This window comes from Bufo bufo, chromosome 9 (genome assembly GCF_905171765.1).
Source record: "Bufo bufo chromosome 9, aBufBuf1.1, whole genome shotgun sequence".
Taxonomy (NCBI): domain Eukaryota; kingdom Metazoa; phylum Chordata; class Amphibia; order Anura; family Bufonidae; genus Bufo; species Bufo bufo.
Genome location: NC_053397.1, coordinates 191,280,652 through 191,857,367, shown reverse-complemented (window position 1 = coordinate 191,857,367; position 576,716 = coordinate 191,280,652). Strand labels below are relative to the sequence as shown.

The 576,716-nt window shown below is 44.3% G+C and overlaps 3 protein-coding genes and 1 long non-coding RNA gene across 10 annotated transcripts; 1 reads left to right on the top strand and 3 right to left on the bottom strand.

Moving 5' to 3' along the window:
• Positions 1-102,497: 102,497 nt before the first annotated feature.
• LOC120979751 (protein transport protein Sec16B-like) lies at positions 102,498-372,151 on the bottom strand. 4 transcript variants are annotated; one of them, XM_040408707.1, is made up of 28 exons: positions 371,919-372,150; positions 352,477-352,572; positions 340,876-341,196; positions 310,394-310,500; positions 309,980-310,094; positions 305,974-306,049; positions 303,376-303,508; positions 292,515-292,669; positions 274,629-274,690; positions 239,930-240,065; positions 238,162-238,389; positions 231,964-232,061; positions 231,466-231,547; positions 225,241-225,358; positions 209,637-209,748; positions 204,827-204,932; positions 201,746-201,883; positions 197,395-197,508; positions 191,233-191,302; positions 189,225-189,311; positions 188,480-188,713; positions 163,574-163,644; positions 142,772-142,897; positions 131,501-131,596; positions 130,578-130,665; positions 127,888-127,967; positions 127,737-127,811; positions 102,498-102,779 (listed from the first exon to the last, which is right to left on the bottom strand). In XM_040408707.1, the coding sequence occupies exons 3-28, from the start codon at positions 341,166-341,168 to the stop codon at positions 102,705-102,707; spliced, it is 3,075 nt and encodes a 1,024-aa protein (XP_040264641.1). In that variant the 5' UTR covers positions 341,169-341,196; positions 352,477-352,572; positions 371,919-372,150; the 3' UTR covers positions 102,498-102,704. The 4 variants fall into 4 exon arrangements, with proteins under 4 accessions (XP_040264641.1, XP_040264642.1, XP_040264640.1 ...); XM_040408708.1 differs by lacking the exon at positions 352,477-352,572 and having other exon boundaries at positions 371,919-372,151; XM_040408706.1 differs by lacking the exon at positions 371,919-372,150 and having other exon boundaries at positions 352,477-352,630.
• LOC120979754 lies at positions 309,673-315,402 on the top strand. The gene is made up of 3 exons (XR_005774380.1): positions 309,673-309,700; positions 310,563-310,564; positions 315,291-315,402. It is a non-coding gene; the product is annotated as an uncharacterized LOC120979754 (long non-coding RNA).
• Positions 353,887-359,216, bottom strand: LOC120979753. Of its 2 annotated transcripts, XM_040408711.1 has the most exons (3): positions 358,089-359,216; positions 355,535-355,615; positions 353,887-354,612 (listed from the first exon to the last, which is right to left on the bottom strand). In XM_040408711.1, exons 1-3 carry the CDS (start codon positions 358,981-358,983, stop codon positions 354,017-354,019), a joined length of 1,572 nt encoding a protein of 523 aa, XP_040264645.1. In that variant the 5' UTR covers positions 358,984-359,216; the 3' UTR covers positions 353,887-354,016. The 2 variants fall into 2 exon arrangements, with proteins under 2 accessions (XP_040264645.1, XP_040264644.1); XM_040408710.1 differs by lacking the exon at positions 358,089-359,216 and having other exon boundaries at positions 355,535-357,902.
• Positions 372,152-443,811: 71,660 nt separating the features above from the next.
• Positions 443,812-537,592, bottom strand: LOC120979020 (histo-blood group ABO system transferase 2-like). Of its 3 annotated transcripts, none has more exons than XM_040407523.1 (5): positions 537,372-537,592; positions 498,843-498,974; positions 480,508-480,636; positions 463,417-464,112; positions 443,812-443,854 (listed from the first exon to the last, which is right to left on the bottom strand). In XM_040407523.1, the coding sequence occupies exons 1-4, from the start codon at positions 537,458-537,460 to the stop codon at positions 463,428-463,430; spliced, it is 1,035 nt and encodes a 344-aa protein (XP_040263457.1). In that variant the 5' UTR covers positions 537,461-537,592; the 3' UTR covers positions 443,812-443,854; positions 463,417-463,427. The 3 variants fall into 3 exon arrangements, with proteins under 3 accessions (XP_040263457.1, XP_040263459.1, XP_040263458.1); XM_040407524.1 differs by lacking the exon at positions 443,812-443,854 and adding an exon at positions 455,546-455,854; XM_040407525.1 differs by lacking the exon at positions 480,508-480,636.
• Positions 537,593-576,716: the final 39,124 nt, after the last annotated feature.

Sequence of the window (576,716 nt, the reverse complement as noted above, 5' to 3'; positions counted from 1 at the left end):
AACTGGAAGGATAGTGGGGACCCATCGTATTCGAGGAAGAAATGTGGCGGGGGAAAAATCCTGAATTATGGTGATCGGCGATCACTTAAACGTTTGGTGAAATCAAATCGAAGAAAAACAGCAGTAGAACTCAGGGCTATGTTTAATAGTGAAAGTAAGAGCATTTCCACACGCACAATGCAAAGGGAACTCAAGGGATTGGGACTGAACAGCTGTGTAGCCGTAAGAAAACCACTAATCAGCTAGGCAAACCAGAAAAAAAGGCTTCAATTTGCTAGGGGGCATAAAGATTGGACTTTGGAGCAATGGAAGAAGGTCATGTGGTCTTATGAGTCCAGATTTACCCTGTTCCAGAGTGATGGACGCATCAGGGTAAGAAGAGAGGCAGATGAAGTGATGCACCCATCATGCCTAGTGCCTACTGTACAAGCCTGTGGGGGCAGTGCTATGATCTGGGGTTTCTGCACTTGGTCAGGTCTAGGTTCAGCAACAGTATGTGCTCCAAGAATGAGGTCAGTGGACTACCTGAACATACTGAATGACCAGGTTATTCCATCAATGGATTTTTTCTTCCCTGATAGCACGGGCATATTCTAAGATGACAATGCCAGGATTCATCGGGCTCAAATTGTGAAAGAGTGGTTCAGGGAGCAGGAGACATCATTTTCACACATGGATTGGCCTCCAGAAAGTCCAGACCTTAACCCCATTGAGAATCTTTGGGATGTGCTAGAGAAGGCTTTGCGCAGCAGTCAGACTCTACCATCATCAATGCAAGTTCTTGGTGAAAAATGAATGCAACACTGGATGGAAATAAATGTTATGACATTGCAGAAGCTTCTCGAAACAATGCCACAGCGAATGCGTGCCGCAATCAAAGCTAAAGGCTTTCTTTTGGTGACGACTTTCTTTTTTGGACAGGCAGTGTATGTTGCATTATTTAAAAGAAAATCAAGTCCATCAGGCCAGGGCTTAAAAAAAATAACAGACTTGGGCTCCCTTCACATTTGTGTTAGGGGCTTCATCACAAATTAAGTTTTCACAGTAGAATAACAATGCATTCAGCATTATTTTGTGACGAATACAATGATGAAACCAAACTCTATAATAAGTCAGTGGTGTTGCGCCGCAATCTGCGCCTGAAATATGCCTAATTTAGAATGATAAATGACCACCTTAGTGTCCAGCACCCCAGAAGTCCATTTTTAAAAAATATATATATTATTTTTTTACTTATCTATATTACGTTTTGGAAGTGATATTCTGTGATTCTGCGTGGTTGGGGGCAGCATTCATTCCATTTGACTGTAATCACTTCTCAGACTCAAGAAGCACAAATAGTTCTGGTGTGCGCAATTACTGTATATTGCCAACTATCAGTGTTATTAACAGCGCTTTACTAGGAAGCGCCCAGGTGCTCTGTTGATTTGTTGCAATACCTCAGATGGAGGCAGACCGCATTACTTCTACAGGGCCAAGAGGAAGGACAGGCCCCACGCTGAACTTTCTTTCTTTTTGACATGAAAGCAATGCAGTTGCTGCTAGTGGGAGCTCAATGCAAAGATGTTATTACAGTAACTGTATAAATTCCTATGTCCTGAGCTCCCCCTTGTGGTGGCTACAAGCAGCCAGCTTTGTAATATACTGTATTATATGAAGGGAAGCAGTGATTTACATCTGTATGGTGGAGATTTAGCAGCAGATTTATGCCAGTTGTCCGCTGTAAATACATTGAGAAACATGCTGTTCAGAATGAGCGCCATATTTTTGAAGCATCTGCAACACTTTTTCCCAAATAGAAGTCTGATAAAATGGCTGAGGTAAGGTGACCTTTTATGAAATTTTTTATTACAATTTCTTCTACTCAATAAAATAAAATAAAGTTCATCAGAAATCTGGGACATTGTGCTTTGAGTACTGCATTGTCTGGGAGCGTTTGACACACATGTGGTAGGAAACTGGGGCAGCGGTCCCATACTAAGCTTTGCTAATGGACCCTATAAGATTTGTGTACATCCCTGGATGGTACTGTTATATTCTAGACGTGTGGGCTGCAGACTGTAGATAACTGACCATGTCTAATACACAGAGTACCCTAATGTATCCTGTACCCCTAGGATATAATAGTCAAATATGGAATAAGTATGTTAAAAGGCCCTCAAGTTGTAGTGTTGTGTGGGGTAAAATACACAACATACATTGTGCAGTGTAGTAAATATTGAGGACCTAACCTCAGGATAGGTAATCAATATCAGATCGGCAGGGGTTGACTTCCTTTACCCTATCAGGTGTTTGAAGTCGTAGCGGCACTCGTTCCAACACTGCTTCCCTCTTCAAAATTACATGTGCGTTCTCTTGCTTGTCTCATGGCGCAGTGCAATTACAACTGCTCGTCCCAATGGGCAACGAGCTTGCCAATCGAATAGCAGCAGGAAGTGTCTTGGGCTACCAAATGCACAGTATGCATCAGGTAGTCTGAGAAGCAGTGCGGCCATCTTGGATGGCAAAAGATATGCCTGGAAATTGGTGGATCTGCATCTGAAAAGTTGAAAAGGAGGTCACCAGGTAAGTGTTCTATTCATTCCTCAGTTAATGTGATTTTTTTTTTCTTGAAGCAAAGGGTCTATTTAATTCATTGTGATAGTCTCAATTAGAGATGAGCGAATTTCTTAAAAATTCGATTCAGCTGATTCGCCGAATTTCACAAAAAAATCTTTAAGCAAGATGGATGATGGCGGCCCTTTGCGCGCAAATGGAGGCGGTAAGTTTGAATTTCAGGATTAATCGATTCGCCGACACGAAGCACGAGGAAATTCGGCTTCTAGGCGAATCGAATAATTCCTTAAATTCGTATCGAATTCCACTTCATGGGATTCGATTCGCTCATCTCTAGTCCCAATCTATGGCGAAGTTAATGAAGTATTAGGAGGCACGTGTATTGATTCTAGACACGTTTCAGAGCCACCTAGACTCCTTCTCAGTAGACAATACTGAGGAAAGCCAGTATTAAACAATAGGGAAAGGATCAAAACAGTGAGTAGATTCTCATTTCAAAAATGTGAAAGCATCAATTCAAATATTGTTCTATTTCCTCAAGAGAGGACACAGTGAACTGCATATGGAGGATGGTTTGTGATGACTCCTGGCTGTGTAGCCCACAGTTAGGACATGTTGTGCCTGAAGGCATTTTTGTGATCAGTGAGGAATTGTTTCCCATTGATCAGTATGTAGGCAGTCCATAAATATGCAGGACATGGTTCTATTCCCAATATGTGGAGAATTCTGAATTCACACAAGAATGTGCTTCTATGGTCCCAAAGTCACAATGCTTTAATAACTCAACAGATGATGCCTTGTAGTATGGAAATAGTGCTAATACTTTCTCATCATCAATTATCGTTTTTGAGACTTAAAGAATATGTCAAGCTTAGAAATTATTTGTTGCTACCTACTTGTATTTATGTCGCTACCTATTTTACCTATTGTTTATGGTCCTGGACTACTTATTGTTTTCCCCCTCGGTACTAAAATAAGATGTCACCGCTGCCACAAGTTGGTCCATGAAATCTCTTCCTGCATAGATATTCCACCATCATTTAGAAATTGTATTGGGAAGGCGGCGCTGGGCACCAGACGGAGATGGGTGCAGCCGGGCACACTGTATGAAGCGACGTCTCCTTGGGCACCTTAGGTAGGTGAATGACAGGTTATAAAAACCTATTTTAAGTGCTAATAGAGCCACAGGCAGATTTAATAAGGACAGTTTCTGATTCCGGTTATTAGTATGGACCTGGCCATATGTTTAGGTTATAGGCCTAAAATGTCATGACAGAATCCCTTTAAAAGTGTGTCTGAATAAAAAAAAACTCATGATTAGTGTTGGGCGAGCATGCTCGGCAGAACACTAGTTCGGCTCAAGCATTGCGGTGCTCGGCACATCCCGGTGTTCGGACGAATACCACGTGTGCTCGAGCCCGATGCTCGAGTCTCCTCCTCCTCCAGCCAATAAATGTGCAGGTAAGTACTGCCATTCACTGTAATGCCGTGAACATGTTGGCTGCTGGCATTACAGTGATTGGCTGGCCGGAACGCGTCATCGGGTGCTACATTGGCTCAGTATAAGTCAGAGCAAGAGAGCAGAGAGAGCAGGAGAATAGAAGGGAGAGATAGTGTAGGGATTAAAACAGTACTATTTAAGTTTTTCTACTTGTTATACTGTAGACCTAAAAAGTCCTTTTAAGGACTATAGTGGTATCTGGCAGCAATATATATTTTTAGCGCAACCTGCGCTAAATAGCTTGCAATTGTTTGGCCGCTGCAGACAGAGACATTATCTGAGCTACATCTCCTGTCTAACGTGTGCGCACCCTAAAAATATCTGTGACATCCAGTGTACTTTTTCCGTAGATGGTGTCCGCTGCGGACAGTTACATTACCTGCATTACATCTCCTGTATAACGTTTGCGTATCCTAAATAACAGTGACATTCAGTCAAATTTTTTTGCTGCTGGTGGAAGCGACATTACCTGCGCTACATCTCCTGTATAACGTTAGCGCATCCGACATATCAGTGACATTCAGTCAAATTTTTTTCGTCGCTGGTGACAGCGACATTATCTGTGCTACATCTCCTGTGTAAAGTGAGCGCAGCATAAAAATATCTGTGACATCCAGTGTACTTTTTCTGTAGACGGTGTCCGCTGCGGACAGTTACATTACCTGAGCTACATCTCCAGTTTAACGTTAGCGCATCCGAAATATCAGTGGACTTCAGTGTAATTTTTTTCGCCGCTGGTGACAGCGACTTTATCTGCTATATATCTCCTGTGTAACGTGTGCGCAGCATAAAAATATCTGTGACATCCAGTGTACTTTTTCCATAGACGGTGTCCTTTGCAGACAGTTGCATTGCCTGCACTACATCTCCTGTATAACGTTTGCATATTCAAAATAACAGTGACATTCAGTCTAATGTTTTTGCTGCTGGTGGAAGCGACATTACCTGCGCTACATCTCCTGTATAACGTTTACCCATCCTAAATATCAGTGACATTAATTCAGTGTAATTTTTTTATTAGGCAGTAGTGACAGTGACATTACTTGCGCTATACCTCCTGTTTAACGTGTCCGCATTCTAAAAATATCTGTGACATTCTATGTATTTTATTTGCGCATACATTTACAAAACCTGCGCTACTGTACGTGTGACATACTTTTAAGCATATATACCATTTAATATGCGCAAGGTGAGCAGTAAGGGACGGGGAAATGTCCGTGCTGCTGATGGTGCAAGCAGAGGCCATGTCCCTGGGCAAGGTGAAACTGTGCCTGCTGCTAGAGCACAAGAAAAACACTCATCCACGATACCTAGCTTCATGTCCCAGTTTGCAGGGCGGCACAGGACACTACTCTCAAAGTCAGACCGGTGCGACCAGGTGGTCGGTTCGATTGCAGAAGATAATGCTTCCAGTCGGTTAAGCACCACCCTGTCTTCCACAAAGTCCAGTCTCAGTAGCCAAGAGTCTGGTCAACAGAATCTTCACCTTGATACTTCTTACACCCACCATGGAGAGTCTTGGCAAACAAGTGATCCCACACTCGGACATTCCGAGGAGCTGTTTTCATCGCCATTCCTTAATTTGGGCCTCTTGCCAAGCCCGCTTGAAGAGGGACATGAGGAGATCTTGTGCCCTGATACCCAAACTCTGGAGCATCCATAGTCAGAAGAAGATGACGGTGGGGAACGGCAATTAGTGTTTCACGAGGTGGATGATGATGATGAGACGCAGTTGCCAATAAGTCAACTACAATTAGTGACACAGTTGTCAATAACTGAGGTTGTTGTTAGGTCAACAAGTCAGGAGGATGACCAGAGTGAGGAAGTGGAAGAGGAGGTGCTAGACGATGAAGTCACTGACCCAACCTGGGAAGTTGGCAAGCCGAGCGAGGACAGCAGTACAGAGGGGGAGGGATCATCAGCACCGCAACAGGCTGGAAGAGGCAGTAGGGTGGCAAAAGGGAGAAGGCGGGCCACACCAAACAGGCCCGCAACTGTTCCCCGGAGCACCCCCTTGCGCAAATCTCCCTTGCCAAAGGGTAGGTGTTCCGCAGTCTTGCGCTTTTTTATGGAAAGTGCGGACGATAAAATAATTGTTATTTGCAAACTTTGCCGTACCAAAATGAGCAGGGGCTTGAACACTAGCAACCTCACCACCACCAGCATGATCCGTCACATGGCATCAAAGCACCCTAATAGGTGAGCCGAATGCCTGGGTCCACAACCAGTGTCTGCAGGTCACACCACTGCCTCCTTTTCCCCTGTGATATGTGCTGGCCAATCCCCTGTCCAAGATGCAGGCCCAGATGCCTCCTGCCATGTACCTGGACCTTCGCAAGCACCATCAGCTAGAACATCCACTTCTGTGTCCCAGCGCAGCATACAGGTGTCCATACCCCAGGCCTTTGAACGAAAGCGCAAATACCCAGACACCCACCCACCCACAGACCATAGCACTAAATGCGTACCTTTCCAAATTGCTGGCCCTGGAAATGTTGCCATTTAGGCTTGTGGACACTGAGGCTTTTCGCAGCTGGTGGTGGTGGCTGCCCCGCGGTAGTCTGTCCCCAGCCGCCAATATTTTTCATGGTGTGCAGTCCCAGCCTTACACCAGCATGTGTCCCATAACATCACCCGTGCCCTGACCAACACGTGGACAAGTGCTAGCTGGAAGCAGTGTAGCACTGCAGTGGGGAAGCGGCAAAAGGCTGTGCTTAAACTGATCTGCTTAGTTGACAAACAGCATACCGCTGCAGAGCTGTGGCAGGGGATAATGGACCAGACCGACCTGTGGCTCTCGCCACTCAGCCTACAACCAGGCATGGTTGTGCCTGATAATGGCCATAACTTGGTGGCGGCTTTGGAGCTCGTCAAGCTCACACGCATACCATGCCTAGCCCACTTGTTCAACCTAGTGGTTCAGCGGTTTCTCAAAACCTACCCCAATTTGCCTGAGCTACTGGTGAAGGTGCGCCGTGTGTGTGCCCATTTTCGCAAGTCATTGACAGCTTCCACCGGTTGGCAACGCTGCAGCCGCACTTGCAATTGCCAGCTCACGACTGTTGTGCGACGTGAGCACGAGATGGAACTCGACGTTCCACATGTTGGCCAGGCTTTGTGAGCAGCAGAGGGCAGTAGTGCATTACCAGCTACAACATGATCGTCGCCTTTCCAGTCAGCTTCCACTCTTCACAAGCGATGAGTGGGCATTTATGTCTGACCTCTGTGAGGTTTTATGCAACTTTGAGGAATTAACACAGATGGTGAGCGGCAATAACGCTATTATCAGCGTAACCATCCCACTTCTGTGTCTACTCAAACTTTCGCTGCTAACAATTAAGGTGGATGCTTTGCATGTGGAAGAGGTGGAAATGGGGGAAGAAAGTACACAGGCTGATAGCCAGACCACCCTCAGTTCGTCTTCTCAGCGCAAATTGGATGATAAGGAGGAGAAGCAGGAGACGGTTGCCTCCGCTACAGAGGGTAGTACCCATGGAAATTTTATTCCATCTGTTCAGCATGGATGGGTAGAAGAGGAGGAAGAGGATGAGAAGATTGAGAGTCATCCTCCTTATGAGGACAGCGAATTCTTTTCTGTTGGGACTCTGGCACACATGGCTGACTTTATGTTATGCTGCCTTTCCCGTGATGCTCGCGTTGTACGCATTTTGGCCAACACCGATTACTGGTTGTTCACCCTTCTCAACCCCAGCTACAAAGAGAACTTCTCATCTCTCATTCCTGTGGTGGAGAGGACGAGCAAAATGGTGCAATACTAGAAGGTCCTTGTGGAAAAATTGCAAAAAAAAATTTCAGCTGACATCACTGGCTGCAGAGTATGTAGTTCCTTGGCCAACCGAGGAGGAGAAACGAGGGGAGCACACAGCAGTTCCAACAGAGGCAGGGCAACACTCTCCAAGGCCTGGAACAGTTTTCTGACACCCCGCCAGCACCCTCAACCTGATGCGCGGCGCAGTGTCACAAGGAGGGAGACATTTTTGGAAGATGGTGAAGGAGTACGTAGCAGACCATGTCAGCGTCCTCAGTGATCCCTGTGTGACTTACAACTATCGGGTGTCCAAGCTGGAGACATGGCACGAACTGGCACTCTACGCCTTGAGGTGCTGGCCTGCCCCGCTGCCAGTGTTTTGTCAGAGCGTGTATTTAGTGCTGCTGGGGGCATAATAACTGATAAGTGCATCCGCCTGTCAACTGAAAATGCTGACAGGTTGACTCTTATAAAAATGAACAAGGCCTGGATTGCCCCTGACTTCTTTACTTCACCAGAGGAAAGCGGCTGAACATAAAGGCACTCTAAATGTGGCTTTCATGGTGTATTGAATACACAGTATTCCACCACTAAAAAGGGTATATGGTTCAATCTCCCTTTTCTCGTCATCCTCCTCCTCCTCCATCCTATTTACATGCTTATTAGGGTGCCCTCGCTCCTACTGATTTAGAGGGTCAGCTCGGCAGCTGGCCCTCAACCATAATGTTTTAGAGGGTCATCTCAGCAGCAGTCCCTCGCCCACAAAATGTTTTAGACGGTCAGCTCAGCAGCAGGCCTTTGCTCCTAATGTTTTAGAGGGTTACCAGCAGGCCATCAATCATAATTTTTCAAGGGTGTGTATGATGCCCTCCTTTATGTGTAATAAAGGGTATATTGGAGTGCCGGTTCCTTGTCATTTTTGGCAGCCCTTTCCCTTAGTGCATAGGCTTTATGAGTGTAGGAGTCCCACTACCTGAACAATTGTACCAAAATGTTAATGAGGCCCTCCTTTATGTGATATACAGGTAGTATCAGAGTGCCTCTTCCTTGTAATTTTTGGCAGTACTTTCACTTTATATACAAGTAAATATACAGGAAAGAATGTTTCCTAACAATTTTTCCTCTAAAATCGATTTCATCTTCAGTTTTGTGCGTATTATTGTCAGTCTGTAAAAGTGGCGTACTACTCGGACAACATCTTTCCCAGCAGCAACCTAGGAGTTCAAGATGCATCCAGACATCCTCCCCATGCTGTTCCCGAACCATTTCAGTGGTGTTTCCATCAATTTCTGACCTTTTCCTGTGAACCAGACACCCTCCCCTCTTCAGAGCAATAGGTGACTAGTTTAATGCTCGGGTTCTCCCATTGACTTCCATTGTGCTCGGGTGCTTGGTAGAGCACCCGGGCATCACGAGGTGTTCTACTCGAGCACCCGAGCACTTTGGTGCTCAACCAACACTACTCATGATCAATTGCACTGTATGGAAAAATATTGCGACACCTACACATTATACTTACAGGAGCTTTTATGACATCCCATTCCAAATCTATAAGCATTAATATGGATTTGGTCTCCTTTTTGCAGCTAAAACAGCTTCCACTCATCTAGGAAGGATTTCTACAAGATTTTGGAGGGTGTCTGTGGGAATTTCTGTCCATTTATCCAGAAGATCATTTGTGAGATCAGAAACTGATGTTGGAACAGTGGGCTTGGCTCACAATGTCTGTTTTAGTTTCTCCCATAGGTGGTCGAAGGGGTTGAGGTCAAGGCTCTGTGTGGCAAGTCGAGTTCTTCTAATTCTATACCCACCGTTTTGATCAGGGATTGACCCACCAATGTGATCAGGGATGCATAAGATACATAAACACTAATGCCAAAGTGGCTAGAATAATCTTGTTTATCACGCTGGTAAATTAAAACTTTACTTGTATTAGAAAATTGATTAAGAAAATATTATAAAGACCAAAAGAAAAACAAATTGAGTTCTTCCACACCAATCTCAACCATGTCTTTATGGACCTTGCTTTGTGCACTGGGACACAGCCATGCTGGAACAGAAAATACTGTCTCAAAACTGTTCCCACAAAGTTAGAACTGAGGCTGTACAGAGGTGCATACAGTCCCTGGAGCCATAGGAACACCGTGTCCCGCCAAATGGTGCTCCATACAACACTATGTTACAGAGATAATCTCCTCTAGAAGAAATAGAATGCATCTAGAGGACAATGTCTCCATAATGTTGTGTCCAATGAAACATGCACAATTTCATTTTCTGTCAAGTACGTACAGTATATAATAGGAGAATGAAGATTTCTGGGATGCAAACACATTTTATTTTCAATACCTTCACAGAGGATATTCAGGAATCAATCTATTTACTGAGGTAAAATGTTGTAATCTGCTTGCAAGAAATAAATAAAGGATGATATTTAAACAAAGTAGTAGTCGCACTGGGTATAGACTCTCGAACAAAGCCAGGCCAGAATTCATTAATATAATATTGCAGTTGCAGCACATGTGTACCTGTGTTGTGCAGATGCGTAGACCTGCATATGTTTGGTAATTATCAGTGTAAAACACGAGGGACACATGCTGTGCTGAGCATTTTACCTGTGACTGATCCTGGATCTGCTGGAAATGGAAACATTTTCAGGCCACCTGGGTTCCTCCTGAATGCTTCATAAAACCAGGATTCACACATAACATTACGGCTTAGTCTGAAATAAATCCTCCATTTCAAAACACGGCGTTTACATGCAGCGTCGCTGTAAAAAAATTGGGAAAGTTCAAATGGGGACATTGCACCAACTACTGCTACTGAAAAAAAAAGCCTTAAAACATATACAAAAGAAGAGGTGGATTTAGGTCCAGGATTGATGCATTTCTTTTAACCCCTTAAACAATTGTCATTTGCTCGACTTAGTTTTTTCCTTCTTGATTTCCATAGGTCATAAAACTTCTTTTTTTTTTCATTTTTCCATTCACATAGCCATATGATGGCTTGATTTTTGCTGGAAAAGTTGTACTTTACAATGGCACCAATTAATATTCTAACCAATGTATTGGGAAGTTGGTTTTCATACTTTCATGTTCACTAGGCAGTAAGAAGGACGCTGTGGATCAGTGCATCTACAGAGATACCAAACGGGAATTGTTAGTAGTATAGGGACCCATGTCTCGACAAACTCCAAGTGACAGGTGCCCTGCCCCTTTTTCACACCATAACCCCTCACAGAAACACCCTAACCCCACCCAGATCCACCCATTTCTCTCCCCTCGCCCGTCCCAAACCACGCCTAAATGCCGCCCACTTTGATATGCTTTTCATATCCTTTTATACTGCTTAATAAAAATTTTATATCAAATGATAAGCTTTTCATATCACTTTAGAAGTCCTTATCAAAATAAGCTTTTATTAACACTTTTTATCCCATTTATAACATTTTGATACGATTTTGTACATTGATAGCACTTTGATATGACTTTATAAACCTTTTATATCATTTTGTGCTTTGATATCTCTTTTATATATGCCCATGCTTTTTTCATATCACTTTATAAGTCCTTATCAAATGATAAGCTTTTTATAATCACTGCCTTACAGACAATGACATGTCTGGACAAGCCATTTTGATTTAACCTCCCACCACACTGGACAACTGAGTCAACACACTGAATTTAAATTAAAAACCTGATGCCTTTTATATACCTTTTATATCATTTTGTGCTTTGATATCACTTTGATATGAATTTTATATATGCCCATGCTTTTTTCATATCACTTTATAGGTCCTTATCAAATGATAAGCTTTTATTAACACTTTTTATCCTATTTATAACATTTTGATACGGTTTTGTACATTGATATGCCTTTTATATACCTTTTATATCATTTTGTGCTTTGATATTACTTTGATATCATTTTGATATGAATTTTATATATGCCCATGAATTTTTCATATCACTTTATAAGTCCTTATCAAATGATAAGCTTTTTAAAATCAATGCCTTACAGACAATGACGTGTCTGAACAAGCATTTCAGGTTTTTAATTCTAATTCAGTGTGTTGACTCCGTTGTCCAGTGTGGTGGGGGTTAAACCAAAAAGTCTTGTCCAGACATGCCATTGTCTGTAAGGCATTGATTATAAAAAGCTTATCATTTGAAAAGGACTTATAAAGTGATATGAAAAAAGCATGGGCATATATACAATTCATATCAAAATGATATCAAAGTGATATCAAAGCACAAAATGATATAAAAGGTATATAAAAGGCATATCAAAGTGTTATCAATGCACAAAATGGTATCAAAATGTTATAAATGAGATAAAAAGTGTTAATAAAAAGCTTATCATATGATAAGGACTTATAAAATGATATGAAAAAAAGCATGGGCATATATAAAATTCATATCAAAATGATATCAAAGTGATATCAAAGCACAAAATGATATAAAAGGTATATAAAAAGCATCAGGTTTTGAATTCAAATTCAGTGTGTTGACTCAGTTGTCCAGTGAGTTGGGGGTTAAACCAAAAAGGCTTGTTCAGACATGTCATTGTCTGTGAGGCAGTGATTTTATAAAGCTTATCATTTGATAAGGACTTATAAAGTGATATGAAAAAAGCATGGGCATATATAAAAGTGATATCAAAGCACAAAATGATATAAAAGGTATATAAAGTCATATCAAAGCGCTATCAATGCACAAAATCGTATCAAAATGTAATAAATGGGATAAAAAGTGTTAATAAAAGCTTATCATTCCATAAGGACTTCTAAAGTGATATGAAAAGCTTATCATTTGATATAAAATTTATATTAAGCCGTATAAAATTATATGAAAAGCATATCAAAGTGGGCGGCATTTAGGCGTGGTTTGGGACGGGCAAGGGGAGATAAATGGGCGGATCTGGGCGGGGTCAGGACGTTTCTAGGCATTTCTGGGAGTGGTTATGGTGTAAAAAAGGGGCGGGGCACCTGTCACTTTGAGTTTGACGAGACATGGGTCCCTATACTACTATTGTTTTTATTATGTTTGTTGTGTTTAAATACTTTAAAAAAAAAAAACACTTTCTTTGCATTATTATATTCTGACACCCATAACATTTTTAGATTGTGTAAGGGCTCTTTTTTTGCGGGCTGATCTGTAGTATCATTTTCAACGCACGGCAATGGCCAGGGGTCCCTTAAAGTAAATGTTTTTCATGACGCCAGTTGCAGTGAAGCAACAAGGTCACAAGGCCTCTTTGTCGTGATGTAGTAGATTGTACCCAGGTGTAGGAATGCAAGAGTGGTGTAGTGTGGCCTATAATGTCACTTAATGTTGGTGCATGTGTCACGGTGCTCCTACCTGGATACGCTGGATCCCAGGCACTATCGTCAGAAGCAGAGCAAATAGGGTGAATAATTGAGGGATTTGAAGAAATAAGTTGAATCCAGACCTTGTGATGAAGTTCAATAACAGCTTTACTTGAATAAATGTTTCTCCAACAGTTTCAGGCTTTGTCTTGGTTCCCAGCAGGCTTTAGCATTAACTCTGGCAGATGAACAAACTCAACCCTCTACTTCTGTTGCTCTCTGGCTCTGCTGTGTTGACAGGCTGACTGAATAACTTTGCTTTAGCTGTATGATGCAACTTCTCTCTGTAGTCTGGCTCTAGATTAGTCCAGGGAACTTTTCCTCCTGGCATCAGAGGCTCCCAGCTGTGGCCTCTACATCCAGCAGAGCTGAAGGTTCTCTAGCTGGCTTGGGCAAGGCACGTCCAGCAAGGACGTGCACCTGCTGCACACCCTCCGTTAGCAAGGGGGTAAGCTAGAATTGACTAACTAACTAGTCTCCTCCCTTCCCTAGAGAGAGGGTTAGAAGGGAAAGAAGGGTTCCATTCTCTCTAACTGTAGCTCTGCCATGCTTTCTGCCACCTTCTGATGAACCAGGTACATTACATGAACATATACAGTTGCATAGAAATAGAAAATGCACAGTGTAGTGGACCTGAAATAAATACATAGGATGACAAGAGGTTAAAGACAGTAGCAGGGTGCAAAGGTGGTAATGCCACTCTGGGGCATTACACATTGATAACCATTGATATATTTTGGGATATGTATGACTTTGATCACTTTTTATTCTTTTTTTGGCAGGTAAAGGCATTTATTTATTTGTAAAATGAGGAAAAAGGGTTTTATTTTTAATTTCTAATATATTCCTAAAAACTTTTGTTTTTTATTTATATTTATTTTTTAGTCCCCCAATGGGGCTTAAACATGTGATTATGAGAAATCTTATACTAAAGACAGAAATCAAATAATTTTACACTGTTGCTGGCCTGGGAGCCTTCAGGAGACATCAGGCTACCAAAGCTACTGAATAGCTCCTATAATCTTGTTACGGGGACGAAGTCCCCTCCCTCCAAGTGACTGCTCGGATGCCATGGTCACAATTGACCACAGCATCTGAGGGGTTAAATGTCTGTGAGCAGAACTGTCTCCTGAGCCGGTGCCATGTTTAAAGGGGTATTCCCATCTTACTACTTCATCCTCAATTGCTGCCAGCTAGCTGTTCACTTCCTGGTTTTCTGCTGCTAAGGCTGGACGGGCCTAGGCAGTTTGAGTGAAGGCCGGCCACACCTCCTTATGACATCACACTGAGAACTCAGTCCTTGCGTGCTAGTTCATGTGAAGAGTATGACTCATCAGTCTGGCAGCCTGCAGTGTCTGTGAGGCTCCTCCCCCTCATAAAGTGAGCTCAGTGTACAGTAACACCTGGCTGTTCTGCAGTTTTACACAAAAAATCTCAGTCTGATCTTTTACAAACCCATTCTGTGCATCAAAAACTATAATTCCATATTATACATTAGCTCAAAAGCTTGACCAACCCCCACCCACCACTCCACCAGCACTGATGCAGATTTGTTTCCATTACAGCTGTACTCCAGTTGTGTATAAACCTTACACTATGTATCTTTATAGATGCATATACAGCTCAGCTACATGTGTCTTCTCCAGTCCTCTAACATCACTTTGGCTGAATGGCTTCCTATACAGCCTGCTACATATTTATTCTACTCCCCCACTAGTAGAGTTGAGCGGACACCTGGATGTTCGGGTTCGGCCGAACTTGAAAAAAAAGGTCGGGTTCGGGACCCAAACTTTACCCGAACGTGAACCCGAACCCCATTGAAGTCAATGGGGACCCGAACTTTTTGCCTCTAAAATGGCTCTAAAATAGCCCTGGAAAGAGCTAGAGGGCTGCAAAAGGCATCAAAATGTGCTTAAGAGCATGGCAACTGTTCTGCAAACAAATGTGGATAGGGAAATGAATAAAAAAAATATAAAAGACCTTATAAAAAAAAAATTAAGAATGATGTAGGAGGAAGAGGTTGAGGAGGCGGGGGAATGGGTGGATGTGGCCGTGTAGGCTCACGTGGCGGTCTAGGTGGAAGCGGCGTCGAAGAAGGAATAGGTAGCCAACACAGATGTGTGTTATTTTGCATTTCTACATAGGGGTATCCCCCAAAATATTGGGACATATAAAAAAAAAAAAAAAAGGAATAAGTGCACTTGAGTACAAGGATGGATGGTTGAGGTTGTTAGAACTGTCTATTCTGCACAAGGTACAGACAAGTCTTGTGGGATCCAGGCCTGGTTCATTTTAATGAACGTGAGCTTGTTCACGTTGGCTGTGGACAGGCGGCTGCGTCTGCCTGTAATGATGCCTCCTGCCGTGCTAAATACACGTTCAGAGAGTACACTGGCTGCAGGGCAGGCCAGCACCTCCAAGGCATACAGGGCAAGCTCTGGCCATGTGGACAGTTTGGAGACCCAGAAGTTGAATGGGGCAGAACCATCAGTCAGTACGTGCAGGCGTGTGCACAGGTACTGTTCCACCATGTTGTTCAAATGCTGCCTCCTGCTAACACACTCCATATTAGCAGTTGGGTCTGGTTGTTGCGGCGAGGTGACAAAGCTTTTCCACATGTCGACCATGCTAACCCTGCCTTCTGAGGTGCTGGCGCTGACACAGCTGCGTTGGCGACCTCTTCCTCCTCCCCTGCCTTCGCCTTGTGCTTCCACTTGTCCCCCTGGCGTCAGTCGGATTGCTCTCAGGAGCGCGTCTACCAGCTCCAGTGAGGGAATTAAGGACCGCACATTGTCTTTGTAATGGGGATCCAGAGGGGTGGCCACCCAGTAGTCAGCATATGTTAAAATGTGAGCAACTCTGCTGTCATTGCGCCCGCTGCCCAGAGGTAAGGACAAGCTGTCCTCTGTGGGAGGCGTATAGTCTGCGTCCTCCGTATCCCCCAAGCCACGCACCAGTGATGGGCCCGAGCTGCATTGGGTGCCACCCAGCTGTTAACATGCTTCATCCCCATCCTCCTCGTCCTCCAGTAGTAGGCCCTGGCTGGTCAAATTTGTACCTGGCCTCTGCTGTTGCAAAAAACTCTCTGAGCCACTTCTAAAAGACTGGCCTAAAAGTGTTAGAGATGACCCCGCTTCCTCCTCCTCATCCTGGGCCACATCCTCTTCCATCATCGCCCTAAGTGTTTTCTCAAGGAGACATAGAAGTGGTATTGTAACGCTGATAACGGCATCATCGACACTGGCCATGTTGGTGGAGTACTCAAAACAGCGCAACAGGGCACACAGGTCTCGCATGGAGGCCCAGTCATTGGTGGTGAAGTGGTGCTGTTACGCAGTGCGAATCACCCGTGCGTGCTGCAGCTGAAACTCCACTATGGCCTGCTGCTGTGCGCACAGTCTCTCCAGCATGTGCAAGGTGGAGTTCCACCTGGTGGGCACGTCGCATATGAGGCGGTGAGCAGGAAGGCCGAAGTTACGCTGTAGAGCAGACAGCCGAGCGGCGGCAGGATGAGAACGACGGAAGCACGCACAGACGGCCCGCACTTTATGCAGCAGCTCTGACATGTCGGGGTAGTTGTGAATGAACTTATGCACCACCAAATTCAGCACATGCGCCAGGTAAGGGATGTGCGTCAAACCGGCTAGTCCCAGAGCTGTAACGAGATTTCGCACATTATCGCACACCACCAGGCCGGGCTTGAGGCTCACTGGCAGCAACCAATCGTCGGTCTGTTGTTCTATACCCCGCCACAACTCCTGTGCGGTGTGGGGCAGTTTCAGAACGGCCTGCTGACATTTACCCCTGGCTGTGCTGAAGTTGGTGGTGAAGGTCTGTCGCTGACCGGATGAGGAGGTGGTAGAAGAGGAGGAGGAAGCTGAGTAGGAAGAGGAGGCAACAGGAGGCAAAGAATGATGCCCTGCGATCCTTGGTGGCGGAAGGATGTGCGCCAAACAGCTCTCCGCCTGGGGCCCAGCCGCCACTACATTTACCCAGTGTGCAGTTAGGGAGATATAGCGTCCCTGGCCGTGCTTACTGGTCCACGTATCTGTGGTTAGGTGGACCTTGCCACAGAGGGCGTTGCGCAGTGCACACTTGATTTTATCCGATACTTGGTTGTGCAGGGAGGGCACGGCTCTCCTTGAGAAGTAGTGGCGGCTGGGAACGACGTACTGTGGGACAGCAAGCGACATGAGCTGTTTGAAGCTGTCCGTCTCCACCAGCCTGAATGAAAGCATTTCAAAGGCCAGTAGTTTAGAAATGCTGGCATTCAGGGCCAGGGATCGAGTGTGGCTAGGTGGGAATTTACGCTTTCTCTCAAAGGTTTGTGAGATGGAGAGCTGAACGTTTCCGTGTGACATGGTGGAGATGCTTAGTGACGGAGGTGGTGGTGTTGGTGGCACATCCTCTGTTTGCTGGGCGGCAGGTGCCAACGTTCCTCCAGAGGCGGAGGAAGAGGCCGAGGCAGTAGCAGAAGAGGGAGCAGGAGGGGCCTGAGCCCTTTCTTGGTTTTGAAGGTGCTTACTCCACTGCAGCCAGTGTCTTGCATGTAGATACCTGGTCATGCAGGTTGTGCTAAGGTTCAGAACGTTAATGCCTCGCTTCAGGCTCTGATGGCACAGTGTGCAAACCACTCGGGTCTTGTCGTCAGCAACTTGTGTGAAGAAGTGCCATGCTAGGGAACTCCTTGAAGCTGCCTTTGGTGTGCTCGGTCCCTGGTGACGGTGGCCAGTAGCAGGCGAACTGTTTTGGCAACGGCTGCTCTGCTTTTGCACCCTACTCACTCTTTTGCTACGCTGTTGGCTCGGTCTCACCACTGCCTCTTCCTCCGAACTCTGAAAGTCAGTGGCACGACCTTCATTCCATGTGGGGTCTAGGACCTTATCGTCCCCTGCATCGTCTTCCACCCAGTCTTCCTCCCTGACCTCCTTTTCGGTCTGCACACTGCAGAAAGACGCAGCAGTTGGCACCTCTGTTTCATCATCATCAGAGACGTACTGAGGTGGTATTCCCATGTCCTCATCAGGAAACATAAGTGGTTGTGCGTCAGTGCATTCTATGTCTTCCACCCCTGGGGAAGGGCTAGGTGGATGCCCTTGGAAAACCCTGCCAGCAGAGTCTTCAAACAGCATAAGAGACTGCTGCATGACTTGAGGCTCAGACAGGTTCCCCGATATGCACGGGGTGATGTGACAGACTGATGGGCATGGGTTTCAGGCGCCACCTGTGCGCTTTCTGCAGAAGACTGGGTGGGAGATAATGTGAACCTGCTGGATCCACTGTTCGCCACCCAATCGACTAGCGCCTTTACTTGCTCAGGCCTTACCATCCTTAGAACGGCATTAGGCCCGACCAAATATCACTGTAGATTCTGGCGGCTACTGGGACCTGAGGTAGTAGGTACAGTAGGACGTGTAGCTGTGGCAGAACGGCCACGTCCTCTCCCTGCACCAGAGGCTCCACCAACACCACCACCACGACCATGACCGTGTACCTTATTAGATGTTTGCCTCATAGTTAGCGTTCACCAAGCAAAGTAAAAAGTGGTTAAGTCTGTTAAAAATTATTAACCGCCAATAAAAACCCTCATGCAGGGTTTGCATTGCACAATTATTATTTTTTTTTAAACTCTATATGACAGCGGTATTTGTGGCCTAAATTTCACAGTAACTTATGTACCTCTAATCCCAGATGTGCAGTATATCAGAGGTTTTTTTTTAACCCCAGTAAGCAATAGCCGTATTTGTGGCCTAAATTTTACAGTAATTTATGCACTTCTAATCCCAGATGTGCAGTATATCAGAGGTTTTTTTAACCCCAGTAAGCAAAAGCTGTATTTGTGGCCTAAATTTCACAGTAACTTATGCACCTCTAATCCCAGATGTGCAGTATATCAGAGGTTTTTTTTTAACCCCAGTAAGCAAAAGCCGTATTTGTGGCCTAAATTTCACAGGAATTTATGCACCTCTAATCCCAGATGTGCAGTATATCAGAGGGTTTTTTAACCCCAGTAAGCAAAAGCGGTATTTCTGGCCTAAAATGAACAGTCCCTTATGCACCTATAATCCTAGATGTGCACTATATGAAACAGAGGGGTTTGTTTCACCCAGTATGCCCCAGTATGCCAAAGCCGTATTTCTGGCCTAAATCTGACACTCACTTATGTACCTATAATCCTAGATGTGCACTATATGAAACAGATGTTTTTTTTTCACCCCAGTATGCCCCAGTACGAGAAAGCCGTATTTCTGGCCTAAATTTCACAGTCACTTATGCAGCGATAATCCTAGATGTGCACTATATGAAACAAAGGTTTTTTTTAACCCCAGTGTCTCAAAGCTGTATTTCTGGATATGCAGACATGCAGATATCCTGTGCTGGTGCACTATCGTTGCATAAAATGGCTGCCGATTATGTATTGATATTGACTAACTGAAGGAAAAAAAGTTTTTTTTCAGTAGTAGTTGGCTCAGGGCAGGCTTAAAACAATTGTGCACTGCACCCACAAAACACATTTGCTGTAGATCGCTGAGTAAAGAAGCAGTTCTTCATAAGATTCCTCCCTGATCTCTCTCTCACAGCAGCTGCAGCCTATCCCTACACTAATCCGAGCAGAGTGACGGGCGGCGCTACGTGACTCCAGCTTAAACAGAGGCTGGGTCACATGCTGCAGTTGGCCAATCACAGCCATGCCAATAGTAGGCATGGCTGTGATGGCCTTTTGGGGCAAGTAGTATGACGCTTGTTGATTGGCTGCTGTGCAGCCTTTCAAAAAGCGCCAAGAAAGCGCCGAACACCGAACCCGAACTTTTACGGAAATGTTCGGGTTCGGGTCCGGGGTCCAAAAATCCTAAAGTTCCGTACGAACCCGAACTTTACAGTTTGGGTTCTCTCAACCCTACCCACTAGCACTGTGTCTGAAAAGCTTCGTATACAGCTCTGCTACATCTGTCTGTTTATCTCTTCAACCAGCACTGTGTCAGAACAGCGGCATATTCCGCTCTGCTACATCTGTTTCTCTCTTCCACCAGCATTGATGCTGACCCGCGAAATATACAGCTCTGCTACATCTGTCTACTCCCTTCCCCATTAGAAATGTGTCTGAACAGCAGCGTATTCAGCTCTGCTACATCAGTTTCTCTCTTCCACCAGCATTGATGCTGACCCGCCACATATAAAGCTCTGCTACATCTGTCTATTCTCTTCCCCACTAGAACTATGGCTGAACAGCAGCATATTCAGCTCTGCTACATCCATCAGCCCCCCCCCCCCATATGCCTCCATCAGCCCCAGATATGCCTCAAACAGTCCCACCATATGCCTCAAACAGCTCCATATGCCTCAAACAGTCCCCATATGCCTCAAACAGCCCCCATATGCCTCAAATAGACCCCCATATGCCTCAAATAGACCCCCATATGCCTCCATAAGCCCCCATATGCCTCAAACAGCCCCCATATGCCTCCATAAGCCACCATATGCCTCAAACAGCCCCATCAGCCTCAAACAGCCCCCATCACCCTTAAACAGCCCCCATCAGCCTCTAACAGCCCCCATCAGCCTCAAACAGCCCCCATCAGCCTCCTCCATATGCCTCAAATAGCCCCCATCAGCCTCAAACAGCCCCCATTAGCCTCAAATAGCCCCCATCAGCCTCAAATAGCCCCCCCATCAGCCTCAAACAGCCCCAAACAGTCCCCATCAGCCTCCATCAGCCCCCATATGCCTCACATAGCCCCCCTATGCCTCAAATAGCCCCCCCATATGCCTCAAACAGCCCCCATATGCCTCAAACAGCCCCCATATGCCTCCATAAGCCTCCATATGCCTCCATAAGCCCCCATATGCCTCACACAGCCCCCATATGCCTCACACAGCCCCCATATGCCTCACAGCCCCCATATGCCTCAAATAGCCCACCATATGCCTCAAAACAGCCCCCATATGCCTCAAATAGCCCCCCATATGCCTCAAATAGCCCCCCATCAGCCTCAAACAACCATCAGCCTCAAACAGCCCCCATCAGCCCCCATATGCCTCAAATAGCCCCCCATATGCCTCAAACAGCCCCCATCAGCCTCAAGCAGCCTCCATCAGACCCCATATGACTCAAATAGCCCCCCATATGCCTCCATCAGCCGCCCAAGTTCCTCCATCTGCCCCCTAAGTGCCTCCATCAGCCCTCCCAAGTGCCTCCATCAGCCCCCAATCGTTGGTGGAATTAGTGGTGCATGTAAAAAAATACTCACCACTTCTGAAGTACTGTCCCGGTCCTCCGCTGGCTATCCAACGCCGTCCGGACTCGTCTCTTCCTCCCACGAACTGTTCGGGCAGCCGTGCATGCGCTAAACTATCTTCCTTTGTGCTGCGTTGTGCTATTTTTGATGTGGCTCAAAGGAAAATAGATCAGCGCATGCGCGGCTGGCCGGTGACGTGCGTGCTCCAGGATAGAATGGAGACCGGCCACTAGATCACCAGGGAAAGATCAACAATGAATTTGAATTATATGAATTTATAGAGAACAGTAGGTTATTTTTAATGATATGTATTTTGAAAAAAGTTTAATGGGGGGTATTTAATTTTATAAATTAGGATCAAGAAGATGGGAATACCCCTTTAAAGCCTTGACATCCACCACACATGTACGACGGAGGTCGCCAAGGGGTTACAGTAACAGAAAATCAAATAACGGAAAAATACAAAAAGTACAATAAGCCTCCCAACTAAGGCTACTTTCACACTAGCGTCGGGGTTCCGCTTGTGAGCTCCGTTTTAAGAGTCTCACAAGCGGCCCCGAAAGCATCCGTCCAGCTACCAATGCATTCTGAGTGGATGCGGATCCGCTCAGAATGCATCAGTCTGGCAGCGTTCAGCCTCAGCTCCGCTCAGCAGGCGGACACCCGAACGCAGCTTGCAGCGTTCGGGTGTCCGCCTGGCCGTGCGGAGGCAAACGGATCCGTCCAGACTTATAATGTAAGTCAATGGGGACGGATCCATTTGAAGTTGACACAATATGGCTCAATTTTCAAACGGATCCTTCCCCCATTGACTTTCAATGTAAAGTCTGGACGGATCCGTCTGAACTACTTTCATACTTAGAATTTTTTTTAAACTATAATGCAGACGGATCCGTTCGGAACGGATCCAAACGTCTGCATTATAGGAGCAGATCCGTCTGTGAAGACATCAGACGGACCCGCTCTGAACGCAAGTGTGAAAGTAGCCTAATCCCTTTTTATCTAGATTTTTCACCTTGCTGACACAACCTATTTTTGCAAATCTGACATTTGTCACTTTATGTAGTAACAACTTTGGAGTGCCATCCAGCAATTCTGATAGATTTTTCTCATGACACAAAGTACTTCCAGTTAGTGGTAAATTTGAGTTGATATTTAACTTTTTTAGAAAAATTTTCAAAAACATTTGGAATAAACCCACTGTTTATTTAATTTTTATTTCTCTGCCTTTAAGGAAAAAAATACATCACAAGATAGCTATTAATTAACATTCATATGTCTACTTTATGTTGAAATCATTTTGTAAATGTCATTTTTTTTGTTTAGGTCATTAGAAGGCTTATAATATTAGAAGGAATTTTTTTAATTTTCAAGAACATTTCCAAAATCCGCCTTTTTAAGGACCAATTCAGTTCTGAAGTAACTTTCAGGGGCTTACATAATAGAAACCACCCATAAATGGCCCCATTTTAGAAACTAAGCCCTTCTAATTATTCAAAACTGAATTAAGAAACTGTGTTAATCCTTTAGGAGTTCTACAGGAATTAAAGCAAAATGTAGGTGAAATTTAAAAATCTCATTTTTCTGTACAGATTTTTCATTTTAATAATTTTTTTCCAGTAACACAGCAAGGCGTAAAAGCAAAACAAGCCACAGTATTGATTACCCTGATTTGGCAGTTTACAGAACCACCCAAAATATGGTCCTGAACTACTGCATGACCATATCACAGGGCTCAAAAGGGGATCATATGGTTGTTAGCAGGCATATTTTGCTGGAATAGAAAAAAATCACCCCACAATTTGTTATCGGTTTTCTCCTGAATACGGCAACACCCCATATGTGGTCATAAACTGCAGTGTGGGCACAATGCAGGGTTCAGAAGGGAAGGAGCGTCAAATGATCTTTTAAGGGCAAATTTTTCTGAAATGGTTTTTGGGTGCTAGGTCCCATTTAAAGAGACCTTAAGGTATCCCTACAGTAAAAATCCTAAAAAAGTGATCCCATTTTGGAAACTACACCCCTTAAGGAATTTATTGAGGCATATAATGAGTGCTTTGAGCTCACAGGCGTTTCATAGAATTTTTCCAGAAAAGGATGTGCATTGGATGGTGAAAAGTGAATATGTAACTGTGTGGAGTATATCAGAGTGCAATAAGGTGGTAAAAGTACAGGGTGCATAAAGGATAAAATTATTATTGCATAGATGTGTGATATGGTTTCAAGCAATTCTTTATGAATGGGCCAAGTTTTTCAGGGCAGGTTTCACTGTGATAAAGGGTGTCTTCATCATGAAGCAAATTTTTTTGTAAGTAGCGGGTGCAATGATATGGAGCTGCGATAGCGCCACCCCTCGTCACTGTACCCCTCAGATGCCGCGTTCATACATGATCGCGGCACCTGAGTGTAAAATTAACATTATTTTTTTTTTCATCAAACTTACCGCCTCCATTTGCTCGCGATGGGCTGGTCGCCGCCATCTTGATTGAAGATCTGGAGCGAAATCTTGCGCGGCGCGAGATTACATCATCACGCCAGCGGGGGAGGTGGAACCAAACCAGTGTAAAGTACAGCTGAATTAGCTGCTCATAGCAACCAATCAGATTTCATCTTTCATTTTTCCCAGCTCTTTTGGAAAATGAAAGGTGAAATCTGATTGATTGCTATGGGCAACAAAGCCAGTTCTACCTTACACAGTTAGATAAATCTCCCCCAGTGCATTGTATTGTATTGTTTTAGAAGTGATAAAATTATTACCTATTAAGGTCTCCTTGTCGGACTATTAAATGTTTACAAAAAAGTAAAAAAAATAATTATTAAACAATAAAATTCCTTTTAAAATATGCATTTTCTATTGAAAAAAAAACTTTTTAATGGAAAAAATAGCAAAAATAAAATCTTCACATATTTAGTATCACTGTGTCCATAACGACCCACACTGTGCAATTATCAGATAATTTATCCAGTACAGTGAACAGCGTGAAAAAAATGCCAGAATTGCTGCTTTTTTTAACCACAACAAAAACTGAATAAAAAGTGATCAAAAAGTGTTATGTACCCCAAAAGGATACCAATGAAAACTACAAGACATCCCGCAAAAATCAAGCCCCATAGAAAGAAAGTTATGGCACTGGGGATGTGATGATGCAAAAACATTTTCTTTTTTTTAAATGTTTTTTACTGCACAAAAGTAGCAAAAAAAACGACAGTATTTTTTGCTTTATAAGATGCACCTGATGATAAGACGCACCTAGGTTTTTGAGGAGGAAAATATGAAAAAAAATATTTTGAACCAAAAGGTGTGCTTTTGGTGGGTTTTGAACTAATGGTGGTCTGCGGATGACACTATTATGGGGAATCTGTGGGTTACACTGTTATGGAGGGGATCTGTGGATGACGCACTGTTATGGGGGATCTGTGGATGACACTGTTATGGGGGATCTATGGATGATGCACTGTTATGGTTGTTTAGGTGGTAGAGTGATATGCCGTTCTGGTTATCTACTCCCACCACACTTTATAGTTTTGAGGCCATGAATGGTGTGAAGTGGTATACAGGATGTTGAAAGGAGCCCATAATGTTAGTTCTTTATTGAGAGACTATACTGTTCTTTATTACAAACCGGATTCCAAAAAAGTTGGGACACTATACAATCGTGAATAAAAACTGAATGCAATGATGTGGAGGTGCCAACTTCTAATATTTTATTCAGAATAGAACATAAATCACGGAACAAAAGTTTAAACTGAGAAAATGTACCATTTTAAGAGAAAAATATGTTGAATCAGAATTTCATGGTGTCAACAAATCCCCAAAAAGTTGGGACAAGGCCATTTTCACCACTGTGTGGCATCTCCCCTTCTTCTTACAGCACTCAACAGACGTCTGGGGACCGAGGAGACCAGTTTCTCAAGTTTAGAAATAGGAATGCTCTCCCATTCTTGTCTAATACAGGCCTCTAACTGTTCAATCGTCTTGGGCCTTTTTTGTTGCACCTTCCTCTTTATGATGCGCCAAATGTTCTCTATAGGTGAAAGATCTGGACTGCAGACTGGCCATTTCGATACCCAGATCCTTCTCCTACGCAGCCATGATGTTGTGATTGATGCAGAATGTGGTCTGGCATTATCTTGTTGAAAAATGCAGGGTCTTCCCTGAAAGAGATGACGTCTGGATGGGACCATATGTTGTTCTAGAACCTGAATATATTTTTCTGCATTGATGGTGCCTTTCCAGACATGCAAGCTGCCCATGCCACACGCACTCATGCAACCCCATACCATCAGAGACGCAGGCTTCTGAACTGAGCGTTGATAACAACTTGGGTTGTCCTTGTCCTCTTTGGTCCGGATGACATGGCGTCCCAGATTTCCAAAAAGAACTTCGAATCGTGACTCGTCTGACCACAGAACAGTCTTCCATTTTGCCACCCTCCATTTTAAATGATCCCTGGCCCAGTGAAAACGCCTGAGCTTGTGGATCTTGCTTAGAAATGGCTTCTTCTTTGCACTGTAGAGTTTCAGCTGGCAACGGCGGATGGCACAGTGGATTGTGTTCACTGACAATGGTTTCTGGAAGTATTCCTGAGCCCATTCTGTGATTTCCTTTACAGTAGCATTCTTGTTTGTGGTGCAGTGTCGTTTAAGGGCCCGGAGATCACGGGCATCCAGTATGGTTTTACGGCCTTGACCCTTACGCACAGAGATTGTTCCAGATTCTCTTAATCTTTGGATGATGTTATGCACAGTTGATGATGATAGATGCAAAGTCTTTGCAATTTTTCGCTGGGTAACACCTTTCTGATATTGCTCCACTATCTTTCTGCGCAACATTGTGGGAATTGGTGATCCTCTACCCATCTAGGCTTCTGAGAGACACTGCCACTCTGAGAAGCTCTTTTTATACCCAATCATGTTGCCAATTGACCTAATTAGTGTTAATTGGTCTTCCAGCTCTTCGTTATGCTCAAATGTACTTTTTCCAGCCTCTTATTGCTACTTGTCCCAACTTTTTTAGGATTTGTTGACACCGTGAAAATTGGAATCAACGTATTTTTCCTTTAAAATGATACAATTACTCAGATTAAACGTTTGATCTGTCATCTACGTTCTATTACAAATAAAATATTGACATTTGCCATCTCTACATCATTGCATTCAGTTTTTATTCACAATTTGTTTAGTGTCCCAACTTTTTTGGAATCCGGTTTGTAGTATGACAGCATCGTAAGACGGAGAGGACCTGGCAGTCATGTGGTTGATGACGCGCAACAATGCGCCCATGTGAGTTTGCACGTCGGCCAATGTAGCTAGGTAATACCACATGCGCAGTAGTCACTTCAGGACACACTGCGCAGGTCTGTCTAGAGGAGGACTGCTAGGTAATATGTTACAGGAAAGGGGGTAAGCACATGCACTTTAATTAATAGATAATGTATTACTGATATGTGTAGAAACGGGCACTCAAGTCATAGGTAGTTGCATCAAAAAAAAATTATATAAACATATCACTATAACATTAAAATTAAAACATAGCATTTAAAACAAATCAAATCAACATTTGGATATAAATCGATGTTATAATCAATGTTATAATCGACTCTTGAGAATAATATTCGAACAATATCGATTGAAATATTCAAAAGGATCAGTTGTTAAGAGCATCGATTGGTGGGAAAACCACAAAAAATTGAGTGATAGAAAAAAAGGGGGGGGGAAATCGTAACAAAGTCCTCCAGGTATTATTCCCAATGGTAGCATATATGACCACTTATACTTCCTTTGTTAGGATATGTAACCATTCGTAGCTTCATATAAACAAATAAATGAACATATGGATAGAAACAAGCAGTCTCTTTACCGTGTCTTCGCCACTTCCCAGTGGTTTTTATTCAGCGAGACAGACCGCACGCTTGATCAGCGATAATTTATTTTTCCAATAGTCTGATATAAATGTAGATTTCGGTAGCGTGTCAAGCGAAACTTACGAGTGGTAATCCCGTATGTTCGGAGGGTAATCGCGTACCTGGTGGCGTCTCACGTAACATCCCACATGGTTTCAGTACGTCACCTCTTTACGAATTACAGCGCGCTGTTTCTTTCAGATTATATCATCCGTAATTGCTGTAATCAAATTGCCATATGAGTTTCGAGGTTTACACACCTCTTCTTCAGTGGCTGTTATAAATCTTTTGTATGTAGCAGTCCATATTTTATATGAATTATCAGGGGGAGAAAACAGAACTGGATCGCACATCCACGATGCTATGCTTTGATCTAACTCGCTATTATTTGAATCTTTCTTCTTTATTACTGGTATCAGCACTCCTCCCATTTGGCACAGGTGGTTTTAATCACAGCGGTCTGCATATAAGTGGTCATTGACCTGTAGCTTCTGATAGTAATGGACATGTTGTGTTAGACAACTGTTCACATGGTGCAGTACTGAGTGGTTGCCTTTGTTTTTGTGGCGCTGTGCTGATGGGTTGGTGGGACCCAGTGCCATGGGTGGCATAATCAGACAGCAGAGGTGCTGTTTGACTCCTGGGTCCCGCCGCCTACTAGGGCAGTGCCACCTCATCACCGCATGGTCGCTGCGCCTTTGTTTCAGAGTAGGTCCTACTCAAAGAGGCGACCTTGGTGTGGTGAGTGGGCTTATGCCTTTTGATCAAAATGTACACTAATGCCTCTTGTACAGCATGCAGTATGGGGGGCTGTACACCTTATTATAGCCGAGAAGCGAGTTAGATCAAAACATAGCATTGTGGATGTGCGATCCAGTTCTGTTTCTCCCCCTGATCATCATCCATATTTTATATGGTTTTAATAGGGTGTGGTTCAAACATCCATTGGTCCAGATTTAACTAGGAGGAGTGGTTTTCAGCCGTTTCAGCTGCTCTATAATGTGGTTCTTCCCATCTCATTAGTTGACATTTTAAAACAGGTGTTAATTTAAAATACATATATTAGTTAAAAAATAAAAGTAAAATAAAATATTAATTGAAAATAATATCCAGACAGTATTGTAGGAAAGAGATAGGTATAATTGTCATGGAAGAGATTTGCAGATAGCTGGAACTAATAAATAAACGAGCGACTGGCTTGATCCCAAACTAAGGAGCTTATAGGTGAGACCTATAAAACCCTAAAAGCTCTCCCTGACTGCTATGCACATACAAGGGTCTCGATGGTAGACGATTGCATGCCCATGTACCTAAGCCTGTGTGACACCTGAAAACCCTATAATATTGAGGGGACACGACCACCGGCTCCCTGCACTTAATACGGAGGGAGACGCAGCCTCCAGCAGTGAACACATACAAGAGGTAGAGAAGAACGTCTGCCAGAGCTTCTCACAGAACTGGCGGTGACAATAATATAGAAATGGCAAAGAATATATATATACATACAGTACAGACCAAAAGTTTGGACACACCTTCTCATTAAAAGAGTTTTCTTTATTTTCATGACTATGAAGGCATCAAAACTATGAATTAACACATATGGAATTATATACATAACAAACAAGTGTGAAACAACTGAAAATATGTCATATTCTAGGTTCTTCAAAGTAGCCACCTTTTGCTTTGATTACTGCTTTGCACACTCTTGGCATTCTCTTGATGAGCTTCAAGAGGTAGTCCCCTGAAATGGTCTTCCAACAGTCTTGAAGGAGTTCCCAGAGATGCTTAGCACTGGTTGGCCCTTTTGCCTTCACTCTGTGGTCCAGCTCACTCCAAACCATCTCGATTGGGTTCAGGTCCGGTGACTGTGGAGGCCAGGTCATTTGGCGCAGCACCCCATCACTCTCCTTCATGGTCAAATAGCCCTTACTTTCAAGGTTTTCCCAATTTTTCGGCTGACTGACTGACCTTCATTTCTTAAAGTAATGATGGCCACTGGTTTTTCTTTACTTAGCTGCTTTTTTTTTGCCATAATACAAATTCTAACAGTCTATTCAGTAGGACTATCAGCTGTGTATCCACCTGACTTCTCCTCAACGCAACTGATGGTCCCAACCCCATTTATAAGGCAAGAAATCCCACTTATTAAACCTGACAGGGCACACCTGTTAAGTGAAAACCATTTCAGGGGACTACCTCTTAAAGCTAATCAAGAGAATGCCAAGAATGTGCAAAGCAGTAATCAAAGCAAAAGGTGGCTACTTTGAAGAACCTAGAATATGACATATTTTCAGTTGTTTCACACTTGTTTGTTATGTATATAACTCCACATATGTTAATTCATAGTTTTGATGCCTTCAGTGTGAATCTACAATTTTCATAGTCATGAAAATAAAGAAAACTCTTTGAATGAGAAGGTGTGTCCAAACTTTTGGTCTGTACTGTATATATATGAAATGTGAGAAATGACAAAGAAACCACATCAGGGGTGTATATGGTATATCTGTGCGGTTAATATACTACTTAGTTTTTCAACTAGTACGATCTAATATTTCGCATCATATATTGATTGCTTCCTTTCAAGTCTTTTCTCACTGACTTTTCCCTCAAAGCATTTCAAAATATTATACTACATCCTCCACATGCTCAATATATTATTAGTAGACGTAATGAAATAATTTGTTTGTATCTCTATCTCATCGTTCTGGACTACCTTAGGCATAATTGCCAACCATTCTTAGAGAAATATAATCGATTCTCCCCAGGGAGTCTTTTTAGAGCCTTATCTATTGAAAAATTCCTTCGAAAGAATTCCCTCAAAGGAATTAACTCGAGAGGTCCTTCTCGAAGAAATCTCGAAAAATTTAAAAAAATTCCTTCTCGGACATCCCCTCGAAAATCTTCTCAGGTTTTCCCGAAGGTTTACCCGAAAAAAACCTTTGAGTTTTCTACTAGATGATACATACTCCAAAGCTTTTTTAAAAACTTTTATGAGATATATTTCCAAACAGGGGTAATCGGATTGACTAAGTAGACAGGGGCCTGGGACCCCTCCCCGAGGAAGCATGGAGGTGCTGATAAACAGCCAGACACTCCATGCTGCATCGGGAGGGGGGTACCAGGCCCATACTCACAGGAAACCAAAGATTTCGAGTTCCGCGTTCAGACCTTTCGGAATGAGCGAGTCAAATTCGTATATTCTTTTTGACTCAAGTCTGGACATAGCAGAAAAAATGATCTCCTCCACGCCATGATTTTTTCACCCTTTCGATAGCTGTGAAGGTTAGGCCTGATGGGTCTTGATTATGTTTGTCTTTAAAGTGTCGGGAAAGGCAATGTTGTTCATACCCTTTCCTGATATTTTTAATATGTTCAGACACTCTTTTTTTCAAACTAAGTTTCGTTCACCCTATATATTGTTTAGAGCATCCACATTGAATCAGATAGATAACGTCTGTAGAACTGCAGGATAGATGTTCTTTGATATCAATGTGAAATACATTAGTGGTGGATTGAATCCTCACAGTTTTTTTCGGAAATTTTGTGGTCCTGCAATTCTTGCAGGTACCACTTCTGTAAAATCCCTTTACATCCAACCAATGACTATCTCGTTGTGTTTTCAATTTTGTACATGTGGGTGCAACCTTAAGGCCCAAGTTGGGTGCCTTGGTATATGTGATTTTAGGGGTCAAACTCAGAAGGAGCCCTATTGTTTTGTCAACAAGAAGATGGTGACAATATCTTTTTATTATCCTTTCTATTTTTTGTATTGACTGTTAAAGGGTAGTATTAGACGCAATGGTTCGTCACATTCAGTATTATTTATTTTATTTTTGGGTAAAAAGAATGTTTCCCTATCCATTCTCTCTACTTTCTGTAGTGATCTATCTATTATCTCCAATGGGTATTGTTTGGCGAGGAAGTGTTCTTTTAATTTATCAGCCTCAATCGTAAATTGTTCTTGGTTTGTACAATTTCTTTTTAACCGTCTAAATTGACTGGTTGGTATGTTGGTCAACCAGTTAGGCAGATGGCAACTGGAAAACAGTATATAACAGTTTTTCCAGGTGGTTTTACATGTTAATTTCGAACCTTGTTTCTGTACGGTTATATCCAAAAAGTCAATTGTCTCCTTACTATGATTAGAGGTGAATTTTAAATTCGTCTTGTTGTTATTTATTCCACATTGGAAATAGTGAAGAGCTTCCTCTGATCCATTCCATATACACTGCGTGCAGAATTATTAGGCAAATTAGTATTTTGACCACATCATCCTCTTTATGCATGTTGTCTTACTCCAAGCTGTATAGGCTCGAAAGCCTACTACCAATTAAGCATATTAGGTGATGTGCATCTCTGTAATGAGAAGGGGTGTGGTCTAATGACATCAACACCCTATATTAGGTGTGCATAATTATTAGGCAACTTCCTTTCCTTTGGCAAAATGGGTCAAAAGAAGGACTTGACAGGCTCAGAAAAGTCAAAAATAGTGAGATATCTTGCAGAGGGATGCAGCACTCTTAAAATTGCAAAGCTTCTGAAGCGTGATCATCAAACAATCAAGCGTTTCATTCAAAATAGTCAACAGGGTCGCAAGAAGCGTGTGGAAAAACCAAGGCACAAAATAACTGCCCATGAACTGAGAAAAGTCAAGCGTGCAGCTGCCAAGATGCCACTTGCCACCAGTTTGGCCATATTTCAGAGCTGCAACATCACTGGAGTGCCCAAAAGCACAAGGTGTGCAATACTCAGAGACATGGCCAAGGTAAGAAAGGCTGAAAGACGACCACCACTGAACAAGACACACAAGCTGAAACGTCAAGACTGGGCCAAGAAATATCTCAAGACTGATTTTTCTAAAGTTTTATGGACTGATGAAATGAGAGTGAGTCTTGATGGGCCCGTGGCTGGATTGGTAAAGGGCAGAGAGCTCCAGTCCGACTCAGACGCCAGCAAGGTGGAGGTGGAGTACTGGTTTGGGCTGGTATCATCAAAGATGAGCTTGTGGGGCCTTTTCGGGTTGAGGATGGAGTCAAGCTCAACTCCCAGTCCTACTGCCAGTTTCTGGAAGACACCTTCTTCAAGCAGTGGTACAGGAAGAAGTCTGCATCCTTCAAGAAAAACATGATTTTCATGCAGGACAATGCTCCATCACACGCGTCCAAGTCCTCCACAGTTTGGCTGGCAAGAAAGGGTATAAAAGAAGAAAATCTAATGACATGGCCTCCTTGTTCACCTGATCTGGACCCCATTGAGAACCTGTGGTCCATCATCAAATGTGAGATTTACAAGGAGGGAAAACAGTACACCTATCTGAACAGTGTCTGGGAGGCTGTGGTTGCTGCTGCACGCAATGTTGATGGTGAAAAGATCAAAACACTGACAGAATCCATGGATGGCAGGCTTTTGAGTGTCCTTGCAAAGAAAGGTGGCTATATTGGTCACTGATTTGTTTTTGTTTTGTTTTTGAATGTCAGAAATGTATATTTGTGAATGTTGAGATGTTATATTGGTTTCACTGGTAAAAATAAATAATTGAAATGGGTATATATTTGTTTTTTGTTAAGTTGCCTAATAATTATGCACAGTAATAGTCACCTGCACACATAGATATCCCCCTAAAATAGCTAAAACTAAAAACAAACTAAAAACTACTTCCAAAAATATTCAGCTTTGATATTAATGAGTTTTTTGGGTTCATTGAGAACATGGTTGTTGTTCAATAATAAAATTAATCCTCAAAAATACAACTTGCCTAATAATTCTGCACTCCCTGTATAGACAATATCATCTATATATCTTCGCCAGAGCACCAGGTCCATCCCCAGCCTGGGGAAAATGATCTCATCTTCCCATTGCGACATAAATAAATTCGCATAGCTGGGGGCGAACCCAATACTTCCAAACTGGTTATTATATCAGTGGTGTCCTTGATGTAAGAAAAGGATTTAACCACGAAGGGCTGTAGTATCTTATCTACATATGCGACAAATTGGCTGAGAGCGACCCTATTCCGGAGATTATTGGTCTGCCAGGGGGGTTTAGATTGTCTTTGTGGATTTTCGGTAGGCAATAGAAAACAGGAATTCTTTGTTGAGTATTTGTAATATATATATATATTCCTGTTGAGTTAAGATCCCACCATCCAAACCCCCCTGGCAGACATTTAAGAGCTCTATCATGAAGTCCTTTGTGGGGTCCTTCTTGAGGGGTCTATATGTACTATTGTCTGACAGTTGTCTGATACATTCAAGATTGTATTTTTCTACATCCTGTATCACAATAGCACCCCCTTTATCAGCAGGTCTTATTACTATTCGTTCACTATCTTGTAATTGTTTTATTGCTCTATTTTCTGCTCCAGATAGTTTTTTTCTCATTGTTTTGTTGTTTAGCTTCCTAAGATCCGATTCTACTCCCTTTCTAAAGGCTGCCATTTCACCACTGATTTCTTGACGTGGGTATTTTTTTTATTTAGGTTTTAAATCGGTGTGCGTATATTTGTAATGGACATAGTCATTCTCCTTTACTATTGGGTTTTTCAAATAGTAATTTTTTAGACAGATCTTTGTGATAAATTTTTTAATACTTATGATGTGCTGTCTGTGTAAACTTCAAACCTTTATTCAATAAAGTTTTTTGTGTATCTGTCAATATATGTTTACTAAGATTAACTATTGAATCCTCTAATGTGGTCGTGCTTTGTGTCTTCTTGAGTGATTTACTGTGTCGTCCTCTACGTATCTTTTTGATTGTTGATATACATGTTGTGAAGAACAAAGAAAATGACCCAGCGTGTCCCAGGGAACAGTAAAGGACAGTGCCCACCCAGTACAACCCCAAGGGACATACCAAGCGAATAACTCGGCACAAGCTCCCGAATACAACAGTAGAAACACAAAAAAAAGGAGCTCATAGTACCAAAGTAATAATATAATTTATTCAAGCATGATTAAAATTACATAAAATAAAAAAGACAAATAGATATGATGCCGGAAACAAGAAAAAATGCGAGCAGAGGACAGACAAGAAAAAGCGCCACCCTGGGAAAGAGCACACAGTTCAAAAAAATACACAATGTATCTATAAAACATGGGAAAAAATATTGGGTACAGTGCCCGACCCATGCAGTGGAATAATGGAAACAATGAATGCCAGGTGAGACAGTGGTCAACACAGACACTCCCACATGGCGATAGACGGTATGCAGAAGCGGATGCAAGCTGGAAATATACAGCAAAACAACCAGTGGGAGACCCGGCGTAATAAACCGCAAGGTCATGTAGACAGAGGGGAGTGAGAGGGGACCAGGGTGGCGCTACCCCAACGCGCATTTTGGCTTACCTTCGTCAGGGGGTGGTTATATTGTCTCTATTATTATGATTTTTTTGAATGTCATTCAATTGGGTCTTTTTTAAGGAAGAGTTTTTATTATCTTTTAGTTTTTTGGTTTTTCTTGCAATTATCTCCGACTCCAATTTATCCAAACTCTTACAAATTCTTAATTGCCAATCCATAAATTCCTCATTTTTTGGATATGCATCTATGGTTATTTTTAATCCATTAATCTGTTCCATGGTTTCATCTAGGATTACTATTCTCCTATTAATAATCATCTGGATTAAACCATTGATTGTTTCATCAAGAACTCATTCCATTCTTTCTGAAATGATTCATTCACCAGATCGAATGCCGGACTTTTATTTAATAATAATCCCTTTGGGATACACTTATTTTCCAAATATTGGTTCAGCGATTTTATTTCCCATTTTTGTCTTAGTCTCTTATGTAGGAGATGTTCCAATTCTCTAAAACTGTCTCTCATCGATCTGGTGGATGATTGTTGTTCAGTTATCTAATTACTAGTTGTGAATTCGAAAGTATCTACCTTCGAACATTTCATTTCGATGCAGCTCCATATGTCCATTTTGGGTTGGGGGAGCTCAACCAGAAAGGGATAAATTCTTTTAGGCAAAATGTAAACGGCCGGCTCACCTCCAAACCAATTAGGATCAGGTGCTCACGTATATGTTTACCCCAAAAACAAGCAAAAAGTAAATATATGTAGAAACGGGCACTCAAGTCATAGGGAGTTGCATCAAAAAAGTTTATATAAACATATCACTATAACATTCAAATTAAAACATAGCATTTAAAACAAATCAAATCAACATTCGGATATAAATCGATGTTATAATCAATGTTATAATCGACTCTTGAGAATAATATTCGAACAATATCGATTGAAATATTCAAAAGGATCAGTTGTTAACTGTTAAGAGCATCGATTGTTGGGAAAACCACAAAAAATCGAGTGATAGAAAAAAACACAAAAAATCGAGTGATAGAAAAAAAGGGGGGGAAATCGTAACAAAGTCCTCCAGGTATTATTTCCAATGGTAGCATATATGACCACTTATACTTCCTTTGTTAGGATATGTAACCATTCGTAGCTTCATATACAGTTGCAAGAAAAAGTATGTGAACCCTTTGGAATGATATGGATTTCTGCACAAATTGGTCATAAAGTGTGATTTGATCTTCATCTAAGTCCCAACAATAGACAATCACAGTCTGCTTAAACTAATAATACACAAAGAATTAAATGTTACCATGTTTTTATTGAACACACCATGTAAACATTCACAGTGCAGGTGAAAAAATATGTGAACCGCTAGACTAATGACATTTCAAAGAGCTAATTGGAGTGAGGTGTCAGCCAACTGGAGTCCAATCAATGAGATGAGATTGGAGGTGTTGGGTTTGCTTTTCACAAGAAGCATTGCCTGATGTGAATGATGCCTCGCACAAAAGAGCTCTCAGAAGACCTACAATTAAGAATTGTTGACTTGCATAAAGCTGGAAAGGGTTATAAAAGTATCTCCAAAAGCCTTGCTGTTCATCAGTCCACGGTAAGACAAATTGTCTATAAATGGAGAAAGTTCAGCACTGCTGCTACTCTCCCTAGGAGTGGCCGTCCTGTAAAGATGACTGCAAGAGCACAGCGAAGACTGCTCGATGAGGTGAAGAAGAATCCTAGAGTGTCAGCTAAAGACTTACAAAAGTCTCTGGCATATGCCAACATCCCTGTTAGCGAATCTACGATACTAAAAACACTAAACAAGAATGGATTTCAGGATACCACAGAGGAAGCCACTGCTGTCCAAAAAAACATTGCTGCACATTTACAGTTTGGACAAGAGCACCTGGATGTTCCACAGCAGCACTGGCAAAATATTCTGTGGACATATGAAACCAAAGTTGAGTTGTTTGGAAGAAACACACAACACTATGTGTGGAGAAAAAGAGGCACAGCACACCAACATCAAAACCTCATCCCAACTGTGAAGTATGGTGGTGGGGGCATCATGGTTTGGGGCTGCTTTGCTGCGTCAGGGCCTGGACGGATTGCTATCACCGAAGGAAAAATAAATTCCCAAGTTTATTAAGACATTTTGCAGGAGAACTTAGGGCCATCTGTCCACCAGCTGAAGCTCAACAGAAGATGGGTGTTGCAACAGGACAACGACCCAAAGCATAGAAGTAAATCAACAACAGAATGACTTAAACAGAAGAAAATACGCCTTCTGGAGTGGCCCAGTCAGAGTCCTGACCTCTACCCGATTGAGATGCTGTGGCATGACCTCAAGAAAGCGATTCACACCAGACATCCCAAGAATATTGCTGAACTGAAACAGTTCTGTAAAGAGGAATGGTCAAGAATTACTCCTGACCGTTGTGCACGTCTGATCTGCAACTACAGGAAACGTTTAGTTGAAGTTATTGCTGTCAAAGGAGGTTCAACCAGTTATTAAATCCAAGGGTTCACATACCTTTTCCACCTGCACTGTGAATGTTTACATGGTGTGTTCAATAAAAACATGGTAACATTTAATTCTTTGTGTGTTATTAGTTTAAGCATACTGTGATTGTCTATTGTTGTGACTTAGATAAAGATCAGATCACATTTTATGACCAATTTGTGCAGAAATCCATATCATTCCAAAGGGTTCACATACTTTTTCTTGCAACTGTAAACAAATCGAACATATGGATAAAACCAAGCAGTCTCTTTACCGTGTCTTCGCCACTTTCCAGTGGTTTTTATTCAGCGAGACAAACCGCACGCTTGATCAGCGATAATTTCTTTTTCCAATAGTCCGATCTAAATGTAGATTTCGGTAGCGTATCAAGCGAAACTTACGAGTGGTAATCCCGTATGTTCGGAGGGTAATCGCATACCTGGTGGCGTCTCACGTGGCGTCCCACGTGGTTTCTGTACGTCACCTCTTTACGAATTACAGCACGCTGTTTCTTTCAGATTATATCATCCGTAATTGCTGTAGTCAAATTAAACTTAGACTTAGTCAATCCGATTACCCCTGTTTGGAAATATATCTCATAAAAGTTTTAAAAAAGCTTTGGAGTATGTATCATCTAGTAGAAAACTCGAAGATTTTCGAGAGGATGTCCGAGAGGGAATTTTTTCGAATTTTTCGAGATTTCTTCGAGAAGGACCTCTCGAGTTAATTCCTTCGAGGGAATTCTTTCGAAGGAATTTTTCAATAGATAAGGCTCTAAAAAGACTCCCTGGGGAGAATCGATTATATTCCTCTAAGAAAGGTTGGCAATTATGCCTAAGGTAGTCCAGAACGATGAGATAGAGATACAAACAAATTATTTGAATATCGCAATTGCGGTTTTGGTGCGTTTTCTGTGCGTTTTCTGTTACTTCCGGCTCCAATTGAGATGGAAATCTTTGCTAGGTGTTTCATTATGTCTACTAATAATATATTGAGGATGTGGAGGATGTAGTATAATATTTTGAAATGCTTTGAGGGAAAAGTCAGTGAGAAAAGACTTGAAAGGAAGCAATCAATATATGTTGCGAAATATTAGATCATACTAGTTGAAAAACTAAGTAGTATATTAGCCGCACAGATATCCCATATACACCCCTGATGTGGTTTCTTTGTCATTTCTCACCTTTCATATATATGTATATATATATATTCTTTGCCATTTCTATATTATGCCTATCTCCTTCCTATAATACTGTCTGGATATTATTTTCAATTAATATTTTATTTTACTTTTATTTTTTAACTAATATATGTATTTTAAATTAACACCTGTTTTAAAATGTCAACTAATGAGATGGGAAGAACCACATTATAGAGCAGCTGAAACTGCTGAAAACCACTCCTCCTAGTTAAATCTGGACCAATGGATGTTTGAACCACACCCTATTAAAACCATATAAAATATGGACTGCTACATACAAAAGATTTATAACAGCCACTGAAGAAGAGGTGTGTAAACCTCGAAACGCGTATGGAAATTTGACTACAGCAATTACGGATGATATAATCTGAAAGAAGCAGCACTCTGTAATTCGTAAAGAGGTGACGTACAGAAACCACGTGGGACGCCACGTGCGACGCCACCAGGTATGCGATTACCCTCCGAACATACGGGATTACCACTCGTAAGTTTCGCTTGATATGCTACCGAAATCTACATTTATATCGGACTATTGGAAAAAGAAATTATCACTGATCAAGTGTGCGGTCTGTCTCGCTGAATAAAAACCACTGGAAAATGGCGAAGACACGGTAAAGAGACTGCTTGTTTCTATCCATATGTTTGTTTATTTGTTTATATGAAGCTACGAATGGTTACATATCCTAACAAAGGAAGTATAAGTGGTCATATATGCTACCATTGGGAATAATACCTGGAGGACTTTGTTACGATTTCCCCTCTTTTTTTCTATCACTCGATTTTTTGTGTTTTTTTTCTATCACTCGATTTTTTGTGGTTTTCCCAACAATCGATGCTCTTAACAACTGATCCTTTTGAATATTTCAATCGATATTGTTTGAATATTATTCTCAAGAGTCGATTATAACATCGATTATAACATCGATTTATATCCGAATGTTGATTTGATTTGTTTTAAATGCTATGTTTTAATTTTAATGTTATAGTGATATGTTTATATAAACTTTTTTGATGCAACTCCCTATGACTTGAGTGCCCGTTTCTACATATATTTACTTTTTGCTTGTTTTTGGGGTAAACATATATACGTGAGCACCTGATCCTAATTGGTTTGGAGGGGATCAGCCCGTTTACATTTTGCCTAAATGTATTACTGATGTTTTGTCTCATGGTGATTGGTGACTTCTGTAAAGATAAATGAGGCACTATGAGGAGATTGGTTTTTCAACACCATGGGAGGAGTTTTAGGCACTATATACAGGGAGTGCAGAATTATTAGGCAAGTTGTATTTTTGAGGATTCATTTTATTATTGAACAACAACCATGTTCTCAATGAACCCAAAAAACTCATTAATATCAAAGCTGAATATTTTTGGAAGTAGTTTTTAGTTTTTTTTTAGTTTTAGCTATTTTAGGGGGATATCTGTGTGTGCAGGTGACTATTACTGTGCATAATTATTAGGCAACTTAACAAAAAACAAATATATACCCATTTCAATTATTTATTTTTACCAGTGAAACCAATATAACATCTCAACATTCACAAATATACATTTCTGACATTCAAAAACAAAACAAAAACAAATCAGTGACCAATATAGCCACCTTTCTTTGCAAGGACACTCAAAAGCCTGCCATCCATGGATTCTGTCGGTGTTTTGATCTTTTCACCATCAACATTGCGTGCAGCAGCAACCACAGCCTCCCAGACACTGTTCAGAGAGGTGTACTGTTTTCCCTCCTTGTAAATCTCACATTTGATGATGGACCACAGGTTCTCAATAGGGTTCAGATAAGGTGAACAAGGAGGCCATGTCATTAGATTTTCTTCTTTCATACCCTTTCTTGCCAGCCACGCTGTGGAGTACTTGGACGCGTGTGATGGAGCATTGTCCTGCATGAAAATCATGTTTTTCTTGAAGGATGCAGACTTCTTCCTGTACCACTGCTTGAAGAAGGTGTCTTCCAGAAACTGGCAGTAGGACTGGGAGTTGAGCTTGACTCCATCCTCAACCCGAAAAGGCCCCACAAGCTCATCTTTGATGATACCAGCCCAAACCAGTACTCCACCTCCACCTTGCTGGCGTCTGAGTCGGACTGGAGCTCTCTGCCCTTTACCAATCCAGCCACGGGCCCATCCATCTGGCCCATCAAGACTCACTCTCATTTCATCAGTCCATAAAACCTTAGAAAAATCAGTCTTGAGGTATTTCTTGGCCCAGTCTTGACGTTTCAGCTTGTTCAGTGGTTGTCGTCTTTCAGCCTTTCTTACCTTGGCCATGTCTCTGAGTATTGCACACCTTGTGCTTTTGGGCACTCCAGTGATGTTGCAGCTCTGAAATATGGCCAAACTGGTGGCAAGTGGCATCTTGGCAGCTGCACGCTTGACTTTTCTCAGTTCATGGGCAGTTATTTTGCGCCTTGGTTTTTCCACACGCTTCTTGCGACCCTGTTGACTATTTTGAATGAAACGCTTGATTGTTCGATGATCACGCTTCAGAAGCTTTGCAATTTTAAGAGTGCTGCATCCCTCTGCAAGATATCTCACTATTTTTGACTTTTCTGAGCCTGTCAAGTCCTTCTTTTGACCCATTTTGCCAAAGGGTCAATATAGGGTGTTGATGTCATTAGACCACACCCCTTCTCATTACAGAGATGCACATCACCTAATATGCTTAATTGGTAGTAGGCTTTCGAGCCTATACAGCTTGGAGTAAGACAACATGCATAAAGAGGATGATGTGGTCAAAATACTCATTTGCCTAATAATTCTGCACGCAGTGTAAGAATATAGAGATCACTCCTTACCAGGCTTGATAAAGGCTAGGATATAGCCAAAACAGCTGTCTGGTTCTTATTGCACGCATTCTGTAAAGGCTTGTCCAATAAAGAAATACACTGGAGATGCTGCCGCCATCTTTTGTTTTATGCTATTCGGTGGACCACTGAGGATCTGTGGATGTGGATCGGCATTCTGGTGAGGTCATGAAGGTCTGAGTGCTGCTCTACATTTGTCATTTTCACTGTTATGGGGGATCTGTGGATGATGCACTTTTATAGAGGGGATCTGTGGATGACACTGTTATGAAGGGGATCTGTGGATGACACTGTTATGGAGGGGATCTGTGGATGACACTGTTATGGAGGGGATCTGTGGATGACACTGTTATGGAGGGGATCTGTGGATGACACTGTTATGGGGGAATCTGTGGATGACACTGATATGGGAGGAGCTGTGGATGACACTGTAATGGAGGATCTGTGGATGATGCACAGTTATATGATTATAACCCCCATCATCCTAAAGAATTGGTGTACATTGGTGTATTCCTAAGGATGAGTGGAGTTATAGTCACATTAAATATAACCACTGTCCAGGTACTGTTCAGTAATTGGCATGTAATAAGACTATAACCCCGCTCATCCATATAGTCATATTTAATGTAAACACATGCCAATTACAGAACAGTCCCTGGACAGTGTTTATATAAAATATGACTATAACCCCCTCATCCATAGGAATCCACCAGTAAACTGCAGTACAGTACATCGATGGATTGCTATGGATGAGGGGAGTTATAGTCATATTTGACACACATTTCATTTTAACCGTATATTGCCCCTGAGATGCACTCACCCAGGGACTTTAGGTCACAGACAATACAGGACCACAAAACCGCTGCACACAGCAGGAGCAGAGCTGGTACGGCGGGGGGAGCAGGAGCAGTTCCCACCACACTCACCGCCAATCAGCTGAACGGCCAGGGTACATCGCAGAGGAGAAGGTGATTCTCTCCTCTATCCTCACATGTAATCTGTCAGTGTCCCCCATGTAACATGACGCTCACCCTCGGCCGGTCCTTGGTGACCTCCTGTTGATGCTTGATAAAGGCTACTATGTAGCCGAAACGTCGTATTTGTTTGCTACTTGTACACACTCATGGCTTCAAGGATATACCGGAGATGCTGCCATAACCTTTCTTCTTTCTACTTTCCTGTTGAAGCTGTCAGCGATGAGCAAGGCCTGGAGCAGGGGCAGCTAATCGTATCCCCCTGCACCGTGTTTCCCTACGCGCAAAGCTCCTGAGCGCCTTCAATAGTGCAGGGCATGAAAAGGAGACGCGGGCTGGCAGCTTCACTAAATGCTAACTGCTGCCACCAGCCCAACTGTTTAATTGCAGAGCTTCTTCAATAGTGCGCAGGATGGCGGCAGAAGTTAGCTTTCACTGAAGCCGCCTGCCCACCCAACAGATTAATCGGAGGCTCAATAGTAACGGCCATCCTGCTTTGCGTCACCTTCGCTTTATAAGACGCACTGACTTTTCTCCTCACTTTGGAGGGGAAAAAAGTGCTTCTTATAAAGTGAAAAATATGGTATATATATATATTGCACAAAAGTTGTAAAAAAAAAATATATATATTTGGTATCGTCACACAGAACAAAGTTATCATGTGATTTATGCTGAAAAATGAACGCTGAAAAATTTATAACAGAAAAACTATGTGGCAGTATAGTTGTTTTTTCCTGTCCCCCTCCCAAAAAGAGTTAGCAAAAGTTAATCAGTAAATAAGTGTACCCCAAAATGACACCATTAAAGACTACAACTTCTGCCCCATAAAACACGCCCTCATATGGCTAAAAAAAATTATAGCTCTTGGAAGTTGGAAGGCGACAATGAATAAATAAATAAAAAAATTGCTTGGTCTTTAAAGCCCAAAAAAGCTGGTCATTAAGGGGTTAAAGGGGTTTTCTCACTATGCATTGTGATGGCATATTTCAAGGATATGCCACTACTTCCTAATCAATGAAGTTCTACTTCTGGGACCCTCGTTAAACTTGTTTTTGACTGTTTAGAAATGCTCCCACCCCCTCACTGTACACTGAGCTTGAATGGTGTTTTGCCGCAGGTCCCCATACAATAATTGGGTGAAAGCACCACTCTGCATGTGCATGGTGGTCTCAGGTCAGACTCCAGAGAAAACCTTCTAAGAATATGCCATGACATTCTTAGATGGGAATAATACCCCTTTAAAGGGGTAATGTCATCTGAGATGATGGGGGCATATCGCTAGGATATGACCCCATTGTCTGATAGGTGCACCTATATCGAGAACGGAGTGGGCCAAAGTGGTGGCTGGAGATATTCAGTCTGGTCACCAAGAAGGGCTCTCCTAATAGAAGTGACTGGGAGCGCACTGCGCATGACCGGCCAGCGCTGCCATTCAATTCTATAAGCCCGATGGAAATAGCCAAGCCAGTGCTCGGCTATTTTCAGCGGCCCCATAGAAATGAATGGAGGGCAGTGCCCCCTCCACCACTTTTGGGTCCCACCACCACTGGGACCCACACCAATCAGACAATGGGGACATATCCTAGCGATATGCCCCCATTGTCTCAGATGAGTCAACCCCTTTAAGACTTTTCCAATAAAACCATAGAAACAGTTCATGCACCCCTCTGAAAATTCATTATAAGAACAGATTTAGACTACTCATTAGACTGCTATTGAGATTCAGACAGTGTTTTTTCTTCTAACTATACTGCAAATGTTACCCTCAATAGCGTTATGGGAAAAATGCCAAGAATATAAAAATATCACCAACTGCACACGTAGATAGGTGCTATAGATGTGGGTACTTAGAAAAGGCCCACAATGGTCTTTGTAATTTTCTTTGGTCAGTTTCAGCAATGTTGATTTATTGCCTTCAGTAAAGATATTCGGTGATGAGGAACATATGTACAGAGCTATTACTGTAATAAAGAAAACATATCATTTTATTTTCTGTGGATTTCTGCCAATTTCCTTACTATATCATTAACAGTAATTATGGAGATTTCTATATTAAGTCATTTTCTTAGCAGGGCTGGAACAGTCAGTGAAAGCTGAACATTTTCATTTCAGTGAGAACATTTTTTACTATTTTTGCTAGTCTTCACATTGCAACAGTTAAACATCACCTTATTTTTATAGTATGCAATAGCCGAAAAAACTGGCAACTAATCACATGCACCGATGGCTCTTTAATTGGATCAAAGGAGTAATGCAATGGGCCCGAGAGAGCAGAGGACTGGGGTGGTGATAGCGGCAATTAGGCTTAAGCGAATAGCGCTTCAGATCATAGACCCAAAGTCGATTAGTTAAAAAAAACTTCATTTGTAATGCTGTTTCCGTACAGCATTAAAATACATTGGCTCTATGTAGCCAACTTCATCTTGGCGAAGTTGCCCGAGACTTCAGCTTTACAAGTTTTTTTACAAATCGACTTCAGATCTATCATCCGAAGCTTAATTCAAGTGTAGTAGCAATGATGGCAATAGTAGGGGCTGTGGGGCTCCCTGGCCTGTGCAGTGAAAGGAGAGGTGCACCCCTTATTCCCCTTTGGGCATACCCTGATTTGGGGTCTTCTGCCTGATGGTCGGTGGGGTGCCCGTGATGTCAGCGGTTTCTGGGCTGTCCGTGCATAGAGTTGAGCGGACACCTGGATGTTCGGGTTCGACGAGTTCGGCCGAACTTAAAAAAAAAGTCAATGGGGACCCGAACTTTTGGGCTCTAAAATGGCTCTAAAATAGTCCTGGAAAAGGCTAGAGGGCTGCAAAAGGCATCAAAATGTGCTTAAGAGCATGGCAACTGTTCTGCAAACAAATGTGGATAGGGAAATGACTTAAAATAACATAAAATACAGAAAAATTAAAAATAACAATCTGGATCTAGGAGTAGGAGGTTGAGGAGGCGGTGGATGGGTGGATGTGGCGGTGTAGGTTGACGTGGCGGTGTAGGTGGAAGCGGCGGTGAAGGAGGAATAGGTAGCCAACACTGATTTGTGTTATTTTTTATTTTTAAATTGGGGTATCCCCCAAAATATTGGGACATATAACAAAATAAAACAAAGAATAAGTGCACTTGAGTACAAGAATGGATGGTTGAGGCTGGTATAAATGTCTATTCTGCACAAGGTACGGACAAGTCCTGTGGGATCCATGCCTGGTTCATTTTAATAAATGTAAGCTTGTCCACAATGGCTGCGGCCTGTGATAATGCTCTCTGCCGTGCTAAACACACGTTCACACTATACACTGGCTGCAGGGCAGGTCAGCACCTCCAAGGCTGACAAAGCTTTTACACATTTTGGCCATGCTAACCCTGCCTTCTCAGGTGCTGGTGCTGCCCCAGCTGCGTTGGCGAACTCTTCCTCCTCCTCTGCCTTCGCCTTGTGCTTCCACTGTGCCCCCGCTGTCAGGTGGGAATGCTATCATCAGCGTGCGCTTGTAGTCGCGCATCTTCCGATCAGTAACAGATGTTTTCACTAAATTTAGTTCCCTGTCAGCAATGCAGTGCAGGGGTTTATTCACGGCAAAAGGGGGTTCATGTCACCCAGCAATAGAACATAGGATTTTGAGAGAACGAGGCCCATGTCACCCAGGCACAGCAGGGGTTCATTCACGGCAAAAGGGGGATCTTGTCACCCAGCAATAGAACAGAGGATTTTGAGAGATTTAGGCTCCTGTCACCCAGGCACAGCAGGGGTTCATTCACGGCAAAAGTGGGTTCTTGTCACCCAGCAATAGAACAGAGGATTTTGAGAGATTTAGGCCTCTGTCACCCAGGCACAGCAGGGGTTCATTCACGGCAAAACTAGCTTCTTGTCACCCAGCAATAGAACAGAGGATTTTGAGAGATTTAGGCCCCTGTCACCCAGGTGCAGCAGGGGTTAATTCACGGCAAAACTAGCTTCATGTCACCCAGCAATACTGACATCCCAACCTGCAAAAACTCATTTCAGGGAGGTTTTCTTTCTTTTTTCTTTCACGAAATTTCTATTACATTTTCCAAACATATGCAGTATCTGCACACTTTGCTCTATGGTGTGGAGGACTGGGCTCATTACCCTGCCCCAAATTATCATATTTATGTATATGATTAAAGGGATTCTGTCACCACCTATAAGCCCTGTGAGCTGAACATCTGCTCATGTCCAGGTAGCATTCTGATTTCTAAGGTGGCCTTATAAAAGCTATTTGTGGCTTTATTCTGCAGAAAAACAGGTTTTACTAACCTGTCAATCATTGAATTAAGGTGCCCAAGCAGGGGAGGTCTGTGGATGCATGGTGCCCGGCCGCACGCATCGCCATTCGTGCCCAGCGCCGCCTTCTACTCCTCAGTGCCGCCTCTCCCTCCCCCTCCTCCCGCTTTGAGATCCCCCGCGTGCGCACAGGCTCAGCCTCATGCACTGTTGCGGACTGCTGGCATCGGCTTCTTCTTGCACTGTGCGCACGCGCCGAGAAGGGGACACTGCTACAGGTTGCCGGAAAGGTTTACTGCGAGTAAACTAGAGATGGGAAGTTCGGATCTTTCACATGAATCGGTTCATTTGAATCAGTTCATTCAAATGAACCGATTCATGAATCGAATCTTCGGTTCATTCGCTGAGCTGACAAGAAGCAAGTGAACCCTGTGTGTAATTATCTACCCCACTGTAGGAAAAAAACAAGCATCCGGGTGGGGGGGGGGGGGGGGATTTAACACTGGGGTAAATAATATAATTAAAATGGAGGGTTAAATGTGTAAATGTATTTAAAAAAAATACATCTCTCTTAATAGTTCTATAGCTACTGAATGAGACAGAAGAAGATGCCTTTAACATATATATCTCCTTGAGAAGCCAATTTGACCCTAAAGGGTTAATTCAACCTGTAATCTAAACTCTGTGTCCTGTCACTTCTCTTATCTCTCTGCTCTGCTATCAGTGAACCTTTGGGATATATTGTCTCACATGCGGGTGTCAGGGAGCCGCTATCTAATAGAGGGAGACTCCCTGAACCTCCGGGAGACTTGAGATCCCTGTCAATAGAACAGAGGATTTTGAGCGATTTAGGCCCCTGTCACCCAGGCACAGCAGGGGTTCATTCACGGCAAAATGGGGTTCTTGTCACCAAGCAATAGAACAGAGGATTTTGAGAGATTTAGGCCCTTGTCACCCGGGCACAGCAGGGGTTCATTCACGGCAAAAGGGGGTTCTTGTCACCCAGCAATAGAACAGAGGATTTTGAGAGATTTAGGCCCCTGTCACCCCGGCACAGCAGGGGTTCATTCATGGCAAAACTAGCTTCTTGTCACCCAGCAATAGAACAGAGGATTTTGAAAGATTTAGGCCCCTGTCACCCAGGCACAGTAAGGGTTAATTCACGGCAAAAGGGGGTTCATGTAACCCAGCAATAGAACAGAGGATTTTGAGAGAACGAGGCCCATGTCACCCAGGCACAGCAGGGGTTCATTCACAGCAAAAGTGGGTTTATGTCACCCAGCAATAGAACAGAGTATTTTGAGAGATTTAGGCCCCTGTCACCCAGGCACAGTAAGGGTTAATTCACGGCAAAAGGGGGTTCATGTAACCCAGCAATAGAACAGAGGATTTTGAGAGAACGAGGCCCATGTCACCCAGGCACAGCAGGGGTTCATTCACAGCAAAAGTGGGTTTATGTCACCCAGCAATAGAACAGAGTATTTTGAGAGATTAAGGCCCATGTCACCCAGGCACAGCAGGGGTTTGTAGACGCCAAAAATGGTAAAATGTCACCCGACAATTGAAAATAAGATTTTTTTCAATTTAGGGCACTAAAATTTGCACTTTTTTGCATTAAAATGGCTCTAAAATAGTCCTTGAAAAGGCTAGAGGGATGTAAAAGGCAGTAAAATGTGCTTAGGAGCATGGCAACTGCTCTGCAAACAAATGTTGATAGGGAAATAACTTAAAATAAAATAAAATAACTAAAAATTACAAATTACAAATTATTACCTGCAACTCAGAGGAGGAGGTGAATATGGAGTCGGAGGTTGAGGAAGCGGTGAATGTGGTGTTGTAGGTGGAGGCAGCAATGGAGGAGGAGGAGGTAGCCAACAATTTTTTTTTTTTAATTGGGGTAGGTAGCCCCCAAAATATTGGGACAAATTAAAAAAAAAGAAAACAAAGAATCATTGCACTTGACTTGAGTACAAGAATGTATGTTTGATGGTGGTATAAATGTCTATTCTGCACAAGGTACAGACAAGTCTTGTGGGATCCAAGCCTGGTTCATTTTAATGAACGTGAGCTTGTCCACGTTGGCTGTAGACAGGCGGCTGTGTTTGTCTGTAATGACGCCCCCTGAAGTGCTAAATACACGTTCAGACAATACACTGGCTGCAGGGCAGGCCAGCACCTCCAAGGCATACAGGGCAAGCTCAGGCCATGTGCCCAATTTGGAGACCCAGAAGTTGGAGGGGGCAGACCCGTCATTCAGTACGTGTAGGCGTGTGCACACATACTGCTCCACCATGTTGGTGAAATGCTGCCTCCTGCTAAGACATTCCATATGAGCTGGTGGTGCTGGTTGTTGTGGCGTGCTGACAAAGCTTTTCCACATTTCGGCCATGATAACCCTGCCTTCTGAGGTGCTGGTGGTGCCCCAGCTGCGTTGGCGACCTCTTCCTCGTCCTCTGCCTACGCCTTGTGCAGTAAGCCGGATTGGACTAATGCACACTGGCGCAAAATTGATGGTTTTTAGTTCGTGACGCCAATTGCAATGTGCGCAGGTTATAGTCTCAGGGCTCTTTAAGATGTTGCAACTCACGTACCAGGTGAGGAATGCCAGAGGGGGATAACTGTGTCTCCTACCTTGGTACGGCTGGAGTCCTGGATCCTGGCTCACTTGCAATAAATTGAGTGTGGTTAATAGGAGTAATTGAGGAATGAATGAGATCCAAACAGGTAATATGATCCAACTTGTCTTTACTTAATGGGTGCAGCATAAATCCATACAGGTACAGCAATAGTCCTTAGGTGCCAGCAGGTATTGGCAATGTATGGCAGGGGTTAATGCCTCTTCTGCTCCTATACTATATGCCCGGAGAATCTGGCAGGTATTTATCTTCTGCTCTGTCTGTCTTCTACTTGATATGGGCCTGACTAGCTGAGGAGGAATTTGGCTTCTCCTGGTCTCTGGATATGTACTCACAGCTTGGCTCACAGGGAATGCTTCTTCCTGGAGGCTGGAGATGGCTGCTTTTCTTGTCAACCAGCTGAGGCTGATGGCTCAGGCTGGGAAGAGTGATCTTGGCCTCAGCCGAAGCTCGATCCTGTCTTGGGATCCCTGTTTCTGGGAGCTCCTACTAACACAGCCTTCCCCTAGCCGAGGTGGCTGGTACACTGACTAGAACTTTCTTTCCTCCCCATTAAGCAGGATGTGGGAACATTCCACACCTCCTCAAAGAGGGGGGGAGCTAGATTGGAATGTATTATTCCAGTCTAGATATGCTAAACTGAACTAAACACATTGCTGCCACCTGCTGGTGTACATGGAAAATTACAGCAATAATATGAAACAGCCATTGAAAATACATATAATGGAAAATGCAATGTTAGACTACACAAGATGACAATACACATACACCTAACATGTTGTAGCAGGGAGAAAGAGTTTAGTGACATACTCTGGGATGTTACACTTGTGCTTCCACTGTGCCCCCGCTGTCAGGTGGGAATGCCATCAGCAGCGCATCTACCAGCGTGCGCTTGTACTCGCGCATCTTACGATCACGCTCCAGTGACGGAATTAAGGACGGTACATTGTCCTTGTAACGGGGATCCAGCAGCGTGGCCACCCATTAATCAGCACAAGTTAGAATGTGGGCAACTTGGCGGTCATTGCGGAGACACTGCAGCATGTAATCGCTCATGTGTGCCAGGCTGCCCAGAGGCAATGAAAACCTGTCCTCTGTGGGAGGTGTATCGTCTGTGTCCTCTGTATCCCCCAGCCACGCACCAGTGATGGCCATGAGCTGGTCTGGGTGCCACCCTGCTGTGAACATGGTTCCTCCTCCTGCATTTCCTTATCCTCATCATCCACCTCCTCATCCTCCAGAACTGTGCCCTGGCTGGACAATTGTGTACCTTGGGTTTGTGGGTGCAGGAACCCACCCTCGGAGCCACTTGGGAATGACTGGTCGGAAACCCTACAAAATGATCCCTCTTCCTCCTCCTCCTCCTGTGCCACATCCTCTTCCATCATTGCCAGGAGCGTTTTTTCAAGAAGGCATAGAAGTGGGATAGTAACGCTGAGAACGGCGTTGCCGGCACTGGCCATGTTGGTGGAGTACTCAAAACAGCGCAACAAGGAACACAGGTCTTGCATGGAGGCCCAGTCATTGGTGGTGAAGTGGTGCTGTTCCGCAGAGCGACTCACTTGTGCGTGCTGCAGCTGAAACTCCACTATCGCCTGCTGCTGCTCGCACAGTCAGTCTGGCCAGCATGTGCAAGGTGGAGTTCCACCTTGTGGGCACCTCGCATATGAGGCGGTGAGCGGGAAGGCCGAAGTTACGCTGCAGCGCTGACAGGAGAACAGCAGGGTGAGAACGCTGAAAGCGCTCACAGATGGCCCACACTTTATGCAGCAGCTCTGACATGTCGGGGTAATTTTTAAGGAATCTCTGCACCACAAAATTCAGCACATGCGCCAGGCAAGGGATGTGCATCAAACTGGCTAGTCCCAGAGCTGCTACGAGATTTCGTCCATTATCGCACACCACCAGGCCGGGCTTGAGTCTGACTGGCACAAATCGGTCTGTTGTTCAAGGCCCATCCACAGCTCCTGCGCGGTGTGGGGTTTGTCCCCCAAACAGATATGTTTTAAAACTGCCTGCTGTCATTTACCCCTGGCTGTGCTGAAGTTGGTGGTGAAGGTGTTACGCTGACCGGATGAGGAGCTGGTAGAGCATGAGGAAGCAGAGTAGGAGGAGGAAGCAACAGTAGGCAAACTGAAGCGCCCTGCAATCCTCGGTGGTGGAAGGACATGCGCCAAACTGCTGCAGTACGCAACCCTGCAGGGTATTGCGATAGTGAGGTCACGGTTACTAGGCAAATGAGGGTTGCTCTTGGTTACTCACAGTTTATAGGATGACCCTGGGCAGGCGTACAGCAGTGATGGAGAGGCTGGCACAGAAGTCCTCTGGGGCACTCTCAGTGTATAGGGACCAGGCCGGTGGTAGGTGAGGTGCCCTGGGTGTTGCCGGTTTAATGTGCCTGTAGCAAGATCCCTTTAAGATTCGTGACGCCAGTGTCGGTAATGGTGGCACACCGATTTTTCTATAGTCCACGCAGAACCTAATGCTGCCATCTTTTCTTCGAACAAGAACTAGGGGCGCAGTCCAGGGACTGTGACTGTCCCGGATTATATTAGAGTCTTTCATTTCCTGTATCATCTCTTTCACGGACTGATAGGTAGTAGGCGGTATGGGTCTGTATCTCTCCTTAATAGGAAGATGAGAGCCAGTGGGTATGGTGGAGTACTTGCTGAAAGCCTTGTGGTGTTCTTTCACCAGACTCAGGACTCCCTCTATTTGCTCCTTCGGGGTGGATTCGTTCCCGACATGAAGTTCCTCCCACCAGGTTACTGAAGAGGCGCTGGCAGGTGCGCTGCTGCTCTGTGTGGTCTGGAACGTCTCCGTGGCAGGCAGATGGATAACATCCTGAAAGGACACCTGGAAAAGCTGAGCAACGGGGCAGTGTTTAGAAAAAGTAACAGGGTGATCACCGAAATTAATCAAACTGACAGGCACTTTACCTTGAGATACGGTCACCAGACTCTTGGCTGTTCGCACGAATGGATGATTCTCAATTTGGATAGGTTCCACTAGGGCTTGATAGTCCTGGCCCTGGATCCCTAGCACAGCACGGCACCACAGGATGATCTGGGAATTCGGAGGCAGAATTACCGGCCAGTTATCCCGGATCCGGGCAGTACAGATTTCTCCTTTTCCATTTGCGAATCTTTGCTGAGCACACAGCACACTGATAGTCTTTTGAATGACTCTTTTAGAAGCAGGTGAAGCTGAAGGTATGGATTGGTTCAATGCCTCAAGCACCTCGGAGTAACAATTTTTAAAGACATTAGTCCCTAGGATCACGGGGTGTCCCGCTTTATCTCCGGCTTGTACCACAATCACACCCTGCTGAGGTAAGGTGGCTTCTCCAACCTGAAGGGTAGGTTCCCAGTACCCACTTTCACCGGCTTGCCGTTGCTGGCAATGATATCTAGCCAGGATTCTGGTGGCTGGGTGAGGAGACTTGAATCCCAGAACTTGTCAAAGGCGGGTCGTTGGATGGTGGTGACCTGAGACCCAGTATCCAGCAGGGCTTCAAAAGGTATCCCATTGATACACATGTTAATTTTTGGACGAGATCCCATGTATCTGGGCATCCAGCTTGGATCCTTTGGACCTACTGTTCTACCTCCCGAGGGGCGGTCCTCGGCCTCGGGGGTGGCCCATTTAACTGCCAACACGTTGATTCAGTATGTCCATATTTTTTACAATAGTGGCAGACAGGCTGCTTGCGGTTCTTAGACCGGTAATTCAGTCGTCCATCAGGTTCTTTGGGGTATACATCTTTATATGCAGGCGGGAGCCTTTGAGGAAAGGGGCTTTCATCTTCTAGTAACATTGGTCTCTCCCATTCCTCTATTTTCCTGCACACCTTCTCCAAGCTCTTAGTGAGATGGTTTACTTGTTCCATTAATGCCGCCACCACATCTGTTATTGGAGCCTGAGTAGCTTGACTGGCTCCAGCCGGCCTCACATTAACAGTTTTTGACTGGCAGGCCTGAGGTTCAAGGGAGGCCGCTGGCCCCGTGGGCGGGTTTTGGCCTAAGATACTGATGGCCAGCTCCTTAAAGTCCAAAAACGCACAATTGGGGTGTTGGGCCGACAGCATCCTCAGCTGGCCCTTTAAATGCTCAGTGTTTACACCCGCAAGGAACTGCTCTCTTAGAGTCCGGTCCTGGTCCTCAGCCTCTCCTGGGTCCACTTGGACCACAGCCCTCAGGGTCTCTTGCAGGGACAAAGCAAAATCACGAAGTGACTCACCAGGCTGTTTCCTGCTGAAAAATCGCATCTTAACTTCAGACACCGTTCTGGCCTCAAACGTGGTGCTGAGGCGATCAAAGATCTGTTCCAGGTTATTCTTTTCAGAGCTGGGCCAAGACATGACTTCCCTGCGGGCAGCCCCTTCTAACTGTGCTAAGAGGATCTCCATTTGTTGCTCAGTGGAGATGGGGTAGAGCCGAAACAAGGCCAGTATCTGGTCCCTAAAGTCTTTTAGCTTGTGGCCATCCCCGGAATATCGGGGGAACCAGGGGGCCCCGAAATAATATGGCATAATCAGTGGCATCAGGCTAGATGCTGCCGCAGTGGCGGGTGCCCTATTATCAGTGGCATGCATTTCAGGAGGCACATCGGGTACCGCCCACTCCGCTTCTTCAGGTGCGGACATTGCATGGTCTCTGGTGGCCAGGACTATAGGCAGACACACGCTGGCCTTTGCTTGCTTAAATGTTGCTAAGGGCACCTACAGAGTGGGTATGGCCCTTTAAGGAGCGACGGAGCAGGTCGGATCTAAGTTGGGCGTACTCCCCCCCCCGGGTTCAGTCTTTTACTAATAATAAGGGACCTCCCCCAGTCTCTTTGCAAGGATCGGAACCTCCCCGGTGCTGATATATAAAGGGGCCAGTGAATACGAAAGTTTTTACTTACTCCGGCTATGCTCGGTCCAAATCTCGCGAGGTACGTGGTTACGTCGTGCGGAGGTGCGGCCTCTTGGAGCTCCAAGATTCAAGGTAGGCGGTATCTTCCTTACAGACAGGGCGGTACTTTTCTTTCACAGGCTGGGCGGTACCTTCTCTTCTCTTTTCTTTGCGCCAAACAGACACAACGTGATCACCATGGTAGGCGCATAAAAGAACATCGAAAGTTGATAGAGCAGATATGAAATTGGATCGTGAACATCACGGGGACGTGTGACATGGTGGGGCAGTAAGTATGCACACACAAACTAACTGACAGGGGTCAGCCCCTGCAGCTTCTGGGTCTCCAAATTGGGCACATGGCCTGAGCTTGCCCTTTACGCCTTGGAGGTGCTGGCCTGCCCTGCAGCCAGTGTATTGTCTGAACGTGTGTTTAGCAGGACTGGAGGGTTATATTTACCAATGTTTTGGGGTGTACCCTAATTTAAAAAAAAATAAAAAAAATTTAAACCAAAAAACTGTGTAGGCTACCTCCTCCTCCTCCACCGCCACTTCCACCTACGCCGCCACATCCACCGCCTCCTCAACCTCCTAGTCCATATGGACCTGGTCCTCCTAGATCAAGATTATTATTTTTTATTTTTACGTATTTTATGTTATTTGAAGTCATTTCCCTATCCACATTTGTTTGCAGAGCACTTGCCATGCTCTTAACCGCATTTTGACGACATTTGCAGACCTCTAACCCTTTCCATGACATTTTTACAGCCATTTTAGTGCTCAAAAGTTTGTGTCCCCATTGACTTCAATGGGGTTCGGGTTCGGGGTCAAGTTCGGGCCAAGTTCGGGCCCCGAACTCAAACTTTTTTCTGAAGTTCGGCCGAACCCGTTGAACCCGAACATCCAGGTGTCCGCTCAACTCTATTCAGGACCCTCATCAATGAACCAGAGCGGGCAGTAGCTACAGAGAGCTTTTCTTGCTTTGGCGGAGCTGTGATCAGATTATAGTCGAAGAACCATTCAAATAAAAAGGGACTGTCGAAAATTGACTCTTTTAGCTCTCATCTTATATGGATTGGTTCTCTGCAACATCCCAAATCAAGGGATCAGAAATATGCAGCCAAGAACTCCAAGACCTGCACCAAAGAAAATACACTTACTTTAAAAGAGCTGTAAATTACAGTGTTTAATTGATGCATGACTATTAAAGCAATATTTATCCAAGGTCATGTTCTTCAGAAAACAAGTGAAACCATGGCAACATATGTATACAATTAAAACAATCAAGCATACATTTCTTGTGAGACTGTAGATCAGGGTCACACCATTTTCTTGTTTCTTCTGATCCCTAATGCAAAGTCTGTAAAAGGATCTCGAGACGCCCCAGATGAAGCAGGAGCAAAACCCGGGGGGGGCAGCTTTTTTATTGTATATGCGTTGTTGAAAGAGGAAAACTGTGAGTATAATAAAGTATACTGAATGCTTTTACCTACGGGTCTGCTCTATGTTGATTTCCTTTAAAGGAACATACGCTAACGTTTGCTGCTGGATGATTTATATACTAGGGAGGAATAATGAATATGCTCGTTGCTGGTTGGTTCAGAGTCTGAGGAGGTGGAGAAAGAAGATCAAGTTGGAACAGCCACCTGAAAAATCAGTTGTTTCAGCGCCGACCAAAATATATATATATAAACACTCAATCATAACTTCACCCAATAGAGATAAGATTAAATTCCTGGCAGCATTTAGCCTGAAAAGTGAGATGTGCAAAACGGCAAACCTAATATTTTATATAATATTTTGGATTTGATAGGTATGTGAAAAATATGGTTCTTCATTCAAAATTGGTTAATTTTTTTATTTTATGACCATAAATTCATATAAAACCATTAGACAAAACAATGCAAACTGACTAAAGAAGATTACAACCATTCGATGCGAAGGGAATAGAGTGACTTCACCAAGGTCATTTGGTTTCCAGCCATTACCTCCAGAACTGATAATGTCACTGTTCTACAAAGAACTTAACCATCAGACTTAGTCAAGCTCAGCAAAAAAATATGTATAATCAGCATGGACTGACATCGAGAAGGTCTAGGCTCAATGCCCCCAACAGACTGTGCCCCATAAAGACGAATCTTCCATTCGGAACCTTACTCCATGATGATGGAGAATGATAAATTATCCCAAAAATAGTAAGAGCATATTTATTTCTGCTCCATGCCTGTGACAGAATTATTCCCAATCCTCCAGCTGTCACAGTTCTTCATTTTAATTAGGTATTAATTAACCATCATTGAAGTGATTAAATAGCCATAGAATTGCATAGACGCTGTCAGCTGCAGTTGTGCTTCGGAAAGAATATCAGAGATTCCCATTGTAACGTGACAAGGTTGTGACTCGCCTGTCCGTTCTCTCTTAAAGTGTGAGCTGCCCTCTCCTGAAACTTCTTCATTAGGATCCAGCTGTCTCCTAGCAACAGAACGTAAATAATTTTCGGAACATTCTTATGTATCATTTAGTCATAGTAGATATATCTCAATGCTGACTACTTAATAAGCAACCAGATACTAATTAAGCTAGTTATAGGCACAGTAGGTTGAAATAAAGGTATTGCTAATTGGCGACTTGCAGTAGGTCAATGTAACTCATCAAGTTGACTTGTACGTATGTAGTCAATCATCAAAAAGACCATTAGGTAAATGTTTCTATAGTTTTTTTTTGCCTTCCTCTGGATCAACTTGTAGGATAACATGCCGAACTGGATGGACAAATGTATTTTTTCGGCCTTATGTACTATGTTACTATGTTACATACAGGACAGAGATATATCTCCGAGGGTGGATTGTTCATGTCTGGTTTAAATTTCAATTATTTATGAGGTATACATGGTTGTCACAAGGATCTCTATCATCTGAAGGATCTCTAACTGGTTAAAAAAATACACTACTCACAAAAAGTTAGCGATATTTGGCTTGTGGGTGAAATTTCAGGATGAAGCTAAAATGCACTCTAACCTTTACAGGTAAACTTAAAGTGACCTTCTCTAAACTTTTGAATGCACGAGTCCAACTGTTCAGTGTTTCAGTACTTTTTGCACAATCTAATACGGAGCTTAACGGCAAAATTTACAACAGGTGTTTGATCCATGAATCACCAATTAAATTTCCTGGTTCTATTAGAATTGGTATCTAAACAGTCCTCCTAATCATCATGCTGTTCAGATTTTAATTTCAATTAAACAATTGATCAACAGTGCCGCACCATTGCGAGTCTTAAAGCAGGATCTTCTCAGATGGATGTGGCCACCGAGCTTAGAGTGTCACAGAGTGTCATCAGCAGGTTGCAACAGAGAGACTGGAAGAGGCATAGAAGTGGACGTCCTTTGGCCACATCCCACACTGATGACTGCTTTATTGTGAACAATGCCCTGCGGAACCAAATGATGAATGCCTCACAACTCCAGGCACATTTAAGGGAGGCGACACACACCCAAGTGTCGCGTCTGATCATTCAAAATCGTTTACATCAGCGTGGTCTGCGTGCTAGACGACCTGCAAAGGTACCGGACCACAGGCGTGATCGTCTTGCATGAGCCAGGGAGCATCTACACTGGATGAGAGTGCTGTTCACTGATAAAAGTCTATTCACGCTAAGCACAAATGATGACTACCAACGATGTTGGAAATGACAAGGTGAGCGCTATGCATCAGCCACTGTTGTCACCAGACGAGCCTGGTGTGGGCAGGTGTGTCTAGTCAATACAGAACTATCCTACACTTTGTGAACAGTGAGAAGCCCATACTACTTGAATAACATCCTTAATCTAGTCATTGTGCCTCTGCATGAATAACACAGGTCTAATTTCATCTTCATGGATGAAAATGCCCCAGCTCATCAAGGTCGCATCATTAGGGAATGGCTGCGGGAGACTGGGGTACCTCAAATGGAGTGGCCTGCACTATCTTCAGACCTGAATCCCATTGAAAACCTATAGGATCAGCTGAGTCACCGTGTAGAGGCTCGTAACTCTGTACCCTAGAACCTCAATGACCTGAGGGCCGTCCTTCAAGAAGAGTAGGATGCCATGCCTCAGCAGACAATAAGTCGATGCTCAAAGCCACGACAACTTATTGAGACACTGACATTTATTGTCGAGGTATACCACCACTGTTGTTGGCACAGTATTTGAATTCGCAATATTTCGCAAATATTTTGGCGAATATTCGTCATATATTCGCGAATTCGAGAATTCGTGATCTCGTCATTATTTTCTTGATTGCGATTCGAATATTCGCCAGTTTTCACCTCCAGTAGATGAGGAGATAATCCCCACTAAGAATGGGCCCCCTCTTGCCCTGGGCCCCATAGCAGTCGCATGGTCTGCCACTATGGTAGTTACACCCCTGATGCTAACCAATACCATCTAGTCTGCACCCCTTAGGGGGGGCCAGGTCTTAATGATGACCATCCTCATCTTTTGCTGGTTTCACTTCTTAAAAATCATTCTTTAAAGTATCTATGTCCTAGAAAAGTCAGCAAGATGCAGAGAGAGGAGGAGCTGGATGTTCCTGATGACATATTCTCATTGATATGAGATGATGTGGAAAAGGAGGAAAAGCAGATGGCAGAAAAAGGGCTCCCACCTGTAGGGCAGGAGAGCGCTGGTGTTGGAGAAGTGGGTATGCCAGAGCTGATTAATATTCTGTGTTTACTGTCAAATAACCTGCAGGAGATTGCAGGCCATAACAGCAATAATATGCATATTGTGCCCCCAACCTAACTAGCCAATCCCCATACCAGCCACAGCCATCAATAATGAGGAAGGACAGTGCAGTCTCCATTATTAAATGAAAGGCAGCTGTGGGCTAATTAGCTCTTCACGCACTATGGCCGTAACCTGCCCGCTCTGTGTGGCCGTACCCTAAGGCAGAGTGGCCTGGGTATACCTGACAAATTAATTCAGAACAAATCTAATTTCTTGGCGAACTTCGGCAAAGTTGCCAAATCGAATTTTTCAAAACTTCTAGTCCCATCTTTTAGAAGCCACCTTGTCGCTGGTGGTTGGGCCTGACTTACTTTTGATCAAAAATGTGCGCAGAGAGCTTCCAATTTTCATGTAGTAAGTATAGCAGTAATGCAATTTGAATTTACTCATGTTTCTTGTGTTTGCATGTGTCTTTGCGCATGGTAGTGTGTTGCTACTTGCAGTCCTTGATTGCTTTTACATTGCAGCCATGATAGCACCTCCCATCCCGGCTACCTTGTATCTGCACTGCAACCTCTGGAAACGAGCAGTGTATAATGAGATGGAAAAATGAATCAAGCCAGCAAAGGAGGCAACATGGACAATCACAGTCCATTAGTAAGTGCCTTGTATTAACTTTCTCTACATGATAAATGCCATTTGCTGAAGTGAGACGACCCCTTTAGCCTTTTCATTGCAAACATAATTGTCATGTGAAGAACTCTATGGCTTCTAATGAACATTTAGGTTGCACTTAAAGGAAATATTTTTAAAAAATGGAGCGGCACTGACCACTGTTGCCTGGCGACTATACCTTCATTCCACCTTCTAGCCATTAAGATCTATTTCCTTTACAGTAATTTCGCAGATTCACTCTTATTCCTATTGCACAGTGTGACCTCTTGCTGCAGTCTCTCTCTCCTTTTAACGTCCATTGCTTCTGCTCTGCACCTGGTCATGATCCTTTATGAACCCCATGGAGTTCATTATCTGCTTCTTGTTGTCTTAGAGACTGTTTGACATGTTTGGAGTCAAGAGTCGCTAATACCCAGAAAAGTAAATCTGAATGCAGCACGAGCATCTGATGCTGATGCCATAGATTTAAATCACATGACATGACATGTTAAATGTATCAAACGTATTAAAGACATGTTAAATGTATCAAAATAATGTTCTTGTTGTTGCTTTTATTTGTGTTTGTCTGTGGTGGGGACCACAATTTCCAGGTCAATGCCCCTGCTAATGACTAGGTGTAAAGTGGGCTCAGAATTTTTACTTCTGTCACTATTAATTAACGGACAGAATCAGAGCACATGTCGTAGTTTTATTCTGGCCGCCTCTCGGCATGTTTGCCATCCTGCCGCCGGAACTCCGTTCCGCCCCCATTATAGTCGATGGGGCCGGAGAGGTAGTCCGGGGGCATGCGTGCACTAACGGCAGCACGGATCCGACAGGCTGTTCACCCGCCGGAACAGCCTGCTGGAGCTCCATGCCGCTAGTGTGAAACTAGCCTTAAAGAGGTTCTACAGTTTGTTTTAACTGATGATCTATCCTCTGGATAGATCATCAGCATCTGATCGGTGGGGGTCCGACACCCAGGACCCCCGCCGATCAGCTGTTTAAGAAGGCAGCGGCGCTCCAGCAGCGCCGTGGCCTTCTCACTGTTTACCGCTGGCCTAGTGATGTCACAACTAGTATCAACTGGCCTGGGCGCGGCTAAGCTCCATTCAAGTGAACAGAGCTTAGCCGCGCCCAGGCCAGTTGATACTAGTCGTGACGTTACAGGGCCAGCGGTAAACAGCGAGAAGGCCGCGGTACTGCTGGAGCGCCGCTGCCTTCTCAAACAGCTGATTGGCAGAGGCCACGGGTTTTGGACCCCCGCCGGTCAGATGCTGATGATCTATCCAGAGGATAGATCATCAGTTAAAGCAAACTGCAGAACCCCTTTAATTAGGCATATTTCTGGTGCAGATTGTGGCGCAAAGGTCCTTTGCGCCGCAATCTGTGACTTCTCCCGCTCACACCAAATCTAAAAAAGTGGACCAAGGGGATAACAGGTCCGTATCATTCATTAATCATTTATCATTTTCTGGTTTAGGCGTAGAAAATGGTCTAAATGTAAGACAGCAAGGAAGCTGTTTTACATTTAAAAGGGCCGGAGGATCCGCCGAAGTTATGAAGAGGCGCCACCAGCGCAGGGCCTTATTAAGACCGACGTCTAAAACGCCGGTTTTAATAAATATGCCCCTTTGTCTTTCCCTGTTATCTGTTGCTGGGAACTGGCTCCCTCTTCTGGACTGGAATGATGATAGCAAGTTTCTATGTGCCAGCACTGCAACAGCTCCTCTTGACACTACACAGCTGCTAATTTATTCAGCCTTTTCCAGGAGGAATCACAGAGGAATGTCACAAATACAAAATTAAAAGAAAATATGATCTTTTTTTCATAGGTGATTGAACCATGTGTATATTATGATAATTTGCATCCCGCACGTTCCATGGGCCCCATTGTAGAAATGCCTACTGTTGTCCACAAAACTGACAAGATAGGACGTGTTCTATAATTGGATTCAAACACCAGACAAAGGACATTTCTGTGCTGTCAACATTTTTGAGTCCGCATTTGTCAGCAAAAAATACAGATCAGATGCAGACAAAAAATTTGGTCATGTGCATAGTTACCAGACATGGCGGGCATAGCAGGACACTATTGGATCCCTATTCATTACTAGTGTTGAGTGTGAATATTCGAATCGCGAATTTTAATCGTGAATATCGCTACCCCTTAGTGTTGATCGTGAATATTCTAATCGCTAATTTTTATTGCAATCATATTACATTGCCAATTTTCGCAATCAAGTAAATAATGACTGGAGATCACGAATTCTCGAACTTGCGAATTTATGGCGAATATTCAGCCATTTTTTTTTTAAATATCGCGAATTTGAATATTTCCTATGCCGCTCATCACTATTCATTACAAAGAGATCTAGCGGGTTTCAAGCATTTTCTGCAGGAAAATTACCGCTGCATGCTGGTATTCCTGCCGCAAACCTGATGGGTTGGATTATATTGAACGGGGATCCAGCAGTGCCCTGCGATGTCTGGCTATGCTGGGTACAGTAACTCCAGTAGCCTGCTCCTCAGCCCGGATTGCGGTATGAACCTAGCCTAATATCAATGTTATGGTCAACTGCCTCAGTTTTCTTTGCACTTATTTATGTACATCTTCTCTGTATTTTACATTCTCGTTGGAGCTTCCACTGCCAATTTCATCAGATTTCCGGGGAGGAATAGTATTACATCAATGGAGTCTGTTGGGCATCAATGGCATTCATCATTTAACAGATCTTTTATCAGGATTTCCAGTCTAAATGGAAACCACAACACAGATGTGACCAGAGCCTTAAAGAAGCACTCTATAATGTCAGCAGGTAGGGACAGACACGGACAGTGAGCCCTAACTGGAACCCTGCCAGCTTTCCCTGCCTACTTGTAGTGCAAGCTCCAGGTAGCAAGTCCGCAACTGGATGACGTTGTCTACCCTGCTAAGGTTCATGACAAACAACACCAAGTAATACGTAATTCTGCCTGTGATGACAATGAGATAGCTACTGAAAAGGAAGTCAGTGTGAAAACTGCACAATTTGATTATATTTTATTTTAAATATAGACAGAGGGATGTCAAATTAAAACAAAGATCACCAAAAATGTAAAAAAATAAATCTGTTTAACATAAAAATATGGTTTAAACTAGGGATGCCCAACCTGAGGCCCTCTAGCTGTTGCAAAACTACAACTCCCAACATGTACAGACAGCCTATAGCTATCAGCCTACAGCAGGGCATGGTGGGAGTTGTAGTTTTACAACAGATGGAGAGCCGCAGGTTGAGCATCTTTAGAACAATAGGTAATTTTCGGATAAAAATATCCCTTTAACCCCTTCCCGACCTATGACATACTACTATGTCATGGGAACCACTGTGTTCCCGCAATTTGACGCAATAATACGTCATAGTGATCGCGCGGGCACCAGAGCCGGGCCCCTGCTGTATCCGCCGGCATCGCTGTAAAAGCTGACCGCGACATAGTAGGAGTTTGTGTCGGGTGAGTGATCGCATCGAGTCCCCGCGCTGCTCTGGCAGGGACCCAATGCATCACAAGGCAGCCCAATGCCTTGCACAGCATCGGGAACTGCCTTCTACGGGTGCCGAGGAGATTTAGCCTCAGGCTTGGTCTCCTAGGCAACCTGTTAGTGCAGTGATGGTGAACCTTTTAGAGACCGAGTGCCCAAACTGCAACCAAATACCCACTTATTTATCGCAAAGTGACAACACGGCAATTTAACCTGAATACCAATATAATATATCTTCCATGTACTTTATTATTTAGCTATAATAGCTTAATAGCCTACATTCAGTGCGCTGCCTGTGCTGTTCATAGTGCGTCCTGTGCTGATGAATGGCAGGAAAAGTCTAAAGCATATTGGTACGCCATAGACTTTTTCCAAGGCACGGGTGCCCACAGAGAGGGCTCTGAGTGCCGCCTCTGGCACCCGTGCCATAGGTTCGCCATCACTGTGTTAGTGTATTACTCACTGTAGTAAACGAACAGCAATGCAATACAATACAGATGTATTGTAATGCATTGCAGAGGGAATTAGCCCCCCAAAAGTGAACATCATAAAAAAAGTAAAGAAAAAAAAGTAAAAAGAAAGTGTTTTTAATAAAATTAATAAAGTAAAAAAGAAAAAAAACGCCCCTTTCCCTTTATTTTATAATAAAAAACAGAAAAAACAAACAAAACCCACACATATTAGGTATCGCCGCGTCCGTAATGACCAGGTCTATAAATATATCACATGATCCACCCTGTCCGATAATCACCATAAAAAAAAGTGTAAAAAAAAGCCATTTTTGTCACCTTACATCACAAAAAGTGCATCACATGACCTAACCACTCAGGTGAACACCGTAAAAATAAAAAAAAAGTGTAAAAATAAAATGAAATTTTTGTCACATTACATCACAAAAATTTCAACAGCAAGGGATCAAAAATGCGCCTCATCCCACATAAAATGAGACCCTACCTAAGAGAATCGGTCAAAAAATAAAAAAGCTATGGCTCTCAGACTATGGAGACACTAAAATATCATTATTTCGGTTTCAAAAATGCTATTATTGTGTAAAATTTTAATAAATAAGAAAAAGTAGACATATTAGGTATTGCCACGTCCGTAACGATCTGCTCTATAAAAAAGTCACATAACCTAATCCCTCAGGATTTTGGTTACCTTGCCTCACAAAAATATAGAGCAATTAAAAATCATATATACCCCAAAATAGTACCAATAAAACTGGCACCTTATCCTGTAGTTTCCAAAATGTGGTCACTTTTTTGAGTTTCTACTGTAGGGGTGCATCAGGGGGGCTTCAAATGGGACATGGCATCTAAAAACCAGTTCAGCTAAATCTGCCTTCCAAAAACCATATGGCTTTCCTTTCCTACTGCGCCCTGCCGTGTGCCCGTACAGAAGTTCACAATCACATGTGGGTTGTTTCTGTAAACCGTTGCTTGTAAAAAAAAAATGGATTACAATGTAAAATCTGCCAAAAAAGTGAAATTCTGAAATTTTATCTCCATTTTCCATTACTTCTTGTGGAACACCTAAAGGGTTAACAAAGTTTGTAAAATCTGTTTTGTATACCTTGAGGGGTGTAGTTTCTAAAATGTCATAATTTTTGGGTGGTTTCTATTATGTAAGCCTCACAAAGTGACTTCAGACCTGAACTAGTCCTTAAAAAGTGGGTTTTGGAAATTTTCCGAAAAATTTCAAGATTTGCTTTCAAACTTCTAAGCCTTCTAACGTCCCCAAAAAGTAAAATGTAATTTTCAAAATGATTCAAACATGAAGTAGACATATGGGGTATGTAAAGTAATTACTATTTTTGGAGGTATTACTATGTATTATAAAAGTTGAGAAATTGAAATTTGGAAATTTGCTAATTTTTCCAAATTATTGGTAAATTTTGTATTTTTTTATGAATAAAAATGATAATTTTTTTTTACTCATTTTTACCACTGTCAAGAAGTACGATATGTGATGAGAAAACAATCTCAGAATGGCCTGTATAAGTAAAAGCGTTTTAAAGTTATTACCACATAAAGTGACACATTTCAGATTTGCAAAAAATGGCCTGGGCAGGAAGCTGAAAACAGGCCCGGGGTTGAAGGGGTTAATTTCTTTAGAGTTTATTATTGTTATTATTATTATTATTATTATTATTATTACTACATAACAAGAAATAAGCCTAGAAAAAAATTCCATAGGTCTGTGAACCAGCAGCTTTTTTTTTGTCTTATGATGCAGTTTGGCAGCAGTTTATCCCATAGAAACAATCAGGATCTATGAAAAAAAATAGCAGCTGGAATCTGATTGGTTACTATGGGTAACAGCACCACTTATCCTTTCAACTAATCTTAATCTTTATCTGCCCCACGGAGCCAGTCGTGACCATCTGCAACAATTTTGATGACCCTGTTCATTTTCATTTTTGTAGCTCCACTGTGTTTTCAGATGTGCATCAGTAGCTGATTCTGCTTCTTCATACAGCACATTATCTAAACTGGTTTTATATTAAAATAAACATAATAGATTTGTTTACAAGATTTCCTATAATGGAGTATTTAAAATGTAACAAAAAGAGATGCGGTTATTATTCCATCTGAAAAAAAAGAAAATATTTTAAAAGCTTTTTTTCCAAACGAATTTTCACGACAATGAAACTCAAAAAATACACATACACTTCACCTTCATCCTTAATACCTTCATTCCAGGACGGGGTCAGAATAAATCTTATTTCCTTCCAGCATCGCTAATTTAAAAATAAACGTTTTCTGAGTACACAGAGGAGAATCAGAGGTTTAATACATATTTAATGAAATAAGGTACTGTATGTTTTATTAAAATGCTTTAATTTCAGATTTTTTTTTTCATTTAAAGACACATCACACGTATTATGTCCCTTTTATTTAGAAAACACAAATGAAAAAGATATTACAGATTTAATATTTTAAATGTGTTATTTAGATACAAGGGTAAGACAGGAAACTGACAAAGGAAAGTCTAACTATAAGTACCCACCATGTGCCTTTCATTATACTTGTAGTAGTGATCTTCAAAATTTTACTCCAGAGAAAACAGCATATACATTATCTGACCATGAAAATGCTTATTATCAGGACTCATTCACATGACCATAGGCTGTCTGTGCCCGTATTGCAGACTTGAATGGGTCCACATCAATCCCCAAGATACGGCGTTGAGCGGAAGGACGGATCAGAAGCCCATGGAAGCACTATGAAGCGCTTCCATGGGCTTTTGGGTCTATGCCTACACATTGCAAAAGATAGGAAATATCCTATCTTTTGCCATATATTGCAGATCGCGGACACATTCAAGTCAATGGGTCTGCGTCACAATAAAGGATTCACATGGCCAGTGCCTGTACATTGCGGACCTCAATTTGCGATCCGCAGCACGGGCACAGGCGGTCTTCAAATGTGTGAATGAGCCCTTAAGCTGATGTAAGCAAGGTATTGACTATAAAATCCTCTTTTTTATTGGTTTTCTAGCAAATAGTTCTCCTAATAATATGTAACATATGTGAGTTCTATAGTAAAACCGTTGCTCCCCAGGGTTAGGCTCCAAAGCAACAAAGGGGAAGTTAAAGATGGCGGAGTAGGAGTCCAGACTTGTTAAAAGTTCAACAACTTTACTTGAATAAACTTGCACCCAGACAATACTTGATCTTTTCTCTTGGCTCCAGCAGGTATAGGGGTAAAATGGTAGCTGGACTTTCTGACAGTTGTGGTACCTTTGGATGGGATGCCTCTCACTGTTGACCTCCTCGTCAAACTCTGTCTGTATCTGTCATGGTGCTCTATGAGCTGCTTCCCTCAGGAGACTCCTACTGCCGGGGGGGGGGGGGGGTGCATTCCCCTCACTGCGACATCTTCACTCGCCTGCTTCCAACACTAGACTCGACTCTAGAATGACTAAACACTTCCTGCAACTCCTCACTTGGTAGGAAGCAATACTAGCCCACCTCTGCCTAAAAGGGGGAGAATGAAATGGTAAGTTCCATTCTATCTAAAGATCTCTCTCTGCCAGATATACTGCCATCTGCTGTTAAACCAGGCACAGCACATGAACATAACAGTTTTATAGCAATACTATTAATGCACAGTAGCAAAGGACCTGGAATAAATAGACAGATGTTAGTCATTAGAGACAGTAGCAGGGTGTAGGAATGGTAGTTCCCACTCTGTGGTACTGCACAATAATATTCTGGCTTCATGCATCCGCTAGAGGGAGCCCATGGAGTTTTACTACATATGCTTTTGTCCACGTGGCACAACCTGGACCTCTGCCATCAGTGTGTATTCGTCACCCGATAGTTCCTATTTATATACACTAAAATATAAATCTCATTACCTTGGCTAACTTGAAAAATCCTATGTTCAACGTAAATGCAAAACAAACATTTGTAGATCCAGAAATCGTTTAAGGCAAGGATTACTTAGCAGAGTCCTCCATAAGAAGATGTAATTTATTTAAGATGCATTTGGCTTTAGTAGTTTGTATCGTGGGTTACATGAAGAAAATATATTAATGTTAACAGTACAGCATAGTAGTACTCCAAGGATGGGCTGACATTGGAGGGGAACACAAGATAATCTCATTCAATATGTATGAGGTAATGTAATACATGACCACACTGGTTGTAATTGACAATGGATGGAGGCAGTGCAAAATGCAGTGTGCCCGGGCATACTGCTTTACATCTGTGGCCAGTCTTAATAGCTGCATATTCCAAAATGATGTTTTATGGACTCTTTGCACAATTCTGATATTTCTAGGTTTCGAGTTGTAAAGTAGGACCAGGACTAAGGCTACTTTCATACTCGTGTTTTGGCTTTCCGTTTGTGAGATCCGTCATGGGCTCTCACAAGCGGTCCAAAATGGATCCGTTTTGCCCTAATGCATTCTGAATGGAAAAGGATCCGCTCAGAATGTATCAGTTTGTCTCCGATCAGTCTCCATTCTGCACCTCAGTGTTTATGCACCTCAGTCTTCCCCAGCCAATGACTGGCTCCCTTGGGGTCTATAAGGAATCTTCCCAAAGGGAAGGTGCCTGAGAAATAGATAATAGAAGTCTAGTTTCCAGCTAAGGTGCAGTTTTGCCGATCTGTGTACTGACCTGTGCCTGTCTCTGGATTTGACCCTTCCCTGCCTGACCTGACCCCTGCCTTATCTCTGTACTGAACCTGAGCTGCCTGCCCTGTCCCTCAGAATGACTTTGGATTGCACAAACTCTATCTGCCCTGACTTCTGCTTGTTCCTGACTACAGTTTTGCCTGACCCATCAGTGCCTCGTACCAGTGCCGTTTGACTGCAGTGGGTCAACAATCCACTAACCAGAGACTACTTCAGAAGCTGGCGGCCTGGTGGCTCCTCTACAACAGAGATCCCATCCCTGTAGGCGGTTAAAGTTTAAAGACCAGGGGGCCACTTAGATAACACCCTAAGGAGTAGCCGCAAGCCAAATCTGTTCGGTAGGCAAAGCGAATCCATGTGCACTATTGTAACATAGGAGCTCATATTCTGCAAATGCCCTGAGCAATGAGCATTTAGTGACAGACCTATTCAATTCTTAATGGAGATTTCCATAATTGGGAAATTTGTATAGAGGTGTAAATTGGGGAAAGAATGGCAATGCATGTACCCCAGATGATGAGAGTTAGTGGGTTGGATACCTAACTGAATCATTGCCCATATGTAAATGAAAGCCTAGCTACATCTTTTACCACATTCATAAGACAATGTGATATCAATAGCAATGCCAAACTTCATTATGAGATTCTATGAAATTTACTGGCTTTTCATAGTTTGCACCAGATTGTCACGACCATGGTCATGGTCGCGACTCCGTGAGCCGCATGCAGTTGCCCGTGGTCTGCTCTTGTTGTCAACCACTGGTGAGGGTTGTTAGTATGTTGCCTCACGTGTGGTTGCCGTGGGCAACATGAGGTTGTGGGCAGTGGAGCAGCCTGAGCTGGTTGCTAGGCGGTCGGCTGTCTATGCATGCGGTTGCATCAGGCAACGTGTGTTTGTATGTGTGCCAGCTTCTTTGTTTGGTATGCACAGGATTAAGTTGTATGTGCACTTCCCCTTTAAGTGGCTACCTTACCTTGTCTGGTGTTGGAAGGGTTAACTCCCTTCCTAGTGTGTGTCTGTGTGGGTGTGGCTACTTGGGCTATTTAGCTTCTGCTGGATGCCTGAAGCAGAGGGGTACTCCATACGCCATGCTGTATGCTAGAGTCATCCTCCTGGTCTTCTTATGCCATCTATCCGGTGAGGGCCACCCTTGTGGTCATAGACGTTAAGATGTTAAGAATATGTTAAGATGTTAACTTTATGTTCTTGTGGTGTCTAACCTTTTGCAGCTATGGTTTCCTGGGTTCCTGTGTGATGTGTGGTGTGTGCTGTGTCCTTTTATGTTGGTGTGGACATCAGCACTTGTGCACGGGTTCCAGGCTGTGTGTCTGTGGCAGCTAGGTGTGGTACTAGTTTCACTTACCTGCCATTGCCATATGCTGTATATGTTCCCCTTTCATTGCAGCTTGGCCAGTGAGACTCCTGTTTGTCCGTGTCTAGGAGGAACAGGTCATCTCACCCTGCTCCTAGTCCAGGGATCTCCTGAGGGCTAGTAGGGACCCGAGGTTACGGAGTATGAGCCCTCCTACCATCTGGGTTGGCTCATACGGTTAGGAGTCAGGGTCAGAGTTAGGGACGCATTAGGAGGTGACCTGCTCCCTGATTCCTGTCCTGACCTAGCAGCTTCCCACTATCCCTTTGACATCGTACGGCGGGGGGTTTCCCCCACTGTCCGCCGTGACACAGATAGAAAGACGATCCCTTATCTCATTGGATGGGTTTAGCTAACCTTTTGAGAGAGGGATTATCATCACCAGTATTATCTGCTTCAGAAGATTCTGAAAGTCACGTTTGTTGTAAGAACATTAGAATCCACCAAGAAGTTTAGGGAACTAATGGGCGCATTTGGGGGCATTTTTTATTATTATTATTGCATTGCAAGATAAACATGTTTTCAATTGGTCTTTATTAAAAATGGTGAGCACCTTTCTCTATACAGCCTCCAGTATCTCTAGTAGCAGGCTTTGTCTTTTTAATGTGTTCAGTAAGCCAGCTAAGCTGATGGCTCCTTCTTTCTGATCTTTGACCTTTTAAACTCTCAATTATAGCTCAATACTTACCTTACTGATAAGAATATGGTGAAAAATAAGTGTTTATGACCTTTTAGTAATTTAGAGATAAGGTTTATTAGATGACCGGCACAAAGTGAAAGTGACAGTACTATTCACACAGCTAAACAAACACCTAATCCTTTGTGACAGAATGTCTCAATAATTTTAATAAAGATCAACTGAAGAAATGATTTTTAGCCTAAAATGAGTAAAATGTATTCACAAAAAATTTCCCCCAATGGTGTACATTAGACATGAGCGAAGTTTTAAAAAATTTGATTTGCCGAACTTTGTCAAGAAATTTTAATTGTTACAATTAATTTGTCACGAATCACTATAAATCAGGTATACCCATTTGTCATGGTGGCTAAGGGAATGTATGGAACGGGCTGCTGCATTGAGCCCACGAGTGCTGGCTGTATCATACAGCAGACACCCAGCCACAATGAGGGGGATTGGCACTCCCATCAAACCCTGTCACATAACCCCTCAGATGCTGCGATCAATACTAATTACAGGATCTGTGAGGAAAGGCAGATGCAGCAACCAGGCCGCAGGGGCAATATGTGTGAGTTAGGTTGGGCCGATGGGGGAAGTAGCAGTTTTACTCGCTGGGCCGGCGTGTAGTGAATGTAAGGACAGCACCAGCTCTGTTGTCCAGGGAATCCTGCCAGATGGTGGTTGAGGTGCCCTTGGTGGTGTGGGTTTTAAGGTGCCCTGCTATTCTGGACGCCAGCACAGTAAGGCACAAATAGGTGATAAGTTCGCACAATAAGTACACCAGTTCTCTTAACAATTCCCAGTACTTTACTGAAGTTTAACCAAAGGTCATCAATGTGCGCAAAAGTCATTTACAGCATGGCAGCTTCTACAATGGCTCAGATTAGTTCCCAAAAGTTGCATAGGGGTAATTTTCTATAACAATCAATCCCTTGTTTCTCCATGCTGGAGGGATGTACTATCTCTGCTGTAGTGTATAGTCATATAATTCAGTATCCTCTCTAGGAATACTATCTCCTGACAGGTGGCCTTTCGGTCTTTGGTTATGGTGGGCAGCTGGTAGCTTAGAATCTCTCCACCAGATACAGAGGAGGCTAGAGCCACCTTCCTTTGCCAATGTTCTCACTCCCTCTCTGAGTTGCCTGGATCTTCTATAATCTTTCCCTTCTATGGGCTGGTACATGGAACTAACTCTGGAGTTTAGATAATTCTCCAAAATGGCTGCTGAGGTGCAGCTTTTCCTCAGACATCACACTCTCCTCCTTCTTCTCTTCTCAGAGAGCAGGGTGGATTCAGCCCTGGTAGGTTTGTTAGAACCTCCCTCTCCCTATGCAACTCTATGGGAACTCCGGCACAAGCACATTTTCATGAAACACAATCACAATATTAAGCAGTGTGTTACCTCTGCCTTCAGATCGGAGCCCCTGCAGAGAAACCACGGGGCTCCGATCAGTTGCATCATGTACACATTTGAAGCTTCACATGGCTGCCATGGTAACCTCCCTGCTGAGCTGTGCACGAGGCACAGCTCAGGAAGAAGCCTGTCAAAATGCTATTCACCCTAATAGATCTCTACAGTACTTTATGTGATTTTCAGCGCAAAGTGAATACCATGATGTCAAAACACCAAAAACCTTGGCGGAATTTTTGTGTTTTTTATTTTATTTTAACCGCACAAAGAATTTTTTCCCTTTTTTCAATAACAGACATGGTAAATTGAATGGTTCTATTAAATAGTATAACATATACCCCAAAAAAATAAGCCTTCACATGGCTATATGAATGGAAACTTTAAAAAGTTATGGCTATTGGAACATTGGGAGGAACAAAGCAAAAATGCTAAACCAAAAATGGGGCCCGTACTATATGCCCTGAAAACAATACAAACAATTAAGAACTTTCAAAATCAGATTGGGAATAAATATAAACATGTACACATTAAAATAGTAAATGGTTCTGTTCTGTTAAATGGAAAACTACTGAAAGAACAGAAATTATATTTTAACACTGTAGACATGAATCCCTTTAAAAAAAAACTTGCATCCTGAAACCCTTGCATTCTGAAACTTCATATGAAGAGCACCTCGTGGTGCAGCAAGTGACGCTTCATGTGTTGACACAGATCTGTCATGCCAACATAAGCACACTGGCCGCGCCTCACCTTCTGCCCACACATACTGCATAACACCACGCTAATGTTCTCCAGGGACTTGATGAAAAATTCCTACACTGGTAAGTATGGCATTTTCCCTTCACCACTGCATGATGCCTGCCTGCTGCAGCTTTTACAAACCCATGCACTGTTAGTGTTTTTCCTCACTAGTAGTCTCCTGAGTGGCAGACGGTGCATGTTTGGCTGCAGATCTCCCACTGCTTCCACCTTGCTGGCTTACGGACACCCTTCCACCCTGCTGTCTCATGGGCATGCTACCACCCTCACCCCCTGATGATAATGATGATAATGACGATGCCCCCTCTTCACCCGCCTTCCTCCTCACCTGGCATCTATATATGTTTGCAAGTTTGTGTCACCCTCATCTGTCTCTTGCACATGTCCCTGCCCTCTCGCAACATGTGCTCCCACATCTGCTCTCATCATCTGTAGTTGCATGCCTAAAGGGGTCACAAAATGGGGCATTTTTTGTACTGGCGCATATTATAAGGGAGCATTTTTGTACTGGCACACATTATTAGGGTGGATTTTTTGTACTGGCACATATTCTAAGGTTGTCACTATGGTGACATTCGTTCTAGTGGAGGCACTAAAAGGGGTACTGGCACACATTATAGGGGGAAATATTACTACTGAGGTAATAAGGGGAACATGATTACTAGTATGGGCACATTATTACTATTACTACTGTTACCACAAAATGCACTCTGGCATAGAATTATTACTATTGGTGGGACTGGCGGAGACCACACGAGATTAGGCTTTTATAGGGCTGTATCATCATTATTTCTTCTACTTTGCAAAACGTGTAGCCGCCATTTTAGGAAGAAAACGATTTGTTATCACGAAGCACGAGTAAATTCGGATTCGTTGTAAATTTTATTTTTCCTAAACTTTGGATCGAATTCCACTTCGGATGCTTCGATTTGCTCAACACTAGTATACATAGCCTTTAAATATAGGTCATAGGACTCGGTTGCACCATGGCAATCCCAGCTATTTCCCATAGTTTCTTTTAGAAGCACATCCACTATTGATGTGCACTGTAATATTTTTAAAGATATTACTCCTTAATGTTGACTAATAAGAAAAGTTCTGCACTAAGAAAAAAGCCAAGGTCTTAAGAAAATCACCCTGACTCATCCACCATGTTGCATACTAATACTGCGTCATCGAGTCCTCTTGAACCAGATCCATTCTTCACAGCAGATCTCTACTTTGGCTAATGGCTTGTACACATGGCGGTATACTAAGGAGCCATAACACAGCACCCACAGTAGTCTATCGGACAATATTGTTCTATACCTGTGATAGCTAACCCCCGGCACTCCAGCTGTCGTAAAACTGCAACTCCCAAGATGTACACCTGCTTGGCTGTTCTCAGAGCTCCATAGAAATGAATGGAGCATGTTAGGAGTCGTAGTTTCACCACAGCTGGAGTGTCGGAGGTTAGCCATCACTGTATATACCCTTCCATTTTTATGCGATAAAATTGGAGATGTTCTACCTAAAGACTGCATTACAATGCCCGATTTTTGGGCAAATAATCGCTAACGAGCGTTCGCATGAACGCTCGTTAGCAATCATCTGGCAGTGTACAACTGCTGCCGATTGCCCGATGAACGAGCAAACAGGCAATCAAAATCTTTTGACATGCTAAAAAATTATTGTTTGCAGATCGTGGTGTCTAATAACGATCTGCCACCAGCAAATAACTTCACAGCATGGGGACGAGCGATGGCATAGCGATCACTCCTCCCCATGCTGCGGAGGAGATCAGTGCATGTAATAGCAGCGGTCTCCTTCTCTAGCAAGCAGGCAATTGCTAGGAAGGAATGCTTCCCTCCCAGCAGTTGTCTGCCACATCGGGCTGTGTAATACAGCCTCCAGAAGCATTGTTTCATACAGAATTATTAGCACAATGATTATGACACTTTGCAGTGCTGAGATCGCTCTTAACAATCTCAGCACGACCAGCCCATCAGACTCATTACCCTCATCTTCCTGCATCTCACCCAATTTGACCTTGTGTCCGCACATCAAACAGTCACTTTTGCTTATTCCTGTGCCCGTGTAAATAGCCTATGTTTATTTTCATGATAAATAGGTTTTAGTGCCAAGAACAGCATTATGCAAGCCAACAGCAGACATCTATTAGCAGCTAATTAGGGCCCGTCTGGCAGGTTGGGGAATAGTCCATGGATAGTTTTTTTTTTTTTCATACATATAATTTATATTTTATTAGCTGTTCAACTTATTTACTGCTTGCACTGCTCATATTGAAAGAGGTTGTATAATAGCCATAGAATTAGTGATGGAGAACATTGCAAAGTGACATTCATTGTTTTGGTGGCTTCAAAACGGATAATACTGTATGTGAAGAGCATACACTTTCTGTATTTTTTCATTATTCCTACAGCATTTCCATAGTTATTGTTTTTAGATGTTATTCTTTTATATATTATTTTTAAGGGCACACGTGGCAGGTCTACTGTGGATTTTCTGCAGTATGTAGCTAAATTCCACACCAATAGTGAAGATTTGTTTGCAGGATTCATTGCATAAGTACTGCATCGCAAAGGGTGAAATTTGCAGTATAAGGCTAAATGCACACGATCGTATGTGTTTTGCGGTGCAAAAATTGCGGATCCGCAAAAAAAACGGATGACATCCGTATGCCATCCGTTTTTAGATTTTTTTTGCGGTTTCATTGTAACAATGCCTAAAACGGACAAGAATAGGACATGTTCTATTTTTTTTGCGGGGTTACAGAACGGACATACTGATGCGGACAGCACACGGTGTGGCACTATTGAAGGCAACAGAAAATTCCATTAGGCTTGTCAGTAAAAGCAAAAAAAGGAAGAGACCACTGTGGTAAAGAACTAGCTGACTGCCTCAATGAATAATTCTGTTCATTTTTTACAAAGGAAAATGAAGGAAAAGGACCTCAGTTAGGAAAGAAGACTAATGAATCTTTTGATGCATGTGTCTTTACAGAGGAAGAGGTTCTAAGTCAGCTGTCTAAAATTAATACAAATAAGTCACAGGGGCCTGATGGGATACACCCAAAGCTATTAAAAGAGCTCAGCAGTGAACTAACAAAACCATTAACAGATTTATCTAACCAATCACTGGCAACAGGAGTCGTCCTATAGAAGATTGGAAATTAGCAAATGTTGTGCCGATTCACAAGAAAGGTAGTAGGGAGGGATCGGGCAACTATAGGCCAGTAAGCCTGACATCAATAGTGGGGAAATTAATGGAAACCATACTTAAGGAGAGGATTGTGGAACATCTAAAATCCCATGGATTGAAAGATGAAAAACAGCATTGGTTTACTTCAGGGAGAACATGTCAAACTAATCTTATTGATTTTTTTGATTGGGTGACTAAAATAATAGATGGCAGAGGTGCAGTAGACATCGCTTATCTAGACTTTAGTAAGGCTTTTGATACTGTCCCACATAGAAGGCTTATCAATAAATTGCAGTCTTTATGACTCCCATATTGTTGAATGGATTAGGCAGTGGCTGAGGGACAGACAACAGAGGGTTGTAGTCAATGGAGTATATTCAGACCATGGTCTTGTTACCAGTGGGGTACCTCAGGGATCTGTTCTGGGACCCATATCGTTTAATATCTTTATCAGCGAAATTGCAGAATGCCTCGTTGGTAAGGTCTTTTTGCTGATGACACAAAGATTTGTAACAGGGTTGATGTTCCTGGAGGGATACACCAAATGGAAAAGGATTTAGGAAAACTAGAGGAATGGTCAAAAATCTGGCAACTAAAATTTAATGTTGATAAGTGCAAGATAATGCACCTGGGGCGTGAAAAACCCCCAAGAGCAGAATATAAAATCAGTGATCCAGTCCTAAGATCAGTATCTGAGGAAAGGGATTTAGGGGTCATTATTTCAGAAGACTTAAAGGGATTCTGTCATGAGATTTGAGGCCTATAACCTAAACATATGGCTAGGTCCCTACTAATACCCTGAATCCGAAACTGACGTTATTAAATGTGCCTATGGCTCTATTAGCATATAAAACAGGTTTTTATAACCTGTCATTCACCTACCTAATGTGCCCAAGGGGACGTCTCTTCATACAGGCTGTCCGGCTGCAGCCATCTCCGTCTGGTGCCCAGCGCCGCCTTCCCACTAGAAATAGCCGCCATCCCTTTAAATAGAGCCGCCTTCCTCATCTCAGCCCTGACTCCGCAATCGTCCGGTCCCTCTGTCAGATCCCGCGCGTGCGCACTAGGCATAACCTGAGGGACCGGACGATTGCGAAGGCGGGGCTGAGGTGAGGAAGGCGGCACTATAGACAGGGAGGGCGGCGATTTCTAGTAGAGCCACAGGCACATTTAATGAGGTCAGTTTCGGATTCAGGGTATTAGTAGGGACCTAGCCATATGTTTTGGTTTTAGGCCTCAAATCTCATGACAGAATACCTTTAAAGGTAGGCAGACAATGTCATAGAGCAGCAGGAAATGCTAGCAGAATGCTTGGGTGTATAGGGAGAGGCATTACCAGTAGAAAGAGGGAGGTGCTCATGCCGCTCTACAGAGCACTAGTGAGTAGAGTTGAGCGAACACCTGGATGTTCGGGTTCGAGAAGTTCGGCCGAACTTCCCGGAAATGTTCGGGTTCGGGATCCGAACCCGACCCGAACTTCGTCCCGAACCCGAACCCCATTGAAGTCAATGGGGACCCGAACTTTTCGGCACTAAAAAGGCTGTAAAACAGCCCAGGGAAGAGCTAGAGGGCAGCAACATGTAGGTAAATCCCCTGCAAACAAATGTGGATAGGGAAATGAATTAAAATAAAAATAAAAAAAATAAAAATTAACCAATATCAATTGGACAGAGGTCCCATAGCAGAGAATCTGGCTTCACATCAGCAGAAAATCAGTCTCTTCATGCCATAGCAGAGAATCTGGCTTCATGTCAGCAGAGAATCAGTCTTAATGTCATAGCAGAGAATCAGGCTTCACGTCACCCACCACTGGAACAGGCCACTGTCACATATTTAGGCCCAGGCACCCAGGCAGAGGAGAGAGGTCCCGTAACAGAGAATCTGGCTTCATGTCAGCAGAGAATCAGTCTTCATGTCATAGCAGAGAATCAGGCTTCACGTCACCCTCCACTGGAACAGGCCACTGTCACATATTTAGGCCCCGGCACCCAGACAGAGAAGAGAGGTCCCGTAACAGAGAATCTGGCTTCATGTCAGCACAGAATCAGTCTTCATGTCATAGCAGAGAATCAGGCTTCACGTCACCCACCACTGGAACAGGCCACTGTCACATATTTAGGCCCAGGCACCCAGGCAGAGGACAGAGGTCCCGTAACAGAGAATCTTGCTTCATGTCAGCAGAGAATCAGTCTTCATGTCATAGCAGAGAATCAGGCTTCACGTCACCCACCACTTGAACAGGCCACTGTCACATATTTAGGCCCAGGCACCCAGGCAGAGGAGAGAGGTCCCGTAACAGAGAATCTGGCTTCATGTTAGCAGAGAATCAGTCTTCATGTCATAGCAGAGAATCAGGCTTCACGTCACCCACCACTGGAACAGGCCACTGTCACATATTTAGGCCCAGGCACCCAGGCAGAGGAGAGAGGTCCCGTAACAGAGAATCTGGCTTCATGTCAGCAGAGAATCAGTCTTCATGTCATAGCAGAGAATCAGGCGTCACGTCACCCACCACTGGAACAGGCCACTGTCACATATTTAGGCCCAGGCACCCAGGCAGAGGAGAGAGGTCCCGTAACAGAGAATCTGGCTTCATGTCAGCAGAGAATCAGTCTTCATGTTATAGCAGAGAATCAGGCTTCATGTCACCCACCACTGGAACAGGCCACACATGTCACATATTTAGGCCCCGGCACCCAGACAGAGGAGAGGTTCATTCAACTTTGGGTTGCCCCGCAATATAATGGTAAAATGAAAATAAAAATAGGATTGAATGAGGAAGTGCCCTGGAGTACAATAATATATTGTTAAGGGGAGGTAGTTAATGTCTAATCTGCACAAGGGATGGACAGGTCCTGTGGGATCCATGCCTGGTTCATTTTTATGAATGTCAGCTTGTCCACATTGGCTGTAGACAGGCGGCTGCGTTTGTCTGTAATGACGCCCCCTGCCGTGCTGAATACACGTTCAGACAAAACGCTAGCTGCCGGGCAGGCCAGCACCTCCAAGGCATAAAAGGCTAGCTCTGGCCACGTGGACAATTTGGAGACCCAGAAGTTGAATGGGGCCGAACCATCAGTCAGTACGTGGAGGGGTGTGCACAGGTACTGTTCTACCATGTTATTGAAATGTTGCCTCCTGCTAACACGTTCCGTATCAGGTGGTGGTGCAGTTAGCTGTGGCGTGGTGACAAAACTTTTCCACATCTCTGCCATGCTAACCCTGCCCTCAGAGGAGCTGGCCGTGACACAGCTGCATTGGCGACCTCTTGCTCCTCCTCTGCCTTCGCTTTGGGCTTCCACTGGTTCCCCTGTGACATTTGGGAATGCTCTCAGTAGCGCGTCTACCAACGTGCGCTTGTACTCGCGCATCTTCCTATCACGCTTCAGTGTAGGAAGTAAGGTGGGCACATTGTCTTTGTACCGTGGATCCAGCAGGGTGGCAACCCAGTAGTCCGCACACGTTAAAATGTGGGCAACTCTGCTGTCGTTGCGCAGGCACTGCAGCATGTAGTCGCTCATGTGTGCCAGGCTGCCCAGAGGTAAGGACAAGCTGTCCTCTGTGGGAGGCGTATCGTCATCGTCCTGTGTTTCCCCCCAGCCACGCACCAGTGATGGGCCCGAGCTGCATTGGGTGCCAGCCCGCTGTGAACCTGCTTCATCCTTATCCTCCTCCACCTCCTCCTCATCCTCGTCCTCCTCGTCCTCCAGTAGTGGGCCCTGTCTGGCCACATTTGTACCTGGCCTCTGCTGTTGCAAAAAACCTCCCTCTGAGTCACTTCGAAGAGACTGGCCTGAAAGTGCTAAAAATTACCCCTCTTCCTCCTCCTCCTCCTGGGCCACCTCCTCTTCCATCATCGCCCTAAGTGTTTTCTCAAGGAGACATAGAAGTGGTATTGTAACGCTGATAACGGCGTCATCGCCACTGGCCATGTTGGTGGAGTACTCGAAACAGCGCAACAGGGCACACAGGTCTCGCATGGAGGCCCAGTCATTGGTGGTGAAGTGGGGCTGATCTGCAGTGCGACTGACCCGTGCGTGCTGCAGCTGAAACTCCACTATGGCCTGCTGCTGCTCGCACAGTCTGTCCAGCATGTGCAAGGTGGAGTTCTACCTGGTGGGCACGTCGCATATGAGGCGGTGAGCGGGAAGGCCGAAGTTACGCTGTAGCGCAGACAGGCGAGCAGCGGCAGGGTGTGAACGCCGGAAGCGTGAACAGACGGCCCGCACTTTATGCAGCAGCTCTGACATGTCGGGGTAGTTGTGAATGAACTTCTGCACCACCAAATTCAGCACATGCGCCAGGCAAGGGATGTGCGTCAAACCGGCTAGTCCCAGAGCTGCAACGAGATTTCGCCCATTATCGCACACCACCAGGCCAGGCTTGAGGCCCACCGGCAGCAACCACTCGTCGGTCTGTTGTTCTATACCCCGCCACAACTCCTGTGCGGTGTGGGGCCTGTCCCCCAAACATATGAGTTTCAGAATGGCCTGCTGACGTTTACCCCGGGCTGTGCTGAAGTTGGTGGTGAAGGTGTGTGGCTGACTGGATGAGCAGGTGAAAGAAGAGGAGGAGGAAGCTGAGTAGGAGGAGGAGGAGACAGGAGGAAAAGAATGTTGCCCTGCGATCCTTGGCGGCGGAAGGACGTGCGCCAAACAGCTCTCCGCCTGGGGCCCAGCCGCCACTACATTTACCCAGTGTGCAGTTATGGAGATATAGCGTCCCTGGCCGTGCTTACTGGTCCACGTATCTGTGATTAGGTGGACCTTGCCACAGATGGCGTTGCGCAGTGCACACTTGATTTTATCGGATACTTGGTTGTGCAGGGAAGGCACGGCTCTCTTGGAGAAGTAGTGCCGGCTGGGAACAACATACTGTGGAACAGCAAGCGACATGAGCTGTTTGAAGCTGTGTGTGTCCACCAGCCTAAATGACAGCATTTCATAGGCCAGTAGTTTAGAAATGCTGGCATTCAGGGCCAGGGATCGAGGGTGGCTAGGTGGGAATTTACGCTTTCTCTCAAATGTTTGTGAGATGGAGAGCTGAACGCTACCGTGTGACATGGTTGAGATGCTTGGTGACACAGGTGGTGATGTTGGTGGTACATCCCATGTTTGCTGGGCGGCAAGTGCCAACGTCCCTCCAGAGGCGGAGGAAGAGGCCGAGGCGGCGGCAGCAGCAGAAGAGGCCGAGGCGGCAGCAGCAGAAGAGGTAGCAGGGGGAGCCTGAGTGACTTCCTTGTTTTTAAGGTGTTTACTCCACTGCAGTTCATGCTTTGCATGCAGGTGCCTGGTCATGCAGGTTGTGCTAAGGTTCAGAACGTTAATGCCTCGCTTCAGGCTCTGATGGCACAGCGTGCAAACCACTCGGGTCTTGTCGTCAGCACATTGTTTGAAGAAGTGCCATGCCAGGGAACTCCTTGAAGCTGCCTTTGGGGTGCTCGGTCTCAGATGGCGGCGGTCAGTAGCAGGCGTAGTCTCTTGGCGGCGGGTGTTCTGATTTTGCCCACTGCTCCCTCTTTTGCTACGCTGTTGGCTCGGTCTCACCACTGCCTCTTCCTCTGAACTGTGAAAGTCAGTGGCACGACCTTCATTCCATGTGGGGTCTAGGACCTCATCGTCCCCTGCATCGTCTTCCACCCAGTCTTGATCCCTGACCTCCTGTTCAGTCTGCACACTGCAGAAAGACGCAGCAGTTGGCACCTGTGTTTCGTCATCATCAGAGACGTGCTGAGGTGGTATTCCCATGTCCTCATCATCAGGAAACATAAGTGGTTGTGCGTTAGTGCATTCTATCTCTTCCACCCCTGGGGAAGGGCTAGGTGGATGCCCTTGGGAAACCCTGGCAGCAGAGTCTTCAAACAGCATAAGAGACTGCTGCATAACTTGAGGCTCAGACAGTTTCCCTGATATGCATGGGGGTGATGTGACAGACTGATGGGCTTGGTTTTCATGCGCCATCTGTGCGCTTTCTGCAGAAGACTGGGTGGGAGATAATGTGAACGTGCTGGATGCACTGTCGGCCACCAAATTGACTAATGCCTGTACCTGCTCAGGCCTTACCATCCTTAGAACGGCATTGGGCCCCACCAAATATGGCTGTAAATTCTGGCGGCTACTGGGACCTGAGGTAGTTGGTACACTAGGACGTGTGGCTGTGGCAGAACGGCCACGTCCTCTCCCAGCACCAGAGGGTCCACTAACACCACCACGACCATGTCCGCGTCCGCGCCCCATACTAGATGTTTTCCTCATTGTTACCGTTCCCCACAATAAGAAAAATATTATTCGGGCCAATGTATTGAATTAAAATTCAGGCCTAACACTATCTGGCTATCTATTTTGGTACCGTATTACACTAATACAGGCACACCAGTAATGACAGATTTAGCTGAATATAAATGTGAGGCCTATTTTTTAGGCGCTGTGTGACAGGTATACGTTTAATCACAGACTTAGACTTGGATCTGCACTGTAGCGTGTGTGTTAAGTTTTTCAGAATGACCCTATCAGCACCTTGAATCTAATATACCCTTTTAGGGATAGATTTAAAATAGGCCTGATACAGCAGAAACCACCAATTTTGAGAATTGCAAATTTGGGAATTGTTCTTCAACCCAGAACAAAAACTGTGCTTTTACGGTCACTAAAAATAACTTGACCAGCTAAAACAGTACTTATTTGGATGAATATAAATGTGAGGCCTATTTTTTAGGCGCTGTGTGACAGGTATACGTTTAATCACAGACTTAGACTTGGATCTGCACTGTAGCGTGTGTGTTAAGTTTTTCAGAATGACCCTATCAGCACCTTGAATCTAATATACCCTTTTAGGGATAGATTTAAAGTAGGCCTGATACAGCAGAAACCACTAATTTTGAGAATTGCAAATTTGGGAATTGTTTTTCAACCCAGAACAAAAACTGTGCTTTGACGGTCACTAAAAATAACTGGACCAGCTAAAACAGTACAGATTTGGATGAATAGAAATGTCAGGCCTATTTTTTAGGCGCTGGGTGACAGGCTCAACTTGCCCCTGATGTAGTATATGGCCAAAAAATAACCACACTATTGATGGTTAAATGCACTTGGGTGACACAGGCTCAGCCTGCACCTGATGTAGTATATGGCCAAAAAATAACCACACTATTGATGGTTAAATGCACTTGATGAAAGCTTGACCCTGATGTAGGATATAGCAAAAAATAACCACACTATTGATGGTTAAATGCACTTGGGTGACACAGACTCAGCCTGCACCTGATGTAGTATATGGCCAAAAAATAACCACACTATTGATGGTTAAATGCACTTGATAAAAGCTTGACCCTGATGTAGGATATAGCAAAAAATAACCACACTATTGATGGTTAAATGCACTTGGTGGTAGCTTGTGCTGGCGCACCACAAGCCACAAAATGGCCGCCGATCACCCCAGAAAAAAGTGACTGAAAAACGCTTTGGGCAGCCTAAAAACACTGAGCAATTGAATAGAAGCAGTTCAATGATCCACAGCTGTAGATCGATCACTGAATGAAGTCTTTTGGAGGAGTTAATCTGCCTAATCTCGCCCTAACGTCGCAGCTGCAACCTCTCCCTACGCTTGTTTCAGCAGAGTGACGTGCAGCGCTACGTGACCCAAGCTTATATAGAGGCTGGGTCACATGCTGCACTGGCCAATCACAGCCATGCCAATAGTAGGCATGGCTGTGATGGCCTCTTGGGGCAAGTAGTATGACGCTTGTTGATTGGCTGCTTTGCAGCCTTTCAAAAAGCGCCAAGAAAGCGCCGAACACCGAACCCGAACCCGGACTTTTACGAAAATGTTCGGGTTCGGGTCCGTGTCACGGATACCCCAAAATTCGGTACGAACCCCAACTATACAGTTCGGGTTCGCTCATCCCTACTAGTGAGACCTCATTTGGAGAATTGTGCGCAGTACTGGAGACCATATCTACAGAAGGATATGGATTCTTTGGAGAGAGTTCAGAGAAGAGCTACTAAACTGGTACATGGATTGCAGGATAAAACTTACCAGGAAAGATTAAAGGACCTTAACATGTATAGCTTGGAAGAAAGACGAGACAGAGGGGATATGATAGAAACTTTTAAATACATAAAGGGCATCAACAAGGTAAAAGAGGAGAGAATATTTAAAAGAAGAAAAACTGCTACAAGAGGACATAGTTTTAAATTAGAGGGGCAAAGGTTTAAAAGTAATATCAGGAAGTATTACTTTACTGAGAGAGTAGTGGATGCATGGAATAGCCTTCCTGCAGAAGTGGTGTGTCACAGTCGTTACCTCTGGCTGTGACCTTCCGTCCTTGCTCGTTTCGTTTCTGTGTGTTATTTGTGGTTCTGTATGGGTTAACTTCACTGTGTGCCTATTAGGAGTTAATCCTCTCTGTCTGCTCCATGGGATTGGCTTCTCTGCTGCACCCATGGAACCTGTATATAAGGCTGAGGTTTCCTCAGTTCTGGGTCAGCTCTCCTGGTGTGTGTTGTCTTGTCCTGCTCCTGTTTGTACTCTCTCCCATGCTGCTGACCCATGGGATCCGTGTCTGTCTGTCTGTGCTCTGTGGGTTTCCCTACTTGTTCATTGACGTCCTCTCTCCCATCCTCTTTGGTGTCCTCTTTCCTGTGTTTCTGTTATCTGTATTGCCAGTTAGGTTTGTGTATTCATGTCTCTGTTCAGCAAGCCCTTGCTGCACCTTTCTTTGCAGCAGAGTGGCATGCGCAAGGCCATGCAGTTTACTACTGGTAGAGCAAGTCCTTCTCTGCTCATTGTCACTCCTGTTTCCTTGCTATGTACTCCTGCTTGTGTTATTAGTTTCCCTATTTGTATTTGCCTGTCTATGTTATGTATGCCTATGTGCCGTCGGTACCTTCTGGTACCTGTTGTCCATTCGTTCCTGCTGTCACTGTCTAGTTCATGCTCCAGAGTGGACCCTGGCAACTTCCTGCTGCAAAGCCTAACCCTACCATCTGGGGCCCTAGTGAATACCAGGAGTTGCTTAGTCACGCCCCTCTGGAGTATTACTAGACAGTGGCGCAGTGGGGGGTTTCTACCACTGTGCTGACGGTACATAGAGCTCATGTTTTGTCTGTGCTGCCTTCCCTGGTTTTTGTTTGTGCAATAAACTCTTATGTGTCTGTACCTGATTTCCGTTTGTTTATTGCTTGACGACGCGGTGGTCTCTCCTGGGACCTCCAACTCGTGACATGGTAGCTGCAAATACAGTGAAGGAGTTTAAGCATGCATGGGATAGGCATAAGGCCATCCTTCATATAGGATAGGGCCGGGGGCTATTTATAGTATTCAGTATATCGGGCAGACTAGATGGGCCAAATGGTTCTTATCTGCCGACACATTCTATGTTTCAATGTTTCTATGTTTTTGCGGACCCATTGAAATGAATGGGTCAGCATCCTATCCGCCCCAATAAAAACGGAACGGACACGGAAGCAAACAACGTTCATGTGCATGTAGCCTAAGTAGGTGCGCTACGGATAAAAAAATCTGCACCTCATGTCATGTGCAGAAACTTTTGGCACATGTGGCGGCACCCTAAGCGCTCATGCACTCGACCACATGTATTTTGCGATCCGCAAAAAAACGGATCTGCAAAAGACACGGATGGCATCTGTGTGCATTCCATATTTTGCGGAGCGGAACAGCTGGCCCCTAATAGAACAGCCCTATCCTTGTCCATAATGCGGACAATAATAGGACATGTTCTATTTTTTTGCGAAACAGAAATATGGAAACGGAATGCACACCAACTAACTTCCGTTTTTTGGTTCCGTATATGGTCCACAAAAAAACGGAAAGGAAATACGTTAGTGTGCATGAGCCCTAAAAGTGAATCTCACCTCTAATTCAATAGTGAAAATTCCTATGAAACCATAGAAGGGTTCTCAGAACCCTTCCCCAAAATACTTATTACTGGATTTGCACATAAAAGGTAATACAATTTAGAAGAGGGTTCTCCTCCCGTTGGTGCCCATCCCCAAGTAACTACAGAGGCTATAGTAAGCTATACACTGCTATAAACTGGGGAGAAAGGAAGGACCCGAGTGAAAACTAATTTCTGCTTTTACTTAATTTTTTTAAAGTTATTGCATGTAATTAAAAATTTTGTATAGTCATTGTGTCATCCAATAAAATGTATATTTATAGCCCCACCTGTTATTTGTACTTTTCCATATTTCTCTGCCCATCTCGCGGAAGGGGACACACATGCTCAGTCTCAACCTTCAACTGCCACCAGCCATATCTTCTGTTAGAAGCTGTGACAGTTACAAGGAGAGAGCTGCAGGAGAAAGGACACGTCCCCTAAGCTGTGATAGGGAGAGTGATGCAGCAGAAACAACACATGCCCTTAGCTGTTATAGGGAGGATAGTTGCAGCAGAAATGACATGCCAGCCTGAAATAAATCTAGCAGAGCAGATAATACAAGGCACTTACTAATGTTTTGTGATTGTCCATATTGCTTCCTTTGCTGGCTTGATTCATTTTTCCATCACATTATACACTGCTCGTTTCCAGGGGTTACGACCACCCTGCAGTCCATCAGTGGTGATCATGCTTGCACACTATAGAAAAAATCACCAGCCTATGCGCAGTACCGTGGTCCTAGACACCAGAGAGGCTGGCACCTTTTCCTTAGTGCAAGTACGACCACCACTGCTGGATTGTAGGGTGGTCGTAACCATTAAAACGAGTAGTGTATAATGTGATGGAAAAATGAATCCAGATAGCAAAGGAGGCAACATGGACAATCACAATACATCAGTAAGTGCCTTGTATTAACTTTCTCTACATGATAAATGCCATTTGCTGAAGTGAGGCCATCCCTTTAATCATGGGATAACCCATTTAAATGGACTAATAATAGAACATACAATATGTCTTATATCACATTTTGTAATATTCCATACCATCAGTAATATACTGTATGTTTATTACCCAAACTCAGTGTTCAGTTGATAAGTACAATTTTCTCAAGTACAGGATCTTAACATTCAGAGCTTGAAAAAAAAAAAGGAGAGAAATGAATTTCTGATAAGAGCTTCATTTTCGAAGTCTACAGAAGCATAGTCTGCTGTGTGCCATCTACAGGGCAGATGCTATAAATAATAAAAGAAAAGAAAAACCCGAAGGATAAAATGTTTAATTCATGGTAAGCTGGGGATGTGCATTCTGACTTTGTTTGCACTTACAAATGTCTTGTTGATATTACAAAAGTAATTGATCAATAAAAAGCAGCCCCGCCATCATTTCCCATAGATCTTATCCAGGTCACATTAAGTATTGTCGACGTCTCTTAGAATTCGGGGGGCATTTGCAAAACTGCTCCTTCATTCATTATCTGCTGCAAATAAAATCCAGTTCTTCTGAATGTTTTTTGTTTTCTTACCTAATGTGCAAAAGATGATAGCTGTACAAATATGAATATGTATTCATCACACAGAGGAGGGCACTTATTAAAGGGTAACTGTCATATTTTTATTAAAGCTAGGCATGTATACCTGAGTTAGTCTGTCAATGATTGTCAAAAGATCTGTAATTACCTTATAATAACAGCTTTCATTAATGTCCTCTGTCCCTTTTCACTGCTCCCTTAAAAGACCGTTGCTAGGGCTTGTCTGTCTTCCTTTTAGTATAAACAGAAGACAGAGGAGAACTGGCAGAGCAGCCATCTTGAGAAGGTCCTCATATTGTAAATGTTTAAACAGCCGTAACTAAGGGAAAAACTTAAGGAAAACAGTGGTATGTGAAGAAACTAAAGATTGCTTTATGCATAATGCTGCTACAGCAGTAATATATGCTAACATTTATTTTTTGATGAAAACATGACATTTACACTTTAAGATTTCCTTGCTGTTAATCTTGTGCAAAGAAATGTGATTAAAATTGTAGATGAACTGTTTTTCAGCAAGGCCTCTGCCATGGCCAGCTTACCTTTCTTTTTGGGAAAGTTGCAAATCTCTGATGTGGCAAAACTAACCTGTGCCCTTCATTCTCTGGGTCAGTACAATTATAACAATACCACATTTGTATAGGTTTTTATGTCTAAATAGTGTAAAAAAATAAATGAAAACTTTGAAAAAAAAATTTTTTTTTACATCACCATATTCTGACCCCCATAACTTTTTACTTTCATCTACTGAGCTCTATGGGGCTCATTTTTTGCGGGACGATCTGTAGTTTTTATTGGTACCATTTTGGAGTGCGTGTGACTTTTTGATCTCATTTTATTACATTCTTGTGGATAAGAGAAGCGATGAAAAAATGGCAAATCGGTCATTCACCATATAGGAAAAATATTTAAAAATTTTTATAGTATGGGAGTTTTTGGACATGGTGATGCCCATGATGTTTATATTTTTTGATATTTATGTATTTTCTTTATTCTACTTTTATATTTTTATTAAACTTTAATATTTTTTTATTTTATTATATTTGTAAAAAAAAATTATGGTTTTGTATCTCATGTGTGAGGCTACAAAACTCTGTATATATTTTTTTTTATTCTGTACCATTATGTTTATTATATATCCATATTGGTACTAGAATTGCTCATTTCTTATGTTGGCCTGGCACTTGCTGGCCAAAATAAGAATCGCAGCTTCAATACCCTGGGTCTCTTCAGAGAGACCCAGCGTATTGAAATCAATTACCGCATCCTCATTGGCCACAGAGGATGCCGGTAAGAAGCCCGGAAGCACACTTGATCACTGCATCTAAAGGCTTTAACCCCTTAAGGACAATTTCACCTTATGGACTTGGCCATTTTTTGCAAATCTGACCAGTGTCACTTTAAGTGCTGATAACTTTTAAACGCTTTGACTTATCCAGGCCATTCTGAGATAGTTTTTTTTGTCACATATTGTACTTCATGACACTGGTAAAATGAAGTAAAAAAAAAAATTCATTTTTATTTATAAAAAAATACCAAATTTACCCAAAATTTAAAAAAAATTGCAAATTTCCAAGTTTCAATTTCTCTACTTCTATAATACATAGTAATACCTCCAAAAATAGTTATTACTTTACATTCCCCATATGTCTACTTCATGTTTGGATCATTTTGGGAATGATATTTTATTTTTTGGGGATGTTACAAGGCTTAGAAGTTTAGAAGCAAATCTTGAAATTTGTAAGAAATTTTCAAAAACCCATTTTTTTGGGGTCCGTTCAGGTCTGAAGTCACTTTGCGAGGCTTACATAATAGAAACCACCCAGAAATGACCTCATTCTATAAACTACCCTCCTCAAGGTATTCAAAACTGATTTTACAAACTTTGTTAACCCTTTAGGTGTTCCACAAGAATTAATGGAAAATAGAGATACAATTTCAAAATTTCACTTTTTTGGCAGATTTTCCATTTTAATAATTTTTTTCCAGTTACAAAGCAAAGGTTAACAGCCAAACAAAACTCAATATTTATGGCCCTGATTCTGTAGTTTACAGAAACACCCCATATGTGGTCGTAAACTACTGTACGGGCACACGGCAGGGCGCAGAAGGAAAGGAATGCCATACGGTTTTTGGAAGGCAGATTTTGCTGGACTGGTTTTTTGACACCATGTCCCATTTGAAGCCCCCTGATGCACCCCTAGAGTAGAAACTCCATAAAAGTGACCCCATCTAAGAAACTACATCCCTCAAGGTATTCAAAACAGATTTTTCAAATGTTGTTAACCCTTTAGGTGTTCCACAAGAGTTATTGGCAAATGGAGATAAAATTTCAGAATTTAAATTTTTTTGCAAATTTTCCATTTTAATCCATTTTTACCAGTAACAAATCAAGGGTTAACAGCCAAATAAAACTCAATATTTATGGCCCTGATTCTGTAGTTTACAGAAACACCCCATATGTGGTCGTAAACAGCTGTACCGGCACACGGCAGGGCGCAGAAGGAAAGGAATGCCATACGGTTTTTGGAAGGCAGATTTTGCTGGACTGTTTTTTTTTTGACACCATGTCCCATTTGAAGCCCCCCTGATGCAACCCTAGAGTAGAAACTCCATAAAAGTGATCCCATCTAAGAAACTACACCCCTCAAGGTATTCAAAACTGATTTTACAAACGTCGTTAACCCTTTAGGTGTTCCACAAGAGTTATTGGCAAATGGAGATGAAATTTCAGAATTAAAATTTTTGGGCAAATTTTCCATTTTAATCCATTTCTCCCAGTAACAAAGCAAGGGTTAAAAGCCAAACAAAACTCAATATTTATGGCCCTGATTCTGTCATTTACAGAAACACCCCATATGTGGTCGTAAACAGCTGTACGGGCACACGGCAGGGCGCAGAAGGAAAGTAATGCCATACGGTTTTTGGAAGGCGGATTTTGCTGGACTGTTTTTTTTTACACCATGTCCCATTTGAAGCCCCCCTGATGCACCCCTAGAGTAGAAACTCCAAAAAAGTAGCCCCATTTTAGAAACTACGGGATAGGGTGGCAGTATTGTTGGTACTAGTTTAGGGTACATATGATTTTTGGTTGCTCTATATTACACTTTTTGTGAGGCAAGATAACAAGAAATAGCTGTTTTGGCACCGTTTTTATTTTTTGTTATTTACAACATTCATCTGACAGGTTAGATCATGTGATATTTTTATAGACCAGGTTGTCACGGATGCGGCGATACCTAATATGTATACTTTTTTTATTTATGTAAGCTTTACACAATGATTTGTTTTTGAAGCAAAAAAAATCATGTTTTAGTGTTTTCATAGTCTGAGAGCCATAATTTTTTCAGTTTTTGGGCGATTACCTTGGGTAGGGTATGATTTTTGCGGGATGAGATGACGTTTTTTTTGGCACTATTTTGGGGTGTGTGTGACTTTTTGATCGCTTGCTATTGCACTTTTTGTGATGTAAGGTGACAAAAAATTGTTTATTTAGCACTTTTTTTCACTTTATTTTTGTCCCACTTTGGGACTTGAACTTTTGGGGGTCTAATCCTTTACAATGCATTCCAATACTTGTGTATTGGAATGCATTGGCTGTAAGGCCTCATGCACACGACAGTATTTTTTACGGTCCGCAAAAAGGGTTCCGTTGTTCCGTGATCCATTTTTTTGACGGACTGGAAACACGGATCACGGACGCGGATGACAAACGGTGCATTTTCCGAGTTTTCAACGGACCCATTGAAAGTCAATGGGTCCGCAGAAAATCACGGAAAACGGAACAACGGACACGGAACCCAACAACGGTCGTGTGCATGAGGCCTAATACAGTGAGTATTACTCATCCAGCTTCCGGCCTGTGAGATCCAGGGGGCTGGATCTCACAAGCTCGTTACCGGAAGGCAGCGCGATGCCTTCCTTAGACATCGCGCTGCCTTCAATGCCATCGGGTCCCCCCCACAGCCGCATGGGGACCCGATGGCACTGCCCACGGCGCCGCAACCGCAGATAAAAGCCGCAAACCGCAGGTCTGAATTGACCTGCGGTTTGCGACGATCGCCGATACGGGGGGGTCACATGACCCCCCCCGGCGTTGTGACAGGATGCCTGCTGAATGATTTCAGCGGGCATCCTGTTCCTATTAACCCCCGCCGCGCCGCAATCTATTTTTAAACTTAGGACGTACCGGTACGTCCTGAGTCCTTAAGGACTTGGCAAACGTGGCGTACCGCTACGTCCTAAGTACCTAAGGGGTTAATGACTGCGATCGACATTATTTCCGGTTGCGGTCATTAGCCGTGGGTCTCTGCTGTTTGAGACAGTGAAGTGGAGATCTGCCATGTTTGCCCATCGCTCCAGCAACGTACATTTACGGCGCTTGTAGCAAAGGGGTTAAAGGCTATGAACACCTTTGTGGGCAATTTTTTTTATTATTGCATTGTACTCATTTTGAGGTAAAAAATATATATTTTTTAATTGGCATCTTTTTTTTCTGTACAGAGCTGACATGCTCTAGTTGCACCCTTTGGATTTTCTGTCTTTTCAGTCAGACACTCATTATATCTTAGTTCTTATCTTACTGTTAAGAATGTGGCTTAGATAAGTAAGGTTTATTACATGACAGGCATAAAGTGAAAGTGAAAGTACCAGTCACACAGCTAGAGAAATGGTTAACCCTTTGTGACAGAATGGCTCAATATTTTTAATAAAGGCCAATTGAAAAAATTATTTTTAGCCAAAAATGAGTAACATGCAACCATAAAGAAAATGCCTCTGAAGGTGTACATAGCCTTTAATTAGGGGGATTACAGGGGCATAACTACCATAGTGGCAGACCATGCGACTACTATGGGGTCCAGGGCAAGAGGGGGCCCATTTGGAATCATCCTCTCTTCTACTGGGGGTGAAAACTTGGTCAGGACTCTACCCTCTAAAGGAACAACTTTTAGCAAATGAGGCAGTGGAAAAAATATCCCAAGGGTCTTTAAAAGCGATTTAGGCGGAAATCCTTCTGTCCTGTATGGGGGCCTGGTTTGATCCTTGCAATGGGGACCTTACTTCTCTGTGTACGCCACTGGGGGATTGGCTTCATACTGCATCTGCTTGAAAGGAATAAGGCTTGCAAAGTGCCATGTGGGGATTTTTGATCTGCATTGTAATGGATTGAGCAGAGAGAGCTGAGCCTCTAGGAGTAACGCAACGCCCTTGTTGCTCCTAGAGGCTTATCTGCATATACAACATAATTTTTCTCAGCAATGCGGGCACATATGAACATGGGACCAACACAGATGCCTTCAGCTGCCAAGCGCACATGTAACAGGTCAGCCAGTTTCATAGGTACAAAACTGCTGACAGATGCCCTTTAAAATGCCTTTTAGGCCTCCTGCACACGACCGTTGTGTGCATCCGTGGCCGTTGTGCCGTTTTCCGTTTTTTTTCGCGGACCCATTGACTTTCAATGGGTCTGTGGAAAAATCGGAAAATGCACCGTTTTGCAGCCGCATCCGTGATCCGTGTTTCCTGGCCGTGAAAAAAATATGCCCTGTCCTATTTTTTTCACGGCCAACGGTTCACAGACCCATTCAAGTCAATGGGTCCGTGAAAGAACACGGATGCACACAAGATTGGCATCCGCGTCCGTGATCTGTGGCCGTAGGTTAGTTTTTATACAGACGGATCCGAAGATCCGTCTGCATAAAAGCTTTTTCATAGCTGAGTTTTCACTTCGCGATTAAACTGCCACCAATGATAGGGGGGAGATTTTAATTAGGAGGGGGAGGGAGGGGAGAAGGCCCACTGGCCACCAACGAGTTATCTACAGGGGAGGGAGGGGGGGCCCACTGGCCACCAACGAGTTAACTACAGGGGAGGGGGGGCCCACTGGCCACCAATGAGTTAACTACAGGGGAGGGGGGGGCTGGCCGCACTGGCCACCAATGAGTTAACTACAGGGGAGGGAGGGGGGGGGGCGGCCACACTGGCCACCAATGTGTTAACTACAGGCAGTCATGTACACAGTTCTTTTAGTATATTCTAACCTGAAGCGTCCCCATCACCATGGGAACGCCTCTGTGTTAGAATATACTGTCGGATTTGAGTTTCACGATGTAACTCAAATCCGACGGTATATTCTAACATAGAGGCGTTCCCATGGTGATGGGGACGCTTCAAGTTAAAATATACCATCGGATTGGAGAAAACTCAGATCCGATGGTATATTAACTCCTGACTTTACATTGAAAGTCAATGGGGGACGGATCCGTTTGAAATTGCACCATATTGTGTCAACGTCAAACGGATCCGTCCCCATTGACTTGCATTGTAATTCAGGACGGATCCATTTGGCTCCGCACGGCCAGGCGGACACCAAAACGACTTTTTTTTCATGTCCGTGGATCCTCCAAAAATCAAGGAAAATACGTTCGTGTGCAGGAGGCCTTAAAGTGAGATCTACTGTTTAACACCACGTCATTTTTTTGCCTCATCATTCATTGTAAATTAATTGCCTTATATATCTTTATAGCAACACAATGCTCCAAATCCCCTGCATTGACAATAATGACACATTGGATAATTGCTGCCACCTCCACTAGATGGAGCACAGGAACTTACTCTATACTGTTTCATTATTGAGTCCAATGTCTAAACAGTATGCAGTTAGATACTAACCCCCCTAGTGATAGCAGAGAGCAGACTGCAGTCATTAAATTTTGTCCTGCCGCCTCCTACCTTGCATCCTGTCCTTCACTGTGCTGGTGCTTTGGTTCCCTGCCACTACTTGGTTATGGGCCTCTCTTCTTGGAATCCTGCTTGTGGTTGCTGTCTGCCTGCTGGGACTTCTAGTGCTGTGCACACGTATTGACTCCAAGCTCCTTAAAGGTCTGCACAGACCAAAACCCTCCTGCTTCTGCCAATGTCCTACAGTACCATCCCAGGTGTCATGAGGACAGTCATCAGTGCCTGAGCAATAAGTTCCTTTAGGTGTCAGTAAGTCACTGCAGGGTCCTTTTGTTCTATATTTATAGCCTTTGACCTGGCCTGTCCTCTGCCTCCCCTTCAGACTTGCTTACTCTTCCTTCTGAATGCTGCCAGCCGTGCCCCTGGTCTGTCTTCTATACTTCATAATCACTGCCAGCTCTAGCCTTTGCTCAGCTGACTGTCTTCTGCCTGCTGATTTAGTACTGTGTTCTGCTACCATCTTTACAGTATTACATTAGCTGTTGCTAATGGAGACCATACTCCTGGGGTAACGACCTGGGGATTTCTTGCAGCGAAGTCCAGATCCCTGTTTAGGGGTAAATTCCTTAGACTCTTCTGTAGCAAGGTTAGATACCACTAAATTAATTCAGATCAGACAATAAAATAAATTGCAACCTCAATCCGTAACCTTAAATTAATTTCAGACCACTGACCAGATCACAGAATAGAGACCCCCCCCCCAGAGCAGTTCCTTAAATTCAGACCCCAGACCAGACTGTAAATGAACTTACCTATAAATTGAGACCCCAGACCAGACCACACAATGAATTCAGTCCCGTAATAAACACCAGACCTGTCAATAAACTCAGCCAGTTCTCTACATAAATGTAAACCCCAAAAACAAATCCAGACAAGAAGCACATATTCCAAAATAAATTCAGACCTCAGACCTGGTCTCGAATCGAGGAGGGAAGTATTCCTGTCCATCACCTACTGGTTTGCTGCAATAGTTAACTAAAGATTAATAAAAATGGTATACTCATTTGAGTACATTTGACTAATTTCTCTAATCACCTCCCTAAGGCCCCTTGCAGACGAGCGTGAGCAGATTAAGTCCGGATGCGTTGCGAATTCGTTCAGTGCAAAATGTGCGATTTCAGTTTTGACAAGGGCATTCAGTTTTGTCTGCGATCGCGTTCAGTTTTTATCGCATGGGTGCAACGCGATTTAATGCGTTTTGCATGCGCGTGATAAAAAACTGAAGGTATGCAAACATCTCTTAGCAACCATCCGTTAAAAAACGCATCGCATCCGCACTTGCTTGCGGATGCAATTTTCACGCAGCCCCATTAACTTCTATGGGGCAAGCGTTGCGTGAAAATTTGCAGAATATAGAACATGCTGCGATTTTCATACAACGCACAAGTGATGTGTGAAAACCAACGCTCATGTACACAGCCCCATTGAAATGAATGGGTCCGGATTCCCTGCGGGTGCAATGCGTTCGCATTACGCATTGCAGCCACGCGGAATACTCACTCGTGTGAAAGGGGCCTGTCCGTTCCATTTTTCTTTTGTGGACCGTATACGGAACCATTCATTTCAATGGGTCCGCAAAAAAAAACTAAAGTTACTCCGTGTGCATTCTGTTTCTGTATGTTCGCATTTCCGTTCCGCAAAAAAAATAGAAAATGTCCTATTATTGTCCGCATTACGGACAAGGATAGTACTGTTCTATCAGGGGCCAGCTGCTCTGTTCCGCAAAATACGGAATGCACATGGACGTCATCTGTATTTTTTTCGGCTCCGTTTTTTGCGGATCGCAAAATACATACGGTCGTGTGCATGAGGCCTAAAGGTGCTACTGTTAGGCCAGAGTTCATATTTTTTTCTAATCTCATACCGCTCCCTTTATTTGGATGAACATTTTGCTCCAGGTCATTTGATTATGCTGCCAGAAATAGATGTTATTTACCGTATATGCATTATAAATAATTCTATATTATTTATGACATAGCTTTCTTTAGTTAGGACAATCTGTGTTTAAAGCGCATTGGCTTTTTAAACTACCAGTATCCAAAGCTAAAGTGGACATATTGACATTGTAATGGACCATAATTATGAAGGGAATAATAAATATGTATGAACTGGGAGCCATTTGTAAACTTGTAACCTGGCAGAAATGGAGCACACAGACCTCTACACAGTATCTGGCCTTTATCCTTTCATGACATGCAAACAATCCTGTGCTATACATTATGTGCCACAGTTTATTGTACAAGTTATTACTGATACTTTTGTATCATCTTGAATGAAATTGGGTCTGTCTCATTATTACACATACCTAGATGTTTAAATAAAATATATTAAAATCTATTCTAAATGTCCTAAAATGATTGATTTTGTATAATATACTTTATTTATTTTCCTAACAAAATAGGCAACTGAAGTTCAGATGGCTAAATCCATACACTCGTACACTGCGATATCAGAGGTGTACGGATTCCACCACAAGGCCCAGCGGACGATGTGCTGGCCGGCGAACACATTGCTGCTCCTACCTGTCCGCTTTGTAATAGCCTGACACAGATGTGCTCTGCCAGGCTTTGGTGGAGCAGGGACAGTCAGCAGCAGCAGCGATGCGATATGCTGAGCTGCTGGCTGCACCCGCTTGCTCCGCTCTACTAGACCCTGCACCACGCAAGGCTTTAAGCAGAAGGAAGCAAGTGGGAGCAGGCAGGAGTTCAGCATATCGCATTGCTGCTCCTGCCTGTCCGCCCTGCTATGGCCTAGCATAGCACATCTGTGTCAGGCCATGGTAAAGCAGTCAGACCGAAGCAGAGATGCATGCTCTGGCACTCACATCGCTCATTGGGCTATGCAGTGGAATCCGTATTTGCTAACATATCAGCAGCGTACGAGTGTACGGATTGCAAAGTACTACAGGTCCCTAAAATTCAGCTGCTTATTTCGCTAGAAAAAAAGTAAAACAAAAAAAATAAAAATAAAAGTACATTATAAAAATTCATTTTAGGGCATTTAGGATAAGTTTTTTTTTGAAGGTTTAGGTAAACTTTAGATATTAAATTTATCTATAAGATCAGGCAAAACATATTTTAACTGAAATCATCTAAAGAGTTGCTGTCACCTCCCCTGATGTGTCTGTTTTAGCAAGTTCTTTCATTCCCCTTTTAATAACAATTCTAAAGCATCTATTCTTATGACTCTATGTTCTGCTTTTCATTTATTATTCCTTCTAGAACTTTATAAATGAATTGCTAGTGGTTTGCAATGAAGGTCCAGATGACTATTACCAGTTGGAGGGGGGGTGTCCCTGGCCAGTCTGACACTATACAATCAGGGTTGCTAGTGTCGGACCGGGCAGGGGCGTGCTTCCTACAGGTAATACCCATCTTTTTTTGCAGACTGCAAGCAATTCATTTGTAAATTGTAGCAGGAATCATAAAGGAATAGCACAGCATAGATTCATAAGAATAGATGCTCCAGAATTGTTATTACTTTGGGGAATGCAAGTATTTTCTAAAACAGACATGTCAGGAGAGGGGACAGGTCCTTTTAAAAAAAAAACTCCTGTGTGCAGATATTGCTGTTACATATTTGTTATTATGCCCCTTGGTGTTATTTTCATTCTGTCAGACGGTCAACTTAATGTGTTCAGTGCTGGCAAGAAATGGCCGCTTCTAGTGCACTTATACTTATTGGCTGGCCTGCACAATGGCAGGAATCACTCTGCTGCTCATTTAAGAGGATCCAGATGGTAGGACTGGGCTAGGGACATGTCCGTCTACCAGCAAAGGACACATTAGTTCAACGTACTGAGAGGGCATGGAAAAGTGAATAGAGCCATTTTCCAAGTTTTGTTATGTAGTGCCATGGTTACATGTAACTGCTGTGTGCATTGTCCTTCCGTGGCACCGCTTTTTGCATTTTCATTTACTGTGACAACATTACATTATCGTAATAATGTGTGGGATCAAAGTAACTGTGCCCCAGACTAATGTACCCAGAGAGAAATAATATGGGTTTTAGGACTGGAATTTCTTAGTTAACAAAACCTAACTTTTATTTAAATATGCTAATAAAAATATAGTGAACGAAGATAAGGTGATGGATACAGGGGTGCACCACCAATGAGGCCAGGTGAGGCCTCAGGCAGTAACAGGTAGGGGCAAGAGGGGGGCAGCGGAAGGGCCACGGAGAATGTGGCAAAGGGGTTAGGTTAAGAAATTGGCATGGTGGGGGGCACCGTTTAAGTTAATAGAGGATCTGAGGTCCAGATACAATATGAGATTATTGCAGCTGGGCTAGTCCTCTAGTCAGGTATCAAAGGCATGACACAAACACAGAAATATAGTGGCAAATCTGGGGGAGCTGCTCAACCCCTAACACTGTAGCGTGTTTTTTATTGGGGGAGCAGCCGCACAGCATGTGGACCGCAGCAAACGACTATCCCCAGCAAAAAAATGCATACGGTGGAGGATGTCGGCGCGGTCCACATGCACCACAAAGGCATCCTACACAAAATATCGGAGCCCATCATGCATCACATGGTCTGATATGGGTGTGGCTTACAGTCTTGCTTTGTTCACATTGCATTAGTTGTCCTGCTAGGTGGTTGTGTGGAAGCCTGGCTGTGAGCTGGATTTCATCACCTTCAGACCCCTGTTCACACCATAGGTAGCTTAGTGGTAGGACCCCTTGCCATGCTGAGTGACCGTGACGTGGTGCATGATGGGCTCCGATATTTTCCTGACAGGAATATATTGGCAAAAGTCTCAGCTTTTAATATCTGCATTTATGACTAGCCAGTATAGTCAGTGACATATCCGTTTGGTGCATTTTTTCTGTGATTTATATGATTATATTTTCATCCGCACAATGCTCCGTTTTGTGTAGGATGCCTTTGTGGTGCATGTGGACCGCGCCGACATCCTCCACCGTATGCATTTTTTTGCTGGGGATAGTCGTTTGCTGCGGTCCACATGCGGTGGAGCTGCTCCCCCAATGAAAAACACGCTACAGTGTTAGGGGTTGAGCAGCTCCTCCAGAATTGTCACTATATTTCTGTGTTTGTGTCTTGTTTTATATGTAGTGTATGTGCCTTTACCTGGCATTCAAACACTCTCTTTTGCACCTGGTAACCTCCATCACATGGTCTGATATGGGCGTGGCTTACAGTCTTGCTTTGTTCACATTGCACTAGTTGTCCTGCTAGGTGGTTGTGTGGAAGCCTGGCTGTGAGCTGGATTACATCACCTTCAGACCCCTGTTCACACCATAGGTAGCTTAGTGGTAGGACCCCTTGCCATGCTGAGTGACCGTGACGTGGTGCATGATGGGCTCCGATATTTTCCTGACAGGAATATATTGGCAAAAGTCTCAGCTTTTAATATCTGCATTTATGACTAGCCAGTATAGTCAGGGACATATCCGTTTGGTGCATTTTTTCTGTGATTTATATCAAAGGCATGACACCTAAAATAAGGAAGGGTAACTCCATGTTCCAAATGTTCAACAAGGTAGGTTATCAGTGGATAAATGTTCCCTAGCCTATTGACCTAACGCCTGTAGTATCTTTCCCTGTAAGATTCGGGACAAAGATGGGGCAAAGCTAACATGGCTGTAATCGGAGCACCCGCCCTGAAAAGAGCGACCCCCAGCCTGGAACCTTGGCTCTAGGCTTACTGACTCTGTCCTATACTAATCCCTTTTTTCCTCCAACGCATATTGCCATGTTATATCACTCATCAGGGAGCAGCGTGACTGGCAGTATAGAGATATGTGGCAGTGGATAAGTGCACTCACCTTCCTTTAAAATAAATGGCTCCGCCTTTAGAAGAGGCTCATCCCACAGTCCCTTCCCATTCCTCATTCCTGACAGAAACTGGATGTGACATCATGAGAGGCTGGTACGTTACCATGGGGAACTGACCGCGTGTCCCCGGTAGGATTCATTACCTTTTGTACCTTCATTACATTTTTTTATTAGCATATTTAATTAAAAGTTATGTTTCATTAACTAAGAGATCCCAGTTCTAAAACATATAACAAACATTACATTCTGGCTGTACTGTGGCATTGTGAGCATTAACTCTGCCTGGTGAAATGTTACGTTTTATTCCCATGCTGTGATGTCACCGTCTGGAGGATGAAATTTTTGTGTGTGCTGTTCATGTATTTTGGTTTGATCATGTGCATTATCCTTAAAGTATGACATCACTTTCTGCATTATCCCTGTACTGTAAGATTACTTCTGTTACTTTACTATACAGTAAGTGTATTATTTTGTTAAGCGACATCAAGGTGTGAATTACTCCTATGTTGTGACATCACCATGTGCAATATCTCTGTACAAATCTCTGTGTACTATTCTTGTCCCTGCGACATGCATGCACCATTTTGGCACTGTGACGTCACTTATTGGTTTATCTCTCTACCATGGCATATGTATAATTAACGTGCTCTAATTTCATGGAGTGGGTTATCCTCACACTGCAACATGAGCGTGAGTTATTTGTAAGTTTTGACATTACTGTGTGCATTATCCCTTTTAATGTTACATCACTAGGCGCTTTATTCTTGTTCTGTGACATCACTTAGCTCTGTACTGTGGCATCACTGTATAATTACTGTGCTGTAACTTGACTGAGTGGATTATTCTTGCACTGCAACATCACAATAAGCTCTCCATTATGACATCACTGTGTGCATTATCCCTTCAATGACATTGCTTTATTCTTGTGCTGTGACATCACTTAGCACCTCCTCCCTGTATTGTGACATCACTGTGTGATTCCAGTGCTGTAACTCCACTGAGTGCATTATTGTTACACTGGCACATCACTATGTAAAATATCTCTATGTTTTGACATCACTGTGTGCAATAGTAAAAGACAAAAGGCCCTACGGATACGTTTTACCCCTGGCACTTTTGGTCAATGTAATTGTACTTTCACACTAACGTTTACGTTTTCTGGTACTGAGTTCCGCCATAGGGTCTCGATACCAGTAAAAAATGCTTCAGTTTTGTCCCCATTCATTTTCAATGGGGACAAAACTGAACTGAACAGAACAGAATGCTCCAAAATGCATTCTATTCCGTTTTGTTGCGTTCCCAGACTGGAGAGCAAACCGTAACATGTTGTATTTTGCTTTCCGTCATGGGACGGATCCATTTTCTCTGCCAAAATCTGCCACAATAGAAAACGGATCAGTCCCCCATTGACTTTTAATAGAGTTCATGACGGATCCATCTTGGCTATGTTAAAGATAATACAGTCCTGATCAAAAGTTTAAGACCACTTAAAAAATGGCAAAATTTACATTGTTGGATCTTAACAAGGTTCCAAGTAGAGCTTCAACATGCAACAAGAAGAAATGAGAGTGAGACAAAACATTTTTTGAGCATTCAAATAATTGAAAACAACGAATAAACTGAAACAGGCTATTTTTCAGCTGATCCAAATTTTAGGACCACATGCCTTTAAAAGGTCAAATCTGTGCAAAGATGTGGATTCATTGTCATTTTCTGTCAGGTAGTCACACGTTGTGATGGCAAAGGCAAAAAAACTCTCCCTTTTTGAACGTGGTCAGGTTGTTGAACTGCATAAGCAGGGTCTCTCCACAGCGCGCCATCGCTGATGAGGTGGGACGCAGTAAGACAGTCATTTGGAATTTCTTAAATGATCCTGAGGGTTATGGAACAAAAAAGTAAAGTGGAAGACCCAAAAAAATTTCATCAGCACTGAGCCTGGGGATCCAATTGGCTGTCCGTCAAGACACTGGGCAATCCTCGACCCAAATTAAGGCCCTTAATGGTGCTGACCGCAGCCCCATAACCATCAGACTGCATCTGAGACTGAAGGTCTTTAAGACCTCGTCTCCTTGAACGGCACAGAACTGCTCATTTGGACTTTGCAAGAGAGCACCAAACATGGGACATTCAAAGGTGGAAGAAAGTTTTATTCTCTGATGAGAAAAAATTTAACCTTGATGGTCCTGATGGTTTCCAACGTTACTGGCATGACAAGCAGATCCCACCTGAGATGTTTTCTACGCGCCACAGTGGAGGGGGCGCCATAATGGTCTGGGGTGCTTTTTACTTCAGTGGAACAATGGAGCTTCAGGAAGTGCAGGGGCGTCAAACGGCCGCTGGCTATGTCCAGATGTTGCAGAGAGCATTCCTCATGACTGAGGTCCCTCGTCTGTGTGGTAACAACTGGGTTTTTCAACAGGACAATGCCCGCAGGACAAGCGACTTCTTCCAGGAGAATAACATCACTCTTTTGGCCCATCCTGCGTGTTCCCCTGATCTAAATCCAATTGAGAATCTTTGGGGATGGATGGCAAGGGAAGTTTACAAAAATGGACAACAGTTCCAGACAGTAGATGGCCTTCGTGCGGCCGTCTTCACCACTTGGAGAAATGTTCCCACTCACCTCATGGAAACGCTTGCATCAAGCATGCCGAAACAAATTTTTTAAGTGATAAACAATAACGGCGGAGCTACTCATTACTGAGTTCATGTTTGGAAGTTGGATTTCTGTTTTGGGGGGGTTTAGTTTTTTTTGGAGGTGTGGTCCTAAACTTTTGATCAGCTGAAAAAACAGCCTGTTTCAGTTTATTCGTTGTTTTCATTAAATTGAATGCTCAAAAAAATGTTTTGTCTCACTCTCATTCTTGTTGCATGTTGAAGCTCTACTTGGAACCTTATTAAGATCCAGCCATGCTAAATATGATTTTTTGCCATTTTTCAAGTGGTCTTGAACTTTTGATTAGGACTGTACCACCAGATCCGTTCATAACGGATGCAGATGGTTGTATTATCAGTAACGGAAGCATTTTTGCTGGACCCTGCCGGATCCAGCCAAAACGCTAGTGTGAAAGTAGCCAGCACCAGAGTCTGCTCCATCTCGAAGTAGGAAGTCACTGATATTCCATTTTTCCCACTTATTCACCTCTAAATCGTCCAGTGACACACACAACACACAACCAAAACCATGCATTATTTCTTGTGCAGTAAATGGTTTTTAATTTTCATTTTGAAGGGTTAAAACAGGATAATTACAAAGAATTATTATCTCTAAAAAAAATCTCTTAAATGAACAAAAAGAAGTCGTTTTACACTTGGCCCTGTGATATAAAATTAAAAAAACACAATGCAATTTAATAACTGTCCATATGGCTCTCCCTGAGTGGTAATTGTTGAGGTCATTGGTCATCAGCGCTGTAGCGGATATCGCCCTCGCGGAGGACGGCTGGACTTGTTTGCAGCTAGACCTGTTTCTTGGAAGAACTAGAGGGCAAAAGATAAAACTTAATGACCATTATATTATCTCTGCAAAAATGAGTTATAGTTTTTTCCCACTGTAAATTAATATCATATGGCAAATCAGGACAACAGCATAGAAAGTCCAATGCTCTGCAGAAAGTTAAAGGGAACCTGTCATCGGGATTTTGGGTATAATGCTGAGGACATGGGTAGGTAGATGGCCGCTAGCACATCCGCAATACCCAGTCCCCATAGCTCTGTGTGCTTTTATTGTGTAAAAAAAAAATGATTTGATACATATGCAAATTAACCTGAAATGAGTCCTGTCCCTGAGATGAGTCAGGAACAGGACTCATCTCAGGTTAATTTGCATATGTATCAAATCGTTTTTTTTTACACAATAAACACACACAGAGCTATGGGGACTGGGTATTGCGGATGTGCTAGCGGCCATCTAGCAAGCCATGTCCTCAGCTCTATACACAAAATCCCGGTGACAGGTTCCCTTTAACATAGAGAACAATATGACATGTAATCGACATACAGTACAGACCAAAAGTTTGGATACACCTTCTCATCCAAAGAGTTTTCTTTATTTTCATGACTATGAAAATTGTAGATTCACACTGAAGGCATCAAAACTATGAATTAACACATGTGAAATTATATACATAACAAACAAGTGTGAAACAACTGAAAATATGTCATATTCTAGGTTCTTCAAAGTAGCCACCTTTTGCTTTGATTACTGCTTTGCACACTCTTGGCATTCTCTTGATGAGCTTCAAGAGGTAGTCCCCTGAAATGGTTTTCACTTCACAGGTGTGCCCTGTCAGGTTTAATAATTGGGATTTCTTGCCTTATAAATGGGGTTGGGGCCATCAGTTGCATTGAGGAGAAGTCAGGTGGATACACAGCTGATAGTCCTACTGAATAGACTGTTAGAATTTGTATTATGGCAAGAAAAAAGCAGCTAAGTAAAGAAAAACGAGTGGCCATCATTACTTTAAGAAATGAAGGTCAGTCAGTCAGACGAAAAATTGGGAAAACTTTGAAAGTAAGGGCTATTTGACCATGAAGGAGAGTGATGGGGTGCTGCGCCAGATGACCTAGCCTCCACAGTCACCGGACCTGAACCCAATCGAGATGGTTTGGGGTGAGCTGGACCGCAGAGTGAAGGCAAAAGGGCCAACAAGTGCTAAGCATCTCTGGGAACTCCTTCAAGACTGTTGGAAGACCATTTCAGGGGACTACCTCTTGAAGCTCATCAAGAGAATGCCAAGAGTGTGAAAAGCAGTAATCAAAGCAAAAGGTGGCTACTTTGAAGAACCTAGAATATGACATATTTTCAGTTGTTTCACACTTGTTTGTTATGTATATAATTCCACATGTGTTAATTCATAGTTTTGATGCCTTCATAGTCATGAAAATAAAGAAAACTCTTTGAATGAGAAGGTGTGTTCAAACTTTTGGTCTGTACTGTATATGACCAATAAAAATCCCCCAACTTGCCACAATACTGAAAAAAACACATTTTTGAATATTCTTCTGTGACTAGGTGACAACCACTCATGGCTGCCATCAAAATACCCACTGGATTTCCAACCTACCTTTGTAGAAAGACTAAATGATACATAAGACTGGGACTACACAGCGACATGTGTCACACAACAGTAAGTGCTTGTATCCAGGGGTGCATCTAGCCTTCCTGCTGCCTGAGGCGAAAACTGAAATTATGGGGTACTATTTATTCTTATGGAGGGGACCAAGTATGCATGAGGAGTCTCCTAAACCAGTCAACGTTCATCTGGGTTTCTGGGAAAAATAGATGAAAATTTGCACGTCTTACATCTGTTAGCATCAGATAGGCTTAGGAAAGCTAATTTGAATATCTTTCCCAGAAACCCAGAGGGGCATTGCCTGGCTGCAATACTCTACACACATACTAAGCATACTAGGAGCTCTCCATAATGAGACAGAGTACCTCCCACACAACGCATATATATTGCCGAGAAACCCAGAATAACAAGCAGCATACTATTACTATGCTTTCGCATCATTTTTTCTCAAAGTACAGTCAGGTCCATAAATATTCGGACATCGACACATTTCCAACATATTTGGGTCTATACACCATCACAATGGATTTGGAATGAAATGAACAACATGTGCTTTAACTGCAAACTGTCAGCTTTAATTTGAGGGTATTTAGATGCAAATCAGGTGAACGGTGTAGCAATTACAGTTTGCATATGTGCCTCCCACTTGTTAGGGGATCAAAAGTATTGCGACATAATAATAATCATAAATCAAACTTTCACTTTTTAATACTTGGTTGCAAATCCTTTGCAGTCAATTACAGCCTGAAGTCTGGAACGCATAGATATCACCAGACGCTGGGGTTCATCCCTGGTGATGCTCTGCCAGGCCTTTACTTCAACTGTCTTCAGTTCCTGCTTGTTCTTGGGGCATTTTCCCTTCAGTTTTGTCTTCAGCAAGTGAAATGCATGCTCAATCGGATTCAGGTCCGGTGATTGACTTGGCCATTGCATAACATTCCACTTCTTTCCCTTAAAAAACTCTTTGGTTGCTTTTGCAGTATGCTTTGGGTCATTGTCCATCTGCACTGTGAAGCGCCGTCCAATGAGTTCTGAAGCATTTGGCTGAATATGAGCAGATAATATTGCCCGAAACACTTCAGAATTCATCCTGCTGCTTTTGTCAGCAGTCACATCATCAATAAATACAAGAGAAGCAGTTCCATTGGCAGCCATACATACCCACGCCATGACACTACCACCACCATGCTTCACTGATGAGGTGGTATGCTTAGGATCATGAGCAGTTCCTTTCCTTCTCCATACTCTTCTCTTCCCATCACTCTGGTACAAGTTGATCTTGGTCTCATCTGTCCATAGGATGTTGTTCCAGAACTGTGAAGGCTTTTTTAGATGTCATTTGGCAAACTCTAATCTGACCTTCCTGCTTTTGAGGCTCACCAATGGTTTACATCTTGTGGTGAACCCTCTGTATTGACTCTGGCTAAGTCTTCTCTTGATTGTTGACTTTGACACACATACACCTACCTCTGGAGAGTATTCTTGATCTGGCCAACTGTTGTGAAGGGTGTTTTCTTCTCCAGGGAAAGAATTCTTCGGTCATCCACCACAGATGTTTTCCGTAGTCTTCCGGGTCTTTTGGTGTTGCTGAGCTCACCGGTGCGTTCCTTCTTTTTAAGAATGTTCCAAACAGTTGTTTTGGCCACGCCTAATGTTTTTGCTATCTCTCTGATGGGTTTGTTGTGTTTTTTCAGCCTAATGATGGCTTGCTTCACTGATAGTGACAGCTCTTTGGATCTCATCTTGAGAGTTGACAGCAACAGATTCCAAATGCAAATAGCAGACTGGAAATGAACTCTGGACCTTTTATCTGCTCATTGTAATTGGGATAATGAGGGAATAACACACACCTGGCCATGGAACAGCTGAGAAGCCAATTGTCCCATTACTTTTGGTTCCTTAATAAGTGGGATGTAAATACCCTCAACTTAAAGCTGACAGTCTGCAGTTAAAGCACATCTTGTTTGTTTCATTTCAAATCCATTGTGGTGGTGTATAGAGCCAAAAATGTTAGAATTGTGTTGATGTCCCAATATTTATGGACCTGACTGTACATGTTAAACGTGGGACAAAAACGTGGTGTGAACAGTCCCTAAAATAGTTCCTGCATCTGTTTATCTCTATCACTACTGTACATTTCTCTATTGCTAACTTTGTAAGTGTAAATTGTTACTGTTTTTCTCTCCTTGTATTCTTGTTGTTTTTAGCAGTGTCTATGAGGCATGTAATGCCTGGGACCAGTGGTGTAGCTAACAGCATTGGAGTAATCACACTGATGAGTGAGCCCCGGGCTAGACGAGATTGTAGGGGAGCAGGGAGATGACTTATAAAAGCAAAAGTTGCTTTCTAATAGGTGTATAGACATTACTGATGTGTCATTCACAACAGATCAGAAAGCAATGCTGACCACTGATTACACAGAGGTCCTGCTTATCACTATATAGAGGGTGTTTTAGAGCAGAACCTGAAATTGAAAGCTATACCTATTCCCTGGCAATACAAAGGCTGTGGAGTTAAATTATCCTATTATCTCATGTGTAATGCAATGTAAACTCATTAGAAGTCACCGAAGAAAATAAGAAACAATCCTTCAAACATAACCCCAGGGTTCAGTCTATAGGCTTCCATATATCTACTGTGCACAAGTGTCATACTACTGTAGAAGGACCGCTGTTCACTGCTGAACATTTGTCCACTACATGAGCTACAAGACCCTTCAGCCGCACATTACGTGCTCCACACTCAGTCACCATAATCCAAGAATTTGCTAACATTCTTCTGTTTCCATTAATAGCAACTGCGGAAGAAAGAAAATGGTCTCTCAAGCGCCACACGAAGGTGGTTTCTCTATGAAACCTTTTAGAGTCTAGTACCATGATTCAAACTATTGGCCAAACTTGAGACACCTATCTGTAGGCCCTTTTAAGGGGTCAGACGTTAAATTGCAATTTAGCCATCGATGAGAAATATTTATCTTTTTTTAGTTTTAGAGTAAATTGTGCAAAAAAGGATTCAAAAGGAGCCGCAGCATTGCCACTTCCTCTATTCACTAGATAGTGCTCATTGAGCGCTAGGTAGACTGCAAAAGAGAAGCCACGAGCAGTTGCAAACCACTTCCGTCTTCTCCTCAAGGTTTCCAACACCCAATCTCTAGGAGCAGGAGCGTTTGGGGTACAACCACATAGCACAGTCGAGAACCATGCAGCCTATTAGGCCACAGCTGACTCTTATTTAATGAAGACCACACTGTATAGCAGGTCTTCATTGTTAATAGCTGTGCGGCACCTTCAATACTGCGCGGCCATTAACAATGAAGACAGGCTATACAGTGCAGTCTTCGTTCATTAAATAATAGTTAAATATAAGGCAGATGCGGCTTAATTCGCCATGTGGTTAATCGACTGTAGCACGGCCGTGTCCCGGACAGCTCACGACCATGCCGTGGGGTCATACCCTAATGGAGCCAAGACAAAAGACATTGCTGCACACTTGGTACCTACACTGTCCGGGTGGTCATTAAAGGGGTTATCAAAGACTATAAAATCCCCCCCCCCCCATATTCTGGGCCCCTCACACTGAATATACTTACCTGGCTCCCAGCGCCGCTCCTGGTTCCCGCAATGCCGCAGCTGCTTATCACCGTGTACGGATCTAAACATCCGGTGTCAGCGGAGGGGACGAGCCTCCCTAGCATCACCCGCATTTTATAGTATTGGATAACCCCTTTAAGGGATTAAATGAAGGTCAGTAGAATTTGAAAACCATGAGGAATTGATACAAAAAGCATATTGGATAATTGTATCACTTTTCATTATACCAATAATATTTATAGGTCGAAACCATAATATCCCTTTAAAGTATAGAATTATTTCAGATGCTGAGTGACTAAGCCTGGCTGAGTATATCAGCTTCCAACTTAATGTGTTCATACATGATAATGTACATTGACATACATTATAATGTGTGTCTCCCGTGTACTGTATGTATGATACCAATAGAACCCTACAAGGACTTATCTCCATAAACATCATGGTGTATATCTGAACTAACCAGTGTGGTAAGTATTTTAGTATTTTCTCTGTGTATCTCACAGCTACATGGAGGCGACATTCCTGTTTACAGTACATTTCGATGAAAGGCAGAGATCATATATTTTTGAAATTGGTAACCTACTTTCTCTGCAATGGGTCTGGCTTTACTGAAACGCGCTGAACATTTCATCAAGACCATTAGGAGCCTTCTGTAGCACTACAGCAGAAATAATACGAACCCAGGACAGTGCAGGAGAGATGTATGACACCGCTGGGTATTTTCTATCTGCTTTAACTTCTCTTTTAATGAATACTCTCCCCTCCCCCATCTGTAAAAGCTTAGTGGTAATAAAACTGCAACCACCGGATAATCTCCAACCCTTGGGAGCAGTACTATATTGGAATTTCCCATTGATTTCATACATGTCCAATAATTCTGTGTAGTACGTGCATTTGTGTGCACGTAAGCTGTTGTTAATTTTGGCAAGGGTATTATTATAAGCAAAGCCCTGCCGCAGAGGATTTCAGCAGGCTGTCATGAGGATTAGATTTAGTTTCTATTGCCCAAAAAATAAATACTTAAATAAAATAAATATCTTACATCATGGTTTAAAAGGATGATGCAATGCATGGGATAGACAGTGACATATGATGTCGTACAATGTCAGACTGTGAATAACACAGCTCTCTCTGTCTCTCTCTCAGCAGGAAGTTCCAGCAGTATTTGGGGCCCCAATAAGGCAAGGCACTTTACAGAATTATAAGAATTGAGGCTCCAGGATTGTTATTAGATAGGGGTTCAAGTAGTTCCTAACAGAGACATGTCAGGGGAGGTGACAGATCATCTTTTTAAGGGAATTTGTCACCAGCGACCTACCTATCCAACTATTTGCATAGACACATAGCTGTAGTTCACTTGATTAAAACGCTGTTTTTCTTTAGTTGATCTGAGGCTCCGTTCCCGGGTTATGATACTTTTTGTCAATATGCAAATTAGGCCTTTGGTGCAATTAGGGAGTCATCATTGGTCATCGTTGCTCTTGTTGCACCCAAGATCCAATCCTTTCCGTAGCCAGCCCTTTCCTCGCTGCCTTGGGCTTTGCCACTGCCTGGCCCGGTCATTCTAAACAGACAGGGAGGGATTGGCTACAGAAATGAGTGGAGACTGGGTCCAACAAGAGCAATGGTTACACTCTGAATGCACCAAATTCCTCATTTTCATATTAACAGGGTTATCTGGGTAAAAATAATGATGACATATTCATAGGATAGGTCATCGTTATCACATTGGCGGCGGCCTGTCTTCCAGCACCTCCACCCATCAGCTGTTTCAGTGGGCTGCTATCTGATGAGCACTGCAGGCTCCCAGCAGCTTTCCAAGCACAGCGCCATACATTGAATAGTGGTTGTGCTTGGCATTGAAGCTCAGCCCCATTCACTTGAATGCGACTGAGCTGCAACTAGGCCATGTGGCTAATGTACAGTATGTAGCTTGATAAAGACTGTTGTCGAAACGTTGCTGCTGAACATTTGGTGGATTAAAACACATTGAATTTGCTTTTGGAGTGCCGTGACCTTCTTCATCTCTGCTGCTAATGTACAGTGACGTGACATGAACTAGGAAGAGGCCAAGGCACTCACAGAGCGGTGGGGATCCCGGTAGTTGTGCCCCTGCCAATCTGATATCGATGACCTATCCAGGATAAACCCTTTAAGAAAAAGTATCATAACGCGGGAACGGAGCCTTGGATCAATCAAAGAAGAGTTTCAATCAGGTGAACCAGAGCTATGCATAAACCAAGAACCCTTAGGGTACGTCCACATGGTACGTAATTTGTGGCAGAAAACCAGAATTTGTTGCAGGTTTTCCTACGGATTTGCCATGGATGTCCCCCCATGCTTTTCAAAGGGTGAAATCAGTGGATATCAGCAGCAAAAATTCATATGGCAGATTTAAAATCCACACCACAGGTCAATTCCTGCAGGGCACCGGTAAGTTTTCATAATAATTGAATCCACTTTGTTACTATTGTAATAAGCTGTATTATTTTCCAAACGCCATTGTTCAGAAAATCTGTATACACCCCACGCAGACATCCACTATACTGTATGCTGGTAGTGAATTTATCAGTTTACAACCCATTTAATACACTATATAGAGGAGTGAGTGTGCATTGAGAGTATACAATGTGTACAAGGAGACAGTTTACTTCTGTATATGCATTTTAAGGTGCTTTCTTTTGGGGTAAGACACCGTAAGGACCTCAACTGACACAAAGCACATGAAACCTTATCACAATGGCAATTTGGCTGTGTTTAGCCAGAAAATCAATCCAGTTTTCTTATTTATGTTACGTGAATTAGACAATAAATAGGAAAGCTAAACGTGGGTGAGAAAGAAATAGGAACTGAGGGATGTGGGCAAGCATATATTAGAGGTGGAACAAGGTTGATCAGAAATAATATCTAAAGTCAGATGTGACGGAGAGAATGAAACATTGCATAAGGGTGAGATGAAGATGTCATAGGAGAGAAAAAAATGACGGGATTTGGAAACTCATGAGCTATTCCAAGAACCTCCTGTCCTCCATAGATTAAAGCCTTTCTTCTTTTTCTTTGTTACACAATAGCAGAGTAAGAAGAGAAAGTTTTGACCAATTTAATACAGAACACTAGACTAAACTAGGTGGACAATAGAACGGCTATACAGCAAGGCTAAAGGGATTTCCAGGTTATCAGTATCTGACTGGTGGGAGACCACCCCCCAGTAACACCACCAATCAGCTGTTTGAAGAGACCAAGGTGCTCTAGTGAGTGCTGTGGCCTCACCATACCATACCAAGCATAGTGCCATACATTGTATAGTAATTGTGTTTGGTATTGCATTCAATCCCATTCACTTGAAGGCAATGTGTGACCAATGAACATGACGTTACTGGACTAGAAAGAGGTCATGCTGGAGCGTCATAGCCTCTTTAAACAGCTGGTCAGCAGAGGTGCTGAGAGTCAGACCCCAACTGATCAGATACTGAAGACCTATCCAGAGGATAAGACATCAATATTCTAGTCCCGGAATAGACAATTATCCTTTAGGTTCAGCCATGGGGTGGTCAGGACATTGATGAAATGACTTATTTTTACTCTACTGATCAAGAGAAAAACAGAAAAAAACGAAGGTCTGACGTAAAAAATGGCTACATTTTTTGGTGCCCGATGCAGTGCTTAATGGAGCTTGTCTTATCACAGCCCCTCTTTCATCCTAGAGCCTCCATAGAAATCAGCCCATAGCCATGGGTCTGGCTCCTGAGAACCCTGGCAAAGCGCTGTTTCTCCTGGGGTGGTGATGTGGCTGGCTGCTCATTTGAATGGCTGTCCGTACAACACATGGGCAGCTCACATACGCCAAAGCAGGACCTGCTGCTTATCAGTGGCTCTCTGTTCTCACTTACAGAGTAGGGTCCCTATCAGGACACCACCCTCTATAAGGAGGAGACATTAGGTTCTCATCGGGGAGAAGGAGACGCCCATAGAGAAACCTGGTCATCTCCTCCTTCCTGTACGATACCCTAAATTAACATATCAGGCGCCAAAAACAGCGGGGGACACAGCGGTGGAACGGAGGGGTATTTTTTTAGAAAAAAAAAAGTGCTTGCATCTGTAGGGGCGGCCCTATCTGGTAAGCATACCAGTTTGTAACCCATAATCCCATGAAAGGTCCTCTATAAGATCCATATGTTCTAGTAGGGTACATCGACAGGGGGTAATCTTATGGAACAACCCCTTTAATACAGGCAACGCTAGGTGAGTTCAAAATAGCTAAAGCAAACTTTAACATGGAATTTTACCATTTTAAACATGACTCAAATCCCCCATTACTGACAATGAAAGCAAAAAGCAACGAAGCGCTAAAAAACAACATGAATTAAGGACATATTTGTTTAATTATGAAAAACAGAAATTGAAGGGCTTTAATAAAATGTGTTCGTAATTATGTTACATTTTACAGAAACGTCTAATTCTGAACCAAAATAATTGGGTTATTGAATATAAAGCCCATTTGACCCCTTCTCCAGTGATTAATGGACCTTGTGATTAGTAGTGATAAGTTGCACTCCCCTCCCCCCCAGACGGCACATTTTTTTCCTAGCAGAATGATTATTTTGCTATTAATTTAATATGATTGCTTTTTCTTGATTTCTTAATTATGTTTGCACATCTAGCGATGGCTTGATTAGCATTTATAATACTGCTCTCAATGCATACTTTTGATCCTCACATAAAATCACCATTTATTGTCTTCTGAATGCTTAGGAGAAGCTACCAAATAATTAAAGCTCAGCAGCAAGGTAAGAAAACAACCACCCGTTTACCTTGTTTGTGGCTCTATATAATGTAAATAACACATTCATTATGATCTATTCATTACCGGAGAGCTACCGGGTTCTGGGGATGGAAAGCAAATTAAAACGAGGTGAAAGCAATGGAAAATAATATTTTCAGCCATATGCCAAACAGTTAAGAGTCAATTATTTGAAAACAAGAAAAACATTCCCTCTGATTTTAATTGCGAAAGCTTATATGTTAAGCTAGAGTACAAACTTTAGTAGCGGCACATTGCAGTATAAATGCCACTAGCATCAACAAACGGGTCTAAACCAGGGCTGGAACCAGGCAGGCTGAATTCACACATGCATCTTTTGTGCAGTGTTTTAAGCTACATGATTTTTGTATAATTGGTTAAATGCTTCCAAAAATGTTAAGTGTTTCAAGCTTTTTAATTAGATTTTTAAAAGCATTTTTCGTGGCCTTTTTATTTTGTAACATTTAAAACATGCATATTTCTGTCATACCCAGAGAAATACACTTTCTATGTGTTGTTTTTTTAATTTTTTTTACTATAGACTTTAAATGGTCAAAACTTTTTCAAGAAATGTTGCATAAATCAATAGCCAATTCAAGAAACGTAATATATCCTAGCCAAGAAAATAGCCTCTTTGTCCACTGATCAGGCTCTCATCTCCCGAAAACAAATATTCTCTCTCTTGAGAGAGACTGTTGGCTCAATTAATGATCAGATTGCATGCAAAAACATCAGGTTTGGCCGACAATTCTCTAATGTGTACGTGGACCTTTAGTTTAGGGGGATGATAACTGGAGAAAGATGCATTTTTCCCTGACAAGATATATTACAATGTTTCTTATATTCGCCTATTTTATTGATTGAAAAGCTAGTGATATTTTTAAACTAAAATCTGTCATAAAAAGGCAAAGTAAAACCTCAATAAATAATACTGGAAAATTCTGAGTGTAAATCCAGCCTAATGGAAGGACTTTTGTGCCCACTCCTGTTTTTGGCTTGAAAACTGCACATTCAAATCCAGTCAAAAGGTGTTCATACAAACTAAAAAAAATATCAGTCAAAGCTGCCGATTTTGGTTGGACCAGCTGACCATCTGAAGTGTATGGTAGTATCCTAATCCTCTCCTGCTGGTAGATGTCAGGGGAAAGAAAGGTGAGGCATCTTGGATTTCAATAAAGATAAGTGGGGGAAGGGAAATTGGAAGGCATACAGTAGATGTCAGCTAAATAAATATTTGGACTCAAACTGCAGTGAAGACAGTCCGGGACCCACAGAGCCAGAACCAAGGTGTGGGGAAAAGGAAAGCATAGTTTCCTTCATAGGTACCGCTGGGATTAAGAATGGACCTTTCCAAAGCATTAAAGGGGTTATCCGGACCTGGAAATGTTCCCCCAAATGCCCAGGCCCCTCACACTGATTCTGCTTACCTGGCTCCCCGCTCCACTCCTGGTCCCCGCACGGCCGCCGCTGCTTCTCCCCGTGCGCGGATGAAAACATCCGGTGTTGGAAGAGGGCGCAGCCAATGGGAGGCGGTGACGGGGACGAGCCTCCCTAGCATTGCGTGTGAAGCTTGTCCCCATCACCGTCTGCCATTGCCGGATGTTTTCATCCACGCACAGGGAGAAGCAGCCGCGGACGTGCGAGAACCAGTAGCAACGCAGGGAGCAGGGAACCAGGTAAGTAGAATCAGTGTGAGGGGCCCGGGCGTATGGGGCGGCATTTCCAGGCTCGGATAACCCCTTTAAGCTAAAGTGTAAGACCATAAAAAAGGCATGTTGAGAATAAACACCATGAAACCTTTTTGAGATGTCTGTCACTGCACAGAAATGTGGTCTTCTAGGCTAGGGGGTGGTTTTCTTACAGAAGACGACCATTACACATAACATAAAAATTTGGTCATGATATGATTGTAGTCTTCTCTAAGAGTTGATTGTGTGTTTTTGCATGCGTAAAGGACAAATAATCAAATGTCTTAAGGTCCTTTTACACGGGCCAACGATCAGGGCAAATATCAGGATAGAGCATTCCTAAGAATGTCTAAAAAGAGGTCTACTGCCCAGAAAAAAATAAATCTCCATGGGGGGTGAACAATTGCAGCAGCAATCCCTCATTCCCGAGGTGATTGCTGCAAGTACATGCAGCTCTCAACATCTCTAAATGAGCAGGCAATTATTGGGAACAAATGGGCAGTTCCTGATAATTGCCAGCTGTCTTGTCCCATGTAAATGGATAATTTGTTTGCTTAATTAAGTCAGTAAGCATCTGACCCTAGACATTTGGATAATAGACACAGCTCATGGCCCTGCATGTGTTCATTGGTGATGAGGCTCCTGGTCCTATAGGTTCTTGCCCTATGATGGTTTAAACAAATGAGTGAGGAAAAAATTTCCAGGCTCTTGATAGAAGTCTGGGTGTGAAAATATATCAGCATTTGCACAATGAATTTCACTTATTTGGGCAGTGTTTTGTATGGGTATTTGTAAACTGCAGCATATGACAGTGTTATTGGCACATAATTATACTATTTGTGCAGTCTATGGGATTATTATTTGTACACCATATAGTATTGCTGTTAAGGTATGTCACCTTAAATTGCACACTATAAGGCTCGTTGTATACTAGCGTTAAAATCTTCCGGCAGGCTGTTCCGGCAATGGAATAGCCTGCCAGAGTTCATTGTATCTGACAACCTTTCCTCACCAGAGCCCATAGACTGTAATGGGACCTGGCGGGGATCCAGCCTGTTTCAGATATTAGTTCCGGGATTCGGACGGATAAAAACCTCTGCAGTTTTTGCTTTGCCAAATCCCGGTGCTCATGCCAGAAACAGGCCAGATCCCTACCGGGTCCCATTATAGTCAGTGCGACCTGGCGGTGCTTCGGCCCTCTCCTGCTATGCCGGATGTGATGAATTTTCACACTAGTGTGCAACTAAGAGCTGTATTACACCAATAGATTATCTGGCCAATATCTGTCCAATCAGACCAATAGTTGGTGCGTATAACAAAAGATCTATGTGTGTAATTGGCCATCTGACCAATCTGTCAGATAATTTGTTGGTGTAATACAGCCCTAAGGCACTGCTATCTGCTAGATTTTAGTAAAGCTTGGTGATAACCTCAGTGGGAGGCCTTATTGATTGCTTGGGATGTTTGAATAGAATAAGAAGACACATCACACAAGTGAACAATTTCCGTTTGATTGCTACAATTGCAAAAAAAAAAAAAGCTCTTTCAGAAAAATAAATTGAGGATTTTGATGTAAAACATCATTTCAATATATCGTCAGTCAATGAATAATAAATTAAAACATGTTCTAGAACAAGCAAAACCTGTAATGTTACATAAAGTACACTGATTATCCAGTAATAACCTTATCCTCCATCTCGGCCCCTCATAAGGCTGTACAAATGGTCTCACTATGCATTTTATTACAAGAAATGTACTCGCTAAGTATCAGGTTTCCTGTTTTTGTATACTTCTTATATAATTCTCCGGTACAGAATATGCAACAAAGTAACTTCGGAGGCAATTTTCTGCCATTATTTTGATTATGTTATTTTTAGAGGACTAGGACGGAAAGCAAACATTTCTCGGTACTACAGTATGACGTACAATGTACTTGGACATATTTGAATTTAGGAGGTGTTCATGGCTGAGGAGATAGATAGATAGATAGATAGATTAAAGAAAAAGCAAAACGGCAGCACTCATTAGATGAAAACAGAAAAAAAGAGCTGAAAAAACGCATCCACATGGGTGTTTATTTGGGCAATAGTCTTGTCCCATTAGGCTTGCACTTCTGTTATTATTTTTACTATTTTGTATCCAGTGCTGCCATTTTTCAGATAGATAGATAGATAGATAGATAGATAGATAGATAGATAGATAGATTTTCATATTGGAATGCATAACTTTTTTTTTAGTCTATGCCTCATGGATCAAGGACCAAACATGCACTATGTTACGAGAGCATGGTGATGGTTACCTTGAAGTATAACTGTCATTTTAGTTAATTTTCAATATAGTGTAGGGACGGGGATGTTAAATATTTCTGTGATATACTTTATTAGCGGAAAATGTTTATTTGTTCTAGAAAACAGGATGTAAAAAGCAAAGTTGTAACTGAGCATTATGAAGGAGAGCCTGCTTTTAGTTTAACTGTGCACAGAAGACTCCTGTGTGTAACATACAGCGGCTGGCGGCCTGACTCTTGTTACTACCCCAGTCCCTGACTATGTACATGTGCCCTAACTATCACTGCCCATCTCCCTGCCTATCTGACTTGTTACACACAGGCGTCTTCAGCACACAGTAGAAAGCGGAAGACTGAAGACAGGCTCTCCTGAGCAATGTTCAGTTAGAGCTTTGCTAAGAAGATTCTTTATACCCTGTTTTCTAATAAAGTATATAAAAAGTTTTAAGAAGACCTGTCACCACTCCTGACATGTCTGTTTTAATAGCTACTGTATATGCATTTCCCATGTAACAACAATTCTGGAGCATCTACTCTTATGGCTCTATGTGCCATTCCTTTATTATTTCTACTAGAAGTTATGAATGAATTGCTAGCAGTCTGCAGTAAGGGTACAGAGGGGAGGTAACAAGTTGGCGGTGTGTACCTGCACAGTCTCACTCTATCCAGTCAGTGCTGCCATTTTCAGACTGTGCAGGCACCCCCCCCCCCCCAACTGGTTACCATCCTCTGTACCCTTACTGCAGACTGCTACTAATTCATTCATTACTTCTAGTAGAAATAATAAAGGAATGGCACAACATAGAGCCATAAGAATAGATGCTCCAGGATTGTTATTACATGGGGAATACATGAAGCTATTAAAACAGGCAGGTCAGGAAAGGGGAAAGGTCATCTTTAACATGCCTGTTCTATACTACAGTCATGTGAAAAAATTAGGACACCCTTTGAAAGCATGTGGTTTTTTGTAACATTTTTAATAAATGGTTATTTCATCTCCGTTTCAACAATACAGAGAGATTAAAGTAATCCAACTAAACAAAGAAAACTGAAGAAAAGTCTTTTCAAGATCTTCTGTAAATGTCATTCTACAAAAATGCCTATTCTAACTGAGGAAAAAGATAGGACACCCTCACATGTATTCCCTCTTAAATTGGCTCAGATCTCACACAGGTATATCACACCAGGTGCACATAATTAGTAGATCGTTACTCTGCATGTTGAATGAGGCTTGCCCTATTTAAACCTCAGACATTTAGTTTGGTGTGCTCCTGACTGTTGAAGTGAGAGTGAGCACCATGGTGAGAGCAAAAGAGCTGTCAGAGGACTTCAGAAAAAAGATTGTAGCAGCCTATGAGTCTGGGAAGGGATTTAAAAAGATCTCAAAAGATTTTGAAATCAGCCATTCCACTGTCCGGAAGATAGTCTACAAGTGGAGGGCTTTCAAAACAACTGCCAACATGCCCAGGACTGGTCGCCCCAGCAAGTTCACCCCAAGAGCAGACCGCAAGATGCTAAAAGAGGTATCCAAAAACCCTAAAGTGTCATCTCGAGAACTACAGCAGGCTCTGGCTACTGTTGATGTAGAAGTACATGCCTCTACAATCAGAAAGAGACTGTACAAGTTTAACTTGCATGGCAGGTGTGCAAGGAGGAAACCTTTGCTTTCCAAGAGAAACATCGAGGCCAGACTGACATTTGCCAGCGATAAAGTTGACAAAGACCAGGACTTCTGGAATAATGTTCTTTGGACAGATGAGTCCAAAATTGAATTATTTGGACACAACAGCAGAGGACATGTTTGGCGTAAACCAAACACAGCATTCCAAGAAAAGAACCTCATACCAACTGTGAAGCATGGAGGTGGAAGTGTCATGGTTTGGGGCTGCTTTGCTGCAGCAGGACCTGGTCAGCTCACCATCATAGAATCCACGATGAATTCTACTGTGTATCAGAAGGTGCTTGAAGAACATGTGAGACCATCAGTTAGAAAATTAAAGCTGAAGCGGAACTGGACCATGCAACATGACAATGACCCAAAACATACTAGTAAATCAACCAAAGATTGGCTGAAAAAGAAGAAATGGAGAGTCCTGGAATGGCCAAGTCAAAGTCCAGATTTGAATCCCATTGAGATGCTGTGGGGTGACTTGAAAAGGGCTGTACGTGCAAGAAACCCCTCAAACATCTCACAGCTGAAAAAGTTCTGCATTGAGGAGTGGGGTAAAATTTCCTCAGACCGATGTCGAAGACTGGTAGATGGCTACAAGAACCGTCTCACTGCAGTTATTTCAGCCAAAGGAGGTAACACTCGCTATTAGGGGCAAGGGTGTCCTATCTTTTTCCTCAGTTAGAATAGGCATTTTTGTAGAATGACATTTACAGAAGATCTTGAAAAGACTTTTCTTCAGTTTTCTTTGTTTAGTCGGATTACTTTAATCTCTCTGTATTGTTGAAACGGAGATGAAATAACCATTTATTAAAAATGTTACAAAAAACCACATGCTTTCAAAGGGTGTCCTAATTTTTTCACAAGACTGTATATTAAAAATTAACTGAAATTATAGTTACACATCACCTTGATTTTATAACACAGTGCACATTTGGTCCATGATATATGAGGCATACACTATAAAAAAAAGTAATGTACTGCATGACGAAGCACTATCTGTCTATCAAAAATATACTGAAAGGACGGTTACACTTTAGGTAATATGTATTTAAAACACTTGAAGAGTACCAATAAACCGACAGGACATACAGTATATGAACATCTCAACTCTGCTTGTTCAGATTGGCTCCTATTTATAAACACAAGCACAATACAAGCTCATCTGGAAGTCAGTGCTTGGAGAGCGGACTTCTATTGCAGCAAGAGCAAAATGATTATAAAACACAGACTACAAGTGAGAAAAATAAGATGAAGTAATTGTTAGATATATAAGGAAATGAGCCTTAAATGGGTTCTCCGGGTGTTTAATACTGATGACCTATCCTCAGTATCTGATCAATGGGCGTCCAACCCTCAGCTCCCCCGAAGATCAGCTGTTTGAAGAGGCCATGGTGCTCTGTGAGTGCTGTACCCTCTTCCTAGGCCAATGACCTACCAGTGGACTAGGTGAAGCTCTGTCCCATTCAAGTGAACGGGACTGAGCTGCAAAACCAAGCACGGCCACTATCCAATGGATGGTGCTGTGCTTGGTATGCAGCGTGGAGGCCGTGGCGCTCACCAGAGCATAGCAGCTTCTTTAAACTGCTGATCGGCGTGTGTGCCGAGTATGGAGTGCTCCACCCTCTTCCTAGGCCAGTGACCTACCAGTGGCCTAGGTCCATCTCAGACCCATTCAAGCCAATGGGACTGAGCTGCAATACCAAGCACAGCCACTATCCAATGGACAGTGCTGTGCTTAGCAAGCAGCGTGGAGGCCGTGGCGCTCACCAGAGCATAGCGGCCTCTTCAAACTGCTGATCGGCGTGGGTGCCGAGTGTGGAATCCCACCCGATTAGTTATTGATGACCTATCCTGAAAAGTGAAAACCCTTTCAACAAGGGAGAGTCTGAAGAGATCTTCAACTTCTTTTGCCTAAATCAAAATAACATATAAGATATCCAAATGTTGTATACTGTAAGTTAGAAATGTAGGTTAATTGCAGTCATAATCTTTCATCTTTTCAAATAAATAACATGTGCGTTAAAAGAAACCAGAGGGAAGGAAACACAGCCAAAAGTATGCAGATTAGACCCAACAATTGCAGTGCCCACTCCGTGTCAGAAGTGGGTGCCTAAACCTTTAATAATGTAATGTCTATTTTGTCTGTAATAGCTGCAAATTCCTTACAACAGGCTGGTCACTGGATTACACCTAGTCACCATTAGGTGGTGCCATAGCATCATATATATAGAACAGGCCAGTCACAGTAGATCAGATAAGAGCTTAGTGGAGGAGAGGAGAGACGTAAAGCATGTAGCTGCTGATGTGTGCCCCCGGGCACTCTCCAGTAGGACAATATAGAGAGAGAATCAAGGCCAAGGTTACTGGATCCTTTCCGTAGTTCCACTGTCCAGCCAGAGACGAAGTGGACTTTTGTGTGTTAAGGCAACCTGTCTAAAGAATAGAGAAGAAGACTGATGCCTGCCGCTAGGGAAACCGCCTTGTTGGTTACAAAGTTCTGATCAAGATCCAGGTACCGGAAGTCTGGGTTATTGGAGGGAAGCCACAGCTAAAGAAAGTACCTTTCCCACACCAGCCCTACCGAGCCTGGTGTTGGGATTTGCAGCTCAGCCATCTTATTGTTTACTAAAGCATTACTACTGGATCATAAGTACCTCAAGGCAATTATTCAAGTAAAGTTCCAGTTTGTTTAATTCCTGACTCTCTCCTTATTCGTCACTATCCCTCATTGCACCTTACGGTGCTGGAGTCACGAACACCAGGGACCCTGCTGTCACGGCACCTTAAACCACACCACCAAGCGCACCTCAACCACCATCTGGCGGGAGTCCCTGGACAACAGAGTGTGCCCCGAAGGAACTGGTGCTGTCCTTCCATTCACTGCACGCCGGCCCAAGGAGCTCTACAGAACTGTGAGTAAACTATTACTACCCCCATCGGCCCACCATAGCTCACACATATTGCCCCTGCGGTCCGGTCGCTGCACAATTCTGCCTGCACTAAACCTAATACAGCTAATTTCTTTTTGAAACAGTATTAGGGATGAGCGAATCGACTTTGGATAAAACATCCAAAGTCGATTTGCATAAAACTTTGTTTGAATACCATTTCCACATGGTACCACATGGAACCGAACCTGAGTTCGGGAAATGGTTTTTTACAGTAGAAATTCATTTATGAAATTATGCGAAGTCTCGTGAGACTTCGTGAAGTAATAACTTAGACTCATTTGAGCCAATACATTCTAATACTGTACGGAGCGAGCGCTCTGTACAGTATTCAAATGAAGTATTATGCGAATCGACTTTGGATGTTTCATCTGAAGTCGATTCGCTCATCCCTAAACAGTATCATCTATTTGCTCATATATTATTACTATTAATTGAACCATTGACAAACTCAAAATACAGTGCACTTCGGGTGTTGGTACATATCATGGTTGTGGTGCAGTGCATCCCCCATTTGCCAAAACCAAGACTGTTGCAACTGGGAAGGGGAAACACAATGAAAGCAAATGTACTGCACTGTGGGACAATGAGATTCATAAATATGGCTACTTTTCAATACAATCTTGATTCCTCTAGTTTCTATACTCTAAGGTTCCTGTTCCTCTCATATTCTGTCGATGCAAACAAAGTGATGTTGGGAACGACAAATAAGAGGATAATTCATAGATACGTATAAATTACAGATGCAATTTAATTAGAAGAAACACAACAAATAGATGAATCGAAAATATCTTTAAGTTAAAGAGATGAGAATTTTACCTGTATAACTTATACTACGTTATTGTTTTTTCAACGCATATTGCAATGCCGACTTGTCTGATTTATTATATAATGTAAAATTCATTGGGAAGTGCAGAATTCCCATTCTTCAAAGAATTTACTGTTCTGTCCTCCAGCAGTTTGAAATCCCAGCACAAGGTGAGGTAATATGATTTGTAACTTAATAAGGAACCCAAGCAGAGCAAAGTTGTGTGTCATTCAAAGCCAAACTTTTCAAAGTATTGGCAAGATCAAGGATGAAAATAAGGTTCACAGCACAGGGATAAAGTACATGAAGAGGTGGATGCAAAATCTGAAAAATAACTATATCAAATCACTTGATTGTAAAGAGAATAAAAAGAAACTCTGTTCCAAGGGACTGGGGCTGCTTACAAGACAGCTTGCATATGCACATAGACTTGGTTTTATGCCACAGAGCTCAGTACAAATGCTTCGGTTCCAAAAAAACAAACAAACAAAAAACATTGTAAGCTCTTGAGATGAGAGAACTAATGGGAGGTGTACCCATGGGAGGAAAATACAGGCTTTAGATTATAGAGCAGGAGAAGCTGAGCAGGTTGCTATACAGTTTTGTGGGAAAAGATTCAGTAAAACTTGTACTTTATTCATTGAGATTCCTGCTCATTCTGGGCTCTGAAGTCCAGGAGCCGGTCATATCAGTGGTTGAGCTCATCCCGTGTAAGGGTCTATTCACATGTCCGTAATTTGGGTCCGCATTTGTTTCGCAATTTGCGGACCCATTCACTTTCAATGGGGCTGGAACGGATGCGAATCCAGATTTTCAGGATCTGCATCCGCATTTTCGGGATCCACATCCATTTTTTCGGGATCCGTTTTTTCGGGATCCGCAATTACGTTCCTGAAAAAAATAGAACATGTCCTATTCTTGTCCGCAATTGCGGACCAGAAAAGGCATTTTCTATTATAATGTCTGTGATGTGCGGTCCGCAAATTGCGGATTGCACATTGCAGGTGTCCGTGTTTTGCGGATACGCAATTTGCGGATCCGCAAAACACTTACGGACGTGTGAATGGACCCTAAAGGGACTATAACTCATCTCTACTTGCTGACAATATGTCTTGCGTGTACAGTGATAACAACAAAGATTAAAATACAAGTAAAAGTAGACATGTGCAAGTTCTGTATAGATGGAGGGTGGCATTACCCCAGGTGGGCCCAGGAGACCCCAGACACATGCTGGACTAAATATACACAATTGTCACCGCTAAAAAAATTTTTTATTTTTTTTTGTAAATCGATGGTGAATCATAAACTAGATCAAATGAGCTCCTTGTATATTAATAGCTACAGGATTGGCAACCCGTCTTTGGATCTTGAATCAGAAGAATTGATTGGTTTATCTGCACCACTGCAGATGATGGTAAATGATGTAGGGTCACTTACACAAATGCGAATAATATGATATTATGGGATGATTTCGAGAAATTGTAAGGTTGGGCTTAGAGGTGGCAAATGACATTTAACATATAGTAATGCACTTATGACGAGAGAACAAATGCAATCATTGCATATGAAATTGTAGCAAATTAGGTAAAACTGACATAGAAAAGGACTTGGGGATGTTAATATTTAATACGATGAACTTATTAAAGCAACCAATACCAAGGCAGATAAGTCTGAATGCATCAGAAAGGCCTAAAGGCACACGGGATATGGTTTTCACCTCCTTCTCTAAATTAGGATCCACTGCCGCAGGATGTGTATAGATGTTTATAGATTGAGGAGACTTCAGATCCCTCAGCATGATATCCGTGTGCCCTAGGATGGCATTTGGACAGGGGTTGTCTCAATAGTTCAAGCCCTTTAAGGACCAAGATAATGAAAGAAAGAGGTCTACTGATTTCAATGGTGTCCAGACCATAGACCCCAACTAGAACATTAGGAGCCATGTTAGTGTCTACAGAACCAGTAGTCTACTGGAAAGTATTTTAGGCCTGGTAATTGGAGTACAGAGGTAACAAAATTAACTTGACACTTAACACATTAAATGAATCAAACTTTAATTTGACACTTTCAATGGATTTTGTTGAAGGAGCCACCTTTGGGTCTTTTTTTTTGGCAAACCCACTTCCTGGCGAGACGTGCATAAAGGAAGCATACTTACCTGCTTGTGGCCACTGGTTCCCGGCTCCTTGGCTCTATAGCCTCAGCTGCCTCGCTAGAGCCCCTGCTGTCAACATCCGCTGATGACTGGCCGCAACGGTGAGCTGCTCTCCTTGCATTACGTGAATTGATCACATGATGCAAGGGGGACAGGTCACCGCTGTAGTCATTGGCTGCAGCGGCGTCAAAGTGGATATTGATAGCGGGGGACCCAAGTAAGGCAGCTGAGGTTGGGGAGCCAAGAAGCCGGGATCCAGTAGTGGGGAGCAGATACGTTTTGCCGGGAAAAAAAAGGATTTAGGATTTAGAATTAGGTAGCAAGCTAACTTTTGCTACATCTGTACATACAAGCCAATCCAGACAATAAAGAGAATATAAATCTTCTTTACTCAAACAGTAGAAGTATAAATGTTTTTTTTAATATGGTTTAACCTACTGTTCTCTGATATGAAGTTCCAGGCAAAACTATATGGTACTGGTGGCCCAGGTCTGTGACTAATCAGAGATCTGAAGTTGTTCAAACACTTCACTCCGTGCAGCATTAAAATGTATTGCCTCCGTGGAGACAAAATTTGTTTCACTCGAAGTCACATGAGACTTCGGCAAATTAATTCAATATTCATTTCTGTGTCTTTAAAAACATTTTAAAATAGCAATCCGAAGTCGGGTTGATTGTAAATGTTTTTAAAGATGCGGAAATGAATACCAAATTCATTCACTAAGGTCTCGCACAATTAATGCTGTAGGGAGAAAGGTCTCCGTAGAGTATTAAAACAAAGTGTTTGAACGAATCAATTTCTGATCTATAAAATGCAGTCAAACAATATGAAATAGTATACAGTAAGTATAAACAACGGCATAAATCCTAGTGCAAATTAACCCCTCCAAGTGCACTAAATTAGTGAGTTGATAGCTTTGCGCAGTAGCGATCGTCCACAAACGTCCATAGTCCAAAGTACCTTTGCTCCAGTAAGGCATTCCTAACATGTTTTGCTACCTGATTCTAGACTTACAATAAGTAATCACAATTATATTGCCTATGGAATGAGCGTCATAATGTCTATTGGCATTAAATTGTAAAAACAGAGGAAGTACAGTATAAAATCAGCCGTAGCACAGAAAGCCGCAGTCCGATGTACAGATTGACATCCTAACCCTCTGTACACAGCTTGGAGAATAGCTCATGAGGATGGGGTGTCAAACTGTAGTTCAAATTCTATTCTTTTTGCTGCTGGCAGAAAGATGCAATAAGGATACAAGTCCCAGTGCTCCAGCAGATTCCAGGACAGGGGATAAATGCTTGTGTTTTACTCAACCCTGCCCATGGGATTTACAAAGAGATGTTTTATAAAAAATAAAAAATAAAAAGTATCTGTGACATCTTTTATCTAAAAAGACGGCACTGAAAATGTTATTTCAAATAGATTTATTCTTAAAGTATAAAAAAAAAGAATAAGAATGCTCTGAAAAGCACAGTCCTGTTACTTATACAGCATGCGAGCAAACTGCAAGAACACCCCTACCCTACGGTTTCTTTTACAGGGCAATTGTATCAACACAAATTTTTACACAATTCGATGCAAACTGGGGGGGGGGGGTCAAACAATCATTAGGATATCAGGAAATTCATTTGGCTTTGGTGTTTTTTTTACTAGAATAAGGGCTCATGCACACGATCGTTGTCGGCTGGTGCCCGTATTGCGACCCGCAATTGAATGGGTCCACAATTTGGAAGGTGCGGTGCAGATGGACGGATCCCCACACAAGTACTACAGAGTGCTTCCGTGGGTTTCCTGTCCGTGCCTCCGCACCGCAAAAAAAATAGAACGCCGGATTGACTGTAATGGGATCATTTTGACATTTGACCACTTTCTGGCATATATACCTTTGTAGCAGGCCAAATTAACCCCTTCCCATATTAAACCCGGGTATAGTTTGGCCCAAGTCAGAGAATACCCTGGGGATTAACTGTCCTAGGTCAAAATATTCCCCGGGGTGTAAAATAGTCTAGGCCAGACTATATCCCTCCAGGCCAGAATGTTTCTCACCCTGTCTCTAATTTAACTGACAGTAAATGGCGCATGTATTATAACTTATGTATGTTTCTCTCTGCTCTCTATGACACCAAACTTTTTCCAATATTGTCAACATGACATCAAACTTTTTCCAATTTTGACAACTATGTTAGACCAACTGTATGACCAGCTTTTGAGATTCTACTCTGTAACACAACAAAAGTACCCCCAGTGGATTTACGATCTACCTCCAAAGAAACGTGTAAATGCCAAGTCCCAGTTCAGACAAACAGCTAAGCCATATCGAGCAGACGGAGGAATTCTTTACCATGGGGAAAGGGAGGTTCTCACTAAAAGCCAACTGCCAAATATCCTGAAGGCCTGCCATGACCACCCAATTTCTGGTGGCCATTTTGGCAGAGATAAAACGTAAGCCAAAATCTCTGACCGCTATTACTGGAAGGGAATGAAGAACAATGGTCACCAACATAAGTTAAACACCAAAAAATAAAAAGAAAAATGGGGCTAGCACAAATAATAATGGATATAAACTTTACTATAGTCTCAATACGAGACAAAATACAATAAAATACAGGTAAAAGACAATGTAATGGTGGATGGAAAACACACAGGACGACGTGGGACACCACTACTCACTCAACATATCAAGGCTGGAAAGATCGTATAAATATCATATGATGTATACATAACCCCAGATAGGTGTCTAGTGCATATAACCAGCCAAAGCTATAAGGACAGAGTAAAAATCAGATACAGTACAGAGAGGTATAAAGTGCATAGTGCAAATCTAACAGAGTACATAGATCTATTATACTGGACTGTCCACTATAGAGCCATAAAGTAAATACCTGAGTGGTGAACCAGAAAAGCCTTTTTTAGGGGCTTTTCTGGTTCACCACTCAGGTATTTACTTTATGGCTCTATAGTGGACAGTCCAGTATAATAGATCTATGTACTCTGTTAGATTTGCACTATGCACCTTATACCTCTCTGTACTGTATATGATTTTTACTCTGTCCTTATAGCTTTGGCTGGTTATAAGAGTCTGCAGCACTTGCAGGAGCTAATGCAGCTAATAGTGGGGTGATGAGAGTTTGACCTCCACCAATCCAATATTGATGTTGTCAATACGATCTAGGACAGGGATCAGCAACCTCCAGCACTCCAGCTCTTCTGAAACTACAATTCCCAAAATCCTCCTTTCACTTCAATGGGAATTGAAAGAACTGCAGAGTAAGCGGGCATGCTGGGACTTATAGATTCACAGCAGCTGGCGTGCCAAAGATTGCTAATTCTTGATCTAGGAAAAGCCCTTTAACATCTACTACCTCTGATATGGTCCATGTATTTTGCTCCTAGGAAGGAAAACAATTACCTGTGCAGGGTTGTAAAAGGGAATTGCTGCAGTCGGCTGGTTCATCGGCCCTCCAGGAACATTTGGATAAGTGCCCTAAAACCCGACAAAGATGTATCTTAGAAGAACTTCAGTGTTTTAACCCTGCAGTAACCCCAGATTGGTACTTTACCATGCTCTCCTGCTGAACCCCGAACTCTGACGACACTGAGAAGCTACCGATCTTCTGCGGTTCTTCAGTTTCTTTAATTCCTGTTATAGAGTATAATATACAAAGGATCTGAGACTCTGCTTTGATATGAGACTTTCTAGAGACGGTATGGTCTGCGAACACTGTGTCATTATTTCATTCCCAGCGGGATTAAGGAGTTTCAGGGAGTCAAATCAAACACTTTACAAGTCGACATCAAACCAAGAAACCTCAAACTTCTCCCAGAATCCCACTTTAATCAGCCTATGTCAGATAATTAATACATTCACACCGGATCCATATAAAATCCACAGGCGATTCATTACAGCAGCTAATGACGGATAATGCTGTACAAGTGGTGCTGGCCTCAGCCTGGTGCCTTTGCGGTCCACCTTCTAATTCTCTTTTTACAGGTTGATAAATAAGCTTTTTCTTATTTCACTTCTGTGTTCTGCTAAGTGTAGACTATGGTTTGTGGTCAATCGATAATTAAAATGCCTGTAGTCTGTTTTTATGTGTATATCCATTGATAAATTGATTGAGCAATACACTGGGGCAGCAGGATCAATGTAGAGAAAAGGGCAAGCGGGCATTTATTTTACCGCGTTGATCCATTTTCTGTCCTCTTCCCCGAGATAAACATAAATTGCTAGCCAACATTTATGCCTGCTGACACGAGTTAGTTTTTTTTTTTTAGAAAAACATCTTATTCTATACTGTACAGTTTGTAAATTATCAAAAACATTTCGCCAACTGCATTAAAATGAAAATATCTTATAGAGTGCAAGAACATTGGAGCGACATTGTGAAATGATTAGGCTGCTTTAACATCAGCTTTTTTGCTGGATCCGTCATGGATCTGAAAAAACCCCGCTTCCGTTAGGATAATACAACCGGTGGCATCCGTTAGGAACGGATCCAGTTGTATTATCTCTAAAAATAACCGCTTTCTTTTGTGTCCGAGAAAACAAATCTGGCACCATTGACTTACATCGTGTTTCATGCAGGATCCGTCTTGATCAGTTTCCCATGATGCACACAAAAACTCAGCTTGCAGCGTTTTTCTGTCCGGCATGGGAACGCAACAACGCAATCAAACGGAACGGAATGCATTCTGGTGCACTCCGTTCAATACAATTCAGCTGTGTCCACATTGAGAATGAACGGGGACAAAACTGAAGCGTTTGCCTCCAATTTTGAGATCCTATGACGGATCTCAATAGTGGAAAGGAAAACGCTGATGATAAAGTAGCCTTAGATGGGATGTCCCGTTATACATGATGTTCATAGTGAACACATTACTAATTATGTAAAAACTAAAACTTCTTTAAATATATTTTTCCCTTGCTAGGCTATCAGGAGTTAAAGTCGAATGCCTCCTGTTAGAATAGGTTCTCTGTCCGGATCCCCATGACAGCACCTCCTGCACCTCTGCATTGGTGGTTTTCTTTTGTACTGGGAACAAAAGCCTCATAGCAATAAATCTTATATATTTTTTCAATTTTCATATGTATGCTTGAAAAGTAAAAAAGTGGATGTGTTTAAGCCTGATGTCCCCCTGATAACCCTAAACAGATACAGGCATAATGTACGCAAAGCAACCATGAAACTGCAACCACTGAGCACAGCACAGGATTTACTTTTTCCTGGTACCACGTTTTAAAAATGTTATTCACTTTAAGCGTTATTTCCCAAGTATTACTATGTGCTCCACACAAAGTGATTTATTGTTTATCCTCTTGTGGGAAGCACTAAAGGACTTCTTGGGAACTATTAAATTATTGACCTACACTTAGGAAAAGATACACTAGTCCTGGAGAGCCCCTTTAATAACACTGCACTACTAGAATGTATCATCCGTTACTTTCTTCGCATTATTGCTTACTGTGCATTTTGTGATGAATGATCATTGTTTTTTGGCAGTTTCTTGCACTGGCAATATTATACTCTTAATATCCCTGATTAGAGATGAGTGAAGTATTGAAAAATTCGATTCAGCTGAATTACTTCTTCACGAAACGCATTTCTTTGTAACTAGTGGGTGCAATGACAGGGAGTGGCGATTTTACCCCTCAGATGCCACGTTCATAGCTGATTGCAGTATCTGACAGTGTAAAATTTTAAGAAAATTTATAAAATCACACTTACCTCATCCTTTTAACCGCGAATAACCGGCTGCCACCATCTTGATGCTTCGTGGTAACTAATTGATTTTCCCTGAATGGTGGTAAAAAAATTTAAAAAATCATACTTACTGCATCCATTTGAGCAAAAAGAGCTGAACGCCGCCATCTTGATTGAAGATCTAGCGCAAAATCTTGCATGGCCTGTGAAGACGTCATCACATCTGCCGGAGTGGTGACGTGATATGTCACCGCACACAGGATTTAGCGCAGGATCTTCAATCAAGATGGTGGCGGTCGGCTTTTCACGCTCAAATGGATGCTGTAAGTATGATTTTTTTTCTTTTTTACCACCATTCATGGAAAATCAATTTGTTACCACGAAGCACAAGGAAATTCGGCTTCACAGTGAATTGAATTTTCCCTGAAATTCTAATCAAAGTCCACCTACCTATCTAATCGAAGTCCACCTATGCTGAAAATGTAAATAAAATGTTTTAAAAAAATCTGAGGTAGGCACATATTAAGGTCATTAAAAAACACCCATACCTGCGTAACGTGCCTCACTGGTAGATGCTGGTAGCTGGTAAGATGATGGTGGAGGCCGGAACTGGTCATGGCCTACTGGAGGATGAGTCTAAAAGCATGGTAAAGGTCAAGTTTAGCAATCACAAGAACATAAACCTTAGGAAAACTTCAAGATGCATATGATGAAATGCAAATTCACTTCAAAATTAGCTAAAAAAGAGTGACCCTTTGGTATATCTTTGGCTGGTCTACGTTGAGGACCATTTTTTGTTGTTGTATTAAAACACATCATTTCCAAAGCTTTTTAAATACAAGATGATTCCAATTAGCATAAGAACTTATGGTCCTTAAATGAAGATGTCTGAGAAGTACTGGTATACTGCTCCTGATGCTGAGAAACAATTTCCATATACCTAAAGGGGTATTTTCATGTTAGATATTTCTGGCATATACTACACATGTCTGATAACTGCAAGTCCCAAATCATGTCTACCACTTGCACCTCTTTTTATCCATAACTCCTATAAAGGTGAATTATGACAACTGTGGACATGCAAAGCCACCTCTCCATCCACTCTCTGGATGCATTGTCCAGTGGCCACTTCATAAGGTGGACAGGTAGGACCCCATTGTTAACATAGGTGTGCAGTGTGCACCTATCAGACATTTAATATGGTCTAAGGGCTCATACACATGTACATTAGTGTTTTGTGGTCTCCCTCCCACTGTCTAGAGAAAAGTCGCATTCTTGTCCACAAAATGGATAATAATAGGACATGTTCTACTTTTTTGTGGGTTAACGGGTTTGCTGTCCGCATCTTTTGTGGCCACATGGTGATAAATGGGTCCACATCCAACCCGCAGAAAATGCAGGCCGAAACTACGACCATGTGCATGAGAAGGGAATGCCCCTTTAATGATACCACATGTAATTGGATTATTACCTGAGATTTTGGTGGAACTTTTGCCTCTCTTGGTGGGACTGCAGTCTCTTTTGCTGGCTTGGAACGAAACCAACTAAACCATCCAGAGGATGATCCCTATAAGAGTGAAACAGGGAAATGATTGTGAGTAAAGCCCATTATTATTGGCCTCAGGACAAGATCGGGTTTAATCCATGTGGCCCTCACTGCCAAAGCAAACAACCTGGTCTTTCCATGATTCAGATACAACTATGTCTCTGTAGGGAATCTGACAGCAATGCAATCTATACCATACCTTCCACACCATATAAAACTATAGGTTTACCTAGGCCAAGTGCAATTAAGAAAGAGTGGCCAACATTCAGCAGCAAGTGCAGGTGCCTGGCCAGAATGAGGAATATGCAGAGTACGTAGCTTCCTATCATGTACTGGTGGGGGAGGAATAAATGAAGTGAAAAGTCCCAAGAAAAATGCATTAGGGTATTCTGTGCATTTTCCACATATTTGACGCTTTGTGACATTAAAATGAGAGTTCCATAGAAAATTGCTAGCACATATTAACAGCCTATTCTATGCATTTTTTAAATAAAAAATGATTTTCTACTTCTTGTCCTGCCTCTTTACCTTCCTCTTTGTTTGGACTTTCAGCACAGCATACAGCCTTAACGCTCTCACAGTCTCTCTCATCATTCCAACCAAAGCCTCCATATAGTGACTAAATTGGAGCACCAGACATTACACTGAAGGCAGTGCTCTTTTGTGGACACAAAGATTTGTAACAGGGTGGATGTTCCTGGAGGGATACACCAAATGGAAAAGGATTTAGGAAAACTAGAGGAATGGTCAAAAATCTGGCAACTAAAATGTTATGTTGATAAGTGCAAGATAATGCACCTGGGGCGTAAAAACCCAAGAGCAGAATATAAAATCAGTGATACAGTCCTAACCTCAGTATCTGAGGAAAGGGATTTAGGGATCATTATTTCAGAAGACTTAAAGGTAGGCAGACAATGTCATAGAGCAGCAGGAAATGCTAGCAGAATGCTTGGGTGTATAGGGAGAGGCATTACCAGTAGAAAGAGGGAGGTGCTCATGCCGCTCTACAGGGCACTAGTGAGACCTCATTTGGAGTATTGTGCGCAGTACTGGAGACCATATCTCCAGAAGGATATTGATACTTTGGAGAGAGTTCAGAGAAGAGCTACCAAACTGGTACATGGATTGCAGGACAAAACTTACCAGGAAAGATTAAAGGACTTTAACATGTATAGCTTGGAAGAAAGAAAGATGAGACAGAGGGGCTATGATAGAAACTTTTAAATACATAAAGGGAATCAACAAGGTAAAAGAGGAGAGCATATTTAAAAGAAGAAAAACTGCTACAAGAGGACATCGTTTTAAATTAGAGGGGCAAAGGTTTAAAAGTAATATCAGGAAGTATTACTTTACTGAGAGAGTAGTGAATGCATGGAATAGCCTTCCTGCAGAAGTGGTAGCTGCAAATACAGTGGAGGAGTTTAAGCATGCATGGGATAGGCATAAGGCCATCCTTCATATAAGATAGGACCAGGGGCTATCCATAGTATTCAGTATATTGGGCAGACTAGATGGGCCAAATGGTTCTTATCTGCCGACACATTCTATGTTTCTATGTTTCTATCTTTATCTAGGCCTATCAAAAGAACAACAGAGCTGTCATACCACGATTCCAACTCTACACCTACGATGATACTGAGGATTACCTCACAGATCATAACTTCTCCTCACAGCAGCAGTAAACTGTTGCAAACATATTGTCAATATCACAGCAGCAGTAAACTGACAATGGATTATCTATTAAGGAGATTTAATCTTTCGTGCTGAGCTCTACAAAAGGACAATATTAAGTACTTCATTTTCAATGGCGCAGACCTGCCAAAATGAAAAACAGCCAAAATTATAAAATAAAATAAAAGTTTTTTTTATGAAAACTGATAACAAAAAAAAACCTTTCTGATGTAAATGTCCCTTTAAGATGTAGCACCATTGTCTTGGTTAAAGGGGTTTTCCGGGAGTAAAATATTGATGACTGATCCTCAGTATAGGTCAATACCCAACTTTTGGCCAATCAGCTGTTTGCAGAGGCTGCGGTGCTCTGGGGAGCGCTACAGAGTACTCTACCTAGGCCATTGAGGTCACCTCATTGGTCACATGGCCTAGGCACAGTTCAGTCCCATTCAAGTCAATAGGCCTAGGCTGTAATACCAAGCACAGCCTCTATCCAATGAATGGCGCTGTGCCAAACACACTGTGAGGAGGTCTAAGCACTGCAGCCTCTTCAAACAGCTGATTAGCGGGTGTGCAGGGTGTCAGAACAACACTGATAAGATATAGATGACCTATCCTTAGGCTAGGTCTTCAATATTCTTCTACTCTTGGAAAACCCCCTTAAGACCTCTTGCACACGGCTGTTGTGTGCCCGTGGCCATACTGCGGCATACGGCGGATCCGCAGTACACGAGCATCGGCCCGTGTGCACTCTGCATCATGGAGATGCGACACAGAAGCATGGATCGGAACCCCACGAAAGCACTACGGAGTACTTCTGAAGCGTTTCTGTCCTTGCCTCCACACCGCAAAAAATAGAACATGTTCTATTTTTTTGCGGTGCGGAAGGATCACGGACCTATTCAAGTTGAATGGGTCTCGATCCACCCCGGACTGCAAATTGCAGTCCCCAATGCACGGAACGGATGCACAGCGTTCGTGCACAAGTGGCCTAAATTAAAATGTGAATAGCTTGTGCTACACTGTGTCACAATATCTTTCTTTAGCACTAAACAATGTGGCATTTTTCACCGAGTTATGCATCCTCCATCGACTGAATTTAATAGGCATTTTCAAGCACCATATTATATAAAAGCTTGTTAGCTTATTATAGCACCGTCTTCACTCCGATGGTCTGCTTTCCTGTTAAGCTGTATTTAAAAGCCTGGCTACTTGGGCAATTTCTAACTGCTCAATGTGATTAATCCTGTAAGAGCAATCGCTCATTTTCTAACTATTATGTTAAGAACATGGGATTAGCTATATAACGTCTGATTGAATCACACCACGTTTTCTCAGCTATTAATCATGTGAGATTTAATGACAAGGTTGAAAACTGTCCAGTTGGCCAAAGAATACATCCTTGTCCGCACTTACAGTATCTCTTTTCAAAGACAGTTATGTTTCAGAAATGTCCCTTTTTACCACTGTTGGGGCGTAACAAAGACACAAATTGTGGAACATGCCATAATTTGCAACTTTTTACTTCTCACCACTTTTCAAAAGTAAGTGGGGCTTCCCAGGAGGGGCAGGACTTTCCACTGTGTGACAGATTTACTATGCCAGAGACTTCCCTAAATGATAATTCAAATCTATGACTGCCTGGAAAAATGAAATTTTTGGAAAACGGATCTGTTTCTGGTGAAACTGGAAGACAAACAATATGACTTTTACAACCCAATGGGACTCCAACCTCACTTTCCAGATTTTTGAATGGCAACTCTACCCGATTATGCGGAAGCATTCTCATCTTGATTACTGCAACTCATTACTAATCAGTCTTCCCCTCAATAAACTCCTCCCTCTGCAATCTATTCTGAACGCAGCAGCTAGGCTCATCTACCTGTCCAACCACTACACCAAAGCCTCCAACCCAGGGGTGTAGCTATAGGGGGTACTGAGGTGGCAGTTGCTATGTGGCCCAAAAGCCTGAGGGGACCCAAAGACCCTTGTGCCACATAAGAAGACACCGGTATTATAGAAAGTGCATGCTGGTCAAGTTAAACCTCTGGCTGGAGAGAAGGGGTCAAGAATTTGGCATTGGTGGGGGTGCCGTTTCAATTTCTGCATCACGCAGCATAAAGGCTATGTGCTTCCCTGCCCTGGCCACAAAGCACTGAGGGTCCCAAGCTGAACTCTTCCTTGGGGCCCATGAGCCTTTAGCTACGACCCTGTCCACCCTGTGCCAGTCCCTGCATAGAATATAGAATTGTACCTGCCACCCTACCATTACTCTCTATTATGCCAACAATCTCATATTAAAGGGGTTTTCTGACTTTTTTAAAGTGATGACCTATCCTCTGGATAGGTCATCAGTATCTGATCAGTTGAGGTCCATTATTACACATTATACACATTATTATTACTATTCACTGCATTTTGGTTGGGATAATAAGCTTCAGGTCTCCTGCCACACTTAGGAGACAGACTGGCCATCTGTTACAAAACTGCCACCACAGAGGGTATTGCAGAAATACTGACTGAACAACCTAAAATAGAGCTGGGCATTGTAGTGCCACACTTGTGAATGGAGACATATAGAATTGTTGAGAGAAATTGCACCCCTTAGGCCAGATGAGAGAGGCTGAATTGTTTATCCTATACACACAGCCTTGGATGAAATTGTCTAAAACACCTGTAAAGAGGAGGAGGAGATTCTGAGGATACAGGGCGGTGTTGGGCTCCTTCACGCTGGACTCATCTCAGGGACAGGACTCATCTAAGGTTAATTTGCATATCTATCAAATCGTTTTTGTTTTACACAATAAAAGCACACAGAGCTATGGGGACTGGATATTGCGGATGTGCTAGCGACAATCTAGCAGCCCATGTCCTCAGCTCTATTCCCAAAATCCAGGTGACAGGTTCCCTTTAAGGCTGCTCGTCAATGGCGGATTATAATAAGGGCGTTTGGGTCGGCAGCCCCAGGCCCGACGTCAGGCCGGCCGATCTTCATCCATCACTATATGTGTAAAAATTTTGGACATCTGCTTTCTCTGTCAATGTAGTTGCGTTTGTGTGGCAATGGCCCACTTTATATTGCATACTGTTGTATACTATATATGGTATACTGAGAGGTGTTATAGTGTATAATGCATGTTGTTTTGTCTTCATACACGTTCACACAGTGTGCAGTCTGACATTCAATATAAAACATTCCTGTCTTCCAAATAAGAGGACTGTTTTCTGTAGTCTAACTTGTTTATTGGCGAACAGGATTGTGAATTGGTAAAACTACAAGAATACAAATGGCTTGTGTAAGTAAAACATATAGAATAGCATGTACAGTAATACATTGACAGAGAAAGCAGATGTCCAAAAAGGCTGCCTATACATAGAACTGCATGTCTAGCTAATAGAAATAACTCGCTGAGTGACACTTTTACACATATAGTGATGGATGAACATCGGCCGGGAGTTTCGCAAATGTTTCGCATTCGCGATCAAATGTTCACGAACCGTCCGTTCGCAGCGGGACCCTTTGCCTATCAAGCATATACAAGGTGGAGTTCCAGCGCGTCGGGCTGTCACAAATCAGACGTCTGACGGGCAGGTGGTGTCGCCGCTGAATGTCAACAAGGCGAGCCATGGCCGTGTAAGATATTCTAAAATTGCCAGAGATCTTCCTGGCCTGTCGCAAGATGTCCTGGAACCCAGGGTATTTGGCAACGAATCGCTGCACGACTAAGTTCGGGACGTGTGCCATGCACGGCACGTGGGTCATTTTGCCCTGTTTCTGCGTGCTCAACAGATTGGCACCGTTGTCGCACACCACTTTACCAACTGTCAAATTGAGCGGGGTTAGCCACTGAAAGCAGTGGAGGACCGGTGTGGCTCTTGGCTTCCAGGCACAACAGTCACAGCACAGCATGGCAACGTCTCACCAGACATGTCGAAAAGGTTTTGGGGGGCGCAGTGGAAGAGGCGGTAGCAGTGAAAGAGGAGTCAGCTGAGAAGGAGACGGAGGATGGAGTAGGAAGAGGAGAAGAAGAGGCAGGCCTGCATGCCATCCGTGGCTGTAACACCAAATCCACACGGGAGCCACGGGTTACATGCTTGATGGCCGTCAGAAGGTTCACCCAGTGAGCAGTAAAAGTTATGTACCTTCCATGCCCGTGTTTGCTAGACCACGTGTCTGTGGTCAGATGTATCTTGGCACCGACACTGTGTGCCAGAGATATATTCACTTGCCATGAACATGGCCATATAGCTCTAGGATGCCCTTCTGGGAGAAATATTTCCCTTCGGGGACCTTGCATTGCGGTGTGCCAATGGCCACAAATTTTCTAAAGGCCTCTGAGTCCACCAGTTTATATGGCAATAGTTGGCGGGCTAGCAGTTCTGACAAGCCAGCGGTCAGCCATTGGGCAACAGGGTTATCCGGCGTCATCAACTTTTTACGCTCGAACATTTGAGCCATGGAAGCCTGCCTTCTGCCAGATGAATGCGATGATGGCACGGTGGAAGGTGGAGTGGAGAACAAATGGGAGGAGAGAGGAGAAGGAGAATAGGCAGGACGTGGAGCGCCGGAGTGTGGTTTCTGGGTTCTGACAGCGTTGCTCCCACTGGGCTCGGTGATGTGAGGCCAGGTGACTCCTTAAAGGGCTTCTGTCACCCCCAAAACACATTTTTCATTTTTGGGCTTGTTAAAATCCTTATACTATTCCCTATATAGGGCTCTTACCTTGGTCTGTGGCTTCGTTTCATTAAAAATCGATCTTTTAAAATATGCAAATGACTTCACTACCAGCAAGTAGGGCGTCTACTTGCTGGCAGCCGCCGCATCCTCCTTTTAAAAAAACGCCCCCTCCTCCTGCTGGCCCTATCAGCATTTCAAATCCTGCGCCTGTCTTCATTCGGCGCAGGCGCTCTGAGAGAAGGACGCTCGCCTCCTCAGCACTCCCTCAGTGCGCCTGCGCCGATGACATCTTCTCTTTCGGTGATGTCATCGGCGCAGGCGCACTGAGGGAGTGCTGAGGAGGAAAGTGTCCTTCTCTCAGAGCGCCTGCGCCGAATGAAGACAGGCGCGGGATTTGAAATGCTGACAGGGCCAGCCGGAGGAGGAAAGCGCTCGCTGGCCCTGTCAATCAACAGGAGGGGGAGTTTTTTTTAAAAAAGAGGATGCGACGCCCTACTTGCTGGTAGTGAAGTCATTTGCATATTTTAAAAGATAAATTTTTTATAAAACGAAGCCACAGACCAAGGTAAGAGCCCTATATAGGGAATAGTCGTTCAATAAGGATTTTAACAAGCCCAAAAATGAAAAAAGTGTTTTGGGGGTGACAGAAGCCCTTTAAGGCGTTCGTCCATAGGTGAGTGCTGGGCTTAACGTGACTTATGCCTTGACAGCACAGGCTGCAGATGGCAACACTATTGTCAGCAGCTGACACGTTAAAACAAGCATACACTGCGGAGCCATGTGCTGGCGTCCTGGGAGCGCCAGAAGTGACATGGCTCCGTGAAGTGTGCATGGTGGATTGCTCGCTCCAGATACATTTGCATTCTGCTTTTTCCCTCCTGTGCCCTGCGAGCTCTGCCTGCTTCTCCTCCTTATCCTCACTCTCTGCTGCTCCGTCTCTCCCTCTGAACTCCCCTCCTCTTCCTCTCTTGTGGGCACCCACGTGACGTTCATTGACACATCATCATCGTCACCTTCACCACCATTGACATTTGAGATTTCGGAGTAGGCAGCAACAGCGGGGACCTCCCTCCTTGGCCTGATCTGGGTACTGTCGTCAGACCGCTGGGTGGCGGCCGTTGCTACCTCCTCTTCCTCATCTGATGTCAAGAATGGCTGCACACCGGTAAGGTCTGGTAATGGATTGGAAAATAATTCATCTGACTCGAGTAGAGGGGCTATGGTGGTGGTGGTGTATTTGGGGGAGAGTGAGGAAGGTGCAGAAGCGAAGGCTGAATGAGCCACTCAACCAACTATGGTGCGTCCTTTGTAGTAATCGCACGCGCCTTTTCCAACGTCCCACTTAGGCTCTGGCCTGGTGCACCTGCCCAACCCCTACCACCCCTGCGGAATGGCCTGCCTCTTCCTCTGCCTATCATTTTCAAAATGACCCTGTGCCTAAGTACCTAAAGAAGAGCAGTATTTGTGGAAGCAGGTATATCACAGACCTCAATCAGTATTTTGTGGAAGCAGGTATATCAATCCCCTTAATCAATATTTTGTGGAAGCAGGTATATCAATTCACATAATCAGTATTTTGTGGAAGCAGGTATCTCGCAGGCCTCAATCAGTATTTTGTGGAAGCAGGTATATCAATCCCCTTAATCAGTATTTTGTGGGAGCAGGTATATCGCAGGCTTCAATCAATATTTGGTGGAAACAAGTATATCGAACCCCTTAATCAGTATTTTGTGGAAGCAGTTATAATACAGAACTCAATCAATATTTGGTGGAAACAGGTATATCAATCCCCTAAATCAGTATTTTGTGGAAGCAGGTATCTCGCAAGCCTCAATAAATATTTTGTGGAAGCAGATTTATCAATCCCCTTAATCAGTATTTTGTGGAAGCAGGTATATCGCAGGCCTCAATCAATATTTGGTGGAAACAGGTATATCAAACCTCTTAATCACTATTTTGTGGATCAGGTATCTCGTAGACCTCAATCAGTAATAGGTGGAAACAGGTATATAAATCCCCTTAATCAGTATTTTGTGGAAGCAGGTATATCGCGGCCCTCAATAAGTATTTTGTGGAAGCAGGTATCTTGCAGGCCTCAATCAATATTTGGTGGAAGCAGGTATATCAATCCCCCTGATCAGTATTTTGTGGAAGCAGGTATATCACACCCCTCAATTATTTTTTTGCCACAACAGTTATACCACACCACCCTGCTTATAGGTATATGTATCGCAGCCCTCAATCAGTATTTTGTGGAAGGTATATCACACTTCTCAATCCGTTTTTTTGGGGACAACAGGTATATCACACCCGTTGCAATTAGTTGTTTCAATAGCGCTTGTCCCTCTATATACTGTAGCTGCGGTATCGCAGCAGAACCGCACATGACTGCTGCACAATACAAATGCACTATATACTTTCTATGTTAGAAAGTATATTATAGGTATATCACACCCCTCAATCAGTTTTTTTTGGGGCAACAGGTATATCACACCCGTTGCAATTAGTTGTTCCAATAGCGTTTGTCCCTCTGTATAGCTGCTGTGGGGTTTCTCTCTGGTAGATAGGGTAAGCAGACACAGTACAGAGGCAAAATACAAGTTCTTAACTCAAACTTCAGTGTTTATTCACACTTGCGGCAGTTGCACAAAACACATCACTTTGCAGTCTTTAGTGTTAATTCACACACAAATGTAAAGTTCAATTTGCACACAACAACATGTCACTTTGCAGTCTTTGGTGTTAATTCACACACAATGTAAAGTTCATATTGCACAAGTCACCTTATTGGCAGATCTGCCTCCAGTAGTCCACAGCAGGCTTTAGGGGGCCTGTTCCCCCTGCACATGGGTCTCAGCCCTCCAGTCTGGCACAAAACCTCAGATCCCAACACAGAGACTCTGCTGCTGAGCCCAGCTGCTTATTTAAGGACAGCCAGGAGCTGCCAAAACCCAGACCGGCACTTAAACTCCGGTTCAGTACTAGACCTCACCTGGCTGGAAACCAGCCCAGCTGCACATGTTGGGAGGAAAATACCTGCCTTCCGAGACAAAACCCCTCGCTGTGTCACACTACGGTATCGCAGCAGAACCGCACACCACTGCTGCACAATACAAATGCACTATAATATACTTTCTATGTTAGAAAGTATATTATAATTATATCACACCCCTCAGTATATCACACCTATCGATAGCACACCTATACCAGTCCTTAAAAGGACTTTTGTGGCCCTATTAGCTAGCGTTTGGTGTCCAAAACAGCCTGTCCCTGCTCCACAAAGCAACCTCTCCCTACACTGGCAAAACACAGAATGTAAAATGATTGCCAGATTGGGTTCTGTGATAGTGTGGGGCGGTGTCCATGTGCTGAAACATCTCAATTGGCTGTCCTGTCCCACCTGATGGATGTGTCATGGGTTAAAGTTCGGCGCAATGCAAAAGAATAGGGCACCAGCGGACATCACCATATGTTCGCATGTTCGGCGAATCGCTAACGCAAAGTTTGCAGCAAAACGACCGCCGGGGAAACCGCAAGGCCATCTCTATACATATATAAAAACAGCTCTGCATAACATAATGTCCCTGAAACAAGGTAGATCTCACCCCCCAGATATACTTGCACAAAGATGGTGGAGTTTAAGAAGGAGAACTACATGGAACAGCTCTGCTGATGTATTGTAGTCTGTATGTAGACTAAAGACTGGGGCTTCTTCTTCCCAGAATGCCTTGCACTAACCACAATTGCCGAGCACCTCCCACAAAGCAAGAATCTTTATTAACAAGAAAATAAGGTGCTGTTACCTTACTAGATGGTGCTGTTACCTAACTAATAACTACAGGAATACAGAAATTGCAGCAGAATGAATTAGAAATGAAATAGATGTGAACTGAAATGAATCTCCCTCTGCTAGAGGCAGAACATATCCAGTGGAGTTTTTTTTTAACTATATACTGCATACCATGGGGTGCTGTATACTATGCACTATGAGAGGCTATACACAGTATATTTTGGGGTTATACTATATACTGTGGGTTGTTATATACTACTGACTGTAGGTGTTATATACTGTGGACTATGGGTTTGCATAACGTGTACTGTGGAGTGTTGTATACCATGCACTCTTAGGGGATGGGGGTGTTATACTGTAAATGTGGCACAGTTTTCTTTAATATATACAAAAAATATATATGGGGCAGAACATGAACAGGGGATGGTGGGGATGTTAGGGGGGGGGTAATGGAGGGAGGGGGCCTATGATACACTTAATCTGTCCCTACTGCTCATCCACCATCTTCGAAAGTGCTGTGAAATATGCTGAATCAGAGAGGCGGGAGAAGAGTGTGTCAATTTTGACAACAGAACTAATTTCGTGGCACAAAAAAAACAAAAAACAAAACAAAGATCACAAAAAAGCAATACATCTGTTGCTGCTGTTTTATGCTAGTTTTTTCAGTTCAAAGTCTTTGATTAATCATTCCCTATGAGCTTGTTTTGAATAAAAACAGAAATTCCATTTAACAGCAAACAGTACAGATACAGATGAATTTAAAGATTTATTCAGATCATATCTCCCCTCTTGGTGTTGACGCTTGCTTGTATTGTAACGTGCACAGGGCTATTTAAAATTTAATCACAAGCACTATGCTATGTACAGAACAAAGGCAAACTTCAGGGAAAACATAATCAATGTTAATTTAGCCCAAAGCAGAAGGCTAGCTGAAGAGAGTGACTGAAGGTATTTGAAGCCTTAATTCACAGACTAACTGTATGTGAAGCCGTACCGTATATCATCAAATGGCCAAGTAAGATAAAGAGGCGCATCAATAACATGCTCAATACATTACCTTCTTCTCTTCAGTCTTGTGCACTGGGGCTTCATCACCAGATCTGTCTTCATCATTATCATCGTCTCCCACTGAAATGGTAGAGGTTTCAGAGACTGTGCTCACCCTTCTTGACATGAGTGCATTCTAAAATTTCGGAAAGAGAACATAGCTATAACAAGAGCAGCTAAAACAATGTATTTGATGCGATATCTGCATTCGTTTTGAGTCAGTTTGCATATGACCAGCTAACGACTCCATCTAAAATGAAGCCACTATGCAGATACTCTGAGTTAAAAACATCCATTGGTTTTGGGTCTACAGCTCATGTGCAGATCTACAACGAAAACCCTATAGCCTGATCCTGCAGTCATAGTCCCTTCCATCTGCTGTCTACTTCTTAGTAACCTAAGCCATTTACTGTAACTTAAAGAGGACCTATCACCACTCCTGACATGTCTGTTTTATTAGCTTTATGCATTCCCCATGTGATAACAATTCTGGAGCATCTGTTCTTATGGCTCTGTGTTGTGCCATTCCTCTATTATTTCTACTAGAAGTTATGACTGAATTACTAGCAGTCTGCAGTAAGGGTACAGAGGGGTGGTAACTAGTTAGCGGTGTGTCCCTGCACAGTCTAAATCTATCCAATCAATGCTATTGTCACACTGTGCAGGTACACCCCCCCAACTGGTTACCTCCCCTCTGTACCCTTACTACAGACTGCTAGCAATTCAGTCATAACTTCTAGTAGAAATAATAGAGGAATGTCACAACATAGAGCCATAAGAATAGATGTTCCATAATTGTTATTACATGGGGAATGCATGAAGCTATTAAAACAGGCAGGTCAGGAGCGGTGAAAGGTCCTCTTTAACAAATAAAAGGGAGAATGGCTACAGTATCAGACTACCTGGAGCTTGTTTGTAGTCTGTTACTATGGAGACACATAGGTCTGCATAGTAGCTATAGACACAAAATCCTAGGAAATGTGCTATAAAGTTGCAAATTTGCTTTCTTTTCATTTTAGTTGCATTGAAGCGATAGAAACGTCTACAAAGGTATATATTTAACATATAAAAGCTGAGTTTGTCCATTTATCAACATCTGATCAGTGTTTTAGCATCCTTTGCCTTAGGGCTCATTCCCACGACCGTGCCGTGTTTTGCGGTCCGCAAATTGCCAAGCCGCCCGTGTGTCTTCTGCAATTTGCGGAACGGAACAGACGGCCCATTATAGAAATGCCTATTCTTGTCCGTAAAACGGACAAGAGTAGGACATGATTTATCATTTTTGCGGGGGGCACGGAATGGAGCAACGGATGCGGAATCAAACCACGGTCGTGTGAATGAGCCTTTATCGTGATGTGTTATGTGTGTTTTTTTTCATATGATTTCAAGTAAAACCACTGGGATTTTAATGCATAGCTGCAAAAATTATAAACTTCTGGTGCTTCTGAATCCCTGAGTGAAGTCTTTCTCAGTCTTTTCCTGGCTTCCAGCATAACACTGCATAAATCAGTGGTGCAAGAGAATATATTGAACTAGGGAAAAGCGGCATCTTCCTCAACTTCCAGCAAACTGAAGTTTGACTTAAACTGGAGGCTCTGTAAATGTTTAGAAATCTCTTCACAGTGGTTATCCAGGAAATGATAATGATGACCGATCTTCAGGATAGGTCATCATTATCACATCGGTGGGGGTACAAGTTGACGAAACACTACACATCACGCCGATCCGCTATTCCAGGGAGCTGGTGCACTCACCGGAGCTCTGGTGAGCGCAGCAGGTTCCCGGCAGCTCACCATGCACAGTGCCGAACATGGTATATTGGCTGTGCTTGCTATTGCAGCTGCAACTAGGCCATGTGACCAATGTACGGTGACGACCCCTGGCTTCTGCTAACAGCTGATCGGCGGGGGTCCCAGGTGGCGGAACCCCGTCAATCTGATATTGATGACCTATCCTGAGGATAGGTCATCAGTAGAATTTACTGCATAACCCCTTTAAGGCCTCATGCACACGGCCGTTGTTTGGGTCCGCATCCGAGCCGCCGTTTTTTTTAATTATTGGTGATTTTTTTTTAAACTTCCATATCCCTATATACTCCCATCTATCTATAAAATCATGCAGTTTTTGCACTACCATAGGCTTAAAAAATGTCAAGACTTCATGTCCTTTGAGAGCAGCTACATGGGCCACAAGACACATAGCACAGGAGCGGACCTCATTAGCTTCTATGGGAGAGCTTTTTAGGCATGCTTTGTGACCTTAGGAGTTAGGAGTGAGCAGATAAACTGTAATATCACGTATTATGAATGCTGGATCCTGTGTTATCTATACAATGGTGATATCTGTCATTGTAATCCTGTATGTGATGATAATGAGATGACTACTTAAAAGTTACTTGTACAGAACAGAAAACCAAGACTGAAGCAAGGACAGGGCAGAGAGACTGGGAGAACGTAAACACGGACTTGAACTAAAAGCTGAACTGTGAAGTGGTGCAGCGTCCGGGCCGTAAGGGACAGCAAGAGGGTGGTAGGCACAACCTACAGACCTAACAGGTTAGAAATAACATTTCTGACTGCTTACATTAGATCCATCTAAGATTTTTTTTTTAAGTGACTGAATGTAACTGTCTAACATCTACCATCTGTCTGTTATTCACATTAGCTTTTGCTCTCTCAAAGTGACAGTGGTGTTGTATCAGGAAGAAAACCAAGGAGGCTACCGTGTTCCCAGGATGGGAAAGGAACGAAGAAGATCCCAGGGCACTGGTAAGTGAACACTACACCACCGACTGTGGTAAAAATCACTTAGGCTAAGTTCACATCTGCGCTCGCCTTTCCGTTCTTCTGTTCCTATAACGCAGGAGAAGAAGGGAAAGGCGAGCGCAGATGTGAACAAGCCCTTATTTGTAGTTCTCTCGTGAATCATGTGCGTCAATGCATGTAAAACCAACACATAAAAATAAGCTATGCTAGCAAACCTAATGCGCTGTCAATTCCTTACAATGGAAGATTGCCCGTAAAATGATTCACGAAACACATTTCCCAGAGTATAACAGTCATATTGCTATTATCTATATTTCTAAAGCGATTATCTTCTGAGTAATTAGTTGTCGATATTTCCTTTAAAGGATTGCTCAACCTTCACATGCCATTAATATATTTGCTTGTAGAAGCCTCCTGTAACCTTTACTGAATGACTAACACTATCTTCCTGACTGACTATTGTACACCTCAGTAATGTAATTACATTATCAGGCAGAGCTGTTTTTCTCCGTTTCCTTGGAATACAATACTGTTACTTCCAGACACTGGATTTGTGCCATACCCAAGAGCATGGAAAAGGTAACAACACTTTCTAAAGTGATATTCACACCGGTGTTTGTCTATATGCTATTCTGCTCCATTAGTTTTAGAGAAAAACTCAGAAAAAAGTTTTTTGTTAATGTCTCCACAATATAGTGTAGTATGCGTCATTATGAAAAAACAAAAACCTTGACATTCCCATGTCAGTCAATTGCATCCATTTGGATCTCTTATCTTTTCGATGTGTTCTACGCCCCAAAATCTTGCACAAGGCAATTTATTTTTGTTAAATACATAAAGGAACATTGGGAGGGATGGTGATTTATGGAGCGGAGGATAGGAGTTGTGGCTGATCTCTGGTCTAGTGCTCCTTGGGCCGTGGGTGCAGTGGCGGTAGGGGCGCAACCCTTCTTCCCCTTGGAGCACACCATGGATTTGGGGTCTCCTGCCAGGTGGTGACCGGGGTGCCCTTAGTGTTGGATAGGTAGCGGACTGCAAGGCAGAAGGACTGGTGCAGGGCCGGTGGATGGTGAAAGCAATGACCAGGTCATCATGGTTATAATAAATAAAGTCTCTTTACTGAATAGATGATGGAGTTGCAGTACAAATACAAGCAGTATGCACGGCTCCCAAGTATTTCATAAAACAGAAGGTTGTACATAAGTGGCTGAAATAATGTTCCTCCCTGAGTCTCTTTCTATAGGTACTAGCAATCTCCCCAATTTAACCAAAGGCATGCAATCACCCTCAATATTTCTCTGCAATGCCCAACTGCGGGTTGCAGTACTAAATCAGCTGACCAGTCCATCTCAGAAGTATGGTAGTCGCCAGAAGCAATTTACCCTAACGACATGCAGTAAAGTCCAATTATCTTCATCGTCCCTAGCCCATGCATTCACCCGATCCCAAATCTTCAGAAATAATTTAATTCTTCTCTGCCTAAGAGTTTGTCTCTTGGCACAGTAACCTTTTCTGGCAGCTGCACACAACTTACAGGCTTCTGCTGCACTCAACGGCTTCTGCTAGACTCATAGGCTGCAGCCGGCCTCACAGGCTAGCTTAGACTGGTTTGTAAACCAGCCACAACACATCAGAGGTGGCAGGGCCAGTGCACCACCCAGCAATTGTAACCAAGACTGCCAAATTAACCGTTTGCTCCCCTATACATAGCCTTTCTGGATTACAGAGTGCATAGACTACAGTTAGCATTACAATAAACAGTTTAAAGTAGTGAACCATAACATTAAAGAGGTTGTGCAGCGATTTATTGTTGATGATTTATCCTCAGGATAGGTCATCAGTATCTGATCGTCAGGGATCCGACACCCGGAACCCTGACGATCAGCTGTTTGTAGAGAAGAAGAAGCTCCATGCAAGCACTGCTTTCTTTTCATTACACTACGCGGTGGCATAGTGTAGTACAAGTACTTGCTCCATTCAAGTGAGTACTCATCATTACACTGCACTTTCGAGACAAAGTGCAGTGTAATGAAAAGGAAGCAGCACTTGCATGGAGCGCCACCTCTTCTTCAAACAGCTGATCGGTGGGGATGCTGGGTGTTGGACCCCGCTGATCAGATGTTGATGACCTATCCTGAGGATAGGTCTTTAATATAAATCACTGCACAAACCTTTTAACCGTTTAGCGGTGCACCAGTGGGTCACTGCATATGCACGCCTTAAAGGGGTTGTCCGGGTTCAGCTCTGAACCCGGACATTCCTCGATTTTCACCCAGGCAGCACCCTTGACTTGAGCATCGGAGCAGTTCATGCTCCGATGCTCTCCTTTGCCCTGCGCTAAATCGCGCAGGGCAAAGGCATTTTTTGGAGATCCGGTGACGTACCGGGCTCTCCATGGGGCTGCCAGGAAGCCCGGTGACGTTACCGGCACTGATGGGCGGTATTTAGCGCCTAGCTAGTAAAACGGCTAGGGCAGCGCTAAAGCCCGCCCATCAGATCCGGTGACATCACTGAACACACTGCCGGGCGGAAGCTTCCGCCCGGCAGTGTGTTATGATAAACAAAAGAGCCTGTGCCCTGCGCGATTTAGCGCAGGGCAAGGGAGCGCATCGGAGCATGCGATGCTCCGATGCTAGCCTCGGGGGGGCTGCCTGGGTGAAAATAAGTGTATGTCCGGGTTCAGCTCTGAACCCGGACAACTCCTTTAATAACTGCAGCGCACCTTGGGCCATCCATGTGCCAGAACTAATCGCCATCTATGAGTGGAGTAGATATAAGGTATAATTTACAATAGTTTTCTGTTGTTAAAGGGGTTGTGCCAAGTTTTGAAGTTATTCCCTATCCACAGGATAACTAACTGATCGGTGGGGGTCCGACCATTGGGACTTCCACTGAGATCCCGTTCACAGTTTTTCTTTCTTTTTTTTTTGCAGCGACTTGACCTCAATAGTCACTGGTTTACTAGCCTAACATAAAAGATCATTATTTGTGTACAACGTAAAAACATTTAACCAGGTAATCACAGTCAATAAAACATGTAAGAAAGCCCAGCTCAGCAGATCCTTTATTAGTGGACAGACAGGGTGCTTTCTACAGAAAATGATGATACCTGGACCTCACCACTGGTTGTAGAACATCCAGGTATCTGCAGAGTGTGACACACAGATATCTTAGCTTCCTTACATTCTATCATTCACATTCTATCATTATCCCCCAACTGGAGTCCCCACAGTGTTATATCCTGCTGCTTGCTGTGCCCCCCCCCCCCCCCCCCAAGGGGTGTAGCTATAGGGGGTGCAGAGGTAGCAGTCGCTACCGGGCCCAGGAGCCTGAAAGGGCCCAAAGACACTTGTGCTGCATAAGAAGACACACAAAGCTGAACTCTTGCACAGGGGCCCATGAGCCTTTAGTTCCGCCCCTGCCCCCCCCCAATACCCCCAAATACTATCCTGAAGAAACATTACTGCCCCCCATAGTAATAGTTCTCCTCATAGTCCCACCAATAGTAATTCCCTTCTAGAATGCCCTCATTAGAGTAACACTGCCCCAACCGTGATAATGCTCCTCAACAATGCCCCCATTATTAGAAGAGCCCTCCCATATTAATAATACCCTCACAGAGTCCCCAGTAGAAATAAGGCCCACTATTGTTCCCCCAGTGGTAATAAAGCTCCCTACAGACTCCTCAGTAGTAATAAGGCCCCCATAGTGCGCTTAGTAGAAATAAGGCAGATCTATAAGACCCTCCTATAGAGCCCCCAGTAGTAATAAGACCTATAATGTCCCCTGGATCTGCAGTGCCCCCTGCAGTTATAATCCTCCCTCCACCATACAGTCCCATGTAAATAACATAACACCTCCTCCCCAGCCGCCTCCAACGCACAATCCCATGTAAACATCACCCCCTAAGGCTACTTTCACACTTGCGTTCGTGCAGATCTGTCCTGTACTTGTACAGGACGGATCCGCACCGATAATACAAACGAATGCATCCGTTCAGGACCGATTCGTTTTTGTATTAGATTAGAATTTCTAAGTCCCAATACGGATCCGTCCTGACTTACATTGAAAGTCAATGGGGGACGGATCCGTTTACAATTGCACCATTTTGTGTCAATGGGATCAAAGGGATCCGTCCCCATTGACTTACATTTTAAGTCAGGACGGATCCGTTTGGCTCCGCAAGGCCATGTGGACATAAAAACGCTGCTTGCAGCATTTTGGGGTCCGCCTCCAAAACGGAACGGAGGGCCGTACGGAGCCGAACGAATGCATTCTGAATGGATCCGCATCCATTTAGAATGCATTGGGGTTAAACTGATGCATTTGGGTCTGCTTGTGAGAGCCTTGAAACGGATCTCACAAGCGGATCCCCAAACGCAAGTGTGAACGTAGCCTAAACATGAAGTCCCATGTACATAAACATTATTCCCCCCCACCATCCACTTTCAACATACAGTCCCATGTAAATAACATCACTCCCTCCCCCAGCCACCTCAAGCACACAGTTCCATGTCAATAACATCCCTCCCTTCAGCCCTAACATACATCCCAGTTAAATAACTACAACTCCCAGCATTGCTCTGCCTCTCCCTTCACTTACCTCTCCTCATGTACAGACATCACCATTAGGCTCCTTCTCCTCTTCACTCCGGTCCAATCCTGCACTGGTCACATGATGGTGACATCATCCAGGTCATCCTATCACAGCCTGTTTTGCTGATCACATGACCTGTGATGTCATCACAGGTCCTTCAGCTCTTCCCAGTGTATTAGATTCAATTGTATTGCTGTTCTGTGTACGGCAATACAATTGTATCTAGCAGGCAGGCGGGGCATGGGACAAAACATCCGGGGCCCAGGCCCCGAATGTTTTAACCTAGCGACGCCCCTGCTCAATCCTATAGAAAAGTAAAATTTGCACACAAAAAATGTTGCTAAAACAGAGATTGGTGCAATCATTGAAAGGCCTGTTCTACGTGCAAAGACTTTTGTCAAAATTGCATTACCAGTTGACCTCATCAACCAGGGGGTACCTCATCAGTGAAACCCTCCTCACATTTCGAGAGGCACTCTCTCCATGAGCCCCATCAGTTAGAGGTAGTAAGAGTGCTTATGCCAGGGTTTCATTCAGAATCTAAAGGACATGTGTATGGAAAGCACTGTGCTTGGTATGCTGTGAGGGGGTTTCAGCACTCACCAGAGAGCCACAGGCTCTTCAAACAGCTGACCGGAGGTAGCTCCGAGAGTCAGACCTTTACCGATCTGATATTGATGGCCTATCCTGAGGTGGGAGAGATGGCTGTCATCTGAATGAGGAGTCGGCTGACAGCTATTGATGATGTATAGGCACCTTAAGGAACAACTAACCCCTTTGTGCTCCAATGGCAAGAATTGGATTGAAAGGCAGGATGCCACATTTTCTTACATTTTGATGTCAAATTTTAAGCTTTACAAGATACTAAATAAATTCTGGATCCAAAATACAGAGCAGCGCTTCCTTAGCAGGTCTGCATCCAGTTAATTTATTGCTGTAATTCAGATTAGAGAAACACCTGTATTTAATGTATGGAAATTCAGTATTTCAGGTTACTACCACCCTACATCATGCATGGAAACATCTCCTGATCATTGGTTCGGCTGAATGGAAGAATGAGGTCCTAAATGCTGCATAGCTCTCATTACATGGTAAAATGACTTATGGCGGTTTGTGGCCCCTAGAATGTGCATCCACCTGATTACAGAGAGTTGTGCAGTCTATTAACTCCACTAGATCAATAAATTATTGTTATGCATCTACACTCACCTAAAGAATTATTAGGAACACCATACTAATACGGTGTTGGACCCCCTTTTGCCTTCAGAACTGCCTTAATTCTACGTGGCATTGATTCAACAAGGTGCTGATAGCATTCTTTAGAAATGTTGGCCCATATTGATAGGACAGCATCTTGCAGTTGATGGAGATTAGAGGGATGCACATCCAGGGCACGAAGCTCCCGTTCCACCACATCCCAAAGATGCTCTATTGGGTTGAGATCTGGTGACTGTGGGGGCCATTTTGGTACAGTGAACTCATTGTCATGTTCAAGAAACCAATTTGAAATGATTCGAGCTTTGTGACATGGTGCATTATGCTGCTGGAAGTAGCCATCAGAGGATGGATACATTTTCTCATTCTGTTTACGCAAAATTCGGACTCTACCATTTGAATGTCTCAACAGAAATCGAGACTCATCAGACCAGGCAACATTTTTCCAGTCTTCAACAGTCCAATTTTGGTGAGCTCGTTCAAATTGTAGCCTCTTTTTCCTATTTGTAGTGGAGATGAGTGGTACCCAGTGGGGTCTTCTGTTGTTGTAGCCCATCCGCCTCAAGGTTGTGCGTGTTGTGGCTTCACAAATGCTTTGCTGCATACCTCAGTTGTAACGAGTGGTTATTTCAGTCAACGTTGCTCTTCTATCAGCTTGAATCAGTCGGCCCATTCTCCTCTGACCTCTAGCATCCACAAGGCATTTTTGCCCACAGGACTGCCGCATACTGGATGTTTTTCCCTTTTCACACCATTCTTTGTAAACCCTAGAAATGGTTGTGCGTGAAAATCCCAGTAACTGAGCAGATTGTGAAATACTCAGACCGGCCCGTCTGGCACCAACAACCATGCCACGCTCAAAATTGCTTAAATCACCTTTCTTTCCCATTCTGACATTCAGTTTGGAGTTCAGGAGATTGTCTTGACCAGGACCACACCCCTAAATGCATTGAAGCAACTGCCATGTGATTGGTTGACTAGATAATTGCATGAGAAATAGAACAGGTGTTCCTAATAATTAAACCTGTGATGTGAGGCACTATGAAGTTGTCACTACCAGAGCTTTGGGACGTTCTCACAGCTCTGTTTCTCCACCCCTGTGATGATGTCACTACTAGAGCTGGGAGGCGTTCTCACTACTCTGTTTACTTCTGGTTTCTTTCACCACAGCTGTCCTTCATGTGTTTGATTTCCCTCTCTTTATATCACCCCTCCTCCTATGATAGGATGTGGATTATAGTTCTCACTTCAGTTGTGGCTCTTGCTTTGGTTTCTTCACTTGTAGCTATCAGTCCACTGGACCTGTGTTCTGCTGCAGCTAGCACTCCGGATTTTGCCAACCTGTCCTTGGATCCGTCTTCTCTGCGGCTACAACACCTTCAGCTAAGTCTGCAGACATTGTTGTATTCCTGTTTGTTTTCTGACTGGATCTGAGGTGGCCACGGTTCCCTCCATATACTGAGTAGGGCACTGGTGGCCGTGCCCCTTCCACTATTGTAGGGGTTACAGTGGTCATTAGTCTTAGGCACGTGGGCATGCCTCGTTCCGCCTTTTGGATCCGGGCATGTGCTTTAGCAGAATAGGGAAAGCGTTGAGGGTCGGACAGGGGTCACCCTTTATCCTCCCTAGTTCTGGGTCCAGTCAGTTGCTCTGTACTGTGAATTACTATCGTTGCTCACATACACCCGTGACAGAAGTCTATTTAGTCCTCATGCACTAGGTTGTGTTACATGCAAATGTATGGGCTCTACAGTAGTTCCATATGCCTCCAATTTCATATAAAATAGCTCTGTAATATGGTGCTATAATTAGGCACCACATGGCTGGAAATGGTATGCCTATGGCTCCATAGTACATAGCCATAAGAACTGCACCTGCTGCCACATAGCATTTTTCATGTGCATGAGCTCTTAAAGTGGCCCTAAACATTAGATAGAAGTTGGTTAATGGTTTAACTGCAATCATCTCCCGTGTAGGGGAAAAAGTGACTGCTGCTTCCCCATAGAGAATCATTGTTTTTTTTGGAAGGAGATCCCAGTTTAACAGTACGATCACTGACCAGAAATGATGATCAGTGATGCTTTCACCCAATTAAGGAGCATTTGCCCGATCATCAGATGATCGAGTGACACCTTTGCACAGGCGAACGTTCATTTCTGGTAATCGGTCTGATAATCGGCCCATGTAAAGGGACCTTTGCTCTTCTTAATCCAATAAAATTTCATTGTATGTGGATTGGTAACTTGATCTGCACTTCTTGCACCATAAACTTTTACTTGTATTTGCTGTCATTTTATTTATTTTTTAATCCTTGAATTCAAAGAAATCATCCAGGTCACGGCTGTTTTATACAGTATAACAATCACACACATTAATGCTGCCCACCTATTGCATAGTACATAGTTACATAGTTGATACGGTGGAAAAAAAGACAAAAGTCCATCAAGTTCAACCAAGGGATAGGTCGGGATGCGAATCCCAGAAGGAAGTGAGACTCAGATTTCTACACATTTTCATAAGCATTAATGTGGTTTACTTTTAAGAATCCATCTAAACCCTTTTTAGAACTGTCCACTGTTCCTGCTGTGACCACGTCCTGAGGAAGTCTATTCCATAGATTCACAGTTCTTACATTAAAGAAGCTTTGACGCTTCTGGAGACTGAACTTTTTCTTCCCCAGTCGGAGGCAGTGCCCCCTTGTTTTTTGAGGGCATTTTACATGAAACAGTTTTTCACCGTATTTTTTGTACGGCCCATTTATATATTTGTATAGGTTAATCATGTCCCCCTTAGACGTCTCTTCTCAAGACTAAATAAATTCTATTATTTTAATCTTTCTTCATAACTAAGACCCTCCCTGCCCCTTATCAGTTTAGTCGCTCTCCTCTGTACTTTTTTCCCAGCTCCAGAGCATCCTTTCTATGTACTGGTGCCCAGAACTGAACTGCATATTCCAGATGAGGCCGCACCAATGCTTTGAAAAGTGGTAATATTACATCCCTGCCCCGCGAGTCCATGCCTCGTTTAATGCATGACAATATCCTGGTGGCCTTAGAAGCAGCTGATTGACATTGTATGCTGTTATTAAATCTACCATCTACAAGGACACCCAAATCCTTCTCCAACAGTGACTCTCCCAGTGTTACATCACCTAGGACATATGGAGCACAGAGATTATTACTACCAAAATGCATAACTTTACATTTATCCACATTGAACCTCATTTGCCAAGTTGATGCCCAATCACTCAGAGTGTTCAAGTCAACTTGTAGTTTATGGACATCTTCCTGCAAAAATAGAAATGGTGCTAATAATCCCGTCCCCAATATCATTAATAAATAATTTAAATAATAGAGGGCCCAGCACTGAACCTTGGGATACAACACTTATAACCTATGACCATTCTGAATAGGAATCATTGACCACAACTCTCTGGAAACGGTCCTTCAGCCAGTTTTCAATCCAATTACAAACTATACTTTCCAAGCCTATAGACCTTACTTTACCTATTAAACGTCTATGAGGGACAGTATCAAAAGCCTTTGCAAAATCCAGAAACACTACATCCACAGACGCCCCTCTGTTCAGGCTACTACTCACCTCCTCATGAAAACAAATCAGGTTAATCTGACAACTTCTGTCCTTGGTAAAACCCATGCTGGTTATCACTTATAATATTATTTACAGTTACATACTCCAGTATATAGTCCCTTAAGAGTCCTTCAAGCATTTCTCAAACAACAGAAGTTAAACTAACTGGTCTATAATTACCTGTGAAGAACCTAGATCCTTTTGAATATGGGAACCACATTTGCCTTGTGCCAATTACTTGGCACTGTACCAGTACCTAGAGAATCTTTAAAAATCATAAACAGGGGCACAGCAATGACTGAACTGAGCTCTTTAAAGTGTAACTGCCGTTTCATTTTTCATTTCCTAATGGTATAGTACACCTTGCTGTATAAGTGCTTTTGTGATTTAAAATTTGATCATTTTCAGTTTTACCTGCTAATAACTCCTACAAATGCATGCTACTTTCCTACTCAGCAGCTCTCATCTCACAGCGTTGCCTATGCAGTTCATCTTCTCCGTATTATAACAAGAGACGGACGAGTTCTGGGAGGAGGAGCTCAGCCCTGACAGCCTGGAGCTGGGCTGAGGCAGAAAGTGGAGGGGGGAGGGCTGCTTTAGATGGTGACACCTTCTTAATGGTAGCAGCTAGAAATATGCAACTGGTCTTGTTTGAAAGCTGACAGTCCAGGCCATAGACAGCTCTAGACCAAGCAACAGAGGAAAATTCACTGTTTAAAATAGAGTCAGGAATAATCGAGGATAAATGCTGCTTTTTCAGCTTCATTCACAGCATCCAGATTTATATCATTGATATCTTCCCCTGTACTGAATAGATTTATGTCATTCTGGTATTGTCTGAAAGCTTAGAATGTCTAGCTGGTAACAAACCAGAGATATAAGCCGCTAAAGAAGCCCCCACCCCTGTCAGTCTGGAAGAGAATAAGGGACAGCTGGCTATTAAGAGGTTAAAAGAAATGCTTACTGATTTAATGTAATTGCAGGGCTTGTCTCTGGTTAGCTGTATGTGAGGCTACACACTGCTCTGGGTACTGTGGGAAGTTTTCTGTGTTCTGATTGGTCCTGCTAGTTCATGTGAGCTTATGGGAAGTGAGGGAAATACAGGATGGCCTCAAGGAAGGGCAAAGATCATCACAGGAAGAGCAGCAGAGGCCATCTTAGGATCTTGCAGAAATAGAGGCACTGAGAAATATGGTTGATAAGGGCTGAATACAGACATCAGAAAGGAAAAATTTGCTGAAAAATGCAGCTTCATGAATATCTTCCCTTCAGCATCACATATGTTAGGAATTTCATTTTTGGTAGTGAAATGGCAGTTACACTTTAAGCTCTCTTGGGTGTAATCCATCTGGACCCGGAGCCTTGTTCATATTTACCTTATTTATCTTATCTTGGAGCTAATTTAACTTATCTTGGAGTTAGCCAATTGAGTATATTACTGGATGTACTAACAGCCCCAGCACCACAGATATCAGCTCCTTTCTCTTCTTTTGTATATACAGAGCTAAAAAACCCATTTAGTAACTCTGTTTTTTCCTTATCTTCAGTGACTACCCCCCTTTATCATTATTTAGGGTTCCTAGCTGCTCAGACCTTGGTTTTTTAGCATTTATATATTACATTTTTTTGGGGGGATTTGTTTTTCTCTCTTTTGCCACCTGCTGTTCGTTTTGTATTATTGCTAATTTTTAGAGATGGGACGGGGGATTCGTCGAATCCACGAATCCCTCAAATCTTGCTGGATTTGTGGGATTCGTGGAATCGAATCCCGACGTAATTTACCGGATACGAATCCGACGAATCCCGGTGGTGCCCAGACTGGTGGTGGCGGCAGCAGGGCACTCTAGAAGATGAGCGCTTCGCTGCTGCGACAGGGGAGGGAGAGGCGTTTCCTTTTCCTGTTCCTCTGATAGGCTGCGGGCCTTGTGCCAGCAGCCTATCAGTGGCCGGTGCAGGCGGCGCGATGACGTAATTGCGCCGCCTGAGCCGTACAGCGCGGGACACAGGCCAGAAGAGGCCTGCATCGCAGCGGAGGTAAGTAAAAGTGTTTTTTTTTTTTTATTTGTTACTGCCACATTGGCGAGGGGGAGAGGTGAGAGGCACTATGATACTACTGGCACATTTGGGGGGAGGCACTATGATACTGGCACATTATGGAGGGAGATGGCACTATGATACTACTGGCACATTGGGGGGGGAGGCACTATGACACTTGCACATTATGGGGGGAGATGGCACTGATACTACTGGCACATAGGGGGGGAGGCACTATGATACTGGCACATTATGGGGGGAGATGACACTATGATACTGGCACATTATGAGGGGAAATGGCACTATGATACTACTGGCACATTGGGGGGAGGCACTATGACACTGGCACATTAAGGGGGGAGATGGCACTGATACTACTGGCACATTGGGGGGGAGGCACTATGATACTGGCACATTATGGGGGGAGATGGCACTATGATACTACTGGCACATTGGGGGGAGGCACTATGACACTGGCACATTATGGGGGGAGGCACTATGACACTGGCACATTATGGGGGGAGAAGGCACTGATACTACTGGCACATTGGGGGGAGGCACTATGACACTGGCACATTATTGGGGGAGATGGCACTGATACTACTGGCACATTGGGGGGGAGGCACTATGATACTGGCACATTATGAGGGGAGATGGCACTATGATACTGGCACATTATGGGGGGAGATGGCACTATGATACTGGCACATTATGGGGGGAGGTGACACTATGATACTACTGGCACATTGGGGGGGAGGCACTATGACACTGGCACATTATTGGGGGAGATGGCACTGATACTACTGGCACATTGGGGGGGAGGCACTATGATACTGGCACATTATGAGGGGAGATGGCACTATGATACTGGCCCATTATGGGGGGAGATGGCACTATGATACTGGCACATTATGGGGGGAGGTGACACTATAATACTGGCACATTATGGGGAGATGGAACTATGATACTGGCACATTGGGGGGAGATGGCACTATGATACTGGCACATTATGGGGGGAGATGGCACTATGATACTGGCACATTATGGGGGGAGGTGGCACTATAATGCTGGCACATTATGGGGGGAAATAGCACTATGATACTGGCACATTGGGGGAGATGGCACTATGATACTGGCACATTGGGGGGGAGATGGCACTATGATACTGGCACATTATGGGGGGAGATGGCACTATGATACTGGCACATTATGGGGGGAGATGGCACTATAATACTGGCACATTGGTGGGGAGATGGCACTATGATACTGGCACATTGGGGGGAGATGGCACTATGATACTGGCACATTATGGGGGGAGATGGCACTATGATACTGCCACATTATGGGGGGAGATGGCACTATAATACTGGCACATTGGTGGGGAGATGGCACTATGATACTGGCACATTGGGGGGGGGGAGATGGCACTATGATACTGGCACGTTATAGGGGGGAGATGGCACTATAATACTGGCACATTGGGGGGGAGATGGCACTATGATACTGGCACATTATGGGGGGAGATGGCACTATAATACTGGCACATTGGGGGGGTGGCACTATGATACTGGCACATTGGGTGGGAGATGGCACTATGATACCGGCACATGGGGGGGAGGAGGGAGGCACTCCGCACTTGATACTGGCACATGGGGGGAGGAGAGAGGCATTTGATACTGGCACATTATTAGGGGGGCATCTCTGAGGACACTTACTGGCACATTATTGGGTGGCACTGTGGGGCCACTTCTTATTGGCACATTATTGGGGGGCATTATGGGGGCATCTACTAAGGCCACAAAGAAGGGGTATTTTATATGGGGGGCTCTGTGTGGTACTAGTATTATCAGGGGTATTATCTGTTTCTGCAGTATAGTATTGGGGAGCACAGCGGAACAGTATTGGGGGTGTTAGGATGATTTGTCCAGAAGATGGGAGGATGATGGAAAAGTGTCAAACTGCAGAGACGAAAAATGGCTGAAAAATGGTGGTCTGGTCTGAAGGTCTGAAAGGAGAAGATGAGGAAAGAGAACATCTACATCAAAGGAGACGTCACTAGATGTAAGAGGTATGTGCCGCTGTATTACCCTGTATGTTCTGTAGTGATAGGAGCAGGGGCGTAGCGATCGCGGTCATATAGGGTGCGACCGTGACTGGGAGGTGGAGGTGGAGGTTCAGACAAACTGACGCGGTCTGACTTTGTTTCTTACACCGTTCACATAATTATGTACAGGATTCGTATGATTCGAGATTCGAAAGATTCGATATATTCGAGAACAGATTCGGATTCGGATTTGAAAAAAATTGGATTCGTCCCACCTCTACTAATTTTATCTCCTTTTTACAGATTTTATTTAGCCCTTTGTAATCTTCAAATGCTCCAGCTGACCCCTCAGATTTGTATTTTTTAAATGCCTTTTTTGCTTTTTTATTGCCCTTTTTACAGTAGCTGTAAGCCATGGGGGGTTTAATTTTTTCCGTTTATACTTGTTACCTTAGGCCCCTTTCACACGGGCGAGTATTCCACGCGGATGCGATGCGTAAGGTGAAGGCATTGCACCCGCACTGAATCCTGACCCATTCATTTCTATGGGGCTGTGCACACGAGCTGTGATTTTCACGCATCACTCTTTGTGCGTTTTTCACGTAATGCATGCCCCATAGAAATGAATGGGGTTGCGTGAAAATCGCAAGCATCCGCAAGCAAGTGCGGATGCGGTGCGATTTTCACGCACGGTTGCTAGGAGACGTTATATATGGTTATAAGGGAAAATAATAGCATTCTGAATACAGAATGCATAGTAAAATAGTGCTGGAGGGGTTAAAAAAAAATTAAAAATAATTTAACTCACATTAATCCACTTGCTCGCGCAGCCCGGCATCTCTTCTGTCTTCATCTTAGCTGTGTGCAGGAAAAGGACCTGTGGTGACATCACTCCAGTCATCACATGATCCATCACCATGGTAAAAGATCCTGTGACGGACCATGTGATGACCGGAGTGACGTCACCACAGGTCCTTTTCCTGCACACAGCTAAGATGAAGACAGAAGAGAAGCTGGGCTGCGCGAGCAAGTGGATTAAGGTGAGTTAAATCATTTTTATTTATTTTTTAACCCCTCCAGCGCTATTGTACTATGCATTCTGTATTCAGAATGCTATTATTTTCCCTTATAACTATGTTATAAGGGGAAATAATACAATCTACAGAACACCGATCCCAAGCCCGAACTTCTGTGAAGAGTTCGGGTTTGGGTACCAAACATGCGTGATTTTTCTCACGTGAGTGCAAAACGCATTACAATGTTTTGCACTCGCGCAGAAAAATTGCGCATGTTCCCGCAACGCACTCGCACCTTTTCCCGCAACGCCCGTGTGAAAGAGGCCTAAAGGAATATATTTTTTTGTGCAATTACTCAATGTGGATATAAAGCTCTCCCATTTATCCTCAGTATTATTATGTGACAGTAGCTGCCATGAAATGCTGCCCTCAACCCAGGGAAATTAGCCTTTTTAAAATTCAGTGTGTTTGTTCTGCCTGACAGAGTTTGCTTCTTATATTGTAATGGAAGGTTATACAAAATGAACGCTATGTTCCATCTTGTACCAACAAAGTGCGTTTCCTTTGTGTTTCACAGCAGATAACCGTTACACACCCACAGACAGCCCCTATCTTGTTTGATTGTTTGGCCTTCAGCCATTGTTTCTGCTTTTCGGCTTGATAATTTTCAGCATCCAAATGTACTGTACATTAAACAAGAGGTGAGCCAAGGTTAGAATGGATGTCATCAAAACTTTACACAATAGGAACATTAATAAATCCATTTAAGTTTAATAACCTGCAACTCTATCATAACAACAGGCATACGTTCGACTCCCATTGTCCACCATGATAAACCATATTCACACAAGGACATTCACACACGTTGGGGTTTTTGTGTCGTATAGATGTAGCAGGGGTAACACACACACTCTTAACTCAAATTTATTAACTCATTGCGTTATCATGAAACAAAAAGCCATTGAAAAGCAATTGCTTAACACATTTAGTTGCATTTAGTTTAGATAACTTGTCTCATAAAGCATGTGTGTTAACCCCGCTACATCCGTAATTTTACTGCAGATTTTACAAAGCTGCAATTTTCTTCACAAAATTTTGTGTGACCAAATTGCGATATATGATAAGGCTATTTTCACACTTGCGTTATTAATTCCGGTATTGAGATCCGACAGAGGATCAGTCTTAAATGTTGCACGTCAGGATGCATCTGTTCTGTTAGGATGCGGTTGTGTGAAATCAAAATGGAAAAAAAAATGGATCCGTCACTAAATACATTGAAAGTCAATGGATGACTGATCTGTTTTTTAGGCTCCTAAAAAAAAAATGGACCCGTCACCAATACATTGTTTTCAGTGACGGATCAGTTTTTTTTTAGCTTGCAGCGGTTTTGTGTTCGGTCACAAAACGGAATGCTGCCGGAACGGATCTCTTTCCATTCAGAATGCATGAGAACTCAACAGAAACGTGTTTTTTTTCCCCAGCATTGAGATCCTCTGCCAGATCTCTATAACGGAAAACAACAACACAAGTAGCCTATGCCTTATTCCTGTGTTCACATGTTGCAGAAGTTTTACTGTGTAAGTTCACGCTGAGAAATATCTTCCATTTAAGCGTACGGGTTTTATAATAAATGCACACTTTTTAGAACAACTTCGAATCCACAGCATGCCCTACAATATACATTTGCTGTGGATTCTGCTGTGAATTATGCGTAGAAATGTATTGCGTAGAAAAAAAACAAAGGAATAAAATTGCATCTGAATCCGCATGTGAATTGTTCCAGTCACCTGCAGACATATCGTGGATACATTGCACAGTTATTCTATGTGAACCATAACATAGCCTAAATGTTCCACAGATTGTCTCATCTCAATATCCATGCCTCCCAAGTTTCCCACTTTTGGAGGGACAGACCCTCTTTTTGACCCAAATCCCTTTGTCCCTCTTTGATTCATATATGTCCCTCTTTTTGACCTGGGGAATTAATGGTTAAATATGCATTAATACATTTAGTAAATTGCTCCTTACTAAACTATCTGTATGGTTTCTACCTGTATATTAGACCATAACTTCATTATTTGGTGCAATTTGGACCTTAAGATATCTATAATCCGATGACTTATGTGCTAATATTTCAATGGATATTGAAGTGCATGAAAAAATATATAATTGTCCCAGGGGCTCCACATGCTGTAAAAAAAATAAAGGAATCTACACTCACCTCACCGATCCCCAGCTGCTGCAGTTCTGATGGAGTTTGGTGGAGTTAGAGGCATGGCTTAGTATCAAAAAAATTGCCGTAATGAGAGCCGTCATATACAGGGGTGAACCTAGCCTTTTTGCTGCCTGAGGCGAAAACTGAAACGACCCCCCCCCCCCCCAAAGCCAATTTCTTAACCCAATCCCTTTGTCACAATGAAAGAGCTCATTGCCCATGGCCCTTCCGCTGCCCCCCTCTTGCCCCTAGCTGGTGCTGCCCATTGGTGGTGCACCCCTGGGCATATATTGTCCCGCTTTGCAATTTTCAAAGGTTGGGGGGTATGAATATCCCCTTTTGCTATGCTCTGTTAGCATCTATGGATGTTCAATACCTCTTCTTTAAAGGGGTTTTCTAAGAGTTCAATAGTGATTGCCTCTCCTCAGGATGGGTCATCAATATAAGATTGGAGGGGTTTCATTTCAAGAGGCTGCGGTGCTCCAGTGAGTGCCGTGGCCCCTTCCTAGGCCAGTGACGTCAAATTCATCAGTCACATGAAACATCAGTCTCATTCAAGTCAAAAGGTCTGGGCTGCAATACCAAAGACAGCCAGCAGGGGGTGCCAGGTGTTGGGCCCTCACCGATCAGATATTGATAGCCTATCCCAAGGACAGGCCATCAATTTTGAGCTCCCCAAAAACCCTGTTAATGAGCCAGTGCTGGAAAATGCTAACAAAGATTGGTTTTCATTCTGGTGGACCTGGTTTGTTTAGTGCAAGTGAAATCAGAAACGAGTGGCAACTTCCTTCCGCAAAATGAACTTTTCACCAGGGATCTTGGGAGCCAAATGCGTTAGAGCAATTAACTGTCAGCTATAGAAGCACTGATATAAAACAGGTTTTCTGGAACATTAATATTAAGGACACCGTATCAGATTATAGGGGTCCGACTCGTGGGTGCCCCACTGATCCCTGTGCCCCAGTGCTTCTGCAGTGGTAAAAGGCTCCTCGCTGATATGGTTACTTTGTCCAGAATTAAATTACTTTTCACGGTTGGATTTTTTCCAAAATACTCAAGACACTTGACTTTGCCTAAGAATATATTTAATTGAATATTCCTGGCAACACGGCTATTTACAAGGCAGTGCTACAAACCTGTGTTCCATTACTATTACAGACCCAAAGGCATCTCCCACCAGCCCTTTTCTTCATTAAAGTTCCTCTGAACATTGCTTTAAGTCCATCCAAGCTGATTAATTCAGTTCTTAATCATAAAATACTCACTAGACATACAAGGTCTTTTCCAACTCCAAGAGAATGTAAAGATGAAATGAACTCCAGTTAATTGGCTTACCTTCATCATTAGTGCATTGTTACTGAAACTGCTGCTCGGAGAAGGGGAATCGGAGATCTCCTCCAAGTTTTCTTTATGGGAGGAAAAAAGAAACCAGTTAAGATGCAAAATAGATATTTACACCAGCATAGAATGACAAAAAACTTAATTTCCATTTTGATGAAAAGAAAATAATACAACACACCAAGTGCACATGGTCTTCAGTGGTAGTGCCAACAGACCCTCCATACTTCAGGGGTAGAATCCAATAATTTTCTACAACATATCAGTGAGTGTTCTACTGGAGATTTATACAGTATATTTGTCACACAATATATATTAGATGGGATTTAAAGATAACTTCTGCTGCATCTCTCTCTCTATAACAGCTCAGGGGGGTGCCCTTTTTGCTGGAGCTCTCTCCCTATCACAGCTCAGGGGGCATGTCCTTTCTGTGGCAGATCTCGCTATCACTGCTTGGTTGGAATACTTTCTACTGCAGCTCTCTCTCAGTAACTGTTGCCGATTTTAAAAGTTGTTTTACACCAATGGTTGTGGAACTACTTTGCCAACCAACCAATTTGACTTTGGGCAGTCACCTGATATTCACCCTTTACCCTTCAACCATTGTATGTTAAACCTTCGTAACTGGGTCCATAAGTATATGGAAAAACTTCATCCCAAGGAAAGAGAAAATAAAGATTTAATAATTATGTACACCTTTGGGGACACTTATTTATTAATACTACATAGACAAAAAAAAAATCACAGAAAAACTAAGGTAAAAACATCCTGCATCCTTCAATAATGTGGCTAGTGACATCCGCAAATTTATATATCATACCGTGCAGGATGTTTTTACCTTAGTTTTTCTGTGATTTTTTTTTGTCTATGTAGTATTTGCTTGAGGGAGTGGCACCTTCAAGTGTGAATGTGCACCTATTTTATCTTGGGAGTAGCATTCCTTTGCACTTTTGCCCTTCCTATCCAATAGAGCGCCTTGATTAGGTGGTACATATAGGTGTGCTTGCTCCTCCTCCCATCGGTTGCTTGATGCACATGGAGGTGACTAGGAGCAGCACACCATATGTGCGGGGTCTGCGCTCCTAAACCTAGAAGCCCAATGGCTTAGGTAGGTTTAGCGTAGGACCCGCCTGACCTGAGACCACCTTGGCGCTTGGTAGGCGGGCACAGATGTGTTTTGATCAAAATATATTGGCTAAGTATATCAATCCTCTTAAACAGTATTAAGTTGCCCTATTAGCTAGCGTTTGGTGTCCCTAACAGCCTGTCCCTGCTCCACAAAGCAATCTCTCCCTACACTGGCAAAATACAGAATGTAAAAAGGCTGCCACGTCGGGTTCTGTGATAGGGTGGGGGCTGTCCATGTGCTGAAATGTCTCAATTTGCTGTCCTGTCCCACCTGATTGATCTGTCATGGGTCAAAGTTCGGCACAATGCAAAATAATATGTCGCTGGAGGACATCGCCATATGTTCACATGTTCGGCGAATCGCGAACGCGCAAAGTTCACCGCGAAACGACCGCCGGGCGAATAAAAATGACATAAAAATAAAGCCCAATATATCACTGAAAAAAGGAGGCAGAATTACTTGAATTGGTATCAATTTAATCCAGAATAATCTCTACTCCCTAGTTCTATTGTCTGCATATATAACAGTGTGCTGCCTTATTTTATTTGCTGTTGTTATGTTAGCTTTATGGATGTGCGCCTGTGACTTTGGATGTGCTAGTCTAAATTTTCTTGCAGTGTGTTTGGAGGGTAGCTGCCCCCATTTCGATTAGGCACTGCCCACCCATCTGCACAGGGCTTCTAAACAGAGTATAAATATTGCCGGTTCCTAGTACACCACCCTGAACATTGTAAGCTTAAATTAGGGCCAGGAGAGTAACCATCTGGAGAAGCCACCTTTACGTTGGTGTATGGGTCCGACACATGTTTGATCCAAAATGTGCGCGAAGAGCTTCCATTTTTCATGTATAGTAGGTAGGGTTGAGCAAATTGAAGTAGCCAAAATGGACTTTGATCCGAATTTCAGGGAAAATTTGATTCGCTGTGAAACCGAACTCATCCTACATGGTAATGAATCAATTTTCCCTGAAATGGCAGTAAAAAAAAAACATACTTACCTCATCCATTTGAGTGCAAAGAGGCCGCCGCAGCCATCTTGATTGAAGATCCTGCGCAAAAAGTTTGCCGGCCATCACGCACCACACGAGATTTCGCTTGGGATCTTCAATGAAGACGGCAGACGCTTTGCACTCAAATGGATAAGGTGTCATGCCCTGCCCTGTGAGTGATCTGAGAAGGTCTAGCAGACTTGCGGCACATGCGCCTATCTGACAGATAGCTTTGTTGTGTTGTTGGGCAGGGTCCCACCTCCTCGCAGGTTCTGCTCGTTAGTCAGTTAGTGATGCTATTTATCTCCGCCTCTCACTGTAGCCCTTGCGGTTTATAGTTTCTGCTGGAGTTCTCTGCTGGTGCTTGGTGGATCTCCTGCTCCCAGTCCGTCTTGAGATAAGTCCTCTTTTCTTCCCTTTTGTTGTATTTCTTGGCTAGGCCTTAGGAAGACACTAGTTCCTTCATCTCTTGCAAGGAACTGGTTCTCTTATCGCCAGTTCCCTAGCTGAGTGTCTGTTTCAGTTGCAGCAGGGATTAGGTTCCAGTGCATGAACACTTCTACCATTGGGATTTGTTCATGTTGGTAGCAGTGAGGGAAAGGCTTAGGCCCCTTTCACACGGGCGAGTATTCCGCGCGGATGCGATGCGTGAGTTGAACGCATTGCACCCGCACTGAATACCGACCCATTCATTTCTATGGGGCTGTTCACATGAGCGGTGATTTTCACGCATCACTTGTGCGTTGCGTGAAAATCGCAGCATGCTCTATATTCTGCGTTTTTCACGCAACGCAGGCCCCATAGAAGTGAATGGGGTTGCGTGAAAATCGCAAGCATCCGCAAGCAAGTGCGGATGCGGTGCGATTTTCACGCACGGTTGCTAGGAGACGATCGGGATGGAGATTCGATCATTATTATTATTTTCCCTTATAACATAGTTATAAGGGAAAATAATAGCATTCAGAATACAGAATGCATAGTAAACTAGCGCTGGAGGGGTTAAAAAAAAAAGAATTTTTTTTTTAACTCACCTTAGTCCACTTGATAGCGCAGCCGGCATCTCCTTCTGCATTCTTTCTTTAGGACCTGGGTAAAGGACCTTTGATGACGTCACTCCGGTCATCACATGGTACGTCACATGATCTTTTACCATGGTGATGGATCATGTGATGACCGGAGTGACGTCATCAAAGGTCCTTTACCCAGGAAGAATACAGAAGGAGATGACGGCTGCGCTATCAAGTGGACTAAGGTGAGTTAAATTATTATTATTATTTTTTTAACCCCTCCAGCGCTATTTTACTTTGCATTCAGTATTCAGAATGCTATTATTTTCCCTTATAACCATGTTATAAGGGAAAATAATACAATCTACAGAACACCGATCCCAAGCCCGAACTTCTGTGAAGAAGTTTGGGTTTGGGTACCAAACATGCGTGATTTTTCTCACGCGAGTGCAAAACGCATTACAGTGTTTTGCACTCGCGCGGAAAAATCGCGGGTGTTCCCGCAACGCACCTGCACATTTTCCCGCAACGCCCGTGTGAAAGAGGCCTTAGGCCCCTTTCACATGAGCGAGTTTTCCGCACGGGTGCAATGCGTGATGTGTTACGCATAGCACCCGCACTGAATCCTGACCCATTCATTTCAATGGGTCTGTGTACATGAGCATTGTTTTTTACGCATCACTTCTGCGTTGCGTGAAAATTGCAGCATGTTCTATATTCTGCGTTTTTCACGCAACGCAGGCCCCATAGAAGTGAATAGGGCTGCGTGAAAACCACATTGCATCCGCAAGCAAGTGCGGGTGCGATGCGTTTTTCACTGATGGTTTCACTGAAGTAAACCTTCCGTTTTTTATCATGCGCGTGAAAAATGCATCAAAACGCATTGCACCCGCGCAGAAAAAACTGAACAACTCAACGCAATCGCAGACAAAACTGACTGAACTTGCTTGCAAAATGGTGCGAGTTTCACTGAACGCACCCTGAACGCATTAGTCAGGTGGTGACCATTCCCTGTTCCTTAGCTGTGGGGCCTAGCCTGGTGTTTAGTTACCTGTTAGTTGTGTTTGGTTTGCTTTTCTTCCTTTACCTTCCGTGACATTATAAACCGCCCATACCGTCATTTTGTTTTCTTGCTCCGTGCAAAATGTTGATACTCTGGTTGATCGCAGAGATATCTGGTGTCTGGCGCCGCTGGTGGGAACCAGGTCAGCCTTAAACCAAAGGTCGCTCTCCCAGATAGGTTTTCCGGGGGAAGTGATAACTTTGTTCGGTTCAGGGAGTCCTGTAAACTATATTTTCGTCTGCGTCCGATTTCATCTGGAGACGAAAATCAAAGAGTGGGGACTATCATTTCTCTGCTAAAAGGTGATGCTCAGTCCTGGGCTTTTTCTCTGCCGATCGGTTTGCAGTCCCTCTGTTCGATGGACGAATTTTTCAGAGCCCTAGGGCTGATTTATGATGACCCAGACCGGGTCTCTTTAGCTGAATCTAAGCTGCGTGGCTTGTGTCAGGGAGAATGTTCTGCTGAGGTATATTGTGCTGAATTCAGAAGATGGGCGACTGACTCGGAGTGGAATGATCCTGCACTCCGTAGTCAGTTCTGTCAGGGGCTGTCTGAGAGACTAAGGCTGGGTTCACACGGGCGTTGCGGGAAAATGTGCGGGTGCGTTGCGGGGACACCCGCGATTTTTCCGCGCGAGTGCAAAACATTGTAGTGCGTTTTGCACTCGCGTGAGAAAAATCGCGCATGTTTGGTACCCAAACCCGAACTTCTTCATAGAAGTTCGGGCTTGGGATCGGTGTTCTGTAGATTGTATTATTTCCCCTTATAACATAGTTATAAGGGGAAATAATAGCATTCTGAATACAGAATGCATAGTAAACTAGCGCTGGAGGGGTTAAAAAAAAATATATATATATTTAACTCACCTTAGTCTGTATTCAGAATGCTATTATTTTCCCTTATAACCATGTTATAAGGGAAAATAATAATGATCGGGTCTCCATCCCGATCACCTCCTAGCAACCGTGCGTGAAAATCGCAAAGCATCCGCACATGCTTGCGGATGCTTGCGATTTTCACGCAGCCCCATTCACTTCTATGGGGCCTGCGCTGCGTGAAAAACGCAGAATATAGAGCATGCTGCAATTTTCACGCAACGCACAAGTGATGCGTGAAAATCACCGCTCATGTGAACAGCCCCATAGAAATGAATGGGTCGGTATTCAGTGCGGGTGCAATGCGTTCACCTCACGCATCGCATCCGCGCGGAATACTCGCCCGTGTGAAAGGGGCCTAAAAGATGCATTTCATGAAAACCCTGAATCATTGGAGACGGCCATGTCCCTAGCCGTAAAGATTGATAGATGTCTGAGGGAGAGAAGCAAGGTTCCCCTCAGGCAGGAGGCACTGTCGTATGGGGAATCTGTCCCTCCTGTTCCTCGGGGTACAGTGACACTGGAACCAGGGACTGGAGATGAGCCTATGCAGTTAGGTCAGGTCTCGTCTTACCCTGGTTATAGGAACTCTAGAGGGCAGAAAAGACTGTTATTTCTGTGGTAAAGAAGGACATTTCATTAATGTGTGTCCTTTTATTAAGCCTCAAAGTGGTAATAAAGAAAAAAAGGGGGTTCTTTCAAAGGAACAATGAGTTCCCTTACTCTTTGTAGTGTGAATGGGAAGTCAGAACAGGTATATTTGTATTCTACCTGCAGTAACTGTTTTCTCCTGCCTGCCATAGTGGCACTAGACTATGAAAATATTGAGTTAGAAGTACAGTTGCAAGAAAAAGTATGTGAACCCTTTGGAATGATATGGATTTCTGCACAAATTGGTCATAAAATGTGATCTGATCTTCATCTAAGTCAATACAATAGACAATCACAGTCTGCTTAAACTTATAACACACAAAGAATTAAATGTTACCATGTTTTTATTTAACACACCATGTACACGCTCACAGTGCAAGTGGAAAAAGTATGTGAACCCTTGGATTTAATACCTCCTTTGGAAGCAATATCTTCAACGAAACGTTTTCTGTAGTTGCAGATCAGACGTGCACAACGGTCAGGAGTAATTCTTGACCATTCCTCTTTACAGAACTGTTTCAGTTCAGCAATATTCTTGGGATGTCTGGTGTGAATCGCTTTCTTGAGGTCATGCCACAGCATCTCAATCGGGTTGAGATCAGGACTCTGACTGGGCCACTCCAGAAGGAGTATTTTCTTCTGTTCTAGCCATTCTGTTGTTGATTTTCTTCTATGATTTGGGTCGTTGTCCTGTTGCAACACCCATCTTCTGTTGAGCTTCAGCTGGTGGACAGATGGCCTTAAGTTCTTCTGCAAAATGTTTTGATAAACTTGGGAATTCATTTTTCCTTCGATGATAGCAATCCGTCCAGGCCTTGACGCAGCAAAGCAGCCCCAAACCATGATGCCCCCACCACCATACTTCACAGTTGGGGTGAGGTTTTGATGTTGGCGTGCTGTGCTTCTTTTTCTCCACACATAGTGTTGTGTGTTTCTTCCAAACAACTCAACTTTGGTTTCATCTGTCCACAGAATATATTGCCAGTACTGCTGTGAAACATCCAGGTGCTCTTGTGCAAACTGTAAACGTGCAGCAATGTTTTTTTTGGACAGCAGTGGCTTCCTCTGTGGTATCCTCCCAAGAAAACCATTCTTGTTTAGTGTTTTACATATCGTAGATTCGCTAACAGGGATGTTAGCATATGCCAGAGACTTTTGTAAGTCTTTAGCTGACACTCTAGGATTCTTCTTCACCTCTTCTTCTTGCTCTTGCAGTCATCTTTACAGAACGGCCACTCCTAGGGAGAGTAGCAGCAGTGCTGAACTTTCTCCATTTATAGACAATTTGTCTTACCATGGACAGATAAACAGCAAGGCTTTTGGAGATACTTTTATAACCCTTTCCAGCTTCATGCAAGTCAACAATTCTTAATCGTAGGTCTTCTGAGAGCTCTTTTGTGCGAGGAATCATTCACATCAGGCAATGCTTCTTGTGAAAAGCAAACCCAGAACTGGTATGTGTTTTTTTATAGGGCAGGGCAGCTGTAACCATCACCTCCAATCTCATCCTATTGTTTGGACTCCAGTTGTCTGACACCTCACTCCAATTAGCTCTTGGAGATGTCATTAGTCTAGGGGTTCACATACTTTTTCCACCTGCACTGTGAATGTTTACATGGTGTGTTCAATAAAAACATGGTAACATTTAATTCTTTGTGTGTTATTAGTTTAAGCAGACTGTGATTGTCTATTGTTGTGACTTAGATGAAGATCAGATCACATTTTATGACCAATTTGTGCAGAAATCCATATCATTCCAAAGGGTTCACATACTTTTTCTTGCAACTGTATTTGTTAACAGTGGCGCAGGGGTTAATCTTATTGATTATCAATTTGTTTAGAGTCATGGTTTTATAACTGGAATAGATCAGGATACACTTAAGGCGCAAAATACACCAGCCAGGACACTCGCATGAAGAGTAAAAATCTACTCTTCATGCGAGTGTCCTGGCTGGTGTATTTTGCGCCTTAAGTGTATCCTGATTTATTCCTACTATAATGTCCTTGGAGAGGATTGGGCATCCTCTCCGGAACCTTTGGATACTATGGCAGCACTAACCGACAACACGTGTTCGCACGAATTTACTAAACCCACAGTAGAGTTGTGCCTATTGATAGCACAACTCTGTAAGGTGAGCCTCCATTTTTAAGTTCTATCAACCAGTCATACTTAACTGGAACATACTACCCTATGGTGTGCTTTATTTATGTTTTTCTAGCCACTGTACACCTATACACATAAATGGTTTTATAACTAGCGCATTAAACAAAGAGATATCAGTGTTTGCTATTGATTCCGCTCCTCTCTCGCAAAAAACTAACTCATATTGTGCAGGATATTAATTTTAGGGTGGGTGATTCTCATGTTGAATCCATTTCTTGTTTTGTTCTGAAGGGTTTGCCTGCTCCTCTGGTTCTGGGTTTACCATGGTTAATCAAACATAACCCTACCATTGATTGGCAAACTAGACAAATCAGTAATTGGAGTGATTTTTGTATGGACAACTGTCTTGCTGCATCTATTTCCGTGGTATCCTCTAAGGTCTTACCTCCGTTTCTACATGATTTTTCAGACGTATTCTTGGAGGGTGGAGAACAAGAGTTGCCCCCCCCATCGAGAGTATGATTGTCCGATCAATCTTATTCCCGGAGCTAAATTGTCAAAATCTCGGTTATATCATCTTTCCCAACCCGAAAGAGTAGCTATGCGAGAGTATATTGCCAAGAGTTTGACAAAAGGTCATATTAGACTATCTAAATCACCTTTGGCAGCGGGCTTCTTTTTTGTAAAGAAAAAAGAAGGGTCCCTTAGACTGTGTTTAGATTTCCGGGAACTGAATCTCATTACTGTCCATGACCCTTATCCGTTTCCCTTGATTCCGGATCTATTTGATCTGATTGTCGGTGCCAAGGTGTTTTCTAAGTTGGATTTAAGAGGGGCTTATAATCTGATCAGAATCAAGGAAGGGGATGAATGGAAGACGGCCTTCAACACCCCTGAGGGTCACTTTGAAAACATGGTTATGCGCTTTGGTTTGACTAATGCCCCGGCAGTCTTCCAGCACTTTATCAATGAAATTTTTTATTATTTGGTGGGGAGGTTCGTTGTACAGTCCTGATCAAAAGTTTAAGACCACTTGAAAAATGGCAAAAAATCATATTTTACATTGTTGGATCTTAACAAGGTTCCAAGTAGAGCTTCAACATGCAACAAGAAGAAATGAGAGTGAGACAAAACATTTTTTGAGCATTCAATTAATTGAAAATAACGATTAAACTGAAACAGGCTGTTTTTTAGCTGATCCAAATTTTAGGACCACATGCCTTTAAAAGGCCAAATCTGTGCAAAGATGTGGATTCATTGTTATTTTCTATCAGGTAGTCACACGTTGTGATGGCAAAGGCAAAAAAACTCTCCCTTTTTGAATGTTGTCGGGTTGTTGAACTGCATAAGCAGGGTCTCTCACAGCATGCCATCGCTGCTGAGGTGGGGCGCAGTAAGACAGTAATTTGGAATTTCTTAAATGATCTTAAGGGGTTATGGAACAAAAAAGTGGAAAACCCAAAAATATTTCATCAGCACTGAGCCGGACTTCAAAAACAAAAAACGTCTTTAAAGACCTCGTCTCCTTGAACGCCACAGAACTGCTCGTTTGGACCAAACATGGGACATTCAAAGGTGGAAGAAAGTTTTATTCTCTGATGAAAAAAAATATAACCTTGATGGTCCTGATGGTTTCCAACGTTACTGGCATGACAAGCAGATCCCACCTGAGATGTTTTCTACACGCCACAGTGGAGGGGGCGCCATAATGGTCTGGGGTGCTTTTTCCTTCAGTGGAACAATGGAGCTTCAGGAAGTGCAGGGGCGTCAAATGGCCGCTGGCTATGTCCAGATGTTGCAGAGAGCATTCCTCATGACTGAGGGCCCTCGTTTGTGTGGTAACGACTGGGTTTTTCAACAGGACAACGCTACAGTACACAATGCCCGCAGGACAAGGGACTTCTTCCAGGAGAATATCATCACTCTTTTGGCCCATCCTGCGTGTTCCCCTGATCTAAATTTAATTGAGAACCTTTGGGGATGGATGGCAAGGAAAGTTTACAAAAATGGACAACAGTTCCAGACAGTAGATGGCCTTCGTGCGGCCGTCTTCACCACTTGGAGAAATGTTCCCACTCACCTCATGGAAACGCTTGCATCAAGCATGCCGAAACGAATTTTTGAAGTGATAAACAATAACGGCGGAGCTACTCATTGCTGAGTTCATGTTTGGAAGTTGGATTTCTGTTTTGGGGGGGTTTAGTTTTTTTTTGGAGGTGTGGTCCTAAACTTTTGATCAGCTGAAAAACAGCCTGTTTCAGTTTATTCGTTGTTTTCATTAAATTGTTGCCTGTTGAAGCTCTACTTGGAACCTTGTTAACCACCTCAGCCCCTATAGCTTAAACACCCTTAAAGACCAGGCCACTTTTTACACTTCTGACCTACACTACTTTCACCGTTTATTGCTCAGTCATGCAACTTACCACCCAAATGAATTTTACCTCCTTTTCTTCTCACTAATAGAGCTTTCATTTGGTGGTATTTCATTGCTGCTGACATTTTTACTTTTTTTGTTATTAATCTAAATTTAACTATTTTTTTGCAAAAAAATGACATTTTTCACTTTCAGTTGTAAAATTTTGCAAAAAAAACGACATCCATATATAAATTTTGCTCTAAATTTATTGTTATACATGTCTTTGATAAAAAAAAAAATGTTTGGGTAAAAAAAAAAATGGTTTGGGTAAAAGTTATAGCGTTTACAAACTATGGTACAAAAATGTGAATTTCCGCTTTTTGAAGCAGCTCTGACTTTCTGAGCACCTGTCATGTTTCCTGAGGTTCTACAATGCCCAGACAGTACAAACACCCCACAAATGACCCCATTTCGGAAAGTAGACACCCTAAGGTATTCGCTGATGGGCATAGTGAGTTCATAGAACTTTTTATTTTTTGTCACAAGTTAGCGGAAAATTATGATTTTTTTTATATTTTTTCTTTTCTTACAAAGTCTCATATTCCACTAACTTGTGACAAAAAATAAAAAGTTCTATCAACTCACTATGCCCATCAGCGAATACCTTTGGGTGTCTTCTTTCCAAAATGGGGTCACTTGTGGGGTAGTTATACTGCCCTGGCATTCTAGGGGCCCAAATGTGTGGTAAGGAGTTTGAAATCAAATTCTGTAAAAAATGACCGGTGAAATCCGAAAGGTGCTCTTTGGAATGTGGGCCCCTTTGCCCACCTAGGCTGCAAAAAAGTGTCACACATGTGGTATCTCCGTATTCAGGAGAAGTTGGGGAATGTGTTTTGGGGTGTCATTTTACATATACCCATGCTGGGTGAGATAAATATCTTGGTCAAATGCCAACTTTGTATAAAAAAAATGGGAAAAGTTGTCTTTTGCCAAGATATTTCTCTCACCCAGCATGGGTATATGTAAAATGACACCCCAAAACACATTCCCCAACTTCTCCTGAATACGGAGATACCACATGTGTGACACTTTTTTGCAGCCTAGGTGGGCAAAGGGGCCCACATTCCAAAGAGCACCTTACGGATTTCACCGTTCATTTTTTACAGAATTTGATTTCAAACTCCTTACCACACATTTGGGCCCCTAGAATGCCAGGGCAATATAACTACCCCACAAGTGACCCCATTTTGGAAAGAAGACACCCCAAGGTATTCGCTGATGGGCATAGTGAGTTCATGGAAGTTTTTATTTTTTGTCACAAGTTAGTGTAATATGAGACTTTGTAAGGGAAAAAAAATAAAAAAAATCATCATTTTCCACTAACTTGTGACAAAAAATAAAAAATTCTAGGAACTCGCCATGCCCCTCACGGAATACCTTGGGGTGTCTTCTTTCCAAAATGGGGTCACTTGTGGGGTAGTTATACTGCCCTGGCATTCTAGGGGCCCAAATGTGTGGTAAGGAGTTTGAAATCAAATTCTGTAAAAAATGGCCAGTGAAATCCGAAAGGTGCTCTTTGGAATGTGGGCCCCTTTGCCCACCTAGGCTGCAAAAAAGTGTCACACATGTGGTATCTCCGTATTCAGGAGAAGTTGGGGAATGTGTTTTGGGGTGTCATTTTACATATACCCATGCTGGGTGAGATAAATATCTTGGTCAAATGCCAACTTTGTATAAACAAATGGGAAAAGTTGTCTTTTGCCAAGATATTTCTCTCACCCAGCATGGGTATATGTAAAATGACACCCCAAAACACATTCCCCAACTTCTCCTGAATACGGAGATACCACATGTGTGACACTTTTTTGCAGCCTAGGTGGGCAAAGGGGCCCACATTCCAAAGAGCACCTTACGGATTTCACTGTTCATTTTTTACAGAATTTGATTTCAAACTCCTTACCACACATTTGGGCCCCTAGAATGCCAGGGCAATATAACTACCCCACAAGTGACCCCATTTTGGAAAGAAGACACCCCAAGGTATTCGCTGATGGGCATAGTGAGTTCATGGAAGTTTTTATTTTTTGTCACAAGTTAGTGGAATATGAGACTTTGTAAGGAAAAAAAATAAAAATAATAATTCATCATTTTCCACTAACTTGTGACAAAAAATATAAAATTCTAGGAACTCGCCATGCCCCTCACGGAATACCTTGGGGTGTCTTCTTTCCAAAATGGGGTCACTTGTGGGGTAGTTATACTGCCCTGGCATTTTCCAGGGGCCCTAATGTGTGGTAAGTAGGTAAATGACCTGTGAAATCCTAAAGGTGCTCTTTGGAATGTGGGCCCCTTTGCCCACCTAGGCTGCAAAAAAGTGTCACACATGTGGTATCGCCGTATTCAGGAGAAGTTGGGCAATGTGTTTTGGGGTGTCTTTTTACATATACGCATGCTGGGTGAGAGAAATATCTCGGCAAAAGACAACTTTTCCCATTTCTTTATACAAAGTTGGCATTTGACCAAGATATTTATCTCACCCAGCATGGGTATATGTAAAATGACACCCCAAAACACATTGCCCAACTTCTCCTGAGTACGGCGATACCAGATGTGTGACACTTTTTTGCAGCCTAGATGCGTAAAGGGGCCCACATTCCTTTTATGAGGGCATTTTTAGACATTTGGATCCCAGACTTCTTCTCACGCTTTAGGGCCCCTTAAATGCCAGGGCAGTATAAATACCCCCCACATGTGACCTCATTTTGGAAAGAAGACACCCCAAGGTATTCAATGAGGGGCATGGCGAGTTCATAGAATTTTTTTTTTTTTGGCACAAGTTAGAGGAAATTGATTTTATTTATTTTTTTCTCACAAAGTCTCCCTTTCCGCTAACTTGGGACAAAAATTTCAATCTTTCATGGACTCAATATGCCCCTCACGGAATACCTGGGGGTGTCTTCTTTCCGAAATGGGGTCACTTGTTGGGTATTCATACTGCCCTGGCATTCTAGGGGCCCTAAAGCGGCGTGAGAAGAAGTCTGGAATATACAGTCATGTGAAAAAATTAGGACACCCTTTGAAAGCATGTGGTTTTTTGTAACATTTTTAATAAATGGTTATTTCATCTCCGTTTCAACAATACAGAGAGATTAAAGTAATCCAACTAAACAAAGAAAACTGAAGAAAAGTCTTTTCAAGATCTTCTGTAAATGTCATTCTACAAAAATGCCTATTCTAACTGAGGAAAAAGATAGGACACCCTCACATGTATTCCCTCTTAAATTGGCTCAGATCTCACACAGGTATATCACACCAGGTGCACATAATTAGTAGATCGTTACTCTGCATGTTGAATGAGGCTTGCCCTATTTAAACCTCAGACATTTAGTTTGGTGTGCTCCTGACTGTTGAAGTGAGAGTGAGCACCATGGTGAGAGCAAAAGAGCTGTCAGAGGACTTCAGAAAAAAGATTGTAGCAGCCTATGAGTCTGGGAAGGGATTTAAAAAGATCTCAAAAGATTTTGAAATCAGCCATTCCACTGTCCGGAAGATAGTCTACAAGTGGAGGGCTTTCAAAACAACTGCCAACATGCCCAGGACTGGTCGCCCCAGCAAGTTCACCCCAAGAGCAGACCGCAAGATGCTAAAAGAGGTATCCAAAAACCCTAAAGTGTCATCTCGAGAACTACAGCAGGCTCTGGCTACTGTTGATGTAGAAGTACATGCCTCTACAATCAGAAAGAGACTGTACAAGTTTAACTTGCATGGGAGGTGTGCAAGGAGGAAACCTTTGCTTTCCAAGAGAAACATCGAGGCCAGACTGACATTTGCCAGCGATAAAGTTGACAAAGACCAGGACTTCTGGAATAATGTTCTTTGGACAGATGAGTCCAAAATTGAATTATTTGGACACAACAGCAGAGGACATGTTTGGCGTAAACCAAACACAGCATTCCAAGAAAAGAACCTCATACCAACTGTGAAGCATGGAGGTGGAAGTGTCATGGTTTGGGGCTGCTTTGCTGCAGCAGGACCTGGTCAGCTCACCATCATAGAATCCACGATGAATTCTACTGTGTATCAGAAGGTGCTTGAAGAACATGTGAGACCATCAGTTAGAAAATTAAAGCTGAAGCGGAACTGGACCATGCAACATGACAATGACCCAAAACATACTAGTAAATCAACCAAAGATTGGCTGAAAAAGAAGAAATGGAGAGTCCTGGAATGGCCAAGTCAAAGTCCAGATTTGAATCCCATTGAGATGCTGTGGGGTGACTTGAAAAGGGCTGTACGTGCAAGAAACCCCTCAAACATCTCACAGCTGAAAAAGTTCTGCATTGAGGAGTGGGGTAAAATTTCCTCAGACCGATGTCGAAGACTGGTAGATGGCTACAAGAACCGTCTCACTGCAGTTATTTCAGTCAAAGGAGGTAACACTCGCTATTAGGGGCAAGGGTGTCCTATCTTTTTCCTCAGTTAGAATAGGCATTTTTGTAGAATGACATTTACAGAAGATCTTGAAAAGACTTTTCTTCAGTTTTCTTTGTTTAGTCGGATTACTTTAATCTCTCTGTATTGTTGAAACGGAGATGAAATAACCATTTATTAAAAATGTTACAAAAAACCACATGCTTTCAAAGGTTGTCCTAATTTTTTCACAAGACTGTAAATGTCTAAAAAATTTTACGCATTTGGATTCCGTGAGGGGTATGGTGAGTTCATGTGAGATTTTATTTTTTGACACAAGTTAGTGGAATATGAGACTTTGTAAGAAAAAAAAAAATAATTTCCGCTAACTTGGGCCAAAAAAATGTCTGAATGGAGCCTTACAGAGGAGTGATCAATGACAGGGGGATGATCAATGACAGGGGGGTGATCAATGACAGGGGGGTGACCAGGGAGTCTATATGGGGTGATCACCCCCCTGTCATTGATTACCCCCCTATAAGGCTCCATTCAGACGTCCGTATGTGTTTTGCGGATCTGATCCATGTATCCGTAGAAATCATACGGACATCTGAATGCAGCCTGACAGGGGGGGGTGATCAATGACAGGGGGGGTGATCAATGACAGGGGGGTGATCAGGGAGTCTATATGGGGTGATCACCACAGTCATTGATCACGCCCCTGTAAGGCTCCATTCAGACGTCCGTATGCGTTTTGCGGATCCGATCCATCTATCAGTGGATCCGTAAAAATCATGCGGACATCTGAATGGAGCTTTACAGGGGGGTGATCAATGACAGGGGGGTAATCAATGACAGGGGGGTAATCAGGGAGTCTATATGGGGTGATCAGTGGTTGATAAGGGGTTAATAAGTGACAGGGGGGTGTAGTGTAGTGTAGTGGTGTTTGGTGCTACTTTACTGAGCTACCTGTGTCCTCTGGTGGTCGATCCAAACAAAGGGGACCACCAGAGGACCAGGTAGCAGGTATATTAGACGCTGTTATCAAAACAGCGTCTAATATACCTGTTAGGGGTTAAAAAAAATCACATCTCCAGCCTGCCAGCGAACGATCGCCGCAGGCAGGCTGGAGATCCACTCTATTACCTTCCGATCCTGTGAACGCGCGCGCCTGTGTGTGCGCGTTCACAGGGAATCTCGCGTCTCGCGAGAGGACGCGCCGGCGCGTCCACCCAGTAGAGCAGGGCCGCCGCAAAGACGCAATCCTGCGTACGGCGGTCCTGAGGAGGTTAAGATCCAGCCATGCTAAATATGATTTCTTGCCATTTTTCAAGTAGTTCCGTGATCTGTGTCAGTTTTTTCTTCCGTGGGTCTTCCTTGATTTTTGGAGGATCCACGGACATGAAGGAAAGTAAAAAAAGTCGTTTTGGTGTCCGCCTGGCCGTGCGGAGCCAAACGGATCCGTCCTGACTTACATTGCAAGTCAATGGGGACGGATCCGTTTGACATTGACACAATATGGTGCAATTGCAAACGGATCCGTCCCCCATTGACTTTCAATGTAAAGTCAGGAGTCCCTATTATACCATCGGATCAGAGTTTTCTCCAATCCGATGGTATATTTTAACTTGAAGTGTCCCCATCACCATGGGAACGCCTCTATGTTAAAATATACCATCGGATTTGAGCTATATATTGTGAAAACTCAGATCCGACAGTATATTCTAACACAGAGGCGTTCCCATAGTGATGGGGGCGCTTCAAGTTAGAATATACTAAGAACTGTGTACATGACTGCCCCCTGCTGCCTGGCAGCACCCGATCTCTTACAGGGGGCTGTGATCCGCACAATTAACCCCTCAGGTGCCGCACCTGAGGGGTTAATTGTGCGTATCATAGCCCCCTGTAAGAGATCAGGTGCTGCCAGGTAGGAGGGTGCAGACCCCCCTCCCTCCCCAGTTTTAAATTCATTGGTGGCCAGTGCGGCCCCCCCTCCCTCCCTCCTCTGTATTTAATAAATTGGTCGCCAGTGCGGCCCCCCCTCCCTCCCTCCCCTGTATTTAATGAATTGGTGGCCAGTGCGGCCTCCCCTCTCCCCCCTCCTAATTAAAATCCCCCCCCCATCATTGGTGGCAGCCGTTCTGCACTGATGTGTTATTGAGGGGCTGCACCCCACCTTATGCCCCCACACACAGCTGCTGGGGGGTGGACATACAACGAGGGGGTTTGGAGCAGCCGAATTCTCAGAACTGAATAGGACAATGGGAAACAGCCAAGGTTCAGGTGGTTCACAATTTTCTGCTTGAAAGGCTTTATAAAAGCCACGCTGAATATTTAATAGGGACCTACACCCAGGATCTGCCGCCTGCGAGCCCGTCACCCAGTGTGACCTGCTGGCTGACATCAGGCTTCACAAATGAATAGGAGGCGGCAGAGGACACAGGGTTCAGGCACGGCCATTACTGCTTTGTGTCCACGACCAGTCTGTGACTACCCCTAACATACAGGGTCACTGGTCTTCAAGGAACTGTCCATTCTCACATGACTGAAGGTAAACCAGGGTCAATTCTTCAAGGAACGGTCCATTCTTCCATGACTGAAGGTGAACCACTGCGTAATGAGAGTTCCAATCGGAGTCCCAGTTTAATCGCTGGGACTCCGATCGGTAACCATGGCAACCAGGACGCTACTGCAGTCCTGGCTGCCACGGTTACTTAGCAATTTTAGAAGCATTATACTTACCTGCGAAGTCTGTGACTGGCCGGGCGCTCCTCCTACTGGTAAGTGAAAGGTCTGTGTGGCGCATTGCTTATAGCACAGACCTGTCACTTACCAGTAGGAGGAGCGCCCGTCCGGTCACAGACATCGCAGGTAAGTATAATGCTTCTAAAATTGCTAAGTAACCATGGCAGCCAGAGGGAGGGGGGCCGCACTGGCCACCAATGAGTTAAATACAGGGGAGGGAGGGGGGCCGCACTGGCCACCAATGAGTTAAATACAGGGGAGGGAGGGGGGCCGCACTAGCCCCCAATGAGTTAAATACAGGGGAGGGAGGGGGGCCGCACTAGCCACCAATGAATTTAAAACTGGGGAGGGAGGGGGGTTTGCCCCCTCCTGCCTGGCAGCACCTGATCTCTTACAGGGGGCTATGATACGCACAATTAACCCCTCAGGTGCGGCACCTGAGGGGTTAATTGTGCGGATCACAGCCCCCTGTAAGAGATCGGGTGCTGCCAGGCAGCAGGGGGCAGTCATGTACACAGTTCTTAGTATATTATAACTTGAAGCGTCCCCATCACTATGGGAACGCCTCTGTGTTAGAATATACTGTCGGATCTGAGTTTTCATGAAGTTAAAACTCAGATCTAAAAAGCTTTTATGCAGACGGATCAGCGGATCCGTCTGTGTGAAAGTAGCCTATGGACGCGGATGACAATCTTGTGTGCATCCGTGTTTTTTCACGGTCCCATTGACTTGAATGAGTCCGTGAACCGTTGTCCGTCAAAAAAATAGGACAGGTCATATTTTTTTTGACGGACAGGAAACACGAAACGGGGACGCGGATGAAAAAAGTCAATGAGTCCGCAGAAAATCACGGAAAACGGAACAACGGACACGGATGCACACAACGGTCGTGTGCATGAGGCCTAAGTTGGAGAGATGTGTATTTGGTGTCCAGGAGCTGCAGTTTCTGGGTTACTTACTTTCTGCCTCAGGTTTTCGCATGGATCCCGAAAAGGTCCGTGTGGTACTGGAATGGGACCGGCCAGAGAATCAGAAAGCTCTGATGCGGTTTTGGGGATTTACTAAATACTACAGAAAGTTCATCCTGAATTATTCCACGGTTGTCAAACCTTTGACTGATATGACTAGGAAGGGTGCTGACTTCTCTGTCTGGTCGGAAGAGGCATTACAGGCTTTTTCCACCATAAAAGAATGTTTTGCTTCCGCTCCCATTCTGACGCAACCCGATGTGTCTCAACCCTTCATTGTGGAGGTTGACGCATCAGAAGTGGGAGTCAGAGCAGTTTTGTCGCAGGGTCCCTCTCCTAGCAAATGGCGCCCGTGTGCTTTTTCTCAAAGGAACTCTCTGCTTCCGAAAGAAATTATGATGTTGGGAATAGAGAGTTGCTGGCCATCAAATTGGCCTTTCTGGAATGGCATCATTGGCTAGAAGGAGCGATTCATCCGATTACGGTAATTACTGACCATAAGAATCTGGCTTACCTGCAATCAGCAAAGCGTCTGAACCCTAGGCAGGTCAGGTGGTCATTATTTTTTACCAGATTTAATTTTGTGGTTACTTATCGTCCTGGGATCAAAAACGTCAAAGCAGATGCTTTGTCACGTACAGTAGCTTTTCTGGGGGGAGGGAGAGATTCGGAGGATCCCGCTCTGATTTTGGCTGAAGGGGGGGTGGTCTCCGCTCTTTATCCTGAGCTGGAGGCGGAAGTGTTGGGGGCTCAAGGTGATTCCTGTCCTCCAGGGAAGTTGTTTGTTCCTTCAGAACTGCGACACAAGGTGTTCAAGGAACATCATGATACTGTCCTTGCGGGACACCCTTGGGGTAGATCCACAGTGGATCTTATTTCCTGGAGATTCTGGTGGCCAGGTTTGTGTAAATGTGTTGAGGGCTATGTAGCAGCTTGTGAGACCTGTGCACGCGCTAAGGTGGCTCACACTCGGCCATCAGGATCTTTTCTTCCTTTGTCCATTCCTTGGACGCATTTGTCCATGGACTTCATCACTGATTTACCAAGTTCCTCTGGGAAGACTGTGATTTTGGTGGTGGTGGACCGCTTCAGTAAGATGGCTCACTTTGTACCATTATCTGGATTGCCCAATGCTAAAACTCTCGCTCAGATGTTTATTGATAACATCGTGAAATTACACGGCATGTCCTCTGATGTGGTGTCTAATAGGGGGACGCAATTTGTTTCCAGGTTTCGGCACCATCACACCCAAAACAGCAAAACAAACACCTGCCTGTCTGGGCTCTAACTAATACATAGTACTTTTCCCTGACTTACCTCTAATCACAGCTTATAGACAGGGTCTCAGGCTCCAAGCCCTAGCAGGTCTGCTCACCAAACACAAGTCCATACGGGCAGGAGATCCGGCTACACGTAGCCCCTCAGCCATCCTGGCTGAGACCACCCAGTGCCTCTGTAGGCCTCTGATTCCAAGTTTTCTCTTCCCCAGACTGACACACTGAGGGTGGGTTTTATTCCTCCTTGATTACAGCAGGCCTCACCTGTGATGACCTCAGGCTAGGGGAAAACCTGCCGTGGAATGGGGGGTGGACTGGGAAGGTCCCAATACTAAACCTACCTTCCCAGTCTAAATAAAATCCAGCCCTTGTACTCCAACAAAAAAATTGCTCCAGCAACTATGTTTGCTGAAGCCAGCGCCATCCTCCTGGATTTTACTCATCTCACCCAGTTGAGGAATCTGGGTGAAAGGGACTTTTACTGTACATATCGCCAAAACATATAACAGTGTGCTGCCGTAATTTGTTTGCTAAGTGGCAAGAGCTTTATTGTGCCAGCGGTCTCAAGCAGGTATCCTCTGTATATATCAGCATTTCTCATGCATATTCAGGTTACTACTATGGGAATAACCGCAATTGTCAACATTCAAGGGTCATTACTCAATACATACAATGCCCTGATCAGAGTTGTGTATTTGCTCCTTTGTTCTCTCACAAATATTTCCTGTTCCATTGTTTGCTGTCGTATCAGAAAGACAAACAAAAAATGTTAATTGTTATTGAATTCTTTGTCATGAAAACATTTGTTGCTCGTCTTAATGGCAGCGCCCTGGCCCTTGTGTGTACTTCATCGGTTTGTCTCCTACAGGGAATGCCGTCTACAATAACCTCACAAAAATTACGGGTACGCCATCTACAATAACCTCACAAAAATTATTAATCAGTAAATGAGAGCACATAAGAAACTAAGATCAGTAACTCACAAAGAAAGTAACAGGACTCGTAACTATTTCATAAAATTTATATCCAATTTTATTAAAGGTATATAATAATTAGAGTTGAGCGAATCGAATCCAATAAAGTGGAATTTAATCCGAATTTCAGGATACGTTTGATTCGCGGCAAAACCGAATTTCCTCATGCTTCGTGGTAGCAAATTGATTTAACCTGAAATAGCTTATACTTACCTCCTCTATTTGCTTGATTGAAGATCTCGGCCGAAATCCCGTGCGTGGTGACGTCATATGTCACCACGCCGGCCGGCGTGACGACGTCATCTCATGCCGCGTGAGATTTCATGCCAGATCTTCAAGCAAGATGGTGGCAGCCGGTCCGTTGCAAGCAAATGGAGGTGGTAAGTATGATGAAAATTTTTTTCTGTTAATTTTACACAGTTTTTACTCTCAGATGCCGCAATCATGTATGAACACGGCATCTGAGGGAGCTCCCTGTCATTTCACCCGCTACTTACAAAGAAATGAGCTTCATGACAAAGTTATTAGTCACAAAGTGATTTTTTTTGTAAAATTCGGCGAAGCAACCAAATTGAATTTAAATGGAATTCGCTCAACTCTAATAATAATCTATAAATTGACAAAATAGATTAAATAGGAGAGAACAAGATGGGGTGGATAAAAACTCAAAAAAAATGAAATATAGCTGGGGTCAGTATATTTCAACAGTCTCAAAAGTGTGCCAGTGCCAAGTCACGGCACGTTTTCCACTCGGATTACTCCAGTTATAACAAATCCAGTGAAATTTGTTAAACAGTACCCAAACCGTATTTACACATTTCCAATGGGGAAAAAGCAACTAGGCTATATAATAAATGACACATAAAGGTAAAAGGGGTCATTTATTATATTTATTATTGGGTTACTTTCACACTTGCGGCAGTGTGATCCGGCGGGCAGTTCCGTCGTCGGAACTGCCCGCCGGATCCACCCATTTGGATGTGACTGAAAGCATTTGTGAGACAGATCCGGATGCAGATCCGTCTCACAAATGCATTGCAAGAACGGATCCGTCTCTCCGCTTGTCATGCGGACAGACGGATCCGTCTTGTATTTTTTTCAAATTTTTACCGGTCTGCGCATGCGCAGGCCGGACGGATCTGGCATTTCGGTATTTTGAATGCCGGATCCGGCACTAATACATTCCTATGGGGAAAAATGCCGGCATTCAGGCAAGTATTCAGTTTTTTTCGCCGAAGATAAAACCGTAGCATGCTACAGTTTTATCTTTTGCCTGATCAGTCAAAACGACGGAACAGATCCTGATGCATCCTGAACGGATTACTCTCCATTCAGAATGCATGGGGATATGCCTGATCAGTTATTTTCCGGTATAGAGCCCCTAGGACGAAACTCAGTGCCGGAAAATAAAAACGCTAGTGTGAAAGTACCCTTAGGCGTATTTCTGGCGCAGATTGGTGTGCAAAGGTTATTTGTGTCGCAATCTGTGACTTTTCCCCGCTCACGGCAGGTCTAGAAAAGTGGGCATGATGTGGGCAGGAAAGGGCAGGTCAGTCTCATTCTACGCCTGTTTAAGCCAGTAAGGAAGCAGTCTTCCATTTAGACTGGCGCTGGATGAGCTGAAGTTATGTAGAGGCCGGGGCCTCTTCATAACTTTGGCGGATCCACTGCCAGCTATAGCAGTCAAAACGCCGGTCCTAATAAATGAACTCCAAAGTGTCTAAATGCTGATTTACATACCCTGTAACATGGCTGAGCCTGTTACAATATACACTGCCCCTAGTGCAAGCACCTCAACGCACGTTTCACCTCAAAAAGGCCTCGTCCTGTACTCCTTAACCCCTTCCCAACCACCATATGGTGATATACGTCGGCGATCGAGACTTTAAAGATAGTGCCCGTCCTTAATCCCATACGGAAAAAAAAGTCAAAATGGCCGATTCGTCATTTTTTGGTCGCTTCTCCTCCCACAATTTTTTTTATAAAAAGTGATCAAAAAGTCGTACACACCCAAAAATGGTATTACTGAAAAGTACAGATTGCCCCGCAAAAAATCTTCACATAGCTTCACCTAAATACAAAAAAGTTTTAGGGGTCAGAATATGGAGACTAAAAAAAATATATTTTATTTTTCAAGATTTTTATAATTTTTTTCAGTAAAAAAAAAAACACAATAAAAAATATACATATGTGGTATTGCCAGATTCGTACTGACCTGGAGAATAAAAGTTAACTAGTCAGTTTTATGATACAGGGAACGATGTAAAAACAAAACCCCAAAAAAACTGTTCTGGAATTGTTTTTTTTTTTCAATTTCACCCCATATATATATTTTTTCCCTGCTTCCCACCACATTGTATGCAAACATCAATAGTGGAAATTAGAAAGGGCATCTTGTCCTGCACTGCAAAAAAAAAAAAAAGCCCTCATACAGCTATGTGAGCAGAAAAATAAAAGAGTTATGACTTTGGGAGGGCTGGAGTTTAAAAATTAAAAAAATTTAAAATTGCCTGGTCATGAAACTAATTAATTTCACTGGATTTTTTATAACTGGAAAAATCTGAGTGGGTAACGTGCAGTAAATTGGCACTGGCGCACTTTTGAGACTGTTCAAATATACTCACCCCAGTTATTTTTCTGAATCAAATTTTCATCTAGCTGATCTTGTTCTCTCCTATTTTATCTATTTTGTCAATTTATGGATTATTTTTATATCTTTATTAAAATTGGATACTAATTTTATGAATTGGTTATGAGTTCCAGTACTTTCTTTGTGAGTTACTGTTCTACAGGTACACCGACAGTAGATAAATGCATGACTGGGTGGGAAAGGACAACCGCTGTTTATAATGTCTTCTGGAGAAATGTTTGCAGCTATGTTTCATGTGACATAGTCGTGCTTCCTGATATATGCAGGTCCATTTCATCTCCAAAGGAGGCATGTTTAGCTCCTACCATTAGAGAAGTATTACATTTTCACCTGCTGGCTTCTCCAACTATATTCATTTAATGGGTCAAGTTATTGGCTTATTAGTGGCAACCACCCAGTGTTATCTATCGCAATGAAAGTGAGTTTAGAAATAAGGAATGCATATCAATACCAATGTATCTGTCTAGTCCCATTCGACGCAGCTAAAACCAGCTCTCTGGTGCGGCTCTATGAAAGCGCACTGACGAGATAAAACGCTTCTTAGCAGGCAAATTGCACACAAACAACATGACTCTCAGACACCGGGGGACACTTGATTTGCACATCAGGAAGAACTCGGCTACATATTTGTAAAGTAGATAGCATTATGCATAATTCCTTGTAAATAATATAACGGTTTGTCTTCTATCAAGAATGTCAAAATTGAGTTCAGTCGTTCGCAAGTTATAGCTGTTTCTGGAAAAGCTGGATGGCAACCAACTTAGATATCCTACATTTCTGATGGTGAATCTGTGCAGTAATGCAGTGAAATTGAAGGGGAATATGTATATAATTAGGGTGGGGAGGATGATGGATAAGTAGGAACCTAAGACCTCTGTGGAACAAACTATGCAGTGATAAGACATGGCTGACAGAAGTGATGATGGCGGTCTGGTCGGAATGGGCAAGATGAGAAAAGAAAACATCTATATCAGAGATGTCACTGGATGTAAGAGGTATGTAGTGCTGTATTCTCCTGTATGTTTAGTAATGCGGAATGTAATTTAAGTAGTAATAGTCATCCATGGGTCTCTGTCATTCTGACAGGAAAATTGATACTGCACGCTGCACTATTCTTTCTGTGAAATCGAAGGGAACTGCTGACAGAAGCTTAGAACACAGCCTATGACAGAGACATGGGAATAGTCTTATTTTGTTTGACACTGTTCACACTGTTCTCTTCCTTGGGGGTACTTGGTTCAAACTTCTTTTCACTAGGGGGTACTTGGTGTGAAAATATTGAGAGACACTGTATTAGATGGCATACTTTATAACATTCGGAGTATGTAAGCACCAAACTCACTCAGGTCTGCCCACATATCGGCGGTTCTTACATAAGCCCCAAACATTTTTTGGCACAAGCCTTAATTTGCCAAAACTATCTCTGTAAATTAGGGACGGTCCCTGTGAATTTGGGACTGTTGGCAACTACGCAGCTGCCACAAGGAACACATAGCCTGTTCCACAATACAGTAAAAGTATCCAATAAAGCTGCCCTCAAGACAATTCTTTTAAAAATAAAAAATAAATAGCTACAACACTTAAAAGCAATGCAACACATCAATTCAACTGAGATTAAATGCACAAGGCATTCCCAAAACGGACAGCTTAAAATGTGTGCTGAAAAATCACTTAAACTGAAGATATAAACATGAGAACAGGAATACCTTTTTCCTGTGGCTCATCATAGGTTTTGTAGCCAGAGTATGGATCCATGATCGATACTGGTTGCTGAATACCCCATTCAAAATAGTTTTCACCCTGTGGCTCCACTGGTTGAGGATCTCTGTTCGGAGGTACCCAGCTGGTATCATAGACTCGCTCAGCTTCCATCTTTTGTAGACCACCTCTTGTGTCATGGTCTTGACTTACTGGTTGAACTTCATTTACAGGGGACACGTCTGAGAAGAGAAGAGAGATGGAACAAGGCACTGAAGGGAAGTGTAATCTGTTTAATGACTTGATTAAAGGTATTTTCCGAGAATTAAATATTGATAATCTATGCTCAGGAGAGGTGATCAATATTTGATCCTTGGGGGTGGGACTCCCAGCAGCTCAATCAATCAGCTGTTTGCAGAGGCTGTAGCATCCTGGGCTCTTTGTAGTAAAAAAAATCACAGCCCTGTACATTGTATAGTGTCTCTGCATGGCATTGCAGCTCAATACAATTCCCCATAGCAGCAGAAACTTCTTGTTACCAATGGATGTAATGTCATACACCAAATAAGAGGCCACAGTGCTCACCAGGACTCCATGGCCTCTTCAAACAGCCGGGAGCTGGATACCCACCAGTCAGATATTAATAACCTATCCTGAGGCTAGGTCATCCCCTTTAAATCACTGAAAGTAGTTGTAAAGACTGTTGTAGAAAATTTGATAGAAATTGAAAATTTATAAAAATTATTTATGTACCTTTTTTTGCAGAACTCTCACTCCCGAGGATGACAGATGACTCCCATTGATTTGCACACTTGGTGATCAGGCTGGTTGGAGGGGTCTCTGCAGTGGGCAAATGCAATCAATTATTCCCCAAGGCCGAATTCCATCGAAAAGGGGTTGACCAAAGTGGAAAACCCCTTGAAGTTCCACCTTTTCAGTCACTTCAAAGATTATATAACAGAAGACCAACTTTTTTTATACAATGCAAAATGCCATGGATGCATAAGCATGGTACTACCAAAGCAGGCCCTCCGCTACATGACAGTCTCTACTTGATCATTGGCTACTACTGAAAGGTCTTTGGGGGTAGCACTGTTGTATTTTTTTCAAGGTTCCACAAATTGATGAGGATAGGTCTGGAAAACCCCTTTAATTTCCTTCAATAACATGACATCTACACTGAAGAGCAAAAAGGTAACAATGTTTTGAACTTTTGACTTTCAGGCTCCATATCTCACTATCCACTACAGCTTCGAACGTGAGACTGGCATCATTTTATAGACAATCATCTTGGCTATATCATACATAAATTGGACATACAGTATGATTAGTTCTGCAGATTCTCGTCATGTAGCTGCATTTTTACTGTTTTGCTCCTAGTGGTGGAACAATCTTTTTCTTGTATACTACACATTACAACCTGTTCTCACATTCACAAATAGCTCAGTGAGTTATTAGGTTGATTCCCAAGCGAAAGGTCACTGATTCAAATGAAGGAGCAGCCATCAAGAAGATTTCCCAAGATAAGAGAAACAGCATCATCCAGCTCATCGATAGCAGCATCTCGGCCAAGAAAATTGCCAAGCTGCATCACGTGAGCGCCATGACATGTGGAAGAATATGAAATGAAGCCCGTCTAGAGTCAACAAGTTGGCTCATCACAAGGTCTATCGGGTCTGGCGTGAAAAATACAGCAGTGGGGGCGGCTCGTATGCTTCATAATAATGAGATCACAGACGTCCATGCAAGCACTGTGCAACGTACATTACACAAGTCTGAAATGGTAGCCAGAAAAAAGGTGAAGCCTCGACTCCAATGTTGTCATAAGAAGCGCTGGCTCAAGTTTGCAAAATAGTACGAGAGTAGAAGATTGGAAACAGGTGATTTGGAGCAATGAGATGAAAGTCAATAGACTGGGTTCTGATGGGTGCAAATGGGTCTGAAAAAAACAAGGGAAAAGGGGGCTAACAGATCGAGAAATTGAAGTAACTGTCAAGTTCGGTGCAGAAGGCCTGATGATATGGGGCTGTTTTGCAGCCAAAGGCATTGAATTCTTGACCAGGATCAAAGGTGGTCTCAATGCTGAGCTATATGTGAGTATCCTAAAAGATGAGTCACTTCATACACTCGAGTACTATAGGTAGAAAAGGAAGACGTAGTGTTACAGCAGGACAACAACCCGAAGCATACGTCGAGGTTGGCGAAGAAATGGTTCAATGACAATGAAGTAGAGGTGCTGGTTTGGCCCCCGCAGTCCCCTGACCTCCACCCAATTTAACACTTGTAGGTAGCGTTAAAGAAAAAGCTGTATTTGTACCCAAGTGAGTCGACCAATATGCACCAACAATGGGAACGTGTAGAAGAGACCTGGGAACAGATTTCGGTCGAGACATGCTTAAATCTGATCGAGAGCATGCCCACAAGGATTCATGCAGTGTTGAAAGCCAAAGGTGGATTAACAAAATACTAACACAATATTAAAATTAAAATTTAGAATTTTAGGAGCAAAACAGTAACAATGCAGCTACATGACAATAATCTGCAGAACTAATCATATGCTAAGTAGTTGCAAGCCTAATTTATGTATGAGATAGCCGAGATGATTGTCTATAAAATGATGGTAGTCTCACATTCAAAGCTGTAGTGGATAGTGAGATATGGAGCCTGAAAGTCAAAAGTTAAAAACATTGTTACCCTTTTGCTCATCAGTGTACATAATATCACTTTATTATGACACAGCCAGCAGACAACTATAACTTACTGTTAGGCTCGGTGTTGTTTCCTTGGTCCTCAGAGGCTTCCAAGGTAGTTCTACCAGATGTGCTATTTACCTAATAAAAAAATAAAAACTGTAACTGCTATGTTTGCATCTTTTAATTTCATTATCCAGTTTATAGTGATAAATGATACATTAAAAAACAAAGACAACGTATATTAGGTTACCACTCACCACAACTATGTTGCCAATTTAATTAGCCCATTGCATACCAGCCACGAAAAATCCAAAATCTCCTTCTCTTTGTGAGAAAATCATTTAAAAAGAGTTCAGGTGTAGTTTAATTAGACGGGGAGCACTGACTTACAGAAACAAAAGTGCGGGCATGGTATAATGCTCGTTCCGCATTTTGAAACACAAACATCTCATTCTATTGTTCCAGATGAGAATCAGAACAAATCCTCTCTAAGACGTTCAGTATAGTTGTGTAGCTGTGGCGGCCTCCACAGAAACAGCTTCACCTACTGTCCCTGAGCTTCCTGTCAGAGGCCCTTTTATGCTTCTGTAATTGCTTGATTCCGAAACCACAGAAAGTCTGTGATACAGCGTGCCAATTACAAACACTACCTCTCGGTGCGTGTGGACCCCTGGCCCTTGCACAATCTCAGATTTTTATATTTGAGAATATAAGCACAGAGAATAGGACATGGGGGAAAAATATCATGATGGAAGAAAAGAAAAACATGTTTCCATTTTACAAAACAGGAATGTACTTTTTTTATTTTCTGTATTTTTTTTTTATTTTTCTCTACTGTGGGTTAAATTCACAAAAGGTGGTGAGAACATTTTTAAAGTGCCGAAAACAGGATTTAAAAAAAAAATATTATAGACTTTTAAGTGGTCTGTCATTCTCAATACCATTTAGAGCGTCTGAGGAAAACTGCATAAACTGAGAGAACGCTAATGGCTGCATTGCACAAAAACCTACAGCAATCAGAATGAGTATATTAAAGGTGATCTTCCTGTATTTAATAAGCTGTCATGGCGTATGATCATTGTTTTAGCTTTCAAGAGTATTGTAAGGTGCAGCATAAACTGTAGCATAAATTTGGTGCCTACTGGTCAGCTTTCTTGGCATCAAAATTTTGGTGCAATTTTTTGCTAAGCCAAGCTCCCTTGTCGAACAAGGTGCCAAAAACATCTAAATCACTTAAATGGGTTGTAGATATTGATTAGAAAACAAGTTATCCCGGCACTCGCTCTTCTTCAATATGCTATTATTATCACAACATCATGGATAAAAGAACGCATTTCAGCCCATCCTGAGCCTTTGTCAACTATGATTAGAGATTGATGACCAATCCTCAAGAAAGGTGATCAATAGCAGATCATTGAGGGTCCGGCACCCCCATGATCAGCTGTACAAGGCAGCCGCTTGTGTCGGAAACTATACAGTTGACAGGAGGGCTCCATCCACTGTGTAGTTTCTGGAACTGGAATATTGTAACTGAGTTCCAACTCAGTTGAATGGGAGTTGAGCTGCAGTACCCCAGCAAGGCCACTAGAGAGTGAATGGAATCTCGTGCTGATCGGTGGGGGTGCAGGGTGTTGGACCCCCACCGATCTTATACTGATTGACCTATCCTGAGGATAGCGCAACACTAGCTAGGTACGAGATAAACCTTTTAATAAATGTGGAGCAGCAGAACTACGTATGTCTCAATTTGATTAGTAAATCTACCCCACTGTTATATTAGCTCAGACTGTCAGACACACATTTCTAATAGTTCTTTGCAGCGTTAGGGTCCTGGGTTCTCATCTGAATGGAGTTTGTATGTTCTGCCGCCCTCCACGCTCAAAATAATTAATTAATGTATTATTCAATTGTTCCACTATAGCATGCAGCTAGCCACCGAGTGGTTCATTTTGGTACGATGGCCAACAGCATGGTCCTTGAGCAGGCCGCGTTTCCTTCAGCACTGTGGCAAGTTCTTCTTTCTACCACAGCAAAGAAAGGATTTAAATTAACATTCTGTTCCCTGCAACCATGAATATCAGACGCAATTCTTCTTGTCACCAGGATTCTACATTACCAATTTAGTCCAATTATATTTTCAAGAGCCTGCCTCCACCTTTACACTGTTGACATGTTGAATGGTGTACTTAGTCATTCATTATTCAAGTTGGTCTTAAACACTGTGATACTTTGCACTTTCATAATATATTCTTAATGTAACATGTTCTTAAGGAACTACCGAAGTATACTGCATAATAGAATATGGATATTAGTGTATTTTTTGATACACAAAATTTGCAAAACCCAATTAAACCCAAACTATTCAAACAGAGCATATTGCCTTGAGCCAAATAGTGTCATGGTGGTCCCTGAGTTGTCTTCTCCAGTCCTCTCTGATTTGTAGTTTCAAGAGTTGCTGATCTAATCAATGTTGGATTTCAAAGGGTCAGCAGGAAGCACATTGATGATGGGGTTTGTTATTCAGTTCTGAATAAATCCTAAAAGGGTTGTGTCATCTCAGACATTGGTGGCATATCGCTAGGATATGCCACCAATGTCAGATAGATGTGGGTCCCACCTCTGGGACCTGCTCCTATCTATAGAACAGGCTCCCCAATGTTAATGACAGCACACCAAGCCAGCCTCCTTTCACTTTTATGGGAGTTCCGAAAATATCTGAGAGCTGGCTTGACTATTTCTGGTAGTCCCATAGAGATGAATGGAGAGGTGTCCGTGAATGCGTAGTACACTCTCCATTCACTTCTATGGAAGTTCTGAAAATAGCTGCACGTGCTTGCTCGGCTATTTTCAGAATTCCCATAGAAGATAATGGAGGGCATGTGTGCATGAGCAGTGCACGCTCATTCACTTGGGGGGGGGGGGGGGCTTTCTGGAGGTAAGAGCAGGTCCCAGAGGTGGAACTTGCACCTATCTGACCTTGGTGGCCTATTCTATGGATACGCCACGAATATTTGAGATGACACAACGCCGTTAATTGGCCTATAACTATACAGAATTAAGTTCCTTCCCCTCCCTTTTCTCCTGCCTCTTTGCCATACCAGTTATGCCCTTTTGAATTGTAATCATGAACCAGGAAGATCAGGTTGAGCAGAGCTCAAGATCCCCAAGTGTAACATCACAAGACAACATCAATTCTGGAAATTATTGATAGGATGAATGCTAAGTACTTCTACCTCATTGGCTATAATGGAAAGTTTCTTGGCACGGCTCTTTAACATCTCCTAAATATCTACGTAATAAGTTATGCCACAAAGAAGCATCAAATGAAAAAGGTTGCTACATAAGGTATTGGAGTTGGGTGAAAAACCCATCAAAGAACAATTAGCTGTTAAATCACTTTTGTGCTGATCTGCATAAACTGAAACCGTAACAATAAATCAGTGTTATATAAAAGTGTTCAGATTTTAGTACCAGTGATGTGCTTTAAAGTGAATAATAGCCTTTATTTATGACCAGTTCCTCTTCTTATCTCATTGCAAAAATCAGGCTCTTGGCCTCATGTTTGTGCCAAGTATGTGTTCAACATGATCTATTCATCATCTGTATGGGACCCACCTTCAGTTGCAATAGTCCCACTAAACCTATGATAGGGAACTCTTCTGTATTATCTATAAAGATACCTGATTTGGTTTGTGATTTAGACTCTTTTCTTTCTACCAAGATGGCTTTTATTTAGTCAAGGGTTTTATGTTGGAGATGGCAAAAAGACAGCTGGCGGCTACACTATAACCAGCGTCAGACTGGAGTCCCTTGGGAACACCAGAGGAAATCATGCCTGTGTATATAGGACCTTAAGGGTCCTGTTTTATTAAGGGCCCATTAGTGTCAGAGCTAGGCCCACCAGAGAATCCCCTAGTACTCAGGTGGACCAGTCTGACCCTGATTATAATTGTCAAAGGAATCCTGATGGAACAGAGGACAACACCAAAAGTATGGTTTGTTATTTACTATGATGTAATATTGCAATGAATGATGTTTGTTATGTTGTCTTGATGGAAGAAAAACTGTTGCATACATTGCTTTCCTTCCAGTCAAATTAGGCAGAAAATGTAACCCAGTAACATACAGTACAGGACGGTACATTCATCCAGTTCATCCTACAAAACTGATCAAGAAAAAGGCAAAAGACCCATAAGGTAGAAGCCAATTTGGCAACCAGAACAACTCACTGTATCAATGGCCCTTCTCCAGAAATCCAGTAATTATAAATATACGACACCCCAGAAATGCATCCAGACCCCTCTTGAACTCTTTTAATGAGTTCACCATCACAACCTTCTCTGGAAGAGAGTTCCATCTCATAGTCTCAAAGAGCACCATGCCAGCTGTTAACCCCTTTAAGAGGTTATGCCACAAAAACTATTCAAAAATTTTCAAACCGGCACCTAGATCAGAATTCTTTTTTAAAAATGTTGTATAGCCCATGAGCTATTCAACAAAATCTGTATGTATAGTGGCACCTGCTGTTCGCTCTTTTTCTTATTTCTCTGTCCACCTAAGGTGAACACACATGCTAAGTTTAAATCTTCCACTTCCACCACGTGTATCTAATGCTAGAAGCTGTGAAAGTTACAGGAAGAGTGATGCAGCCGAAAGGACATATCCTTGAGAAAGGACATGTCCCCTAAGCTGTGATAGGGAGAGAGATACGGCAGAAAGGGCATGACCCCTTGAGCTGTGATATGGAGAGAGCTGCAATTGGAGCAATGAATGTGGAGATCTCTGGATCCATGTGAGGTACAGGGCTGGTTCTAAGCTTTGTTGGAAAGAGATTGTCATGTGTACTATATGATGTCTGTCTTTCATTGTTTACATTAATCATGGGATAACCCCTTTAAATATAAACTTTCTTTTCTCTAGATCTAGAGGATGTCCCTTTGTTATAGATAAGGTTCTGGGTATATATTGATCATGTGAGAGAGCTTCGTATTGGCAGTTGACATATTTATACATAATTATTAGACCTTTTACTAATTTTGATAATATTTCAGGGTACTGTAGTCCACCCATTCCATGTATTACTTTAGTTGGCCACCTGTGTCTCCAATTGTGGCCTCATTAGTCATTTGCAGGTTTTTGTCATGTACATCTATGCCCCTTTTAATGTAACTGAAGCTCCAATGTAAATGTGAACAGAGGCCCAGATTTAGTAATCCTAAGAATGGTGTAATCTTAGAGTCTGATTAGACCTGCATCAGATTTATCACATGGGCTCATAAATCTGATGCAGGGATAGACATTTTTCTATGACAGATTTTTACAGCAAAATTGTGGCACAATTCTAAATGGCACATCTTAGGCCCGACCCCTTACCAACAAAACCCCACTCTATTTCTAATAAGCCCCACACCCTTGTTGAGCCTGTCGTAAAAAAGTGTAGAAACTCTAAATAAGCAAATTTGCACCACTTTTTGGACAGTTTTTTGCTGCACACACAGTAGTAAATCTGGGCCAGAGTCCTAAGGCCTCCATACACATTACTGTATGGCAAGTTCGGCAGACAGTCAAGGGCAGTCATGGCGAACCTTTGGCACGGGTGCCAGAGGTGGCACTCAAAACCCTCTCTGTGGGCTCCCTGGAAAAAGTCTATGCTTTAGACTTTTCTGTCATTCATCAGCAAGAGGATGGACTATGAACAGCACAGGCAGCATATTGAATATAGGCAGGCTATTATGGCTAAATGATAAAGTACATGGAAGATATACTATATTGGACTGTAGTATTCAGGTTAAATTGCCACACTGGCACTTTGCAATAAATCAGTGGGTTTTGGGTTGCAGTTTGGGCACTCAGTCTCTAAAAGGTTCACCATCACTGGTCTAGTGTGTGGGGGAAGCTCCCAACTTTTGCTCCATTCTTTTGTTCTCCAAGGAGATAAGCCACATCTATAAGTGTCCGGCAGTGGCTTTCTCCATTCTTCAGCCAAAACAAACCTGTATGTGTATGATGGAGTTGGGAGTCGCAAGCGATAGCTGTTGGCCAAATAAATATTTGGCCAACAACTACTGAATGTATATGGCCAGCTTTAGACATACCTATAATCCAGGTTATTCTTCAAACCAGAAAGAAAACAGAAGATATGACCGGAGTCTGTACAGCTAGGCATAATTTCCTTTTAAACATTTATTAACATTTATATCATAACTTGAACCTTTTTTCCCATCGTTTACCTGTAGCTGCAAGAAAAGAGAACGGAGCTGGACAAGCCAAGTTGGTTCTTGGTTCTGCTCTGGTTCAGGCTGTTCGAGGATCTGAGGATCTGAGTATTTCAAGCGTTCTGACAACTGAAATCATAAAATACACTGAAGTGAGAATACATATTAAGAGCTATGAATCTGTGGACTTTCTGATCCAAAAACTAAACCAGAATGGAGATTGTCATGATATGCAATAGTAGTAGTGATATTCAACAGCTGAAGATAAGATGCGATGTTCATAATGGTCAAATTTGGATAAAATGCTCAAAATTGTATGACTCTTAGCTAAGTATCTGCTTATGACAATCCTTTCTCTAAAAATTAGCTGATCACTGGGACCCTCAGCATTCAGCTGTAGTCTGCAGGGGAATCTGGCAAGAAGTGTTCAGTTTCCCCACAGTGCTACTACAGGGGAAAGTAAGCATTACATAGCGCCCACTGAAATCAATGGGCTGACCTTCAAAGAGCAGAAGTGCTGGGTCCTCCACTCTTTGTCATTGCTATCCACTCTATCCTATATATGACGAGTTTTCAAAACTAGATAACCCCTTGAAGAAGCCCACAAACATGTATTAGCGATATACTGGATTTACTAGCAATATACCCATTTGATTTTGCATAAATACCGCAGATATTCTGCCATGTGCTGTTCTTGTGCAGCTATCTATTAGAGGCCTAGACACATATATAGGTATACATCTGCAGTTTTAAAAATGTCACCTGAAAGTCAAGCATACTATCAGTCATAGAAAAACCCTTAAATAATTACAGCTTACATTTTTCTGCTAAAGTACCGCTCTTTCGAGTCTCATTCAGGTCATAAATAAGTTACGAGAATAAGGAGACTTTTGGAACTGTCCTCATTTGATGTGTCACATTTGTAAATTTTAATGTCCTTCTTACATTCATATCACCGCTCCTTTTTTCACAAAGTGAGCTAGGTCATTGCAAAAACATCCCGTTGTATGTATGGCCTGATAAAGAAATACTTGAACCTATGTCCATCCTTCATACCGAGAATATCACCTAGAATTTGCAATATTCATTGCTTGCACTTCCACATAAAATATTTTTTGCAATGTGAATTCATTTCTCAGATTCCCCCTTTAGTCTTAATTTGGCGGATCCATGATTTAGATACCCGGTTTTGACCAGCTGCTAAATAGAATGGTAAAGGGTACTGCCACCGTAGAAGCTGTCTAGACTTATCAAAATCTATAATTTATATCTAAACCTGTACCATGCTGATGTATGGCAGTTGGCCACCAAAGACATCTGACTAGTTTTGTCTATTGTGTTACCAGTTTTATGCAACTCTATTTGAGGGAAGTTGTTACGGAATGTGGATGCGGAACCGCTGTGTCAACTGAATAGATTTGACTTGGAGCTACTCTCAAGGGTGTTATCCTGGAAGTCTCCCGTACAGGCAGTTTGACTTTGCTGCAGGGGAACCACCACTCTTCTACCTCTTGGAATAGTCTCTGTTTGGTTGACAGCTGGCCCACTGGGGTTCAAACAATGGTGCAGAGCACCGAGGGGTCAGGCAGAATGTAGTCAGGGATAGGCCAAGGTCAGGGTAGGCACAGTTTGTGAAATCAAGAAAACAGTCAAAGTTCAGAGCAGGCAGCAAAGGGTCAATACAGTGATCAGGCACAGGTCAGGTCTGGCAACAAAGATTCAGAATCCAGGAAACAAGCAGAGGTAAATACAGAGGCGGAAAACAAACTATAGCACAATTTAGCAGAGACTGGCATATTAAGAACCTTATTTCTCAGACACCCTCCTACAGGGGAAGGTGCCTTAAGTATCCCAAGGTGACAGCCATAGGCTGGTGAAGGTTAGGAGGCACTCGCACTGGCCCTCTAAGAGCTGTAGGGAATACGTGTGCATGCCCTGAAGGGGTGAGTGAGAAAGGTCTGGCTGGCAAGCAGCTGGCATGAAGGGACAGAGCTAACCCGGCAGCCGGACCTGCCAGGATAGCACAGAGATGGAGAGATAGGTCCGTGTTGCAGGGACCTAGGACTTAGGATCGGGTGAGCAAGACAACGACAGCCCCACAACAGCAGCATATACTAGTGTCAGAGACCCTTCAAACTCAAGGTCACTTTAAGCCAGTTGCTTTCTTAAAATACTTGGTGAGCAGATCCAGCAGGTCCCTAGCGCTGAAGTCTGTTCAATGCAAAAGCTCAGGAGTCTTCATATTCATGCGCTTCCAGGTACCCCACACTCCTGCCACTAATTTACAGTTTTCTCCCTATGCATAGGGATATTCCTCCACGGGAGTCTTCCACTTCTTAACAATGATCTTAAGTACCTCCAGTAATGGAAGTAGGTGCCAGAACTACACAGCTCCGTCCATTGGGTAGTGGACAGAGTTGGTTACTGCAGTGCAATTCACTTTGATGGGAGCACTGCTACAGTAACCATCTACATCCACTACACAATGAACAGAGTTGTGTAGCTACAGTGGTGACTTCCAACTTTGGAGCTACTATAGAACAGTTCATCTGTAGGAGTGCAGGATGTCAGACCCCTGGCGATCTGATATTGATAACCTACGTGATTTCCATAGACTATGGACTTCATGCATCATAATCTATTGTATAAGGTCTTTTTGTATCTGGGGCAGATTAAGAGTGATCTGGGAACCTGGGCATTAAATGTCATAGGTAAGTAACAGCTACAAGGTCAGACTGAGTCGGGACATGCCACATTGGCAAAGGCAATGGTAATGTTCAACTGTTCTCTTATTCATTTATTTCCGAGAGGTAATACAGAGGAACGGGCCAATGCAGAATTCGGAGAAAAGATGTTAAAGAATTTTTATTTTATGGGAATACAAAGAGATGTCAGCTGACAGGTCTTCTTTAACCCTTTATGGATCTCTGCCAACATGTAGGGGAGAAGTCCAGCCTTTAAAGAGTCACATAGGATAACAAACAAAAAGTAAATAAAAAAATAAAAATAAAGTTAAAAAAAGTTTTAAAAAATATTTAAAAAATATATAAAAAATCTAATCACCTCCCTTTTTTTAGAAGAAAAAAAATAAACAGTAAATAAAAATAAACATCATGGGCATCCCCACGGCCAAACATTCCCGTACTATCGAAATATAAAAATATTTCTCATACAGTGAATAGTGTAACGGTAAAAAATAAAAATGGCCGATTTGCCATTTTTTCATCACTTCCCCTCCCCAATTTATTTTAATAAAAAATGGTATCAATAAAAACTACAGATTGTCCTATGTCACACAAAAAATTAGCCCTCACACAGTTCCATAGACATAACCATAAAAAAGTTATGGGGGTCAGAATATGGCGATAAAAAGAAAATGTTTATTTTTTCCAAAGTTTTTATTTTTTTCAGTATTACAACACAAGAAAAACTATATGAATGTGTTATCGTTGTAATCATACTGACCCTTCGAATGAAGGGCACAGGTCAGTTTTACTGAATAGGGAACACCGTGACAAAAATTTTTTTTTCCAGCCTCCCACTACATTGCATGCAATATTAAATGGTGCCCTTAAAAAGTTCAACTTGTCCCGCAAAAAAAATAAGCCCTTATACGGCAATGTGAACGGAAAAATCAAAACGTTATGGTTCTGGGAGGGCAGGGTGTAAAAAGACAAAAAAGGAATATCACAAGGTCCTGAAGGGGTTAAGGGAGCTTTTATTATGTAATGTTTTATGTAAATCCAAGCATCAGTAATGCACAATTTTTACCCACTGTTGCAGAGGCATCTGTAATGTAACATTATCGGCAATAAAAGTGTATGTGATTTCATTGTAATTTGCATGTGAAAAGGTGCACAATTCTGCTCTGAAACAATGCAAGATTTTCCCCGTCTCCAGTAGATGTGATAATAATGCAATGTGCACGGTTTAAGGGCATGAAGAGAAATACACCCTGGAGACCCGAAGCTATCATTTACCATTTTTAAGCAAAAATGCCGGCTCTTCTGCTTGAAGCATTAAACACATTTCACTGCAGGCCATTCGAGCAGAGAAGTCATTAATGATTAATGTTTATTCCCAGAAGTTTTATGTCAACAGGGAAATGGCAGGATTCCTGCGAAACTGTGCATACAGCTTCTCTCTGAAATAATGTTTAGCTTTAAATGCATTGCATTTTATTATATACCGGGAGAAAAACAGATGGGACGTTTTGTACAGTTAACTCCCATTGACAGCGGTGGAAATAAAGAAAAAAAAAACTGCCATATCAGCTGTTCTGCTCATATAGAAAAAGGGCTATAATCTCCTGAGCCATACTGCCTGTGCTTGGATATCTTAGGACGTGTGTGAAGGCTTAAGTCACCTTGATTAACTCTGATATCAACACCAATGATCCAGAGTTGGAGAGGAGGATGGCGGAGGCGATGCACTCACAATAATGCAGGGCAACAGACGTCAAACCGTAATCCACTAGCCGAGCGGCAAACACAAACTTGTAGACCTGAAACATGCAAAATAAAAAGCATTAACCACAAATCAGATGCTAACTATGGAAATGTTCTCCAAACGACTAGTCATCATGATGTTCTCCATAGAGTAACGTAAGAAGAAACATTGAGAGCAATTTCAAGAACTTAAGAAGTTTTGGAGTAAACTTGATCAGTGTAAAAAAAACTTCAGTAGATTTTAAACTGTACCCATTTCTTAGTCTTTTCCTACCTAGCTCGAAAACGCTTTGCAAAATAATAAAATCATACTTGTTAGGCAGCAGAACTTAGCCACAGAGTTAAATGTAAAGATTTTGGATGTCTCCAGACGCCACTAGATATGAAGCTACTAGCTCACTGGATATGAATTTATTCATACAGATTTCATTATAAGTCAAAATGACATGCATCTATTAAAAGGTCCAAATTACCCCCTATCAGTAGCTGCAGGCAGAATGAATGTTGGCCTTTACAGACAGCGCTTTTGTATTTGTTACTTTTTGTATTCTTTATTTATCAATTTACATACAAAAATACAAAATAACCATATACATCATCTCATTGCAAATATTTTCCCCCCACCCTAAAACCTACCACCCACCCTACCTCTTCCCCTCTATGCCTATATGAGCGCAGGTAGGAGAAGAGGAAAAAGATGGAAAAAAAAATTATCTTCTTGTCTTTTCCTTTGCCATTTTCTTTCCTCCCCCCACTTTCTCCTCCCCCTCCCTTATTTGTTATTTTTACATTCAAATATTGTAACTCAATGCCTTTAATACATAGAATATTAGTAATGGTTACAATTACACAAAAATGTCAACCCCAAATAGAAAAGCATACATGAGGAGATTTGGGATGTCTGCAGCCACCACTAGGGGGAGCTCACTGGACATTCATTTATACATACATATCTCATTATAAGTTGAAAATACATGCATTGAAAGCTCCTAAGCACCCTCTATCAATAGATGCAGGCAAATAGAATTTTATCATTTACAGATGAAGCTTTTGTATTCGTTATATTTTTGCATTTAAATATTGTGACTTTGATGTCTTGAATACATAGAACATTCTAAATGGTTACAACTATAACAATGTCAATCTAAAAATAGGAAAGCATTTATATTACAGAAAAACAAGCATATAACTAATACAGATAAAGCAATTACTTGCGTATAGAAGTCAGAAAAACAAGCAGGTAATACAGATAAAGCAGGTCAGAAAGAGCTGCTGGAAGCTATAAATCACTTTCCATATACTGTAGAGACAGGAGGGCTTCAGTCCTGTACAGTACACCCAGGTAGATATCAGTATAGTACATATAGTGAGTAGCATTTTACAGGCAGGCAAATAGCAACATGGTACATGTGGTATAGGTCAGGGGTAGGCAACCTCCGGCTCCCAGCTGTTGTGAAACTACAACTCCCAGTATGCATACTTGCTCTGCTCTTCTAAGGACTCTCATAGAAACGAATGGAGCATGCTGGGAATTGTAGTTTCACAACAGTTGGGAGCCGGAGGTTGCCTACCCCTGGTATAGGTAGACAGCAGTACAGTACAAGCAGTGGATAGTATTGTACAAATAGTACAGGTAGAGAGCAGTACAGTACATGTAGTAGGTAGTTCAGTACAAGTAGTACAGGTAGAGAGCAATATAAGCGCATGTAGTACAGGTAGAGAGCAGTACACTACAAATAGTAAAGGTAGAGAGCAGTACAGTACATGTAGTGGGTAGTTCAGTACAAGCAGTACAGGTAGAGAGCAATATAAGTGCATGTAGTAAAGGTAGAGAGCAGTACACTACAAATAGTACAGGTAGAGAGCAGTACAGTACATGTAGTAGGTAGTTCAGTACAAGCAGTACAGGTAGAGAGCAATATAAGTGCATGTAGTACAGGTAGAGAGCAGTACACTACAAATAGTACAGGTAGATAAAACAGTAGTATAATACAGATAGATAGCAGCACAATACATGTGGTACAGGTACAGAGCAGGACAATATATGTAGTAGGTAGTACAGAACAGGTAATACAGGAAAAGAGCAGTACGTTGCAAGTACCGTACTACAGGTAGAAAGCAGTATATTATATGTAGTACAGTTAGAGAGCAGTACAGTACAGGTGATACAGGAAAAGAGCAGTGCAGGTGTCACAGGTACACAACAATACAGTGCCGGTAGTACAGGTAGATTGCAGTACAGTACACGGAAAACAGGTAGATAGCAGTACAGTATATGTGGTGGGTAGTACAGTACAGGTAGTACAGGTACATAGCAGTACATTGGAGGTAGTACAGGTAGAGAGCCGTACAGTAGTACAGGTAGAGAGCAGTACAGTACATGTAGTAGAGGTAGATAGCAGTACAGCGGAGGTAGTAGAGGTAGATAGCAGTACAGAGGAGGTAGTACAGGTAGATAGCAGTACAGTGCATGTAGAACAAGTAGGGAGCAGTACTATAGTACAGGTAGAGAGCAGTACACTACAAATAATACAGGTAGATAACAGTATAGAACAGTAATAAAATACAGACTTATAGCAGTACAGTACATGTAGTACAGGTAGAGAGCAGTACAGTGTATGGAGTTGGTAGTGGTACTACAGGTAGATAGCAGTACAGTGCATGTGGTGAGTAGTTTACTGACATATATGCCCGGCAGATTCCAGCTCTCTCCTCATTAATACACTGGCTTCATAATCTAAGTGGTCAGTGTATACTTTCAGGGCCCCCAGTATTCAAATGACAAATTTTTGTTTCATTTTGGCTACTAGTAGTACAAACTTGTAGCTGTAATATCTTGCCCTTACTGTACATAATCCAGCATTATGCTGACAGGTTTTCTTTAAATTAGATTAAATCAGATATTTTTAACAAACACAGTGACTAGTATCGAAATCCCTACCAATCCCTACAAGCAAAGGGGGTCTTGATTGTTATGAGGGTTTAATAGTAATGGTTACCTGGAATGAAGGGATAAAATGACTGATCTTCCCCAAACTTTGGCAATATTCCAGGATTTCAGTGCGCTGGATGTTCGCCGTGCTGGCAAACTTCCTAAACTTCTGGCTGAAAGAAAGCAGCCAAAGATGGTTATCACACAGATGTACAGAGGGGATGGCAGAGGCGGAGGACATTGAATGGGACACAAAGAATCCAAGAAGACAATAAATAAGAACCTTCAGAAAATACAAATATGACATAAAGATTGTATAATATTACTTGAGACAGAAGAAATCTATAGAAAGACATTGCCCTCCAGTGGCAAAACTGATGCGTACTAGGTGAAAAGGTTTTTGCTATTTTTCCAAAAACGAAAAAAAAAGTATTTATATGGTGGCAATATTTAGAATAAGCTGCAAATGCATAGTTTGGTTCTACCCCTCTATCCTATAAGCCAAGTTTAAGGTCCAAACATGTTGTAGTTTTACAGCAGCTGGAGGTTACTGTTATAGAATATGGCCTGAAACAGAGTAGGTCCTCTCTACGAAGAATGGTCCAACAGAGAACAATCAAACATGGGTCTTGTATCCCATCCACATTGTATCCTCTTGTATTTGTTTGGCCATTTTCAATCTTCCAGATCCTTGTCAAAGACGCACAACATTATCTTAATTAATTTGTATGATTAATAATTGTGCTGACTGAGCTACCGTAGGTGCCAATGAACGATTTCACGTCATAAGGTCAATTTGAACACAATCTAACACGTGGAAGCGAGAGGATTGATTACAGGATGGAGCAGCTCAACAATGGAAAAGCCATTTGGAATCAGTGCCTTTCATAATATATGCAGTAGGCAAAGAAAATGTGTCTGCAGGTATAAAAGCTTTCAAGAACGCGTAAAGCCGTTGTCCCATCAGAAAAGTCCCTGTTCGTATGCCTGTAAAAGACCCTTGGATGTCATAGAGGAGGGTCCCCCTATTCAGGAGGGTCTCTGTAAACGTGGTCATACAGTAAATGGATGGTTTAACAAACATCTGGTGAATGACTGTTAGCTAATGCAGCCATACGCAATTTCAAGGGGTTTTCCAGGAGTACAATATTGATGACCTACATATCCTCAAGATAGGTCACCAATAGAGATGAATGAATCAACTTTGGATGGTACATCACATCCGAAGTCGATTCACTAAAAACTTTGTTGTAATACTGTACGGAGATCCGGCTCCATACAGTATTAGAATGTATTGGCTTCAATGAGCCGAAGTTATTACTTGGTGAAGTTGCGAGAGACTTCGTGTAATAACTTCAGAAATGAAATTTAATTTTCAATGGCACAGCACTGCCAAAATGAAAAACAGCCAAAAAAGTGCCCTTTTAAAAAGGCCTCAGCCAACCTGTAAAAATGTTTTCCCAAATGTAAAGGGGTTTTGCCCCATTTCACAGGTGGGGGCAGCTGCCGTTCAGGGGATCCAGGTGAAGAGTCAATGGAGAGGTGGCTATGCATCGTGGGATTTCTTTGCATTTAAAGGGGTTGTCCCACGAAGAACATTCAGCAGTTTTCAAACCAACACCTGGATCTGAATACTTCTGTAATTGCATGTAATAAAAAATGTAGTATAGCCACTGAGCTATTCAATAAAATCTATCTGTATAGCGCCACCTGCTGTTTGTTCTTTTTCCTATTTCTCTGGCCACCTCACTGAGGTGGACACACATGCTCAAGTCCATCCTTCAACCGCCTTCTGAGCTATGATAGGGAGAGAGCTGTAGCAGAAAGGACACACCTCCTGAGCTGTCAGCTTGATATAAATCTAGCAGAGCAATGAATGGGGAGATCTCTGGATCCATGTCAGGTACAGGGCTGGTTCTAGCTTTGTTAGAAAGGCACTGTCATGTACTACATTATGTCTGATTTTCATTTTTACATTAATTATGGCATAACTCCTTTAAAGGGGTTGGCCACTACAAAAGTACTTTACACAACATTGTAAGAGGCAGGGTAAAAATGAGTTTCAAAATATATTTTATTTAAATAAATCTGTCTGCTAATCTTTTTATAGTAAGCCACGCCCCTGAGGCCCACTCTGCCGTGCAGCCAGTTCGTCCATGGCTGCACGCGACATGGAGGAGCTTTAGAGAAAGCTCGTCCATGCCTGTAGTGCAATTGCACATGCAGGGAGCAGGGAGCGCGCCAGTGGCAGGGGCAGACTGGACATCTGCTGCTCTTAGGCAGATGAGAAAAGCAGTGCATGTCCAGTCTGCCCCTGCCACTGGCGCACTCCCTGCTCCGACTCTGCTTGTTCTGTCTGTACAAACAGCATATTCCTGTCAGAGTTTGGAGCGGGGAGCCTAGCAGGAGCGCGTCTGATCCCGTGGCTGTAATTTACAAACTCCAGAGCCCCTGTAAAGTACATTTTTATAAATATATATACCTGTATATATGTGTGTATAAATGTATATATATGTGTGTGTGTGTATATATACATGTATATGTGTGTTTATATACAGTACAGACCAAAGGTTTGGACACACCTTCTCATTGAAAGAGTTTTCTTTATTTTCATGACTATGAAAATTGTAGATTCACACTGAAGGCATCAAAACTATGAATTAACACATGTGGAATTATATACATAACAAACAAGTGTGAAACAACTGAAAATATGTCATATTCTAGGTTCTTCAAAGTAGCCACCTTTTGCTTTGATTACTGCTTTGCACACTCTTGGCATTATCTTGATGAGCTTCAAGAGGTAGTCCCCTGAAATGGTTTTCACTTCACAGGTGTGCCCTGTCAGGTTTAATAAGTGGGATTTCTTGCCTCATAAATGGGGTTGGGACCATCAGTTGCGTTGAGGAGAAGTCAGGTGGATACACAGCTGATAGTCCTACTGAATAGACTGTTAGAATTTGTATTATGGCAAGAAAAAAGCAGCTAAGTAAAGAAAAACGAGTGGCCATCATTACTTTAAGAAATGAAGGTCAGTCAGTCAGCCGAAAAAATGGGAAAACTTTGAAAGTAATGGCTGTTTGACCATGAAGGAGAGTGATGGGGTGCTGCGCCAGATGACCTGGCCTCCACAGTCACCGGACCTGAACCCAATCGAGATGGTTTGGGGTGAGCTGGACTGCAGAGTGAAGGCAAAAGGGCCAACAAGTGCTAAGCATCTCTGGGAATTCCTTCAAGACTGTTGGAAGACCATTTCAGGGGACTACCTCTTGAAGCTCATCAAGAGAATGCCAAGAGTGTGCAAAGCAGTAATCAAAGCAAAAGGTGGCTACTTTGAAGAACCTAGAATATGACATATTATCAGTTGTTTCACACTTGTTTGTTATGTATATAATTCCACATGTGTTAATTTATAGTTTTGATGCCTTCATAGTCATGAAAATAAAGAAAACTTTTTGAATGAAAAGGTGTGTCCAAACTTTTGGTCTGTACTGTACATGTGTATATAAGTGTGTGTATATAGAAATATGGTGTGTGTGTGTGTGTATATATATATATACAGACATATTAGGAATTGCTGCATCTATACTAACGGCAGCATAAAGTAGTGACAGGTGAGTTGATTTCAGAGGTCTGTCATTTAAAAGTTAAAAGTAAGTGGTTGCCGAGAACCAACATCACAATCATTGCAGACTGGGCCTGGAAAAGAGTCACGGCCACCTGAGAAGAGTCATGGTTATTCATGAATTCCTGCTCTCCTGCCCACCTGCTGATGACTGACCGTCTTCTACCTAGTTTTCTCCCTTTCTCTCTAGGAGAGAACTGCCAAGCATCAGCAGATGGGTGAGAGAGCAGGAGATTAGGAATAACCAGGACTCTTCTCAGGTAGATTTGACTCTTTTCAAGGCCTGGGCTGCAATGATTATGATGCTGGTTCTCAGCAACCACTTACTTTTAGCTCATGAGTGACACACCGCTGACATCAGCATTTCTGTCACTATTTTATGCTGCCCTCAGTGAGAAAAGCATAAAGTTGATGACAGGTTGCCTTTAAACATGATCACATTTAGTCATATACTCTATATTACCATAAGTCCCCTAGGAAAAGATATATGTTTAGAGCAATTGGTGAATGTTCTGTATCCAAGTGGTACTCAAAATGTACCGTACCTATGTATGTTACTAAACAATGCCCCAGATGGATGTAGCTCTTGGGGACCAAATTCTAACACAAAACAGTCAGGATGTGTTCGGGTTCTTCCAGTTCACCATTACTTAAAAACCCTATAGCCCCCCCCCCCCTTCCTTTACGTAGGTGAAGACAGACACAAGAACAGATAATGTCAGTTTTAGGCCTCTTTCACACGGCCGTTTTTTTTTTCCGTTTTGCGGGCCGTTTTTTGCGGTCCGTATACGGTCCGTATACGGAACCATTCATTTCAATGGTTCCGCAAAAAAAACCGGAATGTGTTCCGTATGCATTCCGTTTCCGTATTTCCATTTTTCCGTTCCGTTTAAAGATAGAACATGTCCTATATTTGGCCACAAATTACGTTCCGTTGCTCCATTAAAGTCTATGGGTCCGCAAAAAAACTGAATGCATACGGAAATGCATCCGTATGTCTTCCGTATCCGTTCCGTTTTTTGCGGAACCATCTATTGAAAATGTTATGCCCAGCCCAATTTTTTCTATGAAATTACTGTACACTGTATATGCCATACGGAAAAACGGAACGGAAAAACGGAACGGAAACGGAAACACAACGGAAACAAAAAACGGAACAACGGATCCGTTTAAAACAGACCGCAAAACACTGAAAAAGACATACTGTCGTGTGAAAGAGGCCTTATTGTGTATTTTACAGTCGCACACTTACTTTTGATTGCTACCCAGCAAAACTAGGCGATCTGACTTCTCTGAGATCTTGCCAAGTGAGATGCCAGCTGTTAGATAGCAGCAGTGTCCCGCTTCTGTGAAACCTTTAAGAACTGAGTATGTAAAAAGGTAAGACGTAGTATGCTTGATTAGAATATATTCATTTCACAGTTTCTTTTTTTCAATTGTACTATTACAGAGAAAACTCATGTGTACAGCAGCGCATGTTCATTTTTAACAACGTTTATTTAGTAGTTTACAAAAAGAATTACGATAATCTACAAAAAGAGTTAAAGATCGTATTATAAATTCAGGGTTGCATTGACAATTCTGAAAGCTTCAGAGCTGACATCTCCCATCATTATTTAGTGTTTTGCATTCTGGGAACTGTAATAATAAGAGTGGGTTCACATCAGCATTCATAATTCCGTTATACTGTTTCGTTATAAAGGAATATAATAGAACTTAAAGGGGTTCTCCAGGAATTTTAAAAATTAAAATACTTAAATATTATTTTATAATAAATATCTTTCATTACTTAGAATGGCTTGTTTTGTCTAGGGAGCAATCATTAGGAGAAATAAAATGGCCGCCGTCCTATCAGTACACACAAAACCTGTCCTAATCACACAGCAGGACAAGTTACTTCACCACAATGAGCCATAGCGCTGCCTCATCCTCCTCTCTGCTCTTCTTGTCAGTAATCATGATTCTGAATACAGGTGAAACTCTGTGGGAATGGAGATGATTAGGAGACATGAGAGGAGGATGAGGTGTGGCTAATGAGCGGCAGCACTTGTTAACAGTCTCCATTATCACAGCAACACATTACCACAGTCTGTCCTGTCCATCTTCTCTGTACTTCATGTCTCCTCATGAACTAAATTCCCCAGATATTCAGCTAAAGTTCTTATCTGTATTCAGGATCATAATCCCTGACAAGTAGAGCAGAAAAGGAGGATGAGGCAGCTCTTTATCTCAGTGTTATAAAGTAACTTGTCCTCATGTGTGATCAGGACAGGTTTTGTGTGAACTGATGGGACAGCAGCCATTTTGTTTCCCCTGATGATTGCTCCCCAGACAAAACAAGCCATTATAAATAATGAAAGGTATTTAAGAATATATTTATAATAAAGTAATATTTAAGTATTTTCATTTTCTTAATTCGCGGAGAACCCCTTTAAAGACAGAATGCAGCATGGAACCCTTTAGAGGTATTCCGTTTTGCTCCGTCATAATACATTTCTAAGGGCACAAATAACAGTTTTGTTTTGTTCTGTTATGTATGACGGAAAAAAAGTCCTGGTGACAGGACTTTCTTTTCCGTCCTGTATAACAGAAACTAGACGGATCTGCTACGTTTGCACATAGACCTCTATTATGACGGATCAAAACGGAATGCCTCTAAAGGTTTACATTTTGAATTCCGTCTAATGAATTCCATTATTTTCCGTTACAACCATGAACGCTGATGCGAACCCACCCTAAGCAGAGGTATACAAAAGACAACGACCCTGATTTTACCATGCCTTCACGCCAGTATTTTGGTTTAAAAAAGTCACAAAAGGGGGCTTTTGTAACTTTTTGGGCTCATTTGCTCAAAAAATTTGCAGCTTTTTTATTTTTACACTACTCACTCCAGTTTTGAATTATATGGGCAGAAAACTGTATGTTAATGAGTTTCACTTCAGATTCAGAGATTTTTTTAAAAAGTTGCAAAAAAGTCACAATCTCAACTCCAGTAGGAGGGTGGAGTAGGAAAACTGGAGTAGCTTTTCTAGACAAAAGCATCTAAAGATAAAGCAAATTTATCAAGCAATATGCGATATTTGATAAATGTGGCATAAAGTATGCAAATGCAGACAAAACTGACTTCAAATATTCCCCTCATGATAAATTCCCCCCAATGTATGGAACAACACAATACCCTACTGCATTCAAGGGGCTCAGCTAGGAAAGTTGGAGTAACCATTGTTTTGAGTAGTAAATACCAAGGTGATAAGAAACTGCCTCTTTTTCTACTTATCAGATTCCACTTCTTCGCTCCCCTCCTCTGAATTGATCACTCACGCTCAATTTACTGGTAAAATCAGTCTTCAGAGAGGCAGAGACTGATTACCACACCACTGAGGGATCAGGTCATAGCTGCTCTATAGAAAGGTCTATAGGAAGTCAGAGCAGAAGTAGTGATCAGCTGTTGAGAAAGAGGGAGAACGAGAGGCTCCGAAACACATGAAAGATGGTGGAGACAGGGTTAACTAAGCAGTCTGGTGAGGGGTGTAGTAGTCATCACCCTGCAGAGGATCAGCACAGCAGAACTTAGCAATCAGGAGACAAAGATGTGCAACGGAAGTCAAACTTTACGCGCCCTGGAGGTTCAGCGCTTGGCAGTTTCTCAATACAGACACAAACTGGATGCCAAATGCATGTGGTTAAACTTTTAATACGGTCTTCATGAACACGCAGTAGAACCGCAGCTGATACTTCTTTAAAGCAAGAGTAATTTTTTTTATTTTTTTTCAGCCAGTTCAACTGCAAAGGGGCCCAGTGGGGGAGGGGACCCTTCCCAACGATAGTGCCCAGGCTGCACTGCAAAGCTGATGGGGGAGGGGTAAAATAGAGAGCTGGGGTGGAGTTTAGTGATGCAATGGGGCAGCACAGCAGGGGGCCTACAGACATATTTTCGGCTGGGGCCCCAACAATGCCAGATCGACCCCTGGCTATGCCATAATCGTCCAGCTGGGATAGCCCTTTAAATCTAAGGCTTGTTTCACAGATCCGGCAGGCTGTTCTGGCCAGATGAAGCATATTTGCCGGGTTGCGGCCGAATCACCGCCAGTACCCATTATAGTGAATGGGGCCAGACGGAATTCTGGCAGCGCACAATTGCGCCTGGTGGAGATGGATCCGGCAAGCTGTTCAGCCTGCCCGATCTGTGAAACAAGCCTAAGAATCGTTATTGAAATGTGGGGAGGAAATCAGAATACATGGGCGCGCCAGAACACAACGACACGACAAACTCCATGTGTAGTTTGCTTTGGGTGGAATATCTAGACCAGGGATGCCCAGCCTGTGGCCCTCCAGCTATTGCATAACTACAACTCCCAGCTTGCCCTCATAGCTGTAGGTGTTCCAGGCATGATGGAACTTGTAGTTTTGCAACAGCTGGAGGGCTGCAGGTTGGGCATTCCTGATCTAGACCTAATACATACCATATATTCCATGCTAGAGAATAAAATAAGCCGTCAATAACTTGTTGAAATGCATTTAACACCTCATCTAAATGACCGCTACCCTGGCAAAGAACACCAGGAAAATTTAACTGAGCTATTTTACATAAAAGTTAGGCCGCAAAGAAGAGCACCAGGACAGAACTCTTGCAAATCACTAGCAAACAGATGCAAATTGATTCATAGATTAGATCAAAAGTGCTGCTAATGTATTTTGGTCCAAAATGCAGTCACGGAAATGCGTTTGCCTGTGTTATATACTTCTTTTTTTCCCTCCCTAGATGTGCTCTGAAAGCTAATTAATACTGTAAGGAAAAATAAATAGTCAGGTAGCTCCATGTCCCCAACTAACCTATAGACCATGCATATTCAATGCAGAAGCACCGGAGCTGAGCTGCGTACAGTACACATTGTATACGGGCTGCTAATTATTCTCCAGGGTGATTGATACATTTTTCCAGGGGTCAGGTTCTTGCCTGCGGCACTTCTGATGTACATTTTCTGCTCAAAATGCAGGACAGTAAAAATAATAGATTTTTTGTTTAAAAAGGTCAGAGATTAACCCATTAGCATGAACATTCATTTTTTTCCATCACACAGAGAGAGGATACTCCAATGACATTAGAGATTTAATCAATCCAGGCGCAGGAAACAAGCGAGATAATACAAGTCATTCATTTTGTGCATTTAGTAAAAGAGAGAGATGCGGTCGCTGCAACCCGTAAGTCGCAACGCGACTGCTTTGACTTTCTGCACTGTAGCATAATGAAAGCGCGAACTTTGGTTGAACGACATCCAAGATTGCTGTGCAGCCACAGCCATAGCTCAGAAAAATCACAGGCAAGTTGCACCGATTTGCATTGCGGTCTATAAGGGCAAAGTCACATGCTACTTGCAACCAAAGATCCGACTGTGTCCCATGCGCTGTACCAAGGCAAAATGGCAATTTTCATGTCATGCAATACGTCACTGTGCAGCCCCAGCCTTAGGCCTCTTTCACACGACCGTATGGCTTTTTCAGTGTTTTGCGGTCCGTTTTAAACGGATCCGTTGTTCCGTTTTTTGTTTCCGTTGTGTTTCCGTTTCCGTTCTGTTTTTCCGTTCCGTTTTTCCGTATGGCATATACAGTATACAGTAATAACATTGCAGCTGGGCATAACATTTTCAATAGATGGTTCTGCAAAAAACGGAACGGATACGGAAGACATACGGATGCATTTCCGTATGCATTCCGTTTTTTTTGCGGACCCATTGACTTTAATAGAGCCACGGAACGTGATTTGCGGCCAAATATAGGACATGTTCTATCTTTCAACGGAACGGAAAAACGGAAATACGGAAACGGAATGCATACGGAGTACATTCCGTTTTTTTTTGCGGAACCATTAAAATGAATGGTTCCGTATACGGACCGTATACGGAACGCAAAAAAGGCCCGCAAAACGGGAAAAAAAAAACGTTCGTGTGAAAGAGGCCTTACACTTATTCAGCATGTTATGTAGATTAAAGTGGCTGCTTATGAAGACAAGCTCTTTTCTTATGTTTTATTAGGGCATTTGGACATCATGGTGGGTCTCCAGCTTGGGACCTCTCCACCCCCCACCTTGAGTCAGACTGCAGAGCTGATTTGAGCGGGCAGCTCATGTTCTGGTTGGTTCAAGATGCCCTCGTATTAATGTATGGTCATTTATCTGCATGGCCACCATGTGATTCAACATACTTAGCTGGATGCGGCTTCTAGTGATGAGCGAAGTATTGAAAAATTAGATTTGAGTGCTTCGATGAATTTTTCAAAAAAATTCGCTTTGTGGCGAATTACTTCATCATAAAGTGCATTTCTTTGTAATTTGTTGGGGCAATGACAGGGAGCACTGCATGGGATTTTCTTCAAGATCCTCAATCAAGATGGCGGCGGCCGGCTCTTTGCGCTCAAACAGATAAGGTGAGAATGATTTTTTTGATTTTTTACTGCCATTCAAGGAAAATCGATTTGCTACCACGAAGCACAAGGCAATTCGGGTTTGCGTCAAATCGAATTTTCCCTAAAATTCAGATCAAAGTCCACTTTGTAGATTTCGATTTGCTCAACACTAGTGGCTTCCTCTGGCGAGACTTTAAAGAGGACCTTTAACCGATTATTACACTATGAACTAACTATACAGACATGTAGAGCGGCGCCCGGGGATCTCACTGTACTTACTATTATCCCTGGGCGCGGCTCCGTTCTCCCGTTATGCCCTCTGGTATCTCCGTTCCCTAAGTTATGGTAGGCGGAGTCTGCCCTTGTTCTGCTGTAGCGCTGGCCAATCGCATTGCAGAGCTCACAGCCTGGGAGAAAATAACCTCCCAGGCTGTGAGCTCTGCGCTGCGATTGGCCAGAGCTACAGCAGAACAAGGGCTGACTCCGCCTTCCATAACTTAGTGACTGGAATCTCCGCCTACTATAACTTAGTGAGCGGAGATACCGGAGGACATAGCGGGAGAACGGAGCGGCACCTGGGGATAATAGTAAGTGCAGTGAGATCCCCGGGCGCCGCTCTACATGTCTGTATAGTTAGTTCATAGTGTAATAATCGGTGAAAGGTCCTCTTTAAGGGGTATTTTGTTTATTATTGTTTTTTTATTTGTTTTATACTAGGAAATCGTACAATTTTCTAATATACAAGTATTTATATTCTGCATACATACAGTACCTTTCTTACCTATATTTAGAAGAATGGTATAGTCCATGTATCAGTCCTGTGAATGCATTCATGGCCTAACTGAAACATAGTATCAGTCATGTGACTCTCTTTACACACTGATATTCAGTAAGCAGTGTTACATGGCATACATGTGCTGGGTCAGCACACAGGACACATGTATGTCATAAGTAAATGTGACTTGTGTTGGATTCCTGATTTTTATTGTGGTTATTATTGTAGTTACAACCTGCCTGTCCGTAGTAATTTGTAAAATGGCTGCCTGTCGCTACGTGATGTCATGTTGTTAATAAAGTTTAGTGTAAAAAAAAAAGCACACACACATCTGCTTTTCCTTGTCCACCTAAAAATACTGTATCAGTACCCTGCTGCTTCTGTTCCAAAGCTTCCTGGATGCCCCTCGTTTTTGGAGTGGTAAAAAAAAGTTTTTAAAAAAAGGTCCTCACTTTAGTGAACCCCCGCCGCATCCCAACAGTCTGTACTAAAAGGTGTGTCTTGGAAGAAGTGACCAATCAGCCAATCACTGGCCGTAATGGTGACCCACCTCAGCCAGTGATTAGTTGAGTGATCATTCCATGTGTATCGAGAGGGGTAAAGGAAGTAGAGACTCTTGGGAGACCAGGAAATGCTAGAACAGGAGCGGTGGGAGATCTCTAAGGTGACATAATGACTTGTTTTATTATTTTAAACAATTTTGAGACTTTTTCAAAAAAATCTAAGTTCCGTGAGGTGCGGCATGTTGCCCCATCTTGTCGGAAAAAGCAGAACATTTTTTCTTCTCCAGAATCACTGCTGAAGAGCTGCGAGCAATATCAGCCAACATAATCCGACGTGCCCAAAGATGCAGAGACATGAACGGAGATCACTTTAAGCATCTTTTGTGGGGAATAAAAAAACAAAAAAAACAATCCACTTGCTGATTCATCTTGTCATACTATTGCTGGAGGCGGGCTAGTTTTTCGTGGACCACTCTGTAGTAAAGGCAGGACAAATAGGCATTTTTTGAAGTGGTGCTTTTTTCACCCTTGAGGTGCACATTTTTGGGTCAATGGAGTTTTTGTGAAACTGAAACACGATCTGGGTCTGAAAATTTTTCCCCCATTGTCCGATAGACCTCCACTGGTTTGCTGATCTGCCGGAAACAAGGCAAGTGCTAATGTGCGTTTACAATGGTGTTTTTGAATGGCGTTTTGAGCCATTGAATTTTCCTCTATACAGAAGATTTTTGAGGATTTTGGCCCAGCAACCCTAGGTACGGGGCATGCACACAGCAGTGTAGTTTATGCGGATTTTCCACTCTAATTTTTGTGAGGTTTCTGCTTTGCTTCTACACCAAATCTGCACCTAATTCCGGATGTGTTACTTGTGGATTTGCCCTAGATCTCAGCCTTTTGCATTGCATCGGGGGAAATCTGCACTGAAAATCTGCACGCTGCAGATTTCAAAATCCACACCACAGGTCAATTTCCACACCTTGTACATGAGATTTAGAAAATCTCATCTTTGCCAGTCCTGTATTCCACATGAAAATGTGCACGTAATAAGCACCGTGTGCATATGCTGTACCCTAAAGGAGTTCTTCAGCACAAAGTCACTACAGTAAACTCACCATATCTCAGCTTCTTCAAACCCCTGCCATAAATTTGACATGGAAGTGGAGGATAATGGGGATTGGGATGTGATCTGTGCATGTCTACTTAAAACAATGCAAAATTGTAGTTTAATCTAATGCATGATTTTCCTGGTCTGTTGCAAGCAAAATGCAGCCTATCTCTGACTACTAGGTTTTTATATATAACCCAGACATTTTTCACATTACATGTCATTTACAGTTTTTGTCATTTAGTTTCTATTAACATCCGCCCTCTCCATGTAACATTGGATGGTGTATAGGCAGCTCCAGCTTTTGCACCATCACTCACTGCGAAAATTCCCTCACTAAATTTGGGACTAAGGAGTTCTAACTCGTAAACCCTACACCACCTAACAGCAACTTCTTGAAAGACTTCTCTTTTGATATTTTCAGTTCTTGCGTAAGGAGACTTCACATATAGCCTTTAAAAGTAAATTTTAATAGACTGTGTGGAACTGCTCTGATAACTCCTTGAACTTTCAGTCCTCCCAGACGCTTTAAAAACACATCCAGTCTAATTGAACATTGACAGATTATATGACTCAGTTACAAATAAGATGGAAATATGCAGCAAACTGCTGGGGAGTGCGCAGAGGAGGATGGAAGTGGTGCAGCATCCTGCTCCTAGAGTCTCGTATACTGCAAAGTGCAAAAATATAAATTTCATGTCCTGTATACTAGATGGGGCTGGTGTCATCCTCTATATAAAAAGGGGTCAGGAAAATTCTAGAGTCAGCCTGAGTCTAAACCAGTTGATTTCAGCTAGTACAGCCTAGCCTAAGGCTAGAGAGAGGAATCACAAAAATGTGAGGCTGACAGGCAAGCTCTTCCTGGACCTGGAACCGCCCAGGATAGAGTCATAACATCTCCAAAGCGGACCAGATGCAAGAGCGTTGTAGAGAAAGACCTGTAGAGGTGACTAGTCGTACAAAGGACTTTATGGACTCTACGGAACCTGTGTTCAGGAGAAGCCTTCGGTGCCTGAGCACACACCACACAATTTGACCAACCTGTATCACATCCAGGGTGGAAATGTGGATAAGCAACCTGTCAAAGAATGTAGCAGAAGAGTCTGCCTGCGAGGGAGGGGAACATCCTTATTGGTTGCAAGAATATTGCCTGAAGTAAAGTATTACACCTCATGTCTGAAAGCTAAAGTATAAGTCAGTTAAAAAAGTGTGGAGTAAGGAAGATTGCTTAAACCTTCTAAAGAGACACCTTTTTGACCTATGATTATCTGTGCAGCTGTGAGACCTGTAACATCTAATGGATATTGCATTTCTGTGTAACATCAGTCAGTCCCTTACAAGTAAGACCTGTCCTACATTGTCTGCATTTGAATACTTCAGTAAAGAAACTGTTTGCTGCATGGCTGTCTCCTCATCATTGCTTTCTGCACATAATTTGAACTGCAAACAGAGACCCTGCCTCGCACCATAAAACCGTCCACATCAAAGGGAACCTCATCCGCCATCAGGAGGGAGAAGCCCGAAAACCAGATTGTGCCCTGAAGGGAAGAACTGCAGAGCTCTTCCTGTCACTGCACACCAGCCCAGGGAGCTTCAGAACCATGAGTACGACTACTGCTCTCATCTGGTCACCCACAATCTCTCGCTCCCCTGTGGTCCAGATGCTGCATTGGTAGTAATGGCCCGAAAGGTGGTACTCATAGGTCACAGTGGCAGTCTCCCCCTCTGGCTATTCCTGCAGGGCAAGCAGTTGGCAGGAGGGCACACCCTTTCTTCCTTCGGGCCACTCCCTGAAGTTGGGGCTCTTGCCTAGTATTCGTTGTGGTGTTAACTGTTACTCTGGGTGCAGGACAGGTGAATGATGTAATGACTGGTGAATGGTGGAGTCAGTAATCGGGCCAGTTGGTATCAATAAATAAGTCTCTCTTTATTAAAGTGCAGAATGGGAACAGTAGTACATCCGCCAGTTACAAAGCACAGTTCCAAAGTTTGTAACATGATGCGATAGTTCACCAACAGCAGCATATGGACAGTGACGATAATGGAAATTGTAGTTCTCCTTCTCTCTGTGTCTCTCTGCAGAAACACAGACATGCAAAGGGGATCTTGTTTAATTTTTCTGCAGTTCCCGTGCTGAGGGAAGCAGATCTAGGATATGCCAAACCATCTCAAAATGTGGAAGGGTGTGTTAGCAGTGTTCCCTCTCATAGCACCAAAGCCTCTTGACTATTAACATGTTTATATCTTGCTGTCTGAAACTTTCTTGGCTGTAGAAGTCTCAGAAATGGGGATTCTCTGAACTTGGGCCTACTGTAGCTCTGAGAAGCTTCCACATGTAGGTCTTCACTGTAGCACAGCTAAAACTCAACTGTACTGACTCTAACTAATCAGGAGGCAGACTCAGGTCCATCTCCTGGCAACCTAATACAGTAAGCCAAGCTGTTAACCATTAATTGTCCATACATTGCTATTAGGTACACAAACACAACAACTCACAACATTTTAAGGGATATTCCCAACTCAGACAACAGGGGCATATCGCTAGTATATGCCCCCATTGTCTGATAGGTGCAAGTCCCACCTCTGGGACCTGCACTTATCTCATAAACCGAGCCTGCAAAGTGAAGGAGGGCGCCCTTAATTTCTATGGGACCGCTGGCTCGGCTATTTACGTCGGATTCGTTGAAGTGAAAGGAAACAGTGGCTGCGCCAGCGCGGTGCACCCTCCTTATCTTTGCAGGCTTGGTTTACGAGATAAGTGCGGTTCCAAAGGTGGGACCCGCACCTATCAGACAATGGGGGCATATACTAGCGATATACCCCCATTGTCTGAGATGGGAATACCTCTTTACCTCAATAATATGATATTACAGCAATAAAACCTTTGAAATAACCCTACTGGGGTACTGCACATACACACAGTCATATATACATTGTATATATATTTTATATTTAGAAGGTTGACGGTACTACAGTACCTCCTTCTGGCACTGACTTCTGATAATGGAACTACCCCTGAACAGATGATAGGAATGGGTGTGGCATGTCATATCTATACCAATCAGCTAGTTATGGCCTATTCTTAGTAAAGGTTAGACGGCCCCTTTAAATAGGAAGAAATGGACATACACTAAGGACCCTTACACTTGTATGGACATCGTATTATGGCTGTGATCATGAGGTCTTATAGGGCAATTTAAAATAAAAGGGAGGAGATTTTTTCAGACCCATGATAGACACCAATGTGCGGAACTGGGGATCTGCCTAGAGGACATGCCAGATGTTCGCATATTGGCGGATCTTTGGACTGAAGGGCAAAGAAATCCGGCTGAAGGTCCCTTCACCAATCTAAGGCCGCCATCTACTAAGTATCCACCGGTGAATGAAAATTCACCTCTAGATATCTTCCTTGAAGTAGTCACCAGTGAACTGCGTCACCTGGAAAACAACATGCCCCCTCATCATAACATCTCGGCACAAGAATTAGAAGGACTACTGTCCCTGGAGAAGGACGATTCGATTGTGATAAAGCCCTCAGACAAGGTTGGAAATATAGTAGTCTTTCATAAGTCCCACTATATTACTATGTGTGTAAGCTTATTGGGGGACAAGGAATGTTATCATATTTTACAGGAGAAGAGAGCCTTACCAAAATCTTGAAGGAAGCCAAATCTCTACATCTGATTAATCAGGCTGAATTTGATTACTTACTTCCACGTCGTCCGATCCTGGCCTGTTTTTACAGCTTACCGAAGATCCACAAAGGACATGACCCTCTGAGGGGAAGACTGATTGTGTCGGGCATAGGCAGCCTCACACAAAATATTAGCGTATATGTGGATGCCATCTTACGCCCGTTTGTGATGGCTCTACCATCCTATGTACGCAACACGATGGATGTCCTTCAGAGGATTATTGGTATTGTCCTAGAGGATGATGTGCTATTAGAAAGTCTTGATGCAGAAGCGCTGTATAAGGGGTTCAAGCTATATATTACTTCCTTTAAGAAAGACGAGTCCACTGTAAAAGCCACACTGAGTTTGTACTGACACTACTAGAGTTTATCCTACAACACGTGTTCATCTTTAATGGTAAAATCTTCCACCAGCTCAGGGGTGTCGCCATGGGGAGCCCATGTGCCCTGACATTCGTGAATTTATACCTGGGCTGGGGGAAGAAAGAATGCGTTTTTGGTGAACATCTGGATGAATGGTCGTCATGTATCCAGCTGTGGCTGCGTTACATCGACGACATTCTGATCCTGTGGAAAGGTGAGGCGTCACAATTTGAGACCTTTTTCAGACAACTGAACATTAATAATGTTGGGTTGACATTCACCTCCACAGTGGACCCTTGCCAGATTACATTCCTTGACTTACTTATTACTAAGCATACTGATGGGCATCTTATGACAAAGATGTACCGTAGGCCAATTGCGACCAATAATCTATTACAGTGGGGTAGCTGTCATCCGCTAGCATTATGCAGAGGTATACCTAAGGGACAATATATTAGAGCTAGGAGGAATTTCTCAGAGTCATTGGACATGCTGCTGATAGTCTCACAAGCAGATTCAAGGCCCGGGGCTATCCTCACTTCATCCTTGGGAATGCATATCACCATGCACGCTGCGCTGACCATAACACTTTATTGGTCCCCAAGGAGAGGAGTACGGAGGAGAACGTAACCAAAATGATCGGTACTTTTGATGCTGGCCACAATGAGGTCAAGGAAATCATTAATCGGTACTGGTGTATTCTACGCATGGATCCCGACCTTGCGCAATTGGTGGTGGATGCCCCCTCTATTACATATCGGAGGGGTAAAAATATTAGGGACCGGCTGGTCCACAGCTTCCTCCCTTCTCCACAGGTCTGCACCTGGTTTCCTCCTAAACCTCAAGGCACTTTTAGGTGCAGCGGATGCATCGCGTGCGGCTCGATACGGGTATAACCTTTTCCAGTTCAGTGACCCGGCAAAAATATATTGGGTCAAAAAGTAGAGAAACACTAATTCCAGCAATAGTAATAACCGTTACAAAAAGTATACTTTAATAATAATCCTACACATATGACGTACAAAACACATCTACTAAAGTAGAACTACCAATCACTAGGTTAACCACTGATGGGTGGGGAAGCTATCCCTACATTTACACCCTAATCTAAAACTCAGCCCAGGGACGGCCCCTAATGGTGGGGACTCCCTGTCCTCGAACCTGGGCTAGCAAACTCCTAATACAACCCTAGGGTAGTAATGACATATAGGGTACTCGCCTAGTGGTAGACTACAGGATAAACACATTAACATACACACATATAGATGGACTTTGTATACAGCCCTATTGATGCAAGCGCTGATCAAAGGTACAAAGTACATCAAAGAATCCAAAATTAAAACACACCCTAAATGGATAATACAATAAATACAATAATTACATCAAAAAACTCCAACGCGTTTCCCCCACGGTGTGGGATCATCAGGGGGTAGGTAAAGATAGATAGTTGAATTGATATCATAGAAAACAGAGACCCATATTATAATGCGAACTCCGTAAAACGGGTGTAGATCACCGATAATGGTACATCGGTGTCACTTATTAATCCATAATTAATGAAAGGACCAACATATGATAATAATAAGAGGAGGAGGGAGCCTCCACCCATCAGTGGTTAACCTAGTGATTGGTAGTTCTACTTTAGTAGATGTGTTTTGTACGTCATATGTGTAGGATTATTATTAAAGTATACTTTTTGTAAGGGTTATCATTAAACATATTAGACAGATGCCACATGGAGGAGATCTGGACAATAGATTATTGAGAAAAGAACTTGAATGGATTTTCCGGATGTACACGGAGGCTCCAAAAGGCTTGAATGAACGCAGCAGCTTTTCCTGCTTCATAGAACAATAATAGCGTATTTATGCAGTCGGCTTTTGACATTATTCCCTGAACATCTGGGCGGATGATTATAATGTCTTAAGTGCAACAATAATGATGTCTCAAGTGCAATAATTTCCTAAGTGCACCTGGTGACTATATTCAATATATGTCACACAATATGACTGTCCCTATGATTTATTACATCTTTAAGTGGCCTTAGATGTCACAGTGTGTCTTATCACACGGTTAGAGCGGCACTTGGTCACAATTTACATAACTCATTTAGATCTTGAGTTTGCACCAGGGTTCTAATCGATGGTGTCTAATGTAGGTGTTATATTCGTATTACTGTCCCATGCCCTCGCATATGTATACTTGCCCCTGGAAGGCTCTTTCAGCCGTCTAGAGATCCCCCATTTTAATGTATTTGAGTGAATAGCTGCAGAACACTAACAGCACTTTGCGATCGCGATACGGGCCGTATTCTCCTGACACGCCCCCTTCCCTGATTGGAGGCTGGAGACAGCGCCTATCCTCCTAATCACAGGGTTTCCTTATTTAACCAGTGGGAGTCGGCGGCGCACGTACGGCCATCACAGCGCCGCTGATGCTGGTACTGACACGTGCCGGCTCCTTTCACTTACAGTCAGACACTTTAGTTTATGCCTTTGCTCCTGATGAAGTGTCCTGCTCAAAGGGACACAGAAACGCGTTGAGCATACCTAGGGCTTTACACTCTGACAATAGTGCTGGTGGAATCATCAGTAAGAGCAGCGACAGAACTTTTGAGGGTCAGCAGAATAGCCATGCTAGAGCTTTATTAGGTGCTGTACTCTCTTGTCTTACCCTGTGCGCCTCTCATACACTCTGTCCATTTTTACTAGAGGATTAAAAACCGTGACATTCCCTCACCTGGACAAGAGTGACAGTAGTGGTACGACTATATCGCTGAGATATTGGGATATATACCCATTTTAAGCGAATAGCGTGTGTCTCTGTAGTAACGCATGGTAGATACCACAGGACTAATTCCGGATGTTCAGTGGTTGTTTAAAGTACCATTGGGAACCTGGTCAAAGCAGAGAATTTGCACTTTGTAGGCATAGATAAGTATTGCTAAAATCCGTATGCATACCTCCTGCTCTGACCATGCTTTGTGCCTATTAGACTGAATACACATCTGAATCTAATTTAGACACTAGTCCCGATTCGCCTGTTCATTTGGTGACTTCAGTAAAGCAACATTAGCCAAGTGATTTTATTATAATTGTTCTCAATAAAGATTTATTTTGTTATTTTTAACATTTTTAGGAAGAAATGGACATACACTAAGGACCCTTAAGCTAGTTTCACACTAGTGGCAGAGGAGTCCGGCAGGCTGTTCCGGCGGGTGAACAGCCTGTCGGATCCGTCCTGCCGCTAGTTCACGTGTGCCCCCGGAGGCAGCACGGCAACGCACGAAGAGAGGCAGCCGGCCTAAAAGTACGACATGCAGTACTTTTAGTCCGGCTGCCTCTTGCCGTGCCGCCTCCGGAACTCCGCCCCGCCCTCATTATAATCAATGGGGACGGAGCGGAAGTCCGGGGGCACACGTGAACTAGCGGCCGGACGGATCCGACAGGCTGTTCACCCGCCAGAACAGCCTGCTGGAGTCCCCTAGAGCTAATGTAAAAAGTACCCTTACACTTGTATGGACATCGTATTATGGCTGTGATAATGAGGTCTTATAGGGCAATTTAAAGGCATCTATTATATCTGTTGCAGCCAGAACTGCTGTCTTTACTACCCTTCTGATATAGATCCTTCACATATCATTCACACTGGGCTGGTGTCAGCACTCGGGCAAACCAGGGCAGATGCCAGGGCCCACTGGGCTTTGGTAGCTCATGGTGATCTGGACAAACAAGCTAGATGCCAGGGATCGGTAGATAGGGAAAATACTTTGAATATTATGTCCAAAGACTCAAATATCTCTGAAACCAATCGTAAATTTACACTATGTATAATATTAGCACCAGTGAAATATGGAGAATGTCAGAGATATATCTTAATGACTCTCTATAGAAATAAACTGCGGTGAAAACCCATTCTATTCAGCTGACACCTACAGTAAGTATACTCCATAAATAAAACACAGGCCTGCAAGCGCTCATTCTCTATGCATAGTGTATTAAGAACATAACTTACCTAGGTTGTCCCCCATGGTGATAATAGCACGATGGTTCACCTCAGGATCGGACATCTGGTTGGACAGCATTACAGCCAAATGAGGTCTCCAGTCTCCCCACTTTTTATCTCCACTGCACTGTTTTATGGAGAATTATAATGAAATATTAGAAGCAAATACTGTAGTCTGGACAAACAGGGATGATAGACATAAAATCTAGTATACAACACTGGGCCCATGCAGAGAACCTTCCAGCTTCACACCATGTCGGATGGTCCAGTGCTTACAGTAAGACCTGACAAGATTGAGGTGGATCTGCCATGCTTGGCCACATTTGAAACATGGTCTTACATCTCACAATCTGTATGAAGCACCCTGAAAGAGGCATGCTGTAGGATGAAATAAAACAGGATCAATATTTTCAGGAGAACGTCACTTTTATCCTCCATTCCCCAGCATGGAGGTTCAATACCCACCAAAAAAAAAATTTCACCCTATATAATCAGTAACTATAGATCCATGAGTTGTTGACTTCTCTCTGCAGTATGGGAGAAGCAATCAGAAGATCACATGTTTAAAGGGCTTCTGTCACCCCCCATTTAGCAATTTTCAGTATCTGACATTAGCTATTTGCTAATGTCAGTTGAGTCCATATATATCACTCTTACCTCTCTCTGTGCTGTAATTTCTTTAAAAATCTTACTTTTATAATATGCTAATTACTTCCCTACCAGCAACTTGGGCGGTTACTTGCTGGTAGCTGCCGCATCCTCGGACTATAAACACGCCCCCCACGCTCGCTTGCCCGCTCCTTCATCAGTGCGCCTGCGCCGATGACGTCAGCCTACACCTGGAAAAGCGTCCTTCTCTCAGAGCGCCTACGATGAATGAAGACCTGTACGGCGCAGGCGCGGGATTTCATGGGCAGACAGGGCCAACGGAAGGAGGAGAGCGCTCGTTGGCCCTGTCTATCAAGTGGAGGAGGGGGCGTGTTTATAGTCCGAGGATGCGGCGGCTACCAGCAAGTAACTGCCCAAGTTGCTGGTAGTGAAGTAATTAGCATATTATAAAAGTATGATTTTTTAAAGAAATTACAGCACAGAGCGAGGTAAGAGTGATATATATGGGCTCAACTGACATTAGCAAATAGCTAATGTCCGATACTGAAAATTGCTAAATGGGGGATGACAGAAGCCCTTTAAGTCTCCTATTGGGGATCTTGAAAAAAAAAATAGGTCAAAAATGTTTTCACAAGATTGGAAAAATATTTACAGAATCTTTAAAAAAGATTCAAAAATATATATAGATATTAATATAAATATTTCCCAATATTAAAAATAAAAACTAAAGAAACAAAAATATAAAGATCGCAGGCATCGCCATGTCCCTGAATGACTAAACTATTAAAATATAAACATTCTTATCCTGCAGGGTGAATGCCATAATGGAAAAAAAATCTAAATGGCTGATTCACTATTTTTTGTTGCTTCACCTCCCAAAAAAATGGGAGTGATGAAAACGTCACATACACTCCAAAATGGTATCAATAAAAACAAAAGATTTCCGCACAAAAAATGAGCCCCCAAACAGCTACGTAGACATAAAATAAATATAAAAAGTTGTAGGGGGTCAGAATATGGCAATGCAAATAAAAAATTAACCCTGCACAGTCTGCCTGTGTCAGATGGCGCAGAGAGACACCTCCCAACTGGTAACACTCGTGTCAACCTTCATTGCAAACTGCTAGTAATTCAGAACTTCTAGCAGGAATAATAAGGAAATGGTACACCATAAAGTCATAAGAATAGATGCTCCAGAATTGTTATTACATGGGGAATGCAAGCAGTTACTAAAACATATATGTCAGGAGAAGACACAGGTCCTCTTTAGGTTAACTATGTCCTTGCCTATACAGTTTGGGGCAAAAAGAATGCAAGGGACGGATATTGTGTCACACTAGATCCTGTATTCCTCACTTCGAAAAGATGGTCAATGCTCTATTTTAGCCAGTTTTTGGAAGTAGAAAGTTTAAAAAAGTGACCTTTTTGTTTTCTAAGGAATGTATGTTCTTCAAATGACCATGGGAACCTTTTGGCTTTACTTCTACTGAGTTTACCATCTGTGCTCCAATGTACTTTAAGAAACAACTGTGTTATCCACGGTAACCTGCCAAGTAACTGTAATTAAGGAGCATTTTCATCACCTTGGGGTTTTTCAAAATGTGGTGCCTGGTTCACACACATGTTCTTTAATTTGCCTTATTTAAGTCCAGAACTCTTAAGTATCTACATCATTTATTTATTATAATTTTTTTTTTTTTAATGGAATCTATAGCCAAAGGTTTATATGATCATGATCACAAGTGAAAACAGATGCATTTCTTCTAAACATTCATACAGATATATATTTCAGAACATGTTTCCATATCCTTCCTGCCAGGCCCTTCAATGTGATTGTCTAGGAAGGTCACTCATGTAAAGGACAAAGAAAAAATAAACAGTCACAGCTTGTTCTGCTTATCTTTGTAGAGTCATGAAGGACCCTGCCAGCTGCCATATTAAAAAAAATGGCATGAGGGGGGAGAAAAACACTGACAAGGACACTGGTGAAAAGTGGCACACAGGAAATAGTGTGACATCACCTTGGTTGAGGCTTGGTTGTCATCTTGAGTGGAGATACCGGCAGGAGCCTCATTTGGCAAAAAAAATGGATGGATGAAATACCACTGCAAGGAGCAGTATTTTGTCCAAAAGCAAACTGGTATTCACACCAGAAACCTGCCAGAAACCATTAGAAGGAATTGGATCCGTCAGATGCCACCGGTTTCCAACATATGCCAGATACGGTGATTCCTGTATTCTATTCTATGCAAAAACAGAATACTAGAATTTGGTTGCATATGTGACTTCAAATAGCTATTGGCCGAATTACTGTAGCAGCTTTTGCTCACAACCGCCCAACATATGCACGAGCCCTCGGCTACGTCGAGCATAAATGTGTTGTGAATAGGGAGATGAGAATAAGGTGCTGCTACACACCTTTGGCAGAGGCACATCTCCTTGTCAAGCATGTCAAAATCCAGTCGCCTGATCCTTTTTTCCCCAACATTTACCATTTAGGGAACATTGGGTCACGGGACACACCCGTACAGATTACATGGATTGACTGACAATCTAATGTGTAAGGCCAGCTTTAGATTCTGCTCACAGGCCCATTATTACAATTATTGTTTGGGTTTCATTTTCGACCATTTTTTTGCATAAAGTAGAAATGCATATGTTGGCATTTCTATAGATTTATATGAGAATAATATTAATCAAAAGAGTGTCTGCTTTCAATATTACCAATTTTTGTTAAAGGGGTTGTCTCAATGGGGGATTGTTTATAGGTGCGGGTCCCACCGCTGGGACCTGCACTTACAGTTGCAAGAAAAAGTATGTGAACCCTTTGGAATGATATGGATTTCTGCACAAATTGGTCATAAAATGTGATTTGATCTTCATCTAAGTCACAACAATAGACAATCACAGTCTTCTTAAACTAATAACACACAAAGAATTAAATGTTACCATGTTTTTATTGAACACACCATGTAAACATTCACAGTGCAGGTGGAAAAAGTATGTGAACCCCTAGACTAATGACATCTCCAAGTGCTAATTGGAGTGAGGTCTCAGCCAACTGGAGTCCAATCAATGAGATGAGATTAGAGGTGTTGGTTACAATTGCCCTGCCCTATAAAAAACACACACCAGCTCTTGGTTTGCTTTTCACAAGAAGCATTGCCTGATGTGAATGATGCCTCGCACAAAAGAGCTCTCAGAAGACCTACGATTAAGAATCGTTGACTTGCTCAAAGCTGGAAAGGATTATAAAAGTATCTCCAAAAGCACTGCTGTTCATCAGTCCACGGTAAGACAAATTTTCTATAAATGGAGAAAGTTCTGCACTGCTTCTACTCTCCCTAGGAGTGGCCGTCCTGTAAAGATGACTGCAGAGCACAGCGCAGACTGCTCAATGAGGTGAAGAAGAATCCTAGAGTGTCAGCTAAAGACTTACAAAAGTCTCTGGCATATGCTAACATCCCTGTTAGCGAATCTATGATACGTAAAACACTAAACAAGAATGGATTTCATGGGAGGATACCACAGAGGAAGCCACTGCTGTCCAAAAAAAACATTGCTGCACATTTACAGTTTTTACAAGAGCACCTGGATGTTCCACAGCAGTACTGGCAAAAGAAACCAAAGTTGAGTTTCATCTGGACAGATGAAACCAAAGTTGAGTTGTTTGGAAGAAACACAGAACACTATGTGTGGAGAAAAAGAGGCACAGGACACCAACATCAAAACCTCATCCTAACTATGAAGTATGGTGGTGGCGGCATCATGGTTTGGGGGCTGCTTTGCTGCATCAGGGCCTGGACGGATTGCTATCATCGAAGGAAAAATGAATTCCCAAGTTTATCAAGACATTTTGCAGGAGAACTTAAGGCCATCTGTTCACCAGCTGAAGCTCAACAGATCATGGGTGTTGCAACAGGACAACGACCCAAAGCGTAGAAGTAAATAAACAACAGAATGGCTTAAACAGAAGAAAATACGCCTTCTGGAGTGGCCCAGTCAGAGTCCTGACCTCAACCCCATTGAGATGCTGTGGCATGACTTTAAGAAAGCAATTCACACCAGATATCCCAAGAATATGGCTGAACTGAAACAGTTCTGTAAAGAGGAATGATCAAGAATTACTCCTGACCGTTGTGCACGTCTGATCTGCAACTACAGGAAACGTTTGGTTGAAGTTATTGCTGCCAAAGGAGGTTCAACCAATTAAATCCAAGGGTTCACATACTTTTTCCACCTGCACTGTGAATGTTTACATGGTGTGTTCAATAAAAACATGGTAACATTTAATTCTTTGTGTATTATTAGTTTGAGCAGACTGTGATTGTCCATTGTTGTGACTTAGATGAAGATCAGATCACATTTTATGACCAATTTGTGCAGAAATCCATATCATTCCAAAGGGTTCACATACTTTTTCTTGCAACTGTATATAGAGAACAGAGCCCTGAAAGTGATGCAGCCACCCTCCATTCATTTTCTATGGGGCCACCGCAAATAGCCGAACTCTGGCTCGGCTATTTCAGTAAGGCCTATAGAAGTAAATGGGAGCAGTGGCCGGTCATGTGCGGTGCACTCCCCATTCACTTCTATAGGTAGAGTGCTTAGTGGCGGCCTGACCGGAGTCCTCCAGCCACCACTTTGCGGGTCTCCATTCCCGATATAGGTGTGGGTCCGCTGAGACCCACACCTATGATACAATGGGGGCACATCTTATTGATATGCCCCCATTGTCTGAGATGAGACAACCCCTTTAAACGCAATGAATAACTTGAGTTTTCCATATATTTTACACCAGAAGTCAATGAGAAGACACTCTTGTTCTGAATTCTTTCTATTATATTTGCGGGGTGGAGGATCCATTTAGTGGATTCATCAAAATAAAAGGTTTCCATACACCTTCAATAGCTGTCGGCACGACATCTGTCTCTCCCAACTTTCCTATACAAAAAACACACCCAACCTAGTACATGTTTTTACTTAGAAGGGAGGAGAAAGCCAGAAACATCTGCCATAGGGTACGGCCCAACATTAAGAAGTCATGCCCTGGATCCCCATTCACTATAATGGGATCCGGCGGTGTCTCTGGCATAAATGTCAGATTTCTGCTGGAAAAAAATAGCCCTGCATGCTGTGCTATTTTCTGGCAGAAAACCAGAATCTATTCCGGAAATATGCCAGTTCCATGCCAGATCCTAATACAGTGAATGGGGATCTGGCGGTGCCAGGCGGTGTTAGTTTATGCCGGATTTAGTAACTCCGGTAGTAACCAGAGTTACCAAACACAGATGTGAACCTGCCCTTACTCCACTGATAGCCACACAACTTTGATAAAACTGTACTATTTGAGCGACAAGAGATAGACAACACAACATTTAACGAGACATCTGCCCATCAGCATACCCGGTGTGAAAATCAAAGGGTCTTGGGCACTGCAGAGAGATCAGAAAATCTCTTTTTGCAATTCCGAGTGCTTGAAGACAAAAGCAGCTATTATTATCTCCCCACATCGTGGCCCAATTTTTCCCAAATTGTTGGAAGCACAGGAAGCACAATCTGTTACATATGGTTAGCATACGTCTGCACAATGCAACACTAGGAAAAAAAAAAAATCTAACTTACGGTTGCAGCTTGTGGTATGCGACCAGTCATTAGCTGAAACAGGGTTTGTAATGGGTCATTGACAGCCAAAGTGCTAGTAAACCTGAGAACGGCAACAAAACCATCATTAGTACTAAATGAGTGGCCTTACTGAGGAGGAAATCGGATGAGAGTACATGCTGCGAGGCTTAGCCTATCTGCAAGTAATGTTTGATCAATTCCCCACCTGGAATGTTATGCTTAATCAATCATTTTCTGTACAGTCAATGCCCAATCAATTATGTTCTCTTCTCAAGTAATGACTGACCTCCTCCAACTAGATTCTTTACAAGCAATTTCTAGTCTTAGAGCCGGCGTCCCTTCTTGTCTAATTATGAGAATTTCCTACTATCCTCTCCGCAGGGCAACCTAATCCCTTCCCCTTTCGATGCTATTAAATTACTACCTATGATAACACTTTTCAGCCTGTGGCTGTTAGCAGGATGAGGATGATAACGGATCAGATAAAAGTGCATTTACCTGGCCATTACCCAGCTGTAGGTCCGTGAATCCATCTTGCTGGAGAGAAACAAAGCATGTCCCCAAAGCTGACTTTTCATCGCCCAATCAAGGGCCTCCTTAATAATAAAATATGATATATTAGCCAAGAAATTGTAGAATCTTCCAAGAGATGAACAGTTACAACAGCAGGAGAGAAAAAGAGTTGAGTGAGTGATGGAAGAAGCCGGCTTTTAAGGTTTCATATACAGAATATTATATATATATATATACACTCACCTAAAGAATTATTAGGAACACCTGTTCTATTTCTCATTAATGCAATTATCTAGTCAACCAATCACATGGCAGTTGCTTCAATGCATTTAGGGGTGTGGTCCTGGTCAAGACAATCTCCTGAACTCCAAACTGAATGTCAGAATGGGAAAGAAAGGTGATTTAAGCAATTTTGAGTGTGGCATGGTTGTTGGTGCCAGACGGGCCGGTCTGAGTATTTCACAATCTGCTCAGTTACTGGGATTTTCACGCACAACCATTTCTAGGGTTTACAAAGAATGGTGTGAAAAGGGAAAAACATCCAGTATGCGGCAGTCCTGTGGGCAAAAATGCCTTGTGGATGCTAGAGGTCAGAGGAGAATGGGCCGACTGATTCAAGCTGATAGAAGAGCAACGTTGACTAAAATAACCACTTGTTACAACCGAGGTATGCAGCAAAGCATTTGTGAAGCCACAACACACACAACCTTGAGGCGGATGGGCTACAACAGCAGAAGACCCCACCGGGTACCACTCATCTCCACTACAAATAGGAAAAAGAGGCTACAATTTGCACGAGCTCACCAAAATTGGACTGTTGAAGACTGGAAAAATGTTGCCTGGTCTGATGAGTCTCGATTTCTGTTGAGACATTCAAATAATAGAGTCCAATTTGGCTTAAACAGAATGAGAACATGTATCCATCCTCTGATAGTTACTTCCAGCAGGATAATGCACCATGTCACAAAGCTCGAATCATTTCAAATTGGTTTCTTGAACATGACAATGAGTTCACTGTACTAAAATGGCCCCCACAGTCACCAGATCTCAACCCAATAGAGCATCTTTGAGATGTGGTGGAACGGGATCTTCGTGCCCTGGATGTGCATCCCTCAAATCTCCATCAACTGCAAGATGCTATCCTATCAATATGGGCCAACATTTCTAAAGAATGCTATTAGCACCTTGTTGAATCAATGCCACGTAGAATTAAGGCAGTTCTGAAGGCAAAAGGGGGTCCAACACCGTATTAGTATGGTGTTCCTAATAATTCTTTAGGTGAGTGTATATATATATATACACACACACACAGTATATATACAGTATATATTGCAAGAAAATTTAGACTAGTACATCCAAAGTCACATGTGCACATCCATAAAGCTACCATACAAACAGCAAACAAAATGTTAGCTTTATGGATGTGCACCTGTGACTTTGGATGTCCTAGTCTAAATTTTCTTGCAGTGTGTTTGGAGGATAGCTCTTTCCTTTTAGATTAAGCACTCCCGCCCATCTGCCCCTAGTATAAATGTAGCTGGTTCCTACACCGCCCTGAACTTTGTAGGCTTAGGTTATGTCCAAGAGAGGCAGTTCTGTTAGTGTTAGGTACCCATCTGCAGAAGCTACCTTGAGGTTGGTAGATGGGCCCGACAGACGTTTGATCAGAAATGTGCAAGAAGGTACTCATGGTAGGATCCGGATAACCATCTATTCGCTAAGGTGGAGGGGGGAATAGGGTTCTGGGACACAGTTATTGGATTTGTATGTCATTTTCATCTATTGATGTAATGCTATTCAGGATACCTGAGTCCCTACTGTTTGTACAATTTTTTTAATAATGTTTAATAAAAACTATCTGATTTTGAAAACACGTGCAAGAAAAGCTTCCATTTTTCATGTATAGTAGGTATACTACCACTGTAATCCAGAATAATCCCTAGTTATATTGTTTGCATGTATAACAGAATGCTGCTAGATAGATAGATGGATAGATATAGATGTATAGATAGATAGATAGATAGATAGATAGATAGATAGATGCTACAGGCAATGTATGAAATGCAGGCATTGTATAAAATACCTAGGCATTCTGTAGAATTTAGGCAAAGCATGAAATGTCTGTTATTTCAGTCTTTTGCCTAGACATATGTATAGAAGGATGAGTATTCTTGAGGCAAGGTATAAAATGCAAAAAAGTAATAAATATTAAGAAGCCTTTACTGATTTGAAAAAACAAAGAAAAGAAATGCTAAATAAACTACACTTGTTGTTCTAAAATAACAGAAGAGCAGTATTTTCTTACTGAAAAACAAAATAACCAGACCAGTAGTGTCCTCACTAGCAAGGCTGGCATTTTGAATGGCACTTGTCTTTCTCCCACAAGCACTTCATAGTTTGTTCCTTGTTCTTGCACAAAAGAAATGCAAATGTCCTCAATAAACTACGCTTGTTAGAAAACAGTGGGAGAACAAAACTTTCTTACTAAAAAACAAGAGAGAGAAACCAATATTGTCCTCACTTGTGTTATGGCGCTGTCGCTGTATGGGGGTGACTCTGGCGCTGGGCAATTTCACGATGTTGCTGTGCAACGACCTCTGGAAGGGAGTATGTTATACTTCGCTTGTTTGCCCGGTAACCTCTGGAAGGGAGTATTTAATACCGTACTTCGCCAGTTTGCCTTTAGGCATTATATGGAATGCCTAGTAAATGTGTGAAATATTAAGCGTTACATACTTTGCCTGAATATTTTAGGCATTCTATAGAATGTCTAGACATTTTATACAATGCTGGATTTCATACATTGCCAGTAAAAAAATTAAAATAAATTATATATACTGTATACAGTATATCTGATAAGGAGCTACCTTGTCGTCTGGTGGGCCCGACATATTTTTGATCAATAATAGAGCTTCTTCACTGCTTATTAGCAAGTATTGGCGTCATGTATTTGACCCTGTTCACACATTCACCTGTTCACTCAGTCTTAGTGCATTTAGTGGTGTGCTGCTACTTTATTTGTTTGCTGTATTATTGCCGGGTAGCTTGCACCTGCGATTTGTCTCTGGAGGTGCTGTTCCTATATATATATATATATATATATATAGTGAGAGAGAGTAAAGTGTTGAAAAGGCAGGGGACAAAATGTTTTTGCTAATACTAAATACCTTCTGTATTTAACAGAGGGGAGGTTCTTGAATTCCTTTATGCAAAAGCTCTAACTGGGTTATTTAAAATGACAGCACATAGAAACATAGAATGGGATATATATTGTACTTGTGTATATCTCAATGCAAAAATGCAAAGTCCCCGAAAAATAACGGTTTCTAAAGTTGTACCAAAGGAGCTGGGTCCTTTACATACATTGTATTATATTATAGAACTGAACCTATTTTCTGCAGTTTATACTCACAGCAGCAGTACATCCATTAGAAACTCAAATATCCCAAAAATAATCAGCCTATGAAAATTAATAGGATTTTCATTAGGCATGTTTGTAAATGGCCATACACATAAGGTAAGGTCCTCCTAGGAGGATTATAATTCTCCCAGGAGATAAGTAACCACCAGAAGTGTCTGGCAGTGGCTTCCTTCTCTCACCCAATTTGTTCATGACCCAAATAAACTAAACAGCCCAAATAAACTAAAAATACATACTTGATTATATGCCAGTATAAAAACATACAAGTACTTAGAGAAACAATCCCTTCAGGTGCTCCTCCAGTATATCTAAACAGTAACAACTGTACTTAAAGGGTTGTGCCACAAAAAACATTCTACATTTTCCAAACCTACACCTGGATCTATATACAGTGGTCTCTCAAGTTATAATCTTAATTGGTTCCAAGACAACCATTGTATTTTGAAACCATTGTAAGTTGGGTAATCGGTTCCAAAGCCCCAAAATGTCACCCAAGATAAGAGAAAATGAAGATTTAAGAAAAATAAGCAGATAACTAAGACAGATAAAACAAGGAATAGCGTATAACTAGCAAATAATACAGCTATTTTGCCAGAGAAGTGGCATTGATTGGTTGGATCTGGGTCTGAGACATTGTATGTTGAGTCCAGTTTCAACTTACGATGGGTCAGAAATGACCATTGTATGTTGAAAATATTGTATCCTGAGGCCATTGCAGCTTGAGGGATGATTGTACTTTGTTATTGCATGTAATAAAAATGTAGTATAGCCACTGACCTATTCAATAAAATGTATCTTTACAGCACCACCTGCTCTTTGTTCTTTTCCTTATTTTTCCTTCCACCATGTACTTACCTGCCATCGCTCCAGCTGCAGTCCCTGCTTCTCTGCGGCTGCGCCGCCATCACTTGATTGCCACTGCAACCAGCTCTGATGACTCTGGGGCTGCCAGCCAATCAGAGTACTAGGAAGCTGGACCAATCAAGCTCGGCATCAGCATCCTGTGGTCCCTGCTGGTGGGGTATTTAAACAGGAGACTGCAGGCCACAGTCACCTGAGATTGGTCTTTGTAGTCACACAAGCTTGTTGCTGTTTTGCTGGATAAACTCCTGGATCTCTGACCTCTAGCTTACCTCTGACTACTGATTATTGTACTGATGTGACCTTCTGCTTTGACCTTGGCTTGTCTTAAGATTTGCTTGTGTATTCTGATTCTGTCTATTTGTTTTCTCTCTAGCCCTGACTTGTTCTATCATTCCCCATTTTCTCTTAGGGCTTGTGCACGTAGTCAGACTAGGGACATCTTCCAACTAGGTAGGTACAGTGGTTTGGCTGGAGACTAGGAGATGGACTGTTCCCTACCTACGTGACACCACCTCATGTGATGGTCACACACGCTAAGTATAAATCTTCAAATGCCACTAGCTTTTTTTAGAAGCTATGAGAGTTACGGGAATGTGCAAAAAGTAATCTCATCACAATAAAAAATTAGCTCATTGCTCCCTGTAAATCCAAATGCCCAGGCACCCCGACTCCCATGTTGTTTCTTCAGAAAGAAATGTAGATACCATGTGGGGATAGGTAGTTGATTCTTCTTAATGCTCTCTTCCCCTTCCTTGGCACCACCTCCTGATGAAGCATCATGCAAAATGCCTGTCGCGGAGCCCAGGCGTTCGGATGTACAGCAAGCAGTAAGCTAATTTTTACTGTGATGAGATTACTTATTGCATGTTACTGAAATAATAGTGGTGCACCACTAGCTGGGATTGAAGTTGCAGTGAGATATTGATAATTATTTAAGTACTGTAGTTACGGTTTAGAGATAATGCAGTAGAGCCTGGGAGCTTTATGTTATTTAGGAATTCTTTCTCTAAGTACTTGTATGTTTTTTATATTGGTAGTTAATAAAGTATGTCTTTTTTTATTGGGAACTAACTGGAATGCTTAGTTTGTTTATTTGGGTTATGAATTAGAATAAGCTTTTCCCAGTTATGTTGAGTATTATTGCAGTAAAGGGGCTCTATATTGCTTGACACGCAAACATTTGGCTGAACTGAACTTGTATGTACGGGGGAGTCTGAAGGGAGTCAGGAGAGATTGCTATTGCAAGTGTATGGCTGGCTTTAGACACCTGAAAATAACCAAAGCGAGGTTAACCAACCCTGCAAACTACTATGTGTGAGCAGAGAAAAATTAAAGGTTCATATGCATGCGTCTTTAACTGAAGATTGGATGGAAGGGAACATGCTGTAAAGATTATCAGAGTCTTCTCAGCAGTAGAGAATTCAGAAACCAAAGTATAGAAGGAAGAAGATGCAGGAACCCTGAAAAGTACAGAATAAAGTGAATATCATATCTATTATAGCAGATCATTATAGTGACTTCAAAAAGCCAGGATCCTCATCTACATACAAGTTACCTTTAATATCTTCAGATGAAAGCCTATATCATGCAAGTAAAAGATTATTCTAGTTTATTGTCCACCGAGCAGATAACACTGATCATTTGGTAACTGAGGGAAAGATCCCATGTTTTAAGGTCATAAATGTGGAAGAACAGTCAAAGGCTCAAGCAAGAAACTCAGGGAAAGAGTCACGAGAGGAACATCAGCTGAGAAGGTAATGTTAATTCACAATTTAGCCAAGAGTAGTGTAAGAGTTAACAAAGCTGATTGTGGTCTTCAGAAAGACTACAGCCTCAAGAGAGACGTCCATGATATGAAGAGAGGACATAAGGTGTATGTTGTAAAGTAGACAACTTGCTTTTTTTCGTCCAAAGTACAGCAACTTAGTGAATTTTTCCACAGCCCGTTTTGACATTTCAACAGTAGATGGGATCTCTCCAGTTAGAAGATCCACTTGTGCACCATCAGGTATGAGGGATGGTTCATCACCCAGAGAGATGAGCTCACTGTACTCTTGCTCTTTTCGATATCTCTCCCGCTTGCAGTCTTGAAGTATTAGATCTGCCAGATCACTCCCATCTATACACTAAAGAAAAAGCAGAGATGTAAAATAGCAAGGTCATAGTCCAACTAAATCTATTATAAAAAAAAATGATATTTCTATTGGGGGAGTGGCACTTCAATAATAACAGTGCACTTTTACTTATAATGGAACCCACCTTAAAATGAGCTGTTAACTTTTTGGTTATTTGGTTATCATTAGCCCACCAAAACTACAAATGGACTTGAACTTACTGGATGACCAAATGGGAAACAGAAGAGTAGTCAGCTAGCCAGGGTAAAAAATCAGCAGAGTAAGCAGAAACCAAGTCAGCAGACAATGGGTTAATCTGGAGCTAAGCCAAAGTCAGTATGCAGAGGATATCTAATCAAGAATATAAGCACTAATCACAATAGGACAAAAAAAAAACAGCTAGAAATGATGATTGAGGAGTCTGCACCAAAGATCATTTCCCCCAATGAACAAGAGTTTTGCTCGTTCTTAAGGAGATCTGCAGCACCTTTACACAGGCAGATGTACGAATGTTCATTCCTGATAATCTTCCTGACAATTGGGCAGTCACCTGTCACCATGAAAATGCAGTGTAATCTGCCAGCAGCATGATATAGAGCAGGAGGAGTTGAGCAGATTGATAGTTTTATGGGAAAAGATTCAGTATAACTTGTATTTCATTAATTTAAATGTCTGCTCATTCTGTTCTTAGAAGTCCAGGAGGCGGTCCTATCAGTGACTGACAGTCCTCCCTCTATGACTGTGTATACACAGAGAGCTGTCAATCACTGATAGGACCGCCTCCTTAACTATAAAGCCCAGAGCAGGAATTTAACTGAATCAAATCCAAGTTATACTGAATCTTTTCCCATAAAACTCTATATATCAATCCGCTCAGCTCCTCTATAACAAGCCGTCCTCAGATCAGGCACCATGTTTCACATGACAAGTTCGCTGTAAGCAAGATTTTTTTACTGCCCAAACAAAGGAGAAAAGGGAAGGAGGTAGAATCCATGGAGTGATGTCAAAAATTATATCCAAAGAAACATCCAATTTTTTGTAAAAAAAAATAAAATTACATATAGTATTCACATATAGGCTGTTAATATGTGATGTGTCCCTTTAATCTATCCAGCCTGCTAGAAGCAAGTTTCCCCAACCTGATATTTCCCATGACTTGCATTATCGCATACTGCCTCGTAAATCATGTACAGTTTAAATGTATTCACCGGCATAAATTGTTACATTTTATAAAGTTTTTAAATATAATGCCACAAGCCACCGGGTCCTTTAAACATTAACTAGACACAAAGCAATGGTGGGTTAAATTCTCCCAGTGGCTCCAACACAATCATACAGTCGCAGCAATTAGTTAGTAGAAACCAGGACTCTTGGCTGAAAACCACAGGCATAAAAGCAATCTGCGTAATGTTAATTAAGGGAAACCATATTTACATAATATATGATGGACGTTGCTATAAACGTGTGTTGAAACAGCACTCCGCGGATGTTACAAAGCGACATTTGTTCACTGCTAATGCATGCCAGATTTGCAGCGTTGTGTTCCACGTACCCCATTCTGCCGACACATCTGCAACAGCACCTGCCATAGCAAAGCATTGTCGCGGCTCCTTGCACCCTGTGAGTGCAGGCACTGGCTGACGTTCTGCTGGCAGTAGTTCATTACATCTACTTTATGTAAATCTTCCCTGTAGGATGCCAAGACAGAAAGGAGAGATATTAGTCCACCGAGCATACCTAGATTTCTGTTCATTAGGTTACTTATTGGAAGAAAAAAATATATTCGAGTAAACTAAGGCTGCTGCCACAACAAGCCTTTTTCTTGGCATTTTTTGAGGGGCTTGTAAAAAACACCATGAATTTCTTGACTTTTTTATAAGCACTTTTTAGGGCAGCATTAATCAGTTATAAGTTAAAGGGGTTATTCGACTGTTTGTAATTGATCGGATCGGACTGGCCCACCAGAGTACCAGCGGATCCCCTGGGGGGTCCAAGCTCTGACAATAATGAACCCCTAGTAAAACAGGGCTCTTAGAGTCCTATATACACAGAGGCTGGACCCTCAGAATCAGTTCCTTTGTTTGGCCCAAGGCAGGGTTGCTAACCAGAATTTTTCTCTTTTTCTAAAAGACTTATCCCAAAATCACGGACAGCAAACATTTTTTACTGACAAATTGGAAAACCATAATGAACTATAAAGATTACATGTCTATATCTCAATATACTGAGTAATACATGTCTATAGCTCAATATACTGATCAGAACTCTTTATCAGCATTTACTGTGAGTGTAAAATGATGATAATTACCACTAAAATAATCTAGTCAAGTACCAATAGCCTCAAAAAAATCATAGACCCATCTATTTTTTTCACAGACACAGGAAAAAAGTAATCTATTTTTATGGACTGTCTAGGAATTTCTGTATAGTTGGCAACTCAGGCCAATGCTAGCTGAGCCCCATTCACGGGAATAATTCACTTATTTACAATTAGTATGTGGTAAAATTTGATACCTAATGGTTTTATTCTATTTAATTTTATCTGAATTTAATAAAAATTCAAAAGAAAGTAAAGTGCAACATATATATATATATATATATATATATATATATATATATATATAAAGTCCCAAAAACAAAGTAAGGCCTCTTACACACATCAGTGAATTATGGACGTGTGCTGTCCGTGGTCTCTGCACACAGCGTATCCATAGACTTTAATGAGTGTATTAACACATCACTGTTTTTCAACGGACTATGGGTCTGTGTTGACACCATGGAAACATGCCCAATTTTGGTCCGTGATTATGGATCCCTCACACATTATATTCTGTGGGTCCATGAAAACCACGGACATCACATGGATGCTATCCATGTTTGGTCCGTAGTTTTCACTGATGGTTGCTAGAATATGCCCTGGAAATTAAATTGCAGACTAGCGGTGTCCGTGGAATATAGATGACACACACAGAGCAAGAAACGGACACATGGACCAAACATGGATCCTTCACGGACATCTTCACTAATAAACCACTGACCATCTTGTCACGGACATCTTCACTAATAAACCACTGACCATCTTGTCACGGATGTCATCACGGACATGTGAATGAGGCCTAAATCATGTAGAAATTATGAGCACACACGCAAGGTAATATAACCAAAAATTATGTACAGTACAAAAATATCACTATTAATACAAGAGCCCAGAATACATTGTGATTAGAGATGAGCGAATCAAAGCTGATGAAGTGGAATTCGATCCGAATTTCAGGAAAAACTTGATTCGCAACGAATGCGAATTTCCTTGCGCTTCGCTGTAACGAATCATATTTTTCCTAAAATGGCTGCTGCACGTTTGAAAACATGGGGCAAGGAACTCTGGGAAGGCGGGATCACCGAGACTGACATGCCTGCACACAGCCAATCAGCAGCCAGCCAGCCCTGTCACAGTCCTATAAATACGGCAGCCATCTTGGATTCAGACATTTTCCAACGTTCTGAGTGCAGGGACAGATGTGAGAAGGCACTAGGGACAGCAATAGGAAAACCTGATTGTGAAAAAAAAAAACTGAAAAAACGATTTATAAGTGCAGGGAAAGGATAAGGAGGAATCAGTTCACAGCATCTTAGTGCAGGGAGAGACGTCAGAAGGCGCTAGGAACAGTGCTAGAAACGCGATTTACAAGTGCAGGGAAAGATTATTTGGGGATCCAAATAGCCATTATACAGCTCTGTCATTCCAGCTATTTGTTCTTAGGGTGCAAGTGCTATGTCGAAAAGCCTTTAGTGGCTTATATATGTGGAAAAAGAAAAATATATTTTCAGTTCACTTCTGCAGTTATATGTGGTGAAAGCGTTTAGTGTCGTATTTCAGTACAAACAGAAAAATGTATACGCAGTTCACTTCTGCAGCTATATGTGGTGAAAGCGTTTAGCGGCGTATTTCAGTACAAAAATAATAATATATACGCAGTTCACTGTTGCAGTTATTTGTGGTGAAAGCAATTACTGGCCTATTTCAGTACAAAAAGAAAAATATATACGCAGATCACTGTTGCATTTATTTGTGGTAAAAGCGTTTAGTGGCCTATTTCAGTACAAAAATAAATATATATTCTCAGTTCACTTCTGCAGTTATTTGTGGTGAAAGCGTATAGTGGTCTATTTCAGTACAAAAATAAATATATATTTTGGGTTCCCCCAGAAGTATCTGGCTCGATGAGCAGCTGATACCGCACTTGCATCAGTTTTGACAGGATTCTACTCCAGGTGGAGAGAAATTGTTTTTGGAATGCTTTCTCCATCGCAACCACGTTCTCAAATAACCAGAAGACTGGCCGATTCTCTCCTGTTTTAGGCAACACTTTATTGAGTAATCGTGGAAAGTCAAACTGACCCCATAAAGGCCTTTCCGGTGGGGGTTAACCACAGATAATTCATTACAAGAACTGCCGCCAATTATCAGATCAAATTGTCCCCATTCTTAAATCTGTTTCCTGGTTATATTCTGTATGTCGCCCACATATACAATCTGCCCTGGGTGGCGTATCAATCCTATCATGATGGCGTCCTCACACACCTCTGATGCCATATATTTTTCAACGTTGATTCTAAGCTTTTTCCATGATGACTGGGAACTCGTGATGTTTTCCCTGATGAAGAGACCAGGGGCTGGTAGTTATGGTTTGAATCTTGATAAACTTTGCAACTCTTCCGGGCTCCAAGCAATCTTGAAGCTTTGTCTTCTCATTGTCTGTAGCTTCTAGAGGCCTTTTCATGCCAGGCAGGTTCCACCAGAAGTATCTGGCTCGATGAGCAGCTGATACCACACTTGCATCAATCTTGACAGGATTCATCTCCAGGTGTAGAGAAATTTTGTTTTTTGGAATGCTTTCTTCATCGCAATCACGTCGTCGAATAACCAGAACACTGGCTGATTCTCTCCTGTCTTAGGCAACACTTAATTTTTTTAATTATATTAATTAAATATTTAATATTAAATGGAACCAAAACTTGATTAAAATTATTCAAAACTAAACTTAAATTTGACAATACAGTGGGATGCGAAAGTTTGGGCAACCTTGTGTCACGGCCACGGCTATGACCGTGACTCCTGAACCGCATGCGGTTGTCAGCGGTTTTCTTGGGTTGTCAATCACAGGTGAGGGCTGTGGTATTTGCCTCACCTGTGGTTGCCGCTGGCAACAGTATGTATGTGGCAGCGTAGCAGTCTGAGCTGTGCCATTGCAGCTTGCTATGTTGTGCATGCGGTTTTGTGTGATGTGTGTATGTGTGCACTTGCTTTTTATGTTATTGTGTGCACGTCCCCTTTAAGTGGTGTTTTCCCTTCCCTGGTGTTGGAAGGGTTAATCTCCTTCCTAGTGTGTGTGTGTGTGTGTGTGCACTGGGTGTGTCCGACTGTGGGGTGTGGCTTCTTGGCCTATAAAGCCTCACTGCTTTTGCAGGTCTGCAGGTTGCTTCAGCCATGCTTAGCTGAAAGCAGCCTCCTGTCTTTACTACCTGCCAGTAAGAGCCACCCCTGTGGTCATAACCATAATGTCTCATTAAGTTTATTTCTAGTTATGTGTGATGTCCGTTTGATGTTTTACATGTGATTTTGTGCAGCTATGGATCTGGGTCCCTGTGTGGGGATGCGTTTGTGATCTGCACCCTGCTTACACAGGGATCCAGTCAGCAAGGCTGTGGCAGGTAGGTGGAACTCTTTGTTCACCTGCCATATCCATAGAGCTGTTTATGTCTCCCCTTTTCCAGCAGCTTGGCCGTTGAGACTCCTGCTCCTCCGTGTCTAGGAGGAGTGGGTTGTCTTACTCAGCTCCTAGTTTAGGGCCATCTTGAGGGGCTAGCAGGGACTTCTAGGTTCCGGAGCATGAGCCCTCCTACCATCAAGGTTGGCTCATGTAGCTAGGAGTCAGGGTCAGGTTAGGGATGCCTTTAGGAGGTGACCTGCTCCCTAATCCTGTCTTCATGGCCAAGCAGCCATAACATCACCCGGCTCCACACGGCTGAGGATTTCCCCCATCCTCAGCCGTGACACCTTGTTAATCGTCATGATTTTCCTGTATAAATCGTTGGTTGTTACGATAAAAAATGTCAGTTAAATATATCATATAGGAGACACACACAGTGATATTTGAGCAGTGAAATGAAGTTTATTGGATTTACAGAAAGTGTGCTATAATTGTTTAAACAAAATTAGGCAGGTGCATAAATTTGGGCACTGTTGTCACTTTATTGATTCCAAAACCTTTAGAACTAATTATTGGAACTCAAATTGGCTTGGTAAGCTCAGTGACCCCTGACCTACATACACAGGTGAATCCAATTTGGAGAAAGAGTATTTAAGGGGGTCAATTGTAAGTTTCCCTCCTCTTTTAATTTTCTCTGAAGAGTAGCAACATGGGGGTCTCAAAACAACTCTCAAATGACCTGAAGACAAAGATTGTTCACCATCATGGTTTAGGGGAAGGATACAGAAAGCTGTCTCAGAGATTTCCACTGTCTGTTTCCACAGTTAGGAACATATTGAGGAAATGGAGGACACAGGCTCAGTTCAAGTTAAGGCTCGAAGTGGCAGACTAAGAAAAATCTCGGATAGACAGAAGCAACGAATGGTGAGGACAGTCAGAGTCAACCCACAGACCAGCACCAAATACCTACAACATCATCTTGCTGCAGATGGAGTCACTGTGCATCGTTTAACCATTCGGCGCACTTTACACAAGGAGATGCTGTATGCGAGAGTGATGCAGAGGAAGCCTTTTCTCCGCCCACAGCACAAAAAGTGCCGCTTGAGGTGGGCTAAAGCACATTTGGACAAGCCAGCTTCATTGTGGAATAAGGTGCTGTGGACTCATGAAACAAAAATGTTGTTATTTGGCCATAACAAGGGGCGTTATGCATGGAGAAAAAAGAACACAGCATTCCAAGAAAAACTCCTGCTACCTACAGTAAAATATGGTGGTGGTTCCATCATGCTGTGGGGCTGTGTGGTCAGTGCAGGGACTGGGAATCTTGTCAAATTGAGGGACGCATGGATTCCACTCAGTATCAGCAGATTCTGGAGACCAATGTCCAGGAATCAGTGACAAAGCTGAAGCTGCGCCGGGGCTGGATCTTTCAACAAGACAACGACCCTAAACACTGCGCAAAATCCACTAAGGCATTTATGCAGAGGAACAAATACAACCTTCTGGAATGGCCATCTCAGTCCCCAGACCTGAATATAATTGAAAATCTGTGGTGTGACTTAAAGAGAGCTGTCCATGCTCGGAAGCCATCAAACCTGAATGAACTAAAGATGTTTTGTAAAGAGGAATGGTCCAAAATACCTTCAACCAGAATCCAGACTCTCATTGGAACCTACAGGAAGCGTTTAGAGGCTGTAATTTCTGCAAAAGGAGGATCTACTAAATATTGATTTCCTTTCTTTTTTGTGGTGCCCAAATTTATGCACCTGCCTAATTTTGTTTAAACAATTATAGCACACTTTCTGTAAATCCAATAAACTTCATTTCACTTCTCAAATATCACTGTGTGTGTCTCCTAATATGATATATTTAACTGACATTTTTTTATCATAACAACCAACGATTTATACAGGAAAATCATGACGATTAACAAGGTTGCCCAAACTTTCGCATCCCACTGTATATTATCCCAATCTTTGATTGAAATTCCCAGACAATTTGCCAAGCCTTTTGTGCCGGAGAACGTGTATGTTTAAATCGTGCAGAGCCGAAGTGGCCTCCTCATGCTGCTGTCACCTCCACACTTTGTTGTCGTTGTGCTACTCTGTGGCCTTCTCATGCTGATGACACCTCCACAATCTCTTGTTGTTGTTCCACTCTGTGGCCTCCTCATGCTGCTGCCACCTCCATAATCTCTCGTCGTTGTGCTACTCTGTGGTCTGCTCATGCTGCTGCCACCTCCATAATCTCTCATCGTCGTGCTACTCTGTGGTCTCCTCATGCTACTGACACCTCCACAATCTCTCATTGTCATGCTACTCTGGCCTCCTCATGCTGCTGAGACCTCCAGACTTTGTCTTCGTGCCACTTTTTGGCCTCATGCTGCTGCCACCTTCACAATCTCTGATCATCGTGTCACTCTGTTGCCTCCTCATGCTGCTGCCACCTCTAGACTCTGTCATTGGGCCACTCTGTGGTCTCCTTATGCTGCTTCCACCTCACCACTATTTCATAGGTCCACTCTGTGGACTTCTTATGCTGTTCCTACCCTTCCCACTTCATGACTGGTCCACTATTTTGTCTTTCGGCCTGGCAGACATCATCATTTATTTGACCTTTCTTCTGATCTTTCAGAAGAAAGGAAAAATGAGACGCACAACGGATCCTGTCTGTGTAGCAGCTGTAAGGCCCATGGTCCCATCAGAATTGGCTTATGATTTGGTATCCAAAAGCAGTAGTGGGTACAAAACACAGAAGACATGCAAATATTCCATTCATGTGTCATCTCTGTTTTAGATCCACTCCTGCTTTTTTTGGCATTAGCAATACTGATGGATTATTGAGCAAATGCTGACCGAGTGAAGGTGTATGCTCCACAGACAGGATCCGTTTTTGGTGGGTTATTGTTCTGATGGATCAGAGGAAGGGCATATTAATCAATGAAGTCAACACACACTTACTGCTGACACACTCTCCACTCTGTCCGGGGGGGCTCTACTTGTATACGTGTTTAATAGAACAGGTTCTGTAGACTATGCGGAGTCAGCTGACGACGGTGTAAAAGGAGTGCGCTTCTTCATGGCGCTAACAGCGACCTGTAAGGCTGAGTTCATACGCAAGTTATTTGGTCCGTTTTGGCCCCATGACTGCCAATTAAGTGAAGTGTGCAGTGATTCTAAGAGTGACACCTGTCATCTGCATGTCATATGGACTCACAGTATTATTTCACTACCAAAGCCGACTCCCTATGCGTGTTACTGCAAGGCATAGTGTTCTACACCACTAAGGCTCTCTGCAGCCAGGAAATAGCCGTTTTCTTTACGTAATTCGCTGCAAATTTATTCGGACAGAACCACATTTTTGAAAAATTTGCTCATCTCTAACTGTGATGTTAAATAAAGCGCCAAGAGAACAAAAGAAAAACTCAAGAAAACAATCTTATAATGCCACCTAAAAAGGGTTTGTGTTTTTTTCTTAATTTCTTATCTAACATCTTGCAGCTTCATTTTTTGTCCAAAAATTCTGAATTTTTCCAAAAACAAAAGACATGTTGTGAAACCAACCTAAGACTATTAGGCCTCATGCACACGACCGTTGTGTGCATCCGTGGCCGTTGTGCCGTTTTCCGTTTTTTTTCGCGGACCCATTGACTTTCAATGGGTCCGTGGAAAAATCGGAAAATGCACCGTTTTGCAGCCGCATCCGTGTTTCCTGGCCGTGAAAAAAATATGACCTGTCCTATTTTTTTCACGGCCAACGGTTCACGGACCCATTCAAGTCAATGGGTCCGTGAAAGAACACGGATGCACACAAGATTGGCATCCGTGTCCGTAGGTTAGTTTTTATACAGACGGATCCGAAGATCCGTCTGCATAAAAGCTTTTTCAAAGCTGAGTTTTCACTTCGTGAAAACTCAGAACCGACAGTATATTCTAACACAGAAGCGTTCCCATGGTGATGGGGACGCTTCTAGTTAGAATACACTACAAACTGTGTACAAGACTGCCCCCTGCTGCCTGGCAGCACCCGATCTCTTACAGGGGGCCGTGATCAGCACAATTAACCCCTTCAGGTGCGGCACCTGAAGGGGTTAATTGTGCTGATCACGGCCCCCTGTAAGAGATCAGGGCTGCCAGGCAGCAGGGGGCAGACCCTCCCCCCTCCTCAGTTTGAATATCATTGGTGGCCAGTGCGCCCCCCCCCTCCCTCTATTGTAATAATTCGTTGGTGGCACAGTGTGCGCCCCCCCCCCTCCCTCCCTCTATTGTAATAATTCGTTGGTGGCACAGTGTGCGCCCCCCATCGGCCCCCCCTCCCTCTATAGCATTAACAACATTGGTGGCCAGTGTGCGGCCTCCCATCTCCCCCCCCCCCCCCCATCATTGGTGGCAGCGGAGTTCCGATCGGAGTCCCAGTTTAATAGCTGGGGCTCCGATCGGTAACCATGGCAACCAGGACGCTACTACAGTCCTGGTTGTCATGGTTACTTAGCATCCCATCCCCCCCCCCCCCCCCGATCATTGGTGGCAGCGGGTTACTAGCAATAGTACAATAGTAGAAGATTCATACTTACCTGCTGCTGGCTGCTGCTGCGATGTTCGTGTCCGGCCGGGAGCTCCACCTACTGGTAAGTGACAGGTTTGTGCGGCGCATTGCTAAATGAACTGTCACTTACCAGTAGGAGGAGCTCCCGGCCGGAAGCAGACATCGCAGCTCCCAGGTAAGTATGAATCTTTTACTATTGTACTATTGCTAGTAACCCGCTGCCACCAATGATGGGGGGGGGGGGGAGATGGGAGGCCGCACACTGGCCACCAATGTTGTTAATGCTATAGAGGGAGGGGGGGGCCGATGGGGGGCGCACACTGTACCACCAACGATTTATTACAATAGAGGGAGGAAGGGGGGGGCGCACACTGTGCCACCAACGAATTATTACAATAGAGGGAGGAAGGGGGGGGGGGCCGCACTGGCCACCAATGATATTCAAACTGGGAGGGGGGGGTCTGCCCCCTGCTGCCTGGCAGCCCTGATCTCTTACAGGGGGATATGATAGTACAATTAACCCCTTCAGGTGCGGCACCTAAGGGGTTAATTGTGCTGATCACGGCCCCCTGTAAGAGATCGGATGCTGCTAGGCAGCAGGGGGCAGTCATGTACACAGTTTGTAGTATATTCTAACTAGAAGCGTCCCCATCACCATGGGAACGCCTCTGTGTTAGAATATACTGTCGGAAATGAGGTTTCACGATCTAACTCATATCCGACAGTATATTCTAACATAGAGGCGTTCCCATGGTGATGGGGACGCTTCAAGTTAAAATATACCATCGGATTGGAGAAAACTCCGATCCGATGGTATAAAAGGGACTCCAGACTTTACATTGAAAGTCAATGGGGACAGATCCGTTTGAAATGGCACCATATTGTGTCAACGTCAAACGGATCCGTCCCCATTGACTTGCATTGTAATTCAGGACGGATCCGTTTGGCTCTGCACGGCCAGGCGGACACCAAAACGACTTTTTTTTCATGTCCGTGGATCCTCCAAAAATCAAGGAAGACCCACGGACGAAAAAACGGTCACGGATCACGGACCTACGGACCCCGTTTTTGCGGACCGTGAAAAAAACCGTTCGTGTGCATGAGGCCTTATACTGTACAAAAATTTTCACACCATGATGAGACATGTCGGCACAACATTTTTTGCTGAGATGATGTACCATAGGGCATTAGATTTCAATAGGGTATTTACTTTATATTTTTCTGACTACAAGAAAATAGCACAGTTAAAAACTCAACAGACCCCAATATAAGTCATTGGAATCGATTGGGATTCGTGGGGATCGCTGAAAGCAGATCTGTCATAGCATCATGTCTCCATTATGAACCCAATGCAGGCAGTGAACTGGTGTTAACAAACAATTTCGACTTACAACAGGACATCATGATACACTCAAATTACTAAAAAGAGCTGTGTGACAGTGTGAGGGACGAGAATCCATTTTCTATAAACATGTACTCCATCTTATGTATATGGGAGATTTAGGTCAGGTCCTAAATGGAGCTTACAGGGTTAAATAGACAGATAATAATAATGTCTAAAAACAAGGTCAAAAAGTATGTTTATGTGTGGTGTTATGATTCATATCTTATAACCGCAAATGTCATGTTTGTCATGTGATAGTCTTTCCTATATATCGTGAGCTTGTCTTTATGAGAAATCAGATACAACTATATCCAATGCTTGTCTCAGTTTCTCGAGCGCTCAGATCCCTTTTTTGATTTGGATTCCAACAATCATAGGTGAAGGCATATTTCCCTAACAAAATCTTGGCCCCCAACGTGGGGCTCAACTAAAGGACACTTCATCTGGTCTCTGACAAATTGGACGTTTCGGTCTTTCAGATATAAGAAATAGCGCTAAAAGGTAAGAGACTTTATCTTACACTATGGCCTCATGCACACGACCGTTGTGTGCATCCGCGGCCGTTGTTCCGTTTTCCGTTTTTTTTCGCGGACCCATTAACTTTCAATGGGTCCGTGGAAAAATCGGAAAATGCACCGTTTGGCTTCCACGTTCGTGATCCGTTTTTCCAGTCCGTGAAAAAAATATGACCTGTCCTATTTTTTTCACTGACAACGGTTCACGGACCCATTCAAGTCAATGGGTCCGTGAAAAATCACGGATGCACACAAGATAGTCGTCCGTGTCCGTGATCCGTGTCCGTTTTTCCTATCATTTTCAATGCAAACTTGACTTAGTTTTTTTTTTCTCTTTTCATGTCCGTGGATCCTCCAAAAATCAAGGAAGACCCACGGAAGAAAAAACGGTCACAGATCACGGAACAACGGAAATCCGTTTTGCGGACCGCAAAAAAAAACGGTCGTGTGCATGAGGCCTATATCTGTGTCTCCCTGAGTGGTTTGCCCGATTCGAGGATCTGGTGATTGAATGTACGTTGTAGAGGGAAGGGTGATATTTGAATATATATATATATATTTACAGTACAGACCAAAAGTTTGGACACACCTTCTCATTCAAAGAGTTTTCTTTATTTTCATGACTATGAAGGCATCAAAACTATGAATAAGCACATGTGGAATTATATACATAACAAACAAGTGTGAAACAACTGAAAATATGTCATATTCTAGGTTCTTAGTAGCCACCTTTTGCTTCGATTACTGCTTTGCACACTCTTGGCATTCTCTTGATGAGCTTCAAGAGGTAGTCCCCTGAAATGGTCTTCCAACAGTCTTGAAGGAGTTCCCAGAGATGCTTAGCACTTGTTGGCCCTTTTGCCTTCACTCTGCGGTCCAGCTCACCCCAAACCATCTCGATTGGGTTCAGGTCCGGTGACTGTGGAGGCCAGGTCATCTGGCGCAGCACCCCATCACTCTCCTTCATGGTCAAATAGCCCTTACTTTCAAAGTTTTCCCAATTTTTCGGCTGACTGACTGACCTTCATTTCTTAAAGTAATGATGGCCACTCGTTTTTCTTTACTTAGCTGCTTTTTTCTTGCCATAATACAAATTCTAACAGTCTATTCAGTAGGACTATCAGCTGTGTATCCACCTGACTTCTCCTCAACGCCACTAATGGTCCAAACCCCATTTATAAGGCAAGAAATCCCACTTATTAAACCTGACAGGGCACAACTGTGAAGTGAAAACCATTTCAGGGGACTACCTCTTGAAGCTCATCAAGAGAATGCCAAGAGTGTGCAAAGCAGTAATCAAAGCAAAAGGTGGCTACTTTGAAAAACCTAGAATATGACATATTTTCAGTTGTTTCACACTTGTTTGTTATGTATATAATTCCACATGTGTTAATTCATAGTTTTGATGCCTTCAGTGTGAATCTACAATTTTCATAGTCATGAAAATAAAGAAAACTCTTTGAATGAGAAGGTGTGTCCAAACTTTTGGTCTGTACTGTATATATGTAAATATGTCTAAAATATATATATATATATATATATATATATATATACACATACACTCACCTAAAGAATTATTAGAAACACCTGTTCTATTTCTCATTAATGCAATGATCTAGTCAACCAATCACATGACAGTTGCTTCAACGCATTTAGGGGTGTGGTCCTGGTCAAGACAATCTCCTGAACTCCAAACTGAATTTTAGAATGGGAAAGAAAGGTGATTTAAGCAATTTTGAGTGTGGGATGGTTGTTGGTGCCAGACGGGCCGGTCTGAGTATTTCACAATCTGCTCAGTTACTGGGATTTTCACGCACAACCATTTCTAGGGTTTACAAAGAATGGTGTGAAAAGGGAAAAACATCCAGTATGCGGCAGTCCTGTGGGCAAAAATGCCTTGTGGATGCTAGAGGTCAGAGGAGAATGGGTCGACTGATTCAAGCTGATAGAAGAGCAACGTTGACTGAAATAACCACTCGTTACAACCGAGGTATGCAGCAAAGCATTTGTGAAGCCACAACACACACAACCTTGAGGCGGATGGGCTACAACAGCAGAAGACCCCACCGGGTACCACTCATCTCCACTACAAATAGGAAAAAGAGGCTACAATTTGCATGAGCTCACCAAAATTGGACTGTTGAAGACTGGAAAAATGTTGCCTGGTCTGATGAGTCTCGATTTTTGTTGAGACATTCAAATGGTAGAGTCCGAATTTGGCGTAAACAGAATGAGAACATGTATCCATCCTCTGATGGCTACTTCCAGCAGGATAATGCACCATGTCACAAAGCTCGAATCATTTCAAATTGGTTTCTTAAACATGACAATAAGTTCACTGTACTAAAATGGCCCTCACAGTCACCAGATCTCAACCCAATAGAGCATCTTTGGGATGTGGTGGAACGGGAGCTTCGTGCCCTAGATGTGCATCCCTCAAATCTCCATCAACTGCAAGATGCTATCCTATCAATATGGGCCAACATTTCTAAAGAATTCTATCAGCACCTTGTTGAATCAATGCCACGTAGAATTAAGGCAGTTCTGAAGGCAAACGTATTAGTATGGTGTTCCTAATAATTCTTTAGGGGAGTGTATATATATATATCAGCCTAGTTCTGTTATGACGTGGGCGTGTGTGATGCCATGGTGTATCTTGGGGGATACTCTCATTTACACCTTGGGCAGGAATTCCTTTGATTTCTTTTGTCTGTACAGATCCTGAGCTAGCCTCAGGGGGCCAACTGGCAGTTCAAGCATTCCGTCACACGCCCACGATGATGTCATCACCCTCCTGTTGAAGAGGGGGGAGGTGGGCTTCTTTTTGGCTTATATTAGCCCAAGCCAGGACAAAGGCTCTCTCTCTTGGGACGGCCTCAAACAGAGACACATGGGAGCAGCTCCATGAAGGAAGATGGACCGAAAAGCTCCCTGAAGGAAGAGAGGCCATGAAGAGAGGCAGAGCCCCACATGCCCCTAAAGATGGCTGAGTAACCCTTTCCCTCCAGCATTGCAGTACCCCTAATACCCCTGCCCTGATTTACCCCTATTCACTCCTGGCCTGCATTGGGTTAACCCTTACCCTGCAGTTAACCCCTTTCTGGACTGATCCTGCCTAGCAGAGCCCTGTCCTGCAGAGTCCCTATACTCCAGTCTTGCCCTGCAGAGCATTATCCCCTGCAATTCCCTGCACCCCAGTTCTCCTGCATTCCCTGTGTGCAGACCCAGCATTCCCTTGCTGGGCTGTAGTAACCCTTCCTTACCCCTGCCTACAAACATTGTTAACCCTAATTCCCTTGCCGGGCTGTATGAACCCTGTATTACAGCAGTAACCCTGTGGCGAAAATAACCTCGCCACTGGGTTTTGGAGGGGCCTGGTTGCCAGCCTCTTGCCCCAGGATTATGGGCCCTCTCATCAGCCCATGCAAAATTTAAACCCCATGGCGATTTGACTGTGTTTGTGGCATCTGAGCGCTCAGATCCAAGCCATATGGGGATATGTGGGGTTTTGAGGTGTGTGACAGAACCATTTGTCTGTGGAATTGTATTGTATGTTATGTGAGGGTACCCAGATAGCTAATTTTATTGTATTCATGTAGTCTGAGTGCCATTCACCTAATAATATGCACTCAGACTTGAGCTATCTGGGGATATGTTAAATGTCTGTGTTTACTGTAAGGGTTGTGACATTGTATGTTTAAATGGTGATTTCTGTCCTGTTGTCCCCACATGTGTATTGGCGATTTCCCTTTGTCCTGAGAGATAATTGAATTACTCCTCGGGTGTCTCCAGGGCAGAGAGGAGGAAACCATGATGCATTGTGGGGATGTATTGTGTCTGTGTATCCTGAATTGCTGCATATCTGTCCTGTGTCACAGTCTTCAATATGGTCCCCTAGGGGTGTGTCCACCAGATGGGGACCTGCATAAATACGGGCGGGTAGCCCTCAATAAAGAGTTGCTGTTTTACACTCAACATAGAGCCTCGTCTCATGTGTGTGGGGATTGCTATACGTGTATACTCTCCTGGCTATTACTCCTAGCTCTTGTAAGAGCTGTTCCTGTTCCTGGTTCCTGTGGTGGTATCGGTGTCGAGTGGAGTGCTTGGAGTCCTCGGGAGGCACTGGGAGCATTTATCAACGGAGGTACCCGGTCGGGGTGCCAGGAGATCCGTTACAAACCCCTTCACTGCTGCTGCCCTGAACCCCTGCTGCAGTACCCAGCAGCAGATTATCCCCTGTATTACACTAACCTGTAACCCACGGCTACATCCCTGTCTATATAACCCTGTAGGGACAGTGAGTAGCCAGGCGGGTGGGTTGCTGATATACGCATGAATGTATGTAAGTGTAATGTATAGATAGTGTGTGTGTGTGTGGGGTGGAATGGAAATTGTGTAGTGTAGTTAGGTTTGTATTGTGTTTATTGTAGTACTGTTACTATACTGCGGTGTGTACGTCTATATGTATATATATTTGTATCCATTGATCTATAAATATATATAGCATATTATTAGACTTGTATAATTGTATTGTGTAATAAATATTTTATTATTCATAATACAGTGTATAGTGTTTTTAGTGACCGTAGTAGTAGCAGTAAGTCGCACGTAGTGTAGTTCAGTGGAGTGTATAGGTAACAGAGGTAGCTAGACAATTAACTAACTTAGTTAGTTCTTATTTTAGGCATAAATAAGCAGAGTCATCACTAGACGACTCACGCCTACTTATGAATATTAATTATCGAGATTTGCATAAATATAAAAAATTTAGATTTCCTTTAACATACTGTGGGGGGTTAGCTCTTCTCCGGGGGTCATTCTCACAGGTTACTTCACGGATATAATGTCCAAACAGTGCATTTATTGTGCAACACCAGCAACAACAAAATGACAAAATAATAAACCACTTGCCCGGCTAGGCTCTAACTAACACAGAGTTTCCTGACTCACCTAAGTTACAGTTCACACCCTGTGAACTCGTGCAGCTTTGTCAGTCAATGTCCCACAGCCTCCTGGCTGTACAGAGCACAGTATGCCCACTGTCTCTAGTTCACTGTTTCTTGTGGGGGATTGGGGCTCAGTAGTCTGCCTGACTATGGCCCTGCGACCCTCCTAGGCGTCGCTGCGTCCCCCAACTCCAGGCTATCTCCCAGCCTCATGGTCCCTCAGCCTTGCCCAGCTGAGACCACACAGACAGAGCCTCCAGACCTCTGTCTACAGGTAACACAGTTCCCCCTTCTGACACCCTGGGAGGTGCTTTATGCCAGCCTGATTACATCCAGCTTGTCTCACCTGTGGTGGAACAGGGGTGTGGACTGCACTATCCACCCCTTCCTTGCCTCCAACCTGCGTGAGACCTGTCACTGTCTCACAATACGTATAAGTCCTATTATAGTTGAGCCTATTTTTGGTAAGAACCTGAAAATAACTATGATTTTTGGATTTTGAGACCTAAGAGATGGACAGTTTCAATTGGGAAGTCTTTGGTTTAGTTTTGGGAGTTTTAGTATATGCCTTATTTGTTCTTTATTGTATGTGGACAATCTTGGAGAATTACAGGAAGGGTAATCAAAGTCCTTAGACTCCAATGTCTGGTTTGTGAGGTTTTGATTGGTTAAGAAACTGAGTAACAGAATACACTAGGTAAATATAGTGGGGAAATTCTGAGGAAACTGAGGGAAAATAGACATCTCAATAATTGTTTAACTTTCTGTGAAAAACGATTGACATACAAAATGAGGAACAATTTCAGTATACCAGAGGGTTACAAAACAGCTAAGACTTTAGTTGAAGAGAGGGAAGGAAAATAAAGTTTGAAAAATATTGACAGGGTGTTGAAGAAGGTAGGAATGAAAAATGGAAATTCGAATGTGGATACTTGGGAAATATTCAGAAGGACACATTGTGGTTGGATAAAGGATCATGGATGTGAAAAAGTAGTTAATACCTGGGTTAAAGTGGCAGGGGAAGTTGAAACTGAGGGGTGGAGAGGAGAAGTAGTCAGAGGTAGACTGTTGTATACTCAGAAATCCAAAGAGAATGACGCTGACAAATGACCTCCTCCATATCCAACTGCCCCTAGACCTCCAAGAGGGAATGGACCGGAGGGATGGACTTGTAATGTCTGTGGCAATCAGAATCCAGACTGGGCCAATGCGTGCCAAGCCTGTGGTGCCCCCTGACCACACAGACCTGTAGAACTCGACCCTGTTCTGACTAAGACAAGACTCCTACCCAGACCCACAACAGGACAACAGGAGGTGATGGGAGGAGGACCTGATACAACTTCAGGACCACCCAGACAGGTTATTCTTCCCGCCAGTGTGACTGAGTACCACCCCTGGAGTCTAGGACTCTTTAACAGATACAGGTGACTTATGGGGCTACGTGGACTGACTTGAAGGATCTGATGTTGCTGAAGATGGGTGAGTCACAACATCAAATGGTGAATGACTATATGAACAAACACAGAAAGTCCCCATGGATATTAGGACTAGAGACTGGGTCAAGGCTTTACAGTCTGGGACTGAATTTGTCAGGGTTTTTACAGAATGGGCACATAAAAGGGAGGAAGAAAGTTCCCGGAGTCTTAAAGACATAGTACAGGGTCCTCAGGAGACTGAAGAGACATGCTGCAGGACTAAGGACTATCTGGACCTACAAGGGTTGGGATCAAGCTGGAAACATAGGAGAAAAACTGTTGACATGTGCATTCATGGAGGGGCTTTGACCCACCCTCCAGGCTAAGCTGAAAGCTTGTAAACCTGATTGGTGTGTGACCCCTTTAACCCAATTAATTGCTGCAGCCAAAGGGTTAGAACTAGACATGAAGAAAAACCCTACTCCGTTTAAATACATGGGGCAGGGCACCGGTCCCAAAGCCAAACGTGATTTTAAATGTTACAATTGTGGCAAACCAGGTCACGTGAAAAGAGATTGCAGGGCTCCCAGGAGTCCTAGAGACAACGGTGGCCAATTTAGTTCACAATCACCACCGTCTTCAGACTAGGATACCGGTACCCCCGTGATGGTTCAGCCTGTAAAAGTAGAGTCCGGGGGCCCCCAAATACATATCCCAATATCCTTAGGAAATAAAAAGTCAGTACCATTCCTGGTCGACACGGGGGCAGCCAAAACAGTTGTTGACCAGAACTTTTTCAAACCCTATATACTCAGTCCATACCACGTCCCAGCCATGGGTTTCACTGGGGAAACAGTGTATGGCCGTGAGTCTGAACCAGTCAAACAAAAAATCAAAGACAGTACTGTTATCACTCAAATTTTGGTAAAGGATGATCTCCCTGAACCTATTCTGGGAACTGATTTACTCCAAGCGCGCGGGGCCAGTATCCATCTACACCCAGATGGGACTAGTCACGTAGACTTTGGAGTCCCAGAAGAAGTTTTCTGCCCAATGATGGCTTCAATAACGGTGGCTGAATTAAATCTTCCCGATTGGACAGAATCTGAAAAAAAGAGTCTGCTCAGCCAGGTCCCCGAGAGCCTTTGGGCCACCTCAAAGATGGACATAGGCAAATTACCTGTGTCCCCTGTGATGGTGTATCTAAAGCCCGGGTGTCAGTCCCCGCAAGTTAAACAGTACCCATTGAGTCACGCTCAGGAATTAGCAGTGTCCAGCCAAATAGATGATTTTCTCTGAGCAGGTGTTCTCATCAAGACTGTGTCCCCGGCAAACACTCCCCTATTTCCAATGAAGAAGAAGGCCGTTAAGGGTCAGACAATCACATATAGAATGGTCCATGATCTTTGAGAGGTCAACAAAGTCACAGTCCCACAAACCACAATAGTGCCCAATCTGCACACTCTGCTGTCCCAAGTTCCGTGCACAGCTACCAGTTTCACTGAGATTGACCTGGCAAATGCATTTTTCAGTGTACCTCTGCATCTATATTGTCAGTATCTTTTTGCTTTTGCTTTCACTTTCAAGGGGAACTAGTATACATGGACTGTTTTACTCCAGGGGGACCAGAACTCGCCCACCATGTACAGTCAGGCCCTACTGTCTGTCCTCGCCAACTGGTCCCCTCCTGGAACTGTGGTCTTATTGAAATATGTCGATGACTGACTTGTGTGCTGAAACAGAGACCAGCTTTCAAGCTGCCACTCTGTAACTCCTAATTTTTCTCCAAGAAAATGGGTGTAAAGCTTCTAGGCATTAACTGCAGTTTTGTAAAGACAAGGTGATATTTCTTGGACACTGCCTGTCACATGATGCCCGGCACCTCACCCCCGGATGAAAAGAGGCAGTGGAAAAGATACAGGTGCCCAAAGGAGCACAGAACTTGAAAGTATTTTTGGGTCTTGTTTCATACTGCCGCCCCTGGATACGGCACGCGTCTATGTTTATGCAGCCCCTTTATGACTGTTTGTCTTCTGATCCCTTTCATCTTACAGAAGAAGCTGTTAATAACGTTCATACTTTGAAACTGTGCATTCTGTCTGCCCCCGCTCTGGGCATTCCAAAGACTCTGTACTAGAACTTATGAACTTATGTTGTTACCAGAGGAAGTTGCCATCATCAACGTCAGGGCACACCACGGTGGAGGCAAAAGGTAACGATCGAGTTGACAAAGCGGCCAAACAAGCCGCACTACAGCCCGTAAAGACTGCCCCCACCCCGGTAAAAATCCTGAATCCTAAAGACATGTCTGTAAGTATGCTCCAGAAAATGATTGATCAAGCCCCTCCTGAACAAAAAGAACTTTCGGCAAAGCATGGGGCCAAGGTTGATGAACAAGGAATCTGGAGAAAGAAAGAAAGAAAGGACTTGTTTACCTCGTCCAATGTATATGGCACAGGAGGCCCATGGGCCTACCCATCTGTCTAAAGGTGCTATGGTAAGTGTTGTAAATGCTGGTTGGATTGCACCAGGGTTCTCCACAGTAGCAGCTCGGTTTGTACAAGGGTGCATGGTTTGTACATTGAATAATCCCAGTCAAGTGGTGAAGACTCCAAGCAAGCACACCCCGAGGCCATTTTACCCATTTCAGAGATTGCAGATAGACTATATACAGCTACCTAAGGTAGGTGTGTATGAGTTGGTTCTTGTGTGTGTTGATCTCTTTGGCCAGAAGCCTTCCCAGTAGCAAAGGCAAATGCAAAGAATACCGCCAAGAAATTGGTCAGTGAACTGATTTGCAGGTAAGGTGTTCCTGAAGTCATTGAGTCAGATAGGGGGTCCCATTTCACAGGAGAAGTAATGAGGGAGGTCATGTAGGCATTATGGGTCACTCAAGCGTTTCACACGGCCTACCATCCCCAAAGCAGCGGCCGAGTTGAACGCCTCAATGGCACATTGAAGTTAAAGATCCAGAAAGCCATGCAGGAAACCCAAGACCATGGCCAGAATGCGTACCCCTCGCCCTATATTCTGTTAGGACCACTCCCAACCGAAGAACTAGAAGTTATGAATGAATTACTAGCAGTCTGCAGTAAGGGTACAAAGGGGTGGTAACCAGTTAGGGGTGTGTACCTGCACAGTCTCACTCTATCCAATCAGTGCTGCCATTTTCAGACTGTGCAGGTACACCCCCCACTCCTCTGTACCCTTACTGCAGACTGCTAGTAATTCATTAATTTCTACCAGTAGAAATAATAAAGGAACGGCACAACATAGGGACATAAGAATAGATGTTCCAGAATTGTTATTACATGGGGAATGTGTGAAGCTATTAAAACAGGCATATCAGGAATGGTGAAAGGTCCTCTTTAACATGAAATGAGTGACAGGTTCCCTTTAAGAAGGATTTTACCTTTACCAAGTATAAATATACTGAAATTATGCTACAAAGACAAAAATACAGTCAATTTTTGTAGATAAAAAAAAATCTTTAAAACAGTTTAAGGCCTCATGCACACGACCGTTGTGTGTTTTGCGGTCCGCAAATTGCGGATCCGCCAAACACTGATGGCGTTTGTGTGCGTTCCACAATTTGCGGAACTGCACGGACAGCCATTGATATAACTGCCTATTCTTGTCCGCAAAATGGAAAAGAATAGGACAGGTTATATTTTTTTTTTGAGGCACAAGGAACGGAGCAACGGATGCGGACAGCACACGGACTGCTGTCCGCATTTTTTGCGGCCCCATTGAAGTGACTAAAAAACTGCGGCTCGGATGCGGACCAAAACAACGGTCGTGTGCATGAGGCCTAAGTCTCACATTTTCTGTACAATGCACCAAGATTTTTAAAAAATGTGGTCACTGTCAATTTCCCTCCAAAAACGCTAAACCGCATCTTTAAAGCGAACCTTTCACCAGGATTTAATAAACTATTACCAGTACCTTATAGATTATCCTCATTGTGTTTCAATGCATTCTTGTGCCGCTTTCCTGGGATGGATATTCATGAAAAAAACGACTTATAAAGTCCTCGTCTCCATCTCCTGTAGTCACGCTAGAAGTCAAGAGGGTAGCCCTTCCTTCACTCCAGGCTGTAACTCCCCTGCCCTAACCCCTCCTCTAAGCAGTGTAACTGACACCCGGCTCAGTCCCCGGGACCGCGCTTGTACAGGCGGTGCATGCGCCGTCGGACTCGAGCGCGATCCTGTAACTGAATGTCCTATTCTTGTCCGCAGCTTTGGACAAGAATAGGCATTTCTATTGTGGTGCCAGTCCGATGTTTTGCGGATCCGCAAAACACTGCGGACGTGTGAGTGAACACTAAGCAGCAATAATTAAAGGGCATCTGTCGGCAGATTTGTCCCTATGACACTGGCTGACCTGTTACATGTGTGCTTGGCAGCTGAAGACATCTGTGTTGGTCCCATGTTCATATGTGCCCGCATTGCTGAGAAAAATGATGTTTTATTATATGCAAATGAACCTCTAGGAGCAACGGGGGCGTTACCATTACACCTAGAAGGTGTCCTCTCTGCCTCTGCATTTTGATTGAAAGGGCCAGGTGTGATGACGTTTACACTGTCTGCTCCTGTAAATCAAAGTGGAGAGGACACAGCAGTTTCAGAAAGAACAGAGCCTCTAGGTGTAATGGCAACACCCCCGTTGCTCCTAGGGGCTCATTTGCATTTAAAACATCATTTTTCTCAGCAATGCGGACACATATGAACATGGGACCAACACAGATGTCTTCAGCTGCCAAGCGCACATGCGTAAGTGGTGAGCGCCATATATCAGAAAACCCACATTATAGCAAAAAGCCAGTGTATTCCCTACAAAAATGTATAATGTTTTTTTGCACCTAGCAGCCATTCCCTCCCAACCTCTGGGCCCCATAGCAAGTGCTATGACTATAGTTATGCCCATGCCTAGGAGGAAGAGGAGAGGAACAACACCTCTTGTGAAATGTCAGGAAGACAGATATATGGGCCAGATTTATCAAATTGGTGTAAAGTAGAACTTGATTAGTTGCCCATAGCAACCAATTAGATTCCACCTTTCATTTTCCAATGATGCTCTGAAAAATAAAGGTGGAATCTGATTGGTTGTTACGGGCAACTAAGCCAGTTCTACTTTTCATCAGTTTGATAAATCTCCCCCATACTCTTTAAAGTGGTGTCAAAGCTGGGCTAAAAACTGCCCAAGGAGGGAAATTTTATATGAAGCGACAGTTATTTATTTCCCATCTGTTCAAGCGCCAGTGCCGCCGGTCTCTGTTGACTTGGCTGCGGCTGTGGAATACCCGCTTACTCATCTGAAGTTGCAGCCCATCTCTGGCCTTATCGGTTCTGTGCTGTATACCACTGAGGCCAGTGATTGCCTGCAGCGGTCATGTGGGTATATGGGATTGACACCAGCAGGATGGATTGGAGTGGCACTGCTGGAGCGGCAGGGGAATAAATGTAATAAGTAATGGTTCTTTATAGTTTTATTACATTTTCTCCCTCCTTAGGACAAATTGTTGCTCAACTAAGTAAACCTCTTAAATCAACCCACTGGTTCAAGAAGGAAGCGTCACATTAACTTGGAAACGAACAGAACACTTACACGGGGACCGCCTGTTCATCTTTTTCAGCTGCAGATTATGCCGATTTCTTGGCTCCTCTTCTGGCATCCAAGATGGCCGCACCATTAATCGGACTACCTGATGTATTCTGTGTATTTGATAGGCCAAGACACTTCTTGCTGCCCTCTGATTGGTTAGCACTGCTCAGACGTGAGTGCTGCAAGGGCAGGGCTGGACAAGCAGGAAGTGTCTTGGACTACCGATACACTGTATGCATCAGGCACACGGTGCGGCCATCTTGGATGACAGATAGTGGATCTTTAGCCAAATAGATGAAAAGGAGTTTCCCAGTTCATTTCTCAGTTAAGGCCTCTTTCACACTACCGTTTTTTTTTGCCGTTTTGTGGGCCGTTTTTTGCGTTCCATATACGGTCCGTATATGGAACCATTCATTTCAATGGTTCCGCAAAAAAACAAAACGGAATGTACTCCATATGCATTCCGTTTCCGTATTTCCGTTGAAATATAGAACATGTCCTATTATTGCCCGCAAATCACGTTCCGTGGCTCCATTCAAGTCAATGGGTCAGCAAAAAAAAACGGAACACATACGGAAATGCATCCGTATGTCTTCCGTATCCGTTCCGTTTTTGCGGAACCATCTATTGAAAATGTTATGCCCAGACCAATTTTTTCTATGTAATTACTGTATACTGTTTATGCCATTCGGAAAAACGGAAGGGAAACTGAAAAACAACGGAAACAAAAAAACGGAACAACGGATCCGTGAAAAACGGACCGCAAAACACTGAAATAGCCATACGGTAGTGTGAAATAGGCCTAAGGCTGGGTTCAAATCCGTTTGGTTTTCCATTCCTCCATCCATTTTCTGTTCTTCTGATCCATCAGAACAGAAAATAAAAAAAATACGTAGATCCTTTTTTTTTTAACATTCATTGTGCTTATTTTGCATCCATTTTAGCCATTTCCGTCAGATACGTTATTTTTGACAGAAGGAAAAATCTTCCATGCAGGACTTTTCTTCCCGTCAAAAATAACGGATCTCAGGCAGAAATGGCTAAGGCCTGTTTCACACTTGCATTGTTAATTCCGGCAGAGGATCTCAATACCAGAATTAAACTGATCAGTTTTGATTTTGCGCATCAGGATGCATCCGTACCGTTAGGATGCGGTTGTGTGAAATCAAAACGGGAAAAAACTGATTAGTCACTAAATACATTGAAAGTCAATGGCTGACGGATCTGGTTGTTTAGGCTCCTAAAAAAACGGATCTGTCACCATTGACTTACATTGTTTTTAGTGACTGATTCGCTCTTTTCCGGGTTTTTTTTTGGTCTGGACACAAAACCGCAGCTTGAAGCGGTTGTGTCCAGTCACAAAACTGGATGCTGACGGAACGAAAGAAATCCTGATGCATCTCTTTCCATTCAGAATGCATGGGGACTAAACGTAAATGTTTTTTTCCGGTATTGAGATCCTCTGCCGGATCTCAATACCGGAAAACAACCACGCAAGTGTGAAACAGGGCTAAAATGGATGCAAAATAAGCACAACAGATGCTCAAAAAAAGGATCCATTTTTTTCTGTTCTTCTGAGGGATCAAAAGAACAGAAAACTAATCAGCGATGTGAACCCAGCCTAATGTGATAATTTTTTTCTTAAACTGGCCAGTCCCTTAAAATCTACCTATTTATATCATTTTCGCATTACCAATGTTATGTCTGTTTTGCTCTTCTCTTTACATTCTGTTTTAGTAGTCAGTGTTCTGTTGCTATTGAGATAAATGCAATTAGAGAACATTTACAATCTAATTTTGCATATTTGCCAATTAGTTATGGTTTCGTCTCTAATTTTATTTTATGTTTTCATTATTTACTGGATAAGTGCTAAAACTGATCCGGCTCCGTGCCAGCATCCCATTGTCAGAAATGCTTTATGGTCGGAGTATCAGAGACGTGCAGAGAGTTGTTACAAGGAGATGATGATAATGATAATATAATGTACAAAATGAACAGAACACATGGAGAAGCTGCTTTTTCTTATAGACACTCATTACTTTGTAAAATTTAAGGAAAATTAATTCTCTGCAACTAATGTGCATCTGAACTACACTTAAAGGGGTTTTGCTATCACAGACAATGGGACCCGCATCTACACAGAGAACGGAGCGGGGAAGGTGGTGGAGGGTGCACTGCGCATGCGCAGCCGCCCTCTATTCATTTCTATAGGGCCCCCGAAAATAGCCGAGCACTGGTTTGGCTATTTTCGTTGGCCCCATAGAAATGAATGGGAGCGGGGGCCGCGCATGCGCACTGTGCTCCCATTCACTGGTATGGGAGCAGCGCTTGGTGGTGGACGGACTCCGGGAAACCTAGGGTCTTCCAGCCACAACTATCCCCGCTCCATTGTAGGTGCGGTTCCAAAGGTGGCAATTGCATCTATCAGACAATGGGGGCACATCCTAGCGATATTCCCCCACTGTCTATGATGGGAATACCCCTTTAAAAAGGACCTACAGCATTCTGCTGACTTGTCTGTTTCTCTAACTACGTGCATTCCCAATGTAATAACAATTCTGGAGCATCTATTCTTATGACTCTATGTTTATTATTCCTGCTAGCAGTTTGCAATCAAGGTCCAGATGGGTGTTACCAGTTGGGGCAGAGTCTGACACTATCCAATCAGTGCTGCCAGTGTCAGACTATGCAGGGACACACCCCCAACTGGTAATACCCAGTTTCCAATTCATTCATAAATGTCTAGTAGGTATAACAGAGCACCTGCTCTATAAAGAATCACATGAATAGTCATTTAATAAGAATCACAATTATTTTCTAAAACAGGCATCAGGAGTGGTAATGTCATGCCCTGCTCAGGTTATGTGCGGAGGTCTGCCAGGTTAGCAGCACGTGTGTAGTTTGTTTTGTTTTTGGGTTTGGATTTGAGCTGCATCCGCCTCCTTTCAGGTGCACTGGGTGGGGTCGTTTGTATGAGTTTATATTACGCTCCTTCCCAGTGTCCTGTGCAGGTTATAGCTTCTATCTTGCTCTGAGGAAGGAAGGGAGGAATCGCTGTTTCTGCTCAGCTACAGATAAGTTGGTTTTGTTGCTCTCTTGTGTTCTGTCTAGGCTGTTAGGGAGACACCTGCTCCCTCCTTGCTTGAGGAAGCAGGCTGTCTCTTTTCCCCTTTTCCACCATCTTAGGGATCTTAGGGTTTCTTTAGTCTTAGGCACGGGGGCACGTTTATTCCCACCTTCAGGGTCTGAATGTGGGCACAGAAGTCCAGGGAGAGTTGGTAGGGATTTGTCAGGAGGTGACCTTTATTCTCAGCTTCTGGCCTAGACACTTGTTTTATGGTTTTCTGTGTTTCTATTGTATCTCGTATCCTAACCAGCGTGACAGGTAACAAATCTGCTTTAAATTATTGAAGACACAAAGCGAAACTGAAGAAAAAAAAAGGGGTCCAAGCACAGTGCACTCCCCAAACAAAACTCCACATGTACCAATGAAGATAAAGGGACAATCGTCTTTTTTCGATACAGTGTATCACCATTTAAGTCCAATAGACAATGCGTTTTAGGGTTAAAACCTCATTATCAGGTCAAAAGGACACATATATATGGCCATATATATACACTCACCTAAAGAATTATTAGGAACACCTGTTCTATTTCTCATTAATGCAATTATCTAATCAACCAATCACATGGCAGTTGCTTCAATGCATTTAGGGGGGTGCTCCTGGTCAAGACAATCTCCTGAACTCCAAACTGAATGTCAGAATGGGAAAGAAAGGTGATTTAAGCAATTTTGAGTGTGGCATGGTTGTTGGTGCCAGACGGGCCGGTCTGAGTATTTCACAATCTGCTCAGTTACTGGGATTTTCACGCACAACCATTTCTAGGGTTTACAAAGAATGGTGTGAAAAGGGAAAAATATCCAGCATGCGGTAGTCCTGTGGTCAAAAATTCCTTGTGGATGGTAGAGGTCAGAGGAGAATGGGCCGACTGATTCAAGCTGATAGAAGAGCAATGTTGACTGAAATAACCACTCGTTACAACCGAGGTATGCAGCAAAGCATTTGTGAAGCCACAACACGCACAACCTTGAGGCGGATGGGCTACAACAGCAGAAGACCCCACCGGGTACCACTCATCTCCACTACAAATAGGAAAAAGAGGCTACAATTTGCACGAGCTCACCAAAATTGGACTGTTGAAGACTGGATAAATGTTGCCTGGTCTGATGAGTCTCGATTTCTGTTGAGACATTCAAATGGTAGAGTCCGAATTTGGCGTAAACAGAATGAGAGCATGTATCCATCCTCTGATGGCTACTTCCAGCAGGATAATGCACCATGTCACAAAGCTCGAATCATTTCAAATTGGTTTCTTGAACATGACAATGAGTTCACTGTACTAAAATGGCCCCCACAGTCACCAGATCTCAACCCAATAGAGCATCTTTGGGATGTGGTGGAACGGGAGCTTCGTGCCCTGGATGTGCATCCCTCAAATCTTCATCAACTGCAAGATGCTATCCTATCAATATGGGCCAACATTTCTAAAGAATGCTATCAGCAGCTTGTTGAATCAATGCCACGTAGAATTAAGGCAGTTCTGAAGGCAAAAGGGGGTCCAACACCGTATTAGTATGGTGTTCCTAATAATTCTTTAGGTGAGTATATATATATATATATATATATGTACATTTGACCCGATGAGGGGGTTTTAACCTCCAAAATGCATTGCCTATTGGACTTAAGAGTTTTCTGACATTTTTTTACTGATGACCTATCCTCTGGATAGGTCATCAGTATCTGATTGGTGGGGTTTGACACCTGGGACTACCGCTGATCAGCTGTTTGAGAAGGCACCGGCACTCCTGTGAGTGCCGCGGCCTTCTCCATGCTCACCAAGCACAGCACCTCCCATTGTATAGCAGCTGTGCTTGATATCACGCTCAGCCCCATTCACTTTGATGGAGCTGAGCTGCTCCTAGGCCACGTGACTGATGAACGTGTCGTCGCTGGACTAGGAAAAGAAGACAGGAGCACTGCTGCCTTGTCAAACTGCAGATCGGCGGGGGTCCTAGCTGTTGGACCCCCACCAATCACATACTGATGTCTAGTGTTGAGCGAATTGAACCTGACGAAGTTGAATTCGATCCGAATTTCAGGGAAAATTCAATTCATAGCGAAGCCGAATTTTATTGTGCTAGGAATTGATTTTCCCTGAATGGCGGTAAAAAATGTTTAAAAAAAATCACACTTACCTCATCCGTTTCAGTGTGAAGAGCCAGCCGCCACCATGTTGTTTGAAGATCCTGCGCGAAGTCCCGTGCACGGTGACGTATGATGTCACCACGCCGGCCAACATGACGACATCATCACGGAGGCCGCGCGAGATTTCCCGCTAGATCTTCAATCAAGATGGAGGCGGCTGGCTCTTCGCGATCAAATGGATGAGGGTAAGTGTGATTTTATTAAATTTTTTGAGTTTACACTATATTACTGCTATCAGATGCTGCAATCAGCTATAAATGCGGCATCTGAGGGGTTCAATGACAGGGAGCGGCGCAATCGCTGTTCCCTGTCATTACAACCACTACTTATAATGAAATGCGCTACGTGATGAAGTAAATTGTCACAAAGAAAATCTTTTTGTAAAATTCAGCAAAGCAGCCGAATAAAATTTTCCAATCCTTCGCTCATCACTACTGTCCTGAGGATAGGTCATCAGTATAAAAATCTCAGAAAACCCTTTTAAATGGTGATACATTGTATCGAATAAAAACGAATGTCCCTTTATCTTCATTGGAACACGTGGAGTTTTGTTTGGGAAGCAAACCATCCTTGAACCCTTTTTTTTCTTTTTGTTTTTCTATGGGGGCACATATTTATTTAACGGCATTGTAAAAGTAAGAAGTAACTCCCAGACAGCTCTAAGGTTCATGTCTGCTATACAGCCCTAGAATAACTTAATGTTTGAGTGCCGGCAATATTTATGGCGTGAATAGAGGCTATTTTATATCCTTCTGACACTATTAACGGAACCTGAGTACAAAGAATATTCTGCAAGAACAAAAATTAATTTTAATATTAATAAATCATAATTTCGTATCAGTTTCCATACACAGTGAAACAATTGGCGATTTCCCAAAAGCGCCACTAATCTCTTAGTCCACATTGACACAGGCTATGTATTTAAGGAAGATTTCATTTACATGTATGTCTCTGGGAAAATGAGCCTACTGGGAGAGAAGCAAAGGGAGCGTCGGCAGAATTCATGAACGTGGAGTTATCTGTGACATTTTAAATAAAATATTCACATTCTTTTTGATGCACGTTCAAGCAAAAATTCCTTTTTGTATATATTTAAGGGTTCATTCACACGTCCGCAGTGTTTTGCCGATCCGTAAAACACCGGGCCGGCACCCTAATAGAAATGCCTATTCTTGTCCGCAGCTGCGTACAAGAATAGGACATGTTCTATTTTTTGCGGAGCCGCGGACCAGAAGTTCTGTCCCCATTAAAAATTAATGGGTCCACACCCCATCCGGACCCAAAGTGCGGACGTGTGAATGAACCCTAATAAAGAGATAAAAAATCTGGTTACACTACTGGTTTCACTCTGGGATTTTCATATTGATATCCTATCCTCAGGATTAGGTCATCAATATCAGATGGGCGGGGGTCCAATTCCTTACACCTCCGCCAATTAGCTGTTTGAGGAGGATTCCTCGCAGCTCTTCAAGCACAGCTCTGTCCATTTGATAGTGGCTTTGCTTGGTATTGCAGCTTGTCCTTATTCACTTGAATGGGACTGAGCTATGCCTAGGTCATGTGACCAATGAATGTGATGTCACATGGCCTAGGAAGAGGCCTAAATGCTCATGGAGTGCTGCGGCCTCTTTGTACAGCTGATTGGCAGGGATTCTGGGAGTTGGACCCCACCAATCTCATACTGATGACCTATCCTGAGGATAAGCCATTAGTAAAAATCCAGGAAAAAATTCAAATACTCAAAGGCAATGTAGAATCCAAAGCATGGCTCCCAAAGTTTGACAAGTTTACAATTTTTTTTCTTATTAGGAGGAAAACATTTTTAATTTAAAATAATGCATTAAAAAAAGTCATACTATGTCTCACCCACTTTATCTGACTTCTATCTTGGAAAAAGTGGAACAGGTGGCTCATATATATGGCTCCCTATCTGAACACCATATTTCTCAATGTATTCACACCAGACAACTGGCATTAATATACTGATTAATCTCCAACCTCTCTGCACACAGTATATTATAAAACTGGCTGTCTGCAGCCATCATTAGGGGGCGCTAAATTCATAGGAATGTATACAGTTACCATTGAAATCAATGAAAGCTGTAGAATCTCTGCACTGAGATCCCCTAGTGGTGGCTGATGGAAAATGCAGTGAATTTTACAGCATGTCATAATGAGAGTACCAGTTCAGTGATGGGCCCCCCTTCCGCCCCGGGCCCTATAGCAGTCATCTGGTCTGCCTCTATGGTAGGTATGTCAATAACCTAAGGTCTCCACAGACAGGGGAACCAGCTGGAAGGTCACAACACTCTTCTATTGTGCAAGGAATGAGAATAGGTCCTGGGCAGAGACAAGCACAGACTGGATTTGAGGGGGTCCATGGCAGACTGCGTAACAGGCCCTACATTTTTCAAGCCAAGAGGGAGGTAGGCAATGGGGGATCATTTGATCACTGTCACTCAAGAGCCTATGTACACATACATGGAAGCACCGGCATCAGAAGAGGGGGTCATTAAATTATACGGGGTAAGCTGTCCTTTATGAACACCTAGTAAAAAGTCCATCTCCAGCTTTCTTCTCTTTATCATTAGCTAACCTGTTCTGACTGAGATGTGTTATCTATAAAATTACTGTGTGGGCATTTTTAATCTTTTGTACATATTATAATTTTGAGCTGTTTGACATAATGTAAAACGATTATACCTTCAACTCCACTGCTGCATAGTAACTTCTGTATGGTTATTATATGAAAAGCCGCAAGACCACAAATGTATGCTGAACACTGCCATTCATGTGATCCCTTAGATATGTAAGATACATACTAGCTACAGATAATAAAATGAAATGTAACAATCATAAACCCTGATACAGGGCACATACATACAGTCCTGATCAAAAGTTTAAGACCACTTGAAAAAATGGCAAAAAATCATATTTAGCATGGCTGGGTCTTAACAAGGTTCCAAGTAGAGCTTCAACGTGCAACAAGAAGAAATGGGAGTGAGACAAAACATTTTTTGAGCATTCAATTTAATGAAAACAACGAATAAACTGAAACAGGCTGTTTTTCAGCTGATCAAAAGTTTAGGACCACACCTCCAAAAAAAAACTAAACCCCCCCAAAACAGAAATCCAACTTCCAAACATGAACTCAGTAATGAGTAGCTCCGCCGTTATTGTTTATCACTTCAAAAATTTGTTTCGGCATGCTTGATGCAAGTGTTTCCATGAGGTGAGTGGGAACATTTCTCCAAGTGGTGAAGACGGCCGCACAAAGGCCATCTACTGTCAGGAACTGTTTTTGTAAACTTCCCTTGCCATCCATCCCCAAAGGTTCTCAATTGGATTTAGATCAGGGGAATACGCAGGATGGGCCAAAAGAGTGATGTTATTCTACTGGAAGAAGTCCCTTGTCCTGCGGGCATTGTGTACTGTAGCGTTGTCCTGTTGAAAAACCCAGTCTTTACCACACAGACGAGGGCCCTCAGTCATGAGGAATGCTCTCTGCAACATCTGGACATAGCCAGCGGCCGTTTGACGCCCCTGCACTTCCTGAAGCTCCATTGTTCCACTGAAGGAAAAAGCACCCCAGACCATTATGGCGCCCCCTCCACTATGGCGCATAGAAAACATCTCAGGTGGGATCTGCCTGTCAGGCCAGTAACGTTGGAAACCATCAGGACCATCAAGGTTAAATTTTTTCTCATCAGAGAATAATACTTTCTTCCACCTTTGAATGTCCCATGTTTGGTGCTCTCTTGCAAAGTCCAAACGAGCAGTTCTGTGGCTTTCAAGGAGACGAGGTCTTTGAAGACGTTTTTTGTTTTTGAAGCCCTTCAGTCTCAGATGCCGTCTGATGGTTATGGGGCTGCAGTCAGCACCAGTAAAAGCTTTAATTTGGGTCGAGGATCGTCCAGTGTCTTGACGGACAGCCAATTGGATCCTTCGGCTCAGTGCTGATGAAATTTTTTTGGGTCTTCCACTTGACTTTTTTGTTCCATAACCCTCAGGTTCATTTAAGAAATTCCAAATGACTGTCTTACTGCGTCCCACCTCAGCAGTGATGGCACGCTGTGAGAGACCCTGCTTATGCAGTTCAACAACCCGACCACGTTTAAAAGGGGAGAGTTTTTTTGCCTTTGCCATCACAACGTGTGACTACCTGACAGAAAATGACAATGAATCCACATCTTCGCACAGATTTGGCCTTTTAAAGGCATGTGGTCCTAAAATTTGGATCAGCTGAAAAACAGCCTGTTTCAGTTTAATCGTTATTTTCAATTAATTAAATGCTCAAAAAATGTTTTGTCTCACTCCCATTTCTTCTTGTTGCATGTTGAAGCTCTACTTAGAACCTTGTTAAGATCCAACAATGTAAAATATGATTTTTTCAAGTGGTCTTAAACTTTTGATCAGGACTGTATAACAATATCAACAACAGCTGAGGTTATATCCATAGCCATAAAAACTATGACTCAAGTTCCCAGAAGTGGGCACCACAAGGGCAAATCTGCAGGATTTGTCTGTTTCATGATAGAACCTATCAGGCCATTCATGACACCCTATAAAGAAATAGGGAGAAGCCTGTCAATCTAACGGAGCCATGAGGGGGGAGAAGCCAGCAGGGAACCACTGAGATGACTTTTCTCCCCATTCCTGGCTCCAATTCAAACAATGTTTTCTCAAAAAAATATTTCCCTGTAAGACATATTTGTTTGTAACCGGGGATCCTGCTGTGATTTCACGTTTCCCATACTTTAGGCCAGGCATGCTCAACCTGCGGCCCTCCAGCTGTTACAAAACTACAGTACAACTCCCAGCATGCCCGAACAGCCTACAGATATCAGCCTACAGCAGGGCATTGTGGGAGTTGTAGTTTTACAACAGCTGGAGGGCCGCAGGTTAAGCATGCCTGCTTTAGGCTATGAATCTCCTGACAGTTTCCCTTTAAGTGACCTCTTCAGGGGAAATGAGTGGACACACTAAGCAGACATATCATTTCCAAGGGCTGGTAAAGATAGATTTGCTGCAGTCAGCAGGTCTTATTCTAGAAAATGTTTGTCAAGTTACAAAAGACCCTTTAAGGGGATTATCTGGTACTTTTTTTTAGGAAATACTGCCAATAAAGAGGTCTCCTATTCAGGACTATTCATCTATTAGGGCTCATGCACATGACCGTGTGTTTTGTCTGCATCCGATCTGGATTTTTTGCGGGTTGGATGCAGACCATTTCCCTTCAATGGGTCCGCAAAAGTTGTGAACATCACTCCGTGTGCTGTCTGCATCTGAATGTCATTCAGCGGCCCTGCAAAACAAAAATAGAACATGTCCTATTCTTGTCCGTTTTGTAGACAAGGATAGGACAGTTCTATAGAGGTCAGCAAAATGCGGAATGCACATGTCCAATATCCATGTTTTGCGGATCCGCAATTTGCGGACTGCAAAAGCGGCAACGTTCTTGTGCATGAGCCCTGAGTCACAGTGAAAAGCTACTAAAAACTGAATTTCCCACTGTGGAGAACCCAGCACGTGTGCATAGCACATTGAGCACTTTCATTAATAATAAGCACTATGGGGGTCATTTATAAATACCAGCGTTTTTGACACCGGTGTTAATAAAGCCCTATAGCTGGCGATCGATCCACCGAAGTTATGAAGAGGCGTCGGCCTCTCCATAACTTCGGCACATCCAGGGCTAGTCTAAACTTAAGCCAGCTTCCTAGCTGTCTTCCATTTTCTATGCATAAACCAGGTGTAGAAAATGATAATTGAGATGGGCCTGCTGGACCATCCCCTTCCCCACCCACTCCACGCCCACAATTTTAGACCTGGCGTGAGCGGGGAAAAGTCGCAGATGGCGGTGCAACTAACCGTTGCCTTGCCATCTGCGCCTGAAATACGCCTAATATAGGCGTATTTCAGTATAATAAATGACCCCCTATGTTTCCCTAGTGTATCCTCATGATAGGTCATCAGTATCTAATTGGTGGGGGTGAGACACTCGGCACCCCCACTGACCACGGCCTCTTCCTAGGCCAGAGATGTCACATTTATCAGTCACATGGCCTAGGTGCAGCTTAGTCCCATCTAAGTGACATGTTCTGAGCTGCGATACCAAGCACAGCTGCTATCCAAAGGAAGGCGCTGTTTTTGGTATGCTGCAAGGAGGCCACAGTGCTTACTGGAGAGCTGCAGCCTCTTCAAACAGCTGATTGGCAGAGGCGCCAGGTGTGGGACCACCACTGATCAGATACTGATGATCTATCCTGACGATAAACACTTGGAAAACCCTTTGAACATTTCTGGATGGATTCCTTCGCCAATTACACGTGATCACTTGAATTTCAGCAACAGGATATATACCCTTTGCTTATTGTCATGGAGACCTTCTAAACAAGTCGCAAGCTGACTTTTTAAGGGGTTTTCTGAGACTTTTATACTGATCATCTATCTTCCTAATAAGTCACCAGTAGGCTTGATCTGAAGGTCGATTTACTCAAGCCTAGTCATCAGTATCTGATTGGTGGGGTCCGACACTCACCGGCACCGGGACTCACATTAACGCCGTGGCCTTCTGACACCTTAACCTAGGCCACGTGGCCTAGGCGCAGTTCAGCCTCACTGAAGTGAATGGGGCTGAGCTGCGATACCAAGCACAGCCACTATACAATGTACTGCACTGGTCCTACTGCTAGCTCCAGTGCCTTCTGAAACGGCTGATAGGTGGGGGTCCCACCGATCAGATACTGATGACCTATCCAGAGAATAGGTCATCAGTATAAAAGCCTTCGAAGATCCCTTTAATGCATAGTCAGTTGTGTTTTGTTGGATTTACAGTAATTTCCATTCTCTTCAGTCATTCACCTCTGCACAGGACCTGGAAACCCTCTCATCTCCTCCTGTTCCGAAGTATCATGAAGCAGAATCTAGAATGAAGAATTCAATATGTTTTATTAATTAGTCGAAAGCTCACACAAATCAAGAATCAATGAGAAATGACATCACATTATAAAATATATGTAAAAAACAACAATGGCTGATGCCTTTTGAAGGGATTTTCCAGCTATAGGGAATTATAGCATAATGAATGCATCAGGTGGGTGGTGGCCTGAAAACTGTGAAGAAGTGGGAAATAGCAGGAAGTAAGCAAGCAATCAGTTCTCGAAGTCTGAAACATTGGCAAGCATAAGGGTATGACCACAGTACAACAATTGTTCAGGAATGGTTTGAGGAACTGAGGAACATGACAAAGAGTTCAAGGTGTTCACTTGGTCTTCAAATTCCCCAAATCTCAATCTGATTGTGTAACTCTGGCATGTGCTGGAAAAACAAGTCTGATCCATGGACTTAGAGAATCTTACAGGACTTAAAGGGCATCTGTCAGCAGTTCTGTACCTATGATACTGGCTGACCCGTTACATGTGCACATAGAACTCTGCAACTGCCGCGCCATCTACACTTCAGGAGGTCAGGACCAGGTGTGATCACATTTACACTGCCTGGTCCTGTCAATCAAAGTGCAGAGGGCGCGGCAGTTGCAGAGAGAGCAGAGCCTCTAGGTGTAATGGCAACGCCCCCATTGCTCTTAGAGGCATATCCAGATCACCTTCCAGTTCATTCTTCTGCCTCAGACAAAATAGTTCATTCTTCTGCCTTTTCACAACTATTAAATATAATATATAAACACAATTTATAGTGTAAGAAAGAATTGATGCATGGATTAATATACTGCAAAGAATTGCTACTACTTTAGTTTACTGTGTACCACACCATACAGCAATGAAATTAAATAAAAATAGAAATTATTGAGAGATATGAGAAACCGCATCAAAACCGTATTGATGCCGCATAGGTCCCACAGCGTTTTGTGGTGCAAGGGAAGCAGGGACCATTGATATGAAAGCTGATATAAAATCATGCGTATGAAGGATTGCTTTAATGTATTGTATGATATGTTTTTTAGAGTATTTTTTAAGTATTTTTTAGAGAATTTTAATTAATTGTCTTATTTTTTGCATTACCATAGTGGCCTAAATTATCAAATAAGATGGTACATAAGGAATTATAGGAGTACTAAAGAAATATTTATCAGTTATATAATGACGCAAATGGAATGAAATGGAGGAATTAATCCACAAACAAATCCACATCGGGTCTTAGAGAAGACCAAAACACCCTATATAAGGGGTGATTTGATGGGGGACTGAGAACCACTGAGGAAGGGGTCATTTAGAACCCCGAAACGCGTTTGGTCAAGGATCCCCCAGACATATTGGAACTTTATTGGATACAAATTTTCCGTGTGCTAATTTACCCACAAGAAATTGTTCAGCGCGCGAGGAGTGGAAATTTATTGCACTACCACAAGCTACAGCATCAGTAGACACGTGCAAACAGCCACCAGCGCGGAAGTCGTACGGATAGAGCTCGCAAGACACCGGCCTCCAGCTTTACAAGAGAGGTGTCCAGAGCGACAAAGGGGTATCAGGCAGGCACGCTAAGCACTTTTCCTAACAGCACGCTAACAAGATCATACATTGGAAAAGCGCAGCATTCAGATCAGTTCAGCTGACTTGTACGTATAGCGGGACGCCGCTAAACTTTTACTTACCGAGATTATACCAAAGCAATATATCTGGAGTATGTACTATTGACTAAGACTGTCTATACCATCCATGAGCATTCTGGAAACAGTAGCACGGGCTTGATGCCGATATATACCACTATTGGAAGTGAAACTTACTACCAAGCGACCATTACTGGTTGACTTTGGGGGTATTGTCCCTAGCGCAGACGCGCATTGTAGGACTATTTGTCACGGAACCATGAACCAGACGTACAACAAGAGATAAGTGAAAATGAGAAGGCTTTATTGAAAATAAAGCTGTAAAGCAAAAGTCCAAACGGATGGTGAAACCGAGCAGAGTCTTTGCGAAGCCAGAGGTCAGGAACCAGAAGGGTAGTCAGACGAAGCCAGGATCAGGAACCAGCAGGGTAGTCAGACGAAGCCAGGATCAGGAACCAGCAGGGTAGTCAGACGAAGCCAGGATCAGGAACCAGCAGGGTAGTCAGACGAAGCCAGGATCAGGAACCAGAAGGGTAGTCAGACGAAGCCAGGATCAGGAACCAGAAGCAGCAGCAGTCTTAGAAGCATGTGAACACAAGAGGACCAAGCAAGGAACTGAAGCCACAGACCTCCTATATATATGAGCTAGGCATCCAGCTCCTCCCAGAGGAAGGAGGAGCCGCAGGGTGGAAGGCTACAAGAAACCCAGAATCCAAGATGGCCGCCAGCACATGTCAAACGAAGGAGAGCAGCAAGCAGGTAAGACCATGACAGTACCTCCCCCTCAAGGACCCCTCCTCCGCGGAGCACAAAACGGTTTCTGAGGGAAGCGTGCGTGGAAGGCTCGGAGCAAGGCAGGAGCATGGACATCTGCGGAGGGAACCCAGGAACGCTCCTCTGGACCATAACCACGCCAATGGACCAAAAACTGCAACCGACCGCGGACCAGGCGTGAGTCCAGGATATTGCTCACCTCATATTCCTCACGATTGCCCACTTGGACCGGACGAGGCCGAGGAACCGAGGAAGTGAAACGATTACACACCAGTGGCTTCAACAGGGAGACATGAAACACGTTGGAGATCCGCATGCCAGGAGGAAGCGCAAGGGCATAGGCTACCGGGTTTACCCTGCGAAGCACTCGGAAGGGACCAACAAAGCGAGGCGCCAGCTTGGGAGTGGGCACTCGAAGGTTGAGGTTGCGGGTGGACAACCATACACGGTCTCCGACCTGGTAGGAAGGAGCAGGCGCTCGTCTGCGATCAGCCTGGAGTCTCTGGCGCTGCGCAGAGACCTCAAGAGACTTCTGGATCTGTACCCAAGAAGCACGTATGACGGAAAGGTGATCCTCCACAGCCGGAATATCCTGGGGAGAGAATACCTCCGGTAACACGGCAGGTTGGAACCCATAATTGGCCATGAAGGGAGACGTCCCAGAGGAAGAGTTCACCGCCGTGTTCCTGGCAAACTCAGCCCAAGGCAGGAGGTCAACCCAATTGTCTTGGTGATCGGAGACATAGCAACGAAGGAATTGCTCCAAGGCCTGATTGGATCGTTCTGCGGCCCCATTGGACTGAGGGTGGTAGGCCGAGGAGAAGGAGAGATGAATCCCCAACTGGGAGCAAAAGGCGCGCCAGAACCTGGACACAAACTGACTCCCCCGATCCGACACAATCTCCTTAGGCAAACCGTGCAACCGGAAGACCTCCCTGGCAAAAATCGTGGCCAACTCTTGTGCAGAGGGTAACTTCTTGAGAGGAACACAGTGGCACATTTTGGAAAACCGATCCACAATCATGAAAATGACCGTATGGCCTCGGGATGCAGGGAGGTCCACAATGAAATCCATCCCCAGGTGTGACCATGGACGCTCCCCGGTGGCTATGGGTTGCAGAAGGCCCAACGGAAGGTGCCGAGGGGACTTACTCTGGGCACAAACGGAGCATGCCGCTACATATGCGGCGATGTCGGAACGTAGGGAAGGCCACCAGAACAGACGTGAAACAGCCCAGGACAGCTGATTCTTTCCAGGATGCCCCGCGGTCTTGGAGTTATGGTAGGTACGCAACAACCGAGTGCGCAACTCCTCAGGCACAAAACATCTGCCGTTGGGTCTCCCAGAGGGAGCACCAGATTGAGCCGCCAAAATCTGCTCACCCAGGGGAGAGGTCAGGCTGGTGCGAATGGCGGCCAGGATCTGATTCGGAGGTATGACCGAAGTCGGAATCGACTCCTCCCTGGACAGCTCGGAGTACTGCCGTGATAAGGCATCCGCCCTGATGTTCTTGGAACCGGGTAGGTAGGAGACCACGTAATTAAAACGTGACAAGAACAGAGCCCATCTGGCCTGACGTGGTGTCAATCTCTTGGCCTCAGAAAGGTAGGTCAGATTCTTGTGGTCCGTCAGGATGAGAACCGGAACCACCGAACCCTCGAGCAAGTGCCTCCATTCTTTAAGGGCCTGCACGATGGCCAATAACTCCCTGTCACCAATCTGATAGTTGCACTCCGCGGAAGACAGTTTCCGGGAGTAAAACCCACAAGGAAGCAGAGGACCCTCTGGTGTTCTACGCTGAGACAGAAGGGCGCCTACTCCCGTCTCAGACGCGTCCACCTCGAGGACAAAGGGCAACCCAGGGTTGGGATGCGACAGAATCGGAGCCGACACAAAGGCGGACTTTAGGGCCTCAAAAGCTCGGATGGCCTCGAGCGGCCAGACCTGGGAATTACTGCCCTTCCTGGTCAGATCCGTGAGAGGCTTGGCCAGCATGGAAAAGTCCCTGATGAACTTCCGATAATAATTGGCGAAGCCCAAAAAGCGCTGCAGGGAACGAAGACCACTGGGCTGGGGCCACTGTAAGACAGCCGAAACCTTCTCAGGATCCATGGAGAACCCCTCAGCGGAAATGATGTAACCTAAGAAGGTTACCTGGGATCGGTGAAATTCGCATTTCTCAAGCTTACCGAACAGCTTGTTCTCTCGTAACCGTTGCAACACTCGTCTGACATCCAGAATGTGGGCCTCCATGGATTCAGAATATACCAAGATGTCATCCAAATAGACTACCACACACTGCTGCAACAGGTCACGGAAAACATTGTTGATGAATTCCTGAAAGACTGCGGGCGCATTGCACAACCCAAAGGGCATAACCAAGGATTCGTAATGACCGGTCCTGGTGTTAAACGCGGTCTTCCACTCATCGCCCGCCTTGATCCTTACCAGGTTATATGCCGCCCTCAGGTCGAGTTTGGTAAAGACCGTGGCCCCTTTAAGGCGATCGAACAGCTCGGAAATCAAGGGTATCGGGTAAGCGTTCTTGATCGTGATGCGATTGAGACCCCTGTAATCGATGCAAGGCCTCAACTCACCGCCCTTCTTTTTCACAAAGAAAAATCCAGCCCCTGCCGGGGACGAAGATTTGCGAATGTGTCCGCGTGAAAGCGCCTCCCTCACGTACTCCTCCATGGCCTCATTCTCCGGTACCGACAGTGGATAGACTTTGCCACGAGGAGGAACGGCACCAGATTGTAACTCTATGGCACAATCATATGGGCGGTGCGGAGGTAGGGCAACCGCGCGCACCTTATCGAATACATCCCGGTACTCCTCATATTCAGGAGGCAACAGAGAGTCCGAGGAAGTACACAGCAACTTGACAGACCCATGGATGCAACTAGCCCCACACTGCGGTGACCACGAGAGGATCTCGACCGATCTCCAATCGAAAGTCGGATTATGCTTCTGGAGCCAGGGGTACCCCAAGACCACCGAGTAGTGTGGAGACGAAATAACCTGGAGGCAGACCGACTCTCTGTGAACGGCACCAATGGCTATCCCCACTGGAAGGGTCTCATGAGTCACGTGTGGCGGCAGAAGGGGTCTGCCGTCTATCGCCTCAAGAGCCAGTGGGGAACCTCGAGCCTGCAGAGGAATGGAATTGGCGGCAGCGAACACACTATCAATGAACAAACCACCAGCACCAGAGTCCACCAACGCCTGGGTCGTCACCGAGCCCCCGACCCAGGAGAGGACAACAGTGATCAGTGGTTTGTCAACACGGGAAACCGGGGACGAGGAGACTCCACCCAAGATCTGCCCCCGACAGGTTCTCAGGGTACGAGCGTTTCCCGGACGGTTCGGACATGCCAACCGAAAATGCCCACCGAGACCACAGTACATGCATCGGCCCTCACGTCTCCGGAGTGCCCTCTCCCCCTCGGACAGGCGAGCAAACCCCAGCTGCATGGGTTCACCCCCAGACAAGTCATCCCCAGGAGGCGTGGGAGGAGAGGGAGGCACGGGTGGGACAGCAAACGTAGGCACCAATCTGTTAGAAGACCTCCGCAGGTTCTCCTTAAAGGAAGGTCTCTCCCTGAGTCTGGTGTCAATCAAAATCAGGAAAGAAATAAGAGACTCGAGCTCAACTGGTAGGTCCTTAGCTGCAACCTCATCCTTCAAGGCATCCGAGAGACCATGAGAGAAAGCAGCGACCAGAGCCTCATTATTCCAGCCCACCTCTGCTGCCAGGGTACGAAACTCAATGGCGTATTCAGCTACGGATCGTGAACCCTGTCTGATGGACAAAAGGAGCTTCGCAGCAGAGGCAGCACGAGCCGGCACATCGAATACCTTCCGAAGAGAAGCAACAAAACCGGAAAACTCGGCAACCACCGGATTGTTGTTCTCCCATAAAGGGCTGGCCCAGGCCAAGGCCTTGTCCGAGAGCAGCGAGATCAAGAAGCCCACCTTTGATCTCTCAGTAGGAAAGGCATGTGGCAGCAACTCGAAATAAATGCCCACCTGGTTAAGGAAACCTCGGCACTGAGTTGGCTCTCCCCCAAAGCGCTGTGGAAGAGGGGCAGAACCGGTCATACCCCGAAACACCGCAGGTGTCGGGGTAGACTCTGGCGCAACAACAGGAGCGGCAGTAGGAGCGAGCCCAGGAGCGACAACCGACCCATCGGCAACGGGAGCGAAATGAGCCGTGCGTTCAAGCAGGGTTTGCAACGCCACAGCAAACCGACCCAACAGGTGATCCTGCTGATCAAGTCTGGCAACCAGCGTGGGTAGCGAGGATGGCCCTGTACCGTCAGAATTCATGGCTTGGTCCTAATGTCACGGAACCATGAACCAGACGTACAACAAGAGATAAGTGAAAATGAGAAGGCTTTATTGAAAATAAAGCTGTAAAGCAAAAGTCCAAACGGATGGTGAAACCGAGCAGAGTCTTTGCGAAGCCAGAGGTCAGGAACCAGAAGGGTAGTCAGACGAAGCCAGGATCAGGAACCAGCAGGGTAGTCAGACGAAGCCAGGATCAGGAACCAGCAGGGTAGTCAGACGAAGCCAGGATCAGGAACCAGCAGGGTAGTCAGACGAAGCCAGGATCAGGAACCAGAAGGGTAGTCAGACGAAGCCAGGATCAGGAACCAGAAGCAGCAGCAGTCTTAGAAGCATGTGAACACAAGAGGACCAAGCAAGGAACTGAAGCCACAGACCTCCTATATATATGAGCTAGGCATCCAGCTCCTCCCAGAGGAAGGAGGAGCCGCAGGGTGGAAGGCTACAAGAAACCCAGAATCCAAGATGGCCGCCAGCACATGTCAAACGAAGGAGAGCAGCAAGCAGGTAAGACCATGACACTATTGTACCGTCTTATTTATTTATACACCGCACTTTCTTATTATCGATTTTAGGTTATTTATTTTATTTTATTTTTAGGCTATTTTATTTCATTCATTGTTGCATATTATATGCATGGTCATATTTTATGATATATTAAATTCTATATGTTCCCAGTATATTGAGTGTGCCCGGCTACCCTATTTTTTCAGTTTTTCTTTCTAAGAGGAAGGGTGATTCCTCTTAACTGTGTGCACCTCTATCATTGGTTTGTGTGTCACTCCTGTGCGCCAGATAGCAACAGATATCCTTTTTTCCTAATCTGTTTTTATTTTTTGATTGCAGATTTATTGATTCTATTTCCTGAACATGTTGCCAGCCATCTTGTCAGTACTTTGCAGCATTTAGAGAACTGCTTTACAGCAGCCACATGGGCAATAGACACAATGGTCTGGTGGAGAAATCATTGACTTCTATGGGAGAGCTTTCTAGTCGTGCTCTGTGGCCTGTGCAGAGGTCAGGAGAGATTAGATAAGCCTTGGCAATCACCTATTGTAAATGGTGGATCCATTGTTATCTATATATAGAGGTGATATCTGCCATTCTAATCCTGCTTGTTATGATAAGCAGATAACTGCAGTAAAGTGTTCAGTACAGACCAATAAGTGGTGCCTATTATTAGACTAATGTTTTTTTTAAAATATAGTGACACTGAAAATTTAAGATAATCAAAAATCCTTCAAAATATATTAAACATAAAAATGTGATTTAAACAATAGCTTGTTTTCTGATGACACATTCCCTTTAAAGAGTCTGCTGCTAACACAGGGTCTTGGCCATCTTCAGAGGTCTTGTGGAGTCCATGTGTTAATCGGTCACAGCTGTTTAAAGCCCTACAGTGTACAATATTAGGGCTCATGCACACAAAAGTATTTTCTTTCCGTGTCAGTTCCGTTTTTTGTGCAGACCGTATGTGGAACTATTCCTTTCAATGGGTCCGCTAAAAAAAAACTGAAGTTACTCCGTGTGCATTCCGATTCCGTATGTCCATTCCGCATAAGAATAGAACATGTCCTATTATTGTCTGCATTACAGACAAGGATAGGACTGTTCTATTAGGGGCCAGCTGCTCTGTTCCGCAAAATACGGAGTGCACACAGACGTCATCCGTATTTTTTGCGGATCTGTTTTTTGCGGACCGCAAAATACTTACGGTCGTTTGCATGAGGCCTTAGGTTGATTAGTGTGTATCGGTCTACCTAAAGCACAAAGATGTAAGATCAGATCACGAAGAATTGTGAATGCAGCTCTGGAAAAGAATGGCGGAAGAAATGATGGAAAAGAATACAGTATGTACAAGTCATAAAATGTGATGCAGAGCTCAGGGGTGCACCACCAATGAGGCCAGGTCGATCGCCTCAGGCACACTAGGTAGGGGCAAGAGGGGGGGCAGCTGAAGGGCCGTGGGGTGAAGGGAGGGGGTTAGGTTAAGAAATTGGCATTGGGGAGTGGGGGTGCCCTTTCAGTTTTCGCCTCAGGCAGCAGAAAGGCTAGGTGCACCCCTGGCAGAGCTGTTCAACGTGTTTTTTGCAGACTATACCTATATGTAAACTATGAAATGGCATTTAAAGGTGAAGGTACCCTTTAAGCCACATGTGTATAATGCAGGAGACCACCTAATATGTAGAGAGGGCAGCAGCAGACCTCGTAATGATATGTAAATATGACCTTTGTATCATACTCGGAGGGGTTAAGTACAGGCGGCCTATGTTTAATGGGGTGTTAAGAGATTATATTTCCTGCTTAAAAAATGCAATATTGGGATGCAATGGCTTTTAAATATTGGGACGCTTCTACCCCTGTTTACCCATTAATGTTATTAGGCTCTGTAATAAGAACCAAATAAATCTAGGAATCAGGTTTGAATTTTGCATATATGTTACATACTGTACATAATGAAACGTAAACATTTGCATTTTGTATGAATGAATCGCTGTGCCTGATTTACTCTTTTAGTAGCCATTGTAACCTCATATTCACTAAAAGCAAATCTTAGCAAATCCAATGCTCCTGAGTGGCGTCGCCAGGGGGGGGCCAGAGGGGGCCACGGCCCCCCCTATATCATGCTGTGCCCCCCCATGTGCCCCCCCAACTAAAATGCCCCCTGAGCGGCTGCAGCCGGGCACAGGGAGATGAGCGCTTCCATTGCGCTCATCTCCATAGTCATCTGCCTGTGCTGCGGCGGGGCAGGGGAGGGAGAGGCGTGTCCCTTCCCCTTCCTCTGATAGGCTGCAGGCACTAGGCCGGCAGCCTATCAGAGGCCGGTGCAGGCGGCGCAATGATGTCATCGCGCCGCCTGAGCCATACAGCGCGGGACACAGGCCGGAAGAGGCCTGCATTGCATCGCTGACATGGAGGTAAGTATAAGTGTTTTTTTGTTTGTTTTTTACAATAGTTTTACAGGCACATTGGGGGGCTCTTGTTACTGGCACATTGGGGGGGGGGGCTTTATTACTGGCACATTGGGGGGGGCTTATTACTGGCACATTGGGGGGCTTATTACTGGCACATTGGGGGGGGCTTATTACTGGAACATGATGGGGGGCTTATTACTGGAACGTGATGGGGGGGCTTATTACTGGAACGTGATGGGGGGGCTTATTACTGGAACGTGATGGGGGGCTTATTACTGGAACATGATGGAGGGGCTTACTACTGGCACACGATGGGGGGGCTTATTACTGGCACATGATGGGGGCTTATTACTGGCACATGATGGGGGGCTTATTACTGGCACATGATGGGGGGGCTTATTACTGGCACATGATGGGGGGGCTTATTACTGGCACATGATGGTGGGGTTTATTACTGGCACATGATGGGGGGCATATTACTGGCACATGATGGGGGGCTTATTACTGGCACATGATGGGGGGTTATTACTGGCAAATGATGGGGGGCTTATTACTGGAACGTGATGGGGGGCTTATTACTGGAACATGATGGAGGGGCTTACTACTGGCACATGATGAGGGGGCTTATTACTGGCACATGATGGGGGCTTATTACTGGCACATGATGGGGGGCTTATTACTGGCACATGATGGGGGGGCTTATTACTGGCACATGATGGGGGGGCTTATTACTGGCACATGATGGTGGGGTTTATTACTGGCACATGATGGTGGGCATATTACTGGCACATGATGGGGGGCTTATTACTGGCACATGATGGGGGGTTATTACTGGCAAATGATGGGGGGCTTATTACTGGAACGTGATGGGGGGCTTATTACTGGAACATGATGGGGGGCTTACTACTGGCACATGATGGGGGGGCTTATTACTGGCACATGATGGGGGCTTATTACTGGCACATGATGGGGGGCTTATTACTGGCACATGATGGGGGGGCTTATTACTGGCACATGATGGGGGGCTTATTAGTTGCACATGATGGGGGGGCTTATTACTGGCACATGATGGGGGGCATATTACTGGCACATAATGGGGGGCTTATTACTGGCACATGATGGGGGGTTATTACTGGCAAATGATGGGGGGGCTTATTAGTGGCACATGATGGGGGGCTTATTAGTTGCACATGATGGGGGGGCTTATTACTGGCACATGATGGGGGGCATATTACTGGCACATAATGGGGGGCTTATTACTGGCACATGATGGGGGGTTATTACTGGCAAATGATGGGGGGGCTTATTAGTGGCACATGATGGGGGGGCTTATTACTGGCACATGATGGGGGGCTTATTACTGGCACATGATGGGGGGCTTATTACTGGCACATGATGGGGGGCTTATTACTGGCACATGATGGGGGGCTTATTACTGGCACATGATGGGGGCTTATTACTGGCACATGATGGGGGCACTTATTACTGGCACATTATTGGTGGGCACTATAGGGGCATCTACTGAGGCCACAAATAAGGGGTATTTTATATGGGGGGCTCTGTACAGTAGCATTTTTTTACTGGGACACATTATGGTGGGTACTATGGGGAAGGGGGAGAGGAGTACTATGGAGTAATCTACGGGGGGCACTAAGAAGGGGAATTTTATACTTGCAAATTATGGGGGACACTGAGGGCATCTACTGGGGCACGATATATGGGGCATTTTATACTGGTACATTATGGGGGGCACTAGGAGGAAGGGGGGAGAGGAGCACTATGGGGGCATTCACTGGGGGCACTATATAGGGGTATTTTATACTGGCACATTATGGGGACATTAGCTCAACTGGAGGCATTACAAGGAGGTATTTTTTGCATTGTCACATTATAATTATTTTTACTGGGGGGGGGGCATTATGGTGGGCTTTATTACTCCCCCATGGTATGAGCCCCCTAGTAGCAGCACCAGCCTTTCCCTGCTCTGCTATCACTCTGCCCCTCCACTCCTTATTATGAAATCTTTCTCATTAGGATAAAACACAACATCAGCTCAACCAAGCCCCCGGCCATAGTGTTGAAGTGGTGTCCAAGATCCCCAAGGGTGAAGCCAAGTAATTGTAAGTTTTCATATGAAAAATGTTTGTTATGCACATATAGCATCCACTGTGCCACACAATATACAGTATATCGCTACACTGTGCCACACAATATACTATATATCGCTACACTGTGGAGTCTGTTCTATAAGCACCATTGTTCTGTGGCAGCGGACAGAAAATAATCTGGAAGTGCCCGTCCCGAGACCAGGCTCTGGATCCGCGACTGGACCGCTCACAGGAGTGTAAATTTCTTCTAAACTGTAATCCGTATCCTCTGACCTGCAGAAATCAGCACTCGCTCGGTAACAACTAACAGGAAGTGCCTGTAGGCTGTAGCCTGGCCCTGTTACCGATGCTAGCTGAGTGGTGTAAGGTTAAGGTACTAGTAGAGATGAGCGGCCGCTGAATCCTGATTTAAAGTTAAAGTTACTGCATGATATGGATTACAGTTTAGAAATGTCAAATGTACACTCCTGTGAGAGGCAGGGAGGGAGATCTGTAGATGACACTGTTATAGGGAGGGGGATCTGTGGATGACACTGTTATAGGGAGGGGGATCTGTGGATGACACTGTTATAGGGAGGGAGATCTGTAGATGACACTGTTATAGGGAGGGGGATCTGTGGATGACACTATTATAGGGAGGGGGATCTGTGGATGACACTGTTATAGGGAGGGGGATCTGTGGATGACACTGTTATAGGGAGGGGGATCTGTGGATGACACTGTTATAGGGAGGGGGATCTGTGGATGACACTGTTATAGGGAGGGGGATCTGTGGATGACACTGTTATAGGGAGGGGGATCTGTGGATGACACTGTTATAGGGAGGGGGATCTGTGGATGACACTGTTATAGGGAGGGGGATCTGTGGATGACACTGTTATAGGGAGGGGGATCTGTGGATGACACTGTTATAGGGAGGGGGATCTGTGGATGACACTGTCATGGGGTGGATCTGTGGATGACACATATAGCATAAGATGCTATATACGGTATGTGTCATCCACAGATCTTCCTCCCTATAAAAGTGTCATCCACAGGCAACTAGGACATGTTGAAATCTGAAATCCGAGTGATTTTTTATTTATTTTTTAAACCACAGACAGCAGGACTTTTCTTCCCTGTTGCGGTTTTAGGTATTGGGTAAAGTATCGCCGAATTTCTAAGCATACTTGTGTAAATGTATCGTTGTTATAGCTGCCCCCCCTTTTGTCCTGGCCCCCAGTGTGCCCCCCCAAAATTTGAAAGCTAGAGACGCCACTGATGCTCCTTAGTGGTCATTCAGACGAACGTGTAAGGGCTCCGTGCCCGTATTGCAGACAGCAAATAGCGGGTCCGCAATATACAAGCAATGGCAGTGTGCAGTCCGCTCTGCGGATGTTAACCCATTGACTAGAAAGGGTCAGCGACATGCAAGATACGGCAAAAGATAGGATATGTCCTATTTTTTGTGGAGAGGTGGCGTGGATCGGAAGCCCACTGAAACACTCTTCCGAGTGAAACACGCTTCCGAGGGATTTCAGGTCCATGCTTCGCAGCGCAAAAGATAGGACATGTCCTATCCTTTGCGAATCGTGCACCCATTAAGGTCGATGGGTCCGCATCCGCAGCACGGACATGGAGCCCATACGTACGTCTGAATGAGCCCTTATGATTGAGAAACCACTTTGCAGAATAAGTCATCAATATCTGATCGGTGCGGAGCCAACCTCTGGCACCATCGCTGGTCACCGTCTGGAAGGGGTTGTGGCAATCCAGAAGGCGCAGTGGCCTTTTCATAAGCCAGTGACATTAAGTCCATCAGTCACATGGCCTTTCTGCAACTCAGTCCCATTCAAGTGAATAGAACTGGGCTGTAATACCAAGCACAGCCATTATCCAAAGGACAGCGCTGTGCCAGGTATACAATGAAAAGGCCACGTTGCTTGTCAGAGCACCACAGACCCTTCTAAGAGCTGAATGGTGGCAGTGATGGCAGTCAGGCCCCTACTGATCTGATTTATTAAAAGGGTTGTCTCACTTCAGGAAATGGCATTTATCATGTAGAGCAGGCATCCTCAAACTGCGGCCCTCCAGCTGTTGTAAAACTACAACTCCCACAATGCCCTGCTGTAGGCTGATACCTGTAGGCTGTTCGGGCATGCTGGGAGTTGTCGTTTTGCAACAGCTGGAGGGCCGCAGTTTGAGGATGCCTGATGTAGAGAAAGTTACTACAAGGCACTTACTAATGTACTGTGAATGTCCATATTGCCTCCTTTGCTGGCTGGATTCATTTTATCATCACATTATACACTGCTCTTATCCAGGGGTTACGTCCACCGCTGCAGCACAGATACAAAGTGGTCGGGATGGGAGCTGCTGAGCATGCATGCCTATGTGCACCCCCACAGTCCCAGCCACCAGAGAGGCCGGCACTTTTTCTTATAGTGTTTAAGCACGGCCACCACTGATGGACTGCAGGGTGGTCATAACCATGGAAACGAGCAGTGTATAATGTGATGCAAAAATGAACCCAGCCAGCAAAGGAAGCAATATGGACAATCACAATATATTAGTAAGTGGCTTGTATTAACTTCCTCTACATGATAAATGCCATTTGCTGAAGTGAGACGACCCCTTTAAGTCCTATACAACCCTTTAAATGGTCCTGACTGATAATAACAGTTAACGTACACACCTGCATTCCCCATGGAATAACAATTCTGGATCATCTCTGGTATTGTTCCTTTAAATTTATGAATACATTGACAATTTGAGCTCCCATTCCCCTTGTCCATTGTGGATTTTCCTACACATCCTGATATTGTTAGCACTGTTGGTATATAGTGTAAGTATAGTGTGTATAGGGGCAGACCCTACTGACAAGGGGAATAACTAATTGTCAATTTAATCATAGATGTTCAGGAGGGATTAGGCTCCATTCACACGTCCGCAATGTGTTTTGCGGATACACGGAGACACGGATCCGCAAAACACGGAAAGCGGCAATGTGCATTCCGCATTTTGCGGACCGCACATTGCCGACATAATAGAATATGCCTGTTCTTGTCCGCAATTGCGGACAAGAATAGGACATGTTCTATTTTTTTGCGGAAACGGAAGCACGGATGCGGAAGTGCGGATCCGCAAATGTGGATGCGGACAGCACATTTCGTCCCCATAGAGAATGAATGGGTCCGCACCCTTTCCGCAAAATTGCGGAAAGGATGCGGACACATTTTGCGGACGTGTGAATGGAGCCTAACAGAGGAGGAACAGCTCGGGGTACAATGTTATTTCACAGAACATGAAACCATTTACTAAAATGTACATGTGTCAGGAGAGCAGGTCCTCTTTAGCCCAACAGTTTGCTAAGTCATGCTCTGAAGCACTTAAAGGGAGACCCACAGGATAGGGCATAACAGGATAGGGTTGTGGGAGGCCTGACCACCCACAACCCTAATGATCACGAGAACGTGGGACTCCTGAAATTAATGGAGTGGCAGGTCGAGCACATGCCAAGTATAAGCGCTCGCTATTTCCAGCAGTCCCAAAGAGATGAACCGAGTGGCAGTACGCTGCTGCTCAGTTCATTTCAAGGATATGGAGCCCACTTTCTTGTGATCTGTGGGGTCCCAGTGGTCAGACCCCTACTGACCTTACAGTTATCCCCTACAGTGATGGCCAGTTTGCAGTGTTCGCCGACGAACACATGCGATCTGCCATCTTTATTCCCAAGTCCGGCGATGCAGAGGTGTGCCTGCGCCGCGAGCCGCTCTGAAACACATGCGGTCACCGGGAGCAGGCAGTTCCGAGAACAGCCTTCATCGGGATAACCTAAATAGCCCCAAAAAAAATTATGCACAGGGCTTATGCACACGAACGTATTATCTTTCCGTGTGCTGTCCATTTTTTTGTGGACTGTATGCGGAACCATTCATTTCAATGGGTCCGCAAAAAAAAACGGAAGTTGCATTCTGATTCCGTATGTCTGTTCCGCAAATGAATAGAACATGTCCTATTAGTGTCCGCATTACGGACAAGGGTAGGACTGTTCTATTAGGGGCCAGCTGTTCTGTTGCGCAAAATACAGAATGCACATGGATGTCATCCGTATTTTTTGTGGATCAGTTTTTTGCGGACCGCAAAATACTTACGGTCGTGTGCATAAGCCCTCAAAAGGTTATCCTGGAAAATATAATAATGACTTATCCTCAGGACAGGACACATCTACGGGGGACCAAGTCCCGCCAATCAGCTGTTTCAAGGAGTCCGGAGCTCTGGTGAGCGATGCAGGCTCCTGGCAGCTTTCCAGGGACAGTGCCGTACATTATATAGTGGCAGTGCTTGGTATTGCAACTAAGCCTCATTGGCTTGAATGGGACTGAGCTGCAACTAGGCCATGTGACTGATGTACAGTGATGTCACTGGCCTAGGAAGAGGCTGGAGCGCTCAATATCTCTTATAACAGCTGATCGGTGGGGATCCCTGTGTGGCAACCCTGCAGATCTGATACTGATGACCTCTCCTGTGGATAAGGGCTCATGCACACAAACTTTTTTTTTTTTTCCTTGTCTGTTCAGTTTTTTTTTAGGCCCATATGCAGAACCATTCGTTTCAATGGGACCGCAAAAAAACGGAAATGACATGTGCATTCCGTGTCCATATGTCCATTCCGCAAAGAAATAGAACATGTCCTATTCTGTTTTGCGGACAATGACAGGCATTGTTACAATGGATTTTTGTCGTATGCATGAGCCCTAAGTCATAAATATATTTTCCTGAATAACCCCTTTAACAGGGGCGTAGCTATAGGGAAAACAGCCGCTTTGGGGCCCAAACTCAGCAAGGGCCCACCCAGGAGGAGGACTAAAAGATTTTGGTGTCAGGGCCCCCTCAACAGTATTATAAAAATGACATTATATACAGAGACGCTGTAGGAAATGGACGGAGCGGTTGCCGGGCCTCGTCTGACTAGCGATCTTGACTAGCCACAGCAGTGGGGGTTGCACGGGAGAAGGGGGTTGCGAATTACTTGGGGTGACCCCAAAAAATTGCAGTGGGGCACAGTCATTTCTAGTAACGCCACTGCCCTTTAAACGTCTATGTCACAACTTTGGGATTATGACTATGTGTCCAGTTTGAGGCCTGAAACGTGTCATCACCCGATGAACGCCATTTTAAAGTGTATCAAATAAGTAATGGTGCTGGGAAATTTCTTGGACCAGAACTTTAAAAATTATATAACAAAAGAAAGAAATGAAATAATAATTACAAACTATAAGGATAACAAACAACCCGAAGTTGCCCAAGATATACGATAACTGTTGACTGGGTACATGTCTAGCTTGGTTAAAGGGAACCTGTCACCGGGATTTTGGGTATAGAGCTGAGGACATGGGCTGCTAGATGGCCACTAGCACATCCGCAATACCCAGTCACCATAGCTCTGTGTGCTTTTATTGTGTAAAAAAAACTACTTGATACATATGCAAATTAACATAAAAGAGTCTTACTTGTGTGACCAGAGAAGAGTCATATTTTCAAGCTCTGACTCATCTCAGGTTCATTTGCATATGTATCAAATAGTTTTTTTCCCACAATAAAAGCACACAGAGCTATGGGGACTGGGTATTGCGAATGTGCTAGCGGCCATCTAGCAACACATGTCCTCAGCTCTGTACCCAAAATCCCGGTGACAGGTTCCCTTTAAGCATGTATATATACCATTAGATGAGAAGAAGTGGAAATAAGCGGCTTTCAGACACCTCCGGGGTCACTAATCTCCAGGGAAAACAAATCCATCCCGTCAGATCCTTACTTTCCCTGACATCAGCCTCCTCCATAAGTCTGCCAGACCCCAAAGATAGTAAACTGTAGGTGAGCAGGCTTAACGTAATCTCTGTACATCATTGTCCTTGATGAACAGTGATGTGAGAGGTGGAAAAGATAAGCAAGATGCACACAACCGCATATATAGGATTTAGTACCGAGGACGATAAACTAGATAACATTCACGACCTACTGTATTGATTTCTATTATCCGAAGTTATTTCCATTTACCTCCATGCTGTGAATCTCCACAAGTGCTGGTTGACCTTCATTTGGGAAGTTGGGACAGACCCTTATCAATTGCCCCTGGGCCCCAAAACACACAGAGACATGGGGCAACGAGAACTTCATCGGAGCTGTGGGTTGTGGAGTTTGCTCCAAGGTGTCTTTAAACAGATCAGAAAAGTAAAGGATGAAACATCAAAATGTGAGCCATCTGCAGATGTTCTACATAATAGAGCAGTATGAAAAAAGTATATTTTATCAATTATACCGCCACCCAGGTCTGCGATGTATAGTTAAAGGGCATCTGTCAGCAAGAGCAAACCAATCAAATCAGCCAAACAGTCCGGTAGGGTTGTTCCTGCTGATTAAAAAGATATCTGTCTTGTGAAAATCGGATGTGGCATACCTGAGAAAAAAGTCTTTCATTCTTTAGGTAAATGAGGGCTTTAGTGTGCTGAGGGGTGGGGCTAACACTGGAAAATTGAGGTCAGGAGAAGCCCTCATTTGCATAAATACATTTCAGGAACTCGTTTTCTCAGGAACGACACAGCCGATTTTAACAAGACAGGTATCATTTTAATTGGAATTGTCAACCCTACCTGGTTTAATGGGGTTGATCCTGCTAACAGGTGCTCTTTGCAGCTAACCTGTCACCATGAAAATGCTGTGAAATCATCAGGCAGCATGTTATAGAGCAGGAGGAGCTTAAAAAATTGGAAAAGATTGCTAAATGTTTTTAACGGGAAAAGATACAGTATAGTCTGTAATTTATTCATATAGACTTATATATAGTTATCTGGGAAAACATATATAAAAAATCTAATGCATTCAAGTAAATCTCTAGTTCTTCTATACTTAGGAGTCCAGTGGGTAGTTCTACTCTACGCTATCTCAGTATGCACACTGATATAAGAATGGCTGTCACTTACTGATAGCACCGCCCACTGGACTCCTAAGCACAGAAAAAACGGAGCATTACGTTAATAAATTATCTATTATATTAATTTTATTGCTACAAAATGTTATATGACTCTGCTCAGCTCCTGCTGCACTATATCATACTGCACTGCATGTTAATGGTTACAGGTTCATCTTAACCACTTCAGCCCCCAGTGCTTAAACACCCTGAAAGACCAGGCCACTTTTTACACTTCTGACCTACACTACTTTCACCGTTTATTGCTCGGTCATGCAACTTACCACCCAAATGAATTTTACCTCCTTTTCTTCTCACTAATAGAGCTTTCATTTGGTGGTATTTCATTGCTGCTGACATTTTTACTTTTTTTGTTATTAATCGAAATTTAACGATTTTTTTTTCAAAAAAATGACATTTTTCACTTTCAGTTGTAAAATTTTGCAAAAAAAAACGAGATCCATATAGAAATTTTGCTCTAAATTTATAGTTCTACATGTCTTTGATAAAAAAAAAATGTTTGGGTAAAAGTTATAGCGTTTACAAACTATGGTACAAAAATGTGAATTTCCGCTTTTTGAAGCAGCTCTGACTTTCTGAGCACCTGTCATGTTTCCTGAGGTTCTACAATGCCCAGACAGTACAAACACCCCACAAATGACCCCATTTCGGAAAGTACACACCCTAAGGTATTCACTGATGGGCATAGTGAGTTCATAGAACTTTTTATTTTTTGTCACAAGTTAGCGGAAAGGAGAAGTTGAGGAATGTGTTTTGGGGTGTCTTTTTACATATACCCATGCTGGGTGAGATAAATATCTTGGTCAAATGACAACTTTGTATAAAAAAATGGGAAAAGTTGTCTTTTGCCAAGATATTTCTCTCACCCAGCATGGGTATATATAAAATGACACCCCAAAACACATTCCCCACCTTCTCCTGAGTACGGAGATACCAGATGTGTGACACTTTTTTGCAGCCTAGGTGGGCAAAGGGGCCCATATTCCAAAGAGCACCTTTCGGATTTCACAGGTCATTTTTTACAGAATTTGATTTCAAACTCCTTACCACACATTTGGGCCCCTAGAATGCCAGGGCAGTATAACTACCACACAAGTGACCCCATTTTGGAAAGAAGAGACCCCAAGGTATTCGCTGATGGACATAGTGAGTTCATAGAACTTTTTATTTTTTGTCACAAGTTAGTGGAATAGGAGACTTTGTAAGAAAAAAAAAAAAATCATCATTTTCCACTAACTTGTGACAAAAAATAAAAAATTCTAGGAACTTGCCATGCCCCTCACGGAATACCTTGGGGTGTCTTCTTTCCAAAATGGGGTCACTTGTGGGGTAGTTATACTGCCCTGGCATTTTCCAGGGGCCCTAATGTGTGGTAAGTAGGTAAATGACCTGTGAAATCCGAAAGGTGCTCTTTGGAATGTGGGCCCCTTTGCCCACCTAGGCTGCAAAAAAGTGTCACACATCTGGTATCTCCGTACTCAGGAGAAGGTGGGGAATGTGTTTTGGGGTGTCATTTTACATATACCCATGCTGGGTGAGAGAAATATCTTGGCAAAAGACAACTTTTCCCATTTTTTTTATACAAAGTTGGCATTTGACCAAGATATTTATCTCACCCAGCATGGGTATATGTAAAATGACACCCCAAAACATATTCCCCAACTTCTGCTGAATACGGAGATACCACATGTGTGACACTTTTTTGCAGCCTAGGTGGGCAAAGGTGCCCAAATTCCTTTCAGGAGGGCATTTTTAGACATTTGGATACCAGACTTCTTCTCACGCTTTGGGGCCCCTAAAATGCCAGGGCAGTATAAATACCCCACATGTGACCCCATTTTGGAAAGAAGACACCCCAAGGTATTCAATGAGGGGCATGGCGAGTTCATTGAAAAAAAAAAATTTTGGCACAAGTTAGCGGAAATTGATTTTTTGGATTTTGTTCTCACAAAGTCTCCCTTTCCGCTAACTTGGGACAAAAATTTCAATCTTTCATGGACTCAATATGCCCCTCAGCGAATACCTTGGGGTGTCTTCTTTCCAAAATGGTGTTATTTGTGGGGTGTTTGTACTGCCCTGGCATTTGAGGGTCTCCGCAATCATTACATGTATGCCCAGCATTAGGAGTTTCTGCTATTCTCCTTATATTGAGCATACGGGTAATGAGATTTTTTTTTTCGTTCAGCCTCTGGGCTGAAAGAAAAAAATGAACGGCACAGATTTCTTCATTTGCATCGATCAATGTGGATGAAAAAATCTCTGCCAAAAAAAGAAAAAGGAGGGGAAAGGCGTCTGCCAGGACATAGGAGCTCCGCCCAACATCCATACCCACTTCAGCTCGTATGCCCTGGCAAACCCGATTTCTCCATTCACATCAATCGATGTGGATGAATAAATCATTGCCGGGATTTTTTTTTTTTATATATACAAAGTGTTTGCCAAAGTATATGAACACCGCCACCTCCTCAGCTCATATGCCCCGGCAAACATATCTTTTACTGCAGAGGAGAAATCTCGTCTTGCAGCGCCGCATACACCGACTTGCGTGTAATCTGACAGCAGCGCAATGCTTCTGTCCGAATGCACATCAGTGCTGCAGCTGGTCGATCGGTTGGTCCACCTGGAAGGTAAAAAAAACAAAACAAAAAAGAAAAAACCAGGCCGCAAAGCAATAACTTTATTAACTTTAGAACAGAACATATTAACTTTTTTAAACTTTTTTAACTTTTTTACTTACCGGTAATTTTTTTTTTGTTTAGTTTTTTTTACCTTTATAGAACAAACCTCTCCTTCCCCATGGGACAATGTGCAAAGCGCAAATCGCCCAAAGATGTGGCGAAGTACGTTATGCACTTTATCCCAGGTGAAAGGAGAGGTTTGCAGCAGCTGAGAGTAAAAGGGCCCTAATAGCCCTGTGTGCCTGTCCTGTGAGATGCAATCCCTATGCTAGGTGTACCTGTGTGTGGTACTTCCGGAAACACTCTCCATAGCATAGGGCAGGGTGGTCCGGACAGTCAGGACAGAAATAGCGGGTGTCACGCCTTATTCCACTACTGCTACAGACACGACATCTTTTTCGGGGTGACGGTTGGGTTGAGGTACCAGGAACGACACTGGGGAAATGTCGCTCGTGTAGACGGCTAACTACACTGGGGGATGGGGCCACGGAACCTCCTGGGTAAAGGAGGTTCTCGATGATCTCTTCCTGGAATTTGAGGAAAGATCGTGTTCTCCCAGCCTTACTGTAGAGAACAAAACTATTGTAGAGCGCCAATTGAATTAAATATACAGACACCTTCTTATACCAGCGTCTGGTTCTGCGGGAAACTAAATACGGAGACAACATCTGGTCATTGAAGTCCACCCCTCCCATGAGCGCATTATAGTCGTGGACACAGAGGGGCTTTTCAATGACACGGGTTGCTCGCTCAATTTGGATTGTCGTGTCTGCGTGAATGGAGGAGAGCATGTAAACGTCACGCTTGTCTCTCCATTTCACCGCGAGCAGTTCTTCGTTACACAAGGCAGCCCTCTCCCCCCTTGCAAGACGGGTGGTTACAAGCCGTTGGGGGAAGCCCACGCGACTAGTTCGCACGGTGCCACAGGCGCAAATCCGTTCTAGAAACAAATGCCTAAAGATGGCCACACTTGTGTAAAAATTGTCCACATAAAGATGGTACCCCTTGCCGAATAAGGGTGACACCAAGTCCCAGACTGTCTTCCCACTGCTCCCCAGGTAGTCAGGGCAACCGACCGGCTCCAGGGTCTGATCTTTTCCCTCATAGATCCGAAATTTGTGGGTATAGCCTGTGGCCCTTTCACAGAGCTTATACAATTTGACCCCATACCGGGCACGCTTGCTTGGGATGTACTGTTTGAAGCCAAGGCGCCCGGTAAAATGTATTAGGGACTCGTCTACGCAGATGTTTTGCTCGGGGGTATACAAATCTGCAAATTTCTGGTTGAAATGGTCTATGAGGGGCCGAATTTTGTGGAGCCGGTCAAAAGCTGGGTGGCCTCTGGGACGGGAGGTGGTGTTGTCGCTAAAATGCAGGAAACGGAGGATGGCCTCAAATCGTGCCCTGGACATAGCAGCAGAGAACATGGGCATGTGATGAATCGGGTGCGTTGACCAATATGACCGCAATTCATGCTTTTTTGTCAGGCCCATGTTGAGGAGAAGGCCCAAAAAAATTTTAATTTCGGAAACTTGGACTGGTTTCCACCGGAAAGGCTGGGCATAAAAGCTTCCCGGGTTGGCGGATATAAATTGTGTGGCATACTGGTTGGTCTCTGCCACGACTAAGTCCAAGAGCTCCGCAGTCAAGAACAGCTCAAAAAATCCCAGGGCCGAACCGATTTGAGCCGTCTCAACCCGAACTCCAGACTGGGCGGTGAAAGGGGGAACTACAGGTGCGGCTGAAGTTGGTGACTGCCAATCAGGGTTTGCCAGCACCTCAGGGATTCTAGGGGCTCTACGGGCCTGTCTGTGCGGTGGCTGCGACGGGGTAACTACTGCACGTGCCACCGTACCAGCTTCAACTGCCCTTCTGGTGCTCGCCACGTCACCATGTTGTACGGCAGTGCTGGTACTAGGTCCAGGGAGGGCTGCGCTGCTGGTGTATGCCTCACCACGTGATCCGGCAGCGACAGCCCCACTCTGCTGCTCTTGAAGCGGATCCTGCATAACCTGTGGTCTAGCGACACGGGGCCGGGTACGCCTGGTGCTGCCAGGGACCTCCACCTCCTCGTCCGAACTTTGGGTCAGAGAGCCACTGCTTTCCACAGGTTCATATTCTGACCCGCTAGATTCATCAGATGAGGGTTCCCACTCCTTATCCGACTGGGTCAGAATCCTGTAGGCCTCTTCAGAAGAATACCCCCTGTTTGACATTTTGGACTACTAAATTTAGGGGTATTCCCTGAGACTACCCAAGAAAAAAAGCAAACCTGTCTTACAAAGGGGAGGCTAGCGAAGTACCAGAGGCCGCTGCGGTTGATAAAAAATATCAAAACTGATTTTTTTTGCGTGTAAAATGAATGTGCAGTGATCAAAAAATATATATTTTTTGTCACTGCGGTGGGGCGGGCGTGGGTGAACGCACGTGTGGGCGACCGATCAGGCCTGATCGGGCAAACACTGCGTTTTGGGTGGAGGGCGAACTAAAGTGACACTAATACTATTATAGATCTGACCGTGATCAGTTTTGATCACTTACAGATACTATAAAAGTACAAATGCTGATTAGCGATACGCTATTCAGCGAATAAAAGTGACTGCGGTGCGGTGGGCTGGGCGCTAACTGACGCTAACTACCTAACCAAGGGGCCTAAACTATCCCTAAAACCTAACAGCCAATACTAGTGAAAAAAAAAAAGTGACAGTTTACACTGATCACTTTTTTTCCTTTCACTGGTGATTGACAGGGGCGATCAAAGGGGTGATCAAAGGGTTAATTGGGGTGCAGGGGGGTGATCAGGGGCTACAGTGAAGTGTTTGGTGTACTCACAGTTCAGTCTGCTTCTCTGCTGGATCCAACCGACGAAAAGGACCAGTAGAGGAGCAGAGAAGCCATATAACAGATCATATTTACTAATATGATCTGTTATATGGCTTGTGATTGGATTTTTTAAAAATCGCCAGCCAATGATCGTTGCTGGCAGGCTGGTGACGAACTTGTTCTTTAACTTTTGCCGGCCCGCGATGCGCATGCGCGGGCCGGCTTGGAGCGAAATCTCGCGTCTCGCGAGATGGCGCGTATATGCGTACAGCGGTCCGGAGGTGGTTAAAGGGTTTGTCCACTTTTTTTTTTAAGACACCCTACCCTCCTCCCAGGATGACTGGACCGCTGTGGTGAGCATACTTACCTGATCCCCGCCGCTGGGTACTGTCTCCATCGCTCCCCTTTGTGCAGTTCTGTAGCAACATCCCTGTTGACACGGGTCAAGCGGCCACGAAAGCCAATGACTGGCAACGGCGGTGAAGTGCCACCCATGTGTCATGTCACTGGATGACATGACACATGGGTGACACATGACTACTTGCGGCTAGTCACTGGCTGTGGTGGTCACATGAGCCACGCAAAAAAGGATGTTGACGCGGTTAGCTATGGGACAGCGGTGCACGAGAGGGAGCGATCGACCCAGAACCCAGCAGCGGGGATCAGGTAAGTATACTCACTCTGAAAAAAGCACAAGAAAGGTGGACAACCCCTTTAAATGGCATCTGTCAACAGATTTGTACCTATGAAACTGACTGACCTGTTACATGTGCAGACGGCGCAGCAGTTGCAGAGAGAGCTCAGCCTCTAGGTGTAATGGTAACGCCCCCATTGCTCTTAGAGGCTAATTTGCATATATTAAAGCATCATTTTTTTCTCAGCAATGTGGGCACATATGAACACGGGACCAATACAGATGCCTTCACCTGCCAAGTGCACATGCAACAAGTCAGCCATTTCATAGGTACAAAACTGCTGACAGATGCCCTTTAATGCACTGGAACTGACCCGCGGCTCTGTAGCAAGCACCACCATTTATTTGCAAGGTATTGACCTGGCATTGACGACTAGAGCATGGATTGTTTTGTCCAGGATTACCTAGATTAACTTGGCTTTTACTGTGAGAATCTGAGACTGGCTGAGATGAAAGGCAAGGCTCGCAATGGTTTTATTAAAAAGAAGGCATGTTGGTTAATTTGTATAATAATTCTGCAGCAAAGGCCTTCTGGGTATTGCAGAAATCTGAGAGTAACGGCAATGATTAAAGGGGAGATCTAGCATTTCCTTCTCGGCTTTTGTGATATGTGGCTCAATAGTCTGGGTTTTTTAATTTCCATAATTAAATGTTGTTTGATGTCTTTCACTTTGAATTATATTGCATTTTAAACTTTTATTAAACACCACTTAGCTGGTTTTAATATTATGAAATAGCTCTGTCCTTTTCATAACTAAATCTTCCGACATAATTATTTTTTCTTTCCATCACCTCCTACACATCATTCAGACAACATTCAAGTGCCCGTATGAAGCACCGGAAATGACTTTTATGCGACAGGTTGTTATCCGATTTGCGAAGTGACTGGTTTGGCCACATCTCACTAGGAACCCGTGCCAATTATACACAGAAAGCACAGCAATATTTCACATTTAATGGGAAACACAGAACAGAAAATACAGTTTTACAAAATGGACCCAACTTGAGCTAAAACGCATACCCCAAGGCTTTTTTTTTTAGCTAATATTCATCTACTCATTTTCTAAGGTTTTTAGTAGAGATAAGCAAAGTTTCGAAAAAAAATTCGGATGCTTCGCCGAACTTTAACAAGAAATTCAATTTGTTACGAATTTGTTTGTCACAAATCTCTTTCATTTGTATGGAGCGGGTGCAATGATCCCCCCCCCCCCCCCCCCGTCATTTAACCCCTCAGATGCCACGTTCAACGCTGGTCTGTGACTCACATTAAGCCTTTCAGGGGTTAATCAGAGGCTAAAAAAAAAAATTATAATCTCTCATCCACTTGCTCGGGGAGAGGCCGTCCGCTCCCGTCTTGATTGAAGAAAACCCGCTAAAGGACCTGCAGCGAGGGTGACGACTTCACCACGTGATCACTAATGATGTCACCGCGCACGCCCAGCGTGATCACGTGGTGAGGTAATCACGCTCTCTGCGGGTCCTTTGGCGGGTTTTCTTCAATCAAGATGGGTGCGGACGGCCTCGCTGCAAGCAAGTGGATGAGGTGAGTATAATTTTTTATTTTCAGTCACCATTTTAGGAAAAATTGATTCGCTACCATGAAGCGCAAGAAAATTTGCTTTGTGACTAATCAAAATTTTCCTGAAATTCGGATCGAAGTCCACTTCGGATACTTCGATTTGCTCAACACTAGTTGTTAGGGTAGAAGTCCTCCGTTGGATGCAAGGGCGGACTCAGAACTTAAAGTGGCCCTACCCTTATTGTAGGTAGGTAGGAGGTAAGAACATGGCAGATATTGATGACCACCAAAGAGGGACAGCTACTGGGGAGGTATTTTGTGCTGCACTACAGTATTGCTGACCCCATATACTTGAGTTCCCCTGCCTTTGGTCAATTTGGACCTGCCTACAACATGGGCCCTCTTTTTTTTTTTTTTTGTTTTAACCAGAGCCACTTTAAAGGGGTTATCCCATGACTGATGTAAAAAATGAAGATCAGATGTCACATAGTACATGACAAAACTACAACCAGCCCTGTACCTCACATGGATCCAGAGATCTCCCCATTCCATTGCTCTGCTATAGTTATATCAAGTTGACCACTCAAGTAGGGTGTCCTTTCTGCTGCAGCTCCTGGGGCGTGTCTATTCTGCTGAAGACACTACTACACACATGGACCCAAAACATACAATACGTGCAGACACTTTATACCATTATTTACAAGTAGTCTTTTGGACTAATAATTGCCTATTTTCACATATGATTCTAATCGTTTTTGCTAAAACGTGACTTTTAATACAGTATGTGCAAATGTTTTTAAAAGACCTAATAAATCTCTTTATCAGTTGTGCTGCATTCCTTTTCTTCACTGATTAAATATATAGCGCTGTTGTGTTCACAGCGCCTGCTGCAGCCCATGGCTCCAATAGGAGCGCTGTGAAGACAACAGCGCTATATATTTCATCAGTGAAGAAAAGGAATGCAGCACAACTGATAGTTTTAAAGAGATTTATTAGGTCTTTTAAAAACATTTGCACATACTGTATTAAAAGTCACGTTTTAGCAAAAACGATTAGAAGCATATGTGAAAATAAGGCAATTATAAGTCCAAAAGACTACTTGTAAATAAATGGTATTCTGCTGAAGCTCTCTCCCTATGATAACTCAGGAGGCAGTTGAAGGATGAAACTGAGCATGTGCGGCCATCTCAGTGAGCAGGACAAAGAAATAAGAAGAAAACAAACAGCAGGTGGCGCTATACAGATATGTTTTATTGAATAACTCAGTGGCTATGCTAAATTTTTAATTACATGCAATTACAAAAGTATTCAGATCCAGGTGCTGGTCTGAAAACTGTAGAATATTTTTCATGGGACAACCTCTTTAAGATCCCAGTCCAATTCTACAGTGTAAGGCCTCATGCACACGACCGTTGTTGGGTTCCGTGTCCGTTGTTCCGTTTTCCGTGATTTTCTGCGGACCCATTGACTCTCAATGGGTCAGTTGAAAACTCGGAAAATGCACCGTTTGTCATCCGCGTCCGTAATCCGTGTTTCCAGTCCGTCAAAAAAATAGGACCTGTCCTATTTTTTTCACGGACAACGGTTCGCGGACCCATTCAAGTCAATGGGTCCGTGAAAAAACACGGAGGCACACAAGATTGTCATCCGCGTCCGTGATCCGTGTCCGTTTTTTTCCTATCATTTTCAAGGCAAACTTGACTTTGATTTTTTGTTCACTTTTCATGTCTGGTGATCCTCCAAAAATCAAGGAAGACACACGAAAAAAAAAAACGGAAACGGATCACGGAACAACGGAACCCCGTTTTGTGGATCGTGAAAAAATACGTGTGCATGAAGCCTAAGTAGCCGGAAGAAGAAAGCTCTGTCCACTGTATAGTTTCCAACATCGGCGTCCTGCAGCTCAGTTCCCATTCATGCTAATGGAGCTGTCCTACACTAACCCGCACAGCCACTAGACAGTGGATGGAGCCTTCTGCTTCAGACCATGCTGTGTAATTTCTAGCACCAGATCGGTGTGGGTGCCAGAAGTCAGACCCACCACCAATTTGATATTGATGAAACATCTTGAGAACTGGCCATCAATAGATAAGTCCTGTAAAAAACTCTAAAATAAATTTACAGACAGACATTAATTCACAAAAGATTTGATTGTCCAGGTGAAATGTTGATTATATTCATTATTAAAACAATCAGAAACGTCAATATGTATTTACCATCTTGCAATGGATTCCAGGAGTCGATCAAGTCTGCTGGATCCTGCATGTACTGACTCAACTCATAGCTACTGGACGACATGCCAGAGTCCCGGTACTGGGACAGCAAACTGGGTTCTGTTGAACTGAAAGACTAAGAGAGAAGCAAGGTATAAGCAGGTTTCATCATGTTCAATGAAGCCAACACTGAGAGATGTTCTCAGCTCTAGTCCCAGTGAAAAGGAGCTTGTTTCATAACTATTTACCTCCGTGGACATCTAGAAGAGACGGCCTCAACGTTCTGTAGGTAGTGAGCGACTTTGTAATACAACAGATGGTGTGTGGCGTCAATACGTATTACAACTGTGGAGTCTGAAGCTATCTTTGATCCTGGCTATTGCAGCAGATGTCAGTTTGGCTACTGTGGTGATCATGTGGGCACCGTTCCAGAATGAACTTCCAGAATTAAGTCTATGTATGATCACTCTGAGTTAAGAGGTTAAATGAATCAAATATGGCTGATTGTAATGATTGCTATGATATCTCAAGTGACAAAAGTACACAATAGTATCTGGAAGGAATAGTATGCAGGACAACCAGTAAGGAAGGAGAAGAGTGAGGAAGCAACTCCATGTACTCCATTCCTCACAAGACTGGACTAAAGAGATAGGATGAGAGCATTGGAGTCAATAAGATATGCTGCTACCTAAGCTAATTAGACTTTACTGCAGTGAGGGGAATACTGTTAAGACATCCTTCACACTTGGACACAACGCATATCTCTAAGTGCTGTGTTACACAAACAAGACCATTGTGGGAATCACGCTCTGTGTGTCAGAGTGATCCTCCATTCTGGACTTGCAGGAGAGCACGGCATTATCATGATTTATAATGCTATGTGCCTCTGCTTGACCTTTCTTCTACAGAATCGGTGACCTAAAGTATGAACCTGTAGAAGGAAGGTCAAGCAGAGGCACACAGCATTATAAACCATTATAATGCCGTGAGCTCCTGCAAGTCCAGAATGGAGGATTACACTCGCAGAGCATGATTCCCGCAATGGACTCACTGCCCTAAGCCTCTTTCACACGAGTAAGTTTCCCGTCCAGGTGCGACGCATGAAGCAAATGCATAGCATCTGGACAGAACCATGACCCGTTCATTTTAACGGCTCCGTGCGCATGAGCGTCGTTTTCATGCATCATCTCTGCGTTCAGGAAAAATCGCAGCATGTTCTATATTCTGCGTTTTTCACACAGCTCTGGTTCCATAGAAGTGAATGGGGCTTCAGTGAAAAACAGACTGCATCCGGATGCACTGCGTTTTTCACTGATGGTTTCTAGGAGATTTAGATTGTTATTGTTCAGGTTGTTTTTTTCACACGTGTGAAAAACACATCAAAAGTGATTGAACCCGTGCGGAAAAAACTGAAACACTAAACGCAATCTCAGGCAAAACTGACTGAACTTGTATGCCAAACCATCAGTTTGTTCGTGAACAGATCCTGACACAATCCTTATTGTTTGTGTGAAATAGGCCTAAAACCTGTATGGCCTACGTTGTGAATTACAGGCACAATTGTAAAAATGAGATTGCGAGCCATGGATTCTGCAGGAAGAGACAGGAGAAAGATAGAGAGGAAAGAGTACAATAATTTCCATCTGGGGAGATTCGTACTGTATATTGTGGGAACTCTGTTTTTACTATCATTGGATGTACTACAACTCCCATTTTGCGCTATGGTAAAGAGAGATGTTTATTCTGTTAAACCTGTTCTGGTTCCCGACTCCTGCACCGTACACTAGCCATTGCACTCTACACACCCTGCTTTGCACCCATACAAACACTTAATAATATCACAGGCACCCCAACTACCATTAGGCAGGAGCCCAAACACCAGGTTGTGGACACAAAGGGTGCACCTTTCTTTCACTGCATGGCCTAGGGACCAGTGTTGTGAAGAAAGCCACAGTGAGTGACTGTAAGAGCCAGAGCCACTACCACTCCCATCCTTCGCTCTCTCTCTCTCCCTCCTCCTGGGCTTGCTGCATTTCTTCCATCTTGAAGTATTTGGCCATAATCTGGGTATACACATAATGGGGCAAGGAGGGATTGGCTACAAAGGATTACAACCTGTGTTCCCACCAGAGATCTGGCATGGCGTACTTCCCTCTTCCCACTAAAATAAACATGAGCTGAACATACATGTTTATGGTGGTGTCAGGAAAAATAGCTGCTTTCCTTATGAGTGTTTGGCCATCAGTTAGGGCCAATCTGGGTCCTCTATGTACCAGAGGTGCATGAGTTTTGAATAGCATCCTTCCCCCTTCTATGAATCAGGTTTATCAAGTTGGAAGCTCTTGAAAGTTCCCCCATAAACTTCTCGTTCCTCTCCAGCTCTAAGTTAAGCACAGCTATAAGACATTTCTGTAGCTTGAGGAGATATGGATCCCAGGTGACCCCAGTTTTCCCTGAATGGAAATTCTTGGGAAGAGTTGGGCTGCCACAAAGATATTAGACTGTTGGTAGATCCCATGAAATCAGCGTGATCTATCGACAACCTGATGTCTATGGCAGCATTACTAATGTCATTTTGACCAGACGCTAGAAGGTCCTTACCTCCAATCTATCCACCGCAGAGTCACATCTCCTCTCTGCTGGGTGCCAGGCGCTATCATTCTCATAGCGTTGCAACCTTAACCAAACAAGGCAAATGTGATTGTGATTCATTAGAAGTATTCAAATGGACATAAATAGTATTAGAAAATGATATTCATAAATACTATTGACAGGCTGGATTTTATAGATTATCCAAAGAAAAATTAAATGAATATTACAATAATCCCCTAACTTCCAGACCTCTCAGATTGGCGCTGGTAATCATACTTACCTGATCCCTGGCGCTGGGTCCCAGCTCATTAGCTCCCCGACCCTGATCCATATAAACTTTCGATTTGACGTTCCTGCAGCCAATTACTAACTGGTGCTCCCCTCGCGTCATGTCAAACGGTCATGTGATGCAAGGGTAGCAGATCACTGCCGTGGCCAGTGATTGACTGCAGCAGCAGATTACATGCAGGGACCCCAGACAATCTGCAGAAACGGGGGTGTTTTTACCCCCCAAAAGAGGGTGAATACTAATGAGTGCTTCCATTATAGAAGAGCTCATTAGTACAGTAAGACCGGGGAGCAGTGAATACATAGCTCCTTGTGCTGGCCATACTCACCAGTCCCTTGTCTTCTTCACGCTGTGTGATGTCAGGTCACAGCACAGAGCTGCAGGAAGAGCGCTGGATCTCTGGAGTGGTGGCAGCAGTGTCCGGAAAAGGAGAGGTGAGTTGTTTATTTATATATTTTTTGTCTGATCTGAGGTGTGAATAACATTGGGGGTCGGAATGAGGGTCTGATCTGAGGTGTGAATAACATTGGGGTCTGATCTGAGGTGTGAATAACATTGGGGTCTGATCTGAGGTGTGATTAACATTGGGGTCTGATCTGAGGTGTGATTAACATTGAGGTCTGATCTGAGGTGTGAATAACATTGGGGTCTGATCTGAGGTGTGAATAACATTGGGGTCTGATCTGAGGTGTGAATAACATTGGGGTCTGATCTGAGGTGTGAATAAAATTGAGGTCTGATCTGAGGTGTGATAAACATTGAGGTCTGATCTGAGGTGTGAATAACATTGGGGGTCTGATCTGAGGTGTGAATAACATTGAGGTCTGATCTGAGGTGTGAATAAGATTGGGGTCTGATCTGAGGTCTGAAAAACATTGGGGTCTGATCTGAGGTGTGAATAACATTGGGGGTCTGATCTGAGGTGTGAATAACATTGGGGTCTGATCTGAGGTGTGAATAAGATTGGGGTCTGATCTGAGGTGTGAATAACATTGGGGGTCTGATCTGAGGTGTGAATAAGATTGGGGTCTGATCTGAGGTGTGAATAAGATTGGGGTCTGATCTGAGGTGTGAATAACATTGGGGGTCTGATCTGAGGTGTGAATAACATTGGGGGTCTGATCTGAGGTGTGAATAAGATTGGGGTCTGATCTGAGGTGTGAATAACATTGAGGTCTGATCTGAGGTGTGAATAACATTGGGGATGTAATCTGAGGTCTGAATAACATTGGGGGTCTGATCTGAGGTGTGAATAACATTGGGGTCTGATCTGAGGTGTGAATAACATTGGGGGTCTGATCTAAGGTGTGAATAATATTGGGGTCTGATCTGAGGTGTGAATAATATTGAGGGTCTGATCTGAGGTGTGAATAACATTGGGGGTCTGATCTGAGGTGTGAATAACATTGAGGGTCTGATTGGGGGTCTGAATAACATTGGGGATGTAATCTGAGGTCTGAATAACATTTGTGATTTGGTTTTAGGTCTGAAAAACATTGGGGGTCTGATCTGAGGTCTGAATAACATTGGGGGTCTGATCTGAGGTCTGAATAAGATTGGGGGTCTGATCTGAGGTGTGAATAACATTGGGGGTCTGATCTGAGGTCTGAATAACATTGGGGGTCTGATCTGAGGTGTGAATAACATTGGGGGTCTGATCTGAGGTGTGAATAACATTGGGGTCTGATCTGAGGTGTGAATAACATTGAGGTCTGATCTGAGGTGTGAATAACATTGGGGGTTTGATCTGAGGTGTGAATAACATTGGGGTCTTATCTGAGGTGTGAATAACATTGAGGGTCTGATCTGAGGTCTGAATAACATTGGGGGTCTGATCTGAGGTCTGAATAACATTGAGGGTCTGATCTGAGGTCTGAAAAACACTGGGGGTCTAATTGGGGGTCTGATCTGAGGTCTGAAAAACATTGGGGGTCTGATCTGAGGTCAGAATGACATTGGGGGTCGGATTTGAGGCCTAAATAACAGTTGGGGCCTGATACGGCTCTGCTATTCTGTCTGCTATCCTGCCTAGATGTACGGTGCACTTTTGGAGTAATAAATGGGATTTACGAGATAAGTGCTGCGGTTTTGCTATGTGAGTAACTATCTCTTCACTAGATCCTTTTTTTAAAATATTGTAACTAACAAATATGGTTCATTTTTTATGATCTATAAAATAAGCATCACATATCATGGTGGGACATGTTTTCTGGTGGTGACTGCTCTGAAATGTTTTTTCTCTGCTTCAGTATGGCAGAGTTATGGTCAATGACTGCAACAGCTTAGCAGTACTGCACAATGGAAGTCTGCAATGCACCTCCTGCCTCCTCAGAGGCACGTACTGCTGCTCCATACCTCCTCCATGCTTTACGCTACAGTTCTGCTCTATCCAATTGGCTGTTGTGGATAAAGCACAAGCTGCCACCAGTTCTCCAGGAAGCAAGTGCATGGAAGCTGATTTCAAATGCCAATTACAGTACAACATGGGTAGAATAATACTAAATCGCAAGCAGCGAGGGAGGAAAAAATAACGATTAGGTCACCGCTACATGTGCACTATAGCACTGCAGAACTCGTGATGTTCCCCACAGAATATAATAACTCACATGTGAAGCAAACTAAAGAGGATCAGTCGGCTCTCCTGACATTTCTGTCTCAGTAAATACTCAATGCTGGAACATCTTTTCTTAGAATTCTATATTGTGCCATTCCTCTGTTATTCCTCCTGAAAATATATGAATACACTGGAAACTGGGTGTTACCAGGTGGTGATATGTCCCTACACACTTTGACAGCGTCCAATAAGTGCCGAAGGCGCCAATCAGTGTAGGGACACGCCCCTTTGGCAAGAAGTAATGTAACATTCAGTCGTCAATTTATACATATTCAAACATAATAACAAAGGAACTGTATTATGTGGAGTTATAAGAAAAGATGCTCCAGCATTGATATTTCATGAGGAATGTATTTACCAAGTCAGACATGTCAGGAACCGTGACAGGCTATCTTTAAAGGGCATCTGTCAGCAGTTTTGTCCCTATGACACCGGCTGACCTGTTACATGTGCGCTTGGCAGCTGAAGGCATCTGTGTTGGTGCCATGTTCATATGTGCCCGCATTGCTGAGAAAAATGTTTTAATATATGCAAATGAGCCTCTAGGAGCAACAGGGGCGTGACTATTACACCTAGAGGCTCTGCTCTCTCTGCAACTGCTTCGCCCTCTGCACTGTGATTGGCAGGGCCAGACAGTGAATATGTCATCACACCTGGTGCAGAGGGCGCAGCAGTTGCAGAGAGAGCAGAGCCTCAAGGAGTAATGGCAACGCCCCCGTTGCTCCTAGCATCTCATTTGCATATATTAAAGCTTCATTTTTCTCAGCAATGCGGACACATATGAAGATGGGGCCAACACAGATGTCTTCAGCTGCCAAGTGCACATGTAACAGGTCAGCCAGTGTCATAGGTGCAAATCTGCTGACAGATGGTCTTTAACTATATTTAACTCTATATGTATATGTATGTGTATATGTGTGTATATATATATATATATATATATTTATTTTTTTATTTTTTTATTGAGGGTAATTTATCAAGATTGCAGCAATGAACAAATGGGGGAGTCAATGAAACTGCATCTTAAATTTTTTAAAGGACCTGTGAAAAATTGATGAACTTCTCCGACTTGATATACACATTTTGCACACACATAAAAAGTGATGTATGACCTGTGTGCGTCCCTTTGTGGATGACCCCTCTCCATGTTCTGATCAAAGGCGGAAGTGCTGGCGGAATTCTGCCCCCAGTGCTCGATCTGATTGTTGTACATTCCTCTTCTCCCATCTGTAAAATGAAGAAAGCCTCATTTGAGGTATAAATAGATGAATAAATCAGGGACCGAATGCAGCGAGGACTATAATATAATTAATATAGAGCGGTTCCTCTTTAATTAGGAAAGTAGGTTATTTGATATAAATGGGGGCCACGGAGAAGAGCTTCCGATTGAGTCAAGCAAACAGAAATCTCATTTTGAAACTTTCGGCAGCACAGCCTACATGTACTCGGCAAATCTAATTCAAAGAACCATGAAAGGTATGGAAAGACTAAGAAGTCGAAAACAGCCACAAGGAAGGGCTATGTACCTTTCTCTCCAGAAACACCAACTGGAGGCTCATAATTATAGTCTCTGTTGCCATAGTTTTCTCTTTGTACGGCCTCGTAAAATCCATATCTTTCGTCATATCCCTGCCTGAAAAAATAGGAAGAGGTCACACAAATACAGCTTTTTTTCTGAAGATATGTTCTTATTAGATGTAGCGGTCGTAGCTTTCTGCAGAACATGCTCTGAGACCCGTCAGGTCATGAGATGAACATATAGAGCTCAAGCCTGAAAGCAACAACTAAGGTTTCATCTCGGCTTAAATCAGGAAGAGTTTTGTTATCTGCCAGGTAATATATGTATACATGAAGCTATAGGTTAGGTAGTGGACAGCCTGACAAGATTAGATACATAGACAGACAGATAAATAGATAGATATGAGATAGATATATGATAGATAGATAGATAGATAGATAGATAGATAGATAGATAGATAGATAGATAGATAGATAGCAAAGAAAATACACGGCACTCCCAAGAGAAGTTCAATTGTAGTGTCATTTATTCACCCATGTGTCATTTCAATCCTCTTACTGGGACTTTTTTATTTTTTTGTAGATAGATAGATAGATAGATAGATAGATAATATATACTGTAGATAATAGATAAATAGATAGACAGACAGACAGATAGTATATGAATAGATGAAAAATAGACAGATAGATTAGATAGATACCGTAGATAGATAGATAATAGATACATAGATGAACAATAAATAAATAGATAGATATAGTATATAAATAGATGAACAATAGACAGATAAATAGATTAAGGCCCCTTGCAGATGAGCGTGAGCAGATTAGGTCCGGATGCGTTGCGAATGCGTTCAGTGAAAAATGCGCAATTTCGCAAACAAAGTCATTCAGTTTTGTCTGCGATCGCGTTCAGTTTTTATCGCACGGGTGATAAAAAACTGAAGGTATACAAAAAACATCTCTTAGCATCCATCCGTGAAAAACGCATCGCATCCGAACTTGCTTGCGATTTTCACGCAGCTCCATTCACTTTTATGGGGCAAGCGTTGCGTGAAAATCGCAGAATATAGAGCTTGCTGCGATTTGCACGCAACGCACAAGTGATGCGTGAAAACCAACGCACATGTACACAGCCCCATTGAAATAAATCGGTCTGGATTCCGTGCGGGCGCAATGCGTTCACATCATGCATTGCACCCGCGCGGTATACTCGCTCATGTGAAAGGGACCTAAAAGTTACACAGTATATCTGCTAAAGGGACGCTCAACCAAATAAAAACACTCTGGAGCACTGCCTGCCTTCTACCTTTAGACACTATGAAATGCAGATACATATATAATTAACACTGGCTCACAGTAACCACAGTATATTTATTACAAGTTTAAAATACATTTTCAAAAAAAACATAAAAATCATAAAAAACATCATATAATAATGTGATAGTCCCGCACTTTTATCTTTGTATTCCTACATGCGGAGCTCTCTCATGTATTATCGGAAAGCCGTAATTTCTGATAATACATGAGAGAGCTCCGCATGTAGGAATACAAAGATAAAAGCACGGGACTATCACATTATTATAGATAGATAAGGCCTCTTTCACACTTGCGTTGTTGGGATCCGGCATGCACTTCCGTTGCCGGAGGTGCCCGCCGGATCCGGAAAAACGCAAGTGTACTGAGAGCATTTGAAGATGGAACCGTCTTCCAAATGCTTTCAGTGTTACTATGGCACCCAGGACGCTATTAAAGTCCTGGTTGCCATAGTAGTAGTGGGGAGCGGTATAATTACAGTCCGTGCGGCTCCCGGGGCGCTCCGATCACGTGATCCATGCGCTTGGGGCGCCCTGACGTCACTCTGGAGCGCCCCGGGAGCCGCACGGACGGTAAGTATGCTGCTCCCCCGCTCCCCGCTACACTTTACCATGGCTGCCAGGACTTTAGCGTCCTGGGAGCCATGGTAACCATTCAGAAAAAGCTAAATGTCGGCTCCGGCAATGCGCCGAAACGACGTTTAGCTTAAGGCCGGATCCGGATCAATGCCTTCCAATGGGCATTAATTCCGGATCCGGCCTTGCGGCAAGTGTTCCGGATTTTTGGCCGGAGCAAAAAGCGCAGCATGCTGCGGTATTTTCTCCGGCCAAAAAACGTTCCGTTCCGGAACTGAAGACATCCTGAACGGATTTCACTCCATTCAGAATGCATTAGGATAAAACTGATCAGGATTCTTCCGGCATAGAGCCCCGACGACGGAACTCTATGCCGGAAGAAAAGAACGCAAGTGTGAAAGAGCCCTTAGCTAGATAAATACAAAGATAGATCGATAGACAAACAGAGATCGATAGACAGACTGATAGACAATAGATAGATAATAAATAAATAGACAAACAATAAATTGATAGATAGACAGCAAAGAAATTCCACGGCACGCCCAAGAGAAGTTCAGTTGTAGTGTCATTTATTCACCCATGCATTGTTTCAGTCCTGGGGCTTACTGGGACATTTTTCTTTTTCTTTTTTTGTAGATAGACAGACAGGTAATAGATAGATAGATAGATAGATAGATAGATAGATAGATAGATAGATAGATAGATAGATAGATAGATAGATAGATAGATAGATAGATAATAGACGATAGATGGATCCAAAATTAGAATATCGTGCAAAGTTCATATATTTCAGTAATGCAACTTAAAAGGTGAAACTAACATATGAGATAGACTCATTACATGCAAAGCGAGATATTTCAAGCCTTTATTTGTTATAATTTGGATGATTATGGCTTACAGCTTATGAAACCCCAAAGTCACAATTTTGAGGTACCCTTTGCTCAGGGGGTATGGATTAATTAGCCGACTAGAGTGTGACACTTTGAGCCTAGAATATTGAACATTTTCACAAAATTCTAATTTTAAGCTGCATTAATGCAATTCCTTTTAATTTACATTACTGAAATAAATGCACTTTTGCACAATATTCAAATTTTTCGAGTTTCACCTGTAGATAGATAGATAGATGGATAGATAGATAGATATTTAGATAACAGAATCAAATAAGAGAATAGAAAATAGTTTTACTCTCACCTGAAAACAAAGGTCAGAAAAGAATGATTTTTTTATGTTTTCATGCCACTATCTACATTTTACTGAGCCTCACAATAGGATGATGCTTCCTGTCCTCTGGAGACACTTTTCGGCTTGTGCTGTGTACTCTTGGGGCAGAGTGCACAATCATCTCATTATCATCAGAGGGCAGGATTACAATGAAATGTAACACCTCCGGTACAAAGCTGGAGGCAGGTAACACACGATCCAGCATTAAAAATAGATGCTGGAGCCATAGATGACATCTTAAGCACTTCTTGGCAGTCGGTGCCATCAGATGAGTCAATGCTCTGAGCACAAGTATCAGATCTTCCTAGAAGCATCCTCTATACCCTATGAAGTTCTTGTCATGGCTAACCTCTATGGGACTGTCAATGTCAAGCTCACTGCATGGTTCATGGATGGAGAAGCAATGATCATGTGTGCTGCATCTGGAGCGATGTTTTCTGTATCTGTTAGATTCCAGTAAACATTGCAATGACCAAGGGACCACCTTGTCCTGACTGCAAAACACGCAAGACTTGTATCTCCATCAACGCTACCTCCTCCCACCAGGTTACTGAGCACCACTGTATTCCTCTACTTGTTACCAATACTGCGGTTCCAGCACCGGTTGCGGGGAAGGGGGGGGGGGTCACCCTTATGGGGACGGGTGCTCCACATTTGTACAGTTTAGGGCTTAGGCTACTTTCACACTTGCGGCAGAGAGATCCGGCAAGCAGTTCCGTCGCCGGAACTGCCTGCCGGATCAGGCAAAATGTATGCTAACTGATGGCATTAGTAAGACTGATCAGGATCCTCATCAGTCTTAAAAATGCCTGATCAGTCGAAAAAATGCATTGAAATGCCGGATCCGTCTTTCCGGTGTCATCCGGCAAAAACGGATCCGGCATTTATTTTTTCACCTTTTTTTCAGTCTGCGCATGCGCATACCGGAAGGACGGATCCGGCATTCCGGTATTCTGAATGCCGGATCCGGCACTAATACATTCCTATGGGAAAAAATGCCTGATCCGGCATTCAGGCATGTCTTCAGTTTTTTTAGCCGGAGATAAAACCGTAGCATGCTACGGTTTTCTCTTTTGCCTGATCAGTCAAAACGACTGAACTGAAGACATACTGATGCAAACTGAACGGATTACTCTCCATTCAGAATGCATGGGGACATACCTGATCAGTTCTTTTCCGGTATAGAGCCCCTGTGACGGAACTCTATGCCGGAAAAGAACAACGCAAGTGTGAAAGTAGCCTTAGCAACCGCAACCAAGAAGGTATTTAGAGCAAACTAGGGGTAATAGACTTCATATTCCATCAATGCCTAGACTCAGGGAGACTGCAAAGTGGACACATTTGTTCCATATCCCCCATGGAAATAGCCAGCCAATCTCTAATAGGTTTTAACTATATAACGAACCTGATGTTTTTTTTTTTTTATCATAAACTAATAATGGCTACATTTTAGTTTCTTCCACCTTCTTTTGACATGATGATTAAAAGGGCATCTGTCAGCAGTTTTGTCCCTATGACACTGGCTGACCTGTTACATGTGCCCTTGGCAGCTGAAGGCATCTGTGTTGGTCCCTTGTTCATATGTGCCCGCATTGCTGACAAAAATCATGTTTTAATATATGCAAATGAGGCTCTAGGAGCAACGGGGGAGTTGCCATTACACCTAGAGGCTCTGCTCTCTCTGCAACTGCCGCGCCCTCTGCACTTTGATTGACAGAGCCAGGCATAATGATGTTTTCAGTACCTGGCCCTGTCAATTGAAGTGCAGAGGATGCTGCAGTTGCAGAGAAAGCTGACAGATAAAATACAGTGACAAATAAACAAATACACCCAATCCTAACTAAATAAACAAAAAGAAAAACTGATAAAAAAAAAAAAAGGACAAACTAACACGCAATCTGCAATGTTCGCTGATTGCACTGCGGTCTTTGTTGTGAGGTGGGCACCTTTCACAATTAACTGAAAACTAAACAAAAAAAGAGAAAACCGCGCTGCTCAGGATAGGTATAAACTCACATTATCACATTAGGAGTAAAAAAAGGAGTGTCTTTGCGATGTTACTGCCCCTGACAAAGCGGAGGCAAAACCCGGGTCGGGCGTTTGAGGAGAGGACGTGCACATTTTATATGATTGTTGTTTTATGGATCAATCCTTGTATTTAAACTCAGTTGGCAGTACTTCACTATGTCGGCCTATTTCTTCTGTTCTCTAGGAGATCAGAGCATCGACTTTTGTGATAATCCATGCAGGATACTGAGGAATAACATCGCAAAGACACTCCTTTTTTACTCCTAATGTGAACCTATACCTATTCTGAGCAGCGCGGCTTTCTCTTTCTGTTTGGTTTGCAGAGAGAGCTGAGCCTCTAGGTGTTACGTCAACACCCCCTTGCTCCTAGAGGCTCATTTGGATATACTTAAACAGGCCCCCCTTGCCTTTGGTGCACCATCAATTATGTATCTATGTCTGCAGGACAGCGGTAAAGTTAGAAACTGTGGCGGGGTAGAGGAGCGATGTCTCCCAGCACTGCCATTATCTCTGATAGGCTATAGGCACTAGGCCTGATGTAATTATCGTTGTGCCGCCTTAGCCAGGCAGCGTACGGCTCAGGAAACAGGCTGGAAGAGGTAAGTAAGGTAAGTATTTGACTTTATTGTTTTTTATTTTTGCACCATGCTGTTGGGCCACTATGAGGGGCACTATGGGGCATCTACTGGCGGCACTAAATAGGGGTATTTTGTACTGGCACACATAAGGGGGCGGAGACTATGGAGATACTGGCTCTACTGGGGATACTAAGAGGAGGTATTTTGAGTACTGGCACACAGAACGGGGCATGTTTTATACTGAAACATTTTAAGGGGGCATTTTTGCACTGGCATGCATTATAAGGGGAGGGGGGAATTTCTGCACTGGCACGCATTATGAGGGGGCATTTTTTGCATTGGTGCACATTACAAGGGGGTATTTTTTGGGCTGGCGCACATTACAAGTTTTTTTTTTGTACTGGCACACATAGGGTATTTTTGTACTTTGGTCCTGCAATGAATCGAACAATGCATTAGTGATGAGTTTCTTCTTTTTGGCTAACAATATAGAATATTTTAAAATCAGAAGCCGTTCAAGATGACAAGCATATACTGTATTTTTCTGCTCATAAGACGCAACTTTGAATCAATTATTCAATTAATTAAAGCTCATACAGTACATCACATCATACCATTGGTCTACTGTCTAGCAGATGAACAATCTAATCACTAATCCAAAGACACATATTAGGGGGCATGTTTCTACTGTCACACATTATAAGGAGAATTATTACTACTGGGGGTCTATGTTGAACATGATTACTAGTATGGGCACAATGGGGCATTATTACTACTGGGGGCACTGTTAACACTAAGTGCACTCTGGCAGATAACTGGTGGGACTTTTGGGGACCACTATTACTGTGGGGGACACCCTGGCACAGTATCAGCATAGCACAATTATTTTGGGGGGACATCATGTTTACACTCTTAGTGTCGGACATTATTTGCTGGGTGCAGTTATTCTTTAGGGCACTGTACCAATAATTATTGAAGGGGGAACTATCTGTATGGTTTTAGTATTTTCAGGGAGGCTGATTCTGCAGTATAGTATTGGGGAGCAGAGAGGGAACAGTATTGGGGGTTGCAGGATGGAGCATTATGAAGATGGGAGGATGATTGAAAAGTAGGAAGGTAAGATGTCTGCCAGCTGAACTCTTGCACCAGGACCCATGAGCCTTTAGCTCAGCTCTTGCTTTTGTCCATATAGCATACCACAATAACCCATAAACTATAAAGTCTAATAACTATGTGTAAATACTTCAGGGATCAGTACAGAGATCTATCCCATCATCTATTTATCCCCAGGACTGTGACGAGGGGACATCCTCTGCGTCTGGAGGAAAGAAGGTTTGTACACAAACATAGAAGAGGATTCTTTACGGTAAGAGCAGTGAGACTATGGAACTCTCTGCCTGAGGAGGTGGTGATGGTGAGTACAATAAAGGAATTCAAGAGGGGCCTGGATGTATTTCTGGAGCGTAATAATATTACAGGCTATAGCTACTAGAGAGGGGTCGTTGATCCAGGGAGTTATTCTGATTGCCTGATTGGAGTCGGGAAGGAGTTTTTTCCCCTAAAATTAGGAAAATTGACTTCTACCTCTTCTACTTCTACCTCAGGTTTTTGATTTTCCTTCCTGTGGATCAACTTGCAGGATAATAGGCTGAACTGGATGGACAGATTTTTTTTTTCAGCCTTACAAACAATGGGGGTCATTTACTAACCAGAAATCTGCCTATATTAGGCGTATTTTCCTTTCCCCTGCTCACACCAGGTAAAAAAAAGTGGTCGTGGCGTGGGCAGCGAAGGCTGGCAGGCCCATCTCATTTACCATTTTCGTCACCTGGTTTAGGAAGCTGTCTTACATTTAGAAGTGGATCCGCCAAACTTATGTAGAGGCTGGCGTCTCTAGATAACTCCGGTTGATCCACCGCCAGCTATAGGGGATATTAAGACCGGCGTCTAAAATGCTGACCCCTTATGTTACTATGTTACCTAACGCAAGAGCATACGTATACATCTACATACAATGATTATTATTCTGTTGCTTTTATTCTGTGGTACCAGACGTCATCAGACGTCATCTCTTAAACGTTCGTCCTAGATGTGAGCAGGAGAACAGGTACTTAAATGAATAAGGGTACTTTCACACCAGCATTAAAGTTTTCCGGTATTGAGTTCCAACCTAGGGGCTCAATGCCGGAAAAAAAATCAGTTTTATCCCAATGCATTCTGAATGGAAGGCAATCCGTTCAGTATGCATCAGGATGTCTTCAGTTCAGTCATGCGGCGGTATTTTCTCCGGCCAAAATTACGGAACACTTGCAATCTGGCATTAATTTCCATTGAAATGTATTAATGCCAGATCTGGTACCATGCGCAGGCCTTTGAAAATGTGAAAAAAATAAATACCGGATCCGTTTTTCCAGATGACACCGGAGAGACGGATCTGGTATTTCAATGCATTTGTCAGACGAATCCGCATCCAGATCTGGAAACAAATGGTATCCATTTGCGCACGGATTTCCGTATCCGGCAGGCAGTTACGGCAACGGAACTGCCTGCCGGATTCCTCTAACGCAAGTGTGAAAGTACCCTTAGGCCTCTTTCACACGGGCGTCATGTTTTTTGCCCGGATAAGATGCGGGTGCGTTGCGGGAAAATGCACGATTTTTCCGCGCGAGTGCAAAACATTGTAATGCGTTTTGCAGGCATGTGAGAAAAATCGGCATGTTCACAGAAGTTCGGGTTTGGGTTAGGTGTTCTGTAGATTGTATTATTTTCCCTTATAACATGGTTAAAGGACCTGTGGTGACGTCACTGCGCTCATCACATGGTCCATCACATGATCTTTTACCATAGTGATGGATCATGTGACGGGCCATGTGATGAGCGCAGTGACGTCACCACAGGTCCTTTACCCAGGTCCTGAAGAAAGAAGACAGAAGAGAAGCCGGGCTGCGCGAACAAGTGGATTAAGGTGAGTTAAAAAAATAATAATAATTTTAACCCCTCCAGCCCTATTGTACTATGCATTCTGTATTCAGAATGCTATTATTTTCCCTTATAACCATGTTATAAGGGAAAATAATAATGATCGGGTCTCCATCCCGATCGTCTCCTAGCAACCGTGCGTGAAAATCGCACCGCATCCGCACTTGCTTGCGGATGCGGTGCGATTTTCACGCAGTCCTATTCACTTCTATGGGGCCTGCGTTGCGTGAAAAACGCACAAGATAGAGCATGCTGCGATTTTCACGCAACGCACAAGTGATGCGTGAAAATCACTGCTCATGTGCACAGCCCCATAGAAATGAATGGGTCCGGATTCAGTGCGGGTGCAATGCGTTCAACTCACGCATTGCACCCACGTGGAAAACTCGCCCGTGTGAAAGGGGCCTTAGTGTGTACTTTTGAGAACATTTCAGGTCCAAATGAATGGTAACCTGAACAGCCAGCAGTCAATCAATAGGTTAAAAATAAACCCGGCTCTTTTATATTTCAGCATCTCAGGAGCAGGTGACCCCACCGATCATTTCTGTAATAGCTGTAAATATGTGCAAAAAACCTTCTGTAGCCGCCAGCTCCCCTCTGGGTGCAAAGGCACAAGTCTAACATGATCATTATCTGCTGTTCAGAGAAAGAGATGACGGCATAAACAAAACTAGATTACATTTTTTCTTTAGTGTTTTTTTGTCACTCCATGGTGACTTCCATGGCAGATTTGGCTCATCTAATAGTGCTGTGCTTCAATTATAATAATTTCCTATTTATATGGTGTCACCTTACTGAGAGCTTGATGTGGCGGTTGTACATTCATAATAATAGCAACAGAGCGAGGCGCAGACATAGCGTAGGGCGGACTGACTTAGGGGGAAGACTGTAGGCTAGGAGAGGGTTAATGTTGCTGTGATTTTGCATGGTAGGGGGTTGGTTTTTGAACTAAGGTGGGGAGTAGCTGGTAGTTTGGCGGGCGGTATATAAGATATATAAGATATAGAGGGAGGGGTTTCGGGCCAGTTGCCAGCTAGAGCCAGCGAGATTTTGTGGTGTCATGGCCTCTTTGGATGAGCTTTTGGCATCGCTGCGGGCCGCGGCCCTTCTCCTCCGGTTGTGGCTGCTCTTAATCCCCCTTCTTCTCCTCCGGTTGTGGCTTCTCCTCCGGTTGTGACCCCTCGGATCCGCCGACGGATTAGGAGCCCCGCCAGGGACCATCCGCTGCGGTCTGAGGTGTCCGTTGCCAGTCGGACTCCCAGGCGCAGAGGGAGGAATTCGGTATTGCGTGGCAGGCCGGCGGGAGAGGGTTGGGCTCGTCCCAGACCCGTCTCCCTTTCAGCAAGGGGGAGGGAGCGTTTGCAGGCGGCTGCATCCCCGCGAGATGTCCCGCGCGGGGAGGGAGCCAGGAGGGCCTTACCTGAGGCACGAGGAGGCAGTGCGGCCGGGCCGTCTCATGGCTTGGGCCTTCCGGCTGGGGATGGTGTTCTGTCTCCTGCGCTGCGGCAGATGGATTCGGGCCGGCAGTTTCAGAGTGAGGGGGCTAGTGATAGCGCAGAGGCTGGTATGGAGGAGAGAACGTTGCGGCCCCTAGTGGTGGGTCGGCGACATTGCACCCATTCGGTGACCGGAGGGGATACTTTGGCTCCGCCCCCTGAGCGGTGGCATGGAGCGGCGGCTTGCAGTGCAGCTGCTGCAGAGTCGGTTCAGGTGGGGGCAGGAAGGATGGCTAGAATGCGGCCAGGTGATGAGGCCCTCCCGGCTGGGAGAAGGATGGTTACCCTCCCCTCCCCTCACGTCAGCGGCAGGCGGGGGAGGCATCGCAGTTAGAAGAGGGCGAACTGGATTCAGGAGTGGACGACACGGCAGGCGGAAGGGACGTTTCGATGCTGGAGGACGCCGTGCCATGCAGAGCGAGCACGCAGGTGGGAATGTCTGAGAGAGGATCTGCGGCTGCCGGAGGATCCATCCGGGGACGGCCAGGTGAGATGACGTCGTGTCAGATGCCAGTTGGGGGTGCAGAACAGCATAGTGGGGGGGGGGGTTCTGAAGTCTTGGCTCGGGAGGTATTGTCTGGTATGCTGTCATTGCTATCGCGGTTGGGGACCGGAGCGCCTGCATCCCCGGCGTCAGTTTGGGCGTCTGCGCAGGCGTTGGATCAGGGGATGGTACACAGTTCTGTTGGGGCTGGGGAAGGTGTCGCCGCTGTTGGTTTGCAGGCCTCAGGATCAGGGGCGGTGGCGGGAGTTAGAAGCGACGTGGGGGATGGAGTTCGGTTGGCGGACGCGGCGAAAGGGGAAATATATGTGTGTTTTTAGGGACCGCTGGGGGCTCACTTGAAACTGGAAATTAGGGATAAGATATGGAAGGATGAATATGTAGAAATATTCTCATTGCTTCCTTTGGAGAAATTTAACTTAGACAGGGGTAAACCGGACGAGAGTAAGAAAGAGGAGGAAGAAAGGAGGCGGTATAGATTGATCCCACGTACGTTTCAAAATTGTCTTCAAGCCTTTGCGATTTTGGCCAGCGTGGTTGGTGAAAAATCACCCGAACATTGCTCTGCACTGTTCTGCTATATGGATGTGACAGGGGAGGCTCATCGGACATATGGGGGTGTGGCGTGGCTTAGGTATGATCAGCAGTTCCGGCAGCGGAAGGCGGTCGGGCCTAGCATACGGTGGGATCATAAGGACATTGGTCTCTGGATGCGGTTGATGGCGGCGCCTAGGGGTGGTTCTCAGCCCTTTCGGGGATGGGCCGGGGGTCCCTCAGATTTGCAAGGGGGAAATAGAAGGGGTTGTTGCTGGCAGTATAACGAAGGACATTGCAGGTTCTTGTCAGACTGCCGGTACAAGCATGAGTGCTCGGATTGCGGTGGCTCCCATAGTTTGTCGTGGTGTTTCAGGCGAGGGAGGGGCAAGGGACCCGAGGCTACGCAGAAGAGGGGTGACGCCGATGAGGGTGGAAGAGATGGAGCCTTATTTAAGGAGGTATCCAAATAGGAAGGTAGCTCAGTTGTTGTTGGCGGGGTTTACTGGGGGTTTCGTGATTCCGTGTAGTTTAGTTGGGCCGAGTATGTCGGCTCGGAATTTGACTTCAGCGTTGCGCCATCCGGGTGTTGTGAGGGATAAGATTGAGAAGGAGGTGGCGGCTGGCAGGGTTGTAGGCCCCTTTAAGGAGTGTCCATGTCACAGCCACTATCTCTGACTGTGACCTTCCGTCCTTGCTCGTTCGGCGCTCCTCGCTGAAGTTTTGTTTCTATGTGTTATTTGTGGTTCTGTATGGGTTAACTCCCCTGTGCCTAATTGGAGTTAATCCTCTGTCTGCTCCATGGGTGTGGCTTCTCTGCTGCACCCATGGAACCTGTATATAAGGCTGAGGTTTCCTCAGTTCTGTGTCAGCTCTCCTGATGTGTGTTGTCTTGTCCTGCTCCTTGTTTGTACTCACTCTCCCATGCTGCTGACCCATGGGATCCGTGTCTGTCTGTCTGTGCTCTGTGGGTTTCCTACTTGTTCATTCCCGTCCTCTTTCCTGTCTTTCTGTTATCTGTTCTGCAAGTTATGTTTTAGTCACTTTGTGTGTATTCATATGTCTGTGTTCAGCAAGCCCTTGCTGCACCTTTCTTTGCAGCAGAGTGGCATGCGCAAGGCCATGCAGTTTACTACTGGTGGAGCAAGTCCTTCACTGCTCATTGCCACTCCTGCTCCCTTGCGTGAACTCCTGCTTGTATTTTTAGTTACCTTGTGTGTATTCATATGTCTCGGTTCAGCAAGCCCTTGCTGCAGCGCGCCTAGCTGCAGAGTGCTATGCGCAAGGCCACGCAGTATACAACTGGTGGAGCAAGTCCTCTGCTCATTGTCACTCGTTGCTATGTACCTCTGCTTGTGTTATTAGTTGCCCTGTTTGTATTTGCCTGTCTGTTATGTATGCCTATGTGCCGTCGGTACCTTCTGGTACCTGTTGTCCATTCGTTCCTGCTGTCACTGTCTAGTTCACGCTCCAGAGTGGACCCTGGCAACGTCCTGCTGCAAAGTCTAACCCTACCATCTGGGGCCCTAGTGAATACCAGGAGTTGCTTAGTCACGCCCCTCTGGAGTATTACTAGACAGTGGCGCAGTGGGGGTTTTCTCCCACTGTGCTGACGGTACATAGAGCTCATGTTTTGTCTGTGCTGCCTTCCCTGATTTTTGTTTGTGCAATAAACTCTTGTGTGTCTGTATCTGATTTCCGTTTGTTTATTGCTTGACGACGCGGTGGTCTCTCCTGGGACCTCCAACTCGTGACAGTCCCTTGCCGGATTTGTGGGTGTCCCCATTGGGTTTGGTGCCTAAGAAGGAGCCCAATAAGTTCAGGCTTATTCATCATTTGTCCTATCCGCAAGGGGGGTCGGTGAATGATGGGATAGCGCATGAGTTGTGCTCTGTTTCGTACACGTCTTCTGATGCGGTGGGTTAGGCGTTTCGGGCAGGGCGCCCTGCTCGCTAAAACGGATATTGAGGCTGCTTTTCGGTTGTTGCCCATCCACCCGGATAGTTTGCAATGGGAAGGTTGTTTTTATGTTGATTGTTGTTTGCCGATGGGCTGTGCAATTTCTTGTTCATTGTTTGAATCGTTTAGTTCGTTTTTGGAATGGGTAGTGAAACAGGAGTCGGGATGGAATTCGGTTCTGCATTATCTGGACGATTTTTTGTTTTTAGGTCCTGCCGACTCCAGGGTGTGTGCTGTTTTGTTGCATACGATGGAGCGAGTGGCGGCGAGGTTTGGGATCCCTTTAGCTAAGGGGAAAATGCAGGGGCCTTCCACGGTCATAACGTTTTTGGGGATTGAGATTGACAGTATGGCCATGGAATGTCGGCTACCCGACAACAAGGTGTCTGATTTGTTGGATGAGGTTGTCTTCCTACGGAGAGCCAAGAAGGTTCAGCTCAAGCGGGTTCAGTCGGTATTGGGCAAATTGAATTTCGCTTGTCGTATTTTGGCGATGGGACGGGTTTTTTGTCGGCGTTTGACGCTGGCTACGGCGGGGGTTACTGCCCCGTTTCATTACTTGCGGTTACCGGCTGCAGTAAAGGAGGACTTGGCGGTGTGGGAGATTTTTCTCGGGGAGTACAATGGGCGGTCTATGTGGATGGAGGGGGTGATTAGTAGCGTGGATTGGAATTGTTTTCGGATGCGGCAGGTTCGTGTGGATATGGTGTTTTTTGTCAGCGGCAATGGAGTGAGGAGGCATGGCCGGAGGAGTGGAAACAGGCTGGTTTCCTTAGCAAATTGGTATTGTTGGAACTTTTCCCTATTGTTTTGGCTACTGAGTTATGGGGGGACTGGCTCAGCGATCGGCGGGTGCGTTTCTACTGTGATGATATGGGTGTGGTACAGGCGATTAATAGTCAGCCAACTCTTCGCCGGTGTTAAATTTACTCAGGCATCTGGTGTTGAGGGGATTGCGGTTGAATGCATGTTTTGTTGCTGTGCATGTCCCGGGGGTAGATAACTCACTTGCTGATTCCCTTTCTCATTTCCAGTGGGATCGCTTCCGCAGCTTGGCGCCGGGTGCCGAAGTCCAGGGGTTGCCCTGTCCCCAGTGGCTCTGGAGCGTGGCCTTGGGGTGTCAGCAGACCTGATTAGGCAGTCGCTTAGTAGAGGTATGTGGTCGGCCTATTCATCGGTGTGGTCTTTGTGGGAGGTATTGATAGAGCGGGTTGGGGGTTGCAGTTCGGTTGATGATTTTAGGACGTTATTGGTTTTTTGGGTGGGTTCGTGTTATGCTGCGGGTTTGTCTTTCTCGGTCGCTTCAAAGAGGGTAGCGGCGGTGGCTTTTTGGTTGCGCTTGCGGGGACTGGCTGATGTGTCTAAGTGTTTTGTGGTTCGGCAGGCGTTAAAAGGTTATCGTCGCGGGGTGATTCGGAGGGACACTAGAAGGCCAGTTTCTTTTGCTGTGTTGCAGATGTTGTGGGAAAGGGCTGGGTCTGTTTGTGTGTCAGAATTTGAAGTGCTTTTGTTTAGGGTTGCATTTTCACTAGCCTTTTTCGGAGCCTTTCGAATTTCAAAATTGGTAGCGGCAAGTCGTACGGGTGGTGGAGGTTTGTTGTGGGAAGATGTAAGGTTGTTGGAAGGTGGTTTGCGGTGTGTAATACGCAAGTCTAAAACTGATCAGGAAGGTAAAGGTGTGGTTTTGTGGCTTAGGCCGTTGGGGGGTCGGTACTTTGTCCAGTGCGTTGCGTTGAGGAATTTTTGGGAGTGCGGCCCGACAGAGCGGGTGCATTGTTGGTTCACCGGGACGGTTCGCGGTTGTCTCGCTTTCAATTCATATCTGTTTTTAGGAAATGTTTGTTGGCTGCGGGTCTGCCCGTTACGGACTATGCATCCCATTCGTTTCGGATAGGGGCAGCAACTGAGGCAGCCAGGTGGGGGCTGGGTGAAGAGGTTATTAAGCGTATTGGGCGTTGGGAGTCGGATTGTTTTCACTCGTATATTCGGCCTCATCTTTTATGAATGGTTGGTTGGTGGGGTCGCTACGAGTGGGATGCGACTTGGTGTGGTGGTTCTGGTACAACTATTTATATTTTTTGTTTCTGGGGCAGCGCCTTATCTGGCATGGATTTCCGGGCACTCGTACGTCCATTGGGGGGCCTTACGAGCGGATGTTAGGAGGAATGGACGCCAATTGGGTTTCCCGACGGAAGAGTTGCTAATCCGGTGGATTGGTCTGAGGGGGCTCCTGTGGGGGCAGGTGTTACCTGAAATTCATATTAATGCCACTTTAGATCGGCCGTCTGATATATTAGTGCTTCATGTTGGAGGCAACGATTTGGGCGTGCGGCGATCTCGGGATGTGATCCGGGATATTAAGTTGGATGTGCTGCGCTTATTGTCGGAGTTTCCTGATTTGTTGATTGTATGGTCGGAGGTGGTTGCGAGACGTTGCTGGCGGTTGGCCAGGTCGGTGGATGGCATCAATAAAGCCCGGGTGAAGTTGAATAAGGAGGTGGGGCGTTTTGTTCGCAGGCAAGGTGGTTTAGTGGTGCGCCATCGGGAATTGGAGGCGGCGTCGCCTCAATTCTTGAGAGCAGATGGTGTACACCTGAATGACGTGGGCATTGACATGTGGGCATTGGGTATTCAGGAAGGTTTGGAGACGGCCCTTAAGGTGTGGCGGGACGCCCACAGGTGAGGTGTCACCGGTGATCATTTGGTGGCTGCTTGATATGGGATCCTGGGGAGCAATACAATGGATAAGAGATGCAGGACATGTTGGAGCCTGCATCTCATATGGTTTGTTAATGCCGAGGATGGGGCCCCTGTTTGGGCTACAAGGCCTACAGGGGGGGGATACTGGTATACTTCAAGGAGTTGGTGCCCTTGGGTCGATGAGTGCGGCCAAGGGTAAGTTTGAAGTACGAGGTGAGGTGGTGAAGGAGGATACTGCTTGTTTGGGTTGCCCTCCAGGATCCTTGTTACGGTGCAGTAGGTGATAATGTTGAGGGATGTGTCAAAAGTGCCTGCTGTTATTATTATTATTCATGTTATATGGTGGGGGTTGGTTTTTGAACTAAGATGGGGAGGAGCTGGTAGTTTGGCGGGCGGTATATAAGATATAGAGGGAGGGGTTTCGGGCCAGTTGCCAGCGAGATTTTCCCACCCTCCCACCCTTGTATCGGTTGGAGCTTGGTGGCAGTTTAGGAAGGGCTGCTTGATATGGGATCCTGGGGAGTAATACAATGGTTAAGAGATGCAGGACATGTTGGAGCCTGCATCTCATATGGTTTGTTAATGCCGAGGATGGGGCCCCTGTTTGGGCTACAAGGCCTACAGGGGGGGATACTGGTATACTTCAAGGAGTTGGTGCCCTTGGGTCGGTGAGTGCGGCCAAGGGTAAGTTTGAAGTACGAGGTGAGGCGGTGAAGGAGGATACTGCTTGTTTGGGTTGCCCTCCAGGATCCTTGTTACAGTGCAGTAGGTGATAATGTTGAGGTATGTGTCAAAAGGGCCTGCTGTTATTATTATTATTATTATTCATGTTATATGGTGTAAGATGTTGCTTGTAATGTGTGGAATAATAAAGTTTGGCCGTCATGGTCATTTTCACCAAAGCAAGTCAGTGTTGGTGTGATTATTTAAGGGGAAACAGGGTAGGTATTAGTACCCGGAGGAAATTCTTCCATCCTATTAAGTCATAATAACAACGGAGCGAGGCGCAGACATATCGTAGGGCGGACTGACTTAGGGGGGAGACTGTAGGCTAGGAGAGGGTTAATGTTGCTGTGATTTTGCATGGTAGGGGGTTGGTTTTTGAACTAAGGTGGCGAGGAGCTGGTAGTTTGGTGGGCGGTATATAAGATATAGAGGGAGGGGTTTCGGGCCAGTTGCCAGCTAGAGCCAGCGAGATTTTCCCACCCTCCCACCCTTGTATCGGTTGGAGCTTGGTGGCAGTTTAGGAAGGGCTGCTTGATATGGGATCCTGGGGAGCAATACAATGGTTAAGAGATGCAGGACATGTTGGAGCCTGCATCTCATATGGTTTGTTAATGCCGAGGATGGGGCCCCTGTTTGGGCTACAAGGTCTACAGGGGGGGATACTGGTATACTTCAAGGAGTTGGTGCCCTTGGGTCGGTGAGTGCGGCCAAGGGTAAGTTTGAAGTACGAGGTGAGGCGGTGAAGGAGGATACTGCTTGTTTGGGTTGCCCTCCAGGATCCTTGTTACAGTGCAGTAGGTGATCATGTTGAGGCATGTGTCAAAAGTGCCTACTGTTATTATTATTATCATTCATGTTATATGGTGTAAGATGTTGCTTGTAATGTGTGGAATAATAAAGTTTTATGGTCATTTTAACCAAAGCAAGTCAGTGTTGGTGTGATTATTTAAGGGGAAACAGGGTAGGTATTAGTAGCCGGAGGAAATTCTTCCATCCTATTAAGTCAATCGATATGAGCGAATTTAAAAAAAATTTGATTTGGCCAGTTCGCCAAATTTTCAGAAAAGATTTTATTCGATCTGAATTTATTTGTGGCGAATCGCGTTAAAAAACAGCTATTTCCTGGATGCAGAGAGCCTATATAGAGGTGCAGAACACTGTGCCTTGCAGCAACATGCATAGGGATTCTGCTGTGGTAGTGAAACAATACTGTGAGTCGGTATGACATATAAATGACAGGCGTCGCTCTTAGAATCACTGCACACTTCACTTCTTTGGGCAGTTACGGGGCCAAAACTAACCAAATAACTCAAGTGTGAACTCAGCCTTACAGGTCAATGTTAGCGCCAGGTACAAAGAACCGTGCAGAGGCCCAAGATCCTACTTTAGCATGAAAGAGCGCACACCTTTTATACCGTCGTCAGCTGATTCCACATAGATAGCTACAGAACCTGTTCTATTAAACGCTTATACAAGTAGAGCCTTTCCTGACAGAGTGGAGAGGGTGTCAGCAGTAAGGCCTAGTTCACACGAACATGTGTGATCCGTGACCGTATTGCGGCCCGCAAATTGCGGGCTGCAATACGCAGCCACAGTTCCGTGTGCATTCCGCATCACGGATGCGGACCCATTCACTTCAATGGGTCCGCAAATCCGGAATTGCGCAACGGCCGCACGGAACGGGACCACTCGGAAGCACTACGGAGTGCTTCCGTGGGGTTGCGCCCCGTACTTCCGTTCCGCAAAAAGATAGAACATGTCTTATCTTTTTGCGGAACGGGCGGATTGCGGACCCATTAAAGTAAATGGGTCCGCGATCCGATGCGGCTGACCTACGGCCGGCGATCGTGCATTGCGGGCCGCAGCACGGGCATGGGTCACACACGTTCGTGTGAACTCGGCCTAAGTTTGTGTTGATGTCACTGATTATCTTGCCCTTCCTCTGATCCATCAGAACAATAACCCCAAAAAAACGGATCCTGTCTTTTGAGCCTCTGCCTTCACTCGGTCAGCATTTGGTTAGTAATCTATCAGTATTGCTAATGCCAAAAAAACAGGAGTGGATCCAAAACAGAGATGACACGTGAGTGGAATATTTGAATGTCTTCTGTGTTTTGTATCCACTCCTGCTTTTGGCTACCAATTCAGAGATCACCTTGACGTGCGGCAGACGGGCTCAAATAATTTTGTACAAAACGATTTGCCAAGTATCTCTCACTTATAGTGTAGCACTTGTAATTTTTATGCAATTTTGTACTCTATATTGCAGTGAGTTGTCGCATTGCATGTTTTTGTCTTTTAATGTTGTTTCTTGCCATAGCAATGTGCTCCTGCGGTTTGGTGTTTACTGACTGACCCCCTTTTTTGTCTTTTCTTACCAAATCATAAGCCAATTCAGATGGGACCATACAGGCCTTACAGCTGCTACATAGACATGATTCATTGTGCGTCTCATTTTTCCTTCCTTCTGACACATCAGAAGAAGGTCAAATAAATTATGATGTTAACCAGGCCAAAAAGGCAAAATAGGCCCAGTCATGGAGTGCGGGAAAAGCATAAGTCCACAGAGTGCTCCATTTACATAGTGTTGAGGTGGCAGCAGCATGAGGAGACCACAGAGTAGTGATGTGGCAGCAGCATGAGGAGACCACAGAGTGGCAAGGTGACATAGTGTGGAGGTGGCACTAGCATGAGGAGACCACAGAGTAGTGATGTGGCAGGAGCATGAGGAGACCACAGAGTGGCAAGGTGACATAGTGTGGAGGTGGCAGCGGCAATAGCAAGAGGAGACCACAGAGTGGCCCATTTACATTGTGTTGAAGTGGCAGCAGCATGAGGAGACCACAGAGTAGTGATGTGGCAGCAGCGTGAGGAGACCACAGAGTAGTGTGAGATTGAGAAAAAGCTCTCTTTGTTTGAACACTGCTTGTGTGTGGATTAAATTAAATGTTCTGGACTGATGTTCTGCGGTTTGGCCACAAGATGTTGCTGTTTCCTAGGCACAGCTGACTGACTGCTTATCTATTTCCATATTCATGAGAGGTGTGGTTCTTCAGAGCATAAAGAAGGATCTGCAGCCATCTTAGGAGCGAGCTGAGAAACTGTGTGTGAGCAGAGAGGCTAATGGTTCCAGGAGTGAGAGGACCTGCTCTGTGACCTCCCTATCCTTTCCCTACACTTCTAATGATCTTTCCCTGAACTTCTATTCAGCCAAAAAAAAGTTTTAAAGTCTTTTCTACCACTATCCCCAGCGCCTGCTGACGTCTCTCCCTGCACTAAGTACACTGGAAAATGGCTGAATCCAAGATGGCTAAGGCTATTTATAGGGCTGCACAAGGCTGGCTGGCTGCTGATTGGCTGCATGCATGGCATTGTGGGTGATCCCTTGTTCCCAGAGTTCTTTGCTCCATGTCCTAACATGTGCAGCAGCCATTTTAGGAAAAAATAAAATTCGTTACCGCAAACTGTGAGAAAATTCGGATCCGATGCAAATCGAATTTTTCCTGAAATTCAGATCGAATTCCACTTCGTCAACTTCGATTTGCTCATCTCTTTTCATAAACTTAACAATCTCAACACCTGGCGGTTGTACGTTCATAAACTTGACAATCTCCTAACGTACTGAGCTGTATAATAGAGGCGGGAAGTAGTTCCTGCACTGTACTGCATGTGTACAGTACCATGATGGCACAGGTACAGAAGATATGCCTGCCCTATCACAGTTTTTTGCATCCTGGGGTAATGGCCGGGATGAAAGAGAACTCTGATCTCGGTTGTGAACTCGTAGTCAATAACAGCTGTGGAACCTGAAGCTTTAAAGAGTATCTGTCAGCAGTTTTGCACCTATGACACTGGCTGACCTGTTACATGTGCGCTTGGCAGGTGAAGACATCTGTGTTGGTCCCATGTTCATATGTGTCCGCATAGCTGAGAAAAATGATGTTTTCATATATGCAAATGAGGCTCTAGGAGCAATGGGGGCGTTGTCATTACACCTAGACTAGGATCTGCTCTCTCTGCAACTGCCGCGCCCTCTGCACTTTGACAGGACCAGGCAGTGTAAATGTGTTCACATCTGCCTGTCCCTGCCCATCAATCAAAATGCAGAGGGCGCGGCAGTTGCAGAGAGAGCAGAACCTCTAGGTGTAATGGCAACGCCCTCGTTGCTCCTAGAGGCTAATTTGCATATATGAAAACATCATTTTTCCTCAGCAATGCGGGCACATATGAACATGGGACCAAAACAGATGCCTTCAGCTGCCAAGTGCACATGTAAGAGGTCAGCCAGTGTCATAGGTATCCCATAAAAAACTTAAAATATATGTAAATAATACACCACAGGTTTAATGAGACGCACAGGACTGAGGAAAAATTAGGACGAGGTGCTGCCAGTAAAAGAGGATCCGCCCTTCCTCTAAAGTGAATAAATAATGTTAAAAAATATACTGGGCACACTCACTTATGTAGAATCATATATTTTATTCAAGGACATGTAAGGTAAAGTAAAATCAATTATTTTAAAAAACACATATAAAATACAGTCAAGCAATATAAGAACACATGGATACAATAAAATATATAGATATAGAATAAATAATAGGACCAGTGGTGGATAGGCTGGGGATGGTAAAAAATCAGTCCATACGAAAGTCAGAACAAATAGAAGTATAGCCCAGCTGGTGGTTTGAGCTAATATAGTGGCTAGCTTCACAAAGTACTATAAGGTTCACAGTCCTGATTCGCTGCAAGAGGATAATGTAACTGTGGTACAACAGAATTCACTTAAGTGAGTATACTTGCGGCGTCCCGCTAATACTCACTGTGCAGTGCGGTTCCTTATGCAGGTAAACTTGGAAACAAATTGTCGTTATCAGCTGCTGCTGTAGCAACTGAAGGATACTGTGTCTTTTCTCTGTGCCCTTGCGATCCTCTGGCTGCCGCTCCGAAGTAGCAGGAAGCCAGTCAGCGCTGGGACTCAAGATGCTTTTCCCCTCGTCGGTATGTTATGCGACACACTCCTCGTGTGTTTGCGCTTGTAGGTCCCGGCGTATCAGGGGTTTAGTAAGGCACGGAGTTCTCAAAGACTTTGAATTGCCGCACGGCTCTGGATAGTTCAAGCACGTACTCCTTGGGGTTGTTCCGGGGGGCTCCTCACCAAACGCGTTTCGGGGTACTTGCCCCTTCTTCAGTGGACTCCACTGAAGAAGGGGCAAGTACCCCGAAACGCGTTTGGTGAGGAGCCCCCCCGGAACAACCCCAAGGAGTACGTGCTTGAACTATCCAGAGCCGTGCGGCAATTCAAAGTCTTTGAGAACTCCGTGCCTTACTAAACCCCTGATACGCCGGGACCTACAAGCGCAAACACACGAGGAGTGTGTCGCATAACATACCGACGAGGGGAAAAGCATCTTCAGTCCCAGCGCTGACTGGCTTCCTGCTACTTCGGAGCGGCAGCCAGAGGATCGCAAGGGCACAGAGAAAAGACACAGTATCCTTCAGTTGCTACAGCAGCAGCTGATAACGACAATTTGTTTCCAAGTTTACCTGCATAAGGAACCGCACTGCACAGTGAGTATTAGCGGGACGCCGCAAGTATACTCACTTAAGTGAATTCTGTTGTACCACAGTTACATTATCCTCTTGCAGCGAATCAGGACTGTGAACCTTATAGTACTTTGTGAAGCTAGCCACTATATTAGCTCAAACCACCAGCTGGGCTATACTTCTATTTGTTCTGACTTTCGTATGGACTGATTTTTTACCATCCCCAGCCTATCCACCACTGGTCCTATTATTTATTCTATATCTATATATTTTATTGTATCCATGTGTTCTTATATTGCTTGACTGTATTTTATATGTGTTTTTTAAAATAATTGATTTTACTTTACCTTACATGTCCTTGAATAAAATATATGATTCTACATAAGTGAGTGTGCCCAGTATATTTTTTAACTATATGTAAATAATGTAAATCATGAAAATCAGACATAATCTAGTACATGACATCCTCTTTCTAAAAATGCTCGAACCAACCTCGTACCTCACATGAATCCAGAGATCTCCCCATTCACTGCTCCAATTGCTCTGCTAGATTTATTTCAAACTGGCAGCTCAGGGGTGTGCCCTTTCTGCTGCAGCTGAAGGATGGAAGTGAGCATGTGCTTTCGTCTCAGTGAGCAGGACATCATAAAAAGAGCAAACAGCAGGTGGCGCCATGCAGATAGATTCCATTGAATAACTAACTAGCTATAATAAATTGCACACAATAACAAAAGTATTCAGATCCATGTGCTGGTTTGAAAAATGTACAATATTTTTCGTGGGGCAACCCCTTTAAGAGTTGCTGCATGTTTCTCAGATAATATGAAGGTCTGGATGATGTTCAGCTTTTTACCAGACAGTGACCTTGTCATGAATTTGGGTAAATTATTAAACCCCATCATCTCCATTGCAATCAGTAGGCCTCATGTATCCAAACTATCTCAGAAAAACTTAACAATAGTGAACATTCAAAGCTTATAAAATGAAAGCTGAAATTGCTAAGAGCTGTTTCCCCTTTATTCCCGAAAACTCAACCAGTGCCGATCAGATGATGGTTGGGGTGGCTCTTGTCTTCGCGAGAAAACCCCTTTAAACCTTTTGTAAGGGAGTCTGCGGTTTTGGTTCCCTTGCGGGCAGATACGGTGAGGTGGCAAAAAGAAGCCAACCCCGGAAGAGACGTCATGACAAAAGGGTGCGTGATGTTGTGTTCCAACAGGGACCTGTTGAATAGTGTGAACGCTCTGTCGTATGTTCTATGTGTATTGTCTGATAGTGCTAAGTGGGACAAAGACTGGCTATGCCGCATGATGCCTTCTAATCCAGAATGAGCTGTTTGAAATGATGGAGTGATGGAGGCCGTGGGTGACGCTGATGGGAGAGCTTGATGAAATGCCTGAAATTTGACGCGAGACGGATTGTCAGCTGCCGTATTGCACACCCCCCGGGACATGGAAACAATGTAAGAAGAAATTATTGCAAGCGGCCAACCAAGGAAGTCTCCGCAGAAACCGCACGATTGTGAGAGATTTGGAACGATCCTGTTGATGAACTGGCAGGTCGTATGGTTGTCTGAATAGCACCGGACCGACATGTTTGCCCATGAATGACCCTACGCTACGGCAGCCGCCACGATGGGGTAGATCTTGAAAAGCGCTGAGGCAGTGGAGAATCCTTCCAAACCCCGGACCGCAGGAGGCCAGCTGCCCCACAGCCAATCGTTCCCAAAAATGGCCGCGAAGCCTGTGGTAGATGCCGCATCTGACCAGATAGAGGGGGAAGAGTCTGACGGCTGAGGGAGAAACAAGCTCCCGCCATTCCAGGTGGACAGAAATCTCCCCCACATGCCCAGACCTGCCGCAGCGTGGGCATCCAGGGACAACCTGTGCGAGTCGTGTAGGAAAAAAGGGGAGAGGTGCAGGAGCCGTGATATAAATGAGCGACCCTGAGGTGGATGCGCATGGCAAAGATCAGGGAGCCCAGCAGGGACTGCAGTTCTTTGCGGTTGCCGGTGCTGAGTTGAAGGTAGTTGTCTATGTGGGCGAGAATGTCCTGGATCTTCCCGGATGGCAAACTGGCTTGCATTGAGGCTGAATCCAACTGGGTACCCAGGAAAGGTGATGACCGTGTCTGGCCCTTCTGTCTTCTTGGTGGCGATGGGTACCCCAGGTTCCTCCTCCGGTATTATGTGCGCCGGGCTGACTTCTTGGTCCTCCAGGCTAACGGTCGACGTGATCACTGGCAATCCGGCCGGCGCCGGTGACGCTGCCGGTGGTGGCCCTGCCAAGGAGAGGGTCGCGGTGACCGATTCCAGCTTCTCCAACCTGGCGTTGACTTTAGACATGGATGACATTTAGAGAGGACAGCATGGTATGTATATCCCCTGTGCTGGACTGGCTAGGTCCTTCCCCTGCCTCCCTGTTATCGATTGGCGTGCGTAGCAGCCGGAAAAGCTCTGCTTTCCTCGCCGTGGCGGGGAAGGGATCATGCCGTCACCTTAACTCCGTCGTTATGCGCGGGATTGTCCAGGATCTGATGGGTGCTGGACTGGCTAGACCGTCTCCCTGGGTAGCAGTGACGGATCTAGCAGGGGTGCCAGGTAGGGAGAAGTTCTCTATCCCTTCCAGAGACATGGTAAAACAAAACAGTTGATTAGCTTGGGGAAACACAGGATCGTGCTGGCAAGCTAGCTAGGCCGGACGGCGAAAAAATTATACTTGCATGGTGACAGATGAGGCCCTGCTAATTTGCCAAGCGGCTTGAGAGGCTCTACCTATGATTTGGCGTGAGGGGTTAATGAGGCCACTTGTGGTAGTGGCAGGAGCGTTGGCCTCTCGGTGACTGTAAGACAGGACTAGGGGAAGGGAGTGACAGGTGAGGCCCTCTCTATGCAACATGCGAGGCGGCTTACTAACGAGGTGGCGCGTTAGGCGGGTGCCTCTGTACGTTTGAGGCGGGGTGTCGGCCTCGCGGGACCACTAACTGCTGGCGAAGCCAAGAAGGGGGTAACCTAGTGGGATGATGGTGCCCCTAAAGCCAGCACGCTGACCCTAACGGGATCATTCGAAATGTAAGGAAGACTTTTGTTAAATGAGCAGGTGAACGTACCTGGTGGTAAGAAAAAATTCTCCGGATACATGGTAGTGCAAAATACAATATAGGTTGACCGCCTGAAAAAGGGGGACGGTAGACATAAAATAGTGTGATGAAATGTGACAATGTACATGGTACATATGCATGACCCGGAGGATCATGACGGTTGTTCATGAAATGATAGCTTGCGCCTGGTGTGAGAAGAGACCAGCACGTGGCGCATGGCCATGCACAAGTGGGAATGTGCGTTTTGCAATCCAATGGAACGTATTGGTCTGTGTCCTTTAATTATTTTTTTTATTTTTTTATTTTTTTTGGTGACCAGCTGATATCTCTTCCCCCCCCCCTTTTTTTTTTTTTTTTCCCTTATTAGTAACCAGACGATAACTCCTCCCCCCTGTTTTTTTTTCTTTTAAATTTTTATTATTGTGTGGGGCTGCTGGGGTGATGTTTGACTTGGAGGGGCGTGCTGGAAGCCCCCCCTGCAACCTGCGCAGGAGGGGCCCCCTGTGTGACCGGCGCCCCCTGAGCTCAGCCGACCAGCCGGGCCGGACCGTCCGACGGCGGCCCCCCGCATCAGATGCCGCGCGCACGGCCGCCGGGACACCGCGCATGCGCTGACGGAATCGACGCGCATGCGCAGAACCCCGGCCGCGCATGCGCAGACCAGGCACCAGGACGCGGCCGGGCGCCATCGGCCGCGCGGCAGGAGGAGCGGCAAAACAGGCAGGAGGCGGTGGGGAGGGGATGTCTGTGCAGCGGTAAGCCCAGAGGAGGTTGAAATGAATAGGGGGTGTGCCGGGAGCACCGCAGCTGGCCCCCGTAGCTGTGTTCCTGAATGCGAGGGGGGGGGGGGGGGGGGCATGAATGTTGGATGTGAGGGGTGAAATGAACTAACCCAGAAATGGGAAATGGGGAATGGGGCCGGAACCCCCAGGGAGCTGACCGGAGTGACGGTCCTGTGGGGAGACGCCAGAATAGGCATGAGAGCAATGAGCTGCCGGTGATTGATGCGAGAAGCCGTGACATGGGTGCAGCGTGTGTGATATAAACAACAGAAATGGGGGATTGATCCAGGCACCATTGGCCGCCTGCTGCAGAGCTGTTGACCGAAATGGTGGTACGGTTTGTGAACAAATGCGCATGAACAGGTGTGACAGAAATGAATACTGGTGACTTTGTATGAAAACCGTGACATTGGTGCGCATTGATGAAATGAAATGAACCGGTACAGGGGCAACCGTGAGGCCCTGCCTGTACCGTATGAATGACTCATACGCATTTGTGCTCCTGCAGCCGTGCACATGAACATGAGGAGGGGGGGGGCATGAATGTGGGTGATTGTGGGGTGATATGGACTGAAAAAGAAATGGGGAACGAGCCTGGAACCACAGGGGTGCTGACCGCAGTGTTGTTTCTGTGGGAAGATTGCTTGAACAAGACATGACAAAATGAGATGCTGGTGACTGTGAGAAATCCGTGACATTAGCGCAGCGTCCATGAAATGAAATGAAACAGAAATGGGGGATTAGGCCAGAAACCATTGCCGCATGCTGCAGAGGTGTTGACCGGAATCGTAGTACGGTGTGGACAAATTGCGCATGAACAAGGCGTGACAGAAATGAATACTGGTGACTTGTATGAGAAAACCGTGACATTGGTGCAGCGTATGATGAAATGAAATGAACCGGTACAGGGGCAACCGTGAGGCCCCGGCTGTACCGTATGGATGACTCAGAAAACCACTGCCTGCATGCCGCAGGGGTGTTGACCGGAGTGGTGATACGGTGCAGATAAATTTATGTATGAACAAGACATGACAGAAATGAGATGCTGGTGACCTGGGCGAGAAAGCTGTGACATTAGTGCAGCGTTTGGTGAAATGAAATGAACAGAAATGGGGGATTGCCCAGGAACGACTGCATGCCTGCCGCAGGGGTGCTGACCGGAATAGTGGTACGGTGTAGACAAATTTGTGCATGAACAAGGCGTGACAGAAATGAAATACTGGTGACTTGTACGAGAAAACAGTGACATTGGTGCAGCGTATGATGAAATGAAATGAACCGGTACAGGGGGCAACCGTGAGGCCCCGGCTGCACCGTATGGATGACTCGCAGTTTAACGGGCAAACGTGACCCACAGTGAACCTGAGTAAAGCTGGAAAAATAGAACCAAAATGCTCCAAATCCAGAACTGATGGCAACGAAAAACTCCCAGAAATTCAGCGACTCGCAGGCAACTCTCCAGACACTCCACAAGCGACCTCCTCTCTCCAAAGCTCAGACCTCAGACGGTGCAGGAGCAAGGTAAGGGGAGTGCCCTAAATAGGCTGGAGGCGGACCTCAGCCCCTCCCACAAATCCAGGCAATCTGCCTTAATACATATATATACAGTGGGGGGAATAATTATTTGACCCCTCACTGATTTTGTAAGTTTGTCCAATGACAAAGAAATGAAAAGTCTCAGAACAGTATCATTTCAATGGTAGGTTTATTGTAACAGTGGCAGATAGCACATCAAAAGGAAAATCGAAAAAAAAAACTTTAAATAAAAGATGGCAACTGATTTGCATTTCATTGAGTGAAATAAGTATTTGAACCCCTACCAACCATTAAGAGTTCTGGCTCCCACAGAGTGGTTAGACACTTCTACTCAATTAGTCACCCTCATTAAGGACACCTGTCTTAACTAGTCACCTGTATAAAAGACACCTGTCCACAGAATCAATCAATCAAGCAGACTCCAAACTCTCCAACATGGGAAAGACCAAAGAGCTGTCCAAGGATGTCAGAGACAATATTGTAGACCTGCACAAGGCTGGAATGGGCTACAAAACCATTAGCAAGAAGCTGGGAGAGAAGGTGACAACTGTTGGTGCGATTGTTCGAAAATGGAAGGAGCACAAAATGACCATCAATCGACCTCGCTCTGGGGCTCCACGCAAGATCTCACCTCGTGGGGTGTCAATGGTTCTGAGAAAGGTGAAAAAGCATCCTAGAACTACACGGGAGGAGTTAGTTAATGACCTCAAATTAGCAGGGACCACAGTCACCAAGAAAACCATTGGAAACACATTACACCGCAATGGATTAAAATCCTGCAGGGCTCGCAAGGTCCCCCTGCTCAGGAAGGCACATGTGCAGGCCCGTCTGAAGTTTGCCAATGAACACCTGAATGATTCAGAGAGTGACTGGGAGAAGGTGCTGTGGTCTGATGAGACCAAAATAGAGCTCTTTGGCATTAACTCAACTCGCTGTGTTTGGAGGAAGAAAAATGCTGCCTATGACCCCCAAAACACCGTCCCCACCGTCAAGCATGGGGGTGGAAACATTTTGCTTTGGGGGTGTTTTTCTGCTAAGGGCACAGGACAACTTATTCGCATAAACGGGAAAATGGACGGAGCCATGTATCGTGAAATCCTGAGCGACAACCTCCTTCCCTCTGCCAGGAAACTGAAAATGGGTCGTGGATGGGTGTTCCAGCACGACAATGACCCAAAACATACAGCAAAGGCAACAAAGGAGTGGCTCAAGAAGAAGCACATTAAGGTCATGGAGTGGCCTAGTCAGTCTCCGGACCTTAATCCAATCGAAAACCTATGGAGGGAGCTCAAGCTCAGAGTTGCACAGAGACAGCCTCGAAACCTTAGGGATTTAGAGATGATCTGCAAAGAGGAGTGGACCAACATTCCTCCTAAAATGTGCGCAAACTTGGTCATCAATTACAAGAAACGTTTGACCTCTGTGCTTGCAAACAAGGGTTTTTCCACCAAGTATTAAGTCTTTTTTTGTTAGAGGGTTCAAATACTTATTTCACTCAATGAAATGCAAATCAGTTGCTATCTTTTATTTAAAGTTATTTTTTCGATTTTCCTTTTGATGTGCTATCTGCCACTGTTACAATAAACCTACCATTGAAATGATACTGTTCTGAGACTTTTCATTTCTTTGTCATTGGACAAACTTACAAAATCAGTGAGGGGTCAAATAATTATTTCCCCCACTGTATATAATTTATTTATTTTTTTTACTTTTTTTAAGGCACCTTGTATAACTGGCAATCATTAGATTGCCAATTGAGTTCTGTGATCGGTATATATCCATCACAGAACACACCATTCACTATATAGTATCCCTGCAGCCTGTATTGGTATACAGTGATGGTTAGTTTGCAGTGTTCGCCAGCGAACACATGCGATCTGCCATCTTAACTGACAAGTCCGGCGAGGCACAGGTAAGTCCTTACCTGTGCCTGTGCGCGAGCCGGTCTGAAATGAAATGCGGTCTCCGGGAGCAGGCAGTTCCGAGAACCGCATTTCATTTTATTTCAGACCGGCTCGCGCACAGGCACAGGTAAGGACTTACCTGTGCCTCGCCGGACTTGTCAGTTAAGATGGCAGATCGCATGTGTTCGCTGGCGAACACTGTGAACTGGCCATCTCTATTGGTATATACCAGTGATAGGTATCAGAACCTTCTCAAGGCTCGAGCCATCAGCAGCGGAACGCTGTTACGGGTGCGGGAGCACATTTGACCATGGCATCTGAGGGGTTAAACGTACAGGATCAGCCTTAGGCCTCCTGCACACGAACGTGTGCGCTTCGTGGCCCTATTGCGGACCGCATTTGTGGATCCGCAATACACGGGCACCGTTCCATGTGCATTCCGCATCATGGATGCGGACCCATTCACTTCAATGGGTCCGCAAATCTGGAGATGCGGAATGGTGTGCAACGGAACCCTACGGAAGCACTACTGAGTGCTTCCGTGAGGGGTTTCGGCCCGTACTTACGTTCCACAAAAAGATAGAACATGTCCTATTTTTTTGCGGAACGGCCGGATCGCGGAGCCATTAAAGTGAATGGGTCTGCGATCCGCTGCGGCTGCCCCACAGACGGTGTTTGTGCATTGCGGCCCGCACGACCACGGGGAGCACACGTTCGTGTGCAGGAGGCCTTATGGCTGTTTGCTTACATTCGCCCCAGGTCAGCAGAAACCCGGTGGCTATGGCACCTGCTGCATGCATAAGCAGGCGCTATCTTTAAAGTGCAGACTTCCGCCGTACATGTATGGCGAAGGTCATAAAGGGGTTAAATACCCAACTTCCTAATAAAGGGGGAAATGTTCTGATGATGGTGGTGAATCTGCGGAAGTGTTGACATTTTAAAAACTTTTTATTGAATGTTTTAGTACCTGGTGATCCATCATAACGGTAAAAATATGTATCGCGTCATCTCACCTGGACAATGGCCGATATGCTTCACTCCTGTCATATACTTCCGCTCTGGATGCAGGCCTCCTGTGATCTATGTATCTAGATGTGGTTGCTGGGTGCTGAGAGTAATAGTCCATCCACTGGCCAGGCCATGCTTGATGGCCTCCTTGCATTAGATATGGAGAGTAATATCCGTAATCACCATGTTTGTGATGATACGGAGGTGGGGGCGGACACATTTCTCCTCTCCAGTGGCCCATATCTGCAGGTGGTCTGGCGTGGGACTGCTTGAACCAATAGGGGGGGCCATGGTCCATTTTAATCAAGAGCTGTCACCTGTAAGTCCTAGAAGATAATAATGTAAATTAGTTCACTTTTAATAATGTCCGTTATCCTAGTACCTGACACTTAAAGGGAATGTGTCACCAAAATGTTTTTCTGCTGGTTGAAACCAGATCACAATACATATTCTTTTCTTTAAACCTTTTTTTATTTTCTTAACAGCATTTGGAGATATGCTTTACGGCAGCCACCATGGTCCATAGACACAATGGACAGGAGCTGACTCACTACCTTCTATGGGAGAGTTTTCTAGGCATCCTCTGTGACCTGTGCAGAGGTCAAAAGGGAGAAGATAAGCTGTGATATCGCCAATTGTGAATGGTGTATCCTATTATCTATATAGATTATATCTGTCATTGTAATCCTGTTTGTGATGATAAGCAGATAACTACAGTAAAGTGATCTGTACAGACCAAGAAGTGATGACTATTATTAGGAACTACAAAGATTTTACCGAACATTAAGACTTAAAACTCATTTTGAAGAAGTTCCACCGCAACAAAAATACATATCTACTCCACCAGGACCACTATCCATCGATAACTTAGGCTTAAGGAACAAGAGTTCCTTTATGCCACCTAAAAACAAACACCCAGTGGAGACATACATCTCCTTATCTCAGAACTTAGTACATAAAATTCACAGGGCCATTTCAAACACACAAATTTGTCCCCTGGCGAGAGATTAGCAGTCAAAGCGTTACAACGTAACAAAAATATTATCATAAAACCTGCGGACAAAGGGGGAGCCCTGGTTGTCATGGATAAGGTGGACTATATGGCAGAAATTGAGACAACTTTCAGACACCGATACATATGGAATACTGCCAAGAGATCCCACTACGCAGATACAGGGATTAATCTCCAACACGATAGACACATATTCAAAGTCAGGGATTATAGATCCCATGACGTCCAGTTTCCTTGTTAAACAGAATCCTATCACTCCGGTTTTCTACACGCTACCAAAGATTCATCAAAGTCCCCCCCCCCCGCCCCCTTGGGGGGGCGTCCAACAGTTGCATCAACCGACTCTATACTTTCCCCTCTAGCTATTTACTTGGAAAAAATCCTCACACCATTAATTAACCACCTCAGCCCCCAGTGCTTAAACCCCCTTAATGACCAGGCCACTTTTTACACTTCTGCACTACACTACTTTCACGGTTTATTGCTCAGTCATGCAACTTACCACCCAAATGAATTTTACCTCCTTTTCTTCTCACTAATAGAGCTTTCATTTGGTGGTATTTCATTGCTGCTGACATTTTTACTTTGTTATTAATCGAAATTTAACGAAATTTTTGCAAAAAAATGACATTTTTCACTTTCAGTTGTAATTTTTTTTTTAAAAAAACGACATCTATATATAAATTTTTCTCTAAATTTATTGTTCTACATGTCTTTGATAAAAAAAAAAATGTTTGGGTAAAAAAAAAAATGGTTTGGGTAAAAGTTATAGCGTTTACAAACTATGGTACAAAAATGTGAATTTCCGCTTTTTGAAGCAGCTCTGACTTTCTGAGCACCTGTCATGTTTCCTGAGGTTCTACAATGCCCAGACAGTAGAAACACCCCACAAATGACCCAATTTCGGAAAGTAGACACCCTAAGGTATTCGCTGATGGGCATAGTGAGTTCATAGAACTTTTTATTTTTTGTCACAAGTTAGCGGAAAATGATGATATTTTATTTATAATTTTTATTTCCTTACAAAGTCTCATATTCCACTAACTTGTGACAAAAAATAAAAACTTCCATGAACTCACTATGCCCATCACGAAATACCTTGGGGTGTCTTCTTTCCAAAGTGGGGTAGTTATACTGCCCTGGCATTTTAGGGGCCCTAATGTGTGGGAAGTAGTTTGAAATCAAAATGTGTAAAAAATGCCCTGTGAAATCCTAAAGGTGCTCTTTGGAATGTGGGCCCCTTTGCCCACCTAGACTGCAAAAAAGTGTCACACATGTGGTATCGCCGTACTCAGGAGACGTTGGGCAATGTGTTTTGGGGTGTAATTTTACATATACCCATGCTAGTGGAGATAAATATCTGGGTAAAATGCCAACTTTGTATAAAAAAATGGGAAAAGTTGTCTTTTGCCGAGATATTTCTCTCACCCACCATGGGTATATGTAAAAAGACACCCCAAAACACATTGCCCTACTTCTTCTGAGTATGGCGATACCAGATGTGTGACACTTTTTTGCAGGCTAGGTGGGCAAATGGGCCCACATTCCAAAGAGCACCTTTCGGATTTCACAGGGCATTTTTTACACATTTTGATTTCAAACCACTTCTCACACATTAGGGCCCCTAAAATGCCAGGGCAGTATAACTACCCCACAAGTGACCCTATTTTGGAAAGAAGACACCCCAAGGTATTTCGTGATGGGCATAGTGAGTTCATGGAAGTTTTTATTTTTTGTCACAAGTTAGTGTAATATGAGACTTTGTAAGAAAAAAATAAATAAAATAAAAAATCATCATTTTCCGCTAACTTGTGACAAAAAATAAAAAATTCTAGGAACTAGCCATGCCCCTCACAGAATACCTTGGGGTGTCTTCTTTCCAAAATGGGGTCACATGTGAGGTAGTTATACTGCGCTGGCATTTTAGGGGCCCTAATGTGTGAGAAGTAGTTTGAAATCAAAATGTGTAAAAAATGCCCTGTGAAATCCGAAAGGTGGTCTTTGGAATGTGGGCCCATTTTCCCACCTAGGCTGCAAAAAAGTGTCACACATCTGGTATCGCCGTACTCAGAAGAAGTAGGGCAATGTGTTTTGGGGTGTCTTTTTACATATACCCATGCTGGGTGAGAGAAATATCTCGGCAAAAGACAACTTTTCCCATTTTTTTATACAAAGTTGGCATTTGACCAAGATATTTATCTCACCCAGCATGGGTATATGTAAAATGACACCCCAAAACACATTCCCCAACTTCTCCTGAGTACGGAGATACCAGATGTGTGACACTTTTTTGCAGCCTAGATGCGCAAAGGGGCCCAAATTCCTTTTAGGAGGGCATTTTTAGACATTTGGATCCCAGACCCCTTCTCACGCTTTAGGGCCCCTAAAATGCCAGGGCAGTATAAATACCCCACATGTGACCCCATTTTGTAAAGAAGACACCCCAAGGTATTCAATGAGGGGCATGGCGAGTTCATATAAGATTTTTTTTTTTTGGCACAAGTTAGCGGAAATTAATATTTTTTTTTCTCACAAAGTCTCCCTTTCCGCTAACTTGGGACAAAAAGTTCAATTCTTCATGGACTCAATATGCCCCTCAGCGAATACCTTGGGGTGTCTCCTTTCCGAAATGGGGTCACATGTGGGGTATTTATACTGCCCTGGCATTTTAGGGGCCCTAAAGCGTGAGAAGTCTGGAATATAAATGTCTAAAAAAAATTACGCATTTGGATTCCGTGAGGGGTATAGTGAGTTCATGTGAGATTTTATTTTTTGTCACAAGTTAGTGGAATATGAGACTTTGTAAGAAAAAAAACAAACCAGGGAGTGATCAGGGAGTCTATATGGGGTGATCACCCCCCTGTCATTGATAACCCCCTTGTAAGGCTCCATTCAGATGTCCGTATGTGTTTTGCGGATCCACGGATCGGATCCGCAAAACACAAACGGACGTCTGAATGGAGCCTTACAGGGGGGGTGATCAATCACAGGGGGGTGATCAGGGAGTCTATATGGGGTGATCACCCCCCTGTAAGGCTCCATTCAGACGTCCGTATGTGTTTTGCGGATCCGAGGATCCGTAAAACACTTACAGACTTTTGAATGGAGCCTTACAGGGGGGTGATCAATGACAGGGGGGTGATCAATGACAGGGGGGTGATCAGGGAGTCTATATGGGGTGATCAGGGGTTAATAAGTGACAGGGGGGGGTGTAGTGTAGTGTGGTGCTTGGTGCTACTTATTACAGAGCTGCCTGTGTCCTCTGGTGGTCGATCCAAGCAAAAGGGACCACCAGAGGACCAGGTAGTAGGTATATTAGACGCTGTTATCAAAACAGCGTCTAATAAACCTGTTAGGGGTTAAAAAAAATCGCATCTACAGCCTGCCAGCCTCCGGAACGCGATCCTGCGTTAGGCGGTCCGGAGGCGGTTAAGACGCCTAGATCCTTCATACTGGACACATCTGACTTCCTTAAAAAACTAAAAGAAATAACGTTAACACCAGACAGTACCCTACTTACTCTAGACGTTAATAGCCTATATACATCTATAGCGCACGACAAGGGCATACAAGCAACAGCAAGACTTTTACAAAATAACTCCAACTTGATTGCCATACAGCAGGAATTTTGCCTCACGGTTCTTGAGATAATACTCAAGAAAAATTTCTTCCTATTTGGTGACACCTACTATGGCCAAAGAAGGGGTACCGCTATGGGGTCCAATGTGGCCACGCCTTATGCAAATGATTTCATAATAGCATTCGAGGAGGATTTCGTCTACACGAATCCCTTGTTCTGTCAATACGCCGATGTATGGTACCGTTTTATAGACGATGTCTTTTGCATCTGGAGGGGACCGACATCTACTATATTCAGATTTGTAGAGAACCTTAATCAGGTATATAGTGAGCTAGGCTTCACCTCACATACTAGCAAAGACTAGATCAGTTTTCTAGATACACTCATAAAAATTGACCAAACAGGAGCACTATCAATAGACCTTTTACAATAAACCAACTGACCGCAACAGTCTCCTACATTACAGGAGTTGCCACCCCCGAGCCAAGAAGGACTCCCTACCACGATCACAGTTCACGCGAGTTAATCGGATCGTCACTGACGACACAACCAAAATCGCGCGCCTTGACATGATGACCCAAAAATTCTCACACAGGGGCTATCCTGAGATTATTCTAAAAAGGGCCTTACATAATCTCAAAGAGACCCGCAGGCCGCAACCTACCAGTCAAAAGAATAGCATGCGTAACCACGTACCACCCTTTAATGCCAAAGATACAACAGGCTTTTAAACAACATTGGCCATTATTGGCTAAAGCTTATCCTGGGATACGAGAGTTTAAACAACCCCTATTAACTTGCTATAAAAGACCCCCCAATATTAGGGACAAATTGGTTAAGGCTGATATAGGGAGCCTCACTAAACCATTGATACAGACCCATCTACGGAGCAGACGACAAGGCACATATCCCTGCTTACACTGCGCTCAATGCTCAAGAAACACCAAATTTCGCAACTTCGTTTCCAGATCTTGGAACAAGTGGATCGACCCAGGAGAGGTGGTAACCGGACAAAGGGAGGCCTTTTGGATCCACAAATTAGGGACACTTTCACCTAATGGTCTGAATCGTGAATGTGATATATATTTTTTTAATCAATACATGATTGTACCGTTGTAAATGTTAAGAATATAGTCTAAATATTATTCCATTTTCTCCACAGACTCGCTGAGAATAATTTTTGTCTGCATCGGGTGTGGGTGAGATCATCTCCCCCCCCCCCCCCTCTCTCTTCTCCGGTTGTCCCCGATTTTCCGTTTCCCTTTTTCTTTCTTTCCACCCTGCTCTTCATCTCCCCTTTTATAGTGAACTAATCTTTATTATATTATATATTTCCACATTGTACTTATTTATTACCTTATCATGCATTTATTTACTACCTGATTATGCTGAGTTACATTTCCCATTAATTCCCCTTTATATTGGACATAAATTTCCCTCTCCCAAGATTAGATCTAGAGCAGTCCCCATGGCGCAGAATGTGGAACTCAGCGCTCACGTGACGTCGCTATTGGAACGCACACGTTCGTCCCAGGCGTCACGTGACTTCCGATCACATGACCGGAACTACCATTAGCCCATACGATTTTAAACCGCGGCAGGGCGATCCAGACGCCATGCATCCAGCGCCCCACAAGCCTGCATACCCGTCAGAACAGGTACCGCTGACACTACCCAGCCTTAACAAGACTTTTATTCCCCACAGGTTATCGATATTCAGCGCTCGACCAGCATAAAGGATCACAGAGCGGGCCGCTAGGGGTGAAATTATCATGTATTTTATGACATGGGTGGACCATAACAGGCTGCAAGGGGTGAAAATGTAAAACATAAATTTGGGAGAAATCTGCATATGTTCTATTTGGAGAACCTGCTTAGATATTGCAATAAGGTATACATAGCTGCAGTAATCCAAATATAAATCACATGTACCTCATTATATTATATGTATTTCATTTAATGTAACCAGTATTCAGACTATATACTTTGACATATACGTGGTTAAACTAGTTTCAGAACGCCAAGAGTGTGCAAAGCAGTAATCAAAGCAAAAGGTGGCTACTTTGAAGAACCTAGAATATGACTTATTTTCAGTTGTTTCACACTTGTTTGTTATGTATATAATTCCACATGTGTTAATTCATAGTCATGAAAATAAAGAAAACTCTTTGAATGAGAAGGTGTGTCCAAACTTTTGGTCTGTACTGTAGATAATTGTTATTTAGCACCGATCTTTTAGGACTTACTATAATATGTTTGAATATATGTATCTAGCTTGAATGTTTCAGTAGTTCTAATCCAGCTCATGTTAATTATTTGGTTATAGATAAAAATGTGACCGCAGATGAAGGTCCTATGTGACCGAAACGTCCGGTCTAAGAATACTGTTCATACTTACTAATATAAATATTGGGCAAATGGATGAAACTACTATATGATTTGAATGAATAAATCCTTTTGAAATTGCAACACTGAAAACTGTGTGCCTCAATTTTACTACGTGTATACTGGCTGCTTGCAGCCCTTGGTTGGCACCAGAACCTACTAAGTAGAGTGCGGTTCTCCATCCTCTCCAAAATATTATTAGGCCTAGTGACCAGTGTAAAAACTGCTTGATTTTTATTGTTGACATGGAAAATTAAAAAAAAAACGACAAAAATTAATTATAAATACAAATGTAACAGAGCTAAACTTGAGGTTAACAATGGCAAGATAATGTTAATAATCTTTTTCAATGGATTCAAATGGCCTTTGTCACGAGAACACTATGACGTGTTATCAGAGTCAGTTTTAGCTTGGCTACATCTGTATGTGTAACATAAAAATATGATTTAAAGGCTATGAATACTCATTTTGGTTTCAAAATCGTAATTTTTCTATGATTTTTGGACTAAATATGAGTGGAATGCAAATATAAAAAATTTCCACTCTGCAACTGCTGTGCTCTCTCCACTTTGATTGACAGGACCAGATGTGATGACGTTTACGCCGCCTGGTCCTGTCAATCAATGTGCAGAGGGCGCGGCAGTTGCAGAGAGAGCAGAGCCTCGAGGAGTAATGGTAACGCCCCCATTGCTCCTAGAGGCTCATTTGCATATAATAAAACATTATTTTTCTCAGCAATGCGGGCACATACGAACATGGGACCAACACAGATGCCTTCAGCTGCCAAGCGCACATGTAACAGGTCAGCCGGTGTCATAGGTACAAAACTGCTGACAGATGCCCTTTAACCAATAGATCATTTCCTGATGTCATATTCCCTTTAAAGTGAAACTCCACTTCTGGTTCATTCTAGTTAGAATATTTGCAAGAAAATTCCATAATATTATGTATAATGTGAATTGTTCCCTATAGAAGCAGGAGTGACATGAATAAGCAGAGTAGCTGAATTAGATTTTTCTACAGCTGTTCTGGTTATATCAGCAGAATCCTGACTCCATTTATCACTATATTCAAAGGCCAAATAAATAGTCTATTACTTCAGGTAGGTAAGCATACTGCGCTTTTAGGGCTCATGCACACAAACATATTTTTCTTCCGTTTCCATTCTGTTTTTTTACAGGTCCGTATATAGAACCATTAATTTCAATGGGGTTTGAAAAAAAAAAAAATACTGAAATGAGTTTGTGTGGATTCCGTGTCCGCACGTCCTTTCGGAAAAAAAATATAGAACATGTCCTATTTTTGTCCGTTTTGTGGACAGGAACAGCCATCGTTACAATGGATCTGACAAAAAACAGATGCAACATGGACGTCACATGGATTTCATCTTTTTTTTTTTTTTTGCGGATCCGTGTTTTTATTTGTGGTCGTGTGCATAAGCCCTTTTGATAAAACGGTTGTGAGCTTCTGACATAACTTTTTATAATGCTCAATGTGGTTGAGATTTCCTCCAGAGCTGCACTCCAATTGTTGTGCTCTCTTCATTTTCCTGATGAATGGGAGACCCAACAGTGGGACATTCACCAATCAGGTGAATGTACGAAATAAAGGGGTAATAAAAACCCAGTCATACACGACATACAGTAACTGTCCGACCAACAGCTATTTTTCCCCATCCCCCAATCACCAAGCATGCATGTGTTGTGAATGGGAGAGATCAATGCCTAACATCTTTCGCAGGCAGTTACCACCACCCGACCCTTCCCTCTCCTGACATCTGCCATCGGAGAGAAACAGGATATATAGGAAAAAATATCATATATAAGCATGGGGTTTATATATGGGCTCGCTGCTCCTGACTCTCTATGATGTCCATATGCCCGTAAAGGCTACATCTTGGGACACTGATATTGATGGTCTATACTTAGGACAGCCTATCAATATCACATCGGTGGGTATTCCACTTTGGGTACCCCCAGTGGTCAGCTGCTCTGTGTCCCCTTCACTGCTGACCAGACATAGCTCTGGACATTACTTAGTGGCAGTGTCTGGTACTGCAACTCATTGCTGTCCACCCCATTCAAATGAATGAGACTGAGATACAATACCAAACCAGGGCCGCACCGCCAATAACATACTGGTTGGTGAATATGGGGAAGGGGGAGAGGAGCACTATGGGGGCATCTACTGGGGGCATTTTATATTGGCACACATTATGGAGGGCACTATGGGGCATCTACTGGGGAAACTATATAGGGGTATTATATACTGGCACACATTATGGGGGAACTATGGGGAAGGGGGAGAGGAGCACTATGGGAACATCTACTGGGGGCACTATATAGCGTTATTTTTTACTGGCACAGAAGGGGGCACCTTGGGGACATTAGTTAAACTGGGAGCACTAAGAGGGGGTATTTTTGTACTGGGACACACAAGGGGGCATTTTTTGCACTAGCACACATTATAATGGGGTGTTTTTTGTTCTGGCTCTCATTATAGGGGGGTATTTTTTATAGTAGAGCACATTATAAGGGGGCATTTTTGTACTGACTCACATTATAAGGGGGCATTTTTCTACTGTCACACATAAGGAGAATTATTACTACTGGGGGACTATGGGGAACATGAATTCTAGTATGAGCACTATGGGAGCATTATTACTTCTGGGGCACAGTGGGTACATTAGTACTGTTGGGGGCACTGTAGTGGGGAGAGAATTATTACTATTGATGGGACTCTTGGGACCACTATTACTGTGGGGGGCCACCTGGCACAATTATTTTTTAGGGCATGCCAATAATTATTGGATGGGGCATTATCTGCATGGTACTAGTATATCAGGGGGACTGTTCCTGCAGTATAGTATTGGGGAGCACAGATGGCACAGTATTAGGGGTGGCAGAATGGGGTGTTCAAAAGGTGGGAGGATGATGAAATAGTAGGAAACTAAGATGTCTGTCAACAGAGATGGGATGCGGCTGAAAGAAATCATCATGGCGGTCTGGTGTGAAAGGAGAAGATGAGGAAAGAGAACATCTACATCAGAGAGGACGTCACTGGATGTAAGAGGTATGTGGCGCTGTATTACTCCACATGTTTTGTATTACTGTATGTAATGTTAGGAGGTTAGGATGAGAACTTTTCAATTTTAAATTTTTGCCTCAAGCCGCAGAAAGGCTAGATGCACCCCTGTTCTAGACACTAGCAGTACAACATGTATGGAGGTGTGATTGGGAAACAATGAAGGGTATGTAGCACTTGCCATAGCGCAAAAGCCCTATTAGCTGATCGGTCGGGGGGCAGGAGTTGGACTTCGACTGACCTGATACTGAACACTAATCCTATGGAGGGCCTTTCAATATCAAAATCATGGAATACCCCTTGAAGCAATACATAATTCTCATTTAAATCAATGTAATTCATACACGTGATGGGTCTTCCAGAGAAAGAGATGCTCTTTGCAGCCTCACTTCATTCTGGCAATTAGATGAGTATTCTGCAAGGATTTTCCAGTATTAAATGGGTTTCCTGGGACTAAAACATTGATGTCCTATTGATAGGATAGGTCATTAATATGAGATCGGTGGGGTCTGTCCTGGAAGTAAACAGAACTGGATCTCCAAAGATCCCACACTGTGTAGTGGTCATTCTTGGGTACTGGTGGTCAGCTACCATCCACTTGCATAGGAGCTGAGCTGCAGAATCTAAGAATGGTCACCAGTGTACAGCGCTGTGGTGTTCCGACTCGTACACTGTTTACTTCCAAAACCGTGGCTGCTGCCGGGGGTCGGACCCCACCGCCCCAGTGATCTGAAATTGATGATCTATCCCAATGATAGCTAATCTCCGGCACGCCAGCTGTGGTGAAACTACAACTCCTAGCATGCTCCATTCATTTCTATGGAGTTCGGAGAACAGCCAAGAAAGTGTACATCTTGGGAATTGTAGTTTTGCCACAGCTGGAGTGCCAGAGGTTAGCCATCACAGCCCTATCCTGAGGATAGGTCACCCCCCTAACTAACTCATACCTACCTAAAAGAGTATAGAGAAGGTTTAGCTGGATACTGTCCAATGAACAGCTCATAAAACAATAGAGTGCACCAACCCAATCTCCATAATAGATGGATCTGTATACCTCTACCTACAAGGCATTTCCCTAAGGGTCCATTCACACGTCCGCAATTCCGTTCCGCATTTTGCGGAACTGAATTGCAGACCCATTCATTTCTATGGGGCCGCACAATGTGCTGCCCTGATCCGGAAATGCGGACCCGCACTTCCGGGTCCGCAATTCCGATCCCAAAAAAACAGAACATGTCCTATTCTTGTCCGCAATTGCGGACAAGATTAGGCATTTCCTATTAAGTGCCGGAGATGTGCGGTCCGCAAAATGCAGAACGCACATTACCGGTGTCCGTGTTTTGCGGACCCGCAAAACACGCACGGATGTGTGAATGGACCCTTACATATAGGGTGATGTGAATAAAATAATCCTACTGTCTAATCCAATGCTGTAAACCATTGCCTAAGCAGTGCAATTAAAAAACCTTCAAAAAATATTAAATCATTACCTATAAAATCACATAAAATACATAACGAAAGCATAAAAACCGAGAAGAGACTCACCTGCGTCAGTCCTAACAGAGGAGGCCGGAATCTGAGCAAATTGTACCAAAGTCCATCTGCCACATGCACACAGGGCTTCATGGATCAGCTGCAAGTCTTTGTATACAGACAAGAAATAATAGAGGGTCAAGGTACATGTGCACGATGACAATCCTATTCAGCCTGGCCGCAGCTAAAAATACAGCAGGGGAATCAAAGTGACATCACGAGGACGAGCCTGCTCTATAACAAATCCATGAGTAGGGTTATTGGCTACGCTCGGGTCCACTACCCCATCATTTAGCTAACTAACCTTCCCCATTTCCTCTCCCAATAACCACACACAGCCACTGTTTGGATTAAATCGGCCACAGCAGCCGTCTTTTATTAAATAATATAAATAACATGAATAAACATAACACTTGATATAACAATGACATATATATATAAATATATACATGTCTAACTGACGAGGGGGGTCCTAGAAGCCGCCTAACTGCACCTTAAACGACCACAAACCACCACGGCAATTCCATCTTGCCCCCAGCCGCGTACCACAAGCTCGGGGACACCAACTGACGGACGCCATACCAAGCCAACCAGGTGCCCCAACTCTGAGAGTCCAGCCCCACCATTGAGGCCCTCTCATTCACCGTTACCATCCAGTAGCCCCAGCTTCTATGACCTCCCCCCGCCACGACTGCTGCGACAAACGCAACACTTAAAGACACACTCCGTCCACCACCCCTTGTCCATTTTTTTTTTTTTTTAAATACATTTATTTATTTATAAAATACACATTTTTATTTTTATTTTTATTTTTTTTATATATGCATCCCCTCTATAATATACCGTTGCCGCCCTGAAACATCCAAGTACACACTACGGGAGGGAGGGAGGGAGATGCTGGCTCTCTGCTCCTAAAATGGCAGGCGCTGACCTGCCTCACCACTACTTCAGCCTGCCGCTCCCCGCCCCTTTCTAGCTCCTCCCCCCTTTTCCTGCACTCATCCACTTAACCCTTACCTTCCCTGACCCTTGCTCACAAAACCCCTCATGCCGGCCTCCCCTGAAGCGTGCCGCTTCGTCCGGCCTCACTTGAGTAGGGTTATTGGCTACGCTCGGGTCCACTACCCCATCATTTAGCTAACTAACCTTCCCCATTTCCTCTCCCAATAACCACACACAGCCACTGTTTGGATTAAATCGGCCACAGCAGCCGTCTTTTATTAAATAATATAAATAACATGAATAAACATAACACTTGATATAACAATGACATATATATATAAATATATACATGTCTAACTGACGAGGGGGGTCCTAGAAGCCGCCTAACTGCACCTTAAACGACCACAAACCACCACGGCAATTCCATCTTGCCCCCAGCCGCGTACCACAAGCTCGGGGACACCAACTGACGGACGCCATACCAAGCCAACCAGGTGCCCCAACTCTGAGAGTCCAGCCCCACCATTGAGGCCCTCTCATTCACCGTTACCATCCAGTAGCCCCAGCTTCTATGACCTCCCCCCGCCAACAACGCGCAGCTTGACAGCCCTTAAGCTCGCGCGTTCCGCCACACCCGGAGGGCTGTTTCAATACCTCCCTGCAAGTCCAGTGACCACAAATCAATGCCCACCGCATTGAGGTGGACTCCATCCTGTCTCCAAAAGCCTCCTGTTCCTGCTTCCAACTCGGGGTGCCTCACCACCACCGCCCCATGTTTGGCACAGAACCGCCCAATCACCCTGTTCAGCTTAATCCTAGCCTTATTCAGCCTTTCAACCGATCTCGCCTCCCTCCAGACCTTCCTGGGGACAATGTCCGACCACACAGTGACAACTGACGGGAAGAGGGACCACAAACGCAAAAAATCAAAACGTATATCCCTGATCAACTCTCTGCAAGGTCGGACCCCTAGGTCATTTCCCCCAACATGCAACACCAAGATATCTGGGACTCTATCTAACCTGGCTTGCCGATGAACCTCCTGCAAAACACTACCCCACACCATACTTCTGCGTCCGATCCATCTTACTATGGCTGTCCCCCGATCAAACCCCAGCTGCCGCCCATTCTGCCGAACATCCGATCGTAATGCCCCCCAGAACACGAACGAATGGCCCAGGATCCAAACTAATAACGGGGCATCACCTGAAAAAAGAACGAGACAAACATGGTTAGACACAGCCTTAAACTGCCCCTAAACGCACATACAGCCGAAAACGCTCCGACTCCCACCTCCCAATACGCCTTATCACTTCATCTCGCACCCCCAAGCGAGCAGCCTCTGTGGCAGCACCTATCCTGAAGGAATGACCCGTAAACTTGCCAGAGTCCATTCCTAGATTACGCAAACATTTCTTGAATACCGCTATAAATTGAAATCGTGATAAAAAGGAGCCATCCTCGTGTCTGAGAATCGGGCCTGCCGCGACCCCTGCCCTTCCTTGAAAATCCCGCAAACACCGTACTGGACACAATAGACATCCCGGCACCTCAAACAATGAGACTAAATGACCCCTCCCCTCCTGATCCGTCTTTGAAAATCTCAGATAAATCAGCACCCTGTCGTCATATAACGTTACATCCTCAGTCCTCAGACCCCCTTCCCGCTGCACACTTGCACACACTAACTCCCCTAAACGAAAGGCTCCGAAAAAAGCCAGAGCAAAGGCTAGTCTAAATAAGCTCACCTCCCAAGCCGAGCGACACACTCCAGCTACCTGCTCCCCTAACTGTAACAATAACGAAAAGGACACCGGTAGGCGGGAATCTTTGACACGCTGAAACCTTCTATAACCCTTCAAAATTTGTCGGACCAAAAAGGACTTAGTAATGTCCGGGGAATTCCGCAACTTGAATCCGAAAGCCAAGCCCGCCATGCAACCATTGATCTTGGCAACCGACCAACCTTGATCCTTCACGTGGCCAATGAACAGTAACAACGGAATTTCCCCGTCCAGTACCTCGACCCCTAGGTCATTACACCACTGCTGCCACCTACTCCAAGCCCTATCGTACATCCTCCACGTGCCTTCACTCAATGATGCCTGCAACAGACAAGCTACGGTACCTCCAGGATCTCCCACAACGACTCTGGACACACCAATCCGACCTGACTCGCCTCCGGGGCCAGCTGGCGAAACCGCTCCCACTGAAAACGAGAAAGTGCGTCAGCTATACAGTTAGAGGAACCAGGCACATGCACCGCAAACACCCAAGCATTAAGGGACAAACACCGGAGAACCAACTGCTGCAATAGGCAAATAACTGGGGGGGAAGAAGCCGTTACCCTGTTGATGGCTTGCACAACTCCCAAGTTGTCACAATGGAAACGAACCTTCTTGTGCCGAAACTTCTCCCCCCAGAGCGTGACTGCCAACACAATGGGGAAGAGTTCCAACAATGCCACGTTTTTTACCCACCCTTTTCGTACCCAGGACTCAGGCCACCGACCCGCACACCACTGCCCTTCACAGTACGCCCCAAAACCCGCTCCACCCGCAGCATCCGTAAACAATTTGAAATCAAACGCATCAACCACCCCCCCCATAACTAATGCTCTGCCATTAAACTGTTTTAAAAAGGAATCCCAAACTTTCAAATCCCCTTTCAACTCACTGCCTAGTCTAATAAAATGGTGGGGAGACACCACCCCTCCTGTCGCCGAAGCCAACCTCCTACTAAAAATGCGGCCCATAGGTAGGATTCTGCATGCAAAATTTAATTTGCCCAACAAAGACTGCAGGTCCCGCAGACGAATCTTTTTTGCTGTCAATGCCGCCGCCACCTCTGTTCTTAAATCTGACACTTTGTCTACTGGTAGCCTACACTCCATCCGCTGTGTATCTATGACAATACCCAAAAAACTTAGCTCAGTAGCCGGCCCCACCGTTTTGTCCACCGCTAACGGGACTCCAAAACACTCAAAAACAGACTGTAATGTGGATAACAACAACGAACAAACCCTAGATCCCCCCGGCCCCAAACACAGGAAATCATCCAAATAATGAATGACAGAGTGACAACCTGATTCCTGAACCACCACCCACTCCAGAAAAGAACTGAAACGCTCAAAATATGCACACGATATTGAACAGCCCATTGGCAAACACCTATCCACAAAATAAGCGCCATTCCAAAAACAACCCAGTAAATACAAACTATCCGGGTGAACTGGCAACAACCGAAATGCCGCTTCAATATCACATTTTGCCAACAGGGTACCCGGACCCAGCTTCCTTACCCATTCCACAGCCGCATCAAAGGAAGCATAAACCACAGAACAAAGTTCCGGGTCAATGCCCTCATTGACCGACGCACCCTTAGGGAATGATAAATGGTGGATGAGCCTAAATTTATTAGGCTCCTTCTTAGGGATCAAACCCAAAGGGGAAACTCGCAAGTTACTGATGGGTGATGTAACAAACGGACCATCCATCCTCCCTAGGGAAACCTCTTTAGCTAACTTTCCTGTCACTATGTCCGGGAACTGCAATGCCGAGCGCAAATTCTTCCGCTTCTCTAAGACTGGTAACGGGTGTGAAGGTATATGAAAACCGAACTTAAACCCTGAATACAAAAATTCAGCTAACTCCTGGTTCGGATATCTATTTAGATGCCCCACCATCCTTTCCACTCGCACTGGGGTCTGCCCCTTTTGCAAAACTATCCCCCCCCCTTTGTCTACCCCCTCTAAAACATCTGCTAGCCCCATGGCCCCCGCCACACACGGAACATTCATGCCTAAATTTGCATTTTTGGCCGAATTTGCAACTTCCCTCATTGAAAAGGAAGCAGTATCCTCTTCCAACTGGGGGCGTCCCTGTACCTTGCTGTACCCCAACCCCTGACTCACTCCGAAAGGACTGACCACTCCTACCTGGCGCTGTCACCCTCATCCATAACGCAATGTCCTTATGGTCCCATCTCATATTAGGACGGACCGCTTTCCTCTGACGAAACTGCTCGTCATACCGTAACCACCCGGAACCCCCATACACTCTATAGGCTTCCCCAATAGCATCCAGATAGCAAAATAAAGGGGAACAGCATTCCGGACTCTTCTCCCCAATCACACTTGCCAAAATAGCAAAGGCCTGTAGCCAATTACTAAATGACCTAGGGATAAGGCGATAGCGACGCTTATCATCATCCTCCTTTCTTACTCCGTCCTTTTTTACCACATCAAGGTTGAACCGCTCCAACGGAAGCAGCGAAAAAATTTCTATATACTCTCCCTTCCAAATTTTCTCACGCACCTCCGTTTTCAAATGCGCTCCCAGGGGACCCTCAAAGCAAACATACACCTCCCCTTTTGCGGCGTCATCTAATCTGGGCCTATCCTCCTCACCTCCCGCCTGCGTCTGCACTGACACTGATTCGGCTACACTTGTGCTATTGGCCACTGCTACATTACTATTGTTAGCGGTCGCCGGTACATTGCTATTTTCTGCCCCCAACCCCCACGCTGCTAAGGGGGTAGCCCCCGTTGCCCCCCTATCCTGACTAACCCCAGCTAAACCACACAGCAAGCGCCCCAAACCACCGATAATAGCACTATTGCTCCCCCCCCGCCCCAGGCGCCACATTAAATATAGATAACAGTGTTCCCAGTGATGTCTCACCTAGCTGCCCGGGTGCTGTGAACCCGGCAGCCGCAGGTCCTGCTTCCTGACGGACGACTCCTGGATCCACGACATTCCTTTGATGGGTACTTGCGCTGTTCGCCGGCAGCACCCCAGCCGGATCACTGCTGGGTGCGTTAGGAATGGCTCTGGGACGCCCTCTGTCTTCCATGGTGTCAGGACCAGTAGCAAACTGTCCGCCCTCAGGAAATGGCCTGCGCAACTCCCTGTCCTCCATATAAGCATCTGCACGCCTGTCTTCATGCCCAAGAGGCCTGCTCTGGGGCGGGGAGCCGTCCAGAACAGCCTCGTCCTCCTCCTCTGTAAGAAGCGCATCATGGCAAGGCCTGCGCCCGTCCCTGGCACCTACAGGCGCAGCCTCGTGTGCCACTGAAAGGGGCTCATCCTGTAAGGGCCTGCGCCGGGCCGCCCTGGCCGACCGCGCAGCCCCGCTGCTGCCTCTGCTGCCACTACCTCTCCCACGCTGAGCAGGCCTCCGACTCCTGGGGACAGGAGGGGATCCTGCAGAACCAGGTCCTGACTCCCCTGTTGCTGCCGCGATGGGCTGAGGGGGAGGCCCCACAGCCTCTGGAGGGTCCCGCCGGACATATGGATTCCTCCCACGCCGGGAGGCCGCAATAGCCTTAGAATGCTCCCGGCGTGGAGGGTCCCTTGTGGGGCTCCTGACACGGCGCCGGACCCGGGGGGGTAAATCAGGGCTCAGGCGCGCCGGCGGCCGTACCCGCCGCGGCCGTGTAGCTGCTGGAGTAGGGCTAGACGTACCCACCTCCGCCCCCCCTAGCAATGCGGTCACCTGCTGCTCCAGCCAGTCGCTGCCCCTGGTGTCCGCCGCTTCCCTCAAGCGCCGCAGCATCACCTCCACTGCTTCTGCCATTGCTGAATCCGATGCTGCAGTTCAGAAGATGTTGGCTCTCTGCCAGATGCTGGCTCTCTGCTCCTAAAATCGCAGGCGCTGACCTGCCTCACCACTACTTCAGCCTGCCGCTCCCCGCCCCTTTCTAGCTCCTCCCCCCTTTTCCTGCACTCATCCACTTAACCCTTACCTTCCCTGACCCTTGCTCACAAAACCCCTCATGCCGGCCTCCCCTGAAGCGTGCCGCTTCGTCCGGCCTCACTTTACTGTAGTGCAATCAAACTGTAATCCACTACTGTATCACAGAAAGAAGGAATGAACGTGAGGATATGAGTGTAATAAATCCCAATGCATTTCCACATAGCATGGTAGCATTAAACGGCATCTGTCAGCAGTTTTGTACCTATGACACTGGCTGACCTGTTACATGTGCGCTTGGCAGCTGAAGACATCTGTGTTGGTCCCATGTTCATATGTGCCCGAAGTTTTAATATTGGCATACATTTTTCTCAGCAATGGTGATTTAGAAATCCGCGGCATGTCAATTATGTTTTCGTATAATTTTTGTGCAGATTTCATCCTTTTCAATGGAAAGGTGAAAACTGCATCAAATCCACACCAAAAACCGCAAGTTATGGTGTGGAAATGCACGGAAATCTGCACGAAAATTCGCCCAGATCTTCTAAATGTTTAGCCGCACCCATATTCAGGTAGCCTAATTCTGTATGTTAGGGGCAGAGCACGCCGAGCTTTTTTGTGTTGATTTTGGAGTATTTCCGCTTCAAAATCAGCTCCAAAAATTTCTCAAAACAGACTCCAATTCATTTCAATGGGAAGCGCCATTTGTTTAGTTTTTTTCCACGTGGAAAAAAGAAGCAGCGTGCCCTATCCTGGGGCCTAATGCGTGCTGAATCTCCCATTGAAATGAAAGGAAAGCGTCAAAAAATAGCTTTGCATGTGATCTGCCCCAAAACCACAAGCTGAAAATGCAGTTTTGTATTGAAGCAAACCCCACTGTTTTAAAAAAAAATAAAATGGATCAAATAAGCGGAAAAAAAAACACTGAAAAAAACACAAGCGCATTCTGCGCTGAAGTGGACTTTCAAAATTCGTCATCTGAACATACCTTTAGGCCGTGAGTGGTCCGTGGTAACCCGGCCTGGATTCCTGCTGAGAGCAAGAGCGCACGGCTTCATTGGTTGCTATGACGCCGTGCGCTTCATGCCGCCGCTGCAGTACAGTAATACACTCGTATGATCTATACGAGTGTATTACTGTAGTGGAGCGGCGGCATGAAGCGCACGGCGTCATAGCAACCAATGAAGCCGTGCGCTCTTGCTCTCAGCAGGATGCCAGGCCGCTCACGGCCTTAGGCTACATTCACACGTCCGTGGTGTGTTGCGGACCCGTAAATTGCGGGTCCGCAACACACCAGCCCGTCACCCCCATAGAAATACCTATTCTTGTCCGCAAGCTGCGGACAAGAATAGGACATGCTTTATCTTTTTGCGGAGCTGCGGACCCAAAATCGGGGCCGCGCTCCGCAATTGCGGCTGCAGACAGCACACTGTGTGCTGTCCGCATCAATTCCGTCCCCATAGAGAATGAATGGGTCCGCACCCATTCCGCAAAATTGCGGAAAGGATGCGGACCCATTTTGCGGACGTGTGAATGGAGCCTTATATACTGCAACTGTGTGTATGTGTGTGTTAGGCTACATGCACACGAACGTTGCTTGTTTCCGTGTCCGTTCCGTTTTTGTTGCAGATAGGATGCGGACCCATTCATTTCAATGGGTCCGCAGAAAACGCAGACAGCACACCGTTTCCCCGCAAAAAAAAAAAAGTGCATGTCCTATTTTTTTCTAGTTTGCGGACAAGGATAGGCATTATTACAATGGTTCCGCAAAAAAAAAAACGGATGCCATACGGAACGTCATCGTGTGCATGTAGCCTTAGACTGTATGTGTGTGGTACACTGTATGTTTGTGTTACCACGGACCATAACGCAATTCCATGACGGAATAAATAACGGAATGCCTCTAAAGGCATTCCGTTATGCATTCCATCGTGATATTGCGTTGTGGTCCGTGGAAACGGAATCCATAACGCAATTCACATTATACCACAACCCAAACCACAAACGAATTTCAAAATATGAAATTTGCTCATCCCTATTTGTGTGTATTATACTATATGTTTGTGCGCGTGCTTGACAGGTTATCCCACTTGTACACTTCCAATAAATCTTAAAGGGGTTGTCCGGGTTTTATAATATTGATAACCTCTTCTCATAATAGGTCATCAATATCAGATTGGCGGGAGTCCGACACCTGGCACCCCCGCCAATCAGTTGTAAGAGGAGACGGCGCACGCAGTGTGCACGTACCGTCTCCCTTCTCTCTTCCTGTTCACCCCTGCTATGCCATAGACAACAGCAGCAGACAGGAAGAGAGAAGGTCTCCTCTTACAGCTGATCGGCGGAGGTGACGGGTGTCGGACCCCCGCCAATCTAATACTGATGACCTATCCCGAGGATAGGTCATCAATATTACAAAGTCCGGACAACCCCTTTAAAGGGGTATTTCAATTTCAGAAAATTCAGGTTGTACACCTGCTGTATCAATTTCTCCTGATTTTCAAAATCTCTGCCTGTAGAAACAATGAAGGTTCCTGCAAGTAGAGATCTTGAAAACAAAAAGGAATAAGTAGTGTAACAAAATCTATAAAAACAGGTCTTTCGGCATTTGGTTGCAAACATAAAAAATAGGAGGTACAAAAATCTTTAAAAAAAAAAAAAAAGTAAAAGTAGGAAAAAGCCATTAATCATATGTTCAGCCCTGCCTGTGCAGGAAGCATGCTACATAATACAAAAAAAATGCAAATATAATTTTAGGTTTAATGTGATAAAAAAATAAAAAATCCTGGATCATTAATAATGCAGCTTTTAGGCCCCTTTCACACGAGCGAGTTTTCTGCGCGGGTGCATTGCGTGACGTGAACGCATAGCACCCGCACTGAATCCTGACCCATTCATTTCAATGGGTCTGTGCACATGAGCGTTGTTTTTCACGCATCAGTTCTGCGTTGCGTGAAAATCGCAGCATGTTCTATATTCTGCGTTTTTCACACAGCCCTGGCCCCATAGAAGTGAATGGGGCTGCATGAAAAACGCATTGCAACCGCAAGCAAGTGCGGGTGCGATGCGTTTTTCACTGATGGTTGCTAAGAGATGTTGTTTTTAAACATTCCGTTTTTTATCACGCGCGTGAAAAACGCATCAAAACGCATTGCACCCACGCGGAAAAAACGGAACAACTAAACGCAACCGCAGACAAAACTGACTGAACTTGATTGCAAAATAGTGCGAGTTTCACTGAACGCACTCTGAACGCATCCGGCCCCAATCCACAACGCCCGTGTGAAACCAGCCTTAAGGGCACTTTCACACTAGCGTTTTTCTTTTCCGGCATAGTCTGGTTTCACACGGGCGTTGTGGATTGGGGCCGGATGCGTTCAGAGTGCGTTCAGTGAAACTCGCACTATTTTGCAATCAAGTTCAGTCAGTTTTGTCTGCGGTTGCGTTTAGTTGTTCAGTTTTTTCCGCGTGGGTGCAATGCGTTTTGATGCGTTTTTCACGCGCGTGGTAAAAAACGGAATGTTTAAAAACAACATCTCTTAGCAACCATCAGTGAAAAACGCATCGCACCCGCACTTGCTTGCGGATGCAATGCGTTTTTCACTGAAGCCCCATTCACTTGAAAAAAGCAGAATATAGAACATGCTGCGATTTTCATGCAACGCAGAACTGATGCGTGAAAAACAATGCTCATGTACAAAGCACCATAGAAATGAATTGGTCAGGATTCAGTGCGGGTGCTATGCGTTCATGTCACGCATTGCACCGCGCGGAAAACTCGCTCGTGTGAAAGGGACCATAGAGTTCCGTCACAGGGGCTCTATACCAGAAAAGAACTGATCAGGCATATCCCTATGCATTCTGAATGGAGAGCAATCCGTTCAGGATGCATCAGGATGTCTTCAGTTCAGTCTTTTTGACTGATCAGGCAAAAGAGAAAACCGTAGCATGCTACGGTTTTATCTCCGGCGAAAAAAACTGAAGACTTGCCTGAATGCCATAGGAATGTATTAGTGCCTTAGGCCTCTTTCACACTTGCGTTGTCCGGATCCGGCTTGTACTTAGGGTGGCCACTGGCTTCACCCTAGAAAGCCGGACTGACCCAAACCACACCCACAACACACCAAACCACACCCACAATGCCCCAAACCACACCCACAACGCCCCAAACCACCCCCACAATGATCAAAACCACGCCTCCAAACGGCATGAAGCCACGCCCCCCATATCCGTGAAGCCACGCCCCCACCATTGGCTGGAAAAACACGGGGGAGGAGTGGGAAGAACTTTGTGATTGGAAGGTGAGCGGGGCAGCCGGGGGGGCTTCTCTCCCCCTCAGTCATCCACAGGGAGTCATTTCTGCGGCTCTAGTGACTGACTGGGGGTGAGAGAAGCCTCGGTCAGTTGCTGCAGCTTACGCTCAGACAGCACAGTGCTGCTGTCTGAGACGTGAGCTACTGAAAAGGAGGACATCCCTGTGTCCGTCCAGGCACTGCGCCGGACGGAGGACAGGGAGCCTGAAAACCGGACTGTCCGGCCTAAAACCGGACGTCTGGCCACCCTACTTGTACTCCACTTGCCGGAATTACACTCCGGATCCGGAAAAACGCAAGTGTACTGAAAGCATTTGAAGACGGAACCGTCTTCCAAATGCGTTCAGTGTTACTATGGCACCCAGGACGCTATTAAAGTCCTGGTTGCCATAGTAGTAGTGGGGAGCGGGGGAGCAGTATACTTACAGTCCGTGCGGCTCCCCGGGCGCTCCAGAATGACGTCAGAGCGCCCCATGCGCATGGATGACGTGTCCATGTGATCACATGATCCATGCGCTTGGGGCGCCCTGACGTCACTCTGGAGCGCCCGGGGAGCCGCACGGACGGTAAGTATACTGCTCCCCCGCTCCCCACTACACTTTACCATGGCTGCCAGGACTTTAGCGTCCCGGCAGCCATGGTAACCACTCTGAAAAAGCTAAATGTCGGATGCGGCAATGCGCCGAAACGACGTTTAGCTTAAGGCCGGATCCGGATCAATGCCTTTCAATGGGCATTAATTCCGGATCCGGCCTTGCGGCAAGTGTTCCGGATTTTTGGCCGGAGCAAAAAGCGCAGCATGCTGCGGTATTTTCTCCGGCCAAAAAACGTTCCGTTCCGGAACTGAAGACATCCTGATGCATCCTGAACGGATTTCTCTCCATTCAGAATGCATTAGGATAATCCTGATCAGGATTCTTCCGGCATAGAGCCCCGACGACGGAACTCTATGCCGGAAGACAACAACGCAGGTGTGAAAGAGCCCTTATCCGTCCTTCCGGTCTGCACATGCGCAGACTGAAAAAAAGGTGAAAAAAATAAATGCCGGATCCGTTTTGCCGGATGACACCGGAAAGACGGATCCGGCATTTCAATGCATTTTTTCGACTGATAAGGATCCTGATCAGTCTTACTAATGCCATCAGTTGGCATACGTTTTGCCTGATCCAGCAGGCAGTTCCGGCGACGGAACTGCTTGCCGGATCTCTCTGCCGCAAGTGTGAAAGTAGCCTAAGTCTTTTAAGAGTCTGTCACCAGGAAATTCACTGATAATCCAGGCACAATGCCTTTTAGGGCTCGCTCAGCTGAATATAAAGATACCTTTCACTTAGGCCTCTTGCAAACAACCGTGTGTCCCCCGTGGCTGTATTGTGGCCCACATACAGCGGGTCCGCAATACACGGGGCACCGGCCGTGTGCATTCCGCATCACGGTTGCGGACCTATTCACTTGAATGGGTCTGCAAATCCGGAGAATTGGTGCGGAATGGAACCACGGAACAGAAGCACTACGGAGTGCTTTCGCTGGGTTCCATTCCGTGCTTCCGTTCCGCAAAAAGATAAAACTTGTCCTATCTTTTTGTGAGACAGACGGATCGCGGACCCGTTCAAGTGAATGAGGTCGCGATCCTCATGCGGCTGGCCCACTGTCGGTGCCTGTGCATTGTGGAGCGCAATTTGCGGTGTGCAAGAGACCTTAATTCCTGAGTCTTTCTGGAAGAAACGGCCTTTTAATCTATATGCAAATCGGCAAATTAAGTGCAATGAGGGCAGTTGCAAGTCACTCTGTGCACTCTTGCTCCTCCTGCATTCTTTGCCAGCCCCTCCTCTGCTTCTTGATTGACAGGGTCAGTAGAAAGGGAGGGACTGGTAGCAAGGTGTGAAAGGAATTAGTGTTGAGCGAACTTCTGTTTTAAGTTCGGCGTCTAAAGTTCGGCTTCCGGTTAGCGGAGAATCCCGATATGGATTCCGAATTCCGTTGTGGTCCGTGGTAGCGGAATCAATAATGGCCAATTATTGATTCCGCTACCACGGACCACAACGGAATTCGGAAGCCATATCGGGATTCTCCGCTAACCGGAAGCCGAACTTTAGACGCCGAACTTAAAACCGAAGTTCGCTCAACACTAAAAGAAATACATTCAGCTGAGGTGGCATTGTGCCTGATTTTATCCGTGAACTTCCTGGTGACAGCAATATTTGCTTAAGGCCTCATGCACACGACAGTTGTTTTTTGCGTCCGCAAAAAAACCGGATGTGGCATCCGTTTTTTTTGGAGGATCCGTTTTTTTCCACAGATCCCTTGTAATAAATGCCTATCCTTGTCCGCAAATGTGAAAAAAGTAGGGCATGCACTATTTTTTTTTGCTGAAGGTGAAACACGGGCAACGGACGCGGAACACAAACGGATGAACTGTCAGCATTTTTTTTGCTGACCCATTGAAATGAATGGGTCCCCATCCTATCCGCAAAAAAAAAACGGAACGGAGGCCGAGAAAAACGTGTGCATGAGGCCTAAATTCCATTAAACCTAAAATTTATATTTGCCTTTTTTAATATTGTATATTACATGCTTAACGCACAGGGCAGGGCTTAACATACGATTATTATTTTTTTGTTTTTATAATTTTTGTACTTTTTTTATGATGTTTTTCCGACCATTACACTCAGTTGAGCTAGCCTGATAAAGCATTGTGACTGGTTTAAAAGTGAACTTCCTGGTGACAAGACTCCCTTAAAGGGAACCTGTCGTCATGAAAATGTTAAATAATCTGCAGGCAGCGTGTTATAAAGCAGGAATAGATGAGCAGATTGATATATAGGGCCGTCTCCTCGACTTCACAGCCCAGAATGAGCCGGACTATAAATGAATGAAATACAAGTTTTACTGAATCTTTTCCTACAAAACGACATATCAATCTGCTCAGCTCCTCCTGCTCTATAACCCGCTGCCTGCAGCTCAGACACTGTTTTCAATGTGATAGATCCCCTTTAAGACATTGCAGCACTAGTTGTAGTGTATCAATACAGAAACACTGAGCTGGACTCATGACGTCAGATCTCTCTACTCAATAGGCTCAAGGGTCGTGAAAAGAAATGAGTCTTTGATTTGGGCATAGATCCGGTCGGCCATGCAATGCTTTGCATCGATTAGTAAATGAGCGGTCATTTTCCCAGTGTACTGCCTCACACCGTCTGTACGGACATGGGAGAAAACACCTTTGCGCTTTTATAATAATTACGATTTCAATGCTGCTCCATCTTTTATTGTGGTTTTGCTCCCTGATATTACACATCATAGAAACCTCATTGTGCGAGCGTAAAATCCCATTTTGTATTTATTGTCATATAATCGCTCTATAATAATAAAGTGCAAACCTGTCAAATGTACAATTACAGTAACCTGCTGTAGGCAAACAAACAAGGAAGCTGCTGGCGCTACTCGGAGCTGCAGTACAGCAGCAAGTGTGCATGAGGCAGCAAGGGGGAGCTAGAGAGCAAGTGAAAGGTTCACAGCTGAAGATACATTGTAGCAATATAATAATGTTACTTCCTATAAAGGACCCTATCTGGGAAGGGTTTATTTAATACTTAAACACTACTGCCCACTCTTGTCCCAGACTAATAAAACATAACTTTTACTTATTCATGTTTAAAAACTGGTGAAATAATAAATTGTGAGCTACCTAAAGGGTTGCTGTGTGTAAGGGGTCAGTAAGGTGTATAGGTTGGCGGGAGTGCACTAACACCGCTCAACCATACACCATCATCCCAGCTGTATAAACAAGTTCAATACTGTGCCTGATATCTACTTGTATCAGTGGGGTCAGCAGATTAAAAACCTAGATTCCGCCCCCCAACATGTTTCGCCAGCTATTCTGGCTTCATCAGGGGTATCGGGCAGGGGCATCTAGTCTGCCCAATACCCCTGATGAAGCCAGAATAGCTGGTGAAACATGTTGGGGGGCGGAATCTAGGTTTTTAATCTGCTGACCCCACTGAGCTATTGCAGTGATCTATGTGCCTGATACAATAACACAGGTTGCCATCAGGCTCATCTAACTTTGGTGTCTATACCCCAGATACGGGGGCCAAGTAGATATCAGGCACAATATTGAACTTATTTATACAGCTGGGATGATGGTGTGTGGTTGAGCGGTGTTAGTGCCCTCCCGCCAACCTATACACCTTACTGACCCCTTACACGCAGCAAGTCTCATGGGGCACAGTGTTTTTAACCTTTTAGGTAGCTCACAATATATTATTTCACCAGTTTTTAAACATGAATAAGTAAAAGTTATGTTTTATTAGTCTGGGACAAGAGTGGTCAGTAGCCGTGCAGGCAGTAGTGTTTAAATATAATAATGTAATTCATATCTAATAAACACCTAAACTGTAATAAACAGAAAAGTGGGCGAAGTAAAAGTCCTTGCAAAGGGAACCTGTCACCAGATTTGTAGCAACTAAAGGCAGAGCATGATTCGTGACAAAAGTGAAGAAACCCTACATGCGTCAAATCGCACCACTTTCTAGACACATTTTTGGTGCATTAGTAAATCTGGACCATAATCTTTTTCTTTGCCTTTTTTTAGGTTTTTGGACTTTTTTGTTCATTTTTTTTTTATTTCATTTTTGTAGCATTTTTAAGACACAAAACACTAGCTCCAGAGGGTACATGGAAGCCTACGGGAAATACTAAATTCAGCACAAACACGCACTTTATTTTAAGTGACTTTCTGACACTTGAGGTCCGTTTTTTGGAAATTGTAACATGCCCTGGGTGTGCTGTTTTTCCCGCCATTTTCTGGCATTTGTGTCCCACAGCTATCCATTTTTTGTTTTTGTGAGCTTCTCGAAGGAAAAGTGCCAATGTGTGTTGATTTTTTTTTAAGGATGTTTTTGCCAATGTATTTTCTGCATACTGCTCTACAGAGGAAGTGACATTACAGGGACCTTCCTATATAAAAGTGCAAGGCATACCAAAAAGTGCCACAAAAAAAAAGGCATGAGCTCAAACACACTGGCCAAAAACGAAAGAAATACTATAAAACAAAACTGCTGCTTGAAATAATTTTTTACTGTGTTTTTGAATGACTTTTTCTTAACCAATGCATTTTTTGCTTGCAGCTCTACATAGGAAGTGACATTACGAGTACATTGTTTTCTTTGTTTGTTTGTTTTTTGAATGTCACAGCAATTTTTTTAGCCATAGCCAGAAATGGATTCAGCAGAAAGGAGAAATTTATAAGGGCTGTTTCACACGAGCGAGTCCATTGCGGGAATCACGCTCCGTGTGCGAGTGTGATCCTCCGCTCTGGACTTGCAGGAGCGCGCGGCATTATCATGATTTATAATGCTGTGTGTCTCTGCTTGACCTTATTTCTACAGAATCATACTGACAGCTTTATGTCACTAGGATTCTGTGGAAAAAAGGCCATGCAGAGACACACAGCATTATAAATCATGATAATGCTGTGCGCTCTTGCAAGTCCAGAGCGGAGGATCCCACTCACACACGGAGCGTGATTCCCGCAATGGACTCGCTCGTGTGAAACAGCCCTAAGGACCCTTCCACACGGGCGAGTTTTCCGCGCGGGTGCGATGCGTGAGGTGAACGTATTGCCCCCGCACTGAATCCTGACCCATTCATTTCTATGGGGCTGTGCACATGAGCGGTGATTTTCACGCATCACTTGTGCGTTGCGTGAAAATCGCAGCATGCTCCTCTTTGTACGTTTTTCACGCAACGCAGGCCCCATAGAAATGAATGGGGCTGCGTGAAAATCACAAGCAAGTGCGGATGCGGTGCGATTTTCACGCACGGTTGCTAGGAGACAATCGGGATGGGGACCCGATCATTATTATTTTCCCTTATAACATGGTTATAAGGGAAAATAATAGCATTCTGAATACAGAATGCATAGTACAATAGGGCGGGAGGAGTTAAAACATTTTTTTAATTATTTAACTCACCTTAATCCACTTGCTCGCGCAGCCCGGCATCTCTTCTGTCTTCTTCTTTGCTGTGCACAGGAAAAGGACCTGTGGTGACGTCACTACGCGCATCACATGGTCCGTCACACGATCCGTCAACATGGTGATGGACCATGTGAGGAGCACAGTGACGTCATCAAAGGTCCTATTCCTACTGCACAGCAAAGATGAAGACAGAAGAGAAGCCGGGCTGCGCGAGCAAGTGGATTACGGTGAGTTAAATTTTTTTTTTTTTTTTTTAACCCCTCCAGCCCTATTGTACTATGCATTCTGTATTCAGAATGCTATTATTTTCCCTTATAACCATGTTATAAGAAAAAATAATACAATCTACACAACACCTAACCCAAACCCGAACTTCTGTGAAGAAGTCCGGGTTCGGGTCTGGGTACCAAACATGCAGATTTTTTTCACGCGCGGGCAAAACGCATTACAATGTTTTGCACTCGCGCGGAAAAATCGTGCATTTTCCAGCAATGCACCCGCATCTTATCCGGGTCAAAAACATGACGCCCGTGTGAAAGAGGCCTAAGTCGTTTCCTCTAAATTTTTCATTCTTTTTAAATCCATTACTGGATTTGGCTAAACAAAAACTGCATAAAAAGCCTTTAAAAAAAAAAGCTGTGTGTGCAACCACCCATAGAATCAGCAAGTTCTGTATGTAATTGTGATTCCCCAGTGTCTTATGTCAGACGCTCCCTGTTCTGCTCCCTTCACTAGCAGACTCCAGGAATACTCAGTAAATTGAGGTGCCTCCACATCGGCTCCATCTTCGCACTGCGCAGCACCACCCGCCGGACTCTATGGTGTGATTTACATACAGTGCACCCTGATATTACACTTGGAGCAGCATACTGTCCATTTAGTAACTACTCCACCTCATGTCAGAAGTCCCAATTGGTTTCCGGAGAGGTTCTTGCTTTTGGGAGTCAGTAAAATAGGCCTCATGCACACAAATGTATTTTCTTTCCGTGTCCGTTCCGGGTTTTTTTGCGGACCTTATACAGAACCATTCAATGGGTCCGCAAAAAAAACTGAAGTTAGGGCTTGTTCACACGACTGTGCCGTGTTTTGCAGTCCGCAAATTGCGGATCCGAAAAACACGGATGCCGCCCATGTGCCTTCCGCAATTTGCGGAACGGAACAGGAGGCCCATTATAGAAATGCCTATTCTTGTCCGCCAAACGGACAAGAATAGGAAGGGATTCATCATTTCTGCGGGGCCACGGAGCAACGGATGCGGACAGCACACAGAGTGCTGTCCGCATCTTTGGCGGCCCCATTGAAGTGAATAGGTCCGCACCCGAGCCGCAAAAAAAAGCTCGGATGCGAACAAAAACCACGGCCGTGTAAACAAGCCTTTACTCTGTGTGCACTCCATTTCCGTATGTTTGTATTTCAGGTCCGCAAGTAAATTGAACATGTCCTATTATTGTCCGTATTACAGACAAGGAATAGTAAAGTTCTATTAGGGGCCAGCTGTTCCGTTCCGCAAAATACGGAATGCACACGGACGTCATCCATATTTTTTTCAGATCCGTTTTTTGCGGACCGCAAAACACATACGGTCGTGTGCATGAGGCCTTACAGACGGGAAGGTCATAGTGACTGCTCTGATCATGTTGATGTCTAGGTCATCCATTGATTCACTAACCACTCATTCCAAAGTGTCCTGCAAAACTGGAAACCAAAATCTACGCGCAAGCGCTCCGCCGCTGCATTACATTCACTTTCATACCGTCTATATTCGGAGGAATGAGGCACCAAAGAGAATTTTAGATAATCAACCAAAAACTAAGAATGTTCTTCCCCAACTTCTTTCACACATTTTACCTGCAGCTCAGGTAATATTCTTAATGAATGATCCAGAAGGGCTCACATGAGTAATAAACAGGATGAGAGAAGTTCTGTAAAATATCTATAAATTCTACAATATCTATGTGTCTATCTATGCATGTATCTGTCTACTCACCTTATTTCTATCTATCTCTCTGTTTACCCATCATATCTATTATCCATCTGCGATCATATCTCTCATATCTATGTATCTATTATCTATAATCATATCTATCTATAACCTACTTATCAATGTATATCTATTATCTATGTATCTAAATTACTAACTAAATTATTATCTATTTATTTATCGTTATATCTATTTATCTTTCTATCTATGTATCTAATTATCATTATATATTCTATATATCTAATTACTGTCCACCTATAATCATCTATGTATCTAATTACTAGCTAATATTTATCTAAATAACCTCTAAATCTGTGCAGCCATTATTAACACTATTGTTATACTCTAATACTCGTGCCCAATACTTTTCTTATTCTTTACTTCACAGGAGCCCCTAGCATCTTCATACCAGCGCGGTATAACAGCAGCACGATGCCAGCCAGTAGCATTGCCTTCCTGACTTATTCAAGTAGCTCGGGCTGGAATGTGAGCACTGGGCGGCAGCCTGCGACTGATCAGCGGTCACATCACAATGGGAATACTTACAGCATCTGTCACCAGGCTGCAGGTAGCTCAGGGATATCAGCGGCGCGCGAGCCGCTGACTCCGCCCACCCAGCTGAATGCCACGTCATCGCCCGGAACCTGAGAGAGAGTGTCTTTGTTTCTGCACGGAGACATTAAAGCAGAGCACAGCGGAATGGTTCTGACGCCATTTTGAGAAGGTCAAGATATACATTTTATAATTTAAAAAATATATTGAGAGAGTCATTCGAGTCAATTCACAGTGCAATGTAAAATAAATTAATGCTAATGCTTTGCTTTAGATTTTGTACATTTTGACTTGCCATTGCAAGTTTTTTCGCCAATAACCTGTGTACTTTTGCTAGCTGTCATGTACAATAAACTTATATATATATATATATACCGTTGTGTGTGTGTGTGTGTGTGTGTGTGTGTGTGTATATATAATATATATATATATATATATATATATATATAGTATAATGTATAAAGGGGCCGACTGGGAGCTGGAAAAATACTAAAAGTGGCCCTGTTTTGTAGTTGGTCCAAATTGATGAAAGGCAGAGTCAGCAATACCATATTGTGGCACATTATACCACCCCAACAGATCCAAATACCACAGTCCATCACAAAATACATCCCCAAAAACTTCCATACTTGTGACATTATGTCCATGTAACCACGTGATAGACGCACAAAAGAGTTTCCTACCTATGATCATAGATATATTAGCCTTAGGGCTCATGCACACGACAGTATTTTGCGTTCAGTATACTGGCCTTTTCTTGAGTTCAGTATGCGGTACATATACTGAACCATTCATTTCAATGGTTCAGCAAAAAAAAATGAAGTGTCTCCGTGTGCATTCCGTTTCAGTATTTCCATAACGTGAAAAGATAGAACATGTCCTATTCTTGTCCGCAAATCACGGTGCTTGGCTCCATTCAAGTCAATGGGTCCGCAAAAAAACTGAACACATACGGAAATGCATCCGTATGTCTTCCGTATCTGTTCTGTTTTTGCGGAACCATCTATGGAAAATGTTATGCCCAGCCCAATTTTTTTAATGTAATTACTGTATACTGTATATGGCATACGGAAAAACGGAAAGGAAACGGAAACAAAAAATGGAACAACGGGTCCGTAAAAAACGGACCGCAAAAAACTGAAAAAGCCATACGGTCGTGTGCATGAGCCCTTGCAGCTGCTAAGCCATGTTCATGTCACCTGTACCTAAAAAACATCTCCAGAAAATGTCCTTTACTCATGGTGAAAATAGCCAAAACTGTTAGAGCTCATGCACACAACAGTATTTTGCGTTCCGTATACGGACCGTATTTTGATTCCGTATACGGTCCGTATACGGAACTATTCATTTCAATGGGTCTGCAAAAGATGCAGACAGCACTCTGTGTGCTGTCCGCATCCGTTGCTCCGTTCCGTGACCCCGCGAAAATTATGAGACATGTAATATTCTTGTCCTTTTTGCGGACAAGAATAGGCATCTCTATAATGGGCCTCCTGTTCCGTTCCGCAAATTGCGGAAGGCACACGGGCGGCATCCATTTTTTGCGGATCCGCAATTTGCAGACTGCAAAAAACGGCACAGCCATGTGCATGAGTCCATAGGGTACGGCCACAAGGTCTGGTTTCTCGATGCAGTTTTGGAAGCCAAAACCCAAAGTGAATTAACCGCCTCCGGACCGCCTAACGCAGGATCGCGTTCCGGAGGCGGCAGTCTCAGGCAGAGTCACGCATATATGCGTCATCTCGTGAGACGGGCGCGCGCGTTCACAGGAACTGCAGGTAAGCGAGTGGATCTACAGCCTGCCAGCAGCGATCGTTCGCTGGCAGGCTGTAGATGCTTTTTTTTTAACCCCTAACAGGTATATTAGACGCTGTTTTGATAACAGCGTCTAATATACCTGCTACCTGGTCCTCTGGTGGTCCCTTTTGCTTGGATCGACCACCAGAGGACACAGGCAGCTCTGTAATAAGTAGCACCAAGCACCACACTACACTACACCCCCCCCCTGTCACTTATTAACCCCTTATTAACCCCTGATCACCCCATATAGACTCCCTGATCACCCCCCTGTCATTGATCACCCCCCTGTAAGGCTCCATTCAGACGTCCGTATGTGTTTTACGGATCCACGGATCCATTGATCGGATCCGCAAAACACATACGGACGTCTGAATGGAGCCTTACAGGGGGGTGATCAATGACAGGGGGTGATCACCTCATATAGACTCCCTGATCACCCCACTGTCATTGATCACCTCCCTGTAAGGCTCCATTCAGACGTCCGTATGTGTTTTGCGGATCCACCGATCCATGGATCGGATCTGCAAAACACATACGGACGTCTGAATGGAGCCTTACAGGGGGGTGATCAATGACAGGGGGTGATCACCCCATATAGACTCCCTGATCACCCCCCTGTCATTGATCACCCCCTTGTAAGGCTGGCTCCATTCAGAGGTCCGTATGTGTTTTGCGGATCCACGGATCGGATCCGCAAAACACATACGGACGTCTGAATGGAGCCTTACAAGGGGGTGATCAATGACAGGGGGGTGATCAATGACAGGGGGGTGATCAGGGAGTCTATATTGGGTGATCACCCCCCTGTCATTGATCACCCCCCTGTAAGACTCCATTCAGACGTCTGCATGTGTTTTATGGATCCACGGATCCATGGATCGGTTCCGCAAAACACATACAGACTTCTGAATGGAGCCTTACAGGGGGGTGATCAATGACAGGGGGGTGATCACCCCATATAGACTCCCTGATCACCCCCCTGTCATTGATCACCCCCTGTAAGGCTCCATTCAGACATATTTTTTGTTAGTGGAAATTGATTTTTTTTTTTAGTTTTTTTAGTTTTTTTTTACAAAGTCTCATATTCCACTAACTTGTGACAAAAAATAAAATCTCACATGTACTCACCATACCCCTCACGGAATCCAAATGCGTAAAATTTTTTAGACATTTATATTCCAGACTTTTTCTCACGCTTTAGGGCTCCTAAAATGCAAGGGCAGTATAAATACCCCACATGTGACCCCATTTCAGGAAAGAAGACACCCCAAGGTATTCGCTGAGGGGCATATTGAATCCATGAAAGATTGAACTTTTTGTCCCAAGTTAGCGGAAAGGGAGACTTTGTGAAAAAAAATAAATATCAATTTCCGCTAACTAGTGCCAAAAAAAAAAAATCTTCTATGAACGCGCTATGCCCCTCATTGAATACCTTGGGGTGTCTTCTTTTCAAAATGGGGTCACATGTGGGGTATTTATACTGCCCTGGCATTTTAGGGGCCCTAAAGCGTGAGAAGAAGTCTGGGATCCAAATGTCTAAAAATGCCCTCCTAAAATGAATTTGGGCAACTTTGCGCATCTAGGCTGCAGAAAAGTGTCACACATGTGGTATTGCCGTACTCAGGAGAAGTTGGGGAATGTGTTTTGGGGTGTCATTTTACATATACCCATGCTGGGTGAGATAAATATCTCGGTCAAATGCCAACTTTGTATAAAAAAATGGGAAAAGTTGTCTTTTGCCGAGATATTTCTCTCACCCAGCATGGGTATATGTAAAAAGACACCCCAAAACACATTGCCCAACTTCTCCTGAGTACGGCGATACCACATGTGTGACAATTTTTTGCAGCCTAGGTGGGCAAAGGGGCCCACATTCCAAAGAGCACCTTTCGGATTTCACAGGGCATTTTTTACACATTTTGATTTTAAACTACTTCTCACACATTAGGGCCACTAAAATTCCAGGGCAGTATAACTACCCCACAAGTGACCCCATTTTGGAAAGAAGACACCCCAAGCTATTCCGTGAGGGGCATGGAGAGTTCCTAGAATTTTTTATTTTTTGTCACAAGTTAGCGGAACATGATGATTTTCTTTTTTCTTTTTTTTTTTCTTACAAAGTCTCATATTCCACTATTTTGTGACAAAAAATAAAAACTTCCATGAACTCACTATGCCCATCACGAAATACCTTGGGGTGTCTTCTTTCCAAAATGGGGTCATTTGTAGGGTAGTTATACTGCCCTGGCATTTTAGGGGCCCTAATGCGTGAGTAGAAGTCTGGAATCCAAATGTGTAAAAAATGCCCTGTAAAATCCTAGAGGTGCTCTTTGGAATGTGGGCCCCTTTGCCCACCTAGGCTGCAAAAAAGTGTCACATATGTGGTATTGCCGTACTCAGGAGAAGTTGGGGAATGTGTTTTGGGGTGTCATTTTACATATACCCATGCTGGGTGAGATAAATATCTTGGTCAAATGCCAACTTTGTATAAAAAAATGGGAAAAGTTGTCGTTTGCCGAGATATTTCTCTCACCCAGCATGGGTATATGTAAAAAGACACCCCAAAACACATTGCCCAACTTCTCCTGAGTACGACGATACCACATGTGTGACACTTTTTTGCAGCCTAGGTGGGCAAAGGGGCCCACATTCCAAAGACCACCTTTCGGATTTCACAGGGCATTTTTTACACATTTTGATTTTAAACTACTTCTCACACATTACGGCCCCTAAAATGCCAGGGCAGTATAACTACCCCACAAGTGACCCCATTTTGGAAAGAAGACACCCCGTGGTATTCCGTGAGGGGCATGGAGAGTTCCTAGAATTTTTTATTTTTTGTCACAAGTTAGCGGAAAATGATGATTTTATTTTTTATTTATTTTTTCTTACAAAGTCTCATATTCCACTATTTTGTGACAAAAAATAAAAACTTCCATGAACTAACTATGCCCATCACGAAATACCTTGGGGTGTCTTCTTTCCAAAATGGGGTCACTTGTGGGGTAGTTATACTGCCCTGGCATTTTAGGGGCCCTAATGCGTGAGAAGAAGTCTGGAATCCAAATGTGTAAAAAATGCCCTGTAAAATCCTAAAGGTGCTCTTTGGAATGTGGGCCCCTTTGCCCACCTTGGCTGCAAAAAAGTGTCACACATGTGGTATCGCCGTACTCAGGAGAAGTTGGGGAATGTGTTTTGGGATTTAATTTTACATATACCCATGCTGGGTGAGATAAATATCTTGGTAAAATGCCAACTTTGTATAAAAAAATGGGAAAAGTTGTCTTTTGCCGAGATATTTCTCTCACCCAGCATGGGTATATGTAAAAAGACACCACAAAACACATTGCCCTACTTCTTCTGAGTACGGCGATACCAGATGTGTGACATTTTTTTGCAGCCTAGGCGGGAAAATGAGCCCACATTCCAAAGAGCACCTTTCGGATTTCACAGGACATTTCTTACACATTTAGCTTTCAAACTACTTCTCACACATTAGGGCCACTAAAATGCCAGGGCAGTATAACTACCCCACAAGTGACCCCATTTTGGAAAGAAGACTCCCCAAGGTATTCCGTGAGGGGCATGGCGAGTTCCTAGAATTTTTTCTTTTTTGTCACAAGTTAGCGGAAAATGATGATTATTATTTTTTTTCTTACAAAGTCTCATATTCCACTAACTTGTGACAAAAAATAAAAACTTCCATGAACTCACTATGCCCATCACGAAATACCTTGGGGTGTCTTCTTTCCAAAATGGGGTCACTTGTGGGGTAGTTATACTGTCCTGGCATTTTAGGGGCCCTAATGCGTGAGAAGAAGTCTGGAATCCAAATGTGTAAAAAATGCCCTGTAAAATCCTAAAGGTGCTCTTTGGAATGTGGGCCCCTTTGCCCACCTAGGCTGCAAAAAAGTGTCACACATGTGGTATTGCCGTACTCAGGAGAAGTTGGGGAATGTGTTTTGGGGTGTCATTTTACATATACCCATGCTGGGTGAGATAAATATCTTGGTCAAATGCCAACTTTGTATAAAAAAATGGAAAAAGTTGTATTTTGCCGAGATATTTCTCTCACCCAGCATGGGTATATGTAAAAAGACACCTCAAAACACATTGCCCAACTTCTCCTGAGTACGGCGATACCACATGTGTGACACTTTTTTGCAGCCTAGGTGGGCAAAGGGGCCCACATTCCAAAGAGCACCTTTAGGATTTCACAGGGCATTTTTCACACATTTTAATTTTAAACTACTTCTCACGCATTAGGGTCCATAAAATGCCAGGGCAGTATAACTACCCCACAAGTGACCCCATTTTGGAAAGAAGATACCCCAAGGTATTTCGTGATGGGCATAGTGAGTTCATGGAAGTTTTTATTTTTTGTCACAAGTTAGTGGAATATGAGACTTTGTAAGAAAAAAAAAAATAATCATCATTTTCCGCTAACTTGTGACAAAAAATAAAAAGTTCTATGAACTCACTATGCCCATCAGCGAATACCTTAGGGTGTTTACTTTCCGAAATGGGGTTATTTGTGGGGGTTTTCTACTGTCTGGGAATTGTAGAACCTCAGGAAACATGACAGGTGCTCAGAAAGTCAGAGCTGCTTCAAAAAGCGGAAATTCACATTTTTGTACCATAGTTTGTAAACGCTATAACTTTTACCCAAACCATTTTTTTTTTATCAAAGACATGTAGAACAATAAATTTAGAGAAAAATTTATATATAGATGTCGTTTTTAAAAAAAAAATTACAACTGAAAGTGAAAAATTTCATTTTTTTGCAAAAATGTAGTTAAGTTTCGATTAATAACAAAGTAAAAATGTCAGCAGCAATGAAATACCACCAAATAAAAGCTCTATTAGTGAGAAGAAAAGGAGGTAAAATTCATTTGGGTGGTAAGTTGCATGACCGAGCAATAAAAGGTGAAAGTAGTGTAGGTCAGAAGTGTAAAAAGTGGCCTGGTCATTAAGGGTGTTTAAGCTAGGGGAGCTGAGGTGGTTAAAAAAGAAGAGAAGTCGTATCTGTCCTTTATACTTTCTATCTTTTTATGATCTGCTCCTAACTTTGGCTTTCAAAACTTCATCAGGAAACCTGACCGTGTGGCCGTACACTTATTGTTGCCCTGATTTATTCTCATCACAACTATAACGTATTACAAATCTATCTTCCTTTCACTAAACTCCCCCCCCCCCCACCTTTATTCTGCCCCCAGATAATTACTTACCTGGCTGACAGCTGTGAGGATGGCTCATGAAGTCCCCTGGGAATCGGCCCACCAGGAAGTTTTCCTGTAGGGTCTTTGGCCAGTCCGCCGCTGGTTCTTGTACCAAATCTGTGACAATTCAGGTTTTAGCGAGCATGCTCCATTATATAGTACTTGCATACCATCTTGTGAATTTGTTGCAGAAGCGTAACATTTTTACCTTTTTGCTGTCACAAACGTTTCTGTAAAGTAGCACTTTTTTTAAATTTTACACTGGGTAATATTTTTAGCTCTGGCTGCTTGGGGTTTGTCAGTATTGCTGGAAATTATTTATAGACATGAGATTTCTTGTAATCAATTTAAACTTCTATGATCAAAGCTTAGTCTGATCAACAGGGCACAAAACAAGTTCCTCTAGAAGACACAGAAAAAAAAACGTTGTATATGAGAATTTTCTGTTGATTTGCAGAGGAAATGTCCTAACATTTACTGTACAGCCAAGGGAACCTCACAGTGTAGTTGTGGAACAGTTGTACCCAAAGGGATGGTTTACTGGTGCCATCTGGTGGTCATGTGGTGAACCAGTTGAAAAATTCCTGTCCATTAGTTTATGATTGTTATTTAAAAAAAAAAAAAAAAAAATTGTAACAAACAAAAATATAAAAAAAAATCCAACCACTTTCCTTTCCCATTTTTTATATAAAAATACACAAAAAAATTAACAATTACTATCAACGTGTCCAAAAATGTCTGAATAAATATTTATCCTGCGCAGTGAATGCTGCAGCAGGAAAAAAGTCAAAATGACCAAATTGCGGCTTATTTATTACCAAAAATTGGATAAAAGGTAATTAAAAAGTGTATGTATGCCAAAATGACACTAATAAACACTACAGCTTACGCCACAAAAAAAGCCCTCCAACAGCTCTGTAAATAAAAATATGTCAAAATATGGGGATGCATTTTTTTTCTAAGATTTATATTTTTTTAAAGTAGTAAAACATAATAAAAACGATACACAAAGCCCTAATAACCATGGGAGAATTGAGCTTTATTTCACACCACAAATTTTTCCCCATTTATGAGTGCAAGATATGATAAATCAAATGGTGCTGGTGTTAAAAAATACAGCTTGTTCCACAAAAAGCAGTCCCTCATTGGCCACTTGAATGGAAAAGCAAAAAAGTTATGACTCTTGGAAGGCAGGGAGGAAAAAATAAAAATGAAAAAATGAAAATTGCATGCACGACTTTTTTGCCCATTCTTTTTGGTGGAATCTGCTATGGATGCCCTGAACAAAGCCTCCAAATCAGATGTGAACATGCCCTTACTCACCTTGCCTGATTCCAGCACCATATCCCTGCAATGGCCAGATCTGATGTTAGGCAACAAGACGCTTCCTCCTATTCTGTGCTGGTGTAACATCCCAGAGTTATGTTACTAAACTCTTTTTCCCCGCTACTATTTGTTGGTAACATGTGCCTTGTTATCTAATGTGATTTTATCTAACATCCTCACAATTGTGCCTTATAAACCCTTGTTAAATGTATTTGCTGTAATTTTCATGTACACCAGCAGGTGGCAGCAATGTGTTAGCAGGGCCTTAGTAACAGTTTAGCATATCTAGACTGGAATAGTTCATTCCAGTTTAGCTCCCCCTCTCTTTGAGGAGGTGTGGAATGTTCCCACATCCTGCCTCATGGGGAGAAAAGGAAGTTAGAGGTAGTGTACCAGCCACCCTGGCTAGGGGAAGGCTGTGCTGGTAGAAGCTCCCAGTTCAAGGGATCCCAACCCAGGATCTTGTCTCGGCTGAGACCAAAGATCATCATTCCCAGTCTGAGCCTTCAGCCTCAGCTGGTGACAAGCAAGCAGCCACCTCCAGAACTCCAGGAAGAACCATACCCTGTGAGCATAACTGTGAGTGCCGTCCAGAGATCAAGAGAAGCCAAATTCCTCCTCAGCTAGTCAGTCCCATACACAGCAGAAGATAGAGCAGAAGATAGTAATTCCTGCCATATTCTCCAGGCATATGATAGAAGCAGAAGACAGATTCCTGCCATACATTGCCCATACCTGCTGGGACCAAGGACTATTGCTGTATCTCATGTGGATTAATGCTGCATCCAGTAAAGACCAGTTTGAATTATATTCCAAGTTCCTCAATTACTCCTACTAGCAACACTCATTTATTGCCAAGTTCCTCAATTACTCCTACTAGCAACACTCATTTATTGCAAGTGAGCCAGGATCCAGGAGTCCAGCCGTACCCAGGTAGGAGACACCGTTGCCACTATTGCCACTACTATACAGAGACATTACCCTACTTTGGCATTCCTAACCTGATACGTGAGTTACAACACCTTAAAGGGCCCTGAGACTGTACCATGCGCACGCTGCAATTGGCGTCACGAACAAAAACTATTAACTATCATTTACACCTGACCCAGTCATTGCATATTATAGCGTCAGTGTGCATTATTCCAATCCGGCTTACTGCACTGGCTCTGGTCTTCTTGCTCAATCGGGTTACGGCTCTCCTGTTTTGATTGCTAAAGCAACAGGTACTCAAATATTTTGGGCCATATTTAAAGGTTAGCTGTCTTGCCATGCCTTGCCTGTGCCAGTTGAGGTTCTGACTCCTGATTGACCCTGATCCTGACCTCTGCCTTATTTCTAGATAACACTTCAGCCTTAAGCTGGCCGTACATATTAAATTTTTGTCTGCAAGAATATTTTTGCCCAATCCATTTGTTCTCTGGAGAGCTAGCCAGAACTCCCCATAGCATACACAGACACATTCAGCCGAGCCAAACGTGTTTGGATAAGGAAAGCAAGGAGGGAATTGGGAGAGATAGCTGTCTGCCGAACAATCTTTCGGCCAACAGCTGTTGAAGGTGTATAGCCAGCTTTACAGTTCAAATTGTTCATCTGGTACCTGTGGGATTCCTGGGACTAACACTCAACTCCATTCCTGGTTATGGTCCTATCTCATCCTCCACCCTACAGCACCGTTCTCATGATGACAACCCTCGGTTACGTTTTTGACTACACTACTATTGCTTCCGCATTGCTGCCACAAATCCATGACTGTTTTGTAAACCGTGACCAGGGGGACATGCTGCAGCAAAGTCCATACCTCTTTGAGGGGGTTAAGGCTGAAGACCAGGACATTGTTGGGTGTCAGCCCCAAGCAATCACATATTGATGAGCTATCCTTAGGACAGGTCATCAGTATTCTACTCCCAGAAAACTCATTTAAGAAACATCAGTTTGACCATACCTAAGGAGGCTTCTCTGCCACATGAAACAGTGCTCCAGACTAAAAAAAATATTAAGGAGCCATTGGCTCCTAACCTGAAAAATTTTGAGCCAAATGAAATTTTTAGTCGCCAAATTTAAAATACATATAATATAGCTGGGATGCTTAGGAGAATGGGGTTTTCTAAGCTACAGACCACGCAGTTAAAGGGGTTGTGCACTCATTTCCATGACCTGTAGACTAGCTAGATTCACGTTGGAAATCCCTAGGTGCTGGGTCCTGGCTCATTTGCTTTTGGGCCTCCGCTGCTTGTCTTGGGTTTCTCTATGAAAACGTTTGGCTGCAGTGGCATCAAGACAATCACTGGCCACAGTGTGAGGGGCAGATCTTCACCCAGCAGACATCTGCAATGTATTTCTGCTGGATGAAAGCTTTTTTTTTCTTAAAGAGGCAGAGCAGCGGAGGGTCTAGGCGCAAATGGCGACAAGACAACAAAGTCTTGTCGCCATTTTGCAATTCTAAGTCGCATTGGCGACCATTTTGGTCGCCATCTGGAGCCCTGTGAAAGTAAACCGCTATTATGAATTGCACATGGTAAAAGGATGGATCTATTAGAGGTGTTGTAACCCAGAAGCTTCAGGTCTGCACGGATGCATATTGCCATGCTCTCCTACCTCTACTGGTGGATCCCGGGGGGGGGGGGGGATCCCCCAACCCCCGGGAATATAGTTTCCCGCTGGCTGATTCTCCTTTAGCGCTGGTCGCCACAGCACTTGCAATACCTGCGGGGAGGCTGCCGGCGGCTAAGTTCACATAGGGGGTGGACTCGGAGGCAGAGCCGTGCATGCGCTGTGCAGGCGCACGCAGCCAGGAGAGGGAGTGGTCCCCGTCTCGGCGGCAGAGTTGGAAGGAAGAAGAGCCTGAAGCTGCTGCGCGCCGGCCCGCGCGCCTGCTAGTGAGGTGAGGGCTGCCGGCTGCGGCTTGATAGTGTTCATTCATGCCCAGCTGCTCCCTTAACTACAAGAACTGTCTCTGCTCTGCCCTGGCTGAAACCCTCTGTATAAGTTATATATAACAGTAAATGCATATAAAGTATGTACCCTGCTAGCCTGCTACCCCTCCCTGTATAATGTACCCTGATAACCCTCAGTTATATAATATAACTGAGGGGTATCAGGGTATATTATACAGGGGGTAATATAACTAAGGGGTATCGAGGTACATTATACAGTGGTAATATAACTGAGGAGGGCTATCAGGGGACATTATACAGGGGTAATATAAGTTATATAACCCCTGTATAATGTACCCTGATAGCCCTCCTCAGTTATAAATAAGGTTAGAGCTGTACGATAGGTTAAATAAAATAGTCTGTTCTATAAGCACTACATTATTTTCTGTCCACCGCCACAAAACAATCTGGAAGTGCCCCTCCCGAGAGCAGGCTCTGGATCCGCCACTGCCTACCTCTAATGTTGGCATGAATCAGCACAACAAGAAGGCCCCATTCTGATTTCCTCTATAGGGTTGCCTCTCCACTAGGCACACCCCTACACCCCTCAGACCTTACGGAGAAAATTACCAGAAATTTTTTTTTCTCTTCTCCATTACCTATAATCCTATTTTCTAGAAATTGATACTCCAGAAAGAAATGAAATCTGTTTTCTGCTTGCATTCGTGTACATATGTATATTTGTCATCCAGTAGAAGGCTGGCCCAGCAGCCTGTTGCGTAATTGCATTGCAATTTATTTTAATAATAAATCTGTCTGGTACCAGGATGTGACGGTGGACTGCGGTGGAAAACAACGACACGGGGGGAGCTGATGCAAGTCTCTTGCTCATTAGAGAAAATCATTGAATTGGCTTGTTCTGCAGAGATCTGGTGGAGGTAAATTGTGAATGTAAGCGCAGCGGGACAAAGTGCAATTAGCAGCACAGCGGGCGTGTTATCTCGGGATACAGGTGATACATAAAAATGGAGAGACCGTCCCGCAGCTGAAGTCTTAAAAATGTCACCTTGCCAAAATCAATGAATACAGAAGGCAAGGGCCTATATACAAAGCTGTAGATTAAAATGAGACAAATCTGGACAAAACAAGTCAACCAACTAATGCCATAAAATAATAATATGAGCCAAGCACAGTAAATCCTAACGCTGGTCATAGACGAATAATTTTTGGCAGCATATCCCCCCCTCTCTTCATGTCTATATCGCCAGCGCAACACATCTTCTGACTTAGAGTCATTGTAGTTTAACACAATTTCATTTCATTTAGTAGAGAAAGTTGTAAGTAGTTAATTTTTAAATCACTTTATTTTAAAAATCTGCCTGCATCCACTTGGAAAAAAAAAACTGTAAAGTCATGGCCACTAGGGGTATCACTTCCACCTAAGTTGCAGTCCACTGCTTGTAGTTAGGCAAGAACCTTCCCTAGTAATACAGACACAGAAGACGGCAGAGAGGAAGGGGGGCATATCAGAGCTAGCTGAGATCATGAGCCTGATAAAATAACTGCTTCTCCACTGCTTCTGAACATCACACGAGCCTCCTGCGTGTCAGTAAAAGTGATTTATTCCTCCTTATCTGCTCTGTGAGCTCAGGGAGCTGAAAAGAAACATAGTGGGATGTAAAGAAAAAGACGTCAGAGTAGTACAGTGCTGGCAGATTCAACAAAAGTGAGACGTCCTCCCTGCTTGTGAGAGAAATGCATCTAACTGTGCAGCAGAAGAATGGAATAATTAGGCTGAAAAAAGACATTAAGGATGCCCAAAAAGACCTGTTCATTCACGGTTATGATGATTGTAAAGGTTTGGTTTTGTCACACGAGATGATTTGTTTTCCCTGAATATGAAAATCTTTGCAGAATCACAGAAAACGTCCATGAGGAACCACACTTGCTTATTTCATTCAGAAAAACAGTACTAATAAAAATATTAGTCTTTGCTTGTATTAAGCCCAATGGCATGTTTCCAAAGGATTCTTTTCATGCCTGGCAGCTTGCTGAAAGAGAAAAGTTTTAGATGTCCTAAGCAGTATGACCATACTGAAGATTTTTTAGGCCTTAGGCACGTGACAATATTGTAGATTTTTTTGGGGTGTATAGAACAGCGTGGAAGATTATTCTGTTCTGTTCAAGAACAAATGGTAAGCAGGTCAAAGAGTCCAAAGATGAATCTTGCTTGCCGTGCTGAAGTGAACGTACCTTCGCAGTATATCTACCATTTTCGGCCAGTCACACGAATAGACCCTAGAGAAAACCCAGCGGGGAGCTAAACAGCTGTGGTAAAACTACGACTCCCAAGATGTACACTTGCTTGGTTGTTGTCAGAACTCCATAGAAATGAATGGGACATGCTGGGAGACGTAGTTTTACCACAGCTGAAGCGCCGGAGGTTAGCCATCACTGGCCTAGGAGATAACACTTAGCTAGCATTCTAGTGGTTTTCAATGAAAATTTTGCATTTCTAGTGTTGATCGAGCATGCTCGGCCGAACACCTGTTTGGCTCGAGCATCTTGATGCCCAGCGCATAGCAGTACTCAGCCGAGTACCACATGTGCTCGAGCGCCATGCTAGAGTCTCCTCCCCGCACGTTTCTTGGCTGCTGCGCAGCTAATAAACGTGCAGGTAAGTACTGCCCTCATTGTAATGCCAGTAGCCATGTTGGCTACTGGCATTACAATGATTGGCTGGCCGGAACGCATCATCGGGTGCTATATAGCACCTGATGACGTGTGCTTGGCTCATTCGAAGTTAGGGAGAGCTGTGCTGAGGAGGGGACAGACAGCGTAGGGTGTGTAACTGAATATTATTTCTGTACAAAAACGTTTCAGAGACCCAAAAGTCCTTTTAAGGACTATTGTGTGTGACAGCAGCAACATATGTTTTTAGTTTAATAGGCCGCTGTGGACAGTTAAATTATCCGCTCCACATCTCCTGTGTAAAGTGTGCGCATCCCTAAAATATCTGTGACATCCAGTTTACTTTTTCCGTAGACGGTGTCCGCTGTGGACAGTTAAATTATCCACAATGACAAGTGAAAAGAAGCAAATTGAGTGGCACTGCACGTAACTCTCCACGTTCAATTCAGGGTAATGTCACTATTGCATACAGGATGCTTAACACTGCAATCTGGCGGTGCTCTGCCCACAGTAAATAAGTTCCAAACTAAAAAAAAAAGATATACAGGCGGCACTCACCAATTAGTGCAATCTTCTTTTATTTCCTCCAGGTCTGGGTACATCAATGCTAAGTACATCAATGCTGAATACATCCAAAATGGATACATAAAAGCTGAATACATAAGTGGCTTGGGACGGACATACATACTGTACAAAGCAGTGGTAAGACTTGCGGCAACGGCCGTTTCGCGCCTCAGAGCTTCATCTGGCCAATAGTCTAGCAGCGCTACTGCGCTAGCTATATAGGTGTCGGCTCCCATGACTCACATATGTGACGTCACCAGCAGTGCCAAAACTCGGCATTCGCATGTGACGTCACCGTGGAGCCGGCATCACACCCAGTGTTTTAAAACATAATATTCAAAACATAAAACCACCTTCAAGACGTGAATGAAACTATAAGAACACTCCCAAATCTATTTTATCATTTAAGCCCAAAGGACCCATTGCGCATGAGTGCAAGATCCACTTACTCTCTCTCCTAAGAAGATTGCGATGTCTCTCTCTCCTATGCCGGCAAATTTCAAAACGCCACTATTTCCATTATGTTCGGACTTCACATGGTCAATTAGGCGGTGACATCCCTTGCCCGTAGTAATAGAATTAATATGTTCCCTAATTCTTTCATTTAGACACCTGATTGTATTCCGAATATAAAATCTACCGCATACGCATATCAACAGGTAGACTACAAATCTGCTTTTACATGTGATCAAAGTATTAACTTTGTGTTGGAGCTCTCCAAAAAATAGAGTTTCCCACTGGGGATTGAATTTACAGCCCGAACAGTTACCACAACGGCGATTGCCCTTGGGTCGCCACTAGAGTTGAGCGGACACGACCGAACTTCACAAAAAAGTTTGAGTTCGGGACCCGAACTTGACCCCGAACCCCATTGAAGTCAATGGGGACCCGAACTTTGGAGCACTAAAATGCCTCTAAAAAAGTCATGGAAAGGGCTAGAAGGTTGCAAAAGGCAGCAAAATGTGGTTAAGAGCATGGTAAGTGCTCTGCAAACAAATGTGGATAGGTAAATGATCTTGATCTAGGAGGAGGAGGTACATATAAAGTACGAGGTTGATGAGGCGGTGGATGTAGCGGTGTAGGTGGAAGCGGCTGTGTAGGAGGAGGAGGTAGCCTACCATGCTTATTGTTGTTTTTTTTTTTTTTTGGTAGACCCCAAAACATTGGGAAATAAAAAAAATAAAACAAAGAGAAAGTGCACTGTAGTATAACAATGGCTGGTTAAGGCCGGTATACATGTCTATTCTGCACAAGGTACGGACAAGTCCTGAGGGATCCATGCCTGGTTCATTTTAATGAACGTGAGCTTGTCCACATTGGCTGTGGACAGGCGGCTGCGCTTTTCTTTGGTAACCCCCTCCTGCCATGCTAAACACACGTTCAGATAATACACTGGCTGCAGGGCAGGCCAGCACCTCCAAGGCGTAAAGGGCAAGCTCAGGCCATGTGCCCAATTTGCAGACCCAGAAGTTGAAGGGGGCAGACCAATCAGTCATTACTTGTAGGCTTGTGCACACATACTGCTGAACCATGTCGCACGTCCCCATGACAGCCTTGATCCAAATGGATATCTTCCCTATCAACTTTCGATGTTCTTTTATGCGCCTACCATGGTGATCACGGGTAACGGGGAATCAGTGTTCCATGCCGGAGAGGGAGCCTGAGAACAGGATAACACATCCAAGGGAGGTCAATGGATGAATTTAAATGTGATTGAGCGGAAATGCGGGACAAATTATTGATGCACAAGCTTCCAAGTAAAGGAGGGGGTGTGCGGCAGCTACCCACTCCCGACTCGGGGAGTTAGTGACGAGAAATAACAATACAGGACCCTTAAGATGCCCTGTTATTATAATGATTAATAAAAAATTACAGGGAATGTGTCACGGATGATGTTGCAGATAGCTGGAAGTTATGGATAAACATCCAACTGGCTTGATCCCAAACTAAGGAGCATAAAGGTGACCCCTCTAAAACCCTAAGAGCTCACCCTGACTGCTAATCACATACAAGGGTCTCAGAGGTAGACGATTGCATGCCCTCGTACCTAGACTGTGTGACACCTTAAAACCCTATAATAGTGAGGGGACACAACCACCAGCTCCCTGCACTTAATACGGAGGGAGTCAGGGTCACCTAGAATCAAGCCAGCAAGGAAACACAATATATGAAAGGACTTATCTGAACAAGCAGCAACAGAAGTCTCCAACAGTGAACACTTCAATCCAGTATGCCCCTCTTAAATTCAACTTAGAAAAAACTTTAGCCCCAACAATCTGGTTAAACAGGTCCGGGATCAGAGGAAGCGGATATGGGTCACAAATTGTGATACAGTTCAGCTCCCTGAAATCCAGACAAGGTCTTAAAGAAACTATCTTTTTTCTTAACAAAAAAAAAAAAACTGTGGCAACAGGTGACTTCGAGGATCGGATGTGTCCCTTTCTCAGGCTCTCAGAGATATAAGTACGCATAGTGACTCTTTCAGGTTGGAAGAGATTGTATAAACATGATTTTGGCAGCTTGGCGCCTGGGATGAGATTAATAGGGCAATCGTACTCCCGGTGAGGGGGCAGCTCCTGGACACCACTCTCGGAAAACACATCCGAAAATTCAGAGAGAAAAGATGGTACAGTCTTGGTAGAAACCTCTGAAAGAGACGCCATGAGGCAATTCTCTCTGCAAAAGTCACTCCAACCATTTATTTGCCTTGCTTGCCAATCAATGGTGAGGTTATGTTTAGTGAGCCAGGGTAGCCCCAACACTAGAGAAGTAGGTAATCCGCGTAGGACGAAACATGACATATCCTCAACATGAGCATCACCCACAGTCAAACGGATATTGTGAACTATGCCCTTTAACGATTTTTGAGAAAGTGGAGCGGAATCGATAGCAAAAACAGGTATATCCTTTCCCAAAGTGCATACCTGGAAACCATGTGTTATTGCAAATGAATTATCAATGAGATTGACAGCTGCTCCACTATCTACAAAAATCTCACAAACAATGTTCTTGCTATTTAGCACCACCCTGGCAGGGAGGAGAAAACGGGAACTACAAGCAAATGGCAAACCTTCTATTTCCGCATCAACCTTGCCAATAGTAACAAATGGAAAGTTTTTAGAGGTTTTTTTTCTTTTTGTTTCTTTATTACCCTCAGAAAACTCCCTGAATCTCCTAGAGGGGCAAACATTAGCCAAATGATTTATACCCCCACAACAGAAACAAACCCTCCTCTGAGAGCTGAATCCTCTACTATCAGAGGCAAGCAAACCCAGCTGCATGGCCTCCTGCTCAGAGGGGATTGAGAGAGACTGATGCCCCTGCGCACTGAATGAGACCGCCCCACTGTCCTTGGACTGAATATGACAGGAAGGAGTGGTCTCTCCTCTCTCTCTAAGACGCCTGTCAATACGAACAGCTAGAGACATGGCAGACTCCAATGAGGCAGGTCTCTCATGAAAAGCAAATGCATCTTTCAATCCCTCCGACAGACCATGGCAAAATTGACTTCTGAGTGCAGCATCGTTCCAACCAGTATCAGCTGCCCATCTCCAAAATTCAGAACAATATATCTCTGCGGACTGTTTACCCTGGCATAAAAGACGCAGTTTAGATTCAGCCAGAGCAATACGATCCGGGTCATCATATATCTGCCCCAGGGCTACAAAAAATTCATCCGCCGATCGGAGGGGCCGTGCCTCCACCGGCAGCGAAAAGGCCCAAGACTGAGCGTTATCCCTGAGCAGAGAGATGATTATCCCCACCCTCTGCTCCTCATCACCAGAGGAATGAGGAAGTAGGCGAAAATGGAGTTTGCAAGCCTCTCTAAAGCGAACAAAATTCTCACTACCCCTGGAGAACGTATCCGGAAGCGAGATCTTAGGCTCGGAGCAAACTCCATGAACGCAAGCAGAACCGGTCACCTGAAACTAAAACACAGTTTTACGGAGATCTGCTACCTCCAGTGAAAGACCTTGCATGCGGTCAATCAAGGCTGAAACCGGATCCATGCTTAAGACGGTTATGGCAGTTTATAATGTCATGGATGATGTTGCAGATAAGTGGAAGTTATGGATAAACATCTGACTAGCTTGATCCCAAACTAAGGAGCATAAAGGTGACCCCTATAAAACCCTAAGAGCTCATCCTGACTGCTAAGCACATACAAGGGTCTCAGAGGTAGATGATTGCATGCCCTCGTACGTAGACTGTGTGACACCTGAAAACCCTATAATAGTGAGGGGACACGACCACCGGCTCTCTGCACTTAATACGGAGGGAGTCAGGGTCACCTAGAATCAAGCCAGCAAGGAAACACAGAACATGAAAGGACTTACCTGAACAAGCAGCAACAGAAGTCTCCAACAGTGAACACTTCAATCCAGGAAGTAGTATAAACCGCAGTGAGGCAGTATGGGAGGGAATATAAAGGAAAGAGGATTAGTCTAAATAGGTGACACCTGGGAAAAGGAAATGAGATGACAAAGTGAAACCAAAACAAAGAACATCATGCAAGAGGTAGAAAAGGACATCTGTCAGACCTTCTCACAGAAGAGGCGGTGACAGAATGTCACTGGGGTATTTTGGATTTGGAAACGTTAGCCAGGAGAGGCCCTGCTGAAACTTTGTTGACTCTAGATAACTTCTGTCTGATCGCACGTCCCCGTGACGTCCACGATCCATTTGGATATCTTCTCTATCAACTTTCGTTATTCTTTTATGCGCCTACCATGGTGATCATAGGTAACGGGAATCAGGGTTCCACGCCGGAGAGGGAGCGTGAGAAAGAGAGACCACATCCAAGGGAGGTGTAATGACCGGCGTCACGCACAGGGAGGGAAAAGGGAAAGCCCTGCCCAAGGGAGAGGGTAAGGTGGTGACCCCTGACTCACCTTGCAGCTGGCACCTGACTGCCCTGACGTCCTTAGACGGGTTCCTCACCCGTGCGGCGATCACGTGCCTAAACCCTGGCTTTCCCTGAAATGAGCCCTAGATAGTGAACGGGCCGGTGGGATCGCTAGTCCGCACCACTGAACTAAGAGAGAAACACCAGGGAGAGGACAGACAACACAGACAAACACATACACCCAGGTGGGCGACCACAATAGACCACAAAGGTCCAACTGGGATCCGGAGGGTAGTGTTCTGGATCAACAACCAGAGAACGCAGTAACACAGCTCCAGAGGGTCAGAATAGATGTCCAGGCAGGAAGCTCTATATCTGGCAACCAGAGAAGTGTGAGAGGGGAATATAAGGAGGTTTGGGAGTGCTGGACAAGGAACAGCTGAGGAGAAGGAGCTACGGATCCCTGAGTGAGCCAAAAGGGTTTGCAAAGCAAACCCAGAAAGCTACCATAAGGAAACAGCCCTATCTTACATAGAGCGTGCAGCCAACCGCTGCGACCCCCTGACCACGGGTACAACGGAGTCAGGCGTGGCTCTTGACACCCTCGTGACAGTACCCCCCTCTCTACGAGGGGCCTCCGGACACTCAGGACCAGGTCTCTCAGGATGAGAGGCATGAAAAACCCGAACTAGCCTGTCGGCGTTTACCTCAGACGCAGGAACCCACATTCTTTCCTCGGGACCGTAACCTCTCCAATGCACCAGATATTGAAGAGAGTGGCGGACCCGACGAGAATTAATAATTTTGGATATCTGAAATTCTAGATTACCATCCACGACAACAGGAGGGGGTGGCAGCGGTGACGGTTCTAGAGGTGGAACATATTTTTTGAGTAACGACTTATGAAAGACATTATGGATTTTAAAAGTCTGAGGTAACTCCAGGCGAAAAGCCACGGGGTTGATGATGGCTACAATTTTGTAAGGACCAATAAACCTAGGACCCAGTTTCCAAGAGGGAACCTTCAATTTGATATTCCTAGTAGTAGACAACCACACATAGTCATTCACTCCTAGGTCCGGACCTGGCGACCGTCTCTTATCAGCCATGCACTTGTATTTACCTCCCATATTTTTCAAGTTAGCTTGCACCTTCTGCCATACCGATTAAAGAGATGACGAAAACCGTTCCTCTTCGGGAACCCCAGAAGACCCCCCCTCTTTGAAAGTACAGAATTGGGGATGAAAACCATATGCACCAAGAAATGGTGACTTGCCAGTGGATTCCTGACGACGATTATTTATGGCAAACTCAGCTAACGGTAAATATGATGACCAGAACTCTTGGTTTTCAGACACAAAACATCTTAGATATGTCTCCAGGTTTTGGTTGGTTCGCTCAGTCTGTCCATTCGACTGAGGATGGAAAGCTGAGGAAAAGGACAAGTGTACCCCCAAACGGGAACAAAAAGCTTTCCAAAATTTAGAAATAAACTGGGTACCCCGATCCGAAACAACATCGGAGGGGACCCCGTGAAGCTTCACGATCTCACTGACGAATACCTGAGCAAGAGTTTTAGCATTAGGTAGTGCGGGTAACGCAATGAAGTGTACCATTTTGCTAAACCTGTCCACTACTACCAAAATAACTGTTTTACCCGCAGACAAAGGTAAGTCAGTGATAAAATCCATTGACAGATGTGTCCATGGTCTATTGAGAATGACGAGTGGTAATAGAGACCCTGCAGGACGTGTATGTGAAACTTTTGCGCGCGCACAGGTAGAACAAGAAGACACAAAATCCAATACATCCTGACGCAACCTTGGCCACCAAAAACGACGAGACAATAGCTCCAAGGTTGCTTTACTACCCGGGTGCCCAGCAAGTGCCGAATTATGATGTTCCTTTAATAATTCGAAACGTAGGTTCAACGGTACAAACAATTTCTCTGAGGGGCAAGAGACCGGGGCGTCCCCCTGGGCCTCTAACACCTTCCCCTCCAGAACAGAGTGTACCGCAGAAACAACCACTCCTCTTTGAAGAATGGGCACCGGATCACTCACATTACCCCCTCCAGGGAAACAACAAGATAGTGCATCAGCCTTGGTATTCTTTGCCCCAGGACGATAGGTAATCACAAAGTTAAACCTGGTAAAAAATAGCGACCACCTAGCCTGTCTAGGGGTGAGACGCTTAGCTGATTCGAGGTACAGAAGATTTTTGTGGTCCGTAATCACAGTGACGGGGTGGACTGCCCCCTCTAAAAAGTGATGCCACTCCTCAAACGCAAGTTTAATAGCTAACAGTTCCCTATTGCCAATATCGTAGTTCTTTTCTGCTGCAGATAGTTTTTTAGAAAAGAAAGCACAAGCACGCCATTTGCCAGGAGACGGACCCTGAGACAGTACAGCCCCCACTCCCACCTCTGATGCATCGACTTCAACAATAAAAGGCTGAGAGACATCAGGTTGTACTAGTACAGGTGCTGAGGTAAACCTCTCTTTTAGAGAGGAAAAAGCAACTTTAGCGGCGTCAGACCATTTAGAAAAATCATTCCCCTTCCTAGTCATGTCAGTAAGGGGTTTTACAATAAGTGAATAATTTTTAATGAATTTCCTATAGAAATTCGCGAAGCCCAAGAACCGTTGTAGTGCTTTGAGGTTCTCAGGAAGATCCCAATCCAAAATTGCCTGGACCTTCCTAGGATCCATACGGAAACCTGAAGCAGATAAAAAATAACCTAGGAATTGTATCTCCTGAACGGCGAAGACACATTTTTCAATTTTAGCATATAATTTATTCGTCCGTAGGACCTGCAGTACTTGTCTGACATGCACCTCATGTGTTCTCAGATCAGACGAATAAATAAAAATATCATCTAGGTATATTACCACAAACCTGCCGATTAGATGACTAAAAATGTCATTAACGAAATGTTGAAAGACGGCAGGAGCATTGGTCAGACCGAAAGGCATAACTAGATTTTCATAATGCCCCTCAGGGGTGTTAAACGCTGTCTTCCACTCATCCCCCTCCTTAATACGAATCAGATTGTAGGCCCCCCTAAGATCAAGTTTGGAGAACCACCTAGCACCCGCAATCTGGTTAAACAGGTCAGGAGTGAGAGGAAGAGGGTATCCGATTTAATTTGCGAAAATCTAGGCAAGGACGCAGGCCCCCATCTTTCTTTTTAACAAAGAAAAACCCTGCAGCCACGGGTCAAGAAGAGGGTCTGATGTGTCCCTTAGCCAAACTCTCGGAGATATAATCTTTCATGGCTTGTCTCTCTGGACCCGAAAGATTATATAACCTGGTCTTGGGTAATTTTGCGCCGGGAATAAGGTTAACCGGGCAATCATAAGGACGATGAGGTGGTAACTTCTGACAACCCTTTTCAGAAAAAACGTCCTCAAAATCCGAAATAAATGTAGGTAGGGTAGTTATGGAGGCGACTAAGCAATTGCTATTTAAGCAATTTTCTCTGCACTGCTCACTCCACTCCAATATCTCCCTGGCCTGCCAATCCACCACTGGATTGTGCGTTACCAACCAGGGAAGACCCAGCACTACCGGAGTGGGAAGCCCCTCCAGAACATAACATGAAAGCAACTCGTTATGGTGGTCCCCTACCCGAAGGTGTAAATTATGAACAATGTGGGTGAGGTTTCTCTGAGACAGAGGAGCAGAATTAATAGCAAATATGGGAATAGCTCTCTGTAGCGTACAGAGAGACAAACCCATAGTGCGGGCAAAATGGGCATCTATCAAATTTACCACTGTTCCACTGTCTAGAAAGAAAGAAATAGTCTCTGTCTTATCGCCAAAAACAATAACCGCTGGCAACACAAATTGCGATGTACGTATGGAGGAAACGTATACCCCCCGGCTGACATCCTCCACACAGCCTGGGGTTAGTAGTTTTCCGACGGTCTTTTGTTTCTGAGGAAAGAAGGACAGACATTAATGAAATGACCCCTCTTCCCACAAAAAAAAACAACCCACGCCTACGGCGGGCCACAGGAGGACGGGCCTGACGAGTAGTTCCTCCTAGCTGCATAGGCTCGTCTAAGTCCGTACAGACTAACTGCTGCTTGGGAGGGGTTACCAATGGCTCCGGTTTTTTCAACCTGTCCCTAAGGCGTCTATCTATTCGGATAGAAAGGGACATAACCGCATCATGGGAAAAGGGGGTCTCATATAATGCAAGCGCATCCTTAACCCTTTCGGATTACCCAGAGCAGAACTGACTCCTGAGAGCCGGGTCGTTCCATTGGGTATCCGTAGCCCACCTACGGAAATCAGAGCAATATTCCTCTACCGGCCGCTCTCCTTGTAGGAGTCTCCGTAATCTTGATTCAGCCAGTGCGACTCGGTCAGGGTCGTCATATATGAGACCCAAGGCCCCGAAAAACTCATCCACTGACCGAAGTGCCTGGGAATCAGTAGGTAAAGAGAACGCCCAGGACTCCGGGTCCCCCTGCAGCAGGGAAATAACAATCCCCACCCGCTGTTCTTCATTACCAGAGGAGTAAGGGCGCAGTTTAAAGTATGATTTACAGGCCTCACAGAATGTCAAAAACTTGTCCCTTCCCCCAGAAAATCTGTCAGGGAGAGGGACCTTGGGTTCCGCAACAACCTGGTTACCAGTAGCAACCGCTGGGCTTGCGGTCTGTTGCTGGAGGACCGACGCCTTCAATCCTGCCACCTCCAAATACAGGCCATGAAATTGTTTGGACAGAGCAGCAATTTGATCCATACTGGATTCTAAGTAGGTAAGAAAAAAAAATTTTTTTTTTTTTTTTTTTTTTACCTACACAAAAATAAGGGCCAGATATAATGTAATGACCGGCGTCACGCACAGGGAGGGGAAAGGGAAAGCCCTGCCCAAGGGAGAGGGTAAGGTGGTGACCCCTGACTCACCTTGCAGCTGGCACCTGACTGCCCTGACGTCCTTAGACGGGTTCCTCACCCGTGCAGCGATCACGTGCCTAAACCCTGGCTTTCCCTGAAATGAGCCCTAGATAGTGAACGGGCCGGTGGGATCGCTAGTCCGCACCACTGAACTAAGAGGGAAACACCAGGGAGAGGACAGACAACACAGACAAACACATACACCCAGGTGGGCGACCACAATAGACCACAAAGGTCCAACAGGGATCCGGAGGGTAGCGTTCTGGATCAACAACCAGAGAACGCAGTAACACAGCTCCAGAGGGTCAGAATAGATGTCCAGGCAGGAAGCTCTATATCTGGCAACCAGAGAAGTGTGAGAGGGGAATATAAGGAGGTTTGGGAGTGCTGGACAAGGAACAGCTGAGGAGAAGGAGCTACGGATCCCTGAGTGAGCCAAAAGGGTTTGCAAAGCAAACCCAGAAAGCTACCATAAGGAAACAGCCCTATCTTACATAGAGCGCGCAGCCAACCGCTGCGACCTCCTGACCCCGGGTACAACGGAGTCAGGCGTGGCTCTTGACACCCTCGTGACAGGAGGTCAATGGCTGAAATGTGATTGAGCAGAAATGTGGGACAAGTTGTTAAAGCGGAATGATCGAATGAAAGGAGGGGTTGACAAATTTTTGAAATTTAAGTCCCTGTCACCTATGCAGAGCAGGGGTTTATTCACGGCAAAACTGGGTTCATGTCACCCACCAATTGAACAGACGATTTTACAAAAATTAGTTCCCTGTCACCTATGCAGAGCAGGGGTTTATTCAGGGCAAAAATAGTAAAATGTCACCTAAGAATGTAACAGACCCTTTTGCACCCTGCTCCCTCTTTTGCTATGCTGGTGCCTCTGTGCGACCACTGCCTCTTCCTCCAAACTGCACACGTCACTCGCATGACCTTGATTCCATGTGGGGTCTAGTACCTCATCATGCTCCACATCATCTGCCACTCACTCTTTACCTCTGCCCTCCTTGTCGGTCTGCAGACTGCAGAAAGCCACATAAGTTGCCACCTGTGTTTCGTCATTATCAGAGACGTGCTGCAGTGGCCTTCCCATGTTCTCATCCTTAAACATAAGTGGTTGGGCATCAGTGCACTCAATTTCTTCCACTTCTGGTGCAGGGCTATGTGGATAGCCCATGGAAACCCTGACTGCAGAGTCATCAAAAAGCATAAGAGACTGCTGCATGACTTGGGGCTCAGACTGCTTGGCTGATTTGCAAGTGGGTGAGGTGAGAGACTAATGGACATGGGCTGCAGGTACCAACTCTGATCTTTCAGCAGGAGACGGGATGGGAGACAATGTGAAGGAACTGGAGGCACTGTCAGCAACCCAATCTACTATCGCCTGTACTTGTTCTGGCCTCACCATTCGTAGAGCCGCATTCGGCCCTACCAAATAACGCCTACTCGCACCTGAGGAAGGTGTTTCACTTGTGCGTGTTTCTGGCACAGATCGAACACGTCCTCTCCCTGCAACAGGAGCTCCACCAGCAGCACCACGACCGGGGCCACGTCCCTTATTTGACGCTCTCCTCATTCTATGCGTTCACCAACCAAACTAACAGATGGTTTATGTCAGGTGACAATGTAACCGCCAATAGTCAACAATTAATTTCACTGAGGGTAAGGCAGTGCCGGTGTCATAAAGAGGAAACATTTCTTGAGTTCACACAACAGTGTGACAGGGGAATTTTATACAATTATTTCACGGTCACAAATTTTTTTAATTTGTCAACCAACAATGTAACAGCAGTATTTAAAGCTTGTATTTGACTGTCACAAATGCAGCAAAGGCCGCAAATGTAATATCTAGCACAAAATGGGTGTTTTTTTAAAACCAGAATATAACAGCAGTATCTAATACTTGTATTGGACTGTTAGAAATGCAGCAAAGGCCCCAAATGTAGGGTCTTGCACAAAATGGGTGTTTTTTTAAAAAAAAACAGAATATAACAGCAGTATCTAACACTTGTATTGGACTGTCACAAATGCAGCAAAGGCCCCAAATGTAGTTTCTTGCACAAAATGGGTGTTTTTTTTAAAACCCAGAATATAACTGCAGTATTTAAAGCTTGTATTTGACTGTTAGAAATGCAGCAAAAGCCCCAAATGTAGGGTCTTACACAAAATGGGTGTTTTTAAAAAATAAAAAAATGAATATAACAGCGGAATTAAACGCTTGTATTGGACTGTCACAAATGCAGTGCAGGGCGCAAATGTACTATTTAGTAAAAAAAAAAAAAATTGTCCCCACAGAATCTAACAGATGGATTTTCTTAGATTGTACTATACAGAAAAAAATGTGAATATGTCACCCCCTGGGTCCCTGAACTCAAAGAACAATTCCCTATATTATTTTGCCTTCCCCTGGCACATATGCAGTACAGTTGCACTTAAAAAATGGGTATATGTTGCCCACTGAACTAAAAGAACAGGGTAAAATTATTGTCCCTGGCCCATATGCTTTGATGGTGCACTGAACTTGCACAAAATGGTCGCCGACGCCCACCTAACTGACGGATAAAAGTTATTTTTCTGTGTGTCACTGGGCTCAGGGCAGGGTAAAAAAATGTTGCACTGCACCCACAAAACAAAATCGCTGTAGATCGCTGAGTTAACAAGTTCTGATAACAGATACATTCTTTCCTATTCTCTCCCTCACAGCAGCAGCATCCTATCCCTACACTAGTAAGAGCAGAATGACGTGCAGCGCTACGTGACCCAAGCTTATATAGAGGCTGGGTCACATGCTGCTCTGGCCAATCACAGCCATGCCATTAGTAGGCATGGCTGTGATGGCCTCTTGGGGCAAGTAGTATGACGCTTGTTGATTGGCTGCTCTGCAGCCTTTCAAAAAGCGCCATTAAATCGCAGAACACCGAACTCGAACCCAAACTTTTACTGAAAAGTTCGGGTTTGGGTCCAAAAATCCTAAAGTTCGGTACGAACCCGAACTTTACAGTTCGGGTTCGCTCAACCCTAGTCGCCACCCTTCAAGCCAGGTGCTATTTTTACCCTCTATGAAACAGCTACGAGCTATCCTGTCTTTAAGTGTGTGGCCCCTCCTAAATGCTATTATGGGACGGGTTCCTTTTATGTCTCTAAGATTGTCATCTCCTTCCAATATGTCCCAATTGTCACCCACATTCTTTTTAATCTGATCAGCAATAGGACTAATTAAATGAAAATACAAAAGGCTGTGAATTCACCTGTTGGTGTCTCACTGTATTACCAGTGTCGGCTGGTTTCCTGCGTAAATGCCAGTGTCTGGCTCTCAACATGGCATCATTCAAGAGATTTACCGGGTAACCCCTAGACAATAACCGCCCACTTAAGTCCAGGGTCTGTCTCCTAAAATTTCCTCTGTTTTATTAATTCGCCTCTATCTCACAAACTGGTCGTAAGGAACCGCCTTTTTTATACTCTGAGGGTGATAACTGGAACAGTGTAATGTAAGACCGTGAACCGGGGAGGGACCCCCAGGATACAGCGAAGTCATGGAATAGGGAAAGCGACACGGACACCAGCTCCTGATGCAAAAACAATAACTTTACTGAACAGTACTATTAACAGAAATAACAATAACACTACTTACAGAGAGTATATATATATATATATATATATATATATATATATCACATATATATCAAATACAATGAAAACAACATGTCACATTCCTTTCTCTTGCCCCCAAATGGCACTGTTCACGTGCCCTGAATACTCTCAGCCTAGACGCTGGAGTGGCCTTGGAGTGTAGCAACAACGGAGTGTCCTGAATACCCTATACCCCAGGCTCAGAGTCACGGTACCAGCCCAAATTAACAACCGTACCCAAAGCGGCGTACACAGCAAAGCCTGCAAGTCGATACTGTGCCACAGGGTAACGGACCTGACCGCTGGCTGACACGGCAGAGCCTGCAAGTCAACGTAACCGTGCCGCTAAGTCACTGACCTGGGTATGTCCTGTGTTTACTGGTTGCTCCAGACAGACAGCAAGTCCCTGCCACAACATGTGACCCTCAGGGCCGTCTTTAATATTGATTGGACCCTGGGCAAGAATTTACCTTGGATCCACCTTCCCACACCCTAGCATGCAATCACACCCTCCACCACAACACACATACAACCTCATCAATACAATGCACAGGAATGTGCAGTGTGTGAGTATATCATAGTCAACCCACTGCTTTCCCATAGAGAAGCATTGGGAGGCTATTGCACATGCGCGGCTTCATAGAGATGCTTTGAAGCAATGCATTTCTATGAGGAGTGTTTAGCGTGAATGCCAGTATTGCAAATTGTACAACACTGGACTAGGAAGCCCCTCTAGTGGTCGTCTGATGAGTGACCGTCTGATGAGTGCCCACTAGACGTGTTCCTTGGCAGTAAATGTAAATACTGCTTTTTTTCTGAAAAGGCAGTGTTTACATTAAAAAGCTTGCAGAGACACGCTATAGACACCGGAACTACTACGTTTAGCTGTTGTGGTTCTGGTGACTGTAGTGTCCCTTAATATAGAGGGAAAAAAAGAATCAGCACAAAACTATCAACCAATATGGCTGTATCATTATTCTAAAAATTTAAAAAGCACAACTTCTGACACAAATATATAGTATTTTTTTTTTTACAATATTCAGATAATACTGTACTACTAACCCCTCCATCCACTCCCCCCCCTCACCCACCTTCTCCAACCACCCAGCACCCTTACTCACATAAAACAAGTAATATATATAATATAGCTTACAGTGAATGACTCCATTGGCTCAGGATCAGTGCTCTGGGCAGCTGGGCTCAGGCTGGAAGTGGGCACCGCTCTGCAGGAAGGAGACCGGGGCTCAGGTCACCCTAGCGTTGCAGTGCCTCTGTGCAGTGTGGGACTGGGGTACTTAGGGCCCACCAGTGTAACTGATTCTGGGGGCCCACCTTAGGGCTCCTGAACACTAACTTATTATTTTTTTCCCCATGTCTGTACCGTTCAATTCACTTCAATGGGGCTGAAAAAAAAAAAAAAAAAAGACTCAGTGTGCATTCTGTGTCTGTATGTCTTTTCCATCACATTATACACAGGACGTATTCGTGGTTATTACCACTGTGTAATCCAGCAGCAGTGGCCCTGCTTGCACACTATAGGTAAAGGTGTTGGCCTATGCGCACTTCCAGCCTTTCCCTATAGTGTGTAAGCACGGCCACCGCTGATGGATTACATGATGGTAATAACCACGGATAAGTGCTGTGTATAATGTGATGGAAAGGAGGCAATATGGAGTATCACAATACATTAGTAAGTGCCTTTTATTAACTGCATGATAAATGCCATTTACTGAAGTGAGACAACCCCTTTAACCCATTTAAAGAGGACCTTTTATGGGTCCAGACATTATAAAATAAGTGGCACGTTAGGTAGGCATCAAACAGGGATCTAATAGAGCCTACTATTATTCCTGGGCGCGGCTCCGTTCGCCCGCTGTGCCCCTGTTTAATTATCGCACCTGTTATGCAAATTACTAGCATCGGAACAGGGAGCAGACGCCAGGGTTTCTCAATTTGCGTCTCCTTCTCCCTGGCTGTAGCGATGTCCAATCACAGCCAGAGCGTCACAGCCAGGGAAAAAATACCTTCAGAGACATTACATCATATGTGACTGATATCAGCCGCTCCTCTTATAACGCTCCAGCGCTGATATAACTTCCAGAGACATTACATCATATGTGACTGATATCAGCCGCTCCTCTTATAACGCTCCAGCACTGATATAACTTCCAGAGACATTACATCATATGTGACTGATATCAGCCGCTCCTCTTATAACGCTCCAGCACTGATATAACCTCCAGAGACATTACATCACATGTGACTGATATCAGCCGCTCCTCTTATAATGCTCCAGCGCTGATATAAACTCCAGAGACATTACTTAATATGTGACTGATATCAGCCGCTCCTCTTATAACGCTCCAGTGCTGATATAACCTCCAGAGACATTACATCACATGTGACTGATATCAGCCGCTCCTCTTATAGCGCTCCAGCACTGATATAACCTCCAGAGACATTACATCATATGTGACTGATATCAGCCGCTCCTCTTATAACGCTCCAGCACTGATATAACCTCCAGAGACATTACATCACATGTGACTGATATCAGCCGCTCCTCTTATAATGCTCCAGCGCTGATATAAACTCCAGAGACATTACTTAATATGTGACTGATATCAGCCGCTCCTCTTATAACGCTCCAGTGCTGATATAACCTCCAGAGACATTACATCATATGTGACTGATATCAGCCGCTCCTCTTATAACGCTCCAGCGCTGATATAACCTCCAGAGACATTACATCATATGTGACTGATATCAGCCGCTCCTCTTATAACGCTCCAGCACTGATATAACCTCCAGAGACATTACATCACATGTGACTGATATCAGCCGCTCCTCTTATAATGCTCCAGCGCTGATATAAACTCCAGAGACATTACTTAATATGTGACTGATATCAGCCGCTCCTCTTATAACGCTCCAGTGCTGATATAACCTCCAGAGACATTACATCATATGTGACTGATATCAGCCGCTCCTCTTATAACGCTCCAGCGCTGATATAACCTCCAGAGACATTACATCATATGTGACTGATATCAGATGCTCCAGTTATAACGCTCCAGCGCTGATATAACCTCCAGAGACATTACATCATATGTGACTGATATCAGATGCTCCAGTTATAACGCTCCAGAGCTGATATAACCTCCAGAGACATTACATCACATGTGACTGATATCAGCCGCTCCTCTTATAGCACTCCAGCGCTGATATAACCTCCAGAGACATTACATCATATGTGACTGATATCAGATGCTCCAGTTATAACGCTCCAGAGCTGATATAACCTCCAGAGACATTACATCATATGTGACTGATATCAGCCGCTCCTCTTATAACGCTCCAGCGCTGATATAACCTCCAGAGACATTACATCATATGTGACTGATATCAGCCGCTCCTCTTATAACGCTCCAACGCTGATATAACCTCCAGAGACATTACATCACATGTGACTGATATCAGCCGCTCCTCTTATAGCGCTCCAGCACTGATATAACCTCCAGAGACATTACATCACATGTGACTGATATCAGCCGCTCCTCTTATAACGCTCCAGCTCTGATATAACCTCCAGAGACATTACATCATATGTGACTGATATCAGCCGCTCCTCTTATAACGCTCCAGCGCTGATATAACCTCCAGAGACATTACATCATATGTGACTGATATCAGCCGCTCCTCTTATAACGCTCCAGCGCTGATATAACCTCCAGAGACATTACATCATATGTGACTGATATCAGCCGCTCCTCTTATAACGCTCCAGCACTGATATAACCTCCAGAGACATTACATCACATGTGACTGATATCAGCCGCTCCTATTATAACGCTCCAGCGCTGATATAAACTCCAGAGGGCAGGGGGAGATGTCAGAAGGTGAGGTGGTTGGTGGGCAGGGATCTGTGATGGGGCAAGGGACACAGGGGGACACTAGAGTTGCAGGGGCTCTGTAAGGTCAGGGGGGCACAGAATTGGACTTGAACACAGGTTATAGGGAGCACCTTCAGGACTGACCGCCCCCTACAGTAACTTATCCCCCTGCTGCTGTATGTAAGAAGGAAGCAGGGCCAGTGAGGGGACTTCATACACAGTGACATGAGGCGCACTCACGTTACCTGAGGTGAAGTCTCTGCAGGCCAGCTCTCATCTTTTCCTGCAGCCACTGAAGGTCTGGAGGAGTCCCCGCCCCCTCCTCACACGGACTATCACACTGCAGAGAGGAGGGGGAGCTGCCTTCTCTTGGGGTCAGTAAACTTTAATATGGGCTGCCCGATGGGGGGCTTGGGGGCAGCTATGAGTGGCCCCTATTTTGCCTCTTTTCAGCAGCCAGCAGGGTCCCTGACAGGGCTCAGTTACTGCCCTGATGGTGACCCTGCTGCGCTGCTGACATCTACCTGATGATAATGTGGACCTGTCTGCTCTGACTACACAGACATCGCGAGCCCCCCCCCCCCCCGCACTTTCTCATTATTATGGTGACATTGGTTGGTGAGACTAGCGCAGCAGTCAGTGTCACATAAGCAAGAAGTCCTTCACTATGCGAGCCATGCCGCTCTGCTCCTGCTCGCATAGTGAAGGATAGGATTAGGATCGGGACGGGACAGGGAGCTGCCTTGGGCCCCCCAGGAGCAAGTGGGCCCGGGGCAGCTGCGTTAAAGACGGCCCTGGTGACCCTGCAGAGCCTGTACTCTGACCCTCTGTTCCGATCAGCTTCCTGACGCCGATACTCATTCCTGCGAACAGAATCCAGATCCACACGGTTCTCTCATGCAGCTCACAAAACGGCGGACTTCTTCTTCTCCAAGCTGAGCAACTTCACCTCTCCTGGTAGCTCCAACAGTTCCACGGCTCTTCCAGCCTTCCAGGACCCAGACCTCTCTCTCTCTCTCTCTGGGAAGCCTTCTGGATCGCTGACCCTGGCCTGGTCCTTATCCGATGGGGACTTACATCAACTTGCAGGTCCTTCCATCCACCATGAGGCCTCACAGGGTCTGTAACCACATTCCACGGTCCAACTGACCTTCCGGGAACCGATCCTTTCTCCCTTGGCAACATCTGCATTGCTGACAGGCATCAGTCACTTCTGACAGTGACTTTGACAGCTCCAAGTCCCACAGACCTGAGGATGGCACTGGATCCTGTCATCAGCCTCTGCACAAACATGTCTCCTCATGTCACCATTTCCTCTCAGTCTGGCACACAGCAGCATGAGTCATCATCTGTTTTGCATATCTAGATCCGCAGTAACTTCGCTGTGTGGGGAAACAGCAGCCTCTTGTGGCAGAAAAACAGAATGACAGTCTCATAAACAGCATTCAAGAATCAGTGGCTGTTTCTCCATCTTACAGTAACAATGAGTTGGTGGCAGTGGGTTTACAATACCCCTCAGTCACCAACTCATTGTCCCTCACTGTAATTAATACATCTAAAAACTCGAGCTGTGAACCTCCAAATTTGTACGTGATTTGAATACCATGTTCATATAATTAACCTGGTTCAGATACTCAACAATACCTCTGAAGGCAATTTCAGACAATAAATACATCATCTATGAATCTTGAATAGGTGTGCATGTAGGGAAGGAACGGCTTAGTGGCTGAGTATATATACTTATCCTCAAATCTAGCCAGATATAAATTGGGCGTACCCATAGCAGTGCTAAATTTTTGCCTATACCACTTATCCCCAAATTTGAAGGCATTGTTTTTCAAAATAAAACTTAGGGCATCTTTAATAAAGTAAATCCAGCAACAAAAATACCCCTATATAGTAGATAGTTAATGTTTATTAGAGGAATGACAAACTAAACTAAATAGTTAGCCAGGTAGGGCCACACTAGGCTAGGTGGATCTAGCTAATGGGTGGGGAAGGTGTCCCTATACTGCTACCCTAGTCTAAGACCTCAGCCCAGGGACGTCCCCTAGTGGTGGGGACTCCCTGTCCTCGAGCCTAACCTCAACTCCTGTCTGGCCCTGACAGAAGGTGAAAAGCTGGTGTAGGAGTGGCCTACCGTGGGATGACTATCAATAACATACAAAATAGGAAAAGGTGCCCACTGTATGCGACCCTCGTGACGGTATGCCAGGAGGTACAGGGTGCACCGAGTCGGATAAAAGCACATACGAAACACAAAAAACGCACAACAAAAACACTCTATTAGTTCGATGTATATTATAGAGTGATAGGAGACAAAGAACCCCAACGCGTTTCACCCACAAAGTGGGATCATCAGGGGGTGGTAGGGGGTGAATATATGATAATATTCACAAATACCTGAAGGTAAAACAGGTATGAAAGTCAAACAGGCCCAGTTAGGCACAAATGCGTTATACAATTATTAGAGTCAGACCCAACCTTAAGATGAAGGTAACTAGATAAATAAATAGATAGACGCCGGATGGCAGAGTACATACGATCAGTTGAGCAGTATGTGATGGACACAGAAAGTGCACAGGCCCCTTGATTAGGGGGTAGATGGCTGGCAATTCAGCAGTGCCAAAACTCCAGTGCTGTATAATCACACTGGGTGGATGCCATTTAGAACATCAAGGATCCATCCAGCCGGGGTGACAAGGTTACCCTGAGGGTCTGATGCCTCAGACATCAGACCCTCAGGGTAACCTTGTGCACTTTCTGTGTCCATCACATACTGCTCAACTGATCGTATGTACTCTGCCATCCGACGTCTATCTATTTATTTATCTAGTTACCTTCATCTTAAGGTTGGGTCTGACTCTAATAATTGTATAACGCATTTGTGCCTAACTGGGCCTGTTTGACTTTCATACCTGTTTTACCTTCAGGTATTTGTGAATATTATCATATATTCACCCCCTACCACCCCCTGATGATCCCACTTTGTGGGTGAAACGCGTTGGGGTTCTTTGTCTCCTATCACTCTATAATATACATCGAACTAATAGAGTGTTTTTGTTGTGCGTTTTTTGTGTTTCGTATGTGCTTTTATCCGACTCGGTGCACCCTGTACCTCCTGGCATACCGTCACGAGGGTTGCATACAGTGGGCACCTTTTCCTATTTTGTATGTTATTGATAGTCATCCCACGGTAGGCCACTCCTACACCAGCTTTTCACCTTCTATCAGGGCCAGACAGGAGTTGAGGTTAGGCTCGAGGACAGGGAGTCCCCACCACTAGGGGACGTCCCTGGGCTGAGGTCTTAGACTAGGGTAGCAGTATAGGGACACCTTCCCCACCCATTAGCTAGATCCACCTAGCCTAGTGTGGCCCTACCTGGCTAACTATTTAGTTTAGTTTGTCATTCCTCTAATAAACATTAACTATCTACTATATAGGGGTATTTTTGTTGCTGGATTTACCTTATTAATTATTTACCCTCATTTATCAAGTAATATCATCCTTGCTGGAATTTTCATCTTTAATAAAGTCACAAAAAACCACACTCTTATCGGTATTACCCAGTATCTCTCTTACCGCTCCTATGCCTTTCTCTTGGGGGATACGTGTATAAAGCCTTTCCACATCCAGGGACACTAGCTGATGACCCTCCTGCCATTGGATAGACTCCAGTGCCAATAATAGGTCCGTCGTGTCCCTTAGATGTGATGGTGCAGCCCGCACCATTGGTCTAAGTAGCCAATCTGTGTACTTTGACAGATGTTCAGTCACTGACCCGACCCCCGGGACAATAGGTCTACCAGGGGGGCGGGTCAGTGACTTGTGAATCTTCGGCACAAAGTACCAGGTAAGTATTTTTGTAAAAAAAAAAAGTAGGAATTTTTCTGCTGTTCTACATGACAACATGTTACATTCAGTATATTTATATAGAAGGCCCCTCAACTGACCCTGTATTTTATATGCCTTCAATTCCTCATATACATGATTATTTTCCAATTGTCTGCGAGCTTCTGAGACATAATAATCTTTAGCCATTACTACCACATTTCCCCCCTTGTTTGTCGGTTTTAACACTATATCATCTTGAGACTGTAACCATTTCAGGGCTTTTTCCACCCCTTTGTCTATATTTTTATGTGCCCGGGGGTAGACCAAGGCCTTCACTCCTTCAAGCACATTTTGTTGGAAAATTTCTATGCTGCTGCCGGCGGGCAAGGGGGGACAAAAAGTAGATCTAACACTTCCCATAAATTCCTCCTGGCCCTGTGTCTGTGTAGGTGCATCCAGAGGTGTGTCTGCCATCCATTCCAAACATGAGATCTCAGTTGAATTGAAATCAACTGTCACAGTAAACCCTAACGGACCTATGACAGCTGGTTTCTCACCTTCCCTATCCACCTTATGAGCAGGGGAGGGCTGGGCCGGGGAACAGGGAGGCAATTGCCCCCCAGGCTGCCCTAAAAAAAAGGCCGCTGGGCCGTCTTTAACAAATACATTTTTTATTTTTTTGTTCCTCAGGGCCGCACCACCGATCACCACAGGCGGCGCGGCCCTGGATGTAATTGCGGCGGGCAGCAGTGGCGGCGGCGGGCAGTAGGAGATGAGCGCTTCCATTGTGGAAGCGCTCATTTCCATATTCATCTGTATTGCCGTCCTCAGGACAGCGATACAGATGGTTGTGCTGTGGGGCAGGGGAGGGAGAGGCGTGTCCCTCCCCTGTTCTTCTGATAGGCCGCAGGCACTAATGCCTGCAGTCTGTCACAGAGGCCAACTACCTAAAATATAACTTTTAATCAAAAATAGCTAAAAATTAACACATATTTTCCCTCACTTGGGGACTGATGGACAAACAGAAGACATACACAGACAAAATAGAGCCAATTCAAGGACCAGGTCAGGGGGGGCCAATGTAGTGATATGGCAAGGCCAGACACAGATGGGTCACTAAGTGTATCCCTGTGATGTCCCTGTGTTTCTCTTAGCCCGGAGATGAACCCTGATGGTGGGAACACTCCGTCCCCGTACCTAACCTACCTGTCCTTAAAAAGCCCTTATCTCAAAGAAAAACCCATATGGATGTCCGGGTCCTGAGATATCTACTATACAAAAAATAGTGTCCTATAAGACAATCCAGGAAGATATCTGGATAAATAAAGACAGAGTCACAATTTACACAGATGGTTACAAAATAGTGCTCTGAAACCGGGTCTCGACGCGTTTCCCCTCAACAATATGGTTCATCAGGAGACCAGTGACAATATGATAAACACACAGTGTATAGATGAAAAAGTTGCCTTGACGATTAAACGACAACATATCAATGGTTTTTCAATCAAGTGACCGCGTCAGGAAAAAATCCAAAATCGCGGTCAAACAAGCAAAAACAAAGAAAAACCAAAATAACTGGAGCACCGCCATGCAGCACCGCACTGTCTGAATTGAAGCAAAAAGGCTAACGTCACATAGAAGGACCATTGATAGTGATAGAGTACTTATCCATTCTAGTAGATCTTCAGCAGGCAGTAGACAGCAGCATGGGGTGCTCCAGGGGGCAGAAAAGATGTGGCTCCAAATTGTGAACCTACAATGTGACTAGTTATACCATGGATGAGACCAGCCCCCTCCGATATGCACCAATCATCAGGTGCCCTACCAATCATGTGACCCACCATTAAATGTACCTGTGTGACGTCACAGGAATTGGATGTATACTCAGCATAGTGACACAAGGTATAGACCCCTAAAGAACACATATCCCTAATCAACTGAGAAAAGGGGGGGAGAGATACCTGATAATCGTAGGGGGAAAGAATAACAATGAGTATATAATGGTGCAAGCAATCGCTGATGGAACGCACGCCAAGATAATAGATATGGTCGTGCGTTCCACCCCGAGCTTCCGGTCGCCGCCTGATGACATCAGCGCTATGTCAATAGCGGCATTGGCAGAAGGGGCGTGACCTAACACTGCCTCCACGCCTCATACTTCCTCCCAGCCTATACCGCAGTGTTTGCGTTCCACTGCGGCCGGCCGGGGGGCGTGGAAATGCAATCCACATGCCGCTCACATTATGATATACCAGGACAGCATGTTGGTGCATTCCGCTAAAGTAAGGAGACAGGATCGCCCCTTCTAATATAGAAATATTAACTGAATAAGTAGAAAAGGGGGGTATATATGATCGAACGAATATATGTGCATAACTGTAGCCCCAATAGAATCAAAGATAAAAAGATGCTGAGGCACATAAATGAGCAGATGTATCCTAACATACATAGGCAAATACAGACAAAAAAATATATATATATAGATAGATATGCACAATTGTAAGATATTCCATCTATATCCCCACTTACAAAAAAGGTTAACTATTTTATTTTAGGGGGACCAGATCATGAAATGCCGGAGTGTGGAAAACGGTTAGCCCACCGAGGGTAATTAATGCTAAATAATACATATGCTAATGAGAGAGCCAGTTTCTCACGGGTAGAGTTGGTTTGTCACACTGTACGTTCACAAATTATCTGTACAAAGCTTCAGATGACATTGTCAGATACATAAAGCGATAATCCTAACACGGATCCTCCAATTGTGGATTGATCCTCGATGATATAAAGGGACACTTCGCGTGTCGATAGTCAGCTATGCCAATGAGGAAAAAGTGACAAAATGAAATAAGGACTGTAGGTAATATGAACTATAAAAAACACGAAAATGTGAGTCGTTCATTGAGTCCCGTAGGAGATTGTGACCGGAACCGGAAGATCCATGCCGCCTCTTTCTAGAGGATCCTGCGGTCCCAGTCACCCCTCCTCGGCGAAGGTCGAATCAACTCTAAAGCAGAAAACTTAAGGGATCTAGGGTCCCCATCATGCACTTCCCATATATGATTGGCTATGGGTGTGTCCTTTTTATTTCTGATATCACCAAGGTGCTCAAGTATGCGTTTCCGAAATTCCCTAAAGGTCTTTCCGATATAATCTTTAGGGCATGTGCATTGAGCTAGATATACTACCCCCTTGCTGCGACAGTTAATGAAGTCTCGGATATCAAAAACCCTACCCGTAACAGTACACCTATTGGACTTGGTGTTGTTTATGTTGTTACAGGCTAGGCAAGATCCGCAGCGAAAGGTGCCGAGCGGCTTCCGATCCAGCCATGTTCCTTTAGGGATAGGTCCCGAATAGTGGCTATGCACTAGACGGTCACGGAGGCACCGACCCCTTCGGAATGAAATACTCGGGCGAGGGGAAAGTTTATCTGATAAATCCGGATCCATGAGGAGGATGGGCCAATATTTATTAATGATGGTTCTCACATCCTGACTCATCGTATCAAAGGTTGAGATGATCCTAATAACACCATCCCTCCCTTCGGATTTCCTCGGTATTAAGAGGGTATTAAGAGGGTATCTCGTTCGCACAGAGATGCATGCTGGAATTTTTTGCTATTTTTGATTAAAAGTTATATTTTAGGTAGTTGGCCTCTGTGACAGATTTCTTACTTACAACTACCAGTTCAGTATTTATTTAGGTTTCCACTCCTTTATTCTAATGCCTGCAGCCTATCAGAGGCCGGCTCAGGCAGCGTGATGACGTCATTATCATCGTGCCGCCCTAGCTGGGCAGCACACAGCAGGGACACAGGCCGGAAGGGGCCTGCATCGCTGCTGATGGGGGTAAGTATTAGGGGTTTTTTTTTCTTTCTTTGCGGGGAGAGCTGTCACTATGGGGGGGGAGCTGTCACTATGGGGGGAAGCTGTCACTATGGGGGGGCTTGCACTATGGGGGGACTGCCACAATAGGGAGGGCTGGCACTATGGGGGAGCTGGCACTATGGGGGAGCTTGCACTATTGGGGGAGCAGGCACTATTGGGGGGGGCAGGCACTATTGGGGGTGCTGGCACTATGGGGGAAGCTGGCACTATGGGGGAAGCTGGCACTATGGGGGGAGCTGGCACTATGGGGGGGCTGGCACTTTTGGGGAAGCTGACACTATGGGGGGTTCTGACACTATGGGAGGAGCTGGCACTATGGGGGGGCACTATGGGGGAGCTGGCACTATGGGGGAAGCTGGCACTATGGGGGGGAGCTGGCACTATGGGGGGAGCTGGCACTATGGGGGGGCTGGCACTATTGGGGAAGCTGACACAATGGGGGGGGGGACTGACACTATGGGAGGAGCTGGCACTATGGCCCCCATTTCTTACTGGCACATTATGAGGGGCACCATGGGGGAGAGGAGCACTATGGGGGTATCTTGGGGCTCTAAAGTGCTTTTTGTAATTATTGGCACATTATGGGGGGCACTATAGGGGAGAGTGGCACTATGGGGCATCTGGTGTCACTATGGGGCATTATTTGGGGGCACTATGGGGGAGTGGAGCACTATTGGGGCATATGGTGGCGCAAAGAAGGGGCATTTTTTTACTGGCACATTGTGGGGAAGAGGAGCACTATGGGGAAGGGGGAGAGGAGCACTATGAGGGCATTTACTGGGGCACTATATAAGGGTATTTTATACTGGCATACATTATGGGGACATTAGCTTAACTGCGGGCACTAAGCGGGGGTATTTCATGTACTGACATATTATAGGGAGAATTATTACTACTAGGGGGTATTATGGGAAGCTTTACTACTACTGGGGGGCTATGAGGAACATGATTACTAGTATGGGCACTATAGGGGCATTATTACTACTAAGTGTGCTCTGGCAGAGAATTATTTCTATTGGTGGGATTTTGGAGAGCACTGTTACTTTGGGGGCACCCTGGCATAGTATCAGCTTAGCACAATTATCTTTGGGGGACATTATCTTTATACTATTAGTGTCTGGGTGCAGTTATTTTTTAGAGCACTGTGTGCCAATAATTGTTGAAGGGGGCACTATCTGTGTGGTAGCAGCATTTCCAGGGGGACTGTTTCTGCAGTATAGTATTGGGGGCATAGCTGGTACAGTATTGGGGGCTCTATCTGTGTGGTAGTAGCATTTCCAGGGGGACTGTTTCTGCAGTATAGTATTGGGGGTGGCAGGAAAGGATGTTCAGAAGATGTGAAGATGATGGAAATGTGGGAAACTAATGTCTGTTTCTCAATCTCTGCAGAGACGGGAGATGGCAGAAAAATCATCATGGCGGTCTGGAGAAGATGAGGAAAGAGAACGTCTACAACAAAGGTGACATCACTGGATGTAAGAGGTATGTGGCGCTATGTAGGAGAGGAGATGCTCTGGCTCCTCCCCCTGCCATTTGCAGAAGGAGGATTCAGAGCTAGATGAGGACGGCAAAGGGGGATAGCAGGCCACGGGCGGGTGGCATATGGTGGGGGGAACCACAGGCAATGAGCAGGATCTGGGGAGGGAGGAGAGCGGAGGAGCTTCCTGGCTGTAGCCTGCTGTTTATTGTATAATGTGAAGCAGGCAGTGCAGCCAGGACAGGCCCCCCTCTCCGTATGATGTGTAGAGACAGGCCTCAACAATAGAATGTCAGCTGTACAGTGTTTGTTGGGAGTGGCCTATTATATGTAGGAGGGGCTTTTAATAATGGGCGGGGCTAAAATGGGCCACTTGACTGGATTTGCCCCCAAGGACTAAGGCTGCCAGCCCTCCCCTGCTTATGAGGTATAGGCACATTTTTTAACAACCTGTTCAAATTTAACTTTCTTGCAGCCTTAAAGAGATCTATCTCAAAATTGACCGGGTCAAACTGTTCCACTAGGCTGTAATTGAGCCCCCTATTGAGGACTCTCTCACAGTCCAGTGGTAACTCGGAGCCGGTTAAATTGACTACCAAGTTTTGTATAACACAACTTTCATTTTCTTCAGTTATCGTCTCCAAGAGACTTGCTTTCTCTTGTGTCCTTGTTTTGCCTTTGTTTTTCCCTTTGCTTCTACCCCTCCTGATATTCCTTCTAAAGGGGATTTTTCCCGGCTGTTCCCACTGGCGTTAATTGCGCCTTGGGTCTTTAGATCATCTGAAATACTAGAATCAGAGTCCGTTGTCAAATAATCGCTCTTTGTCCGGCGTCGTTGTTGACGTCTTTATCTTTGTTTTCTATAACCCCAATCAAAAACTCGGCCCGAGTATTAACCTTGTTTGTCCCTAGGGAACTTATCTCTTTTCTTTTATTTCACCTTCAATGCTACTAATTTCTTCTCCAGACGTTTGTTAAATATTTGAAGTTGGTTATCAGTCAGGCATATCTGTAATTCTATTGGATATTGTGTGAGTTGGCTCACCCCCTGTGAGTTGGCTCACCTGTTGGTAAGGTGCTCTTATCCTGTTGAATCACCCTATTCAAGGTGTCAATGGTGCTAAAATAGTAAAGGTGCCGCTTGAGAATTAAATGAAAATGGGAATGAAATTTCAAAATTTCCCTTTTTTTTTAAATTAGATTTTACAATTTAATCTATTTTTCTTCAATACATTAAGGGTTAACAGCCAAACAAAACTCAAAATCTATAACCCTGAATCTGGAGTTTAGAGAAACACCCCATGTGTGCTCAAAAACTGATGTATGGGCGCACAGCAGGCTTCAGAGTGGAAGAAGCACCATATGGCTTTTGGAGAGCGGATTTAGCTGGAATGGTAATTGGGAGCTATGTCGCATATGAAGGTGGCCCTGAGGTGGCCCTACAATGGAAACCCCTAAAAAGTGACACCATTATGGAAACTACACCCCTCAAGGAATATTTCAAGGTGTGTAGTGATCACTTTGACCCATCGGGCATTTCACAGAATTAGGAAACGCTTGGCTGTGAAAATGAAAAAGTAAGATTTTTTTGCAGAAAAAGATGTTTTACACCCACATTTTTCACTTTTACAATGGGTAACAGGACAAAATGCAACCCACATTTTGTTACCCATTTCCCCCCGAATACGCTAACACCCCATATGTGCTCATAAAATGATGTATGGGTGCATGTCAGGGTCCAAAAGGGAAGTAGCGCCATAGGGCTTTTTGAGGACAGATTTTGCAGGATTTGCTTTTGTGAGCTATGTCGCATATAAAGACACCCTAGAGTGGAAACCCCCCAAAAATGACCCCATTCTGGAAACTACACCTCTCAAGGAATATTTCAAGATGTGTAGAGATAAATTTGTCCTCAAAGGTAAATCATGGAATTGGCTGTGAAAATGAAAAAATTATTTTTTTGTCCAGAAATTTTTTTTTCACTTTCAAAAGGGGGAACTGGAGAAAATGTACCCCCTAATTTATTGCCCATTTTCTCCTTATTACAGCAATATCCCATGTGTCCTTGCATACTGCTATATGGGCGTACCACAGGGGTCAGAAGGTTAGAAGCACCAAATGGCTTCTCGAATGGTAATTGGGAGCTATGTCGCATATGAAGACACCCTGAGGTGGACCTACAATGGAATCCCCCTAAAAAAAGTGACCCCATTATGGAAACTACACCCCTCAAGGAAAATTTTAAGGTGTGTAGTGATCACTTTGACCCATCGGGCGTTTCACAGAATTAGGAAATGCTTGGCTGTGAAAATAAAAAAATGACAATTTTTTCCAGAAAAAGTTGCTTTACACCCACATTTTTCACTTTCACAAAGGATAACAGTACAAAATGCACCCCACATTTTGTTACTCATTTCCCCCTGAATACGCCAACAACCCATATGTGCTCAAAAAATGATGTATGGCTGCACGGAAGGCTTCAGAGTGGAAGGAGCACCATATGGTGGGTAGGAGAGAGAATTTAGCTGGAATGGTAATTAGGAGCTATGTCGCATATGAAGACACCCTGAGGTGGCCCTATAGTGGAAACCCCCAAAAGTGACCCCATTCCAGTAACTACACGCCCGTACAAACATTTTAAATGGTGGAAAGGGTACTTTTTACCAAACAGGTGTCTCACAGAAGGCAGAAATACTAGAGAGAGTATTTCAAACCACACATTTGTAAAAATAAAAAATTACTAGCAGACCCCAATTTTTCACTTTCACAAGGGGTTAAAGGAGAAAATGCATCCCAGTATATGTTCCCCATTTTCTCCCCATTTTGCGAACACCCCATATATGCTCGTAGCCTGCTGTTTTGGGGCACAGCAGGCCTCTACATGCAAAGTGCAAAATATGTTTTTTGCAGGCCTGAATTGGCAGACATGGATTTTAGCTGCCATGTCGCATAAAAAAAAATCCTGAGGTCCCCAGAAATGAAAAACCCCAAGAAGTGACCCCATTTCGGAAACAGCACCCCCGTACGAACATTTTAAGTGGTGGAAAGGGTACTTTTTACCAAACAAGGTGTCTCACAGAACAGAATATGTAGTGGTTGTTGGAAAGTGCATATTCAAGCGAAGTGAACTAAGGCTACTTTCACAGCGGCATTTTGAATTCCGTTTGTGAGATCCGTTTCAGTGATCTCACAAACGGTTCAAAACGGATCAGTTTAGCCCCAATGCATTTTGAATGGATAAGGATTTGTTCAGAATGCATCAGTTTGGCTCCGTTCCGCCTCCATTCCACCTGGCGATGCGGAGACAAACGGATCCGTCCTGACTTACAATGTAATTCAATGGGGACGGATGACACAATATGGTGCAATTGAAAACGGATCCGTCAACCATTGACTTTCAATGTAAGTCAGGACGGATCCATTTTGACTTAGACTTTTAAAAAAAAGAATAATACAAACGGATCCGTTCTGAACGGATACCAGCGTTTGCATTATTGGTGCTGATCCGTCTGTGCAGACACCAGACGGATCCGCACCTAATGCAGGTGTGAAAGTAGCCTAAATCAGATATAAAGTGGAAATATTTCAGGTAGCATAAAAATCTATATTCCATGGTTCCAAGGTTTTTCAGGGCAGGTTTCACATTGGTAAACGGTGTCTTTCCTTATCCCTCTTTTGTGACACACCCTGCATCTTTTTTGGGTCCTTCCCTTACTTGCTGTCTGGGGTACTTGACCTGGAAAATGTTGCCCTGGTACAACTTGGGCACCATGACTTCCTGAAGTACTGGGACCCTCTCTGGCCTGGGTTTGAAAAATTAGGGCCTTGATTATCACCTCTTGGAACTGAAGGAAAGTTCCTGTGTGGCCTGCAGATTTAAATAAGATGTACGCATTGCACATTGCCATCTGTACAATGTGTACGGCCAGCTTTTTGTACTACACTTTTGTTTTTTGTGTGGCACTGTAGGGCTTCATAAGTTGATCTGCAAGATCCACCCCTCCCCTGTGCCTGTTGTAATCAAGGATGCAAACTGGTTTGGGGACAGTGGTAGTGGTGCCTCGTACTAGCTGGCGTTAGTGTGAATGGTGGTCAGTACAAGGACGTCCCGCCAGCATGTTCTCATTGAGGAGAGCCCTACTTTCGCCCATTCTCAGTGGTTGCCCTACTAGGGATCTAGGGAGGCCTCTTTGATTTTTGCGTACTGTGCCGCAAGCCACAGTACCCCTGGCAGTTAGGGACCTGAATAGGGGGATACAGGTATAATAATTATCCACATAGAGGTGGTAACCCTTATCCAGCAGTAGGTGCAGTAATTCCCATACAATCTTCCCACTAACTCCTAGGTCGGGGGCATTCTAGGGGTTCTATTCTGGAATCTTTCCCTTCGTAAACACGGAATTTGTGGGTGTACTCGGATCTACTCTCACATAGTTTGTACATTTTTATGCCATACTTTGCCCGTTTGCTAGGCAGGTATTGGCGGAATCTAATCCTCCCTTTGAACAATAATAGGGACTCATCTACACTGACATTTTTCTCTGGGTTGTACACCTCAGCAAACTTGTTGCTGAAGTGGTCAATGACAGGCCTAACCTTGAACAGTCGGTCAAATGTTAGGTCGTTTTGGGGTGGGCACTGTGTATTGTCATTGTAGTGTAGGAATTTTCGGATTGGTCTGACTGTACATTGGAGTCTGGTAGAAAATGTCAGAACTCCAATATTGCCTAACGTTTGGCTTCTTTACTATGCCCATATGCAGCACGAGTCCCCAAAACTTCTTCATCTCTGCTGCATCTACTGGGGTCCAACCTAGGGGTCTAGCGTATGGCGAACTAGGGTTCTGAGCAATGAATTGTTGGGCGTACAAATTGGTTTGGGCCACCATTAGATTTACAAAATCTTCAGAGAAGAAGATTTTGAAAAAATCTAGCTCAGTGAAGCCCGCACAATTTATCAGAATTCCTGAGTTGCCCACAAACTCAGGAATTTGGGGCTGATCGGCAGGAGGTGGGGTCCATGTGGGCTCACTTTGGGGGCTGCCTCCGCTGCTACCCTGGGGCGCCTTATAGAGGGTCCCTCATCAACGGATGATGAGGGGGTAGAGGAAAGTGGCATCCTCTTCTCCCTCACTGGCAGACTCAGTATCGGAGGCAAGGATGGCGTATGCCTCTTCAGCTGAGTACACTCGTTGGGATGAATGGGACATTTTTATTTTATTGGGGTGTGATGCGTGAAACGTGTAAACCTTTATTTAGTGTGGGGTATGTATTTATTGTTTCTTAAATGTAAAGGGGCTTGCAATAAATTTGAAATAAAATTTTGAAGAAAAGTTGTACAAAAAAAAAAGTTTTCTGCACAGAAAACGTCTTCTGCAGAAAAAAAACGTATTTTCTGCAGAAAAAAAAACTTGCAGTGCAAACTGAGCAGACGCGATCAGTGATGGACACTACTGATCGGTGCTCAGTGGTTGCAAAATACCGATCAGTAGTGTCCATCACTGATCGCGTCTGCTCAGTTTGCACTGCAAGTTTTTTTTCTGCAGAAAATACTTTACTACACTGGCTAAAAATTTAACTTATATCTATTGTGGTAAGGTGTACAGTGCTTGAAGGCGTGTTGTCCCACTCGGGTACCTCAGATGGGTGAGACAGATAAAATTCAGAGAGTGGCAGTGGTCTCAGCAAAAGCTTAGTTTGCTGAGACAGTTTTGTAAACATTTTCTGGGCTGGATTTTACTTGGACTGGCAGTTAGGCTTGGTAGAGGGAGCTGCCAGTCCACACCCTTCCGGCACGGGTATTCCCTTTTACCTGAGGTGATCGCAGGTGAGGCCTGCTCTAATCAGGCTGCGATAAAGCACCTCCCAGTGTGTTATCCGAGACCAGAGACCTGCAGAGGTTTGGAGTGGTCTCAGCTGGGGAGGCTGAGGGGCCACTAGGCTAGGTAATAGCTTGGACTTTGAGTGACGCAGTGACGCCTGGGAAAGTAGGGTCACTAGGTCAGAGTTGGGAGGACTGCTAGACCCCTACCCCCAAAGGTACTGGAGTTGATACTACCTGAGAGGCTGGAAAAGACGCCTGTTGGTTAACAGGGTGTGAACAGCGCTTTAGCTGGGGTAGGGAAATTATTTATGTTTAGTGAGAGCCCAGCCGGGCAGGTGTTCATTTGCATTGTTTTGTGTGTGCTGGTGTTAAAATAAATACACTGTTTGGACACGACAATCTGTTGTCTGGTAAGGTATCTGTGAGAATGACCCTGGAAAAGAGCTAATCCCCCACACTATATATATATAGAACTCTATATATATTTATATAAAGCCCTAACTACTAGGAAAAAAATGGAAAATTGGCAAAAAAAATCAGCCCAAATTTTCTGCAGGTACTGATCAGGCAAGTACGCACTGAAAAACACTTGGCGGTCACAGCTCGCAGGCAGAAAAAGTGATGCAGAGCTGGAAAATGGTAAAAAAAAACAAAAAAAGTGCACAGACCAAATGGCGTCCGTAAAAAAAAGGATGGGGGGGACGGGGGTGGAAAGGGACAGGGACAGAGGGATCTAGAACAGCTGTAAATGAAAAAAAAAATATCTGTGCAGCTATTCCAGATGTTCTTCTTCTTTCTTCTTTCCAGCAGCAAAGGAGTTAAATTCGCAGTGGTGGTGCACCACAAGTCCAAGCAAGCCACAGCAGCACAGAACCTCTCTGCAAGCAGTCACCAACTAGAATGGCTGCTTGCAGGGAAGTTCTGCCTCTTCCTGTGCAGCTAATAGCGCTGCCATTGGCTGGCAGGGGACCCAAAACACAGCTTCCTGCGTTGCGATGTGACCGACACATTGATCGGCCAATGTACATCATGGGTCTTTAAGTCCCGTCAAGAAATGACGTACATGTACGTTATGGGTCCTTAGGGGGTTAAATAAATGTAGGAGTGGTCTGTATAAGTCACAGTGATAGCTATATTCCAGGTGGTCCAGATTGTATAATAGCTTAGGCGGATAGATAAATGGCTTGAAGAATCACAAATGGGTGAGTGAATTCTCTTGAGGAAATCAAATTGTTGTCTCAATGTTTAGGACCATTCACAAATAAAGACCGGCACTCGCTGATGAATATTCTTGTCTGATGAAAGCGTATAATTTGCTGAAAAGCATGCGTCACTATGATGGAATATGTGACTGAATAAACCTACAAGAATATTCATCAGCGAGTGCCGGTCTTTATTTGTGAATTATCTACTGGGATCCCTGCCCGCAGACACGTGCACCGCGACATCCCTTCGAGCAGTGCCGACCTTCTTTGGAACACAATGTTTAGGACCAGTCAGATATAATATAACAGAGCAGTAAATATTTCTCTGTTTCCTCACTCCTTCAGCTGTGACTTTCACAGAATCTTCCCATTCACGAAGCCCTTATGATATTTACAGGGCTCTTAAAAATGGTTTCAGTATACAATCCTTATGATTTACTCACGGTGTCTGGATGTGCAGAGTCTTTTTCTGTAATGGCCCGAAAGTGTGCGCTTACCTCTCCTTCTTTTTCAGGAATCGGCGGGTATCGGACATGTGGACTCGACGTCTTGTGTACTCTGTTCTATGTTCCCGCTGCTGACTTCTCGCAAGGTTATGAGGACGTCTCTGTACTCGCGGAGTCTTCTATGGTGAGAGGTATTTGAATGTAAGTCCACTTACTTTAGGTCCTTTATAACTTTTTCTTCATTGCATGGCCATGCTGATCATTATCCAGGTCACTTATTAATCAGTATATGAACAACCAGAAGCGTTTCGAGGTGACTCGCTGCCTCTTCCTCAGTGGTTTAACCATCTTTCATATGTACTAATGAGAAGCAGTGTCATTTGGATATGTTTTATGCCTTTGGTTCTCTGCCTTATGTTTATCAACTTTTCATCATTGCTTGATTGATTTTTTATATCTATACTATTACCTTGGTTGCATATTTTAACCATATTAAATAGAGTTTTTTTTTTTTACAAATATCTCTCCCGTGTCTGTAATTCTGTTCTTGCCTTAGACAGTTCATTTTTTAACTGTTGTATATTCCTTTTCATTTCTTTTTAAAACTGTCTCCAATATTTTAAATGAAAAATCCTGATGTAAGGACTGCCATTCCATTGTGAATTCCGTGTCTTCCTGGTACTGTGACATTTCTTTAAAAATTCGGAGGCCTCTAGGGACTCAGTTTCTTTCTCTGTAGGATTTGAGAGAACCGACTCTCCAATATAGGCGTACTTCTTTTTCCTCCAACTCCAACTCATTTGTAGGGCTTTCGTGCTCAATGTTTCGTATGCATCTTTCTGGTTACACTGCGGTCCGCCCCTTCTCTGCCTTCTATTACACCCAGATACATTTCTTCTGTTGTGACCTCCATATTGAGTTATATATTGCGTGTTCTACTCTTTTTTACTAATAGCAAAGTTCATGTCTATAATGACAAGTGAAAAGAAGCAAATTGAGTGGCACTGCACGTAACTCTCCATGTTCAATTCAGGGTTATGTCACTATTGCATACATTAACACTGCAACCTGGCGGTGCTCTGCCCACAGCAAATAAATTCCGAATGAGTAAAAAGACATACAGGCGGCACTCACCAATTGGTGCAATCTTCTTTTATTTCTTCCAGGGCTGGGTACATTAACGCTAAGTACATCAAGGCTGAATACATCAAAACTGGATACACAAAAGCTGAATACATAAGTGGCTTGGGACGGACATACATACAAAGCAGTGGTAAGACTTGCGGCAATGGCCGTTTCGCGCCTCAGCGCTTCATCTGGACAATAGTCTGGCAGCGCTACTGTGCTAGCTATATAGGTGTCGGCTCCCATCACTCACATATGTGACGTCACCAGCGGCGACAATACTCGGCGTTCACATGTGACTTCACCTTGGAGCCGGCATCACACCCAGTGTTTTAAAACATAACATTCAAAACATAAAACCACCTTCAAGACGTGAACATAACTAAGAACACTCCCAAATCTATTTGATCATTTAAGCCCAAAGGACCCTTTGCGCATTAGTGCAGGATCCACTTACTCTTTCTCCTAAGAAGCTCGCAATGTCTATCTCCTCCTTTAAAACGCCACTATTTCCACTAAGTTCGGAATTTACATGGTCAATTAGGCGGGGACATCCCTTGCCCGTAGTAATAGAATTAATAAACAGCAAACTAAGCTGCAAAAACCAGTGTCAGGCAGCTGCTGCCGAGGCCAATAAGATAATGGGTTGCATCAGAAGGGGCATAGATGCCCGTGATGAGAACATAGTCCTACCGCTTTACAAATCGCTAGTCAGACCACACATGGAGTACTGTGTACAGTTCTGGGCTCCTGTAAACAAGGCAGACATAGCAGAGCTGGAGAGGGTCCAGAGAAGAGCAACTCAAGTTATAACTGGAATGGGGCAACTACAGTACCCTGAAAGATTATCAAAATTAGGGTTATTCACTTTAGAAAAAAGACGACTGAGGGGAGATCTAATTAATATGTATAAATATATCAGGGGTCAGTACAGAGATCTCTCCCATCATTAATTTATCCTCAGGACTGTGACTGTGACGACGGGACATCCTCTGCGTCTGGAGGAAAGAAGGTTTGTACACAAACATAGAAGAGGATTCTTTACGGTAAGAGCAGTGAGACTATGGAACTCTCTGCCTGAGGAGGTGGTGATGGTGAGTACAATAAAGGAATTCAAGAGGGACCTGGATGTGTTTCTGGAGTGTAATAATATTACAGGCTATAGCTACTAGAGGGGGGTCGTTGATCCAGGGAGTTATTCTGATTGCATGATTGGAGTCGGGAAGGAATTTTTTATTCCCCTAAAGTGGGGAAAATTGGCTTCTACCTCACAGGGTTTTTATTTTTTGCCTTCCTCTGGATCAACTTGCAGGATGACAGGCCGAACTGGATGGACAAATGTCCTATGTACTATGTTACTATGTTACTATGTAATATGTTCCCTAATTCTTTCATTTAGACACCTGATTGTTTTCCCAATATAAAATCTACCGCATACGCATATCAACAGGTAGACTACAAATCTGCTTTTACATGAGAAGAGAAGCCGGATTAAGGGCTCTTTCACACCTGCGTTATTGTCTTCCGGCATAGAGTTCCGTCGTCGGGGCTCTATGCCGGAAGAATCCTGATCAGGATTATCCTAATGCATTCTGAATGGAGAGAAATCCGTTCAGGATGCATCAGGATGTCTTCAGTTCCGGTACGGAACGTTTGTTGGCCGGAGAAAATACCGCAGCATGCTGCACTTTTTGCTCCGGCCAAAAATCCGGAACACTTGCCGCAAGGCCGGATCCGGAATTAATGCCCATTGGAAGGCATTGATCCGGATCCGGCCTTAAGCTAAACGTCGTTTCGGCGCATTGCCGGAGCCGACATTTAGCTTTTTCAGAGTGGTTACCATGGCTGCCGGGACGCTAAAGTCCTGACAGCCATGGTAAAGTGTAGCGGGGAGCGGGGGAGCAGCATACTTACCGTCCGTGCGGCTCCCCGGGCGCTCCAGAGTGACGTCAGGGCGCCCCAAGCGCATGGATCACGTGATCACATGGACACGTCATCCATGCGCATGGGGCGCTCTGACGTCATTCTGGAGCGCCCCGGGAGCCGCACGGACTGTAAGTATACCGCTCCCCCGCTCCCCGCTCCTACTATGGCAACCAGGACTTTAATAGCGTCCTGGGTGCCATAGTAACACTGAAAGCATTTGGAAGACGGTTCCGTCTTCAAATGCTTTCAGTAAACTTGCGTTTTTCCGGATCCGGCAGGCACCTCCGGCAACGGAAGTGCATGCCGGATCCCAACAACGCAAGTGTGAAAGAGCCCTTAGGTGAGTTAAATTATTTATTTATTTTTTTAACCCCATCAGCCCTATTGTACTATGCATTCTGTATTATGAATGCTATTATTCTCCCTTTTAAGGGAAAATAATACAATCTACACAACACCTAACCCAAACTCGAACTTCTGTGAAGAAGTTCGGTTCTGGGTACCAAACATGCCGATTTTTCTCATTACAATGTTTTACACTCGCGCAAAAAAATTGCGCATTTTCCCACGACGCACCCGCATCTTATCCGGGCCAAAAACATGACGCCCGTGTGAAAGAGGCCTTATAGTTTCGTTCACGTCTTGAAGGTGGTTTTATGTTTTGAATGTTATGTTTTAAAACACTGGGTGTGATGCCGGCTCCAAGGTGACGTCACATGCGAACGCCAAATTTTGGCGCCGCTGGTGAAGTCACATATGTGAGTCATGGGAGCAGACACCTATATAGCTAGCGCAGTAGCGCTGCTAGACTATTGGCCAGATGAAGCGTTGAGGCGCGATACGGCCGTTGCCGCAAGTCTTACCACTGCTTTGTATGTATGTCTGTCCCAAGCCACTTATGCATTCAGCTTTTATGTATCCAGTTTTGATGTATTCAGCCTTGATGTACTCAGTGTTAATGTACCCAGCCCTGGAAGAAATAAAAGAAGATTGCACCAATTGGTGAGTGCCGCCTGTATATCTTTTTACTCGTTTGGAAGTTAAATTATCCGCGCCACATCTCCTGTTTAAAGTGTGCGCATCCCTAAAATATCAATGACGTCCAGTGTACTTTTTCCGTAGACACTGCGAACAGTGACATTACTTGTGGTACCTGTCCTGTATAACGTTTCCTCATCACAAATACCTTTGTAAAAAATGTTGTGCATACACTTCCAAATCCTGTGCATACACTTTTGTGACATACCTTCAAGCATATATCACATTTACAATGAAGAAGTTGAGCAGTAAGGGACGGGGAAATGGCTGTGATGTTGATGCTGCTCGCAGAGGCCGTGGCCCTAGACACGGAGAAACTGTGCCTGCTGCCAAAGCACAAGAAAAACAATTATCCACGATACCTAGCTTCATGTCCCGGTTTGCAGGGCAGAGCAGGACAACGCTCGCGAAGTCAGCCAAGTGCGAGCAGGTGGTCGGTTGGATTGCAGCAGATAATGCTTCCAGTCGGTTAAGCACCACCCTGTCTTTCACCAAGTCCAGTCTCAGTAGCCAGGGATCTGGTCAACACAATCCTCACCCTGATCTTCCTTCCTCCCACCATGTACTGTCTGGCCAAACAAGTTATCCCACACTCGGATATTCCGAGGACCTCTTTTCATTGCCATTACTTGATTTGGCCCTCTCGCCAAGCACGCTTGAAGAGGGAAATGAGATCTTGTTCCCTGATTCTCAACCTCTTGAGCATTCACAGTCACAAGAACATGACGGTGGGGAACAGCAATTAGTGTTTAATGAGGTGGATGATAATGAGACACAGTTGCCAATGAGTCAACCGCAATTATTGTCTCAAGATGTTGATGAAGAGGATGAGACACAGTTGTCAATCACTGAGGTTGTGGTTAGGTCAACAAGTCAGGAGGATGATCAGAGTGAGGAAGTGGAAGAGGAGGTGGTGGACGATGAGGTCCCTGAGCGAGGACAGCAGTACAGTGGGAGGGGATCTTCAGCACCGCAACAGGCTGGAAGAGGCAGTGGCGTGCCAAAAGAGAGAAGGCGGGCCACACCAAACAGGTCCGCAAATGTTCCACGGAGCACCCCCTTGCAGAAATCTCCCTTGCCAAGGGGTAGATGTTCTGCAGTATGGCGCTTTTTTGAGGCAAGTGCAGACGACAAAAGAATAGTAGTTTGCAACCTGTGCCATACGAAAATGAGCTGGGGCATCCTCACGGCACCAGCATGATCCGCCACATGGCATCCAAGCACCGTAATAAGTGGGACGAACGCCTGGGTCCACAATCTGTGTCTGCGGGTCACACCACCGCCTCCTCTTCCCCTATGTAACGTGCTGGCCAATCCCCTGTCGAAGGCGCAGGCCCGGATGCCTCCCACCCTGCACCTGGACCTTTGCAAGCACCATCAGCGACCACATCCACTTTCGTGTCCCAGCGCATTGTCCAAATGTCCTTACCCCAGGCCTTTGAACGCAAGCGAAAATACCCAGCCACCCACCCACAGGCCAAAGCACTAAATGTGCAGCTTTCCAAATTACTGGCCCTAGAAATTATGCAATTTAGGCTTCTGGACACTGACGCCTTCCGCAGTCTGATGTCGGCGGCCGTCCCATGTTACGCAGTCCCCAGCCGCCACTATTTTTCAAGGTGTGCCGTGCCCGCCTTACACCAACATGTGTCCCGTAACATCACACATGCCCTGACCAACACAGTTACTGGGAAGGTCCACTTAACCACGGACACATGGACATGCATTCGGCCAAGGATGCTACATTTCCCTGACGAGTCGTACCCTGGGATGGCACAGGTGCTACAGACACCAAGGATTGCGGGCCCTATATCGATCAGGGTTTCCGCCAGCATCTACATTAGTGGCTCCAAACCCCACTTCTCCTCCACTTCCACCTCTGAATTATCCGCGTGCAGCACCAGTCAGTCATCAGTTGGTATGTCTGAAACAGTGTAGCACTGCAGTGGGAAAGCGGCAACAGGCCGTGCTGAAGCTGATATGCTTAGGGGACAAACAGCACACCTCCGCAGAGCTGTAGTAGGGAATAAGAGACCAGACTGAGCTGTGGCTCTCGCCACTCAACCTACAACCAGGCATGGTTGTTTCTGTTAATGGCCGTAACTTGGTGGCGGTTTTGGAGCTCGGCAAGCTCAGACACATCCCATGCCTAGCCCACGTGTTCAACCTTGTGGTTCAGCGGTTTCTCAAAACCTACCCCAATTAGCCTGAGCTACTGGTGAAGGTGTGCCACGTGTGTGCACATTTCCGCAAGTCATCGACAGCTTCAGCCGGTCTGTCAGCGCTGCAGCAGTGCTTGAAATTGCCAGCTCACCGGCTGTTGTGCGACGTGAGCACGTGCTGGAACTCCACATCCACATGTTGGCCAGGCTTTGTGAGCAGCAGAGGGCAGTAGGGGAATACCAGCTGCAACATGGTTGTCGCCTTTCCAGTCAGCTTCCGCTATTCACAAGCGAGGAGTGGGCATGGATGTCTGACCTCTGTGAGGTTTTAGGAAACTTTGGAGAATCAACACAGATGGTAAACGGTGATAACACTATTATCAGTGTAACCATCCCACTTCTGTGTCTACTCAAACTCTCGCTGCTCACAATTAAGGGCGACCGTTTGCATGTGGAAGAGGTGGAAATGGGGGAAGACATTACACAGACTACCCTCAGATCGTCTCAGCACGAATTGGACGATAAAGAGGAAGAGGAGCAGGAGACAGTTGCCTCCGCTACAGAGGGTAGTACCCATGGAAGTTTTATTCCATCTGTTCAGCATGGGTGGGCAGAAGAGGAGGAAGAGGATGAGGAGATTGAGAGTGATCCTCCTGATGACGACAGTGAAGTCTTGCCTGTTGGTACTCTGGCACACATGACTGACTTCATGTTAGGCTGCCTTTCCAGCCACCCGAGCGTTATACGCATTTTAGACAACACGGATTACTGGTTGTTCACCCTTCTCGACCCCCGCTACAAAGAGAACTTCTCATCTCTCATTCCTGTGGTTGAGAGGACGGGCAAAATGGTGCAATACTAGAAGGTCCTTGTTGAAATATTGCTCGAAAAATTTCCATCTGACAATGCTGGCGGCAGAGTCCGTAGTTCCTTGGCCAACCGAGGAGCGGAGACAAGGGGAACACACAGCAGTTCTAACAGAGGCAGGGCAACACTCTCCAAAACCTGGGACAGTTTCATGACACCCTGCCAGCACCCTCACCCTGATGCGCAGCCTAGTGTCACAAGGAGGGAAACATTTTGGAAGATGGTGGAGGAGTACATAGCAGACCGTGTCAGCGTCCTCAATGATCCCTCAGTGCCTTACAACTACTGGGTGTCCAAGCGCTCTACACCTTGGAGGTGCTGGCCTGCCCTGCTGCCAGCTTTTTGGGTATTTAGTGTTACTGGTGGCATTATAACAGATAAGCGTATCCGCCTGTCAACTGAAAATGCTGACAGATTGACTCATATAAAAATGAACTAGGCTTGGATTGACCATGACTTTTCGACTTTACCAGAGGAAAGCTGATGAATATAAAGGCACTTTAAATGTGTTGTTTATAATGTACTAAATACACTGTATTCCCATGCACCCCTTCCACCACAAACAAGGGTATATGGTTGAATCTTCCTTTTCTCATCCTCCTTCTCCTCTTCCATCATATCAACATATGCTTATTTGTCGCATATAATGCCCTCGCATATATGCCCTTCGCATATAATGTTTTACAGGGTCAGCTCAGCAGCAGGTCCTCACCTACAATGTTTTACAGGGTCAGCTCACCAGCAGGCCTTCACCTACAATCTTTTACAGGGTCATCTCACTTGAAGGCCCTCGCATATAATGTTTTAAAGGGTCAGATCACCAGCAGGCCCGCACCTAAAATCTTGGGTAATTTGCGCGCATGTTGCCTTGCTTGGATGTGGTAGCCATAGCTGTTTCTCAGGCTCCCTCTCCGGAATCTAACCATGATTCCCCCTTTTACCCATGTCACCATGGTTTGCGCTGAAAATAAATAAATCGAAAGTTGATAGGGTAGACATCCGAATGGATCGTCGCCGTCACGGGGGACGTGCGATCGGCCCCAGGTTATCTAGAGTCACCAAAGCGGCAGAAGACCCTCGCCCATAATGTTTTAGATGGTCAGATCAGCAGGCCTTTGCGCCAAATGTTTTTGAGGTTCACCAGCAGGCCATCAATCATAATTTTTCAAGGGTGTATGATGCCCTCCTTTATGTGTAATAAAGGGTGTATTGGAGTGCTGGTTCCTTGTAATTCTTGGCAGCCCTTTCACTTAGTGCATAGGCTTTATGAGTGTAGGAGTCCCACTACCCCAACAATTGTACCACTATGTGAATGAGGCCCTTCTTTATGTGATATACAGGTTGTATCGGAGTGCCTCTTCCTTGTAATTTTTGGCAGCAGTTGCACTTTATATACAAGTAAATATACAGGAAAGAATGTTTCCTAAAAATGTTTCCTCTAAAATAGATTTTATCTTCGGTTTGGTGCGTATTATTGTCAGTCTGTAAAAGTGGCGTACTACTCGGACAACATCGTTCCCAGCATCGACCTGGGAGTACAAGATGCATCCAGACATCCTCCCCACACTGTTCCAGAACCATTTAGGTGGTGTTTCCATCATTTTCTGACCTTTTCCTATGAACCAGGCACCCTCCCCTCTTCGGAGCAGGGGGTACCTGGTTTAATGCTTGGGTTCAGTGGCGTTGCAAGGGGGGTGCGGGGGGTGCGGGCCGCACCGGGTGACACCAGTCTGATGGGGTGTCACCCGGCCGCCGAGGGCCGGACTGACTTACTGCCGAAGTGCAATTTCAATGTGTTACATCATTTCATTAATCACCTTGGTAGGTCTGGCTGCCATGGGTGTCAAACATGCGGCCCGCAATGAATATCTTTGCGGCCCGGCAGTCTAGTATCTCTGAACATGAGCGCGCTGCTATCGGCGCGCTCATGTTCTCTCAGCAGCACGGGGAGAAGGAAGCTGTCCTCCCTCCCCCTGTGCTGCTGCCGCTGCCACCAATGAGAAGAGAGGGGGGGGAGGAGGGGCGGGCGCACTGCGCCACCAATGAAGAGAGAGGGGCGGAGGAGGGGCGGAGGAGGGGCGGGCGCACTGAGCCACCAATGATAGGACTATTCCCATTTCCCACACAGAGCGGCGCCCAGCGATGTCTCAGCACTCACCATTAGTCCTGGGCGCCGCTCCGTTCGCCTGCAGTGCTCCATTACTGTCTCCTCTTCCGCTGCGATTGGACAGCGCTACAGCCAGGAAGAAGGAACGCCCACTAGTGAAGCTGATGTCTCCTCCCATCGCTCCGATAGTAATCAGCAGCATGTGGAGCAGGAGAGGAGACAGTAATGGAGCACTGCAGGCGAACGGAGCGGCGCCCAGGACTAATGGTGAGTGCTGAGACATCGCTGGGCGCCGCTCTGTGTGGCATGATAGTGAAAGTCAGTCTTTAACACAATACAGGAGGCGGGTGCCGGCAGCAGAATCGCATTGCCGGCACCCTGCCGCTGACAGGGAGCTGCGATCAGAGGCAGTTAACCCCTTAGGTGCCGCACCTGAGGGGTTAACTGCTGATCTGCCAGTACCAGCCTCCTGTATAAAGGGGTAATTTATCATTGGTGGTGCAGTGTGCCCCCCCCCCTCAACCCCCCATCCCATTAAAATCATTGGTGGCACAGTGCGCCAGCCCCTCTCAACCCCCCCCAGTATTAAAATCATTGGTGGCAGTGGCCACAGGGACCTCTCCCCTCCCCCTCATTGGTGGTGCAGTGGCAGCTTCTGATCGGAGCCCCAGCTGTGTAAGCCTGGGGCTCCGATCAGTTACCATGGCAGCCAGGACGCTACAGAAGCCCTGGTTGCCATGGTAACATCCCTGATGCTGTGTGCACAAGGCACAGAGCAGCAGGGACAGTGTGAAGTCCTATTCACCCTGATAGAGCTGAATAGGACAAGGGATGAAAGATCCCAGGTTCTCGCCCCTAAGGCTACTTTCACACTTGCGTTCAAAGCGTATCCGTCTGAGACGGATCCGCTCATATAATGCAGACGGTGGATCCGTTCAGAACCTTTGAGTTTGACATGCTTGTGTAACATATTGAAATTGCACTTCGGCAGTAAGTCCGGGGGCCTTACATACTATTTAAATTTTACTTACAGTGCGGGCAGCGGCAGCGGGCCTGCGGCTGTCCTGCCTACATGTGTGCCGGCTCAGGCCAAAGGAGGCGTCACTGACTGTCAGTGGGGCCGCGGCGGAGGGAGGAGAGGAGGCGGAGCTGCTCTGCCTCTGTCTGCTGTGGCCTGTAAAAGCTGCCCCTCCAGGCTGGCAGCAGAAGAACACAGTGGCACGACTGTTGGAGAAGACACCTTAAGGCAGAGCCAGCTGAGATTGGAGCCAGGACCAGACCGACCCCACTCCAGCCAGACCCCAGTGATATATCAGGTACTGACACTGTAAATGTATTGTAATTGTAACAGAGAGGGGGAGATGGGGGACAAAATGTACAAACATGTCTGTGCCATGGAGCCTGGAGGGGAAGAGAAGAAATGTCTGTGCCACCGACTCTACAGAGGAGAAGACAGCTGCTGCAGACAGAACCAGGACCAGGTGAGCTGCGGTTGGCAGGTTGGGGTGACACCAGGTGAGCTGCGGGGCAGGTTGGGGTGACACCATTTTCTACCGCACCGGGTGACACCAGCCCTAGCAACGCCACTGCTTGGGTTCTCCCATTGACTTCCATTATACTCGGGGGCTCGGTAGAGCACCCTAGCATCCCGATGTGTTCGGCCAGAGCACCCGAGCACTTTGGTGCTCGATCAACACTATTCCTGCTGAATGAAGATAGAAGGACCACGTGGTTAGCGCGGTGACGTCATCGCAGGTCATGCTGAATGAAGATAGAAGGTCCTGCAGTGACGTCACCGAGCTCACCATGTCGTCCTTCTATCTTCATTCAGCAGGACCTGTGATGACATCACCGCACTCACCACGTGGTGAGCACGGTGACATCATCGCAGGTCCTTTTGCAGGTCCTGCAGAAAGAAGAGGATACGAGCTGCGCGATCAAGTGGATGAGGTGAGTTTTTTTAAATTATTTTTAACCCCTCAATGGCCTGTCTTACGAATGCTATTATTTTCCGTTATAACCATGTTATAATGGCAAATAAGAAAATCACCCGAACACTCAAACCAAACCCAAACTTCAGTGAAAAAGTCCGGGTTCGGATCCAGGTACCCCAAATCGCAAAGTTCGGTACGAACCCGCAGTTCGGGTTCGCTCAACCCTCTACAGCATTTCTATGGTGCTTGTAAACTCACTTGGCAGTCTGTAATTCAATAGGCAAATAAAAATGCACCAAAAAAAGGCTTGTAAAAATGGCATTAAATTTATGCATTTTTTATTTGGTTTCCAAATAATACCATGCATTTCAGGCATTTAAAAAAAACTAAAAAAAAACACCTTCTTTCGGTGGCATGTAAAATAATTTTTTTTTAGGGCAAGTTCTGATCCATAACTGAAATTCCTATTCTAATCTAACTTCATGGACAGAGCTTGCCTTGTACAGTTAGTCTTAAGTATGTACTGCTTCTTAGCATTCAGAACTACTTGCTGAAGTGACATGCTGAAGCTGCATACTCTTGTGGACACAGTGGTAGTCACCCTCTCACCTCTCCTGACATGCCTGCTTTAGTAACTACTTGCATTCCCCATGTAATAACAATTCTGGAGCATCTATTCTTATGACTCTGTGTTGTATCTTTCCTTTATTATTCCTTCTAAAAGTTTATGAATGAATTGCCAGAAGGTCCGGTTGAGTGTTACCAGGTGGGGGGTGTCCCTGCATAGTCTAACACTGGCAGTACTGATTGGATAGTGTCAGAGTGTGCAGGGACACAACCCCAAACTGGTAACACCCATCTGACCTGCAGGCAATTCATTCATAACTTCTAGCAGGAATAATAATAAATAAATAATATAATAATAATAAAACAATAAATGCTCCAGAAATGTTATTACATGGAGGATGCAAGTACTGTAGTTAATAAAACAGACATGTCAGGAGAGGCGACAGGTCCTCTTTAGGGCGAGTGTGGGTGCACGTCCTTTTTTAATGAGTTAATAACTACAAACCCCTCCAATAAAAGACAGCATGCCAGATTTAAAGGAGATCTAATAACTGTGTATAAATCTATCAGGGGTCAGTACAGAGATCACCCCCATCATCTATTTATTCCTAGGACTGTGACTGTGAAGAGGGGACATCCTCTGCATCTGGAGGAAAGAAGGTTTCTACACAAACATAGAAGAGTATTCTTTTCGGTAAGAGCAGTGAGACTATGGAACTCTCTGCCTGAGGAGGTGGTGATGGTGAGTACAATAAAGGAATTCAAGAGGGACCTGGATGTATTTCTGGAGTGTAATAATATTATAGGCTATAGCTACTAGAGAGGGGTCATTGATCCAGGGAGTTATTCTGATTGCTTAATTGGAGTCGAAAAGGAATTTTTTTTCCCGTAAAGTGAGGAAAATTGGTTTCTACCTCACAGTTTTTTTTTTTTGCCTTTCCCTGGATCAACTTGCAGGATAACAGGCTGAACTGGATGGACAGATGTATTTTTTCAGCCTTATAAACTATGTTACTATGGTACACATTTGGAGGCAATTTTTGTTTATAATTGCATTTCACTCATTTTTGGCTAAAAATCATATTTTGAATTGGCCTTTATTAAAAATATTGAGCCATTCTGTCACAAAGGGATAACTGTTTTTATAACTGTGTGAATGGTACTTTCACTTTGTACCAGTCATCTAATAACCCTCTTCTCTAGACTACTGAGAGGTCATAAACACTTATTTAAGGCACATTCTTATCAGTAAGATCAGAAATGAGCTTTTATGAGTGTTTATTTATGTCAGAGAACAGAGATGAGGAGTCTGTCTGCTCCCCAGATGACGGAAAAGACAAAAAATCCACAGGCTGCTACTACAGCAGCTCAGCTATGTGCATAAAAAACAATTCCATATTTTTAATAAAGACCAATTGAAAAAAAGATTTTTAGCTCAAAATAAGTACAATGCAATAGTTCAAAAAAAATTGTCACCAAAGGTGTACATAGCCTTTAAGTGCTTTAGTGAATCATTGTATTCCAGCTGTATTATAAGTGCACAAGACAATAAAATGGCAATGTTTTGGGTTCTTACATTAAAGCCCTTTATGAAGCTGAGGCGGTGTGCTCATCTCAGTGACTTTAGGATGATAATGGTGTCACGTTGTACATAACAGCTGCAATTGAGACAGAAAGTCTCTCTTTTTTGCTTCACTTTAACCTCTATTCCGCAAGCGTGACTTTTTCTTCCATCCACTATGAAGCTTAAAGGAAAGATAGAATTAAATGCCAAGGCAATACGTCAAGGCTTCTGTCCTAAAAGGCATCTATATGATATGCTGCTTGTCTTATGCATATGGCTTTTGCTCTTGTTACTTTTAAACCAATATAATAAAAGTTGCTTTTTAGCTACATTTTCTACCTATCTCTGCCAGAAATATGCCCTTCAATAAACAGTAAATTTGTCCTTTCTCGGGGAAATGTCTGTTATCTATTTCTTCAGTGAACCCATGCTACCATTCTCTACTTCACTTTCAGGGAGCCTTACAAAAATAGAGCCGGGCAGCGGAGGTTCCACGCCATTGCCATGCAAAAATGTCAGCATACTTCAAGCCGCTTTTCCAGAAGACTATATCGGTGGTGCAGCAGACACAGGAACAGTCATAAAACTATCTGTGTCTGCTGACATCTCATAGAGAAGCTGCAGGGAAGCTGCAGCAAACACATAATCACTGCGGAAAGTATTAATTTTGCTGTCATCCCTGTACACCACCTGTGCCAAAAGTATATGCAAAAAATAAAAGAGATGTTTGTAATAAAGATAACAAAATACTTAGTTATGATGCTTGACATAAAACTGAAAAGATGCTCAAACGTGACACTTTAAAAGGACGTCTGTCAGCAGAATCAACCTTATTAAACCAGTCATAACGCTGGGCAGGGTGGACTGATTAAAACTATACCTTTCTTCCCCCAATCTGTTGCTGCATTTAGGTGAAATAAATGTTTTTTAAAAATATAAAAATTAGGGCATAAAGGGGTATTCCCATCTCAGGCATTAATAGTATACTGCTAGGATATGCCATAAATGTCAGATAGGTACAGGTCCCACCTCTGGTACCTACTACTATCTCCAGAACGGGTCGCCCCAAGTGAAAGAAAATGTCACGGATGAAGTTTGCAGATAGCTGGAACTTATGAATAAACGAGCGACTGGCTTGATCCCAAATTAAGGAGCTTATAGATGAGCCCTATAAAACCCTAAGAGCTCTCCCTGACTGCTATGCACATGCAAGGGTCTCGATGGTAGACGATTGCATGCCCACGTACCTAAGTCTGTGTGACACCTGAAAACCCTATAATAGTGAGGGGACACAACCACCGGCTCCCTGCACTTAATACGGACGGAGTCAGAGTCACCTAGAATCAAGCCAGCAAGGAAACACAATAAAGTAAAGGACTTATCTGAGCAAACAGCAGAAGCAGCCTCCAGCAGTGAACACTTCATCCAGGAAGTAGTTTAAACCGCAAAGTGAGGCAGTATGGGAGGGAATATAAAGGAAGACGATTAGTCTAAATAAGTGACACCTGGCAGAAGGAAAGGAGATGAGAAAGTGAAACCAAAACAAAGAACATCATACAAGAGGTAGAGAAGAACTTCTGCCAGACATTCTCACAGAACTGGCGGTGACAGGAGAGTGCACCATGCAAATGCTTCCACCCTCAATTCACCGCTTTGGGAGTTCCGAAAATAGCCCACTGCTGGCTTGGCTTTTTCTGGCAGTCCTATAGTGTGCACTCTCCATTCACCATTATGGTACTTCCCAAATAGCCGAGCATGCTCACTCAGCTAAATTTGGGAACTCTTATAGCAGAAAATGGAGAGCACTCTGCGCATGCTTGGTTTGATTTCCTTCACTTCAGGGGGGCCCTATTCTGGAGAAAATAGCGGTAATCAGAGGTGGGACCCACAACTATCTGACAGTGATGGCATATCTTAACAAAATGCCATCAATGTCTGTGGGCCCTAGGCCATGCACCCTCACTTCTCCCTCCACTAACAGGTACAGTTATCCAAGTGGATGCAAGAGTTTCCAGGGAAGCAGAGTAGAGGAGCAAGCATGCACAGGGCTGCTAGGGCTCGATATCAGTGCACATAAACCTTTATTTGTATATTTTGATAGCAGTTTTATCTTCTAAATACAGCAGCAGATTGGGGAAAAAAAGCTATGGTTTAATCAGCAGGGTCAGCCATACTAGGCATTATGGCTAGCTTAATAAGGTTGATTCTGCAGATAGATGCCCTTTAAACCATGCATAGGAGTACCCAGTAATCATAGGCCCCATAGAAAAGCCATTAGCAAATGAGACAGGAATTTTCTCTACTAGGCATTCAGTGATCTGTATTTTACCCAGGGAACAAATGAGAAGAAAAATATTTTTTCTACTGTTGTCCTAGAACGGCATGTTTTCTTCTTTTGCCTTCTCCTTCTCCATTCCTAGTGCATGTGAAAAATGAGGTGTAAGACAAGTGTACTGCTCTCTCTAAAATGAAGACTTAGTTAGGTCTTGTCCCTTCAGCTAAGCCCCACCTATTCTGCTAAGCCCTGCCACTTCAGCTAAACCATGTCTCTTCAGCTAAACCTTCTCTCTTCAGCTAAGCCCAGTCTCTTGAGCTGATGTCAAGGCCTATGGTCGTGACTCTTTGTGTCGCATGCAGTTGCCAGTGGTCTGCTTGTTGTCTACCGCAGGTGAGGACACTTTGTATGTTTGTCTCACGTGTGGTTGCTGCTGGCAACATAATGAGGTTTGGCAGTGTAGCAGCATGAGCTGGTTGCTAGGCGGCTCGCTGTCAAGGCATGCGGTTGCATCTGGCAACATATGTATGTACAGTACAGACCAAAAGTTTGGACACACCTTCTCATTCAAAGAGTTTTCTTTATTTTCATGACTATGAAGGCATCAAAACTATGAATTAACACATGTGGAATTATATACATAACAAACAAGTGTGAAACAACTGAAAATATGTCATATTCTAGGTTCTTCAAAGTAGCCACCTTTTGCTTTGATTACTGCTTTGCACACTCTTGGCATTCTCTTGATGAGCTTCAAGAGGTAGTCCCCTGAAATGGTCTTCCAACAGTCTTGAAGGAGTTCCCAGAGATGCTTAGCACTTGTTGGCCCTTTTGCCTTCACTCTGCGGTCCAGCTCACCCCAAACCATCTCGATTGGGTTTAGGTCCGGTGACTGTGGAGGCCAGGTCATTTGGCGCAGCACCCCATCACTCTCCTTCATGGTGAAATAGCCCTCACTTTCAAAGTTTTCCCAATTTTTTCGGCTGACTGACTGACCTTCATTTCTTAAAGTAATGATGGCCACTCGTTTTTCTTTACTTAGCTGCTTTTTTCTTGCCATAATACAAATTCTAACAGTCTATTCAGTAGGACTATCAGCTGTGTATCCACCTGACTTCTCCTCAACGCCACTGATGGTCCCAAGCCCATTTATAAGGCAAGAAATCCCACCTATTAAACCTGACAGGGCACACCTGTGAAGTGAAAACCATTTCAGGGGACTACCTCTTGAAGCTCATCAAGAGAATGCCAAGAGTGTGCAAAGCAGTAATCAAAGCAAAAGGTGGCTACTTTGAAGAACCTAGAATATGACATATTTTCAGTTGTTTCACACTTGTTTGTTATGTATATAATTCCACATGTGTTAATTCATAGTTTTGATGCCTTCAGTGTGAATCTACTATTTTCATAGTCATGAAAATAAAGAAAACTCTTTGAATGAGAAGGTGTGTCCAAACTTTTGGTCTGTACTGTATGTGTTCACTTTCCCTGTTTGGTGTGCACGGGATTTATGTCATGTGTGCATTTCCCCTTTAAGTGACACTTACCTTGTCTGGTGTTGGAAGGGTTAACTCCTTTCCTAGTTTGTGTGTGTGGGTGTGGCTACTTGGGCTATTTAGCCTCTGCTGCATCCCTGTAGCTGAGGGGTACTCCAGCCATGCCTTATGCTGGAGTCATCCTCCTGGTCTTATACCATCTGTCCAGTGAGGGCCACCCTTGTGGTCATAAAACGAATGTATTGATGTTATGCTTATGTTTGTGTGGAGTCTCATCTTATTGCAGTTATGGATCTGGTTTCCTGTGTGAGTTTATGTTGTGTGCTGTGTCCTTTTGTGTTTGGTGTGGATAACAGCTATTAAGCACGGGTTCCAGTCAGTGTGTCTGTGGCAGGCAGGTGTGGAAGTGGTTTCACTCGCCTGCCATATCCATATGCTGTTGATGTTCCCCTTTCCTTGCAGCTTGGCCAGTGAGACTCCTGTTCCTCCGTGTCTAGGAGGAACAGGTCGTCTTACCCTGCTCCTAGTCCAGGGATCTCTTGAGGGCTAGTAGGGACTCGAGGTTCCTGAGTATGAGCCCTCCTACCTTCTGGGTTGGCTCATACAGTTAGGAGTAAGGGTCAGAGTTAGGGACACTTCAGGGGGGGACCTGCTCCCTAATTCTGTTGTCCAGGCCTAGCAGCTTTCTTATCCATAACATCGCACGGATGAGTGTTTCCCCCACTCTCATCCGTGACAGCTGAGCCCTGTCTCTTCAGCTTAGCCCTGCCCATTCAGCTTAGCCCTGCTCATTTAGCTAAGCCCTGCCCATTTAGCTAAGCACTGTCCCTTCTGGTGTAACTTGCTAATATTTCTTTCATGCAGCCATCTCGACCCCGTCCTGAATGTATTTCTTCTCATGATTTTGCACATAATTTTGTTACTTATAACCATAACTTCTATCCCGTCCAATCAAGTACACCCGCATTGGATAGGTTTCAGAAATGAGTTGAGTTAGATTTATTTGCTCTGGAGGCCTCTGTTCAGTCTTCGGGTGTGAACAGGTCCCCCAAGAATTTAACTTATCATTAGCGACTAGCGCTACGGGAATTTGAGCGTTTGCCTGACATTACTACCAAGCGGGCTGATAAGGGAGGTGCTGTGGTGATCTTGGACAAGCTCATTTGCAAATCACAAAATCTGGCAATGCTGGAGGATGCCAATACATATAGGGTGCTTGCCCACGATCCCACACCCCTCTATCAGCAGGAACTCTCTACCATTTTATATGTGGGTTTTCAACAGGGTTTTATGGATCAGAGGCAGATTGACTTTATTTTTGTTCCTCATCCCTATATTTCATTCTCTCCCAAAAATTCACAAGATAGGTTTACCTCCACCTATGCGCCCGATAGTGTCAGACATCGGCTCATTTTCAGAGAGATTGTCAGCCTGGGTGGACAGTATTTTACAGCCATTTGTCCAGTGCATTCCAGGTTTCCTACAGGATACGAGGGCAGATCTCCAAGCCTTCGCTGTATACTGTCATCCCTCATGAGTTAGCCATTGTTTCATTGCAATGGTTTCTTCAAATTGATGCTGATTTTTCTCTTGCCTTTCAGGATTTCATTTGTCAAGTGGTTATGTTTTTGCTACAACACAATTTTTTCATGTTTGATCACCGTTTTTTTCCTCAGCTGACAGGAGTTTCCATGGGAGCGAAATTCTCCCCTTCTGGCCAATATATACAGTTGCAAGAAAAAGTATGTGAACCCTTTGGAATGATATGGATTTCTGCACAAATTGGTCATAAAATGTGATCTGATCTTCATCTAAGTCACAACAATAGACAATCACAGTCTGCTTAAACTAATAACACACAAAGAATTAAATGTTACCATGTTTTTATTGAACACACCATGTAAACATTGGCAGCAATAACTTCAACCAAACATTTCCTGTAGTTGCAGATCAGACGTGCACAACGGTCAGGAGTAATTCTTGACCATTCCTCTTTACAGAACTGTTTCAGTTCAGCAATATTCTTGGGATGTCTGGTGTGAATCGCTTTCTTGAGGTCATGCCACAGCATCTCAATCGGGTTGAGGTCAGGACTCTGACTGGGCCACTCCAGAAGGCTTATTTTCTTCTGTTTAAGCCATTCTGTTGTTGATTTACTTCTATGCTTTGGGTCGTTGTCCTGTTGCAACACCCATCTTCTGTTGAGCTTCAGCTGCTGGACAGATGGCCTTAAGTTCTCCTGCAAAATGTCTTGATAAACTTGGGAATTCATTTTTCCTTCGATGATATCAATCCGTCCAGGCCCTGATGCAGCAAAGCAGCCCCAAACCATGATGCCCCCACCACCATACTTCACAGTTGGGATGAGGTTTTGATGTTGGTGTGCTGTGCCTCTTTTTCTCCACACATAGTTTTGTGTGTTTCTTCCAAACAACTCAACTTTGGTTTCATCCAGGTGCTCTTGTGCAAACTGTAAACGTGCAGTAATGTTTTTTTTGGACAGCAGTGGCTTCCTCTGTGGTATCCTTCCATGAAATCCATTCTTGTTCAGTGTTTTACGTATCGTAGATTCGCTAACAGGGATGTTAGCATATGCCAGAGACTTTTGTAAGTCTTTAGCTGACACTCTAGGATTCTTATTCACCTCATTGAGCAGTCTGCGCTGTGCTCTTGCAGTCATCTTTACAGGACGGCCACTCCTAGGGACAATTTATCTTACCGTGGACTGATGAACAGCAAGGCATTTGGAGATACTTTTATAACCCTTTCCAGCTTTATGCAAGTCAACAATTTTTAATCATAGGTTTTCTGAGACCTCTTTTGTGCGAGGCATTATTCATATCAGGCAATGCTTCTTGTGAAATGCAAACCCAGAACTGGTGTGTGTTTTTTATAGGGCAGGGCATCTGTAACCAACACCTCCAATCTCATCTCATTGATTGGACTCCAGTTGGCTGACACCTCACTCCAATTAGCTCTTGGAGATGTCATTAGTCTAGGAGTTCACATACTTTTTCCACCTGTACTGTGAATGTTTACATGGTATGTTCAATAAAAACATGGTAAAATTTAATTCTTTTTATTAGTTTAAGCAGACTGTGATTGTCTATTGTTGTGACTTAGATGAAGATCAGATCACATTTTATGACCAATTTGTGCAGAAATCCATATCATTCCAAAGGGTTCACATACTTTTTCTTGCAACTGTACATGGCATGGTGGGAGCATTGTCACCTTTTTACACAATTCAACCCATGGGGACCTCCCTGGAGTGGTATGGTCGCTACATCGATGACCTACTCTTTATTTGGTCCGGTGATGTGGCAGCCGTGCCTCTCCTTGGAGATTTCCTCAATGATAATACTTGTGGTCTGAAATTCACTCTACATCATGATGCTTCCACCTTCCCATTTTTAGATCTTCTTCTAACTGGCTATATAGGGAATAACAAGGTGATCTCCCATACTTACTGTAAGGAAACGGCGGGGAACACCATCCTCCACGCGACATCCTGTTATGTGCCACACGTTCTTAATAACATTCCCAAGGGGGAATTCATTCAAACTATACAAAATTGTTCTGCGGACCAGGCACGTCGTGTGGAGTTGGATGCTGTTGCCAACCGTCTCTCGGGTAGGAAATATTCTAGCAACTTATTACAGCTGGCTAGAAAAAATACTGCTGACATCCCCTGAGCTGATCTAATCTTTCCCCAGACCGTTCGAGAAAACGCGAACATACAGTTGAATAAGCAGAACTCAGAAACAGGTAAATACTAATCTGGGAGCTTAAAGCCATTGTATATTGTGTTTTCAAGGCACTGACAACAGTGAAGGTGGGTAGGGAGTGCATCGCGCGGTACCATAGTATATTATATTCTTTGAATAATTGCTCACTTCTTTTATTTATAAGGCACTATCAAACTCAGCACTTTACAAACTGGACAAAACGCATTGCTGCATGACTGAGCTTTGGACATACATAAAAATAATACGCCCACTTTACAAAGAGTTAGTATATTCAGTATAGATCAGTTCCAGCAGTAACAAATGTACTTCAATAATTGTTTTGCCTGAATAATGAAAACTTAATTTCTTCCATCTTAACTAGGCAATTAATTTGATTTATGAGTTCTTCCCAGGTAAGAATGTTTTAATAATTTCCAGTTTCTGGCTGTACACTTTTTATATGGCTAATAAAATTTGGATTGCTAATAGGGTGACCTTATAAAATGTTTTAATTTTAATGTATCTTTGCATAAATGTGGGGGAAAAAAAACTTACCGGGTTACCAACCTCTATACTAGAAATTTAATTTAAACTTCCAATTTATGCAACACAGTAAAACTATTTGTCTGACGTATAATTACTCAAAGCTGTTTGGTATATCCTTCTTCATTCTGATTCTGAGTTAATAAATAGGTAGTTTCAAAGAGTCATTACATGATTTATACTAATTCTGCACTAGGATACTTTTTAATGAGATGTCGCACTCATTTTGGAAAAACTTTTTGTGTTCCTCACCTTGCATGTCACTTTTGGTCTCAAGCAAAAAGTTGATAAAAAAAATAAAAAAAATAGTACTTTCTACCTACAATTGTAAGGCAGGTAGTGTGTAACAACCACAAATCCCAACAACCCTAAAGGTATAAAAGTATGCTAAAAGCACTAATACCCTACATATCTAGATTCGCTTGTTTAGAGATTGGAGTGGAAGTGGTGGCACTTTATATATGTAGGGAAAATAAAAAGGTAAGAAAATGGAAAGATAGCGAGGGGCTGATGGTAAAAGGTACATTAACTCATGTCTCACAACTGTAAAATTTAAATAATGGAAATAGCAATATCAAGATAAGGATGGCTAGTAGGCTGAAAGTGCTGGTAAATCTCTGTAACCACAGAATAAAACAATAGCAAGAGCTGAGTGAAATAGCAACTTTCCCTCTAAGCTTACCAAATAAAATATACTGTATATAAATGTACAAATAAAAAAATGAAAAATGTAATATGTTTCTCTTTAATAACTCACCAATGTCAATCTGTTAATAGACATAACATTAATATTCATAAAATTGTATCCTTAAGATGCAATATATAAAAATGTAGTATATAAATAGGAAACAAAATAAAATAACATCTGTATAGATATATCTAATTGTTAATGTTTTTCCAAAAGACTACACTAAATCCACAAGGCCCTTGTGGGTATAGAGAAGAAAAAACTTCAACTGTTCAATTCTGTAATAAAATATCAAACATATATCAGGTAGCACCCGTAAGTACAGCAATATTGATGGTAAGTCCTGTGTTTAACCGCCAAACAGTTTGCCGTTTTGCCCAAGCTCTGCTTAGGCTTTGGGGAAAGGACTTCACAGTTCAGCCAGAATCACGGCATTATCTCCACTACATCCGGAGATATATCTGTTAGAAATTGAGTCGGAAGTGAAAGCAGCGAAACCTGTTTTTACTTTCACATTCACCTGATTTCTAACAGCTATATCTTCCTATGTAGTGGAGATAATGCTGTCATTCTGGTCTTGTATGCCAGTATTCACACAAGACCAACACATCTCTAGCTGCTACTAATCCAGAGATATGAGCAACTAAAGCAGCTGCTCCCCTTCTTCAGTCTGAAGGAGGGAGGGGGGCAGTTGAGGATCTGACATATATATATATATATATATATATATATATATATATATATATATATCAGTAACATATGTGTACTGACCAACATAATAAAGTTATCATGTGAACGCTGTAAATATATTCCACAAAATAATGTTAAAAATGACATTTTTGGGAGTGTTTTTCCAATTTTATTGTTAGGAGGTTAAAACCATCTTAAAAGTAGCAATTTGATGCAGCCAAAGTTACTATGTGGATTGGCACCTTAAAAAGCATTCAAATGAATAATTTCGACTGCTGAGTAACGCAGACAATTAAGCCCTGATTCAAATAATTCCTGCAAACAACATATAATAATTGGTTGTGATAATTGGTCAAGATAAATGACAAATGTTAATGCCTTTCAATGCCCTACAAAACTTTGTGGTCAATCCCGCAGTTGGTAGGTAGAAGCCTCTGTTGGCTCACAAAGTGGCAGCTATGTTCAGGTGCTGTACGCTTCAGCGTCCAAGCGTTGACATAGCGTGCGTCTCCTAAAGTCTGTTTTTGAGGAGCCGTACCTGTTGTTACCATGCTGGGTTATGAGCTCAATTCATCCATTACTACAGTTTTTGCTAGCAGTGTACTGTCGCTCATTGTGGAGTAGGTGATTGAACTGTCTTGATATCTTGCTGGTATATCGCAGGCGGTGTGGATTAATCTAGACGCGTTTCTAAACTGTCTCAGCTTCTTTATCTTTATAGAATAAAGTCTCTTTTTTCATCCTATTTTTATTCCTTTAAGATGCATTCTGGAAATAAGCCTTGTAATCTGTTCAGGTAGAAAAAACATTAGATATTGTCAATTCAAATGCACTTTTCATATACAGGAAACAGATTCCTGGGCATCTCTTTCCTCCATGGCTCCAGGTCCCTCTCTGTCCTAAGGGACCCAGTGGAAAATTAAGTCTTGTGGGTGTCCTAAACTGAGCAACGTCAATTGTCTGTCACTCTATCTTGGCATAGAAATTGTGCACCACCTTTTTTTTTTTTCAGCCTTGGTTTTACCTCTTTATTGCAATGGGGAAAATTGTAGTAACAATGTGACCATGCACATTGTGAGAAAACGATTTTTACATAAGAGGGGGTTGACCTAGGAAAGGCCATCAATGTCAGATAGGTGCAGGACCCACCTCTGGGAACCGATCCTATCTAAAGAACGGGGCCCCTGTGAAGGATAGCACTCTACGCATGTGCAGTGTGCTCTTCATTGAACGCTATGGAGTTCTGAAAATAGCCGAGCCAGGGCTTTGCTGTTTTTGGATCTCCCATAGTGATGAATGGAGGGTGATTGAACATGTCCAGCTTCTCCCTGTTCATTTTGGGGTCCCGTTCTGGAGATAGAAGCGGGTCTCAGATGTGATAAGCATATCCAGGCGATCTGCCATCAATGTCCCAGATGGGAGTACCTCTTTAAGCACTAGTACATACAAATGTCTACTGTAAAGTGATGGTCTTAGGAACATGTGTAAAAGGTATGGTCTTAGGAACATGTATTTTAATCCCTTCCCGACACATGACTTGCATGGCATCGGGAACTGCCTTCTAAGGGTGCCGAGGAGATCCAGACTCAGGCTGGGTCTCCTATGCAACCTGTTAGTGTATGACTCAGTGTCATACACTAACAGGCAATGCAATACAATACATAAGTTTTGTAATGCATTGCAGAGTGGCTCAGACCCCCAAAAGTGAACATCAGAAATAAAGTAAAGAAAAAAATGTAAAAAAATGTGTTTTTAATAAAATTAATAAAGTAATAAAATTAATAAAGTAAAAAATGAAAAAAACGCCCCTTTCCCCTTATTTTATAATAAAAAACAGAAAAAAATACACATATTAGGTATCGCCGCGTCCGTAATGACCAGCTCTATAAATATTCCACATGATGCACCCTGTCCGATAAACACCATAAAAAAAAAGGTTTGGAGAAAAGCCATTTTTGTCACCTTACATCACAAAAAGTGCAACACCAAGCGATCAAAAAGGCGTATGTCCCACAAAATGGCATCAATAAATCTGTCACCTCATCCTGCAAAAAATGAGCCCCTATCTAAGGCAATCTCCCAAAAAATAAAAAAAAAACTATAGCTCTCAGAACATTGAGACACTAAAACATCATTTTTTGTTGTTTCAAAACTGCTATTATTGTGCTAAAGTGAAAAAAAAAAAAAAAAGTCTGCATATTAGGTATCTCCATGTCTGTAACAACCAGCTCTATAAAAAATATCACATGACCTATCCACTGGTAAACACCGTAAAAAAAAAAAAATAAACAGTGTAAATAAAGCCATTTTTATCACATTACAGCACAAAAATTGCAACAGCAAGTGATCAAAAAGGCGTATGCCCCCCAAAATAGTACCAGACCGTCACCTCATCCCGCAAAAAATGAGACCCTACCTAAGAGAATCGGTCAAAAAAGAAAAAATCTATGGCTCTCAGACTATGGATACACTAAAATATCATTATTTCGGTTTCAAAAATGCTATTATTGTGTAAAAATTAAATAAATAAGAAAAAGTAGACATATTAGGTATTGCCACGTCCGTAACGATCTACTCTATAAAAAAAAACGCTGTAAAAAATAAATAAAAACTGCTCCAAAACAACCAATTTTTTGGTCACCTTGCCCCATAAAGTGTAATAATAAATGATGAAAAAATCATATGTACCCAAAAATTGTACCAATAAAAAGTCAACTCTTCCTGCAAAAAACAAGCCCCTGTATAAGATGATCGGCAGAAAAAAAAATAGGGCGTTCAGAAAATGGAGATACAAAAACCTAATTTTTGTTTTCAAAAATGCTTTATTATGTAAAACTGAAACAATTATCATAGAAAGTAGACATATTTGATATCATTGCGTCCGTAACAACCTGCTCTATATAAATAGCGCATGATCTAACCTGTCAGATAAATGTTGTTAAAAATAAAAACGGTGCTAAAACATAAATTTTTTTGGTTACCTTGTCTCACAAAAAACTTAATATAGAGCAATTAAAATCATATGTACCCCAAAATAGTACCAATAAAGCTGGTACCTTATCCCGTAGTTTCTGAAATGTGGTCACTTTTTTGAGTTTCTACTGTAGGGGTGCATCAGGGGGGCTTCAAATGGGACATGGCATCCAAAAACCAGTTCAGCTAAATCTGCCTTCCAAAAACCATATGGCGTTCCTTGTGGAACACCTAAAGGGTTAACAAAGTTTGTAAAATCAGTTTTGTATACCTTGAGGGGTGTAGTTTCTAAAATGGGGTAATTTTTTTTGTGGTTTCTATTATGTAAGCCTCACAAAGTGACTTCAGACCTGAACTGGTACTTAAAAAGTGGGTTTTGGAAATTTTCCAAAAAATTTCAAGATTTGCTTACAAACTTCTAAGCCTTGTAACGTCCCCAAAAAATAAAATGTCTTTTTCAAAATGATCCAAACATGAATTAGACATATGGGAAATGTAAAGTAATAACTATTATATGAGGTATTACTATCTATTATAAAAGTAGAGAAATTGAAAATTGAAAATTTGGGAATTTTTCTAACTTTTTGGTAAATTTGGGATTTTTTAACAAATAAAAGAGAAATACAGTACAGACCAAAAGTTTGGACACACCTTCTCATTCAAAGAGTTTTCTTTATTTTCATGACTATGAAGGCATCAAAACTATGAATTAACACATGTGGAATTATATACATAACAAACAAGTGTAAAACAACTGAAAATATGTCATATTCTAGGTTCTTTAAAGTAGCCACCTTTTGCTTTGATTACTGCTTTGCACACTCTTGGCATTCTTTTGATGAGCTTCAAGTGGTAGTCCCCTGAAATGGTCTTCCAACAATCTTGAAGGAGTTCCCAGAGATGCTTAGCACTTGTTGGCCCTTTTGCCTTCACTCTGCGGTCCAGCTCACCCCAAACCATCTCGATTGGGTTCAGGTCCGGTGACTGTGGAGGCCAGGTCATCTGGCGCAGCACCCCATCACTCTCCTTCATGGTCAAATAGCCCTTACTTTCAAAGTTTTCCCAATTTTTCAGCTGACTGACTGACCTTCATTTCTTAAAGTAATGATGGCCACTCATTTTTCTTTACTTAGCTGCTTTTTTCTTGCCATAATACCAATTCTAACAGTCTATTCAGTAGGACTAACAGCTGTGTATCCACCTGACTTCTCCTCAACGCAACTGATGGTCCCAAGCCCATTTATAAGGCAAGAAATCCCACTTATTAAACCTGACAGGGCACACCTGTGAAGTGAAAACCATTTCAGGGGTCTACCTCTTGAAGCTCATCAAGAGAATGCCAAGAGTGTGCAAAGCAGTAATCAAAGCAAAAGGTGGCTACTTTGAGGAACCTAGAATATGACATATTTTCAGTTGTTTCACACTTGTTTGTTAGATATATAATTCCTCATGTGTTAATTCATAGTTTTGATGCCTTCAGTGTGAATCTACAATTTTCATAGTCATGAAAATAAAGAAAACTCTTTGAATGAGAAGGTGTGTCCAAACTTTTGGTCTGTACTGTATATTGACTCAAATTTATGACTATCATGAAGTACAATGTGTCATGAGAAAACAATCTCAGAATGGCTTGGATAAGTAAAAGTGTTCCAAAGCTATTACCACATAAAGTGACGCATGTCAGATTTGCGAAAAATGGCATGGGCAGGAAGGTGAAAACAGGCCCGGGGTTGAAGGGGTTAATTTACTTGTGCAGACGGAAGGAAGCAATCTATATTATACAGTGAACCAGCAAGGCTAAAAATGGTAATGACACTACTATATAGCACCCGCCACCCAAAAAATAATAATAACCGTTAAATATCCTAGTCCTCACGTCCTTCAGTTGTCCTCTTCTGTCAAGTTGTAAGTTATATCTGTTTCTGGATGCCAATACAACTCCCACAGAGGTTGTCACTCAACTATCTCAGAGATCTGTATGGCAACTATTCCTCCATATTCAACGACACATCCACTGATAACACCCATGGGCCCTGTCATGGCGGGCATTAGCATTCTGTCATCCTTTCCAGAAACAAATAGCAGTTGAGTACAAGTTTTAACTTGACAGAAAAGAGCCTTGAGGACTTCTGTTGAGAGCAATCCAAGTGCCGAGGTCTGAACAGCATTCCATTAAGAAAATATTTTCTGTTTGTAACAAAAAAAACTGCAACAATAGCTAAAAAAAAAAAATTCAAACCCATGCTGAATGGGGAAAATATTCAGTTTAACTCGCTACATTTAGCTATAAAATCGTGATTAGCTGCTTATTGCTGCATTATGATATTCTGTTAGCAAATGGAACAGTCTTTGGAAGAACTCATTTTCTTTGCTTATTTCTGTATTATGTTTGCTTTATCCCTTTTCTCTCCTAATTATTAGCAGCGCGGATATTCTTTACGTGATATACTGATGTAATATAAACACTGAACGCTGCGCACTTTGACTTTAGTAAAACAAAATATACCAGTCTACGGATCCACATAGATGCTTTGTTTTCATTAAACCTGGTGGTACCGGTTTCTAAAAGATTGAATTATAGAAATATTTCACAATAAAGTTACAAGTCCGGAGGTTTTGCCATAAGCAAGCAAATATTTGTTTTCATGAGATGAGATGAGACTATAGTGGAAGAAAATATCGTTCAATTTGGTAGTGCATTGCTTTTATACCAATAGTATGAGTAGCCATTAGGAAACCATTACTAATGACTATTACACAAACTCACTTATGTAAATAATTAATCATATTGTGGACCTTTTGGTCCTCCATAGCAAACTGCTCCATGTAGTGACTCCCTGCCATGTCTTATAGAGGAAGCATAGCAACCCCTCTCCCGCTACCTGTCTACGCCAACACAGAAGGGGATTCTTTATGGTAAGAGCAGTGAGACTATGGAGTTGTCTCCCAGAGAAGGTTTTGATGGTGAACTCACTAAAAGAGTGCAAAACTGGGGATATCATTTCTTGAATGCAATAATATTTCAAGTTATAGTTAAGAGATTATTGAGAAGATCATTGATCTGGTGAGTTATTCTGACTAAAGTTGGCAAGAAATTCTTAGTTTCCCTAAAATTAGGAAAATTGGCTTCTACTTCATAGGAGTTACCGATCAAGATATCTTAAAGGAGTTGGCCACCTTTTGGGGGGATTTGGCAAGGGCTCCTCCTTCCCTGACTGCTGGGCAGACCTGCTAAGGGAAGCATACAGATGTAGCAGATTTAACAATCATAATGCATTAACTAGATGTGATAACTAACCAAGTGTGACTGTTAACTCTGCTACATCTGTACTTATCTACTCCCCGGTGCTGGGTCTTGGCTCTTTCACTCCCTGCCCGGGGCTTCCTCTCCAGGGTTACCATCTGTCAACATCCGCTTTGACACCACTGCAGCCAATCACTGGCCGTGGAGGTGACCTGCTACCCCTGCATCATGCCAATTGGTCACATGATGTAAAGGGAGCAGGTCACTGCTGCAGCCAGTGATTGGCTGCAGCTGTATCAAAGTGGATGTTGAAAGTGGCAGTCCAGAGGGAGACAACAAGGCCCAGCTCCTTCTCTGTGACACTGCTATACTGGGGCCAGTAGGTGTGCTCCTTCACGAGCAGCGCCACCAGCATTTGGTTACTGGGGCAAAAAGGCAGGCCTATGCACACAGGGGAGCCGGACAATCAGTAGTCACGCCGGCATGTCCAGCGTAGTGATGTCAAGGGGTCACGTGATGCCAGCCACGTCACATGACTGGTGGAGCAGCCTATTTAAAACAGGCTAATGCTGGCCACAGTTGCCTGTGTTTGGTTTATTTTAGGATCGTGACACTACCTTTAGGGCTCATGCACACAATAGTATTTTTGGTCGGCACCCAATCCCCATTTTTTGCGGGTCGGATACAGACCCATTCACTTCAATGACCATTTCGCGGTCCCACAAAAAAATAGATCATGTCCTATTCTTGTCTGTTTTACGGACAAGGATAAGACAGTTCTATTGAGGGAACGATGTTCTGCAAAATGCAGAACACACACGGTCGGTATTCGTGTTTTGCAGATCCGCAATTTGCAATGGTCATGTGCGTGATCCCTTACTATCTGCTCTGGACTAATGGATTTTGGACTTCTGTTTTGGATTCTGATACTGACCATTTGCCTAATTATTTGCACCCTGACATGACTTCCTGGTATCGACCCCTGGCTTAGTATTGTTTCTGGTTATTGGTCTCTGATTTTGTCCTGTTTCTCCTGGTATTGACTTTGGCATGATCTAGATACCGATTTGTATCTCCTGGTATAACCTGGCTTGTCTGTTACTGATTTGGTACTGGTCTGTTTGGGCCAATCTGTCACTATTGTTTTTTTGTCTCTATCTCACCCTTTCCGTCTAGGCCTCAGCACTTAGTCAAGGAGGGACTTTCGACCAGTTGTGGGCCATCAAGGACGCAACGTGTAAGTAGGCAGGGACAGTGGTTGGGGTAGCTCAGGATCTCACTAGTCTCCACCATGACAAACTTTCTCTACAACTTTGACCCCTTACTGAAAAGTAGACTTTAATTCCTAATAGTTGAGCTGTTTTTCCGTGAGTACAGAGATTGTGAGCAGTTCCAGATAGTACAAGAGACAGTTGTAACGATAAAGAATACATTTTATCTTAGCATGCACCATGATTTATGGGATAGAAAATTAAATATTCATTATTGAAAATGTATATAACAGGATTAATATATATTTGACCCATATTTGTATTTTAATACACTAATGTCTCTTTGTATTAAAATACAAATATAGATCCAATATATATGAATCCTTGAATATACAGTACATTTTCATTTTTTATTGATATTTTTATAAATTTTTTATATATCCAGCAAGGGCCCTGCAGAGATTGTTTTGGTAAGAATAAATGTTATATATAATTACTTTTTACCTTTTGCATTCAGACTGTGTGCATTGTCTAGGTGGGGGTGTGCCTGTCAATACTGAATATGTATGAAATTAGTTGGCGGTGGGTGAGCCAATTGACAGAGCACCCTCTGTGAATCCAAAGTGTTAGAGGGGTGAGCCTCTATATTTCTACAATTAGAAAATGAAATATACCTTACAAGATCCCACAATATCTCTCAGATACCACATACCTCCTCCTGCTGCTGATGCTTCCAGCAATGAGGTGCTGGTCCTGATGTGTGAAGAGCAGAGAGCAAGATCTCGTGGAATCTTGCTACTCAAGGTTCTCTGAAACTGTCTCCTCTTAGGCAAGTCTCACAAGCTCTGTAATTTGGTGCTATATTTAGGCACCACATGGTTGTTAATGGTATGCCTATGGCTCTATAATACATAGCCATAAGAACTGCACGTGGTGCCATATACCATTTTGCATGAGGTGGCCCTACACATTAGATAGAAGCTATATGCATTATTGAAAATGACTATGGGCTACAAAGGGGCCCCCAACCTGTGCTATGAGGCCCCATTAATTCTAGTTAGTCATTAAGCACTAGGTTCTGTTACATGCAAATGTATGGGGCCCTACAGTACTTCTACAGTTCCTCCAATTTCATATAAAATAGCTCATCTGTGGCAGAGGCTCTGGGGAACAGTCCTTTGAATCCTGCATTGCATCATTGACTCTAATTGAGTCTGGCAGAGATCTGACCACTACCTGGCAATATGCCAAGAATTGGCCAGACAAAAAACACTGCATACAGTGGTTCTTATCCTGCCGAGTCCCAGCATTCTCTGCCGCTACGGCCGGATCACCCAGCCGCAGATGTAAAATTAGCCTTGTCGAACGGATTCAGAGCAGGAAAAGTTCACACCAAGAGGATAATGGGCAGCTAGGACTATCCAGCTGACAAAATTAGCATACAAATGGCCTAATTTGCAAAAAATAAAGGCAGCAATAACAGGAGAAAGGAGTAACTCTTGTTAACAAGAAGAGTGGCCACAATAAAATTGGAAAAAGAGGAACATATGTAATATGTTTTTTCACACATTTTTGGGTAGTGGAAGATCCTCTTTAAAGGATACCTACTGTATCTAAACATTTGCAAAAAAAAAACACAAAGGTGCAAAAACGTGTGTGGAAATTCAGGTCCATAGAAAGTATATAGGATCAGTACTGCATAAACTCAAAAAGCTGAGCACAGCCGATAAAAGCCAATAGCGGAGAATGTCCTGAGCAGCATTTTTGCACCTTCATTTTTTCAACAAATGCTTAGTTATGTTTTAAAGGACATCTGTCAACGGGGGGCATTACCATTACTCCTAGAGGCTCTGCTCTCTCTGCAACTGCTGCGCCCTCTAAACTTTGACAGGGCAGTGAAAACATCATCACACCTGGTCCTGTCAATCAAAGTGCAGAAGGCGCAACAGTTGCAGAGAAAGCTGAGCCTCTAGGTGTAATGGCAACTCCCCCGTTGCTCCTAGAGGCTCATTTGCATGTAATAAAACATAATTTTTCTCAGCAATGCGGACACATATGAACAAGGGACCAACACAGATGTCTTCAGCTGCCAAGTGCACATGTAATAGGTCAGACAGTGTCATAGGTACAAATCTGCTGACAGATGCTCTTTAAGATGATTCCAAACTAGAAGGCGAACCGTATGAAAATAAGATACATCTGTAGATAAAAATCATGGTTCTCTAAATAATTGTTAGTAAAATGTCCTTCAGGGTCTCACCGAGTGTATCCGTTTGCAAAGCTGTTTATGCTTCATTTATAGCTGTAATATTGCATTGCCCATCAATCATTATCACCGTGCATGGAGATCACAGCATCGGTTGTCATGGCAACTGTCTGTAAAACACGTATCCTTGCGCTGAGAACCCAAAGTTCTCTCCTACAGAACACCTACAGCGTGCAACTATGCCTTGTCAATAAAACACCCATTACTCTGCTGCACATTAGCGTCCCAGTGTAATTTATGGACCCATTCCATTTCCCCATGTCTTACAATGTCATTGTGTCACCATGATTTTAAACTTGTACAGAGAGTGAAAACCTGCAGTTTACATTCAATTTATCTTCATGAAGATCGTTATGGTCATTACTGTTTCTCCATGGTAACTTGGAGCGTTTACACAGAATACCTGATAACTGGACGATGGGTTAGGATTATACGACCCTTAGGTACGGTACTTTACGTTAATTAAAGGGGTTGTCCAGGTTCAGAGCTGAATCCGGACATATCTCTATCTTCACACCTCCGGACTCCCTGACATTTCATGCTCCGATGCTCTCCCTTGCCCTGCACGGGATCGCGCAGGGCAAGGGCTTTTTTGTTTACAATAGAACACTGCTAGGTGGAGACTTCCACCTAGCAGTGTTCCTGGTGACGTCACCGATTCAGCGCAGAGCAAAGGAAAGCATTGGAGCATGAAATGCTCCGATGCTCATATAAGGGAGGCTGGAAGGGTGAAGATAGGGAGATGTCCAGGTTCAGCCAGGGCCGGTGCAAGGATTTTTGCCGCCCTAGGCAAGATAAAAATTGCCGCCCCCCCCCCCCTTATCAGATGATCTGCCCATATCATGTTCCACCCCTTTCTCAGCTTTTAAATTAAAAGAAATGCTATGTTTCCCTTACGGTTAATCTAGCTTCTTGTAGCTGTCCCTTTTTGCGGAACGGAATTGCAGACCCGGATCCGCAATTCCGATCCTGAAAAAAATAGAACATGTCCTATTCTTGTCCGCAATAGCGGACAAGAATAGGCATATTCTCTTAGTGCCGGCAATGTGCGGTCCGCAAAATGTGTAACGCACATTGCCGCTGTCCGTGTTTTGTGGATCCGCAAAACACACACGGATGTGTGAATGGACCCTAAATGTGAGGTCAATTAGTTTCCAATGTAGTATTTATAACTAAACAATTAAATAATAAACATATTGCATTGTCTACTTACCACCAGGACAATAAGATGATCTGGTCTCTGGCTGCAGTCTGGCTCTGGGGACTCCCTTGTCACTCTCTTCTCCCCCCTCCTCCCTTGTCACTCTGCCCCCCCTCCCTTGTCACTCTCCCCCTCCTCCCTTGTCACTCTCCCCCCCCCCCTCCCTTGTCACTATCTTCTCCCCCCTCCCTTGTCACTCTCTTCCCCCCCTCCCTCCCTTGTCACTCTCATTCTACCCCCCCTCCCTTGTCACTCTCATTCTACTCCCCTCCCTTGTCACTCTCATTCTACCCCCCCTCCCTTGTCACTCTCATTCTACCCCCCCTCCCTTGTCACTCTCATTCTACCCCCCCTTGTCACTCTCATTTTACACCCCCCCTTGTCACTCTCATTTTATACCCCCCTCCCTTGTCACTCTCATTTTACCCCCCCTTGTCACTCTCATTTTTCACCCCCCCTTGTCACAACTCCTGTACCGCGGACCGAACAGAGCTCGGCCACGCTACACTAACAACAGCAGTAGCACAGAGCAGACACAGCAGGCTGCGCAGCACTGAGCCGGAGATTCTTTAGAGCGGCAAGCGCTCAGGAGGCGCAGCATGAGGGGTGCCGCCGGCCGGCCGCCCGAACTTATATAACCAACTTTTTTTTTTTTTTACACCGCAAAAGGGCGCCCCCTGCTAGATGGCGCCCTAGGAGACTGCCTAAGTCGCCTTACTGGTGGCGCCGGCCCTGGGTTCAGCTCTGAACCTGGACAACCCCTTTAATCCTCAGGCCAAGGCTATACAGCAAACTCGAACGTAGAATTTTTTCTGGCAAAAATTTTTCGGTCATGTTAACCTGTCCCTGTTAGAGAGACGAGACCTTCAAATACCCCATATGTAATTCTCTTGAATCATAAAGACAGAAATTAAAGGGGTTGTCCAGAAGTTCTCGCAGCATTTGGAAAAAAAGTACAATACTCACCTGTTAAATCTTCCTTTGTTTTGGTGTCGATGCTTTGGTTATATGGCAGCAATGATGACATCTCATAATTACTGGCATCACATGTGGTAGCCAGTGATGGACTACAACGATCATGATCTAACGTTGCTACCATGTGAAGAAATAATGGCAGGGACAAAGTAAGTTATTAGCACTGCATGAGCCGGTAAGGGGAGCTCCCCCTTTAAAAGAGATCACTTTACTTCTTTTCACAACAGTGACACAAATGCTTAGCTGGTATAGAATATTATTAAATGCACAGTGTGCTTGACAGTTACAGTAACAAACTTGGTGACACAATGCACTTGATGGTTGCAGATCAAGAACAGTTTCTAAGCCATTGTTAACCGGGGCCAGGGATTATAAGATACTCCAACAGGTCTACCACAGTAAGGTTGGGCTTGAAGTGACTGTTGGTTTCCACCTGTCCAACCATGTCGCTGTGGATCAATGGAAAACAACTCCTTGCCAGAGCCTGCCATGCCTAATTGTTTCTCATGAGATTTTCTCATGACGCAGCTATGACGTTTCTCAAGGCTGAAGTTCCATATAGACCAAACAATCTCTACTATGACTCTCCTCTGGGCTGAAATCTTGCAAAGTCCACCCTTTATCTTTGCTTTTTCTCATTGACCAAGTGATCAAATTCTTCCTGACATTTTAGATTAACTATAATTCCAGCAGTTATTCACTGACCAGAATTAATTTTAAACATATTTTGCAACTTCTTCAAGCAGCTACTTAATGATGGTGCTAGTTCGGTGCTTCCAGGGCTTCTGAGACACAAAGAATATCTCATAGATTTCTACAGAATTGCTTAGCAGCAAAGCGTGTATAGAACAGGTTTTCAACTCTGCCATCCGGAAATAGCAACTATGTTCTTCCATCTCGCCTCAAAGTTCAATAAACCTGAAAACAACCAAGAAGTGGCTGAACATCATTTTTTTTCGACACTTTTAAACAATATATTGAAAACTTAGCAACTTGCCCCCACTGTGATCTGAATTGTTGCTGCCTGCTAAACGACACTGTTGAGGAGCCTGCAGAGTCTGGTGCTCCTTCTGAGCCTGGTAGGAGGCACATGCATCTAAAAATGGATTTAGTGTACGAAATCAAAAAGTGCAGTTTGGCCTCCATGGAATTCAATATAGATGCTTTCTTATGTACTCACCACAGGTGTCCTTGCTTCTCCTATATATTACATTAAAGTAAAAGAAATGGAACTGGGTTTGCACATCACCAAATTTTCATTGTAAGTAACATCACCTTTGACCTAATATGACTTCCAAAAACTGCTTCTTTATCAAATGAGGAATATATGGGTGTCTGGGATAAAAAATAAAATTAAACCCCCCATGGCTTACAGCTACTGTAAAAAGAGCAATAAAAGACAAAAAGAGGGCATTTGAAAAATACAAATCTGAGGGATCAGCTGTAGCGTTTGAAGATTACAAAGGGCTAAATAAAATCTGCAAAAAGGAGATAAAATTAGCAAAGATACAAAACGAACAGCAGGTAGCAAAAGAAAGCAAAACAAATCCCCAAAAGTTTTTTAAATATATAAATGCTAAAAAACCTAGGTCTGAGCAGGTAGGTCCCCTAAATAATGGTAAAGGGTGGGTAGTCACTGAAGATAAGGAAAAGGCAGAGTTCCTAAATAGGTTTTTTAGCTCTGTATATACAAAAGAAGAGAAAGGAGCTGATATCTGTGGCGCCGGGGTTGTTAGTACAGTGATATACTCAATTGACTAACTGTAGATATGGTCCAAAAGAAGTTAAATGGGGTAAATGTGAACAAAACTCTGGGTCCAGATGGATTACACTCAAGAGTGCTTAAAGAGCTCTGTTCAGTCATTGCTGTGCCCCTGTTTATAATTTTTAAGGATTCTCTAGGTTCTGGTAAAGTGCCAGGTGATTGGCGCAAACGTGGTGCCCATATTCAAAAAAGGATCAAGGTCCTCCACAGGTAATTATAGACCAGTTAGTTTAACTTCTGTTGTGGGAAAAATGTTTGAAAGAATCTTAAGGAACTATATACAGGAGTATGTGACTATTAATAATATTATAAGTGATAACCAGCATGGGTTTACCAAGGACAGAAGTTGTCAGACTAACCTGATTTGTTTTTATGAGGAGGTGAGTAGTAGCCTGGACAGAGGGGCGGCTGTGGATGTTGTGTTTCTGGATTTTGCAAAGGCTTTTGATACTGTCCCTCATAGACACTTAATAAGTAAAGTAAGGTCTATTGGCTTGGAAAGTATAGTTTGTAATTGGTTTGAAAACTGGCTGAAGGACCGTGTTCAGAGAGTTGTGGTCAATGATTCCTATTCAGAATGGTCCCAGGTTATAAGTGTTGTACCCCAAGGTTCAGTGCTGGGCCCTCTATTATTTAATTTATTTATTAATTATATTGAGGATGGGATTAATATCACCATATCTATTTTTGCAGATGACACTAAAATGTGTAGAACTGTACGGTCTGTGGAAGATGTCCATAAACTACAAGCTGACTTGAACACTCTGAGTGACTGGGCATCAACTTGGCAAATGAGGTTCAATGTGGACAAATGTAAAGTTATGCATCTTGGTAGTAATAATCTCTGTGCTTCATATGTCCCAGGGGATGTAACACTGGGAGAGTCACTTATAGAGAAGGATTTGGGTGTCCTTGTGGATGGTAGATTAAATTATAGTATACAATGTCAATCAGCTGCTTTTAAGGCAACCAGGATATTGTCATGCATTAAACGAGGCATGGACTCGCGGGGCAGGGATGTAATATTACCACTTTACAAAGCGCTGGTGCGGCCTCATCTGGAATAAGCAGTCCAGTTCTGGGCACCAGTCCATAGAAAGACGCACTGCAGCTGGAAAAAGTACAGAGGAGAGCGACTAAACTGATAAGGGGCATGGAGGGTCTTAGTTATAAAGAAAGATTTAAAAAATTGAATTTATTTAGTCTTGAGAAGAGACGTCTAAGGGGGGACATGATTAACCTGTACAAGTATATAAATGGGCCGGACAAAAAATACGGCGAAAAGCTGTTCCATGTAAAATGTGCTCAAAAGACAAGAAGGCACTGCCTCTGACTGAAGAAGAAAAAGTTCAGTCTCCAGAAGCGTCAAAGCTTCTTTACTGTAAGAACTGTGAATCTGTGGAATAGACTTCCTCAGGACGTGGTCACAGCAGGAACAGTGGACAGTTTCAAAAAGGGTTTAGACGAATTCTTAAAAGTAAAAAACATAAATGCTTATGCAAACGTGTAGAAATCTGAGTCTCACTTCCTTCTAGGGATTAGCGTCCCCACCTATCCCTTGATTGAACTTGATGGACGTTTGTCTTTTTTCTACCGTATTAACTATGTAACTATCATGTAAAAGACCAGTTTGACTACAGTTGTTGATTGTATTACAGCAGTTGCTGATGTGAGAAGCCCCTGCTCCTCTTACCCTACCCGGTGGCCTAGAACCACTTCCTGCTGTCCTGCTTGCTGGCAAGGCCTCTCCCTCTCTGTCTGAAGAGATGAGCTATTTTAGGCACCTTCCCCTGTGGGAAAGTGACCAATAGGTTCCTTAGCCTGCTAAGTTCCTGCTAAGGTGTGCTGTATCCTGTTGTCTGCCTGTGTAATGACCTCTTCCTGTTTACCTGTATTGACTCTTCGCTACCTGACCATGTTTTCCCTCTGCTGCCTGCCCTCACCTTGGACTCATTCCTGTATTGAATATATTCTGCCAGCCCTGATCTCGGCTTGTCCTTGACTATGACTGTGCCTGACACTTCGATGCCATGCTCCCCTATTTCTGACCCCTGTGGGTCAGCTGTTAACCAGACAAAGACTAATCGTAAAGGAGGCAGCCTGGTGGCTCCCCTGCAGCAAAGTCTAGATCCTTGTACAGGGGTTAAAGAGTGAATACCCAGGGACTGCCAGGATAGCACCGTTGGGATTAGCCCTAAACAAAATCTGTTGGCTAACACAATAGTTTCACATCCACTGCCATAACAGATTGGATTACAGACACCCCACGTTGATGTTATTTGCTGCATTCATATAAACATGAACTCAGTCTATAAAACATCTGCTGCCTCAGTCATCTCACTGTTGATATAAAAATTTGATACAGAGCACATTGTATAAATGGGTGTTTCATAATTAGTAATTAATTTGAGAAAACAAAGGAATCAATTCAATGGTGGAAAACCCCACTTTAATATCTGGTTTTGTTCACATAGTAAACTTTTCAAATCAGCAACCTGATTTTCCAAACCATGTCTTCTGTATCTGGGCCAGTATGCAAATTAGCTCTAATCCAGAACGAAGATAGCTCATATCAATCCAAACCAGAGATTCCTCTAAAAGGAAAAACACCCATCTGTGAGTACAGAGCAGAGTACTGGGGTATCTGTGGTACTTGTGGGGTATTTACTTACAGTCAATGCATCATGGGGAAAAGTATGCAAATTATTTCTCCTCCAGAAGGGAGGAAATTATTTCTTAAAAGCTAAATCGGAGACTCCTCCAAAATGGAAGAGTCACCCATTTGTATAAGATAAGATGCCTTTATTGTCACTGTACAATACAATGAAATGTTGTTTGGAGCAATCCTAGATGCCATGGACAGAGGAACAAGAACTGACATTTAAACTAAAGCATTACACTAGAAAAAAAAAAAACCATTGCACTAGAAAGCATTACTATTCACAGTTCACAGCATATACTGTATATAGCAAGAGCAAGGTAGGAAGTGCTTATGAGTATATATACACACTGATCAGACACCACTGCAGACAAGAGATCATCATGGGTTCACGAATGTAGCAGTCACTTTCAGTCTGTGGTAGTTTCTATCCTAGGAAGGGGCAATAATCTCAGAGCATTTAGGAGACTGATTGTTTTGGGGTAAAAGCTGTTCTTCAGCCTAGTGGTGCGGGCATGTAGGGCTCTAAGACCCTACCAGAGGGTAGGGGAATGAAAAGGCTGTGGCCGGGGTGAGTTGTATCCCCGCAGATAATTTTTGCACTGTTGCTGCTGCGAGCAGTGAAGATGTCATTCAGTGATGGTAGCTGAGTACCAGTGATTCTGCCAGCCATTCTGATGATGCGCTTGAGGGTCTTCTTGTCCTCAGAAGAGCAGCCGGAGGACCACCCTGTAATGCAGTATGTGATAACAGATTCTATGGTGCACCTGTAAAAATTGACTAGCAGCTGTTTTGGGAGTTGTGCTTTCTTCAGACTCCTCAGAAAATAAAGCCTCTGAAGGCCTTTTTTGGTAATTTCTGTTGTGTTTTTTATCCATGACAGGTCCTGACTAATATGAACTCCCAAAAATCTGAAACTTTGAACTATCTCCACGTTTCCACCATTAATGCTAATGGGATGGTGTCCATTTCTTTTCTTCTTCCTAAAATCCAGAATTAGCTCCTTTGTTTTCTTGGTATTGAGTAGGAGGTTGTTGTTCTTACTCCGTCTCTCTAGGTTCTCAACCTCTTTCCTATAGGCTGTTTCATCATTGTTGGAGATTAGGCCTATCACGGTCGTGTCATCTGCAAATTTTATAATAGTATTGGTATTGTGAATAGGTTTACAGTGGTACCCCAGTGTTTAGTGTTAAGGATGAAGAGAAGTGCTTGCCCATGCGTACGATTTGTGGTCTTTTTGTAAGAAAATCCAGTATCAAGTTACACAGGTCTGAGCTGAGACCCAAGTTGTTCAGTTTCGTTGCCAACTTGTTGGGAGGGATGGTGTTAAAGGCGGAGCTGTAATCAATGAACAGCATCCGCACATAGCTGTCTCTCTGCTCCAGTGTGACAGCGCAGTGTGAAGGGTAAGTAATTTGATGATAGGCAGCTCATTGTCTTTGTCAAATCGTGCAAAAAAATTATTTTGGTCATCAAGAGAGAAAGAATTTCCAGTGTTGATAGAACAGGTGTTGCTCTTATAATTCGTAATGGACTTGATACCGGCCACATGCGTCGGGAAACAGAGCTTGTAAAATTATGTTGTATTTTTGTTTTGTAGCAGTGCTTCGCCTCCTTAATGCCCCTCTTCAGATTGGACCTGGCTGTTTTGTACTCCTCTGGGTCAAAAGGTTTTGGACATTTCTGTTTATCCATGGTTTCCTATTTGGGAAGGTCCGAATGATTTTGGTATCAGTGACATTGTCCATGCAAAATTTAATATAGGATAGGACAGAGGAGGCATATATGTTTAAGTCTGTGTGATTTTCCTTTGTAGCTGCCTGTTTAAACAAATCCCAATCTGTGTCCTCAAAACAATCCTGTAGTCTCATTGTGGCTCCTTCAGGCCAAACTCTGATTGTATGCAAAGTAGGCTTAATCCCGGTGATAAGAGGTTTGTATGCTGGAGCTAAAAACAAAGAAATGTGATCCGACCTGCCAAGATGGGGGGCAGGTGATGCTGTATAAGCATTTGCTATGTTGCAATAGACACGGTCCAATGTATTTCTCCCCCTAGTTGGGAATTTAACAAACTGGTAAAATTATAAAACAAATGCCTACAGATTATGACATCTTCCTTAAGCTTCTGGTTTGGCTGATATGAGATAGTTTTTCCCTGTCTGGAGGAGAGATAATTTGACTTTTTCAGCATTTTTCTCCATGCTGAGAACCAGTACATTTGTGGCACCTGAACCAGAAAACGTAACAACCTATTGACTTGACTGCATCACTAAGGCTACTTTCACACTAGCGTTCGGAGAGGGTCCGTCTGATGTTTCATCAGACGGATCCGCTCCTATAATGCAGACGTTTGTATCCGTTCAGAACGGATCCGTCTGCATTATAACTTAGAAAAATCTCTAAGTGTGAAAGTAGCCTGAACGGATCCGTCCAGACTTTACATTGAAAAACAATGGGGACGGATCCGTTTGAAGATTGAGCCATATAGTGTTATCTTCAAACGGATCCGTCCCCATTGACTTACATTGTAAGTCTGGACGGATCCGCTTGCCTCCGCACGGCCAGGCGGACACCCGAACGCTGCAAGCAGCGTTCAGGTGTCCGCTCGCTGAGCGGAGCAGAGGCTGAACGCTGGCAGGCGGATGCATTCTGAGCGGATCCGCCTCCACTGAGAATGCATTAGGGCTGGACGGCTGCGTTCGGGGCCGCTTGTGAGAGCATTCAAACGGAGCTCACGAGCGGACACCCGAACGCAGGTGTGAAAGTAGCCTTAACGGGGTTGTCCACGATTGACTTTTTTTTTTTTTATTACAGCCCCTCCCCCTAGACCTGTGAAGAGAAGTATACTAATGGCTTCCCATCTTTTGGTTCCAACTCAGTGGATCCCAGGCTGTATTCATTGCACTTTGGTCCCCGCATGTAAACTTTCAGCACAGATGAGGTCAAATGCCAACTGGCCTTAACAGTGATGTGTCTCCAAGTGGCACGTCACTGCTGGGTCACTGTTGAGGCAAGTTGTTGACACGTGACCCTGTACAGTAAGTGCTGGAAACATACTGTACATGCAGGGACCAAAATGAGAGAAAAACAGACTGCGACCCATGGAACCAGAATCAAGCATCAAGGAGCAGGTAAGTAAGCTTCCTTTCACAGGTCTGGTGGTGTAGGGTGCAGTGTAAATGGGTTGTCCCATGAAAAATATTCCACAGTTTTCAAACCAGCACCTAGATCTGAATACTTTTGTAATTGTATGTAATTAAAAATTTAGAATAGCCACTGAGTTATTCACTGAAATCTTTCTGTACAGTGCCACCTGCTGTTTTTTTTTTTTTTCTTATTTCTTATTTCTCTGTCCATCTCACTGAGGTGGATGCACCTGCTCAGTTCTATCCCAACTGCCTCCTGAGCTGTGATAGGGAGAGAGCTGCAGCAGAAAGGACACCTACCCTGAGCTGCAGCAGAAAGGACACACACCCTGAGCTGCAGCAGAAAGGACATACCCCTGAGCTTCAGCAGAATGGACACAACCCCTTAGCTGCCAGCTTGAGCTGGAGAGGTCTCTGGAACAATGTGAGGTACAGGGCTGGTTCTAGCTTTGTTAGAAAGAAATTGTCATGTCCTATATGATGTCTCATTAATCACGGGATAAGCCCTTTAAAAAAACAAAACAGTTAATGGCTTTGGCACTGTGTATACTAAAGAAAAACTTCAGACACAACTGAAACAATGAAGAATGCCTAATGCAGGGCCTAAGAGGGTGGTACATGACTCAAAGGTTCAAAAAACACCAAAATGCATCACCCTCTCAGGCCAATCTAAAGAGAAAGTACATCAGTTCTGCCAGGAGTGTTCCTTTAACATCTGCATAATACTAAAGACATTTTACACAATGGTTATCTCTACTGCAAGTACAATCAGTGTCAAAGTCCACCAATATCCATTGCCTCGGTTAGGACCGAGCCATATGACACCACATAGCACATAAATATAAAGCAGGAACTGTTCCTAGATTCCATACTGGAGGAAAACCTTCCATTGAAGATATGACGTACTTACGTAATAGCATTTTAGTTCCTCACTTCTTGGTGGTTTTTGTGCACTGCCAAGAACCTCTTCTTCTTGATGAGTTCACCATTAGCTAGGTTAGTGTCCCAGAGGTATTCAGGTGAAAGTATCTTGGTGGGTTTATTGTAGACCAGATACCAGTTGAGATGAGATTCCTCCTGCCACGCGGCTTCAATATTCTTTTCCTTGTCCTTCATAATACCCTTTTGGCAAGATACACTAAGTTTGTAAATTTCTTCTACTTTTCCACCATACAAAGCAGCCATGTAATAGAAGTCTCCAAGCCCATATGGTATATATGCTGCAGAAATTGGTCCACGCTCATAAGGAAATGCATTTGGTTCAGAAAGGAAATTTCCTGGGTGGAGTGTCGCTACCAGGTCCCCAAGTATTTCCACTCCTACATGATCATTGAATACCATGTCAACATCAGCACACACCAGGTAGTCTATCTCTTTTGGCATATGCTCCTTAGTGAAGACGGTGAGGATTTCCATTCTTCTCATGGACACATCCTGCCAACGTTGGTCAGCAACCACAAGGTGAATTTGCAAGATGCGGCCATTGACCAATTTGGGTTTAACTACTTCATTGACCTTGTCGGTGAATATGTAGTATGTAACTTTGTGACCAACCATGAAGTAACGCTCTGCAGACTCCAAGAATGGGAGAAGAAACTGGATGTACCTGAAATGAAATGCATCGACTTGACTATTACTTTAAGAGATGTCAATGGGGTTGGCCTACAAATAATATTCTAAATTTTTCAAACCAGCACTTGGATCTGTATACTTTTGTATTTGCATGCAATTAAAAATTTTGCATAGTCCCTGAAATAGCCTATAAAATGCATCTGTTTAGCGTCACACAAACTCAGTTCCATTTTTCAACTGCCACCTGCCCTATCTACTGTTAGAACCTGTGACAGTTCCAGAGCGAGAGCTGCAGCAGAAAGGATAAACCCCCTGAGAAAGGAAACAACCCCTGAGCTGTGAGAGGGAGGGAACTCCAGCTGAAAGGACATGCCCCTGAGAAAGGGCATACATAAAGCTTTTTCTATACAGTATGTTCTATTTGGACAACACAGAGGTTCAGAGGGTCCCAGGTTCAAATCCTGGACAACATCTGCATGGAGTTTTTATTCTCCCCCCATGTTTGCGTGGATTTCCTCTGGGTTCTCCGGTTTCCTCCCACACTCCAAAGACATACTGATCGGGAGCTTAGATTGTGAGCTTCATTGGAGACAGTAAGCAGTGATTATGTCTGCACAGCACTGCGGAATATGTCAGCGCTATATAAGTCATTAAAATAAAAATAAATATTGGAGGAGTCATTGCTACCTGGAGGAGGGGAAGGTACCACGGGGCTCAGTGGCTCAGTGTTGAAGGGTTCATTGTCACTAGTGTAGTACCACAGGGCTCAGTGTTGGAGGGGTCATTGTCACTAGTGTAGTACCACAGGGCTCAGTGTTGAAGGGGTCTTTGTCACTAGTGTAGTACCACAGGGCTCAGTGTTGGAGGGGTCATTGTCACTAGTGTAGTACCACAGGGCTCAGTGTTGGAGGGGTCATTGTCACTAGTGTCGTACCACGGGGTTCAGTGATGGAGGGGTCATTGTCACTAGTGTAGTACCACAGGGCTCAGTGTTGGAGGGGTCATTGTCACTAGTGTAGTACCACAGGGCTCAGTGTTGGAGGGGTCATTGTCACTAGTGTCGTACCACGGGGTTCAGTGTTGGAGGGGTCATTGTCACTAGTGTAGTACCACAGGGCTCAGTGTTGGAGGGGTCATTGTCACTAGTGTAGTACCACAGGGCTCAGTGTTGGAGGGGTCATTATCACTAGTGTAGTACCAGAGGGCTCAGTGTTGGAGGGGTCATTGTCACTAGTGTAGTACCACAGGGCTCAGTGTTGGAGGGGTCATTGTCACTAGTGTAGTACCACAGGGCTCAGTGTTGGAGGGGTCATTATCACTAGTGTAGTACCAGAGGGCTCAGTGTTGGAGGGGCCATTGTCACTAGTGTAGTACCACAGGGCTCAGTGTTGTAGGGTCATTGTCACTAGTGTAGTAGCACAGGGCTCAGTGTTGGAGGGGTCATTGTCACTAGTGTAGTACAACAGGGCTCAGTGTTGGAGGGGTCATTGTCACTAGTGTAGTACCACAGGGCTCAGTGTTGAAGGGGTCATTGTCACTAGTGTAGTACCACAGGGCTCAGTGTTGGAGGGGTCATTGTCACTAGTGTCGTACCACAGGGCTCAGTGTTGGAGGGGTCATTGTCACTAGTGTAGTACCACAGGGCTCAGTGTTGGAGGGGTCATTATCACTAGTGTAGTACCACAGGGCTCAGTGTTGGAGGGGCCATTGTCACTAGTGTAGTACCACAGGGCTCAGTGTTGGAGGGGTCATTGTCACTAGTGTAGTAGCACAGGGCTCAGTGTTGGAGGGGTCATTATCACTAGTGTAGTAGCACAGGGCTCAGTGTTGGAGGGGTCATTATCACTAGTGTAGTAGCACAGGGCTCAGTGTTGGAGGGGTCATTGTCACTAGTGTAGTACCACAGGGCTCAGTGTTGGAGGGGTCATTATCACTAGTGTAGTACCAGAGGGCTCAGTGTTGGAGGGGCCATTGTCACTAGTGTAGTACCACAGGGCTCAGTGTTGGAGGGTCATTGTCACTAGTGTAGTAGCACAGGGCTCAGTGTTGGAGGGGTCATTGTCACTAGTGTAGTACAACAGGGCTCAGTGTTGGAGGGGTCATTGTCACTAGTGTAGTACCACAGGGCTCAGTGTTGAAGGGGTCATTGTCACTAGTGTAGTACCACAGGGCTCAGTGTTGGAGGGGTCATTGTCACTAGTGTAGTACCACAGGGCTCAGTGTTGGAGGGGTCATTGTCACTAGTGTAGTACCACAGGGCTCAGTGTTGGAGGGGTCATTATCACTAGTGTAGTACCACAGGGCTCAGTGTTGGAGGGGCCATTGTCACTAGTGTAGTACCACAGGGCTCAGTGTTGGAGGGGTCATTGTCACTAGTGTAGTAGCACAGGGCTCAGTGTTGGAGGGGTCATTATCACTAGTGTAGTAGCACAGGGCTCAGTGTTGGAGGGGTCATTATCACTAGTGTAGTAGCACAGGGCTCAGTGTTGGAGGGGTCATTGTCACTAGTGTAGTAGCACAGGGCTCAGTGTTTGAGGGGTCATTGTCACTAGTGTAGTACCACAGGGCTCAGTGTTGGAGGGATCATTATCACTAGTGTAGTACCACGGGGCTCAGTGTTGGAGGGGTCATTGTCACTAGTGTAGTACCACAGGGCTTATTGTTGGAGGGGTCATTGTCACTAGTGTAGTACCACAGGGCTCATTGTTGGAGTACTTGTAATTACACTGCGCCGCCGCTCCACAGGAGACGACGGGCAGTGTAATGATGAGGAAGCAGTGCTGGCATGGAGCACTGCCACACTGTGCAGAGATTTAGGACACTGGCGCCATCTCCTATATACAGAATAAGCAGATGTTGACACAGATACACACACATACTTATTTACTTACAGGCTGCAGGTTCTCCATTTTCCTCCTCCTCCTCTGGCGTCTTTTGGAGGATAAAGGACCTGCAGTCATGTAACATGATGACATCAGCAAAGTTCCTTTAGCCTACCATTACTTTATTCCAAAGGTCCTTCATACTCTTGTATGTACACCTATGCCTAGGAGTCATTGCTAGAGTTGAGCGAACACCTTCGGCCGAACTTCCCGGAAATGTTCGGGTTCGGGTTCCGAACCCGACCCGAACTTCGTCCCAGACCCGAACCCCATTGAAGTCAATGGGGACCCGAACTTTTGGGCACTAAAAAGGCTGTAAAACAGCCCAGGAATGAGCTAGAGGGCTGCAAAAGGCAGAAACATGTAGGTAAATCCCCTGCAAACAAATGTGGATAGGGAAATGAATTAAAATAAAAATTAAAAAAATTTAAATGACCCAATATCAGTTGGACAGAGGTCCCGTAACAGAGAATCTGGCCTTATGTCAGCGCAGAATCTGTCTTCATGCATAGCAGAGAATCAGGCTTCACGTCACCCACCACTGGAACAAGCCACTGTCACACATTTAGGCCCAGGCACCCAGGCAGAGGAGAGAGGTCCCGTAACAGAGAATCTGGCCTTATGTCAGCGCAGAATTTGTCTTCATGTCATAGCAGAGAATCAGGCTTCACGTCACCCACCACTGGAACAGGCCACTGTCACATATTTAGGCCCAGGCACCCAGGCAGAGGAGAGAGGTCCCGTAACAGAGAATCTGGCCTTATGTCAGCGCAGAATCTGTCTTCATGTCATAGCAGAGAATCAGGCTTCACGTCACCCACCACTGGAACAGGCCACTGTCACACATTTAGGCCCAGGCACCCAGGCAGAGGAGAGAGGTCCCGTAACAGAGAATCTGGCCTTATGTCAGCGCAGAATCTGTCTTCATGTCATAGCAGAGAATCAGGCTTCACGTCACCCACCACTTGAACAGGCCACTGTCACACATTTAGGCCCAGGGACCCAGGCAGAGGAGAGAGGTCCCGTAACAGAGAATCTGGCCTTATGTCAGCGCAGAATCTGTCTTCATGTCATAGCAGAGAATCAGGCTTCACGTCACCCACCACTGGAACAAGCCACTGTCACACATTTAGGCCCAGGCACCCAGGCAGAGGAGAGAGGTCCCGTAACAGAGAATCTGGCCTTATGTCAGCACAGAATCTGTCTTCATGTCATAGCAGAGAATCAGGCTTCACGTCACCCACCACTGGAACAGGCCACTGTCACATATTTAGGCCCAGGCACCCAGGCAGAGGAGAGAGGTCCCGTAAAAGAGAATCTGGCCTTATGTCAGCGCAGAATCTGTCTTCATGTCATAGCACAGAATCAGGCTTCACGTCACCCACCACTGGAACAGGCCACTGTCACACATTTAGGCCCAGGCACCCAGGCAGAGGAGAGAGGTCCCGTAACAGAGAATCTGGCCTTATGTCAGCGCAGAATCTGTCTTCATGTCATAGCAGAGAATCAGGCTTCACGTCACCCACCACTGGAACAGGCCACTGTCACACATTTAGGCCCAGAGAATCTGGCTTCATGTCAGCACAGAATAAGTCTTCATGTCATAGCAGAGAATCAGGCTTCACGTCACCCACCACTGGAACAGGCCACTGTCACACATTTAGGCCCCGGCACCCAGACAGAGGAGAGGTTCATTCAACTTTGGGTTGCCCCGCAATATAATGGTAAAATGAAATTAAAAATAGTATTGAATGAGGAAGTGCCCTGGAGTAGAATAATATATTGTTAAGGGGAGGTAGTTAATATCTAATCTGCACAAGGGATGGACAGGTCCTGTGGGATCCATGCCTGGTTCATTTTTATGAACGTCAGCTTGTCCACATTGGCTGTAGACAGGCGGCTGCGTTTGTCTGTAATGACGCCCCCTGCCGTGCTGAATACACGTTCAGACAAAACGCTGGCCGCCGGGCAGGCCAGCACCTCCAAGGCATAAAAGGCTAGCTCTGGCCACGTGGACAATTTGGAGACCCAGAAGTTGAATGGGGCCGAACCATCAGTCAGTACGTGGAGGGGTGTGCACAGGTACTGTTCCACCATGTTAGTGAAATGTTGCCTCCTGCTAACACGTTCCGTATCAGGTGGTGGTGCAGTTAGCTGTAGCGTGGTGACAAAACTTTTCCACATCTCTGCCATGCTAACCCTGCCCTCAGAGGAGCTGGCCGTGACACAGCTGCGTTGGCGACCTCTTGCTCCTCCTCTGCCTTCGCCTTGGGCTTCCACTGGTTCCCCTGTGACATTTGGGAATGCTCTCAGTAGCGCGTCTACCAACGTGCGCTTGTACTCGCGCATCTTCCTATCACGCTCCAGTGTAGGAAGTAAGGTGGGCACATTGTCTTTGTACCGGGGATCCAGCAGGGTGGCAACCCAGTAGTCCGCACACTTTAAAATGTGGGCAACTCTGCTGTCGTTGCGCAGGCACTGCAGCATGTAGTCGCTCATGTGTGCCAGGCTGCCCAGAGGTAAGGACAAGCTGTCCTCTGTGGGAGGCGTATCGTCATTGTCCTGTGTTTCCCCCCAGCCACGCACCAGTGATGGGCCCGAGCTGCTTTGGGTGCCACCCCGCTGTGAACATGCTTCATCCTCATCCTCCTCCACCTCCTCGTCCTCCTCGTCCTCCAGTAGTGGGCCCTGTCTGGCCACATTTGTACCTGGCCTCTGGTGTTGCAAAAAACCTCCCTCTGAGTCACTTCGAAGAGACTGGCCTGAAAGTGCTAAAAATGACCCCTCTTCCTCCTCTTCCTCCTGGGCCACCTCCTCTTCCATCATCGCCCTAAGTGTTTTCTCAAGGAGACATAGAAGTGGTATTGTAACGCTGATAACGGCGTCATCGCCACTGGCCATGTTGGTGGAGTACTCGAAACAGCGCAACAGGGCACACAGGTCTCGCATGGAGGCCCAGTCATTAGTGGTGAAGTGGGGCTGATCCGCAGTGCGACTGACCCGTGCGTGCTGCAGCTGAAACTCCACTATGGCCTGCTGCTGCTCGCACAGTCTGTCCAGCATATGCAAGGTGGAGTTCCACCTGGTGGGTACGTCGCATATGAGGCGGTGAGCGGGAAGGCCGAAGTTACGCTGTAGCGCAGACAGGCGAGCAGCGGCAGGGTGTGAACGCCGGAAGCGCGAACAGACGGCCCGCACTTTATTCAGCAGCTCTGACATGTCGGGGTAGTTGCGAATGAACTTCTGCACCACCAAATTCAGCACATGCGCCAGGCAAGGGATGTGCGTCAAACCGGCTAGTCCCAGAGCTGCAACGAGATTTCGCCCATTATCGCACACCACCAGGCCGGGCTTGAGGCTCACCGGCAGCAACCACTCATCGGTCTGTTGTTCTATACCCCCCCACAACTCCTGTGCGGTGTGGGGCCTGTCCCCCAAACATATGAGTTTCAGAACGGCCTGCTGACGTTTACCCCGGGCTGTGCTGAAGTTGGTGGTGAAGGTGTGTGGCTGACTGGATGAGCAGGTGGAAGAAGAGGAGGAGGAAGCTGAGGAGGAGGAGGAGGAGACAGGAGGCAAAGAATGTTGCCCTGCGATCCTTGGCGGCAGAAGGACGTGCGCCAAACAGCTCTCCGCCTGGGGCCCAGCCGCCACTACATTTACCCAGTGTGCAGTTAGGGATATATAGCGTCCCTGGCCGTGCTTACTGGTCCACGTATCTGTGGTTAGGTGGACCTTGCCACAGATGGCGTTGCGCAGTGCACACTTGATTTTATCGGACACTTGGTTGTGCAGGGAAGGCACGGCTCTCTTGGAGAAGTAGTGGCGGCTGGGAACAACATACTGTGGGACAGCAAGCGACATGAGCTGTTTGAAGCTGTGTGTGTCCACCAGCCTAAATGACAGCATTTCATAGGCCAGTAGTTTAGAAATGCTGGCATTCAGGGCCAGGGATCGAGGGTGGCTAGGTGGGAATTTACGCTTTCTCTCAAATGTTTGTGAGATGGAGAGCTGAACGCTGCCGTGTGACATGGTTGAGATGCTTGGTGACGCAGGTGGTGGTGTTGGTGGTACATCCCATGTTTGCTGGGCGGCAGGTGCCAACGTTCCTCCAGAGGCGGAGGAAGAGGCCGAGGCTGCAGCAGCAGAAGAGGCCGAGGCAGCAGCAGCAGAAGAGGTAGCAGGGGGAGCCTGAGTGACTTCCTTGTTTTTAAGGTGTTTACTCCACTGCAGTTCATGCTTTGCATGCAGGTGCCTGGTCATGCAGGTTGTGCTAAGGTTCAGAACGTTAATGCCTCGCTTCAGGCTCTGATGGCACAGCGTGCAAACCACTCGGGTCTTGTCGTCAGCACATTGTTTGAAGAAGTGCCATGCCAGGGAACTCCTTGAAGCTGCCTTTGGGGTGCTCGGTCCCAGATGGCGGCGGTCAGTAGCAGGCGGAGTCTCTTGGCGGCGGGTGTTCTGATTTTGCCCACTGCTCCCTCTTTTGCTACGCTGTTGGCTCGGTCTCACCACTGCCTCTTCCTCCGAACTGTGAAAGTCAGTGGCACGACCTTCATTCCATGTGGGGTCTAGGACCTCATCGTCCCCTGCATCGTCTTCCACCCAGTCTTGACCCCTGACCTCCTGTTCAGTCTGCACACTGCAGAAAGACGCAGCAGTTGGCACCTGTGTTTTGTCATCATCAGAGACGTGCTGAGGTGGTATTCCCATGCCCTCATCATAAGGAAATATAAGTGGTTGTGCGTTAGTGCATTCTATCTCTTCCACCCCTGGGGAAGGGCTAGGTGGATGCCCTTGGGAAACCCTGGCAGCAGAGTCTTCAAACAGCATAAGAGACTGCTGCATAACTTGAGGCTCAGACAGTTTCCCTGATATGCATGGGGGTGATGTGACAGACCGATGGGCTTGGTTTTCATGCGCCATCTGTGCGCTTTCTGCAGAAGACTGGGTGGGAGATAATGTGAATGTGCTGGATCCACTGTCGGCCACCCAATTGACTAATGCCTGTACCTGCTCAGGCCTTACCATCCTTAGAACGGCATTGGGCCCCACCAAATATCGCTGTAAATTCTGCTGTCTACTGGGACCTGAGGTAGTTGGTTCACTAGGACGTGTGGCTGTGGCAGAACGGCCACGTCCTCTCCCAGCACCAGAGGGTCCACTAACACCACCACGACCATGTCCACGTCCGCGTCCCTTATTAGATGTTTTCCTCATTGTTCCCGTTCACCACAATTTTGAGAATGGCAAATTTGGGAATAGTTTTTCAACCCAGAACAAAAAATGTGCTTTTACGGTCACTACAAATAACTTGACCAGCTAAAACAGTACAGATTTGGTTGAATAGAAATGTCCGGCCTGTTTTTTTTTGCGCTGTGTGACAGGTATAGGTTTAATCACAGAATCAGACTTCTATCTGCACGGTAGCGTGTGTCTTAGGTTTTTCTGAATGACACTATCAGCACCTTCAATGTAAGATATCCTTTTTGGGATAGATTTCAAGTAGGCCTCATATACCAGAAACTAGTTATTTTGAGAATGGCAAATTTGGGAATAGTTTTTCAACCCAGAACAAAAAGTCTGCTTTTACGGTCACTACAAATAACTTGACCAGCTAAAACAGTACAGATTTGGTTGAATAGAAATGTTAGGTCTATTTTTTAGGCGCTGGGTGACAGGCTCAACTTGCCCCTGATGTAGTATATGACACTTCGGTGTCACGGATGGTGTACAGGAGACAAGATGATACAAATAACATACGATGACTCACTGGATCCACAACTAAGGCCTCTTTCACACTTGCGTTGTTGGGATCCGGCATGCACTTCCGTTGCCGGAGGTGCCTGCCGGATCCGTAACAACGCAAGTGTACTGAAAGCATTTGAAGACGGAACCGTCTTCCAAATGCTTTCAGTGTTACTATGGCACCCAGGACGCTATTAAAGTCCTGGTTGCCATAGTGGGAGCGGGGAGCGGGGGAGCAGTATACTTACAGTCCGTGCGGCTCCCCGGGCGCTCCAGAATGACGTCAGAGCGCCCCATGCGCATGGATGACGTGATCCATGTGATCACGTGATCCATGCGCTTGGGGTGCCCTGACGTCACTCTGGAGCGCCCGGGGAGCCGCACGGACGGTAAGTATGCTGCTCCCCCGCTCCCCACTACACTTACCATGGCTGTCAGGACTTTAGCGTCCCGGTAGCCATGGTAACTATTCAGAAAAAGCTAAACGTCGGGTCCGGCAATGCGCCGAAACGACGTTTAGCTTAAGGCCGGATCCGGATCAATGCCTTTCAATGGGCATTGATCCCGGATCCGGCCTTGCGGCAAGTCTTCAGGATTTTTGGCCGGAGCAAAAAGCGCAGCATGCTGCGGTATTTTCTCCGGCCAAAAAACGTTCCGTACCGGAACTGAAGACATCCTGATGCATCCTGAACGGATTACTCTCCATTCAGAATGCATTAGGATAATCCTGATCAGTATTCTTCCGGCATAGAGTCCCGACGACGGAACTCTATGCCGGAAGACAATAACGCAAGTGTGAAAGAGCCCTAAGGAACAAAAAGGGAGACCCCTGCAATCGACCTGCCGCTCTCCCTTATTGCTCAGCCTATGCGACCACTCTAAAGGTGAATGGGCGCATATCCACGTACCTCGGCTATCTGAACCTGAAGGCCCTACAATAGTGAGGGGACACGACCACCGGCTCCCTACACAGACACGGAGGGAGTCAGGGTCACCTGGATCCAGACAACAAAAAATCATAAATACTAAAACAACACTTATCTGCAGACGAACTGAGAACTGGTAGTTGGGAGCTGGGAGCTGAAGACAGCATGCACACTCATTCCAGGAAGTTGTATCAGCCACACCCAACTACCTTATGGGGGAGAATATAAAGGGAGGTAATGAGTCTGACTGCATGACAGCTGAGATAGCCTAACGAGGTGAGGAACAGAAACCAAAACAAAGAAACTCAAGGGGGAGGATCTGAACGGCTCCTGTCAGAACTTCTCAGCTGTCTGCTTGTGACATTCGGTGACACAGGCTCAGCCTGCACCTGATGTAGGATATAGCACAAAATAACCACACTATTGATGGTTAAATACACTTGGTGATAGCTTGTGCTGGCGCACCACAAGTCACAAAATGGCCGCCGATCACCCCAGAAAAAAAGTGATCTAAAAACGCTCTGGGCAGCCTCAAAAAAGTGAGCAAGTCGGTATTAGCACTTCAATGATCCACAGCTGGAGATCGATCACTGAATGAAGTCTTTTGGAGGAGTTAATCTGCCTAATCTCGCCCTAACGTCGCAGCTGCAACCTCTCCCTATGCTTGAATCAGCAGAGTGACGTGCAGTGCTACGTGACTCCAGCTTAAATAGAGGCTGGGTCACATGCTGCACTGGCCAATCACAGCCATGCCAATAGTAGGCAAGGCTGTGATGGCCTCTTGGGGCAAGTAGTATGACGCTTGTTGATTGGCTGCTTTGCAGCCTTTCAAAAAGCGCCAAGAAAGCGCCGAACACCGAACCCGAACTTTTACGAAAATGTTCGGGTTCGGGTCCGTGTCACGGACACCCCAAAATTTGGTACGAACCCGAACTATACAGTTCGGGTTCGCTCATCCCTAGTCATTGTACATCGCATTGTCACAGTTTTTGCTGCAAAATGCAGCTAAAACCACGATGTACAATAATTCCCAATGACACAGATGTCTGCAGGAGCCTTGCAGGAATGCCGCCCCCCCCTGCTGTCCTAGCATAGCGCCGCCTGAGGCCACCGCCTCACATTGCCTAATTAGAGATACACCCCTGGATACAGCTGGTATATGAGGTATAAATGTAAGGTTATGGACGTGGAAAGGGAAAATAAAGTAGTAGTACATACTAAATGGAAAAAAACTGAATATAGCAGCACTCTCATAGCACTAGATACAAAGACTATACATAAAAACAAATACCCCATTTTGATATGGTAAATAACTCTGAAGTTCTTAGCAAATATATTTTGATCAAAACATTGTGCCCACCTACGTGGCAAGGTGACCTCAGTCCAAGCAAGATCCTACTCTATTTAATACCTATCTCTATGTCAGTGGGCAGGAGAGCAGAACCTGCACATATACTGTGTTGCTACTTCTTACCGCTGTGTGCATTTAAATAGGAAACCATTGGGTAAAACTAACATGGGCTAAACTTAAAGGGGTTGTGCAAAGTTTTCAATTTATCTCCTATCCTCTGGATGGGGGAATAACAGATTGGTGAGGGTCCAACCACTAGGACCTCCACAAATCCTAAAAAGAGGAGGCCCTTTCCACCATCCTGATGGAGCAGCAAGCTAAGTGCCATAGTCTGCTATCTCCAGCAGTGCCATAGAGAGTAAATGGAGCAGCAGGGCACTTGTATGGCCTGCAGCTCCATCAGAATGAGGGAACAGGACCCCCATTTTCGAGATGGGTAAGGGTCCCAGCGGTTGAACACACATTGATTGGTTAGCTATCCAATATACAAATGTGTTAGATGCCACAAATCTATTAGAATAATGTTCATTATCTCTATAGGCTAAATCCATATTATACTTCACCTCTACTCTAAAATCCACATACTGTAGTTTAAGAACTACGTATAGTAAAGTACAGTATATGCTTAAAGGCGATAGTCTGAGTGTTTAATAATGATGACCTATCCATAGGATTGGTCACCAATATCTGATCGGTGAGGATCTGACTCCCGGCACCTCAACTGATGAGCTTTAGAAGAAGACGTGTTTATCGGTCAAGTGAATGGAGCTAAGCTGCAATACCAAGCACAGTCACTATCCAATGGATGATGGTGCACTCACAGAGCACACAACGGCATCATCAAACAGCAGATCGGATTGCCTGCTGGGTGTCGGGCCCCCACCAATCAGGTATTGATTAACTATCCTGAGGATAGGCCATCAATGTTAAACATTCAGAAAACCCCTTTAAAAGTAGAGATCAAGTACAAATGTATGGAAGAGCAGAAATTACTTGCGTACCCAACACTCATTTAAGCTGAATGATGACAAATATGATAATGATATGGCTTAAATGAGTGTTCTTGAGCTGTCAGGGAACTAGAGATAAGGTCTAAGGATTAAGCCAAGAGACCAACAGTCTAAAGATTCAGTCAAAGTGAAAACTGTCTGTTTTAGTAACCCTGTGGACCCCTCCACCCCATGAAATAATAATTTTGGAGCATCTATTGTTATGGCTCTATGTTGTGCCATTCCTTCATTATTCCTTCTAGAAAGTATGAATGAATTACTACAGTTTGTAATAAAATTTGAGATCTGCATACTGGTAGCATTGATTTGATAGCGCCAGAAAGTGCGGGGACACTCACCCAAATGGTAACACCCATATGGACCCTCACTGTAAACTGCTAGCAATTCCTTCATAATTCTAGCAGAATAATAAAGGAATGGCACAACAGAGAGTATTAAGAATAGATGCTCCAGAATTGTTATTACATCTGAAATGCAAGTAGTTACTAAAACAGACAGTTAGTAGTGGAGACAGGTCCTCATTAACATGTCATTTTTTTTTTACTAGACCTCTTGGGTGGGACACTTTAAAGGCTATATACATCTTTTGGGGGTAATTTTTATTATTATTGCATTGTACTCATTTTGAGCTAAAATCATTTTTTCAATTGGCCTTTATTATAAATGTTGAACCCCTGTCTTTGTTCAGCCTTGAGTTTTTCTAGTAGCTGGATCTGAATTTTCACTCTGTTCTGTCAGGCAGCTCAGCTGATGGGCTCCTTATCTCTGCTCTCTGTCATTATAAACCCTTATTATAGGGTTTAAATAATGCTTAAATAAGTGTTTATGATCTTTTAGTAATTTAGAGATAAAGTTTATTAGATGACCAACGGCACAAAGTGAAAGTAAAAAGAATAACAGTTACCGTATTTCTCGCCCCATAAGACGCATTTTTTCCCCCCAAAAGTGGGGGGAAAATGCCCCTGCGTCTTATGGGGCGAATGCTGCCATTTTACATCGCACTGTATCAGCTGGAGGGGGGAGGGGCCGGTGTCATGCAAATGCAGCAGGGCCGGTGCGGTCACTGTACTCTGGCCCCGCCGCTCACTCACTTCCTTAATGCCTAAACATTTTATAATAATAACTTTAATTGAAGTTCCGATCCCCAGCCCCATCTGTACTACTTACTAAATGTCCTGTAGCAGGCAGAGCAGGGCGGCCAGGCCGTAACTCACTGATGTCACATGCTTGCACCGCCTACTTCATTCATAAAGTAGGCGTCGCAGGCACGTGACGTCAGTGAGTTACGGCCGGCCGCCCGCCCTGCTCTGCCTGCTACAGGACATTTAGTAAGTAGTACAGATGGGGCTGGGGATCGGAACTTCAATTAAAGTTATTATTATAAAATGTTTAGGCAATAAAGCAGTAAATGAGTGGCGGAGACGGAGTACAGTGACCGCACCGGCCCCGCCGCAATGCCACCGGTGGATGCCACTATTATGGGGTGGGGGATATGTGGATGGCACTGTTATGGGGGGGAGATCTGTGGATGGCACTGTTATGGGGGGGGGGGTGATCTGTGGATGGCACTGTTATGGGAGGGTGATCTGTGGATGCCACTATTATGGGGTGGGGGATATGTGGATGGCACTGTTATGGGGTAGGGATCTGTGGGTGACACATATATAGCAGTGCCATCCACAGATCCACCCCCCATAACAGTGCCATCCACAGATCCCCCTCCATAACAGTGCCATCCACAGATCACCCCCCCATAACAGTGCCATCCACAGATCACCACCCCATAACAGTGCCATCCACAGTTCTCCCCCCATAACAGTGCCATCCACAGATCACTACCCCATAACAGTGCCATCCACAGATCACCCCCCCATAACAGTGCCATCCACAGATCACCCCCATAACCGTGCCATCTACAGATCACCCCCCCATAACAGTGCCATTCACAGATCCCCCATAACAGTGCCCCCCTCAGATCCCCCATAACAGTGCCACCCTCAGATCCCCCCATAACAGTGCCATCCACAGATCCCCCATAACAGTGCCACCCACAGATCCCCCCCATAATAGTGCCATCCACAGATCCCCCATAGTAGTGTCATGCACAGACCACCATTAGCCGGTGCGTCTTATAGGGCAAAAAATACGGTAACTGTTGTGACAGAACAGTTCAATATTTTTTATAAAGACCAATTGAAAAAATGATTTTTAGCCTAAAATAAATAAAGTGATATCATGGCCCATGAACAGGTAGGAACAAGAGTTAGGGACCACTCATGAGACAACCTTGATGCGGTGAGTGGCTTACTATGCTTTGGCCAAAATATAAACCAATGTCTCATCCAGCATGGAGGGCAGAGTGCTGGATGTAGTGTGCGATCACATTTGCATTTTCCGTTTGTATATGTATTTCGCCATAGTGATGTGCACCTACAGGCAGGTTGTGCTGACCCAACCCCTTATTTTTTTCTTTGTAGTATATATTGGAGGCGTGGCGATCTCCTTGGAGTCATTGCACACCTGACCAGTTAATCTGTCCTTGAGGCTGGTTTTAAAGTCAGTATAAAACTGAGTCTGCTTGTATAGAACCTACCATTAGCCATCTGGCTCCAGGAGAAGTATATGGTGGGTTCAGCATGCATGTTGGTACTTGCATCCCTGGATCCGATGAAAGCTGTAATGGCACCGGACGGGGTTACAAGCAAAGTGTACTTGGCTTGCATGCTGACCTGCATTCCCTGGATTTAATGTGGCTGTCATGGCCCATGAACAGGTAGGAACAAGAGTTAGGGACCACTCATGAGACAACCTTGACGCGGTGAGTGGCTTACTATGCTTTGGCCAAAATATAAACCAATGTCTCATCCAGCATGGAGGGCAGAGTGCTGGATGTAGTGTGCGATCACATTTGCATTTTCCGTTTGTATATGTATTTCGCCATAGTGATGTGCACCTACAGGCAGGTTGTGCTGACCCAACCCCTTATTTTTTTCTTTGTAGTATATATTGGAGGCGTGGCGATCTCCTTGGAGTCATTGCACACCTGACCAGTTAATCTGTCCTTGAGGCTGGTTTTAAAGTCAGTATAAAACTGAGTCTGCTTGTATAGAACCTACCATTAGCCATCTGGCTCCAGGAGAAGTATATGGTGGGTTCAGCATGCATGTTGGTACTTGCATCCCTGGATCCGATGAAAGCTGTAATGGCACCGGACGGGGTTACAAGCAAAGTGTACTTGGCTTGCATGCTGACCTGCATTCCCTGGATTTAATGTGGCTGTCATGGCCCATGAACAGGTAGGAACAAGAGTTAGGGACCACTCATGAGACAACCTTGACGCGGTGAGTGGCTTACTATGCTTTGGCCAAAATATAAACCAATGTCTCATCCAGCATGGAGGGCAGAGTGCTGGATGTAGTGTGCGATCACATTTGCATTTTCCGTTTGTATATGTATTTCGCCATAGTGATGTGCACCTACAGGCAGGTTGTGCTGACCCAACCCCTTATTTTTTTCTTTGTAGTATATATTGGAGGCGTGGCGATCTCCTTGGAGTCATTGCACACCTGACCAGTTAATCTGTCCTTGAGGCTGGTTTTAAAGTCAGTATAAAACTGAGTCTGCTTGTATAGAACCTACCATTAGCCATCTGGCTCCAGGAGAAGTATATGGTGGGTTCAGCATGCATGTTGGTACTTGCATCCCTGGATCCGATGAAAGCTGTAATGGCACCGGACGGGGTTACAAGCAAAGTGTACTTGGCTTGCATGCTGACCTGCATTCCCTGGATTTTATGTGGCTGTCATGGCCCATGAACAGGTAGGAACAAGAGTTAGGGACCACTCATGAGACAACCTTGACGCGGTGAGTGGCTTACTATGCTTTGGCCAAAATATAAACCAATGTCTCATCCAGCATGGAGGGCAGAGTGCTGGATGTAGTGTGCGATCACATTTGCATTTTCCGTTTGTATATGTATTTCGCCATAGTGATGTGCACCTACAGGCAGGTTGTGCTGACCCAACCCCTTATTTTTTTCTTTGTAGTATATATTGGAGGCGTGGCGATCTCCTTGGAGTCATTGCACACCTGACCAGTTAATCTGTCCTTGAGGCTGGTTTTAAAGTCAGTATAAAACTGAGTCTGCTTGTATAGAACCTACCATTAGCCATCTGGCTCCAGGAGAAGTATATGGTGGGTTCAGCATGCATGTTGGTACTTGCATCCCTGGATCCGATGAAAGCTGTAATGGCACCGGACGGGGTTACAAGCAAAGTGTACTTGGCTTGCATGCTGACCTGCATTCCCTGGATTTAATGTGGCTGTCATGGCCCATGAACAGGTAGGAACAAGAGTTAGGGACCACTCATGAGACAACCTTGACGCGGTGAGTGGCTTACTATGCTTTGGCCAAAATATAAACCAATGTCTCATCCAGCATGGAGGGCAGAGTGCTGGATGTAGTGTGCGATCACATTTGCATTTTCCGTTTGGTTATCAATGTATACTTACTTTTTCACAGCAAAGACAAACAGTCCAATTCTCGTACCATTGTGCTGCTGATTCAGCATATCAATGTTATATGTTCCATCCCAGATGATTGGGGCGAGCCAGGGAGAGAGAACATTCAGACCCATTTTTCTATGGGAAAAAAAATTAAAATATTATATCCAAATAAAAAGACATACCACCTTCTTTCCAGAGAGGTAATTATCTGTCCACATCAGTTTACTTCCAGTAAAGAGACTTCAGCACCGGCCAAATTACCCCTCACCAATATAGAGGGGGCAATGTCATCTAATAAACTTTATCTCTAAGGGTACTTTCACACTTGCGTTGTTTGATTCCGGCAGGCAGTTCCGTTGTCATGTCATTTTTTCTGACTGATCAGGCATTTTTCAGACTTATCAGGATCCTGATCAGTCTGAAAAATGCCTGATCAGTCAGAAAAATACATTGCAATGCCGGATCCGTTTTTTCCGGTGTCATCCGGCATATTTTTTTTCCCCATTTTTAAAGTTCTGCGCATGCGCAGCCCGGAATACCGGATCCGCCAATGCGGCAATTTTGAATGCTGGATCCGGCACTAATACATTCCTATGGAAAAAAATGCCGTATCCGGCATTCAGGCAAGTGTTCAGTTTTTTGGGCCCGGAGATAAAACTGCAGCATGCTGCGGTATTATCTCCGTCCTGAAAAGTCAAAAAGACTGAACTGAAGACATCCTGATGCATCCTGAACGGATTGCTCTCCATTCAGAATGCATTAGGATAAAACTGATCAGTTCTTTTCCGGTATTGAGCCCCTAGGACGGAACTCTGCGCCGGAAAAGAAAAACGCTAGTGTGAAAGGACCCTAAATTACTATAAGGTCATAAACACTTCACCACATTCTTATAAGTAAAAGAACTGAGCTACAATGAGCGTTTATAAGGTCAGAGATAAGGAGCCGTCAGCTGAGCAGTCATGCTTCTTCTATTATTTTATTGCATTGCCCGGTTATATCCTGAAGCAGGACAACCCCTTACAGGATGATAACCCTATAAAATTGGGGATTTTTAGCGGACAGCAGTGTGCCCTGACTTGCAGCACGGTGTCCCCAAAATCAGCAGCACAAATATCTCTGCTGTTTTGATAGATTGCTACAAAGTATCAGTGCAGGGAGAACTGCATCAGCTCAGAGTCCAGTCTGTTTAGCTGACGGATGGTCACAACCACGTGGCGGCACTTTCTGCTCCAGTAATGTACATATAGGCACTGATCAAAATATTACGAATATGGACCGGACTAGAGTAGTCAGTTGCTATGTTAAACTACTTAATCTTTAAGTTGTGTGATCATTGTCTAATAATGACCCTTTTATACAGACTGAAGAATGTTCATATGGCCCATATAAATGTGCCGTCAATCACCAGGGGCGGATTAACTGTATGATAGGTCCTGGGCTGTCTACCCAACTCGGGCCCCTCCCTCCTTTTAAGTTTACTTTTTTTCTGTATAAAGAGGCTGTGATGCTTCGTGAGCGCCACAGTCTCTTCCTAGGCCATATGACATCACATTCATCGTACACATGGCCTAGGTGCTGCTCATTCCCATCTGAGTGATTGGGGCTGATCTGCAATACCAACGCAGTGCTATCAAATGGACAGCGCTGTGCTCGCTAAGGAGCAAAGAGCCTGCGGCGCTGACTGGAACATTTCAGTCTTCTCAAACAGCTGATTGGCAGGGGTGCCAGGAGTCTGACCCCCGTCATCTCATAACTCTCTGAGTACAGATCTCATAGATGTTACCTGCAGTCCTATGTAACACCCCACATAACACAGTGAACTATTGTGTTATGTGGGGTGTTACATAGGACTGCATGGAACATCCACTACATTATCTGCACACAGAAAGTTATCACTGTTATCTGGGCTGTTACATAGGACTGCAGGTGACAAATTAAATTTTTTGTTGCCAAATTTAAAATACATATGATAATGAAAAAAAAGACGTGGAGGAGAAGATGAGTGAGCCAGCTCTACATATAGGAGAATACAGAACCACATACCTGTTACTTACAGTGACATCTCCTGTCATGTAGAGCTTCTCTTTCTTCTTCTCCTCCGTTTGACCCAGACCGCCATGACAAAATCTTTCAGCCGCATCTTGTCTCTACAGAGTTTGTTACACAGACACGTTAGATTTCTCATAACTGGGGTGATTTATCAAACTGGTGTAAAATATAACTGGCTTAGTGGCCCATATCAACCAATCAGATTCCACCTTTTATTTTCCAAAGGAGCTGTCAAAAATCTGTTGCTATGGGCAACTAAGCCAGTTTTACTTTACACCAGTTTGATAAATTACCCCAAAGGTCCCTATAGTGTCCACAGCAGTTATAATGTCCCCTAGAGTATCCCCAGTAATAATAACACCCTATTAACACCCATTACCTTTTGCTCCAGGTAATAATACCTGTATAGTGTCCCCAAAAATAATGGTACTTAATAGCAACACCCCCACACTGCCCCCATATAGTAATTTCCCCCACACTGCCCTCCCATGAAATAATTTTCCCCCACACTGCCCCATAAAATGATTTGCCCCTACACTGCCCCATGAAATGATTTGCCCCCACACTGCCCCCATTAAGTAATTTGCCCCCACACTGCACCCCTATGAAGTAATTTGCCCCATGTAATAATCTGCCCCCAATGAAGTGATTTGCCCCATGTAATAATCTGCCCCCACACTGCGCCCCCTGAAGCGATTTGCCCCCATACTGCCCCATATCCTCCTCTGCCTACAAAAGTTGGCACAACAAGAAAAAAAAAAAATCTAATACTTACCTGTGTCCGGGATGGTGAGGCAGTCCGCAAGTGCACAATCTTCATTGTCCTGCGTCCTGGAGCAGGCGCGCAATGATGTCATCACGCATGCCTGTGCCGGGATTATACTACCACATAGGCCTCAGGCCTACTAGGTATTGATTGTCGACGGGGCAGGGAACAATGTGCACCCGTGCCCCGCCGCAGTATGTGGGCGTTCGGGTTGGCGTTGGGCCCCCCAGCGATACCGGGCTGCCGACCCGGACGCCCCTATGTTAATCCACCACTGCCAATCACCAACTCAATGCTGCATCGGATTAGGCTACTTTCACATCTCCGGCGTAGCCAGACGCGGATGGTCTTAAGTATAATGGGGCCATACGCATTCCAGCCGACAAGCGGAGAATCGGCTGGATACAAACTGCTGCATACCGTGGTTTGTGTCTGGCTGATCCTTCAATTGTCTACCAGAATGAACATGCCAGAGTTTCACACTGGAGGTGTGAAAGTAATCACCCGACAGATCTGATTGAATTATCACCGGGTCTCTGTGCTCCTACTAAGATGTCCATTGTATCCTGAAGTGGAAAAATAATGCTATTTTTCCCATCAAAATTAATCTGATGCAGATGTAAAAAAAAAAAACTTAAAGGGGTTGTCTCATGAAAAATATTCTACAGTTTTCAAACCTGCAACTGAAAATCTTGCATAGCCACTGAGTTATTCAATAAAATCTATCTGTATAGCGCCACCTGTGGTTTGTTTTTTCTCTTATTTCTTTGTCCGGCTCACTGAGATGGCCACACATGCTCAGTTTCATCATTCAACTGCCTCCTGAGCTGTGATAGGGAGAGAGCTGCAGCAGAATGGACACGCCCCCTGAGCTGCAGCAGAAAAGACACTCCCCTTGATCTGCCAGCTTGATATAAAATTAGCAGAACAATGAATGGGGAGATCTCTGGACCCATGTGAGGTACAGGGCTGGTTCTAGCTTTGTTAGTAAGTAATAGTCATGTACTATATGATGTCTGATTTTCATTTATACCATTAATCATGGGATAATCCCTGTGTTTAATATCACTATCCAGCCGATGCAGAGGGCAACTATGGACCACCCAGCACATACTGTACATACTAGCTTTGTTAGAAAGAGACTGTCATATACTATATGATGTCTGATTTTTATGTTTTACATTAGTCATGGGATAACCCCTGTAAAGCGTACCTGAGTTTTGAAAAAAAAAAAAGTTTGCATAATGGCTGTGCTTTTTGTACATTCGTAACTGTGAAGGAGCGAGTGTTTTTGGGACTTCCTAGTCTTTTTCAGCCATATTATTCCCTGTTTCAGATGCACAGCTAGATGCATTTCACTCAGAAACAGGGGTGTTTCCCTTCTGTGGAATCTGCCAGCGCTGTACTGCCGTGACATCCTTTCCCTTACTTCCCACTATGTTTGTTTTCAGCTCTTGAGCTCACAGAACAGATAAGGAATAGTGATGAGCGACAGGGGCAATATTCGAAATTACGATATTTCACGAATATTTGGTAGAATATTCGTCATATATTCGCTAATTCGAGATTATTTTCTTGATCGCGAAAAATCGGCAATGTAATATTCCCATAATGCGCGCAAAATACAGGCGTGGGTTACTATAGCTATATTTTTCAAGCTGCTAGAAGTTTCCTGAGACTGGAGAAAATGGTTGGCACGGCAGAACATTACAATAGCTTTATATGCAGATAGAGTGCTCCAATATATTCGCGATTGTGAAATCGGCACTAATAATTGCAACTTCACATTTTATTGCTGAATCTCTTTTTATTGCAAGGAAGGACAAAGCAATCAAACAGAGCATTATAGACAATGTAAACAGTAAATGCCCCTTTTTTCCCTATGTTCAAGTAGAGGGTTCAGTGGTTAGACGGACATATATTACAGCATAATCCTCCAGTAAAGGTACAATTTGAGACAAAGTAAACCATAAATACCGCCCAAGACAACAGGGATTGTGGGGCTAAGGCCCCTTGCATAATAGTGGACGCTCAAATAAGGTAGACCCTGACTTGAGAACATAATAACACTCTAATTGGAGAAAGTGAGTTGTCTCAAGTGCCATACAGTGCAACACTTATAACGGCTTAGTAATGAAGGTGAACATAGAATGCAGGTTGTAGAGCCAAGTATGGTGAAAGTAAATGTAACAAGCACTCGTGTCGGGTTCTTAAATTACATACTAATAGTAAGGCAAATATAGTGCTTCTAAAACCGTGGCTCGTGGTAAGAAACACGAAAAGGTCAACCAACAAAGACAAGGAAACAAACAAAAACAAGACATAGACAGACAAAAGACCAGGGAAGGTAAGAGGAAGAAAGGGAGGGAGGGAAAGAGGGGAGGGGCGACTGGAAAACTTATCGAAGATGTCTTCAGGTGTAATCACCTGTATCTAACCAGGTTTGGAAGCGAGAGGAGCTCCTAAACTGTAACCAAGGCTCCCAAGTCAGCGTGTACATTTGGGTTTGGTTGTGGGTCTCGGCCCCTAACTCCTCCATTCGCACCAAGGCACGTACCCACGTGACTCTCCGCAAGCTATTTGGTGATCTCCATTGGCGTGGTATAATCTGCCTCATAGACTGAACATATGTTCTAAGAGCCCCTTTTTTGACATGTTGATATCTGCCCGAGTAAACAGAGAGTAAAGCAATCAGGGGGGACGGAGATATAGCAGTCCGGTATAGAGCATTGTAAAGAGCAAAGATATCCTGCCACAGGGGGGCGACCCCAGGGCAGTCCCACCAGATGTGGAGCATAGATTTAACTGCTGTTTGGCATCGCCAGCAGGTGTTGGGGACCGATGGGTAGAATTGATTCAACTTGACCGGAGTCCTATACCAACGTGTGAGAATTTTATAATTCAACTCCTGTAGGCGACATGATGTAGTCGATTTATGAGTAAATAAGAGGGAACGGTTACATTGTTCGGCAGATAAGGAGGCCGCCAGTTCGCTCTCCCAACCAGAGGCAAATCCGACACTCCTCATCTGATCAATTAACGACATATTCCCCATCTCCCCGGCACCAAGCAGACCATAAATCAGAGAGATACCATGACCTGGACCCGTGCTGACTACACAAAGCTTTTCAAAATTTGTCAAAGGAGCAGATAGTTGCGATCCGGGAGCCAGGGATTCTATAAAGCTGCGGAGTTGAAGGTAATGAAACCAGCGACTTGGAGAGTTGAGAAAGATGTGTGATAGATCATTAAGGGGTAGAAGTCCCGGTCCTTTAAAAATATCCCTTATTAGAATCTGGGGTGGGGGGGGAAGCCTGAAGTGATGGCAAGTTTCTGATCGAGGAATGTAGGTCAGGATGAGCAGCAATAGCCGTCAGCGGGCCTGGTGCAGAGATTAGATTTATCTTGGAAGCAAATCTTCCCCACGACTTTGTCAGAGTTTGAAGTAATGGAGAGCGAAGAGTGTGGAGGAGATTTTTTTTGTGTGGCCACAGGGAGCAGGGATATCCCTGGCACCAGATGTGGGGCGATGGTATGTTCTATGTCTACCCATAGTTTCAGAGTATGATTGTGGATAAGATCCAGCACACAGTTTGAGATGGAGGCTCTATAGTATGCCTGAAAGTCAGGAAGGCCTGCTCCCCCCAAACTCTTCGCTCTAGATAATACTTTATAACTTACTCTGGCCCTTGCGCCATTCCAAATAAACCGAGAGGCTATTGACCCAAGTTGAATAAAGAATCTGTTAGCTATATTACAGGGAACAGCAAGTCATCCGCAAAAAGGGAGAGTTTGTGTTCACCGGCTCCAATCTCCACCCCTTTTATAGATTGGTTGCTCCGAAGTGCATTAGCCAATGATTCCATGGTCAGGATGTAAAGAAAGGGGGAAAGGGGCAACCCTGACGTGTTCCGTTTTTTATAGTGAAGGGCGTAGAGAGAAGGCCATTGACTCGGACCTGGGCTGAGGGAGAGGAGTATAATGCCATGATGCGCTTAATCATTTTAGAGCCAAGGCCTATACGTTCTAGGGTTTGGGCCAGAAAGCTCCAGTTGACTCTATCGAAGGCCTTCTCTGCATCCACCGAAAGCAGGCACAGCGGAGACCCAGTAGATCTAGCTATAAAGCCCAAGGTCTTCAGGGTACCAGTGGCGTAGGGATCGCCATAGCAGCCATAGCAATGGCTATGGGGCCCTACGCCACTGGGGGCCCGCCGCCGACTGAAGATTAAAAAAATAAAAATCAAATTCATGTGGCCAGCGGGCCGGCCGTGGTGCTGTGATAGGGGGCGGATAGGGGGCAGTCGGACTCGGAGCTGGAGGGCGGAGGTAGAGAGGCAGTCTAGGAGGTGATTGGCCGGAAGTGGAGGAGGCGGAGTCGCAGACTTGGAGCTGCACTTTCAAGAATAGGAAGCTGCATGCGAGGTGAGCTGCTGGAGTGTGGGTGGGTCAAGTGCCGGGGCCCACTGCTCCTGGGGGGGCCCACTGTGCCAGCTCACTCCTGCAGCTGCATATGATCGGTCCCAAATGTCGCTGCCTGCATGTCCCGGCTTATGATAAGCCCGGCCATGCAGGCAGTGTGCTGCTGCCTCTCATTCACTGACTGTGCGATGCTGCCTCCTGGCTCCGCCTCCTCACACAGTCAGGGAAAAGAGCTCGGGAGCCTTGAGAGAGTGACACTTGCAGGAGGAGGGGCCGGGTCCCAGGAAAATAACCCTATCATTGCCTCCTCCTTCTGCAGTCCTCCTGACATGCCCCACGTTCTTCTGTGATCACCAGAGGGTGACCAGTGTGGCTGCTCCTGCCTTTCTACCATCCCTGCAGAGTTGTTTCCTGTCCTGCTTGCTGCTGGCCTGTCTTCAAGCTAGTAAGGTCCTTTTTTTTCTTTTTTTTCCTTCTTTTGTCCAGTTGTTTAATTTTAACCCCTTGAGGCTCAGCCATGTCACAGTGACTGAGCTTTTTCCATTAGCCAAATAGTGAGTCTCAGCCAGCACCACTCCCCTCCCATGATGTCCCATTTACTTCTAATTAGGACACGCTGTAAGATTTAGCATGGAGAAGTAGTACTTGTCATGCTAAATCTTTAGAGCGTGTCCTTAGTAGGTGTTGTCAGTAGTTACTGTCACTCAGCGCTGCTGTCACCACCAAGTATCGCTGATGACCCACCTTTAGGGTCTAGTCACACGACCGTAATTCTGGGTCCGCCTCCGTAATTTCAATAGGGCTGCAAAAGATGCGGACCGCAACAGTTGTCAGTGTTCCCTGTACAGAGAGAGAAGGGGGCCCGTATAGAAAGGATCAATATGAGGCTTCGTTCACATCACCGTTCAGCCATTCCGTTCTCCTGCTCAGTTTAGGAGCAGGAGAACGGAAAGGACGGATTCGGAACATAACGGAGCCTACGGATCCCATAGACTATAATAAAGTCTGTTAGGTTTCCGCTCAGAAGATGAATTTGGAGCAGAAACAAAAGTAGTGCATGCAAGACTTTTGTCTCCGCTTCAAAAATCTTCTTCTGAGCGAACACCTAACGGACCCCATTATAGTCTATGGGGTCCTTAGGATTGGTTCTGCTCAGTTATGTGCCGAATCCGTCCTTTCCGTTCTCCTAGTCCTAAATGGAGCAGGGGAACGGAAATGCTGAACGGTGATGTGAAAGAAGCCTGAGTTGTCACTGGGTTTTCACCGCTGTCTCAGGCGGCTGCCTGCATGGCACAGCTTATGAGAAGCCAGGCCATGCAGGCAGTGTTGTGCTCCACTCACTATGCGGTGCTGAGCTGAGACAATGTATGGAGCGGACTGCGGCGGTGAGCCTGCCCCATACACAGCAGGTGCTGAGACAATGTATGGAGCGGACTGCGGCGGTGAGCCTGCCCCATACACAGCAGGTGCTGTGACGATCTCGCCATCGTATAAGTGTCTGTCCATATGTATGTCCCTGTGTGGGTGTGTGTCTGTCACCTGTGTCTGTGTGTCTCTCCCTGTGTGTCACCATCACCATGCCCACAGTGTTCCTATGTCTTGACACAGCTGCATCAGACGTTCTGTGCGGGGGAAGAAGAAGATGGAAGAGGAGGCAGCGCCGCCAGCATGGAGTCCGTGGGAGAGACACAGGGAGGCACACTAAGGATGCAGGTAACACTACCACATGATCTACACTAGTGTTATCTGTGGTTTTTACATAGAACTGCAGGTAACACTACCACATTATCAGCTCTAGTGTTATCTGTAGTTTTACATAGGACTGCAGGTAACACTACTACATTTTCTGTACTCAGATAGCCAGTACTGTGTTATCTGTGTTGTTACATAGGGCTGCAGGTGATATCTACTACATTATCTATACTCAGAGAGTTATCACTATGAGACCGGTAAAAATGTGAAAATAAATACAAGACGGATCCGTTCTTGCAATGCATTTGTGAGACGGATCCTCATCTGGATCCGTCTCACAAATGCTTTCAGTCACATCAAAATCAGCGGATCCGGCGGGCAGTTCCGATGACGGAACTGCCCGCCGGATCACACTGCTGCAAGTGTGAAAGTAGCCTAGGTGGCTGTCTCTTCGCCAAAATGCCATTAACCATTACCACACCACACAAATAAATAAATAAATAAATAAATAAATAATGCAGCTGCGCCTGCCAGGCTTGAGCAGGTATATGTGTGAATAGGGAAGATGCTGAGATCCGGCTGTACCTCAAGCCTGGCAGGCACAGCTGCATTATTTAAAGGGGGGGGGGGGGGGCCATAAATTTTTTTTGCTATGGGGCCCAGTCATTTATAGCTACGCCCCTGCAGGGTACTATCGCGTGCTTCCCTACCGGGGACGAAACCCACCTGTTCCTGATGTATACACTTTGGAATAAGGGAATGTAACCGCAGAGCGATTAATTTGGCATAAATTTTCAGGTCCACATTTAAAAGGGATATAGGTTTATAATTGGCACAATGGGAGGGATCTTTGTCAGGTTTGGGTATGACTGTTATATGGGCCTGTAGAGCTTGGGGTGGAAATGGGGTTTCCGAAGCAATGGAGTTGAAAGACTGGAGGAGAAAGGGGGATAATTCTTCTGTGAGGAGTTTATAAAAACGTGGGGTTAGGCCATCTGGACCCGGACTCTTCCCATTTTTAAGATCTTTCATAACTCCTATGAGTTCTGAGGGTGAGAAATCATCCTCCAATGCCAAAGAATCTTCGCTGAGAATACGTTTGGGGCTGAATTGGTTCAAATAATCTCTAGTGTCTAGTATAAAGCAATCCGAATTTGGGTCTCTTCCGGTGTTCAGGTCGTAGAGGGAGCTATAATAAGTTCGGAACTCTGATGAGATTCCGGAGGGAGTATGTACTATGCCCTTATTTGGTGTGTTAAGCGAAGTAACCTGTGTCTGAGGGAGCCGAGGATGTAGAGCCCTAGCAAGCCATTTTCCACTCTTTTCTCCATATTCAAAGAACCCGAACTTAACTTTATCACGAAGGCATAAAGTTCTCTGATCAAGAATTCGGAGTATTTGCTGCCGGAGAAGAGAGATGTCACCTTTAACTGGTCAGACGGAGCAAGCTTATTTGATGTTTCTTTACTGTCAAGTGTTATCAGGAGAGAGGAAAGTTTTGCGAATCATTCTTTCTTGAGTCTGGCACCATGGGAAATAAAAATTCCTCTAAGTACACATTTTAGAGCTTCCCATTTTATCGGAGGGGGGGGACGGGTCATTTTGATGGTTATTGGCGAATTCTGTAATAGCCTTGCGAATGTCAGTCATACAGACTAAGTCGTTTAGAAGATTATCATTTAATCTCCACGTGAAGGGGCGGGAAGGTGTCTGTTGGACCCTGAGTAGCCCATACTCAGGTGCGTGGTCTGACCAAAGGAATCCATCCATCGAACTGAGTGGGTCTGCGTCCAATAAAGAATGTGAGACAAATAGATGGTCTAATCTAGCGTAACTATTATGGGCCTGAGAGTGAAAACTAAAATCTCTGACTCCCAGATGCAACACCCTCCATAAATCAACAAGGCAAAGAGAGGACAGGCCTTCTCTAAAACAGCGCTGGGATGCCGGAGAGATAGCGGACTTACCAGTCGAAGAATCTATAGCAGGTCCATCACCATATTAAGGTCACCGCCCAGTATGATAGAGGAACCATCTGCGAAGCGAGTCCGTTTCCTGAGGATCCTGGAGCCAAACGGTACCTGCAGCTGGTTGGGAAAATAAACATTAGCAATTGTATACACATGGTGACCATCAGACAGCTTGAGCAATATGTAGCGCCCCTTACCATCAATGTCCGAAGACAAAACCGTAGGGCGAAATGACTTGTGGAAGGCTATGGATACACCTCCTGCTTTTTTGACAGGATTGGGACTATGGAACCAAGTGGTATAGTAACCACGTTCGCACCTGGGAACCGAGGCAAGTTTAAAGTGGGTCTCCTGGAACATGATAAGCATGACACGCTTCCGATTAAAGCGATATAAGATCTGGCTACGTTTTTCTGGTTTGTTGAGGCCTCTGGAATTATAAGTGCAAAAAGAAAGGGGGGTCATCTCATATGCAGCTTAGCGGACGGGGTAGACGTAAAGGAGTTGAGGACACGAGGGCGGAAAAAGGGGAGGGCGACAAGAACAGACAAATAACAATCAGACAAAGACAAAAAACAAACAAAAAACAAAACAAAAAAAACACAAAAAAACTCCAGATGGAGAGAGCCGGAAACGTCGGCTCGGTTGTAAGCGAATATGTGACTATGGTCACGTTCGACACCAGGTGTCGATATCCCTAGTGAGGGGAAGGAGAGGTCAAGGGCAAGACAGCAGCCTTACTGACCTCCGGCATGTAAATAAGGATAACAGAAAAATGTAGAACACATAGCAGGTAACATTAGAACATGAACATTATGCACTAAACGAGCGCACAGGAATATGTAAAGTCCCGCGGTAGCCTATCAGGCTCAAGCAGGTGGACCGGGATGGCATCTGGAGTGCCTCTGGGGCTTCGGTGTCACCGTCTGCCACTCTTCGCGACCACTGGAGGGGGGAACCAGGAGGGGCCTGGGCCATTCTGGAAGGTCCACTGGAGGTAGATCAATGTGGCCAGGAATTTGGGCAGGTCAGCGAGAGATTTGAAGATAGCAGACTTCCCATCCTTTCTTGCAGAAAGTTGAAAGGGGTAACCCCATCTGTATAAAATCTCATTGTCCCTGAGCATGGACAGGAGATCCGGAAGAATCTGGATGGCGTTCGGGTTTAAATTAGAACCAGCAGCATTTCGGGCCGCTCTGAGGATAGATTCTTTCTCCTTGTAAAAGTGTATGCGACATATAATGTCTATAGGACGGTTAAGGTCAGATGACTTTGGGCCAAGAGCCCGATGAATCCGATCAATCTCAATGATTGTATCAGGGGTTACCTTCATTAATGCTGCTCCTGTTTGTTTTCTACATCTTCCACTCTCTGTCCTACATGTTTGATGTCTTGGTGCAAGGCCGCCATATCCTGTTTGTGGGAAGCCTCCATCCTGCTAAGCAAGGCGTCCACTTCTGTGGTAGTGGGGAGAGATTTTAAATGCATCTTCCAGTCCCATTCATCGTCATGAGAGTGGGAGACAGTTGATCTGCTTGAAGCAGCTGACATGGCTGGGGAACCACGCTGGGAGAGCTGCGGGCCTGGGTAGGCCTCTGAGCCTCTAGACGCCGGCGAGATGGACGTGGACACCGAGGCAGGACTCACCGCTGCTGCATATGAAGCCGGAGGTCCTCCGGTGAGATGATCTCCCTGAGTGCGGGAACTGAGGGGTGCGGTCATCCCTCTGGTCACTGGTGTAGAGGCGCTGGGTTCCTGCGCTAGCTCCGCAATCTTGGAAGTGGTGGCCCCGGAGCCTGGATTCCCGGGCTGGCTGGACGAGGCGAAAAATCTTGAGATGTCACCCGATTCACGTGCTGCAGGCGCTGGGGTGGAAGATGGACCCCTCTTGCGACCCATGAAGTATCCCGCGGTCCTCTGTGTGCTATGAGTGAGTGTAATAAGCCAGCGGTGTTCAGGAGCTCAAGCTGCGTGCTGCTTACTCCGCCATCGGCAAGCTCCGCCCCCCGCAACTTCACATTTTAACAGGTCTGACTACTTATTAGTGATTGGTGCACTAAGTATTGTTGTGAACTTATGACATCACAGCACTATGTATGTATGTATGTATGTATGGACAGCAAAACATATCAGCTACACTATATCACTATCTAACCTACACTGACTATCTCCCACTAACTATCTGTATTATATATAAGCTAACTAACTAACTAACTAACTAACTAACCATCTAATGTAATGACACAGGAAAGCAGAGAGCACAGCAATGACACTGCTGTGTCTCTCAAATCTGCAAAATACTGCATACAAGGGCTGCTGGGGAGGTTCTTATATTGTAAGAGGTAGGCAACTTTCCTATTGGTTGCTAGGGATGTTGCTAAACTCAGACAAAGACATTGCAGCCTTCTCATTGGCCCACAAGAAAGAAGGGAGGTTAATGATGAAAAAAAAATCTTGAATATTTTAAATTACAAATATATATGACTATATTCTAAATATTCGCGAATTCTCGAAGTGCTGATATTCGCGATTAATATTCGCGCCCAACACTAATAAGGAAGGGAAATCACACTTAGGCTACTTTGACATCTGCGCTTTCCCTTTCTGCTATTGACATCTGTCATAGGATCTCAATAGCGGGGGGAAAACGCTTCCGTTTTGTCCCCATTGTTAATGGGGACAAAACTGAACTGAACACCAGAATGCATTCCGTTCTGTTTGGTTGTGTCCCCTTCGCGGACAGAATAATGCTGCAGTTGTCATCCGTTTGAGCCATTTTCACCTGAGATCAGTTTTTTTTAGATGGGGGGGGAGTTCTGTATGCAGGACTTTTTTCCGTCTAAAAAAATGAATCTCAGACAGAAATGGCTCAAACGGATACAATGGACAACTGATCCAACAGGATCCGTTTTTTCAGAGGATCCTGGTTCTTTTTTTTCTCTCGCTCTCTTTTCTTCTAACCAATCAGAAGCACGGAAAGCTAAACGATAATGTGAACTCAACTCTAGCAGGGACGGGTCTTGTCTGACAACAGGCATTGGACTGTAAATTAGGTTAAAGTGAGACTTGTTTATATGAAGTGATTTAGAAATGTTCTAATTGCACCGTTTTCTATTAAATGAATTGAAATTGTGTGAAAGTAGTAACCCTTTAACTCAGGGATTTGCAGGCTATTTCTTCTATGTATTGCATAAATTAACCTTGTCGTTTTTTATCTGTCGCTGTTACATTTTTTTCTCCTACCATTTTTGAGCAACCTTATCCAGGGGTGCATCTAACCTTTCTGCTGCCTGAGGCGAAAACTGACCCCCCCCCAATGACAATTTTTTAACCTAACCCCTTTGCCACAGTGAAAGCGCTCATTGCCCATGGCCCTTCCGCTGCCCCCCTCTTGCCCCTACCAGGTGCTGCCTGAGGTGATTGCCTCACCTGGCCTCATTGGTGGTGCAGCCCTGACCTCATCTTATCAAATGCAATTCTAGATCCACTGCTAGGTTGCCGATCATTGGTGTCAGACTTTCTGATAAATGACAAGAACATTATCCATTGACTTTATCTAGTTCTTTACCTAACAGCTAATTGGTTTGAGTTACCATGACAACGCATCACTCATTACTAGAACTTAGCATCATGTTCGATTTCTACGACCGCCATTGCATCTGCACTCTCCAATTAGTGTCCAGGCACATGTCAGCTAATCATATCTGGCTTGCGGTAGCACAGATAGAATGAATTAATGGCGACTTAACGAAGTAATGTAAATCCAGGTCCCTATGATAATGAACAGCGAATTCCTCCTGCTCACTTTACCTATCAGTTCATCAATCTTAATAACGAAGTACGTTTATCAGAATAGACATTGCAGATGAGGCAATCTATATGTGCTGTCATAAATGTAAAATAGCATTTCCCCCGGCATCAAAACATTACCGCTAGATATACATATAAGTCCGGCCGTCAAGGTGCTGAGCATTTTGCTATTGGGATGCAAATTTTAAAAAAAGAAAGGGATTGGCCGGATTAGAGAACCTTTCTATTTGAGTATATTCAAATCGGCAAGATAAAAGGGGTTGTCCCGTGAAAATAATTACTGCACTTTTCAAACCAGCACCTGGATCTGAATACTTTTGTAATTGCATGTAATTAAAAATTTGTATAGTCGCTGAGTTATTCAATAAAATGTATCTGTATAGCGCCACCTGCTGTTTTTCGTCTTTATTATTGCTCTGTCCACCTCAGGTGCACATGCTCAGTTCCATCATTCAAATGTCTCCTGAGCTGCGATAGGGAGACAGGTGCAGAAAAAAAGGACACGCTCCCTGAGAAGGACGCTCCCCTTGAGCTGCTTGCTTGATATAAATCTAGCAGAGCAATGAATGTGGAGATCTCTGGATCCATGTGAGGTACAGGGCTGGTTCTAGCTTTGTTAGTAAGAGATATTAATGTACTATATGATGTCTAATTTTCATTTATTCTATTAATCATGGGATAATCCCTATGTTTAATATCCCTATCCAGCCGATGCAGAGGGCAACTATGGACCACCCAGCACATACTGTACATACTTGCCTATTTTTTTCAATGGGTACCATGCAACCCTTCATTACCCCATTGTTGGAGGTGCTGCGGGATGATCGAACACTTACAATCAAAATGAATTTTACAGATTTCCCATCTTTACATAAACATCACAAGTATTTTTGGAAACTAGTTGCTTAATGTAATTCAATAAGATTGATCATTATTGATCCTTTGATAATAGTATAATGGGTTAATTACACCCTTTCATACTACCGTCATACAGTGACCTTTTAATACTGCTATAACATGATGCTATAATGTAACCAAACATTGAATAAATAACACCACAGGCTCCTCGGTGAATAATACCACCACCTACGGAGCATATCTTACTTTGATAGTAATATCATTATAGAGGGACTAAATAATACCGCCATGAAATCAGCATACTATACCATAATACAGTGATCAAATAAGCATCTCAAAGGCTGGGTAAACATGTTTTTGTCTTACTTTTAACGTATTCAAAAAACAAAAATACATTAAACGGATGACTCTGACATATGCTATACAGCGGCCTCCATCACCATAGAGTTCCATTGTAAAAAAAATAACGTATACATTAACATACAGTATTTGCCTTTTTACTGGACTCTGCATGATAGAAAAGCATAATGTACTGTGCATTTGTAGCCTTTATTTCCAAATGTAAATGTTAAATGTAGGATGTGATGTGAACCCAGCCAACTCAGCCTGTCCGTGACCGTAGCCAGCTGGATGTAAACTGAAGATGGAGCAGGTAAGTAGGAATCTTCTGTTACAGAGCCATGCTGCAGGCACTTGCTAAAACATTTTTATTTTTTTTTACCTGAAAACCCCTTTAGGCAACTTCCTCTATGAGAGGGTGCCTGAACAATAGGTTCTAGTTCTCTAGGCTTTTGCAAAGGTACACTATTTGTCTTGATCACTCTCCCATCTACCGACTTCTGCCTAACTCTGAATTGAACCCTCGCTTTTGCTTGATCCCTCAGTGCTCTGTATCGGTGTCTCTTCACCCCAATGTCTCTTGAAGATAGTGGCCTGGTGGTTACCATGCAGCGAAGTCGAGATCACTGTATAGGGGTAAAAGACCAGGGGGGCTACATAGCCCTCCTTAAGCTCCTAGGAATGGCCCCAAGCCAAATTTGTTCAGTAGACACAGTGGATCCATGTGCACTTTGTAACATTTTAATTCTGTGGATAAATACTATAATGCAGTATTCAAATTTCACCATACTGTGAAAAAATAATATCACCACTGCATTGCATCCATCTGTACTATGCAGGTGGGGAGCACTGCATTCTCATGCTACAAAGGGAATACAGTATTGATCAGGTGCAATCAAAGGCACAACAGACAACAAAGGTCTATGTGTTTAACATATCTGATCAGTTGGGTTGTGAATGCAGCGACCCCAACTAATCCTGAGAACACGGGTCCCCTTCCCTAATAGCAGCAGGGCAGCATGTTTAGTTGTGCGCTGCTCCGTTCCTTCTATGGGACTGCTGTATGTTGCGCTGGTGTCCCGTTCGCACCGCTGCCCCACTGTTCCATGCAGACACAGGGGGTGGGTGCACTACTGACCCAGAACTTGGTCAGTACTTGGACCCCCTCTCTTGGTCTAGTTCCACTTCTCTCCTAGCCAGGGGCAGTTTCTGCTGCTGCCACATGTAGTTTCTTCTACAGGCTGGTGTCCTATAGGACGCTTACACTCTCCTGGCCTCAGGGTCAGCACGCGCACGTCCAAATCCTTCCCCAGCCTATGACTGGTCACCACAGGTTATATAAGGCATATTCCCAATGGGGAGGGTGCATGAGATGACTACCTGTGTACCGAACGCCTACCTGACGGCCCACTCTTACTCAATGCCACCTGCTTTGCTTGTTCCTTGTATTGCTTCTGAGCTGCTTGCCCGACCTCTGACCTGTCTGCTGGTTACGCTAGTACTCTGCCTGCCCTGACCTTGGCCCATATTCAGACTACACTTATTGCCTGACTCCATGGTGCCACGCACCAGTGTATCTGACCCCCACAGGTCAGCTGCCAACCACACTTATCTTAGGAGGTAGCAGCCTGGTGGCTCCCCCACAGCGAAGTCCAAATCCCTATTCAGGGGTTAAATACCGGTGGACTGTCAGGATAACACCCTTAGAGTTAGCCTACAGTTCATAGTTGTTTGGTACACATGGTCCACACCCACTGCCGAAACACTGTAGATAGTTCAGTACAGCACTCAACCATCTTCAGGAGTCTCTTAGGGAACTAATGGAGCGCCAACGTACAAGCTTGACCTAACACAGTAACTCCAATTATATGATGGAATGATACCCCAATTTTCAGGATCTATAGGGGTCACATGGACAGTGGATCAGATACTTTACCCTTGACTGTGGATAGGAAATAACATTAAGTTCAACATCTTCTCTGGTTGCAGTTATTCACTTTCCCTTTCTTCTCTCAAACCTGATGAAGACTTATTCCCTCTGTTGGCAGATTTCTCCCCTTCTCTGACATTACAAAACTTCATTCTCCGGCAACACATATAGACAAAAATGTTTTCGATGCCAAAATAACCCATGAAAATGCCAACGAAAGTGCCCCTTAAAAAGTAGAGTGCCAGACAGCCACATGGCCCCCATATAAAGTGATCCACATCTGCCCTCTTATTAGTGCCTGTCTAGTGCCCCCATACATAGTGTCTGCCATAAACAGTGTATGCCAGACACATCGGCCATTTTCAAGGGGAATAGTGACATCCAGCTGTCAATTAATTCATACATTTCTAGAAGGAATAACAGAGCAACGGCACAATGCAGTGTTCTAAGGAAAGATGTTCACAGACACGTCAAGACTTAGTTGATTATATCAGTTTGCACTTTACCTCATATTTCCACTCTTTAAAAGCAGCTTCCTCTCGCAGTGCTCCAGCTCTATTGCCTTCTCTGCCACTTTTTGGGACCAGTCAATCGAATGTTCTTGCTTAAACAGAAACACAATTGCTTTGTTCTGTATCCTGTGAATGAGAGACAGAAGGAAAGGAAAGGGATTTTTCTTAGTGTTTTAATTCACCATTTTCATTCACATGTAGACGAATAGCATTGTCCTTTTGGTATTATTACTTTTTTAATAGAACATGCTCCTTTAAGGCCCCTTTCACATGAGCGAGTTTTCCATGTGGGTGAACGCATAGCACCCACACTGAATCCTGACCCATTCATTTTAATGGGTATGTGTGCATTTCACGCATCAGTTCTGCATTGTGTGACAAGCGCAGCATGTTCTATACTGTATTCTGCGTTTTTTCTGCATTCCATCCGGAAGCAAGTTTTTCACTGATGGTCGCTAAGAGATGTTGTTTGTAAACCTTTAGTTTTTTATCACGCGAGTGAAAAACGCATCAAATCACATTGCAACCGCGCCGAAAAATCTGAACAACTGAACCCAATCGCAAACAAAACTGACTGAACTTACTTGCAAAATAGTGTGAGTTTCACTGAACGCATCTGGAGCCAATACGTATCGTTCGTGTGAAAGGGGCCTAAGGCTATGATTACGAGCACTGCAGCACTCGACAAATGTAAGCAATATGGTATTTTAACTCACATTTTTTTCAATGACTTAAAGGGGTTGTCCGGCTTCAGAGCTGATCCCAGACATATCCCCATTTTCACCCCTCCGGCCTCTCTGATATGAGCACCCTTGATTCTCTCCCTTGCCCTGTGCTGGATCGCGCAGGGTAAGGGCTTTTTTGTTTATATTTTTAACACTGCTAAGCGGAGGCTTCCACCCAGCAGTGTTGCTGGTGATGTCACCGGCTCTGATGGGCGGGCTTTAGCCTGTAAAACGGCTAGGGCAGCGCTAAAACCTGCCCATTAGTGCCGGTGACATCACGGGGCTCACTGCTGGGTGGAAGCCTCCATCTACTGTAGCTTTCCCAGTGGAGAGCACGGTACATCACCGGATCTCCAGAAAAATCCTTTGCCCTGCGTGATTTAGCGCGGGGCAAAGGAAAGCATTGGAGCATGAAATACTCCAATGCTTATATCAGAGAGGCTGTCTGGGTGAAAATGGGGGTATGTCCGGGTTCAGCTCTGACAACCACTTTAAAGGCTAAGTACTGCTTCCCCTAAGCAAGCTGACTACCAAATTACACAAGCTGTCATTGAGGCTAGATTCACATCTGCTGCACATTTTCCGTTTTTCTATCCCGATGTAGAAACAGAAAAAATGGCGCAGAACGGACCTTGTTGACTATAATGGAGATTAGTGAGTTTCCATTAAAGGGGTTGTCTCACCTCAAACATTGGTAACATATCGCTAGGATATGCCACCAATGTCAAATAGGTGCGGTACCACCTCTGAGACCCGCACGTATGTGTAGAACAAAGCTCCCAAAGAGAATGAGAGCACGCCACACATATGTGGCAGCCATCCATTCATTACTATGGGAATGACGAAAATAGCTGAGCACTGTCTTGGCCATTTCCGATAGTTTCACATTGGGCTCTCCCTTCATTTCTATGGGACTTGCGAAAATATCAAGCACCTCGGCTATTTTCAGCGCTTTCATAGAAATGAATGAGAGGTGTGCTCTCCTGAATTTTGGGCGCCCCATTCTAGAGATAGGTGTGGGCCCCACCTCTGACATTGGCGCACTGCTATTTTGCAGGACCTATGCGGCAGTGGTACCGCAGCAGGACCGCACAAACTGCTGCATGCAATGAAGACACCAACAAAATATTATTGGTACCGCGCTCAGACGGAAAAGGGAGAAGTAGGTATGTGATATGTGTACACCAGTCACTCTATATCTAATAAAGATTACCTTATCTCCCATGTTCTTTTGTTGAGGTGCACTTTATACTTGGTTGGCACAGGGTCCTTAACAGTTTCCACCATACAATACACGCCCCGGCCGGTGGCGTGATGCTGGTGTTTGATTGAAATTTTTGCAGTGCACGCTCTCACGGAGCAGCTACTGACGTCACTTCTGTAGCTACGGGTCGCTACAGCTGCCAACAAGGGTCTCCAACGCGTTTCGGACAGACGCTGTCCTTCCTCAGGGAGTGTTACAAGGCCCTTCTAGTGCTCCTATTTATGCGCTGCACTCATTACTATTACTATTTAACCCCTTGTGCACCACTTTTTAATTCTCTGTAGTACACCTGGACAAGACCGTTTTTACTCAAATGCAAACAGTTCTATTTCAGTGTTTAAACCGTTTAGTATTAAGGTGTTCATATTAAATATCCACTTTGTTTCTATTTTATACATTTCTTTAATTAAATCTCCGCCTCTTTTATTTCTTCTCACTATTTCAAGCCCACAAAAGCTTGAACCTGTGAATTTTCCTCCATCTCTTTCTTTGTAGTGCCGTGACAATGGATGCCTACATTGGTTTAGACCTTGTGAGATACACCCTCTACATACAGGGGTTTGATTCAGGCATTTGAAATACAGCCATTTGAAATACAGTCATTTTGGGCAAAGAAATATTTAATTCAGGCCTACACTGGTTCAGACTGTGTGAGATACGCCCTCCACATACAGGGGTTTGATTCAGGCATTTGAAATACAGCCATTTTGGGCAAAGAAATATTTAATTTAGGCCTACACTGGTTCAGGCCCTGGGAGACCTTTACTCTCTAGGGGATAGAATGTTGATTTTAGCTTGATTTTTGAAGGGATGGGGTTGTTGCTGAGAGGGGAATCAGAGATTGTGTCACGAATAGGAGGTATGGCAGAAGTAGTAATGGTTACAAAACAAAGAGGGTGGAGGTCAGCACATCCCAATGCGCAGGCGCACGTCGCTTTGGCTGAAAATACATACAGAACAACACATAATGCAACAGCACTCTACAAACCAAATAAAGTACAAAGGTATATTGTATTGCAAAAGCTATGCTAATAAATTAGAGATGCTTAGCAAATACATTTTGTGCAAAATTATTTGAGCCCGTCTGCTGCACGCCAAGGCGATCTCTATAAGACGGCTCCTAACACTAAACTCACCTGTTGGGTGCCATAACAGCGACCATGAAACTCAGGAAGTGTAGGACCCACATGCATGCTGGGCCCTCTTTGGTTTATATCTCTATGGTGCCAAAATGGCCTCCAATGAATCCAGGGACTACAAATACCAGCATGCATGCTGAGCAAACTATGTACTCATGCTAATTAAAATCAGCCCATCACACAAAACAGGCCACAGGAGTGTACGACCAAATAGGAGTCAGCCACAACTCCCATACAAACTACAAAACAAAGAGGGGGAAGGTCAGCACATCCCAATGCGCAGGTGCACGTCGCTATGGCTGAAAATACAGAACAACACATTAACGTGGAAGTAGTAACGGTTGAAATTAAATCAGATTGGGTGATTTTGATGGGCTCTTGGGCAGTGGCGTGCCTAAGGTATTTTTTTACAGGTTCACCTGACGGGACAGATCATGTTATATTTTTATAGAGCAGGCTGGAGTTTTCACTGATGCCGGTGCACCCTGCCCTGATAGCAGGGGCTCAGCTGACAGTGACAGCCAGACCTGTGCTGCTGATCGGACGGGCACAGCTCCTGCATCTGCTTGATCAGCCCGGCATACCTGTACAGCGCTGGGACTCAAGTCAAGTCCTGCAGCGCCGTACAGGTACAGCACTGGTATCCTACAGGTTAATAAGCCTGGTCCTTTCCCATCCATATTTGGGCCCCTTGTAAATTTCTGCCCTGGCACAGCCTTGTGACTCCTCAACACCTCTCCCCCCATTGAAAATTTAAGGCAGCAAGGCCCTTAACTGAAAAAATACCTCTCTAGTCTGTCTAGTCTGCTGTCTCTTGCCTGCACACTGTTCTGCCACAGTGCCACTGTTACTGTCTGCACCACTACTAACTGCCACACACAACAGTGCTCTTTGCAGGCTCAGTTCGGCAGCAGTGTATCTGCAGACACACACTGTCACACACACACACAACACTGGTGAGGTGGTCACTTCACTAGAATGCACAGGTCGCACAGCACAGCCGTTTTCTTGCTCAGGAGCACTGGAGCAAGCGGCTACAAGGAAGATGGGAGGTTTTCCCACCTGGAAGGTGAGCGGCGACCGGCGGTGAGCATACAAGTGAGATAGGCGTGAGCGCGCTCCCTGGCTTATCAGAGCACGCACCAGGGGCGGATTAAGTATATCATAGGCCGGGGCTTTGTTTACCCATCTTGGGCCTCCTCTGTCCATTTGCCCCGACCGTCCACTCTTTTGCGTTGTGCCCCATGTTTATTTTTTCTGGCAAATATTAAAGAAAACTATGCCACATATATAGTGCCGTTGCCCATTACCCCTGAGGATGCCAGGGATCTGGCAAACATTTTGGGGGCAGGGTATGAAGCGATTTTAGAGGACCGCTATCGTCAGTACTGACCCTAAACCATGCGATTAATCAATGAAAAGAAGCAATAGAGGGCCGAGTGGTGACCGTGCACAGAACCACATCCCTGGTGCAGGAGTGAACGCAGAATAATACACTACGATAGTGTGTATACGATACCCTTCATTTATCTAGGTCAGATTTGTTGAATTCACGTCTATTATATAACACCCCCAGCCCCTCATAGTGTATAGCGTACAACACTCTGCAGCATACAGTGTAATACCCCACAGTATACAGTATATAACACTGCCCAGTATACAGTACCCCATAGTATGCAATACACAGTATACAGCACCCCACAGTATGCAATATATAGTATAGCACCCCACAGTATGCAGTATAGCACCCTATAGTATACAGTACCCCACAGTATGCAATAAAGCACCCTATAGTATACAGTACCCCACAGTATGCAGTAAAGCACCCTATAGTATACAGTACCCTACAGTATGCAATATATAGTATAGCACCCCACAGTATACAGCACCCCACAGTATACAACGTACCACAGTATATAGTACTGCACAGTATGCAATACATAGTATAACACCCCACAGTATGCAGTATAGCATCCCAAAGTATACAGTAGAGCAGTATAGAACCCCACAGTATACAGCACCCTACAGTATACAGCACTCCACAGTATACAGTATACAGCACCCCACAGTATACAGTATACCGTATACAGAACCCTACAGTATACAGCACCCCACAGTATACAGCACCACACAGTATACAGTAGAGCAGTATAGCACTCCACAATATACAGGACTCCACAGTATACAACAGAGCAGTACAGCACCCCACAGTATACAGCACCCCACAGTATACAGTACCCCACAGTATACAGTAGAGCAGTATAGCACTCCACAATATACAGCACCCCAAAGTATACAGCAGAGCAGTACAGCACCCCACAGTATACAGCACCCCACAGTATACAGTAGAGCAGTATAGCACTCCACAGTATACAGCGCCCCACAGTACAGTACCCCACAGTATGCAGTATACAGCACCCCTCATTATACAGTATACAGCACACCACATTATACAGTATACAGCACCCCACAGTATACAGTAGAGCAGTATAGCCCTCCAAAATATACAGCACCCCACAGTATAAAATATACAGCACCCCACAGTATACAGTATACAGCACCCCACAGTATACAGTAGAGCAGTATAGCACTCCACAATGTACAGCACCCCACAGTATACAGCACCCCACAGTATACAGTACCCCACAGTATACAGCACCCCACAGTATACAGCACCCCACAGTATACTGTAGAGCAGTACAGCACTCCACACTATACAGCACCCCACACTATACAGTAGCTTACAAGATAATAATATAACAGCCCCTGTCACCTTTTCCTTATGTAATCTTCACAAAAAAAGCTCCACAATTATGGAAAACTTCTCCTGAGGCAACACTACTGATAGAGAGAAAGGACCTTTGATTATCTCATAGCCATGTGACCAGTAATATTGATATGCTACTGGTCACATGGTGATGATGTCTCAAAGGTCCTTTCTCCTAAGAGAATCACAGCTCACCTTCCTTGCAGAGACATTGGGCCGGGCGCTGCTGCTCAGGCAGCACCCCCCTGTGTGGCTGTTTTTACAGATTGTTGTTTTATTATTGTGATTAAAATTGTGTGTGCTGCATGTACTCTAGATGTCCAAGTGCCTATCTAAGAAATATTTTTTATTTAGTTACTAGTGACTGAGAGGGCAAATAGTCACGATACGAGCACTGGTACCATTCACTTGGAGGTAGAGCCACCCTAAGATTACATTTATTACACTTAGATTTTTATATTTCTGTCTACAGAGCTGTTTGTTTTTTGCAGGTTCAATGCACATGAAAAATATGTGTTCAATGCACATGAAATATATTTTTATATTTTAATAGCTCAGACATTTTCGGGTGCTGCAATACTTTGTTTATCTTTTTATTGTTTATTTTTATATCTAATATTGAGAAAGGGGTGATTTACCATTTTTACATTATTGTTTTATTCCTATATTTTAAAAAGCATTTTTTGCTGCATTTTTATTCCTCTTAGGGGACTGGAACATGCAATCTTCTGATTGTTTGTACCATTGACTGCAGTAGAATATTATTGCAGTCTGTGGGATTTTTACAAGTTCGCATCAGAGGACCCAAAATTTGTCTAACCCCTCATATGCTGCAGTCGCTATTGACAGCTGCATCTGATTGCTTTCTTTACAGTTCTATTTATCCACATTGGTTTCTTTTTGTTCCTTAACCTTTTATTCCCATACGGTATGTACCTCTCACAATGAGATTTTAGGATGCTTTTAAAGATATCCCATTTTGTGGCTGTATTTTTGAGGACTTTGTCCCAGTTAGTTAGGCCTATGGCCTCTCTTAGTTGGCTAAATTTAGCTTTTTTGAAGTTTGGTATTTTTGTTCTTTCGAATAATAATTGGAAGGGTATTACTTTATGGTCACTATTTCCGAGGTGTCCCCCAACCTGCATGTCTGTTGTTCTGTCAGGCCTATTGGTTAATACTAAATCCAGTATGGCCGTCCCTCTAGTCAGATCCTGAACCAGTTGGGAGAGGTATTTGTCTTTGGTTATTGCCAAGAACCTGTTTCCTTCATGAGATATACAGTTTCCCAGTCTATATCTGGGTAGTTGAAGTCCCCCATAATAACCACCTCATTATAATTTGCCGTTTTGTCTATCTGTCATGCCCCACTCTGACGATGTGCGGAGGTCAGCCAGGATTGCAGCACGAGTTTAGTTTTTGTTTTGATGCCGTGCTGGATCCGCCTCGCATCAGGTGCACTGGGTGGAGTCATTAGTTTAAATGGTCTCCAGCTAAGTGCTCTGAGCGGATTATACTGTTCATTTTGGTCTGGGAAGTTTGGAGGGAAGGTTGGCTGTCAGTTCCTGCTCTCAGCAGATAAGTGTCATTTCTTGTTTGGTTGTTTATGTCATCTATCCCATCCAGGTTCTGTGCGAGCAGGCTGCTCCTATCTCCCCACTTCACCATCTCAGGGAGTTCAGGGTTCTGTCAGTACAGGCTGGAGGACACAGCAAACCTACCTTTAAGGTCTGTCTGTGGTCTGAGCAGTGCAGGGAAAGAGGTCAGGGATTAACTAGGAGGTGACCCTTCCCCTGTCTCTCGTCCAGAGCCTGGTTGGTGTGTTATCTGTTATACTGTGCACGTCCGTCGTGACACTATCTCGTTTAGTAGTAGATTTTCTGTGGACTCTGGTATATTAGGTGGTTTATAATAAACTCATATTAGTAATTTATCATGGTTTTTAGCTCTATGTATCTCTACCCACAGTGACTCCACATGCTCATGTCCCTCACTTATATATTCCCGGAGTGTGGGCTTAAAACAGGACTTTACCTAAAGGCATACCCCCCCATTCGGTTTTGACGATCCTTTCTAAACAGACTGTACCCTTGTACATTAACTGCCCAGTCATAGCTATCATCCAGCCATGTTTCCGTTATTCCCACTATGTCATAGTCCTCTTCACACATCACTAATTCCAGTTCCCCAGTTTTATTAGTCAGGCTTCTGGCATTAGTATACATACATTTGAGAGGTTTATGTATATTTTTTACCCTACACCTTTCCTTCTGAACTGTTCTAGTCCCTCCTTCCATTCCTCCACCAGTCCCACTACCTCCCCCCCAGTCCCTAGTTTAAACACTCCTCCAACCTTCTAGCCATCTTTCTCCCCAACACAGCTGCCTCTTCCCCATTGAGGTGCAGCCCATCCCCAAAATAAACTGCTTGGTAGTCATACTTACTGCAAGGGCAGTTAGAAGCTCTTTGCGCATATAATTGATCAAAAATATGTCAGGCCCATCTAGCGAACGACAAGGTGGCTTCTCATCAGATTGGGCCTACTCGAACATGCCTCTCCTGGGCTTACAGCCTACAATCTGGGCAAAGTTGCACCCAGCTATATCCTACACATGTCTCTCCCAGTGCACACTACTAGTCAATTGCACAAAGATATAAGCAAATACAAAATTAAAAATAAGCTGCTTGGTGGCCATACTTACTGCAAGGGCAGTTAGAAGCTCTTTGCGCATATAATTGATAAAAAATATGTCGGGCCCATCTACCGAACGACAAGGTGGCTTCTCATCAGATGGGGCCTGAACTATACATGCCTCTCCTGGGCTTACAGCCTACAATCTGGGCAAAGTAGCACCCAGCTATATCCTACACATGCCTCTCCCAGGCTGTCAGCCTACAATATGGGCAAAGTAGAATACAGCTATACAATCTTTCTAATTAAAAGCACATCTTTATGCAATTGACTAGCAGTGTGCCGTTACCTGTAGTTCTACTAATCACATTGTGTTTCAGCCAAAGTAGCGTGCGCCTGCGCTCTCAAATTTACTTATTATGGAGGTGTTGGTTCGTTTTTTTTTTTTCCCCTATTGTCACTACCACTGGGGGGTGGCGCCCCCAGCTGGTGAGTTTGAACCATGCACCACCGCCCATTTACCAGGTGCTTTTAACTCCTTAAGGACCAGGCTCATTTTCAACTAAAGGACCAGGCCATTTTTTGCAAATCTGACCAGTGTCACTTTACGTGGTGATAACTTTAAAACGCTTTGACTTATCCAGGCCATTCTGAGATAGTTTTTTTTTTCACATATTGTACGTCATGACACTTGTAAAATGCAGTAAAAAAAATTGCATTTTTATTTATAAAAAAATACCAAATTTGCCAAAAATTTGGAAAAATTTTCAAATTTACAAGTTTCAATTTCTCTACTTCTATAATACATAGTAATACCTACAAAAATAGTTATCACTTTACATTCCCCATATGTCTACTTCATGTTAGGATCAGTTTGGGAATGACATTTTATTTTTGGTGGACATTACAAGGCTTAGAAGTTTAGAAGCAAATCTTGAAATTTCTCAGACATTTTCAAAAACCAACTTTTTAAGGACCAGTTCAGGTCTGAAGTCACTTTGTGAGGCTTACATAATAGAAACCACCCAACAATGACCCCATTCTAGAAACTACACCCCTCAAGGTATTCAAAACGTATTTTACAATTTTTGTTAACCCTTTAGGTGTTCCACAAGAACTAATGGAATATAGAGATACAATTTCAAAATTTCAGTTTTTTGGCAGATTTCCCATTAGAATAATTTTTTTCCAGTTGCAAAGCAAGGGTTAACAGCCAAACAAAACTCAATATTTATGGCTCTGATTCTGTAGTTTACAGAAACACCCCATATGTGGTCGGTAAACCACTGTACGGGCACACGGCAGAGCGCAGAAGTAAAGGAATGCCATACGGTTTTTGGAAGGCAGATTTTGCTGGACTGTTTTTTTGACACCATGTCCTATTAGAAAAATTACCCCATTTTAGAAACTATGGGATAGGGTGGCAGTTTTGTTGGTACTAGTTTAGGGTACATATGATTTTTGGTTGCTCTATATTACACTTTTTGTGAGGCAAGGTAACAAGAAATAGGTGTTTTGGCACCGTTTTTATTTTTTGTTATTTACAACAGTCATCTGACAGGTTAGATCATGTGGTATTTTTATAGGTTGTCACGGACCCGGCGATAACTAATATGTATACTATTTTTTTTATTTATGTAAGTTTTACACAATGATTTCATTTTTGAAACAAAAAAAAATCATGTTTTAGTGTCTCCATAGTCTGAGAGCCATAGTTTTTGCAGTTTTTGGGCGATTATCTTGGATAGGGTATGATTTTTGCGGGATGAGATGATGGATGATTGGCACTATTTTGGGGTGCGTATGACTTTTTGATCGCTTGCTATTACAATTTTTGTGATGAAAGGTGACAAAAAATGGCTTTTTTTACACCCCTTTTTTTTTACGGTATTCACCTGAGGGGTTAGGGCATGTGTTATTTTTATAGAGCAGGTTATTACAGATTCTGCGATACATAAATAAAATAAAGTATACATATTGGGTAAGTTTAACACAATAATTGTATTTTTGAAGCAAAAAAAAATCATGTTTTAGTGTTTCCATAGTCTGAGAGCTAAAGTTTTTTCAGTTTGTGGGCGATTATCTTGGGTAGGGTATGATTTTTGTGGGATGAGATGATGGTTTGATTGGCACTATTTTGGGGTGCATATGACTTTTTGATCACTTGCTATGACACTTTTTGTGATGTAAGGTGACAAAAAATGGCTTTTTTTACACCTTTTTTTTTTTTTACGGTGTTCATCCGAGGGGTTAGGTCATGTGATATTTTTATAGAGCAGGTTATTATGGATGCGGTAAAACCTAATATGTATACTTTTTTTTATTTATGTAAGTTTTACACAATTATTTCATTTTTGAAACAAAAAAAAAATGATGTTTTAGTGTCTCCATATTCTGAGAGCCATAGTTTTTTCAGTTTTTGGGCGATTATCTTAGGTAGGGTCTCATTTTTTGTGGGATGAGATGACGGTTTGATTGGCACTATTTTGGGGTGCGTATGACTTTTTGATCGCTTGCTATTACATTTTTTGTGATGTAAGGTGACAAAAAAAGGCTTTTCATACACTTTTTTTTTTTTTTTCACTGTGTTTTTTACGGTGATATTTTTATAAAGCAGGTTATTACGGATGCGGCGATACCTAATATGTATACTTTTTAAATTTATTTAAGTTTTACACAATAACAGCTTTAAAAAAAAAAAAAACATGTTTTAGTGTCTCCATATTCTGAGCCATAGTTTTTTTTATTTTTTGAGAGATTGTCTTAGGTAGGGGCTCAATTTTTTGCGGGATGAGGTGATGGTTAGATTGGTACTATTTTGGTGGACATATGCCTTTTTGATCACTTGCTGTTGTACTTTTTGCGATGTAAGGTGACAAAAAAATTGTTTATTTAGCAGTTTTTTTTTTGGTTTTTTTACGGTGTTCATCTGAGGGGTTAGGTCATGTGATATGTTTATAGAGCCGGTCGATACGGACGCGGCGATACCTAATATGTCAACTTTTTTTCCCCCCCTAATTTTTACCAATTTTTTTTTACTTTATTTGGGGATAATGACATTTTTGTTTATTTTTACTTCAAACTTTAAATTTTTTGGGGGGGAAACTTTATTTTTCAGCTTTTTTTTTGTCCTACTTTGGGACTTCAACTTTTGGGGGTCTAATCCCCTTTACAATGCATTCCAATACTTCTGTATTGAAATGCATTAGCTGTATGAGCAATACAGTGTGTATTACTCATACAGCTTCCGGCCTGTGAGATCCAGGGGGCTGGATCTCACAGGCTCATCACCGGAAGGCAGCGCTGATGCCTAAGGAAGGCATTACGTTGCCTTCCATGCCATCGGGTCCCCCCTACAGCCGCACGGGGACCCGATGGCACCGCCGCCCATGCCGCTGCAACCTGTAAAAGCCGCAAAGCGCAGGTCTAAATTTGACCTGCGGTTTGCGGCGATCGCCGACATGGGGGGACCCCCCCCGCGCATTGTCCCCGGGTGCCTGCTCAAAGATTTGAGCAGGCACCCTGTTCCGATCAGCGCCTGCCGGGCGGCGGTGATTGGAATTACACATGACGTACCGGTACGTCATGTGTCCTTAAGTACCAGGACGTCATGCCATACCGGTACGTCATGTGTCCGCAAGAGGTTAATTAGAAAGATTGTATAGCTGTATTCTACTTTGCCCATATTGCAGGCTGACAGCCTGGGAGAGGCATGTGTAGGATATAGCTGGGTACTACTTTGCCCAGATTGTAGACTGTAAGCCCAGGAGAGGCATGTTAGAGTAAGCCCCATCTGTTGAGAAGCCACCTTGTCGTTCGGTAGATGGGCCCGATATATTTTTGATCAATTATATGTGCAAAGAACTTCTAACTGCCCTTGCAGTAAGTATGGCCACCAAGCAGCTTATTTTTTATTTAGTATTTGCTTATATCAGTGCAATTGACTAGCAGTGTGCTGTTACCTGTAGTTCTACTAATCACATTGTGTTTCAGCCAAGGTAGCACGCACCTGCGCTCTCAAATTTACTTATTATGGAGGTGCTGGTTCGTTTGTTTTTCTTTTGTTTTTCTTTCCTATAGAAATGTTTGCTGTGACTCCAGAATTGTGAAAAATCCTGCAGGGTTGGATTTTATGCGATTCTAGGGTCGTGGTCGCAGCAAACATAAAAGAAGCACTGCAACCTCATTCATTTTCATAGCTGTTTGGCTACATTGCCACCCTTGGTGATGCGACACCTGTTGTGCCCAAGGTCTCTGTGTAGCCGTAGCCTATTAGATGAAGGTCCTGAACAAGACCCCCACCCCTACCCACACCCCGTTTAGGGCACCACAATGGCTCAGTGGTTAGTGCTGGGGTCCTAGGTTTGAATTCGACCAAGAACAACATCTGCATGGAGTTTGTATGTTCTCCCCGTGTTTGCGTGGGTTTCCTCCGAGTGCTCTGGTTTCCTCCCACATTCCAAAGACATACTGATAGAGAACTTAGATTCTGAGCCCCATTGGGGACTTTTTGATGCTAATGTCTGTAAAGGGCAGTATATATATATATATATATATATATATATATATAAGTGCATAAATAAAGTAATACACAGGGGGTATTTTCCATCTTTTATGAACACTATTTGACAACTTTTATTAATTTCTTTGTTCGTTGCACAAGACAACTCTTGTTACCGGCACTTATCTGCTTAGTGGAAATATTACAGTCAAACAGGTTTATACAACTTTAAACACAAGCGTTTTTTGTTTTCTAGCACCTGCTGTTTTTGGCACATTTTGTGTGGCATATTATTTTTGGCATATACAGGGAGTGCAGAATTATTAGGCAAGTTGTATTTTTGAGGATTAATTTTATTATTGAACAACAACCATGTTCTCAATGAACCCAAAAAACTCATTAATATCAAAGCTGAATATTTTTGGAAGTAGCTTTTAGTTTGTTTTTAGTTTTAGCTATTTTAGGGGGATATCTGTGTGTGCAGGTGACTATTACTGTGCATAATTATTAGGCAACTTAACAAAAAACAAATATATACCCATTTCAATTATTTATTTTTACCAGTGAAACCAATATAACATCTCAACATTCACAAATATACATTTCTGACATTCAAAAACAAAACAAAAACAAATCAGTGACCAATATAGCCACCTTTCTTTGCAAGGACACTCAAAAGCCTGCCATCCATGGATTCTGTCAGTGTTTTGATCTGTTCACCATCAACATTGCGTGCAGCAGCAACCACAGCCTCCCAGACACTGTTCAGAGAGGTGTACTGTTTTCCCTCCTTGTAAATCTCACATTTGATGATGGACCACAGGTTCTCAATGGGGTTCAGATCAGGTGAACAAGGAGGCCATGTCATTAGATTTTCTTCTTTTATACCCTTTCTTGCCAGCCACGCTGTGGAGTACTTGGACGCGTGTGATGGAGCATTGTCCTGCATGAAAATCATGTTTTTCTTGAAGGATGCAGACTTCTTCCTGTACCACTGCTTGAAGAAGGTGTCTTCCAGAAACTGGCAGTAGGACTGGGAGTTGAGCTTGACTCCATCCTCAACCCAAAAAGGCCCCACAAGCTCATCTTTGATGATACCAGCCCAAACCAGTACTCCACCTCCACCTTGCTGGCGTCTGAGTCGGACTGGAGCTCTCTGCCCTTTACCAATCCAGCCACGGGCCCATCCATCTGGCCCATCAAGACTCACTCTCATTTCATCAGTCCATAAAACCTTAGAAAAATCAGTCTTGAGATATTTCTTGGCCCAGTCTTGACGTTTCAGCTTGTGTGTCTTGTTCAGTGGTGGTCGTCTTTCAGCCTTTCTTACCTTGGCCATGTCTCTGAGTATTGCACACCTTGTGCTTTTGGGCACTCCAGTGATGTTGCAGCTCTGAAATATGGCCAAACTGGTGGCAAGTGGCATCTTGGCAGCTGCACGCTTGACTTTTCTCAGTTTATGGGCAGTTATTTTGCGCCTTGGTTTTTCCACACGCTTCTTGCGACCCTGTTGACTATTTTGAATGAAACGCTTGATTGTTCGATGATCACGCTTCAGAAGCTTTGCAATTTTAAGAGTGCTGCATCCCTCTGCAAAATATCTCACTATTTTTGACTTTTCTGAGCCTGTCAAGTCCTTCTTTTGACCCATTTTGCCAAAGGAAAGGAAGTTGCCTAATAATTATGCACACCTAATATAGGGTGTTGATGTCATTAGACCACACCCCTTCTCATTACAGAGATGCACATCACCTAATATGCTTAATTGGTAGTAGGCTTTCGAGCCTATACAGCTTGGAGTAAGACAACATGCATAAAGAGGATGATGTGGTCAAAATACTCATTTGCCTAATAATTCTGCACGCAGTGTATAGCACAAGATAGGGCAGATCTATCCATCTCACTGCACCTGGCTTCTTTCTCAATACTTGCAACAATGGGCAGAGCACGCTTCGTGTGGTAAACATATGACGTGCTGTATTCTTCTTTCCGTGTCCATCCTGATTTTTTTGCGAACCGTATGCAGAACCATTCATTTCAATGGGTTTTCCAAAAAAATGGAAGAAGGTCTCATGCACACGACAGTATGTATTTTGCGGTCTGCTAAAAATACGGATGACGTCCGTGTGTATTCTGTATTTTGCGGAACGGAACAGCCGGCCCCTAATAGAACAGTCCTATCCTTGTCCGTAATGCAGACAATAATAGGACATGTACTATTTTTTTGTGGAAAGTAAATAGGGACATATGGAAACGGAATGCACACGGAGTAACTTCCGTTTTTTTTGTGGACCCATTGGAATGAATGGTTCCGCATAAGATCCGCAAAAAACGGAACAGACATGGAAAGAAAATACGTTCATGTGCAAATGCGCTTACTTTGTGTGCATTCCGTTTCCGTATATCCGTATGTCCCTTCCGCCAAAAAATCAAACATGTCCTATTATTGTCCGTATTAAGGACAAGGATAGGACTGTTCTATTAGGGGTCAGCTGTTCCACAAAATACGGAATGCACACGGATGTCATCCTTATTTTTTGCGGATCTGTTTTTTGTGGACTGCAAAATACATACGGTCGTGCGAATGAGCCCTTGGTATATGTGCCCCGGTGTGTTTGCCCACTTCATCTTTTTTTTTTATCCTATAAGGCCTCTTTCACACGGGCGTGTCCGGATTAGGTCCGGATGCGTCCCGGTGCATTGCGGCAAACCCGCGCGAGTAGGAACGCAATTGCAGTCAGTTTTGACTGCGATTGCGTTCTGATGTTCAGTTTTAATAGCGCGGGTGCAATGTGTTTAACTCACCTTATCCACTTGTTCGCGCAGCCCGCATCTCTTCTGTCTTCATCAGGGGCGTAGCTAAAAGCTCACGGGCCATGGTGCAAGAGTTCCGCTTGGGCCCCATTCCCTTAGTGCTTGTTGGCAAGGGGGAGGGGAGCACATAGCCTTCCTGCTGCCAGAGGCAAACATTGAAAGGGCACCCCCTCATGCCAAATTCTTGACCTAACCCCTTCCCTCTACCCAGAAGTGTAAATTGACCAGCATGCACTTTCTATAATGCCAGTGTCTTATGTGGCACAAAGGTTTTTGGGCCCCCTCAGGCTTCTGGGCACGGTAGCGACTGCTACCTCTGCACCCCCTATAGCTACGCCCCTGGTCTTCATCTGTGAGCAATAGGACCTTTGATGACATCACTGCGTTCATCACATGGTCCATCACATGATCCATCACCATGGTGATGGATCATGTGATGAGCGTAGTGACGTCATCAAAGGTCCTATTGCTCACAGATAAAGACAGAAGAGATGTCGGCTGCGAGAACAAGTGGATTAAGGTGAGTTACTTTTTTTTTTTTTTAAAAGCCCAATTCTACTATGCATTCTGTATTCAGAATGCTATTATTTTCCCTTATAACCATGTTATAAGGGAAAATAATAATGATCGGGTCCCCATCCCGATCGTCACCTAGCAACCGTGTGTGAAAATCGCACCGCATCCGCACTTGCTTGTGGATGCTTGCGATTTTCACGCAACCCCATTCATTTCTATGGGGCCTGTGTTACGTGAAAAACGCACAAAGAGGAGCATGCTGCGATTTTCACGCAACGCACAAGGGATGCGTGAAAATCACTGCTCGTGTGCACAGCCCCGTAGAAATGAATGGGTCAGGATTCAGTGCGGGTGCAATGCGTTCAACTCACGCATTGCACCCGCGCGGAATACTCGCCCGTGTGAAAGGGGCCTAAAGGTGATGAAAAAACACCAAAAACACAATTTTTTTTAAAGAAGCTAGAAAGACAAAAAACGCCACTTAATAAACAAAAACTGCAAGAGCAAAAAATAACTTCTGTGTCCTGCATTTCATAATTCCCATAGATTTTCAGCTAACATCTGGAGCTAGAGTTATTACTGCAAAAAAAAAAAAAAAATCCACTAAAATGCAAGCGTGCAGAAAAATGCTACAAAAAAAATAAAGAAATAAATATATATATATATATATATGCACTGCTCAAAAAAATAAAGGGAACACTTAAACAACACAATGTAACTCCAAGTCAATCACACTTCTGTGAAATCAAACTGTCCACTTAGGAAGCAACACTGAGTGACAATCAATTTCACATGCTGTTGTGCAAATGGGATAGACAACAGGTGGAAATTATAGGCAATTAGCAAGACACCCCCAATAAAGGAGTGGTTCTGCAGGTGGTGACCACAGACCACTTCTCAGTTCCTATGCTTCCTGGCTGATGTTTTGGTCACTTTTGAATGCTGGTGGTGCTTTCACTCTAGTGGTAGCATGAGACGGAGTCTACAATCCACACAAGTAGCTCAGGTAGTGCAAATTATCCAGGATGGCACATCAATGCGAGCAGTGGCAAGAAGGTTTGCTGTGTCTGTCAGCGTAGTGTCCAGAGCATGGAGGCGCTACCAGGAGACAGGCCAGTACATCAGGAGACGTGGAGGAGGCCGTAGGAGGGCAACAACCCAGCAGCAGGACCGCTACCTCCGCCTTTGTGCAAGGAGGAACAGGAGGAGCACTGCCAAAGCCCTGCAAAATGACCTCCAGCAGGCCACAAATGTGCATGTGTCTGCTCAAACGGTCAGAAACAGACTCCATGAGGGTGATATGAGGGCCCGACGTCCACAGGTGGGGGTTGTGCTTACAGCCCAACACCGTGCAGGACGTTTGGCATTTGCCAGAGAACACCAAGATTGGCAAATTCGCCACTGGCGCCCTGTGCTCTTCACAGATGAAAGCAGGTTCACACTGAGCACATGTGACAGACGTGACAGACGCCGTGGAGAACGTTCTGCTGCCTGCAACATCCTCCAGCATGACCGGTTTGGCATTGGGTCAGTAATGGTGTGGGGTGGCATTTCTTTGGAGGGCCGCACAGCCCTCCATGTGCTCGCCAGAGGTAGCCTGACTGCCATTAGGTACCGAGATGAGATCCTCAGACCCCTTGTGAGACCATATGCTGGTGTGGTTGGCCCTGGGTTCCTCCTAATGCAAGACAATGCTAGACCTCATGTGGCTGGAGTGTGTCAGCAGTTCCTGCAAGACGAAGGCATTGATGCTATGGACTGGCCCGCCCGTTCCCCAGACCTGAATCCAATTGAGCACATCTGGGACATCATGTCTCGCTCTATCCACCAACGTCACGTTGCACCACAGACTGTCCAGGAGTTGGCAGATGCTTTAGTCCTGGTCTGGGTGGAGATCCCTCAGGAGACTGTCCGCCACCTCATCAGGAGCATGATCAGGCGTTGTAGGGAGGTCATACAGGCACGTGGAGGCCACACACACTACTGAGCCTCATTTTGACTTGTTTTAAGGACATTACATCAAAGTTGGATCAGCCTGTAGTGTGTTTTTCCACTTTAATTTTGAGTGTGACGTCAAATACAGACCTCCATGGGTTGAAAAATTTGATTTCCATTTTTTTATTTTTGTGTGATTTTGTTGTCAGCACATTCAACTTTGTAAAGAACAAAGTATTTCAGAAGAATATTTAATTAACTCAGATCTAGGATGTGTTATTTTTGTGTTCCCTTTATTTTTTTGATTAGTGTATAATGGAAAAAAGGGCAGCACAGCCTCCAACTGGTGATGGGTGCACGGCCCGCTGGGAAAAGCCAATCCCACAACAATAAATAGAAAAAAGGGCAGCACTCCAAAGAAATAAAATTAAGAAAACCTTTTATTTACCTCAGTGGCAATGGCTCTACACTGGAGCCTTTCTCAAGCAAAGTAGCAGGACATAGGGAACAATACCCACAACTGATTATATCATATCATGTGACAAATACATAATTAGTGAATTAACTCCGTGATGTCAGAATACAAAAAATAAAAACATGTCTTAATCACAAAACTTGCATGATAGTGACAATAAAAAAACTATTCCAGCTATTTCAAACATAATTGGAGAAGTGCATATAGCATATGTGTACAACATGTGTAGATTTCATTCCATTAGATAGCTTCCAAAGCATCAATATATAAAGCAAGTGCTGTAATGGTTAAAAAAGTGACGTGTGCAATTAATTAGTGATGCCGATGAAGAGTAACATGACAACCAGGAAAACACTGACCCGATGAACCGCGATCCCGCACCTGTAGCAATGTCAGCTTTGGAGTGTACTCGGACTTACTGCGCATGCCCCGGCTTGCGTATGAACCTATACGTCATTGTGACGAAGGAGGATCTCATGGAGCATGCGCAGATCAATCTCTCACATCAAGCGGCCACCTTGAAAGAGGTCAAATGACCACACGAATCACAGTACGTTGACTGGATTATCGCGTGCGTCCAGATCTCATACAACAGGCCTTTCTCATTCATATTTGCATTCATACGGGCTATGTAATACCAGATCATAGCGGAAAAACCAATGTTCACCGTCAAGCGAGCAATTTGTCGCAGAACACAGGGAAAGTCGTGTGGATACCTGCATATTCATGCCGCATCCATTACCGTTATCCCAGTGTAGCCTTGCAAAGCCCAGGAGGGATCTCCTCCACAACATGCATCATACCATAGAGATAAGTCACTAAAATCCATTCATATCGTATTAACGCAATCCGGGAACATACAATATATTACAGCACATGTATATCATATATGTAAGGAGATCGCAGGGGCATCAGACCAGTGTATCGTTCCGATCTCATCATGTCAATCCTCATCGGCACATCTAGATAAAAACAGGAAAAGAGAAAAGAGAAAGAGTCTTTTAGTATATGGGTAATAATAGACCAATAACAGTCCCAATACTAACTACCCAACACAGAATAACATTAATGGTCGGACCGGAGCAGGGGAGAAATAAGGGCAAGCAACAATCCTATCTAACAAATCCTACATTGTATTCTACATTGAGACCCCTTGGTTTGAGAGAATAGAGTACATAGATCCACTCTAGTTCTTTTTTCTTCAACAGAGTGGATCTATTGCCTCCTCGTCTTGGCATAGGTACATGATCAATTATATAACATCTAAGGTCCCTTTCAGCATGTTTCATTTCAAGAAAATGTTTTGAGACCGGCAGGTCAGAGCGCTTCTTCCTAATAGATAATCTGTGGTTATTGAGGAGTGTTTTCAGGTCAGTGGAGGTTTCCCCCACGTACAATAATTTACATGGGCAGGTAAGGACAAAAACAACATAACTTGAATTGCAAGTTAAGTGGAACCGTATTGGATATTGTACCCCTGTGTGAGGATGCAAGAATCTTTTTCCTTTTACTATATTGTGGCCGCGGCCACGGTCAGTAAGGTGACAGGAGGGGGCTAGACAGTGGCTGGGGTGTGCCTGGAGCCACGGGACGTGGGCCTGCCTAAAAGAGGGCCAGCCCTAGGGAGAGTAGGAAGAAAGGGGGGGGGGGAAGGGTGGGTGAAGTGCTGGTCGGCGGGCGCGGTGACGGTGAGTTGTGCGAGGGGGTTTAAGTAAGGGGACCTGGCCCCTCCCACAATAACAGGCTGCATGCAGCCTTAACTATTTGTGGCCGCGGCCACGGTCAGTAAGGTGACAGGAGGGGGCTAGACAGTGGCTGGGGTGTGCCTGGAGCCACGGGACGTGGGCCTGCCTAAAAGAGGGCCAAGAAGACACCGGGTAGGAGAAGTGCTGCTGTTTAATGCATGTGGAACAGGGTTACAAAACCAAGGAACGGAATACCTGCCGGGTTTCAGTCAGCGGATCCGGGATGTACCGGGAAAAACAGGCAGATCTCCACCTACCCATGTGACGGATGACGTGCGGAGGCGTCCCGTGCTTGGAAGCCGCTGAAGCCGCTCCGATGCGGAATGAATGTCCTGATATGGTTTTGGGGTCCACCCCCAACCCTGCGACCAGGGATCTGATGTGGGAGACAAACTGTGGCGTGGATAGGGGTTTCCCTTGGAATGGCAGCAACGGAGACTCTGGATCTGGAGATGGTGTGGAACCCAGGAGATGTTGGAGTACCACCACTGGACACCAGGCGTTCCCGGACTTGATAAACGGATCAGTATGGGAGGACCGGTTTGGGACGTCTTGGTGGAAGGCAGGCTTAATACCAGATGATCCTGGCTCCAGGATAGCTGCTTCTTTTTCAGGAAGATCGTCTTCAGGGAAGAAACTGAAAATTCTCCTGGACGAAGGAAGCCGTAGAAGCTGAGGTACATGGCGGCCTTGATGACCAGACTAGTGGAATGGCCAAAAGGATTGCCATCTAGGGATGCAGACAGCTGCCTAAACAGCTCACCGGAGACCGGCCGACGGGACGGGTTGGAGTCTTTACTGTTTTTCTCAATGCTCCTGAGCGTGGCCTTGACGGCTTGGGATGTGAATGCCGCACGTACTTCTGGGTTCTGAAGGGCTAAGAAATGCTGTGCCCCGGCCAGGTACAAACGGATGGTGCTGGGTGCCAGCTTGAGGTTGACATGGCAATGGGCCATGAAAGCCATGATGTACGCAATGAAGGACATATCCTGTTGGGGATGGTCCCTGGAAAACTTTTGGAAGTGGTTCCAACCTGTGCCGTAGTTGCGAGCCGTGTTGACCGAGAGGGATCGGTGCCTGAGGTCCTCGGCGGTTGCCAGCAGAGACCTCAGTCCAACATCAGGTCGCTGAAACCGGGAATCCGGGCCCCGGTCCGGTCTGCTTCTGGACATACCTGAAAGAAGGTGTGAAAATTGAACCTCGATAAGGCATCGGCCGCCGTGTTGCTGGCACCTGGAATATGGGAACATGAAAAATGAAAGTTATGGGTCATGGCCAGCCAGACCAGTTTGCGCAACAGGGACATGACCCTGGCCGACTTAGCTCGGCCTTTGGAGATGATGTCCACCAGGTCCTGACTGTCAGATATAAACATGACGCTGGAATTCGCCCAGAGGTGACCCCAGACGGATGCGGCCGCCACGATGGGGTAACATTCCAGGAACGGTGATGAGCTGAGGGACTGAGGGTCGGAACTGACCTGAGGAGGCCATGGGCCAGCCAGCCACTGGGACCCGAAGATGGCCGCGAAACCCCGGGATGCTGCGGCATCAGCAAACACCCTGGTGGATGACTGGGACCATGAGGGGACGAACAGGCTGACCCCGTTCCAAGATAACAAAAAGCTGTCCCACATGCGCAAGTCTGCCATGGCAGCCCTGTCCAAGTGGACAATGCTGCTGGGTTCGGAGGCTGAGGGAAGGAGCGAGAGCAGCCGGGAAATGAAGGCCCTGCCCTGGGGCATGACCCTTAAGGCAAAGTTCAGCCGACCCAGGATGGACTGTAGCTCGACCTTGGTCACCTGGGAAGAGGTGATGGCCCTGGCCACGACTTCCCGTATCTGGGACAGCTTTGCCTCTGGAAGCCTGGCTTCCATTCTGTCTGAGTCCAGGACAATACCCAGGAAGGTGATGGAAGTGACCGGCCCCGCGGTCTTTCCCTGCGAGATTGGGATGGAAAGGGCGGCAAAAATCTCCAGGAGGGAGAGCAGCCCGGATGGCCGACATAGCGGAGGTTCTATGAGGAGGAAGTCGTCTAGGTAATGGATGACCGCTGGGGCACTGCCGTGGTGGATAACCACGGGCTGCTTTTAGAGCCGAAAGTCAACCTGTTGGCAAAATAGAACCTGCCCTCCCACCTGATACCATAGAACTGCCAAAGGTGAGGGGCGATGGGCAGCAGTTTGAAGGCGTCCGCTATGTCAGTTTTAGACAGCCAGGCGCCTTTCCCGGCGCTAAGAATGAGGGAAATGGCTTCGTCTATGGACGCATAGGTCATGGAAAATTCTTCGGAAGGAATGAGCGAATTGATGCTGGGGATGACGGAATCATGGGGGGCGGAGAGATCGTAAATCAAACGTTTTTTATTCGAATCTTTTTTGGACACGATGCCTATGGGGCTGATCCGCCAGCGAGAAAAAGGAACCTGGTTGAAGGGGCCCAGAAGGAACCCTTTCTCAACCTCCGAATTCAGGAGTTCCTGCACAGCGGTGGGATCTGACCTGGCTGACTGCAGATTGTCGCACTCCCAGTTGGAATGGGGTAGTGCCACCAACCCTGTGTCAAACCCGGAGCAGAGGCCAGTGATCAGGAAGTCCACGAACCCTGGCACCGGATGGTCCCGTAACAGGAAAGCCAGGAGGTCGATGTCGCAGTCGGCTAGTCATAGGCGCTTGTAAGCCTTCTTGGGACATGTGGACCTGGGGTGAGCCCTGAAGCAGATGGAGCAGATGTGCAGAGCCCTGCACCCGCTGAAGAGACAGGAACCAAAGTTGAAGTTATTGCAAACTTGGCTGTTGCCAAGGTAAACAATGGGTCTACCCAACTTATCGGTGGTGGAGGGACTGCGGGGGACCCCGGAGGGGCCTGGAATAGCCTTGTCTGGTTGGGCCGTGGCCGTTTGAGGACACCACTCAGTAGAGTGAAAAATCGACTGGCAGGTCGAACAAGCGGGGGCCCGGAGACCGGCGAAATGCTGGCAGAACAACTCCATGTCCAGCATGGCCCAGTTGACGGAGAACTGAAACTGGGCAAGCGCGGCGGCGGCCTTGGCTGAAAAGGAGCGGTGGTAGTCATAGAAAGCCGTGCCGCCGTACTTGTGCCCCAGTCCAGTGACCCTGTGTAGATACGTGTCCAGCTCCTCCCGGCGGGCCGGAAAAGCGGAGCAGAGCACGTCTCTAAACAGGCCGAAGGCCAAAACAAACTCGACGACAGAGAGCTTGCGGTTGAGACGTCCATCCTTGGCCCGAAGGACCACCGAGACCTCCCCGCAGTCAAAAGTCTTATTCTATGTTTGTCTGCGGCATCGTGGGACGCAATCAGGATGGACGCGAGATTCACGTCCTTGCCCGCCAAGATGTCCCTCCTGATGTGGTCCGGCACCAAGTGCGCAGGAGCCACCACCGGAGCAGCCGGGGACGTACCTGGAGCCGGAAGCTGAGATAGAGGGGGATCGGAGACGGGGACCACCGCCTGGGAAGACGCCGGTGTTCTGGACTCCAAGTCCACCACCCTGGTCCTGATGTCGGCAACGGACGAGATGAGCGAATCCAAGGAGGCCTGCAACAGCACCAGGGACTGCTGGAGGGCTGGGGGTGGATCTTCCCTTTCAGGAGCGCTGGGCTCGGTCATCAATAGACGGTATAACTCGGCCTTCCTGGCTGACGCTGGGTGTCTGATGCCTCTCTTGGCCAGTTCCGCCACGAGCCTCGGCACAGTCCATCTTCGGAGGGCAACTGGGCCGCCTTGGCTGGAGACCGACGTACCCGGGAGGGACAATGTGTCGTCGACGTCAGAGACCTGTGACATGTCTTCAACAATAGCAGAGACCTTGCAACACCTGGAATTAGAGACAACAATATGGCCGCTGGAGAGGTCATGGGGACGTGCACCCCGACTATGAAGGTCGCGGATGAACGTGTAAGAGGACGTACCTGAGAGCGTGGAATCAAGACCCTTGTCTTACCGTCAGAGGATGGACGGGAACGAACCGGCTGGCCCTGAGGACTGGAAACCATCGCGGGTGCGCGCGGACACAGCGTAGTGTCGTCTAGTGTGGAGACAGGGAGACGTGGATAAAACATGGACCAGGAAGAAGGGCACCAGGAGGCGGAGACTAGGGACTGCGGTAAGAAGGGGCCTGGGAGAACCGAGACGCGTATCGATGCGTGGTCCGAATGCACCGGCTGCCTACCGGGAAGGTGGCTGCACCTGAGGCTGACGAGCCCAGGACCGACCCCGACGCTACCAGCCACCGTGGATGGAGAAGACACCTGAGCGCCTCAGGGCCCCAGGCAGGGAAGACACCTGAACGTCTGGCCTGAGACGGACAGAGGAGACACCTGCGCTCTTCAGGGTGCTGGGACAGAGAAGACACCTGAACGCCTCAGGCAAGGATGGACAGAGAAGACACCTGAACGCTTCAGGGTACCTGGACAGAGAAGACACCTGACCGCCTCAGGCAAGGATGGACAGAGAAGACACCTGAACGCTTCAGGGTACCTGGACAGAGAAGACACCTGAACGCCTCAGGCAAGGAAGGACAGAGAAGATTTTTTCCACTAACAAAGCAAGGGTTAACAGCCAAACAAGACTGTATCTTTATTGCCCTGACTCTGCCGTTTACAGAAACACCCAATATGTGGCCGTAAACTACTGTACGGCCACACAGCGGGGCGTAGAGTGAAAGGTGTGCCGTTTGGTTTTTGGAGGGCTGATTTTTATAGACTGGTTTATTTACACCATGTCCCATTTGAAGCCCCCCTGATGCACCCCTAGAGTAGAAACTCCCTAAAAGTGACCCCATCTAAGAAACTACACCCCTCAAGGTATTCAAAACTGATTTTACATACGTCGTTAACCCTTTAGGTATTGCACAAGAGTTATTGGCAAATGGGGATGAAATTTGAGAATTTCATTTTTTTGTCAAATTTTTCATTTTAACCCATTTTTTCCACTAATAAAGCAAGGGTTAACAGCCAAACAAGACTGTATCTTTATTCCCCTGACTCTGCCGTTTACAGAAACACCCAATATGTGGCCGTAAACTACTGTACGGCCACACAGCGGGGCATAGAGTGAAAGGTGCGCCGTTTGGTTTTTGGAGGGCTGATTTTTATTGACCGGTTTATTTACACCGTGTCCTGTTTCAACCCCTCTGATGCACCACTGGAGTAGAAACTCCCTAAAAGTGACCCCATTTTGGAAACTACTGTGAGGCAAGGTTACCAAAAATTGAAATTCTGAAATTTAATCTCTATTTGCCATTAACTGTTGAGGAACACCTAAAGGGTTAATAAAGTTTGTATAATCAGTTTTGAATACCTTGAGGGGTGTAGTTTCTTAGATGGGGTCAGTTTTAGGGAGTTTTTACTCTAGGGTGCATCAGGGGGGCTTCAAAAGAGACATGGTGTCAATAAAAAAGGAAATCAAAATCGGCCTTCCAGAAACCATGTCGGTCCTTTCCTTTTGCGGCCTCCCTTTTACTGATACAGCAGTTTACGACCACAAATGTGGCGTTTCTGTAAACTGCAGTATCAGGGTAATAAATATTAAGTTTTGTTCGGTTGTTAACCCTTGTTTTGTTACCGGAAAAAACGGTGCCAAAGTGGTTTTGGCACCGTTTTTTTTATTTTTTTTTAACCGTGTTAATCTGGGGGGTTAGGTAATGGGATCGTTTTATAGAGGAGATTCTTACGGATGCGGCAATACCTAATTTTTACAATTATTTAGGTTTTTGACTATATTATCTTTTTTGATACAATTTTTTTTTGGGTATCTCTAAAGTCTAAGGGTCATTTTTTTTATTTTTTTTTATCCAATTATCTCATGTGGGGGCTCATTTTTTGCGGGATGAGCGGACGGTTTTATTGGCACTATTTTGGGGCTATATGACTTTTTAATCGCTTGCTATTAAACTTTTTGTTATGTAAGGTGACAAAAAAATTCTTTTTTTGCACCTATTTTATTTGTATTTTTTGACCGTGTTAATCTGGGGGGTTGGGTCATGGGGTATTTTTATAGAGGAGATTCTTACGGATGCAGCAATACCTAATAAGTCTACTTTTTTTTTACAATTATTTAGGTTTTAGACTATATTATCTTTTTTGATAAAAAAAATTTTTGGGGTATCTCTAAAGTCTAAGGGTCATTTTTAAAAAATTTTTTTTATCCAATTATCTCATGTGGGGGCTTATTTTTTGCGGGATGAGACGACGGTTTTATTGGCACTATTTTGGGGGCTTTATGACTTTTTGATCGCTTGCTATTAAACTTTTTATTATGTAAGGTGACAAAAAAAAACTTTTTTTGCACCTTTTTTTTTTTTTTTCCTTGACCGTTAATCTGGGGGCTTAGGTCATGGGGTAGTTTTATAGAGGAGATTATTACCGACACGGCGATACCTAATATGTCTACTTTTAATAAATTATTTTAGTTTTTTTGGGTGTCTCAAGTCTGAGAACCAGTTTTTTTTATCCGATGTCAGTGCTAAATTGGGATATAAATTTAGTACTCCATGGAAGTGTGATACTCCCTGAAGCAACCGTCAATGCAGAGGCCCGAATGATCGGGGCACGTGTCACACTGAGTAGTCGTGTCCTTCCGTATCCCCCTCCTGCGACACACTCTGCACTTTTTTTGGGTTCGTCCCTTCTTTCCAGTATGGGGGACCACACCTGGAAATTGTGGCCAGGGACGATCCGGGCACCTACAGTTCCCGAGGTACTCCGGCCTGCTCTTTCCCGGTCCGAAAAGATCAGGGCCTTGAGGACTGCCTCATAGAACTGGAGGAATGTCCCTGTGCTGCCAGCACTTCGGGATAGTACAAAAGAGTTGTACATGGCAACCTGCACCAAGTAGACCGCAACTTTTTTGTACCATGCCCGGGTTTTGCGCATGGCATTATATGGCTTAAGGACTTGATCAGAGAGATCAACTCCTCCCATATACCGATTGTAGGCGACGATACAATCGGGCTTGAGGACCGTTGCCGCGGTACCTCGCACAGGGACAGGGGTGATGCCGTTACCATGAATTGTGGACAGCATAAGGACATCCCTCTTGTCCTTATACCTGACCAGCAACAGGTTTCCAGTGGTAAGGGCACGGGTCTCACCCCTGGGGATAGGTACCTGGAGGGGGTGGGCAGGGAGGCCGCGTTGATTTTTCCGCGCGGTCCCACAAGCGGACGTGGATCTGGCGGCAAGGGACTGGAACAAGGGGATACTGGTATAAAAGTTATCCACGTAAAGGTGGTAACCCTTATCCAGCAGTGGGTACATAAGGTCCCACACAGGTTTCCCGGTAACACCCAGAGTGGGGGGACATTCTGGGGGTTGAATCCGGGAATCTCGCCCTTCGTATACACGAAATTTGTAAGTGTACCCTGAGGTACTCTCACAAATTTTGTATAGCTTCACGCCATACCTCGCCCACTTGGAGGGCACATACTGGCGGAAAATGAGTCTCCCCTTGAACGCAATGAGAGACTCATCAACCGCGACCTCCCTTCCAGGTACATAGGCCTCCTTGAATTTGGCCCCAAAGTGATCGATGACCAGCCGTATCTTATACAGACGGTCATGGGCAGGATCACCTCGGGGGGGACATGCTGCATTATCGGAATAATGCAGACATTTCTGGATGGCCTCAAACCAGGAGCGTGTCATGGCTGTACTGTAAAGTGGGGCCTGGTATAGGACGTCCCCACTCCAGTACAGCCTGACACTGGGTGGCAAGTGGCAGCACCCCTGGGGGGTCTAGGGTCACACAGCTGTGCTGTGGACCCCAGACACCCTAACTTAGGGTGATGCAATCAAAGTTCAGAAAAGTTCAGAAACTAACTTTCCCTTTTTTTTTCTGCCTAAACCAAGCTTTCCCTATGTACCTGATGGGGGTGCTGGGGCACAGATCGGGACCTAGGGGCAGAGATTGGGTCCTGGGGGTGCTGACAGCGATGGCGGACACACGTGCAGGCAGAGGAGCGCCTGCCTCTTTTGAATCTGCCGCCGGACCGCCCACAGACCAATCAGAAAGCGATCCTGAGTGGTGATGTCACCATCAACACTCAGGATCGCTGGATGGTGATTGGTGGGGTGAAATCACACCACCATCACCATCCTGTTCCGGGTTATCGGGTCTTCAGAGACTCGAATAACCCGGAAACGCAGAAAACCGCAGGTCTGAATTGACCTGCGGTTTTCTGCGATCGCATACATGGGGGGGTCACCGGACCCCCCGGCGCATTTGCCCCAAGTGCCTGCTCAATGATTTGAGCAGGCACGGGGTTCCGATCAGTGCCCGCCACACGGCGGTGATCGAAAATACACAGGGCGTACATGTACGCCCTGTGTCCTTAAGTACCAGGGCACAAGGGCGTACCTGTACGCCCTATGTCCTTAAGAGATTAATATATTCCAATGTTTTTTGATAATTTTGTAAATATCTATACTGTATTCCGTATATGTAGAGATAAATGGAATTCTCTTAGTGCTGGCACGAATCTGTTTTTTAGAAAATGTTATATTTTCTCTGTCATGGATTCTGTCCCTTTGTTGCTTCAAAAGTTTAGATGGATAACCTCGATCCAGAAATTTGCCCACCATCACATTCAAAGTGTTGTCAAGCACCACTGGATCTAAGGTAATCCGCTGTGCCCTAACAAATTGTGAATAGGGCAAAGATTTAATCATAGATCTCGGACGGTTACTATTATACTCTAGAAGAGAGTTTTATCAGTTGGTTTAGTAAATACTTCTGTGCATAATTTGCCATCAGATAAGATAACCCTAGTGTCCAAAAACGGGATCTCTTTCTGGGAGGGCACAAGTGTGAACTGTAGGGTATCATCGATACCATTCAAAGAGTCCTGGAACTCAAGTAGTTGTGGCAAGGAACCTGTCCATATGAGGAAGATGTCGTCCACCTAACGCCACCACGTCAGTACATGGCTGTAGTGGTGGGAGACATAGACGACATCCTCCTCATAGACCCGGATATAGATATTAGCGTAAGTTGGGGCCACATTGGACCCCATCGCCACACCTTGACGCTGTATATAATACTGATCTTGAAACAAAAAATAGTTAAACCGCAATGTTATTTCCAACAATGCCAGGATAAACTGGCATGCCTGTTCAGTGAATGAGGAATGTTGTAACATATGTGACACCACTTTAAGCCCCTTGCAGTGATCTATAGAAGTATAGAGCGAAACTACATCAAATGATGCCAGAATGACATCATCTAAATGTGATATGTCGATAGAATGCAATTTTTTCAAGAAATCAGATGTGTCCAGAATGTATGAATCTGCTCCAATGGCAGATTGAGGTGCAGCTCTGGTCACAGACCTTGGGTTCCGGCATACCATGGGTAATTTGTGTTTTTGTTTCATGCATTGTTACTTTGTTAATTCAGCATGATTTATTGCTTACACACAGCATTCCTGCTCTGCCCTTGATTGTGTTACTATTTGGTAATCCGCATTTATCGGATTGCCATCTATGTTACCATTGGGGGGTAGGTGTGCTGTGTATGTAGCATACACATGGTTATAGGTTACTTTGGGTGAACTTATAGCTCTCCCATTAGTATGCAGCTTTATACCCAATGTATGTGACCCCCTTTTCCCTGTTAGTCCAGTATATGTGAGGGAGGTTGATTTTGGTCCCACCACATGGGGCACACCACCACCCCCTTTACTTTGTGCCTTTATGTTATATTTATTGTCATTTAATGTGTCTTTAATAAACTACATATATTTTATATGTGTGCTCTCTTATTCTATATGGGGTTATTTTATTTTTTTTGTTGGTTGGCTCAGTATATCATACTAGACCCCAGTGTATCTATATACCCAATTTGAGTTTTTTTCTTATAGGTTGGTCTAACATATCTGCAATCTGAAACCTGGGGTCAGCATCAATCAATGTGTAAATGTTAGTGTCACCTAACTGTCTCAAAATTTCTGCAACATACTTATCGGTATCAAGGATGACGACAGCCCCACCCTTGTCGGCAGGTTTCACCATGAGGCTGCCGTCACCCTTCAACTCCACAAGTGCATTAGCCTCCCCTGTTGTTATGTACGGATGTCTAAACTGACCCCTGGATTATGTTGATTTCATAATTTCTTTATCTGCTTTTACGACTGTAATATATGCATCAACTGCTGGTGCCTGAAGCACCGGATTGAAGTTACTACCCAAAGAAAGATTCAGCATCCTCAGGGAGAGTTCACTCACATGTGGGCGCTTTACGCTCTTTTCCATTAAACCTTAACGTCAATTTAATAGACCGAAAAAACATCATCAAATCAAGTTCAGGTTCAAACCAGTTGATATGTGACTTAGGACAAAATGAAAGACCTTTACTTAGGACACTCACTTGATGAACTGTAAGCTCCTTTGATGTCAGATTAACAACAGTCATTTCTTTCTGTTCATTTGCGCCTTGCCTGTTGGAAACCGTGTCCTGGTGTAGCATGTGCAGTAAGCCGGGTTGGAATAATGCACACTGACGCTATAATATGCAATGACTGGGTCAGGTGTAAATGATAGTTAAGAGTTTTTGTTCGTGACGCCAATTGCAGCGTGCGCAGGGTACTAACACAGGGCCCTTTAGGTGTTGCAACTCACGTACCAGGTTAGGAATGCCAGAGTGGGGTAATGTCTCTGTGTGAAAGTGACAATAGAGTCAACGGTGACTCCTGGATCCTGGCTCAGTTGCAATAAAATGAGTGTTGCTAGTAGGAGTAATTGAGGAACTTGGTAGCAATGAATGAGATCCAGACGTGGAATATAATTCAAACTGGTCTTTACTGGATGCAGCAGTAATCCATATGAGATACAGCAATAGTCTTTGATCCCAGCAGGTATTGGCAATGTATGGCAGGAATCTGTCTTCTGCTTCTATCATATGCCTGGAGAATATGGCAGGAATTACTATCTTCTGCTCTGTCTATCTTCTGCTGTGTATGGGGCTGACTAGCTGAGGAGGAATTTGGCTTCTCCTGGTCTCTGGATGGTACTCACAGTTATGCTCACAGGGTATGGTTCTTGGAGTTCTGGAGGTGGCTGCTTGCTTCTCACCACCTGAGGCTGAAAGCTCAGGCTGGGAATGATGATCTTTGGTCTCAGCCGAGACAAGATCCTGGGTTGGGATCCCTAGAACTGGGAGCTCCTACCAGCACAGCCTTCCCCTAGCCGGGGTGGCTGGCACACTCACTGAACTTCCTTCCCCACCCATGAGGCAGGATGTGGGAGAGCCCACTCTGCTCAAAGAGGGGGGAGCTAAACTGGAATGTACTATTCCAGTCTAGATATGCTAAACTGTACTAAGTCCCTTTTAAACACATTGCTGCCACCTGCTGGTGTACATGGAAATTACAGCAAATTCATTTAACAAGGGTTTCAATGCACATTAGTGAGGATGTGATGTTAAATTACACAGGATGACAATGCAGATACACTTAACAGGTTGTAGCGGGGTAAAAGAGTTTCGTAACATAACTGTGGGATGTTACACATGGCTTTTTGGGATCTTCTATGTCTGTATCCTCGCCGTCTGGTACAGCGTGTTGTGCTTTCCCTGGGGGTGTTTCGACCCCTAAAAAAGCTTGATCATTGGTTGTAGTAGCTTGTATATATTTCTTCCTCTTTCTAGTTTCTTTAGTATTATGGTAAATTTTTTCATCAGATTGCCATATATAAATATTGCCTTTTTTGTAGTCCTCAATATCGCGGTTCCATTTTATCCGTTTACCTTCCTCCACCTCATTTTGAAAAAAACTCTGTAGATGTGTAGAAAAGTCTGTCCGATATTTAATCGAATCCTCATTAGACAACATGGTTCCTAGTTGTTGTTCTACCATAGCAAGATCGTTATTAACATTAGAAAGTTCACTCTGGAGATATTCAATATTTAGTAAAATAAAGTCCATTGCGTACCTGTTAGAGAGATTCTCAAATCTTTTGCAAAACAAATGGTTGTTGAAAAAAAATAATTAGGGCGCAAGTGTGATCTCACCCCCCTCGGGATACGTTGGACCTTGTAATACTCGCCAAGTGTTGTCATATGTAGACGAAGAGAGGTAGATCGTCTTGACAGAAATTCAAATTTCCTTTTGGTCTCCTTGATGGATGGTATATTAAGGAAAGTGGTCTCCAGGGAAAGCGCAAAACGCCGTACCAGACGGGGAGGATACAAACATAGAAGATCCCAAAAAGCCACGCAACACCAGGACACGGTTTCCAACAGGCAAGGCGCAAATGAACAGAAAGAAATGACTGTTGTTAATCTGACATCAAAGGAGCTTACAGTTCATCAAGTGAGTGTCCTGAGCAAAGGCCTAAGTCACATATTAACTGGTTTGAACCTGAAATTGATTTGTAGATGTTTTTTTGGTCTATTAAATTGAAGCTATGGACAAGAGCGTACTGAGTGCCCACATGTGAGTGAACTCTCCCTGAGGATGCTGAATCTTTCTTTGGGTAGTAACTTCAATCCGGTGCTTCAGGCACCAGCAGTTGATGCATATATTACAGCCGTAAAAGCATATATAGAAATTATGAAATCAACATACTCCAGGGGTCAGTTTAGACATTTGAACATAACAACTGAGGAGGCTAATGCACTTGTGGAGTTGAAGGGTGACGGCAGCCTCATGGTGAAACCTGCCGACAAGGGTGGGGCTGTCGTCATCCTTGATACCGATAAGTATGTTGCAGAAATTTTGAGACAGTTAGGTGACACTAACATTTACACATTGATTGATGCTGACCCCAGGTTTCAGATTGCAGATATGTTAGACCAACCTATAAGAAAAAAACTCAAATTGGGTATATAGATACACTGGGGTCTAGTATGATATACTGAGCCAACCAACAAAAAAACCAATAACCCCATATAGAATAAGAGAGCACACATATAAAATATATGTAGTTTATTAAAGACACATTAAATGACAATAAATATAACATAAAGGCACAAAGTAAAGGGGGTGGTGGTGCGCCCCATGTGGTGGGACCAAAATCAACCTCTCTCACATATACCGGACTAACAGGGAAAAGGGGGTCACAGACATTGGGTATAAAGCTGCATACTAATGGGAGAGCTGTAAGTTCACCCAAAGTAACCTATAACCATGTGTATGCTACATACACAGCACACCTACCCCCCAATGGTAACATAGATGGCAATCCGATAAATGCGGATTACCAAATAGTAACACAATCAAGGGCAGAGCAGGAATGCTGTGTGTAAGCAATAAATCATGCTGAATTAACAAAGTAACAATGCATGAAACAAAAACACAAATTACCCATGGTATGCCGGAACCCAAGGTCTGTGACCAGAGCTGCACCTCAATCTGCCATTGGAGCAGATTCATACATTCTGGACACATCTGATTTCTTGAAAAAATTGCATTCTATCGACATATCACATTTAGATGATGTCATTCTGGCATCATTTGATGTAGTTTCGCTCTATACTTCTATAGATCACTGCAAGGGGCTTAAAGTGGTGTCACATATGTTACAACATTCCTCATTCAGTGAACAGGCATGCCAGTTTATCCTGGCATTGTTGGAAATAACATTGTGGTATAACTATTTTTTGTTTCAAGATCAGTATTATATACAGTGTCAAGGTGTGGCGATGGGGTCCAATGCGGCCCCAACTTACGCTAATATCTATATCCGGGTCTATGAGGAGGATGTCGTCTATGTCTCCCACCACTACAGCCATGTACTGACGTGGTGGCGTTATGTGGACGACATCTTCCTCATATGGACAGATTCCTTGCCACAACTACTTGAGTTCCAGGACTCTTTGAATGGTATCGATGATACCCTACAGTTCACACTTGTGCACTCCCAGAAAGAGATCCCGTTTTTGGACACTAGGGTTATCTTATCTGATGGCAAATTATGCACAGAAGTATTTACTAAACCAACTGATAAAACTCTCTTCTAGAGTATAATAGTAACGTCCGAGATCTATGATTAAATCTTTGCCCTATTCACAATTTGTTAGGGCACAGCGGATTACCTCAGATCCAGTGGTGCTTGACAACACTTTGAATGTGATGGTGGGCAAATTTCTGGATCGAGGTTATCCATCTAAACTTTTGAAGCAACAAAGGGACAGAATCCATGACAGAGAAAATATAACATAGAACTAGAGTGGATCTATGTACTCAATTCTCTCAAACCAAGGGGTCTCAATGTAGAATACAATGTAGGATTGGTTAGATAGGATTGTTGCTTGCCCTTATTTCTCCCCTGCTCCGGTCCAACCATTAATGTTATTCTGTGTTGGGTAGTTAGTATTGGGACTGTTATTGGTCTATTATTACCCATATACTAAAAGACTCTTTCTCTTTTCTCTTTTCCTGTTTTCATCTAGATGTGCCGATGAGGATTGACATGATGAGATCGGAACGATACACTGGTCTGATGCCCCTGCGATCTCCTTACATATATGATATACATGTGCTGTAATATATTGTATGTTCCCGGATTGCGTTAATACGATATGAATGGATTTTAGTGACTTATCTCTATGGTATGATGCATGTTGTGGAGGAGATCCCTCCTGGGCTTTGCAAGGCTACACTGGGATAATGGTAATGAATATGCAGGTATCCACACGACTTTCCCTGTGTTCTGCGACAAATTGTTCGCTTGACGGTGAACATTAGTTTTTTCGCTGTGATCTGGTATTACATAGCCCGTATGAATGCAAATATGAATGAGAAAGGCCTGTTGTATGAGATCTGGACGCACGCGATAATCCAGTCAACGTACTGTGATTCGTGTGGTCATTTGACCTCTTTCAAGGTGGCCGCTTGATGTGAGAGATTGATCTGCGCATGCTCCATGAGATCCTCCTTCGTCACAATGACGTATAGGTTCATACACAAGTCGGGGCATGCGCAGTAAGTCTGAGTACACGCCAAAGCAGACATTGCTACAGGTGCGGGATCGCGGTTCATCGGGTCAGTGTTTTCCTGGTTGTCATGTTACTCTTCATCGGCATCACTAATTAATTGCACACAGATCCAGAGAAGATACAGTCGGCACTCCGTGTATCAGTGATGCGGTGCGCGCGTCCAGGGAGAATCCACACGAACTTGCACAGAGAGGACCGGCACTCGCTATGGTAATAATTTTCAAGTATTTTAATAGTCACATACAGGAGGCAAGTGATGCGTTTCAGGTACTATGAGCCTTTCTCAAACATAATGAATACAAGGAATAAACACATTTAAATAGCCCGCGATGGAGCCGGAAGTGACGTTTGTTACCATGACAACGTCATTATGTTTGAGAAAGGCTCATAGTAGCCGATACGCGTCACTTGCCTCCTGTATGTGAGCATTAAAATACTTGACAATTATTACCATAGCGAGTGCCGATCCTCTCTGTGCTAATTAATTTCACACGTCACTTTTTTAACCATTTCAGCACTTGGTTTCTATAAGAACATGATGCTTTGGAAGCTATCTAATGGAATGAAATCTACACATGTTGTACACATATGCTATATGCACTTCTCCAATTATGTTTGAAATAGCTGGAATAGTTTTTTATGGTCACTATCATGCAAGTTTTGTGATTAAGACATGTTTTTATTTTTTGTATTCTGACATCAAGGAGTTAATTCACTAATTATGTATTTGTCACATGATATGATGTAATCGGTTGTGGGTGTATATATATTGTTCACTATGTCCTGTTACTTTGCTTGAGAAAGGCTCCAGTGTAGAGCCAAAACGTCGCCATTGCCACTGAGGTGAATAAAAGGTTTTCTTAATTTTATTTCTTTGGAGTGCTGCCCTTTTTTCTATATATATATATACACTCACCTAAAGAATTATTAGGAACACCTGTTCTATTTCTCATTAATGCAATTATCTAGTCAACCAATCACATGGCAGTTGCTTCAATGCATTTAGGGGGGTGGTCCTGGTCAAGACAATCTCTGGAACTCCAAACTGAATGTCAGAATGGGAAAGAAAGGTGATTTAGGCAATTTTGAGCGTGGCATGGTTGTTGGTGCCAGACGGGCCGGTCTGAGTATTTCACAATCTGCTCAGTTACTGGGATTTTCACGCACAACCATTTCTAGGGTTTACAAAGAATGGTGTGAAAAGGGAAAAACATCCAATATGCGGCAGTCCTGTGGGCAAAAATGCCTTGAGGCGGATGGGCTACAACAGCAGAAGACCCCACCGGGTACCACTCATCTCCACTACAAATAGGAAAAAGAGGCTACAATTTGCACGAGCTCACCAAAATTGGACTGTTGAAGACTGGAAAAATGTTGCCTGGTCTGATGAGTCTCGATTTCTGTTGAGACATTCAAATGGTAGAGTCCGAATTTGGCGTAAACAGAATGAGAACATGTATCCATCCTCTGATGGCTACTTCCAGCAGGATAATGCACCATGTCACAAAGCTCCAATCATTTCAAATTGGTTTCTTGAACATGACAATGAGTTCACTGTACTAAAATGGCCCCCACAGTCACCAGATCTCAACCCAATAGAGCATCTTTGGGATGTGGTGGAACGGGATCTTCGTGCCCTGGATGTGCATCCCTCAAATCTCCATCAACTGCAAGATGCTATCCTATCAATATGGGCCAACATTTCTTTTCTTTTCAATTTTCTTTTTATTGATTTTTCAAAAGGTATAAGATATAACAGTAGAAGTACATTGTATAAATGAAGAAGTGTAAAATCAGTTTTACAATAGAAGTTATGACAATGCACAGCCAAAAGACAAATATTACAATCGGTCAGTTCTAGTCTTATAAGGATGAAGCATAAATCATGAACAAAGTGAGTGACGGAAGGAGGTGGTGTTAATGTGATATTTCAAAAATGAATTAATCTTTATTCCGTCAATGATGGAAAAGTGGGAAAGACTGAAAAAGGAAGATATAACAAAAGGGAGGGGGGGGGGAGGATATAAGGGGGGGGGGTGGGGGGGTGGAATATGGAGGACCTCAATTAATGGTGTGGATTGTGAGCACCTATGGTGTTGTTTAAATTGAGTCTGATAATAATTGTAACACCGGAGTGGAAGCGCGGCATTTAACCCAGCCATCCCATATCTTAAGAAATCTGGTGTGAGCTCTCAGTTCCCACGCTGATAGCTCCTCCATATGGAAAATATGGTTAACTTTGTGTAGCCACTGTGAAAGGGTGGGAGAACTCGGTTGATTCCAATGTTGAGGGATCAATAGTTTGGCTGCAGCTGTGAGGTGCTGGAAAAGTGTCCTGTTGTTCGGTGGTACATCACCCAGTTGAATGTTGAGGAATATAGAGGCTAGAGTTGGGTCTTGTGTTAGGGTGCATATCTTTTTTATGTAGCTGAGTACCTGTGTCCAAAATGGTTTGATTACTGGACAATCCCACCACATGTGAATATATGTGCCTCTCGGGCCAACATTTCTAAAGAATGCTATCAGCATCTTTTTGAATCAATGCCACGTAGAATTAAGGCAGTTCTGAAGGCAAAAGGGGGTCCAACACCGTATTAGTATGGTGTTCCTAATAATTCTTTAGGTGAGTGTATATATATATATATATATATATATATAATTTATTTTTATTTTTTTAAAGCACCCTTATATAAGTGTATGCTTTGTGTTTCATCTACTCTCCATTTGTTTGCTGTCAGTGAATAAGAACAATCTTGATTACATTCCTGAGGTGGCAAACCAGTAGCTAGTCCTGCACAGAAGTAGATATAATTGTTTCAAGGAAAGCTTATCAGAAAGCTGCAGAACTTTTCATCCAGCGATAAAGCTTTTTTATAGGAAGCAATAATTTGGCTAAGCAGAATGGATAACTTCAGCATTTTAGAAGTAGATTGCACCTTGCAGGTGTTTTATTAGAAATTTGTATCAATATTATAATTATTGTATTTAAGTAGAATACATGTAAAAATACAAAACAAACAAATACAACAATGCAACAATAATACGGAGGAATTACTCACCAAAATCCCACCACGAACAGTATGAACATGACCAGGGTTCCTATGATATAAGACCTTGGAGGGAGCATGGTCTTCCAGTTTTCATGCATTTGTTCAGAGTTGCAGCTCTCTACAAGTAGAGAGAGAGAAATGTACTGCTCCTCAGGAAGTTAGTAGACACTGTCAGAGAGGCGGGTAAGCCTCAGAAATGACAGATATGAGTTGAAGTAAGTTTGGTGACACTTCCCCACACAGCTTCATAGGGGAATGAGTCAGGTGCTCACATAGTGATAGGGCTGCGACGTCCTCTTCCTCCTAGTATTTTATTACATAGTTTATAACATAGTAGTATATACAAAAAAGACATCTGTCCATCCAGTTCGGCATATTATCCTGCATTAAATACACATGGACACACCGAGAATACTTGTCAGCAACAGTATTTGCACTCAGAGACTTCTAAAAGGGGTTCTCCAGGAAATAAAAAAATTAAATACTTAAATATTATTTTATAATAAATATATTCACAAATACGTTTCATTACTTGGAATGGCTTGTTTTGTCTAGAGAGCAATCATTAGGAGAAATAAAATGGCCGCGGTCAGTACACACAACACCTGTCCTAATCACACAGCAGGACTAGTGACTTCACCACAATGAGCCATAGTGCTGCCTCATCCTTCTCTCTGCTTTGTCTGTCAGGAATCATGATCCTGAATACAGGTGAATCTCTGTAGGAATGGAGAAGATGAGGATACATGAGAGGAGGGTGAGGTGTGGCTAATGAGCGGCAGCACTTGTTTACAGTCTCCATTACCACAGCAACACATTACCACAGTCTGTCCTGTCCGTCTTCTCGGTACTTCATGTCTCCTCATGAACTAAATTCCCCAAAGATTCAGCTAAAGTTCTTATCTGTATTCAGGATCATAATCCCTGACAAGTAGAGCAGAGAGGAGGATGAGGCAGCTCTTTACCTCAGTGTTATAAAGTAACTTGTCCTCCTGTGTGATTAGTAGGGATTAGTGTTGATCACGAATATTGGAATTGCGAATTTTAATCGCGAATATCGGCACTTCGAGAATTCGCGAATATTTAGAATATCGCTAAATATATTCATAATCGCGAATATTCAATTATTTTTTTTAAATACCAGTTCATGCGAATTTTTATGTGAATATTTTATGCGAATTTTATGCGAATTTTCGCAATCAAGAAAATAATGCCTGGAGATCATGAATTCGCGAATTCTCGAATATATGGCGAATATTCGCCCAAATATTTGCGAAATATTGCGAATTCGAATATTGCCCCTGCCGCTCATCACTAGTAGAGATGTCCTGAACTATTCGCCGGCGAACATCGCTTGTTCGCGTTCGCCGCGGCAGGCGAACATATGCAATGTTCGGTCCGCCCCCTATACATCATCATTGAGCAAACTTTGACCCTGTACCTCACAGTCAGCAGACACATTCCAGCCAATCAGCATACCCTCCCTCCCAGACCCTCTCACCTTTTATCAAAAAGCAAGGACAGCATCCATCTTAGATTCATTCTGAAGCTGCAGTGTTAGTTAGAGCAGGGAGAGTGCTGCTGCTGATGCTGAATTAATGGGGAAATCGTTAGCTAGGCCAGTGTTCTGTGTCCACTACAGTCCTCAAAGACTCATCTGCTGTAAGGACAGTGTCCTGACAGCACCCCAAAAAGCCCTTTTTAGGGCTGTTACATCAGTCTGCTTTTATATATTTTTTTCTATGTATATTGCAGTTGCCTGCCAGTGTGTGAGAGGCCACAGGCCCACTCATATCGGGTGGCACAGTACCTTGCAGATAAAAAATTCATTTAATTTTTCCTCTAATATAATTGCAGTTGCCTGCCAGTGAGTGTCAGGCCCACAGACTGTACTGTGCCCACTGCCCACAAATCATATAGGGTAGCACAGCACCTTGCAGATAAAAAAGTCATAGAATTTTTTCACTGTAATATAATTGCAGTTGCCTGCCAGTGTGTGTCAGGCCCACAAACTGTACTGTGCCCACTGCCCACCACTCATATAGGGTGGCACAGCACCTTGCAGATAAAAAAGTCATTTAGTTTTTACTCTGTAATATAATTGCAGTTGCCTGCCAGTGAGTGTCAGGCCCACAGACTGTACTGTGCCCACTGCCCACCACTCATATAGGGTGGCACAGTACCTTGCAGATAAAAAATTCATTTAATTTTTCCTCTGTATTATAATTGCAGTTGCCTGCCAGTGAGTGTCAGGCCCACAGACTGTACTGTGCCCACTGCCCACCACTCATATAGGGTGGCACAGCACCTTGCAGATAAAAAAGTCATTCAATTTTTCCTCTGTAATAAAATTGCCGTTGCCTGCCAGTGAGTGTCAGGCCCACAGACTGTACTGTGCCCACTTCCCACCACTCATATAGGGTGGCACAGCACCTTGCAGATAAAAAAGTCATTTAATTTTTCCTCTGTAATATAATTGCAGTTGCCTGCCAGTGTGTGTCAGGCCCACAGACTGTACTGTGCCCACTGCCCACCACTCATATAGGGTGGCACAATACCTTGCACGCATACTACCACTAATCTAAAAATAAATGACAGGCAAAGGCAGGCCACCCCGCAGGGGCCGTCGTGGTCATGGTGCTGTGATTTCCTTTGGCCCTATAATAATGCCCAGTGTTCAGAGGCCACGTACCCTGAACTCGAAGTACATAGTTGACTGGCTTACACAGGACACCCAATCTTCTACAGCTTCCGCTCGGAACCTTGACGCACCATCCTCCTCCAGCTCAGCTTCGGGCACCTCTCAAGTTACCACTCGCCTGCCCGCCGCCACCACCAACACTTGCACCACAGCCACTTCACTTGATCTGTCAGAGGAGTTATCTACACATCAGTTGGAAGAAATGAGTGATGTGCAACCATTATTGCCAGAGGATGTACAGTACAGACCAAAAGTTTGGACACACCTTCTCATTCAAAGAGTTTTCTTTATTTTCATGACTATGAAAATTGTAGATTCACACTGAAGGCATCAAAACTATGAATTAACACATGTGGAATTATATACATAACAAACAAGTGTGAAACAACTGAAAATATGTCATATTCTAGGTTCTTCAAAGTAGCCACCTTTTGCTTTGATTACTGATTTGCAAACTCTTGGCATTCTCTTGATGAGCTTCAAGAGGTAGTCCCCTGAAATGTTTTTCACTTCACAGGTGTGCTCTGTCAGGTTTAATAAGTGGGATTTCTTGCCTTATAAATGAGGTTGGGACCATCAGTGGCATTGAGGAGAAGTCAGGTGGATACACAGCTGATAGTCCTACTTAATAGACTGTTAGAATTTGTATTATGGCAAGAAAAAAGCAGCTAAGTAAAGAAAAACGAGTGGCCATCATTACTTTAAGAAATGAAGGTCAGTCAGTCAGCCGAAAAATTGGGAAAACTTTGAAAGTAAGGGCTATTTGACCATGAAGGAGAGTGATGGGGTGCTGCGCCAGATGACCTGGCCTCCACAGTCACCGGACCTGAACCCAATCGAGATGGTTTGGGGTGAGCTGGACCGCAGAGTGAAGGCAAAAGGGCCAACAAGTGCTAAGCATCTCTGGGAACTCCTTCAAGACTATTGGAAGACCATTTCAGGGGACTACCTCTTGAAGCTCATCAAGAGAATGCCAAGAGTGTGCAAAGCAGTAATCAAAGCAAAAGGTGGCTACTTTTGTTTCACACTTGTTTATTATGTATATAATTCCACATGTGTTAATTCATAGTTTTGATGCCTTCATAGTCATGAAAATAAAGAAAACTCTTTGAATGAGAAGGTGTGTCCAAACTTTTGGTCTGTACTGTAGATAACAGGGATATGTCTCAGTCAGGCAGCACTACACACATGGACGTACGGTGTGATGATGATGATGTTGTACCCGCTGCTGCTTCCTTTGCTGAGTTGTCAGATGCAAGTGAAGCAGTTGATGATGACGATGTGTCCGTGGATGTCATGTGGGTGCCCGCTCGAAGAGAAGAAGAACAGGGGGAAAGTTCAGATGGGGAGACAGAGAGGAGGAGGAGACGAGTTGGAAGCAGGGGGAGGTCGTCGTAGTGGCACAGTCAGACAGCATGTATCGGCACCCGGGGTGTGCCAGACAGCACACCAATCAACGCATGCTGTTGCCACCACCAGAATGCCATCATTGCAAAGCTCAGCAGTGTGGCATTTTTTTTGTGTGTCTGACTCTCATAACAGCGATGCCATTTGCAACCTGTGCCAAAAGAAACTGAGTCGTGGGAAGTCCAACACCCACCTAGGTACAACTGCTTTGCGAAGGCACATGATCTCACATCACAAACGCCTATAGGATCAACACATGATGAGTACAAGCAGCACACAAACTCAAAGCCACCATCCTCCTCCTGGTCCAGCATCTTCAGCCATGTCAACCACTGCTGTCCTCCTTGCCCCCTCTCAACCACCCGCCATTCCGTCTCTCACCTTCAGCAGTTCCTGCTCATCTGCCCACAGTCAGGTGTCTGTCAAGGAAACGTTTGAGCGTAAGAAGCCAATGTCACAGAGTCACCCCCTTGCCCGGCGTCTGACAGCTGGCTTTTCTGAACTCTTAGCCCGCCAGCTTTTACCATACAAGCTGGTGGAGTCTGAGGCCTTCAAAAAATTTGTAGCTATTGGGACACCGCAGTGGAAGGTACCCGGCCGAAAATTATTTTCACAAAAGGCAATCCCCAACCTGTACTCTTTTGTGGTAAAGGAAGTCATGGCACGTCTGGCACACAGTGTTGGGGCAAGGGTCCATCTGACCACTGATACCTGGTCTGCAAAGCACGGTCAGGGCAGGTATATCACGTACGCTGCGCATTGGGTAAACCTGCTGACGGCTGCCAAGCATGGAATGCGTGGCTCTGCAGAGGAGTTGGTGACACCGCCACGGCTTGCAGGCAGGCCTGCTGCCACCTCCTCTACTCCTCCTACTCCATCCTCTTCGCTAACCTCCTTGGCTGAGTCCTCTTCTGGTGCTGCGTCTTTCTCCACAATAACTGTATCCCCCCCAGCTCCCCAGGGGCTATTCCACATCCCGGATACGACAGTGTCACGCCGTCTTGGGGTTGACTTGCCTGAAAGCAGAGAGTCACACCGGACCAGCACTCCTGTCCGCCCTGAACGCACAGATGGACCAGTGGCTGACCCCGCACCAACTGGAGATCGGCAAAGTGGTGTGTGACAACGGAAGCAATTTGTTGGCGGCATTGAATTAGGGCAAGTTGACACATCTGCCTGATAGGGGACAAAACAGAGATTAAATTGGTAAGAACAGCCTCTGCGGAGCTGGGTATTTTTTGGCCGCTCATGCACAATGGCTGTAGGCTCATGCGTCCTTATGCGGAGGTGACAAACCTGGTCAGTTAAACCCATGGCAACATCATCGACCTCATCCCATATGCGTTTTTTCTGGAGCGTGCCCTGTGAAGAGTGCTGGATCAGGCCGTAGATGAGCATGAAGAGGAAGAGTTGTGGTCATCATCACCACCAGAAGCAGCCTTGTCATCGTCGATTGCTGGACCTGCGGCAATGCAGAGAGAGGAGTCTGAAGAAGAGGAGTCAGAGGAGGAAGGTGGCTTTGAGGAGGTGGAAGACCAACCACAGCAGGCGTCCCAGGGCGCTTGTTGTCACCTCTCGGGGACCCTTGGTGTTGTACGTGGCTGGGTGGAGGAAGAGACCTTCAATACGTCAGTGAGGACAAGGAACGGGACATGGCTAGCTTAGTATCCAACCTTGTGCAAATGGGGAGTTTGCGGTTGTGCAAATGGACTGTTTGCGGTTGTTTGCGGTGCGTTAAACGGGGAGTTTGGTCTGTCAGAGTTTGGTCTGTCACTGTGAAGTGGGCGTAACCCTTACACTACCTGATCGATACAACATCATACCTGATCGTATACACACACTGGATGTTTTAAAGCACGTTATTCCGAACAATTTAGGAATGTTAGGTGATTTATGCCCTTTATGGATTAAAACCCGACTCTGCGTCAACTACGTAATTTTCCATCGGAGTTTTGCCATGGATCCCCCTCCGGCATGCCACAGTCCAGGTGTTAGTCCCCTAGAAACAACTTTTCCATCACTATTGTGGCCATAAGAGTCCCTGTGGGTTTTAAAATTCGCCTGCCTATTGAAGTCTATGGCGGTTCGCCCGTTCGCGAACATTTGCGGAAATTCGCGTTCGCTGTTCGCGAACGGAAAATTTTATGTTCGCGACATCTCTAGTGATTAGGACAGGTTTTGTGTGAACTGATGGGACAGAAGCCATTTTGTTTCCCCTGATGATTGCTCGACAGACAAAACGAGCCATTATAAATAATGAAAGGTATTTGAGAATATATTTATAATAAAGTAATATTAAATATTTACATTTTCTTAATTCCCGGAGAACCCCTTTAAAGTCATATGCTGGATTTACATGGCCATGGCCCGACCTGATAAGCAAATATCAAGAAGAAACCGAAGGGCAGCACAGTGTCTCAGTGGTTAGCGCTGGGTTCCTGGGCTCAAATAAAGATCACCCGGCAAAAAAAGCCCCCCACAGAGCTCTGTAGATGTAAATATAAAAAGTTATGAGGGTCAGAATATGGTAATACAAAAAAAAAAAAAATTTAAGTTTTTATAGTTTTAAATGAATTGAAAAACTATAAACATTTGGTATGGTTGTAATCGTACTACTGACCAGCAGAATGAAGTTAACAGGTCATCCCACAGTAAGGGCTCATGCACATGAACGTATGTATTTTGCGGTCCGCAAAACACGATCCGTAAAAAAATAACGGATGACATCCATGTGATGTCCTTGTTGCATAATTTTTTTTGCAGATCCATTGTAACAATGCTTGTCCTTGTCCGCAAAATGGACAAGAATGTACTATTTTTTTGCGGAATGGACTTGCAGACATACGGAAACGGAATGCACACAGAGTCATTTCCGTTTGTTTTTTTGCGGACCCATTGAAGTGAATAGTTCCGCATATGGGCTGCAAAATAACTGAACGGAAACAGAAAGAAAATGCGGTCGTGTGCATGAGCCTTAAATGAAAACCCATAAAACTGTGGCGGAGTTGTGTTTTTTTTCCAATTCCAACCCATTTATAACTTTGTTCCAGCTTCCCACCACATTATATGCAATATTAGGTGGCGCCATTAGAAAGTGCAACTTGTCTTACAAAAAACAAGCCCTCATATGGCTATGTGAATGGAAAAAAGTTATGGCTCCTGAAAGGCTGAGAGTAAAAAAATGAAAATGAAAAACTGGAAAATCGCTGCGTCAGGAAGGGGTTAAATGCTGCTGTCATTGCCCGTATAGTCTTATCTTTTATACTAAGTTTTTAACTACTTGTGACAGCACTCCTGAAGCCCTATTTTTTATATTTATTTTATATCGGAATTCTGGACCTGAAGGGAGGTAACCTGTGGTGGGCTTAGGGTACTTTCACACTAGTGTTAAAGTTTTCCGGTATTGAGTTCCGTCACAGGGACAGGGCCTCAATACCGGAAAAAAAAAAACGCTTCAGTTTTATCCTAATGCATTCTGAATGGGAGTATGCATCAGGATGTCTTCAGTTCCGTCACTCTTACGGTATTAGGCCGGAGAAAATACCGCAGCATGCTGCAGTATTTTCTCCGACCAAAATTTCGGAACACTTGCCGGAATGCCGGATTCGGCATTCATTTCTATTGAAATTTATTAATGCCGGATCTGGTATGCGCAGACCTTTAAAAATGTGAAAAAAATAAATACCGGATCCGTTTTTCCGGATGACACCGGAGAGACGGATCCTGTGTTTCAATGCAATTGTCACCTGGAAACAAATGCTATCCTTTTGCATACAGATTTATGGATCCGGCAACGGAACTGCCTGACGGAATCCAACAACGCAAGTGTGAAAGTTCCCTTACACACTACGCGGTGATCAGAGTTGTGCTCAGTGTGCACCCTTGTTTCTTTTTTTGCAGAACACTGACTTGTAGGGGAAGGTTTTCTAGACATGTTCTGTGACCTGTGCAGAGGTCATTGTGCAGGGAGGCGGTAGATAAGCTGTAACATCAATAATTGTGAATTGTGGATGCCGTGTTACCTATGCAGAGGTAATTGTAATTCTGACTGTAGTGATAATGAAATGACTAGTGAAAACTGATCTCTACATAACAAGACATCTGGGAATATTATGAGTAGTGGCCAGAGCTGCAGGATTTTAGTTTTGTGTTTTTTTAAATATAGTTACTAGGGATGAGCCAATCGACTTCGGATGCTTCATCCGAAGTGGATTCGCATAAAACATTTTTGTAATACTGTACGGAAGTTATTACTTTGCGTAGTCTCGCGAGACTTCGTGTAATATCTTTGTGAATTATTTCTGTAAAAAACCTTGAACTTGGGTTCAGTTCCAAGGTATCAAGGTTTTTTACAGTAATAATTAATTGACAAAGTTATTAGTTGAAGTCTCATGAGACTTCGCGAAGTAATAACTTCGGCTTATCGGAGCCAATACAATCTAATACTGTACGGAGCTCCCACTCCATACAGTATTACAATGGAGTTTTATGCGAATCGACTTGAAGCATCTGAAGTCAACTCGCTCATCCCTAAGGCCTCGTTCACATTTCCGTTTTTTCACTGACGTGTGATGTTTGCATTTTCTGCAGACTTCACACGTACCCATTGATTTAAATGTGTCTGTTCACATTTCAGTATGTTTTTACTGATCGTACTGACCCAGAGAATGAAGGGCACAGGTCATATTTACTGCAAAAGGAACACCGTGGGAACAAAACCCGTAAGACGTGGAGGAATTGCATTTTTTTCCAATTCCACCCCATTTGGAATTTTATTCCCGCTTCCTACTACATTGTATGCCATATTAAATGGTGGCAAAAATAAAAAAAAGTTATGGCTAAAGGAAGATAGGGTAGAAAAATGGAAAAACCTCTGGCATCCTAAGGGTTAAATAAATAAATTTAAATAAATAGTTTTTGTGTCTCTGCGTTTACAAGAGCTTGTCTTGTGTGAGACAAGTTGTAGTTTTCATTGGTGCCATATTGATCACTTTTGATGACTTTTTGTTGCACTGGATTTTATTTTTTTTACTCCGGGGGGACTTGAAATTGCCATGAAACACGCAATCCTCTGATCAAACATATAATTCACTGCAGTACTTCTGTATTGCAGTGTATTATGCCAGTTACTGTAAAAACGGACATAATACCTATTAGGCATCCATACATCCATTGTTAGACCCCGGAGGCATCAGCCTAGCCACCATAGAATTTAATACCGCCCAGTATCACCATAATCAGAGGTTATGCCAAATAGTGATGAGCGGCAGGGGCAATATTCGAATTCGCGAATATTTGGGCGAATATTCGCCATATATTCGAGAATTCGCGAATTCATGATCTCCAGGGATTATTTTCTTGATTGCGAAAATTCGCATAAAATTCGCCTAAAATATTCGCATGAACTGGTATTTAAAAAAAAATAGAATATTCGCGATTACGAATATATTTTGCGATATTCTAAATATTCGCAAATTCTCGACCAATGCCAAATCCTGCTACCCTCATACCACTACAGGCTGTTGTATATGGCAGAATCTAGACAATGGTTGTAAGCAGGTGATGGAACTTTCTAATTCCTCTCAGTTTTACGCCAGAGGGAGGGTTTTCCATGGGTTTTGTTGTAGTGGATGATACCTTAGAGAGGACCTGTCACTTCTCTTGATATACCTGTCTTAGCAGCCATTTGCATTCTCCTTATAATAACAATTCTGGAGCATAATTTTTTTGACTCTGTGATATGGCAACCCTTTATTGTTCCTGCTAGAAGTTAAGAATGAATTATTAGCAGATTGCAATGAAGGTCCAGATGGGTGTTACCAGTTGGGAGATGTCCCTACACAGTCTGACGCTAGCAGCACTGATTGGAAAGTGTCAGATCACACCCCAACTGGTAACACACAGCTGGACCTAAGGGCTGATGACGACGAATGTAAGGACTCCGTGCCCGAATTGCGGATCGCAAACAGCGGTCTGCAATATACGGCACTGGCCGTGCTGCAGATGTGTGCCCATTGACTTGAAATGACCCGCAATTCATTCAGATAGGGCAGTGGTGGTAAACCTATGGCACGGGTGCCAGAAGCGGCACTCAGAGCCCTCTCTGTGGGCACACTGGAAAAAGTCTATGGCGTACCAATATGCTTAAGACTTTTCTTGCCATTCATTATGCAGTGTCCCACTCAGTGATGGTCGTGGGCACTTTAAGCTTTTGCATTTGCTGATCAAATGTAGTGTGATATATAGCTGTAATTCCTGCGGTCTGGTTTGCTGCATTTAAAATTGGCGTCACGAACAGGATACAAAATCTCTTATGAGAATAAGCCCTACTTGCTTAATTGAGAGACTTTACATGTTACACGCCTTTATTGTGCTGTAAAATCATTTCAATAACTTGTAAACTACACAGGGATACTATACAAGACCCCTGCTATCAAATCGCATTGTTGGAAGTGAGGAAAACGTACATTTTTGTGTCAACAACACTGTTTGCAGTCAGTGAACTCTCATGTTGTACTTAAAAATGGCCACCTGAAGACTTCAGTATATTATTGCTGCGCCATCCCTGGGAGAAATTCCCCCTCTAGAGTGGGAAAAGTAAGGGCAATCCCTTTATGCAAAGTAGCTGATTAACATTGTGCCTTATTGACACTGCTGCAATATCCAGGAGCCGGTGCCTCCCCTATGCAAAACGGACCTAGGGGGCGGGCCCCGCGTGAGAAGAACACAACGTGAGTATGTTAGAGAAGCACGTGAGAGAGAGGCAGCATGGCTGAACAGCACGTGTGTCCAGCACCGGGGCAGACCGAAGACCTTCCCCTTGCCGCAACCGGAGCCGAGAATAGCCCGACTGCTGAGACAGGCTCAGATGAGGTGTACAGGCTTGCATTTAGTAATTGCAGGACCGCCACTGGCGAGAGCGGGGAGTGGATCCTCCATCTAAGCTGCCACCGCTGCTTCAGGTCAGCCACTAGTAGCATCCACTAGTGTCGGGATGCATAGCCGCCGCTGTCATCAGGGAGCGCTCTATAGCCGTCTTGCCGGAAGAAGTATGGGCTCAACTTAGCCATGAGATAAAAACAGCACGGCTTAAGGCGGACCCACGCCTGCAAGCAGTACAATAAGGGCCAAACTCACAAAATGTTAAGTGAGCCACTTGAGTCGCTGCGATCTGGCGAGATTATTATGTGAACCGGAGATCAGTTAAGCGCAAAGATATGCCCAGCTTTCTCAACAGCTTGTATTTAAACGGGGTGGTGGAGTTCACCCCTGCAGAGGGCACTCGTGGGCCCCTACACTACGGGAGTGGTGCGGCTGATTCCAAAACCGGAGTCCTGGGAGCTGGTAGCAGATCCAGAAACTGAAGAGGAGAAAGATTTAGAAATCCCATGTACCTCCGTGAGGCCGACATAGAAGTATGTACCACCCCCTATTCCAAGTCAGTGTCAGTATGCCACTGGGGTAGCGGGCACTAACATCCTTTGGCAACTAGCCATCGCTACTAAGGATCCTGAAAGTAGTCCTAGAGCCAGGCCGAAGTCCAAACGTCCACAAGAACCAGCTGAACCTGTCTGCACCAACGTGGATAGTCAGGAATGCTTGCGACTAGAGATGAGCGAACTTCTGTTTTAAGTTCGGCGTCTAAAGTTCGGCTTCCGGTTAGCGGAGGATCCCGATATGGATTCCGAATTCCGTTGTGGTCCGTGGTAGCGGAATCAATACACGGACCACAACGGAATTCGGAATCCATATCGGGATCCTCCGCTAACCGGAAGCCGAACTTTAGACGCCGAACTTAAAACAGAAGTTCGCTCATCTCTACTTGCGACGTCTCTTACAACTGACGATACAGCGATGTCAGGAGACCCTGGCAGATTCTCCTGTACCCACACCCATGGAAGCAAAGCCTCCAGGAAGTTCTTCCCTAAACATAACAAAACCTACTGCTAAGGTCGTACCAGCATCAGTTGCACCACCTTGCTAACAGAACACAAAATTGGGCTTGCGCCCCTGGATTTTAAAGAGAAATTCCAAGTTCTTCCGGAATGGTCCCCAGATGAATGGGAATCAAGGAGCCCACTGGACACGGACGTTCTGTTCTCACCGGATCCATATCCATGAGTAGGCCGGTTGTCCATCTGATTCAATTTCTAGGAAAGGACTATGTCTATGGAGTCAAGGTTCCTGTTTTGAGGAGAGGAACTCTCATCAATATTTTGTGTTAAAGTGGCAGTTTCCAGACCACGTTAGAGTCCTTTACCCTTGCTAACCATACAGGACTCCCTGCTGGACTCCAATATCTCTTCTACACTTCAAGTTGCGACTTGTATTTTTGTGCCATTTTATCCCCTTTTTACCCCCTTCTCAGGTTGTCTGGGACTTTAACTCAGGTTCACAACAACATTCAAGTCAAGTGCCCAGAAGGATATTCTTCTGTGTCTTATCTTATGCAACGCACATGCTTCTAATTCAAAAACTTTTTACACTTTAACTAAATTCCGTGGATTACAAATATTTATGAAATTTGTCTCAGGACAATGCCATGGACTGTATTGCCCCAAGTTGTGATCGACGCCCATTTTGTCACCGTCAAGCACTGAAGTTACAACGCCCAATGTCCTTATTCGATATGAAAAAAATATATACAGTGCTGCCCATAATTATTCATACCCCTGGCAAATTTTGACTTAAAGAGGACCTTTCACTAGAATAGAAAATCTAAACTAAGCATACAGACATGGAGAGCGGCGCCCATGGATCTCCCTGCACATACTGTTATACATGGGCGCCGCTCCGTTCTCCCGGTATAGCCTCCGGTATCTTCATATGTTCGGCTCCACCCAGTTGAGCCTGCCGGCGTCTCTTTCTCCCATGCTGTAGCGCTGGCCAATCGCAGCGCTCAGCTCATAGCCTGAGAGAGAAAAAAACTTTTATTCAATCAGCAAGTAATTTTTTGACGGGAAATGACATTGGTGTCTCCCAAAAGATAATAAGACGATGTACAAGAGGCATTATTGTGGAAAAAAAAAAACATTTCTCAGCTTTTATTTACATTTGAGCAAAAAGTGTCCAGTCCAAAAAAATTATTCACACCCTTCTCAATAATCAATAGAAAAGCCTTTATTGGCTATTACAGCAATCAAACGCGTATAATTGCAGACCAGCTTTTTGCATGTCTCCACAGGTATTTTTGCCTATTCATCTTTAGCAATGAGCTTCGAATCTTTCAGGTTTGGAGGGTCTTCTTGCCATCACCCTGATCTTTAGCTCCCTCCACGGATTCTCAATTGGATTCAAGTCTGGACTCTGGCTGGGCCACTCCAAAACGTTCATGTTGTTGTCTGCTAACCATTTCTTCCCCACTTTTGCTGTGTGTTTTGGGTCATTGTCATGCTGAAATGTCCACTGGTGCCCGAGGCCAAGTTTCTCTGCAGACTGCCTGATGTTGTCGTTGAGAATCCTCCTGTATTGCTCTTTTTCATGGTGCCGTTTACTGTGATTAGGTTTCCTGGTCCATTGGCTGAAAAACACCCCCAAAAGCATTAGGTTCCCACCACCATGTTTGACAGTGGGGATGGTGTTCTTTGGGTTGAAGGCTTCTCCTTTTTTACGTCAAATGAAGGAAACATCATTGTGACCAAACAATTCCATTTTTGTTTCATCTGACCATAACACAGAAGACCAGAAGTCTTCTTCTTTGTCCAGATGAGCATTTGCAAAGGCCAAGCAAGCTTTTGTGTGCCTTATCTGGAGAAGTGGCGTCCTCCTTGGTCTGCATCCGTGGAACCCAGCAGTGTGCAGTGTCCGTTGGATTGTCTGCCTTGAGACATTGCCACCAGCAGAGCCCAGATTCACCAGGATGGCCTTGGTGGTGATCCTTTGATTCTTTTTCACCTCTCTAACTATCCTCCCTGCCAGCACAGGTGTCACTTTTGGCTTCCGACCACGTCCTCTGAAATTTTCCACAGTGCGGAACATCTTGTATTTTTTTATAATACTTTGCACTGTAGCCACTGGAACTTAAAAACATTTAGAAATGGCCTTGTAGCCCTTTCCTGACTTGTGAGCAGCTACAATGTGCAGCCGCAGTAAAGGGCTGCTGTAGCGCGATCCCGGCTGCGGCTCGTACACTCAGCCGGCTTCAGTCTCGCTACAGCGTATGCGCCCGCTCTGTATGCGCAGGTAGAGAAGATGCCGGGCGCGGGCGCGATTATGTAAGGCTGGCGGGCGCATGCGCTGTAGAGAGACTAAAGCCGGCTGAGTGTACGAGCCTACAGCAGCCCTTTACTGCACATGCGGGCTGAGAGCGCGGTCCCGGCACTGAGATGCGGCGTGTCAATCAAGGCGGCGGGAGGCGGGGAGAGCAGGATTGGAGACAACTAGGCCGCTGCCCCCTTGACTTCACGCCTGACTTGAAGCACGGGGTAGCAGCTGAATAAAACATCGATTTCTCAATGAGTCTAAATGCTGGAAAACGAAGAAAAAGTGCAATAGGACACTACTATGTAGCACTATAAGGTACGCTGAACAGCTTAATAAGCGATTTTTTGGTGACAGGTTCCCTTTAACTTCTATAGAGATGGAAGAACATGAACACCAGAGAGGATCTCACACCAGCTCAGCCAAACCCAAATGAAATCAACTGCATAGTCAGAATGGTGGGGTGAGACTATAAAGGGTAGAAGTGATGACCACTGAGCAACAGCCTAGAAAAGGGAAGTAGACCTTTCATCATAAAGAGGACCTTTCATCCGAAAAAAGTGTGTGCAATTCTTATACTACCTATGAGCGGGGTAGTATAAGAAGCGGGGCGCTGCGATTGTATGCGCTCGCTGCCAGGTAGAACCGCGCCCAGCAGAACTAAAATGTCAACGCCTACTATAAACAAGTCGCCTCATTTGCATATGAGGCGACGAAACAAACGGGGAGGACAGCAGGCGAACGGGGGGGTCCTTTTAAAAAAAAAAATAAGTGTCCGGACATCAGTGGCAGCAGCCCGATAAGGTAGTATAAGAATTGGACACACTTTTTTTCTGATGAAAGGTCCTCTTTAACCCTATCAACACTGAATCAAGAGAAACAAAGGAGACTGTTAGATTCCTCCACGCTCAGCCAATCTCCTTAATTTCATGATATCAGTCACCTGAGGGACCAGGACAGGAGGGAAGAATGTTATTTACATAGGACTGAATGTTGAGGGGGCAATGCTATTTACATGGGACTGTATGTTGAAGGTGCCTGGTGGGGGAGAATTATGTTATTTACATGGGACTGAATGTTGAGGGGGTGATGTTTACATGGGATTGCATGTTGGAGGCGACTGGTGAGGAGGTTATGTTATTTATATGGGACTGTATTTTGGAAGGGGCTATAGATAGAGAGGGATGTTATTTACATGGGACTGTATATTGGAGGGGGCTGGAGAGATGGTGTGATATTATTTACATGACACTGTATGGTGGAGGGACGAATATAACTACAGGGGGCACTGCAGGGGGCATTATAAATACTGGGGGCACTTCAGGATCAGCATTATAACAGTAGGGGGCAGTATAAATATTGAGAGCACTGTAGGGGTATTATAAATCCAAGGGACATTATAGGCAATCTTATTACTACTGGGGCTCTATAGGAGGGACTTATAGATCGGCCTTATTTCTAAGTGCACTATGGAAGCCTTATTACTAGTGATGAGCGGCAGGGGCAATATTCGAATTTGTGATATTTCAGGAATATTTTGTAGAATATTTGTCATATATTCGCAAATTCGATATTATATTCTTGATTGCGAAAATCGGCAATGTATTATTCGCGTAATGCGTGCAAAATACCGGCGTGGGTCACTTATGCTACATTTTTCAAGCTGGTATAAGTTTCCTGAGACTGGAGAAAATGGTTAGCATGGCAGAACATTAGAATAGCTTTATATGCAGATAGAGTGCTCCAATATATTTGCGCTTGCGAATTTTCGGCAATTAATGATGTGCACAATAAGTGCAACTTGTGACATCACAGCACTATGTCTGTAGCATGTATGTATGGACAGCAGAACCTATCAGCCACACTATAGATCAATCTAACCTACACTGACTATCTCCCCCCTAACTATCTGAATTATATATATAAGTTAACTGTCTAATGTAATACAACAAAGCACAGAGCACAGCAAGGACACTGCTGTCTCTTTCATAACTGCAATAAACTTTAGAAATAGCTGCTGGGGAGGTTCTTATATAGTAAGGGGGCAGGCAACTTTTCTATTGGTTGCTAGGGATGTTGCTAAGCTGTGACAAAGCCTTCTCATTGGCCCACAAGCTAGAAGAAGGGAGGGATGATCACCTGATGTGTACTGTGTTAAAAAAATATATATATATTTTATTTGTCATTACGAATATATAGCACTATATTCTAAATATTCGCGAATTCTCGTAGTGCCGATATTCGCAATAGAAATTATCTTTTCGAATATTCGCGCTCAACACTTCTTATTACTACTGAGGGGTCTGTAGAGAGCTTTATTACCACTAGAGGAACAATAGGGGGGCCTTATTTCTACTGGAGGCTCTGTGAGGGTATTATTAATACTGGAGGGCTCTTCTACTAATAAGGGCACTCTTGGGGAGTATTATCGCGGTTGGGGGCATATTAGGGGGCAGTATTACTAGAAGGGAATTACTATTGGTGGGACTATGAGGAGCACTATTACTATGAGGGGCACTCATTTTTCTTCAGGATAGTATTTGGGGGTATTGGGGGGCACAGCGAGCAGCAGGATAACACTATGGGGACTCCAGATTGGGGGATGATGATAGTAATGGGAGGAAGCTAAGATGTCTGTGTGTCACACTCTGCAGAGACGAGGCGGCTGAAAGAAGATGTACGGACCAAATGGAGAATATGATGACAGAGAAGATCTACAGGAGACGTCACCTGAGAGGCTCTGGATGTGACAGGTATGTGCTGCTGTATAGCAAGTACAATAAAATATGGTGTGCGGGGGAAGGGGGGGGGGGCGACTTAGAAAACTGGGCCATATTCATTGGGGCTTGGGCCCCGGATCTTTTGAGACTCTAGCAATGCCCCTGGTGAAAATCCTCACAAAGTTGCTCCCTAGGGCCAGGGCAGTGATATGAGGGTGCAGCCTTTCTTCCCTCGGGGCACACATTGATTTTGGGGCTCTTGTCTGATGGAAGTTGGGGTGCCCTTGGTGTTATGAGTGTTGTACAGGTTCAAGGCAGAAGATGTAGGTGCTGTAGCCAACAAGTGTTTCTGCAGTCATTAACCAAGCCAGTTGCAGAAAATAAACAATTCTCTATGTACTAAAGTGTAGAATGTGAGTTATAGTACATCCAACGGTATCAAAAGACAGTTCCAAACAATTCACAGTACAAAACTTCCCAGATAGCAATGTATGGATATAAGCCAGGATGGCGATTGTAGTACTCACTCTCTCTCTCTCTCTCTGCAGAATCTAAGGCTGTGGAGTACAGGATTAAGACATGGCAGGCCAAACTGTGTCGAAGTGTGAAAGGTGTTTTAGCGATGTCCCTCTCACTGCAGTAAAGGTTCCATCAGCCTTAAACAGCGAATACCTTACTGACTGACTCCAGTGATCAACTATGCAGATTCTAGACCTTCTAGTTCTTTCCTTTCTCTTTTCCTGGAGTGACACACAGATGGTTTTCTCTCTGTAAATGGTTTTCTCTCTGTAAATTTCGCAGAAATAGTGATTCTCTGGAATGAAGACCTAGTTCTCTCAGGAGTGAGCACATGTAGTGTTACAATGTTGTTCACTGTGACAGTTGTGTCCGTGTAGGCTGGCTGCATGCCCTCTCGCGTACTGGCTGCAGGCTGCCTCCTATGCAGGCTGGTTGCTTGGGGCTGCGTGCTGGCTCCAGTCTCTTCTGTGAACTGCTGCCTGTGAATGTTTGCGCTCCCCGGGTCTGCTTCTCTGTGCAGTTCTTATCACTGTTGCCATGCAGGCTGGCTGCAGGTTCCCTCACATACTGGCTGACGGCTGACATCTGTGTATGCTGGTTGCGTGGGACTGCATGCTGACTGCGGTGTATTGTGCGAACTGTGTCCTGTGTTTGTGTATTCCCGTGTCTGCATTTCTGTGACACGGGTTGTTTGTGCTCTGGCGTGCTGGCTGTGGTGGACTCCGTGTATGATGGTTGCCAGGGGCAACGTCCTGTACTGCAACCTGTGTATTCTTTGGTTATGATATGCCTGTTCTGATGGGGTTAACATCCCCTGATCTGTGCCTGGGTGTGGCTTGTCAGGTGCCCTCATTTAGCAGCTATTTCTACCTGTGAGCTGTGGGGTTTGTGGTCAGTCTTTCTTGTGTCTTGCTGGGTATAGCACCTCACTGCTTACCCAGGAGGTCAGTCTTTCCTGTGCCTTACTTGGTGTAGCCCCTTGCTGCTGACCCAGGGGGTCTTTGCCTTCTGCCCTTGTTTGTGGTTTCACCTGGTAATGCTTTGTTGCTGCTTTGTCTGATGTTATTGGTACCTGTTCTGTCATGGTGTTTGGTGTTATGTCCTCGTCTGATGTGTATCTGTCCTGTATTATGTTTATGTTATCCTTGTCTGTTCCTAGTTTCGCCTGGCAGTGCTCAACTGCTTCTGATTGTATCCTGTCTTTTGTCCTGCCTGGCAGTGCCTACTGCTTCTGATCCCTGTCTGTTCCTGTCTGCTTCTGTTCCTATCCCTTGTTTGTCCTGCCTTCATGAGAGAGTCCCTGGCTTCCCCCGGAGGGGGGATCTAGTCTGTGTAGTATCTCTAGTCAGTGTGCAGCTCTGCCTGAGGCCGCCATGCTTCCATCCCGCTTGGGGTCCAGGCATCTGCTTCTGTGCTGGTTCCCGTTCGTCTTGTTGTCTGTTCCATGTGCTGTGGTTTTATGGGTTCTAGTTCTGTTGTTGTCTGTTCTGCTGGTGCTTGCACCTGCTTGGTTCTCTGCAGGTAGGGTACAAGTGTACCGGGACCTTCCTGGAGGTGCAACCAGTGAGCCCTCGGCCCAGTTCATCCCCACCACCAGGGGCGCTGTGAAGAAAGCGGCTCACTGGCTCTCCGCTCTCTGGGTTTTGCCTCTGGTCTGCCGATGCACTTGGTTCTGTGGTAGTGCTACCAATATTGCCTACCTGCCTACTGTCATGTCCTGTTATTATACTTGAAATAAAGTTCTCTGTGGGTCCTTGGTCTGTTTTGCCTGTATCCTGTTTGCTTGACGTCCCAGAGGTCTGCCTTGGGCCTCCGGCATGTGACATGTAGCTTCCGGTCAATTCCTCCACTAGCACACAGCTAACTGAGCTAGGTGCAGATCGAAGTCCAATACCTAACCCCACAGGTGCAGAGTCAGGATTATTAACAACCAAATGATCCATGCAGATATACACTCACCTAAAGAATTATTAGGAACACCTGTTCTATTTCTCATTAATGCAATTATCTAGTCAACCAATCACATGGCAGTTGCTTCAATGCATTTAGGGGTGTGGTCCTGGTCAAGACAATCTCCTGAACTCCAAACTGAATGTCAGAATGGGAAAGAAAGGTGATTTAAGCAATTTTGAGTGTGGCATGGTTGTTGGTGCCAGACGGGCCGGTCTGAGCATTTCACAATCTGCTCAGTTACTGGGATTTTCACGCACAACCATTTCTAGGGTTTACAAAGAATGGTGTGAAAAGGGAAAAACATCCAGTATGCGGCAGTCCTGTGGGCAAAAATGCCTTGTGGATGCTAGAGGTCAGAGGATAATGGGCCGACTGATTCAAGCTGATAGAAGAGCAACGTTGACTGAAATAACCACTCGTTACAACCGAGGTATGCAGCAAAGCATTTGTGAAGCCACAACACGCTACATGTGCGGATGGGCTACAACAGCAGAAGACCCCACCGGGTACCACTCATCTCCACTACAAATAGGAAAAAGAGGCTACAATTTGCACGAGCTCACCAAAATTGGACTGTTGAAGACTGGAAAAATGTTGCCTGGTCTGATGAGTCTCGATTTCTGTTGAGACATTCAAATGGTAGAGTCCGAATTTGGCGTAAACAGAATGAGAACATGTATCCATCCTCTGATGGCTACTTCCAGCAGGATAATGCACCATGTCACAAAGCTCGAATCATTTCAAATTGGTTTCTTGAAAATGACAATGAGTTCACTGTACTAAAATGGCCCCCACAGTCACCAGATCTCAACCCAATAGAGCATCTTTGGGATGTGGTGGAACGGGAGCTTCGTGCCCTGTATGTGCATCCCTCTAATCTCCATCAACTGCAAGATGCTATCCTATCAATATGGGCCAACATTTCTAAAGAATGCTAACAATACAAAAAGGAGTGTAGGCCTGGTATCAGAAAAGACAAGCATGAACTAAACTAAAGAAAGAAATACCATAACTCAGCCGCACCTCCAATGATAAAACACAATTTATTGAGACATACAAGTTAAAAACATGGATTCATGGAGGTAGCCCCACTGATGGGCAGAATAAAGTGCTACAATACATCAAAGAAGTCATCATGCAATCACAATGCCACAACAGGATAACAGTAAAATACCTGCAACACCTGAATAGAATACTTATCGTACAACACAGTGGTAGCACATGGAGGATCAAAAAGCCGATCAGTGGGAAGAGCAAGAAAATCCTCATGCGTATCGCTAGTACAAACACTAGCTTCCTCAGAGGTCCATGTAAATCCAAATGGAACGCATCGCGGCACCAACTTCCGGTTTGGGCGCCATCTTGCGCATGCGCACTTGCTTCTACAACACGCCGGCTTGTACCGGCACCTGCATCTGCGCGTGACCATGCGCCGGGGAGGATTCAGGTAACACACATCCTCTGCCGCCCCTTCCCTGGCCCCCTCCTTAGGAGATTCTTTCTGATAGGTCTGAATACAGGTTTGTCTAATTATGATGTAATCATGTTGACTATAAAAATGTTGAAACGGCCATTTGGATTTACACGGACCTCTGAGGAAGCTAGTCTTTGTACTAGCGATACGCGTGAGGATTTTCTTGCTCTTCCCACTGATCGGCTTTTTGATCCTCCATGTGCTACCACTGTGTTGTACGATAAGTATTCTATTCAGGTTTTGCAGGTATTTTACTGTTATCCTGTTGTGGCATTGTGATTGCATGGTGACTTCTTTGATGTATTGTAGCACTTTATTCTGCCCATCAGTGGGGCTAGCTCCATGAATCCATGTTTTTAACTTGTATGTCTCAATAAATTGTGTTTTATCATTGGAGGTGCGGCTGAGTTATGGTATTTCTTTCTTTAGTTTAGTTCCCACTTTTATTAAATGGTGTTGTTAGAAAGCACAACTTGTCGGTGCCCGCTGGTGGGATGACGTGATGACGTAGGACGTCACGCTCTCCCTTCCTCCCGCCACTCGGCTGCCTCGCTGATCGTTGACCACTGTTTGTGGCGTCTTCGTTCCCTTCTTTTGCCTTCCTGATTGGATCACGGGGTGTTACTTCCTCCCCTCTGGACGGATCCTGCTGCCGTGTCCTGTATGCTCCACGGTGACATCGGAGCCAGGGCGACTGTCTTCCTCGGTGGTCTCTCTCCAGCCTTTTGATTGGTCCTCCGATTTGCTTGCAGTGTGGGGACCCTCCTGATTGTGCTCCTCGTTCCTCCAAGCTGGGTCTGCTGACAGCCTGAAAGTGAAGATCGGTGAGACTGTTTCCTTACTGCTTCCCTTCTAACTAACTAATTAACTAACTATTTAACCAACTAACAAAGGGTTACTAATATATTTCTAACCTATATTGTAGTTGGGATAGCGTACGCACAGGAACTGACATAACCTGTGATAAAACTGGTCAAGGGGGGAGAGAGTGGAAAGCGGACGGGTGGAGGAAAATACAAATAAAATAAAAGGAAAAGAAAGAGAAGGGGAAAGAGAAAGGAAAAGGAAGAAGGATGGTAGAAGAGAAAGGGAAGAAAGAAGGAAAAAAAAAAAAAAAGAAAGCACAACTTGTCCCACAAAAAACAAGCCCTCATAAGGCAATGTGAAATGTAAAATTAAAAAGTTATGGCTCTGGGATAGCAGGGAGTAAGGCTAGATTTACACGTATCAGGTGAACTCCGGCAGAGAACAGCCCGCACTGCTGGATGCCGACGCAATGCCTGCCTGCCCTATTAAGTATAATGGAGTCGGGCGGAGATCCAGCCACATTCTGGCAGACAATGCAGAGGATCAGCCAGACACAAACTGCTGCATGCTGCACCGGAAGTGTGGAAATAGGCTAAAAAAATTAAACCTTTACTGAAGCCACAAAGGTACAGCAGCTCTTCTCAGAGTACTCGGCACCTTTGGCTATCATCAGCTCTGCTTTTTCAGGGTGCAGAGTGAAGATCCATCAAAAGTGTACAGAATCCATACTTCTCATGTTGAAAAATCCCAGAGCCGACAAAAACCAAACGTGCAGAACACTCTGAGAATCGTTGCGGCACCTTTGTGGTTTTAGTAAAGGTTTAGGCATCCTTTCAAACCATGCTGTAAGAAAGAGAAAATGCAGTAATTGTGCAGATAAACCTGCTAGATTAGGTGAGCAACCGCAGGTATCCTCTGGTCATCTTGATCCAAAATGAACCTCAATGTACCTTAGATCCTATAACAGAGGAAGAAGTCTCCAGGCTTCTCTCTTCTTTTCAACCCATGACCTGTAGCAGATCCTATTCCATTACACCTCCTGCAGTGCCTCTCCCCGGCTGTCATCACTCACCTAACTAAAATTTTTAACCTCTTTCTCTCTTCTGGTATCTTTCCCTCCTCTTTCAAAAACTCTGTTAGAATGTGCGTGGAGGAGATGCCTACTCCTGCTCAGAGTACAGAGGAAATCCCCTTACAGTAGGAGGAGGAATGGTGGGTTTTCCCTCGCCTGGTCCCCACAAAAGCTCCAGCCGTGGCAAGTTTGCCACCCAGGAAAAGGGTTGAGCGGTTAGCAGCTCCTCTCCCATTAAATGTGCCTGACCCCAAAGTGCTTTTGAGCCTATCACTCTACGAAGGTCAACAAGGCCAAATGCTGGTGTGCCCCCACAGCGTTATGCCCAGGATGAGTTTGTATGGGGAGGGTTGTCGAGAACAACAACCTCTAGTGGGGTGGCATGTGAGATGGGAAAACAGCTCTCCTTGTCTGAACACTGTTTGTGTGATCAGATTAAATGTTCTGGACTGACATTCTGTTGTTTGGCCACAAGATGCCGCTGTTTCCTAAACACAGCTACAGACTGCACATATATTTCCATATTCATGAGAGAGGTGGGGTTTACACAGAGTCTGGAGAGAAGAGGAGAGAGCAGCCATCTTAGAGGGAGGTGAAATTAAGGAACTGTGTGAGCAGAGAATCTGACGGCATCCAGGTGTGAGAGCATACCTCAGTGACCAGAGCTGCAGCTAAGTGAAGCTTATCGTGTCCAAGATCCTGATTCTGTCCAGAGGAAGGAGGATTGCTTCCAGGAACGATAATAAGAGCAGAGGAACAAAGCAAAATAATGTGTAGTGGAGTGAGTCATAATCACTGCTATACCCATTGTGGTGCAATCTGTTCAAAACGCTGCTTATTTCTGCAATTTAGCTGATTTGGCAAGGATATGACTCACACTCACTGCCACTCTTTTATCACATTGGATGTATAAAGTGTGGGCAGTAATTGGGTATTCTGCCTAGCTGTAGCTATTACACTCTACAATATTATCTTATGCCTTACACGGAGCAACATATTTACTGACCATGATACATTTGTATTAGCACTTTATATATACAGTTCTATCTGCAATCAGGGACAGTTAACATTTAATATATAATTCAGATAGTTAGGGGGGATAGTCAGTGTAGGTTAGATTGATCTAAAGTGTAGCTGATAGGTTCCAGTGCAGGGTGATAGGCAGTGTAATAGGTTCTGCTGTCCATGCATACATGCTACAGACATAGTGCTGTGATGTCATAAAATATGCGCATCATTAATTGCCGAAAATTTGCAAGCGCAAAAAATATTGGAGCACTCTATCTGCATATAAAGCTATTCTAATGTTCTGCTGTGCCAACCATTTTCTCCAGTCTCAGGAAACCTATACCAGCTTGAAAAATGTAGCATAAGTGACCCACGCCGGTATTTTGCGCGCATTACACGAATATTACATTGCCGATTTTCGCGATCAAGAATATAATCTCGAATTCACGAATTTATGATGAATATTCTACAAAATATTTGTGAAATATCGCGAATTCGAATATTGCCCCTGCCGTTTATCACTAATAATACAACCTCATGCATCCGTCATGAATGGATCCGGTTGTATTATGTCTTCTATAGCCATGACGGATCAGTCTTGAACACTATTCAAAGTCAATGGGGGAAGGATCCGTTTTCTATTGTGCCAGATTGTGTCAGAGAAAACCGTTTGGCTCCGCTTCGTCAGGCGGACAGCAAAAGGCTGCAGGCAACGTTTTGGTGTTCGCCTCCAGAGTGGAATGGTGACTGATCGGAGGCAAACTGATGCATTATAAGCGGATCCTTTTCCATTCAGAATGCATTAAGGCAAAACTGATCCGTTTTAGACCGCTTTTTCCAAAAAATGGAAAATTTCTAAGTTTCAATTTCTCTACTTCTATAATACATAGTAATACATCCAAAAATAGTTATTACTTTACATTCCCCATATTTCTACTTCATGTTAGGATCATTTTGGGAATGACATTTTATTTTTGGGGGACGTTACAAGGCTTAGAAGTTTAGAAGTAAATCTTGAAATTTCTCCGAAATTTTCAAAAACCAACTTTTTAAGGACCAGTTCAGGTTTGAAGTCATTTTGTGAGGCGTACATAATAGAAACCACCCAAAAATAACCCTATTCTAGAAACTACACCCCTCAAGGTATTAAAAACTGATTTTACAAACGTTGTTAACCCTTTAGGTGTTCCACAAGAATTAATGGAAAATAGAGATACAATTTCAAAAATTCACTTTTTTGGCAGATTTTCCATTTTAATATTTTTTTCTAGTTACAAAGAAAGAGGTAACAGCCAAACAAAACTCAATATTTATAGCCCCGATTCTGTAGTTTACAGAAACACCCCATATGTGGTCGTAAACTGCTGTACGGGCACACTGCAGGGCGCAGAAGGAAAGAAATGCCATACGGTTTTTGGAAGGCAGATTTTGCTGGACTGTTTTTTTTTACACCATGTCCCATTTGAAGCCCTCCTGATGCATCCCTAGAGTAGAAACTCCAAAAAAGTGACCCCATTTTAGAAACTATGGGATAGGGTGGAAGTTTTGTTGGTACTAGTTTAGGGTACATATGATTTTTGGTTGCTTTATATTACACTTTTTGTGAGGCAAGGTAACAAGAAATAGCTGTTTTGGCACCGTTTTTTTTTTTGTTATTTACATCATTCATCTGACAGGTTAGATCATGTGGTATTTTTATAGAGCAGGTTGTCATGGACGCGGATACCTAATATATATGCAATTTTTTTATTTATGTAAGTTTTACACAATGATTTCATTTTTGAAACAAAAAAATGATGTTTTAGTGTCTCCATAGTCTGAGAGCCATAGTTTTTTTAGTTTTTGGGCGATCATCTTGGATATGGTATGATTTTTGCGGGATGAGATGATTGTTTGATTGGCACGATTTTGGGGTGCGTATGACTTTTTGATCGCTTGCTATTACACTTTTTGTGATGTAAGGTGACAAAAAATGGCTTTTTTTGCACCGTTTTTTTTAATGTTTAATGTTCACCTGAGGGGTTAGGTCATGTGATATTTTTATAGAGCTGGTCGATACGGATGCGGCGATACCTAATATGTATACTTTTTTTAATTTACTTAAGTTTTACACAATAACAGCTTTTCAAAAAAAAAAAAAAAGATGTTTTAGTGTCTCCATATTCTGAGCCATAGTTTTTTATTTTTTTTTAAATGATTGTCCTATGTAGGGGCTCATTTTTTGCGGGATAAGGTGACAGTTAGATTGGTACTATTTTGGTGGGCATATGCCTTTTTGATCGCTTACTGTTCTTTTTGTGATGTAAGGTGACAAAATTATTATTTTTTTTTATTTTTATGGTGTTCATCTGAGGGGGTTAGTTCATGTGATATGTTTATAGAGCCGGTCGATATGGACGCGGAGATACCTAATATGTAAACTTTTTTTTTTCCCCTATTTTTTCCCAATTTTTTTTTACTTTATATGGGGAAAATGACGTTTTTGTTTATTTTTACTTGAAACTTTTGATTTTTTTGTGGGGAAAACTTTATTTTTTCAACTTTTTCTTTTACTTTATTTTTTGTCCCACTTTGGGACTTCAACTTTTGGGGGTCTAATCCCTTTTACAATGCATTCCAATACTTCTGTATTGGAATGCATTGGCTGTGTGAGTAATACTGTGTGTATTACTCATACTGCTTCCGGCCTGTGAGATCCAGGGGGCTGCATCTCACAGGCTCATCACCGGAAGGCAGCGCAGATGCCTTAGGAAATCACTGCTCTGTCTTCCATGCCATGGGGTCCCCCCTACAGCCGCACGGGGACCCAATGGCACCGCCGATCGCCGCCGCCGCATAAGGTAAAAGCCGCAAACCGCAGGTCTGAATTGACCTGGGGTTTGCGGCGATTGCCGACACAGGGGGGTCACGGGACACACCCTTGCATTTACCCAGTAAAGGGTACCCAGTACAGTTTTAGATGTACTTTAAATGTACTACAGTATATGAACAAAAGTATTCAAGCACCTACACATTACACTTACAGGAGCTTTTATGACATGCCATTCTAAATCCATAGGCATTAATATTGCTTAGGTGTCCCCTTTACAGCTAAAACAGCTTCCATTCTTCTGAGAAGGCTTTCTACAAGGTTTTAATGTGTGTCTGTGGGAATTTTTGCCCATTGATCCAGAACATTTGTTGCATTATAGGGGTCTAACCCCAAGCAATTAGATTAATTTCCAACATTCAGAGTTTTAGGGTCCTTAAAAGCACATCTTTTTGGGGTGGCCTAGTACATCCGCTAATATCATTTCTAAAGTTTTTGAAGTGTGTCTGTGGAGATTTTTGAAAATTGATCCAGAAGAACATTTGTTGGATGATAGGGTCTGGCTTGCAATCTCTGAGCTTCAGTAGTTCATCCCAAAGGTGTTGGATGGGGTTGAGTTCAGGGCTCAGTGTGGATCTTTTAAGTTCTTCCACATCAAACTCACCCCACCTCACCTATGCCTTTATAGGGCTTTCTTTGTGCACTGGGGCACAGTCATGCTGGAACAGAAAAGGACCTTTCCCCAAACTGTTCCCACAAAGTTGGAAACATACAATTTTCCAAAATGTCTGTGAAGCTTCTCATTCACTCAGGTCACAGTATAACACTAGTAATAAGCCAGAGGAACTGAACTTGTGGTTGTCCACTGGTCCAAAATGACTTGGTATGCTGAAGCATTAAGATTCCCCTTTACCAGAACCAAGGATCCTAGGCCTACCCCTGAAAACAACCATATAGCATTATCTGCCATACATTACAGGTTGACAATTCAGTCATGCAGATAAGGTTCTCCTGGCAGTCACCAAACCCAGACTCCTCCACCAGACTGCCAGATAGAGGAGCCTGAGTCATCACTCCACAGAACATGATTCCACTGCTCCAGAGTCCAGTGGTGGCCTGCTTTACACCACTCCATCCAACATTTGGCCTTGTTCTTGGTGATGTAAGGCTTTAATTCTGCCGCTCGACCATGGAAGCCCAGGCCTTGAGGCTTCCAATGTACAGTTTTTGCACGTTATCTATCTATCTATCTATCTATCTATCTATCTATCTATCATTCTATCTATCAATCTATCTCCATTATATATCTAATCTATCCAGTTTCTTTTTTTTTTTTTTTTTTTTTTTTTTACAATCTTTTAGGCTCTAATGCTTTGGATGTCTTCCAGTTTGCCTTGTAAGATTTTCTAGTAGTTGATCTTGGTCATGAGAAACTCATTACATTTATTAAAACTGGGCTACAAGCCAGAGTCAATTGCAACATTTATGTCATGGTCCTGGTGCTTGAAATTCTGTGCAGTCCCCATTAGTTACACTCATTAACCTCTAATGATTAACAGGTGATTAAAGAGACAGGAACATCTAGAAATGAAAAGCACTCCTATAAATTAGACACTACAAATCTCCGTAAAGATTTTCTTTGTAGAAGAATATTAACCAATATGAGGATAATCATTTTGGTATAGCACTCATAAGCCCAATAGAACAGCGGCGTGCTGGATATCGACATTGTGCTATAAATCCCCGAACAACTGTCCATCTGCCAAAAGAGCTTCTGTCATTATTTAATTAGGACAAGAAGCGCTAATATATGAGTGAAGGTGGTTGAATGGTCCCCCATTCCCCCAACCCACATCCAGATTATCCCTCTTGTTTATATATAGCACCAACATATTCCACTGTACTTTCACAGACATTACCATCCCTTACTGTCCCCATTGGAGCTCACAATCTAAATGATCTATCAGTAAGTCTTTGAATGTGGGAGAAAACCCACCAAACACATACAAACTCTATGCAGATATTGCCTTTGGTTAGATTTAAACCCAGGTTTTCTAATGCTGCAAGGCCACAGTGCTAACCATTGAGCCGCCATACTGACTAACTCCAGGTTGACTAGTCAAGAGGGGTCAATCCAGCAGTGGTGGCGGTACTTGCGAGGTATTATCTCTCCTCAGTCTAGCGGAAAGCAGGAGTGCTTATAAGCGCGCACGCATGCACTGTAGCTTCCAGTCCACTTGCTGCTCTGCCATGCCTCCGATTTCAATGGAGGAGTAGCCCTGGAGCTGCAGTACACTTACGTTAAGGCACCAGAAGTGCACACATGCAGGCAAGCGGCACTATGACATCACCACAGTGCTGCTTACCTGTCAATCAAACAAAAGGTTACTGATCTCTCAGCAGACAAGAAGCTGGGCCATCTGACACTCCTGAAGAGGTAAAAGAAGGAGATAGACAACCCCTTTAATTTGGAGGGGGGGGGGTTAGAGCAATTCTATGCCATTTTATAGAAAATAATGACTCCCAGAACCCCTGTTAACACCAAAATTGAATGAACTACTACAAAGTCATCTTCAAAAGTGAATGTCTTCAGCTGGACCGAGCCCTACCTGGAGAAATGTCCATGGAGCATTTCATGACCAGAGCGAAAAAGATGAAGCATACTGTAGATTCTCAAGTGGGCCAACCAAGTAAAAAAATATACTTTACCGGTATATCTATATCATTAGCTTCCCAAACTCAGATGCCAGTTAGAGAATGACAAATACAATCAAAATAGGTTTACTTTTATCAAGATAATCAAGTAATAATGTGTGTAATATTATATATTCATGTTTTTTTTTCTAAAGTAGAAATGACACGAGCAACTTATCACAATTAATGGCTATGGGTATTGTTAAGAAGAGCTGCAACTTTTTGCTTTTACGTTCTTCCAGTACTCATTGCTCAGAGCAGAAAGAACCAGGAGGCAACCGGACACTGGAAGTCACTGCAGTACCATTCACCCCATTTACAATGTAGATAGCAAACTATCAAACGGTTTATATCACTTAATACCAGTGAGCTGTATTTTTTTTTTCAAAAAAATCCCTGAAAATAATACTCTAACACAATAGATGCAAGCATTATATATGGACTAAGCCCTCATTCTGGTATGATAAAATCTGAGACTCTCAGCCAATATATTTTGATCAAAACACATCTGTGCCCACCTACCAGCACAAAGGTGGTCTCAGGCAAGTCCTACTCTAAACCTACCTATACTGTTGGGCATCTACGTACAGGAGAGCAGACCCTGCACATACTGTATAGTGTGCTGCTTCTTGTTACCTATATGTGCAGTCAAGCATCCAATGAGAGGAGGAGCACGCACAGCTATATGTACCACCTAATCAAGGCCGTCTGTGGGATAAGCGTGGCAAAAGTGCACAAAAATGCTGCTCCCAGATAAAATAGAAAGGCATCCACACTTGAAGGTGCTACTCCTTCAAGAGTATACTACAAACTAAATGAAAATCGCAGAGAGAGAGAAAGATAAAAAAACATCCTGCACAATATGATAAATGAATATGCGGATGTGCATGGTTACATTTATGGAAAAAAAATCACAGAAAATAATGCACTAACGCAATAGATGCAAACATTATATATATACTAAGCCCTCACTCTGACATGATAAAATCTGAGACTCTCAACCAATATATTTTGATCAAAACACATCTGTGCCTGCATACCAGCGCCAAGGTGGTCTCAGTCAGGCACAGGTTTAGAGTAGAACCTGCCTTACTAAGACCACCTTGGCACTGGTAGGCGGGCACAGATGTGTTTTGATTAAAATCTAATGGCTGAGAGTCCCAGATTTTATCATATCAGAATGACGGCTTAGTCTATATACAATGTTTCCATCTATTTTGTTAGTGCATTATTTTCTGTGATTTTTTCATAAATGTAGCCATGCACATCCACATATTCATTTATCATATCGTGTAGGAGGTTTTTTTATCTGTATCTTTCAGTTATTTTTGTTTACTTTATATTTTTTTCACTGTTCGTTTTTTTTCCTTGTTTTGTGGTGTAGGAAGGCACAAGGGTCCATCATTGACGGAAGGTACGTGTCACCGAGGTTCCTAGCCTCGGTGAGATAGGAAACGGTAATTTTGTGTGTCAGCGGCGGCTAGTGCTCGCTGACACTGTTTTTACTTAGTGTGGCTGTAAAGCCGATCTGGGCCGGTTCTTATTGAGAGCAGCCAAAGAGCAGGGTGGGTGGCTGTTCCCCACGTTCCAGGCCAGGTTTTGGGCTGGGATTTAAAAACCCAGCCAGCAGCTCAGCTGGGTGTGGAATGATCCTCCAGGTGATAGTGGAGCTGTGGAAGCTCTGTGTTTGGGAGCTGAGGAGTTCCGCCATGCTGCAAGGCTGAGAGCCGCATGAGAGCCGCCTGCTGGGAGTCAGGCGCCCTAAAGCCTGCTGTAAACTGCCAGGTGACATGTTTTGTTCTGTGGACTCTTGATATGTGAATTAACACCAGGACTCTTGCTGTGTGAATTAACACCAGGATACTGCAAAGTATTGCTTTTCTTTTCTGCCTTTTTGTGTGAATAAACACTGAACTTTTGCTTTTCAACCGTGGTCTTGCCTCTGTATTGCATCCGCTTACCCTGCCTACCAGAGCAAATCCCTACAGTGGTTATTTATTGGGTTTAGATGTCATTTATTGTAATTGAAAAATATATCTAGGATACTGTTCTGTACAGCTCCACGCCACCGGCCGGGGCAGGAGCTGTCAGCGCAAGACACTGGACCCCGTGAGAGCGGGAGTTTTGTATCCATTGGCAGAAGAAGATTCAAGCAAAGATACATCTCAGAAATAAGGTATATATTTACTTGCAAAAATATAGCATCACTGTGGATGATTCTGAATAGGGCAAAGTAGGTAGATAAGTGCACGGTATCCGAGATATATTTTTTAAGTGAATTGTTTTATACAGTAGTTACGTGCGGTCCTACTGTGATACCGCTGCCAGATTGGAGGCAACAAGGAAAGAAGCGCTATTGAAACACCCCTTCTCTATCTGTGAAATGTTATTGTAGATGTTGTTGCATTTTACCCTACCCATGCAATACACTCTGCAAATGATCTAAGAGTCTAAGACTAACATAATCCGAACCTCTCACACCCCTCTTCAAGACTTCTCTCAAGCTGTACCAGATCTCTGGAATGCCCTACCCCAAGCAATTAGGTTAATTCCCAACATTTACAGTTTTAGGCTCTCTAAAATCACATCTTTCTAGGGTGGCTTAGTAGTTAGTACATCCCCTAATACAATTCTTCTCCATTCACCCCCTTCCCCCTTTTAACCTCAACCTTCAGAACCTGATCCATCAACCAATGCTATCCACCACTCAAAATATACCTCAGACACTACAGATATCGGCTGGTAACGGCTCATGCAGCTTTATATCTACTCCCCTATTTTGTCAAGATGGCCAGACCATTGTCTAATACAAGCACTTTTTACCTTATGTGTCAGCCCTATCTCCTCATAGGTTGTGAGCTCTTGCAAGCAGAACCCTCACTCTTGTTTTAATTGTTGAATTGTTTGTTGCTAAGAATGTATTATTTTGTTTGTACATTAACTATCTGATTTTAAAGCGCTGCTGAATATGTTGGCGCTATAGAAATAGATATTATTATTTCAAACTTTTTTTTCTCAATTTTTCATGAGGAAACTAACTACACTGTATGATAATTTCTGTGTTTTTTTCATGAAAAGGAAAACCAAAAATGCAACCTTTACACTGACTGTTTTCCCTGCCAACCACTGGCCATACTGGTGACCCATCTTAACCAATGATTGGCTAAATAGGCAGTCTGAATCATTTCCTGTATGCCCACACCAGGAAGTGAAGAGCAGCATAGAATAGAGCGGCATTGTAATGGGAGTGGTGGGGGATTGCGAAGGTCAGTAATCATTATTGTTAATAGTTTTACACCCTTTTTTTTTTATATAAACTTATTCCACAAGAAAATCCCTTTAAAGGGGTTATCCAAGAGTAAGACAGACCTCCCAGAGTGGCTGGCTGCAGCGAGCCCCTGAGGAGCCAGTGCAGAGGATGGGAGTGGTAGTGACCCTGATGAGATGTGTCTCCCTTACACCGTCGGTCCCTGGGGTTTGATGGAGTGAAAAGGTGACATGAAAGACATATAAAAACACAAACATTTTTTTTTACTCAGTGCAAAGGATAAATTACAGTACATCCAGCTATCTTCTGTAATGTCTCTATCCTGAGATGATGAGGTATGGTGGCAGGCATGATGGCAGACATCAGTAGTTGACAGACATCAGTAGATGGCAGTAGTAATCCTACTCTCTCTCTCCCGATTTCCCTTTATTATGGCTATAAACTGGCACCTGTAGCTGTAGATGTTCACTTGCTAAATACAGGCATTTGGGTTTGCCTGAGCTATGCCATAGTGATAGGTATCCTAACGTGCTCTCTCCTCACCTGCAGCAGGATCTGTGAAGCTTCAGTTCTGGTCACCCTAATGACTGTAGCGCCATTGCTGTGAAGAATATCTTGGACCTTCAGTCTCCCTGGAACAGTGTTCCTCACAGTTCAGATGATTCTTTGGCCCCAAAAGACCCTTGGAGTGGGAGCAGATGTTCATGCAGATGTTCATGCTTCCTCACTTAGAAACATAGAAACATAGAATGTGTCGGCAGATAAGAACCATTTGGCTCATCTAGTCTGCCCAATATACTAAATACTATGGATAGCCCCTGGCCCTATCTTATATGAAGGATGGCCTTATGCCTATCCCATGCATGCTTAAACTCCTCCACTGTATTTGCAGCTGCCACTTCTGCAGGAAGGCTATTCCATGCATCCACTACTCTCTCAGTAAAGTAATACTTCCTGATATTACTTTTAAACCTTTGCCCCTCCAATTCAAAACTATGTCCTCTTGTAGCAGTTTTTCTTCTTTTAAATATTCTTTCCTCTTTTACCTTGTTGATTCCCTTTATGTATTTGAAAGTTTCTATCATATCCCCTCTGTCTCATCTTTCTTCCAAGCTATACATGTTAAGGTCCTTTAATCTTTCCTGGTAAGTTTTATCCTGCAATCCATGTACCAGTTTAGTAGCTCTTCTCTGAACTCTCTCCAAAGTATCAATATCCTTCTGGAGATATGGTCTCCAGTACTGAGCACAATACTCCAAATGAGGTCTCACTAGTGCTCTGTAGAGCGGCATGAGCACCTCCCTCTTTCTACTGGTAATTCCTCTTGCTATACACCCAAGCATTCTGCTAGCATTTCCTGCTGCTCTGTGACATTGTCTGCCTACCTTTAAGTCTTCTGAAATAATGATCCCTAAATCCCTTTCCTCAGATACTGAGGTTAGGACTGTATCACTGATTTTATATTCTGCTCTTGGGTTTTTACGTCCCAGGTGCATTATCTTGCACTTATCAACATTAAATTTTAGTTGCCAGATTTTTGACCATTCCTCTAGTTTTCCTAAGTCCTTTTCCATTTGGTGTATTCCTCCAGGAACATCAACCCTGTTACAAATCTTTGTGTCATCAGCAAAAAGACACACCTTACCATTGAGGCCTTCTGCAATTTTCGCTGATAAAGATATTAAACAATATGGGTCCCAGAACCGATCCCTGAGGTACCCCACTGGTAACAAGACCTTGGTCTGAATATACTCCATTGACTACAACCCTCTGTTGCCTGTCCCTCAGCCACTGCCTAATCCATTCAACAATATAGGAGTCCAAGCCCAATGACTGCACTTTATTGATAAGCCTTCTATGTGGGACAGTATCAAAAGCCTTACTAAAGTCTAGATAAGCGATGTCTACTGCACCTCCTCCATCTATTATTTTAGTCACCCAATCAAAAAAATCAATAAGATTAGTTTGACATGATCTCCCTGAAGTAAACCCATGCTGTTTTTCATCTTTCAATCCATGGGATTTTAGATGTTCCACAATCCTCTCCTTAAGTATGGTTTCCATTAATTTCCCCACTATTGATGTCAGGCTTACTGGCCTATAGTTGCCCGATTCCTCCCTACTACCTTTCTTGTGAATGGGCACAACATTTGCTAATTTCCAATCTTCTGGGACGACTCCTGTTGCCAGTGATTGGTTAAATAAATATGTTAATGGTTTTGCTAGTTCACCGCTGAGCTCTTTTAATAGCTTTGGGTGTATCCCATCAGGCCCCTGTGACTTATTTGTATTAATTTTAGACAGTTGACTTAGAACCTCTTCCTCTGTAAAGACACATGCGTCAAAAGATTCATTAGTCTTCTTTCCCAACTGAGGTCCTTCTCCTTCATTTTGCTTTGTAAAAACGGAACAGAAGTATTCATTGAGGCAGTCAGCTAGTTCTTTATCATCTTCCATATACCTTCCTTCTTTAGTTTTTTATTTGGTAATTCCTTGTTTTAGTTTCCTTTTTTCATTTATGTATCTGAAGAATGCCTTATCGCCTTTTTTCCCTGACTGAGCTAATTTCTCTTCTGCCTGTGCTTTAGAAGCTCTTATAACTTGTTTGGCCTCTCTCTGCCTAATCTTATAAATTTGTCTGTGTCATGGTCTTACCTTCTTGCTGTTCTCCTTCGTTTGACATGTGCTGGCGGCCATCTTGGTTTCTGGGTTTCTTGTAGCCTCCCACCCTGCGGCTCCTCCTTCCCACTGGGAGGAGCTGGATGCCTAGCTCATATATATAGGAGGTCTGTGGCTTCAGTTCCTTGCTTGGTCCTCCTGTGTTCACATGCTTCTAGACTGCTGCTGCTTCTGGTTCCTGATCCTGGTTTCGTCCGACTACCCTGCTGGTTCCTGATCCTGGTTTCATCCGACTACCCTGCTGGTTCCTGATCCTGGCTTCGTCTGACTACCCTGCTGGTTCCTGATCCTGGCTTCGTCTGACTACCCTTCTGGTTCCTGACCTCTGGCTTCGCAAAGACTCTGCTTCGGTTTCGCCATCCGTTTGGACTTTTGCTTTACAGCTTTATTTTCAATAAAGCCTTCTTATTTTCACTTATCCCTTGTTGTACGTCTGGTTCATGGTTCCGTGACATTAGGACCAAGCCATGAATTCTGACGGTACAGGGCCATCCTCGCTACCCACGCTGGTTGCCAGACTTGATCAGCAGGATCACCTGTTGGGTCGGTTCGCTGTGGCGTTGCAAACCCTGCTTGAACGCACGGTTCATTTCGCTCCCGTTGCCGATGGGTCGGTTGTCGCTCCTGGGCCCGCTCCTACTGCCGCTCCGGTTGTTGCGCCAGAGTCTACCCCGACACCTGTTGTTGCACCTGCGGTGTTTCGGGGTATGACCGGTTCTGCCCCTCTTCCACAGCGCTTTGGGGGAGAGCCAACTCAGTGCCGAGGTTTCCTTAACCAGGTGGGCATTTATTTCGAGTTGCTGCCACATGCCTTTTCCACTGAGAGATCAAAGGTGGGCTTCTTGATCTCGCTGCTCTCGGACAAGGCCTTGGCCTGGGCTAGCCCTTTATGGGAGAACAACAATCCGGTGGTTGCCGAGTTTTCCGGTTTTGTTGCTTCTCTTCGGAAGGTATTCGATGTGCCGGCTCGTGCTGCCTCTGCTGCGAAGCTCCTTATGTCCATCAGACAGGGTTCACGATCCGTAGCTGAATACGCCATTGAGTTTCGTACCCTGGCAGCAGAGGTGGGCTGGAATAATGAGGCTCTGGTCGCTGCTTTCTCTCATGGTCTCTCGGATGCCTTGAAGGATGAGGTTGCAGCTAAGGACCTACCAGTGGAGCTCGAGTCTCTTATTTCTTTCCTGATTTTGATTGACACCAGACTCAGGGAGAGACCTTCCTTTAAGGAGAGCCTGCGGAGGTTTTCTAACAGATTGGCGCCTACGTTTGTTGTCCCACCCGTGCCTCCCTCTCCTCCCACGCCTCCTGGGGATGACTTGTCTGGGGGTGAACCCATGCAGCTGGGGTTTGCTCGCCTGTCCGAGGGGGAGAGGGTACTCCGGAGACGCGAGGGCCGATGCATGTACTGTGGTCTCGGTGGGCATTTTCGGTTGGCATGTCCGAACCGTCTGGGAAACGCTCGCACCTGAGATCCTGTCGGGGGCAGATCTTGGGTGGAGTCTCCTCGTCCCCGGTTTCCCGTGTTGACAAACCACTGATCACTGTTGTCCTCTCCTGGGTCGGGGGCTCGGTGACGACCCAGGCGTTGGTGGACTCTGGTGCTGGTGGTTTGTTCATTGATAATGTGTTCGCTGCCGCCAATTCCATTCCTCTGCAGGCTCGAGGTTCCCCACTGGCTCTTGAGGCGATAGACGGCAGACCCCTTCTGCCGCCACACGTGACTCATGAGACCCTTCCAGTGGGGATAGCCATTGGTGCCGTTCACAGAGAGTCGGTCTGCCTCCAGGTTATTTCGTCTCCACACTACTCGGTGGTCTTGGGGTACCCCTGGCTCCGGAAGCATAATCCGACTTTCGATTGGAGATCGGCCGAGATCCTCTCGTGGTCACCGCAGTGTGGGGCTAGTTGCATCCATGGGTCTGTCAAGTTGCTGTGTACTTCCTCAGACTCTCTGTTGCCTCCTGAATACGAGGAGTACCGGGATGTATTCGATAAGGTGCGCGCGGTTGCCCTACCTCCGCACCGCCCATACGATTGTGCCATAGAGTTACAATCTGGTGCCGTTCCTCCTCGTGGCAAAGTCTATCCACTGTCGGTAGCGGAGAATGAGGCCATGGAGGAGTACGTGAGGGAGGCGATTTCACGCGGACACATTCGCAAATCCTCGTCCCCGGCAGGGGCTGGATTTTTCTTTGTGAAAAAGAAGGGCGGTGAGTTGAGGCCTTGCATCGATTACAGGGGTCTCAATCGCATCACGATCAAGAACGCTTACCCGATACCCTTGATTTCCGAGCTGTTCGATCGCCTTAAAGGGGCCACAGTCTTTACCAAACTCGACCTGAGGGCGGCATATAACCTGGTAAGGATCAAGGCGGGCGATGAGTGGAAGACCGCGTTTAACACCAGGACCGGTCATTATGAATCCTTGGTTATGCCCTTTGGGTTGTGCAATGCGCCCGCAGTCCTTCAGGAATTCATCAACGATGTTTTCCGTGACCTGTTGCAGCAGTGTGTGGTGGTCTATTTGGATGACATCTTGGTATATTCTGAATCCATGGAGGCCCACATTCTGGATGTCAGACGAGTGTTGCAACGGTTACGAGAGAACAAGCTGTTCGGTAAGCTTGAGAAATGCGAATTTCACCGATCCCAGGTAACCTTCTTAGGTTACATCATTTCCGCTGAGGGGTTCTCCATGGATCCTGAGAAGGTTTCGGCTGTCTTACAGTGGCCCCAGCCCAGTGGTCTTCGTTCCCTGCAGCGCTTTTTGGGCTTCGCCAATTATTATCGGAAGTTCATCAGGGACTTTTCCATGCTAGCCAAGCCTCTCACGGATCTGACCAGGAAGGGCAGTAATTCCCAGGTCTGGCCGCTCGAGGCCATCCGAGCTTTTGAGGCTCTAAAGTCCGCCTTTGTGTCGGCTCCGATTCTGTCGCATCCCAACCCTGGGTTGCCCTTTGTCCTCGAGGTGGACGCGTCTGAGACGGGAGTAGGCGCCCTTCTGTCTCAGCGTAGAACACCAGAGGGTCCTCTGCTTCCTTGTGGGTTTTACTCCCGGAAACTGTCTTCCGCGGAGTGCAACTATCAGATTGGTGACAGGGAGTTATTGGCCATCGTGCAGGCCCTTAAAGAATGGAGGCACTTGCTCGAGGGTTCGGTGGTTCCGGTCCTCATCCTGACGGACCACAAGAATCTGACCTACCTTTCTGAGGCCAAGAGATTGACACCACGTCAGGCCAGATGGGCTCTGTTCTTGTCACGTTTTAATTACGTGGTCTCCTACCTACCCGGTTCCAAGAACATCAGGGCGGATGCCTTATCACGGCAGTACTCCGAGCTGTCCAGGGAGGAGTCGATTCCGACTTCGGTCATACCTCCGAATCAGATCTTGGCCGCCATTCGCACCAGCCTGACCTCTCCCCTGGGTGCACAGATTTTGGCGGCTCAATCTGGTGCTCCCTCTGGGAGACCCAACAGCAGATGTTTTGTGCCTGAGGAGTTGCGCACTCGGTTGTTGCGAACCTACCATAACTCCAAGACCGCGGGGCATCCTGGAAAGAATCAGCTGTCCTGGGCTGTTTCACGTCTGTTCTGGTGGCCTTCCCTACGTTCCGACATCGCCGCATATGTAGCGGCATGCTCCGTTTGTGCCCAGAGTAAGTCCCCTCGGCACCTTCCGTTGGGCCTTCTGCAACCCATAGCCACCGGGGAGCGCCCATGGTCACACCTGGGGATGGATTTCATTGTGGACCTCCCTGCATCCCGAGGCCATACGGTCATTCTCATGATTGTGGATCGGTTTTCCAAAATGTGCCACTGTGTTCCTCTCAAGAAGTTACCCTCTGCACAAGAGTTGGCCACGATTTTTGCCAGGGAGGTCTTCCGGTTGCACGGTTTGCCCAAGGAGATTGTGTCGGATCGGGGGAGTCAGTTTGTGTCCAGGTTCTGGCGCGCCTTTTGCTCCCAGTTGGGGATTCATCTCTCCTTCTCCTCGGCCTACCACCCTCAGTCCAATGGGGCAGCAGAACGATCCAATCAGGCCT

Coding starts and splice junctions, on each gene's coding strand:
- LOC120979753 (XM_040408710.1), bottom strand. CDS start 357,247: ATGAGGGAAGTTGCAAATTCGGCCAAAAATGCAAATTTAGGCATGAAT.
- LOC120979020 (XM_040407523.1), bottom strand. CDS start 537,460: ATGCATGAAAACTGGAAGACCATGCTCCCTCCAAGGTCTTATATCATA. Junction 480,637..498,842: donor TTAAAGAGTGGAAATATGAG/GTAAAGTGCAAA, acceptor TTTTTCCCATAG/AAAAATGGGTCTGAATGTTC. Junction 464,113..480,507: donor TTTGTCTTTGCTGTGAAAAA/GTAAGTATACAT, acceptor ATTTCATTTCAG/GTACATCCAGTTTCTTCTCC.
- LOC120979751 (XM_040408708.1), bottom strand. CDS start 341,168: ATGGACCATGGCCCCCCCTATTGGTTCAAGCAGTCCCACGCCAGACCA. Junction 310,095..310,393: donor TGGTGTTTCTGGAGAGAAAG/GTACATAGCCCT, acceptor TTCATTTTACAG/ATGGGAGAAGAGGAATGTAC. Junction 127,812..127,887: donor GGGTTCAGCAGGAGAGCATG/GTAAAGTACCAA, acceptor GTCGGGTTTTAG/GGCACTTATCCAAATGTTCC.